The 576,716-nt window shown below is 44.3% G+C and overlaps 7 protein-coding genes and 3 pseudogenes across 17 annotated transcripts; 5 read left to right on the top strand and 5 right to left on the bottom strand.

Annotated features, from left to right (window-relative positions):
- Positions 1-48,407: 48,407 nt before the first annotated feature.
- On the bottom strand, positions 48,408-53,669 carry LOC147005700 (uncharacterized). Of its 2 annotated transcripts, XM_085831843.1 has the most exons (4): positions 53,552-53,669; positions 53,298-53,358; positions 52,051-52,148; positions 48,408-51,882 (listed from the first exon to the last, which is right to left on the bottom strand). In XM_085831843.1, the coding sequence occupies exons 1-4, from the start codon at positions 53,583-53,585 to the stop codon at positions 51,095-51,097; spliced, it is 981 nt and encodes a 326-aa protein (XP_085687969.1). In that variant the 5' UTR covers positions 53,586-53,669; the 3' UTR covers positions 48,408-51,094. The 2 variants fall into 2 exon arrangements, with proteins under 2 accessions (XP_085687969.1, XP_085687961.1); XM_085831835.1 differs by having other exon boundaries at positions 48,408-52,148; positions 53,552-53,666.
- A 41,430-nt stretch (positions 53,670-95,099) lies between these two features.
- On the top strand, positions 95,100-99,860 carry LOC110285842 (uncharacterized; annotated as a pseudogene).
- Positions 99,861-110,338: 10,478 nt separating this feature from the next.
- Positions 110,339-112,166, top strand: LOC147005699 (serine/threonine-protein phosphatase PP1-gamma catalytic subunit pseudogene; annotated as a pseudogene).
- Positions 112,167-130,247: 18,081 nt separating this feature from the next.
- LOC110287259 (uncharacterized) lies at positions 130,248-145,311 on the bottom strand. Its single transcript, XM_085831824.1, has 4 exons — positions 145,178-145,311; positions 137,898-138,024; positions 137,630-137,690; positions 130,248-136,487 (listed from the first exon to the last, which is right to left on the bottom strand). The coding sequence occupies exons 1-4, from the start codon at positions 145,178-145,180 to the stop codon at positions 135,602-135,604; spliced, it is 1,077 nt and encodes a 358-aa protein (XP_085687950.1). The 5' UTR covers positions 145,181-145,311; the 3' UTR covers positions 130,248-135,601.
- Positions 145,312-193,751: 48,440 nt separating this feature from the next.
- Phactr3 (phosphatase and actin regulator 3) lies at positions 193,752-413,583 on the top strand. 5 transcript variants are annotated; one of them, XM_021152545.3, is made up of 13 exons: positions 193,752-193,923; positions 333,256-333,417; positions 337,121-337,198; positions 346,118-346,300; positions 354,637-354,846; positions 358,719-358,893; positions 359,566-359,813; positions 378,886-379,039; positions 404,219-404,274; positions 407,897-407,958; positions 409,130-409,270; positions 410,367-410,443; positions 411,838-413,583. In XM_021152545.3, the coding sequence occupies exons 1-13, from the start codon at positions 193,821-193,823 to the stop codon at positions 411,851-411,853; spliced, it is 1,665 nt and encodes a 554-aa protein (XP_021008204.2). In that variant the 5' UTR covers positions 193,752-193,820; the 3' UTR covers positions 411,854-413,583. The 5 variants fall into 5 exon arrangements, with proteins under 5 accessions (XP_021008204.2, XP_029330244.2, XP_021008197.2 ...); XM_029474384.2 differs by lacking the exon at positions 193,752-193,923 and adding an exon at positions 195,420-195,616 and having other exon boundaries at positions 411,838-413,582; XM_021152538.2 differs by lacking the exon at positions 193,752-193,923 and adding an exon at positions 217,680-218,167.
- Positions 208,761-209,204, bottom strand: LOC110286109 (large ribosomal subunit protein uL29 pseudogene; annotated as a pseudogene).
- A 10,421-nt stretch (positions 413,584-424,004) lies between the features above and the next one.
- On the bottom strand, positions 424,005-492,967 carry Sycp2 (synaptonemal complex protein 2). 5 transcript variants are annotated; one of them, XM_085831799.1, is made up of 44 exons: positions 492,892-492,967; positions 490,168-490,226; positions 489,175-489,318; positions 488,227-488,355; positions 487,422-487,526; positions 487,128-487,152; positions 481,153-481,238; positions 480,543-480,628; positions 480,274-480,308; positions 479,442-479,584; positions 479,302-479,354; positions 477,853-477,898; positions 477,190-477,285; positions 474,964-475,024; positions 467,631-467,779; positions 466,505-466,579; positions 465,990-466,136; positions 465,012-465,111; positions 463,546-463,694; positions 462,168-462,237; positions 461,779-461,839; positions 458,975-459,105; positions 458,414-458,832; positions 446,975-447,102; positions 446,198-446,234; positions 442,891-442,955; positions 442,743-442,800; positions 441,501-441,556; positions 441,024-441,075; positions 438,372-438,534; positions 436,749-436,786; positions 436,137-436,313; positions 434,421-434,619; positions 432,731-432,936; positions 430,342-430,527; positions 429,472-429,562; positions 428,742-428,897; positions 427,922-428,031; positions 426,317-426,411; positions 426,118-426,217; positions 425,675-425,733; positions 425,472-425,553; positions 425,311-425,367; positions 424,005-424,326 (listed from the first exon to the last, which is right to left on the bottom strand). In XM_085831799.1, exons 2-44 carry the CDS (start codon positions 490,189-490,191, stop codon positions 424,252-424,254), a joined length of 4,524 nt encoding a protein of 1,507 aa, XP_085687925.1. In that variant the 5' UTR covers positions 490,192-490,226; positions 492,892-492,967; the 3' UTR covers positions 424,005-424,251. The 5 variants fall into 5 exon arrangements, with proteins under 5 accessions (XP_085687925.1, XP_085687924.1, XP_085687927.1 ...); XM_085831798.1 differs by having other exon boundaries at positions 492,862-492,939; XM_085831801.1 differs by lacking the exon at positions 492,892-492,967 and adding an exon at positions 492,752-492,816.
- Positions 492,968-496,720: 3,753 nt separating this feature from the next.
- On the bottom strand, positions 496,721-499,950 carry Ppp1r3d (protein phosphatase 1 regulatory subunit 3D). The gene has a single exon (XM_021177722.2). The coding sequence runs from the start codon at positions 499,685-499,687 to the stop codon at positions 498,848-498,850; it is 840 nt and encodes a 279-aa protein (XP_021033381.2). The 5' UTR covers positions 499,688-499,950; the 3' UTR covers positions 496,721-498,847.
- A 114-nt stretch (positions 499,951-500,064) lies between these two features.
- On the top strand, positions 500,065-508,011 carry Fam217b (family with sequence similarity 217 member B). 2 transcript variants are annotated; one of them, XM_085831786.1, is made up of 4 exons: positions 500,065-500,198; positions 502,165-502,276; positions 503,042-503,127; positions 505,915-508,011. In XM_085831786.1, exons 3-4 carry the CDS (start codon positions 503,102-503,104, stop codon positions 507,050-507,052), a joined length of 1,164 nt encoding a protein of 387 aa, XP_085687912.1. In that variant the 5' UTR covers positions 500,065-500,198; positions 502,165-502,276; positions 503,042-503,101; the 3' UTR covers positions 507,053-508,011. The 2 variants fall into 2 exon arrangements, with proteins under 2 accessions (XP_085687912.1, XP_085687914.1); XM_085831788.1 differs by having other exon boundaries at positions 500,101-500,180.
- Positions 508,012-516,178: 8,167 nt separating this feature from the next.
- Positions 516,179-569,852, top strand: Cdh26 (cadherin 26). Its single transcript, XM_085831784.1, has 16 exons — positions 516,179-516,467; positions 527,000-527,104; positions 528,931-529,092; positions 538,259-538,406; positions 540,883-541,049; positions 541,540-541,668; positions 543,317-543,502; positions 547,178-547,446; positions 549,973-550,115; positions 551,844-552,089; positions 553,420-553,635; positions 554,156-554,286; positions 556,525-556,602; positions 559,561-559,617; positions 563,282-563,359; positions 568,412-569,852. Exons 1-16 carry the CDS (start codon positions 516,417-516,419, stop codon positions 568,613-568,615), a joined length of 2,370 nt encoding a protein of 789 aa, XP_085687910.1. The 5' UTR covers positions 516,179-516,416; the 3' UTR covers positions 568,616-569,852.
- The last annotated feature ends 6,864 nt before the right edge of the window (positions 569,853-576,716 follow it).

Here is a 576,716-nt window from a genome sequence, read left to right as displayed (position 1 = left end):
TACAGGAGAGAAACCCTATGAGTGTAAACAATGTGGTAAAGCCTTTGCAGAAAGCAGTTCTCTCCAAATACATAAGCGAACACATACAGGAGAGAAACCCTATGAGTGTAAACAATGTGGTAAAGCCTTTGGAAGTAGGAGTTACCTCCAAATACATAAGCGAACACATACAGGAGAGAAACCCTATGAATGTAAACAATGTGGTAAAGCCTTTGCAGAAAGCAGTTCTCTCCAAATACATAAGCGAACACATACAGGAGAGAAACCCTATGAATGTAACCAATGTGGTAAAGCCTTTGGAAGTAGGAGTTACCTCCGAATACATAATCAAACACATACAGGAGAGAAACTCTATGAATGTAAACAATGTGGTAAAGCTTTTGCAGAAAGCAGTACTCTCCAAAAACATCAGCAAGCACATACAGGAGAGAAACCCTATGAGTGTAAACAATGTGGTAAAGCCTTTGCAAGAAAGAGTTACCTCCAAAGAAATAAACGAACACATACAGGAGAGAAACCATATGAATGTACCCAATGTGGTAAAGCCTTTGGAAGTAGGAGTTACCTCCAAATACATAAGCGAACACATACAGGAGAGAAACCCTATGAATGTAACCAATGTGGTAAAGCCTTTGCAGAAAGCATTTCTCTCCAAATACATAAATGAACACATACAGGTGAGAAACCATATGAATGTAAGCAATGTGGTAAAGCCTTTGGAAGTAGGAGTTACCTCCGAATACATAAAAGAGCACATACAGGAGAAAAACCCCATGAATGTAATCAATGTGGTAAAGCCTTTGCAGAAAGCAGTTCTCTCCAAATACATAAGCGAACATATACAGGGGAGAAACCCTATGAATATAAACAATATGATAAAGCCTTTGCAAGAAGGAGTGACCTCCAAAAACATAAATGAACCCATACAGGAGAGAAACCCTATGGATATTGGCAATGTCTGAAGCCCTTTTACATTACAATCCTCTTCAAATCCATAAAGAACAGGTAGTGGAGTGAAATCCTCTCAATATCACTAATTAGGTAAAGCAGTTGTACAAAAAGTCATCTCATAACACAAGTGTATACACACTGGATAGAAACCCTATGAATATAAGCAATGTGGCAAACTCTATAAGTCACAATACTCTCTATGTAAAGAAAAGAAGACACACTTGAGAGAAACCCTATGAAAGTATTCAACTGGATAAAGCCGTTGTACATTACAATCTTCAAATACATAAAATAAGACATATAGGTGAGAAACCATCTGTATGTAAGCCATGTAGTATTGCCTTCTCTTGTCAGTAATATTCAAAGGCACAAAAGAAATCATAATGTGCAGTCCTGTGATTGTATTTAATATGGTAAAGCTTTTTGAATATGTCTGTAGTCTTCACAATGAAACAATCCATACTGCATAGAAATTTATTAATATATTTAATATAGTGAAGCCTTTTCAAGTTTTCTAAATCTTCATCATTATGAAAGATAAAACCTATGCATGCATTCATATGTGGAAGCCTTTAAACATTTATACAGTCTTCATCATCATGAAAATAATCCATACAGGAGAAATAGTCTAAGATTGTAAAAGTGGTAGAGCCTTTCTGGTATGAGATCCTCTCAAAACCTACATAATTCAAACTCAGGTAACACAAATGACAGTGGTTTATTGTTATGAATCTCTTGCTGGATCTTGACTCAAGAGTATACTCAGAACCTGATGTGTCACCTGTAACACACACACCTGTCCACTGTGAGACAGAATGTTATGTAGCTGCTATCAAACTGTCAGAAACTGTTACCCAGAATTGTTCTGGTCTGAAAGAACTGCAGGAACGAAAATGGAGAAGAGCCTGAGCAAAAGAAGGCCCTGTGCCATTCCCAAATTAAGATCCAGCTCAGTGGTGGCACCAAGGTTTGACACTGTTACGGATGCTATGGTATGCTTACAAACAAGTGCTTATCATGACTGCCCTCCAAAAGTTCCAATAAGTAGCTGAAAGAGACAGATGCAGATAATTACACCCAACCAATGGACCACTGGTGACCCCTGTGTTTAAATTAGGGAAAAGCTGGAAGAAGTTGAGGTGGAGGGTAACTATAGGAAGACCAGCAGTCTCAACTAACCTGGACACCTGGGATCTCTCAGACACAGATCAAACAACCAGGTAGCATAAACCACCTAATATATAGCAGAAGACTGTTGAGTCTGGAATCAAGAGAAGATGCACCCAACGCTCAAGAAATGTGGGGCCCTCAGAGTGGGGAGTTCTGGTGGGATGGATGGTATGCATGGGAAAATCTTGGAGATTGGTGTAAGAGATGTGGAACAGTTGGTGGGTGGACCTACAGGGGTATAAGTGTGAGGATCGGGTGTGGCCGCAGCCCCAAGATGATGCCCGGGACTGCTGCCAAGTCTTATGACTGGCACCTGACTTCCTCATATCCCTCAAGATGGCCACATACCTTGAGCTGCACATAAGATCGAATGATGTGATGAATATAGTCCTGAGCCAATGAACTGTGCCTACATGGACTGGGGTGATGGGGAGTGAACTAGAGGGTATAAAAGGGGGATGGCCGAGAGAGGTGGGGGCATCTTTTTCCTGCACATTCTTAAGTTCCTGAATAAACTGCTGTGAGAAGGACATTGATTTTGTCGCTTCTTTTCTGCTGGTTGGAGACGGTAGCGACAAGTGGTGGCCCTTATGGGGACCTGACGAGTCCAGAACTCAGGGTAGCCAGGTGGTAAGCTCCCAGGTAAGTGGGAAGATTCAAGTTCTCGGTTAGAGACTATTAAGTTCCCGGATTAGGGACTATTGAGGTTCTTGGAGTGAGACAATTAAAGTTACACCAAGCACTATGGGAAACACAATATCAGGACATTCTGTTCGTCAGGCATTGAAAGCCCTCCTAAAGGTGAAAGGAATTGGGCTGAAAAAGGAAACCCTAGAAAAATTTCTGAAAGTGGTAGATCAGGTGGCCCCATGGTTCCCAGTCTCTGGTTGTGGGAAGCGATTTCCGCTGTGCCTGCGTGGCCTAATTGGTAAACAAGCAATGTGCGCATGTGTGAGAGTGTTTTCTTCGCACCAAGTCACGGCCCATCCCGGGGTGTGTTGATGAGGCTGTGGGAGAGCAGCCAATCAGGTGTGGACTCGCCACACTAAGCTGCATATAAGCAGCGCCTTTTTAGTGCTTGGGGTCTTCCTCTTCATGTTGAAGCTGGTGTAATAAAGTTGCTGCAGAAAGATCTGGTTTCTCACTCGTGTGTTCTTGCTGGCAAGACAATAGATAGATAAATAGATCTGGTCACCTTACGGGACCGAGCTGGGAGAAGTTAGGAAAAGATTTGAAGTTTGCAGAGGAACAGGGAATCCTCACAAAAGGGATTCTACCGGTATGGAAATTAGTTCACAACTGTATAGAGGACAAGGAAAGATGTGGAGCTGAACTGCAGAAGGGGAAAGAGGCTTTGAACCAAGTAAGATAGGAGAGATCACAGAAGTTCGATGCCGAAAGCAGTTCTAGCGAAGGGGACATGTCCGAAGATGACTTGGAAAGCATAGCAGACAGTTTAGAAAAAGTGAAAGTAAAAGTGCAGCCATTGGCTCCGGGGCCACCGCGGCTGCCACCTTATGCTCCCAAATGTGCCACAGGGCATAGTTTGCATCCCGAAGCATGGCGAGAGCTAAGTGCTTACTGCTTCCCAGTTTTCCTGGATGCTCAAAGAGCTCAATTCCATGAGCCCCTAGATTAGAAGGTAATTCAAAGACTGGCGGGAGAGGTACCAGCCTATGTCAGTACCGCTTTCGTTATTGCTCAACTTGAATCTCTGCATCTCTATTGTCTAACTCCAAGCGATTGGCAGAATCTGGCATGAGCCTGTCTTTCCCCTGGACAGTATCATGACTGGAAAGCATTCTTTATAGAATATTGAGGTGAACAGGCTGCTCAGAACGTGAGTGCAGGACAAGCGGCTTGGGATCAGGATATGTTATTAGGTCAAGGAAGATTTGACTCTGCACAGATTAACTACCCTATACAAGTTTATGAACAAATTAATAAAATTGAAACTAAGGCTTGGAAGTCCCTCCCTAACAGGAGAGGATAGTGTTAATTTAACAAAAATCCTTCAAGGACCCACAGAGCCATTTGCAGACTTTGTGGACAGGGTGGTAGAAGCGGTAGGGAGGGTGTTTGGAGATCCTGATATGGCGATGCCATTAGTGAAACAGCTGAGTTTTGAACAATGTACAAGGAATATAGACAAGCCATTAACCCATATAACCCATAAGGGGCTTGAGGTATGGATGAAGATCTGTAGAGAACTAGGAGGTCCATTAACTAACACAGAGCTGGCTGTTGCAGTTGTGCAGGTCTCCCAAGGAAAGAATGGGTCCAGGAATACAGGCTGTTTCAAATGCGGGCAACCTGGTCATATGAGGTGACAATGCCCACAACAGACTGGAACGGGAGGCCAGTGGCCTCGGGTACCTGGACTTTGTCCAAAATGTAAAAAGGGAAATCATTGGGCCCATGAGTGTTGCTCAGTGAAGGATATTCATGGGCAGCCAATTGAGCATGGCAGCGCTCGGCCAAAAAAAATGGGAGACGGGAGCCCCCGACCTCAGGGCCCTCAAATATATGGGGCAGTCACAGAGGGATGGCCCAATTTGAGAAAGCCAATGCAGTGGAACAACCCAGGAGGGCCACGAGAGGAAGCACAGGGCTTGACCTCCGTTCTGCCACCCAACTCGTATTAACTCCCTATATGAGGGTCCAGCTGGTGGATTCAGATTTCAAAGGCCCTTTACCAGCAGATACAGTAAGGTTGATCTTAGGAAGGAGCTCTGTAACAATGCAGGGCCTGATAGTCCATCCTGGAGTCATAGATTCAGATTATACAGGACAAGTCAAGATCATGGTCTCTTCACCTAGGGGCATAGTAGCCATCTGCCCCGGAGATCGCATAGTTCAGTTGCTTTTATTACCTAGCTGTCATTCTCAGTTCCCAGCTAAGGAGGAAGAAAGAGGGGACAAGGGATTTGGCTCTACTGGCACTTCTGCCGGTTTTTGCTCCCTAGATTTAGATGAAAGACCTTTATTGCAGCTTATAATTAAAAATCTATTTCTGGGCTGTTGGACACTGGTACAGATCGCAGTATCATCAGCGTCAAGGATTGGCCCTCTGGTTGGCCACGTCAGCGATCAGAGCAAACCCTGAGAGGACTGGATATGCTTAGATGCCAGAAATGAGTTGTTGCCATCTAAGTTGGCGTGACAAGGAGGGCATTCAGGGCATTTCCAGCCCTATATGCTGCCCATCCCTATTTCATTATGGGGGCATGATTTGATGAAAAAGATGGGTTTTAAACTGACTAGCCTGCTAGTATCCCCAGAGGTAATGATTCTATTCCTCCTCAGGCACGATGAGCCCCCTTTTATAGGGGTATTCGAGATTCGCTACCCCCATGGACTGGCTGACAGTCCAGGAAAGCTGCGTGGGCCATGAAAAAATATTTTACCTTTTCCCCTTATATTAGTACCAGTCATAATCAAACGTTTTCAGGGTTTAATTGGACGTATCAAAATCCAGCCCAGAGAGCGGCAAGCAATCCCTTTAATGTTTGGCTGTTGTGTGGGATAAATTGGGAGTTATACAGATCTTTCTCCTTTGAGTATGTTGATGGGTGGGGCATGGGGAAATGCTAGCTTTTATTGGAATGGATCTGTATTATTTGAGTCTTCTGTTATTCAATTCAACTTGCTTATGGGAAGAATGTATTCTTTAAAGCCACACCTGTATGCATTTGGCCTCCTTTTGTATTTTTAGTTTATAATGGTAGTTATTTTGATGATGTTGTAGAATGTAAGGAGTTGTTTTTATAGTATGTGTTGGAATGCTTCTATGTTTTCTTTAGCTATTGTGACCAGAATGCCTAGATTGTTACCATGGCCCATGCAGGCCCCTTCGGTTATGACCTTGTTTAGACCCAAAAGAGATTTTGGGATAGTCCATATCAATTCCACTCGGGAGGAAGTATCCATGGCTGAAGGACTTGCAAAATGGATTGTCACTGCTATGTCACACCTAAAGGAATGGGCCAGTATTTGTGGATTGGCACTGTGCTATCTACTCATCAGTGTCTCAGCCTTTTGGTGCATCTGCCACATGAAACATCGTCATCGCAGGGCTCAAGCTCTGTTGATACAAGCCTTTGCAGCTGTGGAGATGGGACAATCTCCTCAAGTGTGGCTTGGCATGCTAGAGAAGTAGTCAATGACAAGTAAGACTCCCTGTACGTGTTACCAACCTAAGACAGGGATCAGACCACTTCTGTCTCCCAATGAGGGGTAAGGAGCATTGTTACAGGGGGTAACCTAAGACAGGCATTCTTTCTGCCAATTTAAAGAATAAGGGGGAGATGTGAGGAGTGGGTGTGGCCACGGCCCCAAGATGGCACCCGGGACTGCTGCCAAGTCTTATGACTGGCATCTGACTTCCTCATATCCCTCAAGATAGCCATGTATCTTGAGCTGCATTGCTCAGATGCACCACAACATAAGATTGGATGATGTGACGAATGTAGTTCTGAGCCAATGAACTGTGCCTATGTGGACTGGGGTGATGGGGAGGGTATAAAAGGGGGATGGCTGAAAGAGGTGGGGGCATCTTTTTCCTGCACATTAAGTTCCTGAATAAACTGCCTTGAGAAGGACATTGGTTTTGTCGCTTCTTTTCTGCTGTTCGGGGTAGCAACATATAAAGTCTGGATTGTAAAAAAAAAAAAAAAGATTAAACAATAAAGAAAAAAAGAAATTTATTTTTTAAAAAGTGACAACTGAAACATTGCTTTCAAATTATAGCTTTATTTTCACACCAATCAGGATTCAGGGATAGGGGCTTATGTAGTTTACAGTGTCAACTGTTATAGAATATGTGTGTTATAGTTTAACCAATCGTATAGATTTGTTCTTTTGTGGTAAAGAACAGGTGTTATGTTTTGAGGAGCACAAGATGTGTAGCAGAAGGCATTGTTAGAGACAGTCATGTTTTCAAGAATACAGTATGAGTAAAGGTAGATTGGATCTCCACAATACTCCATGCCAGGAGACTTGAACTTAGTTTCACCATATAAGTAAATGCAGGATAATAACAAAAAGGCAATACTTAGGGCCTGGTGTTTGGTTTTGTTTTCTTTTTCTGCTTTCCCAATTGTGTATTGGTTCTCATGCAACTTGTGTTAAATTGGTTCCCAAACTGGTTGCTAATCCTGCATTTGAGACACTGAGATTCCCTGTCCCAAGCTGATTGTAACTGGTAAACAAAATTGCCAGCAGTCAATGGCTAAGCAGGTCACATAGGCAAGCATTTTGGATTTGTGGCAAGGGGAACAAAGAGAATCCCCATGCCAGTAAAGGAATTGGATGCAGACTTGAGAAATGTGATAGACAGAGTATCAGCCATGTAAAAGTTGAGGAAGAGTGGCTCCAGTGTTCCCTCCTCTTACTGTATCTGGGGTAGCAAAGATGGAATATAGATATTAGTATGTAATAATTCAGAAATATCACAGGGGAGGCATTAGAAATATCAAGGTTGGGAGTGTCCCAGTCAATGAGCTGATTTGGCATATTAAGTAAAGATGTTTGTCTTTCATTTCAGACGCCAAAGCATCTGCAAGCTGAGCTAGGAACTTACACAGGTGGTGTCTTAGAACATAGTAACCAACTAACTTTACAGAATGCATTTCACATATAGGCTTGAACTCAGTATTAAAAATTAATTGGAGATTCTCAAATAGAAAACATGTGCCAAGATGTGATATTAATAGATGGGGAAAATTGGATTCTTAGCAGAGTTGCTGGTTTTGCTGGAGCCATGTGGTTCCTCACCAAGTTGCACAGGTTCACATCTAGAACAAAAAGTGAGCTGAGTTGGTATGCATAATTCTTGGGTTCATGGCATGAGCTGGGACTCAGCAAAACCCCCCAAGCTGACACAGATATCTTTGTTAGTCATGATTTACCACATGCCCTTCTCAAAGATTTCTGGCTGTCTCAGATTGTTTGAGCTTGGAAGCACTGTAAAATAGGTTGCTCAGAAAACATAGACAGAGGCTGCCCAGAGCTATAATCAGATAAAAAATAAAGAGATATAGATGAGATTTATTTAATTGCTTTCAAGGATAAATGAGACAGTGGTAATTGTTTAAATGTGTTTGAGTATACATGGAATAAGGTAATCCCAGCTTTGATCTCAAATGTAGGAAACAAAGGCATGAAGATAATACTACAGATAATTAGAGGTATTAATTTCTACACAATGGAGAATGAATGGAAAAAACTAAAGAAAAATTTAAAAGTCTATGCTATTATGGAAGATGATCTATATTTGTGTTAATAAGAAAGAAGAAATAGACTTGGACACCTTCCAGAGTGATATGGACAGGGAAAGACCCCTGAAGATATTGGCTACCAAAAAAAAATAATAATGTTTGAGAAAATGAAACAGGCAGGAAACATGATTTGCTGATTCCTCCACATGGGAACAGCCATATAACTAGCCTAGACATATAAAGTCTCTAGCCAAAACTTCACCTAAAATTAGACCATATATATTATTGGTTATGGAACACTTTATATTCATCCTGTCATCCTTCCTATAAAATGAATGGGGATTTATTATTGAGTAAATTAACTCCTAAAAGAGTAGTTGTCTTTCACCTGCTCTAACAAGTAGCAAAAATTAATTCTTACCTGATCTGTGCACCTTGCACAATCCATACGAATGTCTTAATAGAACTGAAATCTTGGTTGTAAGATTAACATATTGCAGAATGTGTCCCGCCAACTAGATTCATTAGTGGGGATGTTGAGATGACCTTTTTTTCCAGGTACCTGCCTCTTTATTCTGTTTCCAGAGACTTGCTTCTAGAATAGTTTCAGAAATTGCTGCTGACTCAAAATGGACTTGGTTCATACAGCCTTTCAGACAGATAACTGAACTTCAGTCAAAACCCGAGTGTTCTAAGCATGCAGAGACTGGAAAACAAATGCTAAGCTACCTTTCTTAATTCTAACCAGGTTTTCTAATTTTTGCACCCCTACTCACCCCTTTAAATTTAGCAGGACAACATTGTGCAGTCTTGTCATGCTGATCCCTTACTTTTGGGTGTGGTGATTTTATAAATTATGGTTAGGTTGTCATTTTAAGGGATAAATTAATAATTTTTTTCTGTTCTAGATATATGAGATGTGTGTAGCCACTTTATTTTTGTAACTTACTGGTTTTAATAGTAAAATATTTACCCCATGTCTTCGTTATGGAGTATTGGTTTATAAGTTACTGGGTATGATTAAAAATTAGTAACATTGGTAACATAAAGTTACCTTAAAAACTGGTAACTCAGGGTTGGAGTCATTCTAAGTAATAGCTCATGGCATGAGAACCCAGGAAAGCAGGTCTCTAAAGATACTTCTAATTTCAAATAATATATTATGTAAATCTTATCCCAGAACTAAACTTATAAAAAATAGGATTTAAAACAATGTCTCTCTTTTGAAATATTAAAGCTGCATTGTAGCCGGGCAGTGGTGGTGGACACCTTTAATCCCAGCACTTGGGAGGTAGAGGCAGGTAGATTTCTGAGTTTAAGACCAGCCTGGCCTACAGAGTGAGATCTAGGAGAGCCAGGACTACACAGAAACCTTGTCTAAAAACAACAACAACAACAAAACAAAAAACAAAAACAAAAAAAAAAAAACAAAAACAAAAAACCCCCCAACAACAACAAATAAATTAAAGGTGCACTGCTATGCATTCATATATATGAACTGGCTACCAAACGTTTTAATGTGAAAGTAATGCTCTTGGTATTTATTTTAAAGAGAATGGATTACTTACACTGATAAAAGCTGGGTTTTGCTTTCCAAAATTATGGTTATGCTCTAATATTACAAAACAAGCTTAGCAATAGATATTCACGCCAATGATCCATTAGCTACAGTATACAATTTGATCACAAGCTCAAGATTATTAACTCACTATATTTGTAATTAAGAAAAAAATCAAGTTGTATGCTCAGGCTCTTCCCAGAATAGAAGACCATCACCTTCTGGCTACCTGCAGAAGAGAGTCTGGCTGTTTTAAGATCCACATGTAGATAGGGATCCTTACGAAAATAGTGACAGGAGAGAGATAGACTCCCAGGTATACTGAAAAGCCTGTGAGCACAGGTAAAACCACTACTACTGGTCAGAGGGACCCTCTGGACACAGGAACATAGAAGCAGCCTGTCCGCACTCAGAGCTGATCCTGTGCCACAACTCTACATACACAAATACCACAAGGAGAGAGCTAATCTCCCAGGAGAGCCAACACAACATTTCTGTTCAAATTCCTGGACCAAGAGGGACATTGTCAGAGCCATCATGACACAGGTACCAAGGAACATCTGGGGACAGGACCTTCTGGTTTTTGTCTGCATCCCAGAGATAATCCTTTACCACAGCTCTCCATACCCAAATTCCTTCTGGAGAGAACTGGTCTCCCAGGAGTACTTGCACAGAAGCTTGCAGGAGGGACAAGCAACAGTCAGTGACAGCAAGACCAGCTAACACCAGAGATAACCATATGACTAAAGGCAAGGGCAAGAACATGAGTGACAAAAACCCAGGCTACTTGGCATCATCAGCACCCAGTTCTATCACCAGAGTGAACCCACCAGAAGAGCAAGACTGATTTAAAAACATACCTCATGATGATGATAGAAGACTTTAAGAAGGACATAAGTAACTTTCTTAAGGAAATACAAGTGTACACAGTTAAACAGGTAGAAGCCCTTAAAGAGAAAAAAAATCCCTTAAAGAATTATAGGAAAACACAACCAAACAGGTGAAGGAAAGGAACAAAAGCATCCAGAATCTAAAACTGGAAATAGAAACAATAAATCACAAAGATAGACAACCCTGGAGATAGAAAACCTAGGAAAGAGATCAGGAGTCATGGATGCAAGCATCACCAACAGAATACAAGAGATAGAGAGAATATCATGTGCAGAAGATACGACAGAAAACATGGATAGAACAATCAAAGAAAATGCAAAATTCGAAAAGCTCCTAACACAAAACATCCAGAAAATCTAGGACACAATGGAAAAAAAAAAACAAAAAAACAAATCTAAGGATAATAGGTATAGAAGCGAGTGAAGATTCCCAACTTAAAGGGCCAGTAAATATCAACAAAATTATAGAAGAAAACTCCCCTATCCTAAAGAAAGAGATGCCCATAAACATACAAAAAGCCTACAGAACTTCAAAGAGATTGGACCAGAAAAGAAATTCCTCCTGTAATATAGTAATCAAAACACCAAATGCACTAAACCAAGAAATAATAATAAAAGCAGTCAGGGGAAAAAGGTCAAGTAACATATGAAGGCAGACCTATCAGAATTCACTAGACTTCTCACCAGAGACTATGAAAGCTAGAAGATCCTAGAAATCTCATACAGATCCTCAGAGAACACAAATGCCAGCCCAGTCTACAGTCCCCAGCAGAACTCAATTACCATAGATGGAGAAACCATTATATTCCATGACAAAACCAAATTTACACAACAACTTTTCACAAATCCAGCTCTACAAAGGAAAATAGGTGGAAAATGCCAACACATGGAGGGAAACTACACCCTAGAAAAAGCAAGAAAATATTCTGTTTTTCAACAACCCCAAAAGAAGATAGCAACACAAGCAAAAATAACATCAAAAGTAACAGGTTGTAAAAATCACTATTCCCTAATAACTCAACAATAACTCAATTCCCCAATAAAAAGACATGAATTCATAAACAAGATGCAGCATTTTGCGGCATACAGGAAACACATCAGTGTCAAAGACAGATACTACCTCGGAGTAGAGTGCTGAAAAACAATTTTTTTTTTTTTTTTTTGGTTTTTTGAAACAGGGTTTCTCTGTATAGCCCTGGTTGTCCTGAAACTCACTTTGTAGACCAGGCTGGCCTCGAACTCAGAAATCCGCCTGCCTCTGCCTCCCAAGTGCTGGAATTAAAGGCGTGTGCCACCATGCCATGCTTAGAAAACAATTTTCAAAAAAATAAAATAAAGGTCGCAAGACACAAGCTTCTAATATCCGATAATGTCAACTTTCAACTAAAAGCCATCCAAAAAGATAAGGAAGGACACTTCATACTCATCAAAGGAAAAATCTAGTAAGAACTCTCAATTCTCAATGTCTATTCTCCAAATACAAGGGCACCCACATTCATAAAAGATACTTTACTAAAGCACAAATTGCACCTCACACAATAATAGTGGGATACTTCAACACCCCAAACTCATCAATGGACAGATCATGGAAACACAAACTAAACATAGACAAACTGAAACTAACAGAAGTTATGGACCAAATGGATTTAACAGATACTTATAGAATATTTCATTCTATATCAAAAGAATATACCTTCTTCTCAGGACCTCAAGTTACCTTCTCCAAAACTGAACATGTACTCACAGATATGAGAAGATTAAAATTATCCCATGCCTCCTAAGAGATCACTTTGGATTACGGCTGGTCTTCTATAGCAACAAAAACAACAGAACGCCCACATATACTTGGAAACTGGACTATGCCTAACTCAATGATAATTTGGTCAAGGAAGAAATAAAGACAGAAATTAAAGACTTTAGAAATTAATGAAAATGAAGGCACAATATAGCCAAAATTATTGGACACAATGAAAGCAGTGCTAAGAGGAAAACTAATAGCTCTGAGTGCCTTTAAAAAGAAACTGGAGAGAGCATACAATAGCAGCTTAACAGCACACCTGAAAGCTCTAAATCAAAAAGAAGCAAATACACCTAAGAGTAGTAGACAGAAGGAAATAATCAAACTCAGGACTGAAATCAACCAAGGATAAACAAGAAGAACCCTACAAAGAATCAACAAAACCAGGAGTTATTAGTTCTTTGAGAGAGTCAACAAGATAGATAAACTCAGAGACAGATTAACCAGACAGTACAGAGAGAGTATCCAAATTAACAAAATCAGAAATGAAAAAGGAAATATAACAACAGAAATTGAGGAAATTCAAAAACTCATCAGATCCTACTACAAAAGCCTGTAGTCAACAGAACTGGAAAATCTGGATGAAATGGACAATTTTCTAAACAGATACCAAATACCAAAGTTAAATGAGGATAAGATAATCCATTCAAAACCATAACCCCTGAAGAAATAGAAGCAGTCACTAAAAGTCTCCCAATGTAAAAAGCCCAGGATCACATGGGTTTATGCAGAATTCTATCAGACCTTCGAAGAAGACCTAATACCAATACTCTTCAAACTATTCCACAAAATAGAAATAGTAGGAATACAACCCAATTCATTCTAGGACGCCACAGTTACACTAACACCAAAACCTCACAAAGACCCAACAAAGAAAGAAAACTTCAGATCAATTTCCCTTATGACTATTGATGCAAAAATACTCAATTAAATTCTAGAAAACGAAATCCTAGAACACATTAAAACAATGTTTCTCCACTACCAAGTAGGCCTCATCCCAGGGATGCAGGAATGATTCAATATAAGGATAAAGTCCTTAAAGTTCTAGATAGAGCAATTAGACAATAAAAGGAGAACAAAGGGATACAAATTGGAAAGGAAGATGTTAAACAATCACTATGTGCAGGTGATATGATAGTATACATGAGCAATCCCAAAAACTCCCCCAGAGAACTCCTACAGCTGATAAAAACTTCAGCAAAGGGCCAGATATAAAATTAACTCAAACAAATCAGTAGTCTCCCTATACTCAAAAGATAAACAGGCTGAGAAAGAAGTTAGAAAAAGGACACCATTTACAATAGCCACAAACCATATAAGATATCTTGGTGTGACTCTAACCAAACAAGTGAACGGCCTGAATGACAAGAACTTCAAGTGTCTGAAGAAGACATTGAAGAAGACCTCCTAGGATGGGAAGATCTCTCATGCCCGTGCTTTGGCAGGATTAATATACTAAAAATGGCCATCTTGCCAAAATTAATATGCAGATTCAATGCAATCACCATCAAAATTCCAACTCAATTATTCATAGAGTTAGAAAGAGCAATTTACAAACTCATTTAGAATAACAAAAACCCAGGGTAGGAAATAATATTCTCAACAACAAAAGAACAACTGGGAGAATCACCATCCCTGACCTCAAGCTCCACTACAGATCAATTGTGTTAAAAACTGCATGGTATTGGTACAAAGACAGACATGTTGATCAATGGGATGGTATTGAAGACCCAGAAGTAAAACCACACACTTCTTCACTTAATTTTTGACAAAGATGCCAAAAATATACAATGGAAAAAAGAAAACGTTTTCAACAAATGGTTCTGGTCTAACTGGCTGTCTGTATTTGAAGAATGAAAATAGACCCATATTTGTCACCTTGTACAAACCTCAAGTCCATGTGTATCAAGGACCTCAACATAAAACCTGATACACTGAATCTAATAGAACAGAAAGTGGGAAAGAGCCTTGAACTTCTTGGTACAGGGGGAAATGTCCTAAACAGAACTCCAATGGCTCATGCTCTAAGATCAAGAACTGATAAATGGGACCTCATGAAATTGGAAAGCTTCTGTAAGGCAAAGGACATAGTCAATAAGACAAATCAGCAACCTACAGATTGGGAAAAAATCTTCACTAACCCTACATCCAATAGAAGGCTAATATCCAAAATATATATAGAACTCAATAAGTTAATCACACAAAAAAAAAACAGTCAAGAAATGGGGTATAGAACTAAACTGAGAATTCACAACTGAGGAATCTCGAATATCTGAGAAGCACCGAAAGAAATGTTTAAAGTTCTTAGTGATCAGAGAATTGCAAATCAAAATGACCCTGAAATTCCATCTTACACCAATCAGAATGGCTAAGATCAAAACCTGAGGTGACAACACATGTTGGAGAGGATGTGGAGAAAGAGGAACACTCCTCCATTGCTGGTGGGATTGCAAACTGGTACAACTACTCTGGAAATCAATCTGGAGGTTCCTCAGAAAACTGGAAATAGATCTACCTGAAGACCCGGCTATACCACTCTTGGAAATGTACCCAAAAGATGCCCCAGCATGCCGCAATGGCACATGTTTCACTATGTTCATAATGGCCTTATTTGTGATAGCCAAATGCTGGAATCAATGTAGATGTCCCAGGACAGAAGAATGGATACAGAAAATGTGGTTCATTTACACAATGGAGTACTACTCAGTTATTGAGAACTAGGGCATCCTGAGTTTTCAGGCAAATGGATGGAAGTAGAAAATATCATGCTGAGTGAGGTAACTCAGACCAAAATGTTCATGCATGGTATGTACGCACTAATAAGTAGATATTAACCAAAAACAAACAAACAAACAAACAAACAAGACCCAAAAAATCCATACAGAATATAGTCCACAGGACTCAAAAAGCTCAACAAGCTGAAGTGCACAAGTAAGAACACCTCAGTCCCACTTGGGAGAGAGAAGAAAGCAATCACAAGTGGGGAGGGAGGGAGGGATCTGGGAGGGGAATTTGGACGGGCTGGGGTGGAGTGGCCGGGGGAGAAAGGGGAACCTGATCTCGTATTAGATGAGGGAAAAGGAGTGAAGCATTGAGGGCCATCAGAAAGAACATAAACAGCCAACCTCAGGAAATAGGAGATTGGGGGAAATGGCTGACAGTAGGGACAGGTAAATTATAGAGCCCACCTCCAGCAGAAAGACAGGATGTCAAGTAATAGATGGGGTTGCCATGCACACGCCTTCAATGCCAGCACTTGGGAGGCAGAGACAGGTGGATTTCTGAGTTCAAGGCCAGCCTGGTCTACAAAGTGAATTCCAGGACAGCCAGGGCTACACAGAGAAACCCTGTCTCTAAACAAACAAGCAAACAAAGTTGCTAAACAATATCACACTACTGATCCATAATTGTTCCAGTCTCAAAGAATTACAGGGTTGGAAATGGAGAGGAGCCTGGGCAAAAAAAGGTCCAGCAACAGACCAAAAGTGGGATCCAACTCAAGGGGAGGTCCCAAGGCCTGACACTGTTACTGAGGCTATGGAGCGCTCACAAAAAGGGATCTACCATGACAGCCCTCCAAAAGATCCAACAAGCAGCTGAAAGAGTCAGGTGCAAATATGTGCACTCAACCAGTTGACAGAAGCAGCTGACCCCTGTTGTTGAATTAGGAAATGCTGAAAGAAGTAGACGAGAAGAGTGATCCTGTAGGAGGACAAGCAGTCTCAGTGAATCTGGATCCCTGTGATCTTTCAAACACTGGACCACCAAACAGACAGCATCCACCAGCTGATAAGAGGCCCCCAACACACATACAGTAGAGGACTTCTGGGTCTGTGTTCACTCAGAGATGATGTGCTTAACCCGCAAGAGACTGGAGACACTTGGAGACAGAGTGTGGTGGAGAGGAGGTATTGGATGTGGAGCAGTCGGATGGTAGGTGGGGGTGTGGGGAATGGAATATGCAGTGTAAAAAATGAATTAAAAATAAAATTAAGTTTAAAAAGTTAAAACAAAAGATTAGATGGAGGGGTGAATTTGCTTTTTAGCAAGCTACAGATTTAGCCCAAGCTATGTGTAGATTTCTTCCATGGGTCCAGAAGTATACAAAGAGTTGGGGCTTAGAGGTGCTGGGAGTCACTGATATTCCAAGAGACATGCTGCTCAGAGGAAGGCAAAGAGGGGCAGACAATACCGGCTACTGGCCTCCAAGAAGCAGATAATCAAAGAACAGAAATTAATTAATTTTGACTTAATTGTTTCTAAGGTTAAAGGAGAGCATAATGGGAATTGTTTAAATGATTTTAAATACACGTGGAATTACATAAATTTCAATCCATTGATTTCAAATATAGAAAAAAAGATATACAGATAGAAGGGTGATTGAATGAGAAAAAGGTTTTAAAGAAAATTCAAAAAGTCTCTGCCAGAGAAAATGATCAGGATCTTTGAATGTGATCTGCATGGAATTTCTGGAAACTAAATTAAAGTTAAATACATAGGTGAATTAATATAGACCTTGATCTCATGTAGGTCAAAGAGCATGAAATAAGTTAGGCAGATAATAATATTTATTTAGATTGTATTGATTGCTTTGAATTGTTTTAACTATCAAAACTGCATTTGGATATGAGTTTCATAATTCTATTAAAATTCTTCTGGGAGAGAGGACAAGCTATTAAATTAATCCAATCTGTACCTTCAATGATTTCCAGTTATTGGACCAAGAACATGCTATTTTAGGAGAGAGGCTCTATATTTCCGTTGACTGGAAAGGAGAAAAGGCTTTGAACGTCTTCCAGAGTATTATCAATCTGACTTGACAGGGGAAGATCCACTGAAGATCTTGGCTACAAGAAAAGAAAATTTCAAGAAAATCAGACAAAAAAAGACCCTGAAATGACCTCCTCTTTCAGTCCCCTGTCTTCCCCTGTTTCCAAAATATTGCTTCCAAAACAGCTTCAGGAATAGTTGGTGTCTCCAGATGACCTCACTTCACCCAACCTTTCAGATGGATCCAGTCAGCACTTCAGTCAAATCCTGAGCCTTCTGAACCTACAAAGACAAATTTTCTAATTATTCGACCCTTCCCTCACCCCTTTAAAGAATTTTGATTTGCCTCTATTCAGCAGGAAGAACTTGTGGAGAATCGTCATCCTGATCCCTTGAGCTTGGGTATCAGGTTATGGTTATTTTATAAACTGTAGATAGGTTGTCATTTTAAAGGATTTGGAAATGGTCATAATTTTGAACTAGGGGGAATTAGATTACATGGATTACTAAATTTATTCTTAAGCAAAACATTATATAACCACAATTTTACATGGCTAGATATCTTTATAATCGATACAAAATAAAGTTATAACATTACATTCATAAAGAATTTATTGATTGATGCAGATCTATGGTTTTCATTGGTATAGATTTCTTATCTTTTCACAAAGTTTGAATTAATATTGCTACTCTTAGGTACCCATTTTGCCTATACAACTCAGTTAAGAATGCAAGTCAGACCCTGTCCTCCTTTATTTGCTATCACAAGCAGTTTACATTGATTAATTAATAGAACTTAATGACCAGACAATAACTTCATGGTTATATTAGATTCTGATTTAATTATAATCAACTGTTTTAATAGTATTCAAATAGAAACAACTGGGAATAGTCAAGGTTTAACAGTTCAGATAAACTTTATATGGGTAGCTAATCTTCAAAAACATTAGAAATCCATGGAATATGGCATTTAATGTTCTTTCATTGATAAAGATCATTTTACTACAGACACATTTGCTTCTGAATGTTATTCCTTCACAGTTCAAAAAAACTAAACACAAAAACCACCACATGGAATTGCTCCAGCTATCCAATGTAGCCACTGCACAAAAATTGACATACTCATTTACAGAAAGAAAAATACTGTTCATGAGAGACATACGATGCAGGATAGTTGTCAGTTCAGCTGTAACAAGACAGAATAAAATAGTCAATCATTATTCCTGCTTCCTCTAATAGGTGAGGGATGATTCTGAGCCAGAAGTATGAACACAGGTGCTCCAATGTTTTGAGAAATACGAGAAGATCCAGGTAGTCATATGTCTCTGCAATTTGATTAAGATTTGAAGGCTGGGATTTTGTGTTTCCTGTGTATTCAGGTAATATTTAATACATTCTCAGATTTCTATTGGTGTTGAAGACTAGTTATAGTCTCCTAATAAGACTTAAGTTGTTTACCATTGAGGAAGATTTGGTTTTCAGATGGCAATACAACTTAAAGTTAGAACATAATCTATGTGTAGATGTTTAAACACTGTAAGTCATGGTGACTGGTAGAATACTTTATCTGATTGACAGTATGATGAATTGGATGTTAATTATGTATCTAAATTTGTAATTTACATATTTGCTATGGTTATGCTCAAATTATGTTTGAGAAAAGAGCCTTTATTGTTGGACAGGAAGAGTGAGATATTGGGGATTGATTCCAATTCTTCATCTAACTTTGGCTCCCAAAGGCTTCCTGATGCTGAGGGCCACTGCCTTGACTGGCTTTGCTTAGTAATAAAGAATTGTCATATAGCCACCGACTGGGCAGGGAGATGGAAGTGGTACTGTTGAATTGCACATTCAAGAGACTGAAGGGGATGAGGACAGACAGGATTCCCAAGACAGGGGAACAGAGAGATCAGAATTAAAGGCCTGCCAACATGTAAGCATCTGGGGTAGCATTCCCAAGGTCCACTCTCACCTTTGGTTCAAGGGAACCAAAGAAAACTAGATTTGGAAAATGATAACTCAGGAATATTAGAGGAGGAGTGTTTGCTAGGTGCAGGGATGGTTACGAGTGCTCAGCCACTGAGCTAGATAGGAAAATTAAAAACTGAGCTGACCTGTGTGTTTTCATTCATGAGTCCAGAGCTATTAGGCAGGTTCAGCACACATACAACAACCCAGAATCTTAAGCAGATTAACAACTCACCAATACATGCATGTGTTTTGTATGTACTAGTGTGCTTCCAACTGTTTATGTTCAATAGGCAGACATCTGGTGTCCTTTTCCTTCTCTCTCTCCTTGTATCCTTGTGAGAGAGTCTCTCAGTGTGCTTGGAAGTAGCCAGCAAGCCCCAGAGATCCTCTTGTGTCTGCCTCTCCCAATACTGAGATTACAGGTATGGATAAAAGCACCCCTGATAATTTCTTGCGTCCTGAGAGCTCAGAGTCAGGTTCCCACGCTCCTGCATCTAATGCTCTGGCACTGAGACACCTCCACAGCACAAAAGAGTCGCATCTTTCTTCCAGTGGAATCCCAACATCACTCCCACTTAAGGTAAACTGATGTAATTTATTCATTGTATATCCACCTCTTCTTGAGAAGTGTGTTGGGGATTGGTTGTAATTCTTTGTTTTAATTAGGCACACATGTTACCTCCCTCACCCTGCATGTACTCAGCCTGTCATCTCTGTCAGCAGCTGAGTAGTAACCTGAATTTCCTATTGAGGCTCAGAGGCCCCTGCAGTGTGGTTTGTCTCTGTTTTCTATTAACTTAGGGGCCTCACATTTATTTACAAAGTAATGCGAAATTGTATTTTAGCTTTTATTCATTTATTCATAGTGTGTTCCATGGTTCTTTTCAGGTGTGAACTTGTGCTTCATTTTGTCAAAGGCTTATTCTGCATTTGTTGCTAAGCCTCCTCCTCAGTAACTGATGTGATAGTTCCAAGGATTCAGTATAAAGACTCTCCTGGTTAGGGCGTCCATTTCTGTGAAGAGGCTTCATGACCAAGACAAGTTTTATAGTGGTCCACATCTAATTGGGGGGTGGGGATTACATGTTCAGAGGTTCAATCCACTGTCATCATCGCAGTAAGGATGGCAGCCACTGGCACACATGGTGCTAGAGAAGGCCCTGAGATCTCTCCATCTCATTTTGAAGGTAATCAGGAGGAGGTTGTCTCTCAGACAGCTAGGAGGATGATCTCAAAGCACAGGCCCACCCAGCGTGACAAACTTCCTCCAACAAGGCCATGCTTCCTAACAGTGCCACTTACTGAGCCAAGCATTTTCAAACACCACAGAAGCCATCATCATTTTTCGGGCAATCCACAATCATTGTAGTCCATAATTCCTTTCTTCTTCTCAAACACATTTACCCCTGCAAACAATCCTGGCTGTCCCTGCATCCACACATTGCAGCATAATTAATGAACATGGGCTGCTTACATAGTAAACAAAGATGATCATTTTTTGTGTGTTGAGGAACCACTTGCAACTCTTGTCTATCAATTCCCTGCTTATGTATTTACATAATTTCTAGAATTTTGCTTTATTTGTTCTTGAATTCTTCTCAGAGATTATGCATTCTCTGAGCAGAACAAAATATTGTGGAGTTGGAGAGATGTCTGAGTAGGTATAGCTCTTACACTGCAAGCATAAATACGGGTACCCAAGTTCAAATCCCAACTACTAACATAAAAACTGAGGATGGCAGCCCTTGTAGTAATCCCAACACTGGAGAAGAGGAAACAGGAGGACTCTGGGCCTTCCTGCAAGCTGGTCTAGATAGGGTTAGAGAGAGAACTGCCGGGATACAGAAGGTGGGGTGTGACTGAAGAAGGCACCCAATGTTGACCCGTATATGCAATGGTCCGTGCATGCAGTTCCACTTGTACACACACATGCACACACACACAGACACACACGCACACACACACGCACACGCACACTAATTCTTTTGTTCTTTCTTTTTTATTAGATATTTTCTTTATTTGCATTTTAAATGTTATCCCCTTCCCTAATTTCCCATCCAAAAAATCCACTATCCTTACCCTCTCCCCCTGCTCACCAACCCACTCCTTCTTCTTGGTCCTGACATTCTGCTGTACTGGAGCATATAACACAGAACCAAGGGCATCTCCTTCCATTGATAAGTGACTACACCATCCTCTGCTCTATATGCAGCTAGAGCCATAAGTCCCAGCATATGTTTTCTTTGTTTAGTCCCAGGGAGCTCTGGGGGTACTGGTTAGTTCATATTGTTGTTCCTCCTAAGGAGCTGCAAACCACTTCAGCTCCTTGGGTACTTTCTCTAGCTCCTTCATTGGAGACCCTATGTTTCATCCAATGGATGGTTGTGAGCATCCACTTCTGTTTTAGTCAGGCACTGGCAGAGCCTCTCAGGAGACAGCTATATCTGTGTTATCTGTTTCTGAGATCTCTATAACTTGTAAGAAGATCATAGTCCCCATGGCCATTCTACTTTAGTGCTCACCCATGGAGAGATTGTCATGATGTCCAGTCTGAGTTCTACAAGAGGAATTTCCCTGTTTGATATAACACACCTATGTCATGCTTCCATTAATACATTTTGAATGCTTCTATTCAAAACTTCCTTTGTTCTATTACTGTGTAAAAAGAAAAAAACCATGACACTCTAACTATATAATAGCATGAAGTGTGGTAATCTACTCTGTTTTACTAGGAACTTGTTACTGATATTTGCTACCAGAATTAGATTTTTTTATTTGAATGTAAAATATCCTCCAAAGTTCCCGTGTTTCAAGGATCGTGGATCCCAATCTGACAGTGCTGTTTTGCAGTTGTGTGACATATAAGGAAGGACCCTCCTTTGACTAATGGACTGCTGTCATTACTAATTTCAAAGCCATTGGATTTTTCTAAGAGATCTCTACTTCTTGCCCTCACACCCATATATCACACTAGATTCACAATACTATCTTCAAATGTTTCTAACACAATTAAATATTTCTCCTGCACATATATTTTGCTAGAATACAACTTTCATCTCTAGCTCACACATTGCCAGTTACTGTCAGAAGACAGCAACCTGTTCATGTTCCCTTATAGGACAGAGTAACAGGTCCTTATGGCCTTAGTGGAGACCAGATGACATGGTTCCTCCCTTTGAGACAGGGCCAGTGGACGTGGTCCTCCAGGCATGTCAATAGGCACTATGAAAATAGACTTGTTTGTATAACAATGTACATATTGCTTTAAAGAATATCTTCCCTGTTAACATTAATGACCCCTTTATGGCCACAAGTCCAGGAGGCAAAGGGGTGGCTAATGTTTCAGTAAAATGGTAAATGCTACAACCTTCAGGACAGCCCTTAAGGCTGTGAAAAAGACCTCTAAAAAAATGGATTCCAAATATGTAACTCCTCAAAAAATAGTGATGCAAATTGAATTATGAGGGGCTTCACAAATCTAAAGAAAGAAAGCAGGTGCTCTGTGAGCCAACTTGTCAGACAGATACTAAGGAAGGAGATAGAAGATAATGAGACTTAAGGAGTGGTGATCACAAGAGATTCAACCCAGATAACTTTTTGTTGTTGTAGATGTTATTTATGTTTACAAAGCCAAACAGATTCCTGAGTTCATGATCAGCCTGGAACAGATCAAGGTTAAGCCCAGGTGTTTTGGAAATGGTAATTTCAGGACTGGGTGGCATTCAGCTAGTTCACCATCTATGCTTAACAGAGGCAGGCAGATCTCTAAATTCTTCTGCAATATTAATAGAAAATGTGTACTTGTTTTCTGCTAAGAATCAGGTGTGTGGTCAGGGATGCTCATTCTTAAGATAATCAAAAGGAAACTTGGAGTCAATGCCTGGATTGATATGTAAAATGAAAGACTGGACTCTGATCTCCAGGAGATGAACTACCCAGAGAATCTTTTAGAATAGTAAGAGAGAATTTCTTGTAGAAGATACTGATGGCCAGTATATACCTGATGGCTTACAATTCCTTGACTTTGTTCCATTTTTAGTTGCAGCTAGTTCTCAAATTTTGGAATTATTTATGCAAATGCAACTTAATTTAAGAGCATGTACTGTTCCTTAGGTTATAGGTCATTTAAAAGCTCATAGTGGATTGCCCAGACCACTTAATGAGGGCAATGCCGCAGCAGGTTTGCATATTAGGCAGAATATAGGTATTACACAGGAAAAGTTTAGCCAAACACTTTCATTGTTTACATCATTAAAAAGCAATAGGTTGAGACAACAGTTTGGTATTTCTAGAGAACGTGCATGTCAAATTGTAAAGACTTTCATCAGCATCCTCAATTTCTTCCTGTACCACATAATGTTGTTAATCCTCGAGGACTCGTACCTACTCCGTTATGGCAAATAGACGTTACTTATATATCCAAATTTAAAAAATGTTAAAGAATGTACATATGTGCTACATCCAGTCCTGTAGTGACAATCGCGACAGGCCCCAAAAACTTGTGTGCTATCCTGAGGCGAGAAGTTCACGGAAACTTAGTCGCTAGGAGTGGGCTTTGCTGGATGATTCCTAGAGGAGTCTCTACATAGGTTTTATGCTAGAGACCAATAGGAATCTCACAGCTATAGGTAATACAGTGATTTTTTTAATATACTTTGTAACATGTATGCACAACATTTTCTTTGTGATTGTTATTTGTTTTTGTAATTTCAATCGAGAATGAGGAAGAATAAGGTGAATAAACCACTCATGGTTCTAAAGTTCAAGGGAGTTAGTAACTTAAATATTGCCTAATTTCCAATAATGTAACATACTTTCTTTGGTACTGTGTTTTAGGGTACATTTGGGAAGAACATACAACTGAACACCATTTTCAATTTTCTAAAAGTCATGGAAGGTAATTTTCCTATTCAAGTTGATGAGAAAATGCCTATGAAGGAAATTTAATATGTGCTGCAAGTTGTAAAGCACTGCTTTCAGTCATGGATGTTTACTGAATTTCATAAAATCATATATGTCTATATCAGGTATGTAATTATTGTTTGTAACACACTCCATTAGTTCAGAGACAGAGAAATAATGGCTTAACAGGTATGTTACTGTTTAAATCAAGGCTAGTAGAACCATGCTGTACAAGTGCGAGTCTCTTCAGTCTCATACTGCTTAGCTACTGCAAAAGGAACACACAGTGATTAGGTGACAAGTATATGTCTAAAACCTAGTAATGAGCAAATAATCCATAGTATATCTGAGCTCAATGATTTACTCATAATAGCATTGCTAAAATTAGTGACATGGACAGTTCATAAGATTCAAGAATGGTTTTGTGGAAAAACTTTAATCCCTGTACCACATCTCTGTGAGGAAAAAAAGTCAGCTGTGAATGTAATGTGGAACCTTTTCACTTGTTATTCTTGTTTTGATATTGATATCATATTTTACGGTGGATATAAGCCATGCTAGTATAGGGGCATTGAAAGAAACCTCTTATCTTTCTCTTTTCCAGAACTATTAGAGGATATGTAGTATAATACACTTTGAGTAGACATTCTAAATGTGCTATAAGTTTATACATAATTAGTTTGCCAACATTATTGGGGACAATTATGACTTAAACTGCTGAATATCCTATTGAGAATTAGGGTACTAGAAATTTTATTCTGTTTGCATTTGTTCACCTTCCAAATTTAGTATTACTCTCACGATAACAAAATTTGTGAATGCAGTGTGCAAAAGCTCTGAGTTCTTTCTGTTTTTCTTTTTTTCAAATATGTGAATAACCTCTTATGGAAAAGGTATGCTATAAATGTGAGCCAGATAATCAGTACTGTTCCCATTTCATATATCCTCAAACATGTAAAACAATCCATAATGAAGGAGAACACATTTGGATGAAAACAAAGTCATATTACGGCAATATTAGATTGCCATTTTCAAGGAAACCAAATTTTGAAAGAATTCATACACATAAAAAGACTCATCAGTGTAAACAATGTGAGCAAGGTTCCATGTGTGCCAATTGTATTTTCAGGCATGAAAGAAGTTGTACTGCAGAGCAACCCTTTGAGTTTATTCAGTGTGGTAAAGTCTTTGCATGTCAGAGTCATGGTCAAAGGCATGAAAGAACACATACAGGAGAGAAATCGTATGAATGTAACCAATGTGGTAAAGCCTTTGGCTACAGCAGTGTTCTTCAACGTCATGAAAGAATACATGCAGGAGAGTAACCCTATGAATGTGATCAATGTGGTAAAGGCTTTGTACAAAGCAATCATCTCCAAATACATAAGAGAAGACATACAGGAGAGAAACCCTATGAATGTAACCAATGTGGTAAAGCCTTTCCAAAAAGAAGTACTCTTGGATATCATAAATGGACTCATACAGGAGAGAAACACTATGAAGACAACCGATGTGGTAAAAGCCTTCGCAGGAAGCAGTGATCTCCAAATACATAAATGAACACACAGAATAGAGAAACCTTTTAACCAGTGTGGCAAAGCTTTTTCAAAAATCAGTAGTCTTCACATACATAAAATAACACAGAGATCAGAGAAACCATTTGACGGTAACCAGTGCAATTCAGGTTTTTCACAAACCAGTGGTCACCAAAATCATAAAAGAACACATACAGGAGAGAAATTTTAAAATGTTAGCAATGTGGTTTTATTCCTTTTTCACAAAGCTGTGACCTCCAAATATATAAAGGAACACATACAGGAGAGAAACCCTATGAATATCGGCAATGTTCTGCAGTCATTCTACATAACAATTATCTTCAAATACATAAAAGAACATGTACTGGAGAGAAATCCTCTGAATGTAACTAACATGGTAAAGCCTTTGTAGAAAACAGTCATCTCTTAACACAAAAGAACACACTCTGGTAGAAACCTATGAATATAAGCAATGTGGTAAACTTTTGGCAAGTTGCAGTACTCTCCAAAGGAAATAAAAGAAAACATATTCCAGAGAAACCCAATTAATGTCATCAATGGGATAAACCCTTTGTAGGTTGCAATCATCTTCAATTACATACAAGAAGCCATACAGGTGAGAAACCCTAAGACTGTAAGCAGTGTGGTAAAGCATTCGCATGTCAGTCATTTTCAAAGGCAAGAAATAAATCATAATGTAGAGAAATCCTGTGGATGTGTTTAATATGGTGAAGGTTTCCCACATTTCTATAGTCTTCATCATCATGAAGAGAAACTGTATGAATATATTTGATATGGTAAAGCCTCTTCAAATTTCCAAAGTCTTCATCATCATGAAAGAGAAACCATATGAATGAATTCAATATGGAGAAGCCTTTGCACACTTTTATAGTCATCATCATCATGAAAGTAATCATATAAAGCCGGGCATGGTGGCACACTCCTTTAATCCCAGCACTCTTGAGGCAGAGCCCATTTCCTTGTCCTTGGCCAATGTCAGACTTCTGCCAAGTGGTACTCCAGAAGGCTGTCCACATCTAGATATAAAAGTCTCTAGCCAAAACATCAGCTAAAATTATACAATCTATATAGTAGGTTATGGAACACTTAAGATTCACTGTCTCATCCTTCCTATAGCATTATTAAAGAATTATTACAACTGGTTATTCATCAAATTAACTTGTATAATGACAGTTGTCTATCACCTGCTCAAACATGGAGCTAAAATCAGTCCTTCACTGATCTATGCACCTTGTGAATATCTTAATAGAACTGAAATCTTGGTTGTAAGATTCATATTCTGCAGAGTGTGCCCCTCTGAGAAGATTCATTGTTGTTCCAGCTACCTGCCTCCTGATGCTTTCCAGAGACTTACTTCTAGAACAGTTTCAGAAATTGCTGCTGAGTTTCAATGTGGACTCAGTTCCTCCTGACTTCCAGACAGATAATTGAACTTCAGTCCAACGCTGAGTCTTCTAAGAATGCAGGGACTGGAAAACAAATGCTAAGGCTGGGTTTCTATAGTCTTACCATTTTTTCTAATTTTGCTACCCATCCCCACCCCTTTAAAGATTGCATTGTCCCAATTCAGCAGGAGGACATTGTGGAGAGTTGTCATGCTGATCCCTTACATTTGGGTGTCTGGTTATGGCTATTTTAGAAATTATGGTTAGATTGTCATTTTAAGGCATAATTTGGAAATGGTCTTTATTTTAAGCACAGAAGAAAGATAAGAGATGGGTTACTAAAATTGTTGAACAAAACATTGTGTAGCAATGAAATTACATTAGTAGGAATCTTTGTATTTTTTGCAAATTTGAAGTTATAATTTCTTGCATTGATAGAGAATTTATATATTGTTACAGATTTGAGTTTCTCATTGGTATAAATCTACGCATATTGGTACATAATTTGTAATAAATATGGTTACTCTTAGATACGGATTGTGCCTCTGCAATTCATTTAAGAAAAGCAGCCTCTGACCCAGTCTGTCTATACCCATATCATTGAGTTATGCAATTGGAGGGCCTTATAGTAAACACATGGTTATATTTGATTCTGATTTAATCATAAAAAAGTGTTTTAATATTATTCAAAGAGAAATGGCTAAGCTTAGACAAGGCTTAGCAGCTCAGATATATGTTATTATAGATTTTCTTCAAAAATATCAGAAATCGGCCGGGTGGTGGTGGCGCACGCCTTTAATCCCAGCACTCGGGAGGCAGAGGCCGGCGGATTTCTGAGTTTGAGGCCAGCCTGGTCTACAAAGTAAGTTCCAGGACAGCCAGGTCTACACAGAGAAACCCTGTCTCGAAAAACCAATATATATATATATATATATATATATATATATATATATATATATATCAGAAATCCATAAAATTTGTCACTTGTAATCATTTCGTTATTATTGGAAATTTGAGTAATAGACATGTTAGTGCCTGAAACACCCCAGTCATGATTCAAAGGAGATATTGACCATCATAACCTCTATATGGAGTTGCTCCAGTTTTGGAAGAAAGCCACTGGGCAAGAATTGCCCTAATTCATCTACAGACAAAAAATACTGTCAAGGAAAGGACACAAGATACAGAATAGTCAACAGCTTTGCTCTGTCAAGACAGAGTAAACTAGTCCTTCATAATATTTATGTCAGATGATTGTGTGCCAGGAGGCTGAAGACAGTTGATCCAATATTTTGAGGAAAAGGGGGCTGTACATGTAGTAGGCTGTCTCTGCAAGTTTTGTGTGCTGTGTTTTTCTGCTTCCTATAAATGAAGTCTTTCTTGGAAGTCTGATGTGGTTGAAGACTTGTTATAGTCTCAAGGTTAAACTTAAGGTTGTTTAGCATTGAGGAGGATGATGTAGATTTGAAAGGATGGTTTTCAGATGGTAATCAAAATCAAAATCAAAACATATTTCTGGTATAGAATTGTAAACTCTTTAAGCTAGGATAGATGCTAGAGTAATGTACATATGTTGGGAAAAATTGATGGACTGTGTATTAGTTAGGGTTTTACTGCTGTGAACAGACACCATGACCAAGGCAAGTCTTATAAAAAACAACATTTAATTGGGGCTGGCTTACAGTTTCAGTCCATTATCATCAAGGTGGGAGCATGGCAGTATCCAGGCAGGCATGGCACAGGAGGAGCTGGGAGTTCTATGTCTTCATCCAAAGGCTGCTAGTGGAAGTGAAAGAAATGAAAGAAGGAAGAATAGCTGAACTCTCCATGAACTCTTCAGTTCAGGGTCCTCTTACCCCTCCCATCCAGAGACTGTTCCCGGAGCACTCCTGAACTTTTTACCCCAAGGTACCCCCTCCCAATTGGAAACTGCTCCAGGAACATTTTTAGATAAGGGTCTCCTGGAACAAACCTAGTCCAAACCCTCCCAACTTAGGACTATGCCAAGAACATTTTCAAGATAAGGGTTTTGAACAAACCTCAGGATGTTCCAATAGATCAAGTACATTGCCAAAATATAGGACACGACCCCTTGGTTATGTAAAGCCCCTTGGCAAAGCCCCTTGGTTACGAAAAGTCTCTTGGAAAGTCCCTGAGAATAACCTTTGGCAGAACTCTTTAATGACGCACATTTGTACTTTCCCTGCCCTGTTCCCCCTTATCCTTCTCCTATAAAAGCCTGTGACAAATCTGGGCAAATGGTCGAAGCTCCTCTGCACATTGATGAGTGCATGGGTTTCGACCCCAGAGGCCTCTGGTCCATGTGCTTGCTTGTTGCTGCTTCATAAAATCTTACTCTCTGCATCCTGAGTTCGGTCTCAGTGTCTTCTTGGGTGCGCGGCTGACCCGAGGCTTGAGTAAGTGCCTCCCTTTGGGAGTTTTGGAGTCTTTCATTTGGTGCGTTGGCCGGGAATCAGCGCGTCTACCCAGAGGTCCTGGACCCACTCAGAAGTAAGATTTACTGTTCTGCATTTGGTCTAGTGTCTGTGTTCTGTTTCTGGAGGCCAGGAAGGTCACAGTGGGCCTTGGAGAGGCCATCTGAATCTGTATCTGGTGCGATCGCAGTTTGGTTTTGCGTGACGCTCTGTGCTCAGTACGAGCACCAGAGACCGTGCTCCGGGAGCTGGAGGCCAGGCAGGTCTTAATAGAAAGCACGGTGTGGATAAAAGACAGACGTGTCCAGGTGTCCACCGTCCGATCTGCCCCTGGGAGACGTCCCAGGGAGGAATAGGGGAGGATCAGGGATGCCTGATGAACCCCTCTGAAGGCCAAGAGACCATCTCTTTGGTGGAAGGTCCAAATCGGCCGGCCTTGGAGAGGCCATCTGAGTCTGTAAGTTGTCTGTGGGCGACGCGAGGTCGCCGCCGTTTTTGGTTTCTTTCTTGTCTTAGTCTTGTGGCTGCTCTCGTTGTGTCTGCTATTTCTTTGGAGATGGGACAGTCTGCCTCCTCTCCCCTGTCTCTGACCCTGGAGCATTGGAGAGAGGTGAGGGTCAGGGCTCACAACCAGTCGGTGGAGGTTAGAAAGGGTCCTTGGCAGACTTTCTGTACCTCTGAGTGGCCGACATTTGGAGTGGGCTGGCCACCAGAGGGTGCTTTTGACTTGTCACTAATCGCCGCCGTCAGGCAGATTGTTTTTCAGGAAGAAGGAGGTCACCCTGATCAGATCCCCTACATCGTGACTTGGCAGAATCTTGTTCAGTTCCCACCTCCATGGGTCAAGCCTTGGATTCCAAATTCTTCGAAACTGACAGTTGCAGTTGTCCAGTCTGATGCAGCCGAAAAGTCCGGTCCCTCAGCACCTCCCAAGATTTATCCAGAGATTGACGATCTCCTCTGGATGGACTCCCAACCTCCCCCTTACCCCCCACCCCAGCAGCCGCCTGCGGCTGCCCCGCCGCAGGGACCGGCGGGGGGAACTAGGAGCCGCAGGGGCCGAAGTCCTGGGGAAGAGGGGGGGCCGGATTCAACAGTTGCCTTGCCACTTAGAGCACATGTGGGAGGGCCAGCACCAGGACCTAATGATCTTATTCCTTTACAGTATTGGCCTTTTTCCTCTTCTGATTTATACAATTGGAAAACTAACCACTCTCCTTTCTCAGAAAACTCCTCTGGGCTTATTGGGCTCCTTGAGTCCCTTATGTTCTCCCATCAACCCACTTGGGATGATTGTCAGCAACTTTTGCAGGTCCTCTTCACCACGGAAGAGAGAGAGAGGATCCTGCTGGAAGCCAGAAAGAATGTCCTGGGACAAGATGGGACCCCCACTAATCTCCCCAACCTTATAAATGAAACCTTCCCTTTGACTCGTCCTAATTGGGACTACAACACTGCGGAAGGTAGGGAGCGTCTCACGGTCTACCGCCGGACTCTAGTGGCGGGGCTCAAAGGGGCCGCAAGGCGACCTACTAATTTGGCCAAGGTAAGAGAGGTCCTTCAGGGTCCAGTGGAGCCGCCCTCTGTTTTCTTAGAGCGACTAATGGAGGCTTACAGGAGATATACACCGTTTGACCCCTCTTCAGAGGGTCAAAAAGCAGCTGTGGCTATGGCTTTCATTGGTCAGTCTGCCTCTGATATTAAGAAGAGGCTGCAGAGACTAGAGGGGCTCCAAGATTATACTTTACAGGATTTGGTGAGAGAAGCTGAGAGAGTGTATCACAAGAGAGAGACGGAGGAAGAAAAACAGGAGAGGGAAAAGAAAGAGATGGAAGAGAGAGAAAATCGGCGTGATCGCCGACAGGAGAAAAATTTAGCCAGAATATTGGCCATAGTAGTAGGTGCAAAAAAGGCAGAAAAGGAACAGTCAGGGTACCTGGGCAACAGGGCAAGAAGACCTCCAAGAGAACAGAAACTCCCACTTGAAAGAGACCAGTGTGCATTCTGTAGAGAAAAAGGACATTGGGCCAAAGATTGCCCCAAAAAGAAGCCAAGAGAAAAGAAGGTGTTGACTATGAAAGAAGACTAGGGGAGTCGGGGCTCGGACCCCCTCCCTGAGCCCAGGGTAACACTCTCTGTGGAGGGGACTCCTGTTAATTTTTTAATAGACACAGGAGCAGAACACTCAGTCTTGACTAAACCGTTGGGACAATTAGGAAGTAAAAAGACTATGGTAATAGGAGCTACTGGCAGTAAATTTTACCCCTGGACTACTAAGAGAGTTTTGGAAGTAGGAAAAAATCAAGTAACTCACTCTTTTCTTGTGATTCCTGAATGCCCTGCGCCCCTTCTGGGACGAGACTTGTTGACTAAACTTAAAGCGCAAGTCCAGTTTACCTCAAAGGGACCAGAAGTCACCTGGGGAGAGACCCCTGTAGCATGCCTGGTTTTAAATTTAGAAGAAGAGTATCGCCTCCATGAGCAGGGTCCTAAACAGTTACCGGACCCTGAATGGCTGTCAGCTTTTTCTGAAGTATGGGCTGAGCAGGCAGGAATGGGATTAGCTAAACAAGTGCCTCCGGTCGTGGTAGAGTTAAAAGCCGATGCCTCCCCCGTCTCGATCAAACAGTACCCTATGAGTAAGGAAGCTAAAGAAGGCATCCGGCCGCATATTCAGAGACTGATAGAGCAAGGAATTTTGGTGCCTTGCCAATCTCCTTGGAACACTCCTCTCCTGCCAGTGCGGAAGCCTGGGACTAATGATTATCGACCAGTGCAAGATTTAAGAGAGGTTAACAAGAGAGTACAGGACATTCACCCTACTGTTCCAAATCCTTACAATTTATTAAGTTCCCTCCCACCAGAGCGGACTTGGTACACTGTTCTGGACTTAAAAGATGCCTTTTTCTGCCTCCGATTACACCCTAATAGCCAGCCACTGTTCGCTTTTGAGTGGAGGGACCCAGAAGGAGGATATACAGGCCAGCTGACATGGACCAGGTTGCCCCAAGGATTCAAGAACTCTCCTACTCTTTTTGATGAAGCACTCCACCGTGACCTTGCATCTTTTAGGGCGCAGAATCCTCAGATTTCTCTCTTACAGTATGTAGATGACTTGCTAATTGCAGCCTCAACACAGGAACTGTGCCTTGAAGGGACCAAGAGGCTCCTGAATGAACTGGGTGAGTTGGGGTATCGGGTATCAGCTAAGAAAGCCCAGCTATGCCGTACTGGGGTGACCTACCTAGGGTACACCCTCCGGGAAGGAAAGCGGTGGCTCACTGAGGCCAGAAAACAAACTGTGATGCTGATCCCAACCCCTACCACCCCGCGCCAAGTACGTGAGTTTCTGGGGACAGCGGGCTTCTGCAGACTCTGGATACCAGGGTTCGCAACACTGGCAGCCCCTCTATATCCACTTACTAAAGAAAAAGTCCCTTTCACTTGGACTGAGGAACACCAAAAAGCCTTTGACAGCATAAAGGCAGCCTTGCTTGCAGCCCCCGCCCTGGCTTTGCCAGATCTGACTAAGCCCTTCACCCTATATGTTGATGAGCGGGCTGGAATAGCTCGTGGGGTTTTGACTCAGACTCTGGGGCCCTGGAAGCGGCCAGTGGCCTATTTATCTAAAAAGCTCGACCCAGTTGCCAGCGGCTGGCCTTCTTGCCTGAAGGCCATTGCTGCAGTGGCTCTGCTTGTTAAAGACGCTGACAAACTTACTCTGGGTCAGCATGTGACTGTGATCGCCCCCCATGCTCTGGAGAGTATTGTACGTCAGCCCCCTGACCGGTGGATGACTAATGCTCGGATGACCCACTACCAGAGTTTGTTGCTAAATGATCGAGTAACTTTTGCTCCACCTGCTATCCTCAATCCTGCTACCCTCCTCCCCTTGGCGGATGACTCCACTCCTGTACATCAATGTGCTGATATCCTGGCTGAGGAAACTGGAACGAGGAGAGATCTAACTGATCAGCCTTGGCCGGGTGTGCCTGCCTGGTACACAGATGGCAGCAGCTTTGTGGTAGAGGGAAAAAGGAAAGCAGGAGCGGCGGTAGTAGATGGAAAACAGGTAATTTGGGCGAGTAGTCTTCCAGAAGGAACTTCGGCTCAGAAGGCTGAACTTATGGCACTAACCCAAGCCCTGCGGTTGGCTGAAGGTAAGGCAATTAACATTTACACTGACAGCCGATATGCTTTCGCTACAGCTCATATCCATGGGGCCATCTACCAACAGAGGGGGCTACTTACCTCGGCAGGAAAAGACATTAAAAACAAAGAAGAGATTCTAGCCCTCTTAGAGGCTATACATATGCCAAAGAAAGTGGCCATTATCCATTGTCCGGGACACCAAAAAGGTCAGGATCCTGTGGCCCAAGGAAACCAGATGGCTGATGTAGCAGCAAAGCAGGCAGCTCAGGGGGTGATGGCTTTGGCAGGAAAAAGTGGGCCTTCGTCAGGACCCTCACCAGTGACTCATCCTAATTGCAATTGTATATTCTGTCAGAGGCAAGCTGCTCTAGAAACAGCAGTCTTGGTGGAGGGAGGACCTCGTCAAGAAGCACGCCAGGAAGAAAAAGAAGAGTATGATATCAGGGAGCTCATCTGGACTACGGACCAACTTCCCTATTTTTCCCAAGCACGTATCAAGCTACCTGCCAGAGAGGGAAGAGAGTTTGTTCAGAAACTGCATCAATTCACCCATTTAGGGGTTGACAAACTCTTGAGACTTATTAAAAATTCCAGATATCAGATCCAAGAATTAAATAAGGTGGTGCAACAGGTAGTAGGGTCCTGTCGAGCTTGTGCGCTCACTAATGCTGCCCGGCCTTATAAAGAACAAGGAAAGAGACAACGGGGGGATCGCCCAGGAGTTTACTGGGAAGTAGATTTTACTGAAATTAAACCAGGAATGTATGGTAACAAGTACCTGCTGGTATTTGTAGACACTTTTTCAGGGTGGGTAGAGGCCTTTCCCACCAAGTCTGAAACTGCCAAGGTAGTGACTAAGAAGATCCTTGAAGAAATCCTACCCCGGTTTGGGATCCCTAAGGTAATTGGCTCAGACAACGGGCCCGCATTCGTTGCCCAGGTAAGTCAGGGATTGGCCACACAGTTGGGGACTGATTGGAAATTACACTGTGCTTATAGACCCCAAAGCTCAGGACAGGTAGAAAGAATGAACAGAACCCTAAAAGAGACCCTAACTAAATTAGCTATTGAGACCGGTGGTAAGGACTGGGTGACCCTCCTTCCCTTTGCGCTCCTTAGAGTCCGAAACACACCTGGACGTTTCGGTCTCACCCCTTATGAGATCCTGCATGGGGGACCGCCCCCCTTAACTGAGTCTGGCGGGATATTGGATCCCTGTGTTGACTCTTCCTCACCCTCTGCTCTGTTTACCCATTTAAAGGCTTTAGAAGTTGTCAGAACACAGATCTGGGATCAGATCAAAGAAGCTTATGCACCGGGGACTACAACAGTGCCCCACGGGTTCCAGGTTGGAGATTCGGTCCTCGTCAGACGACATCGAGCCGGCACTCTTGAGCCTCGGTGGAAAGGACCATACCTGGTGCTGCTAACAACCCCCACAGCAGTAAAGGTAGATGGAATCGCCGCCTGGATCCACGCCTCCCATGTCAAGAAGGCTCCTAGCCAGGAAAGAGGCAACCATGAAGACAACTGGACGGTGGCAACTACTGACAATCCTCTTAAACTTCGCTTGTGTCGCAGGCGCCACCCTAAGCCTGGGGAACCACAACCCTCATGCCCCAGTTCAGCAGTCTTGGGAAGTGCTTAACGGGGAGGGAAACATTGTATGGGCAATCACTGCAGTCCTTCCCCCTTGGACTTGGTGGCCTGATCTCACGCCTGACATCTGTAGATTAGCAGCAGGATCTCCCAATTGGGACCTCCCCGATCATACTGATCTTGTTAGACCACCCCCTGAACAGCAGTGCGTTCCGAGTGGGATAGGGAGCAACTATGGATGTTCAGGGCAGTTCTATCGAGCTAATCTTAGAGCTGCATATTTTTATGTTTGCCCTGGTCAGGGTCGGAGTGGAAGGCTTCAACAAGAATGTGGAGGGGCATCCGATTATTTTTGTGGTAAATGGACATGTGAAACGACAGGGGAAGCCTACTGGAAGCCTTCCTCTGACTGGGACCTGATCACGGTAAAACGAGGTAGTGGCTATGATAGGCCGGACCAAGGAGAAAGGAACTCCTATAAATATCCAGAGAGTGGGTGCGCTCTTAAAAACAGCCCCCCAGGACCATGCAAGGGTAAATACTGCAACCCCTTACTTATAAAATTCACCGAAAAAGGGAAACAAAATCGGTTAAGTTGGTTTAAAGGAAATAGGTGGGGTTTGCGCATATACATTCCACCAAGAGACCCTGGGTTCATTTTTACAATCAGGTTGACAGTAAAAGAATTGGCAGTAACCCCCATAGGGCCCAATAAAGTCCTTACAGAACAGGGTCCCCCAATAGTACCAGCCCCCCCACAAGTCCCAGCTGTACCAGTTCCACCAACTCCACAGCCCAACACAGCAAGACCTTCCCTAGGGACTAATACTTCCCTCATGAGGACGACCTTAACTTCCCCATCGTCCCTAGACACAGAAAGCCGTCTGGTCAGTCTAGTTCAAGGAGCTTTTTTGGTGTTGAATAGGACTAATCCTAATATGACTCAATCATGTTGGTTATGCTATGCCTCTAGGCCCCCTTATTATGAAGGAATTGCTCAGATCAGGACTTATAATACTACTTCAGATCATTCTCAATGCCTTTGGGGGGAAAACAGAAAGCTGACTCTGGAAGCAGTTTCAGGAAGTGGGCTCTGTTTAGGCCAGGCGCCTCAGGATAAACGGCACCTTTGTAATCAGACCCAGAACATCCAGCCTAGCAAAAGTGGTCAGTATCTGGTGCCCCCCATAGACACAGTATGGGCTTGCAATACCGGTCTCACTCCTTGTGTATCTATATCTGTTTTTAATAGTTCCAAAGATTTCTGCATTTTAGTTCAACTTATTCCTAGACTCCTATATCATGATGATAGCTCCTTTTTAGATAAGTTTGATCATCGGGTCCGTTGGAGAAGAGAGCCCATTACCTTAACCCTGGCAGTACTTTTAGGATTGGGAGTAGCAGTGGGAGTAGGTACAGGGACCGCTGCCTTAATTCAGACCCCTCAATACTATGAAGAATTACGTACAGCTATGGACATTGATCTTAGAACTATAGAACAGTCTATAACTAAATTAGAAGAATCTTTAACTTCCCTATCTGAAGTAGTGCTGCAAAATAGGAGAGGATTAGACTTATTATTCCTTAAAGAAGGAGGACTTTGCGCTGCCCTAAAAGAAGAATGTTGTTTTTATGTTGATCATTCAGGAGTAATCAAAGACTCTATGGCCAGACTTAGAGAACGCCTAGATATGCGTAAAAGAGAGAGAGAAAGCCAACAAGGATGGTTTGAAAGCTGGTTTAATAGGTCCCCTTGGCTCACCACCCTCCTCTCCACCATAGCAGGACCCTTAATTATACTTATGCTTTTGCTTATTTTTGGCCCTTGTATATTTAATAAGTTAGTAGCTTTTATTAGAGAAAGAATAAATGCAGTGCAAGTTATGGTATTAAGGCAACAATATCGGGTCCTTCAGGAAGCCGGTACCCAGCTCTAAGATTAGAGCTTGTTACTAAAAGAAGGGGGGAATGAAAGAAGAAAAGCTGAACTCTCCATGAACTCTTCAGTTCAGGGTCCTCTTACCCCTCCCATCCAGAGACTGTTCCCGGAGCACTCCTGAACTTTTTACCCCAAGGTACCCCCTCCCAATTGGAAACTGCTCCAGGAACATTTTTAGATAAGGGTCTCCTGGAACAAACCTAGTCCAAACCCTCCCAACTTAGGACTATGCCAAGAACATTTTCAAGATAAGGGTTTTGAACAAACCTCAGGATGTTCCAATAGATCAAGTACATTGCCAAAATATAGGACGCGACCCCCTTGGTTACGAAAAGTCTCTTGGAAAGTCCCTGAGAATAACCTTTGGCAGAACCCCTTAGTGACGCACATTTGTATCATCTCTGCCCTAATCCCCCCTTACCCTTCTCCTATAAAAGCCTGTGACAAATCTGGGCAAATTGTCGATTCTCCTCTGCACCTTGCTTGGTGCATGAGTTTCGACCCCAGAGCTCTGGTATATGTATTTGCTTGCTGTTGCTTTATAAAATCTTACACTCTATATATCTTAAGTTCGGTCTCAGTGTCTTCTTGGGTGTGCGGCTGACCCGAGGCTTGAGTAAGTGCCTCCCTTTGGGAGTTTTTGAGTCTTTCAGGTCATGGTGTCTGTTCACAGCAGTAAAACCCTAACTAAGACACCATCTTACCACATTAAGTATCCAGTTCAGTAGTGTTAAGAAAATGATGTACAAACCCCACAGGCCATCTACAGAGCATCATTGATCTTTCAAACTCATCCTTTGTGTTTATGGAAACATTAAATTTACATTACTCACCCAATTTTTTGTCTCCTATTCTTGATTCCAAATCTGTGTATTTGCTAGCTCTAAGGATCAAGAAGTGTTTGTTGTTCATTTTGTGGCTGGCTCATTTCACTTAGCATAAGGACCTCCAGGGGTTTTGAATGAGAATCATTGCAATACACTTATATGTTTGAATACTTGGCCCCTAGATGGTGGAAAATTTAAGAAGGATTGGGGATGTGACCCTGTTAGAGGAGGTGTGTCAGTGGTGGCAGGCAGACTTTGAGGTTTTCCTAAACCCAGCCAATCTGAGTGTTTTTTTTTTTCCTACCTTGTCCTTCTTTTCTACTTTGATACTAGATCAAGATGTAATGTCTACCTACTAAGGCAACTCCATGCAACCTACTGATTGCCACATTTCCTGCCATTGTGATTCTTTGGTTTTGTTTTGTTAAAAAAAAAAAAAAAAAAAAAAAAAAAAAAAAAAACAACAACTTCCAGACATTCAGTTTTACCAGTGAAGACTGAGGAGGCTGATGAAGTTGTGAATGCCTTCGACCAGAGGCAGAGAAAGAACCCAGCTTAACTTCCTCAACTGACTTCCCAGAGGGAAAGGGCCCTTTCCCCTCCTCCAAGCTGTTCTAAATACTCTTCAACTAATGGCCTTATTTCCACATCCTGTGTTCATTGCCTCTCAACTGGCAACTTGCTCGCCTATTAACCTATGGTCAACTTTATTTACTCCTGTTTACAGAAAGCTCCTACTTAGTATTAAAGTTGTATGCTAGAGCTGAGCCGCAGCACAACAAGGAACAAGTTTTTTTCACAATCTTGAGGTTCATCATGTGATTGAATATCCTCCAACAATGGCCACAAACTCTTATTGCATTTACCTTGAAAGTGTAAGTCCCCCCCAAATCTTCTTTATGTTGCTTTTGTTTGGTGTTTTTTCACAGCAATAAAAAAAAAAATGGAGAGAATTCAGAGTTCATCCACTTTATGGCCAGTGTCATGACAGATATTATGTTGTCTGCATAGATCATGTTTTGCTTACTTCTTCACCTATCTAAAGGAACTCTGGCTGCTTCTACTTCAAAGTCTTGAGAATACAGTTGTGATGAGCCTGGGTGTGGAAAGCTATATGACACTTGGTTTTCAGTTCTTTTAAACAGAACTGTGGGCTACCATGTTAATTCAGTTGTTAGTGGCCCTCTGGAAGTCACCATACCATTTTCTATAGATATCAGATCCTCTCATGATCCCCCAACAATGCACACGGGCTCCAGTTTCTCCATAGAACAGAACACTTGTTGTTTTTTGTTTGTATTCACTACCATAAAAAAAGATGAGGGTATGATGTATCCTTTTAATTGTCAACTGGCACAACCTAGATCCACCTGGGAGGAAAGTCTCAAGGAGTCCTCATCTGAATCAGTTTAGCCTCTGACTATATTTGTGTGATACTGTCACAATTATGTTAACTAAGAAGAGACTCACCACCATGAGTGACTCCATTGTCTAGGCAGGGATCCGGGTTCTTTAAGAATGAAGAAAGTGAATTGTGCACTAGCACACATGCTCTGAGCACTCTCTGCCCTTGACTTTGGATATGTGTGAACTCTTGTCTCAGGCTCTTGATACCATCACATCATCCAATAATGGCCCATACCCGGAAACTGTGAGCTAACATCACTTTTACGCTACAAAGTTGCTTTTATTAGGATATTTTGACTATAGTGAAGAGGCTTATCCTTACATTTAAGCATTTTGTTTCTGTTTTGAGGATTTTTTAAAATGAAACTTAAATATATATGGCATGAAAGGTGTTGTCCAAAGAATGCCATGTGCACACATCTCCTCACTGGTATAGTTCTTTTGAGGACACCCTCCCTCATTCTCGGCCTCTTTCAGGAACTCTTCGTTTCTCCAGCGAGGAAACTGCAGATTCCTACTCTACTGACCCTGGTGTGGCTCAAAGCAGTGTTGATGAGCAGGCATTACCTCCAATCTGAAAATAACTCAGAAGGAGGTTATGGGACTCAGGGGTCTCAATGGAGTTGTATAAGGAAGAAATAATTGCTGAGGGAGAGAAAACTCTCTGGTAGAGAAGCCTGCAATCAGTGTAGCAAACCCCAGGGATTCAGCTCCCCCAAGGCATCACTCATGTTGGATGGCTTTGTTAGTGATGCAGGTAGCTGACTATGTCAACCATGTTCCTACAAGAACAATGAAAATATTCCTCCCCTTTCTGGGCAAGAGACACAGTTCTGCATGTGTTTGGTTGTTTTGGCAAAAGCTTCCAAAAACAGTGAAGAGCCACCCAAAATGGAATGCCTCCAAATGGTGGCCCAGCTTAAGGAGAAAGTGAGAGGAAAACCTTTCATCTTCATCTATTTGGACCACAGATGGAATACGACAGGGTACTTTCAACTTCCAAGCCTGCCTGCATCTCCCCATCTGCACCTGTCTCCCACTCATCCACAAATGCCCCCCAGCCCTCCTCAACCTGAATCTCGCTTTCTACCCTGCCTTTCTCACCATGATAGACTCCAACAAAACAAGATAAAACTTTCCTTTCCATGCTTCTAAGATATTTTTGTTGGATACTTATTCAAAGCAACGAGAAATATCACTGATGCACCAAGCAATATTTGAATGGAGCCATCTCCTGTCTCTCAACATCCCCTATCTGTGAGTAACAGAAGTTCCTTCACATCTCCCTGGGAAACATAGAATCACAAATGCCTCACTAGTCACTTGTTTGTATCATCATCCAGGATGAGCGCCTGACCTAAAGCCAATTTCTTAATTGACAAGTGAGAAGATCCAGGGACATCCTATGAACTGTCACTGCCATGGAGCCAGGATCCCACCTCAGTGTTGGGACATCAGAGCTGGTACTAAGTGGGCAGACTACAGGGAAATGTCTATAAAAGATGAAAAATGGCTTCAAAGAGTACAAGGACAAATGTGACAGTGTTTGTACAAAGAAAACCAAGGCAGGGGCTTCTCCGATTACCCCCTCTCACACTCCCTGAGTAACCATGGGTCAGGAAGGTTCTTTTTGCCCTCTTGTGGGGACTTTAGGTATTGCTCAATATTTTGAAGGTGTGTTGAGCAGGTGGTGCCAGAAAACAACAGGAGTGAAATAAAACAATTTGAAAGGTTTCTTTGCTTTCATAAACTTCATTTCAGTGCAGCTTAGTAATAAAAAATATTCCTGTGATTGTATTTGAATAAAATACCACTGTGTTCTGTGGTATGACAGGGTCATCATCTTACCTTATATCAAATTATATGACAAGGCTGTAGCAATAGAAATCAGCATGGAGCCGGGCGTGGTGGCGCACGCCTTTAATCCCAGCACTCGGGAGGCAGAGGCAGGCGGATTTCTGAGTTCGAGGCCAGCCTGGTCTACAAAGTGAGTGCCAGGACAGCCAGGGCTACACAGAGAAACCCTGTCTCGAAAAACCAAAAAAAAAAAAAAAAAAAGAAATCAGCATGGTACTAACACATAAACAGACACAGTTTGAAGCACTGGAATAGACGATCCACATATAACTGCATGAAGTCATATTATCTATGACAAAGACACACACAATTTTACACATGAACCCCTACTTACATGCTCTCAAACACACCACACATGCACATGTACCGCCACATGCTGAAACACACACATACACACACACATACATACATACACACACACACACACACACACACACACACACACACACACACACGCCTGTACTTCAGCCACATGGTCACAGCCACACAGGCACACATACACCCACATAAACATGCTCACACACAAAGGCACACCATATACCTGATCCCTGCTTATACACATGTAGAACACTACACACAAACGCACACAAACACACATGAAACCCCCACATGCTCACACACACACATGCAACCCCCCAAATGAACTCAAACACAGATATGCACATATGCACTGCCCCATATGCTCATACACACATGCACACATGTAACCCAAACACATGTATACACACAGGTGATGACACACATAAATGCAAACATACAGCCCCACATGCATGTACAATCCCTCCACACACACATACACATGCCCTCCCGCCCATATGCTCATAGATACACATAAACACACACATCTCCATACACATACTAACACACACACATACATGTACCCCCACACTAATACACATGCCTACATGTTCCCCTAAAGCCAACAATCAATATTTAGGAAAATAAAGCCACATCTTCTTATCCTGCACAGAACTTAATCCCAGTCGCATCAAAACCATCACCACATGACCCCACACTCCAAAACTGCACCAGAACCAGCAAAGAATCTGCATCAACATAGAAGTATGGGAGTGGGATTTCTAAACAGGACCCTGGTGGTGCAGAGGATGAAAGCAATTACTTTCAAAGGGAACCACATGCAGCTAGAACTTCTGTAGAGTGACCTGTCAGGTGAGTGAAGAGGAGAGGCCTAAAAAAACAGGAGAGGTATCTCTGCCAGATGCTCATCTGGAAGATCAGTGGATAGAATATACAAAGAACTTAAAGGAAGTCTAACCATTAAAAACTTAGAAAAACAAAGGAAAAAAAAAAAACAGGCATTGCGAAGCTAAGGAACGCCGGGCAGTGGTGGCACACAACTTTAATCTCAGCACTTGGAAGGCAGAGGCAGGCACATTTCTGATTTTGAGGCCAGCCTTGACTACAGAGTGAGTTCCAGGACAACCAGGGCTACACAGAGAAACCTTGTCTCGAAAAACAAAAAGAGAGAAAGGGGAAGGGAGGGAGGGAGGGAGGGAGGGAGGGAGGGAGAGAGAGAGAGAGAGAGAGAGAGAGAGAGAGAGAGAGAGAGAGAGAGAGAGAGAGAGAGAGGCTAAAGAGATGGCTCAAAGAATACTTTTGCAGAGGACCTGGATTCAATTCTCAGTGCCAACACAGTGGCACAGAACTGTCTAAAACCCCAGTGCAAATGATTCACTGCCCACTACTGACCTATGAGGGAACCAGGCATGCATGCAGTACACATACAAACAGGTAAAACACTCAAACACATAGAATAATAAAATAATTTTTACTTAGAAAAAGAAAGGCTGAACTGGGGAAAGGAAGGGGAGAATGGGGTAAATCAAAGGGTGGGTTTCACTTTTTCATTCCCGACTTCTACTTGTTAATAGTTTTAATCTTAGAACTAGACACTATCTTCTGTCTGACACACTTGATCCTTTAAGGCATGGTACTGTTGTCTCAAAACTAAAAGCTGCACTGCACTAATTCTTGTTCTAATAAAGTCGATAACACACATGGACCTATAATTAAAAGCAGAAGCAAAATCTAAAGTGGTCCCATAAGGGTAGAAAGTAGGGTGGTCAAGACTACAAGATAAGGTTTTCTGCATGGTGGTGTCTAATGTAGACCAAATCTCTAACTTGGAAGCGATGTGGGGCTTGCAAGTCTCCTTCTCTTGAGTAGGCCTTCTGGAGCTGCTTCTTTGCTCCCTGTCTCACCCACTTGAGCTCCTTGAGCCTAGAGAACAAAGGCTGGGAAAGCAGCATGTCAGCACTATGTATAGAGGCTATTTCTACCAGTGGAGCCCCACCCCACCCCCCAAAGAGTGATTTAGAGGGGGTTGAAAGATCCTGACACAATGTAAAAGGCCACAGAAGCCCTGAAATTGGCAAAGTAGATTTCATTGTTAGTAGAACTAGCTTCACTGATTAAGAAAATAGGGGTGCACAATGTTCTGGCTGCTCCTCAAACCTGTGTATCTGTCAAAGTTCTGACAAGGTGTGTGCCCATTGCTGCACCTCACTGCCAGGCGTCTGTGATATTATTTTGCTGGGAAAGAGTCGGAAAAACTCCCCAGCAACCACAGTAGGGGCCAATCTGGAGTTGTTTGTTGCACCTTCATTAGAATCCTTCCATGTTTCCCTCCCATACCCATTTCAAGAGGAATCAATCATTTTAGAATAGACATTGTTTAGATCTGAAAATCCCCTACTACCCCCTTCTTCTTTCCCCCTTAAGGACCTATAAAAACTGAAACCCCTTTTACCTCAGGGTCAACTCCTCTAACCCTACGTGGGATACGAGTCGTCCCCATAGCTGTGGCTTTCCCCGAAAAAGCCTCATGTGATTTGCATTAAGCTTGGTCTCTCGTGAGTTCTTGGGGGTCTGCTATTATCCCGACGCCTGAGTGAGGGGCTCCTCTCAGAGTCTTTCAGGGTCAGTCCAAACTGTCCAGGGGTGTTTCTAACCCTGAAGAGCACAAAGGGTAGGAGAGCTACCTAATCATTAGTGCTAGTCTCTGCTGTCAATTTGTTAAGGGTCTCTTTAATGATTCTATTTATCTTCTCTACCTGTCCTCAGCTTTGGGGCATGTATGCACCTCCTTGTCTTTTTTGATAACTTTAGGTTGGAAGTTGATTTTATTCCATATTAGAATGGCTATTCCAGTTTGTTCCTTCAGACTATTTGCTTGGAAAATTGTTTTCCAGCCTTTTACCCTGAGATGGGTTTCCTGTTAGCAGCAAAAAGTTGGGTCCTGTTTATGTAGCCAGTCTGTTAGTCTATGTCTTTTTATTAGGGAATTGAGCCATTGATATTAAGATATAATGAGAAAAAGTACTTGTTGCTTCCTGTTATTTTTGTTGTTAGAGTTCAGATTCTGTTCTTGTGGCTGTCTTCCTTTAGGTTTGTTGAAGGCTTACTTTCTTGCTTTTTCTAGGGCTTAGTTTCTGTCCTTGTGTTGGTGTTTTCCAGTTATTATCCTCTGAAGGGCTGGGTTCATGGAAAGGTATTGTGTGAACTTGGTTTTCTTGTGGAATACTTACGGTTCTCCATCTGTGGTAATGGAGAGTTTTGCTGGGTACAGTACCCTGGGCTGGCATTTGTGTTCTCTTAGGGTCTGTATAACATCTGTCCAGGATCTTCTGGCTTTCAAAGTCTCTGGTGAGAAGTCTGATATAATTCTAATAGGCCTGCCTCTATATGTTACTTGACCTATTTCCCTAACTGCTTTCAATATTCTATCTTTATTTAGTGCATTTGTTGCTCTGATTATTATGTGTCGGGAGGAATTTCTTTTCTGGTCCAGTCTATTTGTAGTTCTGTAGTTTCTTTGTATGTTCATGGCCATCTCTTTCTTTAGGTTAGGGAAGTTTTCTTCTATAATTTTGTTGAAGATATTTACTGGACCTTTGATTTGAAATTTTCCATTGTCATCTATCTATAATTTGTAAGTTTGGTCTTCTCATTGCATGCTGGATTTCCTGCATGTTTTGAGTTAGGATTTCCTTGCATTTTCTTTGATTGTTGTGACCATGTTCTCTATGGAATCTTCTGTACCTGAGATTCTCCCTTCCATCTCTTGTATTCTGTTGCTGATGCTTGCAGCTAAGGTTCCTGATTTCTTTCCTAGGTTTCTATCTACAGAGTTGTCTACCTCTGGGTTTTTAAAATTGTTTCTACTTCCATTTTTAGATCTTGCATGGTTTTGTTCAATTTCATCACCCCTTTGGTTTTGTTTTCCTGTAGTTCTATAAGGGATATTTATGTTTCCTTTTTAAGGACTGCTACCTGTTTAGAAGTGATTTCCTGTAATTCCTTGAGGGATTTTTGTGCTTCCTATTTAAGGGCTTCGACCTGTTTAGCAGTGTTTTCCTGAATTTCTTTAAGTGAGTTATTAATGCACTTCTGAAAATCCTTTACCAGCAACAAGAGATATGATTTTTAAATCTCAATCTTGCTTTTCAGGTGTGTTGGCATATTCAGGACTCGCTGTGGTGGGCATACTGGGTTCTGATGATTCCCAGTGGTCCTGGTTTCTGTTAGTAAGATTCTTTCCTTTGCCTTTCGCCATTTGGTAGTCTCTTGTGTTAGATATTCTAGCTGTCTCTGGTTGGAGCTTATTTCTCCTGTGATTCTTTAGCCTCTGTCAGGACTCTTGGGAGACCAACTCTCTCCTATGTCCCAGTGGACAGAACATTCTCTGCAGGCAAGCTTTCCTGTTGCAGAGTATGTACACAGAAGTCTGGAGCTCATATCCACTTCCTGATTCCTGGGGTCAGAGTCCTCCCTGGTGGCCAACTCCCCTCTGGCAGAGAAGGTGTCCAGGGGTCTTGATGTTAGGTCTGTCTTCTGGATGAGGATGAAGACCTGAAGGGACCCTGTGCAAGAAGCTTGGTTGCTTCTGCTGCCCACTTACTCTCCTGCATAAACTGGTCTCAGTGATCCCAAGATTCTGAATGTGCTAGGGCCTGCCTTTGTCCTTTGACCCTGTTGCTGGTAGCACAAGACCCTCTGGAGTTTTTGGAAGTGATGTTGCATTCCACTCACCATTGTTTTCAAGGACCCGGTATGCTAGTGGGCCTGCAGCATGGAGAGTCCTCTGAGGACCTTTGGGCCCTCTGCCGAGATCATGCTGAATATAGCATGGGGTTGGGGGAGGAAGGCGCTGACCAGAAGTTAAACCCAGCTGTTGGTTGGGCTGCTGTCCTTTGTCCCTGTTCCTCCTAGCACAAGACCCTCTGGATTTTTTGGAACTTATGTTGTGCTCCACTCACCAGTGATCTCAAGGACCTGGGTGTGCTAGTGTGCCAGCCATGTGGAGAGTCCTCTGGAAACATTAGAACCCTCAGCAGAGTCGCCTCAAACACTCGTAAACAATCACTGCCTGCTCATTTATCCTTAAAAGAAATTAAACAAATCTCATCGATTTCTCTCTATTCTTTTTTCTGATTATAGCTCTGGGCAGCCTCTATTATCTACCTCTGTCTCTGCTTTCTGGGCAGCCTGTCTCTTTGTACTGCACCTCCAAGCTCAAACTATCTGAGACAGACAGAAATCTTTAAGAAGAGTTCCTGGTAAATCCAGACTAACAAGGATGTCTGGATCAGCTTGGGGGATTTTGCTGAGACTCAGGTCATTCCAGAAACCCTAGAATTAAGCATACCCATTCAACTCAACTTTTGTTTTAGTTGTTCACCTGCCCAGCTTGGTGAGGAATCAAATGGCTCAGCAAAACCAGTGACTCTGCTAAGAATCCAATTTTCCCCATCACTTAATTTCAAATCTTAGCAGTTGTTTTTCATTTGAGAATGTCCAATTAGTTTGTAATACTGCATTCCAGCCTATAGGTGTGATGCCTTCTGTAGACTCAGTTGGTTACTCTGCTCTACTATAGGATGTCACCTGTGCAAGTTCCTAGCTCAGCTTGCAAGTGCTTTGCAGACTGAAATGAAAGACAAACAGCATTATTTAATATGCCAAATTAGCTCATTGGCTGGGACACTCCCAAACATCCACGTTGCTATTGGCTCTCCTGTGATACACCTAATTTCCTAAATCTGTAGCCCATCTTTGATACCCCAGAATCAATCACAGGAGGGAACCCTGGGGTTACTCTTCCCCATCTATTATGTGGCTGGTATTCTGTCTTTCCCTGCTCTCAAGCTGGCATCCAATTCCTTTACTGGTATGGAGATTGTGTTTGATCCCCTTGCCATGAATCCAAAAGTCCTGCCTTTGTCTCCTTCCTAGCCATTGTCTACTGGCACTTCTGTTTCCCATTTACAATCAGCTTGGGGCAGGGAATCTCAGTGTCCCAATACAGGATTATCATGCAATTTGGGAACAATTTAACAGGAGTAGCATGAGAACCAATACACAATTGGGAATAAGCAGAAAAAACAAACAAACCCAAACACCAGGCCCTAAGTATTGCCTTTTTGTTATTACCCTGCATTTACCCATATGGTGAAACTAAGTTCAAGTTTCCAGGCATGCGGTCTTGTGGAGATCCAACCTCACTTTACTCATATATTCTTCTTGAAATCATAATGACTGTCTGTAACAATGCTTTCTGCTTTTCATTGTGCTCCTCAAAACATAAGACCTGTACTTTACCACCAAAGAACAAATCCATATGATTGGTTAAACTATAACACCCATATTATATAACAGTTGACACTGTAAACTACATAAGCCCCTATCCCTAAATCCTGATTGGTGTGAAAATGAAGCTATAATTTGGAAGGAATGTTTCTGTCTGTCCCTCATTTTTCTAAAATATTTTTATTTCTTCATTTCTTTACTGTTTAATCTCTTTTTTTACAATCCACACTTTATACCCCTTGTCTTATTCAGGGTTTCTATTCTTGCACAAACATCATGACCAAGTGGCAAGTTGGGGAGGAAAGGGTTTATTCGGCTTATACTTTCATACTGCTTGCTGTTCATCACCAAGGAAGTCAGGACTGGAACACAAGCAGGTCAAGAAGCAAGAGCTGATGCAGAGGCCATGGAAGGATGTTTCTTTACTGGCTTGCCTCCCCTGTCTTGCTCAGATTGCTCTCTCATAGAACCCAAGACTACCAGCCCAGAGAGATGGTCCCACAAGGGGCCTTTCCCCTTGATCACAAATTGAGAGAATGTCTTACAGCTGGATCTCATGGAGAAATTTCCCCAACTGAAGCTCCTTTCTCTGTGGTAACTCCAGCTTGTGTCAGGTTGACACAAAACTAGCCAGTACAATTGACCCCCTTGTCAACTTGACACACAAACACATCACAACTAAGCCTCAACCCTTAGTTTCTTATTCATCCCTAAGTTCTAAGCAACTTTGAAAGTCCCACAGTCTTTAGATAGTAAAAGTTCAATCCTTTTAAAATATCCAATATCCTTTAAAATCCAAAGCCTTTTACAATTAAAAGTCTATTAACTATGGAATCCACTAAAATATTTTCTCCCTTCAAGAGGGAAAAATATTAGCGCACAGTCACAATCAAAAGCAAAAATTAAACTCCAACTGTCCAATGTCTGGGATCCAACTCACCATCTTTTGGGCTCCTCCAAGGGCTTGGGTCAATTCTCCAGCCCTGTCCTTTGTAGCACACAGCTTGTCCTCTAGGCTCCAGATGACTGTACTTTACTGTTGCTGATGTTCTTGGTCATTCATGGAACTAGCAACTCCAAAACACTGCATGATCTCCTCAGTACTGGGACATCAATTTCACCTGAGTTTGCACCTTCACCAATGGCCTTCCATGGCCTCTAACAGGGCAGGGAATCAGGTGCTCTGCATTATCCCTTCATGCCTTCAAAACCAGTACCATGTGGGTAACTCTAACACATTACCAAGTCCAGGCACAGCACAAGGTACAACCTTGACTATCTCTAGAACACTGTCTCTGTGCTCTCAGAAAACACTTCCCAGATGATGCCACCTCAATGATACTGGTTTCTTCTTAATCACTGCTAATTTCTTAGCTCCAGCTAACCAGCATCAATAGTCCCAGTAATGCAAAGTTTTCACTCTAGAAATTCTGGTATCTTGTTCATCACAGCTGATTCTTCAGCCCTAGCTAAGCAGAACCACAGAATCTTCACAATCCAAAATAGCAATGGACCTCAAAAGAGTCTTTAATTTTTCCTGCGAAATTTCACAAGCGAGGCCTCCATCTTCTGCACTGTTCTCAACATTATCTTCCAAGCTCTTACACAACATCTGACAGAGTTCTTAACACAGAATGGATCTTCTGGCCCAAAGTTCCAAGTCCTTCCACAGTCTTCCCAAAACATGGTCAGGTTCTCACAGGAATACCCCACTTCTCATACCAATATGTCTTAGTCAGGGTTTCTATTCCTGCATAAACATCATAACGAAGAAGCAGTTGTGGAGGAAAGAGTTTAATCCAGCTCACAATTTCCACATTGATATTTATCTCCAAAGGATGTCAGGACTGTAACTCAAGTAAGACAATAAGAAACATGCCTTGTATCCCCTTGATCTCCTTTGTATGATTATTTTCATGATGATGAAGAATTAGAAATGTTTAAAGGCTTCCCCATATTGAATGCATTCATGGGGTTTCTCTTTCATAATGATGAAGATTTGGGAAATCTGAAAAGGCTTCACCATATTATATTCCTAAATTTCTTTGCAGTATGGATTGTTTCATTGTGAAGACTCTAGAGATATTCAAAAATCTTCACCATATTAAATACACTCAGCATTTTGTCTACATTATATTTTCTTTTGTATCTTTGAATATGACTGACAAGTGAAGGCAATACCACACCGGTTGCAGACATAGGGTTTCTCACCTCTATGTCTTCTTTTATGTATTTGAAGATTTTAATCTTCAAGGCTTTGTTTATTTGATAACTTTCATAGGGTTTCTCTCAACTGTGTCTCCTTTTATTTACTTAGGGACTACTGTGACTTATAAAATGTTTACCACCCTGCTTATATTCATAGGGTTTCTATCCAGTGTGTATACTTTTGTGTTGGGAGATGACTCTTTTGTACAATTGTTTTACCTAATTAGTGTTATTCAGAGGATTTCTCTCCACCTCATGTTCTTTATGGATTTCAAGATGATTGTGATGTGAAGGGCTTTAAAACGTTGCCGATATTCATAGGGTTTCTCTCCTGTTCTTGTTCCTTTATATATTTGGAGGCCACTGCTTTGTGAAAAAGGTGTAAAAGCATCATTGCTAACATTCAAAAATCTCTCTTCCATATGAGTTCTTTTATGATTTTGTTGATGACTGCGTTTTGAAAAAGTTTAACCACATTGGTTAAAATCAAAGCATTTCTCTCAACTATATGTGCTTTTATGTGTCTAAAGACTATTGGTTTTCAAAAAGCCTTTACAACATTGGTTACCTTTAAAAGGTTCCTCTCTGGTATATGTTCATTTACATACTTGGAGATCAATGCTTCCTGCAAAGGCTTTATAAGATTAGATAACTTCATAGAGTTTCTCTCCTGTATGGTCTTTTTTCTTTAAAGGTCACTCCTTCCTGCAAAGGCTTTACCACATTGGTTACATCCATAGGGTTTTTCAGGTTTCTCTGCTCCATTATGATATTCAAGACCACTGCTTCCTTCAAAGCGTTTACCACCTTGGTTACATTCATATGGTGTCTCTCCTGTATGTGATCTTTTATGGCATTGGAGACCACTGCTTCCTGCAAAGGCTTTACCACACTAGTTACATTCATAGGGTTTCTTTCCTACATGTGTTCGGTTATGTTTTCGGTGATGACTGCTTTGTGCAAAGGCTTTACCACATTGTTTACATTCATATGGTTTCTCTCCTGTATGTGTTCGCTTATGGTCTTGGAGATTACTGCTTACGGCAAAGGCTTTGCCACACTGTTTACATTCATAGGGTTTCTCTCCTGTATGTGTTCGCTTATGGATTTGGAGAGTACTCCTTACGGCAAAGGCTTTTCCACATTGGTTACATTCATAGGGTTTCTCTCCTGTATGTGTTCGCTTATGGATTTGGAGATGACTGCTTACGGCAAAGGCTTTCCCACATTGGTTACATTCATACAGTTTCTCTCCTGTATGTGTTCGCTTATGGATTTGGAGATGACTCCTTACGGCAAAGACTTTACCACATTGGTTACATTCATAGGATTTCTCTCCTGTATGTGTTTGCTTATGGATTTGGAGATGACTGCTTACGGCAAAGGCTTTTCCACATTGGTTACATTCATAGGGTTTCTCTCCTGTATGTGTTCGCTCATGTTTTCGGAGAAGACTGCTTCGTGCAAAGGCTTTACCACATTGGTTACATTTGTAGGGTTTCTCTCCTGTATGTGTTCGCTGATGGATTTGGAGAGTATAGATTACTGCAAAGGCTTTACCACATTGTTTACATTCATAGGGTTTCTCTCCTGTATGTGTTCGCTTATGGATTTGGAGAGTACTCCTTACGGCAAAGGCTTTTCCACATTGGTTACATTCATAGGGTTTCTCTCCTGTATGTGTTCGCTTATGGATTTGGAGAGTACTGCTTACGGCAAAGGCTTTCCCACATTGGTTACATTCATACGGTTTCTCTCCTGTATGTGTTCGCTTATGTATTCGGAGATGACTGCTTCTTGCAAAGGCTTTACCACATTGGTTACAGTTATAGGGTTTCTCTCCAGTATGTTTTATTTCATGCCTTTGACTATGACTCTCATATGCATAGACTTTACCACACTGAATAAACTCAGAGGGTTGATCTGCAGAACAACTTCTTTCATGCCTGCAAATACAATTGGCACATGTGAAATCTTTCTCACATTGATTATACTGATGAGTCTTTTTATCTGTATGAATTCTTTTAAAATTTGGTTTCATTGAAAAAGGCAATCTAATCTTAACATAATATTACTTTGTTTACATTCAAAGGAGTTCTACTAATTTATGGATTGTTTTACATCTCCGAGGTTACATGAAATGGGAACAGTACTGATTATCTGGCTCACATTTATAACATACTTTTTCTATAAAAGGTTACTCACATATTTGAAAAAAAACAGGAAGAACTCAGTGTTTGCACAATGATTGCATTCACAAATTTTGTTATCAGGAGAGTAATACTACATTTGGAATATGAACAAATGCAAAAGAAAAAAATTCTACTGCTTTAATTCTCAATATTATTTTCAGCAGTTTGAGTTGGTAAATGTCCCCAGCAATGTGCAGAAACAAATTATTTATAAACTTATACAACACATTTAGAACGTTGCTCAAAGTATATTAACCTGCATATCCTCTAATTGTTATGGAAAAGGGAAAGGTATATGGCTTTTCAATGCCCCAATGCTCAAAAGGCTTGTATCCATCCTAATCTATGACATCCACACCAGAAGAAGAATAACAAGTGAAAATTCCACGTTACATTCACAGCTGACGTTTTTTCGTCACAGAGATGTGGTACAGAGATTACGGTTTTTCCACAAAACCATTTTTGAATCTTATGAACTGTTCATCTCACTAAATTTAGCAATGTTATTACAAGTATATCATTGAGCTCAGATATACTATGGATTATTTGCTCATTACTAGGTTTTAGACATATACTTGTCACCTAATCACTGTGTGTTCCTTTTGCAATAGCTAAGCGATATGAGACTGAAGACACTCACACTTGTACAGCATGGCTCTACTAGGCTTGATTTAAACAGTAACATACCTGTTAAGCCATTATTTCTCTGTCTTTGAACTAATGGAATGTCTTGCAAACAACAATTACATATCTGCCACAGACATATATGATTTTATGAAATTCAGTAAACATCCATCACTGAAAGCAGTGCTTATTGTACCCTAGTGGTTTTCTTTACAACTTGTAGCACACGTCAAACTTTCTTCATAGGCATTTTCTCATCAGCTTGCAGAGGAAAATTACCTTCCATGACTTCTAGAAGTTTGGAAATGGTCTTCAATTGTATGTTCTTCCCAAATGTAACCTAAACCCAGTACCAGAGAAAGTATGTTACATTATTGGCAATTAAACAGTATTTAAGTTACTAACTCCATTGAACTTTAAAACCATGAGTGATTTATTCACCATATTCTTCCTCACTCTCAATTGACATTATAAAAACAAATAACAATAGCAAAGATATTTTACAAAGCAAATAAAAAATATAACAATATTACCTATAGCTGAGAGATTCCTATAGGTCTCTAGCATCACACCCTTGTAGAGACTCTTCTGAGAAGGATCCAGCAAAGCCCACTCTTCCTGAGTGAAGTTCACATGCACGTCATCATAGGTGACTAAATCCTACAAGATCCCAAATGTGCATACATAAAAAAAAAAAATATGATGCAGACAACAGTGTAAAGGTGTACTTCAAAATGAATATTTGCTGACTGCCCTGCCTAACCACATAGTACTTTTTATCCAGTCTTTCACAGTTGGACAACAAAAACTTAAGTAAATAAATTATTTCTGGGAACCTGATGCCTCAGTATTAAGATGTTGTGTATGGAACCATGTAGAATGCTGTTAGACCTTCCACATTTTTATTCCTTGAGACCAAATATGCAAGAGTGCGCTTAAGACTGCAGTTTCCTCTCACCTGCCCATGTCACCTGTAGATACAAAAGACCATTTCCATCTCCCCTTCACTTCTTGCCACATGTTCCCTTCCCTTCTTAGCCCCCAAGTATGGACAGACATCCCCTTCTCAACCATAGACATTTCTCCTCAAGACCAAGCAGTCTGTCTAAAGAACAAGCCCTCTATCCGTTATCCTAGACAGGATTCTCAGAGTAGCCCACAGAACTGCAACACAATATCAGGGAAAGCTTCCTCTGCCCATTTCCATGTGAGCAATTTTCCACTTTTCTTCAATTACTAAGGCAACTACACCAGGAACAATGTGAACTTGACCAATGTTACCTGTGCTAGTGTGTGTATAGTAATAAAATAAAATCATATTTCCTGACTCCAATAAAAATAACTCAAAGTGACCCCTAAACTTTTATAAATCTGACCCTACAGTTAGTACTGATCTGTCTTCCAAACTGAGAGGCCCCATGCTCCAGAGCTCTCTCTGTCATTGTAGATGATCAGAAAGTTGGGCTATTGTTCTATAGCTGTTCATGACCCTTAGCGATTTCAGGCTAAACCAGTCCCACAAGAGACCATATACAAAACAATGCTGAATGATAATTTAATGTCTGCTTCCTGCCATATGCATTATGTTCCAATCTATCCTATCCACACTCCCAGCACCATCAACACATGAGAAACTTCTGCATGTGAGAAACTCCTTTTGTAACCAAGAATTGAATCTCTGTGAATCATGCCATTTTGACAAAAGGTAATAGAAAGGTAAAAGGAATCTAATCAAACATTTCTGAAGGATGATCGCTATCAACTCTTTACTACTACCTTCCAAACTATTTATAAAATTAGTCACACAAAACTGAATACAGAAAGGTCAGGAATTCTAGAAATCAAACCATTACTTTTCCAATGTTGTCCTACTGCACACCAAAGGCAATGCCTGTATATACACACTGCATAGGGACATTTAATTTCCATATCTTGACACTCACAGGGCTACCAAGACACCCCCAACCCTGTAAATCCACACTCAGGAAGAGTCAAAGGACAAGGGCCTCTGCTATGATCACCACATGGACCAACAGAACCACACTCTGACCCACAGTCCATTTAGAACCAGCAGATCAGACTCAAATAGCTCTGCAGACTTGCTCCTCCTGTACTGTCAATGGAGATTACTATAATAACCAGGGGATGGCTTGTGGTCTTCCAGGCAGCTTGTAACACATGCACCTGAGGAGAATCCTGTAAAGAACCTGCAAGCTACCTTCCCCTAGTGTTCCTGATTGTTAGGCCTGCCCAGAGTCCCTCATTAGCATGGAAAATCCAGCTGGACCTCAGGGCAACAGCAGCTACTCCACTGTGGGATCACAGAGCAAATGACTCAGACAGCTGAAACCTTCCAAGCTCTGCTGTTACACCCTACAAGCAGACAAAGCCCTAGTCTGGAAAATTTACATTTAAAAGAATGTTCTAGTCCTGCAGACCAAGTATTTTCCATTTTAAAAGTCCAGGGTTCTTTCTTTGTATATTCAATTATGCATGAAATACCCACTAAAGCCATCTCTACTTCTTACTGGGGAAGTCCTGCAGCCAATCTGCAATCAAATTCATACATTAACAATAATTTAAAAGTGAAAGTGACTATGATTTTTAAAACTAGAAGCAGTTATTGGGCGAGAAAAAGGAAGAAAAACTTGAAATAAAATGTAAAGGCATCACTGCTCCTAGGTATGGTGGAGGAGAAAGTATATTATACACAAAAGAGTGAACATAGCCAGACCCAGTTATACCTGGGATAATATAGAGTAGACATGACCTGAGACCTTGTGGAGAGAGGAAGGAGGGCAGAAGCAAGAGCCAGATCAGGATGATTAAGGATAGATGAAAAGGCTAGTTCCCAAATAATTGGATTTCATAAGGAATGGCAGCTGGGAGATTGGCAGCCCTACTACTGGGGTAGATGGTGAGGTATGCCAGTAATATGCTGTCACAGGGAGGGCCTGTGATCTCATTTCTCATTGCCCTAATCTGGAAAATGCCCAAAGATGACCAGTATGGAATTCTACTGATTGTGTAAAATTGATTCCTTGACTCCTCACGGTGAATGTCAACTACTGCCAAAGCAGAAAGGCCTCACCCACCTTATTCCTCCTCCTTTTCTGTGCTGTAAGTATACCAGCTTCAAAGTAGGTCAGTGAACTCGACCTTATACCTGTCCCTCTTTATTTGTAATCCCCTAATTTGTAACCCTGTAACCCAGGGAGGTTAGACAACACTCATTCCCTGGTGTCTTTTGTCTCACTGATCAGTCAGAACCCAATTTGAAAGGAGTTGTGGGACTGTTTTCTAAGCACTGGGCAGCAGAGGGAGGATTAGGAGTTCAAAGCAAATCTTAACTACATGACATAAAGTAAGAGCTACAGGAGATGTTTCTCTAAACAGACATATATGAAATCTCTTTAAAAATAGGAATGAAATTCTTAATTTGGGGGCAATATTGGAGAATGGAAACACATAAGAGGTCACCTATGCATAATGAAAATGAAATTTAAAAAGGAATACCAAAAAATAACTTTTTAAGAAGATAAAAATAATTGAAAAAATATATTACCGTACTGATTTGAAAAAGATCATACCCTTTCTGGTAGAACTAATGGCTTTAATAAGATAGTGTTTGGCCTTGCCCCTATGAGCTTTGTTAACTACTGAGATCTATAATGTGACACACACAGCTACAGCTAATGGCATGTGTTTTATATTTCTGAGCTCACTTAAATATGTCACCAAGAATTGGACACATCTCATCATAATACAGATCCAAAATGGGAATTCATTCCCCACTGGCTCAAGCTAACCTGCCCAAATTAAACTCCCACCAATCTAATATTACTAAATTATATCCATAAATTAATACAATCTGTGAAATTACAAAATCATTCTCACTGCCTGTATCATGTCCTTCTCCATAACAATGACCCATGCAGCATACTCCCCTTTCCTTTAGTCTGTGACCTAGCTCTTGTCTGCACTGCATTACCTGACAGTGTACACAGGAAACTCTTTCTCTTGTTCTCATCCTGCCAAGTATATTTCCACACACAAGCCCCAGCTACAAATGTTTGTCCAGATGCAGGCTTATAATAAAGTTACTCAGAGGCCACAGTCTCGTCCAAAAGGAGATTAGGTCCACAAAATACCTCACACGTGGCCCCATTTGTCTGGCTGATGCTTACCATCCTGCCTCTGGGAAGACCTATTACACAAGCATCCTTTTCTAAGATGCTTGCTTCTCCTCTTTGTGGGAGATGGCATTGCACTTAGCACCTCAGAAGTTGTGAGCTTGCTTGAGCTAACCTCACAGCATCCAGCCAAGACACTATGAACAGGTCACACAGAAACACTGAGATCAGCTGAGTTAAAACAGAGGACCATGCAGGCTTAGTCCCTGGAAGAGTCACTGCCTCTTCTGACTGGCAACTCCTGGTGGAGGCTCTGATGGCTATTGAGTCTTATTGACATGAGCACCACCCTTAGGGTTAGAGTGTGCTGAAGGGACACAGCAGAGTGGTTCCAGCCTGGGCCAATCCTTTTCCAGATCTGCAGATTTGCAGTTCAGTAGCACCAGTGTGTCTCCTCCAACAGTCTGTTCCTTCACCAAGCCCTTGGGAGAGGCTAAAATTCCTGATCCTTGCTGCCTAAGTGCCTGCCTATCCCCTTTCTGGGCAGTGCCCCTGGGTTCACTGCTTTGAAAGTTTGGAGCTTGCTTGAGCTCCAAATCCAGCACTCAGAGGCAATTCCCCTTCTTCCTCCTGGAATCGAGCTGGATAGCTTGCATACCCCATCAATCAGCTTACACTGGAGTTACCAAACTGTCCACAGGTGGTCAGTGCCAGAATCTTAGTAACTGAAGAGAGATTTTAGGACATAAGATTTTGTGTTGTGGCTTCAGGCTGGGTTCAGGTAAAGTGCAAGCACTTTCCACCTAATGGCTATGAGCGAAGGCTCAGAGCAAAGCAGGAAACACATGTCAGACACTGTGGAGCACTCTTGTTAGTCAGCTCATTGTCCTCAGTGGTTTGGTAAAACAAACATAACAACAACAAACCCACATCTATATTGGGAAAATATATATCACTGTACTGATTTGAAAAAGATCAGGCCTTTCTTGGTTGAAGGATGATATTAATAAGATAGTGTTTGACCTTGCCCCTATGTGCTTTGTTAACTACTGAGATCTATAATGTGACGCACACAGCTACAGCTAATAGCATGTGTTTTACATTTCTGATACAACATAATATCTATATAGATCACATATAGATATTAAGATCACAGTCAGTGATCTTAACCACTGAGCCACCTTTCCATCCTCCATATGTTCGAACAATTATTATATAATCTGCAACATCTGTGCCCTTATTAAGCACGCCTGTAATGGATTCCTTTTATGAAATATTCCTGCTATGAATATGCTTTTCCTGTTATTATTAAAGATATATAACAATCACTATGTAGAAGCTCACCCCTTTAGAGAAGAACTCTACAGATCTACAAAGATGTACTGTTTTCTAGTGATGTTATATAGACAAATAGATGACTTAAGTCTTAATGGCAATCCGATAAGAATTCCTAAAATTGTGTCAGTGATTATTAAACTGTTTATAGTCAGACGGCTATTAGGTAAATTTCTGATACTCAAAACTGCAAAGAAAACTCCACCAGTCTCCCAAGCGTCACCAATTAATTGCTCTTAGTAATCAGGCTTTCTCCTACTCAGAGCACATTCCAACAGATTGTAAAACAATTTACCAAAGGTCATAAAAAGGAAACTAACGATTTATTATAGGTGCTAGGCTAGAAGATGGAATATGGACTGTGTTTATCTCTGCAAAACTGTACTAATAACTTAGTTATGGTTTTAAACCTTCAGTGAACCTGTGGATCTGATACAGGTGATGGATAGCTAGCCATTAGTAATTACTCCTAATGGATATGCATGTAACCATTCTCTGTTGTAAACTTCTATTTCAGTTTAAGATTTGATTTTTTGTGAGAACTTGTGATGAACTTGGTAACATGTGATCACGTATACTGAAGGATGTATAAGTAGTTAGGACAAAGAGATAAGGAAAAGAGAAAGGAGAAGTTTTTTGCCCTTCCCCACTTAGGATCTTTTCGCTTTTCCTCTTAGATAGCCTTCATAGGTAACTGTGACAACTTAGTAATAAACTCCATAACCACTTCTTTGAGCGTCCCATTTTCTTCCTGTGACTTCTGACTTGCAGGCTAAAACTTAGAGCCCAGCAGTTCCTTCTGAGATAGAGCAAAGGCCACACTGCTTAATCCTCAGCTGTTAGGTTACAGGTGATAATCACAGAAGCCATCAGTCTTCCACCCTCAGAAAGAGCAAGAAAGTTTTTAGACTCAGATGCTCAAAGCAAGTATTAACTACATGGCATAAGGAAAGCCTGAACTACAGATGTTGCTGTAAACAGACAGATATGTAATCTCTTTACAAATAGGAATGAAACTATTGATTTCTAGGAAACATTGGAGAATAGAAACAAGTAAGAGATCAGGGCACCTATGCATAAAGAAAATGAAATTTAAAAAGAAATACCAAGGGCTGGAGAGATGGCTCAGTGGTTAAGAGCACCGACTGCTCGTGCAAACGTCCTGAGTCAAATCCCAGCAACCACATGGTGGCTCACAACCATTCATAACGAAATCTGATGCCCTCTTCTGGAGTGTCTGAAGACAGCTACAGTGTACTTAGATATAATAATAAGCAAATCTTAAAAAAAAAAAAAAAAGTAATACCAAAACCTGGCTTTTTAAAAGATAAATATGGGGCTGGCAAGATGGCTCAGATGTTAAGAGCAACGACTCCTCTTCCAAAGGGTCCAGAGTTCAAATCCCAGCAACCACATGGTGGCTCACAACCACCCATAACGAAATCTGATGCCCTCTTCTGGAGTGTCTTTAGACAGCTACAGTGTATTTACATATAAAAAATAAATAAATCTTTAAAAAAGAAAAAAAATTTTTAATTATATCACTGTACTGATTAGAAAATGATCAGGACTTACTTGGTAGAAGGAATGGCATTAATGAGATAGTGTTTGACCTTGCCCCTAAGTGCTTTGTTAACTACTGAGATCTATAATCTGACACACACAGAGACAGCTAATGGCATGTGTTTTACATTTCTGAGCTCAATTAAATATGTCAACAAGGATTGCACAAATCTACATAATACAGATCCTAAAATGGGAATTCATTACCCACTGGCTCAAGCTACCCTATCCAAATAAAACAATCACCAATCTAGTTTTACTAAATTACATGCATAAATGAATACAGTCTGTAAAATTACAAAATCATTCTCACTCCCTGAATCAGGTCCTTCTCCATAACAGTGATCCCTGCAGCACACTCCCTTTTCCTTTGGTCTGTGACCTAGCTCTTGTCAGTACTGTTTTACCTGACAGTGTACACAGTAAGCTGTTCCTCTGGTTCTCATCCTGCCAAGTATATTTCTCCACACACAAGCCCCTGAGAGAAAGGTTTTGTCCAGATGCTGCCAGACAATAAATTTATTCAGAGGCTACAGCCAGGTCCAAGGAGAGACTAGGTCCACAAAGGAGGGCACAGATGGCCCCATATTCCTGGCTGAGCTTACCATCCATGCGCTGGAAAGACCTACTACACAGGCATCCTTCGCTAAGAAGCTTGCTCCCCCGTCCTTATGGGAGATGACTTTGTACTTACCATGTCTGAAGTTCTGAGCTTGCCTGAGCTACCCTCGCAGCACTCACTGAAGACAGTAAGAACGCAACACATAGAAACACTCAGGTGACCTGAGTTACAGAGAGGAACTCGAGGGCTTAGTTCCCGGAAGAGCCACTTCCTCTTCTGACTGGCAGCTCCGTGTGGGGGTTCTGATTGGCTACTGAGTCTTGAGTGACATGAGCACCACCCTTAGGGTTAGAGTGTGTTGAAAGGACACAGCTTAATGGTTCAAGCCTGGGCCACTCCTTTTCCAGATCTGTGGCTTTGTAGGACAGTAGCAGTAGTGAGTCTCCTCCAATAGCTGATCTGTCTGTTCTCCCGCCAGGCCCTTGGGAGGGGCTAAGATTCCAGATCAATGCTGCTTATCTGCCTGCTTCTCCCCTTTGTGGGTGGTGCCCTTTGTTCACTGCTGTGCAAATTTAGAACTTGCCTGATGTCTAAGCACTGCACTCAGGAGGCACTTCTTCCTCCTAGAATCAAGCTGAATAGCTTGCATAGCCCATCAATCAGCTTACATTGGAGTCACCAATTTGTCCTGCAAGTGGGCGGTTGACCAGGATATTAGCAGTTAAAGAAATTAAAGAGAGATTTTAGGAAACAAGATTTTGTTCTGTGGCTTCTGACTGGGTTCAGGTCAACTACAAGTATGTTCCACGTATGGTTATGAGCAAACTACAGCACAGAGCAGGAAACACAAGACAGATATTGTGGCCTTGCTGGCTTTCCTGGCCTTTGTGGCCATCAGGTATGGACAGAGAACCAAATCAGAGCAAAGAGGCAGGGAGATTACTGAGTTTTAGGATCGCCAGTACTGACCTCAGAAATGGGGATCCAGATCAAAAATTCAGGTGACAGCAGATGCTGGTGAGGATGTGGAGAAAGAGGAACACTCCTCCATTGTTGGTGGGATTGCAAGCTTGTACAACCACTCTGGAAATCAGTCTGGCGGTTCCTCAGAAAATTGGACATAGTACTACCGGAGGATCCAGCAATACCTCTCCTGGGCATATATCCAGAAGATGTCCCAACCGGTAAAAAGGACACATGCTCCACTATGTTCATAGCTGTGGCCTCCCTTCCCCCCAGCCTGGAGCCTGCCTGCTCAAGGGTGGAGCTACCGGCTCATTCGTCCTGCCACGCCTACCTACTGCTGGAACCTGCCTTTGCCGTCTGGAGGCACACACGTGTTCGTCCTGCTACTGGACCCCGAGTTACTTGGCGGGAAATTGGGTTCCCTCCCCCTTCCTTTATAAACTGGGTGTCTGGAAATATTAAATTGAGCCTCGATCAGAACTTGTTTGTCCTGGCTTCATTCTTTTCTTCCGCCCCGTCTAGTTTCCTCTCTTTTCAGCCTGAACTGCCTTTTTCAGTTGAACCGTTCGTGTTGTGGACCGCGGGCGGGCCGCAACAGTTGGCGCCCGAACAGGGACCTGAAGAATGGCAGAGGGACGTTAAGAGAAACGACTGCTGTGTGGAGCTCCACAAGAAAGAAAAGAATCTTCGTATCGGAGGAGCATCGGAGCAACGGACAGGTACACATGCTAGCGCTAGCCTAAAAAATTTCAGTTTTGTAAAGTGTTGCTGAGGATGCGGTAGGATACGAACAAGTTTGAAGCAGTGCTGACCCAACACTGCTTCTGCTTGGGGTCAGCAGTTCGTTAATCGGAACTAGATACGGAGACAGGCGGTGTGCCACAGTTTTTTAGAAAACTGCTTAGGTAGAAGAAAGAAGGGTTCAAAATCATGGATCAGGCAGTTGTTTTTAAGGAGTTGCTTAAGGAAAAAGGAGTAAGGCTTGAAGTACAATTAGTAAGAAATTTTTTAGATAAGATAGATAGCTGTTGTCCATGGTTCAAAGAAGAAGAAACGATAGATTGTGGAACCTGGGAGAAAGTTAGTGAGGCCCTGAATATCGCTCAGACAGATAATTTTACCCTAGGTCTCTGGGCGCTTGTAAATGATGCTATAAAAGATGCAACTTCTCCAGGGCTAAATTGCCCTCAGGTGGAGCTTGTGGTATCTCAGGAGGAGTGCCTATCAGAGAAGGCCTCCTCAGAAAAAGATCTTCTTAACTCAAAAATTGATAAATGTGGAAACTCTGATGATGGACTGAATTTTAACAAAAATCACTCAAATAGAGGAATTGCCCATTACCCTAATGAGAATTGGTCCTCTTGCGAATCTCCCGCTTCACCCATAGTCACCACTTCGGGAGGTGCTACGCATAGGGACACACGGCTAATCGAGTTAGAATTTGAGATTAAGCTTCAGAGGCTGGCTAATGAGCTTCGGGAACTAAAAAAGATCTCAGAAGCGGAGAAGAGTAACTCTTCTGTAGTTCACCAAGTGCCGCTAAAAAGAGTTGTGAGTCAGACTCATGGGAAAGGACAAAATGCGTCTAATACGCTGGCCTTTCCTGTGGTCGAGGTAGTTGATCAACAAGATGCTAGGACCAGACATTACCAGACCTTGGATTTCAAGTTGTTAAAAGAGTTAAAGGCAGCTGTTGTGCAATATGGTCCTTCAGCCCCATTTACTCAAGCATTACTGGACACAGTTGCGGAGTCAAACTTAACCCCCTCAAATTGAAAGACTCTGTCCAAGGCTACCCTGTCAGGAGGAGATTTTTTGCTTTGGGATTCTGAATGGCGAGACGCCAGTAAGAAAACTGCTGCTTCTAATGCTCACGCTGGTAACCCAGACTGAGATAGCAACATGCTTTTAGGAGAGGGTCCATATGAGGGACAGACAAATCAGATTGATTTTCCCGTTGCAGTGTACGTGCAAGTTGCGACAGCCGCACGCCGTGCTTGGGGAAAGTTGCCAGTTAAAAGAGATACTAGTGGAAGTTTAGCTAGCATTCGGCAGGGTTCTGATGAACCATATCAGGACTTTGTGGACAGGCTGTTGATTTCCGCTAGTAGAATCCTTGGAAGTCCAGACACAGGTAGTCCCTTTGTTATGCAGCTGGCTTATGAAAATGCTAACACAACTTGCCAAGCTGCAATTCAACCGCATAAGGGACAGACAGATTTGGCGGGATATGTCCGTCTTTGCGCAGACATCGGGCCTTCCTGCGAGTTCTCGCAGGAAACCCACGCGCAAGCAATGCCTCTTTATTAAAGCGTTAAAGCTTGCTTTAATAGGTATTCATAGGTATTAATTGATATCCAAACTTCGTAATATGATAGTAATGCTTCTAATATTAATTTTAACAATGATAAATTGTTTTAAACATAGGTTTTGCTTTCCCAAAGTTGTAGGTATTATCCTAACCTTGCACAAAAACTTAAAAATTATGGTTAAAACTGCCATTGTTCCATTGACTGCAGCTTGCAGTTTGATTGCAAATTTAAGATTAATGCTCAGATTAAAAGGTATTTTACCTTTGAGTCAATACAGGGCTCTGGGCAGTCCCAGAGCGGCTTGTGGCCTTTTCTTTTGTTTTGCAAACAATGCCTAAAAAAGTTTTTCCCTGTGTTCAAGAAAATTTCTTTTTAACAGTGTTACAGATCTATTCAAATGTTTAAAATAATGCTTAAATTCAAAGATTTTTGCTTCTAGTAAACTGGTAATCACTAGAAAATTTTGCCTCTACGTATGGCTAATATAGCTTTACATTATGTAAGAAAAATGTTTATTTCTGCTTCTTTACAAGAAGCCAAAAGTTTTAATCTTTCAGTATATATTGTTTCCTAAGTGGAAAGTATTTTATTAACTAATGCTTCTCAAGGGAAGTTTACCTTAAATCCTTGCTTGTCATTTTTCCAGTTTAGACTAACTTCTAGCCTTTTAACTTTATGGCAATAGTACATCAGAGACTGTATATTCAGACTTAGTAAAATTAGTCATTTAATAGAGTCATAATGATTTTTCACTCTTCTTCAGTGTGACCAGCCATTCTAACTCAATCTTAGACTGGTCTAATATTCAGTTCAATTATTAGAGATTCCTATATTCTAAATTACCTAGCAAAGTTAATTCAGAGCGTTTCCCCCAAAGTCACCAAAGGCTCATCTTGCCTTTACCTTATTTGTCCTAAACTTTTTACAAACTGACATTAAAGGTCAGTCTACAGCGAAACGCCACTGGCACCCAGTTACTTCTAATTCTTATGCATTGGTAAAATGGAAGGACGCCCTGACTAATAAATGGAAGGGTCCAGATCCAGTTCTAATCTGGGGAAGAGGCTCGGTTTGTGTTTTTTCACGAGATGAAGATGAAGCACGGTGGCTACCAGAGAGATTAATTCATCAGGTAAACACAGATTCTGTCTCTTCTCGTGGTAAGTATCATTCTAAAGACTAAAATTCCTCTTGAGCTGAGAGTGGAAGCTCTCAATAAACACTGTTTTCCTCTGAGCCAAATCCCCTACAGGAGGCCGGAGACTAGCTTTAGCTTTACAATTTGCATCTAAATAAAGTACCTTGACTTCTCCAAACAGAAAATTTACATTGCTACACTCTCATTGTTTAGAATTCTTCCTTCTCTCAAGCAGGTCAATCTACATTCTCCGGTTCTCCACCCCTATGAGCAAACAGGTGGTATTGCTAATCTCCCTTCCAGAGACATCCCAGCATGTGGCTTTTCAGTCTAAGAGAAGATTTAAATTTAACAGGAGAGCTAGGGAAGTAAAAATTTCATATATATTTACAAAGATTAGTTCTTATTTTGATAGATATAGGCTTAGTCCCTTAGCTGGCCTCTGGCTTTTCACCCTTGCTGTTACTGCAAGGTGTCCTTAGTTCCTCAGGCTACTGAGAATAACAGGGATGAAGAGGAAAGACTTTCAGCTCCTATTTTAACCAAAATTAATGGTGTTAATACTAACATAATTCTTGTCTAGGCCTTGCTAAATCTGAGGTTGACAAGTCTCATATAGAGACCTCGCAATAACTCAAAATTGCGATACTGATTCATAATCATATGAATACGGTATGGGTACCACTTGGCGCAGGAGATTACTGCGGAGAGAAGGTCCAGTTTGACCGTTTCTGAGTTCCCTGTGCGACACACCTGATTTGAAGGAGGTTGGTATCCGATTCCAGCTAAAAACCAAAAATACTTAAGGCTCTGCCTCCCCTCCCCAAAAGATACCAAGAGCCACAGATGTGAGTTGTTACAATACTCACGGGAAAAATCAGGCCAATGTCCACCCAAGTCAAGGTTAAAGGCCCACTCATCTACGGATGATAAAATCATTTGATCACCTCTGTTAAGCATTGCCTACTTAAACTTAATTAATAGGGGGGAGAGAGATTGGAGACCTTGCTGTTGTAAGAGCAGGCCCTTCACTGCCTCCCACCCAAAAAATAAAAAAGCCAATTGGCCTTGTACTAGGAGCCAGCCAGTCTTAACCCCTTCTCCCTGTCTCCCTGCCTTTCACCCAAAATTGTGGATAATTATCAGCTCAGTGTTATTCTAAATCATTTAGTTAAACTCAGGGTTCCAACGCCCTACTTAAAATACAAACAGGTAGCTACCTATTCAGCACTAATTAGCATTATAAAGTCAGAGCTTACAGCCCAGCACTGCTAGTCAGTCAGTGCTTTAAAAACAGTCTTAGCCAGATACAGTTTACCATTAGAATAGTTAGGGAACCCCACGGAAACAAGTTTTTTCTTTAGCCCTAGGAACTCAGGCAGAACTATTGAACATAGATAATTTTTCTGCCACAGGCCACCCCCTTTTTTATTTTTGTTTTGTTATCTAATGGGGGGAAATGTGGCCTCCCTTCCCCCCAGCCTGGAACCTGCCTGCTCAAGGGTGGAGCTACCGGCTCATTCGTCCTGCCACGCCTACCTACTGCTGGAACCTGCCTTTGCCGTCTGGAGGCACACACGTGTTCGTCCTGCTACTGGACCCCGAGTTACTTGGCGGGAAATTGGGTTCCCTCCCCCTTCCTTTATAAACTGGGTGTCTGGAAATATTAAATTGAGCCTCGATCAGAACTTGTTTGTCCTGGCTTCATTCTTTTCTTCCGCCCCGTCTAGTTTCCTCTCTTTTCAGCCTGAACTGCCTTTTTCAGTTGAACCGTTCGTGTTGTGGACCGCGGGCGGGCCGCAACAATAGCAGCCCTATTTATAATAGCCAGAAGCTGGAAAGAACCCAGATGTCCCTCAACAGAGGAATGGATACAGAAATTATGGTACATTTACACAATGGAGTACTACTCAGCTATTAAAAAGAATGAATTTATGAAATTCATAGCCAAATGGATGGACCTGGAGGGCATCATCTTGAGTGAAGTAACACAATCACAAAAGAACTCACACAATATGTATTCACTGATAAGTGGATATTAGCCCAAAACTTAGGATACCCAAGATATAAGATACAATTTGCTAAACGCATGAAACTCAAGAAGAATGAAGACCAAAGTGTGGACACTGTGCACCTTCTTAGAATTGGGAACAAAACACCCAGGGAAGGAGTTACAGAGACAAAGTTCGTAGCTGTGATGAAAGGATGGACCATTTAGAGACTGCCGTATCCAGGGATCCATCCCATAAGCAGCTTCTAAACGCTGACACCATTGCATACACTAGCAAGATTTTGCTGAAAGGACCCAAATATAGCTGTCTCTTGTGAGACGATGCCGGGGCCTAGCAAACACAGGAGTGGATGTTCACAGTCAGCTATTGGATGTATCACAGGGCTCCCAATGGAGAAGCTAGAGAAAGTACCCAAGGAGCTAAAGGGATCTGCAACCCTATTGTTGGAACAACATGATGTACTAACCAGAACCCCAGAGCTCTTGTCTCTAGCTGCATATGTATCGAAAGATGACCTAGTGGGCCATCAATGGAAAGAGAGGCCCATTGGACTTGCAAACTTTATATACCCCAATATAGGGGAATGCCAGGGCCAAAAGAATGGGAATGGGTGGGTAGGGAAGTGGGGGGCGCTATGGGGGACTTTTGGGATAGCATTGGAAATGTAATTGATGAAAATATGTAATAAAAATATTAAAAATTTAAAAAAAAAGAAAAGAAATGGGGATCCAAACACTGCCTACGGAGTTTTTGGCCCATTGCCTCCAGGGACCAGAGATAACTTCTGGACTGAAGCAGCAGTATTATAAAAATACTGCAGATCTATTCACATATTATAAACAATGATTATGCAGGAGAGATTAGAATTATCGCTGCCCCATTATAACTGTACCTGCTAACAAAAGAATTGTTCAACTTAATTTAGTTCCCTTGTATCTGCTAAATGTGTGAGAGGACAAGGTGGCTTTGGTTTCACTAATGTGTACTGGGTCCAATCTGTTGCTATTTAGAGACCTAACCTTAAATTACTAATAGAAGGAAACTGTTTGGAAGAATTAGTAGGCACTGGAGCTGATGTACTCTCTCACCTCCAGAGGACTGGTTATTCCAGTGACTCAAAAGAAAGTTCAAAACCTAAAATGTATGAAAGGATAATGAACCTGGGACTTAAGAGGACATTCAAAACTGGCTTACCTAATTTAGCTGACATTTCAAAAAATAGGTGTAAGATTATTATAGACTTAAATCATCATTTTTATAGTATTCCTTTGCATCTTGAGTGTTGTAAAAGGTTTGCATTTGATGTATCTGCTTGAAATTTTAAATAAGCCACGAAGCGATATCATTGGACTCCCGTCAATGGAATTGCTCAAGGATGGGTCAGTAGCCCTCCATTTTGTCAAAAATTTGTTTCTGCTTCAATACAAGAGTTTAGGACTTTGAATCCTACTGTGTGTATTTATCATGATATGGATATTTTATTAGATGATTCCTCTGAAAGAGTTTTACTACAGGCCTTTGTTATGGTACAAAAAGCTTTAAAATGTTGGAGAAGAAAAGATTCAAAGACAATATTCTTTTCAAGATTTGGGGCATCTTGTGGCATAAGTTATAAACTAAAGAAATTGTTGCCCAGAAAATTCAAATAAGAAAAAATAGTTTACTTACTTTAAATGATTTTCAAAAGCTGTTAGGAAATGATAGTTGGCTAAAACCTCACCTTAAGCTTTCCACAGAAGAACTTAAATGTCTGTTTGTTATTTCTCAAGGGAAGTGAAAATCCTAGTTCCCCTGGAAAAATAACTGATGAGGAATGAAAAGCTTTGCTGAAAGTAGAGGAAGCTATTAGCCAACAACAGATATAAAGACTAAGATCAATTGTTGACTATTTCACAGCAGTCCTTTAGCAAAAGGGACCATTAATGTGTATTCATCTTTCTTCATCTCCAAGTAAAGTTTGCACACCCTACTATGAAACTGTTGCTATGTTGATACAAAATTGAAGGGTAGAATCCCAAAAGTATTTTGGAAAAGAACCTGATGAAATATTTATTCCGTATTTCAAACAGCAATTAAATTGGTTACTGAAGAATGCTTATATTTAGTCTATTGAATGTGCAAACATTTTAGGCAAATTTGATAATTGTTATCCAAAAGGCAAGTTGTTAGAATTTGCCTCTATTCATACTTTTGAATTTCCTGTAAATTTACTCATGCAGCTGAAGCTCTTCCCACTAGTTCCCTTCTTAATCACTCCCCCCCCCCCCGCCCCCAGCTATCTCACTGTCCTCCCAATCCTGTCTCCCACTTCCAACACTGCCTTTCTCACCATGATGGACTTCCAACAAAACATGGGACAAGATAAACCTTTCTTTCCCATAATCCTAAAATATTTTTGTTGGGTATTTATTCGCAGCAACAAGAAAACCCACTGATGCTCCAAAGCAATACTTGGGTGGAGCCATCTCCTATCTCTCAAGATGCTCTATCTGGAAGGAAAAGAAGTTCCTTCCCATCTCCCCAGGATACATTTAACAACAAACACCCCATTAAAAACTTGTTGGTATCATTGTTCAGGGTCAGTGCCTTGGGTAGTTGACACATGAGAAGCTCCTGTGACATTTTGTGAACTGTCACTGCCATGGAGCCAGGATCCCACCTCAGTGTTGGGACATCAGAGCTGGTGCTAATGTACAGACTTCAAGGATGTGCCTGTCTAAGATGAAAAGTGGATGCAGGAAGGACAAGGGCAAAAGTGACAGAGTTTGTCCAAAGAAACACAAGGCAGGGGCTTCTCAAAAAGCTAGCTTGCCATTCCCCCCTCACCCCCCCCCACTCCCATTCCCTGAAAATCCCACAAGTAAGGAAGGTTTTGGTTGCCCTCTTGTGGCGACCTCAAATATTGCTCAATGTTTTTTCGTTGAGTCATGCAGGTGATACCAGCTAGAAACAAGGTGTGAAATAAAACTATTTTAAAGGTTTCTGTGTTTTCAAATAATTCATTTAACTTATTAATAAGAAAATCTACCAGTGATTTTATTTGTTTAAAATACCCCTGTGTTCGGGACGTATTTCAGGTCATCACCATACTTGATTTCAAATTATGCTACAAAGCTGAAGTAATAAAAGTCAGAATGGTACTGACACATAACCAGACACAGATTGAACTACTGGAATAGAAGATCCAGATATAACTGCATAAGGTCACATTATCTCTGACAAAGACACACACACACACCCACACCCCCCCACACACATACACATACACACACACACATTCATACATGAACCCCACTCACATGCTCTCACACACACATACATGCACATGCTCATGCACCTGTCACATGCAGAAACATACACACATGCATCTCCCATTCTCGGTCACAAGCTCACACCCACATATGCACACATACTTACACATAAACGTGCTAACACACAAATGCAAACCACATACCTGACCCTCACTTGCACACATGCTCCCTTCCACACACATACAAACACATACACACAAGAAACTCTTTCCCCCACATGCTCACACAAACACAAATGCACCCCCAAAACAACTTCACAGACAGACATTCAGACATGCACTGCCCCATATTCTGATACACACATTCACACATGTAACCCAAGCACATTTGCTCACACTCACATGCACAAACACCGGATGACACACATACATGCATACATGCACACACACACACACACACACACACACACGCATATGCACGTGCAAACCCTGTGCTCACACATACACATGCACCCTACCTACATGCTCAAACACAAACAGGATCACATACATCTACACACACATGCAAAGACACATCCCCACAGTATACACATTCCTACATGCACCCCTACATCTGACAATCAATATTCAGGAAAAAGAAGCCAATCTTTTCATCCTGAACAGAACTTAATTCCAATTGGATCAAGGACATCAACACAGGACTTTGTACTCCAAGGCTGCACCAGAAACATCAACAAATCTGCATCAACATAGAAGTACAGGAGAGGAATTTGTAAACAGGACCCTGGTGCTGCAGAGGATGAGAGCAATTACTGACAAAGGGGACCATATGCAGCTGAACACTGAAGTGTCAGATGAGTGAAGATGAGAGGCTCACAAGACAGGAGAGGCATCTCTGCCAGATGCTCATCTGAAAGAGAATCATAGATAGAATATACAAAGAACTAAAAAGAAAGTCTAACCATTAAGAACCTTTAAAAATAAATGAAAAAAAAAAAAAAAAAAACAAAACGGGCACAGAGTGGTTAAAGAGATGACTCAAAGAGTACTTTGGGGACAAAATTTTGTTCACTATATATGCCTGGATTGATTTTTGGGCTCTCTTTTTACCAGGCTTCTCCTGGTTTGTAGAAATGCTATTGCTGATTTTCTATCCAGGGTGTCTTTGAGGCGGGTCCACACAGGAGAGCACATGGTTTGGAGAAGGAACAGAAGTTCTTGGACAGGATCCCTTCAGTCCTTCATCCTCAGCAAAGAGGTGGAGCTGATCCTCAGTCCTCTGTGCACCTTTCCTGACAGAGGAGAGTTGGCCTACAGGGAGTGCTCTGACCCAGGAACTCAGGAGAGAACTGGTTTCCCAGGAGTACTGACAGAGGCTAACAGACACACAGAAGGAACAAGCTCCAGTCAGAGACAGCTAGAACATCTAACACCAGAGATTATCAGATGGCAAAAGGCAAACATAAGAATCTTACCAACAGAAACCAAAAACACTTGGCATCATCAGAAACCTGTAATCCCACCACAGCAAACCCTGGATAACCCAACCAACCATATCTCGTGATGCTGGTAAAGGATTTTAAGAAGGACATTAATAATTCCCTTAAAGAAAAACAGGACAACACAGTTAAACCGCTAGAAGTCCTTAAATAGGAAACACAAAAATCCCTTAAGGAAATATAGGAAAACGCAAATAAACAGGTAAAGGAATTGAAGAAAAACATTCAAGACCTAAAAATGGAAGTAGAAACAATAAAGAAAACCCAAAGAGAGACAGCTCTGGAGATAGAAATCCTAGGGAAGAAATCATGAGTCATAGATTTGAGCATCACCAACAGAAAACAAGTGATGGAAGAGAGAATCTCAGGTGTAGAAGATTCCTTAGAAAACATGGACACAAAAATAAAAGGATGTGTAAAATGCAAAAAGATCCTAACCCAAAACATCCAGGAAATCCAGGACACAATGAGAAGACCAAACCTAAGGATAATAGGTATAGATGCAAATGAAGATTTTCAACTTAAAGGGCCAGTAAATATCTTCAACAAAATTATAGAAGAAAACATCCCTAACCTAAAGAAAGAGATGCCCATGAACATACAAGAAGCCTACAGAACTCATAATACACTGGAACGGAAAAGAAATTCCTCCCTACACGTAATAATCAGAACAACAAATGCACTAAATAAAGATAGAATATTAAAAGCAGTAACGGAAAAGTGTCAAGTAACATAAAGACAGACCTATTAGAATTACACCAGAGTTCTCACCAGAAACTATGAAAGCAACAAGATCCTGGACAGATGTTGTACAGACCATAAGAGAACATGTGCCAGCCCAGGCTACTATACCCAGCAAAACTCTCAATTACCATAGATAGAGAAATCAAAGTATTCCATGACAAAACCAAATTCACACAATATCTCTCCACAAATTCAGCCCTTCAAAGGATAATAAAGAGAAAACTCCAACACAAGGACGGAAACTACACCCTAGAAAAAGTAAGAAAGTAGTCCTTCAACAAACCTAAAAGAACATAGCCACAAGGACAGAATACCAATTCTAACAACAAAAATAACAGGAAACAACAATTACTTTTCTTTAATATCTCTTAATATCTAACAGACAGGTTACATAAGCAGGACCCAACGTATTGCTGCATACAGGAAACCCACCTCCAGGACAAAGACAGACACTACCTTAGAGTAAAAGGCTGGAAAACAATTTTCCAAGCAAATGGTCCCAAGAAACAAGCTGGGACCATTTGAATAAAATTGACTTTTAACTTATAGTTCTCAAAAATGATAAGGAGGGACACTTCTTACTCATCAAAGGTAAAATTTACCAAGATGAACTCTCAATTATGAACATCTACGCTCCAAATGCAGGAGCATCCACATTCATTAAAGAAACTTTGCTAAAACTCAAAGTACACATCACACCTCACACAATAATAGTGGGGGGCTTTAATACCCTACACTCATCAATGAACAGATCCTGGAAATGGAAACTAAACAGAGAAACAGTGAAACTAACAGAAGCTATGAACCAATTTTAAAAATTGTCTGTAGAACATTTCATCATAAAACAAAAGGATTTATCTTCTTCTCAGCACCTCATGGTACCTTCTACAAAACTGTCCATAAACTGAACAAAACTGACTGGCCTGGTCACAAAACAGGCCTCAAGAGAACAAAAATATTGAAATAATTCCATGCATCCTATCAGAACACCACAGATGAAGGCTGATCTTCAGTAACAACATAAATAATAGAAAGCCAACATTCATGTGGAACCTGAACAACACTTTACTCAATAACTTGGTCAAGGAAGAATTAAAGAAATTAAAGACATTTTAGAGTTTAATGAAACACATACCCAAACTTATGAGGCACAATGAAAGCAGTCCTAAGAGGAAAACTCATAGTTCTGAGTGCCAACAAAAAGAAACTAGAGAGAGCACACACTAGCAGCTTGATGGCACATCTAAAAGCTCTAGAACAAAAGGAAACAAATTCACCCAAGAGGAGTAGATGGCAGGAAATAATCAAACTCAGGGCTGAAATCAACCAAGTGGAAATGAAGAGAACTATACAAAGAATCAACCAAACCAGGAGCTGGTTCTTTGAGGAAATTATCAATATAGACAAACCCTTAGCCAGAATCCAAGAACATCAAAATGATCATCCTTCACAATCAATTAGGCTTCGTACCAGAGATGCAGGGATGGTTTAATATATGGAAATCCATCAACAAAATACACTATATAAACAAACTCAAAGACAAAAACCACATGATCATCTCATTAGATGCTGAAAAAGCATTTGACAAAATCCAACATCCATTCATGAGAAAAGTGTTGGAAAGATCAGGAATTCAAGGCCTACACCTAAACATAATAAAAGCAATATACAGCAAACCAGTAGCCAACATCAAACTAAATGGAGAGAAACTTGAAGCAATCTCACTGAAATCAGGGACTAGACAAGGCTGCCCACTCTCTCCCAATCTATTCAACATAGTATGTGAAATCCTAGCTAGAGCAATTAGGTAACAAAAGGAAATTAAGGGGATTCATACTGGAAAGGAGGAAGTCACTTGATCTTTGACAAAGGAGCAAAAACCATCCAGTGGAAAAAGGAAAACATTTTCAACAAATGGTGCTACCTCAAGTGGTGGGTAGAATGTAGAAGAATGCAAAATTATCCATTCTCATCTCCTTGTACAAAACTCAGGTGTAAGTGGATCAAGGAACTCCACATAAACCAGAGACACTGACACTTATAGAAAGGAACATGTGCAAGAGCCTCAATGATATGGGCATAGGGGAAAAATTCCTGAACAGATCATCAATGGCTTGTGCTGTAAGATTGAGAATCAACAAATGGGACCTCATAAAATTGCAAAGCTTCTGTAAGGCAAAGGACACTGTCAATAAGACAGAAAGGCTAACAACAGATTGGGAAAAGATATTTACCAATATTATATCAGATAGGGGACTAATATCCAATATATTGAAAGAACTCAAGAAGGTGGACTCCAGAAAACTAAATAACCCTATTAAAAATGGGGTACAAAGCTAAACAAAGAATTCTCAACTGAGGAATACAGAATATCTGATAAGCACCTGAAAAAATGTTCAGCATCCTTAATCATCAGGGAAATGCAAATCAAAACAACCCTGAGATTCCACCTCACACTGGTCAAAATGGCTAAGATAAAAAATTCAGGAGATAGCATATGTTGGTGAGGATGTTGAGAAAGAGGAACACTCCTCCACTGCTGGTGGGTATCAAGCTTTTACAACCACTCTGGAAATCAGTTTGGTGGTTCCCCATAAAAGTGGACATAGTACTACCAGAAGATCCAATAATACTACTCCTGGGCATATACCCAGAAGATGTTCCAATCCATAATAAGGACACATACTCCACTATGTTCATAGCAGCCTTATTTATGATAGCCAGAGCTGGAAAGAACCCAGATGTTCCTCAACAGAGGAATGGATACAGAAAATGTGGTACATTTACACAACTGAGTACTACTCAACTATTAAAAACAGTGACTTTATGAAATTCTTAGGCAAATGGATGGATCTGGAGGATATCATCCTGAGTGAGGTAACCCAATCACAAAAGAACACACATGATATGCACTCACTGATAAGTGGATATTAGCCCAGAATCTCAGAGTACCTAAGATACTATTTGCAAAACACATAAAACTCAAGAAGAAGGAAGACCAAAGTGTGGATACTTCAATTGTTAGAAGGGAGAACCGTGGAAGGATTTACAGAGACAAAGTTTGGAGCAGAGACTGAAGGATCCTGTCAGCAAACTCTTGTTGGCATGTACAGCAGTGTCTGGTTTTGGTGGTTGTTTATGGGATGGATCCCTAGATTGGGCAGTCTTGGATGGTCATCCTTTCAGCCTCTGCTCCAAACTTTGTCTCTGTAAATACTTCCCTTCAGGAGAACACAAGATGTCTTAGTCAGGGTTTTAATGCTATGAACAGACAACATGACCAAGGAAGTCTTATTTAAAAAAAAAAAAAAAACATTTAATTGGGGCTGGATTATGGGTTCAGAGGTTTAGTCCATTATCATCAAGGTGGGAGCATGGTGGCATCCAGACAGTCATGGTGCAGGCAGAGCTGATAGTTCTATGTCTTCATCCAACAGCTGCTAGTGGAAGACTGCCTTGCAGGCACATAGCGTGAGAGTATTAAGCCCACACCCAACGTGACACACATACTCCAAACAGGTCATACCTATTCCAACAAGGCCACACCTCCAAATGGTGCCACTCTGTGGTCCAAGAATATACAGACCATTACAATATTGCTTTAAAGAATGTCTTCCCTGTTAATATTGATGATTCCATTATGACTACAAGACCAGGAGGCAAAGGGGTGGCTAAAGTCTCAGTAAAATGGTAAATGCTGCAAACTTCAGGACAGCCCTTAAGGCTCTGGAAAAGACCTCTAAAATCTTAGGTTCCAAATATGTAATTCCTCAAAAAAAAATGATGCAAATTGAACTATGAGGGGCTTCACAAATCTAAAGGAAAGAAAGTAGGTGTGCTGTGAGCCAACTTATCAGACAGATACTACGGAAGGATATAGAAGATAATGAGACTTAGAGAGTGGTGCTCACAAGAGATTCAACCCAGATAACTTTTTGTTGTTATAGCTGTTTTTTATATTTTCAAAGCCAAACAGATTCCTGAGTTCAATATCAGCCTGGAACAGATCAAGGTTAAGCCCAGGTGTTTTGGAAATGGTAATTTCAGGATTGGGTCGCACCCAGCTAGTTTAGCATCTGTGCTTAACAGAGGCAGGCAGATCTCTAAATTCTTCTGCAATATTAAAAGAAAATGTGTACTTGCTTTCTGCCAAGAATCAGGTGTGTGGTTATGTATTCACATTTTTAAGATAATCACAAGGAAAGTTGAGGTAAATGACTGGATTGGTATGTAAAATAAAAGACTGGACAAGAGATGACCTACCCAGAGAATTTTTTAGAATAGCAAGAGAGAATTTCTTGTAGAAGATTCTCATGGAGAGCTGCTTGAAGATCTCCAGAGAGGCAGATCAGATAAAAATGGGCACAGAACAGAATGAACGAAGGGTGGTAAACTGTTTCCAGCAGAGCATAGGTTGTTACCTTGTAGTGATGAATCAACTGCCTTCCCTTTATTTTCGATGCTCCCAGATAGCACTTCTCTCAGAACACTCCTTCTAGCCCAGGATTGGAACTTGGTAACAGAGGAATATTTTTATGCCACTAAGTTTTTAATCTATATCAGGACTTATAGGAAAGGTCTCATTTAGGTTAACATCCAAAGCAATGCCAATACTGGCTTCTACCCAACTATTTTGATTTATGGTTCTTATGGAAGTGTAATTAAAGACCATGTTGATCAGCGATGTGAGACCTAGGAAAAGTAATGGGTTTGAACAGTGCTCTTAACCACTGAATGATCCCTGCATGCCAACTAATCCACTTTCAATAAAATAAAATAAAATAAAATAAAATAAAATAAAATAGTACTGTCTGTACAAGAGATATTAGATCTCCAAGGACCAGCTTTAAGGAAAGCTACAAACAGTTAATGGAGCTTGCTGAAAAGATGGTATGTGTGCTGCAAGTGACAGAGCTGAAGAAGTGGGAGTACCTAAAACCTTGTGGTTAAGGCAATTTCACCATAATCCCAAGATGCTGAACTGGAAGTTATAAGTTCTGTTGTTTTCACTGTTAAATTTTGGTCTCATTTGGTCAGTTCATTTTTTCCTGTGTTCTGATTATTTCTGCTAAGGATCATTTCTTTTGTGACATTGGATTTATGAAAGATAACAATCTCTCTTAAGCATATGGTACAGTGTGGACAGATAAAAAGTAGTTTTGACTTTTGAAAAAACATGTGACAGTTAAATGAGAATGGCTCCCATCGACTTATATGTTTCGATACTTATTTTTTAGTTGGTCGGACTGTTTTCAAAGGAGCACAGGTGTGGCCTTTTGGAAAGATGTGTCATATGGGTGCATATTCAGATTTTAATATCTTCTGACCATGCTCACTTTGCTAGCTATCTCTTGTCTCAGGTTCAAAATATGAGCTCTCAGCTCTACCGGATGTCATGTGTTTACGCTGCCACTATTGACTCTAATGCTTTGGAACTTTAAGCCCAAAATGATCCCTTCAATTATAATTTCTTTTGTCTATGGTGTGTTTTATGATATCAATAGAAAATAAATATACAAAAGAGTTGCATGGAAAATCAGAACACAGGAAACCATCACTTCTAACTTCAGAAAACAGGGAGGAACACTATTCCAACTATCTCTAGGGCACTATGATCTGTTCCATGCCGTTGAAATTATCAGCAATTCCAAGATTGACAATTATATATTTCTCTGAAAAAGCAATCATTTTAAGAACATTATCCTTTACTTATAACCCAACCAATACCAAATAACATTTCAACTCCATCTTGTGTTGAAGATTCATGTAAAGAATTGAGGCCCAAAAGCATAGGATTACATACATACTACTCCTTCTTTTTTTGACAGCTCCTTATTTTTTTATTGAATATTTTCTTTATTTACATTTCAAATGTTATCCCCTCTCTCAATTCTCTCCCCCGAATTCACTATTCCTTACCCTTACCCCTGCTTCTTTGAGGGTGTTCCTCCAACCACTCACTCCTGCCTCCCTGCCCTGGCACTCACTTACACTTGGGCATTATACTACTCTTTATTACACATTCAATAAATATTGTAAATTATGGTATATTTAGTGAATCAAGTTTGGATGGCATTCTAAATAAGGCCCTCTCTCAAAAACAACAACAATGATAAACATCACAATTATATTTTTAAGGGCCTGTGAAGAACTATTTTTTATTTTCTGTTCCAAATTAATCCTAAAGATAAAGTTTGATTAATTCTATATTGTTAATAATGGTGTTTTCTCTAATCATGTCCCAAGTTAAAGGCCAACTTGTCATTTTCACTTGTTTTTCCTCTATAATCTTGAGAATTACACAGTATAAATTGCTTTGACTGTTCATGGTATGTTTTTAAAACTGCAGATTTTAATTGTATTACTAACTGCAAAGCAATTCCAGTTTGTGATAATTAGTATGCATCTTACCCTTGAATTTGACTACAAAAAGTTTCTCTGTTTGTACTCTGGCCTGAATATCTCTCCTAATTCAGAGGAGAATGCAAGATTGACCTTGAAATAAAACACATTTTAACATCACATCATTTTGGTCATTTCTTCCTGCTTCTTGACAGTGTAAACATATCTACCCTTTTAAAAACTAGGTCTTTTTGAAATGGGTTATATTATGGAAGTGACTATGGAGACCAGTGTGGCTGAAATTCAGGAATATGAATTTGCCTCCAAACTTCTGGGATTGATAGCACATACTACCATGCTTGGCAATATTTATTTTGAACATGATTGTAAGGTACTGATTCTAAACACCTGAAATGACTGTAAGAATTATTGCATTGTCCCAATTCTTCAGTGCTTTCATTATCTTAGTTATTCATTTTGTTTTTCTTTTCCTCTCTATCTTCTCTCTTACCTCTACTCTCTCTTTATTCTCCTTCTTCCTTTCCTCCCCTTCCCCCCCCCCTCTGTCTCTCAAATAATTTTATTTGTATGGTTATTCTGCCTCTGTATTTTGGTTCTCCATCCATGCCGTATACACACGAAGACAAGGAAAGCCAGCAAAGCCACCGTGTCTGTTATGTGCTTCCTGCTCTGTTCTGAAGCTTGCTCATAACCTTCACGTGGACCATACATGCAGTGGACCTGAACCAAGTCGAAAGCCACAGAACAAAATCTTGTTTCCTAAAATCGCTCTTTAATTTCTTTAATTGCTAATATCCTGGCCAACTGTCCACTTGTGGGACAAATTGTTAACTCCAATGTAAGCTGACTGATGGGCTAGGCAAGCTATTCAGCTTGATTCTAGGAGGAAGAAGGAGAAGTGCCTCCTGAGTGCAGTGCTTAGACATCAGGCAAGTTCTAAATTTGCACAGCAGTGAATAAAGGGGCACTGCCCACAAAGTGGAGAAGCAGGCAGGTAAACAGCATTGATCTGGAATCTTAGCTCCTCTCAAGGAATTGGCGGGAGGAAAGACAGGTCGGCTATTGGAGGAGACACACTAGCTACTGTAGAACAAAGCTGCAGATCTAGAAAAGGATTGGCCGAGGCTGGAACCACTAAGCTGTGTCCCTTCAACCCACTCTAACCCTAAGGGTGGTGCTCATGTCATTCAAGACTCAGTATCCAATCAGAAACTCCACACGGAGCTGCCAGTCAGAAGAGGAGGTGGCTCTTCCGGGAACTAAGCCCTCGAGTTCCTCTCTGTAACTCAGGTCACCTGAGTGTTTCTATGTGTTGCGTTCTTACTGTCTTCAGTGAGTGCTGCGAGGGTAGCTCAGGCAAGCTCAGAACTTCAGACATGGTAAGTACAAAGTCATCTCCCATAAAGACGGGGGAGCAAGCTTCTTAGCAAAGGATGCCTGTGTAGTAGGTCTTTCCAGCGCATGGATGGTTAAGCATCAGCCAGGCATACGGGGCCACCTGTGTGCTCCTTTGTGGACCTAGTCTCTCCTTGGACCAGGCTGTAGCTTCTGAATAAATTTATTATCTGGCAGCATCTGGACAAAACCTTTGTGGCAGGGGCTTGTGTGTGGAAATACACTTGGCAGGATGAGAACCAGAGGAACAGCTTACTGTGTACACTGTCAGGTAAAACAGTACTGACAAGCGCTAAGTCACAGACCAAAGGAAAAGGGAGTGTGCTGCAGGGGTCACGGTTATGGAGAAGGACCTGATTCAGGGAGTGATAATGATTTTGTAACTTCACAGACTGCATTCATTTATGGATATAATTTAGTAAAACTAGGTTATTGGGTGTTTTATTTGGGCAGGTTAGCTTGAGCTAGTGGGTAATGAATTCCCATTTTAGTATCTCTATTATGTAGATTTGTGCAATCCTTGTTGACATATTTCATTTAGCTCAGAAATGTAAAACAAACGCCATTAGCTGTCTCTGTGTGTGTCAGATTATAGATCTCAGTAGTTAACAAAGCACTTAGGGGCAAGGTCAAACACTATCTCATTAATGCCATTCCTTCTACAAAGAAAGGCCTGATCTTTTCATAATCAGTACAGTGACATATTTTTTCATATACTTATTTTTTATTAGGTATTTTCCTAGTTTACATTTCCAATGCTATCACAAAAGTCCCCCATACCCAACCCCCCCCCAATCCCCTACCCACCCACTCCCCCTTTTTGGCCCTGGCGTTCCCCTCTACTGGGGCATATAAAGTTTGCAAGTCCAAAGGGCCTCTCTTTCCAGTGATGGCTGACTAGGCCATCTTTTGATACATATGCAGCTAGAGACAAGAGCTCCGGGGTACTGGTTAGTTCATATTGTTGTTCCACCTATAGGGTTGCAGTTCCCTTTAGATCCTTGGGTACTTTTTCTAGCTCCTCCATTGGGGGCTGTGTGACCCATCCAATAGCTGACTGTGAGCATCCACTTCTGTGTTTGCTAGGCCCCTGGCATAGTCTCACAAGAGACAGCTATATCTGGGTCCCTACAGCAAAATCTTGCTAGTGTATGCAATGGTGTCAGCGTTTGGAAGCTGATTATGGGATGGATCCCTGGATATGGCAATCACTAGATGGTCCATCCTTTCGTCACAGCTCCACATTTTGTCTCTGTAACTCCTTCCATGGGTATTTTGTTCCCATTTCTAGGAAGGGGCAAAGTGTCCACACTTTGGTCTTCATTCTTCTTGAGTTTCATGCGTTTAGCAAATTGTATCTTATATCTTGTGTATTCTAAGTTTCTGGGCTAATATCCACTTATCAGTGAGTACATATTGTGAGAGTTCCTTTGTGATTGGGTTACCTCACTCAGGATGATGCCCTCCAGGTCCATCCATTTGCCTAGGAATTTCATAAATTCATTCTTTTTAATAGCTGAGTAGTACTCCATTGTGTAAATGTACCACATTTTCTGTATCCATTCCTCTGTTGAGAGGCATCTGGGTTCTTTCCAGCTTCTGGCTATTATAAATAAGGCTGCTATGAACATAGTGGAGCATGTGTCCTTCTTACCAGTTGGAACATCTTCTGGATATATGCCCAGGAGAGGTATTGCGGGATCCTCCAATAGTACTCTGTCCAATTTTCTGAGGAACTGTCAGACTGATTTCCAGAGTGGTTGTACAAGCTTGCAATCCCACCAACAATGGAGGAGTGTTCGTCTTTCTCCACGTCCTTGCCAGCATCTGCTGTCACCTGAATTTTTGATCTTAGCCATTCTGACTGGTGTGAGGTGGAATCTCAGGGTTATTTGATTTGCATTTCCCTGATGATTAAGGATGTTGAACATTTTTTCAGGTGCTTCTCTGCCATTCAGTATTCCTCAGGTGAGAATTCTTTGTTCAGCTCTGAGCCCCATTTTTTAATGGGGTTATTTGATTTTCTGGAGCCCACCTTCTTGAGTTCTTTATATATATTGGATATTAGTCCCCTATCTGATTTAGGATAGGTAAAGATCCTTTCCCAATCTGTTGGTGGCCTTTTTGTCTTATTGACGGTGTCTTTTGCCTTGCAGAAGCTTTGCAATTTTATGAGGTCCCATTTATTGATTCTCGTTCTTACAGCACAAGCCATTGCTGTTCTATTCAGCAATTTTTCCCATGTACCCATATCTTCGAGGCTGTTCCCTACTTTCTCCTCTATAAGTTTCAATGTCTCTGGTTTTATGTGGAGTTCCTTAATCCACTTAGATTTGACCTTAGTACAAGGAGATAGGAATGGATCAATTCTCATTCTTCTACATGATAACCGCCAGTTGTGCCAGCACCATTTGTTGAAAATGCTGTCTTTTTTCCACTGGATGGTTTTAGCTCCCTTGTCAATGATCATGTGACCATAGGTGTGTGGGTTCATCTCTGGGTCTTCAATTCTGTTCCATTGGACTACTTGTCTGTCGCTATACCAGTACCATGCAGCTTTTATCACAATTGCTCTGTAGTAGAGCTTTAGGTCAGGCATGGTGATTCCACCAGAGGTTCTTTTATCCTTGAGAAGAGTTTTTGCTATCCTAGGTTTTTTGTTATTCCAGATGAATCTGCCGATTGCCCTTTCTAATTCGTTGAAGAATTGAGTTGGAATTTTGATGGGGATTGCATTGAATCTGTAGATTGCTTTTGGCAAGATAGCCATTTTTACTATATTGATCCTCCCAATCCATGAGCATGGAAGATCTTTCCATCTTCTGAGATCTTCTTTAATTTCTTTCTCAGAGACTTGAAGTTCTTATCATACAGATCTTTCACTTCCTTAGTTAGAGTCATGCCAAGGTATTTTATATTATTTGTGACTATTGAGAAGGGTGTTGTTTCCCTAATTTCTTTCTCAGCCTGTTTATCCTTTGTGTACAGAAAGGCCATTGACTTGTTTGAGTTAATTTTATATCCAGCTACTTGATTGAAGCTGTTTATCAGGCTTAGGAGTTCTCTGGTGGAATTTTTAGGGTCACTTATATATACTATCATATCATCTGCAAAAAGTGATATTTTGACTTCTTCCTTTCCAATTTGTATCCCCTTGATCTCCTTTTGTTGTCGAATTGCTCTGGCTAGGACTTGAAGTACAATGTTGAATAGGTAGGGAGAGAGTGGACAGCCTTGTCTAGTCCCTGATTTTAGTGGGATTGCTTCCAGCTTCTCACCATTTACTTTGATGTTGGATACTGGTTTGCTGTAGATTGCTTTTATCATGTTTAGGTATGGGCCTTGAATTCCTGCTCTTTCCAAGACTTTTATCATGAATGGGTGTTGGATTTTGTCAAATGCTTTTTCTGCATCTAACGAGATGATCATGTGGTTTTTGTCTTTGAGTTTGTTTATATACTGAATTACGTTGATGGATTTCCGTATATTGAACCATCCCTGCATCCCTGGGATGAAACCTACTTGGTCAGGATGGATGATTGTTTTGATGTGTTCTTGGATTCGGTTAGTGAGAACTTTATTGAGGATTTTTGCATCGATATTCATAAGGGAAATTGGTCTGAAGTTCTCTATCTTTGTTGAGTCTTTTTGTGGTTTAGGTATCAGAGTAATTGTGGCTTCATAGAATGAGTTGGGTAGAGTACCTTCTGTTTCTATTTTGTGGAGTAGTTTGTGAAGAACTGGGATTAGATCTTCTTTGAAGGTCTTATAGAACTCTGCACTAAACCCATCTGGTCCTGGGCTTTTTTTGGTTGGGAGACTATTAATGACTGCTTCTATTTCTTTAGGGGATATAGGACTGTTTAGATTATTAACCTGATCTTGATTTAACTTCGGTACCTGGTATCTGTCTAGAAACTTGTTCATTTCATTCAGATTTTCCAGTTTTGTCGAGTATAGCCTTTTGTAGAAGGATCTGATGGTGTTATGGATTAATTCAGGATCTGTTGTTATGTTTCCCTTTTCATTTCTGATTTAGTTAATTTGGATGCTTTTTCTGTGTTCTCTAGTGAGTCTGGCTAAGGGTTTATCTATCTTGTTGATTTCCTCAAAGAACCAGCTCCTCGTTTGGTTGATTCTTTGAATAGTTCTTCTTGTTTCCACGTGGTTGATTTCACCCCTGAGTTTGATTATTTCCTGCCTTCTACTCCTCTTGGGTGAATTTGCTTCCTTTTGTTCTAGATCTTTTAGGTGTGTTGTCAAGCTGCTAATGTGTACTCTGTCTAGTTTCTTTTTGGAGGCACTCAGAGCTATGAGTTTTCCTCTTAGAAATGCTTTCATTGTGTCCCATAAGTTTGGGTATGTTGTGGCTTCATTTTCATCAAACTCCAAAAAGTCCTTAATGTCTTTCTTTATTCCTTCCTTGACCGAGGTATCATTGAGAAGAGTGTTGTTCAGGTTCCACGTGAATGTTGTCTTTCTATTATTTATTTTGTTATTGAAGATCAGCCTTAGTCCATGGTGATCTGATAGGATGCATGGGACTATTTCAATATTTTTGTATATGTTGAGGCTTTTTTTGTGACCAATTAGAAGGTACCATGAGGTGCTGAGAAGAAGGTATATCCTTTTGTTTTAGGATAAAATATTCTGTAGATATCTGTTAAACACATTTGTTTCATCACTTCCGTTAGTTTCACTGTGTCCCTGTTTAGTTTCTGTTTCCATGATCTGTCCATTGGTGAAAGTGGTGTGTTGAAGTCTCCTACTATTATTGTGTGAGGTGCAATGTGTGCTTTGAGCTTTACTAAAGTTTCTTTAATGAATGTGGCTGCCCTTGTATTTGGAGCATAGATATTCAGAATTAAGAGATCCTCTTGGGAGATTTTAACTTTGATGAGTATGAAGTGCCCCTCCTTGTCTTTTTTGTATACTTTGGGTTGGAAGTCGATTTTGTTAGATATTAGAATGGCTACTCCAGCTTGTTTCTTCATACCATTTGCTTGGAAAATTGTTTTCCAGCCTTTCATTCTGAGGTAGTGTCTATCTTTTTCTCCTAGATGAGTTTCCTGTAGGCAGCAAAATGTTGGGTCTTGTTTGTGTAGCCAGTTTGTTAGTCTATGTCTTTTTATTGGGGAGTTGAGTCCATTGATATTAAGAGATATTAAGGAAAAGTAATTGTTGGTTCCTGTTATTTTTGTTGTTAAATTTGGCATTCTGTTCTTGTGGCTGTCTTCTTTTAGGTTTATTGAGGAATTACCTTCTTGTTTTTTCTAGGGCGAGGTTCCCGTCCTTGTATTGGTTTTTTTCCGTTATTACCCTTTGAAGGGCTGTATTCGTGGAAAGGTAATGTGTGAATTTGGTTTTGTCATGGAATACTTTGGTTTCTCCATCTATGGTAATTGAGAGTTTGGCTGGGTATAGTAGCCTTGGCTGGAATTTGTGTTCTCTTAGTGTCTGTATAACATCTGTCCAGGCTCTTCTGGCATTCATAGTCTCTGGTGAAAAATCTGGTGTAATTCTGATAGGCTTGCCTTTATATGTTACTTGACCTTTTTCCCTTACTGCTTTTAGTATTTTATCTTTATTTAGTGCATTTGTTGTTCTGATTATTATGTGTCGGGAGGAATTTCTTTTCTGGTCCAGTCTATTTGGAGTTCTGTAGGCTTCTTGTATGTTCATGGGCATCTTTTTCTTTAGATTTTGGAAGTTTTCTTCAATAATTTTGTTGAAGATGTTTGCTGGTCCTTTAAGTTGAAAATCTTCATTCTCATCCACTCCTATTATCCGTAGGTTTGGTCTTCTCATTGTGTCCTGGATTTCCTGGATGTTTTGAGTTAGTATCTTTTTGCATTTTCCATTTTATTTGATTGTTGTGCCGATGTTCTCTATGGAATCTTCTGCACCTGAGATTCTCTCTTCCATCTCTTGTATTCTGTTGCTGATGCTCGTATCTATGGTTCCAGATTTCTTTCCTAGGGTTTCTATCTCCAGCGTTGCCTCACTTTGGGTTTTCTTTATTGTGTCTACTTCCCTTTTTAGGTCTTGGATGGTTTTATTCAATTCCATCACCTGTTTGGTTGTGTTTTCCTGCAATTCTTTAAGGGATTTTTGTGTTTCCTCTTTAATGTCTTATACTTGTTTAGCAGTGTTCTCCTGTATTTCTTTAAGTGAGTTATTAAAGTCCTTCTTGATGTCCTCTACCATCATCATGAGATATGCTTTTAAATCCAGGTCTAGCTTTTCGGGTGTGTTGGGGTGCCCTGGACTGGGCGAAGTGGGAGTGCTGGGTTCTGATGATGGTGAGTGGTCCTGGTTTCTGTTAGTAAGATTCTTATGTTTACCTTTCGCCATCTGGTAATCTCTGGAGTTAGTTGTTATAGTTGTCTCTGTTTAGAGATTGTTCCTCTGGTGATTTTGTTACCCTCTATCAGCAGACCTGGGAGACTAGCTCTCTCCTCTGAGTTTCAGTGGTCAGAGCAGTCTCTGCAGGCAAGCTCTCCTCTTTCAGGGAAGGTGCACAGTTATCTGGTGTTTGAACCTCCTCCTGGCCGAAGATGAAGGCCCAAAACAGGATATTTCCGAGACGCTGTGTTGCTTTGGCCTGTCACAGAAGCCGTTGTTTCAGTAGTCCATACTCTCCCCTGTGTAGACTACTTACCTGAGGCAAAGGTCACCCAGGCTGGGTGGACACCTGTCCTCTAGCCAGGAAGGTGGATGGTTGTCTGGAGCCAAAAATGGCGCTGCCTGACATATTTTTTAAATGATATTTTTTTTTCTTTTTAAAGATTTATTTATTTATTATATGTAAGTACACTGTAGCAGTTTTCAGACACTCCAGAAGAGGGCATCAGATTTCATTATGGATGGTTCTGAGCCACCATGTGGTTGCTGGGATTTGAACTCTGGACCTTCAGAAGAGCAGTCGGTGCTCTTAACAACTGAGCCATCTCGCCAGCCCCATATTTATCTTTTTAAAAAGCCAGTTTTTGGTATTAGTTTTTTTTTTTAAGACTTACCTATTATGATATCTAAGTTCACTGTAACTGTTTTCAGATGCACCAGAAGAGGCTGTCAGATCTCATTACGGGTGGGTGGATGTGAGCAACCATGTTGTTGCTGGGATTTGAACTCAGGCCCTTCAGATGAGCAGTTGGTGCTCTTAACCACTGAGTCATCTCTCCAGCCCTTGGTATTACTTTTTAAATTCCATTTTCTTTATGCATAGGTGCCCTGATCTCTTACTTGTTTCTATTCTCCAATGTTTCCCAGAAATCAATAATTTCATTCCTATTTGTAAAGAAATTATATATCTGTCTGTTTACAGCAACATGTGTAGCTCAGGCTTTCCTTATGCCATGTAGTTAATACTTGCTTTGACCATCTGAGCCTAAATCCTTTCTTGCTCTTTCTGAGGGTAGAACACTGATGGCTTCTGCGATTATCACCTATAGCCTAACAGCTGAGGATTAAGCAGTGTGGCCTTTGCTCTATCTCAGAAGGAACTGCTGGGCTCTAAGTTTTAGCCTGCAAGTCAGAAGTCACAGGAAGAAAATGGGACACTCAAAGAAGTGATTATGGAGTTTATTACTAAGTTGTCAAAAGTTACCTATGAAAGCTATCTAAGAGGAAAAGCGAAAAGATCCTAAGTGGGGAAGGGCAAAAAACTTCTCCTTTATCTTTTCCTTATCTCTTTGTCCTCACTACTTATACATCTTTCAGTATACATGATCACATGTTACCAAGTTCATCACAAGTTCTCACAAAAAATCAAATCTTAAACTGAAATAGAAGTTTACAACAGAGAATGGTTACATGCATATCCATTAGGAGTAATTACTAATGGCTAAGTATTCATCGCCTGTATCAGATACACATGTTCACTGAAGTTTTAAAACCATAACTAAGTTATTAGAAAAGTTTTGCAGAGATAAACACAGTCAATATTTCGACTTCTAGCACCTATTTCTAGCACCTATAATAAATCATTAGTTTCCTTTTTATGACCTTTGGTAAATGGTTTTACAACCTGTTGGAATGTGCTCTGAGTAGGAGAAAGTCTGATTACTATCTAAGAGCAATTAATTGGTGATGCTTGGGAGACTGGTGCAGTTTTCTTTGCAGTTTTGAGTATTAGAAATTTATCTAATAGCCATCGACTATAAACAGTTTAATACTCACTGACATAATTTTAGGAATTCATATCGAATTGTCATTAAGACTTAAGTCATCTATTTGTCTATATAACATCACTAGAAAACAGTACATCTTTGTAGATCTGTAGATTTCTGCTCTAAAGGGGTGTGCTTCTACATAGTGATTGTTATATATCTTTAATAATAACAGGAAAAGCATATTCATCGCAGGAATATTTCATATAAGGAATCCATTACAGGCGTGCTTAATAAGGGCACAGATGTTGCAGATTATATAATAATTGTTAGAACATATTCAGGATGGAAAGGTGGCTCAGTGGTTAAGATCACTGACTGTTCTCCTGAAGGTCCTGAGTTCAATTCCTAGCAACTATATGGTGGCTCACAAGCATCTGTATTGAGATTTGACTCCCTCTTATGGAGTGTCTGAAGACAGCTACAGTGTGCTTACATATAATAATTAAATAAATCCTTTTTAAAAAATGTATTTGAACATTTCTGGATGATCACCTGCTAGATATTAGCTTGTCCCATTATGGCTCTGGACAACACACTTTCAATAAAATAAGAGAATACTGTACAGAAGGTATTAGAGTTGCAAGGGCCAGCTTTGAGGAAAGCCACAAGCAGGAAATGGAATTTACTGAAAAAAACTATGTTTGCTGCAGGTGACAGAGCTGGAGAAGTGAGAGTATAGAAAACCATGTGGTTAAGGCAATGCCATCATAATCTCACGATGCTGAACAAGAAGCTATAAGTTTTGTTATTTTCACTGATAAATTTTGATGTCTTTGGTCAGTTCCTTTTTCCAGATGATTTGATTATTTCTGCTAAGGATTGTTTCTTTTGTGACCTTGGATGTGCAAAAGATAACAATCTCTCTTAAGCATATGGTACAGTGTGGACAGATAAAAAGTAGTTTTCACTTTTGATAAAACATGTGGTTGTTAAATGATAATGGCTCCCATAGATTTATTTATTCAAATACATTTTTAAAAAAAAGATTTATTTAATTATTGTATGTAAGTACTCTGTAGCTGTCTTCAGACACTCCATAAGGGGGAGTAAAATCTCAGTACAGATTGTTGTCAGCCATCATATGGTTGCAAGGATTTGAACTCAGGACCTTCAGGAGAGCAGTCAGTGCTCTTAACCACTGAGCCACCTTTCCATCCACCATATGTTCCAATACTTATTGTTTTAATTTATCAGACTGATTATGAAGGGTTTAACATCTTCTGACCATACCCACTTTGCTAGCTATCTCTTGTCTAGGTTCAAAATATGAGCTCTCAGCTCTACCTGATGCCATGTGTTTATCCTGCCAGTATTGACTCTAAGGCTTTGGAGCAGTAAGCCCAAAATGAGCCTTCAATTATAATTTCCTTTGTCTATGGTGTTCTTCATGAGATCAATAGAAAAGAAATATACAGAAGAGTTCCATGGAAAATCAGAAATCAGAATATCATCCCTTCCAACTATAGAAACCAAGGAGGAATATTTTTCAGACTATCTCTAGGTCAGTATGATCTGTTGCATACTTTGAAATTAGGAGTAATCCCAAGATTGACAATTATCTACTTCCCTTAAAAAGCAATCCTTTTAAGAACATTCTCCTCTACTTATAACCCAACCAATTCCAAATAACATTCCTGCTCCATCTTGTATTGAAGACTCGTGTAATGAATGGAGGCCCAAAAGCACATGGTTAAATATCTCCTGCCACTTTTTTTTTTTTTGACAGCTCACTTATTTTTTATTGAATATTTTCTTTATTTACATTTCAAATACTATCCCCTTTCTCAGTTCCCTTCTCCCAGTCTCCCTGTCTGAGAAATAACATCAACCAAGATAAACAATCACAATTATATTTGTTAAGGGCCAGTTAAGGGCTATTGTTTATTTCCTGTTCCAAATTAATCCTAAAGCTAATATATGAGTAATTCTATATTGTTAACTATGGATGTTTTTTCTAATGTCCCAAGTTAAAGGACAACTTGTCATTTTCACTTGTTTTTCGTCTATAGTCTTGAGATTTACATAGTATAACTTGTTTCCACTGTTCCACTGTTCATGGTATGTTTTATTTATTTATTTTGTTATTTTCGAGACAGGGTTTCTCTGTGTAGCCCTGGCTATCCTGGACTCACTCAGTAGGCCAGGCTGGCCTTCAATTGGTAAATCTGCCTGCCTCTGCCACCAGAGTGCTGGGACTAAAAGCTTGCACCATCATTGTCCGGCATGGTAGGTTTTATTAACTGCTGATTTCAATTGTATTACCAACTGCAAGGCAAATCCAGTTTTGTAATGGTTACTATTCATCTTAGCCTTGAGTTTGACTCCAAAGAGTTTGTCTGTTTTTACTTACAGCTCATTATCACTCTGAATTCAGAGGAGACTGCGAGATTGGCCTGGAAATAGAATGCATTTTTACTTCATATCATTTAGGTCATTGCTTCCTAGTTCTTGACAGTGTAACTGTATCTACCCTTTAAAAAACTAAGCCTATTTGATATGGTTTATATTATGTAAGAGACTATGTAGAGGAGTGTGGCCTCAAATTCATGAATATGAATTTGTATCCACACTTCTGGGATTGATAGCACAAATTATCATGCTTGGCAATATTCATTTTGAAAATGATTGTAAGGCACTGATTCTAAGCACCTGAAATGACTGTAAGAGTTATTGTATTGTACCAATTCTTCAGTGCTCTCTTTAAATGTTATTCTTTCTCTTTCTCACTCTCTTTTTCTTTCTCTCTCTCTCTCTCTGTCTCTCTCAAAGAAGTTCAGCAGCACTTTATTTGTGTGGTTGTTTTGCCTGTGTATTTTTTTGTTTCTGTCTGTGCCTGATGGCCACAAAGGCCAGGAAAGACAGGAAGGCCACCATGTCTGTCATGTGTTTCCTGCTCTGTTCTGAAGCTTGTCTTATAACCATCATGTGGACTTGCAGGTGACCTAAACCCAGCCTGAAGACAGAACAAAATTTTGTTCCCTAAAATCTCTCTTTAATTGCTAACATTCTAGTCACCTCTCCACTTGTGGGCACATTGCTAACTCCAATGTAAGCTGATTCATGGGCTATGTAAGATATTTGCAAAACAGTGAACACAGAGACACTGCCCACAAAGGGAAGTAACAGACAATTGAGCACCTTGGGTCTGGAATCTTAGTTACTCCCAGGGGCTTTTAGGAGGATGCACAGGTAATCTATTGGAGCAAAGGCACTAGTGCTACTGAACCTTGAATCTCTAGATCTGGAAAATGATTGGCCTAGGTTGGAACTGTGTGCCTTTAGCACACCCTAACCCTAAGGGTAGTTAACATGTCACTCAAGACTCTTTAGCCAACCAGAATCTCTACACAGCTGCCAGTCAGAAAAGGAGGCAGCTCTTCCTTGTTCCAAGCTAGCAACTTCCTCCCTGTAATTCATCTGATCTTGCGTTTCTGTGGAATGTGTTTTGAGTGCCTCTACTGAGTGATGTGAGGGGACCTTACAAGCTCAGAAATCCAGACATGGTAAGCGCAATGTCATCTGCCACAGAGAGGAGGAGCAAGCAGCTTAGCAAGAAATGCACTTGTAGTACCACTTCCCAGTGCCTGGATGGTATTAGAAGCAGGCAGCTAGATGAGGTCACCTGTGAGGTCCTTTGTGGGCCTAGTCTTCTCTTGGACCCGGCTGTGGCCTCTGAATAACTTTATTATTAGGCTGCATCTGCACAAAACATTTCCAGGACGGGCTATGCTGGAGAAATGTACTTGGCAGGCTGACAAACTTAACAGCCCCTGTTTCTATATTATCTTCTCTACGTTCTGCCCTTAGCATTTATCATGTAGGTGCAAGATCCATTTGGAGTTGTTTTTGTGGAGGTTGTAGAAGACATTTTATGTGCTGGGTAGCACTCCACTATTAAGCTCTGATGTACAAGAGTAGAGTTGATGATGTTATGGATTCATCAATGCTTAGGTAATATTAAGTGACACTAACTAGAATGTAGCTGAGGTAGGACTGCTGTAAAACACCTGACAGGTATGTAGTATGCTAAGCAGTCCGGTTAAAGTTTATTATAGCCATATGCATGTTAATTTTCCAGGGTTATCAGAAATTTGTCTCCCAACCATAACAAAAGGGACAAATCTGCTATACAGTCAGGCATTAGACCTATGCTGATATCAAAGAACAGGCCCCCGAACAAGCTACTCACAATGGCATTATAGGGTCACAACTAACCTTAAGGCCTGGTGTGCCATAAAGATCCATTTTCCTTCATGGAAAAAGCAATTTTGCCTCCAGGGCAGGACTACAGCTGGTGACAGCTCTTTGAAAGGAAAAATACTATTGTGTTGAGGGCTGGTCCACTCAAATACAGCTTGATCCTAATGTGTAGAGAATTGCATATCTCAATCCTGAATTCCAGACCTTTAAGAGCCTGGAGCCTTAAGCCTTAGGAGCTTGACCTAAGGCCCTGGTGCATTGAATACAAAATAGTGCTCTTTCTCTTAAGCCAGGATTAGCATTAGGAGAGGTGGCAATGGTCTGTGGCTAGGGCTTCTGGGAGGAGAAGCTTCAGATCCTGAGATTCCAACTTTTTCCACAATGTGGCGATATGGTTCTCAGTCCCAAGTCCACTGGGGGCTTGGTCAGTCATGGTTTTTTGATACTTGGGAGTTATAATTTCCAGTGCTGTTTTATTAGACTTCTGAGTTTGTCCCAGTGTATGCTATTTTCTGCAGACTTCATAGAGGTCTCCATTTCTTTCCACTTATCCCTGTAAGTAGAATACAAGATGCTACTCTTAAAAAGTTTACTTGGCATAAGACATAATTGTGTAAGCTCTCCCCACTGCAGCTGTTGTAAATTCTACCTTCTCCTTTTGCTATTTTTCTCATCTCCTGGGACCTCCAACTCAGGAACCCATCACTGAGAAATGGCTTGCTATTTCAGGGCTCTGAGGCATTTAAAATGTTCTGGGGGTCTTTGCTTTGTATATCTCCTAGCTGTCTTAAGTAGGACTTGTAATCTCCAGCCCATATTTAAATTGTTCAAAATAACCTGGGGACTGAACTGGAAAGGAGCTTATGGATGAGAGCATGTGTGGAATCCAAAAAACCTGTTTTGGGCTGGCTGGTCTTTGAGCATTAGCCACAGCTGAATCCATGCTGCCATCAAGAAATTTTACTAATTAATATTTTAGTTGTATATGGAGTGATTCCTTTCTGGGATGACATGTTAATTCTGGGAGAGCTGTCTCTTCTTCCCCTTATAGAGATGTTTCTAAGACAAGCTATGTTGACTCAGGAAGCCTTGATCCTGGTCTGCTGCTCCCCAGGGCAATGACCTTGCTTTCCTTTGATGGAAATTCATAAATTCTTGAGTTAAAGAATGTAGCAAAGTAGTGTTTTATAATTACTCATTTGAGTCATATAATGAACTGTTCATTTCTTACACCTTCAGTAGAGAACAGGAGCAATGGTTTACTGTTATCTCTGTCAGGTGAACTAGGGCAGGAGATAGTTAGATCATAGACGAAAGTTTAAGGGAATCTGCTCCAGGTGTCACCATTCTAGAGAAGGATAAGAGGCAGGGTGAATACTTTTATAATTTCACAAAATGTATTAAATAATACATGTGATTAAATAAAACTAGATTGGTGGGTGCTTAATTTGTGCAAGTTAGCTTGAGCCAGTAATAATGAATTTCTGTTTTAGAATCTGTACTATATAGATATAATGTATCAGAAATGTAAAACACATGCCATTAGCTGTAGCTGTGTGTGTCAAATTATAGATCTTCAGTAGTTAACAAAGCACGTGGGGCAAGGGCAAACACTATCTTATTAATATCATTCCTTCAACCAAGAAAGGCCTGATCTTTTTCAAATCAGTAAAATGATATATTTTACCAATATAGGTGTGGGTTTGTTGTTGTTATATTTGTTTTACCAAACCACTGAGGACAATGAGCTGACTAACAAGAGTGCTCCACAGTGTCTGACATGTGTTTCCTGCTTTGCTCTGAGCCTTCGCTCATAGCCATTAGGTGGAAAGTGCTTGCACTTTACCTAAACCCAGCCTGAAGCCACAAAACAAAATCTTATGTCCTAAAATCTCTCTTCAGTTACTAAGATTCTGGCACTGACCACCTGTGGACAGTTTGGTAACTCCAGTGTAAGCTGATTGATGGGGTTTGCAAGCTATCCAGCTCGATTCCAGGAGGAAGAAGGGGAAATGCCTCCTGAGTGCTGGATTTGGAGCTCAGGCAAGCTCCAAACTTTCAAAGCAGTGAACCCAGGGGCACTGCCCAGAAAGGGGATAGGCAGGCACTTAGGCAGCAAGGATCAGGAATCTTAGCCTCTCCCAAGGGCTTGGTGAAGGAACAGACTGTTGGAGGAGACACACTGGTGCTACTGAACTGCAAATCTGCAGATCTGGAAAAGGATTGGCCCAGGCTGGAACCACTCTGCTGTGTCCCTTCAGCACACTCTAACCCTAAGGGTGGTGCTCATGTCAATAAGACTCAATAGCCATCAGAACCTCCACAAGGAGTTGCCAGTCAGAAGAGGCAGTGACACTTCCAGGTACTAAGCCTGCATGTTCCTCTGTGTGACTCAGCTGATCTCAGTGTTTCTGTGTGATCTGTTCTTAGTGTCTTCGCTGTATGCTGTGAGGCTACCTCAAGCAAGCTCCTAACTTCAGACATGGTAAGTGCAATGTCATCTCCCACAAAGAGGAGAAGCAAGCATCTTAGAAAAGGATGCTTGTGTAATAGGTCTTCCCAGAGGCTGGATGGTAAGCATCAGCCTGACAGATGGGGCCACCTGTGAGGTATTTTGTGGACCTAATCCAATCATTTGGGAACTGGCCTTTTCATCTATCATTAGTCATACTGACCTGGCTCTTGCTTCTGCCCTCCTTCCTCTCTCCACAAGGTCTCAGGTCATGTCTACTCTATATTATCCCAGGTATAACTGGGCCTGGCTACGTTCTCACTTTGTGTATAATATACTTTCTACTGCAACATCCTAGGAGCAGTGATGTCTTTTTTTTTTTAATTTCTTCTTTTTCTCCCCTTTTGTTGCCTATTAACTGCTTCTAGCTTTAAAATTCATAGCCACTTTCACTTTTAAATTTTTGTTAATGTATGAATTTGGTTGCAGGTTGGCTGCAGGAATTCCCCATAAGAAGTAGAGATGGCTGTAGGGGGTATTGCATGCATAAGTGAATATATAAAGAAAAGACCTTGGGCCTTTAAAAATGGAAATTACTTGGTGTGCAGGACTAGAACATTCTTTTAAATGTAAATTTTCCAGATTAGGGCTATGTCTGCATGTAGGGTGTAACATCCCAGTTTGGAAGGTTTTAGCTGTCTAATTCTGTGATCCCACAGGGAAGGGGCTGCTGTTGCCCTGAGGCCCAGCTGGGTTTTCCATGCTAATGAGGGACTCTGGGCTGACCTAACCATCAGGAACACTAGGGGAAGGTAGCATGCAGGTTCTTTGCAGGATTCTCCTCAGATGCATGTGTTACAAGCTGCCTGGAAGACCACAAGCCATTCCCTGGTTATTATAGTAATCTCCATTGACAGTACAGGAGGAGCAAGTCTGCAGAGCTATTTGAGTCTGATCTGCTGGTTCTAAATGGACTGTGGGTCAGAGTGTGGTTCTGTTGGTCCATGTGGTGATCATAGCAGAGGCCCTTGTCCTTTGACCCTTCTTGTGTGTGGATTTACAGGTGTCCAGAAGGCTCGGTAGCCCTGGGAGTGGGAAAGTATGGAACTTAAATGTCACTATGCAGTGTGAATATACAGGCATTGCCTTTGTTGTGCAGTAGGGCAGCATTAGAAACACAATGGTTTGATTTCTAGAATTTGTGACTGTTCTGTATTCAGTTTTGTGTGATTAATTTTATGAAGAGTTTAGAAGTTAGTAGTAAAGAGCTGATCACGATCATCCTTCAGAAATATTTGATTAGATTCCTTTTACCTTTCTGTTACCAATTGTCAAAATGGCATGATTCACAGAAATTCAATTCTTGGTTACAAAAGGAGCTTCTGACATGCAGAAGTTTCTCAGGTGTTGATGGTGCTGAGGGGGGTGGATAGGACAGATTGGAACATAATGCATATGGCAGGAAGCAGACATTAAATGATCATTCAGCATTGCTTTGTATATGGGCTCCTGTGTGCCTGGTTTAGCCTGAAATCACTAAGGGTCATGAACAGCTATAGTACAATAGCTCAACTTTCTGATCATCTACAATGACAGAGAGAGCTCTGGAGCATGGGACCTCTCTGTTTGGAAGACATATCAGTAGTAACTATAGGGTCAGATTTATAACAGGTTAGGGGTCACTTTGAGTTATTTTTATTGGAGTCAGGAAATATGATTTTATTTTATTTCTATACACACACTAGCACAGGTAACATTTGCCAAGTTCACATGGTTCCTGGTGTAGTTGCCTAAGTTATTGAAGAAAAGTTGAAAATTGGTCACATGGAAATGGGCAGAGGAAGCTTTCCCTGATATTGTTTTGCTGCTCTGTGGGCTACTATGAGAATGCTGTCTAGGAAAACAGATAGTGAGCTTGTTCTTTAGACAGACTGCTTGGTCTTCGGGAGAATTGGCTATGGTTAAGAAGGGGGTGTCTGTCCATACTTGGGGGCTAAGAAGGGAAGGGGACGTGTGCCATGAAGGGAAGGGGAGATGGAAATGGTATTTTGTATATACAGGTGACATGGATAGGTGAGAGGAAACTGCAGTTTTAAGGGAACTCTTGCATATTTGATCTCAGAGAACAAAAATGTGGAAGGTCTACCAGCATTCTATATCATCATGTTCCCAGAGATCATTTATTTACTTAAGTTTTGTTGTCCAACTGTGAAAGACTGGATAAAAAGTACTATGTGGGTGGGCAGGGCAGTCAGCAAATATTTATTTTGAAGTACACCTTTACACTGTTGTCTGCATCATATTTTTTTTTAATGTACGCACATTTGGGATCTTTTAGGATTTAGTCACCTATGATGATGTGCATGTGAACTTCACTCAGGAAGAGTGGGCTTTGCTGGATCCTTCTCAGAAGAGTCTCTACAAGGGTGTGATGCTAGAGACCTATAGGAATCTCACAGCTATAGGTAATATTGTGATTTTTTAATTTACTTTATAACATGTATGCACAACTGTTTCTTTGTTATTGTTATTGTTTTTGTAATTTCAATTGAGAATGAGGAAGAATAAGGTGAATAAACCACTCATGGTTTTAAAGTTCAATGGAGTTAGTAACTTAAATGTTGCCTAACTCCAATAATGTAACATACTTTCTCTGGTGCTGTGTTTTAGGTTACATTTGGGAAGGACATACAGGTGAAGACCATTTCCAAACTTCTAGAAGTCATGGAAGGTAATTTTCCTCTGCAAGCTGGTGAGAAAATGCCTATAAAGAAAGTTTAATGTGTGCTACAGGCTGTAAAGTAAACCAGTTGGGTACAATAAGCACTGATTTCAGTTATGGATGTTTACTGAATTTCATAAAATCATATATGTGTATGGCAGGTATGTAATTATACTTTGCAAGACATTCCATTAGTTCAAAGACAGAGAAATAATGGCTTAGCAGGTATGTTACTGTTTAAATCAAGCCTAGTAGAGCCATGCTGTACAAGTGCGAGTGTCTTCAGTCTCATATCAGTTAACTATTGTAAAAGGAACACACAGTGATTAGGTTACAAGTATAGTTCTAAAACCTAGTATTGAGCAAATAATCCATTGTATATCTGAGCTCAATGATATTCTTGTAATAACATTGCTAAATTTAGTGAGATGAACAGTTCATAAGATTCAAGAATGGTTTTGTTGAAAAACCTTAATCTCTGTACCACATCTCTGTGACAAAAAAAGTCAGCTGGGAATGTGTGTGGAATTTTCTCTTGTTATTCTCTTATGATGTGGATGTCAAAGGTTAGGAAGGATACAAGCTTTGTGAGCATTGGGGTATTGAAAGAAACCACATACCTTTCACTTTTACAAAACAGTAGAGGATATGCAGTATAAAATACTTTGAGCGACACTCTAAGTGTGCTATAAGTTTATAAATAATTTGTTTCTGAACATTGCTGGGGACATTTACCAACTCAAACTGCTGAAAATAGTAATGAGAATTTTTCTTTTGCATTTGTTCATATTCCAAATGTAGTATTACTCTCATGATAACAAAATTTGTGAATGCAATCATTGTGCAAACACTGTGAGTTCTTCCTGTTTTTTTCAAATATGTGAGTAACCTTTTATAGAAAAAGTATGTTATAAATGTGAGCCAGATAATCAGTACTGTTCCCATTTCGTGTAACCTCGAAGATGTAAAACAATCCATAATTTAGTAGAACTCCTTTGAATGTAAACAAAGTAATATTATGTTAACATTAGATTGCTCTTTTCAATGAAACCAAATTTTAAAAGAATTCATACAGATAAAAAGACTCATCATACATAATCAATGTAAGAAAGATTTCACGTGTGCCAATTGTATTTGCAGGCATGAAAGAAGTTGTTCTGCAGAGCAACCCTCTGAGTTTATTCAATGTGGTAAAGCCTTTGCATATGAGAGTCATAGTCAAAGGCATGAAATAAAACATACTGGAGAGAAACACCATGATTGTAACCAATGTGGTAAAGCTTTTAAAAGAAGGAGTGACCTCCAAATACATAAGCGAACACATACAGGAGAGAAACCCTATGAATGTAACCAATGTGGTAAAGTCTTTGCAAGATGTGGTGACCTCCAAAAACATAAACGAACACATACAGGAGAGAAACCCTATGAATGTAAACAATGTGGTAAAGCCTTTACAAGAAGCTATATTCTCCAAATCCATAAGAAAACACATACAGGAGAGAAACCCTACAAATGTAACCAATGTGGTAAAGCCTTTGCACAAAGCAGTCATCTCCGACTACATAATCGAACACATACAGGAGAGAAACCCTATGAATGTAAACAATGTGGTAAAGCATTTGCACAAAGCAGTCATCTCCAAAAACATAAACGAACACATACAGGAGAGAAACCCTATGAATGTAAACAATGTGGTAAAGCTTTTGCAAGAAGTGATAGCCTCCAACAACATAAACAAACACATACAGGAGAGAGACCCAATGAATGTAACTAGTATGGTAAAGCCTTTGCAGGAAGCAGTGGTCTCCAATGCCATAAAAGACCACATCCAGGAGAGACATCATATGAATGTAACTAGTGTGGTAAAGCCTTTGTAGGAAGCAGTGGTCTCCAATGCCATAAAAGATCACATACAGGAGAGTCACCATATGAATGTAACCAATGTGGTAAAGCCTTTGCAGGAAGGAGTGACCGTTAAAGAAAAAAGACCATACAGAAGAGAAACTCTATGAAGGTATCTAATCTTATAAAGCCTTTGCAGCAAGCATTGATCTCCAAGTACATAAATGAACATATACCAGAGAGGAACCTTTTAAATGTAACCAATGTGGTAAAGCTTTTTTGAAAACCAATAGTCTTTACACACATAAAAGCACATATAGTTGAGAGAAATGCTTTGATTTTAACCAATGTGGTTAAACTTTTTCAAAAAGCAGTCATCAACAAAATCATGAAAGAACACATGTAGGAGAGAGATTTTTGAATGTTAGCAATGGTGCTTTTACACCTTTTCCACAGAGCAGTGGCCTCCAAATATATAAAGGAACACATACAGGAGAGAAACCCCATGAATATTGGCAATGTTTTAAAGCCCTTCTACATCACAATCATCTTCAAATCCATAAAGGACATGAGGTGGAGAGAAATCCTCTGAATAACACTAATTAGGGAAAGCAGTTGTACAAAAGAGTCATCTCCCAACACAAAAGTATGCACACTGGATAGAAACCCTATGAATATAAGCAGTGTGGTAAACATTTTATAAGTCACAGTAGTTCCTAAATAAATAAGAGGAGACACAGTTGAGAGAAACCCTATGAAAGTTATCAAATGAACAAAACCTTGTACATTAAAATTTTCACATACAAAAAAGAAGACATAGAGGTGAGAAACCCTATGTTTGCAAGCCATGTGTTATTGCTTTGTCAGTCATATTCAAAGACAAAAGAAAACATAATGTAGACAAAATGCTGAGTGTATTTAATATGGTGAAGATTTTTGAATATTTCTAGAGTCTTCACAATGAAAGAATCCATACTGCAAAGAAATTTAGGAATATACTATGGTGAAACCTTTTCAGATTTCCCAAATCTTCATCATTATGAATGAGAAACCCATGAATGCATTCAATATTGGGAAGCCTTTAAACATTTCTAATTCTTCATCATCATGAAAATAATCATATAAAGGAGATCAAGGGGATACAAGGCATGTTTCTAATTGTCTTGCTTGAGTTACAGTCCTGACATCCTTTGGTGATAAATATCAATTTGGAAATTGTGAGCGGGATTAAACCCTTTCCTCCGCAACTGCTTCTTGGTCATGATGTTTATGCAGGAATAGAAACCTGACTAAGACAAATTGGTATCAGGAGTGGGGTATTCAGGTGACAACCTGACCATATTTTGGGAGGACGGTAGAAGGACTTTGGAACTTTGGGCTAGAAGATCCATTCTGTGTTAAGAATTCTGTGGGATGTTGTGTAGGAGCTTGGAAGATAATGTTGAGAACTGTGCAGAAGATGGAGGCCTGGCTTGTGAAATTTCACAGGGAAAATTAAAGCCTCTTTTCAGTGCCATTGTTACTTTGTGAAGATTCTGTGGTTCTGGTTAGCTGGAGCTGAAGAATCAGCTGTGGTGAACAGGATACCAGAACTTCTAGAGTGAAAACTTTGCATTACTGGGACTATTGATGCTGGTTAGCTGGAGCTAAGAAATTAGCAGTGATTAAGAAGAAACCAGCATCATTGAGTTGGCATCTTCTGGGAAGTGTTTTCTGAGAGCATATAGACAGTGTTCTAGAGATAGTAAAGGTTGTACCTTGTGCTGTGCCTGGACTTGGTAATGTGTTAGAGTTACACACATGGTACTGGTTTTGAAGGCATGAAGGGATAATGCAGAGCTGCTGATGCCCTGCCCTGTGAGAGGCCATGGAAGGCCATTGGTGAAGGTGCAAACTCAGGTGAAATTGATGGTCCAGTACTGAAGAGATCATGCAGTGTTTTGGAGTTTCGAGGTCCACAAATGACCAACAACAGCAGCAAGTGTAAAGTACAGTCATCTGGAGCCTAGAGGACAAGCTGTGTGCTACAAAGGACAGGGCTGGAGAAGTGACCCAAGCCCTTGTTGGAGCCCAAAAGTTCGTGAGTTGGATCCCAGACATTGGACAGTTGGAGTTTAATTTTTGTTTTTGATTGTGACTGTTTGCTAATATTTTTCCCTCTTGAAGGGAGAAAATATTTTAGTGGATTACATAGTTAATAGACTTTTAATTGTAAAAGGCTTTGGATTTTAAAGGATATTGGATATTTTAAAATGATTGAACTTTACTATGTAAAGACTGTGGGACTTTCAAAGTTGCTTAGAACTTAGGGATGAATAAGAAACTAAGGGCTGAGGCTTAGTTGTGATGTGTTTGTGTGTCAAGGTGATAAGGGGTCAATTGTACTGGCTAGTTTTGTGTCAACTTGACACAAGTTGGCGTTATCACAGAGAAAGGAGCTTCAGTTGGGGAAATGCCTCCATGAGATCCAGCTGTAAGACATTTTCTCAATTTGTGATCAAGGGAAAAGGCCCCTTGTGGGTGGGAACATTTCTCTGCAGTGCTAGTCTTGGGTTCTACAAGAGAGCAGTCTGAGCAAGCCAGGGTAAGCAAGCCAGTAAAGAAATATCCCTCCATAGCCTCTGCATCAGCTCCTGCTTCTTGACCCGCTTGAGTTCCAGTCCTGACTTCCTTGGTGATGAACAGCAAGCAGTATGAAAGTATTAGCTGAATAAACCCTTTCCTCCCCAAATTGCGTCTTGGTCATGATGTTTGTGCAGGAATAGAAACCATGAATAAGACAAGGGGTATAAGATGTGGATTGTAAAAAAAATATATAAGAGATCAGACAATAAAGAAATGAAGAAATAAAATTTTTTTTTAAAAAAGGAGGGACAGACAGAAATATTCCTTCCAAATTTTAGCTTCATTTTCACACCAATCAGGATTTAGGGATAGGGGCTTATGTAGTTTACAGTGTCAACTGTTATAGAATATGGGTGTTATAGTTTAACCAATGATATGGATTTGTTCTTTGGTGGTAAAGTACAGGTCTTATGTTTAGAGTCGCACAATGAAAAGCAGAAAGCATTGTTAGAGACAGTAATGTTTTCAAGAAGAAAATATGAGTAAAGTGAGGTTGGATCTCCACAAGATTCCATGCCTAGAAACTTGAACTTAGTTTCACCATAAGTAAATCCAGGGTAATAGCAAAAAGGCAATACTTAGGGCTTGGTGTTTGGTTTGGTTTAGTTTTCTGCTTATTCCCAATTATGTATTGGTTCTCATGCTACTCCTGTAAAATTGTTCCCAAATTGCATGATAATCCCGTAATGGGACACTGAGATTCCCTGCCCCAAGCTGATTGTAAATGGGAAACAGAAGTGCCAGTAGCCAAAGGGTAGGCAGGAGAAAAAGGCAGGACTTTTGGATTCATGGCAAGGAGAACAAACAAGATCTCCATACCAGTAAAGGAATTGGATACCAGCTTGAGAGCTGAGAAAGACAGAATACCAGCCACATAATAGATGGGGAAGAGTAACCCCAGTGTTCCCTCCTCTGATTGATTCTGGGGTAGCAAAGATGGGCTATAGATTTAGGAAATTAGGTGTATCACAGGGGAGCCAAGAGCAATGTGGATGTTTGGGAGTGTCCCAGCCAGTGAGCTGATTTGGATATTAAATATAGCTGTTTGTCTTTCATTTCAGACTGCAAAGCACTTGAAAGCTGAGCTAGGAACTTGCACAGGTGGCATCCTATAGTAGAGCAGAGTAACCAACTGAGTCTACAGAAGGCATCACACCTATAGCTTGGAATGCAGTATTAAAAACTAATTGGACATTCTCAAATGAAAAACAACTGCTAAGATGTGAAATTAAGAGATGAGGAAAATTGGATTCTTAGCAGAGTCACTGGTTTTGCTGAGCCATCTGATTCCTCACCAAGCTGGGCAGGTTCACAACTAAAACAAAAGTTGAACTGAATGGGTATGCTTAATTCTTGGGTTTCTGGAATGAGCTGGGTCTCAGCAAAATCCCCCAAGCTGATCCAGACATCCTTGTTAGTCTGGATTTACCAGGAACTCTTCTTAAAGATTTCTGTCTGTCTTAGATAGTTTGAGCTTGGAGGTGCAGTACAAAGAGACAGGCTGCCCAGAAAGCAGAGACAGAGGTAGATGGTAGAGGCTGCCTAGAGCTATAATCAGAAAAAAAGAATAGAGAGAAATCGATGAGATTTGTTTAATTTCTTTCTTTTTTTTTTTTTTTTTTTTCCCGAGACAGGGTTTCTCTGTATAGCTCTGGCTGTCCTGGAACTCACTTTGGAGACCAGGTTGGCCTCGAACTCAGAAATCCGCCTGCCTCTGGCTCCCGAGTGCTGGGATTAAAGGCGTGCGCCACCACGCCCAGCTTGTTTAATTTCTTTTAAGGATAAATGAGCAGGTAGTGATTGTTTATGAGTGTTTGAGGCGATCTCTGCTGAGGGCCCTAATGTTTCCAGAGGACTCTCCACATGACTGTCACACTAGCACACCCAGGTCCTTGAAATCACTGGTGAGTGGAGCACAACATAAGTTCCAAAAAATCCAGAGGTTCTTGTGATAGCAGTAACAGGGACAAAGGACAGCAGCCCGACAAGCAGCTGGGTCTAACTTCTGGTCAGCCCCTTTCTCCCGCCCCACCCCCCGCCCCCATGCCATATTCGGCATGATCTTGGCAGAGGATGCAAAGGTCCTCAGAGGACTTTCCATGCTGCAGGCCCACTAGCACACCCGGGTCCTTGAGATCACTGGTCAGTGGAATGCAACATCACTTCCAAAAATTCCAGAGGGTCTTGTGCTAGCAGCAACAGGGTCAAAGGACAAAGGCAGGCCCTTGCACATCCAGAATCTTGGGATCACTGAGACCAATTTATGCAAGAGAGTAAGTGGGCAGCAGAAGCAGCCAAGCTTCTTAGACAGGGTCCCTTCAGGCCTTGATCCTCAGCCAGAAGACAGACCTAACACCCAGAACCCTGGACACCTTCCCTGCCAGAGGAGAGTCAGCTCCAGGGAGGGCTCTGATCCCAGGAATTAGGATGTGGATATGAGCTCCAGACTTCTGTGTACATACTCTGCAACAGAAAAGCTTGCCTGCAGAGAATGTTCTGACCACTGGGACACAGGAGAGAGTTGGTCTCCCAAGAGTCCTGACAGAGGCTAAAGAATCACAGGAGGAACAAGCTCCAACCAGAGACAGCTAGAATATCTAACACAAGAGACTACCAGATGGTGAAAGGCAAAGGAAAGAATCTTACTAACAGAAACCAGGTCCACCTGGAATTATCAGAACCCAGTATGCCCACCACAGTGAGTCCTGAATATGCCAACACACCTGAAAAGCAAGATTCAGATCTAAAATCATTTCTCTTGATGTTGGTATAGGATTTTCAGAAGTGCATTAATAACTCACTTAAAGATTCAGGAGAACACTGCTAAACAGGTCGAAGCCCTTAAATAGGAAGCACAAAAATCTCTCAAGGAATTACAGGAAATCACTTTTAAACAGGTAGAAGACCTTGAAGAGGAAACATAAAAATCTCTTAGAGAACTACAGGAAAACAAAACCAAAGGGGTGATGAAATTGAAAAAAAACCATGCAAGATCTAAAAATGGAAGTAGAAACGATTTAAAAAACCCAGAGGTAGACAACTCTGTAAATAGAAACCAAGGAAAGAAATCAGGAACCTTAGCTGCAAGCATCAGCAACAGAATACAAGAGATGGGAGGGAGAATCTCAGGTACAGAAGATTCCATAGAGAACATGGTCACAACAATGAAAGAATATGCAAGGAGATCCTAACCCAAACATGCAGGAAATCCAGCATGCAATGAGAAGACCAAACTTACAAATTATAGATAGATGACAATGGAAAATTTCAAATCAAAGGACCAATAAATATCTTCAACACAATTATAGAAGACAACTTCCCTAACCTAAAGAAAGAAATGGACATGAACATACAAAGAACCTACAGAACTCCAAATAGACTGGACCAGAAAAGAAATTCCTCCCAACACATAAAAATCAGAAAAACAAATGCACTAAATAAAGATAGAATATTGAAAGCAGTAAGGGAAAAAGGTCAAGAAACATATAGAGGCAGGCCTATTAGAATTATATCAGACTTCTCACCAGAGACTCTGAAAACCAGAAGATCCTGGACAGATGTTATACAGACCCTAAGAGAACACAAATGCCAGCCCAAGCTACTATACCCAGCAAAACTCTCCATTACCACAGATGGAGAACCCTAAGTATTCCATGACAAAACCAAATTCACACAATACCTTTCCATGAACCCAGCCCTTTAGAGGATAATAATGGGAAAACACCAACACAAGGACAGAAACTAAGCCCTAGAAAAGCAAGAAAGTAAGCATTCAACAAACCTAATGGAAGACAGCCACAAGAACAGAATCTGAACTCTTACAACAAAAATAACAGGAAGTAACAAGTACTTTTCTTTATTATATCTTAATATCAATGGCTCAATTCCCTAGTAAAAAGACATAGACTAACAGACTGGCTACATAAACAGGACCCAACTTTTTGCTGCTAACAGGAAACCCATCACAGGGAAAAAGACAGACACTACCTCAGGGTAAAAGGCTGGAAAACAATTTTCCAAGCAAATGTTCTGAAGAAACAAGCTGGAGTATCCATTCTAAAATCAAATAAAATCAACTTCCAAACTAAAGTTATCAAAAAAGACAAGGAGGTGCATACATGCCCCAAAGCTGGGGACAGGTAGAGAAGGTAAATAGAACCATTAAAGAGACCCTAAACAAATTGACAGCGGAGACTAGCACTAATAATTAGATAGCTCTCCTACCCTTTGTGCTCTTCAGGGTTAGAAACACCCCTGGACAGTTTGGACTGACCCTGAAAGAATCTGAGAATTGCCTCTTACTCAGGCGTCGGGATAATAGCAGACCCCCAAGATATCACGAGAGACCAAGCGTGATGCAAACCACTGGAGCTCTATTGGGGGAAAGCCAGAGCTATGGGGACGACTCGTATCCCAGGCAGGGTTAGAGGAATCGACCCTGAGGTAAAAGGGTTTTCAGTTTTTATAGGTCCTTAAGGGGGAAAGGAGAAGGGGTGAAGTAGGGGATTTTCAGATCTAAACAATGTCTATTCTAAAATGATTGATTCCTCAAGAAATGGGTATGGGAGGGAAACATGGAAGGAGTCTAATGAAAGTGCAACAACTCCAGATTGGCCCCTACTGTGGTTGCTGGGGAGATTTTCCGACTCTTTCCCAGCAACCAATATAGCAAACAATATCACAGAAGCAAGGTAGTGAGGTGCAGCAATGGGCATACACCTTGTCAGAACATTGACAGACACACAGGTTTGAGGAGCAGCCAGAACATTGTGCACCCCTATTTTTCGAAATCAGTGAAGCTAGTTCTATTGACAATGAAATCTACTTTGCCAATTTCAGGGCTTCTGTGGCCTTTTACATTGTGTCAGGATCTTTCAACCCCTTATACATCACTCTATGGGGGGTTGGGTGGGGCTCCACTGGTAGAAATAGCCTCTGTACATAGTGCTGACATGCTGCTGTCCCAGCCTTTGTTCTCTAGGCTCAAGGAGCTCAAGTGGGTGAGACAGGTAGCAAAGAAGCAGCTCCAGAAGGCCTACTCAAGAGAAGGAGACTTGCAAGCCCCACATCGCTTCCAAGTTAGAGATTCGGTCTACATTAGACACCACCATGCAGAAAATCTTATCTTGTACTCTTGACCACCCTACTTTCTACCCTTATGGGACCCCTTTTGATTTTGCTTCTGCTTTAATTATAGGTCCATGTGTGTTATCGACTTTATTAGAACAAGAATTAGTGCAGTGTAGCTTTTAGTTTTGAGACAACAGTACCATGCCCTAAAGGATCAAGTGTGTCAGACAGAAGGAAGTGTCTAGTTCTAAGATTAAAACTACTAACAAGTAGAAATCGGGAATGAAAAAGTGAAACCCACCCTTTGGTTTGCCCCATTCTCCCCTTCCTTTCCCCAGATCAGCCTTTCTTTTTCTAATTAAAAAATTATTTTATGCCTGGCGTGGTGGCACACGCCTTTATTCCCAGCACTTGGGAGGCAGAGACAGGCAGATTTCTGAGTTCGAGGCCAGCCTGGTCTACAAAGTGAGTTCCAGGACAGCCAGGGCTATACAGAGAAACCCTGTCTCGAAAAAAAAAAAAAAAAAGAAAAAATTATTTTATTATTCTATGTGTTTGAATGTTTTGCCTGTTTGATTGTGTACTGCATGCATGCCTGGTTCCCTCATAGGTCAGTAGTGGGCAGTAAATCATTTGCACTGGGGTTTTAGACAGTTCTGTGCCACTGTGTTGGCACTGAGAATTGAATCCAAGTCCTCTGCAAAAGTATTCTTTGAGCCATCTCTTTAGCCTCTCTCTCTCTCTCTCTCTCTCTCTCTCTCTCTCTCTCTCTCTCTCTCTCTCTCTCTCTCTCTCTCTCTCTCTCTCTCCCCCTCCCTCCTTCCCTCCCTCCCTCCCCCCTCCATCCGTACCTGTCTCTGACTCTGTCTCTGTCTCTCTCTGTCTCTCTCTCTCTCTCTCTCTCTCTCTCTCTCTCTCTCTCTCTCCCTTTGTTTTTCGAGACAAGGTTTCTCTGTGTAGCCCTGGTTGTCCTGGAACTCACTCTGTAGTCAAGCCTGGCCTCAAAATCAGAAATGTGCCTGCCTCTGCCTTCCAAGTGCTGAGATTAAAGTTGTGTGCCACCACTGCCCAGATTTCCTAACTTCTCAATGCCTGTTTTTTTCCTTTATTTTTCTAAGTTCTTAATGGTTAGACTTCCTTTAAGTTCTTTATATATTCTATCTACTGATCTTCCAGATGAGCATCTGGCAGCAATACCTCTCCTGTTTTGTGGGCCCCTCCTCTTCACTCACCTGACAGGTCACTCTACAGAAGTTCTAGCTGCACGTGGTTCCCTTTGAAAGTAATTGCTTTCATCCTCTGCACCACCAGGGTCCTGTTTAGAAGTCCCACTCCCATACTTCTATGTTGATGCAGATTCTTTGCTGGTTCTGGTGCAGTCTTGGAGTGTGGGGTCGTGTGTTGATGTTTTTGATCCGACTGGGATTAAGTTCTGTGCAGGATGAGAAGATGTGGCCTTATTTTCCTAAATATTGATTGTCGGCTTTAGGGGAGCATGTAGGCATGTGTATTAGTTGGGGTATGTGTTTGTGTGTGTATTAATATGTATATGGAGATGTGTGTGTTTATGTGTATCTATGAGCATATGGGCGGGAGGGCATCTGTAAGTGTGTGTGGTGGGATTGCACATGCATGTGGGGGTGCATGTGTACATTTATGTGTGTCATCACCTGTGTGTGTACATGTGTTTGGGTTATATGTGTGCATGTGTGTATGAGCATATGGGGCAGTGTATATGTGCATGACTGTGTGTGAGGGAATGTGGGGTGTGTGTGTGTGTGTGTGTGTGTGTGGGCATGTGGGGAGTGGGGGTTTCATGTATGTTTGTGTGCGTTTGTGTGTGGTGTTCTACATGTGTAAGCAGGGGTCAGGTATATGGTTTGCCTTTGTGTGTGACCATGTTTATGTGGATGTATATGTGCATGTGTGGCTGTGACCATGTGGCTAGAGTACAGGCATGTGTGTGTGTGTTTGTTTCAGCATGTGGCAGGTACGTGTGCATGTGTGGTGTATGTGAGAGCATGTAAGTGTGGGTTCATGTGTAAATTTGTGTGTGTCTTTATCATAGATACTATGACTTCATGCAGTTATATGTGGATGTTCTATTCCAGTGCTTCAATCTGTGTCTTGTTATGTGTTAGTACCATGCTGATTTCTATTACTATAGCCTTGTCATATAATTTGATATCAGGTAAGGTGATGACCCTGTAATACCACAGAACACAGTGGTATTTTATTCAAATACAATCACAGGTATATTTTTATTAATAAGCTGCACTAAAATGAAGTTTATGAAGGCAAAGAAACCTTTCAAATAGTTTTATTTTGCTCCTGTTGTTTTCTGTCACCACCTGCTCAACCGTTCCCCCCCCCCCAAAAAAAAAAAACATTGAACAATACCTAAAGTCCCCGCAAGAGGGCAACAAGAACCTTCCTGACCCATGGTTACTCAGGGAGTGTGGGAGGGGGTTAATTGGCAAGCTAGCTCCGTGTGGAGAAGCCCCTGTCTTGTTTTCTTTGTACAAACACTGTCACTTTTGCCCTTGTCCTCTTTGAAGCCATTTTTCATCCTTTTTACACATTTCCCTGTAGTCTGCCCTCTTGGCACCAGCTCTGATGTCCCAACACTGAGGTGGGATCCTGGCTCCATGGCAGTGAAAGTTCATAGGATGTCCCGGGAGCCTCTCACTTGTCAACTAAGAAATTGGCTTTAGGTCAGGAGCTCATCCTGGATGATGATACAAACAAGTGACTAGTGGGCATTTGTTATTCTATGTTTCCCAGGGAGATGTTAAGGAACTTCTGTTCCTCCCAGATAGAGGATGTTGAGAGATAGGAGATGGCTTCATCCAAATATTGCTTGGCGCATCAGTGATATTTCTTGTTGCTTTGAATAAATATCCAACAAAAATATCTTAGAAGTATGGAAAGGAAAGTTTTATCTTGATTTGTTAGAGTCTATCATGGTGAGAAAGGCAGCATGGAAAGTGGGAGACAGGTGGGAGTGGGATGCAGATGGGGAGAGAGAGGCAGCGTTGAAAGTTGAAAGTAGGTGGTTCCCAGTGGCGAGAGGAGGAGGAAGCCCGGAGCGGAGCGGGGCGGCTGGGGGGGGGGGGTGGACCCGCCGCGGCTGCTGCTGCCACCGCCGCCGCCGCCACCACCGCTCGTGGGGCTCGTGGCGTGAGGAAGGAGGACGAGTGAGACCCCGGGGCGAGCGGGCGGCGGCGCCGCTGCTGCTGCTGCTGCTGCTGCGGGAGGGTCGGCGGCGGGAACGGCTGTTGGAAGTGAGAGGGTCCAAGCCAGGCAAGAATGTCCAGCTCCAGGAGAACGAGATCCGAGGACTCTGCCTGAAGTCTCGGGAGATCTTCCTCAGTCAGCCTATCCTTTTAGAACTTGAAGCACCACTCAAGATATGTGGTGACATCCACGGGCAGTACTATGATTTGCTCCGTCTGTTTGAATACGGTGGCTTTCCTCCAGAGAGCAACTATTTGTTTCTCGGGGACTATGTGGACAGGGGCAAGCAGTCCCTGGAGACGATCTGCCTCTTGCTGGCCTACAAAATCAAGTATCCGGAGAACTTCTTTCTTCTCAGAGGGAACCACGAGTGCGCCAGCATCAATAGGATCTACGGATTTTATGATGAGTGTAAAAGAAGATACAACATTAAGCTGTGGAAAACGTTCACAGACTGTTTTAATTGCTTGCCGATAGCAGCCATCGTGGACGAGAAGATATTCTGCTGTCATGGAGGTTTATCACCAGATCTTCAATCTATGGAGCAGATTCGGCGAATTATGAGACCAACTGATGTACCAGATCAAGGTCTTCTTTGTGATCTTTTGTGGTCTGACCCCGATAAAGATGTCTTAGGCTGGGGTGAAAATGACAGAGGAGTGTCCTTCACATTTGGTGCAGAAGTGGTTGCAAAATTTCTCCATAAGCATGATTTGGATCTTATATGTAGAGCCCATCAGGTGGTTGAAGATGGCTATGAGTTTTTTGCAAAGAGGCAGTTAGTCACTCTGTTTTCTGCACCCAACTACTGTGGCGAGTTTGACAATGCAGGCGCCATGATGAGTGTGGATGAGACCCTCATGTGTTCCTTCCAGATTTTAAAGCCTGCAGAGAAAAAGAAGCCCAACGCCACAAGACCTGTCACACCACCACGGGGTATGATCACAAAGCAAGCAAAGAAATAGATGTCACTTGACACTGCCTGGTTGGGACTTGTAACATAGCGTTCATAACCTTCCTTTTTAAACTGTGATGTGCTGGTCAGCTTGCCCAGGTAGACCTGTCTGTCGGGCCCTCCTGCATTTGATCACTGCTGGCACTTGCTGGTTATAGCAGCAAGCGAAGCACGTCATTCTCAAGAGAGCATTTTGTTTTGTTTTGAACCTCTGTTCCCTTTGCGGACAGCTCTGATGATGGTGTTAAGCTGTACACCCTGGCAGGCTATCCTGTCCGAGGAGAAAGTGTACAATTGATCTTTTTTTAATTTAGTATAAGTCATGAATAATGTAAATGCCTGTTTTCTTTAGGATATAAAGAGAGCCTTAGAGTGCGTGAGTCTCTACATGTAATTGTCATAAATGCATTCTGTTGATACAAACCACTGTGAACAATTTTTTTTCCAGTTTGTTTGAAAGGGACTGCTTTCCCTCATTGTCTTGTCATGTACAAACTAGTGTCTGCAGCTGTGGCAGCAGGAGTGACCTGCTGCCAGCCCTGCCCAGACTATCTGAAGCACACTCCCTCCCACTGCACATTTAATAACGATTAAAGCCATTCTTTTCAAAAAAAAAAAAAAAAGAAAGTTGAAAGTAGCCTGTCGTATTCCATCTGGGGTCCAAATAGATGAAGATGAAAGGTTTTCCTCTCACTTTCTCCTTAAGCTGGGCCACCAGTTGGAGGCATTCCATTTTGGGTGGCTCTTCACTGTTTTTGGAAGCTTCTGTCAAAACAACCAAACACATGCAGAACTGGGTCTCTTGCCCAGGAAGGGAAAGAATATTTTTTTTAATTAGGTAATTTCCTCAATTACATTTCCAATGCTATCCAAAAAGTCCCCAATACACTCCCCCCCTAGTCCCCCACCCACCCACCCCCACCCCTTGGCCCTGGCATTCCCCTGTACTGGGGCATATAAAGTTGGCAAGTCCAATGGGCCTCTCTTTCCAGTGATGGCCTACTAGGCCATCTTTTGATACAAATGCAGCTAGAGTCAAGAGCTCTGGGATACTGGTTAGTTCATAATAATGATCCACCTATGGGGTTGCAGTTCCCTTTAGCTCCTTGGGTATTTTCTCTAGCTCCTCCATTATTGTTCTTGTTACGAACATGGTTGACATAGTCAGCTACCTGCATCACTAACAAAGCCATCCAACATGAGTGATGTCTTGGGGGAGCTGAATCCCTGGGGTTTGCTACACTGATTGCAGGCTTCTCTACCAGAGAGTTTTCTCTCCCTCAGCAATCAGTTCTTCCTTATACAACTCCATTGAGACCCTTGAGTCCCATAACCTCCTTCTGAGTTATTTTCAGATTGGAGGTAGTGCCTGCTCATCAACACTGCTTTGAGCCACGCCAGGGTCAGTAGAGTAGGAATCTGCAGTTTCCTCGCTGGAGAAATGAAAAGTGCCTGAAAGAGGCTGAGAATGAGGGAGGGTGTCCTCAAAAGAACTATACCAGTGAGGAGATGTGTGCACATGGCATTCTTTGGACAACACCTTTCATGCCATATATATTTAAGTTTCATTTTAAAAAAATCCTCAAAACAGAAACAAAATGCTTAAATGTAAGGATAAGCCTCTTCGCTATAGTCAAAATAAAATATCCTAATAAAAGCAACTTGGGAAAGTAAAAGTGATGTTAGCTCACAGTTTCTGGATATGGGCCAGTATTGGATGATGTGATGGTATCAAGAGCCTGAGACAAGAGTTCACACATATCCAAAGTCAAGGGCAGAGAGTGCTCAGAGCATGTGTGCTAGTGCACAATTCACTTTCTTCATTCTTAAAGAACCTGGATCCCTGCCTAGACAATGGAGTCACTCATGGTGGTGTGTCTCTTCTTAGTTAACATAATTGTGACAGTATCACACAAATATAGTCAGAGGCTAACCTAATTCAGATGAGGACTCCTTGAGACTTTCCTCCCAGGTGGATCTAGGTTGTGCCAGTTGACAATTAAAAGGATACATCATACCCTCATCTTTTTTTATGGTAGTGAATACAAACAAAAAACAACAAGTGTTCTGGTCTATGGAGAAACTGGAGCCTGTGTGCATTGTTGGGGGATCATGAGAGGATCTGATATCTATAGAAAATGGTTTGGTGACTTCCAAAGGGCCAATAACAACTGAATTAACATGGTAGCCCACAGTTCTGTTTAAAAGAACTGATAACCAAGTGTCATATAGCTTTCCACACCCAGGCTCATCACAACTGTATTCTCAAGACCTTGAAGTAGAAGCAGCCAGAGTTCCTTTAGATAGGTGAAGAACTAAGCAAAGCATGATCTATGCAGACAACATAATATCAGTCATGACACTGGCCATCAAGTGGATGAACTCTGAAGTCTCTCCATTTTTTTTAATGCTGTGAAAAAACACCAAACAAAAGCAACATAAAGAAAAGTTTATTGGGGACTTACACTTTCAAGGTAAATGCAATAAGAGTTTGTGGCCATTGTTGGAGGATATGCAGTCACATGGTGAACCTCAAGATTGTGAAAAAAACTTGTTCCTTGTTGTGCTGTGGCTCAGCTCTAGCATATAACTTTAATAGTAGTAAGAGCTTTCTGTAAACAAGATCAAATAAAGTTGACCATAGGTTAATAGGCGAGCAAGTTGCCAGTTGAGAGGCAATGAACACGGGATGTGGAAAGGAAGGCCATTAGGTGAAGAGTATTTAGCACAGCTTGGAGGAGGGGAAAGGGCCCTTTCCCTCTGGGAAGTCAGTTAAGGAAGTTAAGCTGGGTTCTTTCTCTGCCTCTCTGGTCTTGAAGGCATTCACAACTTCATCACCCTCCTCAGTCTTCATTGGTAAAACTGAATGTCTAGGAAGTTGTTGTTCTGCAGGAGACAGCTTTCCATCCTCCTTTCGCTGTGTTCTGCTTTCTTTCTGATCTGCTTGCTCTGCAGACAGCTCTCTGTCTATGTTCTGCTGGAGACTGGCCACCAAGCAGCTATCTCCTGCTATCCTAAAAAATTCACTCGATAGGTCATCTCCTGCATACCATAAACAGAATCTATTATTATAGCTCTCAACCCAGCCATTTACTCCAAATTTCCTTTTGATTGTCTTAAGAAATAGCATCCCGTGTCCACAGGAACTTAATTCTTATGAGACAGCAAGCACACATTTTCTTTTAACCTTACAAAAGCTGATATCTGCTTGCCTCTGTTAAGCATAAAGGCTAAGCTCAAACTGGCTGGGTGGGACCCAGTCCTGAAATTACCATTTCTACCACACATGGGACTAAATTTACTCTGTCCAAGGCTGATCCTGAAATCAGTAATGTGTCTGCCTTTCTAAGCATCATCATCATCAACAACAACAACAACAAAAACTGTAACCTCCTCCAGCCCAAAACAGGCTGGTTCAGACTTTGCTGCCACTGAGAATCAGATCACCTGGGGTGGAGCCTTCCTACCTGCATGGCTCTATTGTTATATCCACTACCACTGCTCTCCACCATGATTCTGCCACCTGCTGAGAAGCCCTTGAGACATTCAGGAGGCTACACCCTATCCTGCATGTAGTCACCTGCAGCTGGTTCCAGGCTCCAAAAGTGGATTAGCGGAGGATGGGCTCCCCCCTCCCCTTCATAAGTAGGGTTCCTGCAGTTTAGAACTGTGAACACACCATCGAGTAGATTGAATAGGCGATCCTCCGTTCTCATGGGGGAAGGGGAGGAAGTGATCAGAGGAGGGTATGGATTAGGGCTGGGGAAGGAAGCCTCCCCTAAGGATGGTGTAAGACCAGGGAGTCTTTGCGTAGGAGTTAAAACGGGGGGCTATCAAGCACTGAATTAGGGCCTATGGCCTGTGCGGGTGGGCTCTTTATTTTTAATCTGATGGTGAAAATGAACCCAGGGTCTCTCGCTCCAGTATATACTCTTCACCCCCAGTGGTTTCCTTTTAGCCACTGGCGATCTTGTTTTCCCTGTGTGGTGAAACTAATCTTTAGAGGGTTGCAATAGCTGTCCTTGCATGGTCCCTGGGGGCTACTGGAGGTCTCGGGAGCACATCCAGTCCTATAAGACGGGTAACTATATGGGTCCCTCTCTCCTTTGTTTGGCTCATCAGGCTCACGACCTTTCTTTACTATAATCAGATTCGAGGAAGAGAAAGGGTTCCAATAAGCCTCTCCCGTGGTTTCACATCCCCATTTACCACAGAAATAACCTGATGCCCCTCCACATCTTCTTTTCATTTCTCTGCTATGTTCCTGCCCAGGGCAGACATAAAAGTCTGCCGCCTGGAGGTTTGCCCGGAAGAATTGTCCAGAGCATCCTAGTGTGCTCCCTATTCCATGAGGGACACACTGTTCTTCTGGGGGTGGTTTAGCCAGATTGTCATAATTGGGAAGATCCCAGGCCAAGGATCCGACAGCCAACTTACAGATATCAGGTGCAAGATCGGGCCACCAAGTCCACGGAGGGTGTACTGCGGTTTTTGACCACACGACACCGCCTTCTTCATTAAGCACTTCCCAAGTCAATTTTTGGGGGGCATGAGGGTTATTACCCAAGTTGGGGCTATGGTGAAGGCGCAGCTTAAGAGGATTGTCAGTGGCTGCCACTGTCCAATTATCTTCATGGTCGCCTTTATCCTGGCTAGGAGCTTTCTTGACATGAGAGGCATGAATCCAGGTGGCGATTCCGTCTACCTTCACTGCCGTGGGGGTCGTTAACAGCACCAGATAGGGTCCTTTCCACCAAGGCTCAAGGGTGCCGGCACAATGTCATGTGACCAGGACTGAATCTCCAACCTGGAACCCGTGGGGTACTGTTGAGGTCCCTGGTGCGTAGGCTTCTTTGATCTGGTCCCAGATCTGTGTTCTAACAACTTCTAAGGCCTTTAAGTGGGTAAACAAAGCAGAGGGTGAAGAAGAGTCAGCACTGGGATCCAATATCCCACCAGACTCGGTCAAGGGGGGCGGTCCTCCATGTAGAATTTCATAAGGAGTAAGGCGAAACGCCAGGGTATGTTTCGCCTGAGCAGTTTCGGATTTGGTGGGGAAGGCCTCCACCCATCCTGAGAAGGTGTCTATAAAAACTAATAGGTATTTATTACCATATTTTCCAGGCTTGATTTCAATAAAATCCACTTCCCAGTAGACTCCTGGTCGGTCTCCTCGCCTTCTTTTTCCAGACTCTTGATAGGGCCTAGCAGCATTGGTGAGTGCACAGGCCTGGCAAGTATCTACCACTTGTCTGATTGTTGAGTTTAAATTTAACACATGATATTTAGAAGCTTTAACTAGTTGTTTCAGCTTATCTGCCCCCAAATGAGTCAATTGGTGTAGTTTCTGAACATAATCTTTTCCTTCTTTAATCGGCAGGATCACTCGCCCATCCATAGTCTGTGCCACCTCACCAAAGCTAAATTCTTGGGTCTGTTCTCTGCAAATCATATCTTCCAATATCCTAAAATCATCAGCCGAATAAATATGGTTAGAGTTATCAGTAACTTGAGTTTCCACTGGAGCCTGACTCTTTTCTGTTAATATTGTTACCTGCTGGGCTACCTGCTTCACCACAAGGTCGGCCATCTGGTTCCCTTTTGTTATAGGATCTTGCCCTCTTTGATGACCTGGGCAATGGATAATGGCCACTTTTTTTTGGCAAATGTACTGCTTCTAGAAGAGCTAAAATATCTTATTTGTTCTTGATGTCTCTTCCTGCCGAAATGAGTAATCCCCTCTGCTTGTAGATGGCCCCATGTATGTGGGCCGTAGCAAAGGCATACTGGCTGTCGGTATAGATGTTAATGGCCTTATCTTCCGCTAGTCGTAGGGCTTGAGTCAAAGCCAAGAGTTCGGCCTTCTGAGTTGAAGTCCCCTCTGGAAGACTGCTTGCCGAGATTACCTGTTTTCCGTCTACCACTGCCACTCCCGCTCTTCTTTTTCCTTCTACCACAAAGCTGCTACCATCTGTGTACCAATCAGGCACACCTGGCCAAGGCCAATCAGTCAGATCCTTTCTCGTTCCAGTTTCTTCAGCCAGGATATCAGCACATTGATGTATCAGGGTGGAGTCAGCCATCTCAGGGAAGAGGGTGGCAGGATTAAGGATGGAAGGTGGGGTGAAAGTCACTCGCTCATTTAGCAACAGGCTCTGGTAGTGAGTCATCCGAGCATTAGTCATCCACCGGTCAGGGGCTGCCGTACAATACTCTCCAGAGCATGGGGAGCAATTACAGTCACATGCTGACCCAGAGTAAGCTTGTCAGCGTCTTTAACAAGCAAGGCTACTGCAGCAATGGCTTTTAGGCAAGAGGGCCAACCACTGGCTACCGGGTCTAACTTTTTAGATAGGTAGGCCACTGGCCGCTTCCAGGGCCCCAGAGTCTGAGTCAGGACTCCGCGGGCTACTCCAGCCCACTCATCAACATATAAGGTGAAAGGCTTAGTCAAATCTGGCAAGGCCAAAGCAGGGGCTGCAAGTAGAGCAGCCTTTATGCTGTCAAAGGCTCTTTGGTGTTCCTCTGTCCAGATGAACGGGACTTTTTCTTTAGTGAGAGGGTACAGAGGGGCTGCCAGTGTTGCAAACCCCGGTATTCAGAGTCTGCAAAAGCCCACCATCCCCAGAAACTCACGTACTTGTCACGGAGTGCTGGGGGTCGGGATCAGCATCACAGTTTTCTTTCGAGCTTCGGTGAGCCACTGCTTTCCTTCTCGGAGGATGTATCCTAGGTAGGTCACCTCGGTGCAACATAGCTGAGCTTTTTTAACAGATACCTGATACCCCAACTCACCCAGTTCATTCAGGAGCTTCTTAGTCCCGTCAAGGCACAGTTCCTGAGTTGAGGCAGCAAGCAGTAAGTCATCTACGTACTGCAAGAGAGAAATCTGGGGGTTCTGTGCCCTAAAGGGCACAAGGTCGCGATAGAGCGCCTCATCAAAAAGAGTAGGGGAATTTTTGAATTCCTGGGGCAGCCGTGTCCATGTTAGCTGGCCCGTGTGTCCTCCTTCTGGATCCCTCTACTCAAAATCGAACAGTGGCTGGCTGCTGGGGTGCAACCGAAGACAGAAAAAGGCATCTTTTAAGTCTAGGACAGTGTACCAAGACCGCTCTGGTGGGAGGGAACTTAGTAGGTTGTAAGGATTTGGAATGGTAGGGTGGATGTCCTGCACCCTCTTATTAACTTCTCTTAAATCTTGTACAGGTCGATAATCATTAGTCCCTGGCTTGCACACAGGCAGGAGAGGAGTGTTCCAAGGGGATTGGCAAGGCACTAGAATCCCTTGTTGCAACAATCTCTGAATATGTGGCCGGATGCCTTCCTTAGCTTCCTTACTCATGGGGTATTGTCTGACCGAGATGGGGGAGGCATCGGCCTTTAGCTCTACCACAACCGGTGGCACTTGCTTGGCTAACCCCATCCCTGCCTGCTCAGCCCAGACTCCAGAAAAAGCAGACAGCCATTCGGGGGCTGGCAATCACTTGGGACCCTGCTCATGGAGGCGGTATTCTTCTTTGTGAGGAGCCGCCCTCACATTCGCCATTATAAGATGGCGCTGACACTCGTGTTCTAAGTAGTAAACAAGCAAGCTGCGCATGTGCCGGGGTAGTTTTCCACTCCATGTGCTCTGCCTTCCCCGTGATGACAACTCCAGTCGATGGGCTGCAGCCAATCAGGGAGCAACACGTCCGAGGTGGAGGACAATCCTCCATAAAAGGGACGGGGCTCCGCCATTTTCCCTCTCTTCTCCACTGGCTCCTGAAGAAGTAAGCAATAAAGCTTTTGCCGCAGAAGATTCCGGTTGTCCTGAGCGTGTTCTTGCCAGTGGGGACAAAAGCTCAGGATAAGTGGTGCCGAAATTCGGGAACTACCATCACACCGGGGCGGAACCAGAACTGCGGGACGCGTTACAGCTTTACAAGGTATGTCTGGTCTTGAACTTTCTCTAGTGTTAAAAGCCCTTTTGTTCCTTTTCACTTGTCAACAAGTGGTTAAGGCAGGGTGGAAAATTCTGGACGAAATTCAAGACAGTCTATCAGAAGTAAAGCGGGGAGAGAGAGCAGGAGCAAAGAGGAAACATGGTGCACCAAATAAGTATACAGGCCTTTCCACGGGTCTTGAACCCGAGGAAAAGTTAATGTCAGGGAAGAATACCTGGGGAGAGATTGGAAGGAAAGAGGAGAAAAAAGATGAGTTTAAGGAGCCAGCTCTTAGTAGCTGTGAATCAGTGAAGAAATTAGCACCTCTGACGAAACAGACTTGGAGGAGGAGCCAGCTCGTTATGAGAGAGAAAAGTACCAGCCAGATAAAATGCGAGCTTATAGGTCAAGAAAAAAGCCAAAAGCGGCTGGCAAAGGCCAGCTTGCTGCTCGGCCTCCGGGCAGTCGGCTTCAAGGTCATAGTGCACCTCCGCCCTATGCGGAGCCCCCGCCCTGCATAGTGCGTCAGCCCTGCACAGAGAGGCAGTGTGCAGACTCGTTCATTCCAAGAGAGGAACAAAGGAAGATGCAACAGGCATTTCCGGCCTTTGAAGGAGCCGAGGGTGGGCGTGTTCACGCTCTGGTAGAGTATATACAGATTAAAGAGCTTGTCCATTTGGTCCGTAAATATGGAGCCAATGCTAATTTTACCTTGGTGCAGTTAGACAGGCTTGCCGGCATGGCACTAACTCCTGCCGACTGGCAAATGATTGCAAAAGCCGCTCTCCCCAATGTGGGCAAATATATGGAATGGAGAGCTCTATGGCAAGAGGCTGCACAAACGCAGGCCCGAGCAAACACTGCTGCTTTCCCCCGCTAAAATAATAGATTGGTATCCTGATGCAATTGCACAGCTTGCCCTTAAAGGCCTAAAAGCAGCAATCACCCATTTTGGATGAAGTCCCTATCTTTTAATTGTACCTTATACCACTGCACAGGTTCAAACCTTGGCAGCCACATCTAATGATTGGGCAGTTTTAGTTACCTCCTTTTCAGGACAAATAGATAACCATTATCCAAAACATCCAATTTTACAGTTTGTCCAAAATCAATCTGTTGTGTTTCCACAAATAACAGTAAGAAACCCACTTAAAAATGGGATTGTGGTATATACTGATGGATCAAAAACTGGCATAGGTGCCTATGTGGCTAATGGTAAAGTAGTATCCAAACAATATAATGAAAATTCACCTCAAGTGGTAGAATGTTTAGTGGTTTTAGAAGTTTTAAAAACCTTTTTAGAACCCCTTAATATTGTGTCAGACTCCTGTTATGTGGTCAATGCAGTAATTCTTTTAGAAGTGGCTGGAGTGATTAAGCCTTCCAGTAAAGTTGCCAATATTTTTCAGCAGATACAATTAGTTTTGTTATCTAGAAGATTTCCTGTTTATATTACTCATGTTAGAGCCCATTCAGGCCTACCTGGCCCCATGGCTCTGGGAAATGATTTGGCAGATAAGGCCACCAAAGGGGTGGCTGCTGCCCTATCATCCCCGGTAGAGGCTGCAAGAAATTTTCATAACAATTTTCATGTGACGGCTGAAACGTTACGCTGTCGTTTCTCCTTGACCAGAAAAGAAGCCTGTGACATTGTTACTCAATGTCAAAGCTGCTGTGAGTTCTTGCCAGTTCCTCATGTGGGAATTAACCCACGCGGTATTCGACCTCTACAGGTCTGGCAAATGGATGTTACACATGTTTCTTCCTTTGGAAAACTTCAATATCTCCATGTGTCCATTGACATATGCTCTGGCATCATGTTTGCCTCTCCTTTAACCGGAGAAAAGGCCTCACATGTGATTCAACATTGCCTTGAGGCATGGAGTGCTTGGGGGAAACCCAAACTCCTTAAGACTGATAATGGACCAGCTTATACATCTCAAAAATTCCAACAGTTCTGCCGTCAGATGGACGTGACCCACCTGACTGGACTCCCATACAACCCCCAAGGACAGGGTATTGTTGAGTGGGCGCACCGCACCCTCAAATCCTATCTAATAAAACAGAAAGGGGGAGTCGAGGAGGCTCTACCCCGAGTACCAAGAGTGTCTGTGTCTATGGCACTCTTTACACTCAATTTTTTAAATCTTGATGCTCATGGCCATACTGCGGCTGAACGTCATTGTTCAGAGCCAGACAGGCCCAAAGAGATGGTTAAATGGAAAGATGTTTTAAGTAACAAATGGAAAGGACCGGATCCTATTTTAATAAGATCCAGGGGAGCTGTTTGTGTTTTTCCACAGAATGAAGACAACCCATTTTGGATACCAGAAAGACTCACCCGAAAAATCCAGATTGACCAAGGGAATACTGATGTCCCTCATCTTGGTGATGTCCAGGGCAACAACAACAAAGGGAGAGCAGCGTTGGGAGATACACAATTGGACGGCTAAATTTGAACAGACCCTTCGAAAATTGAGACTTGCCCCACGCACTTGGACCTGTCCCTGACCAAAGGATTATCTCCTCAACATTTTCCTTCTTTAAAGAATGGGTGGGGGTGGAATTATTTGGAGCTGTTCTTTGCTGTGGATTAGTGTTGCTTCTTTGATTGGTCTGTAAGCTTAAGGCCCAAACTAGGAGAGACAAGGTGGTTATTGCTCAGGCGCTTGCAGCACTAGAACATGGTGCTTCCCCTGATATATGGTTATGCTTAAGCAATAACCATATATTGATATATATATATATTGATATATTGATATATATATGCATATATTGATATATATATATGCTTAAGCAATAGGTCGCTGGCCACTCAGCTCTTGCACCCCACGAGGCTAGTCTCATTGCACTGCACGGGATAGAGTGAGTGTGCTTCAGCAGCCCGAGAGAGTTGCATGGCTAAGCACTGCAGTAGAAGAGCTCTGCGGCATATATGAGCCTATTCTAGGGAGACATGTCATCATTCAAGAAGGTTGAGTGTCCAAGTGTCCTCCCCCAGGAAAAATGACATGGGACCAGACCAGGACCCCTCCGAGTGATGAGCCTGGGAGGAGGTTTTGTGTACGGCTCCTTTACCTGCACACTGGGGATTTGACCTCTATCTCCACTCTCATTAGAATGGGTGGCCTGTTGCTCTTAAATAAAAGAAAAGGGGGAGATGTGAGGAGCCACCCTCACATTTGCCATTATAAGATGGCGCTGACACCCGTGTTCTAAGTAGTAAACAAGCAAGCTGCGCATGTGCCGGGGTAGTTTTCCACTCCATGTGCTCTGCCTTCCCTGTGACGACAACTCCAGTCGATGGGCTGCAGCCAATCAGGGAGCGACACGTCAGGGGCTGAGGACAATCCTCCATAAAAGGGACGGGGCTCCGCCATTTTCCCTCTCTTCTCCACTGGCTGCTGAAGAAATAAGCAATAAAGCTTTTGCCGCAGAAGATTCCGGTTGTCCTGAGCGTGTTCTTGCCGGTGGGGACAAAAGCTCTGGATACTTCTTCTAAGTTTAGAACCAAACATGCAACAGGGGCCTCTCCCCAGGTGACTTCTGGTCCCTTTGAGGTGAACTGGACTTGAGCCTTAAGCTTGGTCAACAAGTCCCTTCCCAGTAGGGGTGCGGGGCACTCAGGAATCATGAGAAAAGAGTGAGTCACTTGACTTTTTCCTATTTCTAAAACCCGTTTAGTGGTCCAGGGGTAAAATTTACTACCAGTGTATCTCATCACCATAGTCTTCTTGTTTCCTAATTGTCCTAATGGCTTGGTCAAGACTGAATGTTCTGCTCCTGTGTCTACTAAGAAATTAACAGGAGTCCCCTCCACAGAGAGCGTTACCCTAGGCTCGGGGAGGGGGACAGAGCCCCGACTCCCCTAGTCTTCTTCAAGGGTCAGCACCTTGGGTCCTCTCTCTTTCTTTTTGGGGCAATCTCTGGCCCAATGTCCTTTCTCTTTGCAGTATTCACATTGATCATTCTCAAGCGGTAGTCTTTTTCCTCCTGGAGGTCTTCTTGCCCTGTTGCCCAGGTACCCTGACTGTCCTTTCTCTAACCTTCTTTCACCTACTACTGCGGCCAAAAGGAAGTTCCTTTCCTACCGGCGATCACGCCGGTTCTCTCTCTCTTCTGCCTCTTTCTTTTCCCTCTCTTGCTTCTCTTCCTCTGTCTCTCTCTTATGATACACTTCCTCCGCTTCCTTTACTAAATCCTGCAAAGTATAATCCTGGAGCCCCTCCAATCTCTGTAACTTCTTCTTAATATCAGAGGCAAACTGACCAATGATGAAAGCCATAGCTACAGCCGCTTGCTGTCCCTCCGAGGAGGGGTCAAATGGTGTATACCTCCTGTAAGCCTCCATCAGTCGCTCTAAGAAAACAGAGGGCGGCTCCACTGGACCCTGAAGAACCTCTCTTACCTTGGCCAAATTGGTGGGTCGCTGTGTGGCCCCTTTGAGCCCTGCCACTAGAGTCCGGCGGTATACTGTGAGATGCTCCCTACCTTCCGCAGTGTTGAAGTCCCAGTCAGGACGGGCCAAGGGGAAGGCTTCATCTATAAGGTTGGGGAGACTAGTGGGGGTCCCATCTGGTCCTGGGACATTCTTCCTGGCTTCCAGCAGGATCCTCTCTCTCTCCTCCGTGGTGAAGAGGACCTGCAAGTGTTGCTGGCAATCATCCCAAGTGGGCTGATGGGAAAACATGAGGGACTCGAGGAGCCCAGTCAAGCCCAAGGGATTTTCTGAAAAGGAAGGGTGATTAGTCTTCCAGTTGTGTAGATCAGCTGATGAGAAAGGCCAATACTGCAAAGGGGCAAGTTCATCGGGGCCTAGGGGGGGGCCACCAACATAGGCTCGGAGGGGCAAGGCAACGGTGGAATTGGGTCCATGTCCCCCCTCTGGGCTGCAGCCCCTCCGACTCCGTGTCCCCGCTGCGGGCCCCCCTACTCAGTCTCTCAACAGGGGCCTGGGCACGGGGTGCGGACGGTCGCGGCAGAGGGTAAGGGGGAGGCTGTGACTTGGCCCACGAAAGGTCCTCAATCTCAGGGTAGATCTTCGGGGGTGCTGAAGGACCAGCCGAAGGTTGGGCTGGCTTAGGTTTGGTTTCTGCGACCTCCACCGTCATCCCAGAAAGCCCCACGGCCCAAGGCTTAACCCAAGGTGGGAGATTCTGGACCAAGTCCTGCCAGACATTGATATAGGGGGCCTGGTCGGGAATGTCCTCCTGTTTCCTGAAAAACAAGGCGTTTAACAGCGAAAATAATAGGCAGGTTAAAGGCTCCCTCCGGTGGCCAACCCACCCTGAAGGTCGGCCACTCGGATTAACAAAAAGTCTGCCAGAGTCCCTTCTTGACATCTACCGAAAGATTGTGGGCCCTAGTCTTTACTTCAGTCCAGTGATCAAGAGTCAAAGTCAAAGGAGTCATCACGGTCTGTCCCATTTCGAGCTCGACAACACACACCACAAAAGCAGACACAAATGTAAAAGAAAAAAGAAACCAAAACCGACGTCGACTTCGTGTCAACCAGAGGCACTGAAAAGAGTCAGTCGGCCTAGAGTCAGGACACTGACACAGATCGTCAAGGAGAAGGACTATCTTGACTGTTCTCACGGGGGTCTGTGCAGGGTGAAAAGATTGGCTTCTTTTTCCTGAATATTGATTGTCAGATGTAGGGGTGCATGTAGGAATGTGTATGACTGTGGGGATGTGTTTTTTCATGTGTGTGGAGATGTATGTGATCCTGTTTGTGTTTGAGCATGTAGGTAGGGTGCATGTGTATGTGTGAGCAAATGTGCTTGGGTTACATGTGTGAATGTGTGTATGAGAATATGGGGCAGTGCATGTCTGAATGTCTGTCTGTGAAGTTGTTTTGGGGTTGCATTTGTGTTTGTGTGAGCATGTGGGGGAAAGAGTTTCTTGTGTATATGTGTTTGTATGTGTGTGGAAGGGAGCATGTGTGCAAGTGAGGGTCAGGTATGTGGTGTGCATTTGTGTGTTAGCATGTTTATGTGTAAGTATGTGTGCATATGTGGGTGTGAGCTTGTGACCGAGAATGGGAGATGCATGTGTGTATGTTTCTGCATGTGACAGGTGCATAAGCATGTGCTTGTATGTGTGTGTGAGAGCATGTGAGTGGGGTTCATGTATGAATGTGTGTGTGTATGTGTGTGTGTGTGTCTTTGTCAGAGATAATTTGACCTTTTGCAGTTATATCTGGATCTTCTATTCCAGTGGTTCCATCTGTGTCTGGTTATGTGTCAGTACCATTCTGACTTTTATTACTTCAGTTTTGTAGCATAATTTGAAATCAAGTATGGTGATGACCTGAAATACGTCCGAACACAGGGGTATTTCAAACAAATAAAATCACTGGTAGATTTTCTTATTATTAAGGTAAATGAATTATTTGAAAACACAAAAACCTTTAAAACAGTTTTATTTCACACCTTGTTTCTAGCTGGTAACACCTGCATGACTCAACAAAAAAACATTGAGCAATATTTGAGGTCGCCACAAGAGGGCAACCAAAACCTTCCTTACTTGTGGGATTTTCAGGGAATGGGAGTGGGGGGGGGGGTGAGGGGGGAATGGCAAGCTAGCTTTTTGAGAAGCCCCTGCCTTGTTTTTCTTTGGACAAACTCTGTCACTTTTGCCCTTGTCCTTCCTGCATCCACTTTTCATCTTAGACAGGCACATCCTTGAAGTCTGTACATTAGCACCAGCTCTGATGTCCCAACACTGAGGTGGGTTCCTGGCTCCATGGCAGTGACAGTTCACAAGATGTCACAGGAGCTTCTCATGTGTCAACTACCCAAGGCACTGACCCTGGACAATGCTTACAGCAAGTTCTTAATGGGGTGTTGTTGTTAAATGTATCCTGGGGAGATGTGAAGGAACTTCTTTTCCTTCCAGATAGAGCATGTTGAGAGATAGGAGATGGCTCCACCCAAGTATTGCTTTGGAGCATCAGTGGGTTTTCTTGTTGCTGCAAATAAATACCCAACAAAAATATTTTAGGATTATGGGAAGGAAAGGTTTATCTTGGCCCATGATTGTTGGAAGTCCATCATGGTGTGAAAGGCAGTGTTGGAAGTGGAAGACAGGATGGGGAGGACAGTGAGATAGCTGGGAGGAGGGGGGGGCAAGTGATTAAGAAGGGAACTAGTGGGAAGAGGGAGGCAGGAGGGGAGAGCGAGCTAGGTAGGAGTGGAATGCAGGGTTCGGAGTTGAAACTAGCCTGTCACATTTCATCTTTTGTCCCGACATAGGGAGATTAAAAAGTGTTCCTCTCATTTTCCACCTTAGCTGGGCCAACATTTGGAGCCATTTCATTCTGGGTGGCTTTGATCTTTTTTTTTTTTTTTCCCTCTCAAACTCCCCAAAACAACCAAAACCTTGTCTCTGAAGTGATTTCAAACCCAGTGAATGGGAGAGAAATTATTATTGAGCTTTTCAGATTATGGTTGATATAGTCAGCTAGCTGAGTCACTAACAAAGCAACCCAACATGGGTGATGCCTTGGAGGAGCTGAATCCCTGGAGTTTGCTATACTGTTTGCAGGCAGTGCTACCAGGGAGTCATCTCTCCCTTAGGAACTGGTTCTTGCTTATACAACCCCATTGGGAACACTGTGAGTCCCATAACCTCTTTCTGAGTTAATTTCAGATTGGAGGTAATATACAGCTGTAGGTCAAGCCAGGGTTAGCATAGTAGGAATCTGCTGTTTCCTGGCTGGAGAAATGAATGATGCCTGACAGAGAGTGAGACTGAGGGAGGCTGTCCATCAAGAGATAGACTAGTGAGATGTGTGCACTTGGCATTCTTTGGACAATGCCTTTCATGCCATATATACTTTATGTTTCATTTTTAAAAATCCTCAAAAGAGAAACAAAATGTTTAAATTTATTGGTACGTCTCAATGCTATTCTTACAATAAAATACCCTAGGAAAAGCAAATGGGAAAGAAAGGGTCATTTTAGCTCATAGTTCCGTAGTATGGTCCATGGTGGTATAATGTTGCAATGTCAAGAGCCTGCGACAAGAGTGCACACCTATTGATAGTCAAGAGCAGAGAGTGCTCAGAGCATTTTTGCTAGTGCACAGTTCACTTTCCCCATTCTTTTACAACCAGGGTCCCTGCCTAGGAAATGGAGCAACTTACCGTGATAAGTCTCTTCATCTTAATTAATATAACTATGACAGTATCCCACAGCTATTGTGAAAGGCTAACCTGATTCAGATGATGCCTCCTTGAGACTTTCCTACCAGATGATTGAAGATTGTGCTAAATTGAGAATTGTTTTAAAGTTCCATGGGTGTGCTCCACAATACCTAGTCTTTGAGAATAATAAGGAATTCCAATAATATGACAAATATTAAATTGTTAACAAAACATTACAAATGCCTGACTGTAATGGCCAGTAACTTTATCTGTCTTCATGTCATTTTGAACATCCAGTATAGAAAAACAATGTAGGCAATGACTAGTTTCATATTTAGTTGCTTATCCTGTTAAAGCAGTTGCAAATAGAAAGCCTGAGAAGGTACCAATAGTCATATGTGCATTGTTTAACATTTCTTAAATTCAGATACATAAGTAACATCCATTTGCCATACTTGATTAGGTATGTGTTCTCAAGGATTAACACCATTATGTGGTACAGGAAGAAATTGAGGACACTGAAGACAAGTTTTTATAAATTGACATGCACATTTTCTAGAAATACCAAATTGTTGTCTCAACCTATTAGTATTTTAATGATGTAAAGAATGAGAGTGTTTCTCTTAGTGCATCTGACTATGCCAGGGCCTAGCACACACAAAAGTGGATGCTCACAGTCAGCTATTGGATGGATCACAGGGCCCCCAATGGAGCAGCTAGAGAAAGCACCCAAGGAGCTAAAGGGAACTGCAACCCTATAGGTGGAACAACAATATGAATGAACCAGTACCCCGGAGCTCTTGTCTCTAGATGCATATGTATCAAAAGATGGCCTAGTCGGGCATCACTGGAAAGAGAGGCCCATTGGTCATGCAAATTTTATATGCCCCAGTACAGGGGAACGCAGGGCCAAAAAGTTAGAGTGGGTCGTAGGGGAGTGGGGGGGGGGAGGGTATGGGGGACTTTTGGGATAGCATTGGAAATGTAAATGAGGAAAATACCTAATAAAAATATTAAAAAAAAAAAGGAGCACTGACTGCTCTTCCGAAGGTCCTGAGTTCAAATCCCAGCATCCACATGGTTGCTCACAACCATCTGTACTGAGATCTGATGCCCTCTTCTGGAGTGTCTGAAGACAGCTACAGTGTACTTACATACAATAAACAAACAAATAAATAAATAGAATTTTTAAAATGAAAAAAAAAACAAAAAGAATGAGTGTGTAGCTGAACTATTCCTGTGTAATACCTATACTCTGCCTGATATGCAAACCTGCTGTGGCATTGCCCTCATTAAGGGGTCTGGGTTCCTCTTCCCCCTAGGACATTGTAAACACTTGTATATGGATGTAACTCAGCTATCTATAGTTCTAAGTATCTACTCTGGTTCCTCCTTAGGTCACAAACTTCCTTCTTCCTAGATAATGGTAAATTCCTGCATAGGGCAGTGACTTAGCTATCCATGCCCAGGGTCGGATCAAGGACTGCCTAGAATCTAACTTAACTATATGTAAAATAAATAAATAAATAAATCAATACTTAGGAGCACTTATTTTTTTTATAATTATGTGATTTAAAGATTGTTTATTTATTATGTTTAAGTACACTATAGCTGTCTTCAGATACACCAGAAGAGGGCATCAGATGTCATAATGGGTGGTTGTGAGCCACAATGTGGTTGCTGGGCTTTGAACTCAGGACCTTCAGAACAGCAGTCAATGCTCTTAACCACTGAGCCATCTCTCCAGCCCCCTTAGGAGAACTTATAATAAAGCAACATTAAGGGAAAGCCCACAGATCCATTTACCAACTAAAGCAAGGACATTGGAGCATTCTTTATACATGATGGCAAGATTCCAGGAGACTAAGTTTCCGTGAACTTCTCACCTCAGGACAGCACAGTTTTTCGGGGCCTGTCACACTTCTCACTACTGGATTAGATGTAGCACATATGTACATTGTTTAACATTTTTTAAATTCAGATCTATAAGTAACATCTATTTGCCATAACTGAGTAGGTACGAGTCCTAGAGGATTAACTCCTAGAGGATTAACACCTTTGTGTGATACAGGAAGAAATTGAGGACACTGATGAAAGTCTTTACAATTTGACATGCACATTCTCAAAAAATACCAAATTGTTGTCTCAACCTATTGCTTTTTAATGATGTAAAGAATGAGAGTGTTTGGCTGAACTGTTCCTCTGTAATGCCTATGCTCTGCCTGATATGCAAACCTGCTGCAGCATTGCCCTCATTAAGGGGTCTGGGCAATCCACTATGAGCTTTTAAATGTAAGGTGTATACCACCACTGCCAGGTTGATGCTCTATTTTGCCCCTGAAAACCATATAAAAGCTCGCCGAATAGGCACAGGAGGTCACCGCCTCTCCTTAGGGTCTGGAATGACCCCAGTTTAGTGGAACAATAAATTCCTCTTGCTTTTTCCATTGATTCCAGCTCCACATGGTTCACTCACAGGTCCCCGGTAAGCTAAGGCTCCCGGGAGTCTTACAACCCAACAAGAAGACCAACAGTCTCAAGAAACCTTGACCTTGGAGATCTCTCAGACTCTGAGCCAGCAACCAGGCAGCATACACTAGCTGGTCCAAGGTCCCCAACATATATACAGAGGAGGACTGCCTGGCCTGGACTCAGGGAGGGAAGACACACCTAATCCTTGAGAGACTTGAAGTCCCAGGGATTGGGGAGGCTTGGCAGGATGTTGTTGAATGGTTGTGGGTGTGAGGACACCCACATGGAGATGTACAGAGGGGTCGGGATATGGGATGAGAAACTGTAAGTGGTTGGAATGGGAGGGTGATAATGACTGGAGTATAATTAAAGGATAAACATAATTAAAAAATCTCCATCCTGGTTGTTTGAAATATGTCTTAAATTCTAAGGGAAACTCCCTTAATCTTACTACAGTCTTGTCTATAATCCTATCCACTAAATATGATGTGACCTAGGTAACATAAAGAGAAAGTACCAACAGAGAAGGTGCATAGAAGTCTGGAGTTCAGATCCACCTCCTGATTCCTAGGATCAGAGCCCTCCCTGGAGGCCGACTCCCCTCTGGCAGGGAAGGTTTCCAGGGTTCTGGGTGTAGGATCTGTCTTCTGGCTGAGGATGAAGGCCTGAAGGGACCCTGTCCAAGAAGTTTGGTTGCTTCTGCTGCCCACTTGCTCTCCTGCATAAATAGTTCTCAGTGATCCCAAGATTGTGGATGTGGTAGGGCCTGCCTTTGTCCTTTGACCCTGTTGCTGCTAGCACAAGAACCTCTGGATTTTTTGGAAGTGATGTTGCATTCCACTCATCAGTGATCTCAAGGACCCAGGTGTGCTAGGGGGCCTGCAGCATGGAGAGTCCTCTGGGACCTTTGGGCCCTCTGCCAAGATCTGGCCAAAGATTGCATGGGGGGCGGAGGGTGGCACCAACCAGAAGTTAACCCCAGCCGCTGGTCAGGCTGCTGTCCTTTGTCCCTGTTCCTGCTATCACAAGACCCTCTGGATTTTTTGTAACTTATATTGCGTTCCACTCACCAGTGATCTCAAGGACCTGGGTGTGCTGGGGTGCCAGCTATGTGGAGAATCCTCTGCAGACATTAGGGCCCTTCACAGAGATCACCTCAAACACTCTTACACAATCACCACCTGCTCATTTTTCCTTAAAAGAAATTAAAACAAATCTCATCGATTTCTATCCTTTTTTCTGATTATAGCTCTGGGCAGCCTCTACCATCTATCTCTGTCGCTGCTTTCTGAGCAGCCTGTCTCTTTGTACTGCACCTCCAAGCTCAAACTATCTGAGGCAGACAGAAATCTTTGAGAAGGGCTCATGGTAAATCCAGACCAACAAGGATGTCAGGATCAGCTTGGGGCATTTGTCTGAGTCCCAGCTCATTCGACGAATCCAAGAATTATGCATACCAATTCAGCTCAACTTTTGTTTTAGTTGTGAACCTGCACAGCTTGGTGAGGACTCAGATGGCTCAGATAAACCAGCGAATCCGCTAAGAATCCAATTTTCCTCATCCCTTAATTTCACATCTTAGCATTTGTTTTTCATTTGAGAATCTCCAATTCGTTTTTAATACTGCATTCCAGCCTATAGGTTTGATGCCTTCTGTAGACTCAGTTGGTTACTCTGCTCTACTATAGGATGCCACCTGTGTAATTTCTTAGCTCAGCTTACAAGTGCTTTGGAGTCTGAAATGAAAGACAAACAGCATTATGTAATATGTCAAATCAGCTCATTGGCTGAGACACTCCGAAACATCCACATTGCTATTGGTTCCCCTGTGATACACCTAATTTCCTAAATCTATAGCCCATCTTTGCTTCTCCAGAACCAATCAGAGGAGGGAACACTGGGGTCACTCTTTCCCAGCTTTTATGTGGCTGGTATTCTGTCTTTCCCAGCTCTCAAGCTGGCACCTAATTCCTTTACTGGCATGGAGATCCTCTTTGTTTCCCTTGCCATGAATCCAAAAGTCCTGCCTTTGTCACCTGCCTAGCCATTGGCTGCTGGCACTTTTGTTACCCGTTTACAATCATCTTAGGGCAGGGAATCTCAGTGTCCAAATACAGGATTATCATGCAATTTGGGAAGAATTTAACAGGAGTAGCATAAGAATCAATACACAATTGGGAATTAGCAGAAAAACAAATCAAATCCAAACACCAGGCCCTAAGTATTGCCTTTTTGTTATTATCCTGAATTTATTCATATGGTGAAACTAAGTTCGGTTCCAGGAATTAGGTATTGTGGAGATCCAACCTCACTTTACTCATATTTTCTTCTTAAAACATAATGACTGTCTCTAACAATGCTTTCTGCTTTTCATTGTACCCCTCAAAACATAAGACCTATACTTTACCACAATAAAACAAATCCATATGATTGGTTAAACTATAACACCCATATTATATAACAGTTGACACTTTAAACTACATAAGCCCCTATCCCTAAATCCTGATTGGTGTGAAAATGAAGCTATAATTTGGAAGGAATGTTTCTGTCTGACCCTCCTTTTAAAAAAAATTTTTTTATTTCTTCATTTCTTTATTGTCTAATCTCTTTTTTTACAATCCATACCTTATACCCCTTGTTTTATTCATGGTTTCTATTCCTGCACAAACATCATGACCAAGAAGCAAGTTGGGGAGGAAAGGGTTTATTCAGCTTACACTTTCATACTGCTTACTGTTCATCACCAAGGAAGTCGGGACTGGAACTCAAGCAGGTCAAGAAGCAGGAACTGATGCAGAGGCCACAGCGGGATGTTTCTTTACTGGCTTGCTTCCCCTGGCTTGCTCAGACTGCTCTCTTGTAGAACCCAAGACTACCAGCCCAGAGAGATGGTCCCACCCACAAGGGGCCATTACCCTTGACCACAAATTGCGAAAATGTCTTACAGCTGGATCTCGTGGATGCATTTCCCAACTTAAGCTCCTTTCTCTATGAAAACTTCAGCTTGTGTCAAGTTGACACAAAATTAGCCAGTATAATTGACACCTTGTCAACTTGACACACAAACACATCACTAGTAATCCTCAACCCTTCGTTTCTTATTCATCCCCAAGATATACACAACTTTGAAAGCCCCACAGACTTTACATATTAAAAGTTCAATCCTTTTAAAATATCCAATATCCTTTAAAATCCAAAGCCTTTTAAAATTAAAAGTCTCTTTACTATGGAATCCACTAAAATACTTTCTTCCTTCAAGAGGGAAAAATATCAGGGCACAGTCACAATCAAAAGTAAAAATTAAACTCCAACTGTCCAATGTCTGGGATCCAACTCACGATCTTTTGGACAACTCCAAGGGCTTGGGTCACTTCTCCAACCCTGTCCTTTGTAGCACACAGCTTGTCGTCTAGGCCCCAGATGTCTTTACTTTACTGCTGCTGCTGTTCTTCGTGGTCATTCATGGACCTGGCAACTCCAAAACACTGCATGATCTCTTCAGTACTGGGCCATCAATTTCACCTGAGTCTGCACCTTCACCAGTGGCCTTCCATGGCCTCTCACAGTGCTGGGCCTTAGCTGCTCTGCATTATCCCTTCATGTCTTCAAAACCAGTACCATGTGGGTAAGACTTACACACTACCAAGTACAGCCACAGCACAAGGTACAACTTTGATTATCTCTAGAACACTTCCTCTGTGCTCTCAGAAAACTCTTCACAGATGATGCCACTTCAATGATGCTGGTTTCTTCTTAATCACTGCTAATTTCTTAGCTCCTGCTAACCAGCATCAATAGTCCCAGTAATGCAAAGTTTTCACTCTAGTAGTTCTGGTATCTTGTTAATTACAGCTGATTCTTCAGCCCCAGCTAACCAGAACCACAGAATCTTCACAAAGGAACAATGGCCCTGAAAAGAGGCTTTAATTATCCCTCTGAAATTTCACAAGCCAGGCCTCCATCTTCTGCACGGTTCTCAACATTATCTTCCAAGCTCCTACACAACATCCCACAGAGTTCTTAACACAGAATGGATCTTCTAGCACAAAGTTCCAAAGTCCTTCCACCGTCCTCCCAAAACATGGTCAGGTTGTCACAGGAATACCCCACTCCTGATACCAATTTGTCTTAGTCAGGGTTTCTATTCCTGCATACACATCATGACCAAGAAGCAGTTGGGGAGGAAAGGGTTTAATCCAGCTCACAATTTCCACATTGATATTTATCACCAAAGGATATCAGGACTGTAACTCAAGCAAGACAATAAGAAACATGCCTTGTATCCCCTTGATCTCCTTTGTATGATTATTTTCATGATGATGAAGAATTAGAAATGTTTAAAGGCTTCCCCATATTGAATGCATTCATGGGTTTCTCGTTCATGATGAAGATTTGGGAAATCTAAAAAGGTTTCACCATATTGTATTCCTAAATTTCTTTGCAATATGGATTGTTTCATTGTGAAGACTCTAAAATATTCAAAAAGTTTCACCATATTAAATACACTCAGCCTTTTGCTACATTTTGTTTTCTTTTGTGTCTTTGAATATGACTGACAAGTGAAAGCAATACCACATGGCTTGTAGACATAGGGTTTCTCACCTCTATGTCTTCTTTTATGTATTTGAAGATTTTAATGCACAAGGCTCGGTTCATTTGTTCATTTCATAGTGTTTTTCTCAACTGTGTCTCCTTTTATTTACTTAGAGACTACTGTGACTTATAAAATGTTTACCACATTGCCTATATTCACAGGGTTTCTATCTAGTGTGCATACTTTTGTGTTGGGAGATGACTCTTTTGTACAATTGCTTTCCCTAATTGGTGTTATTCAGAGAATTTCTCTCCACCTCATGTTCCTTACAGATTTGAAGATAATTGTGATGTGGAAGGGCTTTAAAACATTGCCAATATTCATAGAGTTTCTCTCCTGTATGTGTTCCTTTATATATTTGGAGGCCAATGCTTTGTGAAAAAGCTATAAAAGCACCATTGCGAACATTCAAAAATCTCTCTCCTATACGTGTTCTTTCATGATTTTGTTGATGACTGCTTTTTGAAAAAGTTTAACCACATTGGTTAAAATCAAAGCATTTCTCTCAACTATATGTGCTTTTCTGTGTGTAAAGACTATTGTTTTTCGAAAAAGCTTTACCACATTGGTTACGTTTAAAAGGTTCCTCTCTGGTATATGTTCATTTATGTACTTGGAGATCAATGCTTGCTGCAAAGGCTTTATAACATCAGATACCTACATAGAGTTTCTCTCCTGTATGGTCCTTTCTCTTTAAAGGTCACTCCTTCCTGCAAAGGCTTTACCACATTGGTTACATTCATAGGGTTTTTCAGCTGTGTGTGTTCGATTATGATATTCAAGACCACTTCTTCCTTCAAAGGGTTTACCACCTTGGTTACATTCATATGGTGTCTCTCCTGTATGTGACCTTTTATGGCATTGGAGACCACTGCTTCCTGCAAAGGCTTTACAATACTAGTTACATTCATAGGGTCTCTCTCCTGTATGTGTTCGCTTATGTATTCGGAGATGACTGCTTTGTGCAAAAGCTTTACCACATTGTTTACATTCATAGGGTTTCTCTCCTGTATGTGTTCGTTTATGTTTTTGGAGGTCACTACTGCTTGCAAAGACTTTACCACATTGGTTACATTCATAGGGTTTCTCTCCTGTATGTGTTCGCTTATGTATTTCGAGGTCTCTCCTTCTTACAAAAGCTTTACCACATTGGTTACATTCATAGGGTTTCTCTCCTGTATGTGTTCGGTTATGGATTTGGAGAGTACTGCTTTCTGCAAAGGCTTTACCACATTGTTTACATTCATAGGGTTTCTCTCCTGTATGTGTTCGCTTATGTATTTGGAGATGACTGCTTCCTGCAAAGGCTTTACCACATTGTTTACATTCATATGGTTTCTCTCCTGTATGTGTTCGCTTATGTATTTGGAGGACTCTCCTTCTTATAAAAGCTTTACCACATTGGTTACATTCATAGGGTTTCTCTCCTGTATGTGTTCGTTTATGTTCTTGGTGGTCACCACTTCTTGCAAAGGCTTTACCACATTGGTTACATTCATAGGGTTTCTCTCCTGTATGTGTTCGCTTATGTATTCGGAGATGACTGCTCTGTGTAAAGGCTTTACCACATTGGTTACATTCATAGGGTTTCTCTCCTGTATGTGTTCGCTTATGTATTAGGAGATAACTGCTCTGTGTAAAGGCTTTACCACATTGGTTACATTCATAGGGTTTTTCTCCTGTATGTGTTAGTTTATGTATTTGGAGATGACTGCTTCGTGCAAAGGCTTTACCACATTGAATAAACTCAGAGGGTTTCTCTGCAGAACAACTTCTTTCATGCCTGCAAATAAAATTTGCACACGTGAAATCTTTCTTACAGTGATTATACTGATGAGTCTTTTATGTTTTAAATTTCGGTTTCATTGAACAGAGCAATCTAATGTTAACATAATATTACTTTGTTTATATTCAAAGGAGTTCTGCTAAATTATGGATTGTTTTACATCTTGAGGATACATGAAATGGGAACAGTACTGATTATCTGGCTCACATTTATAACATACTTTTTCTATAAAAGGTTACTCACATATTTGAAAAAAAAACAGGAAGAACTCACAGTGTTTGCACAGTGATTGCATTCACAAATTTTGTTATCAGGAGAGTAATACTACATTTGGAATATGAACAAATGCAAAAGAAAAAAAATTTTCTACTGCCTTAATTCTCATTACTATTTTCAGCAGTTAGAGTTGGTAAATGTCCCAGGAATGTTCGGAAACAAATTATTTATAAACTTATATAGCACGTTTAGAATGTTGCTCAAAATTTGTTATACTGCATATCCTCTAATTGTTCTGGAAAAGTGAAAGGTATGTGGCTTCTTTCAATGCCCCTATGATCACAAGGCTTGTATCCATCGTAACCTATGACATCCACATCAAAAAAAGAATAACAAGTGAAAATTCCACATTACATTCACAGCTGACTTTTTTTGTCACAGAGATGTGGTACAGAGATTAAGGTTTTTCCACAAAACCATTCTTGAATCTTATGAACTGTTCATCTCACTAAATTTAGCAATGTTATTACAAGTATATCATTGAGCTCAGATATACTATGGATTATTTGCTCATTACTAGGTTTTAGACATATACTTGTCACCTAATCACTGTGTGTTCCTTTTGCAATAGCTAAGCGATATGAGACTGAAGACACTCATACTTGTATAGCATGGCTGTACTAGGCTTGATTTAAACAGTAACATATCTGTTAAGCCATTATTTCTCTGTCTTTGACCTAATGGAATGTCTTGCAAACAACAATTACATATCTGCCATAGACATATATGATTTTATGAAATTCAGTAAACATCCATGACTGAAAGCAGTGCTTATTGTACCCTAGTGGTTTTCTTTACAACTTGTAGCACAGGTTAAACTTTCTTCATAGGCATTTTCTCCTCAGCTTGCAGAGGAAAATTACCTTCCATGACTTCTAGAAGTTTGGAAATGGTCTTCAATTGTATGTTCTTCCCAAATGTAACCTAAACCCAGTACCAGAGAAAGTATGTTACATTATTGGCAATTAAACAGTATTTAAGTTATTAACTCCATTGAACTTTAAAACCATGAGTGATTTATTCATCATATTCTTCCTCATTCTCAATTGAAATTACAAAAACAAATAACAATAACAAAGAAAAAGTTGTGCATACATGTTATAAAGTAAATTAAAAAAATCACAATATTACCTATAGCTGTGAGATTCCTATAGGTCTCTAGCATCACACCCCTGTAGAGACTCTTCTGAGAAGGATCCAGCAAAGCCCACTCATCCCGAGTGAAGTTCACCTGTACATCATCATAGGTGACTAAATCCTAAAAGATTCGAGACGTGTGTACATAAAAAAATATGATAGAGACAACAGTTTAAAGGTGTACTTCAAAATGAATACTCGCTAACTGCCTTGCCCACCCACATAGTACTTTTTATCCAGTCTTTCACAGTTGGACAACAAAAACTTAAGTAAATAAATGATCTCTGGGAACCTGATGCCCTAGTATTAAGATGTTAATACATGGAACCATGTAGAATGCTGCTAGACCTTCACCCATTTTTTTGTTCCCTGAGACCCAATACGCAAGAGTGCCCTTAGGACTGCAGTTTCGTCTCACCTGTCCATGTTACCTGCAGATACAAAAGACCTTTTCCATCTCCCCTTCCTTTCTTGCCACATGTCTGTGTCTTAGCCCCCAAGTATGGGCAGACACACCCTTCTCAACCATAGCCAGTACTCCCGAAGAACAAGCAGTCTGTCTAAAGACCAAGACCACTATCTGTTATCCTAGACATAATTCTCATAGTAGCCCACAGAACTGCAACACAATATCAGGGAAAGCTTCCTCTGCCCATTTCCATGTGAGCAATTTTCCACTTTTCTTCAATTACTAAGGCAACTACACCAGGAACAATGTGAACTTGACTAATGTTACCTGTGCTAGTGTGTGTATAGAAATAAAATAAAATCATATTTCCTGACTCCAATAAAAATAACTCAAAGTCACCGTCACCCCTAAACTGTTATAAATCTGACCCTACAGTTACTACTGATCTGTCTTCCAAACAGAGAGGCCCCATGCTCCAGAGCTCTCATTGAAATTGTTGATGATGAGAAAGTTGGACTATGGCTCAATAGCTATTCACGACCCTTAGTAATTTCATGTTAAACCAGCCCCACCGAAGTATACAAAACAATGCTGAATGGTAACTTAATGTCTGATTCCTTCCATATGCATTATGTTCCAATCTGTCCTATCCACCCACCCAGCACCATCAACACCTGAGAAACTTCTGCATGTCAGAAGCTCCTTTTGTAACCAAGAATTGAAGTTCTGTGAATCATGTCATTTTGACAATAGGGAATAGAAAGGTAAAAGGAATCTAATCAAATATTTCTAAAGGATGATCATGATCAGCTCTTTACTACTAACTTCTAAAGTATTTATTAAATTAGTCACACAAAACTGAATACAGAAGGGTCAGGAATTCTAGAAATCAAACCATTACTTTTCCAATGTTGTCCTACTACACACCAAAGGCAATGCCTGTATATACACAGTGCAGAGTGACATTTAAGTTTCATACCTTGCCACTCCCAGGGCCACTCCAACCCCTGTAAATCCACACTCAGGAAGAGTCAAAGGACAAGGGCCTCTGTTATGATCACCACAGAACCACACTCTGACCCACAGTCCATTTAGAACCAGCAGATCAGACTCAAATAGCTCTGCAGACTTGCTCCTCCTGTACTGTCAATGGAGATTACTATAATAACCAGGGGATGGCTTGTGGTCTTCCAGGCACCTTGTAACACATGCACCTGAGGAGAATCCTGTAAAGAACCTGTAAGCTACCTTCCACTAGTGTTCCTGATTGTTAGGCCTGTCCATATTCCCTCATTAGCTTGGAAAAGCCACCTGGGCCTCAGGGCAACAGCAGCTCCTCCACTGTGGGATCACAGAGCAAAAGACTCAGACTGCTGAAACCTTCCAAGCTCTGCTGTTACACCCTACAAGCAGACAAAGCCCTAGTCTGGAAAATTTACATTTAAAAGGATGTTCTAGTCCTGCAGACCAAGTATTTTCCATTTAAAAGGCCTAGGGTCCTTTCTTTGTATATTCAATTATGCATGCAGCCAACTCTTCTACATAGTGGGGAGGTCCTGCAGACAAACTGGAATCAAATTCATACATTAACAATATTAAAAGTAAAAGTGGCTATGAATTTTAAAGATAGAAGCTTTTAATGGGAAAAAAAAAAGGAAGAAAATGAAGAAATAAAATGTAAAGACATCACTGCTCCTAGGTATGGTGGAGGAGAAAGTATATTATACACAAAAGAGTGAACATAGCCAGACCCAGTTATACCTGGGATAATATAGAGTAGACATGACCTGAGACCTTGTGGAGAGAGAAAGGAGGGCAGAAGCAAGAGCCAGATCAGGATGATTAATGATAGATGAAAAGGCTAGTTCCCAAATGATTGGATTTCATAAGGAATGGCAGCTGGGAGATTGGCAGTCCTACTCCTGGGGTAGATGGTGAGGTATGCCAGCAATATGCTGTAACAGAGAGGGCCTGTGATCTCATTTGTCATTGCGCTAATCTGGGAAATGTCCCAAGATGGCCAGTATGGAATTCTACTGATTGTGTAAAATTGATTTCTTGACTCCTCACGGTGAATGTCAACTCATGGCAAAGCAGAAAGGCCTCACCTACCTTATTCCTCCTCCTCTTCTGTGCTGCAAGTATACCAGCTTCAAAGTTGGTCAGTGAACTCAACTCTTATACCTGTCCCTCTTTATTTGTCATCACCTAATTTGTAACCCTGCAACCCAGGGAGGTTAGACAACACTCATTCCCTGGTGTCTTTTGTCTCACTGATCAGTCAGAACCCAGTTTGAAAGGAGTTGTAGGAATGTTTTCCAAGCCCTGGGCAGCAGAGGCTGGATTAGGAGTTAAAAGCAAGTCTTAAGTGCATGGCATAAAGAAAGTAGAAGCTACAGGAGATGTTTCTCTAAACAGACAGATATGAAATCTCTTTAAAAATAGGAATGAAATTCTTAATTTTGGGGAAATATTGGAGAATAGAAACACGTAAGAGGTCAAATCACCTATGCATAATGAAAATGAAATTCAGAAAAGTAATACCAAAATTTAATATTTAAAAAGATCAATATAATTGAAAAAAATATATTCCTGTACTGATTTGAAAAAGATCAGGCCCTTCCTGGTAGAAGGAATGTCATTAATAAGATAGCATTTGACCTTGCCCCTATGTGCTTTGTTAACTACTGAGACCTATAATGTGACGCACACAGCTACAACTAATGGCATGTGTTTTACATTTCTGAGCTCACTTAAATATGTCACCCAAGGATTGCACATGTTTGTATAATACAGATCCTGAAATGGGAATTCATTACCAACTGGTTCTAGCTAACCTGCCCAAATTGAACACCCACAATCAGATTTTACTAAATTATATCCATAAATTAATACAATCTGTGAAATTATCAAATTATTCTCACTGCCCTAATCAGGTCCTTCTCCATAACGATGACCCCTGCAGTATACTCCCTTTCCTTTGGTCTGTGACCTAGCTCTTGTCAGCACTGTTTTACCTGACAGTGTACACAGTAAGCTGTTCCTCTGGTTCTCATCCTGCCAAGTACATTTCCACACACAAACCCCTGACACAAAGGTTTTGTCCAGATGCAGGCTTATAATAAAGTTACTCAGAGGCCACAGCCTGGTCCAAAAGGAGAGACTAAGTCCACAAGGGACCTCATAGGTGGCCCCATCTGTCTGCCTGATGCTTACCATCCTGCCTCTGGGAAGACCTAGTACACAAGCATCCTTTGCTAAGATGCTTGCCACCCCCACTTTGTTGGAGATGAAGTTGCACTTACCATGTCTGAAGTTCTAAGCTTGCCTGAGCTAACCTCACAGCACTCAGTAAAAATAATAAGAACCGATTCCACAGAAAGTCTGAGATCAGCTGAGTTACACAGAGAAACTTGCAGGCTTAGTACCTGGAAGCATCACCTCCTCTTCTGCCTGGCAACTCCATGTGGAGGTTTTGATTGGCCATTGAGTCTTGAGTGACATGAGGACCATGCTTAGGGTCAGAGTGTCTGTAGGGACACAGCAGAATGGTTCGAGCCTGGGCCAATCCTTTTCCATATCTGCAGATTTGCAGTTCAGTAGCACTACTGCGTCTCCTCCAATGGCCTACCTGTCTGATCCCCTGCCAAGCCCTTCTGAGGGGCTAAGATTCCTGATCCCTGCTGCTTACCTGCCTGCCTCTCCACCTTTCTGGTCAGTGCCCCTGGGTTCACTGCTTTGGAGCTTGCCTGAGCTCCAATGACAGGACTCAGGAGGCAATTTCCCTTCTTCCTCCTGGAATCAACCTGGATAGCTTGCATACCCCATTAATCAGCTGACACTGGAGTTACCAAACTGTCCACAGGTGGTCAGTGCCAGAATATTAGCAACTGAAGAGGGATTTTTGGACACAAACTTTGTTTTGTGGCTTCAGGCTGGGTTCAGGTAAACCGCAAGCACTTTCCACCTAATGGCTATGAGACAAGGCTCAGAGCAAAGCAGGACAACGTGTCAGACACTGTGGAGCACTCTTGTTAATCAGCACATTGTCCTCAGTGGGTTGGTAAAACAAACATAACAACAACAAACCCACACCTATATTGGGAAAATATATATCACTGTACTGATTTGAAAAAGATCAGGCCTTTCTTGGTAGAAGGAATGGCATTGATAAGATAGTGTTTGACTTTGCCCCTATGTGCTTTGTTAACTACTGAGATCTATAATCTGACACAGCTACAGCTAATGGCATGTGTTTTACATTTCTGATACATTCTATCTATATAGTACAGATCCTAAAACAGAAATTCATTATCACTGGCTCAAGCTAACCAGCACAAACTAAGCACCCACCAATCTAGTCTTATTTAATATCATGCATTATTTAATACATGCTGTTAAATTACAAAATTATTCACCCTGCCTGACTCTTATCCTTCTCTAGAATGGTGACACCTGGAGCAGATTCTCTTATGGTTTTATCTATGATCTAACAATCTCCCTCCCTGTTTCACCTGACAGAGATAACAGTAAACCATTGCTCCGGTTCTTATCTAAAGGTGGAAAAATGGAGGGTTCATTATATGACTCAAATGAGCAATTATGAAACGCTTTTTTGCTACATTCTTTAACTCAAGAATTTAGGAATTTATATCAAGAAGAAAGCAAGGTCATTGTCCTGGGGAGCAGCAGACCAGGATCAAGGCTTCCTGAGTCAACATAGCTTGTCTTAGAAACATCTCTATAAGAAGAAGAGACAGCTCTCCCAGAATTAACATGTCATCCCAGAAAGGAATCACTGCATATACAACTAAAATATTAATTAGGAAAAATTTCTTAATGACAGCATGGATTCAGCTGTGGCTAATGCTCAAAGACCAGCCAGCCAAAAACAGATTTTTTGGATTCCACACATGCTCTCACACATAAGTTTCTTTCCTGTTCAGTCCCCAGGTTATTTTGAACAATTTAAATATGGACTGGAGATTACAAGTCCTACTTAAGACAGCTAGGAGATATACAAAGCAAAGACCCCCAGAACATTTATTAAGTGCCTCAGAGCCCTGAAATGCAAGCCATTTCTCAGTGATGGGTTCCTGAGTTGGAGGTTGCAGGAGATGAGAAAAATAGCAAAAGTAGAAGGTAGAATTTACAACAGCTGCAGTGGGGAGAGCTTACACAACCCCTGTCTTATGCCAAGTAAGCTTTTTAAGAGTAGCATCAGCCGGGTGTGGCGGCGCACGCCTTTAACCCCAGCACTTGGGAGGCAGAGGCAGGCGGATTTCTGAGTTCGAGGGCCAGCCTGGTCTACAAAGTGAGTTCCAGGACAGCCAGGGCTACACAGAGAAACCCTGTCTCAAAAAAAAATGCAAAAAAAGAAGAAGAAGAAGAAGAAGAAGAAGAAGAAGAAGAAGAAGAAGAAGAAGAAGAGTAGCATCTTGTAATCTTGTATCCTACTTACAGGGATAAGTGAAAAGAAATGGAGACCTCTATGAAGTTTGCAGAAGCTAGCATGAACTGGGACAAATTCAGGAGAAGTCTAATAAAACAACCTTGCACAAGGGAACTGCCAAGTATCTAAAAAAAACATTACTGACCAAGCCCCCAGTGCACTTGGGGACCCTACTCAGTGCAGGGTGGCACAGAATTACTGCATGGCACAGCAGAGACGGAGGTGGAGTTGACTGGCACTGCAGAAGCGGGTTTGCAACTTCCCCTCCCTGCCTGCATTCCTTTCTATTTGCTGGAACCCTCGAACCAAGGCTGGCAAGAGATCTCCGTGGAAAACCTTTGGTACCCAAACCCACAAGCTACTAGGGCTACTGAGCTTCCCACACCCCCATTAATCCACACTCAGGAAGGGTCAAAGGACAAGGGCCTCTGCTATGATCACCACATGGACCAACAGAACCACAGTCCTTGGAACCAGCAGATCTGACTCAGATAACTCAGTAAACTTGCTCCTCCTGGCCTGGCAAAGGAGACATTTACAATCACCAGGACATGGCTTTTGGCCTTCCTCACAGTTTGCAACAGATGGCTCTGAAGAGACTCCCATAAAGAACCGCAAGCTACCTTCCACTAGGGTTCCTGATAGAAAGGCATGGACAGAGTCCCTCATTAGCTTGGAAAACACAGCTGGGACTCAGACAACAGCAGCTCCTCCACTGTAAGATCACAGAGCAAATGTTTCAGACAGCTGAAGCTTTCCTGGCTCAGCAATTTCGCCACAGTTGCAGACAGAGCCCTAGTCTTGGAAATTTAAATTCGATAGACTATTCCAGACTCCCAGAGCACTTATTTTCCTTTTTAAAGGCACAGAGACTTTCTTTGCAATTAAAGAACATTATTAAATTATACAGGCAATGTCCAGTGCAGCCATCTCTGCTTCATACTTGGGAAGCCCTGCAGCCAAACTGCAATCAAATTCACACAGTAACAAAAATTAAAAAGAAAACCTCCCGCCAGAAGGCCATCCTGTGCTCCAGCCCCGGACCTGACCAAGGACGCTCGCTTGCGTGGGAACCATTCAGCGCCCCCTCTCCCCCGACTTCTCCTCCCTTTGGCCCCGAAGCCCAGTGCCACCCCGGGGACCCCATTCTGTCCTAAGCTCTTCCGGGGTATCCAGCGTGGGATGCTGGAGACTGGGAACCTGGTGCCTAGAGTTGCCCTTGTCCACCACCCACCGAGTGGGGTCCGTGCCTTCCCAAGGCCAGACAGCCACCCGGGGCCACGTGGAAAGCGTCCTGCAGTCCTCCCGCTCCCGCCTGCCCAGGGCAATGGAACTCTGGCCGGAAGCGAGTTCTCTCCCACTCCCCTCTTTTCCCCACACCCACGGCCCCGCAGGAGATGACCTGGCACTTACCATGTTTGGAGTTCTGAACTTGACTAACCTTCTCTCACAACACCCAGTAGAGTCACGCAGAACACATCACACAGAAACTCTCAAGACCGCTGAGTTACAGAAAGGAGCTTGCAAGCTTGACCTGGAAGAGCCGCCTTCTCTTCTGACTGGCAGGTCCATGTGGAGGTTCTGATTGGCTATTGAGTCTTGAGTGACATGCGCACCACCCTTAGGGTTAGAGTATGTTAAAGAGACACAGCATAGAGGTTCCACCTTTGGCCAAACCTTTTCCAGATCTGCAGATTTGAAGTTCATTAGCACAAGTGCCTCTCATCCAATTGCTTACCGGTCTGTCCTCCCATCAAGCCACCTGGAGAAAGTAAGGCTTCACACCTCTGCTATTCAACTGCCTGCTTCTACCCCCATGTTGGCAGTAACACTATGCTCACAGCTTTGCAAATTTGGAGCTTGCTTAAGCTCCAATCACAGCACTCAGAAGATATTTCCACTTCTTCCTCCTGGATTCAAGTTGGATGGCTCTCACAGTCAATAAATCAGATTACAATGGAGTTAAATCTGTCCCAACAGTGGAAATGTGCCCAGAATATTAACAATTAAGAAAGATTTTAGAAAGCAATATTTGTTTGGTGCCTTCAGGCTGGGTTCAGCTACACTGCAAGGACTGTTCACCTGGTGTTTCTGAGACAAGCCTCAGAGCAAAGCAGGAAACAGCAACCACAAACCCACAGCTGTGCTATCAAAGATTCTCCTGATGAACAGAGCTGATAGAATGAATCTCTACTATATAGTTAATGCATTTATTAGAATGACTCACAGGATGCCGTTCAACCAGTCCAAAAATGGCTGTCTACACATTTAAAGTTTCCAATAGTGGTTCAGTTCATGTGACTTGATGTCTCAACTAGTCTTCATTATATACCTTAATTTTCAAAATTATGCACTACTGCCAAAAAATAAAACAAACAAAACAACACACACACACACACACACACAAAATAACAACAACAACAAAAAGTTGTTAGAAAGAGGTAGGGCATTAAGGCAAAGAGATAGAGCTACCATCTTCAATGTCCTTTATATATGTAGGCTGTCACCAAAAGCTGTTGCCTAGATCCAAGGTGGATCTTATCACCCCAAAAGACCCAGATTAAAAATACTTTCCCCAGATTGAAAACTACAATTAAGAAAAATCCCTCACAGTACCCAACTCTTTCTGTTTTAGCTAATTCCAGATGTGTTCAATTTGACTGACAAGAATACCTAGCACAGCAGACAAGACAGAACAGCATCAAAAGATTTTTCCTGTGATGGGTAAGGAGAGCACAGGAGCCATTTCCAAAGCAACGCCATTTTTCATGTGTGGGAGCATTGAGATTTTACTCAGGGAATCTAGACACATTTACACATAGGTTTGCCTACTCCTATGAATGTTAAGTTAAATCCTTTTCTGAAGATGGTCAAATGTAAAAGCTGAAATATTGAAGGGCATTCTTACCTCAGAGTGATCCAGAATCATCCATAAATTATAAAAATGGTGGACGTAAATGCATCTGGAAAGTTCCTCTTGTATTACAAGGTCTTAGCTGTAAATCAAGGGAAAGCTGAGAACTCATATTTTGAACTCCACGAAAGTGGGAGCTTGCAATATGGGCGTGTTCAGAAGAGGATAAAGCCTGAAAATGCACCCAAGGGTCACACCTCTTCCAAAAAGGCAGACCTGTGTTCTTTCCCAAACAGTTCCACAAGCTAAGAAGTCTATGGGAGCCATATTAATTTATGAGTCTATGGGAGCCATATTATTTTAACCTATGAGTCTATGGGAGCCATATTAATTTAACTACCATCTGTCTCCTCAAACGTGAAAACACCCGTTTATCTAACATCACTGTACCATATCCTAAAGAGAGCCTATTATGCTTTCAACACACAATGTCACAAAAGAAGCCTTACCAGAAAGAATCAGAGCATTATAAACAATGAACAGAACAAACAAGACCAAAATTCAACAGGGAATCCATCAAAACTTATAGTTTCTTGTTCAGCAAGTTGAGATTATGATGAAATTGCCTTAGCCACAAGGCCTTAGGAACTCCCACTCTTCTAGCTCTGTCACCAGAAGCACACACAGCTTGGTTTTCTCAAAGTCACTATCTTCTTTCAGCTTTCCCCAAAGCTGGTGTTTGTATCTCAAATCTGTAATGTATAGCACTCTCTCTTAGTTTATTGAAAGTAGGTTAATGGGCTACAGGGATCATTCAGTTGTTGTTAAGAGCACTGCTCAAACCCATTTCACTTCCTAGCACTCAAATGGCAGTTCACTCATCTGTAGCTACACTTCTATGAAAATACTTGAGTATAAGCTGGTACCTGGCAATGACTTGGACGGTTACATAAGTGATACATTTGCTCTAAGTCCTGACATCTAGATGTAAGATTAATGATATCAAAGTATACCTCTGTTGCCAAGGACCAAGCCTGGGCTTGGAGAGTGCTAGAGAAAGAAGGGGTATCTGGGGGCATGAAAACAAAGGACTGGTAGTCAAGTCCTGTGTCCAAGCTTTCAGTCTATGCTCTGCAGGAGACAGCTTCCCATCCTCCTTTCGCTGTGTTCTGCTTTCTCTCTGATCTGCTTGCTCTGCAGGTATCCAGACAGCTCTCTGTCTATGTTCTGCTGGAGACTGTTCACCAAGCAGCTATCTCCTGCTATTCTAAAAAATTCACTCGGGCTGGTGAGATGGCTCAATGGGTAAGAGCACACCCGACTGCTCTTTCGAAGGTCCAGAGTTCAAATCCCAGCAACCACATGGTGGCTCACAACCATCCGTAACGAGATCTGGCGCCCTCTTCTGGAGTGTCTGAAGACAGCTACAGTGTACTTACATATAATAAATAAATAAATCTTTAAAAAAAAATTCACTCAATAGTTCATCTCCTGCATACCATAAACAGAATCTATTATTATATCTCTCAACCCAGCCATTTACTCCAAGTTTCCTTTTGATTGTCTTAAGAAATAGCATCCTGTGTCCACAGGAACTTAATTCTTATGAGACAGGAAGCACACATTTTCTTTTAACCTTACAAAAGCAGATATCTGCCTGCCTCTGTGAAGCATAAAGGCTAAGCTCAAACTGGCTGGGTGGGACCCAGGCCTGAAATTACCATTTCTACCACACATGAGACTAAATTGGCTCTTTCCCAGGCTGATCCTGAAATCAGTAATCTGTCAGCCTTTCTAAGCATCATCATCATCATCAACAACAAAAACATTAGCTGGGTGAGATCTTCTGTGATCACCACTTTCCAAATCTCTTTATCTCCTTCCTTAGGATCTTTCTGAGAAGTTGGCTTTCACTCCTTTAGATTCTTGAAGTCCCTCATAATTTATATACATTATTATTTATTGAGAAATAATATATATTTTTAATCGATGTTTTAGGGGTCTGTTCCACAGTCTTAAGGGCTGTCTTGAAAGTCCCAGCATTTACCATTTGGCTGAGACATTAGCCACACCTTTGCTTTTGGACTTGTGCTGTCTCTGATCATCATGCACTCATTAATGTTAACAGGGAGAACATTCCTTAAAGGAGGATTGTAAAATATGTACATTATTCTGTAAACAAGCCTTAAGCTCATGGTAGTCATTAGCACTTTCAGAGGCCCACATCCACTGGTCCTGTGGGAGGGGCAGCAACCATGCCATTCTGTAGTAACCAAGTTTTTATATGGTTTCCAGGGGCAGAATAGAGCATCAGCAACTAGGCACAATATGATTGGTGGAACAGTGCACCCTTTAAACTGGTCTTTAGGGAATGAGGTGACAAGGAACTTCCCTTGTCTGAAAGGGGGCAATGGTCCATCCTGTGGAATGTGTCCCCACCCACAGGTTGGTTCCTGCCCTGTGGTCTGAGAAATGTTAATTAGCCTCTCCCTTATGGAGGGGCAAGTGTTCCATGACCTTCCCAAAGTTCCTGAGTTGACCTTTTCAAGAGACCTTATTGCGAAGCTGTGGATAAAGTAAGACTCTGGCAAGCATCAGCTCACAGGGAACCCCCTGAGTGAACAATGCAGAGCAGAAAAATCAATGCAAAAAGCAAGAGGAATTTATTGTTTGAATGTTTTGGGATTATACTACACCTGAAGGAGACGTGGTGACCTCGTGCAGCCCATTCGTTAATTTTTTTATACAGTTTTCAGAGCAGCAGCAAGTAGACACAATATGTTGAGTGGAAGAGTGTACCCTTTAAAGAGTTTGGTCTTTATGGACTGAGGTAGCAAGGGCTTTTCTTGGCTGCGGGGGCGGGTGAGTTCAGAGGAGGAAAGAGAGGTGGTGGGGGGATGCGACCTGTCTCTTCACCTTGAGGAGTGTGTCTATGTGCTCTAGGTTTCCCTTATCTGCATGTGGTCAGCAGTAGGTCCCCCCTATGGTCTGCAGAATTTAACTAAGTTAGCTTCTCCCTTGTGTAGCACAGGGGTGCCTACATGTTCTATGACCATTGTCTTTCAGGAGGGGAGGGGTGTGGTGGAATTTTCCAAAGTTGCTGAGCTCACCTTTTCAGTAGCGTGCAATGCATTTCTTCAGTCCAGGCACTCAAAACTCAGAGGAGATCCCTGAGATTTTGGATAGCCATTGTTACATATCAACACACACACACACACACACACACACTCTCACACACTCACAGGAAAAGAAAAACAAAATTAATAACATGATAAAAAGAGCACTGGGGAATTGGGACAGTACGATAACCCTTAAAGTCATTTAAGATGTTTGGAACCAATGCCATACAATCATTTTCAAAAATGAATATAGCCAAACATAGTAGCATGTGCTATCAATTCCAGCAGTTTGGAGGCAAATTCACATCCATGAATTTGAGGACACACTGCTCTACATAGTCACTTCCATATTTTTAAAAAATAGTTATGGTTGCACTGTGAAGAACAAAGGAGCAATGACCTAAATGATGTGAAGTAAAAATTTATTTTATTTCCAGGCCAATCCTGCAGTCTCCTCTGAATTAGGAGAGAGTAGCAGCCCTGAGTAAAAACACAGGAAATTTTCTATTTAAACTCAAGGCCAAGGTTCATAGTAGGTGATTACAAAACTAGAATTGCTTTGCAGTCAGTAATTTAGTTAAAAACCTGGCAGCTCTAAAACCATACCATGAACACTGGAAACAATTTACACCATGTAAATCTCAAGATTATTGGGGAAAAACAAGTCAAAATGAAAAGTTGTCCTTTAACTTAGAACATGAGTAGAGAAAATACCGTACTAAACAATATAGAAATTACTGTATTTTTTTTTCATTAGGATTAATTTGAAACAGGAAAAAGAATAGTCATTAACTGGCCCTTAAAAATATAGTTTAGATTGTTTATCATCTTTTTTTTTTTTTTGAGACAGGTTCTCATTTAGAATGCAGCTGACCTTGACTCACTAAATAAACTACAATTTACAACACTTATTGGATCTGTAATAAAGAGTAGTATTTATTTAATCCTGTGTTTTGGGCCACCATTACTTAAATGAGAGTCTTCAATACAAGGTGGACCTGATTCATGATTTGGTATTGGTTGGGTTAGAAGTAAAGGAGAATGTTCATAAAGGGGTTGCTTCTTCAGGGAAGTCTATAATTGTCAATCTTGGGATCATTCCTAACTTCAAAGACACAGGACAGATTATGACTGCTCTAGAGATAAAGTTTGAACAATATTCCAACCTGGTTCCTATAGTTGGAAGGGGGGATTTTCTGGGTTCTGACCTTCCACACAACACGTGTGTATATTTACTTATCTATTGTTATCATAAAACACACCATGGAGAAACAAATTATAATTGAAGGCATAAAATTGGGTTTACAGTTCCAAAGTGTTAGAGTCAGTCATAGCAGCATAAACACATAGCATCAGGCAGAGATGAGAATTCATATTTTGATCCACAGACAAGAGGTAGCTAGCAATATGGGCATGGTCAGAAGATGTTAAAACCTGAAACTGTACCCATGTGCCAGACCTCTTGCAAAGGGCCACATGTATGCTCTCTCTCCCAAAGAACTCCACAAACTAAACATAAGTTTTCAAACATATGAGTCTATGGGAACCACTCTCATTTAACTACTACAAGTTTTTTCAGAAGTAAAGACTATTTTTATCTGACCACACTGTACCATATCCTTAAGAGAGCCATTATGTTTCCAACATACAGTGTTATAATAAAACACACCTTACCAGAAAAAAATCAGAGTATAGGAAAGAATGAATAGACCAAACAAGACCATAATTCAGCAGGGAAAACACCAAAACTTATAGCTTCTTGTTCAGCAATTTGAGATTATGATGAAATTGCTCTGACTCTAAGGTCTTAGGTATTCCCACTGCTCTAGCTGTGTCACCCCCTTCATACATAGCTTCCTTTAAAAAAAAATAAAAAAGATTTATCTATTACTTATATGTAAGTACACTGTAGCTGTCTTCAGACACACCAGTAGAGGGTGTCAGATGTCATTATAGAAGGCTCTAAGCCACCATGTGGTTGTTGGAATTTGAACTCAAGACCTTCAAAAGAACAGTCAGTGTTCTTAACTGCTGAGCCATCTCTCCAGCCCCTACATAGCTTCTTTCCTACAAACAGCACTATCTTCTTCCTGCAGTTGTCCTCAAAGCTGGTCCTTGTATCTTGAATCTTTTGTGTATTGTATTCTCTTTTATTCTACTGAAAGGGGGTTAGTGGACTGCAAGGATCATTCAGTTCTTTTTTTTTTTTTTGCCATTTTTTAAAATTTTATTTAATTATTTTATGTAAATGAGTACACCATAGTGGTCTTCAGACACACGAAAAGAGAGCATTGGATCCCATTACAGATGGTTGGGAGCCACCATGTGGTTGCTGGGAATTGAATTCAGGATGTCTGTAAGATCAGCTAGTGCTCTTAAGCAGTGGGCCATCTCTCCAGTCCACAAATGCCATTTTAACATTTAAAATCTATATTAAAAAAAAAATAAACAGCACCCATGGAAGGAATTACAGAGACAAAGTTTGGAGCTGAGACAAAAGGATGGACCATCTAGAGACTGCCATATCCAGGGATCCATCCCATAGTCAGCCTCCAAACGCTGACACCATTGCATACACTAGCAAGATGGTGATGATAGGACCCTGATATAGCTGTCTCTAGTGAGACTATGCCGGGGCCTAGCAAACACATAAGTGGATGCTCACAGTCAGCTATTGGATGGATCACAGGGCCCCCAATGGAGGAGCTAGAGAAAGTACCCAAGGAACTAAAGGGATCTGCAACCCTATAGGTGGAACAACATTATGAACTAACCAGTACCCCCCGGAGCTCTTGACTCTAGCTGCATATGTATCAAAAGATGGCCTGGTCGGCCATCACTGGAAAGAGAGGCCCATTGGACTTGCAAACTTTATATGCCCCAGTACAGGGGAACGCCAGGGCCAAAAAATGGGAGTGGATGGGTAGGGGAGTGGAGGGGGAGGGTATGGGGGACTTTTGGGATAGCATTGGAAATGTAAATGAGGAAAATACCTAATTAAAAAAAAAAAAAAGAAAAGCGGGAAAAGAAAGAGGAAAAAAATAAAAAGAAAATAAAATGCTTTGATTGGAAAAAAACAAAACAAAACAAAACAAAACAAAAAACAGATTCATTAGGTCATTATCTAGGCTCATGTACCTCAAATTCCTGTCTATTAATTTTCTGTATTTTTCTTGAGCATTGGTCATAGTACACAATAATTAGCATTTCAATCTGATGCATGCTTACAATAGAAACACCAGCTTTCTGACAGTATGAAGTCACTGGGAAACTGGGTAATAACTAAGCAAAAGTGTTAAATAAAGTAATGCTCACACCTACATTAAGAACCTATTTGTTGTCAGGCATTATCAAATGGATATACAGAAAATACTCATAGTGAAGAAAATGAAGTCTTCTGTGTAACAACATAATATATAAAACTGAGAGACAGTCCCTAAAAACAGAAAAGCTAAACATATCCATGTAATATTAGAACTCATTTAGGCACAAGCGTTTCAACAAAGAGAAAAAAACTAGACATAGAATCATTGTCATATGGCAACAGAGAACAAAAAATTAGGACGGTGCCTCCATAAGAGACAGAGAACAGCATTTCCCATTGACACAAACAATTGAAGGTAAAACAGCCAAGCTCTCCAATACGTTCAACAGTCAATCCCTAGTGAAAGACCTTCTTTTTTTCCAATTTTTATTAGATATTTACTTCATTTACATTTCAAATGCTATCCTAGAAGTCCCCCTATACCCACTCCCGCTCCACTACTCACCCACTCCCACATCAAGGCCCTGGTGTTTCCCCTGTATTGGGGGCATATAAAGTTTGCAAAACCAAGGGGCCTCTCTTCCCAATGATGGCCGAATAGGCAATCTTCTGCTACATATGCAGCTAGAGACACGGGGGTACTGGTTAGTTCATATTGTTGTTCCACCTATAGAGTTGCAGACCCCTTCAGCTCCTTGGGTACTTTCTCTAGCTCCTCCATTGGGGGCCCTGTGTTCCATCCAATAGTTGACTGTGAGCATTCACTTCTGTGTTTGCCTGGCACTGGCATAGACTCACAAGAGACAGCTATATCAGAGTCCTTTCAGCAAATTCTTACTGGCATATGCAATAGTGTCTGCGTTTGGTGGCTGATTATGGGATGGACCTCAGGGTGGGGCAGTCTCTGGATCGTCCATCCTTTTGTCTCAGCTCCAAACTTTGTCTTTGTAACTCCTTCCATGGGTGTTTTCTTCCCAATTCTAAGAAGGGGTGAAGTGTCCACACTTTGGTCTTCCTTCTCCTTGAGTTTCATGTGTTTTACACATTGTATCTTGGATATTCTAGGTTTCTGGGCTACTATCCACTTATCACTGAATGCATAACATATGAGTTCTTTTGTGATTGGGTCACCTCACTCAGGATGATATCCTCCAGCATCCATCCATTTGCCTAGGAATTTCATAAATTCATTGTTTTAATAGCTGAATAGTATTTCATTGTGTAAATGTATCACATTTTCTGTATTCATTCCTCTGTTGAGGGACATCTGGGTTCTTTCCAGCTTCTGGCTATTATAAATAAGGCTGCTAGGAACATAGTGGAGCATGTCTTCTTATTACCAGTTGGAACATCTGGGTATATGCCCAGGAGACATATTGCTGGATCCTCCAGTAGTACTATGTCCAATTTTCTGAGGAACTGTCAGACTGATTTCCAGAGTGGTTGTACAAGCTTGCAATACCACCAACAATGGAGGAGTGTCCCTCTTTCTCCACATCCTCACCAGCATCTGCTGTTACCTGAATTTTTGATCTTAGCCATTCTGACTGGTGTGAGGTGGAATCTCAGGGTTGTTTTGATTTGAATTTCCCTGATGATTAAGGATACTGAACATTTTTTTCAGGTGCTTCTCAACCATTTGGTATTCCTCAGTTGAGAATTCTTTGTTTAGCTCTGAGCCCCATTTTTTAATGGGGTTATTTGATTTTCTGAAGTCCACGCTCTTGAGTTCTTTATATATATTGGATATTAGTCCCCTATCTGATTTAGGATTGGTAAAGATTCTTTCCCAATCTGTTGGTGGCCTTTTTGTCTTATTGATGGTGTCTTTTGCCTTACAGAAGCTTTGCAATTTTATGAGGTCCCATTTGCCCATTCTCAACCTTACAACACAAGCCATGGCTGTTCTATTCAGGAACTTTTCTCCATATCTTCAAGGCTTTTTCCCACTTTCTCCTAGATAAATTTCAGTGTCTCTGGTTTTATGTGGAGTTCCTTGGTCCACTTAGATTTGACCTTAGAACAAGGAGATGAGAATGAATCAATTCGCATTCTTCTACATGATAACTGCCAATTGTGCCAACACCATTTGATGAAAATGCTGTCTCTTTTCCACTGGATGGTTTTAGCTCCCTTGTCAAAGATCAAGTTACTATAGGTGTGTGGGTTAATTTCTGGGTCTTCAATTCTATTCCATTGGTCTACTTGACTGTCGCTATACCAGTACCATGCAGTTTTCATCACAATTGCTCTGTAGTACAGCTTTAGGTCAGGCATGGTGATTCCACCAGAGGTTCTTTTATCCTTGAGAAGAGTTTTTGCTATCCTAGGTTTTTTGTTAATACAGATGAATTTGCAAGTTGCCCTTTCTAATTCGATGAAGAATTGAGTTGGAATTTTGATGGGGATTGCATTGAATCTAAAGATTGCTTTCGGCAAGATAGCCATTTTCACTATATTGATCCTGCCAACCCATGTGCATCGGAGATCTTTCCATCTTCTGAGATCTTTGATTTCTTTCTTCAGAGACTTGAGGTTCTTATCATACAGATCTTTCACTTCCTTAGTTAGTGTCACACCAAGGTATTTTATATTTTTTGTGACTATTGTGAAGAGTACTGTTTCCCTAATTTCTTTCTCAGCCTGTTTATCCTTTGTGTAGAGAAAGGCCATTGATTTGTTTGAGTTAATTTTATATGCAGCTAGTTCACTGAAGCTGTTTATCAGGTTTAGGAGTTCTCTGGTGGAATTTTTAGGATCACTTATATATACTATCATATCATCTGCAAATAGTGATATTTTGACTTCTTCCTTTCAAATTTGCATCCGCTTGACCTCCTTTTGTTGTCTAATTGTTCTGGCTAGAACTTTGAGTACTATATTGAATAGATAGGGAGAAAGTAGGCAGCCTTGTCTAGTCCCTGATTTTAGTAGGATTGCTTCCAGCTTCTCTCCACTTACTTGGATGTTGGCTACTGGTTTGCTGTAGATTACTTTTATTATGTTTAGATATGGGCCTTGAATTCCTGATCTTTCCAAGTCTTTTATCATGAATGGGTGTTGGATTTTGTCAAATGCTTTCTCAGCATCTAATGAGATGATCATGTGGGTTTTGTCTTTGAGTTTGTTTATATAGTGGATTATGTTGATGGATTTCCGTATATTAAACCATCCCTGCTTCCCTGGGATGAAGCCCTCTTGGTCATGATGGATGATCTTTTTGATGTGTTCTTGGATTCGATTAGCGAGAACTTTATTGAGTATTTTTGCATTGATATTCATAAGGTAAATTGGTCTGAAGTTCTCTATCTTTGTTGGGTCTTTTTGTGGTTTAGGTATCAGAGTAATTGTGACTTCATAGAATGAATTGGGTAGGGTACCTTCTGTTTCTATTTGTGGAATAGTTTGAGAAGAACTGGAATTAGGTCTTCTTTGAAGGTCTGATAGAACTCTGCACTAAACCCATCTGGTACTGGGCTTTTTTTTGGTTGGGAGACTATTAATGACTGCTTCCTTTTCTTTAGGTGATATAGGACTGTTTAGGTTATTATTCTGATCCTGATTAAACTTTGGTACCTTGTATCTGTCTAGAATTTGTTCATTCCATCCAGGTTTCCAGTTTTGTAGTACGATCTGATGGTGTTTTTTATTTCCTCAGGATCTGTTGTTATGTCTCCCTTTTCATTTCTGATTTTGTTCATTAGGATACTGTCCTTGTTCCCTCTAGTGAGTTTGACTAAGGGTTCATCTATCTTGTTGATTTCCTCAAAGAACCAGCTCCTTGATTGGTTGATTCTTTGTATAGTTCTCTCCAATAACCTACCTGTGTGTCCTCCTGCCAAGACCCTGGGAGTAACTAAGATTCCAGATCCATGCTGCTCAATTGTCTGTTACTTCCCTTTGTGGGCAGTGTCTCTGTGTTCACTGTTTTGCAAATTTGGAGCTTTGGAGCGCCCCTGAACTCCTCCAACCACAGCACTCTGGAGGCAAGTCTCCTTCTTCCTCCTAGAATCAAGCTGGATAGCTTACATAGCCCATGAATCAGCTTACATTGGAGTTACCAATGTGGCCCACAAGTGGACAGATGCCTATAATATTAGCAATTAAAGAGAGATTTTAGGAAACAAGATTTTGTCCTGTCTTCAGGCTGGGTTTAGGTCACCTGCAAGTCCACATGATGGTTGTGAGAGAAGTTTCAGAACAGAGCAGGAAACACATGACAGACATGGTGGCCTTCCTGACTTTCCTGGCCTTTGTGGCCATCAGGCACGGACATAAACAAAAAAATACAGAGGCAAAACAACCATACAAATAAAATAACAGTTTAATTTCTTTGAGAGAGGGAGAGGGGGAGGGGTAAGAAGAAGGGAGAAGGGGGGGAGGGAGAGAGAGAGAGAGAGGGAGAGAGAGAGAATATTTAAAGAGAACACAGAAGAATTGGGACAATACAATAACTGCTAAAGTCATTTCAGGTGTTCAGAATCAGTGCCTTACAATCATCTTCAAATGAATATTGGCAAGCATGATAGTATGTGCTGTCAATCCCAGAAGTTTGGAGGCAAATTCATATTCATGAATTTGAGGCCACACTCCTCTACATAGTCTCTTCCATAATATAAACCATCTCAAATAGGCTTAGTTTCTTTAAATGGCAGATACAGTTACACTGTCAAGAACCAGGAAGAAACGACCTAAATGATATGAGGTAAAAATTTATTCTATTTCCAGGCAAATCTCGCAGTCTCCTCTGAATTCAGAGAGATAATCAGCTGTGAGTAAAAACAGAGAAACTTTTTGGAGTCAAACTCAAGGCTAAGATGAATAGTAACTATTACAAAACTGGAACTGCCTTGCAGTTGGTAATACAATTAACATCTGCAGTTCATAAAACCTACCTTGCCAGGCAATGGTGGTGCATGCTTTTAGTCCCAGCACTCGGGAGGCAGAGGAAGGCACATTTCCAAATTGAAGGCCAGCCTGGTCTACCGAGTGAGTCCAGGATAGCCAGTGCTACACAGAGAAACCATCTCTCAAAAAACCAACCAACCAACCAAACAAACAAACAAACAAACAAATAAAACATACCATGAACAGTGGAAACAATTTATACTATGTAAATCTCAAGATTATAGAGGAAAAACAAGTCAAAATGACAAGTTGTCCTTTAACTTGGGACATGATTAGAGAAAACACCATAATTAACAATATAGAATTAATCATATTTTATCTTTAGGATTAATTTGGAACAGGAAATAAACAATAGCCCTTAACTGGCCCTTAACAAATATAATTGTGATTGTTGATCTTTGTTGTTGTTATTTCTCAGACAGGGCCTTATTTAGAATACCAGCTGAACTAGAGTCACTAAATAAACGATAATTTACAACATTTATTAAGTCTGTATAAAGAATAGTATGATGCCCCAGTGTAAGTGAATGCCAGGGTGTGGATGTAGGAGTGAATGGCTGGGAACACCCTCATAGAAGAAGGGGGAAGGGAAGGAAATAGACAATTGGGGAAGGGAACTGGGAAAGGGGATAGCATTTGAAATGTAAATAAAGAAAATACTCAATAAAAAAGTGAGCTGTCAAAAAACAACAACAACAACAAAAAAGAGTAGTATATATTTAATCCTGTGCTTTTGGGCCTCCATTCCTTACATGAGTCTTCAATACAAAATGGAGCTGAAATGTTTTTTGGAATTGGTTGGGTTATAAGTAAAGGAAAATGTTCTTAATAGGGTTTCTTTTTAAGGGAAGTCTATAATTGTGAGTTTTGGGATCACTCCTAATTTCAAAGGTATGGGACAGATCATACTGCCCTAGAGATAGTTTGAAAAATATTCCTTCCTGGTTTCTATAGTTGGAAGGGATGATTTTCTGTGTTCTGATTTTCCATGGAACTCTTCTATATATTTATTTTCTATTGATATCATGAAACACACCATAGACAAAGGAAATTATAATTGAAGGCATCACTTTGGGCTTACAATTCCAAAGCATTAGAATCTATAGTGGCAGCATAAACACATGGCATCGGGTAGAGCTCAGAGCTCATATTTTGAACCTCAGTCAAGAGGTAGCTAGCAAAGTGGGCATGGTCAGAAGATGTTAAAGCCATAGCAAACAAGTATCCAAACATAAGGAGGCTAGAAAAAGGCTCAGTGGTAAAGAGCGCTGACTACTCTCCTGAAGGTCCTGAGTTCAAATCCTAATAACCACATGGTGTCTCACAACCATCCATATTGAGATTTTACTCCCTCTTATGGAGTGTCTGAAGACAGCTACAGTGTACTTACATATAATAATTTAATAAATCTTTTTTAAAAAGTATTTGAACATATAAGTCTATGGGAGCCATTATCATTTAACTACCACATGTTTTTTTCAAAAGTGAAAAGTACTTTTTTTTTTAAAAGATTTATTTATTTATTTATTTATTATATGTAAGTACACTGTAGCTGTCCTCAGATACTCCAGAAGAGGGCGCCAGATCTCGTTACGGATGGTTGTGAGCCACCCTGTGGTTGCTGAGATTTGAACTCGGAAGAGCAGTCGGGTGCTCTTACCCACTGAGCCATCTCACCAGCCCCGAAAAGTACTTTTTATCTGACCTCACTGTACCATATAAAAGAGACTGTTATCTTTCCTACATATAATGTCACAAAAGAAACAATCCCTAGCAAAAAGAATCAGAGCATGGAAGGAATATTGTTCTGGTATTGGGTGAGGGAAAAGGACTGAGACCCCAAGGGCAAGCAGAAAGAATGGAAATAAGCAAAAATGGAAACAGGGAGATAGGACATTTGGGGGCCTTCTAGAATGAACCAGAGACCTGGGATGTGACAGACTCTGAGGACTCAAAGGGAGGGACATTAGATGAAATGCCTAACAATAAGGAGAGGGAACTTATAGAGCTCACCTTCAACAGGAAGACAGGGCATCAAATGAGAGAGAGGTTTGCCATCCCACAGTCAAAACTCTGACCCATAATTATTCCTGTCTGAAAGAACTACAGGGATGGAAATGGAGAGGAGACTGAGGAAAAGAAGGTCCAGCAACAGGCCCAAAGTAGGATCCAGCTCAACAGGAGGTCCCAAGGCCTGACATTATTACTGAGGCTATAGAGTACTCACAAAAAGGGACCTAGCATAACTGCACTCCAGAAGACCCAACAAGCAGCTGAAAGAGTAAGAAGCAATATTTGCACCCAACCAATGAACAGAAGCTGTTGACCCCTGTGGTTTAATTATGGAAAGGCGGAAAGAAGCTGAGGAGGAGGGCGACCCTGTAAGAGGACCAGCAATCTCAATTAATCTGGACCCCCGAGATCCATCAAACACTGGACCACCAAACAGGCAGAATATACCAGATGATATGAGGCCCCTAACACATATACAGCAGAGAACTGCCTGATCTGTGTTCAATCAGAGATGATGCACCTAATCCTCAAGAGACTGGAGGGCCCAAGGAGTTTAAAGGTCAAGAACATTTGGGGGTTGACAGGGGATGGATAAAATCTGGAGTGTAAAAAAAAAAAAAAAGAAGAAGAAGAAATTTAGTAATCAATGTAATCTAATTCCCCCTAGTTCAAAATTATGACCATTTCCAAATCCCTTAAAATGACAACCTATCTACGGTTTATAAAATAACCATAACCTGATACCCAAGCCCAAGGGATCAGGATGACGAGTCTCAACAAGTTCTTCCTGCTGAATAGAGTCAAAAAAACAAAAACAAAACAAAAAACAAAACAAACAAACAAAAACCTTTAAAGGGGTAAGAAGGGGTAGGAAAATTAGAAAAATTGCTTAGACTTAAGAAAGTGAAGGTCCTTGGTCCTATGAAGGCTTGATAGATGGCCCAGTGTAGGGGAATCGAGGGTGGGGAGGTGGGCTGAAGTGGGTGGGTAAGTGGAGGAAAACCCTCAGAGAAGCAAGGGGAGGGAGGACAGGATAGTTGGTTTTCAGAGGGGAGCGGGGACTGGAAAAGGCATAATATTTGAAATGTAAATAAAGAAAATATTCAATACAAAGAAAGAAAGAGAGAGAGAGAAAGGAAGGAAGGAAAGGGAGGGAGGGAGGGAGGGAGGGAGGGAGGGAGGGAGGGAGGGAGGGAGGGAGGGAGGGAGGGAGGGAAGAAAAAAGAAAGAAAGAAAGAAAGAAAGAAAGAAAGAAAGAAAGAAGGAAGGAAGGAAGGAAGGAAGGAAGGAAGGAAGGAAGGAAGGAAGGAAGGAAGGAGGCTAGCTTTTGCATCCTTTATCCATTCTTGTATATTTAGAAGGCTCAGGATTTGACTGAAGTTCTGACTGGATCCATATGAAAGGTTTGATAAAATGAAGTCATCTGGAATCACCTGAAGCTATTTTGGAAGCAATTCTCTGGAAACAGCTTTAGGAGGCAGGGGACTGGAACAGCAGATCATTTCAGGGTCTGAAATGATCAGTTTGATTTTCTTGAATTTTCCTTTGCTGTAATCAGGATCTTCAGGGGGTTTCTTTCCCTGTCAATTCTGATCCATAATACCCTGGAAGGGTTCCAAAGCCTTCTCTCCTTTTCTGTCAATACATTCCCTTCTCTCTCTGAAAATACCATGTCCATTAACACAAAATCATTAAAGGTAGATATTGAATTAATTTAATACCTTGTTCCCTTCCCCAGAGAAATATTAATATAACCAAGAAACTCATAAGCATATGAATTTTGATAATTTAAAAATTCAAAGCAATTAACACAATCTAAATATTGTTATCTGCCTGACTTATCCCCTGCTCTCTGACCTACATGAGATCAGCGCCCATATCAATTCATCCATGTATTTAACTTCAATTGCATTCCTTTCTATTTACACTATGAGCCTATTTCCAGGCTGTCAACTTGTCATACCTGACTGAAAAATCCCAGAAATCCTGTGTAGACCATGTTCAAAGATCCAACTATTATTTGCCTTGGCATAGACCTTTTTTGAATTTTCTTTAAAGCATTTTTCTCAATCAATCTACCTTCTACTTATCTGTCTTTGTTTCCTATATTTATGATCAAAGGACCAAATTTCTTTATTCCATGTATATTTTAAAACATTTAAACAGGTACTATTATGTTTCCTTCTATCCTTAAAAACAATTAAATCAAAATTAATTTATCTCTCTCCTTGGATTATCTGCTTGTTGGAGATCAACAGCCTGTGTTGTCTGTCTCTCTCTGCCTTCCTCTGAGCAACCTGTCTATTTGCACAGCAGAGACTCCCAGCATATCTAAAGCCCAAACTTTTTGCATAGTTTTAAACCACTGGAAGAATTCCCACATGTCTTGGGCTAGCCTGCTGAGAATCCAATTCTCCCCTCCTAATCTTTTTTTTTTTTTTTTAAGACAAGAGGTTTTTTTTTTTTTAAGATTTTATTTATTATATGTAAGTACACTGTAGCTGTCTTCAGACACTCTAGAAGAGGGCGCCAGATCTCATTACGGATGGTTGTGAGCCACCATGTGGTTGCTGGGATTTGAACTCTGGACCTTCGGAAGAGCAGTCGGGTGCTCTTACCCACTGAGCCATCTCACCAGTACCCCTCCTAATCTTATATCATGGTGAGTATGTATTCCATCCAAGAATCTCTAAATAAGTTTTAATAGTGAGTTCTTGCCCCATATTGGGTGCCATCTGTAGCAGTGAATTGCTAATTTGCTTCATCTCTTGGCTGGTACTGCACCCTCTCAAGAGCTTTGGATTCATGAATGAAAGACACACACATGTCAGATTAATTTTTAATATGCCTGAGTAGCTCAATGACTAGCACTTCTAATTCTCCTGGTGGCTAGCACACACTCCTCTCATTCTTCTTGAGTTAAAAATTTCCAAATCTACTTATAATCCTTGGTTCACCAGACCCAAGTGGGGAAGTAGCCCTTTGGGCTGCTACCCCAGATATTTATATGTGGGCATGCCTTTGATTCTGATCACTGCTCCCCCATCATGACAATTCTGTCTATCTTTGTTCTCCCCCCCCCCTATTGCTTGCACAATCTAACAGTCCCACCTACATCCACCTGCCCAGCCATTGGCTGTACAGCAATTCTTAATTACCAATCAAAGCCAGCTGGAGGCAGGGCCACTCAGCATCTGGAAGCATGGCTTTTAGGAGCCAAATTAAGACACAGCATTGTAACGAATCCCCAACACACGAATGGGTTCACTTTGAAAGAGAGCAGTTGGTACTAGGGTGAGAATCTGCTATAGAAATGCCCTGTTTTTTCCAGATACCTTCTAATTAATGATGCTCTATTCAAGCTTTGGGTTTGTTTGTTTTCAGACAAGTTGATGGCTAAGGATAATTTAGGAAATGAAAATGTCATTATTGTGAAGAAATACTGATCTGACTCTACTGTTTTCTAGAATGTATCTTTCTTCTATCTTTATTTTTATTTTATATACATTGGTGTTTTGCCTGCATGTGCGAGGGAGACAGATTCACCGGAACAGAAGTTACAGTTGTCAGCTTCTATGTAGGTGCTGGGAATTAGCCTGGGACTTCTGGAAGAGTAGCCAGCACTCTTAACCACCATTTCTCCAGCCCCTAGATTATTTTTTTATTCTCAGAATGATATAGGTATATATAACAAAAATGATTATTTACAACCTTAATTTTCCCTAAATAGCTACCTCCCCCCAAGTCTTTCAAAGCAGCCAGCCCCTAAGTCATTTCCTCCTCCACCTCCTCTTCTTTGTCCTCCTCTTCCTTCTTCTTCTTCTTCTTCTTCTTCTTCTTCTTCTTCTTCTTCTTCTTCTTCTTCTTCTTGTTCCTTTTCTTCTTCTTCTCCTCCTCCTCCCCCATCCTTCCCCTTCTCTTCTTCTTCCTCCTCTTCCCTACTACATCCATTTAACAATGCTTGCATGTGCCTGGCTGTGGGGCTCTTTACTGGAGAATGGGCAATCTGCCAGTCACCTAGTCCTCAAAAAATAACAACCCCCATCTCTCAGCTATCAATAAATAGCCCCTCAGTTGAGAGTAGAACTATGAGATAGTAGGGTTTCACCTGGCCTTTCTACACAGCCATTTTTGGCTTAAACCTCTCACCCACCCTTTGATTTCCCCCCATTCTCTCCTGTCTGCCCCTATCTAAGCCTTTCTTTTTCTAATTTAAAAAATATTTAATTTATCCGGGCAGTGGTGGCGCACGCCTTTAATCCCAGCACTTGGGAGGCAGAGGTAGGTGGATTTCTGACTTCGAGGCCAGCCTGGTGTACAGAGTGAGTTCCAGGACAGCCAGGGCTACACAGAGAAACCCTGTCTCGAAAAATCAAAAGAAAATTTAATTTATTATTCTGTGTGTGTGAGTGTTTTGCCTGTTTGTATGTGTACCACATGCATGCCTGGTTCCCTCACAGGTCAGAAGTGGGCAGCGGTTCCTTTGTACTGGGCTTTCAGATTGTTCTGAGTCACTGTGTGGGCACCAAGAATTGAACCCAGGTCCTCTGCAAAAGTAATCATTGAGTCATCTCTTTAGCCTCCCAATGCCCATTTTAATAATTTTTAAATTTTCTTAATGGTTAGGCTTTTTTTTTTTAGTTCTTTGTATATTTGATACACTCATCCTCTTTCAGATGAGCAGCTGGTAGAGATTCCCACCTCACTTATGTGTGGGCTCTCCTCTTCACTCACCTGACAGGTCACTGGATAGAAATTTTAGCTCCATGCAGCAGTCCCCTTTGTTAGTAATTGCTTCCATCCTCCACACCACCAGGGTACTGTTCAGAAAGACTTTACCTCTAAGTTGATGCAGATTTTTGGCTGCTGTGCTGCAGTCTCAGGGTGTCAGTGTATGTGTTGATGTCCTTGATCCAACTGAAATTAAGTTCTGTGCAGTATGAGAAGTAAAGGTGTCGCTTCATTTTTCTGAATATTGATCATCAGGTTTAAGGGTGCAGGCAGGTGAGTGTGCACACGCACGCACGTGTGTGCTCGAGAGTGCATTGGCATATGTGTGAGTGTGGGGGTCTATTTGTGTGTATGAGCATTGTGGGGGTATGCATGTGTTTCATGTATGTGTTTGAACATGTGGGGCTACATGTGTGCATGTCTGTGTGGTGAGCACGTGTGTGGAGCAGGAGGTGCACGTGTGCATGTGTGTACTGTTTCATGTGCGCATGTGTAGGTGTGAGCATGTGTTTCGGGTAGGTGAATGTGTGCATGTGTGTGAGAGCATGTGGGGGAACATGTGTGCACGTGTGGGTGTGAGCATATGAGGGGTGCATGTTTGCATGTGTGTATGATCACATGAGTAGGGGTGCATGTATGGATAAGTGTGTATCTTCTTTGTCAGATATCATGTGACTTTGTGCAGTAGTATATGGATCTTCTACTCCAGTGCATCAATCTGTGTCTGGTTATGTGTCAGTACCATGCTCATTTCTATTACTACAGCTCTGTAGTATAATTTGAAATCAGGTAAGGTGATACCCCTGCAATACCACAAACACAGCGGAATTTTATACAAATACAATCATGTGGAGGTTTTTTATTAATATTTTACACTGAAATGAAGTTTATAGAAACAAAGAAATCTTTAAAATAGTTTTATTTCACTCCTTGTTTTTATCTGGGCACCACCTGTTCAACACACCCAGGAAACATTGAGTGATACCAGAGGTGGCCGCAAGAGGGCAACAAGCACCTACCTGACCCACAGTTTCCCCAGGGTAACTGCAAGCTAGTGCCTTCTGGAAAAGCCCCTGTCTTGTTCTTTGTACAAACACTGTCACTTTTGTTCTTGTCCCCCTTGCAGCCACTTTTGAACTTGGACAGACACATCCCTGAAGACCACCTACTTAATACCTGCTCTGACATCCTAACACTGAGGTGGGATCCTGGCTCCTTGGCAGTGAGAGTTCACAAGATGTCACGGGAGCTTCTCATGTGTCTGCTACCCAAGAAATTGTCTTTAGGTCATGCATTCATCCTGGAGGATGATTACAGCAAGGGATTGGTGGGGCATTTGATGTTCTACGTTTCCTGGAAAGATGAGAAAACACTTCCTTTCCTCCCAGATAAGGCATGTTGAAAGACAGGAGATAGCTCCACCCAAGTCTCACTTAGTGCTTCAGTCTCTTTTCTTGTTGCTGTGAATAAATAAAAGTATTTTAGAAGTATGGAAAGGAGGGTTTATATTGACTCATGTTTTGTTGGAAGTCCATCATGGTGGGAGAGACAGGGTGGGAAGTGGATGACAGGATGGGGAGGAGTGGGAGGCAGGTAGTGAGTGGGATGCAGGTGGGAGAGGGAGGCAGGGTTGGGAGTAGAAGGTAGCCTGTCACTTGGCATCTGTGGTTCAAAGCAGAGGGGGATGAAAGGTGTTCCTCTCACTTTCTGCCTAAGCTGGGCCACCAGTTGGAGCCATCCCATTCAGGGCAGCTCTTCCATCTTTTCTTACGCTTCTCTCAAAACTCCCAAAGCATACCCAGAGCTGTGTCTCCTAAGTAATTTAAAGACCAGTGAAATTTTTATTGGGGTTTCAGGAGCATGGTTGACATAGTCAGCTCGCTGCATCACTAACAAAGCCACCCGACATGGAGAAACTGAATCTCTGGAGTTCTCTACACTGTTTGCAGGCAGCTCCACCTTGAGAGTTTTCTCTCCCTCAGCAATCATTTCTTGCTTATATAACTCCAGGGAGACCCCCTGAGTCCCATAACCTCCTTCTGAGTTAGTTTCAGATTGGAGGTAATGCCTGCTCATCAACACTGCTGTGAGCCAAGCCAGGGACAGTAGAGTAGGAATCTGCTGTCTCCTGGCTAGAGAAATAAAGGCTGCCTGACAGAGGCTGAGACTGAGGGAGGCTGTCCATCAAAAGGTAGACCAGTCAGCTGACATTGTATCAGATCTACTGTTCCAGCTTGTGTAGGAGGAAGATGTCCCACAATCCTGATGGTGACTTCTTAAGCCTGCACACATGTACTGATTCTACAGGAGGCCTCAGAGCACACTGCCTGACCCATATGTCTGTCAGCCATTTTACTTCTGTGTTCTGTCTTCAGAAGAATTCATGACTCCAAGAGAAGGGTAACTTAAGAGGCATGGCTGGGATTTGAACCTGGCACCTATGAAATGGTAATTATTAAACTTATCCCCGACTAACTTTCAAAGGATGAGAGTTAAACTATTGACATTTATTAAGCTTGATTTCTTATGATTATTTATTTATTAGGCTCTGTACAATTGCTGGGTGATTACCCCTAGTCAAAAATCTCTAAATGCTTGTCTGGCTACTAGCTTAACTGTGCTTCACAAATACTTGCTGTTTGAAATTCTCTGGATTATTTCTGCTCCAGCAGTCTGGCATCCTGGTAGATATTTCACTCTAGCATGTGCTGTTGGTCCATCATGAGTCGTGGAGGAATCCTGTTCTCCCTGCTCTCTTCCTCCTCCTCCTCCTCCATTCTTCTCCTCCTCCTCCTTCAACTCTTCCTATATCTTCTCCCCCTTGTGGTGCATACCTATGATACCTATCCCAGTAACTCAAATTCCATCTCTCTATTCTCCCCCTTAATTGGCTGTTGCCAGTTTTATTTAACCAATAGTTTTAAATTGGGGAGAGAAATTTACATAGCATCACTTGGAGTACACAAGGATCTGCTGTGGGGGCAACAGATCTTTAGAGTCAGTAAATAGCATTAGAATACTGTTGCGGCCCGCCCGCGGTCCACAACACGAACGGTTCACTGAGAATGGCAGTTCCCTGCAAAGAGAGGAATCTAGACGGGGCGGAAGAAACAATGGAGTCAAGACAACATTCTGATCAAGACGCAATTTAATATTTCCAGACACTCAGTTTATAAAGGAAGGGGGAGGGAACCCAATTTCCCGCCAAGTAACTCAGGGTCCAGTAGCAGGACGAACACGTGTGTGACTCCAGGCAGCAGAGGCAGGTTCCAGCAGTGGGCGTGGCAGGACGAATGAGCCGGTAGCTCCACCCTTGAGCAGGCAGGTTCCAGGCTGGGGGGAAGGAAGGCCACAGAATACAAGCAGCAGCAGACCAACCCCTACTGGTACCTACTTAAGGCTTCCAGTGCTGTGGAGGAGGCAGCTCCTTTATAACCAGGTGCTGCAGATATCCACAGTAGTCATCAACTGCATGGGCCCTAATGAGAGGACTCACCTGTAGTGTCATCACAGGTGACCTTCATGGAATAGGGAAGTGCATTGTGGGAAGCACGGCCAAGCACAGTTGCACAGGTACCAATCTGGGAGGAAAAGAGATGGGCCTCTGGATAAGGATTCTAGAGATACTCCGGCATGACATCTGGGGACACTGACCCCTCTGCCTCAAGCATCAGATGCAGATGCAGGGACATCAACAGATTCTGCAGACAGCAGGGACATATCAGGCTTTAGGAGCACATGTTGGGTTCAGGCGTGTCTAGGGTGTGACTAGGTACTCAACTGTTCTTGTCCTTTGTGAAACAGGCACCAACAGACCCTCTGGGGACAATGGTGTCACCAGCAACAGCTCCAGGTAGAAGGCTGTGTCAGGTGGAGCACAATAGAGCCTGGAACAAGTGATCAAAGCCAAAACAGTCAGTCACTTCAGAGTTCCCACTTGCTGTGAGAAACAAGGCTGGGCCTGGCAGGATGGGGAGGAAAATGGGCAACTCCTATGTGTGCACTTGGCATTCTGTGGACAATGCCCTTCATGCAATATATACTTTAACTTTCATCTTTAAAAAGTTCTCAAAAGAAACAAAATCTTTAAATTTACCTGTAAGCCTCATTGCTATGGTTATGATTTAAAAAAAAAATAACAAAAGCAATTTGGGGAAGAAAGGGTGATTTTAGCTCACTGTTCCAGTCTATGGTCCATTATTGCATGATGTCACAGTTTCAAGAGCTTGAGACAGGTGGTCACACTTATCCACAGTCAAGAGCAGAGAGTGCGCAAAGCCTGTGTGCTAGTGCAGAGTTCGCTCTCTCCGTTCTTATACAACCAGGGTCCCTGCCTTGGGAATGGAGACACTCACGGTGCTAAGTCTCTTCCCCTTAATTAACATAACCATGGCAGTATCACACAGCTATAGTCAGAGGCTAACCTGATTGAGATGATGCCTCCTTGAGACTTTCCTCCCAGGTTATTCTAGATTGTGTCACGTTGACAACTTAAAGGATGTATCACAGCCTCATCTTTCTTACAGTAGCTGAGACAGACAAAAGAAAATAATTGTCCTGGGATGTGGACACACAGGGCCCTTGTGCATGGTTGGGAGATCATGAGAGGATCTCATATCTATAAAAATGGTATAAAACATCAGAATTAGCATGGAAGCCCACAGTTCTATTTGCAAAAGAACTGAAACATATTTTACTTTTTAAAAAGATTTTTTTTTTATGTAAGTATACTGTAGCTGTCTTCAGACACACCAGGAGAGGGTGTCAGATGTTAGTAAGGATGATGGTAAGCCACCATGTGGTTGCTGGGATTTGAACTCAGGACCTTTGGAAGTGCTGTCAGTGCTCTTAACCGCTGAGCCATCTCTCCAGCCCCCCATATTTACTTTTTAAAAGATTATATATATATATATATATATATATATATATATATATATATATATATATATAAGCTGTTTCCAGATACACCAGAAGAGGGCATCAGATCCCATTAGAGATGGTTGTGAGCCATCATGTGGTTGTTGCGAATTGAATTCAGGACCTCTGGAAGAGCAGTCAGTGTTCTTAACCACCGAGGCATTTCTCAAGCCCCACAATAGAACTGAAAACCAGGTGTCATATAGGTTTCCACACACCCAGGCTCATCACAACCATATTCTCAAGAGCTGGAAGTAGAAGCAATCAGAGTTCTCTTAGAGAGATGAAGAACTAAGCCAACATGCTCTATACAGACAACAGAATATCAGTAATGACACCTGCCACACCGTGGATGAACTTTCATGTCTCTCACTAGGTTTGTTTGGTTTTTTTTTTTTTTTTTCTGTGATAAAACACCATAACAAAGACAACATATAGAAATGTTTATTGGGTACTTACAGTTTTAGAGTAAGTACAGTAAGAGTTTGTGGCCATTGTTGCAGGATATTTGTTCACATGGTGAACCTCAAGATTGTGAACTGGAAAAACGTGTTTCTTGTTGTGTTGTGTCTCAGCCTTTAATCCAATTTTTTTTTTTTGTAAATAGGATTAAATAAAGTCAACCAAAAGTCAAGAAGCAGAGCAAGCCAGCAGTTGACAGGGAGTTCGTGATATCTGGGGACATCTCGGGACACTGACTCCTCTTCCTCAAGCATCAGATGCAGATGCAGGGACATCAACAGATTCTGCAGACACCAGGGACATCACAGGCTTTAGGAGCACATGCTGGGTCCAGGCATTTCTAGGGTGTGACCAGGTACTCAGCTGTTCTTGTCCTTTGTGAAACAGGCACCAACAGACCCTCTGGGGACAATGGTGTCACCAGCAGCAGCTCCAATTGGAAGGCTGTGTCAGATGGAACACAATAGAGCCTGTTCATAAGAAGTAGAAAGGAGGGACATTGAATTGAAGAGTATTTAAGACTGTGTGAAGAAGGAAGGGCCCTTTCCTTCTCGGAAGTCAGTTGAGAAGGAAGGCCAGCTAGGTCCTTTCTCTGCCTCTCTGAGCTAGCCGGCTTTCACCACAGCATCTGACTCCTGAGTCTTCATTGGTAAAATTGAATGTCTGGGATATTATTTAAAAACAAAACAAAACAAACAAAAAACAAAACGGACCATCATGACAGGAAATGTGGCAATCAGCAGGTTGCCTGGTGTGGCATCAGTAGGTAAGAGATCACATCTTGATCCACAAGAATGAGGCAGAAAAAGACCACTCAGAATGGTTTGGGCTTTGGAAACTTTGCCTTCCCCCAGTGACACACCTCCTCTAATAAGGCCACATCTCCTAATACTTCCCAAATTGTCCCACTAACTAGGGACCAAGTATTCTAATATATGATGCTATAGCAACTGTTCTCATTCAAACTACCACAAGGTTCTTGTTCAAAGTGAAATGAGCCAGCCACAAAATAAACAACAAACACTTCATGATCCCTAGAGCTGTCAAAATGACAGAGTCAGAAAGAAGAGTGGGAGCCAAAAGTTGGGTGAGAAAGGTAAAACTTAATGTTTCAGTAGGCACAGAGGTTCAATTTGGAAGAACAAAGATGTTCTCTAGAATGGGCTGTGGCATTTATATATCATGTTCTTAACACTACTGAATTGGATGCCTGAATATGTTAAGATGGTAGACCATACATCCTGAGTACTTTACCTCAAGTAAAAAGAAGACTATGGATAATAAGAGGAAGAGGCAGAGGAGGAGCAAGGGAGTGAGCAGAGCAGGAAGAGCAGGAGGAGGAAGAGGAGAGGAGAAAGAAAGGGAGGAGAAAGAGGAGGAGGAGGAAGAAGAGGAGGAAAAAGAGAAAGAGAAGGAGGAGAAGGAGAAGGGAGAAGGAGGAGGAAAGGAGGAAGAGGAAGAATGGGGCAGCTGATGCAGACCTGGGTAGCCAGAACACAGAAGGTAGACAGATGGTTGTCAGGAGGCATCCCTAACTTTGCTCCATCTGGAGAAAGGACTGGCCTCTAAATCACTAGAAGCCCCATCCTGAGTGAGGGGACCAGTGCTTGCTCCATACCTGAGAGGACACAGACTCCAGGAGGGCACAACAGCTTGAAGTGAGTCTCTGGACCGTTCTGTCTGAGAAGGGTTGCATAGCTCTGCAAATTGTACCTGTTGTGTAGAATTTTTTTGTCCATAGGTATGCAAGTGAACCAGGCCATAAATAGCTCAGTCAGATGGTAAAGAACTTACCTTGCAAGCATGAAGACATGAGTTGATTCCCACAGACCCATACATAAAAGCCAGATGCCGTGGTACATACATGTAATCCCAGCACTGGAGAGGTGCAGGCGGGAGTCCCTGGGCCTCACTAGCCAGCCAGCCTAGCAGGTAAGCTCTAGGCCAGTGAGAAAGCCTGGCTCAATAGATATCTCCTCAGGAAGACAACTGGGGTTCCTCAGGCCTCCATATGCACCCGCATACATGCATGCCAGCATGAAAATAAATGCATACACATGCACAAACATGTGCTCACACACATGCATACATGCTCATGTGCACATACATGTAAACCATGCACACATATGCATGAATATACACACGTGTACATACATGTATACACACACACACACACACACACACACACATACAAGAGAATCTTCCAAGACAACAGATCCCTTCCGCAAAGCCATTTTTCTCCCTTTATTAAGCAATTGTGCTCAGTACTCTTGACTAGATGTTTGTGTTTGGGTGTGCACTGTCTCTCATAGGCTCCTGAGGTTGAATACTTGGCCCCCAGTTGCTGGTGATGTCTTGGGATATTGTAGAGCCTACCTGGAGGAAGTTCGTCATTGGCGTGGGTCTGGAGGTTTCATAAGCCTGGACCTACTTCCTGTCTACACTCTGCTTGCTAAGATCTATCAGTGTGTGGGCATCCCAACTGCCTGTTGTCATGAAGTCAGGCAGGCCTTCCTATTTGGTGAATGGTTGGCTTTTTAAAAAAAAAAAAATTGTTAGATTTTTTTAAATTTACACTTCAAATATCCCCTTTCCTGCTTTCCCTTCTGAAACCACTCTATCCCATCGCCCCCCCCCCCACACACACACAGCTCTGCTTCTCTAAGGGTGTTTTCCACCCACCCACCCACTCCAGCTTTCCCATCCTGGCATTCCCCTACACTGGGGCATCAAGCCTTCACAGGACCAAGGGCCTCTCTTCCCATTGATGTCCAACAAGGCCATCCTCTGCTACATATGAGGCTGGAGCCATGAGTCACTCCACGTGTACTCCTTGGTCAGTGGTTTAGTACCTGGGAGCTCGGGGGGATCTGGTTGCATAGGGTCTCCAATGGAGGAGTTAGAGAAAGGACTGAAGAAGCTGAAGGGGTTTGCAGTCCCATAGGAGGAACAATATGGACAGTAGGCTTTAAGCAGCTCACCAAAATAGTTCCTTCTTCCTTTAAACGTCTTCTGTCAGATTCAGTATTTTTACTAACACAATACTTTGAATTCTCCTCTGAATTCCCCACCTTGTTGAATCCCCTTTTATCAATGACTACAGTGAATCTCTATCACAGGTTTGTGAACAGCCAGATGTGTTCTGAAAGTTTTAAATAGAAAATTCCAGACAGAAAAAAACAAAACAAAACCAACAACAACAAAAAGAAGTTGAAGTTTGTTGGTGATGGTGGTTGGTTGGTTGGTTGGATGGTTGGTTGGTTGGTTTTTGAGACAGGGTCCTGCTGTACACCCCAGGCTGGTTATGAACTTACAATCCTCCTGCTTTCAGGTGCTGGGATAATATGACATCACTTCTGATTTTTATGTTTTAATTTGGGTGTCATCCTAAGTAGAGTACTGATGCTGCTGCGCCCTCTTCACCATTCTGGGTCTGCCATTCCTTGTCCAGTGTGTCCATGCTCCATATCATTGTTTTCTGTTAGAGACTTGGGAGTCATCTTGATTTTCCTGTTCAACCATCACCAATGGCTGTGGCCGTGTTCACATGTCCCCTGTTTCACTAAGAATAGTAATTGTTCTGATTTTTTGTTAGCTATGGTATTTATCTCTTCCTGGGCCTAGTTCACAAAGTTAACCTTATCTTAGGTTAAACAACTAAAAACATTCTACCGTCATGACATAGGCTCTCAGACACTGTGGCTGTTACAAACCATTGATACTTCGTGTGTTACTAAGATCTCATGGTAAAATTCTGGGCTCCAGCAACACCAACAAGAGACTAGTAATGCTGGGAAGCAAGGAAAAGATATTTATTCAGTGTGGCCACAGTAGGAAGGAGGGCAGATAAACAAGCCCAATGACCCCCCAGTCAACGCAGTCTAGTGGGTGTCTTCCTTTATTGCCCCTTCTCTCTCCATCCTATTGTTTTGAGACGGGGTCTAACCTGGAGCACAGATTTGTCAAGACTAGCTGGCACTGAGCTCTAGAAATCCGCCTCCCCTGACCACCAGCGTTCCTGCTGGGAATCCAACCTTCATCCTTGAGCAGCAGGTACTTGACTGACTGTGCCATCTTCCAAGTACCGCATAGTACACATTTCTTATTTTAAATAAGAACCCGGAGAACATCTGTCCTTGCCTCCCTTCATGCTTCTCAGCTTTCCCCTTCCAGGAATAACCCTATTCTTCTGAGCTGAGCTCCTCCTCAGAGCACAGGCAACTCTGCTGTACCCTCTTCAGCCACTAGAGGGAACTGGACCAACACCAGGAGTGACACACTCCACTAATAAGGCAGAACTCTTGTTGCAATAGGCTTGTCCGAGTCCCCAGCCAGGATCCTATAGCAAGCAAAATTGCCCATTCCCCAGACTTCTATCCACTACTATCCAGACTGCTATCCACTGTTGCGGGAAATATTTTTAAAAAGTAGAACCAGCAGGCTCTTGCCCTTGTTGTCTCCACCTCTGCAGCCTTGCCGGCCAAGCACTGACAGACAAGAGCTGGCCTGTTTTTATCTCGTGGAGACTGACTCAGAACTCCTCAACATCTCTACCCAGCTCACTAGGTTCCCACTGGCGAGTTGTTACCATGCCAACCCCGTGCTTCAAATCCCCCACAGTCTTTGTGGAGCACCTCAGGACCATGTAAGTGTCCCTGTGGTCCTTTAGGTATATGGTCTAGGAATGGCGTCTTAGGGTTTTATTGTTATGAAGAGACCATAGCTATGGCAACTCCTATAAAGAAAACATTTAATTTTGGGTCTGGATAAAAATTTTAGAGGTTTAGTCCCTTAGCATCATGGCAGGAAGCTTAGCAGCATGCAGGCAGGCATGGTGCTGGAGAGGAGCTGAGAGTTCTATATCTTGATCTGAAGGCAGCATAAAGAAACTGTGTACCACACTAGGCAAAGCTGGAGCATAAGCACCTCAAAGCCCATCCCAACAGTGACACACATCCTCCAACAAGGCCACACCTCCTAATAGTGCCACTCCCTATGGGTCAAACATTCAAACACATGAGTCTATGAGGCCATTTTTGTTCAAACCACCACACGTGGTATAGCTGGGTCATATGGTGGGGCTTTGTTTAGCTTTTGAGATTCAGCCTCAGATTCTTGGTCATTATGGTGCCAGCCTCAAATTAGATTAATCATTGGTTGGCCACTCCCACAAGTTCTGGGCCTCCATTGCCCAAGCACATCTTGAAAGCAGGACACATTGTATAGGTTGAAGGTTTTGTGCCTGGGTTGGTATCTCAGTCCCACAACTGGAAGCCTTGCCTGGTTACAGAAGATAGCCAGTTCAGGCTCTGTATTCTCCGTTACCAGGAGTCCATGCTAGGGTCACCCTCATAGACTCCAAGGAATTTCTACTGCACTAGTTTTTCAAATTGTCCCCCAAATGCCCTTCAATTCTGGTTATCCCTTCCTGCACTCTCCTTCCCTCTGTCTGATCCCTCCTGTTCCCATCCCTAATTTTCCCCCAGTCCACCTGCATAATCTACTCTATTCCCCAGAGAGACCCAGGCATCCCCACCTCCCACCCCAGAGCACACCTTTTTATCTAACCTCTATGGGACTGTAGCTTGATGGCCATTACTTAGCTGTTAATATCCACTTATAAGTGAGTACATACTATGCTTCTGTGTCTGCGTTCCCTCAGGATGATTTTTTTCTAGTTCCCCATTTGCCTGCCAATTTCATGATGTCATTGTTTTTAACAGCAGAGTAATACTCCGTTGTGCTCATGTACCGCATTTTCTTTATCTATTCTTTGGTTGAGGGACCATCTAGGTTGTTTCCAGTTTCTGGCTATTATGAATAAAGCTGTAATGAACATATTTAAGCAAGTGTACTTGTGGTAGAATGGAGTATCCTTTAGGTCCTAGAGTTGTATAGCTGGGTCTTAAGACAGATTGACTCCCAATTTTCTAAAGAGCCACCATATTTGTTGTGGGATGAGGTGGTGCTCTTTGTATTCTGATGTTGATTCTGTTTCCTCAAGAGGGGCTGCCCCAACAAAGAATGGATCACATACTCAGGCGATTTCATGTCAACCTTCTTCCCATTCTAACTGGTCAAATAAAGACTAGAGCCTGTGATTGGGCAATGAAGGGAAAGGTGGGACTGGAGGTTTTAGAGAGTGGAGGAAGGACAGAGGAGAGGAGTTGGAAGAAAGATGGAGCAGAACCACATGACCTGGAGAAGCCACAAGTAACAAGGGATCTCATAGCTGGGGAATAGATTAATGTAGTGGTAGATTTGCCCAATCTAGGTGTACAGTTTATAAATATTGTAATTGAGTTGTGTGTTTTTGCACAGGCTTATTGGGGTTGGAGATTTACTACAACAAATTGGGGCCCAATGTGGGTCTTAGACCCCAACTAACCTGAGCTATAAGTCCACTGCACCCTCCCCTCAAATAAACAGCTAGGGCAACAATCTAAGACTACAACAAAATATAGATTAAAAGCTGACTGGGTCTGAGGGGTCTACAAAGAGCTACAGAGAGGCTCCCTCCCCAAGCCCCAAACATCTACAGCCAGGAGCAATAACACCTCAGCCTAAAGCTGAGACTTAGGCAGTGCCAATGTCTGATTCCCTGAGCATAGGGAGGGATGTGGGACCCTGGAACACAACTGCCTGCGAGGTAGTTTTCTGACAGACACAATGAGCTGGACATCTGTGCCCAGGGAGCCTTGCCACGCTTGCTCTTTCATATTTCTGGCATCTAAATAAGATACAAGACAGTCAGACCCACTCTCCCGACTGTGCAACAGGCTGCCTGAGATCAGTACACAAGCTGCCAGCTACAACAAAAAAAAACAGAGAACCGACTCAGAAACACAAAAGCCTCCAGTCTTTCTACAGTCAGCCCCTCCCTGCAAATAAAAGAATCAGAGGGCTACAGTGTCCTAAATCAAACAACAGAGGGAGACAAAGATACAGAAAGCTCCAAAGGGATATCAAAAACCCTCATAGATAGATTTCATCGTGCTTTATTAACCTTAAATTTTTAAAATACTAGTGAGCAAAAATCTACAGCTGCTGAAAGACATTAGCTCGTAGGAAAAAAAAACCTGCTAAGCTAAACCAGCCTGTTTATTTTAAGGATGTCTGACATCAGAATGGAAAACAGAAAATATTTTACACTGGGGGAGGGGCTATGCCTATATTTCCACAGAAAACGAAAAGCTGTGCTTCCAAATTGATAAAAATCAGACATGAAAAAGGGAGACACCCCCACTAAAGACCTTGACTGTGGATAAGAAGGAGGAGACTAACGAGATCAACAAGATAGATGATGAATACATGGTAATGTATATGTCTCTGTACATAGAGACAACTCTGGAACGGGCTGAGACTATATACAGTCAATAACACTTATTGGGTACAAAATTCTTATGAGTTGATATTATATACCATCCTTTAAGATTACATAAATGGAAATGTATATTGTAGTTTGATTATCTGATCAAACTAATCCATGAATAAAGGCAGTTGTCTTTCATTACTGATCTTCATAAACTTACCTATGCACCCTACACACTTAACATAAATATCTTTGCAGAGTATGTGCTGCTTGTAAGGTTTGTATATTGCAGAATGAAAGAGGTGAAAAACAGCCCTGACAAGATCCACATTCTGGGATGCTGAGATTCTGGGCCCTTCTATTCCAGCTCCTTGTTTGATTCTATCTCAACTACGTTGAAGCTGTTTCCTCTCAAGACTCGCTTCTAGGACATTTCCAGAACAGCTAGATCACCCACACAGCATTTCAGACTGTTATAGTCAGGATATCAGCTAAGCCATGAACTTTCTCAACACATAGAGACTGGAATGCAAATGATGTCAGCTAGCCCTCCTTTGACAAAACAAATTTTCCTATTTCCCTTTCGGCCCCCAGAAGAAATTCAGTTAGAAGCAAGCAAAAGAAGATCGTTGTCCCAGTTCCTTGCATTAGGGGTAGGTTCTAGTTATTTTATAAATTATAAATACGTTGTCATTTAAAGAGATAATTTACAAATGTTGTAGCTTTTGACAGAGAGGAAACTAGAGAGCTTAGACTCAGGGATTTCTACCTTTCCTGTTCTCTTCTCTACCCGTCTTTTTTAGGTAAAGGAAGGGGAGGGTGGAAGAGAAAAGGGGGGATATAGTAATATCATAGAAATTAGAAGAATAGACAAATAGGAATAGATTATCAAATTTGCTCTTAAACAAAACACCATATAGTCATATTTTACTTTGATAGAAATCTTTATGATTAACACAAATTAATGCTATAACCTATAATTTTACAAAATTTATAGATTGATACAGATTTAAGGTTTTCATTAGTGTTCATTTCTTATATTGATACAAAGTTTGAAATTAATATTGTTATTCTTTGATAAGCATTGTGCCTGTGCAACTCATCTAAGAATACAAGGCTTAGACCCAGTCCTTGTAACGACTGACATTACAAACTGTTTAGGATGATTGAGTAATGCAAGTTAAGGGCCAGGTAATAAACTCATTGTTATCTTAGGTTCTGATTTGATCAAAATAAAGTTTTTAATTTACTCAAATAGAAATGATGTGAAATAGTTTGAACAGTTCAGATACACTTTATATAGTCTTTAAAAGCTTCAGAAGTCCACAAAATACAACATTTAAGACAGTTTCATATTAAAGATCATTTGACTAGAGAGGTGTCTGCTCCAGATAGTACCCCCTTCTTGGTTCAAAGAAGAAATCGAACATCATAGAGATACTCCAGTTGTGGCAAGATATTCACTGAGCAAGAATTTCCTCGATTCATCTAAAGAAAAAAATATATACTTTCCAGGAAAAAGACACACTATGCAGAACACTGAGAGTTCTTCCAAGACAGGATAAGCAGTCCTTTATAATTCCTTCTTTATAAAGGTTTGTCAGGTGATCCTGGTCCAGAAGGCTGAAAACCGATGCCCCAAAGTTTTGAGGAATCAAGGACTGTCCAGGTAGTCAGCCATCTCTACAAATTGGTTAAGTTTTGAAGCTATGTTTTGTGCTTCCTAAATTTTCAGTTAATGTTAAGTCATTCTTGGATTCGGATGGGGTTAAAGACTTGTTATAGTCTCATAGTCAACTCAAGCTGTTTAGCCTTGGTAGAGATGGTATAGATTTGAGAGGATGGTTTTCAGATGGCAGTATAAGCTAAAACCAGAATATAATTCAGGTATAGAACTGTAAACTCTTTAAGTTAGGATAGATGGTAGAGTGCTTTATCTAATTTGATAAAGTGTATCTTATACTTTATAATTTATATAATTGTAATAATGGTGATCAGTTTATGTCTGAGAGAAAAGAGCCTTTTAATTGGACAATAAGGGGGGAATGTTGTGGGTTGCCCTGGTGCTGTTTGTATTCTGATATTAATTCTGCTTTCTTAAGAGGGACTACCCCAACAAGGAGAGGATCACATACTCAGGTGATTCCATGGGAACCTTCTCCCTATTCTAACTGGTCAAATAAAGGCTAGAGCCTGTGATTGGGCAATGGAAGGGAAAGATGGGACTGGAGGCTTTAGAGAGTAGAGGAAGAAGGAAGGAGGAGAGGAGTTGGAAGAAAGATGGAGCAGAACCACATGGCCTGGGGGAAACCACAAGTAACAAGGGATCTCATAGCTGGGGAATAGATTAATGTAGTGGTAGATCTGCATAATCTAGGCATACAGATCTAGGCATACAATATAAATATTGTAATTGAGTTGTATGTTTTTGTACAGGCTTACTGGGGTCCGAGATTTACTACAACATATACTTATTTCCATAATGACTCTACAGGTATGCACTCCCACCAGTAATAAAGGAGTGTTCCCCTTGTTCCACATCCTTGGCAGCATGAGCTGTCACTAGTGTTTGTCTGTTTGTTTGTTTGTTTGTTTGTTTGTTTTTAATCTTAGCCATTGTGGTGTCAGATGGAATCTCAAAGTAGTTTTTAATTTGCATTTTTTCTGATAGCTAAGGATGCTGAACATTTCTTAGTGTTTTTCAGCCATTTGAGATTCCTCTGTTGAGAATTCTCTGTCTAGATCTGTACCACATTTTTAAATTGGATTATTTGGTTTGTTTGATGTCTAATTTCTTAAGTTCTTTATATATTTTGGATGTTAGTCCTCTATTGGATGTGGAGTTGGTAAAAAAAAAAAACAACCTTTTTTCATTCTGTAGGCTGCCACTTTGTCCTTTTGAGGGTGTCCTTTGCCTTACAGAAGCTTTTCAGCTTCATGAGGTCCCCCCCCCACTTATTAATTGTTGATCTTAGTGCCTGTGATATCATTCTTTTGTTCAGAAAGTCTTGTCTTGTGGCAATGAGTTCAAGGCTATTCCCCACCTTCTCTTCCATCAGGTTCAATATATCTAGTTTGGGTTAGGTAGCTTGCTTCTTTGTTTGTTTTCTTGAAATAGGGTATTCCAAGGCTGGCCTTGAACTCTGAGATCTGCCTGACTCTGCCTCCTAAATGCTGGGATTAAAGCTGTGAACCACCACTGCCAGGGTGCTAAGTATGTATCTATTCGCATATTTCTACATGCAGACATCCAGTCAGACCAGCACCATTTGATGAAGATGCTTTTTTTTTTCCCACTATGTATTTCTGGCTTCTTTATTTAAAAAAAAAATCAGGAGTCCATATGTGTGTATGCTTGTGTCTGGTTCTTTGATTCTATTTTATTGATCAATGTGGTTTTTAAAAAATTATTTAGATATTTTCTTTATTTACATTTCAAATGTTATCCCCTTTCCTAATTTCCCCTCCAAAAATTTCCTACCCCCTACCCCTGCTCCCCAACCCACCCACTACCATTCCTGGTCCTGCCATTCCCCTATACTGGGGCATAGAACCTTCACAGGACCAAGGGCCTCTCCTTCCACTGATGTCCAACTATGCCACCCTCTGCTACATATACAGCTAGAGCCACAATTTCCACCATGTGTTTTCTTTGATTTGTGGTATAGTTCCAAGGAGCTCTGGTGGTACTGGTTATTTCATATTGATGTTTCTACTATGGGGCTTCAGACCCCTTCAGCTTCCTGGGTACTTTCTCTAGCTCCTTCATTGGGGACCTTATGCTCTGTCCAATGGATGACTGTGAGCATCCACTTCTGTATTTGTCAGGCACTGGTAGACCCTCACAGGAGACAGCTAAATCAGGCTCCTGTCAGCAGGCTCTTGTTGGCATCTGCCTAGTGTCTGGGTTTGGTGGTTGTTTATGGGATAGATTCCCAAGTGGGGCAGTCTTTGGATGGTCATTCCTTCAGACTCTGCTCCAAACTTTGACTCTGTAACTCCTTCCATGGGTATTTTGCTCCCCATTCTAAGAAGGAACAAAGTATCCACACTTTGGTCTTCCTTCTTCTTGAGTTTCATGTGTTTTGCAAATTGTATCTTGGGTATTCTAAGTTTCTGGGCTAATATCCACTTATCAATGAGTACATATCACATGTGTTCTTTTGTGATTGGATTACCTCACTCAGGATGATATCCTCCAGATACAGCCATTTGCCTATGAATTTAATAAATTCATTGTTTTTAATAGCTGAGTAGTACTCCAATGTGTAAATGTATCACATTTTCTGTATCCATTCATCTGTTGAGGGACATCTGGGTTCTTTCCAGCTTCTGGCTATTATAAATAAGGCTGCTATGAACATAGTGGAGCATCTGTCTTTCTTACCAGTTGGAATATCTTCTGGATATATGCCCAGGAGAGGTATTGTAGGATCCTCTGGTAGTACTATGTCCAACTCTATGAGGAACCTCCAGACTGATTTCCAGAGTGGTTGTACCAGCTTGCAATCTCACCAGCAATGGAGGAGTGTTCCTCTTTCTCCACATCCTCACCAGCATCTGCTGCCACCTGAGATTTTGATCTTAGCCATTTTGGCTGGTATAAGGTGGAATCTCAAGGTTGTTTTGATTTGCATTTCTCTGATGATAAAGGATGTTGAACATTTTTCAGGTGCTTTTCAGCCATTCAGTATTCCTCAGTTGAGAATTCTTTGTTTAGTTCTATAGCCCATTTTTTAATAGGGTTATTTGATTTTCTGGAGTCCAACTTCTTGAGTTATTTATATATATTGGATATTAGTCCCCTATCTGATTTAGGATTGGTAAAGACGCTTTCCCAATCTCTTGGGGGCCTTTTTGTCTTATTGACAGTGTCTTTTGCCTTACAGAAGCTTTGCAATTTTATGAGGTCCCATTTGTCAATTCTTGACCTTATAGCACAAGCCATTGGTGTTCTGTTCAGGAATATTTCCCCTGTGTCCATATCTTTGGTGCTTTTCCCCCACTTTCTCCTCTATAAGTTTCAGTGTCTCTGGTTTTATGTGGAGTTCCTTGATCCACTTAGACTTGAGCTTTGTACAAGGATATAAGAATGGATCAATTCGCATTCTTCTACATGATAACCGCCAGTTGTGCCAGCACCATTTGTTGAAAATGCTGTCTTTTTTCCACTGGATGGTTTTAGTTCTCTTGTCAAAATTCAAGTGACCGTAGGTGTGTGGGTTCATTTCTAGGTCTTCAATTCTATTCCATTGGTCTACCTGTCTGTTGTTGTACCAGTACCATGTAGTTTTTAATGACAATTGCTCTGTAGTACAGCTTAAGGTCAGGCATGGTGTTTCCACCAGAGGTTCTTTTATTGTTGAGAATAGGTTTTGCTATCCTAGGTTTTTTGTTATTCCAGATGAATTTGCAAATTGCACTTTCTAACTCGGTGAAGAATTGAGTTGGAATTTTGATGGGGATTGCATTGAATCTGTAGAATGCTTTCGGCAAGATAACCATTTTGACTATATTAATCCTGCCAATCCATGAGCATGGGAGATCTTTCCATCTTCTGAGATCTTCTTTGATTTCTTTCTTCAGAGACTTGAAGTTCTTATCATACAGATCTTTCACTTGCTTAGAGTAACTCAAAGATATGTTATATTATTTGTGGCTATTGTGAACAGTGTTGTTTCCCTATTTTTTTCTCAGTCTATTTGTCAGTTTTACATTTTATATCCTAGGGCTACTGATTTTTTTGAGTTAACCTTGTATCCAGCCACACACCCAGATATAAGGTGTCTGTGGCCTTATATCAGATCCAAAAGTGTCTAACACTTTGCTGAAGGTGTTGATCAGCTGTAAGAATTTCCCAGTGGAATTTTCTAGTCACTTATGTATACTATCATATCATCTGCAAATCACAATACTTTGACTTCTTTCTTTCCTATTTTTAGCCCCTTGATCTCCTTCAGTTGTCTTATTGCTCCAGCTAGAACTTCACGTACTGTTTTGAATAGATATGGAGAGAGTAGACAGCCTTGTCTTGTCCTTGATTTTAATGGAGTTGCCTTGAGTTTCTCTCTATTGAATTTGATGTTGGCTGTAGGCTCTCTGTAAATTACCTTTATTATGTTTAGGTATGTTCCTTTTATCCCTAATCTCAGCAGGATTTTTTTTTTTTTAGTCATGTAGGGGTATTGAATTTAGTCAATGGCCTTTTCAGTATCTTATAAGAAGATCACGTAGTTTACTTCCTTTCAGTTTGTTTATATGGTGAATTTCATTGACTGATCTTCATATGTGAAACCATCTCTGCATCTCTTGGATGAAGCCTACTTGTTCATAGTAGATGATGTCTTTGATGTGTTCTTGAATTTGGTTTTTGGGTATTTATTGAGTATTTCTTCATCAGTGTTCAAGTGGGTAATTGGTCTGTAATTTTCTTTCTTTATTGAGTCTTTTCATGGTTTAGATATCAGGGTGACTGTGACCTTATAAAAAATTGGCAATGTTCTTTCTATCTTGTGGGATAATTTTAAAAGTATTGATATTAACTCTTCTTTGAGAGTCTTATAGAATTTTGCCCTAAAACTGCCTGGCCTTAGGCTGTTGTTGCTGCTGCTGCTGTTGCTGTTGTTGTTATTGTTGTTGTTATTGTTACAAGACTTTTAATGATTGTTCCTATTTCCTTAGGGGCTATACAGTTAAATTGTTTATCTGAACTTGCTTTAACTTTGGTTAGTGGTATTTGTCAAGAAAATTATCTATTTCTTTTAAATTTTCCAATTTTGTGGAATTCAAGACTTTAAAGTATGACCTAATGATTGTTTGGGTTTCTTTGATGTCTGTTGTTTTGTCCTCCCTTTTCATTTCTTATTTTGTTAATTTGGATTCTCTCTCTCCCCCATCTTTTACTTTGTTTTCAGTAAGGGTTTGTGAATTTCTCTGATTTTCTCAAAGAGCCAACTTCTTGTTTCATTGAGTCTTTATATTGTTCTTTTTGCTTCTATTTTATTGATCTCAGCCTTCAGTTTGATTATGGCTTGCCATCTACTCCTCTTCTGAATGCTTTCTTCTTTTTGTTTTACAACTGTCAGGTGTGCTGTTAAGTTGCTATAATGAAATTGAAATTGTGTTGCGGTAAATTTGTCGAACCCAAATATGCCTTGGCAATGAAAACACGACTCAGTTAATATGAATACATGCTGTGGGCCTAGATTGGGCAGATCTACCACTACACTACCATCTTCCACATCTATGAGGCCCCTTAGAACTTTCAGTTTCTCCAGGCCAAGTGCTTCTGCTCAGATTTTCTTCTTCTTCCTCCTTCTCCTCCTCTGCATCCTCTCCCTCTTCTCTTTTCTCCTTCTTCTCTCTCCCCACCTTCCTTTCCACCTTCCCTTTTATCTGCGGAATCATCAGCTCTCCTTTATTATATAAATTAAGGTGGGAAGCAGGTTTACAGGAAATCACCTGCATGCTGACTCATTCCTTGTTCACAACCACTCACAGGAGAATGGAATTAATATCAAATATAATTAGTCCCAAGGCTATCCACAACAAAATCGCTCTTTTTTTTTTTTTTAAAGTATAGGCTCTTGGTGCTATGAACTTTCCTTTTAGAAAGAGGAAACTTTAATTGTGTCCCATAAGTTTGTGTATATAGTGTATTCATTTTCATTGGATTCTAGAAAGTCTTATTTATTTCTTTATTTCTGTCTTGGCCTAGTTTTCATTCAGTAGATAGCTGTTCATACTCCATGAGTTTATAAGCTTTCAGTTGTTGTTGATACCCAGGTTTAACAAATGGTTGTCTGATAGGATGCAAGGGGTTTTTTTCCTGTTTTTTCTTTCATTCATTCTTTCTTTCTTTCTTTCTTTCTCTCTCTCTCTCTCTCTCTCTCTCTCTCTCTTTTCATCTGTTGAGACTTATTTTGTGACTATATGGTCAGTTTTGGAAAAGGTTCCATGAGGTGAGAAGAAGAAGAAGAAGAAGAAGAAGGAAGGAGGGAGGGGGAGGGGGAGGAAGGTGGTATATTCTTTTGTATTTATGTGAAATGCACCATAAATCTTTTAGGTCCATTTGATTAATAATGTCCATTAATTCCAGTATTTTTCTGTTCAATTTTTGTCTGAATGACAGGTCTATTGGTGAAAGTATGGTATTGAAGTCTTCTACTACCAGCGCTTGAGGGTCAATATGTGATTTAAGCTCTAGTAATGTTTCTTTTACAAAAGTGGGTGCTCTTGTGTTTGGGCATTGATGATAAGAATTAAAACTTCGCCCGGCAGTGGTGGCGCACGCCTTTAATCCCAGCACTTGGGAGGCTGAGGCAGGCAGATCTCTGAGTTGGAGGCCAGCCTGGTCTACAGAGTGAGTTCCAGGACAGCCAGGGCTACACAGAGAAACCCTGTCTCAATAAACCAAAAAAAAAAAAAAAAAGAATTAAAACTTCATGTTGGTATATTTTTCCTTTTATGAGTATAAAATGTCCTTCACTGTCTCTTTGATTAGTTTTGGTTTGATGTCTGTTTTGTTAGATACAAGAATGGCTACACTAGCTTGCTTCTTAGGTCCATTTGCTTGGACAATCTCTTTCCAATCCTTTACCCTGAGGTAATGTTTATCTTTGATGTGAGGTATATTTCTCGTATGCACTGGAAGGATAGATACTCTTTTTTTTTAACATCTACTCTGTTAGTCTGTGTCTTGTTAATTGGCAGATTGAGACCAATTCCTATTGAGAGATATCAATGGCCATTGATTGTTAATTCCCATTTTTGTTGTTGTTGTTGTTCGTGGTGGTGGTGGTGGTGGTGGTGGTGGTGGTGTGTGTGTGTCCTTCCTGCTTTTGATTTTGCTGGTGTGAGATTACTTATTTCCAGTGTTTTCATAGGTGTAGTTAACCTTCTTGGGTTGGAGTTTTCCTTCTAATACCTTTTGTAGGGCAGGTTTTGTGGATAGATATTGCTTAAATTTGGCTTTAACATGGAATATCTTGTTTTCTCCATCTGTGCTGGATATAGTAATCTGGCCCTAGCATCCGTGGTCTCTTAGGGTCTGCAAGACATCTACTCAGGCTCTTCTGCCTTTTAGAATCAGCATTGAGGAGTCAAGTGTAATGGGTCTGTCTTTATATGTTACTTGCTCGTTTTATCTTGCAGCTTTTAATATTCTTTGTTCCCTATGTTTAGTGTTTTGATTATTATGTGGTGAGGTGACTTCCTTTTCTGCTCCAATCTATTTGGTGTTCTGTAAGCTTCTTGTACATTTATAGTCATCTCCTTCTTTAAGCTAGGCAAATTTTCTTCTATGATTTTGTTAAAAATATTTTCTTTTAGCTGGGACTCTTTTCCTTCCTTTATTCCTATTATTCTTAGGTTAGGTCTTTTCACAGTGTCCCAGATTTCCTGGATATTTTTGTGAGAATTTTTTTTTCAAATTTAACATTTTCTTTGACAGATGTATCAAGGTTTGTTGTTGTATCCTTACTGCCTGATATTCTCTCCTGCATCTCCTGTGTCCTGTTGGTGGAACTCACCTCTATAGTTCCTGTTCACATTCCTCAATTTTTCATTTCCAGAACTCTCTCGGTTTGTGTTTTCTTTATTGCTTCTACTTCTGTTTTTAGGTCTTGAATGGTTTTATTCATTTCCTTTAACTGCTTGTTTCTTTTCTTGGTTTTCTTCAGGGATTTATTCATTCCCCCTTTAAGGACCTTTAAGGACCTCTCTCAAGTTTATGTTGGTGGTTTTAAGGTATTTTCTTATGCTTGGGCTATGTTCAAATATTCAGAGTCTGCTCTGGTAGGATAGCTACGCTGTATTGGAGACATACTGTCCTGCCTATTAGTCAATGTATTTTAATGCTTAGTATGTAGGCACAGGGTTTGGGGTGACTACAGTTCTAAGTGCTGATTTCTGAGAGCCCAGGAAGGGATGGTCTATGGGATCCACAGGAAGTGTGGACAGGGAGGAAGAGAGGCTGCAGCTGGGACAAGCCTGAGGTATTGGGTCTAGTGAGGAAACAGAAAGAGCTGTAGGGAGCCTACATGTTCTTCTGGTAGTCATGGCCTGTGGTTGAGCAGGATGTGTCTGCCTGAGTTGGGGACTGGAACACAGCAATAACGGGGGGGGGGGGCGGTTCTGAGAAGAGAGGCTGTGGGATGCACAGAAGGCATGAAGATGGGGGGAGGCTGAAGCTGCTGTTCTGTCACAGCACTAGATATAGGCCTGAGGGATTGAGTGCTTTTGGATTTTTAAAAAATTTTTATTTTATGTGAGTGTTCTGTCTGTCTGTCTGTACATCATATGTATGTCATGACTATGGAGTCCAGAAAAGGGTGTAGGATTTCCTGCGACTGGAGTTACAGACGGTGGTGAGTGGATATCTGGGTGTTGGGAACCAAATTTGGGTCCTCTAGAAGAGCAGCTGGAGCCAAATTTCTAGCCCTCAGTGCTTGTCTTCAATGCCTGTTTCTCCGTCAATTAATAAGATAACTTTCCTGGGTACAGTCATCTTGACGGGCAGGTACACTCTTCTGCATTATCCTGGATTTAGGGTTTGTGCTGAGCTGTTTGCTCTGATCCTCATGATAGGCTCACTGTCTCTAAGAGCTCTTCTGTTTTACACTGCAGTGTTTTGACTCTAATGCATGTCTCCTCAACTCCGAGGGTATGGTAGTACGTGGTGTACTCTGTGCTCTTCACTGCCAGAGATGAGCTTCTTTACCCCTGAACTACTTAGCATGTCTATATCCAGCCCTCCTCACTTCCTCCTGCAGCTGGCTCCTGCGTCCCCTGTGGCTGTGGCAGGCTGACTCCAGGCCATGTGATAGTGATGGTCTCTTGTCCTTTGGCTTGTTCCTAAGCAATAGGTTCCTGTTCAGGGTGGTACTCAGCCAAGGTCTTCAGAAACCTCTGAGTGACCAGATGGAAATCCTCTTCAGCTTGGGAGAACCACAGGCTTGTCCTGAGGCTAGGGCTGCAAGTCTATTTTTACCATGGCCACCTGGTTTACCTTTTGAATGGCACATCTGGCTCCTCCCCCACAATTGGTGTGCTGTGCTGGTGCTCTGTGTGGCTTGGCTTCTCCGTGTCATCTTTTATGTTTCTCTCTGCTTTGTCGCCGCTCTGTATCAACTGTATGATTTCTTTCTAGTGTATGTGTGTGGCATGTATCCATGAGTGTTCATGCTTGTATGTGTGTATGCATGTGTGTTTTTATTCACAGATGTGTGGGTTCTCATGTGTGAGTGGTATTTATGTTCATGTGTATGTGTGTATATAGTATGTGTGTGTGGTGTGTGTAGTGTGTGTATGGAATGTGTGTGGTATATGTATGTGGTGTATATGTATGGTGTGTGTGTGTGTATAATGTGTGTATATGATGTGGGGGATGTGTGTATGTGTGTGTGGTATGTATGTGTGTATAGTGTGTGTGCAGTGTGGTGTGTGTATGTGGTATGTATGGTGTGTGTGTGTGTATGGTGTGTATGTGGTATGATGTGTGTGTATTGAGTATGTGTCTTTGTGTGTGGTATATGTGTATAGTGTGTGTGTATGGTGTGTGGTATGTATATGTATGTGTGATGTGAATGTGTGTATAGTGTATGTGTGTGGTATGTGTCTGTACATGGTGTATGTGTGGTGTGTGTTTGTATGGTGTGTATGTGGTATGATGTGTGTATTGAGTATGTGTCTGTGTGTGTGGTATATGTATATAGTGTGTGTGTGTACTGTGTGTGTATGGTGTGTGGTATGTATGTGTGATGTGCATGTGTGTATAGTGTATGTGTGTGGTATGTGTCTGTACATGGTGTGTGTATGTATGGTGTGTGTATGTATGGTATGTGTGTGTGTGGCATGATGTGTGTGTGTGTGTGTGTTGGGTGTGTGTCTGTGTGTGCAGTTTGTGTGGTGGGTATGTATAGTATGTGTGTATGGTGTATGTATGTTTGGTGTGCTTGTGTGTGTAGAGTGCGTGCAGTGTGTATATGAAAACCTGAGGTCACTGGAAAGATCTTTGTTGCTCACTCTTCCTCCTTATTCTGAGGCAGATTCTCTCAATCCATCCCAGAACGCCTCAGTGTGGCTCGCCATCTCTTTCCTAGCATCAGTCCCTACTTCATTAGGTGGGAATTAAATACAGGTGAGCTGCCATGCTCACATGGTACTTACATGAGTTCTGGGATCTGAATTGCCCTTGCCTGCATGGCAAGCATGTTCTCTGCTGAGACAGCCTTTGTCTCCTTCTGAGATTTCTGACGCTCTGACCACCTTTGCTCTCTTTGGTAGACCCTACTTTTCACTGTCTTGATTCTTCTTTATTGTGTTATTTGAGGCAGCTTCTGTCTTATCCTGGACTCAGGGCTGTGTGTGTGCGTCTGTGTGTGCATGTGTGTACTTGAGTGTATGTATGTGAACCATATGCACACATGTAGTACCCACAGAGACCAGAAAAGGGCGTTAGACCCCCTGGACCTGGAATTCCAGCTGGTTGTGAACTGCCATGTGGGTGCTAGGAACTGAACCCAGTTCTCTGAAAGAGCAGCCAGTGCTCTTAACTGCTGAAGCATCTCTCCAGGCCCAGAGCTGACAACTAATACACAGAGATCTTCAATCTTGACCCCTGTTTAAACCTTCTAGTGTTTCAGCACCCTGGAGCACGGCCTAATCCCCTTCCAGATAGCAGCAGAGCCATTACGTATGAAGCACACCTTGATTGGCCACGCTTCTGTCAGATATGCTTAATCAATCACAGCACATTGTTACTGACACTCGAGACAGCCCAGTGGCCCTGCTGACTTCAGAGGCCACTGCCAACAAGTGGAGAAAGAGAACTGTGGGTGGCCACACTATGACATACACACGATAGACACTAATGCAGATGTTTCCATGTACCAAGCCTGATTTGCCATAACATAGATCAACAACCACTCCAGTGTTCACCCTAAACCTCCAAGTGGACTGTTGGTCCTTATCCCAGCTGGTGCCTGTGATACAGAAAGAAGCTGAAGAGGCTTCCAGCACAGACTGAGGTAATGGACTTGGAGGGTATGTGTGTACATGGGTACTTATACAGGTATTGTCATCTTGCCATACCCTGCTTCATAATCTGTTGGGGTTCTGGTAGCACCAGACTTACAGCCCCACAGCTGTAGATGTCCGTGACCTAGATTCATCTATCCCAATGCTTTGGCCACTGCTGCTGTACCCACTGGGTCCAGGCATCTGTCCACTCTATACCAGGAGTGTTTGTAGGCTTGGCTGCCAACCTGCTCCAGCCTGAGTGTCTCTGCATCACTGTATGCTCTCCTGGAGAGGGGTATGCACAGAAGACCTGGCTCCAGGGCTTCTGCTGGGCCTTAGGAATGGCCAGGCCTCACCAGTATCTCTTCTCCTTAGAACCATTTAGAGTGGATGGGACTCCTGGTTGGGTATGCCTTTGCCTTGTCCCAGCTGCAGCGCTAGGAGGAACTAAATTTCACTTCTCATTTCTCATGTTGAAAGGGACTATTAATAACCCCTGCCTCTGACAGTGAAGAACATTGGTGGATAAAGTTAGTGCAGAGCCTGTCCGTCCTGCGGGAGAAGTCAACAAACGAGTTATTCTGATTTCCTCTTCCCAACTCTTTCCTCAGAGATCCTGATTAGGCTCGAAGGGTCCAGGGACCCTGCCCTTGGGTTATGGCTACTAGGAGGCTGGAGCCTGTTGCCCCTTTTTCACTAACAACAAGGACACAGACGCTGTGTAGACCTGTCCTAAGAGCCTCTCTTTGTAGGTTACCATTATATCTGCATTCAAAGAGGTGGAGGGCGATGAAAACACTGGCCTCTTGGGGGAAACAGAGAGCAAGGGTGAGAGTCTGATGACCTCTTTCTCCTCAAGGCTGAGAGAGAAAGAAATGGCAGGGAGGCTGACTGAAAATTCCAGCCTTCCAAAAGTCTACATTCAGGCATAGTTGGAGCCACACACGCAGCTCACAGAGATGGCTGTCAGCTCCCTCAGAATACTCAAGGGAGCATTGAGTATTCAGGTTTCCTCGGGCTCCTCTCAATCCCAGAGTTCTCATTCTGAGGCATGGAGAAGCTTCAAGAAGTCTGGATGGAGTCCCTCCCACCCTGGTGCATAAAAAGGGTGTAGTGGTTTGAATGAGAATGCCTGTCAGCTCTCATGTTTGATTGTTTGCTCCTTAGTTCAGGGACAGTTTAGGAAGGACTAGGAGGTGTGGCCTTGTTGGAGGAGGCTTGTTACTGGGATGGGCTTAGAGGTTTCAAAAGTTCAGCCACTCCAGTTAGCTCTGTCTTACTCCTAAGTTGCGGATCAGGCTGTAAACTCTCAGCTACTGACCCAGCATCAGGCCTGCCTTCCTGACGCTATGCAATGCACCATGATGGCCACATGCTCTAAGTCCCTGGAACTGTAAGCCCCAATAACCTTTTTCCTCTTTAAGTAGCCAGAATCATACTGTATTTTGTCACAGTAACTGAAAAGTAATGGAGGCAAGTTTCCTTTCTCTCAATCTAGCAATGCTGTGGATGTGTGTGCCTCTGTGAATCACCCCATCTGTGAATGTAGGTGGGTGGTTACTTCAGGTTAAATACCTTACATTGAATGCCCACCCAGAGGCATGAAGAGTAGACTTATATGATCAGTGGGAAGAAGCAAGAAACAAAGTCTGTGAGGAAGGATTCATTTTAGCTCCTGGTTGTCGTCCATCATGGCAGATAAGGCGGGGCAGCAGGAGTGTGAGGTTGCTTGCTCACAGCCCCTCAGACCCAAAGCAGATGGGAGAGGAAGAAGACAGTGTCGCAAGCCTAGGATCTACCCCTTCAAAGTTTCACGGCGTCCCAAAACAATCACACCAGCTGGGGTCCATGTGTTCAAACACGTGAGCTCATGGGGACATATCCATATCCAAACCTTAGTAGCTGGAGAGGGGACTGCCCAGGGAACCGCGGAGCCACTGCTACCAGCAAACAGAGGGGGTATGCACAGCAAAAGGCCATTGAGTGGCCAGAGCTATAGCCTAAGGCTGTTCTTTAAAACCTGGATGTGTTGGCAATCGACGGCACTGTGCAAAGGGACCGAGAGGCTTGGGAGAGGGAAATCCAAACACCTCTGGTGAGGAGTTCACCAGACCATACTATTCCGCTGAGTAGAGAGCAAGTCCTGATTACAATCGCCTAGACATCAGTCAGGTTTGGAATCCTGGCTGTCCCCACTGCTGGCCTCCTAGGGAAAGTGACTTCACTGCCCTGAGCTTCAGCGTCTCCTCAACAGAGCTGAGGGGAGAGGACTCAGAAAGAAAAGGAGAGGGAACGGAATACTCAGTTGCATTTCCACAGCCTCACAGCAGACACAAGTCTGCTTTCCATCCTCATGAAGGCCGATTCGTGCAGCGCCATCTAGTGCCAGCTAAGAACTGTTACGTAGTTTAAAAGTTCTGCTGATGAAGGCTGCGACATCCCAGCAGATTGGGCCCAGGCTTCCTTAGAAGGCGCAGGTGGGCGGGACACCTGGCTCAGTGCTTCTGCTACCTACACATAAGAGCCTACCTGCTCCTGCCTCGCTGGAGATGAGTAGACTCCAGGGCCACAGAGACGCACTCGAATGCTCCCGGAGACAGGAGGACAGTGCTATTGATTTTGGATCTGGAGACCCTTGTGTGTTACCTAAGTGATTCACATATGAGAGCGTCCCGGGTCTCTCTGAGTGCCCACGGCCCTTCTCGGGCAAGACTGAGTTTTGAATCCTGAACTCAGCAGCGACTGCTGGGGATCTCTGCGTACTTCCACCCCAGGGACTGTGGTAAAGGGAATGCTTGGAACTGTGATGCTAAGAGGGATTCGCGCAGGCTAGCCGTCTATTTTGGAACTGGCCATTGGAGGCAAGGGTTTGCCCATACAGTACTTGAGAGAAAAATAACAGCTTCATTTCATTAACAGCTTGTATGGGATTTTCTAGAGTGCGGTGATGGCCCCTACATCTTACAGTGGTCATACAGCTAGCCGGTGAGCAGTCGAAGGGTCTCTACCACCAGGATGCACCATCTCCAGATCTCGATTCTCCTTGGTGTCTCCTTTCACCTTTCTAAATCCTATTTAGGCACAAGAACTCCCAGACTCAGAGAGGTCAAGCTACTAGTCCAGGGTCCCACAGATGCTTTAACCCCGCAGCCTCCTTACTACGTAATTAACCCCCGGTGTTCATCTCCTGACCAGACTGGTCGCTGGCAATTCCAAGGTGTCCCAGACTCTCAGAGTCAAGGGTCCCACCATCGCTCGAGGCAATGTCCAGGAGGTCAAGGTCACTGCTGAGCCCCTCTGCGCCTCCGCCCTGAGAAGGGGCCGAGCCTTTCAAGGCGGCGCCGCCCCCGCTCCAGTCCCGCCCCGCCCCGCCAGCACCTCTCGGGGCCCGGCTCTGCACCGTGCTCTGAGGGGCGGACGCAGTCCGGAGTCTCACGGGTCTGGCCTTCAGGGAGATGCGTGGCCAAGGCAGGGGGCACGCCCGTTGGCCCGCGCCTCTGCGCTCACTGCTGCGTGCCTTAGGGCCCCAGGACACCACCACCGGAGGCTTGGAGCAAGGTAAGTGCAAAGGGGATCTAGGGTCCCCGGCGCACGCGGGGCTGGGCGACCTGTCCAGAACCTTACTGGCACTGCCCTTGACTGCCGTGCACAGCTAGGATGCTTGCCGGCTGCTCCCCAGCCACAGCGCCGGCGCGTCCTGCTTCCTTCTGCAGTAGAGTCTTAGGGATCTGTCCCTAAACAAGGGCTATGGGTACTGTGGGCAGGAGAATTGGTGTTAGGGTCCTGTGATCTCATCTCGGATTTGAAATCTCCCCTCCGATGGCATAAGTGCCCCAGTGTACCTGGCAGACACATGGCCTCTCTATACCTCTGTTTCCATCTCTGCAAAATGGGGGCGATTCATCTTTGAGCCGTGATAACAGGGGTACAGTGTTAACTATCCGGTAAGAGCTCCATGAGTGCTGGCCTTCCTCCAAAGCTGGCTCACGGAGCCCTCGTCCCCTGCAGGGCAGACACCTGGTCCTGGAATCCTGGAGCGAGTTCAGCTGCAGTTGAAAGGCTGGACTGAGTGGGGTGGAGATGGGGGAGGGGGGAACTTGAGGAAACCAGAATGGTCAGAGGCCCATCAGTCCAGGGAAGGGGCTCAGGTCCCTGATGACAAGACCAGGGTTAAGCCTTTCTTCAGTGGCTTTGACTCAGAGTGGAGTGGTGGGTGGGCTGTGCTGTCAGAGAGGGAGACTCAGGCCAGGACTTCCCAGTTGGTTTTCCCCAGCATTCCCCCGGGCCTCACTCCTGGTCAACTGCCCCACTCACCTAGAACCTGAACGTTCAAGCATCGCCTCAGGTGGTCTGGGATCAGATTAGTTCAGAAACTGGTTTAGAACAGGAAGGGCAGTTCTGCCCTCACCTGGTGTGAGGGATTCAGCATCTACAACATGGAAGACAGGTGTGTTGCTCGGTCCTCCCACAGCACGCTCAGTCCTCCTATAGCGTGCTCAGCCCAGCATCCCCTCCTCTCCCTCATCCTGAAAGACAGCTGGTTCAGGATGTTCCAGATTGGGATACCTTGGGATTCACGGAGTCACAAGCCATGCTGGGAAGACAAGACATGCACTCTGTGCTGGATGGTTGACAGGACCTCTACTGACAGCCCAGTTTTTTGGGTATCTTTGTTCAGTGAGTGTGTGGAGAGCTGGGTGTCCCAGCAGAGAGGACAGAGGTATCCCATTGCTGACTCCATTTCTCCTAAATACTGGGGACCAGCTACTCTGCCCATGTCTAGTGGGGCTTGGACAAGAACTCAGGTCTGCTTGTCAGAGAGAGTGCTTCCCCTGGGATGGCCTCTTTGGGGTAATACCCTCTAGCTGGAGGAAGCCTTCTCCTTCCTTCCAACCTACACAGAGTATGTTTCCTGACTAGAGGTTCCCTGCCCTGTTTTGCTGCAGCTGGGCATCAGATGTTCAGCCCTGTGTGTGTCAGGTTGAATTTGAGGCCTGGACTCTTGCAGTCCTTCTGCAGGACAGTGTGCTCAGAGCATCGGTGTGGGTGTGTGAGCTACCTGCCTACTTATGCAACATTTCACCTGTTCCACATGTGCCTTTCAGTCGCCACATTTTAAAAATAGTTCTATGGCCTCCACCCAGGTTTTGGCCCTGGCAGGGCTCAGTCACCGTTGACCCACTTTTGGCAAAGAGAGAAGGAGCGTTGAGTCAGTGGGTCGGCAGGCAGACATCATAGACCCGAAAGCACGGTAGGTGCAGATCCAGATGGTGGGGTGCTGCAGAGGACTCATTGTGTGTGGGGGGGTCCAGCCTGCTGGGGGAACAAGGGAGGGTCCTGGAGACTGAGGAGAGTGGAAAAGGTTGAGTTTGGGACAGCAGCTTTGGGTTCTGTGATAAGTCACCTGTATCTTCTCTGTGCAGTCTCAGGCAGCTGGCAGGGAGGCCAAGGAGAGAGTGTCCACCCCAGCTGGCATATGGCAGCACCCTCCTGGGGTGTCTTCAGAGTCTGGAAGGTGGGGCACTCCGAAACATCTTCATTGTAGCTGATGATGGGAACTATTGACCGGGCTGCCACAAGTCCAGGATGCTCTGTAATTCTGTGCCTGAGCCCCAGTGATCAGCAGTGCCCTTCATGGAGTGGTGAAAGGCTTGGCAGGGAGGAGGGAGGATGGAAGAGGGTTGTAGGGGAAGAAGTAAGCTGAGGATGAAGGGGCTAGAGCCTGCTGAAGAATCCTGGAGATGGGGGCAGAGCTGGGTCTGCAGGCCCCAGACTGAGACTCAACAGATGGAGCTGGACATCAAAAGAGGTCACTTGGGAGGGCCTGAGGCAGGGAGGGTGATGCTTTCTGGGTTTCAGTATCGCATTGCTATTTGTGGCTGAGGGGTCTGGAGTCTGAGTACCAAGTCCAGCTTTAGAACAAGCTCTGGTAACCAGGCTGTGTGCTGTAGCTTTTCAGCCACTTTGATGGCCAGACCTGAAGAATGTCTCTTGACCTCTTTCTTCTAGACCCAGACAAGAGTGCCCAGAAACCATGGAGGCTCTCTTTCTCTTCCATGCTTCATACACTGATTTCTGGAGCTGGCTCTGGGTGAGCGGTGACTCTAGCCTTAAAATGAACTGTTTTGGAGGTGCTTTAGAGTCCCTCACATAGGACCACATTAGTCCTGGGTTCTGCAGATTTTCATGTCTGACTAGGAAGCGCTGACTTGTCTTGCACTATTTCTGTACCAAATGAGTTTAATACTTTTTTTTTTTAAAGGAAAGGCATGATTGATGGTATCAGGACGTGTCCCAGCCAGGGCTCATTAAAAGTGGTGGCCTGAGGGGCCATGAAAAGCATTGAAACCTAATGCTTTGTTTTGCTGGTTCTGCTCAACTTAGGGCTGGACAGGGTTTCCCAAAGGCAGTAGCTCAGAGGACCCACAGAGGGTCTGGGCTGCCCAGTTCTTTTGAAATTTTAATGACAACCAGCTGGACACAACAGTCTTTTCTGGTGGAGTAAGCACAATGGAAGAGACTCCAGGAAACAGAATCACCAGTCATTACAGGAAGCTGGAAGCCAGGAGCTGGGGGAGCCTGGGCTATATTCTTCTGCCTGTATCTCTGTCTTTTCCAGGCTGGGACACATCACTGGCTCCTGGACCAATCTGCCATAGCTAGGAAGTAGGGAGGGATAGTTCACTGAAACCCAGCTTACAGACGACCTCCAGTCCAGGGGTGGCACCTGTGTCTTCTTCTCCTCCAACTCCACCAGCTCTCTAGCCACTCCTTGGCATAGCAGGGTTGTACACCTGTGTGCCTGGAGGCAGAAGAGAGTCATGGTGTCAGACATCCAGACACAGCAAAGTCCTTGAGTGTGACCCAAGGTTTCCCTGTCCCTCCTGATTACTTGCTCAGGAGCTCAGGGCACACTTGGAGCACACAGATGTCTCTGAAGCCAGGAACTTTCAGGCTCTTTACATTTTCCTATCCCAGCCTTGTAGCGCACGTGCCTCTTCTTCCTCTCTTCCTTAAGGACCACTACCAGCTTGTCAACTTGGCCTGTGAGTAAGTTGATTGCCCCTTCCTTTATTTCCGTACTTTCATCTGTGTGTGTGTGCACACTCGTGCCATGGCTCAAGTGTGGTAGTCATCACCTTCCACCTCTTTTGAGACAGGACATCTTTCTTGGTTTTTTTTTTTTTTTTTTTTTTGCTGTTTTGTTTTTTTCCTGCTGTGTTCAAGCTAGTCTGTGAGCTTTTGGGGCTTCCCCTGCCCCTGTACCCCTGCAACCCTCCCCAAGATGACTGTATCATCTGGATTTGGTTTCTAGAGATTTGAGCTCACATCCTCGAGCTTGCACAGAGCCTTCTCCCCAGCCTGCACCTTTTTTATATTAAGGGGTAAGAGAGACCCTTACTCTTGAGAACAGGCCTGGCTGTAGTTGGCACTCAGCAAATATGTATTGGATGAATGGGTAGTGTGTCCTCCTTCACAAGTTGAAGGACTTTCTGTCAATACAGGGGCGTGCATATGTGTTACTGATGCAGTCTCCAGATGAAACCTGAAAGCATAAACAAGCTTCAACCCTCCTCCTGCCCCTCACTGTCTCCTGGAGGCAGCTGCAGCTAGGGTCCATCCAATTGCCTGGTTCCCTTACCCTGAACTTGAAGGTGTCAGTGGAAAACACGCCCCATGGCTGCCGGGAAGCCTCATAAAGAATAGACACGGCATAGCACACCTTGTTCTGAAACCATGGCTGACACCATGAGGCGGTGTGCCTCAGACTTTTATCTGGGTTGACAGATTCTGTCTAATTGCTTTAGAATATTCCAGCTTCTGTCATCTTCCTGCTGAGGTTGCCAGAGGTCGTGGTCCGAGTGTGTCTCAGGCAGGAAACCTGCAGCCTGGGCAGCTACAGTGACTCTGGGCAGACTTCTCTGTCTCCTTGAGGTGTGTCCTGCTCTGGAGAGGGCATTATATAATGTTCTGTACCCTAATGCCTTGTCGTTCCCACAGGGCCCTGTGGCTGAATCCTGGTCATGTTCCACTCATAGCATTTGGAGATTTTGCTGGTCCTCCAGAAGGAAAGCCGATTTTGTCACTGGCACCCGGCATTAGCATTCCTGGAGTGCTGGGGAGAGCTTTTCATTCATTAATTGACCATTTCTTTCCCTAATTGTTTTGTTAATCTTTCCCTAATTGGTTCATAAGAGGAATTATTAGCTCTGGATTCCAATCCCGCCTTCATGTGGCTATCTCAGTGTCTCTGTCTATAAACAGAAATCTTTAGCTCAGGAGCATCAATGTCCATCCATGCTTCCTATGTTGACTGCAGAGGGACTTTGGCCTGCTCCTCCTCCTACACCATCTCACTCATCACTGTCCACCTAGACTTCCCACTGTGAACACGATAAGACAGTCCACAGGTGTTTAATGGAGATTCTGAGAGCTATGTATGTGCGGAGGGAGCTGACCTCGGGGTGGACATGTGGTCTCATGGGAACACTCATAGCCAGAAGAGGCTATGACCAGAATTGGATTTTAGAGTGAATGACAGATGTGGCTTTATCAATGCAATTCTCTTTAGTGGTCATACCTTCATGAACCTCTGCTACTGACTGACAAGAGGCCTCCTAGGGACTGCCTACTTCTCATAGCTCTGGATGTTCTCCAAGGCTGGGCCCAACAGAAACACTGGCTTGTGCCCCTGTGCGCAGAATCTGGAGGCCTTGTTCTGATCTCAGCCTGCCTCTGTGAACTCCTTTACCCAACATCTGTCATATTTAGGACAAAGGCCCAGAATGCACAGAGAAGTGTTTTAAGGAACCATAGGGGTTGGGGAGATAGTTCAGTCAGTAACATGCTTTCCACTCAGTTATGAGGACCTGAGTCCAGATCCCGAAGTTGGCGTCATAATATAATCTCAGGGTTGGTGAGGTGGAGACAGGAGGGTCTCTGGGTTTCCTGCCTAGCCATCCCAGTGAACTCCAGGTTCAGTAAGGGATCCTGTTTTCCAAAAATATGGTGGAGAGCAATTGAGGAAAAAACCTGATGTTGATTTCTGGCTGACACACACACTTGCTTACACACACACACACACAACCAGTGGCATACACTGACTGCTATCACCAGACTTCTTGCCAGGATGGATACTCCCTGGGATATGGTGTCAAGGGACATGGTGGACCTGGGTACCTTGGGTCTGTCTGAGCAGGACCTGCGTGTGGACACTACAGCAGGTAGAACGGAGAAGCAGCTATTTGGACATGAGCCTAGTCATCTGGGAGGGTACTAAAGAGACAGTTAGCCCTATCTGAAAAAGTACCAGCTATGAGCCAGGAGGTGTATGCTTCCTGGGCCTTGTCTGAAAGGGCCGGATCCTTCTGGGTTTCCCGTGGAGAGTGGGCAGATATTCTTCAGGGATCCAAAGTAGGGCTTCTACCCTGGCAGGTATCAGCTATGTCAGTCACCAGCGTTCAGTGAGGAAGAAAGACACGGTACCAGTTGGGCTGTGTCCAGTGCGCCATGTCTGGTGGGCATGTGCCTCTGTGAGAACTAGGGCACCTGATGCTCTCCTGTTGTCCCTGAGGGGACTGGGGTGGGAGGTGTTTGAGCAAAGTTGGATAACTGACTCTTCCACTGTTTCTACTTTCACCTAACGTTGTCAGCTGAAGTGTGCACACACTGAACAGGTGACACGTGTGTGAGCGGACACGTATGAGAGGCATCCTTCTCTGTGTTCATTTCTCATACAAGGCTTCAGTCCCAGCCTCTGGCACTTGCTAAGTTCCATACATCCATGCAGCCAACTCATCTGCACTTCCTATTTATACTTGAAAATTCAGAGAGGGGTTATGACTCCCTGGTGGGCTCGCTGGACCCTGGGCACCTACCATTAACCCGTAACTCACCTGATGCTGAGATGCAGACTAGCCAGGTGTCTAGGAACTACAGGGTAGGTAGCAAGAGGACATTGCAGAAAGCCTGACTCTATGATGGCTTAGATACCATAGCAAGGTGTACAACACAGGGGTGGGGTCAGGCCAGGAGCCAACTGTTGCCCTGAGGTCAGGGGTCTTGACACATGGCCTCTCAGGCCCCTGTCTTCAGCATGGCTCGAGGGACTCCTGAGACTGCCTTGTCTCTGGGGTACACTTTCTCTGGGCTAGCTTCTTTGTGTTCAAAGAGGGGAAGGGGGGGGAGGTCACACATTCTTAGGGAAGTCCAAACAAATGTTAAACAGTTGTTGTCATTCTACACTGTGTGGCCCAGATCAGCCCAGATTTGAGGTGTATGGAGATCAGAGCTGTGTTTTCTCAGTATTTCCAGTTTTTTTCCCTATACATTAGGAAGTTACATTTTTTTTTCCCCATCAGAAGTGTCTTATAAGTGGGGGTGGTAGTGGTGGTAGTGGTTGTTGTTGGTGGCAGAACTATTCCCAAGCCACAGAACCTGGATTTCAGCACTTAACTCCAATATACAAGATTCAGGGTAAGACAGAGGATCTGGAAGCCATAGCTGCTGCCAAGAAGGCCTATCCTTCCTGGGTCTGGGCTGCAAGTGACACAGCCATAGGGCAAGAGGGAGGGCACTTCTTCTCCCTGAGCTGTGGAGGCTTTCAGGGTGCTTGTTACTGCAGCAGAACTAGCTGATACTGTCTGCCGGTGCTATTTCCTCTTTGTTGATACCCAAAGCTCAGTGAGCAACCAGCCTGGCCCTTTCCCTCCCATCTCTCAGACCTCACTCAGCCTTAGCATCACCTTCTCAGAGAGGCCTGTGTCAATCATCTGTCCTCCCCAGCAGTCCCTGCAGTTTAGGATCCTCAAGCACTGGTCACCATCTCACTGGGTATCCATAGTCCAGTCCAGGCAGGATGGCCTATCTCTGCTCCATGAGGCACCTCTCTAGTCAGCCAGGCAGACTTGGCTTCCCAGAGTTCTGAGCCCAGAAGGTCACAAGCAGTTGCCTGTCCTCAGCTTGTAGCTGGCTGGCCACTGACTCACCTGGTCTTTAAATGCTGTGTGCACCTGGTATCGCCAGGTCTCTTCTTTATGGATATAGACACCTGTCAGAAGGCTCACCCTGAGGGCCTCATTTAGTGCACTCGCCTCTTTGAGCATGTATGGATACACATGGGCAGACAGGTATATAGAGGCCAGAGGGCAACCTCAGTTGTTGTTCCTCAGGAGTGATCCACCTTGGTTTTTGTGGCAGGGTCTCCCACTGACCTGGAGCTTGCCAAATAGGTTAGGTTGGCTGTCATACAAGCACCAGAGGTCCACTTGTCTCTGCCTCCCCCCAGCACTGGGATTGCAGGTGCATGCCTTTAAAATATATATTTTCTAGTCTTTTCATGGGATCAGTGCTTTATTTTTCTTATTGAAAATATATTCTTCATGCAAAATTCTAATTACAGTTTTTCCTCCCTCAGTTCTTTGCCAACTCCCCATCCACCCAAATCCACATACCCTTTCTTCTTGTCTCTTATTAGAATACATATGGGCATCTAAAAAATTAAAAAAACAGATTAAAAACAAACCAGAATAGAACAAAGCAAAGAAACAACAATAGAAGCAAAAAGCATAAGGAGCATATACCTATGAGGAGGCATATGTGTTCACACATGTAGATGCAGAGACACACATGTTCATACATGTAGATGTGGAGACACATATTCACATGTGTAGACACATATTCACACATGACCACACATATGGAAATTCCAAAAACCACACCAGAACCATAATATTTATTTGAAAAATCTGTAAGTAAAAAGATAAAAAATAAAAATAATGCCCAAACCAAACATGAGACAAAGATTACCCCAAAATGCTATGGTGTTCCTTCTGTGATGGCCATCTTCTGCTGGGTATGGAGAGGTCTGTATGTCCAATGAGTTCTGTATGTCCATCCAGTGAGTTCTGGGCATCAGACCCTCCTTGTTGCTATGGTAAGCATGTTACAAACTGAGATGCTCTGCCAGTGCTGTGCTCACCTGTTACGGTTTTTTTTTTTTTTTTTTTTTTTTTTTTTTTGAGAAGACATGTCACTCTGAGGCCAGGCTAGTCTGTAATTCACTATGTGACCAGGCTGACCCTGAATTCACAGAGATCCCCCTGCCCTGCCTTCTGAGTACTGGGATTACATGATTGTGTCTGGATCACATCATATAAGTGTGTGTCATCTTTTAAAAGAGCCTGTGTCCATATAAGGTCACATTTTAAACTCCTGAGGCTCAGGACTTCCGCATACACGTGCAGACAGTACAGGGGTTGAGGGCTAACCTTGGATCTTGCACCAGGCCTTCTACAGGGTGGGTGGCTTGGGTCTAAGAAGCAAGCTTCCCAAGAGAAATGGGCCCAGCTCGTGTCATTGTCCATGACTGAGCCTTGAACCTCACAGCCCATCACTTCTGTCAGAGTCCCAGCCCTGGGGGCTACAGACACTTCCCTCTGAGCATGGGTAGGGGGGTGGGGGTGGGGCTCGGCACATAAGGGTGCTGCTCCAGAAAATGCCTCTGCTCTGCTACCCCAGTGCAGCTTTTCCTGACTGCACTGATGCTCAGTCAACCCCTCTGCTGCACTTCACAGCCTCCGCTCCGTACCTTAAGCAGCTGGAGGAGGGGTGAGAATGCTTCCTGTCCCACTGGCTGGCTTGTCCATCAGTCAGGGTTGAGAACCTGTATGTCAAAGATTCCCTATCCCTGATGGGGGGGAGACACCTTCCCCTGTCTACTCTCATTAGTAGCTGGGTCTCTGTATAACATCTGCTTCCCTTCTGGAATCTGGCTTTGTACCAACCCTGACATGAAACCTGGGGCACACTCACCATCACATGGTCAGTCACAGTGAGTGTGTCACATGTCAAGAATAGTGCCACAAGAGACCCTCATACCAGAATCCTGGTCTCACCAGCTCCAACCCTAGCACTTTTATGGAGACTACACCCCGCATCCTTGGAACACATCTTGGAGCAACCCTGAGTCTAAATCCTTCCGGTTGTTGGTCGCAGTGTCTGGAGTGTTTGTTGGGACTCCCCCCACCCAACCAGCCCCATACATCGGCCACTCCTTTTCACTGCCATTCTCTACACTGAGCATACACAGCACAGTAGTGACTTGCTCGCTTCCAAGCACGTGGTCTGCAGCCTAGTGCCTTGCCTTGTAGCAGCTGCCTGAGGACGCCACAGCTGCAGCAGGAGTGTGTGTGGGCCGTGGTGAGGGGACAGTGTGTCTGGGAGAGCTTCTCTTTCCTCCCTGACTCACAGAGAGAGTGGTTTCTGTGGCTTACAGGTTGTATGTATGCTGACTGACGTGGAGCCTTGGGTCTCCTAGTGGAGGACCATTCATAGAACCTTCTCTAGGAGGTTCTTCGTGTTCAGCAGCTCTGTGACTTTCCAGCTGTAGGGACTGGATTACACTCCTTCCTGGTAGTCTCTGGTGGGAGATGGCTCTCCTGTTTGAGGAGGCCCCCCAGGTTTTTCAGCCAGCACGAAGGGCATTGTACTCCCGGGATATTTGCAGAGCTGGGAACGGATGTGGCCAGCCTGCTTGGATTTGGACCATTTCTCCAGTTAATTATTCTCTGAGTCATGGCTTCACTGTGTAGCCCTGGCTAACCTGGAACTACTAGGTAAGGCAGGCTGACCTCTAATTTGTGCCGATCTTCCTGCATCTGCCCCCAGAGGGCTGAGATTATACGTGCGCATTGCTCATTTCCCCCCAGTGCTGACGCTGGCCTTTACACCAGACACTAGGTAGACCTTCCTCCAGGCCTTACTGAGAGCCTTGCTCCATGCTGTTGTGAGTTTCTGCTTGGGTTCTGCCTCCCACCATCAGAGAAGGATCCTGGCAGGCGGAGCAGGCAGTCTGCTGCATGGCTAGCACACAGTACATGTTTAGACAGAAGGATCATAGCCACTTACCCAGTGGGGAAAACTAAAAATAGGTCCTCTATGCCAGATGAGGTTTCTGATACAAGTTAAGGACTGTATGTTTCTGCTTCTGAGTGTACAAGACAGCTGTGTTAACTAAACATTCTCCCTCTTGCGTGATGAAAATCTCTTCCCCGCACTAATTCTTCCTAACGCAGATAATGAGCCTGCTATGGCCCAAGCTTGCTGTATATTTCCAGTTCTATTTTTATTTTAATGGCTTTGCTATCTTTTTTTTTCCCCGTATTCCTCAAGAAATCATGATAAATTAGCTCCAGATTTTAAACATTAGGACCATAAAGAAATAAGGAAGGAGAACTCACCACTTACAGACCAAAGTGATTTCCAAGTTGGAACGCTGTGGGCACAGGTGAACAGGCACCCTGGCTCCGAGGGAGTCACCACAGTGCGGGGTTCAGAAGCTGTCCTGTAGGGATGGTGGTAACCATGCTAGCCTGTGCCAAGTGAGGACCTGCTCTATCTGAAGCCCTGCTCGAATATGTGTTTCTCTATGGCAGGACTCACTTGACCAATGTAGACAACTGAGATTTAAAAGGACTGAATGACTTTCTTTGGGCAATTTACCTTGGCTGGCTCTGGATTCTTGGTTATTTTATTATCTTGCCTAATTCCTGGGCCCTGACACACTCTCTCTCTCTCTCTCTCTCTCTCTCTCTCTCTCTCTCTCTCTGTGTGTGTGTGTGTGTGTGTGTGTGTGTGTGTGTGTGTGGATGGTGGGGTTGGGGTTGCATAGGTGAGCTTGCAGAGATCAGAGAACAACTTTCAGGAGTCAGTTCTTTCCTTCCACCAATGTCCCCCAGAGGCCAAGCTCAGGCGATCTGCTTTGGCAGTCGGCACCCCTGCCCTCTGCCCACTGTACCATCTTGCCCCCATCCACCTCTACTCTTAGTCTATATTTTCTACCTTGTTTTTGTTTTTTGTTTTTGTTTGTTTGTTTGTTTGTTTGTTTTTACTTTTCATGAGAAGGGTTCAGTAGCAGGTCAATATTGTGCCTTAGTGTCTAGGTCAAGGGGCCCTAAAAGGTTTTCCAATTCTACCTGTTCCCTTGAAGGCCACAGAAGTAAGCAGGCTGGTGGTAAATGTCCTACACAGAGAGACAGCTCTGGTCAGATGGGATATCATGTGTCCGACAGCTAGGAGGCCCTGGTTGTTCTCCTTGTGCATATTATCCATGGTTTGTTTCCTTTGACTTATAAGTTGATATCAGACATAATCACAGCCCTCTTCCCAGGATCATCTGTGCCGGGTGCAGGGAGGGGAGGCTGGAGAGAAGGCACAGTGGTTAATGGCACATTCTTCTCACAATAGTACCAGCATGCAATTTTTAGTCCTCATGCCAGGCAGCTTATGACTGCCTGTAACTCCATCTCTAACTCCATCTCCGACACCACAGGCTTTCACGGACACCCGCACACACACGTGCACACACAAGACACTTAGTTAAACACAATAAAAATAAATATATCTTAAAGGGGAGAGACTTTATATGACTTTATACAGCACCCACCAACCTCATTTCTTCCTCTATAGGAGATGTTACCAGAGGACAGGAATCTTTGGCACATGGCTTTCTATTGTAGGCAAACCAGTGATCACAGACCTGGTAGCCTGGGATACAAGCCATTTGCATCACATGCAGGTGGCCTGAAGTCCAGGTGTCTCTGTTGGCTCCTTCTAGGCCTCATGCTGACATCAAGGTGAAGAACACAAGGTGTGGGCCTGGGCTCTACCCCTCCTGTGGAGGTTCTGAGAGAGACACCACCTGCCTCTCCTAGTGGCTGTCACGATTCAGCTAATCCTGGCAAGAGAGAAGCCCTGATTTTCTTCTAGCTATGGCTAGTTTCAAAGGCCACATACTCTGAGGTCATACTCCCTTCAAGCCTGTAGTGGCACCCAGCCACATCTTTCGAATCCCTCTTCCTTCTTCTGGCCTCAACCCTCTCTTCCATTTGGCTCGTGTGATGGAGCCTGTGGGACCATCCAGATCGGCTCCTGTCATACAGTTCTGTGAACATGACCTTGATTCCACCCGTCACAAGAGTGACTAGTTTAATAATGATGAGAAATCTGGAAACTGGGAATGGCAAGGAGAGAATTCTGTTCACATTGTGTACAAGTGGATTAGAGCTGCCAATCTCATACCTGGAGGAGCCAACACTAAAACACCCCCCCCCAACACACACACACACACCCAGGGTCAGAAGCCACACAGCAGCAGAGAACAACCTGGATGGAGGTAGCCAATCTGTAGGCTTTCTGTCTAGCTCAGGGCCTGCACAGGGAAAGCTGGCCATTCTTAGCTGCATCTCTGGTACATCCCATCCACTGCACAACCACCATCTGCCTGCTCTGCACTGGTCTTCTGTCTGCCTCTTGGGCGCTGTCTAGCTTGAGAATGCTTTAGTGAGGAAACGGATAGCCCATGCTGCCCTTGCTGGAGCTTTTCTGAGGTGGCTCCAGATGTGAGGGTGCTGGGGTCCTTTGAGCATTTGAGGTACTGCCTTCCCTCTACTGCCACTCATTGCAGTACCATACCTCCCCAACCCCTATCTTAAACCTTCCCAGCTGTTCATATAGCCTGGTGTCATCGCCCCAAGCTAGGCCGCCATCTTGTCAGAACTCTCTCATTCCCACCCCCTCTGCTAGACACATGGCATGTTCTCTATGAACACTCCTTTAGTAAGTGGGCACAGATACCAATGAATGAAGAGCAAAGCTATCAACCCAAATAGGTCATCCTGTGAGCTCGGGGCCATGTGGTCTTCAGGTCCCTGATGCTTGGATGACAGAGCTATCTATTACCTTCTCTGTCATCGCAGGATCTGAAGGGAGTGGAGCCCAGCACACTCTGCTGACATCCTGAAGATCTGGTATTCTATAATCTATAGGTATCTTTTGGGCTGCCACATGTTCCTCCGGCAGCAACTGCAAAGACCCAGGAGGCTTGTGGACCCCCAAGACAGCAGCACAGATAAAGCAGGAGAATTTCTCTTGGACCCCAAGTTGCTGGACTAGAGGGGCAATGGTTGGTGCCCAGTGAGTGTCATCCCCTGTGACTGCCAAAAGCCATGGTAGCTGTTCATATGCCCAGAGTGGATGCTGGCAAATGCTCCTAGGTGGAGCTCTAAGGTGATGGGCACCCATGTGAAGAGACATAACAGGCTTTGAAGCTGGTGACTGTGGGTCACGCTGGCAAGAACTGGTGAAGAGGCATGGCTGCTAACACAGGTTGCAGTGGGTTGAGTCCTGGAATTCTCATCTTTATGGCCACAGAATCTGTGATGGACTTTTTAAAGTACCACCTATAAATTGAGTGCTCTGGGGAGGAGAAAGGGAGGGCAGGGGGAGAATAATTTATAGGCCCACTTAATGCTGTGTGAGCCAGGACTTAGTAGAATGCTTAGCTGGTGTCTGTCATGGAGGGCTGGGTGGAAATCGGTGTCCTGGTAAATAGTAGGCTGAGCTCTAGATTTCCCAAGCACGTAAACCTGGCAGTCATAACTGAGCACACACACTGGATAGAAAAGGGGCAGGTGCAGTGTGCGAGTGGCAAGGACCGTTACTTAAGCATGAGCTATGAGTGAGTCATGAGAGACCGGTGTCTTAGTCAGGGTTTCTATTTCTGCACAAACATCATGACCAAGAAGCAAGTTGGGGAGGAAAGGGTTTATTTGGCTTACACTTCCATGCTGCTGTTCATCACCAAAGAAGTCAGGACTGGAACTCAAGCAGGTCAGGAAGCAGGAGCTGATGCAGAGGCCATGGAGGGATGTTCTTTATTGGCTTGCCTCCCCTGGCTTGCTCAGCCTGCTCTCTTATAGAACCCAAGACTACCAGCCCAGAGATGGCACTACCCACAAGGGGCCTTTCCCCCTTGATCACTAATTGAGAAAATGCCTTACAGTTGGCTCTCATGGAGGCATTTCCTCAACTGAAGCTCCTTTCTCTGTGATAACTCCAGCTGTGTCAAGTTGACACAAAACTAGCCAGTACAACCGGTGTGAGATGAACACACCCATGTGACCGTAACAGGGACACACCTGGGTCCAAGAGGCTCCTTTGTGGTAGGCTCTGCATGGTCAGACCCTTGCAGTCCCATCTGAAGACCTCACCCTTCTCCTGTGCTGAGTCAGGAGACCTGTGGATTTGTCTTCTTGGTACCTTCTGGAAGAGTCTTATTCACACACTGCCACACCTCCTAGAACACTCCGGGCTTCTCTGTCCTCCGAGTGCTGCTTCTGACCCTGGCCTCCACACATTACCATTGTCTACACCCCACTGACCTCCTCCAGAGTCATGAATCTGAGCTGTTCAGGTTTAAGTGGGAGCTGAGGCTTGCAGATGACAGTTAGATGACTCCTTACTTCTGAGTCCTTGGTGACAGGAGCTACCTCAGCCCCTGGTCATGGAAACCACGCCTCTCACTGTCCTTAGAGAATGAATCTTTTTTTTTTTTTTTTTTTTTTTTTTTGCCAGTCAGTCTCGCACTTTATTGTCGTTGTCATCTCAGGCCTTGACTGTGTGCAGAGGATACAGCCACACCTTCCGCTGCTGCTTCTTGGTCATAAGCTTCTCCTCGTGCTTGGTGAGCCGGCGGCGCAGGCTCTAGTCTTCTTGGGTCGCAGGTCTAGGGGCTTGTATTTCTTGCCCTTGTAGAATTTCCTGAGGTTTTCTTTTTGAGTCTGGTTAATAACAGTGAGAACTCGGGCGATAGATTTGTGAACAACTCGTATCTTGGAGAGCTTGGATGAGGCGCCGTCTGTCACTTTGGCGACCCAAAGCTGGGACAGTTCCACCTTCAGATAGTCCAGTTGTTTCAACAGCTCCTCCTTCTTCTTGCCGCGTAGGTCCTGAGCCTTAATCTTGGCCATTTCGGCGTTGTTCACGGCTGAAGCAGCCTGGTTCGAGAATGAATCCTCACACCCCTGTGCAATGTCCTGTCAATGGCAACAGACAGGGACCAAGTCTTTATTCAGACCCGTGATGCCTACGTAGTTAGATTTCTCTCCACTCTGAGCAAACACTTAACAGGAGGAGCCCCCCTCCCCTTGCCTGCAGGTTAATGAAGAACTTTCCACCATGGAGGGAAAAGCCCCACATGGCACCTGGGGCTCTGTGGTAGCGGGAAGCCATGACAGAACTCATTAAATATATGGACAGATCAGGAAGCAAGAGTTAGACTGAAAGTAGGCCCAACCTATAATCTTCAAGGTCTGCTCCCATGGCCCTACATCATCCAGGTAGGTCCCATGTCCGGAAGGTTCCACAGTCTTCAAATGTGATGCTGGGGACCAATTATTTAAATGAATGAGCCTATGGGGACATTTCACATCCAAGCCTTGACTCCCTAACCCACCCATGTCTGGCCAGTCTCACACCTATGTGGCTATGAAGCCACTTCATCCTAAGGACCTGACCTCCCAGTCTTAGATTGCTTAGTAAATACCATGGCCAAGAGCAACCTGGAGAAGGAAGGGTTTATTTCATCTTAAAGCTTACAGTTCACAAGGAAGGAACCTGGAGGTAGAACTGATACAGAGGCCACAGAGGAAGGCTGCTCACTGGCTTGCTCCCCACAGCTTACTCAGTTTGCCATGTGAACACTCCAGGACTGCCTGGCCTAGGGTGTTTCTAACCACAGTGGGCTGAGCCCTTTTCCACCAGTCCGTCAATCAAGAAAACACCCCACAGACCAAACTGATGGAGGAATTTTCTCAATTGTGGTTCCCTCTTCTCAGAGGACTCCAGCTTGTGTTGAGCTGACAAAACTCCAGCCAGTGAGAGTTAACCTTGACCGTCAAGTTCATGAGAATCTAGACTCACCTAAGAGGCAAACCTCTGTATGTGACGTGAAGAGCTCTACACTGGGCAGAGGTGGGAGCACCTACGAGGTGGGAGTACCTACCCGATGGAATGGGGTCCTGAACTAAATCAAAAAGAGACGCAAGGACAAAGCCTGAACATTCATCTGCTCCCCGACTGCAGCTATGATGTGAACAACTCCCTCCACTCCTACCAGTGTGCCCTTCTACCAGGATGGACTGGACCCTTGGATTGTGAGCCAAAATACACCTACCGACCTACTTTCTTTTCTTCCTTCCCCTTTCTTCCTTCTTCCCTTCTTTCTTTCCTTCCTGACTTCTTTCTTTCCTTCCTTCCTGCCTGCCTTCCTTCCTTATCCTTCCTTCCTTCTTTCCATCTTTCTTTCCTTCCCTACTTCCTTCTTCTTTCTTTCCTTCTCCTTCCTTCTCTTTCCTTTCTTCTTTTCTTCCTTTCTTCTTTCCTTTCTGCCTTCCTTCTTTCCAACCTTCTTTCCTTCCTCTTCCTGCCTACCTGCCTTTCCCTTCCTTCTACTTCCATCTCTTTTCTTCCTTCTTTTCTTCTTTTCTTCCTTCTTTCCTTCTCCTTCCTTCCTCTTTCTTCCTTCCTTTCTTCCCCTTCCTTCCTGTCTACCTGACTTCCTTCCTTTCAGCACCCCCTCCCTCCCTTCTCTGCCTGCCTTCTGTTGCTCTTCCCAGACATCTGTCACAGCAGTGAAGCAAGGTAACCAATACATTTCTTGACCTCTCCCAACCTGATCAGCTACTCCCATGTTTCCTAGTGCCTCCAGTGATGACATTGGCACTCAACTCTTTCATGCAGGCTAAGCCCACATCATCCTGTGACTAGCAGGCATCAGGACAGGGCCTGGTGCAGAGCTGGTGTTTGATAGCTGGTTGATGCCTGTGATGTGAGGCAGGGATCAGACAGACAATTTTATGAAGTGGGTCAGTACCAGGGATGGGCTAGCAACGGGAGGGAAGAGATCTCTTGTGATCCCCATGAGATGTGGGGCCTTCAGTAAGTCACAGGTTCTCACCAAACCTCAACTTTTGTTGTTTAGAAAACCATCAGTATTCCAACCCCAGAATTGCTTCCAGTCCCACAAGAAAGTGACGTACTTCTGCATAAAGCTGTTACATTGTCCGGCCAGCTTATCCTCCATTTTATCTAAGTCTGAGGTTCTCAGGGAATCTGAAAAACCCAGAAAGGTCTGTGTGAGGTAAGGAGCCCAGTGCTAGAGTCAGGATGTGGGCTCCAGTCTTCACCCAGGCCAGGCACTTCTTGCTGGGTCCCTAATTTTCCCTCACTGGGACCACAGGGCTGCTGCTTCAGGCCCAGTAAGCCATTAAGGGCAGGGAACAGGAGGTAGCCAGGGCCACACAGAATTCGCATTGTGTGTTTTTCGTGGGACACTCTTCATTCATATCCCCGTGCCTAGTTTTCTTCTGTTGGCAATTCTCACTGCAGGGAGATGAAAGATCCCAGCAGGTGCTTAGCTCTGTGAGGGCAGTGCAGAGAATGATCACGTGACCCATGACACAAACACATGAATGGTGGCAGCTACTCTCCATCTGTGTTCTTGGGGTCTTTTCTCATACTTGGCTAATCTGTTAGCCTTCTTTTACTAATGTTGGTCACAGATGCCTCTGTCCCTGCAGCTGATATACATTAGGGACAGAAAGAGCATATCAAAAGGCAGGAGCGGCACCTCCCTAAACACACAGGATAGTGTCAATGTGTCCGGCCAAGGGCACAGTGCTGGTAAGGAGCCGCCTCCCCTCATCCACATACTGGGGTCAAAGAGCTTGTGGGAGCCAGCCTAAGGCCACACACACACATGTGAAAAATGCCAGAGCCCCATCTTGTGCTCAGATCTTCAACCCTGACTTAGAGGATTGAACAGACAGACTAAAAGTGAGTGGGACCCTAAAGGGGCATCTGCAGGAAGCTATGAGAAGCCCGTCTCAGAGGAGAAGCGGTGACCAGGGAAGGGAAGCGCACTGCTTTAGTTTTCCTCACTCCCACCCATGCCTTTGACCTTTTTTTCTGCCCCCACTTCTTTCTGCTCCCCTCCCCAACAAGATTTCTCTGTGTAGCACCGGCTGTTCTGGAATTCAATCTGTAGACTAGGCTGGCTTTGAACTCAGAGATCAGTCTGGCTCTGCCTCTTGAGTCTGGGACTAAGGGTATGTGCCACCATTGTTGGCTTTTTTTTTTTTTTTTGACAGGATTTCCCTTTTATAGCCCAGTCTGGTATGAAACTGACTATGAAATGCAGATGCAGGCTTCCCTGAAACTAGTAATTCCCCTGCCTCAACTTCCTAAGTGCTGGTATTACAGGTGTGTGCTATCTCTCATTGCTCAGGGATTTAAAAAAAAAACACATATTTATTTATTTATTTAGTATGTTGTGTCTGTGAGTATAGAAACGTATCACACGCACTACATGTGTGCAGTCCATGGAATTTAGAAGCGGGCATCAGATCCCCTGGAACTAGAGTTGCAGATGGTCATAAGCCACCCATGTGGGTGCTGGGAACTGAACCCTCTCCTCCACAAGAGCAGCTGCTGCTGCTGTTCTTGTAGTTGTTCTTGTAGAGGAGGAGGAGGAGGAGGAGGAGGAGTCTTCTTCCTCTCCCTCCCCCTCCTCCTCCCCCTCCCCCTCAGCAATTCATTTAATTTATTTTCTCCTCCTTCTCCTCCTCCTTTTTGCTCTGTAGACGAGGCTGGCCTTGAACTCAGAGATCTGCCTGCCTCTGTGTCTGAGCCCTGGGATTAAAGCTTGAGCCACCATGCCCAGGTCTTCAGCCAGCATTCTTAACCATTAAGCAACTCTCCAACTTTTGGCTTGAGGAGGGGCTATATGGACACGTATGTATGGTGTGTGTGTGTGTGTGTGTGTGTGTGTGTTATGAGGGAGGACCCTGTGTGCTGGAGGCCTAAGGCTGACATCTGGTGTCTGTCTTGGTCCATTTCCACCTTCTGTCTTGAGGCAGGGTCTCTGACTTGAACCCAGAGCTCACTGACTTGACTAGTCCATCTAGCCAGTTTGTTCAGCGGAGATCATCTCTTCCTCCTTTGTGCTGAGAATACAGATTGCCCAACGTGTGGGGATCTGGGAATCAGAACTTCCTGTCCTCAAGGTGGAACCCACTGAACAATTTCCCCAGCCAGAGGATTTTGCTCTGGACACTATCTTGAGTAGTCTCACCAGCAGGGAACACAAGGTGGAGAGCTATAGGAAAAGAGAACCAAGTTCAAAGCTGTCTGGCAAGCTTTGGGTGCAGTTTCTCCTCATGGCCAGCAGAGGGCAGAGCTGGCTGCTTGACTCAACGCTGAAATTTCCAAGTTCTGGGTATATTGACCTTTGTGCCTCTTAAGCCGGCCCCTGAGATTCAGCCAAAAACATTGCTTAAGAAGTTCTTTTTAAGTATCTGAAGTTTGCTAGTTCTGTGTTTTCAAAAACAGTAAGGGTGAAGAGACATTGGTGTGGGGTCCTGATGTGTATCAACGTGCTGCCTTTTGCACTATATGGGACTGGAACTAGGGTGGCCTCTGATGTCACATGGAGCTGGAATCCTCACTTCCAGGTCAGGGCCTGTGTGGCCAGACGCCCCCACATGTATTCCTTTTCTTGTCTGGCTAATAGCGCTGTTCGCTGGATGCTAGTGCCTAAATGACAGGCACCAACAGGCAAACTTGACAGAAATCCCTGTGTAGCTTCTGACACTACTGTAGCTACTGTACCCTGTGTAGCTGGTGACACTACTATAGCTAGTGCGCCCTGTGTAGCTAGTGACACCACTGTAGCTAGTGTACCCTGTGTAGCTAGCAACAGACACTACTGCCCCACTCTAAAGGGATGGCTTGGATTATTATCTCTGTAGGGTGTCCAGAGACTTAGCTCCAGGGAACAAGGAGCTGATAGGCACTCATGTGAAAGAGATGCAGATCCCAGTGACCATCCATATCCCTGCCTGGTGACAAGCCTGTGAGGGACCACAGCTCACTGCAGCATCCAGCATGGCTCTAAGGATGGACCTGACTGAGACAGAGGGGAAATGAAGACAAGACAAAGACAACTGGGATCTGGAGGTCTGGGTTCTCATCTACTGCAGCACCGGAGACGCTTGGCATGTTTACTGTATAGAGTTGGACATAGAGAGAGGGTTACTGTGTGTCTCTGGAGGAGGAAGCAGGATCTATGAGGTGGGCTGCAAATGTGGGAGCACCAGGGTGTGGTGAAAGAAAGCTACAGTGGACATTTTCTGCACACACTGTCACCATCCACAACTGCAGAAGAGGAGAGCCCGACATGCATCTGCGCATTGCCCCAGGGGGAGGAAGGCCTTGTCTTCCTCTGTGGGTTTGAGACTCTGCGGTCTTTGACATGGCCGTGCCCTTGTCAACAGCACATGTTCACTCAGAATGTCATGCACCCTACAGCTTACAGCCTGGCTGTGTATGTTCTCCGAGGGGGACAGGCCAGCCTGCAGAAGGTGTCAGGACAGAGTAGGTCATGTGACTCAGCACTGGGTTAGCACCCACCATTGGACCGTGAGTGGCTTCACTAGCCAGCAGAGGCTGTGTTCAGTCTACAGTTGTGGAAATGCAGGCCCTGAGAGGGTCCCTCAGACTTGAGAACGTTGGAGCAGAACAGGTATGTCTTGCTGTGGGTTGTGCCTTCCTACCACCAAGCCTGATGGAGAACCCCTGTGATACTTGGCCCCCCCTTCTCTGGACCTCCAGCTCACCTGTCACTGTTAGACTCGAGGTTCCCTTGCCCCCTGCCCCCACCAGTGTAGCATCATCAAACCATCAAATCTTGCTTCTGTCTCTCATCCACACCTCTTCTATCTGCAGCTCGCCTGCCCACTGACTCTGACTCCCCCAGCCCAGCCTCAGCCTCTACCCCGCAAATTTAACATCTTCTTATTTCACCTCCGTGCCCCCCATCCCATCAGCCTGTGCCTCCTCAACAGCAGCCAAAAGGTCCTTTGGAGACACACCTCTGCCTATGGTTGCTCTGCTCCATTCTTGAACAAAAGGCAAACTCCAAAAAAGACAAGGAGTGATGGGGCTCACAGAACACCAAGCTGGGCCCTGCCAGGAGGGTACAGGACACCAGGCTGAGCCCTGCCTCTTTGCAGGAATGGTAGAAATCTGTGTTATCTTTCTGATGAGCTTTGTCCTGGATCTTCCCTTTACCTGGGGATACCTCCTATAGTCCTGATAGGCTGCTCTCTCATGCCTTGGGTCCCTGAACATCATTTCTTCTCACCAGACCCACCCCTCCTCCAGCCTCATGGCTTGTCTGTGAGTTGTCCATAGAGTACTACCAAACCAATGCCAAGCCCCATTTGTTTACTCTGCTTCTCTGGGAAATTGCAGGGGTAGCCACACAGACAGTGCTCAGGAAATCTTTGATAGACAGGCAGACACATCTATGAATCAGTACTCTCTGTAAGAATGTAGCCTGCTCGGACAATGTGGGAGTGAACTGGTCCTCCTGTGGGCTTTTCCTTATCTCTTCTGGGTACACATACTGTGTGTGTGTATGTGTGTGTGTGTGTGTGTGTGTGTGTTTCCAGCTGCCCTGGGGCAGCCTTATTGGTCCTCAGGATTACTCTAAGTTGGGGGAAACAGCTTTAGGCTTTCTAACCCAGGATACCTTCGTTCACTTAATGAGTAGTCACTTGATTCTGAAGAGGGGACAGGTAGGCTGCCAGGTGAGAGGGGAAAACCAAGTGCTCTTCAGACCCAATATCAGCCTAACACCTCCATGCATGTTTTAAAGGAAAAAAGAAAACTTTTATAAAATAACTGGTGTACTACAAAGCTCATGCCTGTAGCATGTAGACTTCTGTGGATTTTTAGTGAATGTAGAGTCAGGAAACTGTTCCCACAGGCCAATTTTAGATCATCCTGAGTATCTGGGGTTACCTCAAGGAAACCATGCGCCCGTTTGGCTATAACCTCCTTCTGTTCTGCTCCCTGCCCTGTCCTAGGCACCCGCAAAGCCTCACATTTATCCTTCAATGCCTCTTTGCAATGGGGTCAGAAGAGAGCGAGAGCATCTCATGCTGTCTTCTCTCGTGCGGGTGTCTCGTGGCCTGCCACGATGCTTAGCGTCTCACTACTTTCCTTGGAGATAGGTTTTCACTGTCTAGCCCGGGGTGGCTCCAAAGTCGTGAATTCCACCCCAGTCAGCCTCTGGAATGTGGGGATTACAGGTAGGAGCCACCATATGACAGTAATCAGTTGACAGATGGCTGGTTTGCTTGTGTTTTTGGACCACCATGAAGGGTGGTCTCCTGCTCAGTCTGGAGGGGCATCTAGTCCATTTATTCCAGAGAGTTTATGGAGAGGAGGAGGGGGGAGGGGGAGGAGGAGAGGGAGGGGGAGGGGGAGGAGGGAGGGAGGGGGAGGGGGGAGACTGAGACTTTCACCACCACTCCCACTCCAGATTACTGAGGCTGGGAACTTCTTGGACAGGGATCTGCACACCAACCAGGAAGCCACATCCTTACAATGTGTGTGCCAGCCAGGGTCTGAGAATGACCTAGTCTACAGTTTAAGGCTCTCCTGCCTAGTGTGTGCCCAGTGATCAGAAAGAGTGGGTTTTCTATGCTGTTTTGAATTTTAGAACTTTATTTTGGAACTTGAGCCATCGTCTGCCCAAGAGTGAAGTCTAAGCACTTCTCCTATTTCTTGCAGTATCCCCTGGGCATCTTCCAACCCATCGAGGTGACACAGCAAGGTCCCTGACCCTATTCTTGGCCCTTATAAGACTTTCCTTTCCTAGTTTTTCCCATTGTAGGGTAGAGGAGTTGTCAGCTCACCTCCAACCTCCTACTAGGAAAGGGAGAAAGGCTTCCTTAGACAAGGGGGAGGGGAACCTCCTCGCTGTTCCCTCTAGTCCTTGGTCCCCTCAGTTTCCTTAAAGGTGAAACTCCCGGGAAGGCACCTATGCCTATGGGCTGAGGAATGGGTAGAGGGGAAGAGAGTAGTGCCCCACAGATCCTGGCCAGGCACTCGATGCTGCCCCCTTTTCATTGTGGATAGGTGAGAGTAGGGAAGACCATGTCATAACCATCTCCAAGAGGAGGGCCAGGAAAACCAGCCGCCAGGATCTGCCTGGAGAGTGCCTTCAAGGGAGGCACCGCCCTCGCCTCAGGGCTCCTCCTTTCCTGTTGGTGGAGGGCGGGGTGGGGGTGGGGGGGAATTGGTAGGGGGTGTTGGGGAGGGAGAGGGCACGTGGCTGCTTTCTGTCCTAGAGCCCCAGGTATGGTGGTGGGCGGATTATAACCTACGATCCAGTCCCTATATCTCCCTAGCCTCCGACAGTCCAGGTATTTGAGACCCCTCCCCATCACCACTCATTCTCACTCCCAGCTTCGTGACGTCATGCTCCTCCCGTGGCATGATGGGAGAATCCTAATGTTTTCCAACAGATGCTCCAAGAACAGCTTTCAGATTAAAGCAATTGCAAGAGCAAAGATTCTCCTTTTTCCCTTTTTTTCGGGGGGGTGGGGGGTGGGGTGGGGGGAGGGAGCACCCCCAGACATTCCTGGACATCTCCCCCAGCCCCAAGCACGACATAAACACTGACAAGAAAAAGTTTTTATTTCCTGGTTCAACTTTTTTTTTTCCCTTGGAATATAAGCAGAAGAATGGGAATAAATACGAATAAATAACAAAGCGAGGCCGCGCAAGCCGGGATGCGCCTGGCTGCAGCCTGCAAAGCTTTTGTCTCCCCACCCTGAAGCCAGCCTGGCGTCCTCCTCCGTTCTTTTTCTTTCCTGGTCCCTTTTGCTTTTCCTTTTAAAAAAGACGCCCTCTCCAGCCCCCTCGCCGGTGACCTTGGCCGCCTAGGATGCTCTGATTCCGCATCTCCCTCCAACTTGCCCCCGCGTCGCCTTTCCCATGGCCGCATCCGAGGACGGCAGCAGCTGCCTTGTGTCGCGGGGCCGCTCGCAGAGTGACCCCAGCTTCCTCAGCGACTCCTCAGCCACCTCCACGGACGCCGGGGAGAACCCAGGTACTGGGCCCGGCGGGGGCGGCCAGGCGGGGTGGGGGAGACACGAGGCAGGTGGCATGGGGACCACGTCCCCACGCGCCACAGCTCCCCCCACCCCCGCCTTTACTGGGGGGACAGCGATCCGATTCAGGTGCCAGGAGGGCCCGTGATTCCTGTCCCCAGCAAACAGGGCTGCCTCGGAGCCCTTTGTCCGGAGAGGAACCGCTTTGCTGGTAGAGCTAGGTGTTCTGCAGTGTGCTCTGTTGGCTGGCTGCTGGTCTTTGAATCCCCAGTAGGGAGTGCCATGGTGTGCAGCTGACTGACCAGTGGAAGGGTCTGCAGGTCACCTCTGCCCAGGACTGGTGCCTACTCTGCTCTCTGTCCAGGCCCTTCTATGGTCCTGTACAGGGTCCCCACCCGAAGGATCAGGGCAGCAGTACACTCCTGCAGCCACCATGCCCAAGGCTGTCACTGGGCACCAGGACTCCAGCCAGGTCTGGCGCACCTGGGCGCGCCTGCCTCCCGGGACAGGTGTGCTGGACAGAGCTGCTGTGGGGAAATGAAGGGTGTGAGGCCAGCCGGCATCGCGAGGGTTTCTTTCTGCTCTGTGGGCTTGTCCACTCTTCCACATTCAAGGCAATGTGGATTGTTTAGGTGATAAACAGGTCACAGAGGCATCTATGTGGCTTGATTGATGACTTTCCTTGGGACCAAGAAAGGCCTAATGAAGCAGGAGGGGGTGGGCTGTGTGCTCTGTCACCATGGAGACGCAGGAAGCAAAGTGATCATTAAAACCTTTCTCCACCAGAAGGCAATTTTCACTTCTGGGGAGAAGTCAGAGCTTCTGAAATGGATCTTTCAAAAAAAAAAAAAAATCAGAGCTGGTGTGTGTGTGTGTGTGTGTGTGTGTGTGTGTGTGTGTCAAGTGGAGGGGCTCAGTTCTGTGAATTCCTCTTAGTTGCTGTTTGATAACACCGTGCCGTGCCTTGCCTTCCTTTGTACACTTCTCTTTAAATCCAAGGACTCATGAATGGGGGGCTGAATGGTGTTAAATGATTGTTAAATAATGACATTAAATCCCATGGGCCAGCAAAGACTGGCTTTGTAGGGAGAGATTCCATAAGAGCTATATTGCCCAGAAAACCCCCTTTTAAAAAGTAGCTCTGAGGGACCCGAAGTGGAAGAGTGAGGGGGAGGACGGAAGGAGCTGAAGGGGATTGCAATCTCACAGGAAGAACAGCAATATCAACTAACTGGACCCCCACGAGCTCCCAGGAACTAAACCACCAACCACAGAGTACATATGGAGCTCCAGCTGCATATGTAGCAGAGGACTGCCTTACTGGCATCAATGAGAGGGAAGGCCCTTGGTCCTGTGGAGGCCCCAGTGTAGGGGGATGCTAGAGTAGTGAGGTGGGAATGGGGGGGATGGATAGGGGAGCACCCTCATAGAGGCAAAGGGCCATGGGGATGGAATGAGAGAGTTTGTGGAGGGGAAACCAGGAAGGTGACAACATTTGAAATGTAAACAAAATGAAATAACCAACATAAATAAATAAACAAAAATAAAGTAGCTCTGTGGGTACCAGGACCTGTTATGGAAATTTTAAGCCATAAACCCACCCGAGTCTTAGAAGATGTCTTTGTTAGGACTTTGACAGAGTCGGTCACACCTGCTCACCTCAATGTGCCAGGAGAGGGAGTCCCTGACTCTAGGAGGGCAAGTTGATTTCCATAGTTTCCAGGGCAGGCTGCAGCAAGCAGACCCTTAAGTCAGTAATGGAGTCTTCCCTTAGTCCTGTGTAACACCCATGGCAGATAGCTTTCCTAGCTCTCAGAGATACTGTGGAAGGTGAATGGCCCCTTACCAGACAATCACTTCCACTCCTTTGTCTCTTTAGCAGTAAAAAGAGGCAAACTTGAAATTATGGAGGATTTAGCTCTTTGGCTGTCTGTGAGCTGATGCATCTGTGGGAGGCAGTGACAGGTTTGGCAGGTGGGCTGCTCTCTGTCCACGAGGGAGCAGGGAGGAGGGCTCCGACGCCCAGGATGAAATCTAGCATGGGAGGACGTGTGTTGGAGCCGTCGACAGGTTAGAATGGTCAGAATGGAGCCAAGCGAGCAGCTATGGGGGAGTGAAAAGTCTAAAACTCTATGAACGGTAGAGCCAGGTATTGAGCATCTGTGGATTGTGTTCAACAGTGGAGTTCTGGCCAAAGAGAAAATCTTCCTGTTGAGAGACATCCACAAACCTGAAGCAGTAAGGGTGGGGTGTGGAAGGTGCTTGCATATGCGGAAGGTGGTGGGAGACAAGCTAAATGTGACGTACCACCTGATTGACTGAGTTGTGCCTTTTAAAATTCTTCTTTTTTATTTTTAAAGTATCTTGATAGGGTCTGTCACCCATCCACCCTGGTATGATCATCCATACTGCATGTGACTTGGGGCTTCCAGAGAGTCTGATGTTCTAATCAGTTCTTGGCACAGCCCTTCATCTGACCCTCCATGCAGGTTCCCTTCCTTCTGGCTACCTGCTGCTCTAGCTGGTCACTCCTGAACGCTAAACCCAGCCAGTAGCCGCACAATGGCCAGATTCAGGGGCATAGAAGAGTGGCCTACCTCCATCTAGAGTCTTTGTTTTTATAAAACAGTCCTAAATTGCTTTTACCCTTCCCCAAGGCATTTTGAATTTAACAACATTCTCTTAGTCAAATCTCAAAAACATTCTTGGAAAAGCAAGCTCAGGGTGCTTTGGCCCCTCTTTCTCCCCATCAGTACTACCCTGTAGTCCCCCGCTCTGATATTTGCTCTTCCCTTCCTGATACAGGACCAGATGGGTGGAAAACAGCCACAGGGGTGTGGCATGTGGACAAGTCTTCACTCTGTGATCTAATTGCCTTGGCTATGTGGAGCTTACCATACCACTGTGTCTATGTCTGTTTAGAGAACTCTCACCCTGAGGAGATGTAACTGGATGTCTAGTCCTTCCCTCTAGAAAACCAATGACTGAGCTACATACAATTCTATCAAAATCTAATATGGAAAAACCTGTGAGTTTATTGGGCTTCCTTACAGAACATAGATGAGTGGCTACTTACGGGAATATAGGCAACTTCAAAACAGCTCTACTACCAGAGGATCTAACCCCAGCATGGATAACAACTGTATGGCCAACCATCCAGAGTGGTATGAATTTACCTGCCTTCCATGGTCTCATATACTGTAGCACTTCCCAAGGCTACAAGGTCACATTTCATTAAGGATGCAGGACAGAATTATATACAACTACTAACAGGGAGGGGAGGAGAGGAGGGGATAGGATCTCAGGTCAGAATTCAGTAGCCCTCTAGCCCCTCCTCTGTAAGAGAACCTCTGCAGTCAACGCACCTGACCTCAGGGGTCTTTTGCAGATAGTCCCAGTAGATGGGACAGAGATAACACCTGTTGTACTCAGAGGACAGCATTTCCCAGCCGACTCCTCTCTGTAAGCAGTCATGCAGCAATAGTCCGAGGAATGTGCTTTCTCGTTTAGCTGTGAGGAGTTGTGTTATGTCCCGTGTTTACCCATGGTGGATAACATGGTGCTAGTGGCCTGAGCAAAGTCTGATTAGAGTGGTGCTCTAATGATAGCTGGATGCCAGCTCATGGGATCTCCGAGCCACAGGAGTCCACACTTGTTATGGTAATGACATTACCCCTTCTGTTCAGTATATACTGTTTCACACTTCTTACAGGAGCTGTTGCAGACGGTGACACTACCCTCTGCCCCAAATCTTACTAATACCCCAGGTCATGAGTTTGTGTTTCTTAGCACGAAGGGTGACAAATGGGATCTGTGATAACTTGCAATTCCTCAGTTGCACTGAGCGTGTTCTTGTGGCTTCCTCTTGTACAGTTTCTCAGCATCCCCATCTGTGCCGTGGACCGGCTTGCAGGGCTGAAGTTACTTCCCCCAAGTTGGTTGTCCCTGTGTGTCAATGTCTCAGCTCCAGTCATGGCTCCTTCTGCAACTTGCAGGGTTCTTTTTGTAAACTGTATTTTGTACCTAATCCGGGGTGAGGTTTTCTTCCAGAATGAAACTTGCAACAAGCCATGGAGTGTTCCTACAAGCTTCTCTCCTTCCAAGGAGCTCAGAGTCCCCAGGGCTTCAGCTTTCTCTCCTTGAGCTGTCAGGTTTCTGGTCCTGCACCCTTTCTTGTCTTTATACTTCCCTCTTCAGCCTTCTCCCATCTGGGTCGTTCTTCTTCCAGGTGTGTCCTTGTGCTACTCTCTGTCTTCCCTTTGCCCTCTCGAAGCTCATCTCCTTGGGCTCCAGATGCCAGGACCACAGACCAGCCCACAGCCACTTGTAATGCCTTTTGAAGTGTTTCCGTGTAGCCTCAGATGGACCTTCATCCAGGCTTTAACATGGAGGGACCATTGTATAACGAGGCAGTACCTCCAACCAAGTCTTCTCTGCTCAGTGATCTTGTCTGTGGTGGTCAGGGTCTCTCTGTGTGGCAGGGCCATCCTGTGATTTTTAGGGTATGGAGTGACCATTATCCTTTATCCTGACCTTTATCCTTTATCAACTGATGAGGTTTGCCATGGGGCAGGTGGGAATGATCCAGGAGGAACTTACAGCTATCTTCTATGGAGGTGGGTCACCTTTGCCCTGTGGCTCAGAGAAGATAGAATAACCTTCCCTCCAGAGTTGCAGACTGATGGAGAGGCACAGTCCTGTAGACTCTGGACGAGGGTGCCTGCTTCCTCCATGGTCCATTCCTCCTATAGCTGGGCAGAAGCTCTAGCTGGTTGGAATGTTCTTTTTATCACAGTTTCATCATGGGACTGTCAGTCTTAACACCTCCTCCCACAGCTCTGTATCCAGCTGCCTCTGACCTCCTGGAAACTTTCACTTGCCCTGTGACCTCCCACTCTGGGCCCCGCCTCCCTTCCCACCCTGGAGACTGCCTCAAACTTGACTTTTGTCTCCTTCTCTTTCTTTCTCTCATGTACTCTACAGAAGAGCGAGTCTGTGATGTGCCCATTGGTTCTGGGCACTCCTTTGTCTCTGACCCTCAATGGGGTCCTCTGCCTGGGGGTATCGAGGAGCAAAGGACAGTATAGCTAACTGGGATCACAGCTCTTTCTATTTGTATTCCTCGAGTGTTCTCTTCCTCTGGAGTCCTGAGTTCTGGGGATCTCCCTCTGGCCCCTTGCAGAGCGACTACATGTTTTAATTAGCAGTAGAACTACGCAGTAATTACCTTGTCAGTTTTTTCAGGGTTATTAAAAATAAAAACTACATGCTTTACGAAAACAGAGTCTGAAAACTTGCAGTGTTTTCTACTAATTGTGGAAGTGTGGGGTGTCCACACAGAATGTGATTGGGTACTTCTGGAGTTCCTGTTCCCTGGCTCACACATAGAAGCCAGTGGCCATGAGCAGTGTTTTAGGTATTGGCCATGGCTGGTGAGAACTGAGCATACTGGATGCAAATATGTCAGAGCACAGCTCCCTTTCTGTCTTCTTGACCACACAGCCCTGCCTTCCCCCTTTGATTTGATGGACATCTCACAGCCCCATCTCCCTCCTTTGATCTGATGGACATTTTCTGGCCTGACTATCACTCTAGCCACTAGTTGCAGGTGACATCTTGAACACACACAAAACACAGTTAAAATGACAATTGCATTTCTCCGCATACATTGGCCCCTTTTCAAGTACTTAGTAGTCATGTGTCACTATGGTCTCTATGTTGGAAACTGCAAATCTTGAAAGTTCTAGCCTATAGACAGCTTGCTGACCAGTGATGCTCTAAGCCCGGAGGCTCCCTGAAGGACTGACTCCCCAGACTTGACTGGCAGATATGCCAGTATGTTTCTGTGGTCTTGGGTCTCATGCTGGAAGGATTCCCGGTCCTCCTTGGTCTGATTATGTCAAAGATAGCCTGAACAACATAGTGTCTTAAAATTAAAAATTGAAAGATACCAGAGAAACAGCTCAGTGGTAGAATGCTTGTCAAGTATGCCTAAGGTCCCAGGCTCCCCTCAGTACTGGAGAGATGGCCTAATGCTGAGTTACTGTCCTGCATTCTGCTGTTCCACGGTGAGGATATTTGTGGGCATAGCTATTAGGAGTCTCCACATCCCAGCATCTCCTGGAATGATCCAATCTGTCATTAACAAGTCCAGGGAAGCTCTGAACCGGTGAAGAGGAAGGTAGGGAGCTGTGATGGACACTGAGGGCCAGTCCCAGTGCCCTGGTGCCTGGCTCTGTCAGGGTGTTGAGGACAATGTCCCTCAGGGTCAAGTGCTTACTTACCTCAGTTACTGATGACAGGGTGATGGGGAGGATAAACATTTCTTTCTGTGTTCTGGTCCTCCATATGTCAAAGCCATATGATGTGTGAGCAGCTGACCCCCAGACATTGACTCCAAAGGCTTCGCCATCACTTCTTTCCCTTGCTCAACATTCCTCTGCCCCCGGCTCCTTGATGTGGAGACTGTACTTCCGTGCTTCTGTATCCAAGCTTTTAGCCAGGACCTGCACTGAATCTCCACTTTATCTTCTCTCCTAATAGCTATCGGCTGGCGTGCTGGTCTTCGGTGAGTGGGTTTAGACACATGTTTGCTGGGTGTCTTCTTGTGATGAGCTTACTATCGTTGCCAGGGACCTTGACTTCTAGGGAGAAGTCAGGGCAGACTGAAGACTTCAGCACAGGAACAAGTGGGTGTGTGCAGGGTGGGCTGTCCTAGGGTAGGCAGAGTAGGCAGAGATACCACAAGAATCAAGGCAGCTTGCCTCTAACCTAGTGTGTCAGAGAATTTGAGACCCATTATTTCTAGCTTTGAAATTTTTTTCATCCCATACCCTACGACTCATTTTATTCAGGGGCCCAACTGCAGTGTCTATAGATAGGATTCACAGTCATGAAAGGAGCCTGGCACAGAAGTGGTCCCTAGTGGGGTAGTAGCCCAGTAGAGAGCCTCTACCAGGAGCTGTCATGATAATCCACATATTTATGGAAGATGTGATATTTAATATTGACAAATTAACCACTTAGGTCTTACCTTGACTTGGTGGTTTAAATAAATTAGATCAGGGTCTGCCCTGGGGCAGGAAAATGGCTCTGTGATATTGTTACTGTATCCTGGCTACAACATGACTTCTTCACCTCTAGTGAAAGGCACAGAGTGTCTAAATGCTAGGCATGACTTGGCTTTCTTGGAGCCCTGCTGGTAACATCCATCTTGACCAGAAGGGCATTGAATGGCCACTCCCAGATGCAAGGGATGCTGGGAAGTGTAGTTGTTTTTAGTTTGGTAGGAGTATAGTACAGTGATGTTCCTAACAGGAGCAGGTGCAAAGCTGAGGGTGTGGCTCAGTGGTAGAGCCTAGCAGTTGTGAGGACCTAGGATCGATTCCCAGCATGGTTTAAAAAAAAAGAAAAAGAAAGAAAGAAAAAAAAAGAGGAGCAGGCACATAGTCAGTGGGGCCAATGGGGCATTTAACTACTCAGTCCCAGCCACTGCTACATCAGATTAAAAACAGTATATCGTGTGACCAAATCAAAAGATGTTGCTTATAGGCTTGGGGTTTGTGGTTCACATGAGAGGTGGACAGCCTTATGTTTTCTGTTTCTTATTCCTAAGAAATAAGCTTGGGCCAGGCTGAATGACCCAGGCCTCGAAATCATGGACATCCAAAATTCACTGAGTGGTGTTTATCCAAGGAACAAGACAGAGGAAGTCACTGTCTCTGCCAGAGTCCAGTCTTAATTGACCAGTGACCGAAGGCAAATGAGCTTGTTGTCATTTCTTGTGGCACAGGGGACAACCAAACTCCCTTCAGTTTTCCCTTGAAGAGCCAGGGGCTGACCCTCCTTCGGTCACACACGTGCTCAGGTTCTATGTGACAACCACAGGCTGTGGTCCTGTAAGATTGTGCTCCTGAGGACACTGGAGTCTTATATTCTTCTTCTTATATCTACTGAAGTGCAGATACACTCTTCGATACGTGTGCATTAAAAAGGCTGTCTAGCCATTCCTCAGAATGTGGTGCCTTTGTTAAACCAGGTGCGACTGGCTTAAAGAGTTGTTTTGTTTTGTTTCCTGAGACAGGGTTTCTCTGTATAGCCCTGGCTGTCCTGGAGCTCACTTAGTAGACCAGGCTGGCCTCGAACTCAGAAATCCGCCTGCCTCTGCCTCCCAAGTGCTGGGATTAAAGGCTGTGCCACCACTGCCTGGCTTTTAAAGAGTCTTATTCCCTGCCCTTCATGCTCCACCCACCCTACCTGCACCATCCAGTCTCCCTCCTTCTCCCCCCTCCCTTTCTCTGTGTGTGCATGTTGTATATGCAGCAGCCAAGTGTGTTGAGTGCATGTGTGTGAATGTATGGGTCAGAGGTCAACCTCAGATATCCTTCCTCTGGAGGCATCTATCATGTTTTTTATTTTATTTTATTTTTTTAAAGAAATAAGGTCTATTACTGACCTGGAGCTTTGCAAGTAGTCTGGTTGGCCAGTAAGTACCAAGAGTCCTGCTGTGTTCCCCTCCCCAGTGCTGGGATGAGAAGTATGCACATCCATGCCTGGTCTCTGGGCATGGAACTTGGGTCCTAGTTCACTTGCCACGCCATCTGACAGCTCCTGCACCTCATTGGGAAGCCAACTCCTTCAGATGGAGCAGTCTGCACAGGGTACACCCATCTGTAGTTCCTTAAGTGCAGAGTGCCTGCCCCCTTCCATTTCCCACCTCATTTAACTAGAATGGCCACTGGGACAAGACTTTTATTCACTGAAAGTCAAGATAGTCGACAGAGAGAAATCAGCCAGCCTCGTGCAGAACTGCGGCAGGTCCCCTCTCTGATGACTGCAGCTCATGTTCTTGTCACCTCATGGGCTCATCAATCAGCATGGACAGTGGTTAGTTGGCAGATGTATAATATCTCTGCCAGGATGTGAGGGGAGGGCAGGAGCCGAGTCTGTACCACCTTATAAGCATACTCATTGCATTATGAAGTTGTTTTGAATAGAACACTCTTCAGAAGTTGTCCAAACACTTGCCTGTCTCCATGCTTTTACTAACGAACCATGTGTCTGTTAACTAGTCATCATTGCCGCCGCCACCACCACTACCACCACCGTCATCATCATCATCATCACCATCACCACTACCACCACCACCATCATCCCTCTTCCTTTGTGTTCATTCATGAACATCTGTATCCAGGCGAAGATAAAAATCCTCCTGATAATTTAAAATCAGAAGAGAGTCCAGAAGTGGTCTTCTTGCTTATCTTTAGAAGAGAGCCTGGGCCTGGGTGGTGCTTTCCTGGGTTTAGTTTGTTCTGCAGATTAAATGAGCTACTGGCCTTCCTTCAGCCCCGGGACGGTCTCTGCTCCTGCTCTGAGGGTCTGCCTGCCCTGCCTGCAGCCTTTATTATCCTCTTATGCTTCACGTATGAACGGGGATATGGATGGTTTGTCTGGTGAGCAGCAGGGATTCCCCCCTCTTCCCCAGTACTAGGACTACAGGTGGATGGCTGTGCTCAGATAGTCTGTTTATGTGGGTGGATCTGAACTTGGGTCCTCATGCTTGCTCAATATTACAATGGAGCCATCTTTATGTATGTGTGTGTGTGTGTGCCTGTGTGTGTATTGGCTTGGCAACAACTAACAGTATTTCCAGTGTTTTTGTCATCAAAACTCATCTGGAGATGACTTAAAGCACCCAGGAAGGCAGATGGGCTCTAGTCAAACTAACAGCCATTTGTTGTCAGGGACTTGAATCTCTAGATTATGGTCCTAGATCAATCCTCATGGGTACCCAGGGAGGACTGGATAATTTTTTTTTTTTTTTTTTTTTTTTTTTTGGTTTTTCGAGACAGGGTTTCTCTGTATAGCCCTGGCTGTCCTGGAACTCAATCTGTAGACCAGGCTGGCCTCGAACTCAAAAATCCGCCTGCCTCTGCCTCCCGAGTGCTGGGATTAAAGGGGTGCGCCACCACGCCCGGCTTGGATAATTTTTAAAACCTATATGTTTTAGTGAAAAAGGAAGATGGTCTTAAAATATTCCTAATGCCATAGTGGCCAATAATTGAAGTATAGAAAGATCCTGAAGATCTTGCCTGAGGTAGAGATAATGGAGGCACCAGCATGATGCAGTCTCTGCCATCCGTTATTATCACACTGGTCTAGGGTCCTTTGATGGTTATTTCTCTATCAGCTGATATTTACATGCAGCCATGTGCATGGAGAGTGGGAAGAGGTCCCCACAGCCTATAGAGCTGTCTGACTGGAGTATCCATAGAGGAAATCCAAGCTATGTATGTGGTACATGCTAGACACATTGTTTCTGCTCCTTCTCTGCAGTGCTACAGGCTTGCAGAAGTACCCTAGTGCCCCTTCCAATCCCCCACATGGCCTGCATCAGCACACTTCCATCCTGGGGTGTCTGCAAGCTAGTTGGCAGGCGATCTCCATTGGGCTCAGCAGTGACTGTTCCCTGTGTGTCTCTTATGTATCTCAAGCCTGTGGTCCAGCCCAGCTAATGCTGTCTTGGGCAGAGGTGGAAATTAAACACATCGGCCTTTCAGGGTCAACATTTTCTCCTGTAGATTCTATTGGAGTTGATACATGGCCAGCTTCAGGCCAACAGATAATTTTCCACTGTGCTCCTTTGATTGTCACAGGGATATACTCTTAAGTCTAGCCAGGGCTGCCACAGCCCCCCCCCCCCCAGTGGTTCCCCATTCTGTGGCCTCCTGAAGTCAGGTCCATCTTGTGGTCTCCTGCCATTTCTGATTTGGTGCACCTGATGTTAGACAGTCAGCTGGCCAGGCCCTGAAGGACACAGACAGGAACGTGGACTCTGGGGTCAGAATTTCTGGGTTCTCCTATCAGCCCACTGTGGTCACAGTGTGACTTTGACAGGTCCACCTGACCTCTCTGAGTCTCCCTTCCCCTATGTGCACAGTGAGGGTTACCTAGAGTAGGGACTACTTAGAAGGGCAGTTTGTTTATTGAGCGTAGTACCTGGAACCCAGGAATAGCCGGGCCTCTGTGAGCCATCTGCAGCTTCTCTTGTCTGCAGGGAAGAGCTTCCACCGTGGACATGGGGTGACTCCTGTGTACCTCAGTGTGTGACAGAGGAAAGCTATGATCCACTGCTTGTCCACATCTTCCAGATGCCCTGCCAGTCACTGGGATGGCTCTCTGCTGCCAATCCCCCAAGGAATTTTCAACTCTGCTTTGCACAGCCTGGAGCATTAGGGTGCACAGGGGAGCCCTCCTTCAAGGCATTCCCTAGGAGAACCAGAACACCCAGGTCAGAGGATGATTCAGAGGGCAGCTAGGGCTCTAGGCTGAGACTGACCCCGTACACCAGGACTCCCTCAGGTTCTGAGGTTGGTGTCGACTCTGGAAGGGGCGTGTGTGCCGGGCCTCTTGTGTTCTGCTGGCCTACTTTCCCAGAGTCCCTGCAACAGCTGATCTGTTTTCATATGAAGTTGAAGCTTTAGAGAGAATTTCTGTTTTCTCTCTCTGGATTTCTGCTTTCTCTACCTGGTCCCCATGGGGAGGGGAGTAGTTGGTAAGGTTTACCAACATATCACAGGGCCACCTACACATACTGTCCCATACTTTAGATGGTTTGGCCTGGCCTGACAAGCTCTTTGGTGGATGGGAAAAGCCAGTGTCCTCTTTGTCAACCTTGGGAAGCTAATGTGACTAATCTGGCCTTTAGATAATTGTTCCAAGTGATGTGGATGTCCGATTATCTCTAACATTTTCTTTGGTCTCTCCCACTTTCTATCATATTCTGGAATCCTTTAGCAAAGGGTTTGGGCTGCTCTAAGCTCCATCTTCAGCCACCTCATGCACACCTTGTCCTTGCTCAATGCTCTGCACCCACACTGAATGTGCAGCCAGGGGCTTTTGTCCATGGCTGATTCTTATCTCTGTTCACAGGTGACAAAGAAAAGCAAGATCGGGGAAGGAGAAGAAAATCTGAAAGGTTAAGCCACCAACCTCTTGGTGGCCTGAGGCTAAACGGTGTGGCCCTGATGGAAATCCCTGGAGCTGGTGAAACTGGCAGAGGGGCTCAGAGCCCAGAGCTCAGCCTCAGGCTCACGTGCTTTGCTAAAACAGGCCTGCACATTTGTGGATAATTAGTCTCTGTGTGCCTTTTAAAAAATGAGCAGATCCCAGTTTATTCCAGCAGGATGTGCACAGAGCAGCTGTTCTCCTGGGGGAGTATGTGTGATTTCTTCTGACCGTTTGTCTTTCCCTCTCTGCCGCTCTCCTGTCTCTGTGGGCTTGAGCTGGAGGCCTCATCTCAATCAGTGACCCTATGACAGGAGGATGAGGGCTTGTTTCCTTCAGCTTCCATGGGCTCTGCTGACATTTCACGGGTGACATTTCAGGTGCCAGAGCTTCTTAGAGATGGGACTCGGCAGCTCTTCTCAGCATTGAGAGTCGGTGAGGAAAAGAAAGACAGATACAGAGAGCAGCAGTGCTGCTTGCCTCACAGCAGGTGAGGTCCCCGTCCTTCTCCCTCCCTCTCAGCACACTGTGAGCCAATTACAGTACCCAGCATGCTGCAGGCATGGGGCATGTGCAGTGAGCAAACCCATAGCCCCACCTTCCTGCAGCGAGTGGCCTAGTGGGGGTGGGCTCAGGCAGGCTTGGCACAGGTGGCTGGCTGTACCATCAAGCTGGGGGAGGACTGCCCTGCTGTCATGTAAGGAAGGCACAGGGCCAGCAAGGACCAGCAAGGGCCAGCATGCTCTGCAAGCTGGAGGAGGTTCTAAGGTTGGGAAAAATCACTTGAACAAGGGCAAGAGGCAGGTTGGAGGAAAGGGAAGAAACATATTGGGCCAAAAGCCCTGTTGGGGGAGAAAGCTTGGGGTGCACACATAACTGGAGTATCAAGTTGGAGAGTATGGAAGGGTAATGCACAGTGTGGTGGTGGGAGAGAAGCCAGGACAGGGGAAGGCCTGACAGGGGAAGAGATGGTATCCTCTAAGCAAGAGCATGGGAAGTCAGAGAGAGGAACATGTGCACACTGTGTGTGCACTGACAGGAGAGGTGTGCATACTGTGTGTGCACTGCTGGCAGACTGATTCTGCCACGTATTTCTAAGACCTTCCCCTAGTAAGGGTTTCTGGGGGAACCGCTGAGGAAGGAGGGTATGGCCTTGAGCTCACTGGGCAAAATGTCTGACTCAATTTCTGACATGCCTGTGAGAAAATCATGACCCTGATCTTCTTAGGAAGGCCAGTGTGCCTCCTGGGGCATCTGTGTGGCATTTGGCCACACTGTTGTGAAGCTAAGGGCTTTGCCCAGCATGGACATGGGGGTCACTGTGGGACATGAATCTCACATGAAGGGCAGCAGTCTCTTTAGGGCTTGGTAGGAGGAGAAGCTGATGGGAAGAGAGAGCCTGTGTGTTCTGACCTGGGAGCGATTGTCTAGACCACAGTGAGCTTTGGGGGTTTGGACTTAGATTTCGGATAAAGTTCTCCCCTTGGGATGTGGAGCTAGGACAGTGTCAGCTGAGCCACACTGAGTGTTGCCTATGCTTCTCTGCCAGGAGGGAGGGAGAGATTCTTAGTGACCTATGTCCTGCATAGTTCCCCACCTGTGTGTGGAGAGGCTAGTAACAGTGATAGCACTGTGCCTAGGCTGTGTGACATGGGGACATTTAACCCTGAGAAAGTGTGATTACCCTCAGTTGGACCAACCCCATCCGACGAGCCCTTCCAAAGGGACAAAGCTCTTTATGTGTCTGAGACTAGAGTCTGGCATGGGCTAAGTACAGTGGCTTTGAAGGGTGGGAGGCAGTTATGTGGCGCAAGAGATACTTATCCAGTTGCTTAGCCTGGCTTCTGCTGAGTGTTAACAGAACATGACCATAAGCAGCTGAGCTTTGTCCGACCCAAGCCCCAAGTGAGTGCGGACAGGGTCCAGCTGAGAATGCAGCCTGGAAGGCCTCAGAACCCCCAGTCTGGAGAGCCCAGGCTTCTGTCGACAGAGCCATGGGCTAATACATGGTTGTTAAGTGTATGTCCTTTTGTGGTGGGAACTGAGAAGGGCAGTTGTCACTGTCTTGCTTCCCATCAGAAAGCTTGAGGTTACAGGGTAGGGCTGAAGAACAGCAGCCATGTGCTGTTCAGCCTGGTTGATGACCCAGTCCCTGTAGCACACACAGGTCATTGTTTTCCCAAGCTCCATAGACTTAGTAACTAGAGTTTCTTCTGTCTTTCCCCTAACGTCCTAGTTAGGATTTGGAGGAGACAAACTGAACTCAGGTTTCTCTGACATCTGTGTGCCAGTCCCTGTCTGCCCAGCCCCACACCAGTTGTACATCTTATAGTTTACCTGGATCCTAACACCTCTTACTTGGAGGGAGTAGTGGATTCCACAGGTTGAGGGTTATGTCTCAAACAGGGCCCCCTCCCCATTTCAGAGGCAGACCCCAAGCTCCAGGCATCTCGCCTATAACTGTGACTCAGGCTCCTACACTCAGTGCGCTCAGTACCTTCTGTGTACAGCCAGCTCCTGCTCTTTTTTCCTTTGTTGCAATTATGTATCCAGAGTGCAGTGGGGATGTGAGGATGTGGCGGCTGAGTGTTCCTTCTCTGCTTCTGGGCGGATGGGCTTGCTGGGTTGGCTCTCACATGGTCAGTGTTCTGTGAGGAGGAACAGGGTGCCAGACTGTGGAATTTATGAACATGGTGTGAGGGGCTGAGAAGAGCCATCAGTTCCCCTGCCCGGCTCCCTGCAGACTTATATACCTTGGATATCCCAGGGACAGGTGGTGCATTGAGACAGGATTCAACCCCTGTTTTTGACCTGCTGAGAACTGTGTGTCAACATCAAGGGCTACACAGGGCCAGTATATGTGCCCCATGTCACCTGGGGCCCAAGGGCTCTCCAGCAATCTCTGCCAGTAACTTGGATAAAGATAGATATCCCAGCACACTTCTACCTTTCAAGTGTCCAGGTCCTGTCCCAGGCACTGTAGCTGCCTTGGGAGCCTCTAACTCACCCTAATACAATAGAGTAGTAGTGGTTTGGGTTTTGTTTTCATATTAAATTATCATTAGTTTTGGTTCTACAGGAATACTGTATAGAGAGAAGAGAATCCCCCTTCTTTCTATTTATCTCATGTTACTTTCCTGTTCTGACATTCAGCGAGATTAGTGATTAAGCTGTGTGTGTGTGTGTGTGTGTGTGTGTGTGTGTCCCTTCCCTCCCCCACCTCACCCCCACACTCTCAACCGACTGACTTGTGGCTACAAGCAGAGGCTCATACTGCACTCAAGAGTCCTTTCAGCCCTCACACAGCTTTCTCTATCCCAGGTTACCTTCCAGGTGCCACCAGGCATTTAGTTGTCTTCTTGCCGGGACCCTTCCTCTTGCTGCTTCTGCACAACCTTTCAGTTGTGACAATGGTCTCTCATCTGCTGCTCTGTCTGTGGAGCCCCGAGCTGTGCAGCAGGCTCCTCTCTGTGTCCTTCGTGAGTTCTGCAGCCATGCCACCTCACTCCAAGCATGCAACACCAGCCAGCTTTGTCTGTAGGGGCTTCTGTTGACTTGAGGCTGGTTCCTGGCCTTTACATTCCGGAGAGTTTGCGATTGCCCCCTGGTTTGGGAGGGACGACTGCAGGAAGAGCTCACAGAGATGAGGAGCTCTGAGATATCAGCCATGGTGCTGGTGTTAATCTTGTCCCGTTTGAGATGCTGTCTGTGAGGTCCTTGCAGGAACTGGAATATCCCAGTTAATTCTTCTCTGGCCTCAGTTCCACATTCTCTTCACAGCTCTTGCCCAGAGCTGCTGTTAATGATGATAACTCATGATTAAGATTATGTGGTTGTGGGCACCAAAAGTACTGATGCTCAGTTCTGGCTTCCCACCTGTCCTCTTGGCCCCCAGATTCAGGTGTGCACGCCTCCTCCCGTGGGTCTTGGAGGCTTCTTCTGTGAACATGCTCTGACCTGTGGAATAGTCAAGCAACATCTGTGACTGCACCTGGCAGGCTGTGACGACAGACTAGGGTGTCTGCTGCATGGAGCTGCAGCCTCTCAGCCTCTGGTGAGGGTTGTCTGCTGCACGCCAGCATGCCCAGGGCACACCGGGGTCACCATGATGGTGACGCATGGCGAGGGTGGCAGAGAAAGTTTGTTTTCTAACAGAGGTGCTCCCTGGATGGCCCATGAGGCCAGGAACAGGCTAATCTCTTGTGAGGGCTGTGCCTACAGAACGTAGTGGTTTATCGGGTTCTTCCTGTTTCTTAACTCTGCTCATGGGGATCTCATGCTCAAGTCCCTAATACATAAATTCTTAGAGGATTCAGCCACATCATTGATTGTTTATCATCTATGTTCATCTGTCTATCATCTGTTATCTATCTGTCTCTCTATCTGTCTATCATGTCTGTCTCTGTCATCTATCTATCATCTTTTCTATCTCTCTCTCTGTTTAGCTATCTATCTGCCTATCATCTGACTGTATGTCTATCATCATCTATCATTTGTTGATCATCATCTGTCTACAGTGTATCACCTATAAGTATGTTATCAATTGATCAACCTGTTCTTTTAAGAATCCTAGTTTTAGCATCCTTACTTGATTGGCATCTTGCCTTAAGCGGCAGGGAAGTTCCTACCTCTTGAGGCTTTAGCTTGGAAGTTTGAACCTCAGGGGACCACTTCAGAGCACTGTTCTCTGGAGACTCTGTTTCCGTCCAATTCCTTCTCCCCAAGATTTATTTTCCCTCCCCACTTGCCATGCACAAGGCCCTTGGGAGTTCCGAGCTGGGCACACTCCCTGGCAGGGTGACCCCCAGAGCACAAGGGAAGAATAGGGCCAGTCAGAGTGGTGAGGAGAGAGTTCCCTCAGCTGTGGCTCTCCTCCTCTTGCTCTTGGCTCTTACGCAAAGGCAGCTTTGTGCTTCTGGTGCACAAGGCTTGCCGTTGAGCAGGCCAGGGACACTGTGGAATAGCAAGCAATGGAGGGAACTGAAAATTAGGCATTTCACAAAAAGCGAGCTTCCAAGAGCCGGCATGTGAATGGAGCTTTTGCTTGGGAGCAAGGCTCCGAGCTGCCACGTGCAGTGGCCTGGCCGGAGCTGTGGGAGAAAGCAACCCTGTTCTTAGTCTTAGTCTTCTTGGCAAAAGCAACACGGATACAAAGGCACACAAAATGGGCAAGAGGGTCAGTTCATTTCCCTTGGCTTCTCATAGGCTCTGAGAACTGCCTATAGATGAGTGTGTTCTAGAATATTCTCCAAAGCTCTTCTTCAAATATGGAGCCTGGAGGCTATGGTGAGAAGACAAGGGAAGCTGAGATGAAGAGGAGGCACAGCTAGCTGCAGGGAATTATATGTGTATGTGTGTGTATATGTATATATGTGTGTGTATATGTATATATGTGTGTATATATATATATATGTGTGTATGTATGCATATGTGTATGTATGCATATGTGTGTATGTATATATGCATGTGTATGTATATGTATGTGCTTATGTGTGTATATATGTGCTTGTATGTATATATGTGTGTATGTATGTATGTGTATATATGTGTATGCATATATATATATGTATATGTGTATGTGTGCATGTGTGTTTGTATGTATGCATATGTATATGTGTATATGTGTGTTTGTATGTGTGTATATGTATTAATGTGTGTATATGTGTGTGTGTATATGTATATATGTCTGTATTGTGAGTGTGTATGTATGTGTATATTCATTATGATTTTTTTCTGAGACAGGATCATGCTACATGGCTATGGCTGACCCTAGACTGGCAACCTTTCTATCTAGGCCTCCCAGGTACAGGCCTTCCCCAATGTGCTTGGCCACCCACGAGACTTCTCTTCCCAGAATGCCCAGCATTTCTTGAGCTTTTCCTACAAAGTCCTTATAATCATGTAGAAACCACAGTCCTTGAAATAGATTCCCTCAGTGACAGGATATGTAAGGGGGATGTCCAGAGCTGGAGGAGGTCCTGCCTACCCCTATCCCCCAGTGTCTCTGTGTGAGACAGCACCCCCTCCTGTCTCCATGGTGTAGAACTGACTCTCCGCCTCTACTGTCTCTCTTTGCTATGTGGCTCTTGAGTGGTGAGCACATGACTTTGCCGTTCCTTCCAGAACATTCGGAAGGTGGCTCCTCTCTCTCTAGGGAAATCACTGAACTGGATGGAGGCCTGGTTTCTGAGGGCAGGTGGGGCATGCCTGAGAATGGTTGCAGCCCATGATGGTTAAAATTAATAGTAAACTTGACAGAATCTAGACTCACATGGAAGACTGGCCTCTGGACATGCCTGTGGGGGGGTGATCTTGATTATATTAATTAAAGTGGGGAGACCTGCCCCAGTGTCAGTGGCACTACTCCTGGCTGGGATTCTGGGCTGTATAAGTAGAGAAAGGGACCCAGCACTCCCTGCTTCCTAAGTATGGATGCACATGGATGTGATGATGCAGCCTGCAGCTTGGCTTCTCCACAGTGGACTGTACTGTGAGCAGAATAAACGCTTTCTCCCTCACGGTGGTTTCGTCGGGCAAGGAGACACTTAGGGTCCATTTCCCGACACACTATTTGGGGTTCCAAAGTAAGTGATTCACCAAGCAGATATGCCCTGGCTGTGCTTTTCTTTATATCCACATTTGTTGAATTGGGGTTCTGTTCATTTCCTGCTCCTGTAGGCACTTAGAGGAAGGGAATGACTCTAACCGGATCACAGAGATGATGGCAGCCTTCGGGATAGATTCCAGATGCCACCTGCTTTGCCATGCCTCACCCCCTCTCTGTTGCAAGCACACACTCAGTTCCAGTGAGACTTCATATCCCCTACCTTTCCTACTAGTTTTTGGGGTGCTCCCTAGCTGAAACGTCTAAGAGGCTTTTGATAACCTTCATAGAGGAAGGTGGATGCTAATGGGGCTGGTGCCTGTGGAGGGGGCTGAGGCAGGGGGCTGATGTCTGTAGAAGGGGGCTGGTGCCTGTGGAGGCTACCATTGCGGCCTGAGGAAAAGCTGTCTGACTTTGGATGGCACAGTCACAACTCTGGTCACATAGAGAAGGCTTTTAGATGCTTTCATGATACCCAGGTTAGTGTGTCAGTGAAGAAGATATTCTTGGGAGCTTCTAATCATGCATTTAATTTTAGTAATGAAGGACCCATGCCCACAATTTATTACTTCCTGTGGCTTTAGACTGTGGTTGTCCTAGGTGGTCATTGTGTGGAGGTTAATGGATTGTGTGATCAATTATTCAGAACACAGAGGTCTTTACTGAAGCAAAGATGTCACAGGCACATTGACACTTCCCCAATACCGTTACCATGTTGAACTCTCACAGTGTATATTCTTCACTGTAACTACTCATTATGCTGTTACTGAAAAATGTCTCCTCTTGATCTCATTACTGGGTTTATACACAGCTATTCTTTGTGTTTCATAGCCATTCAGTTCAGTGCTCTTGCGGTTCTGTGACCTGTGAAACACACAAGATGAAACACAAGTGTATGAAGCCCATGGGACCATGCGGTACAGCCCACATGTGAGTGCTCTTGAAGCCAGAACCACAGTGTTATTTCTATTCTCCGGAGAAATGTGTGTTGTGCTGGCAACTACAGAGTGACCCCGGTGCAAATCCCAAGCTCCCTCACTCAGCTTTTATGATAATTGTCGTTCTTTTGGTAATATTTATTTTTTGTATGTGTGTGAGATATAAGTATGGCAGGGGTACTCACAGAGGCCAGAAGAGGGTGTTAGATCCTTTGGAACTGGAGTTATGGGGAATTGTGAGCCTACCAATATGGATGCTGGAAAGCCAACTCAAGCCCTTGGAAGAACAGCAAGGACTCTTAACTTGCTGACTTATCTTTCCAGACCTTTCCTTGCTTTTGCCTTTCTTTCTATTTTCTTCCCCTTCTTCCCCCTTTCTTTCTTCTTATAACCCCTCTATCTCCTCTCCCCCTCTCCTCTCCCTCCATCTCGCCTCTCCATCTTCCCTCCCCCTCCATCTTCCCCTTCCATCTCCTCTCCCCTTCCCCTCCTATCCTCTTTCCCTCTCCCCCCTCCCTTCCTTCTCCCCTTCTCCTACCCCACCATCACAGTGGGTGAGGGTGGTCCCAAACTCAGGCCCTCATGCCTCCATACCAAGCACTGACTGTGCTATCTGCCCAGCCAGCAACCTTTTAAAGGAGGCTTTTTATACACCCTGTAGGTTAGTTCACAAGGGCCCACAGGGCCATGCACTTCAGCCCCTGTCTAGGAGGAACCTGGCACTCTCCTAAGTCCCCGGTACATGCAGGCCTACATTAGATCTGAACATGGCATGAGAATCAGTTACCTTTCTCACTGCTGTGACAAAACCCCACTGAGAAGCAACTTATAGGGAGAGTTTTGGTTGGACTCATGGCTCAAGGGATCCAGTCTAAGACTATGGGGAAGGCATCGAGTTCAGAGCAGCTTGGCCCACTGCGGTGGGAGCTTTTGCAGTAGACAGGAAACAGAGCTGGGTTGTAACCCTCCAACCCTACCCCTAAAGTTCTTATAGCTAAGCTCTGTGTCCCGAAGACCCTACAACATCCTGGAACAGCACTACCAGCTGAGGAAGAGGTGTTCAGATACAGGAGCCTGTGGGGACTCTCACATTTAAGCCCTAACATACATTTGTCCGCCAAGTTCACACTCTGCCTAGTAGTTGGAGGTACAGTGGAGGGGGAGAGCTCCAATTGCTTCGGGCAAGGGTGGGTGTTCACAAGGGAGACCTCAAGCTACTACCTGCTGAGGTGAGCGAGGTACTTACCTGGTGGGAAGGTTTTAAAGATAAATGGAGATGTGAGCATAGGAGCTGGCATGGCTCCTTGTGCTTGGTCGATGCTTGATAAATGGTGGCTGTTGTCTAGATTATCAGCAGTGATTATTAATGGGATGGTGGAAAGCAAGCACAGGTGAGGCACAGTGCGGGGGACACAGTAACTGCCTGAGAGCTAGCTGTTATTCGTGTTAGTAAGCAACCCTGTATGTTTCCACATTCTGTAACATTGTAAGACAGAAACTTTCCACATTCTGTAACATTGTAGGACAGAAACCGTTCCTTCCCCGGGGGCTTGAGACAGCCAAAGCCATTATTTCACAAGTAGACTTGGCCAGAGGTGGTCAATTGCATTTTAGAATGATTCAGGCAACAGTATCATAGGCTTCAAAATCCGTTCCAGAGCTGGGAAGATGGCTCAGTCCATCAAATGCTTGCTGGATAAACCTGAGGATCTGAGTTTGATAATAAAAGCCAGATGACATGCATTGCTAATCCTAGGGAGGCAGAGGCAGGAGAATGTCTGGAGCTTGCTGGCCAGCCCGTGTAGGGTATGTGGAGAGCCTCACATCAATGGGACCCTGTGCCAATAACACACACACACACACACACACACACACACACACACGAGCCTTTAGGGTACTCTCTTCCTCCCTCTAGCTAGTCACATGTCTCACATCAGAGCAGGACTCAGGGCCTTTGGGGCTGGAGATAGGACATTTTACTGCAGTGCCTGACCTGCTCAGTCAAGATGACAGTTCCACAGGATGCCCTTTCCTTGAGGCCCAGTCTGGCCTTTCTGTTGCTGAAGACATCACCCTGTGAGGGTGTCCCTCAGGGATCTTCACTCCAGCCTGTGCTTCCCCCTTCCCTGGGGTTACACAGATGCTGGGGCCAGGACATTGTTTGTTCCAAGTTTATGGCTGATAAAAATACTGTGGATTAAATTCTCCATGGAAACTCATATCCATGAAGGACAGCTCTCTTCTAGGAATCACAGTTAACCAGTAAGGCGATGACATCATGATGGGCTAGGGTGATGGCTCGGTGATAAAGGATTTGCTGCACAAGCTTGGGTGCCATATGGACACAGCCAGACACAGTATCTAGTTTATCCTATAGCCAAATGCCACACACACAGTGAGGCTCTAAAGATGATTATGTATAGAGTAGATGGGAAGGTGAGTGGTGGATGGACATGTGTATGGTTAGTGGGGAAGTGAGTAAGTTGATGGGCAGGTAAGTGGTTGGTGACTTGGTAGATGTATGGATAGGATAGGTATGTAGTGAATGACTAGGTAAAAATATACATAGGTAATCCTAGGTAGCTATATTAGATAGGTGGTCCTACAGGTGGATAGGTGGATGAATAGGTAAATATATATATAGGTAGGTTGTCTCATAGGTAATTGGTGGATATATAGATTAGCAATCCTGTGGATGGATAGGAGGATACATAGATTGCTGGTCCTATAAATGGATAAGTGGATATATAAATAGATGGTTCTGTGGATGAGTAGGAGGGGGTTGATTATAGGTGGGTGGTACATGGATAGATAGATACATAGATGATTAAGTTTCTGTGAATGGATAGGTGGGTGTTATATGGGTGGTAAGTAGGCAGATAGTGGATGAATATGTAGATATATTAATGAGTAGGAGATCCTATTAATGTATAGATGGTCCTATAATGTATAATGTATAGATAATGTAATGTACAGTTATATGTAAATGATGAGGGATAGATGAAAGAGGGAGAGATGTGCATGTAGAATTAATTATACAAATCTACAATGAACCTTCCTCCCACCAAGCTGCTGGGAGGAAGGTGCTGAAGGACAGGTGACTGGAAGGACAGATGCTTGAGGGAGAATCAATATACTCTCTGGAGGAAGGGCATGACCCACAGGGTCCCCAGTTTCATTGGCATCAGCTCTGGGAAGAGGAACTCCTGACAGAAGATCTTTACATGTTCAGCCATGTTTGTTTTGGCTCAGATGCCCCACGCTGGTGTGATGTCTTAGGAATTCCATTTTTCTTTTTTTTTTTTTTTAAGATTTATTTCATGAATGTAAGTACACTGTCACTGTCTTCAGACACACCAGAAGAGGACATCGGATCCCATTACAGATGGTTGTGAGCCACCATGTGGCTTCTGGGAATTGAACTCAGGACCTCTGGCAGAGCAGTCAGTGCTCTTAAACGCTGAGCCATCTCTCCAGCCCATGTCACAGGAATTCTAAGAGATAAGTTACTGCTCAATAATGTCTGGCCATTGATTCTCTCAGCATGAGCTTTGCCTTCCCTGCCTGGGTCTCCTCTGTGTCGTCTATGGAGAGTATCCACAAGGCCAGCTTTAGGTTTAAGTTCATGTCTTAGCTCCAAAACAAACTGGCGATGTGACTTTGAACAAATTACTGACCCTTTCTGCTTATTCTTCATCCTGACTCTGATCTTATGGTACTCCTGAGGAACAGAGGGGGAATTTGTTTGTATGGAAGTCCCTGATGCTCAATGGGGCCTAACAGGTCTCATCTCTTCAACCCAGTTTTCATTTCATACTTGTCTTACTTAGGGTTTTACAGCTGTGAACAGACACTAGGACTAAGGCGAGTCTTATAGGTTCATCATCAAGGTAAGAGCATGGCAGTATTCAGGCAGGCATGGTGCAGCAGGAACTGAAGGCTGCTAGTGGAAGGCATCCAGGCAGCTAGGGTGAGGGTCTTAAGCCCATACCTATAATGACACACCTACTCCAGCAAGACCACACCTCCAAATAGTGCCACTCCCTGGGCCAAGCATAGAGAAACCATTGCAGTGCTTTCCTTTTTTTTTGCTGAGACTCTCAGAAAAGATCAACTGCTGGAATTCAACTTCCTTACATTCATCTTTTTCTTTCTTCTTCCGTCATCTCCATGAGAATGGGAAAGAGAATTGAACTTACAGTGATGCTTTCTTCTTGGTTCTGGCTCTGGTACTGGGGAGTTCTTATGAGATAGGAAGCATCCTGGTCCTTGGTTCCTGTGGATAGTGCAGTCTGTGTGTGATGCCTCATCAGTTTGGCAATCTCAGGAAAGATTCTGAGCCTTGGCAGTCGAGAGTATCAAGCCCTGTATGTGTGGGAATGGTTGGCACCTGCTGTAGACGCTGTGCAAAAAAAAAAAAAAGAAAGAAAGAAAGAAAGAAAGAAAGAAAGAAAGAAAGAAAGAAAGAAAGAAAGAAAGAAAGAAAGAAAAAAAGCCACAGCAGCTATGACTGTCCTTGCCGTACGAAGTCAAGGAGCTTACTGTCTCTTTCACGGTTAGGATGTGAACTCAGAGAGCTGGGGGTAAGATGGTGAGGAAAGGCTTCCCTAAGGAGCCTTCTGAATGTGGGCTAGGCTTAGAGGAGGGATGGAGAACATGGATGCTGGGGAGTGCAGACAGACAGACTTCTTTATTTCCTATTGCTTATACTGTTCTGGAGAATCTAGTCTAATTTGAACCATATATTTGCATAGATGTTAGGTCTCTCTTTATATGTATATGTAAATATACATATATAACTATACAGATATTATATATAGTTATAGAAAGACTTCAGAGACTTCCAGAGAGTCCTCTCAGCTTGGACACAGTGCTGCTGTGGCCCAACTACCTGTGATCCAGTAGACAGAGGCACTCAAGGCTGCCAGTGCCGAGGTTTCCAAAAGCATAAGAAAGTCTGAGTTTCCATCTGAAGCTGACTCTTTAATAATGTCAGCTTTCAGTTTGCATTCTTCAAAACTGGATGCCTGCTAGCGTGTTTCTTGGCTCAGTGCTGTAGTCAACAGAGATGAGAGCGGAAATGACAGGACTGAGCAGCAAATACAAACTGTCAAGGTGACCATGTCCAGCCAGGGGCAGGGAAGGTTGTCCTGGGAGCCAAGGCTCTGGAGAGATCACTGTGTGTCACTGCTGCCTGCCTCTCTGAGGTAGGAGGCACAGACTGAAGAGGTTGGGTGGCTGTGATGGGCTGTAAGGAAGATGTCAGCAGATACATGTATCAATGTAAAACCTTCTTCAACGTGTCTTTGGAAATCAAGTGCTCCATTCTAAAACTTCACCTAAGTGGATCAGCAGGGTAAGGTCTCCTGACCAAGTCTGTAGGTGTCTATCTTTCTTCCTGTGTGTACAGATGCAGTTATATAATATCATTATATATAGTACATATAGTTATATATACATAATATATAGTTATATAAATACGTATGTTTATATAGAAACAGGATATGCAAATTTGTGTTTATATTAGCCTAGATTCTCCAGAAAAATTTGATCAACAGGAAATGGAGAAATATGTATGTATGTATGTATGTATGTATGTATGTATGTATGTATCTATCTATCTATCTATCTATCTATCAATCAAGATGACTACTCATCCCCTTAGAAATAACTAGATCTACCTAGTGTCTATATCTATGTGATGGCTTAGTTTTTAATTCTCAATTTGTCATGATTTTAAATCACCTGGGAAAGGAGGCTCTATGAGGGAGTGTGTGGAGCTGGTTGTATTGTGGACATGTTTACAGGGGATTGTCTTGGTTAGTAGGAAGCCCCATCCTCTGTGGGTGGCACCATTCCCTGGGCAGGTGATCCTCCTTACATAGGAGTGGAAAGAGAGAGAGGCAAGCACCCTCATGCTTGTTCATTGCTCTCTGCTCTTGACCGTGGATGTGCTGTGACTACCCACTTCAAGTTCCACCTCCTTGATTTCTCCACAGTGATAGGCTGTCACCTGGAACTGGGAGCAGAATTAATTTTTTATTTAAGTTGCTTTTGCCAATAGTATTTCATGACAGCAACAGGAAAAGGAATGAAGATAGTATCTATCATGTATCTCCTATCTGTATCTATTACCTACTACCTAACTAGCTTTATTGGGATAATAACTAGTTCATGCAGTTTGGAGGCCAAGAAAGGCCTATGGTGTCACTGAGTTGAAGATGGTGGAGTTTAAGAGTAAAGGCTGAGACCAGGAAACTGCAAAATACAAATTTTAACCCTGTTTGAAGACTGATGTCTTTTCATTGGGCTGACTAAGGCACCCTGATGAAGAGGACCACCTACTTTATAGCATCTGAGCATCCTACTTCTCCTATTGTCTGCAGACACCCTCATAGGCACCCCAAATGGCATTTGGATAAATATCTCAGTACCCTGAAGCCCAGTTGACACGGAATTAGCTGCCATGTGAATGTGTATATGTGCCTGTGTGCACACACAGTCCATGGCTATGTCCCTGCAGAGATCCTGAACCTCAGGGAAGAGATTGGTTTGAGTCTGGCAGTCCCCAGTGTCTCTGTACTTATTTGTTAATTATGCAGCAGTAACGATGAGGCCCTTGCTACTAACTGCTGCTCTTCTGCTGGTTTCTTTAAAATCAGCTACGTCTCATTGTAGATAGACCTGGTTCCCCTTGTGGAGATCTGACCTCTGTCATGAGGGCACCTTGAGATCGTGAATGTGTCTCCTCACTCGACAGGTGGTGCAGACATCTTTAACTGCCAAAACCACGATGGATCTTGGGTGGTTTCATTTCCTGGGACTGGCCCTGGTGTGGAACGATGCTGACTGGATGTTGAGAGGAGCCTTTCTGCTAATCATGAGAATCAAGAGGACCGAGAACAAAGGGTTTGGACAGGGCCTCACCACTCCGGTTCCTCTTCCTCTGGCTTCCTGGGACATTGGGGAATATTGGAGGACTTGGATGTTTTCTTACAGGTGTTTTTATGTCCCATTTCATTTAGACTATAAATTCTGATTAGAAATGAAAGTGTATTCCTTGTTGATAACTCATAGACTACAGAAAGCCACCAAGGAAGAAGTATGCCCAGGTTCTCCACTTTCTAGCTTCAGGACGGCTGTGGCTAAGTTTCCTATTTATTAGCTGGTTTTCCTATATACTTGTTTTCCCTTTATTTTTTTAACTGTACTATTCTTCCTAAATCAATATCCCTCATTGATTTAGTACATTAAACACTTCCCTGATTTTCTCAGGATTCAAGAAATCGAATGCATTTGCTGCCACTTCTTTGTCCCCTTCGCATTGAGTGCAGGTTTTCTGTTTGTATTAACATATATGTGTACTGAGGTTTCTCCGTACATGTATACGTGCATGTTACACCCCTCCCCCACTCCCGTTTATCAATGGCCTCTCCCTAGCTAGTCTGTCTTCTATTTTGATGGCTTTGTTTTGTTGTTGGGACAGTGTCATCGAGGTTACTGGCAGGGAGTCTGGAGTGGGGCGGTTATTTACAGGAGTGAAGGCAACTTACCTTTGGCTGCACCTCTGATGAAAATGTCTCCCTCTCCCTAGCAACCATGAACTCCCAGATGGCTCCTCAGGGGAGGGCGGGTCTCCTGCAGTTCTTGCACTAAATTCTTAGAAGCAGGAGCGTCATTCAGGAGGACTGAAGGTTGGGAGCAGGTCGCCCCACTGATGACACTGGGGACTTCCACAGAAAAAGAACTCTCTGGTTCAATCAAACAGTCTTAAAGAGTCCATTTCTTCTCTGGAGAGTCAGGATCAGGGTCAGGTGAGAAAGTGTGTCACACAGCAGCGAAGGAAGCTATTTCCTGTCCTCATTTGTGGAGTTGCTGTCCTTTCTGCAGGAACCGCAGTGTACCTGATTTCCTCCGTTGAAAATGTGCACTGACTGTGCATTACCGAGAGGGATGGATCCAGGAACTCCATTCTCATTATTATTTTAACATCTTGGTTAAAGGTGATAATGTTCATTTTGTCTTTGCTAGGTCTTGCTCCGTTCGGCGGGCGATTCTGTCCAGAGCTCTGCCCTTACTGTAAGAGGACAACATCTTATTTCCATCCTCACAGGGTGATTAGCTCTAAAATTGGAAAGCAAGCATTGTGTGTTAAAATGCATCTAAATAAAATCCCAGTGGGAGAATTAATATCTCTTGGCAGCGTTTGAGAACTTTGATGCAGGCCTAAAAGGGCAGCGAAGAGGGCTCGCAGCGTGCAGTGTTCGGGGAAGCATAGAGAAGCACCCGACACAATCCTCTGGCTTTGTCTAAAAATATTTGACACCAGCTTTGAGGCTGGGCATTGAAGGCCACCTTCCCCAATCTTCCGTAGTCACAGCTGCATATTCCGTGACAATGGCACTCAGCATGGATCCAGTCCCAGTGAGTTTTGTGTTGTAAACCCTTGCACACATTTTCTGGCTGTGGGTCTAGGACTGAGGCAGGTCAGAGGGCTTGGGGCTCCTTCTCCAGCATTCCTGGAAATAAATTTGCATAAAAGTTCCTTCATCCACTGCCCGTGTGTGAATGTGAGTGTGTGTGTGTGTTTTACATGTGTGTAAAGGTCAGAAGTCAGCATCAGGTTTCTCTCCCTCCCTCTATGTCTCTCTCTCTCTCTCTCTCTCTCTGTCTCTGTCTCTCTCTCTTTGTCTCTCTCTCTCTGTCTCTTTGTCTCTGTCTCTCTCTGTGTCTCTGTCTCTCTCTCTGTGTCTCTCTGTCTCTGTCTCTCTCTTTGTCTCTCTCTGTGTCTCTCTGTCTCTCTCTGTGTCTCTGTGTCTCTGTCTCTCTCTCTCTGTGTCTCTATCTCTGTCTCTCTCTTTGTCTCTCTCTGTGTCTCTCTGTCTCTGTCTCTCTGTCTCTCTGTCTCTCTCTCTCTGTGTCTCTGTCTCTCTCTTTTTCAAGCATCAGGTTTCTTACTGAACCTGAAATTCACCGATTCATCTAGCCAGCAAGCTTTAGTGACATCCCCTCTGCCTTCATCTCCCCTGTGCTGGGATTAAAATTACGTGTTCCCACATAGAGCGTTGTGTGGTTTCTGGACTCTGGGTCCTCACACTTGCATGTCAAGAACATAACTGACAGAACCATCTCCTCAGCTCCTAGGATCCATTTTTTGGTATTGCTGGGGTTGAAACCCGGGGTCTTGTCAATGCTAAGCAAAGTGGCTTTGGCCTCTACCTCCAGTTCCAGCCTGCAAATGTATATTGAACAACTGTTAAGAGCTGTGAAGCAACAGGGATCTTATAGTCTAGGAGGGTCAGAGGGTTTTTCATGAAGTCAGAGATCCCAGCAGAGACCCACTGTACATGGCTGAGCCAGGAGCCTGGGGCCCGAGTGAGCACCAGGCACATAGCTTCCTACGTGATTGACAGGCCCCACAGACAAGAGCAGAGGGGACAGGAGTGAGGTCTCTGTGTATCCAGAGAAATGTGTTGTGCTAACTGGTCATATATCAACTTGACACAAGCTAGACAGAGAAGGGAGCCTCAGTTGAGGAAACACTTATGTAAGATTAGGCTGTAGGCAGGACTATACTGCATTTTCTTAATTAGTAATCAGTGGTTGAGGGCCCAGCCTATTATGGGTAGTGCCTTCCCTGGGCTGCTGGTCCTATATGTGATAAGAAAGCAGGCTGAACAAGCCATAAAGAGCAAGCCAGTGAGTAGCAACCTTCCCTGGCCTCTGCTTCAGCTCCTCATACAGGTTTCTACCCTGTGTGAGTTCTGGTCCTGACTTCCTTTTTGGCATAAGCCAAAAAAAAAAAAAAAAAAAAAAAAAAACCCTTTCCTCCCCAAACTGGTTTTTGGACATGTAGCAGTAGAAATCCTAACTTAAGACATGTATTACTCATCCAAGTGAACATAGTCTTAACTCAGCTTTTTCCCTTTGACATGAGGTGTCTGAGTCTCTGTCTCTCCTGTTCCCCATCCCTCCTGCCCCCCACAGCGAATTCTAAGCCTTCAATGGTGGGAGTGGGTGGGGTCTTTGCTTCTCAGCAGGGACTACAGTATCTTCCTGTGGGGCTCCTAAGAGCAGGGGGTTTTTCACTCTGTTGCCTGCTTTTGCAATTCTTGCCCCCCCCCCCCCCCCCCCGTTGCCTCACCTAGCCTCAGTAGAAGAGGAGGTGCCCAGTCTCTTTTTTTTTTTTTTTTTGGTTTTTCGAGACAGGGTTTCTCTGTATAGCCCTGGCTATCCTGGAACTCACTTTGTAGACCAGGCTGGCCTCGAACTCAGAAATCCACCTGCCTTTGCCTCCCAAGTGCTGGGATTGAAAGGCGTGCACCACCACGCCCATCGAGGTGCCCAGTCTTATGGCAACTTGATAGACCATGGTGGTTGCTATCCACTGGGGCTGGCCCTTTTCTGGAGAGAAACAGGAGTGGGTGAGGGCAGGTGGAGTTGGGGTGTAAAATAAGTACAATTTAAAACACACACACACACAAACAAAAAAATATATTGACCCAATAAGTTTATTGTTTTTTTCACTGATAGTACCAATGCAAAGTTATATGTATAGATTAAAATGAAAATTTTAAATTCAAACAACAGCAACAACAAGAAGAACAAAAGACTACAGCCCTGCTTCCACAGACCCAACTCCCTAGCCTGGTTTCTGGAGACTAAGAAAGGATTGAAGTCTCAGATCCAGGTCCTCTGACACTATTGCTGCCCTTGTGATTCCTCCCTTGCTCCTGGCTCAGAGCTGTCAACACATTTTTAAAGAATTGCTTTCCTTTCCTCACTCCACCCAGTGCTGAAGCATCATATGTGACTCTTGCTCTGTGTAAATGGTTGATGTTGGAGCATGCCCACAGGTTAATTGAGGAAGAGGTAGGCTAGGAGTTGTCCCTGAAGAAAGGTCTCAACCTGCCACACTGGTTTTCCCATCAAGGACTCAGACCCTTGGACAGGAGGGTCTAATTGTATCCTTGCATGGTATCCCTCTTTATCTCATAGCCTGGCTCTCTATGGTACCCTGTTTATAGGCCATCCAAGCCTCACGATCACCAGGCTCTAGCCAGCCAATCCTGGGAAAGAGAAGAATTCTTTCTTACTATTTAAGAAAAATACCATAGTCAAGAAAAGGTTTCTTGCTGCCCTGAAGCTGCTGCCTCCCTCATGGGCCTGAGAGAAGCATAGAAATGGGTGCTAGGACTTCAGAAGCGCTTGGTGGTTGTGGGACAGGAAGAAAACATCCATTTTAGGAATCTCAGACTGGTCCTTTAGGATCTCTGGCAGTTCCCCAGCCAGCAAGAGGGTAGCTTAACCTGGCTACCCAAAGACCATGGGAGGCTAGAGAAGGAGATTCTGAAGTCTTGACCATGTAGGATCAAGCTCCTGATGGCTTTTTCCCCCTAGGAACAGGCTGGTGGCATACTGACTGGGCTCAACATGGGTATGTTTGTCCTTCCTCGGCTTACTGATATCCAACACGGTCCCTTCCTTTTGTGGCTTAATTAAGGATGCCATGTTTGAATAAGTGAAGTTAATGATGGGATTGGGTGGATGTCATTGAAGGACTGAGCGATAGACAAGCTTGTCCTTAGAGGTGCTACCTCAGTGCTGGGACTGATGTCAGTCTCACCCATGGGAGGGGGGTGGTCCCTTAGCAGCTGTCCCCAACCAAAGCACATGTCAGGGCTTTGTGTTTCCATGAGGGGAGCACCTCCCTCAGGGATGGAGTTGGCAGTGAAGGTGAGCAGTGAAGCTACAGGCTCCTCTGCTCCCAGCTCAGCCCTGTTGGCCAATGGGCATAGGGAAAGAACGATGGTCCCTCTAGAGTTTATGTGCTGTGTAATTGCTTATTTGAGTTAACTTCTGGATCTTCATGTGTATATGGCTAACGAGAGTGAGGTTTTATGGAGACCATATTGAAAAGCAAACAGCACGACAAGCCAGCTATGAAATTGTTCTTGGTGAGGTGATGAGGGTGGCATGGAGGGCAGGGCAACTGTGCTCGGCACGTGATGCTGTGGAGAGTCCCCCTTCAGATACAGAGAGGCTGCTGCTTGTTCTCCGTGTACTCAGTGGTAGTGGGATTGAAGCTGCAGCCCCGTGCATGCTGGGAAGAGGCTCTACCACTGGCTTCTATGCCCAGGAGAAACGTGGCTTTCTTGAAAGGGATTTTTTGAAACATACATCCAGATACCCTCATGTTCCCTAATGAAGTAGACTTAAGTCACTGGTCACAGGCTGGGCTGGCTGCTGGTTACAAATGAGGCCCTTTGCTTTTCCCTTAAATATCATTTGTACCTCATGTTGTCCGTTGAACTTGGGGATATGATTCTGATTAGATATCCGGAGTGTTGCTGAACCTCTGTTTATCTCTGCTTGCCTTACCATCATTCCATCAGGGTTACGGTTAGAAATGCTGATTTTCAGGTCAGCATGTTGCACATGGATTATGGTTTTTGTTTTGTTTTGTTTTTGTTTTGTTTTCCTCCAGTCCTTTTGGCTTTTGTTTGGCTGTGTCTTTTCCAGCAGCTACAAGTGTTACTGATAAGCTGGGAAGTGTGCCTTTCATCAAACCTGCAGGTGGCCAGAGCACGGCTTAAGTGGATCTGGGTCTTTCCAAATAAGAAGTCAAGCCCTGGGGCTGCAGCCATGGCTCAGTGGTTTAGAGTGCATGCTGTTCCTGCAGAGGACCTGGGCTTGGCTCCCAGCACTCATGGTGCGAAGTTCATCACTGCCTGTAGCTCCATGTTCAGGGGTCAGACATCCTTTTAGGGCCCCCACAACCAATTATGCATATGCATTCTCCTCCCTACCCCACATATATGTATATCATTAAAAATGAAAAAATAAAAACCAAGCCCTAGGCCAAGGAAGGTAGCTCTGTGGCTAAAGTGTGGGAGGGTCCGAGTGGGATCCCCTTACCGTGTAAAAGCCATGGTGATGTGTGCATGGATTCCTGGTGGTCGAAAGGTAGGTAGGCAGATAGATGTCTGGGGCTCAGTGGTCAGCCAGCTTATGACCAGTGAGAGACTGTCTCAAAAGAAAACTGTGAGGCTTCCCCTGAGGAATAACACTACAGACTGCCTCTAACCTGCACACACATGCACCTGTCTGCACACACATGCACCTGTGGGCACACCTTGCACACACCTAATGACACACTCTAAAAACACCTATAAAAACTAAAACAAACACCAAGCCCTCACCGTATTCTCATCCACTCTCCTCTCTCCTGGTTGTATCCTCTGAAGGTCAAAAGGTAAATTTAGCAAGTGTGTCTGTCAGAAGGTGATGAATAATTTATAGGTGTGTGCATATTTTCTTCTTGCAGGTATAGAAATAGATGTAACAGGATCTGGGAAGGATTTCCCTTTGGCAAAGGAGCAAACACGTCAAACTGTAAACCATGAAACATGAGGGTTTGCACAGAATACTATTCGCAAGCCGGCGGGAATCCGGCACTTGTTTCTAGCCAGGTTTCTGTAAGATGAGGTTCTTAGAAATGTGTGCTTTCACTGCACAACACAAGGGGAAAAAAAAAAAACAGAAAAGAGGAGAAAGGAGTCTCTCTGCAGTGGCAGAGCCACCAATTAAAAAATCAGAGGGAATTCCAGAGAAAATTCTGTGTGATTTTTGCCTGTGTTTTCCTCTAAAATTAGGGCAGTCCATGCTGCATGGATTGTTATGCCAAGCTTTACACAAAGAGCTACCAGTTCAAATGCCCCGAGCTCTAGAGGAGAAATATGAAAGGCTGGCCCCTGTCTTTTGTGGTCCTGTGAGAGAAGGGACTGGGTTTGAAAAAGCCACGAGAATGTAGATTTTTCTTCTTAAAGTCGGAAGCCATGCTTTGAAACAGTACCACACTCACTGCAAACAACCAACCAGATGCTAAGTCTGAACGTCAGAAGGATGAATTCAGACACTGCAGCAGTGCGCACGCATGGGCCTCGGGGGAGTGGGCCCAGCCGCTGTGGTGGTAAGGGTGGTTCATCTCCTCTAGCTGAAGTTCCTCTGACCTCCGCATTCCCCTTGGGGCTTCGCTCTGCAGAAAATCCTACTCAGGAGCAGCAGGAAGCATCCAGTGCAGCTTTGTCTGAATAGCAAAAGTATAAAACCACACGTGGCAGCCTGTCCATGCTAGAAAACTGGGGAATGATTGGAGAGGCACACCTGAGCCCTGGGGTCTTGCTTATGTGGGTGGTGGCAGGGACCGGGGTGGGCTTGTGGGTGTGGGTAGTGGTGGAGATTGAAGAGACCTTGAGGTTTGCTGCTGGCACATAAACTCCAGTTCTAAGGCCCTCTTGCCATCCTCCTTCCTTCTCTCTCTCCCCCCTTCCTTGTTTCTTTCTTTCCACTTGTTCATTTGATTGTTTTGCTTCTTTGAATACAAAAAGAACTCACCATAAGCGCCAATGACAAATATTTATCTTTGATAATTCTGTAGGCACGTTTGTATTTATTTTCTCTCTCTCCCCCTGCCTCCTCTCTCTTTCTCTCTCTCTGTCTTGATGCAGTTCAATAGAAAAGAACCCATTAGACTGCATTCCCTAGTGTGGTAACATTTTCATATTAGGAGCTATAGGATGCCAGGCTACAAAGTTTATATTAAATTTTGAGCCGTCTTCTGCATCATTAGCCGCTGGCCTGTCCTCCCAGTGCCTGTTAGTTAATATGAAATGTAAACAGGGAATATTTAAAATTAAAAGACTGTTTCCTTTTTTCATTGTAAACCGGCCAGAGAAACCTGACGGAAGGAGGTTTGACTATCTTCAGCAAAATCATATTTATGGGTCACCTTTGAACTACTAATGCCGTTTTTAAGACTCCGTCTCAGATTACTTGGCAAGCCATAAAACAGTACATATGTCAGGCTGTTCACATTGTCATTTTCCATTATTAAAAGAAGTTAGAAATGACTTGCACATTCAGAAATAGTGGGTGCTTGGCTACACGGTGACATGAGCAAGCAGTGGAGGTTTCCTCTCTGTAGAAGAGAGCGAGGGTGTTATGGGTCGAGATCACACCTCTGCCTTGACCACACATTTTCAGTTTGTATTACCTCCCTGTCTGTCCATCTGCTTGCTTGTCTGCCTACCTACTGATCTATTAGCACATCTATAATCTTTTTTCTGCCTATTTAATCTACTAAATCTGTCCATTCACTTAATTGATCACCTAGCTAGCTAGCTACTCTCTATTCATTCAGTCATCTAAATAGAAATCTATGATTTCCTCCAGTTTTTGTATGGGAACCCCACCATTTTAGGAAATACGTTCTAAAGGAACTCATTTTCTTTGAAAAACTTCAATGGGCACACATACACACAGAGAGAAAATAATATGTCACCCTGTTACCTACCCATCCACCTGTCTAATATGTATAATTCACACATTAGTTGGTTCCTAAAAGCCTTCTTTATAGACATTTTTAAATTAATAGACACAGAAAGACAAATAGGACAAGTTTCTCTGACCCTGAAGAAATCTCCAGTCCAGGCAATCATGATCAATGAATGTTAACCTCACTCTGTGATATCACGGGATTATTACAATGACTTCTCAGATTCACACTTTGTGACATCATTGAGGGACTTTACAATGGGGTTGGTCAGGCAAGTAAAATCCATGCCTGCTCTGGATTTTCACCTTCCAAATGCAGATCAGCCTGACATAAATTCCTAAAAGGCCACTGGACACACATGTCACCAAGAGAGATGCTTGCCTGAAAACTTGAATATACACTTGATATGTTACATTTCACATCTGACATTTAGGAGACAGGGGCTAGACAAAGGTGTCAGCAAGATGGGCACCTTTCAAATGAGATATGACAGTACCAGAAATTTCCAGGAGGCTTGAAGTCAGTCAGCACAGACAGCTATTGTACAAAAATCTACCCACAGATTTCATACTAGTACAGCTGTTCAACGTAGGTGAGTATGCGTGCATGCTTGTGTGTGTGTGTATGTGTGTGTCTGTGTTCTTTCACCAAACATCTCATTTTAAAGCTCATCCATATTTGAGTGTGTGTTGTCGTGTTGGGTAGACTGTAACTGTGTGACTATTTTGTCAGTTCTCTTGTTGGGAGACATTTGTTTCCAGTTTGTAGCCAATGTAAAAGGAAGGTTTTTTTTTTTTTTTTTTTTTCCGGTTTTTCAAGACAGGGTTTCTCTGTGTAGCCCTGGCTGTCCTGGCACTCACTTTGTAGACCAGGCTGGCCTCGAACTCAGAAAGTTGGGTTGTGGGCTTTCTTACGTGCGCTTTTTTGTAGATGTTCGACTTCTTGGGTAAACTGCAGACGTGAACACTGCAGAGTGTAAGGCACGCAAATGGTCATCATCTTAGACACCTGGAGCACAATTCCCCACAGCACAGCCTTTCTGGAAGTGGGCGCTGAAGTCTGTTTTAATTTTTCTGTCTATATATGTGTGGAAATGACATCTCACCACGGCTTTCTAAAAAATGTTTTTGTGTCTAGGTTTATAGAGATGTAATCATATACCATAAAACCAATGAACTTGAAGTATGCATTTTAATGGTTTCTAATGTCTTCATGGAAATGGAACACGATCACCCTAATCCGCAGGTGTCTTCTCTGGTTCTTGTCTGACTTCTGGCCTGCAGTTCACCACGAGAGAGCTGCTTCTCTAACTTGGTAGTCTTAGCCCGTTATACTCCTGGTTTTAGTACCATGAGTTTCCCACCTTGGTAAGTCTAAACAACCTCAAAGTTCAGAGAGTAACAGTGAGATGGAGCGTCACAGATTATGTCTGTTGCTCTCCTGAATGCTCAGGAGCTGTGTATTTTACCTGCACAGGATTGGACCCTCTGGCATTCCATCATGGAATGGGGTGGAGCTTTCCTGAGGATTGGACCCTCTGATAGTCTATCATGGAATGGGGTGGAGCTTCCCTGAGGATTGGACCCTCATACATTCCATCATGGAATGGGGTGGAGCTTCCCTGAGGATTAGACCCTCTGATATTCTATCATGGAATGGGGGAGCTTCCCTGAGGATTGGACCCTCTGGCATTCCATCATGGAATGGGGTGGAGCTTCCCTGAGGATTGGACCCTCTGACATTCCATCATCGAATGGGGCGGAGCCTCCTGAGGATTGGCCCCAATATTCTATCATGGACCAGTCTGGCCGTGAACTCACAAAGCTCTGCCTGCCTCTGCCTCCTGAGCTCTGAGAATAAAGCATAGTTTAATCATGCAAATTATGGCATTGATTTATTTCATTCCCTTTTGGTCAGAAGCCAGAGTTTTAATATGATTTCAGTTTTTTAAAATATATGGTCTTTTTTAATTTAAAACATTGTATTAAAATATAATTACATAATTTTCTTGTCCCTCTTTTTCCTCCGACCTCTTTCACACTTTTCTCCCACTGCTTCTTTGCCAATTCATGGCCTTGTGTGTGTGTGTGTGTGTGTGTGCATAGGTATATATGTGTATGCATGTGTGTGTATGGGTATATATATATGCGTGTGTGTGTGTATGCATGTGTGTATGGGTGTATATATATATACATGTATGTGTGTGTGTATGTGTTTGTGTACATATGTGCATGTGTATGGGAGTGTGTGTGTATGGGTATATATATGTGTGTTGTGTGTGTGTGTGCATGTGTGTGTATATGGGTATATATATGTGTGTGTGCATGTGTGTGTATGGGTGTATATATATGTGTGTGTGTGTGCGCACGTGTGTGTGTGCATGTGCATGCATGCATGCATGTGTGTATATGTATGGGTATATATGTATGTGTGTGCATATGCATGTGTGTATGTGTGTGTTTGTGTGCATGTGTGTATATATGTGTACATATGTGTGTGTATACGTGTGTGTGCATGTGTGTGTATGTATGGGTGTGTGTATGTGTTTGTGTACATATGCACATGTGTATGGGTGTGTGTGTATGGGCATATATATATATTGTGTGTGTATGCATGTTCACGTGTGTGTATGTGTGTATATGGGTATATATACATATTTGTATATATGTATATGTGTATATAATGATTTGATATATATGATTTCAGTCTCCTTAAGTTTCCTAAGCTCAGGTCTACATCTTAGCCTATATGGTGTTCTGATGATGTTCTCTGTGTATTTGAGAAGAATGTGTTGTCTGCTGTTGCTGCGTAAAGGGCCCCACAGTGTCCTTCATATGGGGTAATAATCTGTTGTTAGACATTTCATTTTGTTTTCTGTGTGATCTTATGCCTACTTTTCTATTCATGACCCGAAATGGGCTGCTAAAGTCTCTGGCTATTATTCTTAGGTTCTTCTGTTCCTTTTAATTCTATCAATTTGGTAGTTTTAAAAAAAGCTTAAACATTCTTTCATATTGACTTATTTTACTGTACATTGGGTGAGGGGTGATAACAGTCACAGCATGTAATATAAAGGGACAACTTGCAAGAGTCACTTCTGTCTTTCTATGAGGCAGGTGGATCCCTGAGTTTGAGGCCAGCCAGGTCTACATAATGAGTTCCAGGATGGCCAGAATTACTTAAAGTGATCCTATCTCAGAAGGAGGAGGGGATGAAGAGGAGCAGAAGGAAGAGGTGGAGGAGGAGGAAGAGGAGGAGCAGAAGCAGAAGGAAGAGGTGGAGGAGGAGGTAGAGGAGGAGGAACAGGAAGAGGGGGTGAAGGAGGAGGAGGTTGTAGATGAGGTGGAGGAGGTGGTGGTAGAGGAGAAGGAGAAGGAGGAGAGGAGGAGGAGAAGGAGAAGAAGGAGAGGAGGAGGAGAAGAGGAGGAGGAAGAGAAAGAGGAGAGGAGGAAGAGGAGAAGGAAAATTGAACTCCTGCCACAATGCTTGGAGCAAGTGACTATCCACTGGGCCATCTGGTGTCCAGATTTCTCTTTTTCTACCCAGAGACTGATTCTTTCCTTAATATTTTAAATTTATGATGAATCTTCTGTGTATGAATGTTTTCCCCACTTGTATGTCTATATACCACATGCAGGCCTAGTGCATACAGGTGTCAGATCATCTGTGACTGGAGTTGTAAGCCACCATGTCGATGCTGGGAATCAAACCTGGGTCCTATGTAAGAGCAACGCATGCCCTTAACTGCTGAGCTATTTCTCCAGTCCCGAAGATGATGTTTAATTGAGTGTGTGTGTGCGCGCATGTGCTTATGTGCTCTTATTATTCCTTGTTGATGTATTGAGCCTTTATCATCATGAAACCTTTCTCTTATCTCTAATAATCTTGTTTTAAGGTAAGGATGTAGCTCCACTCTACTTTTGAATGGCTTCTATTTGTCGAATGTATCTTTTCTTATCTGTTACTTCCCTCCTATGGTGTCATTTAATTTGTCCCTTGTAGGTGGAGTGTAGCTGGATCTGATCCTTTCTTTAGTGGCTTCCTGCTTTTCCTGGACTGTGTAACCATAAAATCATGCTTATAGCTAGACCTGCTGCATCCCTTGCTTCTCCATTTCTACAGCTCCTCCTTCTCTTCCTTGGCTGTGTTTGCATTGAGTTGTTTTTTTGTTTTGAGACAGGGTCTCACTTTGTGCCCCTGGTGGGCCTGGAACCCACTTGGTGGACTAAATTGGTCTCACGTTCGTAGAGATCTGCATGTTCCTGCCTCTCGTGCCCTGGGATTAAAGGTGTGCCCAGCATGCCTGCCACATCGAATATCTTTTAGTGTGACATTTTATGTCTTTAGTGACTGTGAGGAGTTATTTTCTTAGTGCTTGCTCTGAGAATGACCTGTGTTGTCAGAATAATGTGCAGAAGTCACGCTAACTTAAATTTAAGCAGGTGCAGACCCCGCTTCCGTAGAGAGTTGTTCCTTATCCCTCTTGTGCTGCTAGATGGGTTACACCTGAGATACTGTGAGTGCCACAGCACCTCACAATCATTACTGAATCCACCTCAGCAAACAGAGAATTTGGGAGAAAAGGGATACTTTGTTTTGTTTTGTTTTGTTTTGTTTTTACTGAATCCACCTCAGCAAACAGAGAATTTGGGAGAAAAGGGATACTTTGTTTTGTTTTGTTTTGTTTTCATCTGCCTTTTTAGCTACTCTTTCTGGTTCTCTCCATTTGTTCTAGAATCTTGACACCTGCCATCCTTCCCTGTCTCCACTTAGTTTTGTCCACACCCACACCCTCCGAACTGATATTGCTAAACATCTTGCAGTTCTATATTATAGGCACAGTAATGCATGTGGATGGGTCATTCATGCAGTCGTTTGTTAAGTCAGACAAAAGATGAGGAGGAATACTTCCTCTGCTGACCATTACTTGTGCAGAATGCCCGTGATGGAGCTTCTGGATAGTTGCTTTTAGGCTAAAGCATGCTGTCTCAGGATTGTGCTGCTGTGAGAAACACCATGCCCAGAAGCATCTTACAGCGCCCAAGTTATACTTGTCACCAAGGGAAGTCGGGGAGAGACCTCAAGGCAGGAGCAGAAGCAGAGTCATAGAGGGTCATAATACAGCTTACTAGCTTGCTTTCCATGACTTACCTGGCCCTTTCTTATTGTTTCCAGGACTACCTTCCCCGAGGGAGTCATGGCTCACCGTGAGCTGGACCCTCCCACATCAACCATTGAATAACTGTACCACAGGCTACCCACAGGCCAATGTGGTGGGGATATTTTTTCAATTGAGGTTCCCTTTTCCAAAATGACTCTAGCTTGTGTCAAGTTGACATAAAATTAGCCAACACAAATGTTCTAAGCTTTTCTTACTAAAGCAGGTCTTAAAAAGAAGGTTTTCTAAGAATATCCTATGTTCTATTCAACTGAAAATGCCTATAGTTCACTTAAAAAAAAGACAGGGTCTCATTATTATCCCTGGCTGACCTAGAACTTTGTATACTGTGTCTTATTCCCACGTTTTAGGATTAAAGGTGTGTGCCACCACACTAAAATTGCAGATGCTTTGGTCGATAATTTTTTCTGACTTCCTGGTTCCCAGGTGACAGTTTCTACACTTTCAGCATTTTGAAAGCAGCGCACCACCCCCCTCTGACTCCCATTGCTTCGAGAGACACATTTCTCTTGTTGGGCTATCTTTTCTTTTGCTATTTTCAAGGTTTCTCTTGTTTTGTCTGTTCGTATTTTGATCTCAGTGAGTCTGGGCATGTGTCTTCTATGGGAGATGGCTGGGCTCCTTAGATGAGGCTTAAGTTATTTAAAACTTTTTTCCTTTTATTTTGTGGAGAGATCTTCAGATCTTACTTCCTTTACATGTTTTCTGCTCCTTTGCCCTCCTCTCAGGCAGGCGCTCTCTCTCTGCACATGTCCACTTCATGGTACTCATCTTGGATTTTCTTTATGCCATCCCTCTCTGGTTGTCACAATGAGCTAACTCTGTCGAAACAATCACACTGCCAACAGCCCAGATCTGGCCTCTCTTAGTGGTGTTTTCTCTTCAATTCAGTGCTGTGAACCATACTGCTTTACACTGGACTTTAGCCTGGATTCTTAGAGACAGACAATCTCTTGTCTTGTCACAATTTGCTATTTGATTGGACACGGTCTTCTAGTACCTGTTTAAGAATGAATATACATCTGCAATGGCTGCTAAGTCTAATAACTGAGTTAGCCCTTTCTTATGAATTCTCTGTTATGTTCTTTAGTCTTGTGTCGGTAACAATTCCCCGTGTTTCCTCCCTCAAAACTGGACATTTTAGATAATGTATTATGGTGACTGTAGACGCTGGTTTCCCTTGCTGTGGGCTTGCTACTGGTCATTTGTTTGTGTGTTAGTGACATGTCTTGGCCTTTTTAGAATTCATTCCTCCTCCCAATACCCATAGTTGGAGGTGCAGCCACCGGGGTGTGTACAGTCACCTGAGAGGATGGTGGGTTATCCATTCTCCTTTGGCTTCCCCATTATGTCTCCTCCTTCAACCTCTCCAGGAAGCTGTCTCTATTGACACACCAAGATGCTAGCCTTCAAATAATTGCTAGCCTTCAACGGTTGCCTAATGACTGCTCTATTTTTTTTTTTTTTGGACAGTTCCTAGGAGCCTACCATCCTCTGTAGTACGTTCCTATTAAATCTAAGCCCTCTTGCAGGTTGTTTTTGAGGCCAGTGCTTGAGGTTTGGCCAGGAGAACTGTCATAGCTGTCTCTGCCTTTGAATCTCTAGAATAAACCAGCTGTCCAACAGTGAGACTTGCTGCTGTGGAGCCATTGGCATCTTACAGTCGTCCCCACTTCGGCTGGTTATCTGATCTACCACTAAGTCAATCTCTTCAAGTTTTCATTTATTATATTGCATTTTTCATGGTGCCATTTCCACTTGGGTATTTCCTATTATTCCTGTTTTATTTTTTCTCAGTTGATACACATTTTCAACCTTTCACACACCATTTTTTTAAAAAACGGTCATCATTTTAAAGTTTCTGCCTCATTGTGTCAAAAGCAAGGTGGTTGTGTGTGCAAGAGGGTGTGGATTCTTCTTTCAATTATAAATCAGATTTTCTTACTTCTCCACGAATCCTGTTTCATCCTGAATGCTCCACATTTTGTATCAAATAGCAGTATACATGCTTTTGCTTTGAACCATAGTTTGATAGCTCTGTCACCATTGTCAAAGTTGAGCTGGTTCTGCAGTGTTTCATAGTTGTGATTGATTCTCTTCATGGCCATTTGAAGTGCCCGGAGGGAAGAGTCAGTATTTCTCTTGTCACCACTAAGGTCACTCTGAGCTTGGTACAAGACCTTCTTAACCTTGCACACACTTGAAGCCGTTGGCATCCTGGATGACACGGCAGGTTCCGAGGAGATGCAGAAGCTCCCATAGAGGAGCCCTTCTCAGACCTCTTTGGGCTTTGAAGGACAGCTAGCTGCCATATATGCAGCAAAGAGAAGAGATTGTTATGAGGGCTTTCCCAAGTCTATCCCATGCCCAATATTGACTTCCCATCATGCATTTCTTCTGAGTTTCATCTTTGGAGGTGGGCTGTGAGGTTTATAAGCTCCTCCCATTTCTTATTCTTTTTTTTTTTTTTTTCCTTCCTGAGTCTAGATGAAAATGTGATGATTCAGTTTTCTTCTCTGGCTGCCTGCTGCCGAGCCTTCCCTGACATCATGGGCTCTCCCTCCAAAACCCAAAGCCCACAGATACTTTATCCCCAAAGTTGGTTTTTGTCAGAGGATTTTATCAAAGTGGAAAAGGAGATAAGATATGTATAAATCCTGAGTGTTAACAGCCAGGGTAACATTCTCCTGAAGATCCCAAGGCAACTTGTCTCACAGTGTGTGGCTAAGGCTATCAACTGAACAGGTAACACAGGGGGCTTTGCAACAGCTACTGCCTTGGCTCATGATAAGTAGGAGATCAGTGGAGAAGGCTCTGTTGGTCTTCACGCTGTCCTGTGCATTCCCAGATTTGGTGAACCGTGGAAGGTATGGCACATCGTTGACTTTCTTGGACTTTCACAGGGCTACCTGAAAGGATGCATGCTATCTCCCACATGGCTGTGTCTTTGGCAACTCTAATGTCAGATTGGCCTTGTAGTGACAGACGTGCTTCTCTGTGGGAGTTCCAGGAAGTTGACTCAGAGGGAAATTTGGTCTGTATGCACGAATGGTTCCAGCAGGTAGATGGAGGCTTCTCTTGCCTTCCATGTGACAACTAATGACAGTCTACTTTCTCTTGATCCCCATGGAAAGGACTGATGGTGCTGCAGAGGGAACAGTTCAGAGACATCTTCAAACAAGCTTGAGAAACTCTATGTCCACTTGTCCCCTCCCTCCCTCCCCCCCTCTCCATCTATGCGACCGTTCTCTTATCCCAGCGTCTACTGAATGCCAGATACCACGAAGGGAAGTAGACTGTAGTGTTGACAAATAAAAATCATCTCACCCTCAGAGTGCTGCAGTCTGCCAGGAAGGACAGACCCTGAGCAAACCACTCCATCAGGTTATGATGGGGCACAGTAAGACTGGCCCACTTCAGAGTAGGGTGCCTAATTGTTTTCCATGTATAAGTAGCCTTCACTCTGAGTCTCTCCAAGGAGTAGCATTCCTCAGACAAGGAGGGGAAGGGAGTGGCAGATGAGGGAGGAGCTCCACAGGGAAGCAGTGTGTGCTTTCCTTGGGAAGGGACAGAACACGTGAGGGCCTAACAGAGGGGGCTGCAGCTGTCGCGAGACACTGGGATTTGTCCTCAATCCTAGCCATAAGGGGTAAGTATGGGACTGGTAGCATTGGGATTGGGTCTGTATCCCTGAGAAATTCCTCTTCTAGAGAAGAGGTGAGAGGGCAAGCCTCATCAGTCACCCAGGCAAGAGGCATGGGAGGGTAACTGAGGCTGGGACTAGGAAGCAGTGCCCAGAACTGAAGTAAGCCCTGGTCCTCCAAGAGGCCACATTTCTGTGCTTTGGCAGAGAAGGTATATGTGTGTGTGTGTGCATGTGTGCATGTACACATGAGTATGTGCATGTGTTGTATGTGTGGGGAGAGAATTTGTGTACATTAGTTTCCTAGGCATCCATGACAAATGACCTCCAACTTGGTTGCCTGATGTGAGAGATGCTTGCTCTAACAGAGTTCTGAAGGTGAGAATTTTGCAGCCAAGGTGTGAGTAGCCCCCCCACACACACACTCACACACACTCACACTCACTCACACTCACTCTCAAGATTCTTGGGAAGGGTCCTTCTGCCCATTCCACCATCCATAACAGCTCCTGCTGTTCCAGGCCTGTGCCTGCAGCATTCCAGGCTCTGCGTGTGTGTCTCACAACCTTCCCTGTGTGTATCTCTTCTGTGTCCTCTCTTCTGTGAGGATAGAGTCACTAGAATGGCTCCCACATAGTCCAGGATGACTTCATTCCAGCTTAGTTAATGACATTTGCAAAGACCTCATTTCTCTTTTTTAATTTAATTTTATTTGTAACTCATTTTTTACACTCCATGTTCCATCCCCCACTCCTTCCTATCCACCATCCAACTGCTCCACATTCCACACCTCCTCCCCACCCCACCCCATCTCCATGTGGATGTCTCCACCCCCACCCCACCTGACTTCTATACTCCCTGGGGCCTCCAGTCACTTGAGGGTTAGGTGCTTCATCTCTGAATGAACCTCCTATCAGCTGGTGTATGCTGCCTGTTTGGTGGTCCAGTGTTTGAGAGATCTCGGGGGTCCTGGTTAATTGAGACTGCTGGTCTTCCTACAGGGTCACCCTCCTCTTCAGCTTCTTTCAGCCTTCCTTAATTCAACAACAGGGGTCAGCTGCTTCTGTCCATTGGTTGGGTGCAAATAACTGCATCTGACTCTTTCAGCTGCTTGTTGGGTCTTTCAGAGAGTAGCAAAGACCTCATTTCTAAGTGAAATCCCTCTCTGAAGTTCAGAGTGGACGTGAGTCTTCAGGACACAGTCTTCCATCCACCTCAGGGAGGAAGGGGAATTCCTGTGGATGTGTGGCGATGTACCCAATGTAAGTGGCTTCAGGGAGGTACTGCTTCCTTCAGGTTCATGGTTACAATCATGGGTGTGAGGGCAATATGTCACACCATGATGGATAGGGAGGAGAGAGCATTCTCATGAGAGGAAAAGATGGACCCTTCGAAGATATGTCCCCAGTGACACACTTCCTCAATCCAGGTCCCACCTTCCAAGCTCTGCCACCCTCCCCAACAGTCTATTCACACTTTCAATTTGTCAGTGGGTTGATTCACCCATTAAAGCAGAGGCCTCTGGATCCAGTCACTCCACAAAGCCCTTTGGACAGCAACTAAGCTACCACTACAGGAGCCTGTGGGAAATAGCTAGGGTTCCACCCATACCAGGATGGTTCCAGGGTGGAGTTGCTAGTGGCTTTGGAAGACAGACACCAGCATTAGGACCCTAGACCACTGGACCAGAAAGACGCATGGACTTATATGTCACAGGGTTGCCTCTAGTGATACTCTTACGCTGATTTTTTTCATGCATGAATTTGAACAGCTCTTGATACGCTCTGCCATGATGACTGAAGTTCTGACTCATGCATCACATACTCAGTTCGCTGAAGGTCCTGAGCCTTTCACGACATGATGCACACACACCCTGCTGCCGCCGACCTATCTCACTGATGATATGTGTAGGTCCTGGGGCGCACTGACTAGGTCTCATCCAGCCCTGCCATGCACTTTCCTAGCTGTGTGACCTTAGGGTGGACTCTGGGATTTTGTGGACTTTAGGCTATCTCTTGGTGGAAGATGAAACATTGTTGCAGTGGGGCTGCAGGCAAACTGGGAGCGTTTGGTTGTGCTTATAGGACCCGGTCCGCTCTGTGTTTTGGGGTTTTATGGTTTTTTTTAATTTTTATTTTAGGGATGTATTTATTTTATGCATATGTGTGCTTTGTCTCCACATATGCCTGTGGGTCGCATACATGCCTTGTGCTCACAGAAGGCAGAAGAGGGCACTGAGTGCTCTGGAACTGAAGTTAGAGATGGCCATGAGCACTGTCTGGGTTTGGGGGCCTAACTAGGGTCTTCTCAAGAGGGACAAGTGTTCTTGAGTGCTGAGCTGCCTCTCAAGGCAAGTGTTTTATTTTCATTCATTTGTGTTTGCATGTGTGCATGCATGTGCATGTGCAACTCTGTATATGTCTGTGTGTGTGTATGCATGCATGTGCGACTGTGTGTGTGTGTGTGTGTGTATGCATGTGAGTGCAGTGCCCATGGAGGCCAGAAGAGGGCACCAGATACCCTGGGGCTGAAGTCACAGGCAGTTGAGAGTTGTCTGTTATGGGTGCTGGGAACTGAGCTCAGGTCTTGTGGAAGAGCAGCGAGTGCTCTCACTGCTGAGCCATCTCTCCAGCTCCTAGGCTTTGCTTTAATGAGAGCATTCTGTGTGAGACTCAGCGTTTCGTCCTCTGAACACATGGCTAGGATGACACTGGGGTCACACAGTGGTGTGGAATTCCCCACTTCCTCTTGAGCATAGGTGATTGATAGGAGCCTTTTATCCTTTGACCCTCCTTTCCCCCAAACCACTAAGAGAGAGAAGAATCCTTTCATAGTAAGTTCTTTTTGCCAAAGATCCACTTTGTGTAGCAGATCAGGGAATGATAGGATAAGGAGGGGTGGCCGAGTTGGTTCTGAGAGTACTTGCTGCCTAGCCTGAGGGCTTGAGTTCAGTCCTGTGGGACACACATGATATCAGGAACCAACTTCTGTAAGTTGTCCTTGGACACACACATATGGGCTGCAGCACATGCACACACACATATACATACATGTGCACATATCACACACACATACACACATGGGCACATGTCACACACACGTACACACACATGTACATATCACACACACATACATACACATACATGCACACACACCACCACACACACATGCACATACATCATACACACAATGCACACACACCACATACTCTTATATACAGACATTCACAGACACACCCCACTCTCCCTCACACACACATAATAAATAAGCAAATAAATGGTCATAAAAGCGAATAAATAAAAGGGAGGCAAAAAGACAAACACTCCTAAAGGACATGAATGTGGATGTGATAAAGAGAACTTCCAGGTTGAAAAGAGATCAAAAACTATGGCTCTTCTCCCTCCCTCAGCTCGGCAGCTCATCTCTTGGTGGGCATGGCTCTCCTCCTTCCCTCAGCTCGGCAGCTCATCTCTTGGTGGGCATGGCTCTCCTTCCTCCCTCAGCTCAGCAGCTCATCTCTTGGTGGTAGACCTGACCTTGCACCATGCAGGATGATTCTTCCTCAAAATGAACCTGAACAGCTCCTCGCCCTAATCACGGCCCTGCCTCAGCCTCCTGGTGACTTTGACCTCTAGCCCTTTCAGCGGCTCCTCCACCGGAACCTTCTTCACTGGCATGGTTCCAAACACATGATGACCCAGCCTGGATCCCCAAGACCACACTTGGCTGCTGTGCCTTTGAATCTCAGCCTTATGTTTTATCTCAGTCCAACTCCCAGCATCCTCCCTGAGCCCATGGTGTGGGTCCCTTGTTGGTTGCAGACATCACACATACACTTGGGTGTGTTCAGCTCATTGCTTCCTTCTAGGGCTGAGACCAAAGGGCTGTTTGCTAATCGGAATGGGGGATCAGGGAAGCAAAGGCATTCAGATCCTGGCTCAAGGCTCCCCTCCCCTTTGACACTCACCAAGAGCACCATGCCTCTTCTTCACTCAGCTCCTGCTGTGCCTCTGTGTAAGCCCTCTCCCAATTCACCCCATGTCTTTCAGTCTCCATGAGGTTGGAGATTAGGCCTCTCCAGGCTCCTCTGCCCTTCCCCCTCTCTCATGAACAATCTATTTCTCCCCTCACTGGTGCAGCCTGCTTACTTTGCACCTGGCTTGCTGGTTTTGTCTTATTTTGTAATCAAGCGAAAGCATCTATTTCAAGTAGTCTAAATTGAAGTTTCATTTCCCAAATTGCAGGCACGGCACAAGCAGTCTCCCAGGGAAACACCCACTTTAGCAAAATTTACTTAGCTGTGCCCCTGGTGTGGGGGCATTTTTCAGATTTCTGAAATGTTTGCTGTGATTACTAACATTGCAGGGACTCCTTTATGTCTGTAGCATTCATAGTATTTGCAATAGCTTATATTTTTCTCATGATAGATTCTGAGACATAAATTTGAGCAGGCAAATGTTCTAGGCTTCTGTCTTAGTTAGGGTTTTACTGCTATGAACAGACACCATGACCAAGGCAATTCTTATAAGGACAACATTTAATTGGGGCTGGCTTACAGGTCCAGAGGTTCACTCCATTATCATCTTAGCTGGAGCATGGTAGCATCCAGGCAGGCATGGTGCAGGAGGACCTGAGAGTTCTACATCTTCATCTGAAGGCCACTAGGAGAAAACTGGCTCCCACATAGTTAGGAGGCGGGTCTTAAAGCTCATGCCCACAGTGACACATTTCCACCAACAAGGCCACACCTCCAAATAGTGCCACCCCTTGGACCAAGCCTACAAACCACCACACCTTCATAAAACAAAAACAGTTGCCACTCCAAAGGGCTGGGCTGGCCTGTGCTGCTCCCCCAGTACACCAAGGTGTTTGATTTCGGTGGACCCCATAATGCCCGGGGAACAGGTAGAGAATTGGCTGGGCTGAGTAAAGACAATGGAGCTATTTGTGCCTCTCTGAGTTCAAGTGAAATGAACTTGTTCTGAAGCACAATGCTGGGATCAAAAGCTATGCACTTGGGCATTGAAAACAGAGGGTGGGACCAAGACATTGCAGTGATGGCCAAGCGCCAGTTAGGAAGGGTTCCCATGGACTCCAGGGTGAACTGGGTAGAAATGCCCTGTGGGAGCTGAGGGAGAGACTGAGGGGGAGGGAGGCCGATGCAGCTTCCATATCTTAGTAGAGGGCAAGATTAGAGGTCTGAATGAAGAAGGAACACAGGTGTGTTGTGTTCTCATGGGAAGGTAGGGATGGGTTAAAGTGAGTATCCTAGTGGCCTGGTTGTGGTGACTTGATTGGTTCCGTGTTGAATGTGGAGGGCTTGTGATGCCAAAGTGGAGGATTTCAAATTCCCAGGGGTACTAGGAATTGTAAGGAGACCACTGAGGCCCTGTGGGACATCAATGGTCACAGGAACACTAAAGGTTATAGTTAATGCGGGCAGGCAAACTGAGGTGGAGTGTGGGCTTGTCAGCAGGAGCGTGGAAGCTCTTGGGCCTAGCCCCCAAGGACAGTCTGTGAAGAAGACTGAAGATCCAAAAAGAATCTAGATGCAGGGACCTAGATGTAGAGAAAGAGGGTCTGGTACTATGAGTCTGGTACCTGCTGGATACCCCTGGTGTGGTAGCCAAAGCTGGCTCCTCCTCACTTGGGCTTTGGGAGTCAGGGTAGGCTATAATACCTTCTGTGGCTCCTTTCCTAGCCTCACAGAAACACCCTTTGTGAAGACACCCTTTGCCATCAAGTGCCATGCCATCAGCCTGGAGCCTGATCCAGGGGTCACCCACATATCCTCCAAATCTACCTGTCCCAGCCAAACCACGGGGCCCCTGGTCTACGGCACAGGGACATAAGGCTAGAGCTAGTGCTCCAGAGAATCAGTGAGCGGTGCAGAATGGAGAGGGATGTTTGGTGCAGGACTCAAGGAATGCCTGTTTGTGACAGTTACACTGGCAATATGGAGGCAGAGAGATAGAGAGAGACAGACAGACATACACACAGATAAGGAGACAGAAAGAGTGAGACAGAGAGAAAAAGCTAAAGACAGACACAGAAACAGTGAAGAGAGAAAGACAAATTGAGAATCATACAGATTGAGAGACTGAAGCAGAGACCAGGCTGAGATGCAGCTGGCTGTCCTCTGTGCACCAGGCAGATCAGGGGCCAGAGTGATGGAGAGAAGGCACAGGCACTGGCTGCAGGTCTAGGAGCCTGGGACTCTGGAAGTTTCTCTCTATTATCCACTTTCCCCTTAAGCTAGTCTGACTGGACTCCGGCTCCTCACCCTGTGTCTTCTTAAACAATGGCTTGTTATTTTTGCACAGAAGCACAACCTTACCTTCAAATGACCAACCTTTCAGTGGCTTCCTGTGACCAGCCTGAAAACTCCCACCTGAGGCACAGTGCCTGAGATGTTCCAGTAGTGCTGATGTGATGGGGTGCTGGGATGTGGATTATCAAGGCAGTTGGTCAGCTTTGAGTAGCCCATCTCCTTATAGATATAGAAATGTCTGCTCATAGATCAACCCAGAGTGAGGCCAGCTCAATGGGACCAGAAGCCATCCCCCAACTCCACAGCTGCCCCCACCATGACCCTGGATCTAATAATGACTCATCCAAACCCTCGGGCCTTCTGTATCCTTAGGCCAGCTGAGTGCCCTAGGCTGGCTTCCTCTGAGTCAGGATGGGGCTTAAAGGTGTCATTAGCTGGGCAAGGACTCTGCAAAGGACAGAGGCAACATCTCAGTGTCATCAATGACTGTGGAATTAGATTATCCAGAATCCTTAATGGGACATGGCTCTTAGCAAACATTCAATAGACGTGCAATTTCCCCCAGGAATTTTCTGCGGAAGACCTGGCTCTGGGTTGGAGCTCGCTCTTGAGGTTCCTTCATCTCTCTACTGCCCCCTCATCCTTTTTCCCTTCTCTCCCCCCCTCCTCCCCCGCCCAGTTCATATCCCCGAGGCTTTACTCTGCTGAACTCTTTGTTTCAGCCCTGGACAGGTGTACCTGTTATCTAGGCAGACACTGAGAAGGAAGGAGCCCAGTGTCCCTCTTGAGGCAGAAGCAGGGTTCAGATCTCCCACCTGCACTTGAGGAAGGACCTGGACCATGCTGAAGGCACAGAACCCAGTGTTGGGGGTTTGGCTAGTTTGCTTTTGGCCCAGGCTGGCTCTTTGTGGGTATGAGCACCATTCCCACTCATAGCAACTTTTCTTCCAAGTAGGGATCTCCACCTTAGGGACTCTCCTGCCCTTAGGGGATATGGGCGGAATGCCAAGAACGTTGGCTATAACTGAAGTAGAAGGGGGGGCTCCTGAGAGAATCCAGTGGGTAGAGGTGAGGCACACTGTTGGTGTCCCATGATGTAAAGCCCTACCTCATAGAAGCCACTGTCATGAATGCCACCAAGGTTGAGGATGGACATTTGCGCCCTGGGCCCTTTGAGGCTGACTTTCTGTTCGCATGCCTGAGCCAGTGACCCCGGACCTGGGGTGTGTGTTGGGTGTCAGGTGAGCCTCGGATAGTGGCCTCCCCACAAGCCGGGCTCCAGACACAGTGAGGGCATCAGGACTGCAGACAGGGGTGTGGAAGAGTCATAGAATCCCTGAGAAACCCCTTCTCTGTCATCCTCCGAACCCTCCCAGGTCTGAGAGCAGCTGCTAGAAAAGTGGGTTTGTGCATGAGGCTTAGGGCTTCAGGTCTGCAGAGTTTGCCTCACTCTAGTGGGCTGCCAGCCCAGGCTGTATTCCTGAAGATATGGAGCAGAGTGGAGGCTGGGATGGACCAGGCCCTTGGTCCCCTGAGCTGCTCTTCTGGCCCTGGGCTGCCCTCCTCACCCCAGCCCTGCCTCTCTCACGCATGTCTATATTTAAGAATGTTTACAGATAATAATGGGCTTCAGCCCCTAAAGGCAGACGGAAGCCTTCCTTGCAATTGCTAGGCTGGAGGGTTTTCAGTGAGTCTGAATGAGCGAGTGAACGAGCCCGGGGCTCCTTGCCAGTCTCTGCCTCCCAGGGCACTGGGGAACATCCAGGAGCTGCAGGGAAGCCGAGCTGCTGGGGAAAATGGAGCCTTCCATCCAGAGCCACCCCTTGACCTTGGCCATGAGGCAAGTTTAATTCCCCCAGGGTGGGTGTCTATTTAGGGAAGACCTTTGACAGGCAAAAGCTGAGCAAATCCTTGCTGCGGATGTTCTGAGGAACGACCTTCTTTCTGGAATCAAAGAACTATGTCTGATTGGAGGGAGTCTGTGGCTGGGAAAGGTGCTGACCCTCCCCCACAGGCAGGTCCTATTTGCAGGTTCCCGTGGGTCAGACCAGGACTGACCCTGAGCTGTGTCCTAGAGCCCAGAAGAAGCTGGTATTTCAGCTTGTGTTCTCGTGGAATGCCATTGTAACCCGTTACTTCCAGGCTAGACATCTGCATGCCTGCTCTTCCTGAATGCAGGATAATTTCCAGGAAACAATAGGTTGCTTCCTCAGGTCTGCCTGTGTCCTGTTCTCAAGCTGTGCTTTCTAAAAATTCAGCGTACAGCAGAGCCTCCCTCCCAAGTGGCAGTTTTGGCATCCATGTATGGCTGAAGACAAACCTTCCCCTGTCAGGGGCCTCTGTCATTGTCCCCTGGGGCCTCTGTCCCAGCTTCCTGACTTGGGGCCATATGCAGGTTACTGTTTGTTTTTTCTTGTGAAAGCATTCAGTGGTTTGGAAGTAAGGTTGGGTGTCTCAAGTTAGAGGCAGAAAAGGAGAGGGGGAAACTGAGTCAGGACGGTATGTGATTTTAAGTTAATGGTTGCCTGAGGTGCCTGCCGTCTTCCAGGATGCAAGGATGTTTCGACCCAGTGAGAACTGTACATTCTGGGTCCTCAGCGCTTCTGAAGAAGGGAGAGTTGTGCATGCTGACAGACTCACCCCCCACCAGCTTTCTCCTTAGGGGGCCCAGAAAAGAAGGTCATCTCACACACTGGTGTGCTGCATGGCTGTGTGTTCTGCTGTGTGGATGCAGTACAGAAGGGTGAAATGCATGCTAGTTTTAAAAACACAAACTCAAGGACTAATACATCACAGATATGCACACACACCCACACATGCACACCCATACTCACATACACCACACTCACATATGTGCACATACACACACAGACACACATACATGCACACATACATATGCATGCACATACAGGTGTGCACACAAGGCATGTATACCACACACATGTGCATGTATTCATGCATGCACATATGCATGTATACCCACACACGAATGCATGCACACACACACCATATACACACATACACAGATACACACATCACACCACACACACATACATGCACACACACACACACACACACACAGAGGCACTCAGGGTCCAGGGAAGCCACTTAGAAGGTAACATTCATTTGTTACCTAGGTGTGACTCATTTGTCACCTAGGTGTGACTCTTGCAGAGGTAAACATTCCCAGATGATCTGCAAATTCACCACTATTCAGCTTCACAACATTACAGGTGAAGTAAAACAGGCTGAAAAGGAAGCCTCTTGGAAACTCACTGTTTCTTTATTCACACCATGGTCTGTTCCTGAGCCACACCAGTAAGTGAGTAGCTCAAGTTGTTTGCCATTCTGTGGGCTGCCAATGTGTATACATATTTTTCTTGCTGAAATTTGTTCATATTAATTCCTTGATTACTAAGGTGTAGAGTCCCCAGTCAGTGTTACAGCCCTCAGCCTGGTGTCTGAACGCTGTTGTTACATAATGCAGTCACCTTGCTTGTGGGAAAATAGTTTAAATATGTATGCTCAGAATATCATTATTAGGAGCAGCCTGCCTTTCTTGAAGTCACACACTGTGATCGTGTAAAGTTGTCAGTCAGAAGTACCCAGTCTTATGGAGGTGGCTGAAGCCAGTTGTTCTTGGGTCCCAAGGTTGCTGCTTTTGAGCCCTGGAGCTCTTGGTGCTGAGCCTGTGGTACTATTTTTAGCTCCCTTCCTTCATGCATCTTGACATCATTTGACATGTCACAGCTGAGTCTCTTCTGTGCACGGCAGTTACCGGGCTCGGTAATCTGTGTTTTCTGGGACGGAAATAGTCCTCACCTAAGCACATTTATTTATTGTGTATTATATTTATGATGTCAATTATTTTTAAAAGCTACAAAATAGGGATGGGGAGATAGGTTAGTTGTGTGAGCATGAGAATTTGGGTTTGATCCCCAGAACACACATACAAAAGCTGGATGTGGTACTGTACCCTTGTTATCCCAGCACTGCAGAAGTGGAGGCAGGTGGATCCCTGGGACTTCCTTGCCAGCCAGCACAGCCTAATTGGTGAGTTCAGACCAATAAAAGATAGTTCAGGAGAAAGATAAAAAAATGACACCCAAGGTTGACCTCAAGCCTCTACACTGAAGCACACACATGTACACATATAAGCATGTTCATGAGCACACACACACACACACACATGCACACACGTACACACACGTGCATGCACACACAGACATGTACGTACCACATAGACACAAAGTAAAACCTATCCTTTTGATCTTAGTTCTGTTAGGTGACCTGGTAATGATCAAAAGGGTAAGGACTGCTAATCTTGCCACAGGACCCCGGGGCAAAGTCATGGTCCTGAGCTTGGAGTACCCGCATCATGCAAGGCTCATCTGTGGGCGTTTTTGAGTCTTCAGACCTGGGGCCATCAAGATGATTTGGTTCTCCAGACGTCCTGGATGATAGTGCTGGGCACATGCCCTGTGCCTCAGATCTAGGTCATCCTGGATGACCTCAGAGATTTAGGGAGTAGAGACCCTACTTCAGCAATAGATGGAAGGACAGGGGACATTGCTTTGCTGTGTCCTGTTCGTATGGTTGAGGGTGAACTGGACTGGAAAAGAACCAAGCATGTAAGTCAGGCACGCTAGCTGGGGCTGAGTACAGGGCGGTGGCAGGAAGAAGGCCTTGCACTGAGATGTGACCCTGGTATTTCGGGAGAATGAAGTCAGGCACGTGCCCCTGAAGTACTCGGCTGTCTGGCCCATACAGGGACAAATGAATGTGTTGCTGGTGAGCACACACAGCGTGGGGTCTGGGGTTGCCATTTGGTGGAGCTGTGGATGTCACGTTGCTTGAGAGGCTTCTCTGTCTATCCAGACATCTGATAAGCATTCAAAAGGCAAGACAGGCTTTAGAGACTTGGGAGAGCATCTCTTGCCAGTGTGTGAGGCCCTGGGCTGCATCTTCATCACAGACAGAAACAAAAGGGAAATGGGATGGCAGAGTGTAAGTTAATGCAACAGGCTTGTCTCAGCCGAGCTGCTCTGCGAGCATCTGTGTGGGTATGGACATGAGCACACGTTTATATTCTCTCTCTCTCTCTCTCTCTCTCTCTCTCTCTCTCTGTGTGTGTGTGTGTGTGTGTGTGTGTGTGTCTGTGTGTGTCTGTTTCTCTCTGTGTGTGGCTGTGTGTGGCTGTCTCTGTGTGTGTGTCTGTGTGTGTGTCTGTTTCTCTCTGTGTGTCTGTGTGTGGCTGTCTCTCTCTCCTTCTCCTCTCTCCCTCCCTCTCCCTCCCCTCCTTTTCTCTCACTCTTCCTCTCCCCCCTCCCTCTCCCACTCTTTCCCTCTCCTCCTCTCTCTCCCTCCCCTCCCCTCCTTCCACTTGTCTCCATCTTCTGTCCTCTCTGTTTCCATACCCCCTGTTCCTCCTCACTCTCACTCCCACTCCCAGTCTCTACCCTCTATGCTTCCCCCTCCTGCCCCCTCCTGGCCACCTGATAGCAATCTGGTCCAGAAGGATTTTGTCTATGGATGTTCTCAGATCCACTCAGGGGGAAGTTGGGTCGAGTACAAGTTGCTTCTCCAGGGTCTTCCATTCTGCTGCCTGGCTTTAAAAAGTTCTGGGGGAGAACTTGTGCCATTGATTTGTATGTGGCTTGAGGCCGCTGTGGAGGCAGGACACATAGTACACCCAGCAGAAAACACTCGCTTCCTGCCTGGTGCCTGGGAAGCGACCCCCCACTCACTCAGTGTTTCACACCCAAGTCTACACAGGCTCAGAAGACGCAGCAAGAGGCTGAAGCCTGGAAGTCAGCAGGTCTACATGGGGTCACTCACTGCAGGATTCTTTTTTTTTCCTGATTTCATATTCAAAACTTTCATACATTGTTTTGATGATTGTGTCAGTAGCATGGGTCTCAGCAGGAGCACCACAGGCTTCCATCACAGGATCCGAGCCTCTGATACTGACCATAGACTTGACGCACTTGTCACCAGGGAAGAAGATAGGAAATCAATATAATTTTGTTGTTGTCTGAAGCTCTCATTTTATTGTCTTTCTATCTACAATAGTTCTATTGGTTCTTTGAGAATTTGTACAATGTGTTTGGGTTATAGTCACCCCTCCTCCAGTTTCTCTCATACCCATGCCACTCCTCCCTCTGTTTCTCTAAACCTATCAGGTCCAATTTGTGGTGCCCATGTACTCTTGGGTGTGTGACCATCCGCTGGAGAACCTTATCAGTCTGACCCATGTGCTCCTGAGCCAGATAGCAAGCACCCTAGTCAGCAGTGTGTGAGAGGCTGAGCCTGTAGGAGGTCACTGTCTGTGAACTCCAAGGACTCAGGTTTGCAAAGCTCATGGTCCCAATCCTGCCTGGGGCTCAGATGAGCAGGAAGCAGGCCTTTCAGTTACCAGCTACCTGTCAGTGTGCATGGAAGCCAGTGGTGGAAGGGATTGTGGGCAGAACAAGCAAGTTTGCTGTTGTCCCAGTGTGTGCTGTGGGGGCTTAGACAGGAATGCCAACCATTGTCTTGCATGCTATCAGGAAGCATTGTGGGAAATGAATAGGAAAATAGGCTAGGGGAAGGAGACTTATTATTGTGGTGAGAGGCAGACCACAGAGTATTAAATACAGGGGCAAGGTGGGGGTGGCAACATGGAGGTGGCATCTAAGCAAGAACCCGATGGAGTTAGGAAATGAGCGTGGCAGATTTCTGTTTGGACAAAAGCCTTGTAAGCAGCGATGCTCCAATATAAAGCCCCCTCCCCCACCACTGGGACACCCCGGGCATCTGAAGCTGCATGGAGAGACAGCAGACAACATGGAGATCAGTTGGCTTTTGGTCTGAATATGATGGGAGCCTCCGGAGGTTTGAGATTCAGAGTAGCATCCAGCCACTGATTTAAGAGAGTCCTTGGACCCCCATGGTGGGGACAGACCAGTGAGAAAGAGAGGTGACCAGGCTGGAGGCCACACCAAGATCCAGGCAGGTGAGGAGATGGCCACAGTGAGTGCATGTCTAGAAGATGGTGGTGACAAGACTGGCTGAAGGAATGAATGGAGAAGGGAGAAGATGCGGCTGTCTTGGAGCACTTAGCTCTGTTCTCAGCAATAGAAGAATGGAGCAGGGGGAAAAGAGGCTATGGTAGAGCAATCGGGGGAGATGGAAGTACAGTTGTCACTATGACAACTTTGAGACGCCCGTTAGACATCCCTGTGGAGGGAACAGATTGACAGTGAGACCTGTGGTCTAATGTCGGGGAGTGGTCAGGGTTGAAGGACCCTTGGAGGAGGCCCCAGTGGTATGTATGCTGAGCCTCACTCCTTCCCAGACTCACTTGTTTGTCTGCTGCCTGCATCCAATTTGCTGAGCACTTTCTTTTAATCGAAGTCTTAGAAAAAAAATTCTTTCTAAAAGGAAATCTCTTGTCAGAAACAGAAAGCTAATAGCACTGTCTTTGATGAAAGGCAGCCATAAAATGAGACAGTGACTATAAAGCCATATGGAGGGGGCTGGGGAGACGCTCAGTGGGTAAAGTGCTTGTGGCATATGCTTGAGGGACTGAGTTTGTGGTCTCTGCACCCACATAAGAAGCCAGGCATGGCCTGTCACCTAGACCATCACCTAGGCCTGTAATCCCACCACTGGGGGAGGGGGAAAATGAGGACCCTCCGGAAGTGGCCAGCTCATGTGTGAATTCCAGGATCACCAAGGGATCCTCTTAAACAGCAAGATGGAGTCACTAAGAAGAAATACAAAGACTGGACTCTTCATTCAGAGTACCTATACACACACACACACACACACACACACACACACACACGTGTACACTCATGTAGCAAACACATACATACATGCATGTTGAGTGCATGTGCATGTGTATATATGCATGTACACACACATACACACATACACACCAAACCAATATACAAAAAAAAAAAAAACCTACATGTAGTTAACACTAGACATGATCTCCCTCCAAGGGTGTCAGGCCAGAGGACTCTCCGAACTTTGTAAATACAACAGCAACAGGTGTCAGGATGCCACAGGCAAACGAGTGCCAGATTATGGTCTGAGAAGGTTAGAAGGAACTGAAGAGATACTGATGCCTGTTATGTCGCTTAGGTCCATGGATACCCTGAGTCACTTCATGATCTTCTCTGTGCCTGACCCTTGAGGAGGCGCTAACTGGAGCAGCTGATCACTGGGGAGTATAGAACCAGGAAGCTTGGAGGCTGTCTTGACTCTCTGCTAAATATTCCATTCCTTTTCATCTTGAAAACAAAATGCTCTCTGGAAGCAGCTTAAGTGAGGGTGGGCTTATCTGGACTCACAGTGTGAAAGGATGCTGACCATCAAGGAGAGCTCATGGTGGTAGGAGAGTGAGGCTGGCATTCCCTGTATCCCACCAGACCAGAGAGCAGGGCTCTCCAGCCAGGCTCTCAGGGCCAACATCCAGCCGCCTTGTTTTCTCCCAGGTTGTCTGTATCTTCTGGAAGCTCCAACATGACAGTATCAGATGGGGAGGGAGTGTTTAAGCACAGGAGCATATAAGGGGCATTTCACATTCCAACCATATCTACTGGCAAGCTGGTTTCTCCTCATCAGATTTTGAAGATGGTAATCTGAGAACGGGAAAGTGGGGTGTATCTCAGGAAGCAGCACAGGCCCCACTGGAATGGTTAGTGACCCCGCAGGCTTTCGTTCTCTGGGAGCATTATCAGTGGAGTTTGGTCTTCTGAAGTTAAGCAGTCTGCTCCTTGAATGAGACTTCCGCATCCATTTTTTTCCGTTCGTTCATTCATTATGTGTGTGTATCTCCGTGCTAGTGTGTGCGGTGCTCTCACAGAAGAGAATAGAATGTTGGATCCCCTGGGGCTGTAGTTACATGTGGTTTATGAACCATCCATATGGTCTCTGAGAACCAGATGAGTTGTGCTGGGTAATTTTATGCCAATTTGACACAAGCTAAAGCCATCTGAGAAAGAGGGACATCAATTAGGGGATGCCCCTGTGAGATCAGACTGGAGGTAAGCCTATAAGGGTGTTTTCTTAATTAGTGATTGATGGGGAGGGCCCAGCCCATTGTAGGTAGTGCCATCCCTGGGCTGGTGGTCCTGCGTTCTATGAGAAAGCACCATAAGCTAGCCACAGAGAGCAAGCCAGTGAGCAGCACCCCTCCACGGCCTCTGCAACAGCTCCTGCCTTCTGGTTCCTGTCCTGTTGGAGCTCCTGTTCTGACTTTGTTCCATGGTGAACAGTGATATGGAAATGTAAGCCTAACAAACCCTTCCCTACTCAACTTGCTTTGGCCATGGTGTCTCGCCACAGCAATAGTAACTGTAAATAAGACCCACGCGCTCTTCACTGCTGAGCCATCTCTCCAGCCCTGCGTGGGGTTTCTTTGCATGTGAGTTTTGCCACTAGGTGTTTATATCAGTCTCTCTCTGGTTGCTGGTTCTCAGTGCCTGCTGTGCAATGGCAGATCTGACCTCTTTCGGGGATGCAGCTGTTTTCCTAGTTGCTTTGACTATGGCATCTCTGGGCCACTGGCAGCCATGTTGTTCTTTGTGCGGTGCTCTGAGAAGGATTAGGGTGATAGCTCGCCATTTTATATTGGAGGTAGGAGTTACCGTTCACCACATGGCTGCTGAGAAGTGTATAGCAAAAGAGGTTTGATTTCCTGAGACGCCCCCATGGACCTTTGTGGGGTTTGCCTTGGGGTCAATCCTGTGGAGACCTCCAAGCTCCTGGAACTTTGTTTGTGCTGAGGCCTCCAAAAAGTGGAATCTATTGATCAGTTTTCTGCTGGGGACTCTAAAAAGTGGGATGTATTGATCAGTTTTCCAGTCCAGGCATCTTGGGGGTGTTTAGAGAGTGTCAGAAGGAAGGAGGCGAGAGTGAGCAGATCTGCCATAAACACCAGCCATGATAGGCTCTGGGCTACTGAGCCTGGCTGGTCCTCACAGTCTAGCATCCAACCACATGCTTACACGGTCCCCTGGCCAAAAACAGCCTTTCCCTCCTTCCCTAGCCCTTCACATCTAGCCCCTGCTGTATGGAACCTTGAATCTCCCTCTTCACCACACCAGGGCCTCAGGCTTCTCGTCACAGTAAAATACACGGACCCTGGAAGACCATGCAGCTTCCTGCAGGGTTCCTCCTCATGTTCCAGCCTCTCTGACTGGGTTTCTGCTCAGCTGCTGTTAGACTTTGTCTTTCATCCCCTTTTCCCATCATCCTGTGCACAAACCCCAGACTCAACCAACCACAGGCTATGAAATCTAGTCTCAACCCTCATTCCTGGGGAGCACAGGCCACACAGCCTGGTGGTTTAAAGTTGTGCCTGGGAGCTGGGCCATCTGGGTTTGAAACCTGGCTCCACTGTGTGTTGGTTCCCCAACTCGACTTCATGCTTTCCTAGTCTGCAAAGCTGCAATGAAAAGGGCTACCTCCCTCACAGCTTTTCCTGAGGCTTAGTGAATGTGTGGGTGTTGAGCTCTGCTGGGTGTGTGGTGGGTGTGGCACAGACATTTGTTGTTGTTGCACTTAGGGCACACTGGCCACTCCTCAGTTTGAAAGACTCTCCTGCCTCAGGGCCGTTGCTCCTGTTTTCCTTCTAAGAACATCTGACACTTGTTGCTTGGCCAGCCTGTTGTTCTTTGATACCTCCTAAGAGCAGCCTTCCACAGTCACCCTAAAGAGCCATCTCAACACCCGTGTCTTCCTTCATAGCAGTGCCTGCTGGTGTGTTGCTTCTTTTGGTGAGAACCTTCCTGACAGAAAGACAGCCACCTTGCCAATCACTGCCTACACCATGTTGCCTGGAGCAGAGGGCCCTCAGGACAATTGGGTGGCTAAAGGAGGAAGGTCTGAGGTGTGGGGAGTGGTCTTGCACCCTGCTTTCCCTGTCCTTACATGAATTTGTAAGGTGCCAACTTCTAAGGCACACCTATTTCTTATGTGCTATGTCATGTGGCAGACACCCTACAGGGTGTCCAGTTCTTTGTGTCCAGAATCACACTTCCTTATTGACTAGAAGCAGAATAAGGGTGAAGAGAGAGGGCAGGGTATGGGCTGGGCTGGTTGCCTAGGTGTGGCCTCAGCCTAACCATTTACTGATCAGGTAACCCTGACAACCGTATTTATCCATCAGCAGCTTTCTATCCTTACCTAAACAAGCAGAGTAAACGATAGTACATTATTCCAGGGCTGTTGGGAAGATTAAATGAGTCTGTTACATTCATAGTCCTGGAACCAGCCAGAACTGGAATAGCACTCACTTGGTGTGTAGTAAGTACTGTCTGAATGTGAGCTGGTGTGAGATTGTCAGTGGTGGTGATGGTAATAGTGGTGATTGCGTTGGTGATGGCGGTAATAGTAATATAATGTGCATAACGGTGGTAGTGCATTTGATAGTGCTGCTGGTGGTGATTGTGTTGACAGTGGTGTTGTCATGGTGATGGTGGTAATGATGGGGATGATGGTGGCCATGTTGACAGTGACCACAGTGAAGGAAAGGAAAGGATGGTGATGGTGAAATGATGGTAGCGTTGATGGTGATGATACCGGTGTTACTGTTGGCAGTGGTTATAGTGAGGATGACAATGGAAGCCATAGTGATGGTGACGATTATGATGGTGATGACCGTGATGATGGTGGCAGTGTTATGATGTACTACCGGTGGTGGTGGTGAGCATTGTTATCACGGGTATGGTGATGCAGATCGTTCCAATGTTTGAGGTGGTGATGATGAGGGAGATGTGGTTCTTTGTAATAGAGTTCAAACTATAGAGCAGGCAGGACTGAGTGAGAAAATTGTGGAGAGTTAAATAGAAAGCTAGGACACAGGCCAGCATCACTGGGGACTGGACAATCTTCCTTAGCAGTGTCAAGTGGATGTAGCAGACTCACAATCCTGGAATCCATGCAAGCTGACGGCGTGACTGCTCTGCTGAGTGTGGCCTCGAGCCTCTGGGGAGTCGAGGAAGACTCTGGAGCTCCCTCGGTGGCGCGGGACCCACTTCGGGATTTCCAATCTGTTACTCATAGATCCTTTCATAGATATGGAAAGAAATACTGCCAGTCCATTCCTCTTAGGGGTACAGGATGTATACTCGTCCCAATCAAACACTTTGTTGCTACTAGCAACACCTTCCAGGTCTTGCTTGTGGGGAGCATGCATTGTAGTTGTGACCCACCCTGAGGTTTGAACCTGCCAAGCCCCTGGGTCAAAAGACCATTGCCCCTTATACCTTTCTCTAGCCCTCCAAGCATCCACATAGAGAAGAACACTTTACTTATGGCTGACACTACCTTTGACCCAGGACAGGGCACAGAGTCTTGCCAGAATGTAGTAATTACATTGACTTGTGTCCATTGTGTGTGTGTGTGTGTGTGTGTAACATTTTTGGAAATTGATTCCGATATTTCTAGTAGAGTCAAATGTAAAGTTTCTTTCATAGATAAGTTCGTTTCTGTATCTAAAATAAGTTCATTAGAATATAAATCATACAGTTTGTGCATCTGAGTGTATTCCCAGAGCAAAACCTACAAAGGCAGGGCAAAGGAGGGTTCTTGACACCTTTGTAGAGTGCTCTAGCTCGCACCCGAGCCAGGCGGTGGCATTGGAAGGGATCATTTGGGGCCATGTAAGGTGTTTCACCTCATCCCCGGGTAGGGTTAGTTTCTTCATCACAACCCCGTGCAGCGTGATAAAAGTCAGATCAGCCTAGGTGCTGTGTCCTGAGAGTGTATGGCTGATTACTCCTTTCCTGGTGTTGCGGGAAGCTCTATGTCCAACTTTAAGCCAAACCTCTACTCCTTGCTCAGAACTCTGACCTGTGCCTTGGCACACACAGGCCACTGAATCATGTGTCTTCCCTGTCGTTTCTTGACTCTTCTGTTTCACCCATCACGTCATCACGTCACATCATCACGTCACGTCATCACGTGTTCATAAAAATGGTACGCGACCTTTCAGTCTTTCTTCCTTTCCAATGTGGTGTGCGTTGAATCATTGAAGACTAGATAAATAACAATGAAACTACCAAACCGTGAGATCTTTTCTCCTGGTCAGGACAGAGAGGCAAAGAGCATCGTGGGACGCCAGCTCGGTTCCCCAGCTCAGGCTGGGTGATGTCACACTTGTTCCCAGCGTTAATTTCTATTCTTTGCCAGTGTTCAGATCTCAGGCCTCTATTTAAGACACAACACAGAACTCTCCGAAGCTCATATTTGCATCCTGTGTGGGCCGAGGTGCTTGGCTTCATTCTTGCTATATATACCCCAGCATCTCCTGGTATTTTTAAATGCGCCTCTTCAGAGCCAGCTTCTCTGTCATGTACACTCATCACAGCACCAGTGAGCTGCCATGCTCTTTGCAGAGTCCTTGGGGGTGGGGGGGGTCAGATGACACATAACCCGTGTGTGTTCACAAGTGGGCACCATGCTCCCTGCAGGTTACAGGGCCACCTTGAAGGGAGGACAGGATGCCAGAAGACTGCATCACCTGCTGCTGCATCCAGAGATCCGAGAGCCACCAAGCCTCCATTTATGCCTTATCCTTGCCCTGTCAAGTCCTGCTTCCCAGTGTCCTGCTGGAGTACAGCCATTTCCATTTATTTCCTCTCCCCTGCCCACTGTGCTGAGGACTGCCCCCTGGAAAGCTGCAGAGACATCTCTGTTTCCTCCTCTGTTAGGCCCTCCTGTTTGAGTCTCTGTGTGCATGCATGTGTTCAAGTGTGCACACATGTATACATGGATGCAGCTGTGTGTGCAGGTATGTGCATGTGCATGCAGAAGCTAGAGGTCAACCACCTCAGGTGTCATTCCTCAGGTGTTGCCTACATTGTTTTTGAGATAGGGGCAACCTAGTGATTGCTGTGTAAGCCAGGGATCCTTCTATCTCCACCTCCTCAGAAATGAAACTGTGAGCTCGACACCACACCTGGATTTTCTTTTTAATGAACCTTCTAGGAAGTGAACTCAAATTTGCATGCTTTCAAGGTCAACACCTTACAATGGAACTATCTCCCTACCCCAGTGTGATCTTTTCTATCTGGAGCCTCACTGTGCCTGCTGCTCATCTGCCTCATGCCCGTGTTCCCATGTCACTTAAAATTCCTCCATATTTTAACTGGGATTTGTAAAAAGAAATAAACCAACAAACAATATCTCTCAAATAACAAGAGACCTCTCTTGTGACCACACCAATTCCGCTTCCCTGCTCCTGCAGCCTGGTGGTGGAGTGATCTCTAGCCTAGTAACCGTGAAGATCTGTTCCAACCAGGTAACCAGAGTTACCACCCAGGTAGCTGCCCTGCACAGCTCTCTGCTCAGTGTCCCTGCTCTGCACTTGCCACACCAGGAACTCACTCCCCACTGTCAGTGGTTCCACGGAGTCTGTGTACCCTCCCCTTACCTACTGTGTGTCAGTTCTGCACAGCCCAGCTCTGTGCCTTAGACCTGAGCCCTAGATCTCAGCATGTCTCATCCATGGCTGTGGTCCTCTCATGTGGGCAAAGCCTTAGTTGGCACTGTGGAGAGTCTGCTCACAGACAAGGGACAGAGTAGTTTGTATCTTTCTTTCCCTGTCTCCCTTCTTTGACCACCTATATACCCACTAAGCATTTTAAGGTCTGTGGCTTGGGTTCCAGGTTCTCTGAGAAAAGGAGCCACTTTGAACTGATCCACCAGACCCTGCCTTGTGTCCCAGGGCAACTGATGCTCAGGCTCAGAGTGAATACTGAGCTTCTTCTGGGTCCTGTGATACCATTAAGGCTCTTCTGAGATACCCATCTGTCAGGTTCAGTGAGGCACATTTCCCTAAGGGGCTAGGATGGCATTCCATGACACAGGGAAGGCAGGAGCTGGGGGATTCTAGAAAGTTGACAAGGGAAAGTCAGGGTCAGCTCAGCATTAGATGCTACCAAGCAGGGACATTTGCTCAGTGAGGAAAGTGGCTGAGGTTAGATGGTCATGGTCACACACAGGGAGGGCATGGAGTCATGTGCGAGCTCCACAGCTCCTCTGACCTGGGGGGGGGGTCCTGTCTCCTCCCACGGAAGCTACCTCAGGCTGTCAACAGGCTGATTGGCATCTTCTCCCTTTGTTGTTATTTTCCTCCTCTAGATCTTGATAGGTTTGTGTGTTAGGTTTGTGTGTTAGGGATTCTGACCTCAGTCTGAGAGGAGAGCAATTTGTTTGGCTTGATGCTAAGTTCACAGTGATTCTTGTCAGACAGACATTGTCACCTTTATGGGGATAAATTTATCTGGTCTTTTCTTCTTTTGTGATGTCTGGGTTTTGTGTCACAGTTCGAAGGGATTTCCACACTTTAAGAGCATTTTCAAAAGTCTTCTTTTAGTCTCGTTAGGCTGTCTTCTTTTTTTTAAAACAAATATCTAAAGCTTTGCTCAATCTGGAATTTATTTTGATATGAAATGAAAGGAGTGCAGTCAAACTTTTTTTTTTTTTTTGGTGTTGGAGATCAAACTTGGGGCTTGTACCAGGAAGCTCTGATCTCAGCCCCTAGTTACTGAATACAGGCTGGTCTTGAACTTGAGACACCCTGCTTCGGTCTCTCTAAAGCTGGAGCGACAGCTGCTCATCACCATGTTTGACTTAGGCAGCTTTCAGTGTAGACTCTCAGCCATTGTTTTGAGTCCATTTATTGATACTGACTAGTCTCCCAATCCTGTCACCTCTTTCAAAGATACTCACAATCCCCATAGGATGCTGGGCAGGTCTTATCTACGCATGGAGATCTGTTTGCTCTTGGAACTTTTGTGTTCTAATCATTGCACCCTATCTATATGTTTTAGTAACTGAAAGTCAGTTCTTCCCCTTCACTGGCCTACTGACTCTTGAATGTAAGTGATACCTTATTTACTATATTTCTTTCAGCTCTTTGATAATGTAATGGGATTTTTGGTCATATGGGAATCACTGAATTTTAAGGAAAGGTGGGTGCTTCCCCTTCCAGAGCCTTCTGTCTCTCTTTCTGTGGCGCACAAGGGTTTTGTCAAAGCAGTGCTGTACTTGGGGTGGTTAATAAAGGAAGGAATTAAATGCCCCCACCTCCCTCCCCTCTGCCACCCCTTCACCCATGACTCCTAGCCTTTCATCTGAAGGCAGGCTGTTGCTTAGGACCTGACCTTGTGCATGTCTAGTGACCTCATCCTTATGACCTCATCCTGGGGTTTTTTCATTTTAACCTCTAGCTCACACCGGCCTGTTCTGCTCTGTGGTGTGCAGAGGGCAGAGCTGAGCTAAGAGATTCAGCTATATTTTCTTTCTGTTCCCATTCAGAGATGGTACAAGCGGTAGAGTCAAAAGTTCATTGTGCAGGTGTGTGTGTGTGTGTATGTGTGTGTGTGTGTGTGTGTGTGTATCTCCCTCGGGTATCTTCCCTCAGTACCACCCAACGTTTTTTTGAAAGGGCTGTTCACTGGCCTAGATAGGCTAGGCTGACTGACGACTGAGCTGGGGAACCCACTTGTCCCCATCTCCTCAAACCGGGATTGCAAGCTTAGGCCACCACACCTGGATTTCTATTCTTGGATTCGGTGATCTGAACTCAGGTCCGCATGTTTGCAAGGCAAATCTTTTCTCAACTGAGCTATTATTCTAGCCCTGGAACTTCATTCTTCTACGGGTTGGCTCCCCAAGTCTTACAGGAAATATACCACACCTCGAGAGTAGTTCTCAGTGAGGAAGCAATTTGGGCCCATCCTGAGAGACAGGAATCCTACAGGCATTCCCCTGTGGGTGCCACTGGACTATAGGAACGTGTTTGGAATCAGTGACAATCCAGAAGGTCACACAGCTCGGTCTGGAGGAGCCCTTGCCTGTACTTGTTCTAATTCTGCATCAGTTTATAAATAGCATGTGGCCGACTGCCCAGTGATGACTTGGGTCATCCCTCCCCAGGGTCCTTGTAGCTGGGGTGTGATTTTTCTGTGGGTCCCCTTGACCTCAGAAGCAGAGGAACAAGGAGGGCAACAGGATTGCTGCTGGTGCTGTCAGCAGCTGACATCTCGTCACGCCCTACCCACCACTGTTCTCCGTCCTCACTCTCTGCAGTTAGATTTCATAAGCCTTATGAGGCAGCTGCTCTTCTGATCCTCACATTACAAGTGAAGCAGACAGTCCCAGGAATGCTTAGGAGAGCTGCTGCAGAAATGCACAGTCTGCCGTGTATCCCTTGAGCTGCTCCTGCCCTTGGTGTAACTGTATGGAAGTTGAAAACTCAAGCACCTGTGTAGTCTCTCAGCTCTACCCACAGGAGCTTTGCAACGTACTGTTCCCCAAACCTGAATCTTCTCCTATGGAATAGAGCTGTGGCACTTAGCTTATAGTTTATGTGGCTTATAGGAAAAGATACAGGCTAAAAGTTCAGCGCTCCACCTGGCACAGGAGATTCTCAGAGGGCAACCAGTTCTCTCTACTTGCATGGCATTCTGGAGCCTGAGTTTCTAATATGTATGTGAAGCCATTACTCTGCATCTTGGATTGCTGTGTGCTCTCTGAGCTTGGTTCAAGGGTTCAGCATGGTTGTGCTCCCACCTTTGCCACTGTGTGGCTCTGGGTGGGCATGGAAGGCTAAGCACCTTCCTGCCTGAAGCAAGGTCTTCTGGGTTTTATGAGGACTCAGGAGGAGCCTTGTTTCATTCCTGGGATGGTGGTCCTCCCTTCTCTATGGCACAGCTCTTCTCATAGTGTGGTGCTCCCCTGTGTTATCTTCTTACACTATGGTGCTCCTCCTCTGTTGTGTGCTGCACAGAGCTAGTGCTCCCCTGAAAGTGTGTCTGCCTCTTTGTGGGTTTTGCAAAGACAGAGCTGCTCTTCTTTCTGTACTGAGGTACCTGTTATTCCTCCAGGAGAGAGAGGCCAGACAGACCACAAGAGGATGGTCCTTGTAGTTTGTAGTGGTTAGAATGAGAATGGCCACCGTAGGCTCCTGTATTTGAATGTCCAGTCCCTTAGTTGGCAGAACTGTTTAGGAAGGATTAGAAGGTGTGGCCTTGTTGGAGGAGATGTGTATTGGAGGTGGGCTTGGGTTTCCAAAAGCCTACACTAGGCTTTTTCTCTGCCTGCAAATCAGACTATAAAGCTCTTAGCTACTGCTTGAGCATGTCTCCTTCCCACCATGATGTACCCTGATGAGCATGTACTGACCCTCTAAAACTAAGCAAGCACATAATTAAATGCTTTCTTCTTTAAGAGTTGTCTTGCTCATAGTGTCTCTTCACAGCAATAGAGTAGAAACTGAGACGTAGGTATTGGGCAAGTGGTCTTTGAGAAAGGAAGGGTGCTAGGGAATCAGGCAGGCATCTAGGTAGGCCTGTAAGGCATCCAGAAAGCCTGGAGGAGAGAAGTCTTTGGTACAGCTGGGTAAGAATCTGGTGCATCTGGAAATGGTTTTAACTTTAGTAGGTGAGCCTGACACTTGCTCTTCAGACCTCTTCTGCAGAGTGCAGCAGCAGTAGGACATTTCCTGTTTGTCGGGCAATATCACATAGTAGGACTTACAATAGGGTTCACAGTAGGGCTTATAATAGGGCTCACAATAGGGCTTACAATAGGGCTCATAGAAATGGCAGTTCTTGTCATAAATTTAGTTGCTGATAATTAAGACACCATCAGCCTAAAGACAGAAAAGACTGGACAAGAGGATCTGTCCTTGGTCCAAGGAAGTGGTGCAAGGTCTGAAGGATGCTGGGAACATGCAGTGGGCTTGGTGGCCTTATGTGTGAGAGATGTGGCTGAAAGCAGCTGTTAGCTGCACTTCCACAGTGCTTGAATGTGAACCCCCCCATCCCCCACTCTTCCATGTTTTAAATATTTGTTCTCTGGCTGGTAGCACTATCTGGAGAAGCTGTGAGCTTTTATAGGGTGAAGTCTAGCTGGAAGAAACAGACATTTGCAGGTTATACCTAGCACCAGGTTACAGCCACTCTCGGCTACCTATAGACAGCTTCTTCACATGCTCTCACCACTAAGAAGGCTGCCATGCCTCCCCCCACCCCCCACCCCCAATGACGGACTAATGCATCAAGCCCTAATACAATTTCCTCCTCTGACTTGCTTCTGTGAGGTATTTTGTTCACAGAGGTGAAAAAAAAGTCAACAGAAGATTGGTGCCAAAGAAGCGGGGTCATTGCGTGACTATGCTGGCGTCCATGGGTCTTTAGACCCGGCTTGCAGCGGGGCTGGGGAGGGAGGGCAGGTTTTGAGATGTGGGATCTGTGCAGTGGGTGGTTCTGGTACGAGTAAGGAAAACCACAATGGTTCAGATGGAAGCAGGAACTGCTGATAAGTTGACTAGGGGCCATTTGTGTTACATACACTTGTGAATATACATTCAGCCATGTTAGGCTTGTATCCAGGACATTTGAGTGAGGCTGGACTGACAAGTATGACCTAATGGTGGGGAAATTTTAAGGCAGCATAGAATTCAAGGTGTGGCATGGTCATAGATCTCTGCTAGTGAGTGTTGGGGAGGTCTGGAACACATGCAGTCTGAGCAGAAAGGGCTTTCTTAGAATAGAAGACAACGTGTTGGGTTAGTTAAAGAGATTAGTGCTGCTAAAAAGAAGGTCTATGCTTTGAAGATGGGGATATAGGGGGTATGCCTGAGATGGTTATCCCATCCATGAAGAGTTCTAGTGTATGGAAAGGGGAAGCTACTGGCATTGTTCCCTTTAAGTAGAGATGGGGTCCATAGAGGTGCTGTGTATCACAGAAACTCCCAGAAGCCCCAGCACTGTATGTCAAAAGGCCCTGCCACTTCTTGAGCTGTCGGTCAAACTTGGCATTGTCTGTGTGGTGCTGGTATTATAGGCATACAGGACATAGAAAGTACAGGGTTATAGATGCTTGCATTAAGGTTTTGTGTTTTGGTTTGTTTGTTTGTTTGTTTTTCAAAAATCCTGGAGGCTAGGCAGTATGTGGCAGGGTCAGATTTCCTGCATGAAGTTTGGACAGTGGAACCTAGCTTAGAGTCCCCAGAATGACAAAGGAGCTGGAGCATGGCTCATCTGCTGAGAAAACCATAGGCAGTAAGTAGAGTCAGCAAAAGAAAGGGTCCACATGTGCAGGAAGTGCAGGGCAATCGGGTGCATCCCAGGTGCAGGTAAGGCTACAGATCCTGGGGATGCAGGTGGGGCTGCAAGTATAGGACATGCAGATGGGGATGCAGGGGATGCAGGTGCAGGGATATGCAGGTGGGGCTGCAGGTGCAGGGGTATGGAGGTGGGGCTGCAGGTGCTGGGGCTGCAGGTACAGGGGATGCAGGTGCAGGGGCTGCAGGTACAGGAGCTGTAGGTATAGGTTATGCAAGTGAGCCTGCAGGTGCAGGGGCTGCAGGTATAGGTTATACAGGTGAGCCTGCAGGTGCAGGGGCTACAGGTGCAGGGGCTACAGGTGCAGGGGCAGGCAGGTGGGGCTGCAGGTGTGGTGGCTTGATCTCATCAGTGCTCACATTCATGACATCAGGGGTACTCACATCATGACATCATACCCCCTGGTAGTTGGATGTGGACCTTTCATGTTTCTCCTTCTGGGTCTCCACTGTGTTGGTCTAGTCCTTGCTCTCTATCCCACTGCGCCTCCTTTTCTGATTGGGAATATGTAGCTTGTGTCATTATAGAGAGAGTGTGGGAACTGCTTTTGGTGTTATGAGGACTCACAGTTAAGCGTTTGCCTTGGATCTTAGGGATGAATGGACTCACAGTGTTGAAACTACCAGGACTCTGCCAGCGCTTGAAGCTGGACTCAGTGCATATCCATGAGACTCTGAGGTCATGGGTGGGATGTTAACAGTTTGAATCTGAAACGTCCCCTGTAGGCTCATGTTTTCAATACTTATTCCCCACCCGGTGGTTCTGTCTTGGAAGACTATGGGACCATTACGTGGTGGGGCCTGGCTGGTGGAAGTAGGTCACCAGGGGCAACCCTTCAGTAAAGCTTGGCCCCTGATACTGGCCACTTCCCTCTTCCTGGGCCTGTGTGGCATTTATTGCCTTGCAACAGGTTTCTGCTACCGTGCATGCCACTCTGCTTCTCTGACTCAGTGCACCAAGAATATCTGAAACCGTGAGCCAGAATGAATCTCTCTTCTCTCGAGTCATTTCTGTCACACATTTTGGTCGTAGAGATGAGTAAAGTCGCCTCATTTGGACAGTGAAGTTTAGACCAAGCTCTCCAAGATGTTGCTGGTCTTCATGCTCACACTCGCTTGCTCTTCACAACTCCCTCACAGTGGAAGCATGCGCAAGAAAAGCATCATCTCTGTCCCACCGCCCAGATCCGAAGGCTCTTCCTGTCCGAGCGTCTAGGGACACTTCACATCCAAGTTGGGTTCATTACAGTCTGACTCCCTACCCAGGCATATGCAGATACAACTTCTTAGAGGTAAATCGGAAAGTAGGGCTGGAGCTATCTTCAGTGGAAGAGCACTCCTATGCACGAGGCTCTAGCTCCAATCTCTAGTACTGCGAGAGGAGGTGGGATAGGGGCTGAAAAGCAAAACCTCCTGCAATGAACCAACCATCCATCATACCGACACCATACTTTCTAAATGTAAGGCATCCCTGTAAGCCTATTCTCACTGCTAGAGCATGGTGGGGGTGAGGGTGGGGGTGGGGTCAGGAATTTCGAATACCCCCTTAGATGCCCATTTCCTGTCAGAAATGAGATAATAGTTCCCCACCTCATAGAAGTTTGTTTTACTTTGACTGGCAAGGGTTAACAGAAGTCTGTGCTGTCTGCATCAGCTGTGGCTTTCCTCCCACTTACACTGACGGCTAGGGAAGAGTGCTTCCCTGGGCTGGGCTGCTGTCTTGTCAGTAAGCAGTTGTGCATGCTCTGTGGCTGCCACAAAGTAAAAGCAGCTTCAGGCCCAGGCAGGCACTGCAGGGTCTGGTGATACATGATTCAGATGGACCTGGAGAGATAGATACTCCATCCACATGGAAAGCACTTGTCATGCAAACCTGAAGACCCAAGTTCAGAACCCTAGAACCCATTAAAGAGCCATGCACAGTAGGTCATGCATCTGTAATCCCAGCATAGTCCTACTGGGAGGGAGGAGGACAGGAAGGAGAATCACATTCAAGCCAATCTGGCCAAACAGGAGTGAACGCACGAGAGACCCTGTGTCCTAACAAAGCGGCTGGCTGACCTCTGACCGCCACAAGGCGCATACACATCTGCACATACCACAGACATTTACACACAATTAATTTTTTAAAAATACTATCTATTTTTTGAAGATTTATTTATTTATTATATATAAGTATGCAGTAAGTTGTCTTCAGACACACCAGAAGAGAGCGTCAGATGGTTGCGAGCCACCATGTGGTAGTTGGGATTTGAACTCAGGACCTCTTGAAGAGCAGTCAATGCTCTTAACCTCTGAGCCATCTCTCCAGCCCACAAATTAATTTTAATGAATAAATATATTATGGAAGCACTTTGAGTCTCATCTCAGCCTCACTCAGCACAAGCAGTGGGCAGTCAGTGTCAATCAGGCCCTTCAGAGCCCATGGAGACAGAGGCCACCATGGCACTAAAGGCATATAGACCTCACTCATAGGGAAACTCCTCTGTCCTTCAGGGGCTGAGCGAGTGTGGAGTCACCCCGGCTCCCCCGTTTGCACCCCTCCTCCTTGAGATGCTTCTCACACCACAGCAGAATCAGCTCATTCAGACCCTGGACATTTGTATGCCAGCCAGTGTCACTGAGAAGGTGCAGGGTGACTTGGGGAATACTAAGAAGCAGTCCCTGCCTTGACTGCATCCTGCTGGGCCTCTGGGGCAGTTGCCTGAGGAGAAGCTGAGCTAATGGAGTGGACTGCCTGGCCAGCCCTCAAGGGCTTGAGGCTGATTTTACCCATGTGTGATATAGGGAGAGCTTGAAGTCAACTTCTTTAGAGCATTGAAACTATTTTGCTCCAGTAGAGACTCCTGGGCTTGTTCTGAGGAATACAAGAGGAGTCAGAGGATGTGTGTGTGTGTGTGTGTGTGTGTGTGTGTGTATGTGTGTGTGTGTGTGTATGCATATGACTGTCTTCTAGAAATTAGGGTTCAAGCTGAATCTTTCCACCTACCTCATAAAGCTAAGGCACAGGGGCTATGGTTAACCCCACAGCCCTTCCTAGGGCCTGTTACAGAGCATAGACATGTGTGCCTAGGGAGACCTTCTGAACCTGTCTACAGGGCCTAGCATCCAGCCTATTTTGTTGATTGCTTCCAGAAGTCTGAGTTCAAAGGATTCACAGGATTCATCATGAAATAAGTAGAAAGGACACTTGTATCCATTTCTTTGTCCCTGCCCACTACAGGAACCATGGCAGTGGCAGAAGGCCTCACTCTGGCCTGTCCCATCCTTTCCTGGCTATGAACATTGGCAAGTCCTCAGCCCTCCTCAGCTCTCCTTCCCCTGTGAGGCTCATCCCATGTAGTGATTGGTAGTAGAGTACACACACACACACACACACACACACACACACACACACACACACTATTTTGCATATGGGGACCTAGCTTTCATGTGTCCCTGTATAGTTAGGTACCAACCTCTGGCAGAAGCTCTTGTGATTTCTCAGCAAGGTTATAGCTGGAAGTGCTCTGGTTCCCATGTCTATTTCTAAGAACTGGACAAGAAGAGGCCTGTGTTTGTAATAAGCATCCACACTGCCCAGCAAGCAGAAGTGAAACATCAAACACCGTGCCCCAGTGGCCATCAAAGAACAGTACTTGTGGCCCCACACTTATGTGCTACATTCTTACCTCAAGACTCCCAGTGCTAGAGGAGAATGGTCAACTCAGTTCCCACGGAGAGGGGACAAATGAGCAGTATGATTTGTGACCTTGAAACACCCGACAAATAGCAGTTTTCATGTTGTATCTGTGGGTGTGAAGGGTGCTGGGGAGAGAGGGAGAAGGGGAGAGGGAAAAGGGAAGGGAGAGAGAAAGAGAGAGAGAGAGAGAGAGAGAGAGAGTGTGTGTGTGTGTGTGTGTGTGTGTGTGTGTGTGAGTGAGTGAGAGTGTCATTCAGCTAACGAGAGTCTTAGAGACAGGAAGGCTGGGGCCAGGCATCCTTCTGCGAGTGTTAGATGTGTCCAGATCATCTGCCTTTATCACAGCGATTCTCAATCTTCCTAGTGCTGTGACCTTCTAGTACTGTTCCTCATGTTGTGGTGACCCCCCAACCACCCAACCATAAAATTATTTCATCGCTACTTCATAACTGTAATTTTGCTATTGTTGTGGGAACACTCTGCTAATTAAGGTCAAAGTCTACCATTGTCTAGAGAGCCTTCTGGGGCTCAGCACTCTATGGAAGACCCCGTTTATTGGCCAGGCTTCCCCTTCTCTGACATTGTCTGAGAGACTCAACTCCTCTCCCCCAACACACACCTCTACTTGCGGAATGTCACTTAGCCTTAATTAGATTACAGGTTCAACTTCCTTTCTTCCATTCGGCTAGCACCTGAGATTCCTGAAATACTTCCCATGCTAATGAGCCATTTTAGTACCCTAAGCCTTCAGCCAACTATCTTTGCCCATCCTGGATGTTTCTATTCCCTCCCCCATCCCCTCAAATTATATAAGCCTTGAAATCACCCCACGTAAAGTTTGATCTGCCTCTTTGCAGCTGGTCCCAGTGTGCCTTCACCACCTTTCATACTCACAGGCCTTCTGAACACCTCCACTCATCCCCATCCCTCCATCCCCTCATTCCTCCCATTCCCTTCCCCCAAATTCCTTGTCCCCTCCCTCCACTCCATCCATGCTTGCTTAAACCAATCTATCTTCTCCAATCCCCAGGGCCAGGAGGGTCACAACTGTTATGAATTGTTTATGTAATGATTGTTATGTAAGGTTGTGGTAAGCAGGATACATGACATGTAACCATCAAAGGGCTGTGACCCACGGTCTGAGAACCACTGCTTTATCAGCCACTGTTCACTGTTCACTTTGGGATGTCCCACAGCCCAAGTCCTGCACCAACACAGAATTTATTTTACAAGTGACATGCTGTCTGGGCTCTTTTCTATCTGTCAGTAGCTCTGCAGCTCATTCCTTTTCATGGCCGACTAATACTCCATTGTCTTGGCTTCTTGCAGTTTGGGGTGCAGGCCTTGCATGTTTTCAGGGAGGTTAGGTTCATCCTCGCTGCCCACTGCTCTCCTGCCATTGGTATGTCTACATGTCCTGAATGGCCTGGACCACTATGGCCACCTCTCTTTCTCCAGGTCCTACTTACTGTTCAGCTTCTTTCATCTCTTCTTGTGTGTGGAGGTGTGCACACAAGCACCCACTACACCAGGGCCTTCACAGCTCCCATTTTATGTATTTGATTCAGTATGTCTCAATTTTACAATCATTCCAATGAATTAAAGATACAATTTTATAGAAGGTTTACTCAGGAGGGAATAGAAAAGCCAGCTCTCTTATTAGGATTTCTCTTTTAAAGTCAAGGCCTAGTTCAAGCCACTCTAGAAATAATGTTCCATTCCCATGAAGAAGCTTCCAGTAGACGCCTGTCACATGCGTCCCTGGAACTCTGTGGGTTTTGTTCCTTACTAGGGGCACAGAAACCATTCACAGGAAGGTCAGCTGATTGAGCCTGGTGACTCCTGTTTTTCTCTGCCCTCAAAGCCGAGAGCTGGGGTATGGTCTGCATGGGGACCCAAACACTTCAACCTGTAACTATTGGCTGGGACCAGTGTGATTCCCCAAAGCTACAGGAAGCCACATGCCCCAGGAATCTGATCGTGGCCACAAGTCATTGCTTCTTGATGGCAACATTTGTTTTCATTCAGTGTTTGGGACTCAAAAAGAACTTTTTGACCTTGCTATGATGTTAAAGCCTCTAGCTTCATGGACTTCAGTCCTTCCACAAGCTACAATTCTTCTCAAATCTTAGAGGCTGAGTGTTCAATTTGGTTCAGAAAATGAATTTCCTCCTCCCCTTCCTTATGTTACTTATGAAAGTATTACAATGCTTGTGTCAGAAAACTGGGCATCATGGAAACATCCATGTTGTTCTTATGGGCTCTGTTGCCATCATCCTTATGTGTATAGTTTGCACATAAGCTTGTTTTCTGGTAGACCAGTTCTCCTTTACTGAAGCCACTCTTAACTTTTCTCATTTGTGTTCCTTGGAGATGTATCCAGGTCCCTCATCCTTTGTGCCTACGTGTATCTTTTCTCTAGCAATGGTAGCCTCAGCACGCTATGTTGAACCTTTTCTTTCATGTATGTTGTGTATGTTCATGTGTGTAATTGTACATACTCACACGTGTGTGCAGGCCAGAGGATAGTGCCAACTATCCTCCTCTGTCACTTTTTGCCTTATCTCTCACTGAAAGTGAATCTAGGTTTGTGGCCAGCAAACCTCAGAGATCCTTTGTTTGTGACAACACTGGGTTTACAAGCTCAAAGGTGAGACCAAGCCTAAGTTCTTACAGGCTACTGAGGATTCCAGCTCAGGCCTGCAGTTTGCCCAGTAAGCACTCTTGCTTGTTGGACTGTCTCCCCTCACTGGGCTGTCCCTCCTCACTGTGCCATCTCCCCAGCCCCTCTGCTGTCTCCCCTCACTGTGCCATCTCCCCAGCACCTGTGTCTTGTCTTTCTTTCCAACATTTCTTCATGGTCATCCCATGCCAGCACACTCTGGTCTCTCATTCTTCTACACGTGCTGGGTGATATCTGTCTGGAGGTGTGTAGTCAGGTCTTCTTCTCCAGTGTCTGTTGGTGGATGTCAAGGCCGTTGCCCAACATCTTCCAGTGCCCTTAGTGAATGTTTTTGTGTCTGTGTTTCCATGAGTGTCTTTCATTTCAGGACCCAGTTTATTTATAAGATGTATTTTGATCATTGAAATGGCTGGGCCAAGTGACCATCTTCAACAAAACTTGGTAGAAGTGGTGCCACGGCCTCTCACAACCACACATTAGCAGGGCACTCTTTCCCAACCCCCACTCTCAGAGATTAGACATTCTGAAGGATTTGAAGACAGAATCGCTTTTTTGTTTAAACTCAAGCCCACATGCCTAGTCAGAATTTGGGATGGAATATATAAAGGTCACCCCGGTGTCAGGGAGGTTGTGCTGGGTGACATCACAAGCCATTTGTTTTCCTGGGCTCTGTTTTTGTGGGTGCTCCCGTTTCTTTATTCTTTCTGTAACCTATATTATCATGTCAGATGTGGGAGAACTTCACCTATAATCCATTTGGACAATAAGTTATGCGTTTAGCCGCTCCCCTGTGTGTTGGCAGCAGGCCAGTACCTGGCAGGGCCCTGTTCACGCCTCATGATGTCCCTGCAAGGTTGGGCATCAATGTTTTCATTTGTGATTCACAGATGAGAGAAAGGATTCAGAAGCAGGGAGCCAGATTCCTATCAAAGACACCTCGCCAGGCTGACACCCAGCCTGACTGACCATCCATTCCTTTGATGAGGGACCTCCTGCCAGGGAACCCCTTTCATCCAGGTTCCTGGGACTCCAGTGTCTCTGAGTCTTTGAAGACACGCTTAGGAAGTATGGAAAACAGTGAGGCAGAAATAGATACATTGCACAAGCCTTAAAAAAAAAGATTTAATTCTTTAGAGAGCAATTTTCAACTTACACAAAAAATAGTGCAGCTTCTCCATTCTTCCAGTCGCCCCTGTCACTTACATCCTGCATCCTGTGGCTCCGCTGTGACAGCTAAGGAGCCAGCACTGACACATGGCCAGCTGAAGTGCAGTCTTCTTTAGGGCTCACCGTGAGTATCTCATGCTGTATGGACTTATTGTCCAGTAGCTGCCACAGTAGCCCTTGCAGTCCCAGAAGCCTCTGGGCTTCCTTGTCCATCCGCTCCCCTCGTCACCACAGACGTTGTCATTGCTGTTTAAATGAAATTGCACAGTCCAAGTTCTACACCCACACAGACTTTTGGTAGCTCCACAGTGCGTTCCTTTTCATGGCTAACTAATATTCCGTTGTCTTGTTATATAGTTTGTTTCTTCATCAATCCATGGAAAGACATCTTGGCTTCTTGCACTTTGGGGTGCAAGCCTTTGATGTTTTCAGGGTGGCTAGGTTTCCTCCTGGATGCTCACTGCCTTCATATCATTTGTATGTCTCCATGTCCACCATGGCCTCCCCTACTATCCCAGGTTCCCATCTTTCTTGCACTTGACACACAGACACACATCGGGTTCCTCTTACCAATCCTTCCCTCTGTGCTGGAAGCTCCACCCTGGCCTTACCTTGTAGGGTGGATACTTGTTAGGCCTCTCTCAAGCTCTTGCAGTTGCTATCCGCATATCCACACTCAACTCACTACAAGCATTCGCCCCAAAAGAGACCTGACCACACCCAGTGCTGTGAGCTCTTTCTCAGGAAGCTGCGGTTTCTATACACCTCCTGGCTGTGGCCCAGATAGCTCCTTCCTATGGAAATGAAGTACTGTTCCCAACACCCATATTACAGGAATTATGTCCAAAGAGATTATATTTAAAGGCTCCTGCTCACCCCAGGGCTCCAGGCTGCCATGTGGTCTGTACAGACTGCCATGCTGCGCTCCTCAGTGTGGACAGGCACCAGAGATATGCTGTTTTAAGTGGATCTTAACACTGACTGTCACAAGTTCCACGTTGTCCCCTGTCTTTCTGAGCACAGATGGCCTCTTTCTTCTCTGGTGTGGTGACTGATCTGCAGTGAGAGACGGGCTGAAGGTATCTTCATGGGGACATTAGTCCCTGGCATCACCTGCTTCTTAGTCATGCATTTATTTTAAGCCCGAGTCTTTCAAAAGGTCGTGTGGATTTTTCAAATGGAGTTTTCTGTCTTTGTCTCATTCTCTTTATCCTCAACCCATTCTTGCCTTCAACAAAGGGAGTTATTTTAGGGGAGCGCGGGCTCACATGCCACACAGTCAGCCCAGAATAGAGCAGTGCAGGCACACTGGTAGGGTCCTTGCCTCTGATGGTGGGGGACGGCTGGCTTCTAGGTAGGAAGTGTTGAGATTTTTAACCAAAGTCTCATTTCCAATTATGCAAATAAGCCATGTGTATGATGGAAATATTTTCAGATAAGTGCAAGAAAGAAAATCATTTTTATCCACAGTTGCTCTAAATATCGTTAACACTTCAAAGAGTGTCTCTTTCCTTGAGGGGTGCATGCATGCCAGACTAGAAGCTGCACGCAGGCAGTGGCCTACCTGTTTTGTTCATTGCTCAGGAGACAGTGTCTGCCCCTGCCCAAGGGCTCAGCATCAGCTTATTAAGTGAATGAGCTTGCATATATATGTGGCACATATTAGAAAAAAAATGGATAGATCTCTATGTTTGATTTTTATGTTTCTTTCATTTCACACCAGCAATTCCCCACTTAAGTTTGCTTTGTGGGTTGGGAAATGGCTCACTCTGTAAAGTACTTGTTATATAAATATTAGTATCTGAGGTTGGTTCCCCAGAGCTAATTTTAAAAGGCATGGGTCCCTGTTCTCCCTGCACTGGGAAGGTAGAGACAAGAGGATCCTCAGCGCTTACTGGCCAGCCAACCTACTAAGCTGCTAAGTTGCAATTTTAGTGACAGACACTATCTCAAAACACAAAGTGGAAAGAGATTGAGGAAGACATCTGACCTCTGGCTTCCTCATGTATGACCACACAGTGTATATACCCACACATGTCCATGTCCATGACCATACAGTGTATATACCCATACATGTCCATGTCCATGACCACACAGTGTATACACCCATACATGTCCATGCCCATGCCCATGACCACACAGTATATACACCCACACATGCCCATGCCCATGACCACACAGTATATACACCCACACATGTCCATGACCACACAGTGTATACACCCACACATGTCCATGCCCATAACCACACAGTATGTACACCCATACATGTCCATGTACACGTCCACAAAGTATGTATACCCACATATGTCCATGTACACATCCACACAGTGTATATACCTACACATGTCCATGACCACACAGTATATATACCCATACATGTCCATGTACATGAACACACAGTGTATACACACCCACATACATACTGACTACACAGTGTACACATCCACATGTTCATGTATATGACCACACAGTATATACACCCACACACATACATGGCCACACAATCTATACACCTGCACGTGTCCATGTACATGACCACACAGTGCACACACCCACACATGTACATACTCATGCACACTAACACAAATGTGCACACATGCAGAATAAACAAAATATTAACAATTTCTTGGAAACTATGATCTCACTTCTTAAATAATACTTTTATTCTTTGAGATGTCATACAGCATATTTTGAACATATTTGATTCCCTTCCCCATCTTTTCCCATAGCCACTCTCCTCTCTCTTCCCACCAAACATTGAGATTTTTTCCTTTGCTTCATCCAGTTGAGTCCAATTTGTGTTGCCCAATTAGTCTTGGGAATAGGGCCTGTCGTGGTGTGTTGTCTGTCTACCACAAGTCACATCATTAATGAAAACAGACTCTATCTCTCTCTCCCAATCACTATCAAATGCCAATTGCTCCTCAGCCGTTGGAGGGATTTCATGCTGACCCGTCTCTCTTCTGTCCTGGGATTTTATGTGCCTTGAGCTTGCACATGTCCTAGACATGCCGTCACAACCACGGTGTGTTCATATGTGCAGCTTCTCTGTTGTGTCTTGTAAATGCTGATCCTTGACGTTATATATCATCGCTGGCTTTTATAATCTTTTGCACATACTCACGAGTCTTAAGTACATCAGTGGGATACACACATCCTATCTAGGGCTGAGCCCCCTCTTATTCTTATTCTCGGCACACTGACAATCTCTGTGGTCATCGGCATCTCCGGCAAAGAGAGGCTTCTTTGGTGATGTCTATGAGTGTAACAGCAATATCATTAGGATTCCTTTTACCATCATGCTCATCTACTAGGATAATAGCTTTGTATTCTCTCCTAAGCCTTAGGATCCATCTAGCCACACCTTTTTTGCCCCTTTAAAGGTACCAGGGATGGACAGGTTCCATCTCATGGAGTAGGCTTTAGATCCAGTTTGAAAGTGGTCATTGACTGCAGGGACATTGATACTACTATTGCATCGATGTGCATATGTTGTCAGGCCAGTCATTATCTTAGCCCACAGAGCTCTCTGCTGGGTGATACTGTGATTACTCTTCTCCTCCAGTAGTGTGCACAGCATCTTCCAGCTCTGCTAAAGCTGTCTGCTAGAGATGAAGCCTCCAGGTCAGTAGCAGCTTGATATTTTTTATTTTCTGTTTCAAGTATATGGTATCTTCCGCCATAAGGCCTTTTACCCTCAACTTCTGGAGGGTAGCCAAGAATATTGACAGGTAGCTTGTGATGATTTGGGGTGCAGTGATCTATGTGATCTCATCAAATGACAACTCAAAAAGAGGTACTCTGTTCCCAGAGTACCTGGGTTTTTTATTTGCTACCAAGAGGTGTCAGTGTCAAGGACATCACACCTCTATCATAGGGTAGTCCTATTAAATATCTATCTATCTATGGGAGACTTTATTGTAGTAGATTTCCATATGGTCATTTCAAGGGTTATCCCTCTACAGTGTTATCCCTTCCTGCATTCTCATCTGCCCTGCTCTCCTATCCCCACTACAATTTCCATTATCCCCTTTCTGTTCCATTATTCCCCTTTAATCTCTTGTGCTGCCATGTTCTATCTCCCAACCTTCAAAAGCCACCTCCGCCTCGACCACTTCTTAAGTTTCTCACATCCATGAATATTCCATGTGGAACACACATGATTTTCTGAACATCAGCATGTTACTTGTATGAAAAGTTTTACTAGGAAGACATTTAACATGAAAATCTTCCAAACTCGTTCATCCCTTTCTTCACAATAAATATGGAGGTATGGGAATCATGGGTTAAAGTCCTGGAGCATCCTTAATGGTTTCATCCATTTTCATTAAAGAACTTTCCAGAGACAATGTACCAGTTTTGATCTCATCAGTCCAGTGAGTGAAATCTTTTTTCTCTTTCTTTTCTTTTCTTTTCTTTTCTTTTCTTTTCTTTTCTTTTCTTTTCTTTTCTTTTCTTTTCTTTTCTTTCTTTCTTTCTTTCTTTCTTTCTTTCTTATTTTTTTGAGGCCCCCATGGGAAACAGAACTGGGGCCATCCTCACCCTGATTTCCCCTCCCCTCCAGTTTCTCAGCATTATTTGGATATTTTGGTGTTTTCATGTTCAGAAGTTGTAAAACCTGTTAGAATGAATCTCTTGGCCTTTCTCTGGGGCTGTGCTCTTACATCACTAAGGTCTGGTAACAGCTTACATAATTATCCTTCTCCGGGAAACTTTCAGCCCCTGGGAGACATACTTCAGTTTGAAGAGTGACTTCTGTCACATTTTGTAGCTTTTCCTACATCTTCCATGTGACATATAGGCCTGTGTCAGCTCCTTCCTGTTACCTCACTCTTTGTTCTGGGAGCCCCTACCCAGTGCCCTCACTTTGCAAAGTGAGTGATTGGTTCTGGGCAGTCTTGACCATGCTGAACGTTCTCATGTTAGTAACTGCACACCATACCCAATGCGTGTATTTGGTTCAAGAGACCTGGCCACATTTGGTTCTGTGAGATCAGCAACGGGCTGTGTTCCAGGAAGACCTTCATGCCACTGAGAGAAGTGTGAATATTTCAACCTGTCTGCCTCTCGACCCCTTCAAGGCTTTTCATTTTCCTTTTTTATCTGGGTCTTCTGTGCTTTTCTGTTAAATGTTGTAATAACTACAGTTTGGGAGCTGGGGAGATACCTCAGTTAGGAAAACACCAGGTTTGATCCCCAGCATCCACATTCACAGGTGTGATAGGGTATATTTATAATCCAGTCCTGGGGAGACAGAAATGGACAGATTGCTGGCTGCCAGTCCAGCCTATGTGGAGAGCCAGGTCCTAGTGAGGGACACTGTCTCAAACAGCAAGGTGATATATCTCCTGAGGAATGACTCTCAAAGTTGAGCTTGCCTGTGCACAAGTGTGTAGTTGTACATATATAACTACAGTTTTAAATATCTTCATATGGGACCATTCTCTCTTATGAATTCTGCATGAAGAGTATTATAGCTTACGTTGTTATGCAGTTAAAATTGCATGGTATATATTTATAAATGATGTGGGAGAACTGCCTCCTTTACCAAATTAAGAATCCCCAGTCAAGAGCAAGAATGCCTGCCTATTATTTGAGAACAGCTTTCTGTAACCAATATAATTCTAGACTTAAATTTCATCATTTCCTCCCGAGGCATCAACAAGTTATTGCACATTTTATTTCTGTCATGTAATATTTCACATTCGTCATTGTAAATGGGATTCTCATTCCCTTTTAAATTACCTGGATCATCTTTGCTAACTGGTTAGGGAAAAATATTGATTTGAGCTCATCTACTTTGTGAAACTTGCCTTAAACACACTCTTAATATTGAAGTTCATTCATTGCCTCTTATTTAACATTTACCCTAAATTCTCTCTCAGAACCTCTCCAGGCTCCCTGTTGCTCCCTTTCAGCACTCTGAGCACAGGTTAGCTGCTGGGCCACACACAGCAAGTGATGAGAGGGGCAGATGGTCTCTGGGCTGCTGTGTTCAGAAGGCCTCGGTAGCTCCCAGCTGAGGAGGTCCTGGCTCAAGGTAGTTCTGCTCCTTGACTCCTTCCTGTGCCTATGGAATGTAAGTGGCCGCTTGCTTTCCTGTGGACCCAGTGGAAAGGACCATTTAAACAGTCAGTGTACCTGGTGGTGGGAGGAGACCTTGGGTGTGAGTCTCAGGCCCAGACAATGGAAAGGCAGGTTTCCAGCCTTGTTGGAGGATGGGAGGTCCTTGGGGTTGATATGGGCCAGTGTCCTAGTGAGCAGACAGTGCTGTCTCTACTTCCCCAAGCAGGAATTTCAAGTTGGCAAGTTAGCTCACAGTAGACCTGTGTGTAGTGAGTATCAATTCTGTAGCCATGTTTCCACATAATCAGCTGAACAGCATGTGGATCAAAGCAATTTGTGGTTATACTTCTGTAGGTCAGAGGCAGTGGACTCGCCTAGTGTGTGCTCACTTCTGGATTCCATCCCTCACACTGTAAAACAACAACAAAATGGGGCCATCTTGACCTTGCTGGCCCCTTTGGGCATTTTGAACATCTCTACTTTGGCCAAACCAGGACTTTACACCTAGCCTCCATGTCCCTGCTCTTGATCTTCCCTTCATATGTCCAAGAAAGAGCTTATTTCTCTTAGGGTCTCACTATCACACCACCTCCTGGGGTGTGATATCACACCCTGAACTCAGGAAGGCCCAAGGCTCTATCTCTGCCATGCATACCTTCCAGGGTCCCTCCTACTTGGCTGTGTCTGTCTGTGTTTCTGGACCCACAGCCTCCTGGAGGCAGGCTTGATAGGATCCTGTAAGATCCTTGCATTTGACAAATGATAGTCATCTGGATGTTTGAATTTGAAAGCCTTGCTTCTGTGAAACCAGCCCCTTTCTGCCTAGGAGAACTGGAGTGGAGGCATGCAAGGTGTATGCCCTCCGGATGGTGCTGAACACACAGGCTTCTTTTGATAACTTTTCTGGCACATCCCCTCTCACTGTTTGTGATCTTGATCCTGGGGTGCTAAACAGGCTCCTTGGCTTATTGTAAGCTTTGTAAAGGTTTTTGTTAAGCTTTCTCTCTTTTGAAAACATATTTATGACAAATGTGTAGCAGAATGGGTTTTGTTGCGTTGAAAACAGGTATTTTGAGGCAAATTTCGATATGTCAGTGTTTTGCTTGACTTGGGAAGCTTCTCCCGAGGGTCAGGTGATCCAGAGGGGCTTTCACTAAACCTTCATTGGTGCATCTGTCTGTCTGGTCCCCACTATGACAAGATGAGTGGGCACAGGACCAAAGAAGAGAGAACGTGAGCTTGGGCCACAGTTTTCAGGGAACTCGTAGGGAGGCTAGCCATATCCAGGAAACATCAAATGAATCCTGTTTAATACTATATGGCTTATGCTTTCTACCCTCTAGAATGCCAGTGTCAACAGGCAGTGATGTGGATACCAGCCAAGGACATGATTAAAATACTCATCAATCACATCGATCCCACCAGTAACAACGGCAGAAACGCCTCTGGCAGCATGGGCTTGGAACAATGCCTCTGCCTTCCATCATTCACTAAGTACCTGAACTGTTGGCCTTATCTGGGTTCTTTTGTGGGGATGACCCTAGAGTTAAGGCTTAGTCACAGCTGTTGGCAAGTGGCCATGAAAGGTGTGTGGGTGCTTCCTGCCCTGGTCCCATCACCTGTGACTTCATGCTGTGCCTCTGTTTGTTGATTCCCTGGTATGAAACACGGATGTCCCTTCTCTTTCCTGGAACAAGCTTCCCCTGTCTGCATTCTTGTCTTTCTTTCCACTGTATAACCAGAATCACCTCTTCTGGGAAGCTTTCCCAGACCTAGACACTGTCCTCAGCCCTTACCTTCACAGAGAGTTCTTCCATTATCCAGAGGTAGAGCCAATGACCTCACCATGATGGGCACTAAGAATTGACCTGTCACGTGTCAGGAGGGTGACAAGACCATAGATAATTTTGGACACTCATGAGAATTGGGTCCTCTTGGGGTCCTGGCTGTTGGGTTCTATCTGGAATGTGTTTAGGGTTCTGCCCAACCATGGGGCAGATGGAGGTGCTACCTTTGGCATGTGGACATTGCAGAGTATGTGAGTGTGTGTATAGTAATGAGGAGAATCTAACATGATTGCTCAGGATAAAAATGAGGCAAGGGCAGAGTGCTTTGGTTGGAACGTGGAACAGATGCTTCAGAACTGTGACACTTGGGGCAGCGCTTATCGGAGACTCTCACTGCTCATGGCTCTCACGGGTGCACGGCACGTGGTTCTTGCAGCACGTACTTCTCCTTGCTCATGGTTCTCACAGCATGTGCCTGTCATGGGTGTGTAGCTCTCACTGCACTTGCCTCTCATGGCACATGTCTCTTATGACACGTGGCTCTCACTCCAAGGGTCTCTTACTGTGTGTGGCTCTCACTGCTCTTGGATGTCACAGCACATGAATCTTACTGCACATGGCTGTCACGGCACATGGCTCTCACTGTGTGTGACTCTCAGTGCACATGGCTAGGCATTTCAGAGGCTCTGGAAAAGGTAACAACATTAAAAAAAATGGCGCCTAGGTTGCCATCCATGTGATAGGGCCTTCAGGATGCTCTGGAGTGACTTTCTCAGAGCAGAAGTCCAACGTTCTCAGTATGTGTGTACACACTCACACATAAACACACAGTATATATGCAAAACACACCTGCCTACATATGTGTAGAGACTAGAGGAAACCCTCAGCTCTCATTACTCAGGTAATATCTACTTTTTTTTTAGGGAAGCGCTCCTGCCCTTCTCCTGGGACTTATGTAAGAGAGGCTAGCTGAACAGTGACACTCCCAGGAATCCACCAATCACTGCCTCCTAAATGTTAGGGTCACCAGAACATGTCACCATTACAATCTTTTTGTAAAGACGTGGGTTTTGGGGATTGAACGCAAGCCCTCATGGTTGCAAAGCTGGTACCCAGGTGCTCCTGGCTTGGAGTTTTTTTCTTATCTCTGCTTTTACAAATTGTCTTTTGAAAATACTTTTTGAAATCCTTGCTGGTTCACGCCTACAGTTCCTGGTTTTTGTTTTTGTTTTTTTAAACAAGCCAAGAGAGGCTGATTTATTTGGGCCTTGCAAACAATAGACAAATAGACATACCTGGGTTTAATCCATCGAGTCTTGCAGTGTAGTTGGAACCAAGGACACTCCTGGGGTCTAAGTGGATGCAGACAGACAGAGCTATGAGGCACAGGGTAGTAATGGTTTTCTTATGCTGTCGTTAACGTCTGGGATCTTGTTTGTTTTTTGGGTGACAGAATTAAGGTTAGATTTGAAGTCTGCTGTACCCTCAGCATGGAACCCCAGCCTTGGGGTCAGTGACCTCTGCCTTTAGATAGATCTGCACATCTTCTAATTCTCCACTATCTCCAGTTCTCGTATGATTCTGGTTAACACCTGCATGAGCAGCCTTCTCTGCTGCCAGTCTAATGATCAGCTCCATCACCGACCTCCTGACTCACCCCATCTTTCTCATCCCGATGGACTTGACTGCCAGCACCATAGCCCTTCTGGGTTGTCACCTCACACCGTACCACAATTTCTTCTGCATTTCTCTTCGTGTGTGTGTGTGTGTTTTAAATCCCTTAACCTCTCTGTCTTTGCACTGTAGGCTTCTTTGTCTCAAAGATCTTTCCCTCTCAGTGCCATCGGCACTCAAGGCCCACTGTGGGGTGCTGATGAGGAATGGAGGGAGGTCTTTTTCTGAGTCTCAGTGGCATATGTTCATTGTTCAATGCTCATAAATAGAAAGTCCCCAGAATTGTAATGGTGAGAGTTGTCACACCAGATATTTGCAGGCATTTTGCTTACTGTTCTCAGTGCACACACACACAGACACAAACACAGACACACACACACACTATCCTGTTAATATCAAAGATCATCACATGGCCTGATTGTAAACCAAACATCAAGCTTTGAGAATTCTTTCTTATAGAGTCATTCCCTCACTCTCCCCCCACCCCCCCCCAGGTACCTGACCTTTACCAGATGCTGAAAATCTTGTCTCATTCTCCTCTTAGCATCGTGTAGACATTCCACTGACTGCTGAACTTACATTGTCATTATAAAAACTTTGTTTAGGGAGACGGGAGATGGCCCAGTTGGCGGAGTATTTGCCTTGCAAGCATGAAGAATTGAGTTCAATTCCAGAACCTACCTTAAAGGGGGGTGGGAGGGGGGAGGGTTGGATGTGGTCACCCCAGTAATGAGAAGGCAGAGACAGACAGATCCCTGGGTCTTGCTGGCCAGACAGGCCAGCTTACGTAATACTTGATGAGTTCTAGACCAATGAGAGATCTCGTCTTAAAAACAAACAAGCATATATGTATGTGTACCTGTAGAGGCATGTGCATGTACCCATATATACATACACATCAGAAGCCTTAGAGGGATAATTGGTCTACATCTTTAATTAGGAAGAGGTGTGAGCACAGAGTGCAGAGTTAGTCAAAGCTGTACACAGGCTTTGCCGGCTCATTCTGGGGACTGAGTGTCAGTCAGTGTTCCCATATGGGCTGTTTGCTCATCTTTCCAAATCCCTCCGATGTGATGAGTTAATTTTTAAAAAAATCAATCACTGGTTTGGCAAAAAATGGAAAGCCACCCTTCAGCACACAAAGCCACCATTCAGCACGCAGCCTCTGAGCCCACAGAGGAAGAACAGATTCTCTCGCAGTTGTTTGCTGTTTGTTCTCTATTTTTTTCTTCTTTTGAAACCTTTTGTGTTCTTCAAAGGGAGGGCAGCTTTCATTTTTCTTGTTGGTTTTAAGTAGCTCATTGTAGACAAAGGACTTCACCTCCCCCCACCCCCACCACCCAACCCCCATCACTATTATGAATGTTTTTCCAAAGCCTGTCATTTGATTTTGTTTTATGCAGATTTTGAAATGAAAGTTTTAACTTTTTATGTGATTTGGACCATGTATCCTTATTTCCTGTTTGTTCCTTATATAACCTTCCTTTACTCATGAGATGTCAACACATGTAATATGATTGTATCTCAACACGTGTAGTATCACATGTCAACACATGTAGTATGATCATGTGCCAACACATGTAGTGTGATCATATGTCAACACATGTAGTATCATATGTCAACACATGTAGTATGATCATATGTCAACACATGTAGTATGATTGTATGTGACATGGCGTGACTATCTCTCACAGGCTCTCACAGCAGCTGCAGTTACTACGCACTCAGGCCTGCACAGAATTCCAGGCACAGGTCAGACAGGTGACCTCTCTGCCCCTGGTTTTGCCAAGGAACCCTGGCAGGAAGAGAGCTTTGGGAGGCTGGAGAACCTTTTGTTCTTGATTGCTTCTCTGGCCTTTAAACTTCAAATGCTCAGCTTGACTTAGAGGTTTTTTGTTTTTTTGTTTGTTTTCCCCCCAAACTTTCTCGGCCTGCTCTGGAATTGACTGTCAGTGTGAAAAATCTCTGCTGTGATTTCCCTCAAATCCCTAATTATGATGATGTTACTTGTGCCGTTGAGGAATCGTGATTCCCCATTTGTTCATGCTGCCTCCCCGTCTCCTGACCTCCATCACCCAGCTCACTTCACTGTGAGCCTGTGAACTCAGCCTTGCTTGCAGCTATAATGGCTCCTGACTTCTGGGCTGCATCTCTTGGTGTTCTCTCTCACTCTGCCCCCACCCTGAGAGGAACCACCCTCCACCCCTACATTCCCAGGGGCCTCTGATGAGTCGTGTGCCTTTGCCCTGAGGTATTATGAACTCCCTGTCTCGAGATAGAGCTCCCTGCATTTAGAGAATTCACTAAATACAGGGGTTTGTGTGTTGTCTTTCCATGCCAAAGGTTCCATTTCTTTTGGGTCATTTTCTGGTTGAGGTGTATTTTTAGACAATTGACAGTCTGGGGTATGATTTGATTAAATTCTGGAAGCAAATACATGTCATATTTAATCGGGTCTCTTCAGCTCAAGCTAACTTAGCTCACGGTGTTATTCGAGATTACCAGATATCAAGTATACCAGTAAAGACTATTTTTAGCAGGTCATTCTCATTTATTTGCAAAAACATAAACAAAACTGATATATCAAACATAAAAAAATTGTCCTTATGTATGGGTGTCCTGTAAGTTATGTTTGTTTGAGACTAAGTCCTATGTGCCCCAGGTTGGTCTTGTCCTTGATATGTGTGTGTGTGTGTGTGTGTATATATATATATATATATATATATATATATATATATATATATATGAATGAAGATGATCTTGAACTTTTAACCCCCACCTCCACCTCCCAAGTGCTAGGATTATAGGCATACAAAAATCATGCCTGTTTTATGCTGAGCTGGAGGTTGAACCCAGTGCTTCATGCATGCTAGGCAAACACTCTGCCCACTGAGCTACCTTCCCATCCCCTGTGGGATATTCCAGTACCTGTTGTCTAATGCTGTCCTGATGGTGTTTTTTCCTGTCAACTTGCCTCAGGCCGGAGATATCTGGGCAGAAGAAGCTTAACTGAGAAAATGCTTCAATCCATTGGCTTGTGTTTAAGTCGACTGGGGCAGCATTTTCTTGATTGATGGTTGATATGAGAGGGTTCAGCCCACTGAGGGTGGTGCCATGCTTGGGCTGGTTGTCCTGAACTGTTTAAGAAAGCAGGCTGAGCAAGCTGAGCAAGCTGAGCAAGTGGTGGAGAGCAGGTTGCTAAGCAACCTTTCTCTATGGTCTCTGCCTCAGTTCCTGCCTCCAGGTTCCTGCCCTGAGTTCCTGTCTGACTGTCCTCAGTGCTGAGTGTAACCTGACAGTTGTGAGATGAAATAAGCCCCTTCCTTCCCTAGTTGCTTTTAGTCATAGTATTTATCATCATTATAAAATCCTAATGGAGAGAAGCAGGCACCTAGCCCCTCAGGCATTTACTGCTTCTTCAGGGCAAAAACTTTCAAATGCTGTCTGTCTAGGTTTTGTGTGTATGTGTGTGTGTCTGTGTGTATGCATATTTATTTGTGCCCTCTCTCTTCTTTGAGAATTTCATACAATTATTCCAAGTGACATATCCGAGGCCCCATGTTTTCTGTCTTTTGAATATACTGTGAATTTCCATATACTGATGCTTCATGCAGAAAACTCAAGGAAATCACTACGGGGCCACAAGGAGGAGCTTTCAAGGGAGGGAGATAGAATGGACTTGTATAAAGGCTAAAAGGGAGTAATGGGGATCAAGTGGGGATGACTGAGGGTGGGGGCGAAAGAGGAGGGAAACTGGGAATGGAAAGTAATACTCACTAGAGAGTTTTCGGAAAGTCCTATGTAAGTTGACTACTGTAGGCGCTTCCTAAAACACATCTACCCACATGTAAAAACAGCTAAAATGGTGTTATCACATAACAACAAACAAAGCCCCCACCACACACCAGAGGGGATCAGATAAAAAGCCAGGGCCAAAAATTGAATATCTCTTTTTGGAGTTGTTGAGCCTCGAAACCTCAAAGACCCTCCAACCCCCACCCCCCCACCCCCACCCCCCCCACACACAAGACCCCCCACCCCCCCACACACAAGACCCCCCACCCCCCCACACACACATACACACACATTATAGTTTGTCTCCAAAGCCCTCAGCTGCCTTCTGCTTCTGAATAGCAGTGGATATGGAGGAGGGAGAATTTGCCTTCTGGGCTCTTCTGAGAGTCCCAGGAGCAAGAGCTCCCCTGGGCATCCCTTTACATTTGGAAAAGGAAGAAGAGGCCAAGAGAACCTTCAATCCTAGGACTCTGTTATTATTTAAAATTTTACACCAAATGGAACCGTTATGTGTTGTTTCCTTCGTCTTTCCCACCACCATTATCCAGCATATGACAGTCTTTCAATAGACCAGTTGTTATTTTTTTTAAAGATTTATTTATTTATTATATGTAAGTACACTGTTGCTGTCTTCAGACACTCCAGACAGAAGAGGGAGTCAGATCTCATTGTGGATGGTTGTGAGCCACCATGTGGTTGCTGGGATTTGAACTCAGGACCTCTGGAAGAGCAGTCGTTGCTCTTAACCTCTGAGCCATCTCTCCAGCCAGTTGTTATTTTTTTTAACGTAAAATTTTTACAAAGATTTTTATCAATGCTTATAAAAATGCTGGAGCGTGCAGGCAATCAGCCACACAAGACCTTGGAATCACTGGGGTGCCTACAAAGCAGGACATGGTCGGCGGCCTGGAAGCATCCTCCTCACCCTCAACCCTGCCAGCACCCCAAGAGGCTCGCCACCTGGACTTGCATTCTCTAAGCTTACTTTTGCTTGTCTTTGAGTCTTCTCAGAATGGAGCCGGGTATAACATTTTGCACCTGGCTTCTCTGTGGCTCAGCCTCAAAGTTCTTTAGGTTAGTCCACTGATGGCTCTGGGAATATTTTGTTCACCTTCATAGTGTACCCTACCTTGTTGGGTTGGGAGACAAAGCCACTGCATTCATCCATCCTGCTGTTAACGACATTTGGTTTGTCCCAGGTATTTGCCTGTTATAAAAAGAAATGCCACTAGGAACTCTTTAGTCCTTGCACTTTTTTTTGCTTGTTTGTTTGTTTGTTTGGTTGGTTGGTTTTTTCCACTGGTGTGGAACTGCAGCCCATATGGATGCTCTTGTGGATGGTCTTAAAGAGTTTTCCGAATTACTTATCTTGGTATCAGCTTTCCTGTAGCCTGGCAGTTCTGCGTGCTCCTTCGTCTCCTGTTCCCCCTCAATCTTGTCAGTGTCATTATTTTTAAATTTTTCCAGTCGTTATGGTCTGCAGATGGAAAAACCTCATCTTGGATCACTTGGTGTTGACTTGAAAAACCAGTGACGAGGACCATCTCTTCCTTCTCTCGCTGGCCATTTGTATACACTGTCCCAAAGCACCTTCAGAGCCTGTCAAAATTCTGAGGTAGTAACTGCTAGGAAATTAAAAAAAAATGCACATTCTAGATATCAGTGTTTGGTTGGTACTCTTCAATCTCTTCAGATTCACTTCATGAAATCATCCCATGAATATTCATTAATAATCTTTTAGGATTACGTACGTGTGTATGGGTTTGCTCATATGAATTTAGTGTCCCTGCAGACAAGAAGAGGGTATCATACCCTCGGGCTACTGTGAACCATCCAAAGTGGATGCTGGAAACAGAACTCTGTTCTTCTTCAAGAGCAGTATATACATACTCTTAACTGCTCCAGCCATCTCCCAACCCAGAAAATCAATCAGGTCAATTTATTAACATTTTTACTTAGTATCTTATTTAAGGATAATTAAGTATCTTATCACTTATTTTGGTGTCATTAAATAAGATACTTAGTATCTTATTTGCATCTGCTCTCATCCTCAAATCTTTAAGGAGAAAGGGAAGCAGGCAGTCCATCTGTTTGCACAGCCACATGGCTGACTGCCTTAGCTCTCAGGCCCTGGCCATTGTGCCATCCCTGCTGTACTGGCTGGTTTTGTGTCAAGTTGACATAGGCTGGAGCTATCAATGAGAAAGGAGCTTCAGTTGAGGAAATGCCTCCATGAGATCCAGCTGTAAGGCATTTTCTCAATTAGTGATCAAGCAGGGGTGGGCCCATTGTGGGTGGGACCATCTCTGGGCTGGCAGTCTTGGGTTCTATAAGACAGCAGGCTGAGCAAGGCAGATGAAGCAAGCCAGTAAGGAACACCCCTCCATGGCCTCTACATCAGCTCCTGCTTCCTGACCTGCTTGAGTTCCAGTTCTGATTTCCTGTGGTGATGAACAGCAGTGTGGAAGGATAAGCTGAATAAATCCTTTCCTCCCCAACTTGCTTCTTGGTCATGATGTTTGTGCAGGAATAGAAACCCTGACTAAGACACCTGCATTGATGGGTTGTAATCTCAAACTGTGAACCAAACTAAAACCATCCTCCCTTAAGCTCACTTATGTTCAGGTATCTTGTCAGGACTATGAGTTAATTCATTAGGAGAGCATATGGGCCTGTCTGCCTCACCTACATACAGCATTAGCATCAAGGGTTCATTATGCCAGGGTATCTGAAATAAAACATGTCCTATCACTGTATTTTCATCTAGACCATCCTAGCCATTCTTGGTATAAACTTTTAATTCATTGACATAAACCTGTTGTAGTTTTGAACGGGACACATTGGCCTTGTGCTTCGTGCCTTATAATCTGGCCACTCTGCTGTCCTCTTACCAATGTCTCATGCACAGTGTTTAGTGAACATATTTCACCAAATTATTCTAGAAAGATTTCATGTTTTTTTAAATGATAGTAAGATTGTCTCATTATTTAAATATCATTTCCTAAATCTTTGATTCTTGGACCTTCTTGTAATTAACTTAGTAATTAACTAAGTAATTAACTTAGTAATAAAATTATTCTAATTTTAAAAATTATTTTGGATTTTATAAAAACATCTCTGAAGGGGAAAGATAACTTTTTTTTTACTTTGTAGTTCCATCTCTTTTTTCTTTATTGGACAGTTTAACACCTCTAGTATAATTCTGAGTTATCATATTCTTGTTTCTGACCTCAGAGGGGATGCTTCAATATTTCATTGTACGGCAGAGTCTGAGGCCAGTTTTTTGTGCATACTTTATGAGTCTAAGGAAGGTCTCTGAGGTTGGGAACATTTTTAATCATGAATGGGTGCCAGTTTCACCAAATGCTATTTTTTGCATTTGTTAAAAATGACTATGTGACGTGTCTTCTTTCAGCAACCCATACAATGGTTTCGGATACTGGATGAATAATTTCTCTGGAAGGAGCCTGACTCTCTGGCAGGGTTCTGTTTTCCTGTGTACCCCAGTCTCAGATTTACTAACATTTTCTGTAGTATTTCTGTGTCTGTCTCAAGAGAGGCGGCCTGCCATTTTCACTTCCAGGAATACCTTTTCTGACTTTAGCATAGGGTTATCCTGGCCTCATGAAACAGATCTTGGTTATCTTGGCTACACAAAGCAGGATCATAGGGCTAGCCTGACGTCATGAAGCAGGCTAGTTACTCAGCAGTCACTAGCATAAATCAGAACATGGCAAACTAAGAAAAAACAAAAAGTAAGAGTACAGACCAGGGACCTGCCCATAGTTTCTCTTAGGAGAAAAGACTTCTTTGTATATCTATTCAGCAAAAAAAAATATCTTTTTCGTAGCACACTTGGCACACTTGGCCTCTCGTGGGAGCAGGTTTCTTCCTTTAAGTCCCATTTACAGGTTGAAAGTCTATAGTCAGGGCTATTTACCTGCCTCCTCTCTGCTCCTCCAACATCTTCTGGTCTTACTCAGTGTAAGCCTCATGTCTTTCCAGAGGATAACTCTGGCCATTCCTGCCCAGGGAGACTCTTCAATACAGGACAGAGGATCTGCCCTCACCTACAAGAAGCCACCTGCATATAGCAGGGCATTTATTCATGTTTTAATGTCTAGAGACTAAATATAATCCTTAAAACACTCAGCCTTGCAATCTATGAGTGTGGTATGCAGCCCACTACAGTTTGATAATTTTTCCTATTTTTCTCGGGATCATTCCACCAAATGGATTGCAATCCATCGAGTTTTGGGTCTAAAAACAAGGTCTGTATGATTCTGGTTACCAAGGAGGCTGCAGGCTCTGGGCACAAGGCTGTTGACAGACCAAAGTCTGCATTCAGACTAACTGATGCCAGTTTGGTCCAGCAAGTCCCACGTACAGTGCTGGGTGCTTCATCACTATCACTGGTAGGACGCGCAAGTGAATGAATGAAAGCCAGAAGACGAGTTATACTCAGAGGGTGACAGCGACCAAACAGAACTGTCACCTGTGAGATGATTTCTGAAAGGTATTCTTGCCTTCATTTGCTTCCATCTCTAACAGTCTTTTAAGACAATTATTTCTTGTTTTCATGAAAAATTAAAAGAACCAAGAGTGTTTATTCAGTGAATCTTCTTTTGGGGTGGGGGGTTGGGGGAGAAGGATGGACGATGTTAGTGGTGGAAAGAACACGAGGAGTTAGCCTATTTCATTTGGAGTCTTGGCTGAGGTGACTAGAGACACTTAGCCTCTGTAAGGAATGATAGGGAAGGTTCTGTGTCCCCTCTTCCAGGTGCACTGTAGAGCCTAACAAGAGTGCAGTAGCCCCCTTGTAACCTTGGCAACAGAATCTGCCTGGGTCCGACAGGACTGTGACATGAATAGAATCTGCAAGGTCACACACTGGCTAACTTCTCATTTATGTTTAGAGCCTGAGCCTGGTTCCCCATCTCCTGAACTTCTCATGACTGTTCTGGAAGGTAGATAGCATGGTCTAGAGTCAGGACAGTCATGCTTAGAAAGGACAAGCGAAGGCTTTGTTAACTTGGTGTTAAGTGGTGGAACTGTACGTCAGTGCCTTCCTGTGCCATCCTGAGTCATGGCATGTAGACTTGTCTTTCCCAAGAGATCTGTAAAGAAGAGAATGAACTGGGTAACAAACAGCTCTGATACAAACAAGGTGTATGTTTTTAAAAATTAAAGTTTATTGTGTGTGCATGCATGGTACTGGTATGGCGGTGACTGTACACCTGCTACGGTGCACACACTGATGTCAGAATTTGACTTTGTGGAGCAGATTCTCCCCTGCTAGACATGCCATTTGGCTGAGGTCACATGGCCTCACACTGTTACCAGATGGCATTGCTGCTTCCCAGGTAGCACCAGCTCCTCTGGAGTCTTCCCTCCTTTAGACAAGGACCCACAAGGTCTTCTGAAAGTTTACTGGAACCAAGTGCATGGTGGCCTGACGTTCTTGTTTTGTTTTAATAAATTGGTTTGCAGCCCACACCAATACCAGATGAATAAATTAGTAATATGTTGTCCCTCAGGGGCTGTTGGCTTGATGGACAGCAGGCTGGAGGGTCACTTTTTCTTATTTGTGGTTTGTTCTTATAGGGGGTCTCCTATCATTCACTTTTTCCTTATGGCAGTTTCAAGTTTGCCCAGTTTTGCAGGGTTTTGAATGGATGGTAGGATTTTAGCTCACAAGGAGCAGTGACAGCTTTCAGCTCACCTTTGCATAGAAATGGCTAGAATAAGCCTGCTGTTTCCCCTGAGCATGGTCTATAGGGGACTGTAAAAGGTTTAGAAGAAAAAGTCAGGTTGCAGAAGCACATGGGTCCTGGAGGACTCTCTTCTGGTTTCTTCACTTGTCCCTGATGTTAATGAGAGTGTTGTCACATTCCACTAGGGAGTACCCAGTGTTTCCTACACACACACACACACACACACACACACACACACACACACACAGAGAGAGAGAGAGAGAGAGAGACAGAGAGAGAGACAGAGAGAGAGAGAAAGACAGAGAGACAGAGAGACAGAGAGACAGAGACAGAGACAGAGAGACAGAGACAGAGACAGAGACAGAGACAGAGACAGAGACAGAGACAGACAGACACAAAGATACACAGAAACAGAGAGACAGAGATAGAGGCACATAAAGAAGATAGACACCGAGAGACAGGCACAGATAGAGAGACAGAGTGGAGAGTGACAAAGAGACAGAGACAAAGAGACAAAGACAGAGACGCACAGAGAGGGCTAGAGGCAGAGAAGCAGACAGACAGAAAGACACAGACAAAATTAGACAGAGACAGAGAAAGAAAAGAGAAGCTGACGCTGAAGGTGGTGTTGTGTTGCTAAAATTCCTTCCCTCCTAAGGTTCCCAGCAACAAGCTGAGGCAGTCTGCAAAATTTCCCCCTGGGGAACCAATAGGTTTACAGCTTCCTCTTATAGCCCAGGGGAGCAGTATGATACAACATGCTCTTCCCTGCTCCCAACATGGAAGGAAGCTTTCTCTCCCTGTTTTCCATGGTTCCTGTGCTTCAGCCCCTCCCAAAGGCCTCCTACAGTTAAGGTAGATCAGCATACAACAGGTGATAGAGAACTGCTGTGACCCACCCCACCCCACCCCACCCCTCTGTGATGAATGTAAACAGTCAAGGAGCCCAGTTGGGGTGATGGTTTTGCTGGAGAACTCTGCTTAATCCCCCAAGATGGCAATTGCTTGGCCTAGAGGACAGTCACTCACAAATAGCCAGCTGGAGCACCAGACACTGTGACTCCCTGTTCTCATGCATAATCCAGGGGACAGGGACAGGTTTATCTCACTCACCAGCAACAGGGAACAGGGGCTAAGCAGGTTGGAGTCAACTTCCTCAAATCTCAAAATTTCATCAGAATTCAAACCCAGTACAATCTGGCTCTTTGAACTGAGGCTTGGCCACACCAAGTAAAACAGGCCTGCAGGTCCCTTTCCCCGGGGGTCTCACTGGCTTTGTAAGAGGTCCTGTTCTGGTGTGGAAGTTGGTTCACCAATAAGACCAACTTGCTGATGATCTGTGCCCTCTGTGGGATGCCATGACGGCTGTGCTGGGTCCCTGTGGTTCACGGGGTCCTGTCTCCAAAGCAGTTTAAACTGTGACCTGGAATGGGAATGGGCCAGACCAAGGGGTAGGAGAGAATTGCTCTCAAGGGGAAGAGTATCTAATGTTTGTTCTAGACACCAAAGAAAAGAGAGGCCATAGAAGCAAGAGGAGCCGCTTGTCACAGCAAGGGGTGACAAGCACTGGTAGAGAAGGATACCAGGCTTGTGAGCTTTCCATCCTCTAAACAGAAGAGCTTTAACAGAGAGGGGCCCCAAATCCTGCTTCACCAGGACGTGAAGTCATGAGGTAAGGGACAGACCAAGTCCTTGTTCTTAAGACACTCCTGTTCCAGTGGGAAGGGGAGAGATGGCCAGGACAGAAAGTTCAAGTGACTACGTGACCAGTGGCTGAAAGTGACCACAGAGAAGGGGTCTGGGGAAGCCACGCCTTTGTTCAGTGGGCGCTCAAGTGGGGAGTCCTCAGTGTGGCTGGAGTGTACCGCTCACTCAAGGCAAGTGACTGTCAGACACAACCTGTACCTTCCAGGGGAATTGGCATTAGTATTCTCTGTGCGTGGAGTCTCCAGAGAGCTATGCCTGAAAAGCACTGCGCTTGGTCCGAGTTTTTTGACTATTTCTCTCTGGGTGATTGGGGAGCAGCAATGGATGGGGCTGAGGCAGGGGCAGCACCACCATTGGCGCTGCAGATGACAACAGACTGACAGGTAGAGGTGACTGTGGGAGAGGCCGAAAGGTCTAGAGACATTGGCACATGCTGTGCTTGCTTTGACATGGAGCCTGTATCTGGACATGGTCTGGACCTCACGGAATGGAGGGCAGTGTTAGATCCTGGGTGTCCACATACAGTCAGGTCAGGAAGATCCTTGCCAGAAGAGAAGGGGCGTACGTGGGTGTCGTCTGGCTCAGCTATGGGACCTACAACACATACTCAAGTCCACGAATATGCTACGTTGGGTTCTGTGGCATCTATGGGAACTCTCACTGCAGCCTTCATCACAGGCTGATTTTAAATGTTTTCTTCACCCCAAAGGAAACCATTCATGTGTCTATTCTTCCCTTACGGAATCACACCCCATTTCCTTCCTCAGTCTGTGAGCACCCAGGTACTCTCTGTCTCTAAATTGTCCTGTTCTGACCTTTCATCAAAACAAGAAAGTGTGTGTGCGGTATGTGTGTGTGCATTATGTGTGTGTATTTGTGAGTATTTGTGAGTGTGTGTGGTATGTGTGTATTTACTGTATATATGTGTATAATGTGTTATGTATGTGCAGTGTGTGGTATGTTTGTGAGTGTGACTGTACCTGTGTGTAAGTGTGGTGTGTGTATAAATGTGTGCATGGTATCTGTGTGTATGTTTGTGTGTGTGCACATATGTATACATCTGTGGTATATGTGCATGTGTGTGTATGTGTTATATGTGGTGGATGTATGTGTGTGCATGAGTGTATGTGTGTTTGTGTGTGGTATGTGTGTGCATGTATGTATGTGTGTGGTGTGTGCATGGGTGTATATGTGTTTGTGTGTGGTGTGTGTGGGGTGTGTGTGTACATTTGTCTGCATATGCTGGTATGGAAGCCCATCCCATGTAGAGGCCAGAGGAGGACATCAGATGTCCTGCTCCATCACTATCTGCCTGATTCTCTTGAGAATGAGGTCTCTCCCCCATCCTAGAGCTGAGCTGGCAGCCAGTCAGCTCCAGCTATCTTCCTGCCTCTGCCTCCCACAGTTCCGGGGTTACAAGCCATGCCCAGCCATACCTCAGTTTTTCCATAGGTGCTGGAGATTTGAACTCAGAGCCTCATACTTACAAAGCAAGTGCTTTGATCTGAGCCATCACCTTAGCCCAGTGTGTGGTCTTTTATGATTTAGGTATTTTGCTTGGCACCCTGTTTTCTGGGTTCAGCCATGCTGCAGTCTGCTGACACTCTGCTCCTCCTTATGGCCGAATCTGTCTGTCTATAGATTTGCTGCACTGTGTGTCTCACTGCTGAACTTCTGGGCTGTCTCACCACATGGCTGTTAGGAACAATGCTACCATGGATATTTACATGACAATTTCATGTGGATTGTGTTTTTAGGAGTTGGGCTATTATCCTTTAAGGGAGCTGCCAGCCTCAGCTTTTGAACCCCAATTCCAAGTCCCAGATATGTGTGAGGTTCCGGATATCTCTGCCTCACCCTCATTCACAGTTGATCTAGATTTCTCTGATAACTCCACCATGTTGAGGAGTTAACCATGGCAAAGCTAGCCACCCCAGAGAATGAATGGGCTCAGGAGCCGGTTCCCCACAGAGGGATGAATGGGCTTAGGAGCGGGGTCCTCTTCTCTGTCTTTACTCAGACTTGTTTCAACCTGAAGCAAGGGCCCTCTTGGCCTTGATTACATTTGCCTAATGGATGAGGGAAGAAATCATTTCCAAGGCTGAGACCCTAGCAGTCCCTAATGGCTCCCTTTGGCTGAAACATTTAAACCACAAGTGCAAGCTTTCCTGCTGGGCTACAACTGTGATCAAAGACCCTTTGTACTGTACCAGCAGCTGGAGAGTGAGGAGTCAGAGGGAGGCGAGGTGGCTGAGCCAGTCTCTGCTGTGTGCACAGAGCAGCTGGCCAGTTTGTGCGTTGTTGGACGCTGGTCTAAGCACCTCTGCTTTGGGTGACTTCGGGAACTGGTGCTGGTTCCTTTCCTGGAGAGTCCTGAAGCCTGTGGTGCTTGGGCCTCTGTGAGGGTGATGCATCCAGAGCCTTTCTCAGGGGGGCGGAGGGTTGTCTCTGGGATGTACACTCAATGAAAACACACATACTTGACCTCTTTGACCTCCATGCCTTTCCATGCTGTAGAGTGGGTCAGCTGAATATGTTACAATTTTTTTTTAAACTTTTTATTATACTGGATTGGTTTATGGTGTCTTTTAATCTTTATGTATGTGTGTAGTTAGGAACTGTGTGTGCTACATGCACTTGAGCCTGTGTGTGTGTGTGTGTGTGTGTCTATGTACATGAACATGGAGTTCAAAGTCAGAAGATAGCTGGTGTCTTCCTTTGTAGTTATCCAGCTTGCTGCCTGGAGCCAGGGTCTCCCCGTGAACTGTTAGCTCACCCTTGAGGCGGGATGGCTTGCTCACCAGCAAGCGCTTGGGATCTATCTTTCTGTGATGCTCGATGCTAGGGTTACAAGCTTGCGAAGCCATGCTCAGCCTTGCAGATTCAAACTCAACCTTGTCAAGTGAGTACTTGGCACACTGAATCCTTGCCCTGGCCTTTGATCAAATTCTTAATAAAAATAAATAAAGGTATAATTTGATGGCATTGAATGAAGTGGTCTTGCCATACTGTAACACCATGGCCGAGGCCAGATCACTCCTGTCACTTTACAGGAAGGGACTCTCCTTGCCCTGTCTGGGTGGCCACTAATCCTGTCTTGATTCTTACAACGGGGTCCTGAGCTCTTCAGCCATCTATCTGTTCTGGCTCCTCTCTGTGCTGCCAACCTCAGGGGCTCTGTACTCTCTGCTTCCTCAGCAGAGGACCTCAGGTTGCTAGGAGCAAGAGGCCCTGTGTGTGAGTCAGGTATGCACTCAGCTGCCCGGGGCTCACGTCTTGTGGCATTGGTGGGAGAGTAGTTCTCGCCTGTGGGAGATTGTGCATACTCATGTGTTAGTTTGAACACAAAGCTCAGCAAGGTGTGCAAAGGGCTTAGCACAAAGTCAGCTGGCGTCAGAGGCTCAACTGGTAGTCACCTTCTTACTTTGGGACACTTGAGGTCAAGTTCATGCTACTTGTGACATTCAGAACATGTGTGTGGCCATCTAGTGATTTTTTTGTGTCTCTCTAGAGTGCCCCATGGCACCAGGGATGATACAGCCACTCCGTTTCCCCAGTCTCTGGCAGCCACTCATGCTTTCTCTGTGTGTGACTTGACTTATATATGAACTCTCAAACACACAGTCTCTTATGATTGTTTTTTCATCCTCTTTTTCCATGGGGACTGATCTAGGTTGTAGAATGAACCAATCTGTCCTGGTGAGTCAGGAAGCCCAAGTAGGCCATGGGGGAAGAGTTCAGCTTAGAATTGCTCACCGTCCCAGCAATTCCAACACTTCAGGTGCCTGAAAAACCTGAAACCAGAAACTCTGGAGACTGTGACAGTTCAGAAGTGCTTATCAGCAATGTCACAGCAGCCACAAGGGCCAGCTCCCTAAATGGCAGTCACATGGGCTCACAGATGGGACATGACCTCACAGTAGCATTTTGTTACATTTGATTGTCTTTGTTCAAACTTGGTTGGTTAGTGCCTCCTGGCTACTGGTTCTCCATTCTGTTAGCTTTCCATGAAGTCTTTCCCTGGTGAAGTGACCCATCATTTTCTAACCACAGAGACTGCCTCAGTGTTTCTCCTGACATCTGTGAATTCATCTTCACACACACACACATGCAGAGTTGAAGTATAATGTGGGGTGCTGAGAAGTGGAGTGGTGGTTTAGAGTGAGTTGCTATACAAGGTGCTGGGGTCCGTGTTTAGGACTTGTGTGGGGTGCTGGAGTTACCATCAGTGTTTGCCCCCTCCCAGGAGGAGGAAGTATTGTTTTGGGGTATGGTGAATAGCCTGCTTGTAAGACTGCCAATCTGGGGTCTAGTGCTGGTGAGGAACTTGAGGAAATTTGTGAGGTCATGGGAGAGATGGGAAGATTCCCAGGGTTTGAGGACAGGGCAGTACCATGCAGTCTCATAGGTAGGGGGCTGCAGATGTGGATACGTGCAGAAGGCACAGAAGGTGGGCATTGACAGGACCAGTCCAGCTTGAGGAAGGAAGACACCACGAATATCCTGTTCTGGTGTCTTGTCCTCTTGCTGTTTCCATCCCTTGCCCCAAGACTGCACACAGACAGAGTTGGTCTCATCTTAAGATGGATCATAGCTGCCAAGAGTCAGTGTCAGGCACCAAGAAAGAGAGAAATGAGTGGCGCTGTGTACCCACCCAGGTCCCCGTGGAAGTTGAGGGATTGGAGCCCCCAGTGCAATTCGAGTTGGGTGAGCTGGCTCTAGGGAGAGGGGAAAGGGGATGTCCATGTCTTTGCTTAGTAGTCTAGTGGGCTAGACCTCTCTGGGCATAGAAGGACCATTCCTCACAATGCTGGCCATCTTCAAGGTCACCCGGCAGACGGCCACCAGGAGTTGTTCCTGGAGGACAGGCCCCCATCACAGTTGCTGGCTACTCTGGTTCTGTTGGAGATCTCCATCTCGCTCTGCTGCTTCTGTGACAATCACCAAAGGAAGCGGGGCCAGCAGGGTGGGGACCTCGAGCGAAATCAGTTCCTGGGAAGGTGGAACACACTCCCATGCCTCTGTGTGCTTCTCGGGATTCTTTGTTCTTGCAGGGAAGGTCTCTTCCCAGCACAGTTGAGTCCAGTGGTCACCATACCTGACAAACCTTCAGGAACACCGTGTGTCCTGAAAGATTCTGAGATGTACACGTACTTAGACCAGTTTCCATGGGTGAACTTAAAGCTGAAAAAAATCCTAGCTTGTCTGCATTTGGTTCTTACCTACATACTGAGCTCTGACAGGGCCCTGCTGGACTCTGTTTTTGGACCTTTACTTCATCTTGATCCTCATGGTCAAATAGCCATGATAGATGTAAAATGAATGAACTTATAATTCAAAAGCAAATTATAAATTGAGCTAAAGGTCTGCTTTCAGGGTGGGTAGAGATAAAGACCCAAGTCACGAGCTGCAGTAGTGTGGGAGAGTAATGTACCCCTGGGCCCTAGGGGATGTAAATGACCAACTGGGACCTTCAGCCAGTTATTTCCTGCCTTATAAAAGGAACAAATAGTAGTTTTTCCCTTAAGACATTTCCAAAGGACCCTCCCAGAGTAACAGTTGTACTATGGAGCAAATCCAGGTATTTATCAATAAAGTTTTATTAAAAATAGTCACATTCATTGATTTGCTTATCCACTCTGGCAGAGTCTCTGCTCCCACAGCCTGCCTAGTTGGCTGGTACCCAGCTAGGTAGTCAACAGAGCTCTTGGTATTTGTTGCCTGGCCTTTATAGCAGACATCTGCCCATCACTGACCTCAAAATGAGAAAGGAGCGTGCCTTCTGGCTCAGAGTCTTCCAACATTAAACAAAGCAAGATACCTGCTTTTGTGTATACAGAGGTGTTTTGCATATGCAGATGTGGAAACATGCGTTTTCAAGCACATCGTACACATGTAGGTACATGTGTACTCAGGGACATGTCCCACAAATGTGTGGAGGCCAGAGGTCACCCTCAGATGTCATTCTTTGGGAGCTATCCCTGTTTTTGAGAACGGGTCTCTCACTGGGACTTGGGGCTTGCTGGTGAGGCCAGGCTGACTAGCCAGAGGCTGCAGGCATTCACTGCCCTGGCTGACTTTTTAAGTGGGTACCGGGGACTGAATAAGTTCCTCTTACAAGGCAAGCACTCTATTCACTGAGCATCTCCCTCGATCCAAGACACCCTCTTTTAAGAACAGCCTTTGCTTGCCCGCAGCTGTCACTGGCATTATGGAAGGAGCACGCCTTGCTTTTTGGTTTTAGAAAGTCCAGACACTTGGATTTTGAGTAAGACTTTTGCTTAGGTTTGCACTGGAGTCTTGAGGTCTCCCTAAATGCCTTCTCCCCCAGCCCTACTTATTCTGTAAGATATAATTTTTAGAATGTCTCTAGAACTGCTTTTATCCCTTGTGAAGATGTAGGTAACTTCTTGCTTGAGCCTTTGTTTCAGAGTTTGCTCTGAGAAAAATCTAGAAGCATCTGAACAGCAGAAAGAGTGGACCTGGTAGTGACAATTCCCTTCCTCCCTCCCACCCACGACCCCATCGTCTCCTGTCTAAGCTCATGCTCCCAGCTCCGCCCAGCATCTCCAGGGCCTCACGAGTCACAGGTCTGCACTCAGCTTTGCCTGAGGAACTAGACATCTGCCTGGAGGCCTGGTGACCATTGTCAGAGTCACGGGCTGATCCCGAACAGATGGCACTCTGGTTAGAGCTCTGTCATTACCACAAAGGCTGCTTGGGTGATGTCTCCATTTTCCATCCAGTGTCAGAAGTGGCAATGGTGACCATTTTTCTTGCCTTAACTTCAGTATTACTTCTGGATATCGGGCCTTGGGCAGCTAAGAGATGAGATGAGATAAGATGAGATGAGATGATAGCTTAGAGATTTCAAAACCAACTTCTGGTATAATCTTTGACTACAGGTAGTAGGAAGACTTTTGTTTTCAAAATAAGAAATGATCATTAACAGCTCTTAATAGGAATACGTTGAGCCTGGCCTTACAGCTCTCCTTGTTATTTGGCAGTCTTGGGCAGCCATTCCTGTGGGTGATCAAATAGTCTGACAAGGATTTCTTACCACAGAACTTCTCAGAGCCTTTGCTCTGCCGGCATGGAGCCAGGATTTTCAAGAGAGGCTTTGCAGTCTAGACAGTGCAACTGTCTAAAAGAAGCTACTTCTTCACACAGAGAGCATCCCTCAGTGGGGTCACCTGGGATACCCTGAAGACAACAACAGTGTCATGAGCTAGTAGGTGACACTAGTTGATACTGTCTGAGGATGACCTAGGTCAGATAGCCGGGTTCAGTTGCTCAGTCATCAATGCCAATTATCTGCTTTGCACTGTGGCTTCCTGCCTCCTGGAGACTTTAAAGCCAGAAGGACCCGGAAGTCTTAGCAGCCTCCTCTTGGGCACACAGGAATGCACAGTATTAGCAGTGCACTGCTGCTGTTACACTTCTAAGCTGAGCCAACCTCCACCTTTTCTTCCTTGTGCTTGCACACCTCCACCTGCTGGCGAGAGAGAAAATGAGTTCTGGACAGGTTGATTTGGGCGGAGCCTGGGATTGATGTGGGTGGGACCTGAGCTGATATGGGTGGGGCCTGAGCTAATGTGGGCGGGGCCTAGGGTTGATGTGACTGGGTCCTGTGTTGTTCAGGAATTCAGGGCCCCAGGGGTCACAGAAGACCATAAAGTGTCCTGTCTTGCTTCCAAGTGTGTGCCCAGCCTTGGTCTCTTCCCTTTGTTCTTATTCACCTTTCTGTTCTGACCACTTGTTGTTTCTGGCATGGTGCAGAGTTGGGACCTGCGTGGGTCTAGGAGGTGTATTTTCTTATAGAAAGACTCCTGTTTGCTTCACACTGAAAAAGTCGTAGGGAGGAATTTCTGTCAAAGCGAGCTGAGATAGGACCCAAGATGTGTGTAAGGATAAGCTCACCCAGAGGAGGGAACTTCCTGCAGTTTCCGAAAACAGAAAGGCATATAGTATTACTGTTCCTACTTTTTAAATAAACATCTAGCATCCCTCACAACCCTCACTCCTGGCAGTGCCTCTGTACTAAGCAGTGTGATTATGAGAGACCTGTAGGGGGTGCTAACCCTGCCTCTGAAGGGTGTACTGGCCTGGCCCTGTTTAGCCTTCCTTGGGCATGTGTGACACCATCCAGCTGTTACAGTCACTCGGCAGTTTTCCAGGTGTAGAGGCCACAGAGGAGGGTGCTTCTGCATGTGACACTTGAAACATTTTAAATCTGATTTTGAAGGTTCATATCCTGCATGCTGGGTATTTAGGAATGGCTGTCAAACCTGAGCCTGCTGCCTTACCACAAGAAATAGACCTCTTGGCCCCTGATGCTTCCCAATATTTTGTTCCAAATCGCGTTGGTGGTTTAGTCCCCCAATCCCTTTTCTCTCTGATGGCAGCTTGTGATCAGCTGAGAGGGGAGTATACAGAGGTTAGATGAGGCCTCTGGCTCTTATCATCCAATACATAGTCACTGCCTATGACCAGGAGAGTCGCTGTACATAGTCAAGAGTGGGGATGTTTCTGGAGTTGCTAGTGTTGGAGTCTGGGTCCTGTAGCCCAGACAAGCCAGGTTGGGCCACTCGTCTTCAATGGGACAATTAAGACAAAGTAAAAACAGAGCAAAGAGATTTATTGAGTGTGGCCACACTGAGGAGAGGAACAGACTCCCAAGTCCATCATCCTAGTCTTGATAGGAGATTTAGGTTTAAAAAGAGGGCAAGAGGTCTGCATGGCTAATCTGTCCCGGTCAAGGTGTAGTCCTGCCCATCATTGACAAGTCACTGTCTCAGGTCCCGCCCACCATTGACCCATCCATCAATGTCTCATGTTCCACCCATCACTGCCTCAGGTCCTGCCCATCATTGACAAGGTATTGTCTCAGGTCCTGCCCATCACTGACCCATCATTGTCTGGGCTCCAGTATCTTCTCCAAGGGGATCTTGATAAGCCATTAGAACTGAATAAAATCTGTTCCTTGGAGATAAGTTATTGTGGCTGGCTACAGGATGAGACTCTTGAGGAAGAAATCATAATTCTGTGGAGTCCTTTCTCTCATAGTCTAATAGCTGGACAAGGGGATGCAGGTTTCTGCAGAACATCTTAGTTTCTCCTAACACTGGTACAAGAGTGAAAATGGTGCTTCACCTGCTGGGGTTGGAATGGGATCTAAGGTTCTAGTTCATGTCAGGATCCCAGGGCAGTGCATAGCACATAGTACATAGTACATAGTACATAGTACATAGTACATAGTACATAGCACATAGCACATAGCAGGTACTGTGCCCACTGCCCTGTCCTATGTCAGAGTCCCCAGCCTTCAGCCATCTGTCTACCTGTGGTCTGACATCCACCACATCCTCAAGGCTGATCTTATAGGACAGGACAGACAGGACGGCCCTCAGTGATTTCCTGTTGTCTCCAGGACACTTGTCAGAGCCACATACCATTCTTGGCTGGGTCTTCTGTCCTATAACCTCCAGCTTATGGTCTTTCAAGTTCAAGTGTACAGACTCCTGCTAGCAAATCAGTTTTTCATGCACCAATAATAAACAAGTGTAATTTTTTTAAATTGGAGATTATCCCCTGCTTACTTCCACCCAGTGAGATGCCACTGCTGATAGGGGCTGGTTTGTTGTGAACTGGAACCACAGTACCTCTGTGCTACATCTGGGCTCTATCCTCACTCTGCACTCCCAGGAAAGCCATACTTTGTTCATCTGCCCCTTTTACCCCCTCCCATTGCAACTCCAATGCCTGCGTGCAAAGCTGCCTCACCTACACCACTCCCAGCAGCCTTTGTTGCATTTTCCAAGAGTCCCCTCTGCAGCAGGGTCCTGTCTTGGCTCCCCCTGGTTTTCCTTGTGGTTAGCAAGCTCTGTCTCAGGGATGGTGCCCAGCAACACCTCGGAACCCTCAGACCTGGCTCTGTGCTTTGTCTCATTGTGATGTTCCTTCGGTATTCTCTGTTGGATGATGGGATAGGGAAGAACTTGGCACAGAATGCAGAGTTCTAGGTTATGTTCCTCAGTTACTAATGGACTTCCTCATCTGACCTTCAATTTGCTCATGGACATGTGTGTCCAGAAGAAGAAGGAGAAGACTCCTTGAAGGATGATGGCACTTGTAACTCTGTCTGGAAGAATGAGCTGTCCTGACATGCAGTAGCTCTCTTCAGACCCTTGATTAATGACTCTGTGAGTGATTGAAGTAGTTAATAGAAAGCCATCTTCCACTGCGCTCTGGTGTATATGGTCCCTGCCTACCCTGACACCACTGGGTCATAAGTGTCTAACTTCATTCCCCAGGGAGGTGGGGTCTCTTCCCACTGAATTTAGGAGAGACTTTGTCTTCCTGGAGAAGGAAAGAGAGGGTGCAGCTGCTGGGGAGAAGCAAAGTGCCCATTGTCACAGGGCTTGGGTATCAGAGTGGCAGACTGAAATGGTCCTGGCTCCAGCCCTTGCAGCTGCATTTCCTGGGATCTCTGGCTGAGCTGGTGTTCATTCAAGCATCCCTGAGTGTTGCAGAATGACTCACAGGGCAATAGGGGAGGGGCAGGAACTCAGAGGTCAAGGGCACTAGGGATAGGGGCTTGGAATCAGGATCTCCATGCTATGGCAAGGAAACCAGCTCTGACATTCAGTGAAGCCAGCCAGGTATTCCTCTAGAATTGCTTTGGACTCTTGCCTCCATGAGCACTGTGCATGGACCACCTTGATCCTGAGGTGTGGCAGGTGAGACAGGTAGGGTGGGTGAGGCTGGAGTTGTTCAAGAAGCTAGGCGTATACCTGTGTGTGAACAAATCTTCAGAGTAGCATGGCCTTTCCTTCACTTGGGAACCTCGGGAAGGAAGCCTCAAGGTTATGACAGGGGCATAGGGGCACGTGGGAGGCAGCCACTAAATGTGGAAGCTGGTGTTATAGCAATTAGCTGCTAATGCCTCAGAGGTGGCAGAGGCAGCCCAGCAGTTAGCACTGCAGTGTTACCCAGAGACCTGCTAATGGGACCCACTAATGACGCCTTTGCACCTCCCAGAGTCTCCTCGCCAGGGGAAGGCGGCATCTGTTACTCAAGGGAGAGGCCCTAGAGAGAACTCAGCAGAAGACAACAGGCGGATGCTCACCTGTCCCCTCTCTCTGTAGACACACGCATGGCCCTGACTGAGTATTTACCAAGATGTGACATGGCTTATGCCCTGTGTGTCAGCACAGTCACGGGGGTGGAGGTGGGCATCCGGTGGGCAGCACCTGCTCAGGTAGCAAGGCTCTCTCTCCTGCAGAGTGAACTCCCCATATGAAAGTTCAGAATGCTCCACCCATCTCTGCTAGAGATGGCAATTTCAAACCTGCATAAAGGACATGCATGCATGGTGACCTTTCTCCTCCTGATCTCCCACTTGGCCCTGGGTTTGAGACACTCAGGGTGGGAAGAGGCCAGGGGTCCAAGTACACAGCTTTCAGACCTTTGCAAGCCTGTCTCGTCCCTCTCCTATGAAGCTCTTTAATTCCCTGGAGGTGTGAGGCCACAGGGAGCAAGTGTTCTGTGCTGTGTGAGTCATTGGATGGCATATTATGGAGTTTTTGAGCTAAAGATGCTACAGTAGCCCCCCACCCCATCCCCACACCCCCCACCCCCACCCCTGTGAACTGTTGATTAGGGCCAAGTTCCTCACGGAGTCCTGCTTCTCCTATGCCAGCCCTCCTGTGAGACACCCTCTGACCCACACAGCCCATTCTGCAGGGACACCCATTTTCTCTGACATTTAGTAGCCCAGCTCTGCACAGCCTTTCCTGTCCTGCTTGGCATGGTCAGCATGCAGCCCAGACTCTGGATCAGGATCACCCAGGTGCCCATCTTGCATGTAGTGTGCTAACATTGCCTGAACCCTGAGGACTGAGCCTCCCCTCCCCCCACCCCCATCAGAACCCTGCCCTCCTGGAGCTTCCCGTGGGGATGAGGGTGGGAAGAGTGGAGGCTTTCATGATCATGCAAACACACACGAGTAAGCAAATGATTGGCACTCATGGGAGGCGATGGATGGAATGAAGGCAGATGGAGAATGTCGTGGACCATCTTCTGTAGATGAACATACTCCATTCCCTACTAACTGCCTCTATTCCCTGTCACTACAACCCCAGGAAGGCAGGCTCTCTATGCCTTCCCTTCCTCTTTGTACTCTGTCAATAGGATGGATCCCTGGTGCTCAGCTGGTGCCAATGCATATTTGCAGAATGGTTGAGTGGGTGAATGAATGAATGAATGAATGAGTTCTTCAGTGAAGGGAAGAATGTAGTCTGATTAGTAGCCTAAGTGTCCCTTGCTTTCCCCTATGCGGTGAGGATGAGTGTGTGTTAGGGACCCAGGATGCCCTTCCCTAGATCTATGCTGGCCATGGAGGGCTAGAGGTGTAGGTTGGATGAGCCAGCCAGCCAGTGACAGTATTGATTGTGGTAATGAGAAAGTTAGAGGAGGAGGAAGACATGGGTGAGGCAGAGGAGATGCTATGGGAGAGGGAAAGGGAGCTGGCCCTCCTGTCCACTCCTCTTCACCCCATGTTGAAGCAAATCACATGTCATAGCAAGGGCGAAGATCCACCCACCCACCGTGACAGACCATAGACCAGAGAGGGCACAGGGATGGTAGGACAATGACCAGCACTTTGTTCTACCAGTAAGCATCAGAGCCAGGATGGAGGCCAGCGTTGCCTCTGGGCCTCCTGATATTAGCAGGTGCGCCAGCCGTGAGTGTGTACTATCATGGAGGCTGAGCGGTGGTGATGCAGGGATGTGGCAGGGCACACAACCACGAGTGTGCACTACTGTGAAGGTTGGGCAGTGGTGATGTAGGGGTGAGGTGAGGCACAGATTACATTGGCAGTTTGTCTTCCCCCAGCCAGGGAGCACCGATGCTGGAGCTGAGCAGGAAGTCAAGTGACTGGCTTTCTATGTCTAAGGCTCACGGAATGGGTAGAAGTCTAGTGTAGGCATCTTGGGGTGAGATCTGGGTCATTAATGGAGTACTTCGACTGATTTGCCATTTCTTCTGTGTGTGCTGCTTTTTGCCACAGCTGCTAGGAGGCTTGAGTCATACATATGCCCTTCCCCTCAGAGCCTGCATGGTGTCTCTTGGTGTGGGGGGGGTAGGGGAGGAGGACCTACTACTTACTTTGATGGACATTCCCACCCAGACTCCCCTTCCTACAGATCCCCTCTGAGACTCCATTATCTTTCCATAGTGTGTGCCTCTGATAAAGGCTACAAGGTGTGGAGGAAGCAGGTAGTGTGCCGTCAAATGCAGCTGCTGATGTCTCCATCACGTGAGCTGGAGGTTTAGGAGACTTGGCCTATTCCCATCCTGTGTCCTGTTGTGCCAAGAATGTTGCTGCGACCGACGGACTGGCAGTTCCATACCCATCTGGCACCAGTGGGTGGAGGAAGGAAAAGGAAAGGGGAAGGGGAGCATCATGGGATAGATCGCCTTGGGAAAGGAGAGACCAACCGTCTGCATCCTGCGTGCACTGTGTGGCCATGGGGAGGCAATGACAGGAGGGTCCAAGACTGACATGTATGCATATGTCTTTGAGCTGCGCTTGTCCCTGATATGTTCTGTTCCCCACTGTTTGCCAGATGTTTGGTTCACCTATGACACTACAGTATGGAATGGCCTCTTGGGACCCTCTTACTTATTGGTCTTATTGGTCAGTGGTACCTGCAGGAAGGTGGCAGGGAGGTGCAGCCCTAGGCTCATCCTGAGTAAGTAAAGCAATAAGTCACTGCTCTGAAAGCCTGCAGGAGCTGCCATGTGCTGTCCCTTCCCATCCCAGGCAACACTGGCAGACAAAAGTCTGCTGAGGGCTCAATCGCTGACTCCACACTCGGCCCTCCTCAGTTGAACCTGGCCTTCGACACGGCACCTCTGGGTGCTGCCACATGCTAGTCCTTACTGTCTACAGTTGCAGCACCTTCAGGACCTGCCACAGGCTGACCCTTCCTGTCTGAGGTCTGCAATCCCTGCTTTGCAGATGGGTCACAATGTGGTAGAAAATAGGACAGTGGGCTGTAGAAGCCTTGATGAAAGCTTTGTTTTGGGGCTCTTGACCCATTGGATTCTGAAGGGTGGCTCCTGCCCTGTCAGGCCTCCTCCCAGAGTCCGATGCTTTTGCTCTGCCAGGCTCTGCAGGCAGACCTTGCGAAGGCTCTCGAGTCTGTTTAGAGAAGAGTTTCAGCCCTTCCCTGGTGGCGAATGGAACCCTGGCTATGGGGTGATCAGGGTGGCAGTATGGTCATGAACATGGTGTCAGGGCTTGGGTGCTGTGAAGGGGCTTTTGGTCAAAGTCCAGCATGTGGAGTCAGGCCTGCAATTTCTTCCCAAGAGACAGGGGAAGCTTGCATCCACAAACACGGACAGGACTCAGGTCCTTCTCATTGCTAGAAGTGACAGCATCTTTGCCTGGGGAGGGGTCCTCAAAGCTGGGGAGGGGTCTTCCAGGGTGGTGCTCCGAGTCTTGTTTAAGCTGTGTCAGCTGCATGGGGATCCAGGGTGAACAGATGGCTGTGTTATCACTCTGGATCTGGTCATCTCCTGTAGTCCTTTCATGTTCATTGAGTTTTGTTTTCTATCTGAACAGAGCTTCTAACAAAGCCACATTTGTCAGAGGCTCTGAAACATCCTATGGGGTGTGTCCCTCCCTGCACAGCCCCCACAGCCAGCATTTGATTTTCTACAAATGCATGCTCTGCACTCACCAGCTTGGGCCTGTACACCGTCCTGCACACAGAAGTAGCATGTATGGCATGATTTGGCACACATATCTTTGTCAGGGTTTTTGAGACAGGGTCTGCCTTTTATGTCTAGGACTGGCACGAAACTCCTAATGTAGCTCAGGCTGGCCTGAAATTTTTAACGTAGCCCAGGCTGGTTTCAACCCTCCTGCCTCTGCCTCTGTGAATCTTCATGCCCACTTACATGGTTTTGACTCAGTGATTTTACTTGGGTCTATCTTCCTCTGTGCACATGAATTCACCCGATCCTCAACTACATCTGTACCCTGGCTGGGGAGAGAAGGAGCCGGGTCTCCATGGATCTGAGGCAGGCAAGCATGGGAATAATTGAGTAACCTGGGGCAGGGCACTTATTTGGGTTATACACAGCCCTCTTCTAGTAACACATTTGGCAGCCCAGCTCCGCTACCTGCCTGAACTATCCACATACACACCCTTAACAAACAGTATTCCTAGCATTCTGAGCCCCCCTCATATCCCTGCTTGTATCAGGGTACACATGCACCCCTCTCTGAAGGAGGGCTGGTTTTCCTCCCTTGACAACCACCAAAGTTAACAATATACTTTTACGTCCAGGTATGAGCCTAGGAAGCATGATCCTATCTGAATTCATTTGGGGGATGCCTTCACAGTAAAGCAAAGTATATCCTCAAAAGTGAGGACAAAAAGAGCCCCATGTCTATCATTTCATGCCTATGCCAAATTGGACATGCACAAAATCTGGTGCATTATGGGAATGGGCATGCACAGTAGAGAAATGACTACACGACCTAATTTGTCAGAATAGAGAACAGCACTCATGTGCCTCTCGGTAACTGGTCCTTCCTTCTCTTGAGCCCACAAAAGGAATCCAAGATAGTGTTACTGGGTCCTTGACTTGTGGGACCGGCTCTTCCCTTGCATCCCTCTGCTTAAGTAGAGCTCCTTCACTACTTTTGCAAATACCAGTTAGCTTTTATGTCAGGTCCTCGAATAGGAGACCAGGATTCCAGGAACACCTCACCCAGACCATGACCACAGGAAACAGGCTAACCTGCAGGATGCTACCTATGTCTAGCATGGCACACCGTGCTACCTAGAATTTCCCAGAACATCTATGTGCACCCTCCACTGTGTGCACCTGTTTTTAAGTCACAAGCCAGAATGACCCAAGGGCAAAGATACTTCCCTTCATCCCATAATGGTTCAGGCTTGTTCTGCATCTGTTCCCTGCGGTGGCCTGATGGGCAGGCCTGTGTGTGGTCTGCAGCTGGGCCTGGTCTGTGCTCTGCTCTTGGAGAGCTGATGACTAGGCGAGAGGTGAAAGGTGATTTGGAGGACTTTGTGGTTCCTTCATGCCTCCATACATAGTGCTTAAGCCAAGGGCTCAACCCAGTCTCCACAGGAAGAGAGTAAAGACTTCCTTGCGGAAAAATCTTATCTGAGTACATTTACATCCTATGTTTGTATTTAATCCACAGTCCACACTAGGCATGCCTCTCAGGAGAGCTATGGGCACAGCCCAACACATTTATAGATGACAATGTTTGGCTGTCCCTGGCTAAGGTAGAGGAAATCTGGAAAGGAATGCAGCATGGGCAGTAGGCACCGCATGCACAAAGGTCCTGGGGCAGAGGGGAGTTAGTTCATCATGCAGTCAGACAGCCATTAGACCACTGTGGCAAGGAGGTAGGAAGGGCAAGTGGTCAGCTGCTATGAAGAAAGGGTATCAATGGGAGGAAGGTGGATCCCACCCTTCATGAATTACTCTGCCTCCTGCATGCACTCTGCCAGGAGGAGGCCCAGGGAGGGTCTACTCCCTTGTCAATTCCCTAAGCTGTATGCTTTAAGAGGTCACTTAAGGTGAGATGATCACTGAAGTCCCCAGGAGCCTGAAATCATCCCTTGAGACCCTTCCCTGTTCTCACTTTACAGATGAGATGGACCAAACTCCCCCAGCACGCTCAGAGCCTCTGGTCTCAGGGATTCGAACTCCCCCTGTGCGGAGGAACAGCAAGCTGGCCACCCTGGGCAGGATCTTCAAACCGTGGAAATGGAGGAAAAAGAAAAACGAGAAACTGAAGCAGACGACGTCAGGTAAGGCCCTGGTGAGACGAGGGTGGCACAAGCCAGGGGTCTCCACACCACACAGAATTGCCAGCCCTCTCTGGTTACTGTACTTCACTGACTGCCCAGTGGGGTCAGCACAGGGTGGTGTGCACACTTGGTCAACCACAGCCTCAATTGCCAGCTGCCAAAGTGGGTGCTGAAACTGATCCCAGGTCTCTGGAAGAACAGCAGTGCTCTTAACTGTTGAGTCATCTCTCCAGCCTCAAGGACTGCTATCCCTGCTCACAGAGCACACAGTGCACAAGCCCTCAGCTCACAAATGACTGAGTCATGACCCTGCGCCCCCCCCCCGACCCCCATGCTTCAGACAAAGCAGGAACCTGGTTATGGTGCTCACTGCGCCTAGGATCTGCCTGTGGTATTCTAAGGGTCACAATCCATGCTATGGTGCAGTTTCTGTGAGCAGGCAGGATTGCTCCCCAGCGTCTAAGCAGTATCCAGGGATGCTCACCCCACCACCTCCTACCCAAAGATCCAGAAGGTTCCCCACTCACTTGTAATGCACCCTTATATCAGGCCAGTCCCAGCTTGGTGGGAAGTAGGGTTGTGCTGTGTTGTCTAATTGCCTCTGCTCTCCCCAGCACTGGCCATATGATCTGCATCCCAAAACTGCACTGTGGCATGATGTCCGTGATGGAATGACCAAATCAGAGGCCACAGCATCGGGCGCTGCTGAGCAGGGGACCCCTCCTTTGAAAGAGAAAATGATTCAGAGAGGAGGCTGCTCACCCAGGACAGGGAGCGCTGGCAGGCTCTTGAGCACTGACCACCAACCCTGGCCTCTTTCTAAGCCCAGGGACCTGAGCCACCAACCCCAGAAGCCAAGAAGCCTGGGCCTCAGGGCCCTCCCTCTGAGCCCCTTGCCTATTAGCTGCAGCTGTAAGCAATTAGTGAGGTTGCTGTACACGTGGAGTTAGTCCCAGCCCCCAGGGACATGCCTGGCAAGTGCCTGTCTCAAGCTATTGCCTCTGGGGTCCCAGGGGCCCCAGCTTCCTGCTCAGCTCTGAAGAGGCACGTGCCTAGGGCTTGGAGGACGGTGGAAACAAAAGCCCAGACACTCGCTGCACCCAGCCTGGGGGAGGGGCAAGGGATGCCAGCAGCAGAGGGCTCAGTGTTCATTCTTGTGTATGCAACTTACCAAATTATCTTAATCACTCAAGAAGTTGATTGACAAATTACTCTTGACAAGAATGAAAACAGGATGAACTGTTTAAGAATGTATAAGTACTTCAAGTGTGCCGGGCAGAAAGTAGAAAGCAGAAAGTAGAAAGAAAGTAGAGCTCCATCCCCAGGGTCCTGCCACAGGGCTACAGTGCACAGAAGGCCAGGAGCTGGGGCAGGTGACCTCTGTGACCTTTAGGTGCATGGAATTGGAAAAGGGACAAGATTGGGTGAGTGGCTCTGAGCCTCAAGGTTCTGCAGCACTGGTCCTGCCTGGGGTTGTCAGGCTGCTTTGGGGACCCTGGAAGGGATCAAAGACCCTCAAGGTGATACCTTGGGTTCCTAACCTAAATTAGTTAACAGCACAGGTATATCACCTTAGCCTTATTCTCAGCCTGCCTCTCCTTTCTTCCTCAGCCTGCCTCCCACACACCCCAACGAAGGAGCCTCCCTCCCCCCTCAGCCTGCCTCCCCTCCCCCCCTCAACCTGCCTCCCCCTCCCCCCTCAGTCTGCCTCCCCTCCCCCCCTCAACCTGCCTTCCCCTCTCCCCTCAGCTTGCCTCCCTCTCCCCCCTCAGCCTGCCTCCCCTTTCCCCCTCAGCCTGCCTCCCCTTTCCCCCTCAGCCTGCCTTCCACTCCCCCCTCAGCCTGCATCCCCTCCCCCCTCAACCTGTCTCCCCTCCCTGTCAGTCTGCATCCCCTCCCCCCTCAGCCTGCATCCCCCTCCCCATCAGCCTATCTCCTCTTCCCCTTCAGCCTGCCTCCCCCTCTCCCCTCAGCCTGCATCCCCTCCCTGTCAGCCTGCCTCTCCCTCCTTTTTGATGCTGTAGATTTTAACATGTCCAGTCCTGACATTAAGATGAGATGAGGCAGAGACCTGTAAGCTTTAAAGGGCAAAGTTCTGACTCTGGGTCATCAGTCAGACCTGAGGCTGAGCAGGTCATGTTCTGAGTTCTAGCCTGCTCAGTAGGAAAACCCCAGAGATGATCAAAGGAGGATTAACCTGAGTGCCTCCGACCCTCTCTCCTCCTCTCTCCATAAGACTGTCCTCCCCACCCCTCAGCTTGTCCACCCCCCTCAGCCTGTCCTCCAATCCACCCTCATTGTCCCCTCCTCCACACCAGTGATAACTTGGAAATTGGTTTGGAAGTTGAGGCTACAGACGGAACTCAGCTGAAAGTGTCTTGTTCCTGAAGCATCCTGTATCCCTGTCTGTCTTTCATGCAGGTGACTCCAATAGACTCCCTTCCCTGGTTCTGTTCCACACTTCTATGCGACACATTTGTCCTCTCTGCCACCCAGGACTGCTGGTCACAAGTAGAGACCAGACCTGTCCTGCTCAAAGCTCTGCCAATACACAGTGTGCACAGTAGGTGCTCAGTCAATGTGAGATCAGCTTTAAAGTGTGGAAGGCCTTGTCATCCCAGCCTCTATGAGGACGGGCACAGATTGGGTTTTCCTCCAGGTACTCCCAGCATGGAACTCAGAACAGGGCTTGACATCCATGCTCAGTAAACACTTTAGAACATACCATTTGCACTGTCAGCCCTAGTGGGCACTCCAAGCTCTGGCAGGTGGGCCAGCCGTGTTCTTAACCACCTGTCAGAGTGTTTCACATAGCCAGTGGCTTTGGGACCCCACTAACCAGCAGGCTCTACGCTGGACTCTCAAAGAGAGTATCAAGATCTAAGCAACTATTTAAGGTTCATCTGTGGGCAAATGAAAGGTGTGTGTGTGTGTGTGTGTGTGTGTGTGTGTGTGTGTGTGTGTATGTATGTATGAGACCCTGGCTGGGAGGTAGAGTCTGGAGGAGAAGGTAGGTGAGTCTCCATTGCTGGTGGATTTGGCCTTGGGGTGGGAGGCCACAAGGAGGGTAATGTCAGAATAAGAAAGGAAAGAATTGCAAGGTGTGGTTCCTCTCCCTGTCCCTCTGGCTCTGGGTTGGACCTGAGGCAGGACAGGCATGTCCTATGTCCTAGCATACCTTCTGGAAACGCCCCAGGGGTGGTCAGAAGAGTGTTAGCCAGAATGCCTCTGGGGGTGGATCCTCTGAGTGCTGGTATTCTGTGCTGGCTGGAAGATGTTTTCTCAGGAGAGATGTGCTGATGGACAGTTGGTGAAAAGTGCTTGTACTAGCAACAGAAGTGTACCCTGAGCTCTGGGGTGCAGTGAGGGCTCTTCCTCATCTGTCACAGAGGGGTAGATGTGACTATTATCTAGGATCCAGAGTCAAGGAAGGTATCATGAAAGTCCATTGCAGAAGTGATCTCTCAAACAGGGCCCTGAACTGGCTTTCCTTTGGCTGGAGTTTAGGCTATCGCTTAGCAGATGGCTTAGGCAATAAACTCGAAATTGCCGCACCCCAGGCTCTGGCAGTGGACAGGTCCCCAGCTTCAGACATCTGCTGTCTCCCTGTCTCTTCCTGTTCACCCAAGCACACATGGCGGTGGTGTGGTGGGCCTGCAGTGCTTTGGGCTGTGACTTAATTAGATGCTTCTGTGCCCTGCAGCGCTGGAGAAGAAGATGGCTGGCAGGCAAGGCCGGGAGGAACTCATCAAGCAGGGACTGCTGGAGATGATGGAGCAAGGTAAGGGGGTCTCTGGGAGGGTGGCAGACATAAGTGGGACTCAGGGCATAGAAGGCACTCACTGGAGTCCCAGGGTGCCTCTGGGATATGGGTCCCGTGGACTGGACTGGAGCCAGGGGACCATGACATGAGGCCCATGGTAAAGCCTGTCAAGTTTGAAGTCTCCCAAACTCAGGAAATCTGTAAGAGGAAGGGAGGGGCATCCTGTATTCATGTGGAGCACTGTTCTCCAGGTCAGCCTTCAAGGGTGGATCAATGGCTTCAGTAAGGAGCTGAGGTAGCAGGGTACCCACTCCTTCATGGCCATTTCTAGTGACCATCCACCAGGGGACATGTGGAAGGAGTTCCTTGAACATCTTGTCTGTCTCTAAGTGGCTTTTAATTTGAGTGCAAGTTTTCTTGACACTCACACATTAGATCCTCAATTTGAACAAATGGAGACTGCACCTATAAGGGTCCCATGGCTAACATTTCTGACTGTCGGGCAGGGCAAGGCATTCTGCATCGCTTACCTTTGCATGTCAATGTCACCCCCAGTTTGCAGACATGAATGTGGGATCCACCCACAGCTGTGGCACGCAAGTGAATGCCCAGTGCAATCATGGATCCTCCCAGTGTTGGTCAGGCAGGTTTCATCCAGACTGTGCTTTCAGGACTGTGTCTCTGTGCTCAGGTTGGTCAATGTCCGCAGCACCAGGCATTGGAGACCTCCACACTTAAGTCTAGCTTTCTCTCACCATGTTGAGGTCCCATCAGATCCTGACCCTTGCTTAATACTTTGTGGGTCTCTGCATCTGTAAATCTCGACTGATGGGACCAACTCATAATCCCTCCTTCTTCTAAAATCTCTCTGGGCTGAGCAAGCTCCCGCCTCCTTAGTGAGGAGATATACTGTGCTTGTGTGAATGCATCCAACTCCCGTCTCTCCTTTCACTGGTGTCTGCAATTTGGTCCAAGAACCAGGAGTTAGGATGGGAACCCATGAAATAAACAAGATCTGGCTGAAGCCCACAGCACCAGTGTGGCCTCGCTCCTTAGGTTGCCTCCCTTCCTGAGTTTTGGAATATATTATTGTAATGATACTATGTTCAGGGGGCAATCAGCCATAGTGATTGGTTAATGCCTTCAGTGCTGTGTTCCACATAAAAGAAAGCCATGGCCTCATGGCCCAAGGCCTGTGGCCTGAAGATGTTGAAAGCTCCACTCTGACTCTCCTGGAGTTGGTGGACTGTCAATGCTGAGGAGAAATACGAAGTGGGTTTAATTTGGAATGGGTCCTCATAGTATCCAGGGTTGTGTTTGTGCACATACACATGTATGCACATACACATGTATGCACATGCTCACATGTCAGAGGTTGGCTTTTAGTGTCTTGCTCACTCTCAGCCTTTTATGAGACAAAGTCTCTCATGGATTCAGCTGGGCTGTTGGGCAGTGAGCTCCATAGATCTCCTCATCTCTGCCTTCCTGGTGCTCAGGTGACATGGCTCACCACCGTGCCCATCTCTTTGTGGGGATCTGTGCTTGGGTCTTTATGCTCACAGGGCAGGTTCTTTATTGACTGTTCTGTCTTTATAGCCCCAGGTTATTCATTTAGTTCTTGGGTCAGGGAAATAAAAAGAACTGTATAGGGCTGAAGAGATGGCTCAGCTGTTAAAGGCTAGGTTCACAACCAAAAATATAAGACTTGTATACTTTTAGAATGTTATATTCGTTGAATAAGGGGGAAGTAAAGATGGGCGTTTGATTTTGGCCAACAATAACGTTCTAGTTTGAATAGTGGAAAAGGAAAACTTCTAGGAGGAATGCCATGAGCCTCATTAAACTCCATTGTGTCAGATGGGTAAACTTGGACCAGAGCCCGTTGAGAGTGTTCAGGTACAGCCAGGCCAGTGGGACTGAGGTGGAGTGTCTTCAAAGCCACACCACAGGCCTACCAGCTTATAGATACAGTTAGAAGGAAGCCAGCTAAGCTTGTCAGGAAAAAGATAGTAAATATTTTAGGGTTTGGGGTTATATTTGTCTTTCATTACTATAATGAAATACCAGAGGCAGGATAGCTTTATAAAGAAAAGAGGTCTGTTTAGCTCCCAGTTTGGAGATTCAAGGGTGTGGTTCCAGAATGCTCACTTCTGACAGTGAGTGACCTTTGCTATGGATCGGAAATGAGATGGCTCCGCAGAGTCAGGCGTCTGAACACAGAGTTAAGGCGCGAGGGGCTTAGACAGTAGGTAATATGTTAGAATGCGGTTCACTGAGGTGAGGGCCCTGAAGTTTATAGCTCAGCCCTGCTTCTAGCCAGGTTTCTCTGTTTGCTGACTGCCCAAGGTGGAAGCAAGCCATCTCTAGCCTCCAGAGCAACCAGCACACAACGCTGCCTTTCTTAGCATGAAGAATGGTAACTCAGATCACCTGTCCCCATAAAGAGTTCCTTGTTGGGTTAGATTTGGTTATGGTGATTAGCTGCTAAGACAGCCTACATTTGTGAGCTGATATTAGGTGCCTAATACTGTGCATGAGAACTATCCACCTCAGTCTCAGGGTCTCTCCAACTCTAGGTTCTATTCTCAGGACCTCACAGAACCACCCCCCCCCCCCCGCCCCACCACCACTTCCCAGTCACCTGACTATTGGGTTAAGTTTCTAAATGCCATTAGCCTATGACTTTAGGACTTAAATTTCTACCAGTGTTGTGGGGGCCGTTTGGTCACAGCAGGGCAAGCAGTCTGCTGTGGTCATCCACCCACCCCTGCTCAACTGAGGCAGAAACAGCCACAGGAAAACACACACTGAGCAGGCATGACTGTGTGCCAAGAAGCTTCATTTATGAGCGTGAAGATTTGAATTTTCAACCTTTTTCATGAATCACGAACAATTATCTTTCTTTTGGTTCCCTTCCCAACCATTTAAAGATATGAGATCCATTCTTAGTTCAGGGACATGGAAACAGGTGGAAGGCTGGCTTGGGCCCAGCCCGCCTCCCACACACCACCACCCTTTCAGTCTTGCAGAGGGAATGGGCCAAGAATCAGAGTGGCCCAAAGCGGTCTTAGATGCTGCCAGTGACTATGGACTGCCCACTACGTACCAAGATCTCTATTAGCTGACAGACATACTAGCTTCTGAGACATGGTCCCACCCCCCAGCGCAGAGGGACACAGGCATCAGGGGACCCTACAAATACAAGTCATAGCAACTGAATCAAGGAAGGTATAGAAGGACACACATGGGGCACTTGGAGGCCATGTCATGGGGGTTGAGGGACAGGAGATCTGAGAGATGTTGCTTATGAGTTAGGAGCCCAGGTTGGTTTTGCGTTTGGTTACACAGAAGTACATGAAAGCTAATTTTGTTCCACACTGAACATGGAATCTAGAAGAAGACTCCTGTGTGCAGGCTAGTGCTCTGTGCCTCCCTGGGCCCTTTCAGGAGTCCTTTGCTATCAGGAGTGCTTAAATTAAGCACTCTAGGGGCCACACATTGATAAGCCTTCCCAGCCAACTCTAGCTTTTTACAGAGAAGAAGGTAGGGAAGCGCCTGGTCCTGAATGTTGGAGACAGAGTCACTAGCAGCCCCAGGAGCAGTGAGTACCAGGTCCCAGGATGCAGGGGTTCAGGGAAGGGACCAGAAGGCAAGGGGCTGAAGGGCAGCAAGGGAGAGAAGGGACTTGGATGCAAATGTCTCTTCTTCCCTCTTGCACATATGCATGTGCTAGGGGTGGGCTGACAGGGACATGGCCAGGCTGTCCCAGGGAGAGGGCCTGGGAATGTTCAGGGAATTGGTCCTTGTCTGTGAGCAAAACCAAGTGTCTCAGGCGGCAAGGACAAGAACCACACAGGTTTAGCTTTAGAGGCAGGGCACTTTTTCCTCAGGACTCCCATGGGGCAGAGTCTTTTAATTTGTTTTAAATACACAACATGAAAAACATGTAAAGGCTGGGTGCAGAGCACTGGGTGAAGTGCTGACCCTTCCAAAGGAGCCAAGTTCCTTGGGGCCAGGAGCACAGGAGGCCTTTTTGCCTGGATTGGACTTGGCACCCCCAGGATTCTCATGGCAGCAGGAAACTGCTGCACCTTCCCAGGTTAGGAGCTCAGGAGCCCAGCAGGGGTCAGTGTGAGACAGACTACTGGGGAGATCACAGCGCCTCCTCTTTTCCCCGTAGTGGCTGTGGGTGTGGGAATAGGTGTGTGGGGACAGCTTTTCTGGCTGTGGGTTATGGATTCTTCTGGCTCAGCTCTGCCTTCTCCCAGGCGAGTGGGAGCAATATGCAGCCGTGGGTGCCCCCTTGTGGTCGACTGCCCTCATGGAGCCTGTCACACTGAGGCCAGACTTCATAGCCAGGCAGCTCAGGAGGTACTGAGAGGGAGGCAAGACCTGACTAAGGACAGGACGTCCCCAGACATGCCCAGAAGCCTTAGTAGACACAAGAGCTCGCTGCCTAGCAATGAAATCTGCCTGCTGTCTTCTCAGAATGTCATGCACCTCACGCTCACGCCTGCAAGTGAACACGGGCTCACATGTTCCCTGGAGCTTGCCTCAGAACATGGCTGGTAGGAAAGATCCTGCAGGTGGCCAGGAGTGTGAGCTCTGCCCCAAGGTTAACAAATGCACATCACGAGTCCCCTGGTCCTGTCCCTTACATCTCCACCATGCTGCTAGTGTGCTGGGCTGCATAGTACCCCCTTACATGGGCTGGTAGTATGCTGGGACCTTGTTTGTGGCACTGTCAGACAGCTGCTATGAGGAGAGGTGACCTTTTCCCACTCTGCCTCCCCGATGTCTGGGACTGTCTCCAACCCACTTCCTTGATTAGGAACAGGGTCCTGCCCGTTTCTAGTGCAGACAATACTCATTCCTTGAATGGCTTCCTTCCCTTACTCTGCAACCCATCGACTTGATGTTTTCTTCGATGACCTAAGGACTGTCCTATGCCGATGGCACTGGGTGTTTTATAAGATGCGTATTACGTTAGTGCTGTGCTCATCGACATGAGTGTCACGAGGCTCTCAGGGGAGTGGAACCCTGGAAAAGTGTGCCTGGTTTCTGTGTGTTTGCATGCATACTACCTGGCATGCACACATGTGTTCCCACTGTGAACATGCACATGCGTGTTTCTGTGCATGTCTGTGTCAGGTCCCTTTCATAGAAGTTCATGTATAAAGCATGCACATCTCTGTGTTTCCCCCTGCAGCTCTGAGAGGAGATGAGCAATGATGGGGACAAAGGTTGGCCAGAGGAGGCAGCTGACCCCGTGACAGAGGAAGGGGCAGGAGCCCCACCTCCACACTGCCCTGGCTCCACCCAGCGTTTCTTAGCAACAGGCCCTGCCACCAGGACTATTTTGGGAACTGTAGCTTCTTACTGAGTGTGATTCTGGGCCGGAGCTCTGTGCATAGCCCAGAACAGGACCACTGGACTGCCGAGCTGCAGGCACTGATACAGGCAATGCAGTCCTGCAGTGGTAGATGGGACTGGGGGTCCCTGGGCCTTTCAGGGACAGCTTTGTTATAGTGATGATGATGATAATGAGGTATGGCTGTAAATCACAGCAGACATGGGCCCTTTCTCAGGCTTGAGTCCACTTCAGCAGTGAACAGCTACCCCTGTCCCCACCCCACAGGGCAGTAAGGGGCTCAGAGTGACAGGTTCCACCTCAAATTCACCTGTCTCAGGCGCAGCAGCCACCCTGGTGGTGGTAACAGAATCTCTGACAAGTCAGGTTCATCAACCTGTCCTCAGTTAGGCTAATTAAAGAGACAGGTTAATAGAGAAAACCAGGTTTATTCAGTGGGGAGGACAGAAATGCCCAGTGAATCCTTAAGTCCTAAAGGGAGATTTAGGTTTAAACAAAAGGCAGGAGGTATACAGCAAAGCCATCAGGGTGTGGCTGCAACGACCATTATTCTCTCTCCAGCAAGGTGGTCTAACAAGCTGCTCCCCCTGCAGCTGGCACAGACTTCAGCCATCTCCTCCTCCCAGTATGAGATTCTTGGGGGAATTCCAATTCCTTAGGGAGCATTGTCAGCCAAATGGAGGGACAAGAGTGTCTCTTTCAAATCTCCAGTCCTGATTGGATAGTGACTACAGATCTGGCCCTCCTGTCTGTCTGTACAACTGTCTCACTGAGTAACCATAGTGAGCACACCTTCCACAGACAACACATATGAACATAGAACAGGCATGCAGTGACAGGACATGGGCACTCTGTGGGATGTCTGTACATATATACATGTTTATGCACACATACATACACAGGAGCACACACACTGCATACTGCCTTATTACCACATAGAAACTATGTGGATTTAATCAGTGTTCAGATTCCAGAGAGCCTCATGATGCCCCCTTCATGGTGATCAGCATCATGTCATGTGATCTCTCAAGGGTAGTGACATTTTCACACTGCCTGAGGGAACCTGGCAACAGTGTCTGTCACAGAGGTGTGTCAAGAACCAGCAAGCCAGTCAGTCACAGGGAACTAAAAACACAGTCTTGAGCTTGGTGACATCTGATTCTATGTCCTTGGCTGTTCTGGGTTTGTCTCTGGCCCAGGGATAGCTTGACAGTGAGAGCCAGAAGCCGAATGTAGTCCAGAGCCCACTTCCCTCTGGTCCTGGGGTTCTGTGAAGCCACAGGGGAGAACAGGCCATGTGTTCAGCAGTGCTTGGTCACCGTGTAGACCAGCATGTATGTACTGTGTGGACCAGCAGGGTATTGTCATTCTGGAATTTTTGTTGCTGGGTCTGCCTCTAGAAGAGGCAACTAGACTTGCCAGAACTTCAGGGCAGGGGTTGTGGCCCAAAGAGGAGCTCACCCCAGGCATAGATATTGAGACCTCTGGTGAGACTAGCCTTTCAGCTCTTCCCCTATGGAGGTGGAAGTACCTTGATGAGAGAGCGTAAGCAGGAAGTCAATTTCAGATCTTCTGAGAGATGACAGAAGTAGATCAGGCAGGAAGCCTGGGCCTGGGCCTAAAAGAACCCTCAGGGAGAGAGAGCAGTGCTGTCTTGAGGCTACTATTAACATAGGGATGAGGCCAGTTGTTTGGCTTTCTCTTCACAAACCACACCAGCAGCAAGGAGACCTGGCACCTGCAGCTCACTTACCTTAGAGTACAGCATATTTCTTACTACAGAAAGGCAAGAAAGCCTGCAGTAACACTGGTCCCACATTGTAGACAAGAAAACAAAGGTTCTGATAGGTAGCAGTGGGATGTGTGTTAGAAAGATGGTGAGCTTCTGTCCTGATATGGGGATCAAGTGAACAGTCTTTGGGGACCCCAGTGCAGTAGGTGGGTGGCTAGAATGGCTAGCAAAAGGGGGTTTTGACCTTGAAATAAATTGATCCTCTACTCCTGTGGAGAAGCACATGGGAGGTTACAGCCAGGACAGCACCCTGTGTGGCCAGGGCTAAGAAATCTCTGCAGACCACACTGCACACTCTATCCTGTCTCTGTAAGTCAGGGACCAAGAGCTTCTTGTGGGAGAACGTGTGAGTGCCCTCCATCCGAGCAGACTTGGCATCTCAGAAGGGACATTCTGATCAGCTTCCCTGGAGCTAGCTGTGTGGCTGAGAAATGATTTTGTTACTAGGCACGAGGGGTCCAGGAACCTACTGCCTCAGCTTCCCTGTATTCCAGAAGAAATTAGGTGACAGATATTGGCAAAGGGAGACTGGTTTATTTAGGTGAGGAGATAGTTCAGTTGGTAAAGAGCTAGGTGTGGCAGCCATCCCTTGAACCCAGCACAGGGGAGGAAAGGCTGGCTGGTCAGCCCAAGCTATCAAGTACGTTTCAGGCTTATAGTTTGGCCCAAACTCAGAGGCAGGAAGTTTTTCATCCTCTCTGCTATTCCTGTATCTGTGCCATAATTTTATAGGAAAGATGAAATGGAGGCAGGAACCACGCATGAGGTGACTTACCTGTGAGATAAACCACCAAAACAAGGTTCTCTCCTCCCTGGGAAGTGAACCTGTCTGCTACCATGGCTTTGGCCTTTCCCTCCCAGCCTGGTTTCCTAGGAAGAGTTTACTCCTATGGTCCAATTGTGTTAGGGTCCCTGTTTCAGTTCTGGCCCTCAAAAGGTTGGGCTCTCCTAAGAGCAACAAGTCAGGGACCAACCCTCAGATGCCTCAGCAGTTGAGCCTCGGGAGAAGGGTCTGGGCTTTCCTGAAGCCTCATGAAAGGCTGCAAGTCCCTCATCCTGGGAAGGCTGCTATGCAAATTCTCACTCGGCTTCCCTCCATCCTTTGATCCTTATTGGGTTTCATTTGCTCCCATAAGCCATCTCCCGAAGTCTTTAGAATGTTCGCCATCTGGATCAAAGGGCAGCATCTGTCTTCATAAACTCTAGTTTATGACACATAGGTGACTGACAGTCACTGGTGGCACAGAGATGAATGGCTGCAGCCACCCACCTACTGCACTGGGGTCCCCAATGCAATGTCGCTATGTAGTAACCCTAGCACCTCGGGGTACCTGCAGTGAACATCTGTTACCACGTGTCAGATGGTCCTGGTCCAGCTGTTGAGGTCTGTTGTTAGAAGGGAACAAGTGGGGGCAGAGAGAATTTTGAAGCTACTTCTTCACCAAGTCCATGAGTCTTACGGATCAGATAAGCCCCAAGGAGGATGCAGAGCTGGGCAGGGCTACCATACAGGATTGTGGTAAAGGAATGAGAGTTGGTGGGGGAATCACCCATTTCCCACAGGTGTGAGAGTACAGGGATACATGGGAAGAATGGACCCATGACAGGTAGGGTACCAGGCTCCTCTGGAAATACAGCTTAGAGAGAGGGACTCCAGCAGAGCATGGGAAACCACATCAAGCCATCCATGACACCCTTTGTAGGAAGGGCCTCTTGCATGAAAGAAGAGCATGGAAGGAGGCACAGTCTGGCTGATGGCTGAATTTCTTTGCAGATTCTGAAAATAAGGCATGCAGTCCCAAGGAAGGCTCCCAACCTGCGCAGAGTGAGCCGTCCGCTGGCGAGCAGGAGACACTGACCTCGGAGGGCGTCCAGCCCGGAAGCCCCTCGGCCAGTGGAACAGATCAGGTGTCCCAGGATGAGCTTCTGTCCTCCGATGCTCATCTGGATGATACAGGTACCAGATGGAGACCCAGTGGCCTGAGCACTCCCCACCAAGGGCTTGGCCAGTCACTCCACTGTCAAGACTGCTGTATCTTAGTTCTGCCTTCTTCAGTCTCATGGCCGGTAGACCTAAATTGTTCCTGGGTGGAGGAGGAGTGAGGGATCTAAAAGAGCCATGATGACCTCTTGCCACAAGCCCCCTGAAGTCAACCAAACGCACATATGCATTTCAGTCAACGCCAAATGGGTGTGCCCTGGGGCAGTGCCCAAATCCTGAAGCAGATGACATCTTCCCTTGAGTGATGCCAGAGAGGGTGTGTATGATGGGAGAGCCATGCTGTGCTGTGCTCTGAGTGAGGCTCCTCTGTGGCTTGGCCGTGGGGTCCTCTGTTACATGGGAGAAGTTATAGGGGCAGCGTCGGGGTTTTCTGGAGCACATAGGAACTTGGTACCATGTTTGCAAGTAGTCGGTGTTGGAGGAGTGGGAGCTGGGCTGGTGTTTTTGTTTTAACAGAGTAGACAGGATGCTTGGTAACATGATTCCCAGGACCTTGGCAACCCAACCCAAGGCCAGCAGGAAGCCCAGCAAAGAGTGACAAGGGACATAGCTGATAACTACTGATCTCTGGGCTGTGGTCAGTTAGACGCCTGGCTCGTGTGTGGGTCTGAGGGATGTAGGTGTCTCCTTTCCTTGGCTGAGCAGATGCAGCTTCCCCATGTGGGTCCTGAGTCCTCCCTTGGGGATGTGAGAGACTTGACTGTGGATGTGAACAGGTAGAAAGCATCGCCACAGGCTACGTTCATTCTCAAAAGTTAGCGCCAATGGCATATGGACCTTTTACCCTGGGTCTTGAGAGTTTTTCATTTTTCCTGTCTCTTTCCATATGTGTGTGGGGGGGTATGTTTGTGTGTGTGTACATGTGTGGTATGTGTATATGTGTGGTATGTTTGTGTGGTGGGGTGTGTTTGTATATGTGTATTGTGTGTTTACTGTGTGGTGTGTTTGCATGTGTGTGTGTGTGTGCGTGTTTGTATGTTTGCATGCATGTGTGTTTATGTGTGTTGTGTTTGTGTCTGTGTAGTGTATATATGTATGTGTAGTATGTCTGTGTGTGTATGTGCGTATGGTGTGTTTGTATGTATATGGTGTGTATATGTATGTGTGGTGTGTGCATATGTGTGTGTGTGTGTGTGTGTGTGTGTGTGTGTGTGTGTGTATGCAGGTGCATGTGGAGGCCTCAGTTTGATAATGGGAATCTAATCTGTTCGCTCTTCCACATTATAATTTGAAGCAGGGTCTCCCAGTCAAACCCAGAGCTGTTCTTTATAGCAGGCTTGCCTCACAAGGCAAGACACCAACCACACCCACCAGCATTTATATGGGTTCTGAGACTCCAAAGCTTGGTCCCCTTAGCCACCAACCACCTGCTGTGCACCTGGTAAGTACAACATGCACCTGGGCAGTAGGGAGTGGCTGGGTATCAAGTGAGGTTCTCATGTTCCTTCCCACCTCTCCATTAGTAAGCAGAACGCCAGGATGGCTGACTCTCCTAAGATGGCAGTTGCCCAGCTCTCTCAGAGGATAGTCACTCGCAGCGCCCAGGCATGCTGTTTCTTTTAAGCCATCTAGTCACAGCCCCACTGGGTCCCTGGATTTGCTTCCTCCTGTGGATGCTGAAGGGTTGAGCCTATGTTCTATCATTTGGTCTCTATATTTAGTGAGTAAAGCTTGAGGCTACTGTGGCTCTCCCAGCTCGGGAGGACCAGATGCTGATGCAAACCTGTCAGCTCTCCTTACTGTCCCATGTCCTGCTCAGTACCCGAGGGAGCAACTGCATCTGGGCCCTGTCCCTCTGTGCTGAGCTAATTTCATAACAGATGTCACCTGACAGCAGAGAAATCTGGATTCTCAGGTGTACAGATGATGCGGACATTAAATCCCCCAGCTTTCCCCGCTAACCTCGGGCAAGCTCCCCATGGTGTCTTTATGGGTGCTTATAATCCCGAGGATGATGGAAAGGAGACAGGAGCTTGCTGGGCAGACATCCTAAGCTGAGTATGGCACAAGGTTAACCTGGCCTAAGACTCATACACACACCACACACAAACACAAGAGCTCCCACCCTTGTGTGTGTGCACATGTATGCATGTCGCACACAAGTGTATATGCCTGCTTGTAAATGTGGATTTGTCTGTGTGTGTGTATGTGCATCTATGTAATACATGCTAGTGTACATGTGTACATGTCATGTCTATTGTATGTCGCATATGTCGTGTGTGTGTGTGTGTGTGTGTGTGTGTGTGCAGAAGGAGTGAAATCTGTCTGAATACTGCAACATCCAGGGTGTGGACACTGTCAAAGAGGCAGGCTACCACCTTCCTTTGGCTGGAGGTCCATGTTGATCCAGCTCTCCTGTTTGGGGAGGTTATGTTTCCTGATTTCATGATCTAAAGAGTCCAGGAGGAAGCAGCATTTGAGTTGCGTGGGATGGCTCAGGGTCCTGCAAGTCTGGGCTTAGGCATTCCCAGGAGTGCCCTAGTTAAAAAGAAGGGTGTTGGTGAGCATGCCCTGCATGTTCATGTGGCCTTGCAACATCCTGTGTTTTAAGTGAGGAATGGGGCCCAGAGAGATCAAGTCCCCTGGTTTACTCATCATGTGGCTGAGTACTCAACAAGCAGCAGGTTCAGGAGGAGAGGCTACCTGGGCTGACAGTGTGGGGGCATGTCATCACGGTGGCTGTGGGGCGGGTCACCATGGTGGCTGTGGGGGCGTGTCATCATGGTGGATGTGGGGGTGTGTTATCACAGTGGCTGTAGGGGCGTGTGATCATGGTGGGTGTGGGGTGTGTCATCATGATGGGTGTGGGGCCATGTCAATATGGTGGGTGTAAGGGGCATGTGAGTATGGTGGGTGTGAGGGTGTGTCATCAAGCTAGGTAAGGCATGATGACGGCCAGCTCTGTGGTGTCCAGGGTGTTCTGCTTCCTCTTAGTTCAGCAGCAGTATAGGAAGAAGACACTGACACGTAGCTGGGCCAGGCTGAAAACCTTAAGAGATGTCCTTCAGAGATCTACCTCTAGCTAAGTCCTGCCCCTTAGAGTACCTATTCCCTCTCCAAATAGCACCCACAGCTAGGGACCAAGTGTTCAAGCAATGAGCCTGGGAGGGCGGGAACACTGTCAGAGTCAGCAGACAGCAGTGGCTTTCCCAAGACCACAGAGTTCCCAAATATTAGAGTCTGGGTTTGATCCTGTCCAGAACATTCTACAGACCAAACTGGAGCCATTCAGAAGGTAAATCTTTACTTGACTTCTGGAATATTCTAGATGTTGGTTGTTATTGAGGTCTAGAGCAAAAGTTGCCAAACTGTAGGCTCCAGTTAGGATCCTCCCTGCGGCTTGTGTCTGTATCAGGGCTGATGATATTAGGCACCAGTCCTTCTCCAAGTCTAGCCCCTTCCTCTTACCTCCCACTGGTTACAGTGGTGAACCTAGGACCCTAGTACTTCCTCAGGGAACTGAGAACCTCTGTTCAGTGCATGCCACTAAGTCATGTGACCAGCCAGCCAGAAACAATTGAGCTTCAGGCCTCTGGATCACATTAGCTACTTGCTGGTTGTCAGTGGCCGCCTGTGGCTATGGCTAAGCCATGGGTGGGGGCACTGTTCTACTGAGCAGTGCCGAGAGTGAGAGGTAGCCATATGTCCACCCTGGTGTGAAGCCAGGAGAGGTTTTGCTGTTTGGGTTGGCCGGACCTTCTGGAGCTTTCTCTTCCAATTCCAACAAAGGCTATAATTGTGGCAAAGCCCATGTAATCCTTGCTGAAAGCAGTTGCCATCTGGCCATCTACTGGCAGAGAAACTTTTAGTTTCTGACTTAGGGCATGGTTTGGTTTAGGAGGATTGGAGGTTAGAAGGAAGCCTGGCCAAGATCAGATAAACCATGTCCCTGGAGGCTTTGGGTAGCTCTCTATGGGGACATGTGGCATCTCTGAGGAAGAGGGGTGTGGAACTGACACAGCACAGGAAGAGGCAGAGCCCCAGCCTTCCCCTGGCCAAGTCCCACATGGCCCACCAGCCACCAGTGCATACACTCCTGCCCCATCCTTTCCACGTTGCATCCTATCTCTCCATGCTCAGCTGTGTGGTGGACAATGGGTGAGAGTGGAAGAGACTGGGCAGGGCTTACATGACTAGCCAAGTGTTTGGCCAAAGCCCTATGTGAAGGAGTAGAGTTGTCATCCCACCTTCTAGGGAAGCTAAAGCAGGATTGCAAGCTAAAGCAATACAGTGATGTCTTGTTCCAGAATAAAAGGCAAAAGGAAGTCTCAGGAGGTGGCTCAGTGGGTCCGGTGATTGATCCACAAGCATCAGGACCCAAGTTTGGATCCCCAGAACTTATATATATAGAAGGAAGATGCTGTGGCATGTGTCTGCAACTCAGGGCTGTGGAGGACAGGGACAGGATCTAGAGACTCTTCACTGGCCAGTGAAATGGCAATCTCCAGTTTCAAGGGGAGACAGAGAGCAATAGAGGAAGACATGCTGTCAAGCTCTGCCCCGCCCCCACCCCACCCTCAGTGCATGCATTTGTGTGTGTACACAGCATATACAGAGAAGAAAAAGGCCTCTGGTATAAGCCTCCATTTGCTTTGCCCATCAAGGTCCTGGGTACAATAGCTGAACAGCAAAAAACAGAGCTGGGTGAGAATATGTGTGGCCTCTGCCTGTTTGACCTTCTGAGGAAAGGGAGGGCCTCTGAGGACCCATCCACTGGGAAGCTGGATGGATGCTGAAGCCAGAGGACAAAGCTTGGGAGTGACTAGCCAGTGTCTGTGGAGGAAGACACAGGCCAGAGCCCACGTTGCTGCTGTTAAGGGGCGGGTACAGGGGGCAGAGCCCAGGAAGAACACTGAACTAAGGGCAGAGTAGTTGGGAAGGATGGGAGCCAAAAGCCAAGAGGAGAGTTGGAGGTTAGTGAGGGACTTAGCAGGGTGGCCATGATGAGGGGCTGACACAGACTTCCCAGGTAGACGAGAGAATAGTGTCAGAGTGTAGAGGCATAATTCTGGTGACAGGGTCACCAGATGAGTCTATTTGCATGAATGCATTTATTGTTGTGGTCCTGGAGATCAAACTCATACATAGCTATATGCATGCTAGACAGGTGACAGGTGCTCTACCACGGTCTGGCATCCCTAGCCCTCTTTCCTTTTTGGTTTTGAGACATGGCTTTGATAAGTTACCTGGGATGGCCTTGAACTTACTTTGCAGCCCAGGTTGTCTTTGAACTTGTGATTCCTCTGCCTCAGCCTCAGCCTCAGCCTCTAGAGTAGCTGGGACTGCAGGCCTGCAGAGATATAGCTAAAGCAGGGCAAAGGTGCTAGCACACGAGTTCAGAAGTGTTTGTATTGCTTTCCATGTGATAAGTTACTAAAATAGAGACAGACAGACAGACAGACAGACAGACAGACAGACAGAGGTCTGTCCATAACCTAAAGAGACATGAGACTAGCCCAAGTTGGGGTTTTTCAAGCAGGTCCCACATGGAGCTCCAGCATAGCAGACAGATGTGCACTGACCCCATTGTCTGATCCATCACCGGAGCCCCAGGCTCAGGTTGTCCTGTCTCCATGTTGACCCTCCTTGTGGCAGTGCCCCAGACAGAAAACAAGGGTCCAGTCAAGATGCTGCATCTAGACTGTGGGTGGAAACCAGGTCTCAGAGGGTGAAGCTAGCCCATCTGGGTTCCCACTCTGCAGGACCAAGGCCTGGGCCAGGAGAGTGCACCGGAGCCATGGAGGGGCTGTGGAGCTCAGCCTGTCTCTCACTACAATGTTGTATCAAGGACAAGAGACCCTTCCTAAGTGGAAGAGACCCATCTACCTGCCAAAACATAGCTCTCATCTCTCCTAGTGGAGCCTCCAGTGACCAGGCCAGACAAGCATTTCATGTCCCCAGACACCTCTGGGCCTCATCATGCCTCCCCTCCATTGAGAGCTGCTTCCCAGAGACCATGCTTACCCAGCAGTAATCAGGACAGGGAGTCATACAAACCCAGCCAGAGCAGGGTGGGCACATCCAGCCCTGTGCAGATGCTTACTGTAGTAGCATGTCTTCTACATGACTGTGAGAACAGGCAGAGTGAGTGTGTGTCCCAAAGCCCACTCTCCATTCCTGTGAGCATGGGCTCTGGGACAGGTCATCTACCACCCTGTGTGATTTACAAGACGCAGAAGACCAACAAGCCATCGCATTTGTGTCTGTTAAGAGAAGATGGACCATCTCCATTCTCACCTAGCGCTCCTGACCCTTTTTACCTCAACAAATACAGAATGCTTATTTTAGTATTGTCAGGGTAAAAATTAAATGAAGGCCTTAGGTACCAAACATTATAATTAACAGGGTAGAATGATTGTTGCAGTGTCCAGAGATCTTTAAAAGGAAAACTTCTCTTGGCCATTGACACTCCTGGGGACAGTTTAAATCATGAGAAAATAAAAATCGTGTTTTCACATGCATCTACACAAGGCAAGAACACAGAGCCTGAGGTTCGGCTCATGGTCACTTGGATGGCCAGAGCTGTCAATTCTGCAAAGCCTTCTGGAATTTTACTCATGGGGGGTTGGGACAGCCAACCCTTAACATAAAGGCTGCATACCCCATACCCAAGATGAACTTGAAAAGACTGTGTAAAAGTTAGAACTTGCAACATGGTGCACACACAGGGACCAGCTGTGTCTCTCAGATGCTTGGGCGGGTACTAAGAGCCCAGAGTTTCCCTGGATGCTCTCCAGGAAGCTAGAGTCCTTCAGCACCACGGACAGTGCTCGGGGGCCTGAGAGCTTGGAGCCAGCCTGTCTCTTGGAGACGGAGTTCCTCCTAGGCAGCTGTGCGCCCAGCGAGTGCCTTCCAGAAGCACCTTGGGTTTGTGCTGTCAGGACAGGAAGCTGTCCATGTGTGATGGAGGGAGATAGCTACCTCTTGAAGGGGAAGGATAGGAGGTATGTGCACACTGAAAAAGCTGAAATGCTTCCTACTGTCTGGTGGACTCAGTTATTGCTGTAAAGCTTCAGAAGAGAGATCATGCCAGCAGCTGGAGATGTGCACAGAGTCCGGAAACAATCACCTGCAGGAGAGGCCCGGGCTTGATCCTGCGTAGTGTGGGGGCCAGCACTGAACAGGTTTCCAGATGTGTCCTCCACATCACTATCTTCTATAGCTCTTGACCCAAGCACATGGGTAGTAGTTTCATCCAGAGGGGGACCTTCCCCAGGGCTCAGGAAGCAGGAAGCTGAGCAGAGGATGCAAGACTGTTGGGATGACAGTGAGCCTGTGCTGGTTTATAAAGAGTAGCAAGAGGAAGCTGGTGGTGGGCCAGGAGAAAATAGAGCTGTCAATGGATACTCACAGATGAGCAACTGCAGAGAGGACAGGGCTCTGGAAGGCTGGCCTTTCCTGGAAGTCCCATCTTCCCGACTCTACTTTCTCTCCTAGACTTGTATGCCAGGGATAGGGCATCAATTACCCACACAGAAACATCACAGCTGTTGGCACAAGGGTCTCGATGTACCAGACGTTAGTGTAGATGTCACCCCTGCCTTTTGATGAAGCTGTTACTCCTGCTCCTCTTGATTTTGAGACATAGTTTCATGGTGTAGCCTAGCCTGGCTCCAAACCTGGGATCCCCTGAGACAGCAGGTGTGCACAAGCACGCATGGCCTCATTGCCCCTTCCTTTAAAACCTTGAACTAGTCCTGTACGAGGGCATTACCACTGATGTGGGTCACTATCAGTAAGTCACTACAAGTAAGATGTACACAGAGGTTTAGTACAAAGCCAAGCCAATGTGCACACCCAGCTTCTCTGACTCTAGAATCTATCAAGATGGCATGCTTAGCCAGGCGGTGGTGGTGCACGCCTTTAATCCCAGCACTTGGGAGGCAGAGGCAGGCCGATTTCTGAGTTCGAGGCCAGCCTGGTCTACAGAGTGAGATCCAGGACAGCCAGGGCTACACAGAGAAACCGTGTCTCAAAAAACAAAAACAAACAAACAAAAAAATAAACAAAACCCCCCAAACCCAAACAAAAAAAATATGGCATGCTTGCAAGTGTGAGGGGCCCAGGCTACTGAATGAGGAGGGACGTGGTCACCTGTGCCTGAAGTGACTTCCTGACTCCCTATTTCTCATGGTCTCTTGTTCACTGGATGTGAAGGTAATTAAGTCCACACATGGAGAATCAGTGTCTTCCCACCATCATGACAAGATACCATTTGTCCCCAGGTCTTGTTCTCTCTTAACCATGCTATGGCAGCCTCCTCTAATTATTCCATTTTGCTTTCGAACCAGCCAATATACCGTCTGCATCCACTGCGGAAGAAGCAGACGCTGGCAGCCTCCTGCCCACCACTGATGAGCCCTCTCAAGCCTTAGCTGGGTCTGACTCTCTGGACAGTCCTCCCAGATCCCTGGAGAGATCTGCGAGCCAGCTCCCCAGCCCTCCACTGCTGCCCACCCCGCCACCCAAGGCCAGCTCTAAAGCCACAAAAAATGTCACAGGTGAGTCTGCTTGTCCTCCCATCCATCCATCCATCCACCCATCCATCCATTCATTGATCTACCTATCTATCCATCCATTCATCCATTCATCTGTCCATCTGTCTTTCCACATGTCCATCTGTCCGTCCATCCATATCTTCAAACCATCATGCCTACTCCAGCTCCAGGCTGACTCTTGTCATTGCCTCAGCACCCTGGCCCTGCAGGCCACAAAAAGAGTTCCCAGAAGGCCATAGTTGTTGACTGCAGATTGCTTGGACACTCTTTGATAGAGGGGAGGGTCCTGTAACAGTCAGAGGGGGAATCTTCTAGACTCTGAACCCAGAGTATACAGCCAGCCCTCCGGGTGGCACTTTCTCTGCTAACACATGGTTGTCTGTAGTGTTTCTGCTGCTCCCATGAATGCCCCCGAATGCCCATTTTCTCCTTCACAACAGCTCCATCTATGCATCAGGAGAGAGCCAGGAGTCAGCACTGACCCTTCCTGTGGCAACACAGTTGGGCAGAAAAAGACCCCATCGTCATCAACCCCTGTGCTATCCTCACCTTCTCACCTGCAGCCCTGGCCTCACAGGGGACTCGCTGCCGAGTCAACATTTACTCACCAAGCCTTCAGGGCCAGGCACCTCAGCCTCACAGGGAGGCAGGCTATCACTGGCTAATTTTCAGAGCACATTCCCACATACTCCCTTGGAAGCAGTGGACACTAGAGAGCAAAGCCCAGCTCAGTGAAGCCGCTTACTCTGTGGACAGGCACCACACATGTGGGTCTACTTTTTTTTGACTACTTTATTAGGTTCTTATATCCACTACCCTTCCAATCTTTATCCTACCCTAATCCCTTCCAACCCCCTCTACACCAGGTAGGAGAGAAAATAGGTTAGAGGGGAAAGAGGTGTAGACCCCTAGACCTCTTTAGACTACTTCCTGCTGATTAGGGGTGTTAGGTTTCTTGGGGACAAGACCAATCTTGGTCATCAGGATATCTTCAACTTCTTTTCTTGTCTCTTGGCTCACAACCGCTTAACAAACCACCACCACAACCAACAGCAGCAGGGAGAGCAGCAGCTGCCACAGGCTCTCTCATTTCTCTCGTGGGGCTAGCAACCGTATCATTGTCTTATACTGATGTCACTTAATAGCTGTGAAGAGACATCATGACCACAGCGATGCTTATAAAATAAAGCTTTTAACTGAGGGCCAGTCCTTAGTTATCATGGCAGAAGGCGTGATGGCAGGCAAGCAGGCAGCTTGAGAGCTTACTTATATCCTTATGCTGAACCTGGTGTGAGCTTTTTAAACCTCAATGGCCACATCTCCTAGTCCTTCCCACACAGTTCTGCTAAGTAGGGATTGTGCCTGCAAATATTTGAACCCAGGGAGGGCTGTTCTCATTAAAATCACTACATATACTTGCCTCGCCCTGGTTTGCACAGGTGCATTGTAGGTGCTTGACAGGCTGGTGTGTCAGCTGCTGGCACAAGGAAGATGAGAGGGCTCAGGAGGACGGCTGTTCCTCCTTACTCTTCAGGAGAGTTCACTCTGCCCTCACCCTGATTGTAGATGTCTGGCCGCTGGGGTAGAGTGAGCTGTCCTGTTGTTTGAAGCCACCAGGTTGTTGCACTAGGCCCTGTCTCCAAAGGCACTTGGTCTCTGCATTCGCAATCAGATGTAGGTGCAGTCATTGTACCTGGCATGCAGTGGGTGTAGGTAGTTGACTAAGGTGGTGAATGAGGAATCAGAACTCTGCTCTCTACATGGCTAGAAATGAGTTGCTGACTGGGATGACCGCAGAGTAAAAAATTTGAGGCAAACCAATACCCTTTAGTGTTTGGTTTCTATGTTTGCGATAACTCCCCTTTCCCAATTTTGACATCTGAAGCATTTCAGAATCACTTGATGGAACACCACATGCCTTCCTTTCCCCCACAGAAAGCCCCACAGGTCTGATAGTCTGTAGACTTTGTTTCCTTTCCACTTGAGAGACTTCTACTGCAGACCGTGAACATTTGCCTCACTAACTGCCTTATCCACTCCCTCTGGGTCCCCAGGATCTGTCCACACCTGTCATTTCACCCTTGTCTTCATGGAAGGGACTCAGAGGCATCAGGGTCCTGACTTGCCACTGACTGGTCTAAATAGAAAGGTGGCCATGAGCTCAGGACTTCTGTCTGGAACCTGAGTGGCCTTTGGGGTCCAGTCTTTTCCTTTGCTTCCTGGGACATGTTGTTTCCACTCGTGAACACTAGGTGACAGACTCAGACAGCGTTCCTGTCTTGTGCTTGACTCCTTGGTACTGGGGAGGTGGATGAAGTCCGTCCTAGCCTGACACCAGGACCCACGGTCTGCATCTACCTGAGTTACAATGGCAGAGTAACCTGTCAGCAACAGGTTTATCTCTCATAGTCGTAGAGGTTGTAAGTTCTGGGTTGGGCTACTGCCAGCCTACTTGAAGTTTGGCAAGGGCCTGCTTCTGGATTTGTAGGGTAGATTTCTGGTCCCATACATTTGTGTTGTATGTGTGTTCATATGACTGCATAGATATGGAAACCATTGGGGGGGGGGTGGAGGAGGAGAGAGCTGGTCTCTTATTTTCCTTGAAATTTCTGTTTAGGCTAGGATGCCTAGTTGGCCTCAAGCCACAAGGATCCTCCCCTCACCTCACACCCCATCTCCATCTCCCTAGTGCTGATATTATAAGCACATACTATCACATGGGGGAGCAGTAAGAGGTGTGCCAGGCATGTTAGCCTTCCAGTGGGTTAGCGTGCTCCTCAGAAATGCTGAGGACTGCTAGTTTGTCATGCTCACTGTGGGTTAGTCTTTGTTTCTGTATTGTGGTGCTGGGGTGATCCTCATGTGGTATAGACACTTTCGGTGACATCATGGCCTGGTTACCAAATAAGTAGATGAGCTATGATGCACCCCCTTCCTGTTTCTATAACTGTTCTGGTGAGGACCGGAGACAATGCTGACTAGACAAGGTCTGGGAACACAGTATCATTTGTGGGTGCTCAGGGCATGGTTGGCACACCAAGCAGGGGCTGTCCCTAGCAAGACATGAAGCCCTGACCCATCTGCCCGCATGGGTACTGGTCTTCTTTTGGGTGACAGCTAAATACTCTTGAAGAGAATTCCCATCCCTCCCTCACAGCTAAGAGGGATCAGAGGGGATGGGAATGGTCCCCCTGAACTGGTTATTGGGGCTGTAGATTGGGATGACACTTAGGGAAGGGCTCACTGAGGAAGGAATGTTACTGTAGAGGAGAACTTTCAAGGGATGAGAGTTGGGGCAGCATGATGCTTCAGGAACTAGAAGGATTTCCATAGGTAGCCTGAGGAGAGTGGGGCGGGGATCAGAAAGAGATGCTGCCAGGGTGCTGAGCCAGGTAGCCCAAGGGGCTTTGGGACTGTAGCATGAGTCTGAATCATGTCAAAAGGAAGGGGAGAAAGATGTGACAGGACTCACATTCCAGAAGGAGCCCAGAGGGAGGAGGTGCAGGGAGAGCGTGAATGGCCACAGATGTTGTTGGGAGGGCCAAGGCAGGAGGAGGGTGGTGCAGAGCTCTGTAAATATTTATGATCCCCATGGGGCAATAAACAGGTCTAGGAAGACAACTCATCAAAGGATGAGGGAAGGGTGCTGTCTGTCCCAGACCTCACAGGCTGACATTGGATTTGACATCACAGAGATCTTCTTTAGTGGTGTGGTACTGTTGGTGAAGGGGCTTGGGCAGAGTCATAACCTACTCTCTTCCCTGGGGATGGAATCTGACTTGGTGCCTCCGTGAGGAGTACACCCTTACATCGTCCTCAACGCCTTGGCCCCTGTGTGGAGGGTGATGGTTGTGTACATTATTGCTCCACCCCAGGACAAGCTGCGCTCTTCCAAGGCCCCAGCATGAAGAACAATGAGCCGGCTCTCAGAGGACAGCTTGCCACCCCCACAGGGTCCCCTCATGTCACCACTGTCCACCGGCCACTGCCCCCCAGCCGCGTGATGGAGGAGCTGCATAGGGCACTGGCTACAAAGCACCGTCAGGACAGGTGAGATCCTGCACACTTGTGCTCCCCGAGGGGACCCTTGCAATCTGTGCAGTCCACCCAGAGCCTGGCCTGGGTTTCTTCATCCACTGGAACCATCTTAATTTTCTTAGGACAGGGGCTGTGCACACCGGCACCCAACCAGCAGACTCCCTGCATGATCTCTCATAGGGGGCTTGGGGGCTTCCCAGGAGGGAATAGTTGTTGGGAGGGAGCTATTGTTAGTTTATGATTCTGAAATCCCCACTGATCTAATAATGAGAACACAAGGTTCCTCGGACTCACAGCTTCCTTGATTTTGGCAGCTTACAGCTGTCATGAAGGAAAGGGTGCTTGCTGAGGAGAAGTGGCACTTGAACACGTGCCAGCGTGGTGGCCTACTGGAGGAACACAATGTCTTCCTAAGATCTCTGGAGCCCTTAGTCTGAATGATTGAAGTATACATGTTGGCCGGACTTAGCATATGTTCTCTGCCTTTGGCAGGGCACAGCACAGAGCCAAGTACTATAGGCTCAGAGTCCCAGGTTCCCTTCAAAGCTCTCAACACAAGGTGCCGAGCACCAAGCTGAGAAATCACTCAGGGCCACCCCTGGAGAGTTCACCAGGTCCCACATCGATTCCTGTGGCTTTCCAGAAAAGTGGGCACATGTAACGGGGCCCATCTTTCCCATTTAGTTTTCAAGGGCGGGAATGCAGAGGGTCTCCAAAGAAGCGGATGGATGTGCGTCTGTCTAGGACGTCCAGCATGGAGCGGGGCAAGGAGAGGGACGAGGCGTGGAGCTTTGATGGGGCCTCAGAGAACAAGTGGACGGCTACCAAAGACTCCGAGGAGAACAAGGAGAATCTGATGCTGAGCTCCGAGCTCAAGGATGACGTGCTCCTGTATCAGGACGAGGAGGCGCTCAATGACTCCATCATCTCGGGTGAGGAGCACAGTGCCTGGGGGAGGGGTATCAGCCTGTGTGAGGTCACCCAGGACCACATGGAAGCTGGAGCCACTGGCTAGGAAGAGAGCCTGCACCTCTTGAGAGATGGTGGTGCTTTCCCCTAGAAAGTGAGCCCTTCCCTGAGGGTGCCAGGCCCAGCAAAGACTCCAAAGGCACTGGGTGAACTTGTGTCTGGAAGGCTGGGTGTTTGTTCCACTGGATTTTGGCAATACACCAAGTGGACCTGTGAGTGATCGTGACATGACACTCCTAAGCAAGACCTGGCCAAAGGCATGGTGGTAGTGAGCACATGGCCACGGTTTTACGCTCTGACTTTAAACTAGATGAAATAGGGAGGGGAGATGAAAGCCAAGTAATTGATGGATCTCCAATAGCCATCAATAGCCACATCAGAAGTGATGTGAACGGACAGAAGTATGGACTTGTGTAAGACAGGGTTCTCTCAGGGTCTCGGAGTCCATATCTGTGTTCTCCAGGTCTGAGTGACTCCTGCCCTAAGGACTATGCTCAGGGACAGAGAGGACAGGACTCCAGACCCTGCCCCCTCCTGCTGATGTTGAGGAAGCAGGAATCCCAAACCCTATTCCTGCAGATTGCTGCCATCCATGTTAAGAGAAGGTGGAATGTTCCCAAGTTCCTTGGTCTGAAGCCCTTCTCTTTAGACATGGCTGCTGGCTTCGCTCTTCCCCTCCTGCAGCACCTTGGCTGTGGCTAGACAGTGAGCGGCAGCCTTGTTGCCCCTCGAAACACAGGGCTTGACTGAGTGAGCTTCAGAACATGTATACATATACCACTGAGCACGTCACAGGAAGTCCTCACCTGAAGAAAGTGGGTGTCTTCTACAGGGCATGGTTAGCTCATGCTGAGGTGAGATCCTGACCTGTAGCCACAGAGGCAGAGCCCCCACAGGGACAGGTACCTGTGCATTTTGTTGCCTGGGAACCTCAGACCTGGCCGAGGTCGACCCTCCGAACACTTGATTTGAAAGGGCAGAGGCAGCAGGACCTTCTGAGAATCTTCCAGTAATGAACGGCAAGCTCCACATGAAGCCATTTCCTATGTGTTTAGATCAGTGGTTCTCAACCTTCTTAATGCCGCAGCCCTTTAGCACAGTTCCTCAGGTTGCAGTGACCCACAGCCATAAAGTCATTTCATTGCTACCTCACTGCTATGGTTTTGCTACTGGTATGGATCATAAGGTAAATAAATATGTGAGGTGCAGGGCCCACGAGTTGAGAACCCACTGCTCTGGAAGGACTTGTGTGTGTTTATCTTTTCTTCTGTCTTTAACCATGGCTAGAGCCCACATGGGAGGCATAACTGTCAGGTCCCTGTGCCTGGCCTAGGGAGGCATAGATAAGGGTAGGGACATGGACCTGAAGGCTCTTCAGGAAGATGAGTGACAGAGCAAACTTTTCTGGAACTTTCCTAGATCCCTCTATTGTTTGTCCCTTCATGCAGACCCCATCCACCCCAGTTATTCATGCCCACAAGCTGCAGGGCCAGCCCAGAGAGGAGGTGGCCCAGCCCCATCCCAGCTTTAACGATGCAGACCTCTAACTTCACCCAGGCTGCCATAGCTTGGCAACTAACAGAATGTTATGGACTTGCCTGGAAATCCAAGATCTGATGTCCGGAGTCCCGGGTTGTGTGTCTTGTGGCAGCCTCAGATGGTAGAAAGAGAGGCAGTTGCCCATGTGTCCTAAAAAGTCATTAATCTCACCGTGAAGTTCATGAGTTACCACCTCCTAAAGGCAGCTTAGCTACTGTCCCAGGGAGGCTACGAAGGCTCAGCCTTCACAATAGGAATTTAGAGATGGAGGTGTTTGTTGTGGCTTGAACTTCTCAGCAGAGGACACAGATTTCCGGTGTGCAATTCTGAGTTCCCACATGGATTTCCTCCCTGGGCTCAGAGCACCGAGAGGCTTTCTTCAGGGTTCAGCCACCGTGTATCGACACATCCTTTCCTGGCGTTGTAACCTTGGTCAGGCTTGCTCCACCTCTCTGGTTGAACTGAGCATGGCTTGCCTAAAGAGCTAATTTCAAAGCTCATATTCTCTGCTCCAGGAGCTTTGCTTCTGGGGTTTACCCTATGGTTCTCTCACATGCCCAAAGAACAGCTGTTGAACAAAAAGGCTTCTGTGTCTGCCCGTAATGAACATTTGAGGCCATAAACGTATTCTCAGTGGGTCACTCGAGCCCTGTAGGGTGCTGAGAATCAGCCATTCGCCACACCCACCAGATGCCAGCAGTATCCCTTAGCCTAGGAGCCTCACTTGCCTTCAAACATGGTCCAGTATTTCCAGCATCTGCTGTCCATCAAGCTGGGCTGTGCTTGATGGCTGTGTTCACAGGGAGCTGCCTGTAATGGGGTATTGGATTGTGCTGGGTGATGGTCAATAGAAGTCATTCAGTCAGTGACATCCCACCTGGATAGTAGACCTCTGAGGGGGTGGCAGGATGTGTGAGCACTGAGGTATGAGCAGTCCCTAGGAACCCACAAGAGCCTTGTGAATCCACTTTTGTTGCCTTTTAAACCAAACTCATCTACATACCCAGATGTACAGCATAGTATAAAGACAGGACACAGAAAAAAAATGCTGAGTGTCGATCATTGTGGTCAGCATAACTTGATTTGGGATCACTGAGGAGACACCCCTGGGTAGCCTGGGATGGACATTTCCAGTGAGGCTTAACTCTTCAGAGGTGGGAGAAGACCCATGCAAGATGGTCAGGATCATCCTTCAACCCAGAGGATGGAGAGCATAGAGGGAGAAGCATGCTGTGTGCGAGCCCTCACCACCCTCTGATTGCTGACTGTAGATGCATGTGACCCACGGCTGCGTGCTTGTTCCCACCACATCTCTCCTCATGGTAGCGTATTGTCCTCTCAGGCCTGGAGTGGAGAGAAAGCCTTATGTTGTTTTCCGACAGCAACAAGAAAATTAAATAATACAGAGAAGACATGTAATGTTTTTTAACTTGATGTGATTAGGGACTGCCAGCTGTATTTCTGTAACCTAAAAGCCCGCTGCAGAGGTCATCGGAGCAAAGAGAGCCATGACTGGAGAGGGACTCCTAGGAAAATTAGGTATAGACAGCAGGCAGCACAGGCAACACTACACAGAGCATGCTGCACGTGGGTTCCGCATGTGGCCTGGATGTAAAAGGGAAATGACTCTCCCGAAGCGACCTTCCCCTGGCTGCCTAGTCCTCTGTGGACATGGAGAAAGTGTGTGTCATTTGAGTCCAGTTTTGTGTTCAGGGAAGACAGTGTAAAGAACTCATCACTGAGGTGTGAATGCTAGAGATCAAATTCACCTCTCTTGGCAAGCAGGGACTCTGGGCTATGAAAGCCATGCTTTGTGGCCAGCAGGGGGCACTGTTTCTCTCTCTCTCTCTCTCTCTCTCTCTCTCTCTCTCTCTCTCTCTCTCTCTCTCTCTCTCTCTCTTTCTCTCTCTCTCTCTCTCTCTCTCTCACACACACACACACACACACACACACACACACACTGCCTAATGGGTATTTTGGGTGAAGATGAGGTAAGGCAAGGCTGTGTTTGTCCTCGCTGGACACCAAGCAGCAGATGTCAGAGTGCGACTCGGTGTCCAGCGACAGTCACGGACAGTACCACCTTAATGTTTTTTGCTTTGGAGCTGTCACTTGGTGTTTCTCACCTATTTCCTTACTCAGAGTTCTTGGGTGACCTTGTGATCTACTGCTTCTGTGGATGACATCCTGATGTGGCAGGTTCTATTTCGTCCCTTCTTTTTGAAGCAGAGGGAAGAGCTGGCTCATTGTATCTAGTCTTTGTCTTGGCAGTTCAAAGTAGGCTTGTAGGCTTCTCAGAGGTGGCCTGCTTGGTGCTAGTGACTGTAATCCCTGCCTGCGGGTGGCCCTGAGCGTGGGGTAGGATTTCCAGAGAGCAGCAAAGGCTGTACTGCAACCCCTGTGTCCTTACACTGCCTGACCACATTTAGTGCACCTAGGTATCCCCTCCCTAGAAGAACTAAGTTGGCTGCCCCAGGGCCTGGCCGTGTCCCCTGGCTAAAGGGTCCTTCCAGATTTATCATCAGATGCTCATGGGGTACTGTGAAGATGTGCTGTAGGTGTGGGTAGCATAGGCCCTTGGGTGACTGGTGGCAGGCGGGGGTGGGGTGATGTCCTCAAGGATGTGGGTGTTGTGTGAAGGCTATAAAGTGCTTGAAGACCTTCAGAGCTAATGTCTGCTTTCCCCAGAGAAGTAGTTCTGTCAGGCCTGTGACCTTAGCCTGCTGAGCTCCCAGCCCTGTGGGCTGATTTTGAGTTTTGAACTTGTTCCCTGCCCCAACACACACACACACACACACACACACACACACACACACACACACACACTCACACACACATACACACTCACACTCACACACACACTCACACACATATACTCACACACACACACTTACACACATATACTCACACACACACACTCACACACATACACACTCACACTCGCACACTCACTCACACACACACTCACACTCACATATACATACACACTCACACTCACACACACACTCACACATATATACTCACTCACACACATACACACACACATACACACACTCACACACACATACACACTCACACACACATACACACTCACACACATACATACTCACACACACTCACACACATACACACTCACACTCACACACATACACACACACTCACGCACACACACTCACACACACACAGCTGGATGAGCAGAGTGTTCGATGATAGATCCGTGAATCTGCATATACACATGTGTGCACATGTGTATGTGTGTCTGTGGGCAGTGTGAATAAATATCCTGTCACCTCTGCTTCTTTGGGGAAACCGACTAATTTAGCAGTCAGTCCTAAACTCCAGCCACAGTTTAGAATCAAAGTCTTTATGTATTTGTTTGGTTTTGTATGTGTGGGATCTGCATGGGCATGTCTGGTATTCCAGTCTTATTACTTTCTGAGACAGGTCTCCCTGAACCTGGAGCTAGGCTGACAGCCAGCCAGCAAGGCCCAGTGATATTCTGTCTCTGCCCCCTTACTGCACAGGCATAGATGTGAGCAAGTCCTGCTTTTCACACCGTCCCTGAAGGTGTGAACCCAGAGCTTCATGTTTGACCTTACACCTTACCCATTGAGTCGCTTCTCGAGGCCTAACCTCCTAACTTTGTTTTTAGTGACAAATGACAACTGCATAGACCCTGCATTGGCACCCTGTGATGTTCTTACACAAGTGCATATTTGATCATTTCGGAATGATCAAGCCAGACCAGCAAACAAGCTCATCAGCTGTCATAACAGGAAGTGCTGACATTTAAAAATCTCCTTTCACCATTTTGAAACCCTGTGGAGTTTTACTGTAGCTGCATGCACAGCACACATCACTAAAGTGCCTTATCCAAGATCACCTGAAGGTTTACTCTGCCATTGGCATCTCTTGTCCCACTCTCATGTCACCATACTCCAGCCTCGGATAACCACAACTCACCCCAAACTTCCATCTGTGTGACAGCTTAAAACACATCAACGAAAGCACCTGGTGCCTGCCTCTTTGTGCTGGCGGGGTTTGTGTGACATAGTGCCCTCCAAGGTTCACCAATATGGTACCCGGTTAAGAAAATTTGCTTTGCTAGAGCAAAATGGTATTCTACTCTGCGTTTATCCCATGCTTTCTTTACCCATTCATTCCCAGGTTGATCTTCTGCCTTATGTGTAGTAAACTAAGCCGCCATAAACACAGGCAAGCAGATAACTCTCTGGCACACTGAGTTTTAAATATTTTTTTTATTTTTCTTTAAGTGTCTGTGTATATATGCCATGTATGAGGCCAAAGGAGGGTGTCGGGTCCCCTCGAGCTGGAGTTACAGGCTGTTGTGAACTGTAGGTCATGGGTGCCAGGGACTTGGTCATCTGGAAGAGCACCAAGTGATCTTAACTGCCAAGCTATCCAACCCCTGCTACACTGATTTTAGTTCCTTTGCATTCACCCTCAATCATGACATGGCTGAGTGTGTGATAGCTGAGCTTGCATAGCTGAGAAGCCTCAGGCTGCCTGCGCTGCTCTGACTCCCACATAAGCAAAGCATCTTTCTCCTGACCAACCCTCACTCCCATCTGCCTTTGTCCTAGCAGTCACTTTTGGCAGGTGAGGGTTGGCATCCCCTTTGAAGTAACTCACATCCCTCGTGTGTGGTGGTGACGGTTGACTGTCTGTCCATTGTGGAGGTCTGTCTGTCTTTTGTGAATGCATGCGTGTGCGCCTCTGCAGGCTGGATGGTGGTATCTCCCTCACTTGTTCTTCGCCTCTTTTGAGATGAAATCCTTTCACTGGCCTAGAGCTCAGCCATCAGCCAGACTAGCTGAGCTGCAGCCTCTTCGATCCTGTCTGTGCTCTCTGGTGCTAGGGCTGCAGGAGCATGAGGCCACACCTTGCTTTTTCTGTGTGTGCTGGGGATCTCAACTCAATTGCTCAGGCTTGGTGTGACCGAGTGTTTCCTACTGAGCCACATCCTCAGCCTTCATGTATCCACTTTCAGTCTGTCCTTTCCTGCATTTTAAAAGTGGCGTCTTTGTCTTCTTGCTACTGGTGTGAATTTCTTCTGCAGGTTGGGTATTGACCTCGTGTCTCACGGAGGGCTTGCACACATGGTCTCCTCAGGGGTGTGGTCTCATTACTCTGCCCGTTGCTGTTGATATGTAGAAGTGTAATGATCTGATGCTCTCGTGCTGGTTATTGTTTGTTTGTTTGTTTGTTTGTTTGTCTCTTTTAAACTTGGATCTTTGGTTTTATACAGGAAACCTTTACCCACAATGCTGTGGAGCATTTCCCTAGTGTTTTCTTGTTGTAATTCTGCAGTTTCAGGTCTTATGTTAACATCTTCCACTCGTCCATGTTGCTCTTCACTAGAGGAAGAGGTATGGGCCGGGAGATGGTGTGTGATGTGATACCTCAGGTCGGACATCTGTTTTCCATGGCTACCATTTGTCACAGATAATGTCCTTTCTTCCATTGTGTGGTCTTGGCACCTTTACAGGGAGTCAGCTGACCTCACAGAGGTCTATACCCGGGCTCTATCTTCTCGCATTGATACCATTCTATTGTAACGGCTTTATAAGAGAATTTGAAACCTGCTGTCGTGAAAGCAGCAGTTGGTAACAGGTGTTTAGGAGGTTGTCAGGGCTTATGGCTTTGCAATAGCCTCAATCCATTGTGGTCTCTATGAAGCTGACACATCTTTATTGAGCGGTGTGTGCCTTGAACAGATGTCTATGTGGGGCTTTCTGACAGTTAATAGGTAGTTATTGAGTTTTCTTTGCGGCTAATAGGTTTATGTGGTGGTTAATCTTTGTCGTCAACTTGAGTGGATTTAGAATCACTGAAAGGACATCCTCATAGACACACCCAGATGTTGTTTCCAGGGAGGTTTAGCTGACAAGGAAGGACCCATCCTGAACACGGGCTGGCTATGAAGAATAAATACACAGGGAAGGGAAAGAGGGAACAGAGGACCCTGCTCAGCAGGCAACCACCTCTTCTGTTCCCCAAGGCACTGTGTCAGCAGCCACCTAAGGTTCATGCTGCATTCACAGACCCTTTGTCATGTCTTCCCTGCTGTGGTGACTGTCCCCCTAACAAACTGTAAGCCAAAATAAATTCTCCTCCCTCAGGCTACTTCTTTTCACAACTTATCTACTTGTTATGTATATGAGTATTTGTCTATAAGTAGGGGCACCAAATAAGTGCAGTGCCGGGGGTGGGGTGGGGTGGGGTGGGGGGGTGGTGAAGCAGGCCCCAGATTCCATGGAACTGATTTGACAGGTGGTCATGAGCTACCACATGGGTGCTAGGAATTGAACTGACTCCTCTGAGAAAGCAGCCAGTGCTCTCAACCCCTGAGCCATCTCTCCAACCCCATGACATGTTCTCACTGATGAGAGCACACTTGTATGATGAAGTCTTTATGCTGTTAACATCGTTTACACACATCTCCACACACCTGATGGGGGCTTGTGGAGCTCTCGTTGCTGCTAAGAGGCTCACAGAGACTCCTCTTGTGCAGCTGACAGGCATGGCAAGGAGATGCTGCTAGGCCCAGGCCTCCTACCCCCGAGCCACAACTCCTTTTCACCTGAGAAGTTTTTATATAACCCTGGGTATACAGAACTACAAAATAGGTATACAAACAGCATGCTCACTGATTAAAAGTTACAAATAAATTTAATTAAAGCAGTTCTTTAATGCACATGTCACATCTTACTGTTTATTAAGAGTGAAGCACAGTTGCACACTGGTGAGATGGATGCTGTTTGCAGGAACCACAAATTCTCGGCTGCATGTTTGACTCTGCAGGTCCCAGGCACTCTTCAGTGTCTATCAGAGCTGAGTTATGTTTTGATTTTACAATCATCAATGCCAAGAGTGCTGTTTTGCTTAAATATTGAGTTCAAAAAATAACAGATGTACTTAGGGACATATCAGAAATTGTTGGAAATTCTGTCTTAATCCCAAGCCAAAATTCATTAAACATTCTTGTTTATTTTAAATTAAATTCCAATCAACAACTCAAACAGCATTTTTGGTGTTATTGTTTCAAGACAGGCAGCTCAGAATCTCCATTTCAGGGGCTCTGCCATCGCTTCTGACCTCCCAGGGCACGGCATGCATGTGGTACACAAGCATGCTCAGGTATATACATAAACACATATAATTTCTAAATTCCCACTTATTTGGGCATCATTATCAGAGTTATCATCCAGGCACAGCACTTCCACAAGGTGGTACCCATGCCAGCCTGGACCATAGTTTCTTCTAGATCTGAGGTGCAGGTTGGGAAGGAGGTGAGTTTTTTCATGTCTACTGTCAGTTTAAAACATTTGCAGCAACCAAGTGCACAGGCATATTGTGTGTGAAGCAGAACTCATGCTTCTCTGAGGCAGAAGGTGGCCAACTCTGCTCCTCAGATGGCTGCTGCCCAGAGCAGTTGTCCATTGGCATCAGTCTCCTTTAACTTGTTAGCTGGGGAGAAACAGAGTCCTGGCCTCCTTTCAGCTTTAATTCCAGTGGCTGGAGCAAGCCCTCTCGCCGGTTAGGGGTGGCCTGGCTGGAGCTCCGTGCAGAGACAAATCACTCCCTATCTCGCTCTCTAGGGAGTCCTGGTCTTAAAGAGAGCTGCCTGGTGACAGAGAGACTGGCGGGGGGGGGGCATTGGATGGCATGTCTACTTTTATGGGAGAACAGGTGATAAGTGCACCCCGCTTCAGTTTGAAAGGAACCACCTCCAATCCCAGCTCTCAAGTACAGCTGCCTCCCCAGGGGATTTTCCAGAGTCCAGTTCTTGCCGACCATAGAGGAGTGGGATACCTTTACTCTCCACATTCAGGCGCATATACAAGGCTTTTCCTCCTGCAGATGAGATCATGTGAGACCAGTCCCCTATTTTCCTTTCCATATCCCCGACAACACAGGCCTAGCAGGGAGAGCCTTTCCTCCGTGCCAGCCTTAGCTGATCAATATCTCTCTCCTCTTTCTAGAGAGATGCTACCAGCCATGTTAGCTAAGGTGCCTGTTTGGTTATGATGGCAGCTGTGAGCATTGGTGTTAGATGCAGCTGGGAGCAGATCTAGGAAGGATGGGCAGGTCTAGACACACCCTCTCTCGGCCAATTCATCTGAGCATCTTCTATATCCCCAGCCCAGTTTTGGGCCCTGAGGATCAAGTGATGAAGGCAGATAGGGTTCCTTTCTCTCTTGGAGCCCATAGCTTAGGAATGCTACTGACAACACACAGGACAGCAAGCAAATTACCAAGCAGGGCATGTGTTGTGGTGAGTACCACGATCCTGAGCGTAATGACTCACTCCACATAGCATGGTAGCCCCCAGGGGGTGACGCAGGAGCTGAGGTGTTTCGAGAAGGAGCCAGCCATGCAGGGAGAATTATGAGCATGAGGGACAGTTGGTACAAAGACTAGACAGGCCTGGACATACTCTAGGAAGTGAGAGTAAGTTTCTGTAGCAGAGTAGGCAAGGGAGACGGTATGGGGGATGGGATGCCCGCCTGGGTACAGACTGTGTGTGTGTGCTCTGGAGCACCGGGGAGAGGAACCACAGATGATCCAAGGCAATGGCTGAACCTTTGAACAGAGGTGCACAAAATCATTCCAAATCACGCTTTGCCAGTCAGAGCTACATTCGAGGATGCCTTCAATCACTTTTCTTATAGCTTCAGTGAGATGTATAAGATCAGTGAGATGCAGCTTTCTCTCTGTTTCTCCTTCTCTAGATCACTGAGCCAACCTTCTAATTGATGGACTTTTCATCTTAGCAGGTTTCCACTCTGAACTTTAGCATTGCTTTATGTCCATCCCCATGTTTGTCCACATAAGACATGGACAGTATCTGTGCATGATTACCTTAGTTGAGACAGCATGGCTTCCCACCACTTCCTGCACCCTCCTATAACACAGCACAACAAGGTAAAATAAGACTAGGCACAAGCCCTCATATCAAGTCTGGGTGAAGCAACCCAGTAGGAGGAAAAGAGTCCCAAGAGCAGGCAAAAGAGTCACACAAACACACACACACACACACACACCCTGCTCACCCCTTAAGAGTCTCACAAAAACAAAGATAACAACCATTGCATATATACAGAGGACCTAGAACAGTCTCATGCTGGCTCTGTGATTGCTGCTTCAATCTCTGTGAGCCCCTACGAGCCTTGCTCGCATAAAAACCAATGTCTGGCCTAATTTGAGGCCCATACCAGGAGAGGGAGCCCATGCCCTGGCACTGCCTGGATGCTCAGAAAATAGAGGCTTGAGACCTAGGATAGGAAAAACATCAATAAAATTATTCCTAGTGGTATTCTGCTATACTCACAGGCCAGTGCCTAACCTAATTGCCACTAGAGAGGCGTTACTGCAGCAGTTGATGGGAACAGAACACTGGGTGAAGAGAAAGCCCAAATTAAAGATCGCTATCAGGTCCTTCCTCCTTGGAGCTTAGGGAAATGTTGAAAAAGATGGGGGAGGGGGGAAAAGAATTATAGGAGCCAGGGAGGTTGAGGACACCAGGAGATCATGCCTCACAGAACCAACTAAAAGTTACTTATATTAAATATATACAGCCTGAACTGGTTATGGTTGGTCAAGTGAGATTTGGTAGTTTATATTGCTTCAGAAATTATGTTTTTAGCTGCTTTTCCATTGCTGTGAGAAAACACTGGGACCAAAAGCAACTTGGGGAGGAAAGGACTCCTTGTATCTTGCAGACGAGAGTCTATCGTCCAGGAAAGCCAAGGCAGGAGCTAGGAGGCAGGAACTGAAGCAGAAGCTGGGGTTGAACACTGCTTACTGGCTTGCTCAGCCTGCCTTCTTATACCACCTGCCCAGTAGTGGCGCTACTCACAATGAGCTTGGCCGGCCCTCCCACGTCAATCATCCATTAATGCTCTGTAGACTTGGCTACAAGCCAGTCCTAAAGGGGGGGGGCATTTTCTCAATTAATACTTCTCCCAAGATGACCCTGAGAAGCTGACATAAAAACTATCACTAGTTCATGGCCAGTCTATTAGCATGAAGTCACTGGAGATGGCTTCTTCTGTCTCTTTAAGATCTGCAGACTAAGGTGGTGTGTACCACCTCCTACGTTCCTGCTGCTGGCAGCTTTCTCTCTGTTTCTCCTTCTCTAGATCACTGAGCCAACCTTCTTATTGATGGACTTTTCATCTTAGCAGGTTTCCACTCTGAACTTTAGCATTGCTTTATGTCCATCCCCATGTTTGCTTCGTTCCTTTTCTAGGCTATTGAGATAGGCTCAACGGCCAATTGTTTGAGCTATTTCCTCTCTCTTTTTTAAATAAGGGCGTTCAAAGCTCCAAGTATCCCTGCAGCATCATTTTGAGATATTCCATTTGCTTCAAAATCCTCTGTGTTTCTGTTGTGAGTTCTTCTTGGAACTTCGGGTTTCCCAGAAGTTAAATACATATTTTAATTTAGCCTGGTTATTTTTGAAGAGATCTTTTTTGTTATTGATTTCCAATTTTGTTTCACCCTAGTTTGAGAACATATGCTATATGAATTAAGGTCTTTGAAATCCATCGATTTGTTTCATGGCCCAGAACAGGCTCTGTACTGGTACAGAGGGCTCATGTACTTGGAGGAGGACATGATCTCTGAAGGTGTCCTGAAATCTGTATCAGTCTAGTGGCACTGGTGGATGTGTTCAAGTCTGCCCTATTGCTCGAGTTTCTGTCTAACTTCTGTGAGTGATATAGGAAACACTTCTGAGATCTGTGGCCACAGTTGTGCCCTACACATTTTTTTCTTGGGCTTTAATTTACATGTTCAGAAGCTCTGAAGCAGGTTGACCATATTTAGACTCCTCATGACTTCCGTGTGGAGTGATTTCTCTGTGACAGTGAAATGAGTGATCCCTTCTGTCTCTGACAAACATGTTTGCTCTGAGGTTCTTTGTGTCTGTAACTGGGCCTTCTTCAACTTTCTTTGCCTGGCTTGAGGATGGGGGCACCCTTTCCTCTCCTTTCTTAGTAGGTATTCTGTGGCAGCGTGGGCTTTGGTCCTGCTTCTCAGCTATACTCCTTTTTATTTACAGTGTTCAGAATATTTAGGTGAATATGACTGGTTTTTCACATTTAAATTTACTTGTGGGTATGTGGGGTTTTAAAAATATTTTGCATATATATGCACATATCTGGGTGTATTTATGTGTGTCACGTGTATGGAAAAGCCCCAGTGAGTCAGATAAGGGCATCAGATCTCCTAGAACCAGCCGGGCGTGGTGGCGCACGCCTTTAATCCCAGCACTTGGGAGGCAGAGGCAGGCGGATTTCTGAGTTCGAGGCCAGCCTGGTCTACAAAGTGAGTTCTAGGACAGCCAGGGCTATACAGAGAAACCCTGTCTCGAAAAAACAAAAAACAAAAACGAACAGATCTCCTAGAACCAAGTTAAGAGGGTTGTAAGCCACCATGTGGCTGCTGTGAATCAGAACTAGGTCCTCTGCAGAAACAGCCAGTGTTTTTAATACTGAGCCATCTCTCCAGCCTTGTTTGTTTTTGAGATAGGGATTCATGTAGTCCAGGTTGATCCGAAACTAACTATGTAGCTAAGGATGACCTTGAACTCCTGATTCTCCTGCTTCCTTGCTCCCGACTGTCTAGGGCTGGGATAGCAGGTGATGGCCACCATGCCTGACTCTTACATAGTGCTGCGGGTGGAAGTGCGGGCTTCACATTTGCTGAGCAGGCAGTCTGCCCATTGAGCCATGCCCAAAAGCCTGATTATGCTGCCTTCCATCTGGGGCAATCACCTTATAGTAGTTGTGTCTCTGTGTCTCCCCATTGCTATTATTGATCATCTCAGTTTTCCTGGTCTGGAGGGAGGGCTCAGCAGCTAAAAGCATACATTGCTCTTTCAGGGGAACCAAGTTCAGTTCCCAGCAATGGTTGGGAAGCTCACAACTGCCTGTTAACTCTAGCTCCAGGGGATCCAAGGTCTTTCTCTGTGACCTTCAAAGAGGCCTGTACTCACACATACATAGACCCACATACAAAAACACATAATTAAAAATAACGTCTTTTTAAAAATAGATTTCCTTAAAGAGAACTACATACAAATATGTGTGCACATTGCAGGCACCATCCCCGTGCCTCATCATTCCTTGTTCAAATTTCAGGTTTCAGTCTGAAGGCGGCCCTTTCCCCACTGCCTAAAGGATTGCTTTGGCCATCTCTCATAGCCATTGATTCTTGCTGCTTTCTAATTTCTGCAAACGTGGTTGCCTTGCTCCTGAGCGGTATTTTTAGCATGTGTTTGAGTGCATTGCCTGAGTTGTCTCCTAGTGAGTATCATCAAACTGCGTTGCTTCTGGGTGGCTCTGGGTCCCTTCATTGTGCCCCAGTGTGCCTATCTGTCTGTGGGGGCTACTGAGGTGTTCTCTCTGTCAGCCCCAGTGACAGCAGGCTCTACACGAGCTCCTTCATGCTGCTGGAGCTTGGCCGAGTCCTTCCCGCACCTCTGTAGGTGTGGGGAGTTTCGGTTGGCTGACACACATCGTGAATCTATTTCTCGGCTGTCGAATGCTCTTCCAGTCCTATAAATATCTGTTGAGGTTTATTCTGGGAAGCGGCTCCGTTCCTTGGAAACGGGCTCACGCATCCCAGTCTGGTTTCTACAATTTCTTAGACAGAAGTGGGACTAAGCTCCATCCAGCTGATCACGGCTTGTTCCAAAGACCAGGACCATTTATGAACCTGTCCCAGTGTCTGGACAATCACAGCATGTTCCAGCCTGACCAATGGTCATGGGCACAGTGTTGGGCATCTCAGTGTCCTTAGGCCCCAGGCAGGGTCTCTCTGGCCCTCTTTCATAGGCAGATGCCAGCTCAAGGCATAAGGGACTGTGCATACCTTGACGTTCTTGGTTCTCACACAGCATTTCCAGCTGTTTGTCCCACAAATTCCAGCTGTGGGCCCCTTGGGCTTCTCTGCTTCATCATTTCGACTTCAACTAAGTTTCTGAGGCTCCTTTAGGTCCCTGCAATCCAGCATCCATCCTAAGGCATCGGCTGGACTCCTAAGGTGTCCCTCACTCAATGCCCCTCTCTCTAGCTTTCTCTCCATTTCTGCTCATTTCCAGCACCTGGAAATCATTCATAGTTTGACTCCTGCTTTGCTTGGGGTGAGAAAGAGAATCCAGTCCATGTGGACCAGGCAGAAGTAGATATGCTCACAGTCTCACTTCTCCTTCCTCTTCTTTCTTGGCAGCACCATATGTAGCCCAGGCTGGTCTTGATGCATGATGCAGCTCAGGCCAGACTTGAACTCCTGTTGTGTTCTCACTTTTGTTTTAGATGTGGAGGCAACGTCCCTGTAGGGTTTGTCTGCCATATTCTGTGCAGTGTGACCTTGTACACATTGTCAGGGTTCAAATGTAGCAGAGCAAGCGAGCAAGGACCCCCCACCCCCACCCCACTGCCGAACTCACTGGATCCATTTCTCTCCACTGAGTCAATTTGCTTCTTCAGGCTCTTTAAGCAAGAGCGCACACAGGATGCTCTGCAGGGAGGTTGCACAGCAGAGCCCACCTGCTGCACTCGAGGCCACTGCAGCTGCTCTTGTCCCATCTCTTTTTGTCCATGCTGTTGCCTTTAGATACCAGGAATGAGGCAGGTATATGACAAAACGATACACTCTGACTCATGGGTGTCAGGCTGAGGAGTGTGGGTGCTGGGGCAGCCCTGGGTTTCCCTCTGACCTGTCACTCATTTCTCTGTGGTCTGGCAGGCTGCCAGCAGCTCGCTTCTGTGCCAACAAAGGCAGACATACCTTTTCTATACTCAGGTACAGGTGCAGGGGCAGGGATAGGAGCTGATTTCTTAGGCTTGCATGTTAGGAAGTTGGGTCTGCTATAGAGATAATGAGCCCTTGGCAGTTGTAGCATCCAGAAGCACAGGGAGAATACACACACACACACACACACACACACACACACACACAGGAGTAGAACAGACAGACAAGGAAAGGTCTGACTGAGTCCTGAGCATACAAGCGTGTGTGTGGAAGGGCAGATATGTCAGAGCTGGGAGAACACAGGGCTGGTTTTGTGGCTTGGGAGGACAGAACAGATGACAGTTGAAGATATCTATGCCTTCATGATGTCAGGATGATGGAGGCAGAGATTGCCCATCATCCATCTTCCCTCCTCTGGGGTGAATTGTGGAGGCTAATGAGACTGAGATTTGGGGAGCATGCTGAGCCTGATAGGGGGTGCATCATGCATAGAAAGTGGAAGGCCAGGTGCAGTCCCATGCTGAGGTCCTCCCTGTGCTGTGGTCAGCCGCTAGCTGGACCACTCCAGTACCTGAGGAAGAAGCCAGCATCCCATGGTCCTTCCCAGCATTCAGACTTTCTGCCTCTGTTTCTTGAATAGCTGCTTCTTACTGAAGAAAATGTTAATTCCTTAAAAAAGTGGTTCTGGAAGTGTGTGAATGAAATCAGGTTTCCTTGTTTTATGGAAGAGAAACTTTACCCAGCATCTTTTTCAATAACACTCAGACACATTTGCCCTGGGACCTTTATTGACTTTACACAGGAGACTGTATTTATGTCAGAACAAGCCCCCAGTTCAGAAAACCAACATGAGTGAGTAAAACAATTCTTGCACTGCTTTCACCCATCATTTATGATGACATTATGATTATGTACAAAATTGGGCCTGTGTTCATGTATCTCCATTATAATGTATTTCTCTTTTTTTCTTTGTGATGTCATAAATGTTTCATGTCTCAGTGACACATTGTCTCCTTTAGGGTTTTTATTGTTACAATGAAACGCCATGACCAAAAAAGCAACTTGGGGAGAAAGGATTGGTTTGGCTTATACTTCCAGGTCAGTCACTGTTCATCATGGAAAGAAGTCAGGACAGGAACTCAAGCAGGGCAGGAACTCAAGCAGGGCAGGAACCTGGAGGCAGGAGCTGATGCAGAAGCTATGGTGGGGTGCTGCTTACTGGCTTGCTCAGCTGCTTTCTTTTAGAACCTAGGACTACCAGCCCAGCTGTGGCCCCACCCACAATGGGCGGGGCCCTCCTCCATCAACCTCTACTTGAAAAAATGCCCTACAGGCTTGCCTACAGCCTGATCTTGTAGAGGCATTTTCTCAGTTGAGGTTCCCTTCTTCTGATGATTGTAGCTTGTGTCAAGTTGACAGAAAAGTATCTGATACACATGTGCTCTGACATTTTGAATAGATACAGAGGAAAACATCTGGAAAATGATTAACAGGGGTCCAGCCACAGCTGCCTCCTCTACCTATCCCATTGTACACCTAGCATATATTTAATTTCATACATTTATAAATAAGACTGAAAGAAGCCTCCTTTTGTCTTCTTGTGTTGCTGGGATATCAGAGTCTATGCTGCCTGTCACTGCGAAACTGAAGCAGAAGCAAGAATTGAATCTGTAAGCTATAATTCATTCTGAGAGTTGGGTGACAGAGTGTTAACATTGCAGAGGTCTGCCTCCCGCTCCCACCATCAGCTAGGAAACTGAATGACAGCTACAGCTGTCAGTCGGTCATCCTTGCCGTCTGTACCTCTGGCCAGTTTCTCTACCCATTGCATCTTACCCTTATTCTCCTTATTGTCCTCTCACAATCCTGGGGCCTCAGATTCTTCCTGAAGCACCATCTGGGTAAGAGGTCAGCTCACAGCAGTGTGTATGAGAGTCCTGCCTACAGCACAGGCTGCAAGAGCTGTTCTATAGAACACGAAAGAGCCCTGTCTGTCCCCTGTTGCTTGTCTGATTTCTTTGGGGCAAGGGTTGTGAGGTTTCTAGATCAAAGATCAAAGACAAGGAAAGAGTAAGTACGGTCCTGAGTCCTTGGAGCTGTGTGGACAGGAAGTCTTGTCTTGACTTTCAGTCTTCACCTTCCGCTCCCTAATAGACCCTCTGTTCTCCAGATCCATGTTCCTCAGGACCGAGCCTGTCAAGAGAAATCTTTACTCTAGACGCCTCTCCTTTGGAACCTTCCCTTCATTGCTATTGCCCCCTGAGTGCTAAGTAGCAGACCCTGGGAGCCTCCAGACTAGAGCTTAGTGAAGACAGATCAGAAGTTCTTGCTGTGGCCCTGTGGCAGTTCTGGAGACTTGGAATACACCGATGAGACTTAATTCACAAAGATCTCATGCAGGGAAACTTTCCACTCCTGACTAGAGGTACCAGTGAGAGGCTTTCTCTGTTAAGAGTGAGTTTAATCAGGCTTGTAATGATGACCCTGAGGCATTCACAGTGTCTTCCAGATTCATCTGTAAGAATGTCACACAGTCAGTAGACCCTTCTGGTTCAGCATGCCATAGTGCCCAGAGAAAGGCTGCCTTTCCCTCACCAGGGGGCAGCCCCCAACATTCATACAGAATTCCTCCCAAGATCCTTGAAATTCCCCCAGTTCACTAAGTTACCACATCTCTCAGAAAACACCAGCTGCAGCTGTTGTGTGTATGGCTTCTTCAGACTGTGAGCCAACCAATCCAGGATGCCATCATTCGCAAAGTCAGTGAGGCAGACTCAGCGCCTGAGCCACTTACAGTAACCTTTTCTTTCTCTCTAAGGCACATGATGAATGACTCCTGTTAGACATTCAGACCTCAGCAGACTTGTGTCTTATCTCCCAAATTCCTCTCCAGGGACCACATTCTGTGTATTGGCCTATTTTGTGTTTCTGCTGCACAGTGGGGGCAGGCTCTGTCTCAGGGGCTGATTTCCTTCCCTTTCATATTTCTCAAGTGATGTGGTGTGTATGGTGAGCAAGTACATGTCCAAAGGGTAAGATGCAACTGAGCCAGGCAGACTCCGAGTCAACTTGGTGGTGCATTCACTTGCAACATTCTTGAATGACTGACTCTGGTGTCCACATGTCCCTCAGGGGAGAGTGGCTGTCATTGAATCAATCTCCAAGTGGTTAACATCTGCCAGTCAAGGGAAGTAAGACAGGGTGCCAGATCCCATTGGAGACCCTGACCCAACAGTGTCCTACTGATCAGAGAGCTGTCGTGTATAAGCAAAGCTGGCAGGGCAGGGTGTAGGCAGATAGCCTCTGGGGTGGCGTGCTGTATGTACTGAAAGCACATGTATGTGATTAGAAAGTGGAAGGCACTGGAGCGAAGTCATTGCTTCCTGGGGCTAAAGTCACAGCCACCGCAGCTAGAGTCACTCTGTAATTCATAAAGATGGCGTTGAAAGAGGATGTGGGCCATGATCACCGAGGTATCTAGTTCCTGGACACCTGGGATGTATGATACCCACTGTGGAGCATGTGACGGGGGAGGCCTAATGTAGCATCATGCACCCTGCCCCCTGAGCCTCTGGAAACAGCCCCAGGTAGCATGTGTGGGTTGTTCGGTTTCAGCTCCGAGCCCCTGGATTTAACTCCTGACCCCATCTACAGAAGGCTACATGGAACCAGTTCTTTAAGACCTGTTTCTCATCCCGGTGGGTCTCACAGGAACTTTACCGAGGAAATGCAAGAAGGAGTTGCTGGCAGTGAAGCTGAGGAACCGGCCGAGCAAGCAGGAGCTGGAGGACCGGAACATCTTCCCCAGGAGGACGGATGAGGAGAGACAGGAGATCCGACAGCAGATAGAGATGAAGCTGTCCAAGTAAGTGAGCGGGTGCAGACCGATGTGGACGCTCATCCTAGCCTCTGGGATCCACCTCCCCCAGTGCCACACAGGGCTCACAGGTAGATGCGGGATCTGCAGCAGGTCACTCAGCCCTTGGCATTGCATGGGAACACATTGGGGCTGCCTAGGTGCCTGTGGCTCAGCAGCATCCCTAAACCTCTGCCTGTCAAGTTCCCTGGGACAATCAAAACTTTCTCCAGATATCACCAAAATACCCCTTGGTGAACCAGTGGTCTGCACAAGCCACGGGAGACGTATGAAGAAGGGAGGGTCACAGAAGAGAGGGTCTGGCCCCACTGCTGAGGACATGTTTTTGCTGTGATAGGGCTTGCTACAGACAGCCCCTCATAAAGCCCATCCAGTTATCTCCCTCTAAGAATATGGGTCCAGCTTTGCTAGATTCCCTGAGCCCTTTGGGAGAAGCTGTGCTTACATGAATGTGTACATACAGTGTCACACTTCGTGGGGTAGAATGTGCACCGCATGCTATGTGCCACAGGGTGAGAGATTCACTAGCATCCTTCTGTATTCAGTCACAGTGGGGTCAGACTCTTCTCCTGCCCCAAAGTCTGGCTGTGACCTATGGGAACAAGTGGTGGATTCCTGTACTCTCTGGGCTCCACCAGGTGATGGTTACCCAGCAACCAGTCTGTGCCATGGGTCAGACCAGAGGGAAACCGCCCCATGTTGGACCACAGAGGGCAGGGCTAAAGAGCATTTATAGATGGTGGAGCTACAAGGGGCAGGGCTATAGCGCACATTCAGAATGTAGGACTGACTGGGGTGGGTCCTAGAGTGTGGGGTTGTGGGTCACTGGCAGAGGGCAGGGCTGCAGGGCACCTGCAGGAGTGTGACTTCAGAGGGTGAGGCTGTGGGTCACCTGCAAGCACCTTAGCTGCAAAGGGTGGACCTGGAAGCTGCAGAGCTACTTGGTTTACGAATGCCTAAGAGGTATGGAAGACAAAGGCTGCAGGACCAGGATTCCCCTTCGCTCACAGAACTGGGAACTAATTTTAGACTCTATGGTGTAATACATCAGCGTCTCAGTTTCCTGTCACTACATCTGAAAATGGAAAAGGATCCCAGAATTAGACACAGAGAGCAGGAGGCTGTGAGTCTACCCTGGAGATCAGAGGTGGCTTCTGGTGTCTCTGTGTCTTCCTCGTGGGAATGGTCTAATTGGCCCTCTGCCTGTGTGCCTTCTCAGGACCATCCACATTCTGCTGCTGAATAATTCAGCCCCCGGTTGCCATGGCAACACATCATCTACGGTATTCCCAAGAGTGTTTGGGGTTTCCATAGCGTTTTCTTTTGCTATTTCCAAATTTAATTTTTTTTCCTTCTGTGTGTTCCATGGCTTCTCTGAGTGAAGTGATTCTCATCTTGCACCCATCACAATGCCCTGTATGCCTGGTCTGGGCATCCACAATGAGGCTGGGGTCCCCTCTGCAGGGGTAGAGTCATGTGTTACTGCCTGTCCCGTCCTTCAGGGTTACTGAGCTTGCTCTCCAAATATATGTGGGTGAATGGGCACAGTCCTGGTTTCACAGTCCTGGAGCTGTGTCCTGGGAACAACCTGAAAAGGGCTGTGTGTCCCCTTGTGTCCACAGCCCCCCCCCCCAGAACATTAAATACAAAGGCACCATTGATAGGATTTCATACTGTAGGATTGTAGGATGGATCATCTTGTACTCCAGACCCTCCCATTCAGTCTCTTCAGCTGGAGTCACAAGTGTGCGCCACTGGACCTGCTGGCTATCACCTTCAAGTACTGAGGAGATACCCGAGTTGTTTATCTGCTCCCCTCTAAGTAGTCCTTACTCCTACATGGAGACTGAGAGGCACATTTGCCTCTGACTTATTGTGCTTTAGGGAGAGGGTGAGATGTCTTACTGGGGTACCGTGGGAGGGAAAGTGGGCGTAGGAATCAGACAGTCAGGGAGTACCCAGCCAGCCTTCTGGGAGGTGTTCTGGGCAGCAGCAGTTCTCAGACAGTGCCTCCTGCCGAGAATTCTGAAGTTCCCTATCTTACTCATTGCTTGGGGCCATCTTCTGTGGTTTCATGTGTGGTGTGCTCAAAGCCTGGGCCAAAACACATACTTGGTGCAAAGCTGTTGACACCCACGGTGGAGGACAGGGTGCAGCTAAAGGAATGTAAAATTTCTCCTCCATATCACCTAGAGATGTGGCAATCACCTAGAGTGGGGATATCCAGAAATGAGCTTGGCCTCAGAAAGGTAGGTTTAGATAGCAATCGTCCTTCGCAGTTGTGGCCAGGGGTCTCCCTTACTTTGTGAAGAGGAAATAGTGGGGCTGGTTGCTTTTTAAAAAGATTCCAGGTCATTTAAAGGAACAAGGTCATATTCCTGGCAGGAGGAACTGGCTGGGAACTGCTACTGTCATGGCTAGGCATCCTTATGAGCTGTTTGTCATAGGCACAGGCATAGAAGCCACCAGCAGGCCTCCTGAAGAGTATGTAACATGATTGAATAAACAGGCTACAGGTGCTATTAACACAAGTTCCCTTAGAGCCCCCCTGTGGAGCAGATGACAGCCTTGCCCCTAGACCAGTTGGTTGATGGTTTGCCTGGGCCAAGACTCTGGACAGGCATCTCTGGAGTGATAGGTTGTACAGCCTTTTGTTTGGGCTCCCTGGAGGAGGCCTTTGTTCTGGGGCTGAGTGAGAAGCTGATTAAAGCTCAATAGCATCCTTCAGGGGTTGGCACTTAGCACATTAGCACAGCGGTTAAGTGATCCCCAGCTTCTCTCTGTACATTGTGTTCTGCTGGATCCAGAACAGACCGCCACCACTGGGCCACAGAGAACACAGGGTCTCAAGGAAAACAGCGCCAGGCACACTGGTACCGCCGAACAGAACAGCCACCTCTCCTGCTTGCTCACCTTGAACTCTGCATTTGAACAGGGGGGTTGTGTGATGCTCCCAAGGGTGGGAAACTGGGCACTGCTACCTCACTGGATGATGTGAGGCTGCTGAGGCTGCAAAGGAGGCTGGGCACGATGTAAGCTCTTGGGCTTTTGGATGCTGGGCTTTGGAAATAATCTTATCTGCTGCTTCTAATTGCTCAAAAGCTTGTCCTATCTAGAGTGTGCACATCCACTGCATAGGTAGAGGTTACACTACTAACAAACTTCAGTGAATCTTTGCTTCATCTCCCTCCCTCCCTCCCCTCACCTCCTTCTTCCTCCCCACTCTCTCTCTCTCTCTTTCTCTCTTGCCCTAACTGTAAGAGTGAATGGATGTGAGCCCAGTTCACCATGGGCACTTTAAGTACTGTGGGCATCACCTTGGAGACAGTCATCGTCGTAAGGTAACTGTTGCTTGAGTCCGTTTTGCAGTCCAGTGGCTTATTTGGTGCTGTGCATTTGTGGTCTCCTTGAAGGTTTGCAAAAGTGTCCTGTGGTGGGTACATACTCCGCATAGCTTCAGTTTTCACTTGAGGAGAATGAACACAGCACCAAGCCATGTGGCATCAGGTGGCTGGTTAGAGATATGAAGAGCCAGGGCTGTTTGTGTCAACATGCATGAGCTCAACACTGCCCCCAGCTCCCATGGAAGCAACATGTGCGCAGAAGAGGGTTGGAGACACTAAATAGCAGCATCTGTCATTTCTGAAAGAGATGTGAAACAATGTTACTCTGAGGCTCAACAGCTTAGTGTTGTCCCCAGAGGCTGCAGCCTCTCATCCCTTCACAGGGTCAGCCCAGTGCTGTCTCCAGAATGACACGGCAGGGAACATTGTTCCTCATTACGGTGGGTAATTGTTCCTCTGATACTTTCTGGTTCCATATCTAACTCCCAGGGGAAGGAAGTATGTGAAGATCTCCAGACCTTTCCTCCCATCTTCTGAGCTGGGGCAGAGAGAGAGGGAGAGGGAGGGGGAAAGGGAGGGGAACGGGGAGAGGGAGAGAGAGGAGGAGGAGGAGAGAAGTGGAGGAGAAGACAGAGGAGGAGGGTGGAGAGAAAGGAGACAGGGAGGAGAGGGAGAGGGAGGAGGGAGGAGGGAGGAAGAAGGGAGAGTGTGTTTACCCCAGGCTAGTAGGCTTATGAGCTTCCAATGATTCTTCTGTCTCTACCTCCCATCTCACTACAGTGCTGCTACTGCTGATGTGCCCCGTGTCTGGCTTTGTGTGGGCTTTGAGGACCCAAACTCAGGCTCATGCTTGTCCAGCAAGTGCTTTACCCAACAAGCCATCTCCCCAGGATCTGTACTTTACAGTGCCCCCCTCCCCAGTGTCTTCCGTCCTTTATGCTGTTACGGCCTCCTTAAGACCCCTGGGAGACAATTCTCTGAGCTTTAGCATCAAAGTGATCTATGTTTCTGCTTAGTCTGTTGCTATTTGAAGGGTAATGCACACTTTATAATTAATCCGTTAACCTTTATTGCTTCGTCCACCAAGAAACTCAGAGCAGAGTGCACAGCTGCCCGTGACAAATGTGTTGTGTCGTGTTAAATGTGTGCGTGTTTAAGCACCTGATGTATGCTTTTTCTTCATTTTATTGTTAAGAAAGTAGTGTATAGTTTCAAGGTCTATTTCTATATTTAAAAATGTTCAGCGGGAACACCTGGTCCTTTGTGATGGGGCTGTCAGTGTGCTGAACATTCTGCCCCCTGGTCTCCTCTGGAACAAGGCTTTTCTGTTACAGCCCTGCCCCAGATGTCCATTGATACCTGTGCTGTGGCGTCTTCGGATTGGATAAAAATGCCAGTGTGCTTTTCCCTTCCAATACGAGGACCTCACGGTTTAGATAAGGCTACAGTGATGGTTTGGGGACATAACCGAGGTTTATATTTTTATCTTTTTATGGATTATTTGTATAAGATGTAAAAATGTTTTAAAATGGCAATGATAAGTGTTGACAATATTTAAAACAAAACCCAGACATGTTTAAAGAAAAAAAAAAAAGAAAAAAAGGGAAGGAATTAGGCACAATAGAAACTAATTGTCTGATACTGTAGTGGATCTCTCAAGATCATGGATGAAGATAGCGGCAGGTTTCCTTAAAAGCATCTGTGGATGATACACGCTGAGAACTACGAACCTAAACATTATATAACAGCAAAGGGATTCTCCTGCCCAGTTTACAAGACACTTACATAATAGATCCTTAAATGTGAATTGAACAGTGCTGTATGAACATAAATTATAATAGGGGATTAAATAACAGTGCCCAGCCTGACCAAGCTGTCGACTTTCCCGGCTCACCACTGAGCTGCATGACTATCTGTCAGTGGTGCAAAGAGCCAGGACAGTTTGTGTTAAGTCAGGTGAAGTCACCTACACCCCAGAAGTTAAGAATAGACAGGCAAGAGGTGTGGGAGGGAGAGATGGTCGCAGCCATTCACCTTTAGTCTCTGAGGAACATGAAGGGATGTTGGTGGCAGAATCAGCAACTTTAAATTTGCTCCATGGGCTGTGGCCACTCTACTATTCACAGGGCTGACCTAGTAATGTCTCTGAGCCTTTCTGGGTTCTTGGGTTGTACTGAGTTCAACACCAGGTGGTACTGGCAGTGACTCCTATTTGGAGAAGTCTCAGAGCAAGCTCAAGAGGTTGACACTCCCTTAGCACTGAACTGGGGCAGTGAGTGTGGCTGGGGGTGATGGGAGACTCAAAATCCAGGCTTGAAGAGAGAAGAGTTCTCACTTCAAGTTGTCCCCTGCGTCCCATTGCTCACTACTGTGTATTCCCATGTGACATCCTTGCATTGACATGGGTATTACAGATGCATAGAATGTACAGCCCAGCCACACTGGCTTCTCATTTGATCTCTCCAAAGTTCCTTCCAGTTCAATGTCCCATAGGAATAAGACATTATTGGGAAATAAGTGGCCTCACATCCCACAATTGTCCTTATGCTCTGGAAAAGCAGGACACAGTGTAACCGCTGGGCTCAGTGCTTCCGCCTCAGTGCACATTAAGACCCAGGGACAGAACACACTAGAGACAGCCTCCCCCAGGTGTTTGTGACATGAGGCACTGTCTGTACTAGGCCTAGTGGGGGATGATCTGTGTCCAGACAGGGTCTTGATACTGCTGGTGCTTTGTAGCTGAACCTGTGTCCATAGCAATCCTCTTACAGGCTGGCACAGTGTGGGGAGCTCTGACCACAGCCCTGCGTGGGGAGCACCTCTTATGCTCTGTTTGGGTGGCACTTAGAGGAGGAAAGGAACAGAGGCCGTGTTCACAGCATCTCAGACCTCTGATCCCAGTGCCCAGCTCCTAACGACTGAGCAGCCCCACTGATGCTCCGGCCTCAGGTGCTCTGCACATATCTGTGTTCAGATGGCTGATGCTGCCCTGTGTCTAAAACCCATAGTCTGATACAGGCTGTATTAATGAGGCTGGTAACATCACATCCTTGCTCACTATTTTATTCTATCAGTGTCTGCAAGTCTATGACTCTGCTCTCAAAGCTGCATGGGCTGGAGCATCATACTCGCATTCTTAATCATGTTTCCACACCTGTAACACTGTTTTGGCACTCACTGATGAAAGAGTGCAAGTCGAAGGTAACAATATTGCTTTAGGACCTTTCTATGTTGACTCTGAGTGCCACCCACACAGCACTGCTCTCCTTCAGGAGGCTGATACATGTTGCTCTGCATTGCTTACAGTGAGGAGGTGTAGGTACAGGAGAGTGGACCCAGGTTGCCCAACAGTTTAAAATGTCCTTGCATTTGAATGTCTGTCATGGTATACACCCAACTATAGAACATCCAAGTTCATGCAGTGTGCAGCTGATGGGTGCTAGGGGCTGCATGAGTAGATATGCTGCCAAAGGTATGGGTAAGTCACTGCATTCCACAGGCCAGATGGAGCAGCTGCCTGCAGAAGGCCCCAAGGGTAAGGACCAGCCCCCAAAAGAGTTGCAGTGGGTATCAGGGACAGGTATGATGCTCAAGCTGGGTTTTAATGAACAGAAAGGGATATGGTCAAGTGATGGACTGGAGAGCAGGAGGATGAAGCTGTAGTGACCCAGGGACATGGAAGCCTGTGCTTGCCCTGCTCAAGTGTCACTGCTAAGAGAATGTCATGGTTGACAGCTTACTGAGGCTCCAGGCGTGCACATGCCGGTTTGCGATCAGCTAAATATCACTGACCAGAGAGACCTCTTTTGACTGTCCCTCCACACCCCAGTTGACACGACCCCACTCTGTCTCCCTCCATCACCTTGTCCCAGCGCCCTGTGACATTCTCAGTCTGAGCATGCTAGCTGGATTCTGTTCACTTTGTCTACTGGTGAGTCCTTGGTATTCTAGGTAAGTACTTAAAAATGGCGCATCCTTGTGAAGAAAGGCCTAAGAAACATGGCTGGTTACCCAAAGGGTCCTAACAGACCCTGCTACTGGGAGGAGGTGTGTGTGTGTGTGTGTGTGTGTGTCCTTGCCGCACTGTCTCTGTCTCTCCCTCTGTCCCTCTGTCTCTCTCTTCTCTCTCCTCTCTCCTCCTCCCTCCATCCTCAGCATCATCACTGCTGCTGTGGGATGCTCAGGAGGGGCCTTGTGAATGGCTTCCGTTTCAGAAGTTTCCTGAGACTCCCTCTGGGAGGGAGTAATTCAGTTCAGAGGCCATAGCTGCACAGTGAGAACTCAGAAGACTGGAAACAGTGCTGAGAAGATCGCCCGGCCTGGAGCCATAGTGTATCCTGTGCCAGAGAAGAATGTAGAGAAAGGGAGGGAGGTTTGGGGAAGGCTATATAAGAGACAGGAAAACTTAGGTGTGTGTTGGGGCTCTGGCATTTACCACAGCTTGGCGAGTTCTGGCCAAGTAAAGTGAAGCCACGCAGGCAGCTGAGCCAGCGATCAGGGTACCCCAGGCCAGCTTGACATTTTGTTAGATTTCTCATTTCCTCACATGGTTGATGGTTTGATTCCCGGCATCTTCACTCTGGTCTAGCATTATTACTTTGGTGATGGATAGCAAGTGGTGGCTGTTCATGCTCCTGCAGGGACCAGAACCAGCTCAGGCTACTAACCCTGTCTGTCTCCTGGAAACCGTGATATGTGGCTTCCTTTTAAAATAGAACCCCAGGAAATGCACGTTTCTTTGTCCTGGAAACCTGCAGGGTCCTATTGGGGGTCCTTCCTGAGAGAGGAGAGAGTTTGGGTTTGCCATGTGAGGAGCCATGTACTTCTGTTTGGATAAAATAGGGAATGGTGGCTGACTGAGATGTCCTTCTGGGGGTGGAAGTGGGGTTAGGGACTGGTTCAGGGTCAGAGGCTGGGGACTCACAAGATTGGCATGATGATGTGCCAAGGGCTCCTTAGGGTCCTTGTTACTGCTCAGACTTTGGCAAGAAAGGCATACTGTCCCCAGCATAGACTGCAGCATGCAAGGCACTCCTTGGAGGGGTACACATGACTTCCTGGTGTGTGGAAATATATCCATGCACTTGGGCTTTGAATTTGCTGGTAGGATTGGGGTATCAGAGGGACTTTCAAACAGTGAATAAGTGGGTGAATACAGAGCTCATTATTCCCTAGCCCTTGGACAAGCAGCTTGAGAGCTGGACACCATCATTAGCAGGGAGAAGACACTCTGGTCAGGCAGAGGGAGTACTCTCAACGGTTCACAGTAGCCCCAAAGCTGCAAGAAGCACCTTCCATGTCAGAGCCATATGCTTGAGAATCTGCTAGGGGCTCCACATCCTGAGAGGGAGGATGTTTCCTGTGCCTCGAGGAACTTCACCTCTCGTGAGTCCTGTAAGACCAGTACACTCAGTCTGTACGGAGGCTGTGATGTGCACTGTGGCCTTCAGTTCCCCTGTGACAGGCCTCATCATCCTGGCTGTATTCAAGAACCTGAGAAGAATTGCTTATAGCCAGTCAGCAGCTGGGTACAGACAAGAGTTGAGCCCAGTCCTATGGAGTCCTAAGCCTCTGTCTCCAAGCAGCACTCAATCCTGGCTCATCCCTGTTCCCTGACAAATAAGATTTCCATGCAGCTCTCTTCTAGCTTACATGATTCCCATGTGTGAAGTGGACTCTGCTGAAAGAACTTTTCTCAGCACTTAGTCCTCAGAGCCTGGAGAAACAGGCTCCCAGCTAAGCCCTGCCTGATGAATGAGTGTTGTCTTAGTCAGGGTTTCTATTCCTGCACAAACATCATGACCAAGAAGCAAGCTGGGGGAGGGAAGGGTTTATTCAGCTTACACTTCCATACTGCTGTTCATCACCAAAGGAAGTCAGGACTGGAACTCAAGAAGGCCAGGAAGTAGGAGCTGATGCAGAGACCATGAAGGGATGTTCCTTACTGGATTGCTTCCCCTGACTTGCTCAGCTTGCTTGCTTGTAGAACCCAGGACTACCAGCCTAGGGATGGCACCACCCACAATGGGCCCTCCCACCCTTGATACTAATTGAGAAGATACCTTACAGCTGGATCTCATGGAGGCATTTCCTCAAGGGAGGCTCCTTTCTCTGTGATAACTCCAGCTTGTGTCAAGTTGACATGCAAAAAACAGCCAGTGTATAGGTGTATACTTGGGAACTAAGATCAACAGATGAGTTGGATATTTGCATGGTACCTGGATGGGAAAATGGTTGAGAGGATGGGTAGGTGATGGGTCATTACATAGTTAGACAGGAGGATAGATGGAAAGACCATTGCCAAAATAAGCAGGTGGGTGATAAGTTATTAAGTGGCTATATATTTAGAGTGATGGACAGACATGTAAGTGAATGGATAAACTGATGGAAGGATGGATGGATTGACAAATGGATGAACAGATGAGCAGATGGATTGGGCAGAAACAGATGGTCAAGTGATTTTTGCACTTTTCTTGGTAGGTAGAGGGATCGATTTTCAGGGTGCACCAGGCAGAATGGACAAGAATTGAGTTCAACAGAATGTGCGTTGAATGAGTACCTTCCTCTGTGTGGCAAGTTTTTAGGTACATCGAGGCACAACATCCGGTTTACTGATTTGACATGTGACTGTGACTGTGACTGGTGTGTTCAGAAGCTTGTCTTGGATTCGAAAGCCCTTGGGTTTTTCAGTGCACATAGACAATTCTAGAGGTGGGTTCTGTTGTGGAGGTGTTACCCAGGTTGGAAAGGATACACTTTCTATCCTAGTAAAATGGTCTCAGAGCTAGCTACACCTAGAACTGTGCCTCAAGCCTCTAATGGGATGTTCTTTCTCATTTCTCTAATAGGGATATTTGGCCAACAAACATAACTGGGGTGTGTGTGTGTGTGTGTGTGTGTGTGTGTGTGTGTGCTGTAAGCCACTCCATGTGAGTTCTGGGAACTGAACTCGGGTCTTCTGCAAGAACAGTAATTAAGCCCTTCTAACTGCTGACCCAGCTCTCTATCCTAGAAGGAAAAAAATCTAAATAGGGCTTATTATTACTGAATTTTGGGAGTTCCTTATTTAACCTGGAAAAAATTATATGGAATATCCTTCATTTAAATTCTGTTGAGAATCTGTCTGAATTTTCAAAAACAATGTGAGGACACCACAGCATACATGTGGACTGTAGTGGGCCTGAGATCACCCACTGGCATCCATGGCTATGAGTTGACGTGTATGTGTGTGTGTGTGTGTGTGTGTGAGTTTATTTGCATCTACTATTGTTACAGTCACACACATGTGTAATACATTTGTTCATATTCACATCGCCACACTCTCTGCTTTTACCCTCCTTGCTGGTTCCTTCCTCTGTTTCTGAGTTTCCTTATTTCGTTTCATTATTTTATAAGATGGAGTCTCATTTAGCCCAAGACTCCTCTCTGCAGCAGAGGACACACCCTTAGGCTGACTGTGGGGATGGACACAAACATCCCAGACACAACACACACAGAGTGATCCAGTTAAGGTGGTACCGATGACCTTGGCTACCTGACAAGTCTCAAACGTACTGAGGATGACCTTGAACTTGTGACCCTCCTGTCTGTATCTTTTGAGAGCTGGGATGCAGGTGTGAGCCGTCATGCCCAGCCTGTGTTCGTTTTGAGCAGTATGATCCTGTCTACGGGAGTGAGCACCATCTATCTACTCAGCAAACACTGGAGCCTGGCTGACTCCATGTGTGACCTGACCTGCTCCACACTGGCAGTCTTCACTGTCTTCCCTGATGGAGGAGGGGACAGAGGGACTCTCTTCCCTCAGATCCCACTCTTGTTTTCTGGGAATCTCAGTGTGGTGGTGGGGAGTAGGGCTCAGACAACAGAAGTTGATCAGGGACAGTGTCCCATAGCAGGCACCCACTTCCCTCCCTGTAAAGTGGGTCAGACTGTGGGCAGGACTCAGGGAGATCCCCGTGGAAGAAAACAAACAAGCTGGAAGGGATGAGATCTAGAGTCTGTCGGTTTAAGCAGCTTTCTTGAGATGCAATCCCCATGTTATCTTATTTTGGACTTGCCATGTAGCCAAGGTTGGTACCATCTTGACTGGATCACGCTGTGTGTCTGCTGTGTCTGGGATGTTTGTGTCCCGCCCACAGTCGGCCTGAGAGTATGTCTGCTGCTGCAGAGAGAAGTCTGTGGCTCACTATCTGGATCCCTACCTTCAGAGCAACACCTAAGCCACATGGATACTCAATCATTTGGAATTGTTATTGGAGTCATTGCCATCTTTGTCAAACCTTTACCACCCAGTGAGCATCTTGGTTGGTCATCGCCTTCATCTTCGTCTCTATTCTTATGTTCTCATTATCCACATATTCTCCAATATCCTCCTTATCAATTTCACCACATCCCTCTTCCTCCTCATCACCGTTGTCTCAGCAACAGCCTCACCCTCATCTTCAGCCTATTTACTCCTGGTGTGTCTTCATGGAGGAGAATGTACTCAGGCAATGCTGGCTGTGGATCCTCTTGATTCCCAGTCCTACCTGGGAGGGGCAGAGCACATAAGTGAAGCACATAAATGAAGCTAGGTAAGGGAGCATGTGCGCACTCCTGCCTGGAGGGAAGGAGCTCTTGGAGTTGGTGGGGCCAGGTAGGGACACTACAGATGATCTTCTAGCCAGGGACACTCCTGTACAGTGGTGTGGTTGGGAAGTTGGTATCAAGTGTTGGTCATCCTTGAAGGACCTGATCAACAGCACTCTTTTTCTATGTTAAGTGCAGGAGTGAAGTTTGGCTGACCTTTGATCCCAGCAAACCCTAAGCATGGTTACTGGGGCTTCCTGTAGATCAGCAGTGTCCAGCAAAGTGAGCTCAGCTCGGTTTCTGCCTTGGTCCCACCATACCCCCCCCCCGGCCTTGTCTCCTGTTCCACCTCTGTTCCCAGTTGTCCCTCACGGGAAGGAGACTGCCCAAGTACTTCCAAGTCAGCGTTAGAACTGATCTAAGAAGAGAGGCTAGGTAGGAAGCTGGAGTCTTCTCCTATAGGTTCTCTAAACCTGTCATGGCAGTAGGTGAGAGGAACCAAGGAAGAAGGAAGGACAGACAGCTAGACCAGTGGTTGGGAAACATCATATCCTTTAGGGAGATGCTGCTTCTCCACATCTGGTTCTAGAGCCCAGATGTGGCCCTGTGCGTTAGAGACAGTCCCTTGGGCTTTTATAAATACCCACCCTGTTCCTCATGTGCTGCCCGGGATATGGGCATCTAGGAGAAGCTAGGGTGGGAGGGATGAGGGAACTCTAAGGGCCCTGGGCAATTAGACCAATGGTACCTCCCCTCCTTTGAGACAGTCCTTCCTCATTACCACTGCAATTCATTTCATCCACAGAGACTTCCTGGGTGCCCTTGTGTGGCCCTCTGTGCTGCACATGGCTGCAGTTCAGAGCCCATTCCTCAGCTCCAAGCCCTGGGGTTCTATCATGGGGTTCTTAGGACACGAAATCACACACGCCTGTCCGAGCATCAGATGCTGTGTCCAGCCACACACCCAGAAGCGCTTCTGCTCCCAGTATGATAGGTGGGAACTTCTGATGGGAGGAACCTAGATGCACCTTCCACAAGAGGTATGAGAGAGTAGACACCCAGAGAGGCAGCACAGACTCCACAGGCATTTACAACATCCAGTCCTTACGTCCAGGCACACTCACCCCACAGCAGCTTTGGAAGCATTCTGCTCTGGCTCTGGAATGTTTCATTTGGCTTTCATAGACATGTTCCTTTACTAACCAGAGCAAGTCAAGCAGTCGGTGTACAGAGAGCTTAATTAAATTACCTAATTCCAGCAATAAGCACAGCTGGTACCACAGGGCTGGGAACAGCAGATGCCACCTGTGGATGGCGAGAACAGAGCTGTAGGGTCACTGTAGGCAGGGTTGGTGTGCAGGTCTGGACCTAGGAGAGAGCAGACCCGAGAACAGCTTGGCCTCTCAGGCAAGTCTGCAGCTGTGTGCCTGGGTGGGCTCCCTCCTGCTTCAGGAGTCTGTCTGCTTGAGGCCTTTGCCTCTTTGTGTCTGGCTCACTGGAGGTTCCACACTAAGCTCAAAATCTACTTCCCCCTGGGGTAGCTGGTGTGGGCTAGATTGCAGCTACTGGACCCTGCCACTTGATTCTTTGGGAATTTGGTTGGGTAACTGGGGGTGGCCATCTTGTCAGGCTGAGATCTCTGACTTGTTCAACTCTGACCATCAGAGAGACAAGATGGGAGGTAGTTCAAAGGCAGATAGGACTCCACAGTTAATCCTGGAGAGGCCAGCATTGAGGCAAAGGTTGAGTGGCGCCCAGGTTTCGTTGTGGGTGTGTGGTTAGGGTGGGGTGTGGGTGTGTCCACATGTATGCACATATGTAAAGCCGGAGGCCAACCTTGTGTGTCATCCCCAGGGATGTCCACTTCCTTTGAGTCTCTGATTGGGCTGAAGTTTACCAGTGAGGTTAGGCTGGTCAGCAAGCCCCAAGGATCTTTCCCCCTGCTTCCCAGCAGATACCTGGATAGTAACTAGACCAGCACCGCTTGGTTCTGAGTATGTGAACTCAGGCCCTTGTTGTATTCAGGTGCCTCCAGCTGAGCCACCTCCCCAGCCCTGACAGGTTACTTTGCATGGTGTGAGCCTGCTAAGTGCTCACTTGTTGCTGTTATGTTTATTCAAGTCTGTCTGTCAAGCCTTCCACACCAGGGCCAACATAGAGGCTTCAGCTTTTTACACACCACATTTTCACTATAGTGTGTGTGTGTGTGTAGAATGCATATGCATGTGTATAATATTATTCAAGACACTTGGAAAACATGTTCTTAGAATTGGGTCTGGTGATGAGAACAGGTGTGTAAATTCTGTGAGCTTCTTTGAGACAGAATCCCACTATGTAGCCTTGGGTGGCCTTGAGCTCTTAATGCTTCTGTCTCAGCCCTCTAAGTTCTAGGATAATAGGTGGGTGACACCTTGCCTGGTCACATTTGTCATTTTCGACAGTGGAGGATTATGACTACAGGAGAATATACCTACAGGGCCCATGTTTTGGTCCAACCAGTGATGATTTGATGTCCCCATCTCTCCCCTAAGTGAGGAAAAACTATGTTTTCACCAGGACTAGCAGAAGGTCTCATCTCCATTCTTGTCAGCTGCGGTTGGGGTACCCTGTCCCCATTCTTGACATCTCTCCTCCAGATCACTGTTGTCTGTCTCTCTGCAGTGCCATGATGGTTTCATGTGGCCAGGGCCACTCACTGGACTCTGCAGGCGTCTCTGTAGGACTAAGTAACAGTTTTTGCTGTCTGTGTCCCTTATGCGTGAGACCATGCACAATGGCAGGGTCCTGGTCACTCCTCCTACACGCTGGCCAGCACTGTAGAAGGGGGTAAGGATTAACAGTGAGGGACAGAGTTCCTTCCCCTGGGAAGGGCTCAAACACCTATGTGACCAGATCCGCTCTTCTCTTGTGGTTACCCACAGGATGCCTCTTGCTGGTGGCCATTCTCTAGCCAATTGTATTTTCAGGAGTAGTCAATGATGCTCTGCTTCCTTATTCTGAGCCTTGCAAATATCCCAGTCAGTTTCCTGGACAGAGGGAATACATTCAGGGCCCAGAAGCCCTGAGGTGGGGGCAAGCTTGGTGAGCATTGTTTCTGAATGTTTGCCCCCAAACTCACATGCTCCCCACCCCCCCCCCCCCCAGTGAGATGCCGTTTGGGGTGCAGCTTTGGGAAGATAATTAGGGTGACAAACGTAACACCTAAAAAAAGCAACTTACAGAAGGAATGGCTTGCTATGGCTCACAGTGCAGAGGTGCAGCCCTCCATTGCTGGGAAGCCATGGTAGCAGGAGTGTGAGGCAGCTGGTCACACTGCAGCCACAGTCAGGAAGGGGGGAGATGAACGCTGGTGGTCATCTCACCTTCTCATTTCTATTCAGTGAAGGACCACAGCCCATGGGATGTGCCACCCACTCCAGGTCATGCCTTCCCATCTCAGTTAAAGTTTCTGGAAACATCCTCACAGACACACCCAGCAGTGTGTCTCCTGGGTAATTCCAAATCCAACCAAGCTAACAGTGAAAATGACCCATCACAGCTTCCTATGGAAGGGGCCCAGGGAGACTGCCCTTCCCAGCGTGTGTGAGCAGAGGGAGTGTGTTTGCTAACCCACACGCTGGTTCCTAAGCTGAGACGTTCCACACTCCAGAGACGTGAGACATGCGTTTCTGCCCTTTACTAGCCACTCTGGTTGTGGGTTATTGTTATGGAAGACAGAGTAAACCAGAAAGTCAGCCAGGCCAAAAGAAAGAGGACCAGAGGAGGAGCCAGCAGAGAGCTGGAGGTGGGAGGTGGTGGGGAAGGGCAGGATAGGCAGATCAGGATGAAGCACAGTTCCTGGGAGTGCTTTCTGCCAACCAGCTGCATGTCCACCTGGCCTCCTTTCAGGATCCCTGTCATGGAGCCAGTGACCCTGACCTGGGCTCCTATGGGACCAGTGTAGACTCTGCTTTGGGACCAGAGGGCTGAGTTGGGTAGCAGGGATTCAATCAGGTATGGGCCACCATTTGCCCTCTGCCCTTTATCCTTGGCAGCAGCTTGCTGACCAGCTTAGACATATCTATGCATTATTTTTTCACTTGTGCGAGGTCAGGAGGGACCATGTATGTCCCATGCACCTTTCTAGTAGCGGATGTATGATATGCACAGGCTGGCCTGTGTCAGCACCTAGCTGTGGTGCTGTCTTGGCATCTAACCCTGCTCACACTCATCCTACTCTACCCTGCCCTCTCTTTTTGACACGTGTGCTCCTGGCTCTTCTCCGTGTAGTACACTGAGAATCAGTACCTGACAGGGGACATTTAGAATGATATTCTGTTTTCTTCCCTGAGAGGAAATACCTTCCCACAGGCAGCTTACATGCTATGTCCTGTGGTGAGCAACCTGTCTTTCCTCTCCACGTATACTCAACCACAGCTTTTTTCCTCTCTCATGGAGGATGCTCTATTGCCCATTGGGGTCTATCTGTTCTGAGTGCTTGTATCACTATAGAGAGCAGAACAGGGAAGGCAAAGTTGATGCCTCCCAGGTATCCTGAGACTCATCTAGAGAGGCAAGTGCTCTTGGCTGGTGGTCTCTGCCTATTTGCCAGGAAACTGGAAGCAGGACCTTCCCAGTCCTAGCATCCCAGGAACTCTGACTCCTGCTGCCAGGGGACACCTGGCAACCTGGATACCTGGAAAACCTTTTCCCACATAGGATGTTTGGGGGCAGTGCCAGACAAAGGACACAGGAAGCCTCACAGGTGACATCGTCCACACTCTGCCATTAACACTCCTCACTGTGGATGTAGAGAGGCACCCGTGGGGGCAGAGATGCATGTCAGCCATTGGCAGGCCAGCCATCCTTGGGGCCTCTGGGAATTCTGGGATAGGATCATGAAGGGTCAGTGGTGGGTGCCTGTCCAGTGATTCTGTCCCGACCCCAGGAAGTGTCCTGAAGCTTAAGGGCCAGCTCCTGAGCAGTGAAGATCCCCCCCACACACACACACACTTGACTTTGAACATCCCCTGATACTATCAAGGATGTGAGCTGTGGCACATGGACAAGCACGATACATCTTGTTGAAATGGCTTGCAGACTGCTTCCTGGAAGGCAAAGGCTCTGGAACCAAAGGGAATAAGGAGCCTTGTTCTGTCCAGAGCCTTACCAAGAATCTTCCCTGTGTTTCCAGAAGCATCTGCTCGGACGTGACGGCCTCCCTCTGTGCCTGGTGCATGAGCAGCTGACGTCATCCTGATATCTGTGTAGGTGTAGCAATGCGGCTCTCACCCCGGCTCCCAGTGAGGTCGTGTCTGAACTCCCGCATAAAATGTGTGCAATTGTATGGAAACTTAATTTCCCCCTTTCCCCTCATATTCTGAATATGACATAACATTGATTTTGTGTGTGTGCGTGTGCGCACGTGCATGCATGCATGTAGGACAGAGGCCCATGGTGTCTTCCTCAGTTTGTCTCCATCCTTATCTTTGAGACAAGGTTTCACACTGAATTCAGAGCTCACTGACTTAGCTTGGCCAGACAGCGGGTCTTCCAGTGTCCACCTCCTCAATGGTGGTATTGCAGGCCTGAGATGCTGTGACCCATTTATTTACATAGGTGCAGATCTTGGGTCCTCATGCTTCCATGGCAAATCCTTCTCTACTGAGTTCTCTCTCCTTCCCCTGATACGCTTTAAGTAACCGTGAGGGCTGATTGGAGGTAAAGTTGGGTGGCAGTGTGTGCTGTGCAAGGGGATGCAGGTCTAGAAGGGATGGGAGTTGGGCATCCCAGCCCAGGAGCCCATCTGAAGCTGTTGACATCTCATGGCAAAGGACAGGGAGCAGGAACAGGAAGTGATGCAAGAATTGTCACGGACTGTCCAGCCTTGCTGATAACAGTTGGATCATGGAGTTCATCATGGGGCTTCACAAATGCCAGCTTTCAGTGGAGCTAGAAAGGAAAAGGACTCTGGGTGGCTGTCACTATGCTCAGGTGAGAGGCTAGTGGCTTGGATCTGGTGCATCCTAGGCGAACACACAGATGTGGAGACTCCTGAGGTACTGGGAGTGAATACAATTAGAAGCAGATTGTTAGTGGGAATCAATTCTAAGATGGGCAGTGGATACTGAGCAAGCCAGAGGTATGAGAAGAGGCTGGTTTTGGACGTGGGAATAGAGACACTGGGTCCATACTCACCCTTGTGTACAGAAAGCTGGTGTAGGCAGCTGCTGTGACAGGATCACTGTGAGTGAGTGTGTGTGTGTGTGTGTGTGTGTGTGTGTGTGTGCAGTTGGCATCTCCCTAGGTCAGCCTTTGATGAGTTAGGAATACACTAGTCAGAGGGATGTGATCCCAGTGTGGACACATACTTTCCACTCTAGGTCCGGAGCTGGCTGGGACCTCTGTGGGGTGCTCAGTCCTGGTCTTCTCATGCCTGCTTGCTCTTGTCATGTGGGGAGAGGATCACTCTATTCTTGACCTCTATTCTCCAGGTGTCCTGTCATCCAGGGATCTGCAACTCAGGGTACATACCTGCCTGTTTTGAGGACAGCGGGCAGGAGTGCAGAGAGCTTTCCACTTTCCTGGTCCTGGATCTGAATGGTAGTGTTTGGCACACCCTCACTGGGAAATCCCAGTTTCCTAGTGACTCAGGGCTGGCTGTGGGGCAGGATTGCCTCCCAAAATAGCCGCAGTCTCTGTGGGTGCAGCGCTGTCTGCTCTCCAGCGGCAGCCTGTCTCTAGGAGGCGACTGCCTCTTCGAGAAGGAACCTCTCAATGTTGTACCAAAGCTTAGTTGATCTAGTAGGAAACCCTGAGTGGAGTCTTTGTTGGGATGACACTGCACGAATTGACGCTTGTGGAGGGGTAAGTCTGCATCCCTTCTTAAGCCAAGCCTACTGTGCTCAGGCTTCTCAAAATTTCCTGTCAACCTGCAGTCATCTGGCCAGGAGCACCAGGTAGCTAAGACCATATGTCAAGGAGGACATAGAAACTGCTGTCCTCAGAGGGCAGGATGTGTGCTGCCTCGTGCTTCTGTCTCAGCTGGTCCTGATGGAACCTGAGACATGGGTGTATCATCTGCCCACTGTTCAGAAGAAAAACTGAACATCAAAGGGAATAGGTACCTTATCAATATCACAGGACTTACAAATGCATTTACTCCTGTCTCTGCCTCGGACCAAGGCCCTTCTCATACAGGACGATGGGTGAGAGTCATGGAAGCTGCAAGTTATTTGAGCTGAGGATACCAAGAGAGTTTAGAGAGAAGGTAAAGGGGGCCCATTGCCCAAAGATGGACACGCTATATGAATTAGGATCCCAAGGTAGATTAAGGCTTAGATACAATGACCTGGGAAGGTTTCACAGGGGAACTGTGTGGGGAGGAGGGGGAGGTAAAAACAGTGCTGCAGCAGACAGAGATGGCAGGCATGTGTGTGCTGAGTGCTCTCTTCATGGAGCCATGAGGCTCAGAGAAGGGCTGGGCAGGGCTCCTCCAGGGTTAGCTTGAGATGCCGTGGCTGGGGTGAGAGCACATGAGAAGGCTGGGTGCCACAGAGCCATGTCTGAGGCTTGCTCTAATTTCATACAAAGGCTCCTGTCATTCTTACATACATGGTGGAAAGATGTTTACATGTAATGACATGGAATGTGTGATAGTAAGAAAAGCATTGAGACCTCTTTGCCCACAAAACCTCATCTCGCTTTTTGCACTGGTGATCTGTATGTCTTGGGATGGTCTTTGTGGGCAGACAACAGCTTTCGAGAGTGTGATACATTGAGATGTCGTAGGTGTGCATGAGCATATGACAAGAACATCCAGAATCATCTTTCCTGGAATTTGGAATCACACATGATCTATACAAATTGTTCTCATCCCGAGGAACCAGATACCAGTGTTTGTTCCTTCATGGTGGCCGTGGCTTTGTCCTAAGGCAGCAGTCACTCTAGTCTACACTCTGGTTCTGCGAGCTCAGATATAGTTTGCACGTATGAGTGAAATCAAGGTATCTGTCTTTCTGTGTCTGCCTAATTAACTAAACACAATGAGCTCTAGATTGTTCTGTGGTGGTGTTCCCAGTGTCGTCCTCCCAGGAGCTCTGAGGTGTCAGTGTGAAAGAGCATGTGCTGTGGGACCAGAAGTGGCAGCTAGACTGTACTTCTTTGGCAGCTCCCAGCATTGACCTACTCTACCTCAACTTTCCCTCCCCTTTGTAGTTAAGCCCAGTCTGACTCACATCAAGACCTTCTTCTGGGATAGCTGTGGTCTTAGCTTTGGGTCCCAGCATCCCACTAAATGTGAACAGGGCTCCTGGTCAGGCCGTCTGGAGAAGCCTGTGATAGCATTTCTCTCTGGCTTAGTCTGGGAGATCACCTGACAATTGGAACCCTTAAGCAGGGTCAGAGGCCCCCGCAGGAGCTTACACACATTGAGTCCTGCACAACTCAGTGACCACAGCCATTATGTGCAAACAAGGCTGGGGCCCTTGCTTCCAGGCTGCAGAACTGAGCACAGAAATGACCCATTCTTTACTGGATGCCTTTGCCAACTGGAGCCAGGACAAAGTCAGGAGTCACCTCAAGCTTGCATCTCTAGGGAACTCACAGGATAGTAGAAAGGTGCCTTGTGAGAGGACAGTGGCTCTTGGCAGATGCACTGTATGGTCCAAGGCTGAAGGTTAGCAGAAAGGCAGAAACTGGACTCCAGGTATCTGAGAGGAAGCAGACAAGCCAGTGCCTGGGTGCTTGGGAGCTAGAGTGGGGCAGGCATGGGTAAAGGGCACCAGCATGAACGCCACATGTGCCTTCTGCCCTGCAGTCGTGGAAATGGCACTGGTTTGTGTGTCTCTGTGTCTGTGTGTTTATGTCTGTGTCTATGTGTGTGTTAGAGGAGGGAAGTGTGCTGGAGCAGGCTGTGGATCTGTGTGGGAGGAGGGAGGAGGGAGGAGGGAGGAGGGAGGAGGGAGGAGGGAGGAGGGAGGATTGTCTGAGTACCTTAGGGAGGAGGGCATATGTGAAGGAGGAAAGAGTGTCTGAGGCAGAGGTGGAAGTATCTGAAAAAGAATATGTGTAAGGGAGGGAACCTTCCCTATATAACAGCTCTTCCTATGGGTTCAGGCCCACAGTGGGGCTGCCAGCAGAGTGGAGACCCAGGCTCTACACTGTGGGGGACAATAGCCACAATGCTGATGTTTACCTATATTTGGTCTATGCGAATCCTCTTAGCCCTGTACATTGCTGAGGTAGGGGATCACACAGTACAGGCCCAGGATGGGGAGAACATGAACCCTGGAAGCCAGTGGCCAGGGCAGAGCTGAGTCTGGTTTTCAGAAGTGAGTGTGCTGACTCTGGGTACTGGCCCGGCAGAGCAGAAGCTTGCCAGCCTTCCACAGACAGGAATGAGGAGGCACCTCTTTACCCTCAGTACTTACCTGGGCATCTCTGCTGGCTACCTCAATCTCTATACTCCAACCTACCCTTTCTCTCTGCCTCCCTGTGCCCTGACTGCCCATTCTTGGAGTCACCGTGTGAGCTATAAGTGACTTTCAGGTGGACAGCCACAGAAGTCCACTGAGGGTGTCACTTTCCTATCAGCTCCCCTGCACTCAATCCAACAGGGATCCATGGACGCCTGGAATCTGTGATGCTTGCCGGCACTAGGTGAAGTACAGTCCTAGCCTGTTCTGTTCCTCCGGCCTTCCAACACTCTCCTCTGTGTAGGACTGGATGCTACTGTGTTGCAATATTTCTTTCCTTGGGGCCTTTCAGCTCCATGGTGCTGTACTTAGCTACCCCATCAAGCCTCACTGTAGGGAGTCAGCTCAAGATGGGAAGTCACTGTCACCAAACCATGGGCAGGGCAGCGGCAATGAGAGCCAAGAGCTATGCACCCCACTGGGCCAAGAGCTATGCATCCCCATGGGCCTTCCCTGCACCTCTCAGTGCTCCTTGGCTTCCAGAGTTGTTCTGCTAGAGCAATTTCTTGCTGTTTCCTGGCTCCTTGTCCATAAGATGATGGCACCAAAATGGTAGCACTGTCCAGACCCGGCAGCATTCTTTCCATCCTTCACCAACACCTGCCTGTCTGGGCTCACTGGCAGCAAGGTGTGACAGGTCCACTGTCATGGAGTTCTAGGACCATGAGTAATAAGCTCCTTCAGCGCCTTCCTTCCCAAGGCTGTGGTGCTACCCACAAAATGTCCTCGTGGCCTGAGTGGCCACTGCATCACAGCCAAGGCATCTATGCCTCACTTTCCACTGTGAGAACCTCTTTCTCTAGCCCCAGCCTGTCCATCTGTCCTGAAGGTCAGGCTTCTTGTCTCTCCTGCAGCTGCTGCCCCATCTGCTATGGTTCCAGCTCTCCCTGCTTTGGATCCAGCTGTGAGTTCTAGTTTTTGTTCCGGGGGCTCTTGTGGCCTGGGTTGAGACCAGGTATTTGGATGTCAGACTCCCATGCTGTTCTAGTCTCACAGGGTCTCAGATGCATGGATTGGGAGGGGGGAGGGGTGAGACCTCATTAACTCAGATGCCAGGCTTTGTTCCCCAAACTAAAGCTCAGTTGGTCAAAGCCTCTATGAACTTTTTCTTTCCAGGGTTTTATAACTGGCCTGGGCAGTACATGCTAGTTAAAAAAAAAATGCCTCTATCTTAGAGGTGAGCTTTTCCACAAGTTATCTATGGGTACAGTACTGTGGGAAGAAGTCTGGCCTCCCAGGCCTGGCTTGGCAGATGGGCCAGTAACTTAGCAGAGCCAGATGTGCTTGGTCCTGTGAGATTCTTAGAATAGCCAGCCAAGGGGCTTTGTGGCAATTCAGCTGCCCTGGTGCAGCTGACCATAGTCATTGGTGGGGTCCTGGACACAGGTAAAGAGAGGAGAGTCTGAGAAGTTTGACTGTTTCCAGGCCCAGGCCAATGTATTAAGTCCCTTTGGTCTCTGTCTTCTGCTGGGTAGTAGACTTGAAGAATGCCATTTGGGGCTAGGAAGAAGTACCTGACCCAGGTGAACACTTCACACAAGTAACGTGTGTAATCAGGTATTAGGGAACAAAGTCTGGAGAAAATATTTACTTATAAATGTCAGAGAAGGTATGCATTGACCACCTGAGTCCTGATTCACAAGGACCTTAAAGCCTTGCCCACAACCATCTTGACCTTACAGCCCTTGGGTATGGCCATCCGCGAGGTGGTGTGAATTCTTGAGAGATTTCCGAATTTCAAGCAAATGTTACGAAGAGCCATTCTACATCGACTCAGTCTCTACGACTCTTTGAAGATCTGTTTAGTCCTCGTTGTGTGTGAGACGTAGGACTCAGAAGAGCCAAGTGCCCTGCCTACACATACTTAGCCAGGAAATGATGTGTCCCAAGCTCTGATCACCAGGGTTTGTCCTCCGTTTTCCAAAGCCCATCTTCTTCTGTTCTGTCATATTGCCTATTATGCCATAACCTGCCTGAATAACCCCTGTCTGTGGGGTGCTTCTTAAGCAGACTCAGGGGAGAACACCTTATTCCATGTCATCATGTCCCAGCCCCAGAACCACACTTCCCACAGGATAGCCTGCTCACATAGCATGTCCTCCAAGACCGCGTGGGCTTAACTCCAGCAGATTGTCGTGTTGTCTCTCTTTCTTCCCTTAGTCTTCAAGCCCAGCAAATGAGAAGTTAGGAAAGATTCTATAAAGAGTGTAATCTCCTATGGCTGGCCCCTTTGTCACCAGGGTCTCAGTGCAACTATACCTTCCCCAGGTTCCCCTGCCTTGCCTGGTCTCTTATTCTTTGATTCATTTATTCTATGTCCAGGCCACTATGAAATTGCTGGTGATTTTTGTTTCTTATCTTTTGGATGGTGATCTCTCACAAACCTTCCAGGCTCCGCAATATGTTCACAGGGCTCAGAACAGTATATGATGCATAGCTGGTAGTCCATGGTCATTTGAGAGGGTTTAGGATCATAGCAGTAGGGAGCAAGGACCACATTTGGCAGATATTACCTAGGATAGATGGGAAATGCTTGATTCTGGCTGCCAGCCAGAAGTTGTCAGGGTCCAGGTTCAAATCTCAGGGAACATTAGAAGTAGGGTGGAGGCCACCCCCATCCTGGAAGAGCTGGCAGACAAGGCTCTGGGGAGGCCAAAGCAAACTTGTGCTCCAGTGCAGAGGGAGGTGTGGAGCAGACACACCACGCCCCAAGCTTTGTGCTGGGACAGGGGTTATAAATAGACACGTATTTCTGGAGACAGCACTTTTACAGCGGCAAAATGTTATAGCCCCTGACTCTGAGTATTCAGTGCCTCAGCCCTGATGTTTCTCTGTGGTGGCTGAGGATCCGGAAGTAGGAAGGCTTCTGGCTGCAACCCAAGGCCATTATTTTAGATAGAAATAATTGGAGCTTGGCATTGGTTTTGTCTAATTATGCCTCCCTCTCCTGACAAGCCCTTTGTTTATGTTTTGTGGAGTTTTGATGTTTTATTTTTTGGAGGGGGAGGGGGGGGCTGCGTCCTCCAATTCCCTGAGCCAGAGACCATCTGAAAAGGAAATAGTAATTTGTCTTCACACAGAACACTGGCACACTCCTTGGAGCTGCTGGAGGCAGAGAGGGGAGGAGGGAGGAGGAAGGCAGGCGGGAGGCGCTCGCTTGCGTGTGCGTGGGCGGCTCCCTTCCCTGTTAGCTGGGAGATCCCCAACTGTCATTGGTGTTAAAGCTGTGTGCTCACTGAAGAGAGGCAAGGCTTCTAGGCTGGCCCTAGACACTCCCCCTGGGTGGGGCAGGGCAGAGGAGGCTCCTCTCAGCCTGGCAGGCAACTGGCTGTATTCTTGGGCTGATTTCCTGGTCCTGAGGATGGAGGATGGAGCTGATGCCTGGAAGCAAGGATCTGGGGGCATGGCTGCAACCAGAAGCCTGAACCCCAGCAGTGGTGCTGCCTGCTTCTTCCTAAGCTAGTGGGCAGGGAAAAGATTCTCCTGAATGAATCTCTGCACTGCTTAAGCATGCATGTGGCTGGGTGAAGTGTACACACCAGGCAGGGAGCAGGTGATGATGTGGAGTGCAGCAAGGACTTCCTCAGCGCTGGCTCCGTGGACTGGCTTTCCCTCCCACATGGAAGTCTGACTTGATTTTGCCAGCAAGAGGCTCTAGTGGTCCACTCTTTTCTACCCTTTGGAAGAAGGTGATCTTGAACTTCAGGGGTGTATGCCAGGCACCTCTCACTGCACAGACCTGGGCAGAACTTCCAGGCGGCCACCATGGTGCAAAACATAATCTTAGTGTTTTTCCGCAGAAGGCTGAGCCAGAGACCCGCCGTGGAGGAACTGGAGAGAAGAAATATCCTGAAACGTGAGTAGCAGGAGATTCCTCTAGAGGTTTCCCTCACGTGTGCTACGGCTGCTGCAGGAATCGGAGCTCTCACAGCCCAGCCCAGCTCTGCAGATTCCTTTAATCTGAACAGCTAAGAGATTCTGAAAGAAAAACCTTCAAGTGATTGTATTCAGAAAGCTCCTTCTAAAAGAAATAAAAATAGCTCTCTTCCTAGCATAATTAAAGACACTCTTATCTTCAGATTAGCTGGACCTGTTGACCCAAGGGAAATGAATCATTAGCCCTGTGCATGTTGGGTGCTAAGCAGAGCTCCTAGGGAGTTTGCAGTGGGATTCCTAAGGACATTAGAAATTTCAGACCCAGTCAGGAATTTCTGGGTGCGCCCCTCACTTGTTCCACCTAGGAGAAATAAATAGCTAGCTCACTGGAGCAGGGAAACTTCCATGGCTCAGAACTTTGGGTTCCACCACCCTCTGTACCTCTAGCCTTGTTTCCCCAATTAGGCGTGTATCTGGAGTGTACTGAGCCCAGATGTCCAGCAATAATGTCCACTATATGGAAGTTTCATGGTCTTGGATGATGGAAGGTAGCCAACCCTCAGACGAGCCCTGAGTAGTGCCTGTCTACTAGGACTAGTTTTTTTTTGTTTGTTTGTTTTTTGTTTTTTGTTTTTTTTTTTTTTTTTGGTTTTTCGAGACAGGGTTTCTCTTTATAGCCCTGGCTGTCCTGGAACTCACTTTGTAGACCAGGCTGGCCTCGAACTCAGAAATCCGCCTGCCTCTGCCTCCCGAGTGCTGGGATTAAAGGCGTGCGCCACCACGCCCGGCTAGGACTAGTTTTTAAAGTCTTTTTAATGTGTTGGTCATCCTTGGATCAGCCCAGTGGTGTGACTCTTAAGCTTGTCCCTTGCTGTGTGTTTCACACTCTACTTGCCTGAGTGTTCTTTGTTTGTGATCATCTTTTTCAAAGTTGTAACAGCACCAAGACTGACCTGGTTCTATCAGAGAGGCCAGAGAATCTTGATCTGAACATGCCAGCAAACCCATTCCTCTCTGTCTTAGCCTTAATACTGTCCTTAGCCTTAAAACTACCTACCCCCTCTTGTGTAGACTACTGGGGAAAAATCCTAAGATTAAGGATTCTTTCTTAAAGAAAATGGTAGGGTAATATATATATATATATTTTTAGAAGCCTACATTTGGAGGCCACTGGATTTACTTACTATGCATGCATTAGAGTATTGATAACTAAACAGAGAGTAAGCGTGGAAATGAACGAAGACAGAAGGAACATACACGCGCAAAGAATTCTTTCTTTAAACTCATGTGCTGCTGCTGCTGTTCTGTTCTGTTGCATAGACTGTGGCTGATATTACACTTGATCAAGCCAACAGCATCAAGCCATATTAAAATATAAAGCTCCTTGTGTAAAATTCAAACTTATGTCATTGATACTATTCAAAACTATGGTCTATGCTTCAACAGGGGATGTTCCAGGTTTAGGGTGTCCTCCAGGGATGCTATTGGCACAGGAAGAAGAAAGTCCCATGATTCAGACTAGCCTGGTCCCACTCCTGCTCCCCTCCATAGCAGTGTCTTTTCTTTCACGAGGGCAACCAGGTTCCCCTACCTATGCTTCTAATTGTGTTACTATCTAAAATAAACGGTGGAGTCCTAAAAATAGACAGCCTGGTGAGTGTGAGGAGAGCTAGCAAGTAGCTGGAACTGACTGCACTAATCTTTAGCATGCTGAGGAAAGTGGATTTTCCTTGTGATGGCCATGGCAACGCATCATAAACACAGTGTCTTTGCCAGCCAGCCAGATTTATCCTTAGCTCAGAAGCCTTGTTAGCTGTTTGGAGTGGGAGGATCTGAGAAGCCCATTACTTGACTTGTATGGTTCGGTTTTCTTCTGTGGCAAGGATATGGCCACCACATATGGAACAGCACAGAGCAGCGTAATACGTGTATCTGCGCTTGTGCCTGAATGCTGTCCTTCAAGAGGAGACTTACGAAATGTCAGTGCATCTGACACACACTCAGAATTCTATGTATTTATGGCCTAATTGAGTATGATGACTGGGTTCAGTCTCTGTGTGTGTGTGTTCCCTAATGTTTACCACAAATCTGAGAGTCGTGCTTTCATACCCATTTTACTATTGAAGCAGCTAAGGCCCTGAGGAAATGTGACATTTTTAGCACATGAACATTGGCCTGCCTCTATTGGCTGCCAAGTTCTTAGTCCCCACATCAGAAGCAAACACACTTTCCTAGATACCCATGGAAGCTGCACATGGAGCTATCCAAGGTGCTGGACTAGTTTCCCCAAACTGTTTTTTTGTTTTGTTTTTTTTGTTTTTTTGTTTTTTTGTTTTTTTTAATACTGTGGTATGGCATTTTCACAAAGGGGTGGGGTGGGGTGGGGGAATCCCGCTTTTTTCTTAGTCTTTTCACAAGGAAACTACATGTGGGGTTTGTCCAGGACCTTTGTAAGAAATCAGAACTACTTTCATGCCATACCTTAGCCTCTCAGGGCTGGCCTGATGACATTTTCAGGGTTTCCTGGCTGTTTCACTATTTTGTCACCATAGCTTACAACGATGCATTTTTTATTACCACACATGTCTGAAAAAACAAGCATATGATGTGATTGTGTTTTTCTCTAAAATTCCCTAGTCTACTAGCTTTTAAAATAAAAGGACTATTGGAAAGCATACTCAGATGTATTAAACACCCACATTGCCAGTTCCCCCAATACACTAGTGTTTGAAACATACCATTTAAATAAAAGCATAGAATGTAAGATTGTATTAGATGTAGGTTGCAGAATTTCCCTTCCCCAAACATGACTGTGCTGCTGTCCTGTGTGCTTGTGGGTGCGATCTATTTCTTAGGCAGGAGTTCTGTTAAGGTTGGCAACCTAAGGCTTTATTTAGCGCCTAGAATGCCAGAAATAGGACTGCATTCTTTTTTCTTTCTGAACCCCTGGGCCAGGCTTACATTACTACAGTATTTCAACATGCTGGCCTACTTTTAATGGCCAAGTGTAGTATGAACACAACCTACAAGGCAAAGCCAATTCTGAGGGTTGTTGGCCCCTTAGAAGGTAGTCCCGTCTATGTATGCTTCCACAATGGAAAAGCACCTGGGTTGTAGGAATGTCCATATTTGATATTATGTTGCCCATCATTAGAAGTTCATGTTTTGAGGTAGTTGTCTAAAAGTTCCATTTTACTCACTTGTAAAACAGAAAGATAGAAAACCAACTGTGATGACAGTACTACTCAGTGCTGAACACTGGCGTGATTGTCGTGCTATTGAAACGATATGTTCCATGTTTTCCTAGATATAAGTATACAGAGAAGATATTCAACTGGCATGGAAACCAATAGACAACTATTCCACAGAAGCAAACCGTAGCAAAAATATACTTCTTCTGTATAGGGCAGAGAAGAATTAGCCTGAAAAGGATGGTCATGTGTGACAGCTTAGGCCAGCAAATTCTGAGGAGCTTTTGGGAAAGCAGCTGCAAACACATAAGCTGATATGTCAAATGGTGTCATCTGTAAGGGGCCCTAGGAAAGCCAGTACTTGTGTCCGTAACAAGAAATGCTTAACTTGCTTCTATTTCTCTTTCACAGAAAGGAATGATCAGACAGAGCAGGAAGAAAGGAGAGAAATCAAGCAAAGATTAACAAGAAAGGTACTGTTCTAGTTTGCTTTCTGTTGCTGTGTTAAACACAAAGAAACACGGGGAGGAAAGGGTTCATTTGCTTGTACTTCCAAGTCCTAGTGCATCCGTGCAGGAAACTGAGTGCAGAACTAACCCAGAGACCATGAAGAAATGTTGCTTTAAGACTTGGCTTGCTCAGATTGTTGTATACAACCCAGGGATAGATGCCCAGGGGTGGTACCACCTACAGTGAGCTAGACCCTCTCCAATCAATCATCAAGATAATGTCCACACAGACATATCCACAGGTCAATCAGATAGAGGAAATTCCTCAACCGGCATCCCCTCTTCCCAGGTGACTGTAACTTACGTCACACTGACAAAACTAGTCTGCACAGGATTATAATCAAAGCATTTTATTTTGTAAATAGATGTGGGCTAGAGAAAGCTTCTGCAGCAGTTTGGAAGTGGTAATGTAAAGCATACTGTGACTTTGTGTGCTTTTCCAGACAACATGGGGTCAGTTGCTCTAAGAGCAGTGCCTTTTGTATATATATCCTAAGGGAACCGAGTAATGAGGCCCTAAGAGCAATCCATTGGGGAGGCAGTGAAACCCAAGTAGCACTTACAATCCCTCCCCAGAAGGCAACTGAGCATTTTTTAGCACTAAGAAACACATGCCTTTCAGACTTGTCATTCTTCGTTGCCTTCAATGCATCTTGTTCCTTGATTACAGACTACGGGTTGCTGTTGCTTGCTTGTCTGTTGGTCTCCATTCCGCATCTTTAGATTTACAATGGCTAGTCTAGGAAGTAACTCCAGGCTCCTAAGTCTACCTTTCCTCCTGAGCATTTCCACTGTCTGGCTGACTCTCAGCAAAGGCTCATGCTTTGTTGAGCTTAGAGATAACACAACAGCCTTACAGCTCTTCCTGAGAGTGGAGGTTAACATAACAGACTGCTGAACACACGTCACTTAGTCAGCAATTCCATCAACCACTCCGTGACCATGTGCTCTGTCAGGACAGGTGGGTGTTCGAAGAAAGAGATTATGTGAGGATTATTTGATGCATTCTGAAATTACACTAGAGAATATTCATGGTAACTCACAAATACAGTTGTTTATAGATTATTATATACTGCTTACTATAAGAAAACAATGGTGGCATATGATATCTAACTATAATCCTCTTTTATTTTAGCTTAACCAGAGACCCACTGTTGATGAATTGAGAGACAGAAAAATTCTGATCCGTTTCAGTGATTATGTGGAAGTAGCAAGAGCACAGGACTATGACAGGAGGGCAGACAAGCCCTGGACAAGACTGTCAGCAGCAGATAAGGTACACTGCTTTTGTGCAGGTCGAGGGATCACATCGTATGATCAGGCTGGGCTGTCTTAGACAGTGTGAACCACTAGGTAAATTATGCCCTACACTGTTGATTCCATGAAGATAATTTAGGATTAAGTTGAGCTAGGGGACAGTTCTGGTCTGAAAGACATTTGGCAGTATCATAAGACATTTGGGGTTGTCAATGCAAATGGTGTCTGGGATAGCCAATGGTTGGACATGGCAGTGTGCATGAGGATCCCCCTAAGAAATGTCAATTTCCAAATACCAGAGATGTGTGAACTGCAAAATTTGGTACAGATGGTATAAAGAAAATCACATGACCCAAGCACAAGGGGTAAGTGACCATCCATGGTCAAATGCGATCATCTAGGAGGACCTAAGCCCAGGAGTGTGAAGGAGGCTTTCAGAATATTTTTTCTTGGAAGAGAAAATTTATACAATCACTTAGTTATTTGTTCTTACAATAACTGGGCTTATGTCCTTCTACATGATAGCATTTGACCATGGATGGTCATCCACTCTGCCATATCCACCCATTGGATGTGCCAGACACCATTTGCATTTCTAAGCATATGCATCAAGCTAGAGAAATGCTGTTATAATAGAGCTGGATATGCCCAGATGATCAAAGGGAAAGAATAGCAGCTAGTGCTATCTGAATATAGAAGGTTTTCTACTCTTCCAGTATATATTCTTCTCTCTTGGGCTTTGAAGGGCTCTTACGACAGACAGGCATGATAGAATGTTTAGAGAAGCTTAAAAAAAAGGCAAGACTCGAGGCTCTAAAAGGATGCTCAGGCTGCTTCTGCCATAGTACAAAACTGAACTGAATGCTCAGACGTTCCAATGACATGGGTTTCCTGATAGCACAACAGTGAGAGAATCAAAGCACTGATCTTACTATAAACTGGTTTGCAAGTCTGTGTTAGGTTCACCCACTTGTGCAGGAAGGGTTGTCTGTCCCACTACAACATAACAGTGTAATTCCTTTCTGATTTTTGACCGCAGTGTCAGCACATATTTATGGTTGACAATATACAAAGGTGATCATTTAACTTGAAAACCTATCCTTTTTAAATCTCAGGCAGCAATTCGTAAAGAATTAAATGAATATAAAAGTAACGAAATGGAGGTACACGCATCCAGCAAGCACTTGACAAGGTGAGCTTTCTGTTGCATGGACTGCATGATGGGTCTAGCCACAAGAAACTATATTTGGCACCTCTTCTAAAAAACGTTATGAAGTAGGGACTGGTGGTGAGAAGGGGATACATATGTTAGTCTATAGCTGTCATGTTTAAGAAAATTGGTCTCAACTCGAGTTTTTCTTAGGTATTTAATTACACTATTTAAAATAATTTATAGAATTTACCACTACATCTACATTGCTGCAAAATCACTCTCCATTATCTATCAGTGTTGACATTAACCTCTAACACAAGCCATTGTTCACCAAACCACAAGGCACGTTCGTTTCTTCAGCATACATTTGAGAGTCTACTACGTAGCAATCCAGTGGCCGAGGATGTGGCCATGACATATACACAGGAAACTCCTGCCTTCCTCGAGCTGACGACAGTCAATCAGGGTGTTCTGCCCGACTTCCCGCCAAGTTGAGCAGCGCATTTTATGCCCACCCTATCGCACAGAAGAAGTTGGAGAGAAACTTTCCTTCTTGTGCTATGTATACTTTCACATTCCTTTCCTCTGGCTCAGTTCTTATATGCCTATAAGTCCTAACGGTACCTGACCGTGGAGAGCACAGAGCATGAGCAACTGTATTGTCCTCTTCCTTGAAGGATGCTCTCATGTCTCTAGTACAAAAAAACAAGCAACCTTGCTTCTGTAAATCGCCCTGTGAACTGCTGTGAAGGGTCCCAAGAGGACAATGCACTTATTTAAAAGATCTGCTTTGCACGCTGACTGGGGCTGTAGAACAGAGAACAGAGAATAACTATGAATTGCACCCCCTATGCACTTGTGTTCGGGTTGTATAGAAAGAAGAAAATTATGCAAAATAATTTAAAGTTTCCTGTCATACCTGACAGGTTAGTTTAACTCTTATTATTCTTAAGTTTAGGAAATAAAATTCTTCTGTAAAACACATTTTAATGCTTATTTTATTATTAAAGAAATAGACAATCCTGTGTATGGGCTCCCAAACTGAAACATAATTCAGATTTTAGTACTTCATAGTAGCTTTTCAAAGCCAACGCAGTATTTCAATCCTGCATAATTTTCTTGACTGTATTACACATTGTTATGAACATGTTAACTAATTTGCAGATATTTTTAAGAGGAACTGATCACCCAGGCCAGGTCCTAGAGCAGAGAACTTCACTGGCAGCTTTTACACAGAGGTGTTTGAGTCATAGAGTTCTTTGAGGCCATTCAGCCACAGCAATTCCCTCCCTGAAGTCCTATATATCAACTTGAGAAACTCTGAATAGCAGTAAATTTGTTTGTCAAAGGCTTTTTTTGTTTGTTTGTTTGTTTTTTTTTGTTTTTGACAGTTTTAACTATTATAAATATCTACTTTTAAAAATCATTTCTAGATTCCACAGGCCATAGAGATTTTCTTCTGAGAAGAATTTGTGTTTAATTTTTGATACCAACACTGAACATTCATCAGGGAACTTTCCTCAAGTCTAACTGCTGTGTTTGTGAGAAGAGCAGAATCACAGAGACGCAATCCTGACCACTGACTACAAGAGGAACAACCCAGAGGATACACTCCCCTCTTTGATGTCTGAGGAGTGTGAACTGTTGGGGTCACTTTAGGCCCAGAGTAACTCTCCCAGAAGAAAACTTGTTTGCCTTCAACCTTGTTTTCCAGTTCTGCAGCGTCATGGAGGATGGGCGACATGCATGTGCAGGCTCACACTCCCAGCCTCCACCACGAGGGACCTGTGACCCCGTGTCATTCAGTATTTTGTTGAGAAGACATTTTTATCCTAATGATTTGAAAACTAAGTTCATGTTATAGAGTGGTTTACTGTACTATACTCTCTCTTTTTTATATGATGTCTAACAAAAAAAAAATACAGCTCCAACATTTTGATTCCTGTTAATTTTGTTCTTTAATTAAATGACTACTTATTACAGGAAATGAATAAAGGCTTTCACTTTCTTGGGGTTGGGATGAGGTATAGCTGGGGACTTTGAAAAAAAAGTCAACACTTTTGAATATAAACACAGGAAAGAAAATGCCAACTTTGTTCTCTGTAGATTCTGTCAAATATATATAGGCTTGTGCCTTGAAAAACTAGTTACCATTTTTTTCAAGTTAATTAATTGAAAATTTATGAAAGAGTATTGAACACATTTAATCTAGAAGGAACTTACTGGAAATCCTAAAAAAAGGAAAATCTATACCTTCTTTAAGAAAAGTTGTAACTTTTCATTTGTCTGCATTATCAAAACCCCTATTATAAGAGGTTTGGAAGGAATGAAGACTTGGAGTAAGTAGTTTACTAAAATACAAGGGGAAGAAATGAGCTAACAAACAATAAAAATCCCCTACGTTTGCTTATGGGTTTTTTTGTTGTTTTTGTTTAATTTGATTTGTTTGTTTTTTTAAGTTTTCTCTCAGAAAGAAGCCTTCCTACCCCTCTGCCCAGGATAATGGTCAGCGGTAAACAATGGCTTGGAGCTCAAAGACCTACACTCAAATGTAGGCCTCTGTGCACTTCAAGCAGGTGACTTGCTCTTTACGATGGTCTCACACTTCTGTAATATGTGGTAACCAACATGCTGGCACAAGCCAGCCATACTCTCGGCACTCAGTTTGTTAGCTAGAGAGCACTGAGACCAAGCAAGTATACTGAACAAATTGACACAGCTACCACATCCCATTGCTCTCCGAGCTCTCTAAAGACTTCTTAGGACATTTGTGGCAGTGCTCTGGCTAAAGAGACTGGTGATCCGTTCTGATACTAGCAAACATTCCACTAATTGAATTAGTTTTCAAAAAAGAAATTACAGCAGAGCAATTCTAGCTTTACCTGTTCTATGATGTGTGTGAATTAAACTTTTTGTAGGTGGAAGCCAGTAACTGAATTTCACAAGCATGTAGAATATTTGAATCTGGTAGTGTCTATTGATTCCTTAGTTGTGGCCAGTTAATAGCAAAGCCTGTCTTTCCCCATTTCAAGACACATATCAATAGCTCCTATTTTATATTTTGCTTAGTTTAAAACATGAGTGGTCCAAAGTTTTACCCCCCCCCCCCAAATTTCAGTCTCTAAGAAATATCCACATAACTATTACAGGAAAAAGGGAACCTGCTGCTCTTCTAGAAATAACGCTAACCTACAGGGGATTAACTCTACCTAGAGCGGAGCCAAGTCCCATAGATAGTGGCTGAAAAAAACTTAAGGTAAATTATAGGATATCCAAGGGAGGATTTCAGTTTGGTTAAGCTCAGAGGCTGCACTATAACTAAAAGTGTTAGAAATTTTCATTTTAATCAAGGAATTGGCAATAGTACCCAACGTCTACCATTTTAGTTTTATTAATCGTAACTATTTCTGGGTTTCATATTCCTATGAGTATCGTAAGGGGAATTAGGAGATTTGATAGGTAAACCTGATAAACTCCTTAACTTTGCAGTGACTAAGTGTGTAACCCATCTTAAGCAGCTTCCAAAGTAGGTTCACACCATAGAGAGCAGTCCGCTTATATGGCCATGGTGCTATGCATATGCAGCCACCTATGACAATTTGAGCTTGAAAACAAAATTTATTTTCAAGTCTAGAGGCTTAAGGAAAGTATTTCTGTTGCCTTAGAGGTCTTCTTTCCTCACGGCACTGAGAAGGTTAGGTGTCAACTTTACAAAGCATTTGCTTACCTTTTCACAAAATGTGCTAGAGCAAAACTACTTAATGCAAGTCTTAAAAAGATTACAAACCTTACTTAAACATCTGCAACTTTAAGGTAAGTATTAAACATTTAAAGAAATCTAAAGTTTAGTTTTCTGACCTGAAGAATTTTTGGATCCTTGAATCGGGAAAACAAAGGCCTCCTAGGATCAAGAGGTCCATCTTGTGGAAATTTATGGTAACTACAGGTTTAAGCTTTCCATCACACACTAGCAAGTCAGATTCTAGCTGTAGTCAGAAGCAAATTCAAGTCCATTAAAATATGGGCATCAGGGTGGTGTACTTACATAAACCCAGTTCCTTGGATGAAGATCATGGGTTCAAGCCAGCCTTAGCTGCATAAGACTCAGCGTAAAACCAAACCAAACCGAACAAAACCCCAGATTTGTCCTGAATCTTTTCAGTACCCATTTAGCAAATTATTTTTCAATGGAGCAACTGAAAATATGCAAATAAAACCATATATACCAGTGTCTTCAAATAGACAGTACCTGTAAGATATTCCTAACTCCATTTTGGTGCACTGAAGTACACTGCTTAAGCAATGGGAAGTTAGCAGTCATGGTTCTGTGAGAATAACAGTTTTATGTTCAGAGCAATAAAAACTTATTAAAAGTCTTTAAAAGTATAAACTGGGAAATAAAGTATCTTATATCAGGAAGTAAATCTGAAAGTGGTATCTATTTTATTTCTATAGATGCCTAAATGATATTATATACACATTATACATACACATGCCTTCTAAATGAAGCATGTAGTTTTTACACAGAAAGAAAATACATTCTAGTGCATGCTGAGTACTCACTACCCCATTCCTTCCATTGCCTCCTGGGAATGCATAGTGCGCGTGAAATGTGCTCTAAGGAAATGCCACCTTACTTTTATTTTTACATTTCGTGTTAGACTTACTTATTGACATTTATTTCTTAGGTTATTTTTCTCAGAATTCTTTTTTATTCCTATTCCACAAGTGTGCATTCATAACACTTGGGAAAACAAAGGCCTCCTAGGATCAAGAGGTCCATCTCGTGGAAATCTATGGTGACTACGTACAGAACTGTTGGTGATAAAATGGCTAAGGAAATCTATTCTAGCACTTAGAATTTCATACTAGTACTGAGAATTAGTAAGGTTATTTGGAAAATTTGGCATGAAATTAAAAGCTGTAGGAAAACCTTAGTCTACATGAATTCAAAGGCTAAGGTGGCCTAATATTAACTTGGTGTGGTATTAGAATTTGGCAGTGTGTATATTGGTATAGTGATATGCAGTCAGTCTAGTGTTTAGGTTTCTACCTAATTTTACTAATTTTTTCTATTTCATCTCCTTTCCATGTATACTTGAGGTACAGGCACCTTCCTCCAGCGCCATCTGGTTGAGAACGTGTAGAATTACAGCAGAACTGTAGCAGATTGCAATCCAGGTGAGAAATGTAAGTCATTATCTACAATGACCATTCGTTTTCAATAGGTCTGAAATAGATAACTTAAATTTTAGCAGAATTTATTCCATTTGCTTCTACCACTGAAAAAAAAACATGATATGGCTTACTATTCTATGCAAGAGTAAGAAACTTAAAGGAAATGATTTTGTCCTTTTGAGATGGGGATCATATTACAGGATCAGAGCATGTTTCTAGTTCTTCTTTCAGTTCTAGAACCACACTTGGTTCAGACCCATACCGACCCTGTGCATGTTGCCTCAGTCTCTGTGAGTTAACAGGTACTTTGGTCCTGTTGTGTTTAGAAGGTCGTTTCCCTGGTATCCTCCAGTTTCCCCTGGCTCTAGCACTCTTTCTGCCTCTTCTTCCACAGGATTCCCTGAGGCCTGAGAGGAGGTATTTGATGGAGAAATCCCACTTTAGGGCTATGTGTCCCCCAGGTCTGTCTCTCTCTACCTAAGGTCTGATTGTGGGTCTCTATAATTGTTTCCATTTGCTACAGGAGAAAGCTTCTGTGATGGTGTCTGAGCAAGCACTGATCTATGAGTATAGCAGAATGTCAACAGGCGCCCTGGTATTGCTATGTTACTTTGGTAGAACACTAGCATCTGGTTTTATCCTGAGCCCCTGGGCTATCTAGGCATAGGAGGTTGGTCATGCAAGCACTGATGGGTATGAGTTTCATCTTGTGAAGTGGGCCTTAAGTTAAATCAGATATTGGTTGGTTACTCACAGAAGCTTTGTGCCACCATTGCCCTAGCATATCTTGCAGGCAAAGACATCAGTGTAAATTGAAGGGTTTGTACCTCAGTTGGTGTTTGTTTCCCCTAGTACGCAGAGTACTTTCCAGCATCAAGAACTCTAGCCCATAGGGGTAAAGGTTCTGGTTAGACACCAGCTCAGCTTGTTCAATGAGTTGTATAGACGTAGTCTTCAGCAATAAGGCCTTGTCAATGGTTTGTAGAAACACAACCTATAGCCTTGGCAACATCCTGGGTTGTTTGGGGGTTCCCACGGACCCATTTGGTCAACAACTCCACTAAATAAAAGCCATTCTTGGTACTGGAAGTTTCATTTGGTAACAAGAGATGTCCAGCTGGGGCTTTCCCCACCTACTGTTTGGAGATTTCATTTCTATTACCTTTAAATATATATATATATATTAGGACGCTTCTACTGTATTAGGTTTCCACACTACCCCTCAAATGCCCCATAATTCTGTCTTTCCCTGTATTCCCTCCCTTGTACCCCTCTTCCCTTCCCCACTTGATTAACCTGTACCAGAACCCCTCCTGTCCATATAAATCTATTATATTTTTCTTAAGTATAAAAATCTATCTTTCCCTCTAGTCCCTTACTCATTTCCTAACTTCTATGGTTATGCAGATTGTAGCTTATTATTGACTTAACAGCAACCACATAAAATTAAATGCATACCATATTTGTCTTTGCTTGGGTTACTTCACTCAGTATGATTTTTTTTCTAGTTCCTGCTATTTACTTCTGATTTTATGATGTCATTTTTTTTAAACAACTGAGCAATATTCCATTGTGTAAATGTACCACATTTTCTTTTACCCATTCTTCAGTTATGGGACATCTAGGTTGTTTCTAATTTATGGCTATTATAATAAAGCAGCAATGAACATGGGTGAACAAGAATTTCTGTGCCAGCCCATGCCCACTTCTCCCTCAGGGTAGCCAGACCCATTGCTCACTGGAATGGGCTTGAGGGAGAAAAGGTTAGCTGGGCACTGGTTGTACAGACAGGGTCTTGATTGGTTAGAATTGAGTGTGCATGCAAAGAATGCACATGCAAGGACAGCTTTGGATAACTGGTTCAGTTTAATGGTGGGGAGGGGTGTGGAAAGAGGTGTTTATGGGAGGTAGTCAGGGTCTCTGAGACAAGGTTTGTGTGGCCTTGTAGAAGTGGCCAGGACAGGAGTGTTGTAAGATGCTTCAGGGGCTGTAGGGTTTGAGGATGGTGGTGGTGGGAGGGATGTGGGAGGGTTGTGGGAGGGGGGGACCTTATAAGGTCAAACAAAGAGTGAAACCTGTTAACTCTCAGGGTTATAAATTCTTACTAGGGTTCATGGTGGGGCAGATGACTTCGTGTCACCAGGTTGGGAGAGGTTAGGGAGCCAATTCCTGCCATCCTCATTTGAGGTGTCCGGGATTGAAGCTCTCCTTGAAACTTCCTCCATAATTCTGGGCCATTATGGTCCCACATCACTGTAGTAGGATAAAGTGTACTTTAGGTATACACCCAAGAAGGGCATGCCTGAATCTTGAGGTAGATCAATTCTAATCTTCCCAAGGAACTACCACACTGATGTCCATAGTGGCTATACAAGTGTAGTCCTAGAAGCAATGAGTAAGTATTCATTATTCCACATCCTCACCAGCATCAGTTATCATTTATTGATGTTAGCTATTCTAATGAGTGTAAAATGAAATCCCAAAGTAGTTTTTATTTACATTTCCTTGATGTTAGAAGCCATAATGGGATAAGCTAATAACTAGTAGGTGATCTTTCTAAGATGTCCTGCTTCAGATTATTATGTAATCTGCAACAGGTTTGCCCTTATTTGGCAAGGCCGTAAGGGAATTCGTTTTAGGAAAGATTCCTGTTATATTGATATGCTTTTACTGTTATTATTAAACATATATAACAATCACTAAGTAATAGCACACCTCTTTGGAGCAGATCTCTACAAATCCACGAAGATGTACTGTCTTGCTGTGATGCTATATAGACAAATAGATGACTTAAGTCTTAATGATGATCCTATAAGAATTCCTAAAATTATATCTGTGATTATTAAGCTCTTTTATAGTGGGACTGCTATTTGGTCCTTTTCTGATAGTCAAAGCTGCAGTGAGAACTCTGCCAGTCTCCCAAGTGTGACCAGTTAATTTCTCCTACTCAGAGCACATTCCAAGAGGTTGTAAAACAATTAACCAAAGGTCATAAAAAAAAGGAACTAATGATTTATTGTAGGTGCTAGGACAGAAGATAAAATATTGACTGGGTTTATCTATACAAAACTTCACTAATAACTTACAGTTTTCAACTTACAATGAACCAGTGGCTATGACAGGTGATGGATGTTTAGCCAGATAGTTACTCCAAATGGATATGCATGTAAACACTGTCTGTTATAAACTTCTATTTCAATTGATGATTTGATTTTGTGTGAACTTGTGATGAACTTTTTTACATGTGACCCTGGATTCTAAAAGATGGGTAGGTACTGAGGACAAAGAGAGGAAAAGCAGAGAGAGAAGAATTTCTTCCCTTAGAAGAATCTTTTCCCTTACTAGATTGTTTTTTGCCTTTCCCCGCTTAGAGAAGAATTTATTCCCTTTCCCCACTTAGAAGAATTCCCCCTTCTACCTTCCACCCTGCCTCCTGCTTAGGATCGCTCCGCTTTTCGCCTTAGATAGCTTTCATAGGAAACTTTGTACAACTTAGTAATAAATACTATAATCACTTCTCTAAGTGTCCCTTTTTCTTCCTTCGACTTCTGACTAGCAGGCTGAAAGTTAGAGCTGTGCAGTTCCTGCTGAAATAGAACAAAGGCCATGTTTTCTTTTTCCATTTTTTATTAGATATTTTCTGTTTCTTAAACCTCAGCTGTTTAGGCTACTGATGTTAATTGCCTAAGCCAGCAGCTTTCTACCCTCAGAAAGAGCAAGAACATTTTTAGGACTTTTTTTGTTTTGTTTTGTTTTTGTTTTTGTTTTTTAGGAGAGATGGCTCAGCAGTTAAGAGCACTGACTGCTCTTCCAGAGGTCCTGAGTTCAATTCCCAGCAACCCCATGGTGGCTTACAACCATCTGTAATGGAATCTGATGCCCTCTTGTGGTGTATCTGAAGACAGCTACAGTGTACTCGTAAAATAAATTTTTGTTTTTAAAAAAGTTATCATCAGCACTTAGTACATTAGAGAGTCAGAATGTCTGAGTCCCTCGGACTTTAAAGCCACACCAGAGTCCTACTCTGTGCCCTCACCACTACCCTCTCCAAGCCAGGAGGCTCCTGGCACCTTGATGCTAAAGATATTGAATATTTTTTCCTCTTTGGAGAATTCTATTTATATCTGTACTCCATTTTTGTTTTTTTGGTTTTTTTTTTTTGTTTTTTGATACTGTTTTTTAAGTTCTTTACATTGGATAGTAACCACCGGATGTGTAGTTACTAAAAATCTGTATAAATGACAGTGTTCTTTGCTATTCTTTGGACTTGCGTCTTAGAACTGCCTTAATTGTGTTCCATAAATTTGGTTGTTTTCATTTTCATTCAATTCTAAAAAGTCTCTAGTTTCTTTCTTGATCCATTAAAAGAAAAATCCAGTACAGAGTTGTTCAGGTTCCATGAGTTCTGCTGTCTCTGATATCCAGTTTTAATCCATGGTGGTCAATTTTATTGAATCTGTCAAGTCTTGCTTTGTGTCAGTATGTGGTCAGTTTTTGAATGGCTGAGAAGGTGGTATATTCTGTGTTTGGGTGAAATAGGACATTTAGCAACAGACAGTAATCCACTGGGCCTGGCTTGAGCTTCTGACACCTCAAAGCTTACCCTCAGTGATACATTTTCATTAACAGGGCCACATATCTCCAACAAGGCCACGTGTTCTAATCCTTTCAAATAATGTAACTCCTTTTTGGTTTTTTATTAGATATTTTCATTTACATTTCAAATGCTATCCAGAAGCAACTCCTTATGAGCCTATGGGGCCATTTTTATTCAAACTACCAAATTCCACTCCCTGCCCCCCCCCATAGGCTTATAACAATACCATAATGCAAAAATACATTCAGTCTTACTTCAACATTCTCTATCCATAGTCTAAAAAGTACAACGTTCAAAGTCTCTTCTGAGCCTCATGCGTTTACAGCCTTTTAACTATAACCCACTGTTAAATGAAAATCAAAAATGAAAAGCAGATCACATATTTCAAACATGTAATGGCACAGAATATACATTATCATACCATAAAGGAGGAAAGAGACCATATAGGGAAGAAATACTCGACAAAAGCAAGACTGAAAACCAGCAGGGAAATCTCCAATCTCTGCATCTCTGATGTCAAAGTGCTCTTCAGATTTCCAACTTTTTTCAGCTTTTTATGACTGCAACATACTACTATTTCTCTGGCTGGTTCCATACCCAGTCTGCAGCTTTCCTTGGTAGATGTCCCATGGCTCCGGCATTCCCATTATGTTGGGATCTCCAAGGCAATCCAGGTTTTACTTTCACAGCTTCACACAATGGCCTCTCTGAGACTCTATATAGGGACACCCCTTATACATGCCTGGCCTAATTCACTTTCCTAAGTTAATGAAGAGGACTTTAAGTTCACTACATCTATCTTGTGCTCTTGACTGAACTGTATGGCCAGAACTGCCAGGTCTGCTGCTGACAGAGCTGGAAACTGGCTCTCTCATTCAAATACATTTTCACCAACTCTTTTCAGTGGTTTCCTTCAAGCCTAAGCTTGGCTGTTATAGAACTCTCTCTGTAGACCAGGTTGGCCTTGAACTCAAGAGATCCTCCAGCCTCTGCCTTCTGAGTCCTGGGATTGAAGGTGTGCACCACTCTGCCTAGCCCTAAGCTTTTCTTTAATTTCTTTACAGAAACTGGAAAGTTAGTTGGGTTATTGCTCTGAGGCTACCACTCCCTTTATTCCATTTAGCATCAGACTTTTCTTTGATCTGATTACACTTTCTAGTGCTCCATTTCTCCTCAGAATGTACATTTTGTATTTTTCCTTGCTCAGCTAGCTCTTTACATTATAGATCTGCATAAGCATGGCCACTAATAAATAAGCAACAGTCAATAACCAGGCTGTTTGGAAATCTGGAAACCTGTTAATCCATAATTCTTTAATTTAGGCTTAGGCAGATTATTGTGGATAAGGGCAGAAAGTAGCCACATTCTTCACCAAAATATAAAGAGCAGTCTTTAGGCCATATACTAATGATATTCTCCCTCTGAGACCTCTTGAGCCAGGGTCTCACAGTTCAAATTACTATTAGCACCACTGTTTACCATCCTCCTTACTAGTAAGGCTCATTAAGCTCTATTTAATGTCTTCAACTGCTTTTATAATCCAAAGTCCCAAAGTCCACATTCCTTCAAAAAAAAGCACCATGTGGCCTATCACAGCAATACTCCACTCCTATTGCTGTCAAAAGACACTATGACACTCTCTCTCTCTCTCTCTCTCTCTCTCTCTATATATATATATATACACATGTATATATGTGTGTATGTATATATGTATACATAATAAAAGTAAATATATAATAAAAGTAAATATATTATATATAATATATATTTACTTTTATTTCATGTGCATTGGTGTTTTACCTGAATGTTTCCCTATGTGAGGATGTTGAATCCTCTGGAACTGGAGTTACAGTTATGAGCTGCCATGTTGGTGCTGGGAATTGAACCTGGGTCCTCTGGAAGAGCCACCAGTACTCTTAAAATAGTGAGCCATCTCTCTAGCTCCCAACCCATGACCATTAGAAAGGAAAACATTTAACTGGGCTAGCTTGCAGTTCAGAGGTTTAGTTCATTGCCATCATGTTGGGAAGCATGGCAGCATGCTAATAACATGGTACTGGAGAAGGAGCTGAGAGTTCTACATATGGAGTGGCAGGCATCGCAAGGATTGTTAGTCACTGGGCCTGGCTTGTGCTTCTGAAACCTTGAAGCCCACCCTAGGAATACATTTCCACCATCAGGGCCACGTGTCTTAATTCATTTAAATAATGCCAATCCTATGAGTGTATGAAGGTCATTTTCATTCAAACTACCATATGAGCGGAGAGAAAAAATTTCTGGTCCAGTCTATTTGGTATTTTGTATACTTCTTGTACCTTGATAGATATCTCCTTTAGGTTAAGGACAATGTCTATGATTTTGTTGAAAATATTTTCTGTACTTTTGACATGGGATTCTTTTTCTATCCCTATCAAATTGTAGATTTGGTCTTTATAGTGTCACAGATTTCCTGGCTGTTTTGTGCTGGAGATTTTTTAGATTTAACATTTTCTTTCATCAAGGTATTGCTCTCTTCTACTTTGTATTCAATTCCTGATGTTATCTCTCCCATCTCTCATATTCCATTGGTGAGACTTGTCTGTAAGGTTCCTGAGTCACTAAATTTTTCATCTCCTGATTTCCCTCAGTTTGGGTTTTCTTTATTCTCATTTGTAGGTCCTAAACTGCTTTACTCATAAGTAAATTATCAAATCTATTTTGAGTTTCTATACTCAAAATCACAGCCAAAATAACTTGCCTGAGTTATAACAACTGCACATAAAATTAGGTAAATAACAAAGACTATTGCTATTAAAGGTGGTATTCCATTAGAGGACAGCCTATTTCTCCAAGTTCCTCTTCAGTATAAATTTTTGGCATCACAGTATATATTAAGGTTCAAAAACAGTGTAACCCTTGATCTCACTCAAAATTTCTGGCTTATGAAAAAGAATTATTTCATTATAGAGATTATTTTAGAATACTCCCAAGAATAACCTTTATGTGTATAACAATTTGAAAAACACTGAAACTAATGATTTTACAAATACATCATTTGAAGGCCATTTGTTTGGGCCCATGGCTTTAATGTTTGCAGGCAGAACTGAATTTGAGGTTAGCCAGGTCTACACAGACCATGTCTCAAAAAAAACAAAACAAGAGCTACAAAATTAATCTTAGCAATTCTTTGTTGTACACACAGTTCATCTAAGGGCTAATAAAACATAAATCTCTCTCTTTTTTAAAACTAGAAACTCCCATCATTTTCCTCATAAATCTTAAAATCTTAGCTGATGTTAATTGAATACACCAAGAATGTATTTGTGCTTGACTAAGAAACTATCACTGTAATATTAAATGCTGATATTGCTCAAATACTCTACAGCCTTCAGATTGGTATTACCTTCAAGTGTCTGACTGAAAGTGGCTTGTAAGTCATGGTTCATAAAATACAATAATAGTAATTGTAATTATACTTACTCAAATAAGCATTTATTTAAAATAAAATCTAACAAAATATTAGGTGAATACCAGGTGCTTAGAAAGAATTGGCAAGCAGCCTGCTTTGTAGTTAAGACTTCTACACTGTGATAAAATAATATTTATGAAATAGCTATAATTTTAGGTCACTTTAACACTTTTAGTGCACTGTAACTCTATATATCTCAAAGTATGAAGGTACTAACAAGCAAAGATTTTAAAGCAGAGCCTTTTCCTCTTTCAAAGAATGGCTAATATTTTACTACTTGTATATTTACAAACCATTATGCAAATTTCAGTATATTTTATTCCAAAACTGCATTAATTTAAAATTATACTTTACATATAAATACTTTAGTACAGACACTACTTTCACAGACATAGTTAATATAAAAATATGATCCAAGGAAAGTCAGCTCCTTTTACTGTTTGTTCATAGGACATACAAGCTGCATTTGGAGTCATGTTTTTCATCTCTAACATTTGAGTCAGGAGGTTCTTGCACACAAGAATAGAGGTGTTTAGATGATGCATATTTGCAAAGCTACTTTATTAGTGTTTTATTTATACACAAAAAACTAATCAGATAAAATTCATTGACAGCAGCCAGATTTCACGAATCATTTCCTTCATGAGCCTTGAATAATGACTGTAGTCCTCTGCGTATGTTGAGAACTTCCTCTTCATGCTGTGACCAAGGGAAAAGACAAAGATACATTCAGTGCTAAATCCACCCACTCCCTTAGGATTTACATGGAGGTATATAGAGGATTCTCCAATCATTAGCAATATTCATGATACTGGAGAAAAGACTTGAAAAAATTTTCAATGAGGACAAACTTAGGCAGCTTATTTGCTCAAGCTGTGCAAGCCTGGCTACAGCTTCACAACTTCTGCACACTTAGTACCACATGTCAGTAAAATCTCACAAGTATGTTAGTATTTTATGTAGATAAAGATTACTATTATTATGTACTTAAAACTTTGAGGAAAGCCCTAACCACATCTGTGTAAAGCACTGGCATGTGTCTCTCTGGAGAGCACTTCATTCTAGAATGTGGTCTACTTGACTTCTAAAAATCCAACTATGTTTGTTTATGTAAATCAATGAAGCGTCATTGCTAATTCGGGTAACAGTTTTCCACTCAGTAGTCTGGCTTGCTTGGATTTAGTTAAAGTACACGGTGTTTATAAACAGTGCAAACACGTTATTTCTCCACTTAGTTTTTACATTTGCAAACCATTATCTGTTTCTTCTGAAGGAACTCCTCATCCGTCCCTCCTATTACTCTTACAAGGTTCCCATAATATAAAGAACTCAAAGTCATCAGGTCAGGTTGAACCTGCCGCCTTCTCTAAACCTTCACAAAAACTCTCAGAAGAAAACAAAAACTCTTTGTTTTCCCCATTAAAAACAAAACAAAACAAAAACAAAAGAAAACCAAAGAAGTAAACAAGTGTGAAAAGCTTCTGGAAGAATAGCACATAAAAAACACAACACAACAAAACCCCCAAATCTGAGCCTATAATCTGAGCATTCTGGAGGCTGAGGCCAGAGGATCTTAAGTTTAAGGCCACTTGGGTTCAAAATCAAGAACCTGTTTTATAAAGCAGACAGTAAAGGGCACAAAAGCCAGGTAAGTAGATGAAAGCACACACTAAGCACACTCACCATCTCCTTAAGCAGCTTGTCTTGTAGCATTTTCATGTTTGCTTTCATCAAACACATCTGCAAGCAACATATTTCCTTCATGAACTTTATCAAATTTTCACAACAAAAGGACAAGTTAGACTAACCAGCAAGTTTACAAGATAAGTATAGAAAATGTATACCTCAGATGTAAAAACAGACTCTTCATAAACAGAATTATAGACAAGAAAACTTTTATCCAGTGAAGTTTTCAAAACACGAAACCTAATAAATAAATGAGAATGAACTTTTTTACATATCTGTCCACATTCCACTGCTATAGTGTAGCATATGTTATGTCTCACCAACAAACATACAGTCTGTTCATTATGAAAAGCATACTAACCTCTCTCGCTCACATCGGTGATATGCCCTCATCTTCTGAACTAACTTTTCCTCGATATCCTAAGTTTTAAGGGATAAAAAAATCCTTGTACTTTAACATAATTAAAAATTAAAACCTGGAAGTAGAATTAATGTATTTTTACTACTCCAAATTTAAGTAAAAACTGGTTATAGGGTAAGAATACTGTACATCGTATACACTTTTTCAAATTCAAGTACTAGAAGTAAAATCTATCAGATGTCTCCTACATTAACAAATATATTCATTATAAACTTGTGGGCAATTTCAGAGTTCATTTGCAGCTGATGTAAGATAGAACTGTGCTTTATATAACAATCAATCAAATTAAATCAATCAATCAATAGACCTGCAACATTCTCTCACGGTTGAGTACTTAGACTTTAAACATTAAAAAAAATTTTTTAATTTTTAGAAACACAAACCACAAGCTCTTTCTCCAAGTCTCGCAAAGTCTGTGAGTCTTTTTCAACTTTTTCCAGCTCATCTAGGAGAGTGACTTGGAATTGGTCAACATTTTCATCCCTATTAAAAAGGCACAAATTGATAGTTTTTAAACAACAGGACTCATAGCTCATAAGTGCACAGTATGAAAGGCCTACCAGACAGATTTGTGCTACAGACCTGCGTCCCCGAGCTTGAGAGGTCATTGCCATCAGATGTTGTTGAGTCAATTTCAATGTCTTTGTAGTAAAATCATCCATGATTTTATGTTGGCTCTGAAAAATACTTTTAACTTAAAAATTCTTTAGAAAATAACAACCTAACCAAGACTGTGCCATGAAAAAGTCTTTTCATAACACATCAACAACTAAGAAAGAGTTAGAAAATTAAAAATGCAGTTATTTAAAGTCAACTTTTTATAATAAACAAGACTTAGCAGTAGCTACCTATATTGGCCAGGATTTGAACAAGGGGTTCAGTTTGATATTTTTTTAAAGAATTTATGATAGTTATACAAATTGCTACTGGTAATAGTTTTGTTTTCAAGAGTATAGCTTAATAGAATTTACCATTTTTCACATAAGATTTTCACCTACCAGAGACACATAAGAGGGTCTATAAAATTACAGATTCTCTTGACCTTGGGAAAATGAAGATCAAGAAATTTCATATCTTGGGGCTGGAGAGATGGCTCAATGGTTAAGAGCACTGATTGCTCTTCCAGAGGTCCTGAGTTCAATTCCCAACAACCACATGGGCTGCTCACAACCATCTGTAATGGGATCAGATGCCCTCTTCTGGTGTGTCTGGAGAGAGTGACAGTGCATTCATATATAGAATATACATAAATCTTTAAAAAATTCAGATCTTAATTTTGGATAAAAGAAAAAGGTAATCAAGAGATAAGGTTGGTAACATGCTAATTATACTTATCATTGTTCAAAGAAGAGAATGAACTAATTATTAGTTCAAAAAGAAAAAGACATAAGAGAATGTGATTTTTCTACCTATTATTACCAAAAGGTAAGCAATGATTTCAAAATGTACTTTGTATACATCATCTCACTGGATCCTCAAAAACTAAGGCACAGTACAGATCTGGTGAAAGAAAGTGGGAATATAAACTGGGAGTACATATGTATTACTCTCCATGAAAGATAACCTCTGGCTGGTTAAGTTAAAATGTCTAAAGAGGATGAAGACTTAACTATCTGTAAAATGCTCATCATGCCAGCATGAAGATCCTAGCACCCACATAAAAAGCCAGGTGCAGGGACATGTACCTGTAAATCCAGACCTGGGGAGGTGGAAACAGTATATCTGGGGCTTTCTAGCCATCCAGCACAATATACCTGATTACTCAAATTATACCCTCATTGAGAGATCATTTCTCATCAATCAATCAATCAATCAATCAATCAGGAAGGGAAAGAAGAAATGCAAATGTTTAAAATAGTAGACCTTTGGCCTCCACAATCACATATGTATGCACATGTACCAATCTGTAAAATGTGTGCATGCACACCTCACTCAAACATAAAAACACAAAGTAAGACACCTAAACATTGCAAAGACAAAATGAACAGAAAAGAAAGAATTTTTGAGAGACATATTTTATAAGTGAGAGAGGTGTCTTTAATCTGACAATCATTCCAATTTAGCATATATGCAAATTCTGATTCATGTATGTCCCAGTTTTGTTGGCTAAGGATCAAACAAGCCATCTATTATCTGCTAGAAAACCAGTAAACTATGGTATTGTGTATAACTTAGGAGGTAACTTACATCAGTTTTCCTTTTATAGTCTGAGCTGATGTTATCATAAAACATTCCAGCACTTTGTAACTCTTGTTGCCAGTCCTTAGGAACAGAAAAATCTGGTGTCGATAATGAAGCTGTAATTTCAGACATTAAAAAATGAAAACAATAAGCTAACATTAAGATATGCATTATCACAAAATTTATCCTAGACTGAGAACAAAAATATTCTTCATATTTTATGTGTGTTTAAACCCAAAGCAGAGGTGTTTTTTTCTTCTTTTATTAAAAGTGAGATCTTTGTCACAGAACCTTTTTGATAGGGCCATTGAGGCACAAACGACAACTAAGGTGCAACATTTGGTATTTTTAATTCGATCCATTAATAAGGCAGAAGTAGCTGGGCAGTAGTGGCACACAGCTTTAATATCAGCCCTCTGGGGGTAAAGGCAGGTGGGTCTCTAAGTTCAAGGCCAGCCTGGTCTACAGAGCTCATTCCAGGACAGCCAGGGCTACACAGAGAAATCTTGTACCAAAACAACAATGGCAAAAACAAAAACAAAAAGCAGAAGTACCTGAAGAGTAGTTAGTGACAAACCAACACTTCAAATAATTTATAGTTCAGTAAGATTTCAATGTAAGACATAGAAAAATGATGGAGGGAAATCGGAGTATTTAAGGCCCAGGCTATCACTTTTACAGAAACTTAAATTTGTGATAAAAGTCTATATCTATCTTAGACTCACCCAAAGCTGTTATTACAAAGGACTGTTTCATTGAAATCATCCAAACTCTAGGAAGCTACCCTGGAAGTAACTACAGTTTAACAAACTTTTGATCTGCTTACTTTTGAAGGTGTGCTGGTCAGAATTTTCCCTTTGACATAGTTTTTTGGAAAGCAAATGTTCCCTTTCTTCTGCCTCTTCTACTTCTGCTTCATTGGAATTACTTAGTTCATCTTCTTCTAGGTACATCCACCTTTTGCTACCACGTTGACTGGGACCTTAAATAGTTAAAGATAATAGTGCTACAATTCTGATGCAACATATCTACTATCTTATTGCTTTAATATAAAGCTTTAAAACAACTATGTTAAAGTACACAATTTTAATGACTTGAAATTGAGATGACTTGAAATGTAGAATTCATTTAGGTGGGATTTCTAAGTAATTGGTAATTACCTTAAAAGCAAGGCTGTGGCTAGAAAGAGGTTGAGAATACTTGCTACTTTTGTAGAGGATCCAGGCTCAGTTACCAGCACCTAAATAGTGGCTTACAATTGTCTTTCACTCCAGTTCCAGCATACCTGACACCTATTCTGTGCTCCATGGACATTGCATGCACATGGAGTGTATCCACACACAGACGGAACAATATCTATCTATAATATCTATCTATCTATCTATAGACAGGGTTTCTCTGTGTAGCCCTAGCTGTCCTAGGAACTCGATCTGTAGACTAGACTTGAACTCAAAGAGATCTACTTGCTTCTGCCTCCCGAGTGCTGGGATTAAAGGTATGCCCCACAACCACCTGGCTAAAGTAAATCTTTAAAAAGCAAGATGTTGTCTACAAACCTGATACATGGGTATTGTCACTGGGCATGTCAAACCATATTTTCTCTATTTTTTCACTAGACAATGATAATGGAGATGCTGCATGATTTTCCTAAAATAAATATTAGACATTAGAAAAGTACTATAAACACATAGATTCATCTTTCACTATTCTTTATCAACTCCCAAGCCAACAGACTTCAAATGTTGTCAAATTCTTTTTATAGCATCTTCTATCTAGCTTTTCTTTTCATTTAAAGATAACTGCAAAATAATATTTATGGTAAATTAACATCAATCTCATGCTAATAGTTTTACTTGACATTTTTGATGTTTCTGATTTTCAATTTCTTGTTATTAGCATCTTCATTTATTTTTTGAGTAAATATGGAGACAGAAAATTTCTTGTAAAATGACAGTTTTCACATTTAAACTTGTTTTTTACTGTTTGAATAAAATTTGTATAATCAGTAACTTTACTTAGATTATTATTCTCTTTTTTAATCTATGTGCTCTTTTAGTCAGTTAAGGGTAGCCCAAATCCTAGTTCCCCTCCAAGTTTATTTTCATCTTCTATACTATACAGGTAACATATCTTTACTAACTGACCAATGGAATTTCATTCATTGGCTAAAAAGCAGTTCAGCCAATCAGATTTCTATGTGGTCATGAAGTCAGAAAGTCTTATAAATATGTAAACGCAGGGATTTTTTCCCTATATTCTGACTATTTTAAGACCTTCCTGTACTCATTTTAAAAGTTTTGATTTTTTTCCCATGACTAAACCATTCTACATGTTAGAAATCAGATTCTCCAATCATAGAAGCTGAAAAATAAATACTTGGTATTATGATTCCCACTTAAGACTAGCAATCTGAATTGGCATGTTACCTCTCTCTTGTTTTGCATATGGTTGTCACAGCTCTCTGGAGATTCAGGTTCCATATAAAGTTTCTCTGAACTATTACTGCTTACATCTGAGTAGCTGTTACATTGTTGGGTTCTCTGATTATTTATCACTGAATTTGCATTTTTCATATTCACAACAGAATTATTCTTGGTCGGAGTGTGTCTTGGCTATGAATAAGAAATACAGAAACCCAAAGGAAGTTAGATAAGTGTTTAAAAAAAGAAAAAGTCCAGTTAAATAGGAAGCAACTTAAAATTTTAGAGAATTAACACAATGCTAAAATTCAGAACCTACTTAAATATAACATTAGCAAAGTCCATGAGCAAAGATGCCTTTTAGTACGACTTCTAACCTTCAGAGGCCAAGTCACTTTAACATTTAAAAAAAGCACAAAAGCACAAGAGTTGATCATATAATGCAAAATTGTAATACTTTATCTCTACAGAAAAAAAAAACTGTAACAATCTGGGAAATTAGAGAATTCTGCAAGATCACTCAAAATACAAAAATCATTAATTTTTTTATACAAGTGCAAACCACTTACTTTTTGGCTTTTTGTTATGATAAAACACAAAGGCAAAAGCCTTTAAAACCCCAGAAATATAAACTGGGATGTGTGTGTTTGTGTATGTGTGTGTGTGTGTGTGTGTGTAAGAGAGAGGGGAGGGAGAGAGAAACACCCAGCAAGTGTAAAACCAAAGCAGTATAGTAGTAGCACTAATAGTCAACAAGAGTAAGCCTTGAGTTAGTTAATGTAAACGTTATAAGTGGAAAACTTTAATTATGCATAAGAAATTCTTGAAAATGACTGGCACCTAAAAGTTTAAATCAAAATTAATTCACGTTAAAGAACAATCGATTAAGGAAGAACTGGGGCTTCCTAATATAGCCCAGGTTGACCCTGATATTTTAATCTTCCTACCTTCACCTCTTGAGTGCTGAGACTACACATACATATCAAGCCTAGCCACTAGAGTTTGAAACTCTCTGAAGAAACTTTATTCAAATCATCTGTCAGATTGGAGTTCTGGATTCCAGCCAGTAAAAGATACAATGACATGTAGCCAATATAGGAGCTATATCCAAATCCATATTAAAAACTCCTGAAGAAGGCTGGGTATAGTGTTACACAACTTTAATCCCAGCACTTGGTAGGCAGAGACTTGTAGATCTCTGAATTGGAGGCCAGCCTGGTCTACTGAGTGAGTTTAAGGACAGCTAGTACTACAGACAGTGTAAGACCCTCTTTCAAATCCTGATACCCCCTGCCCCCTGCCAAAAAAACTTCCAGTAAACTTTAAGATAAACCAACAACTCCATTTACAAGGTGGAAAACATAAATGGGACTAGGGATGTAACTTGGTGAACAATGCTTATCTGTAGGAAGTACTAGATTCAACTCCTAGTGCCATAAAAACAAAACCAGACAATTAATTCATTGGATGTCTCAAAATTACTCATTAATACAATGAACCAGAAAAATTGAAAGACAAACAAAAACATCAGATAGAACACAGCTGAAACTATGGAAAAGGGGCAGTCACTGCCTTAGTTCTCAGCAAGCAAGTATTTAGCAAACTAAACTTGTACCAGAATAGAAAGCATCATAGAAGGCATTTAAGGAGGTTAGAATTAACTAGATGTACACAGACATTTACAAAGTGCCATATGAAGGATTTAAAGGATGCAGAAAAAAGCATGATAGAATCTAATAGGATACTAGCTGGCATACTGGGATCTATAGAAAAATGAGTCTTGCAAAGGGGAGGGCTGATAAGTTAGAGCAGGGCTTTTTCCTACATCTGCTTTAAAAAACATAGCACTACTCTGAATTGTTTGGCATACTTAACCTAAGATTTTTGTTTGCAAAATATCCCATATAAGACTACTGGTTGGGAAAAGTGGGGGGTAGGGGGCCTAAAATCATCTAGAATAAAAAACACTCAGCTAAAAGCAGAGTCAGGTCAGATGGTGCATTATATCAGCAGTTCAAGATCTCTGATACAAGTGAATTAAGTAGCTATTGTGCCTTTTTTTTTCAGTGATGTTACTGTGTTCTAGGTCTTTATTCATGCTAGACAAGTACTCTAAGTGACACCTTTAGGCCCTAAACAGTCATTATTATCATTTTATTATAAGCAATGTTTAGTATCTATTGAGTTTTAAAGCTCCTTATATAACTAAACAGTTGAGCAGCATGGTTTTCAACTACATTCTTTTCAATTTTGTCAGCTTATGAGTTTTATAGCTAAAACTTATTAAAGGTTATATAAACGCTGAATAATAAATATGCAATACATATTTGGTAAACTACAGTCAAGTTACTTACCACGTTCAGATGCATACGATAAAAGAAAATTATATTCTTACCGAAAAGGGCGGTCCTGAAGCAGGTGAGTAACTCTTTCTCACACACATTGCACTGGTCTCACTAATTCTGGGTGATTTTCCCCGACCTACAACGCTATTGTTTCCATTTAAGAATTCAGGTGATGCAGCTTTTGGATAAGGTGAAAGAGATTTTGTGATATAGTCATAATCCTGAGTAAAATCCCTTTCTGTTATTTTCTCTGTACCTAGATTCCCAAGAAACACAAACATACAAAACAATATTATTATTCATGCTTGTTCTAGAATGGGCATGGCAGATTTAATAATTTATCAAATCCTCAAGGATTACATATATTTTTAAAATATAGCAATTATATTTGAAATACCAAAACTTTGAAAAATGCCCAATTGAAAATTCAGAACTTTCAAAAACAATTTAAACAAAAATATTTACAGTATGAGATTAAATATAATGACCAATTTAAGTGTTATGTTAAATATCTTAACATAGTAACTATTATAAAGTAAGAGAGGTTTTACAAAGTCAGTTGGTCTAAGTCACTTACTAAAAATCAGTACAGTAAGTCTGGGGGAGACAGCTCAGTCAGTAAAGTGCTTACTGCATAAACCCATTAGGACCTGAGTTCATCCCCTGGACCCACATTAAAAAGCCAGGTATGGTGAAACATGCCTGTAATTCTAGAGCTTGGGAGGTGAATCTCTGGAGCTCACCAGCCTGCTAGACATTCTATTTGGGGAGCCCAAGTATCAGTGAGACCCACTTCCTTAAAAAGCTGGGGAACATTCTACTTGCATATATACATGATACATGGACCAAATTCTTTTTAAAAGAGGATGTAAGTTTTAATATACATCAATCCTTAGTTTTCAGCTCAATCAAGGGGCATGCATTTGTCTTAGCTTATCTAATCTGACAGTGATTCTGAGCACTGGGAAAATAAAAGGACCTTGCAGCTACTTTATGGGAAAAAGATATGTTAAGTCTTGAATTTAACTGAAATTATTCATATTTGGGATTGCTTTAAAATAGCCTCACAGGTACTTAGTTTTTGTAACTGAAAGATATAAGTTACATCTCTAACAATATGAATTTTCATTACCAATTATTTAAAAATAATAGCAAAATCTCTATGTTTTCTGAAGATCGTCTGTGAGTGCACAGAATCCTCACAGTACCCCTAGGCTTTTGTCAGTGAAGTGTATGGGACATAGAGTTCTTATGCTTTCTTTTTTTTTTTTTTTTCCGAGACAGGGTTTCTCTGTATAGCCCTGGCTGTCCTGGAACTCACTTTGTAGACCAGGCTGGCCACGAACTCAGAAATCCGCCTGCCTCTGCCTCCCAAGTGCTGGGATTAAAGGCGTGTGCCACCACGTCCGGCAGAGTTCTTATGCTAACAAATGTTTTAGCTTAAAGTATATTAAAATTATGTTGTTACATCTTCACAGTTTTAGTTTATGATGTTAAGTATTTCCACATCGAATCATTTAATTTTTAACATCCTAAGATGAAAACCTTGGATATTCTATTATGTTCTGAAGTTGGCAAAACAACAACAAAACCAAATTATTAGCATTAACTGGTTTAAAATGAACTTTTAAGCACCTATCTCAAATATTACAAAATCAGTCTTTAAATATTTTCATAGACTCACAAAAAGAAACCGTTCAGTACTCTAGTAAAATGCAAGGGAAATGCGGAAACACTGACATCTCATCACTTCCACAGAGGACGAGCTCCCAGACACAGATGCAGAAGACAGGCACAGACTGTCTTCTCTCCCTTCTCTCAGCTGAGATGAGTTTTTCTGTTCTTCTGATGGCTGTCCTTTCAGCACTTCTGAATTGAAGACTTTCTGTTGTTTCTTGGGCAGTTTCTTTGTTTGGGCTCTGGAATGGATAGTCTCCTCCTAAATGCACCAGTAACTTCAAATTATGCTCAAATACACGTAAACAACTGGACACATAAGTTACACTACAACATTGATTGACTTATTACTATACAAGACCATAACATGAACTTAGAGATTAGCAAAAATATGTTCCAGTATACTAGGAAAATATGTTGACTACACAGACTGTAATTGTCTGCAAATAGAATATTGTTAAGGGTTCAAAGTTTAGAGAAAGTTTAGGTATCAAGTTTAGAGAAAACAGAATTCCTAAATTTCATAGTGCTTGAGACACTAAGAAGTTTGTGTGCCAGGATGGTGAAAGGAGACATACACGAATAAGACTGTGGATCAAACCAAAAGCACTTGAGAAACTTGGGTCTTTGCTTGGAGTAAAAGGTAATAGAGAATTTGTTATAGTTCTGGGTGTACACTGGAGAAGAGTTTGAAAAGGCATTTCTAAAATGGATAAGATGAATGACTTAGAAAGATATTTGATGGTGGGCATGATAACATTAAAGCAAGAAAGATATTTGATGGTGGGCATGATAACATTAAAGCAAGAAGTAACAGAAAATATGGTGATTATTGTCAGATCTAAAGGAAATTTCACTTCTTCAAATTCTGAGGGTTAAACAAAAGCCAGCGTTGTTCAGGAAGCTGGTTCTTCTACACCAAGGAGCAGGCTCCCTATCACTGGGGCAAAGGGACAAATACATTTTGATGGTGCCTGTTGGCATGCTGGCCTCCAAGTACCTATTATACATTCCAGAGTCCATGCTGGCATCCTGGTTCCTCTCCTTCCACTCCTTATCCTAAAACTTCTCCAGCTCAGAACCTTCCCTGCCCCCAGGTTTTCCTTATAACCCTGCTATTTTGGCTATGTGCTCCCTCCCCATCCCCCTCTCTCCCTCTTTTGTGCTCTCCTGGTCTTCTTTGCCCTCACTCACTCTTTTGTCTTCATCCTTTCCCCCTAAACCTCCTCTCATGGCCATGTCCAGTCTGCTGGCCTTGTTCAGCCTAATATTCTCCCCGCCCACTCCCACCCCCCTGCTTTGGATTTGTCCAGATGTATCTGGCTATACTTTCCCCTGATATCTATAATAAAAACCTTCCATTTAACTATACCTTGGAGCAGCCATGTTAATCAGTTTATACAATTATGTTATAATTAAAGTGTTTCAGGCAAGTTATTAAAAAGAACACAAACAAACGAGGAACTGGGGGTTTAATGGGTTAAGATCAACATAGTGTTAGTTGCCAAAGTCTGATCTTCATCATCAGACTGGGCTCAAATTCTCTCTACCACTTCCTCAATATTTGAATTTTTGTATCTTGAGCCTCAAATTCTCACTTGAGCTTAAGATGGAACTACTCACAGTAATTAACCATCTACACATCAAATTTTAAAGTAAATCTGCAAAGGGGTTAAAATTAGCAACATGCATGTTATAGGTTCTAAATGAATACAAACAAAATATTTAGTATAAGAAAACTAAATCTAGAGATTATCAATTTTAATTTTATTTATTTACCTTTCTTGGCAGTTTATCTTTAAACAAATATGAACATTCTTTTTCACTCTCTGATTCTGATTCTGAAGTTGAAAGATCTTTATAATTTTTTTTTGTTTTTGTTGCTCTTCGTGGAAGTCTGGTTCTCCCATCTACAACTACTTCATAATCCTTTTTCATACTGTTTTTATTGAGTACCTTTAGGAGAAACATTTCTGAATATTGTAACACTAGTAACAGATGTATCAAAAATATAAACTATTTGCTACAAAATGGCACATTGACAATTGTATGTACAATATATGTAGGGATGAAATAATTTTTGATTAGAAAAACTTAAATGGTTGTATTTTATGTTGCCATTCCTATCATATATCACTGCTTTATTCCCATCATGCAATATCTAAGATGACCAGTATTCTTCAACTTTAAGTGTGTGCGTATGCACATGTGTGCAGGCACACACATCTAAAACCAGAAGATTCAAAATGAGGACACTGATTAAAAATAAAATGTGATAGAAAATAATGCAAAGTCAGGATCAAGAATCAGCTATGGAAACTGGTAAGAAAATGAGGGCATGGCACATTATTGTTATAATAGACATTGAAAGGTACATTATCTCTCCGTTACCATTGTGGATCTTGGTTGTCCCTTTTCCATGGATGATCCTGCAATTCAAGAAAATAAGATTAAAATTTTCAACCAATAAAATTTTCAAAACATTTCTGGAAGTATAAATTTTAAATCATAAAATAACGAGCCCCTTACCCTCAGTGATTTTAAATATTTAATAAGCTTACCTGCTTCATGTGACTTCAAGCCACCATAAAACAGGGACCCTTAATCTCAGTTTTTCTGTTGGAGAATGTGGTCTCCAGGGCTGCCAGGCTACTTTGGGGGCATGCCCTTTCCTAACACTTTGAAGCAGCCAGATTATACTACATCATGATGGAAAATATATCTTTAGATTGATCCAAAAGTTTAAATATTCAAAATGGTAACTTATTAGTATTTGTTATAGTGTAAATTTCCTGCCTCTCTTTATGTATTATCAAGCTTTTAAAGAATATTATCACCCATGAATCTACCTTCAACTTTAGGAGCCTCTGGGTAATGCTGAATCTACATGATCTCTTTTACTGTCCCTAATAATCCATATGCTAATCACTTTGCTGAAATCTGTTCTCATTCACTTGCTTGAAAAAACTCACTTTCGGTATGTGCCTCTAATCAGACACTGAACTTCATAACAGTGTATCCTGTATGGCAGCCTAGGATTTGCTTTACTTTGTACATCATCACTTTACTAAGACTTAGCCACATTACTGATAACAGTTTTAGTCCCATTTCCTTCTTGTTTTTTAAGCCCAATGTATGCCATCTTTTTACATTTCTTTGAGAGCTAAAAGTGAGATTATCAAAGCTATGGAAGCAATGCTTATTTACAAGAAGTCTTCTAATATAGTCAATAAACCAGCTCATACATATTAAGCTTACCATCCAACCACTGCAACAAAATGATTGTCATACAAGAATTTTCTAAGTATTTATTGACCGCACCACACTGAGATTCCTAACGTTCATGGTTTAAATAAATATCTTTCCTCTAGGAGAGCATTCGCATCTTACATTTCTCCAAAGCTGCTTCTAAACACTGCTTCAAAGTCCAAACTCAGACCAGATCTAGCCTCATCTTTCACTATTTTGTGATAAATATAATGTATTCTAGCTACCTCAATTCATTCCCTGACTGTACTATACTATTTCATACTTGTCTTACATATAATTCTGCTTCTTCATGCATCTGGTTGGACTCTTTTTTTGTTTTGTTTTGGTTTGGTTTTGGTTTTGCTTTTTTGTTTGTTTGGTTTTGTTTGTTTGTTTTTTTAGACAGGGTTTCTCTGTGCAGCCCTGGCTGTCCTGGAACTCACTTTGTAGACCAGGCTGGCCTTGAACTCAGAAATCTGCCTGCCTCTGCCTCCCAAGTGCTGGGATTAAAGACGTGCACCATCAATGCCCGGCCTTGTTGGACTCACCTTTTACAACAATCACCCAACATTTCTAAACACATGCCAAAATTCACATCTATTTTAACTTCTTTCTAAGCCAACCCTCCTTTGACTGGCCATTTTTAATCTTGAAATAAAAGCTGATTTCCTTAAATTAAATGTAAATTTAATTTACAAGGCCCAGAACATTTTACATAACTGAAATAAAATTATGTGCAACATAATCGAAAAAGTAATTTCTTACTTGATTTTCTACTTTTATATTTTGTTGTGTTTTTATTTCTACTATAATCCATTAGTCTTTTTGTTTTTGGTTCTTTTAGCCAGCTAATGTCAGTCTTGCTGTCATCACATCCACATTCGGTTTCAGTGTCACTTAAGAGAGTTTTCTTCTCATAACTTAACATCTATAGAAAGAAAAATCAAAAAACACGTCTTATGTGACATACATAGTAAGGTAAGCTCCTAAATACCCCAAATAATAAACTAAATGCTGGTTGAGTTTTGCCAATTTCGTTGTTGTCTGCATGTTCATTCAGGAATGGTAAGGGTTCAAACTCAGGGATTTTTATATGGTAGGCAAAATTTCTACTACTGTGATACATTCTTAGGTATAATTTTTAAAAGCATTCCACAATTTATCGATAAATGGAATCTTATTTCTCATATTGTCCATGGTTAGTTAGACAAATGCTGCAGTGAACAGTCAATGCCAGATTAACTAAAGTCCCCATTTTCACAATATTCATTTATACAAAGAGAATGCTCAGCACAGCCCAACACAGTCTTGGTTTTCTTCATTTTGAAGTTTTGCCCCAAGTCATCTTCCAATGGTATATACATCTAGCAACATAAATGACCATTTTTCAGCTTATCCTCACACTAAATTCCCTGAGAAACATATCATATGAAAAGTTGCAAATTTGTCATAGGATTGATTATGCCATCATGGTTTTCAAGGTGCCATTTTCCAAACTAGTTTAGTCCACTTTGATAACTGTTCATTAACTTGAAATTCTCTCATTTCATTCCCAGTTAAGTGAGAACAGGTCTCATTGCATTGTCCATCATATCTATAATAATCTGTGTTCTGCATCAAGTGAACTATATACAATATGAAAGTCTGCTGGGAGGGTGAAGGCTGAATTATCTGTTGGAAAAACATCAAGGCATTGCTGCTCTCTTGGTAACTTCATTTTATCTGTTTCTCTTTGTATCTTTCTTGCTGTTATGCAAATCATGTAAGTTACCCATTTTGAGCCAGCATGGCTTCCATCTTCAGGTTCTTCTTCTATTTTGTCCCATTTCAGTGTTTCCATACCCACTCTTATCCAGTTCATTCACACTAGTTTGATTATATGTGAATAAGTGAAGAGAAAATTTGAAAGCATAAAGTTGTCAATATCATATGCAGATTTAGAAGGAAAAGAAGTCCAACTTTCTTTAGTTTGGCTCTTCTATATAAGCTTTGTAGGTGGAGCAGTGAGTTTGGGGACTAAGCCTTTATTAACACTTAGACTAGCTCATTATTAATGGCTATGATTTGAGGTTCCTACTATTGAGAATTTACTAGACTCAAACCTTTCAATGCTACTTTTCTTAATGACCACCATCCTTTGTGTTCTAGATTCAGAACTTGGAAGGTATTCTCAAGCATTTACAAATAAAGGTGTATGTTGATTTGTTTCTTCCTTATCTTCAAGATTTAAAAGTAGAAAACGCTTAGCCCCAAATTCACACTGCCCCTTTGCTTCCTTTATTTTTGTTTATTGGGTATGTTGTTTTTGTTTTTTCCATGGATCTCTTGAGTTTTCTTCCAGAATGAAAACCCACTATGATAAACTGGATGCCACCATTCAGTGTCATTCTGGCTCATGTGTACACCCCTCCATTTGTTAATCTCTCAAAATTCCTTTCACAAAGGTATTCAATACCAGAATCAAAGCCATCTGAAGAGTTGTCATCAACAACTCACATCATGATTTTACATCCATGAAAACTTCAGATCACTTCTCAAAAGACAATGACAACTTCTTGACAGTACATTAGGAAAGTTAAACAGATGAAGCAAGGGCACACTAATCTCACCTCATGGCAATTCCTAATTCCAACAGTACTATACAGGTAGGACTTTTTTGTACTATTTCCTGGTTTTACTATTTATTTTGTAGTTCCTGAAATGATATACAATAAAGATCCTTAACCTAAGACAATTTGACAGAGCTACCTGTATTTGAGTTTTAAAAATTTCATGTGGCTATCTTTTGAATTAGCCATGTTCCTTGAAGAGAAAAATTTCTTCATTATTCCACTTACATATAATGTTGTGCTTATCTACTTCAGATAAAATATCCAATCTATGAGCCAAAACACAGTAACAGAGCTCACATATGACTGTGAAAAGTTTGCCTGAACACATATGGAACTGGCACTGGAATGACAAATGGTTATAAGCTGCCATGAGGGTACTGGGAACTGAACTTGGGTCCTCTGGAAGAGCAGCCAGTATACTCTCAACCTCTGAGCCATCCCCCTGCAGCCCCTGAAAGTTTCTTTTAAGCACCAGCATGTATTTTATTTTCTACTTCAGTAATCTCAAGTATTAAAAGGTTAAAAAAATACTCTTTTAAAGGTTTCACTTGTGTGATATGTGTGTGTGTGTGTGTGAGAGTGTGTACTAAGCCACATGTATGTAATTATAGGCAGAGTCTAGAAGAGGATATCAGATCCCATGGAACTAAGTTACAGATGGTTTGTGATCTACCCAATGCAGGTGCTAAGAACCTGCTTAATACTCTTCTGAAGAGTATTAAGAACACTTAAATCACTAAACTGAGTTCCCCCTCTAGTGCAAGAAATATTGGTTTTAATTGGCATATTACATGTTATAACTTACTCTTTTATCTTTTGTTTTGAGAAAAGGGTCATGTTCATCATAATTCTTTACCCTGGAAGTCAAAAATACACATTGATCTTATATACATATTATATTTTGTTTTCTTCTAACAGAGCACACTGGAAATTACTAAGATTTCAAATTTAACTCTTTCACTAGTTTTAGCAATAGCTGGGTAATGACCAGGTTATTAATCCTTTCTGACCTCAGTTTTTAAAAAATGAGTTTGAATAAAGGACTGATTTTTCAACTCTATGATCACAGTCATAATATTCAAATTACCAACCTTTTACATACTCACTTTAAAAATAAGTGCCTATGTAACAACACAGCTAGAGTCATCATGACAATGGGATCTTAATGGCCTCCTTTCATATGTCAAAGACTCAGACAGGATTAAGGGGAATTGTTATTTAAAAGAAAGTAAATGGAGCTAAATATAATGTGATATATTGAATTATAATTTTAAAAACTTACAATTTTAATGAATTATCCATACTGGCTTCTCTAGTTGTTGCTTGAAATTCTTGTATCTAAATGGAAAATAAACAGAAACAAAGAAAAAAGACATGTGAAAAATAAGAGAAATGCAAAGGAAAAAATTATCAAAATCTAGTTTCTTTTATTTCAGAGAATAAGAATTGTTCATTAAAGTCAGCAAATACCAGAGTATTTGCTGTTTAAAGCTAAACACATGCAGAAAAGCACACTGAGAGAAAAACAAACCAGAGTATGCTTTTATCACAGTAAGGACTAGTGTTTTTCTTGTGACAATGCTTTATGGGAAACAATCTCTCACATTCTCAGACTAGAACTTTTCCTGGATCCATTCATACAGTAAACAACACATGTTGAAGTCACTTAATACTGACCACCTACAAATTACTCAACCTTTTTTTTCAACTTCCCTTTAAAGAAAACAATGTAACAAATGACTTTACTTGCCTTAGATTTCCCACATAATCAACTTTTACAACCTGATACAATGCTTATCTTTAATCTTAACTTATACACTCTTCCACACCCCTGACTCAGAATAAATGCACGAGTACTCTAATAATCATTTGCTAAAGACAGCAAAAATAAGAGGTTAAAAGCAGTCTTATAAAATGAACATATACCATAACACTGAATACAATATGTGGCTATCTTTTGATAAAAATGTCAAACTCTGTTACAGATTTCTGTAAGCAGCCCTCATTCCTTCCCCAACATGATGCTCTCTGTGCTGTTCAATAAACACAGACCAAAAAACATTTTGTTAGGAGCACATTAACACAGAAACAGACACAAGGAGAGATTCGCAGTAAACCTTCAGGCAGGCAAGGATTCAGACTCATAAAACAGAGAGAAGATGTAAGAAATAGAGAGAAAATGTTAAAAAACAAAAGGAGTATTTTAGTTTCTTTTTCTTAATGGGACATAACACACTGCTGATGATTTTATTAATGCATTGATGTATTAAACGACTCACAATTTTCTTTAAAGATCAAGTCTAAGGTACTGGGAATTCCCAGTTAACTCATTTTTCTATATTAAAAAATAGAAAAAACTACCTAGATATACTTATGCTTGCTATCCAAATATACCATTTCATATTTTAAACACCATAAAGTATATCTCTCTCAAGATGTATCTCAAATGTATGCTCATAACTGCATACAGCTGTAAGGTGACTACAGGAGAACTAAGCACAAAATCAGTGGATTTTTAGCTTACTCCAAGTTTTATAACAGGTTCATCGGCACCATTCAAGCTGAAATTATATACATCATTCCTGTGAAGAACAAAGATAAATGTTAGCATGACTGCATAAGGAAGACATCCAGTCTCTTCAAATAACAAACACTTATGAAAATGTACTCACAGTGGACATTCAGAAGTAACATTAACAACAGTTGCCTTCAGTTTTCTGTAACTCTTTCTCTGAACCTTTTGCAAAAACATGAAAACATTTAAACATGAGATTGCAAGCTGCATCAGACTGAGTCACATGTACAACTCAACTGTGGAACATCTTCTAGTTGTGCATTCAACTAACACAAATCTAGTATTTGTTACATGTTCCTTAGTAAGAATGAATCAGACTCATTGATCAGTGAAATAGAATTGAAGACCCAGAAATAAAACCACACACTTACGGTCACTTGATCTTTGACAAAGAAGCCAAAAATACACAATAGGGAAAAAAAAAAGCATCTTCAATAAATGGTACTGGTCTAACCAGCAGTCTGTATGTAGTAGAAAATGAAAATAGATTCATATTTTTCACCTTGTACAAAGCTCAAGTCCAAGTGGATCAAGAACCTCAACATAAAACCAGACACACTGAATCTAATAGAAGAGAAAGTAGGAAAGAGCCTTGAACTCATTGCCACAGGGGGAAATTTCCTAAACAGAACTCCAATGGCTCAGGCTCTAACTAAGATCAAGAACTGATAAATGGGACCTTATAAAACTGGAACTCAAGAAGAATGAAGACAAAAGAGTGGACACTTTGCCCCTTCTTAGAATTGGGAACAAAACACCCATGGAAGGAGTTACAGAGACAAAGTTTGGAACTGTGACGAAAGGATGGACCATCTAGAGACTGCCATATCCGGAGATCCATCCCATAATCAGCTTCCAAACGCTGACACCATTGCATACACTAGCAAGATTTTGCTGAAAGGACCCAGATAGAGCTGTCTCTTGTGAGACTATGCCAGGGCCTAGCAAACACAGAAGTGGATGCTCACAGTCAGCTATTGGATGGATCACAGGGCCCCCAATGGAGGAGCTAGAGAAAGTACCCAAGGAACTAAAGGGATCTGCAATCCTATAGGTAGAACAATAATATGAACTAACCAGTAACCAGACCCAAAAGGATATACTTGTATACATGGTATATATGGTATGTACTCACTACTAAGTAGGTATTAATCAAAAAAGTATAGAATTCCCAGGATACAATCCACAGAACTCAAGAAGGGTAACAAGTCGAAGGGCCCAAGTGAGGATGCCCCAATCCCACTTGGGAGGGAGAAGAAAGCAATCACAGATGGGTGGGAGGGTGGGAAGGACCTGGGTCAGAAAGGTGACAGGGAGGGGAAGAAAGGAACATGATCAGGTATTGGGTGGGGAGGGGCAGGACTGAAGGCCTGAACGCCAGCAGAAAGAATCGAAACAAGCAACCTCAGGAGGTAGGAGGTTGGGGGGACCCTCTAGAATGTTTCAGAGAACTGAGAGGTGAAACATTCTCAGGACTGAAAGGGAGTGACCTTAGATGAAATGCCCTACAGTGGGGAGAGGGAACTTGTAGAGTCTACCTCCAGTAGAAAGACAGGGCATCAAGAGTAGGGGTGGGTTTGCCATCCCACAGTCAAAAACTCTCACCCAGAATTGTTCCTGTCTGAAAGAACTGCAGGAACAAAAATGGAGAAGAGCCTGAGAGAAAGGAGGTCCAGTGATAGGCTCAAACTGGGATCCAGTTCAGGGGGAGGAGGCCCCAAGGCCTGACACTACTATTGATGCTATTGTGTACTTACAGAGAGGAGCCTAGGATGGCTGCCTTGCAAGAGGGACAACAGGCAGCTGTAATAGTCAGATTCAGATATTTACACCCAACCAATGGACAGAAGCTGGTGACTCCTGTGGTTGAATTGGGGAAAAGCTGGAAGAAGCTGAGGAGGGGGGCAGCCCCATAGGAAGACCAGCAGTCTCAACTAACCTGGACCCCCAAGGTTGATCAGGCACTGAGTGACTAACCAGGCAGCATACACCAGCTGGTATGAGACCCCCAACACATATGCAGGAGAGGACTGCTGGGTCTTGACTCAGAGAAGGTGCACCTAACCCTCAAGAGACTTGGGGCCCCAGGGAGTGGGTAGGTCTGGTGGGGTGGGGATATCCTCTTGGTGATGAAGGTTGGGGGAGGAGGTATGGGATGTGGAACAGAGGGTAGACCGGGATTGGGATAAAGACTATAGACTGTAAAAAGAAATTAAAGAATAAAAGAAAAGTAAAGAATTGTTAACCCTCCCCCAAAAGAATGAATCAATTGCTTAAAAACATCTCCCAAACTACTGTCTTGCAAAGACAGTTTAAAAACGAACAAAAAATCCTAGCAAGCCATTCTATGTCTCTACTCAATTCAATAAGCACCAATCAGCAGAGACAAAGTAGGTTTCTGGACAAGAATGGGACATGGTTAAATTTGGGAATTTTGGAAAGTAAAGAAGGAAGTGTTTAAATGTAATGAAAGGTCTGGCACAAAACATGTTATAACAAAAAGAAAACTATACATGTCTAGTGTAATAACAAGCCAAGAGCTGGAGAGCAGACCCTTAAATTTAACAAGTGAACATATTTCAAAAAAACTATAAATGGTAAATCAAAGAGGATCTGTACTTTTAAGCCTAAACAAACAATAAATATTTTAACAAAATCAAGATTACAGAATTTGTCAGGATACATGGGATCAGCTAGCAAAACAAAAAAACAGTAAGATAATGTGATAGACAGAATCCAGACTAAATCATAGACCACCTAAATGAAAATACTGTGTCCCTACTTGAAGCTCTTTTTATGGTATGGGGGCTGTACCTTGTGCTGTAGTCATGGCTGGCCAAGTGCTAGATACCACAGAGGTATATCCTTAGTTGTCTTCTTTTGAGACAGGGTCTCACTAAAAGTTATGTAGGTAGTCCCTAAACTTGTAATCCTTCTGCCTTAGCTTTCCAAGTAACTGGAATTATCAGAGTATACCATGTGGTCCAATTTAAAAAGAATGTTTTCTTTAGAAAACAGTAAGTTAAGGAACTATTTTAAGTAACTTGTGATGAAATTTGTCAATTGTTATAAATCCATTTAGCAATACTCTATAACTTTAAATCTAATTCCCTTTTCTTTTTTTAAAAAATATTTATTCTTATTTTATGCACATTGTTGTTTTGCTTGCATGTATGTCTGTGTGAGGATATAGGATCCCCTGGAACAGGGGTTACAGACAGTTGTGAGCTGCCATATGGTTGCTGGTAATTGAACCCAGGTCCTATGGAAGAGCAGCTAGTGCTATTAAACTCTGAGCCATCTCTCTAGCCCCACCCCAATTCCATTTTCTAACTATTATTTTAGTGCTTACAATCAAATATTGAGTCTGACTGTAGAAACTGGTGACATTAAGCAGCACCTACCTTATTGAACTGCAGATCAGGTTTTTTTGAAAATCCACTACAAAAAAGATAGTGACAATATTTAAGAGATGACTCAGTTATCAGTAAAATGTTTTTCGTAAACACTATTATAAATACTAAGACATGTGGATTACTAAATTACTATGCTAAAAATGGGCACCAACACAAACTTAAAACAAAATCTCTTTTCAGTCTGATAGTTTTCTAATCTAACAACTATAATGATCATAGTTAAAGTCTAAGTTGCATCAATAACATAGGAAGAAGTGCTAGATACTGTAAAAGGTACAGTTAATTCAGGAAAGTAGTTTTTTTCTTACTGCATAAGGCCAGAGTGAATTTAAACATGAATGAACAATCTCACAGGCTATAAATGGATGTTTATGATAAGACCAATATTTCAAAAATATTGCAAACAAGAAACACTAGTTAACATAATTATTTCAGCTCACCTCATTAAGCAATAAATTTTTAGCACACTTATCTTTAGTCATTATTAGGGTTCTATAAATAAAATTCTAAGTTGTTTACATCTTATAGATTTCTCTCTGAATGCCACACTTTGTTTCATACTTTTGACATTTTATACAGTATAATCACACTCTAGAATGTTCTATGCCTTATAATTCTACTACTATTAGTAATAACAAATTAGTAATTATTTTCTAGTAGAAAGTTATATTATTCAAATGTGTCCCTAAAACCTTTTATCATAACTGTGCAAACCAATTTAGTTTTATCTGTCAAAAATACTACTATCTCATCTTCTGATTATACCTGCCATCCTGAGGCTCCTTCGGTTTTCTTGTTGACATCATGCTATCACTTGGGTTATATCTCCTACTAATTTGGTTTATCAAGGATTCTGATGCACCAGTAAATCTTTTCCCTTTTGAATTTTCTCTCTGAAACAATTAGAAGTTACTTTATAACTACCAGTTAAAGTTCAAGGGAAAACAAAAGCTGAAAGAAAGTTAAACAAACCTGCTTCTATGAAGACCTACAAAAAATATAAGAAGTTGGAAATGAATAAGTCTGAACTTTATGCAGCAGTCCAAACCATTCTATCCACATACAGAGCTGTGCTAACTGCTGTACATATTTTGGTATATAGTTTTTAAAGTTATTATACATGAAAATAAAGTGCTTCAGGGGAAAAAGACAGTTCTTTGAAAAGATCAGTAAAATGGGCAACCTACTAACAAAGTTAACTAAGAACTAAAAGAATCATATATAAAATTGCTAGCCAGTAATGAAGAGTCTGTCATTCTCAATCACAATGGCAGGAAAATAATTGAGAAAAATTTATGACTCCACGTCTACCACTCTGATAACAAATGAGGTGGACTGGCTCCTTGAGTGATATACTTGTTTTTGTTTTTTGTTTTTGTTTTTTTAAAGTGCAGGCAAAGAGAAATGGGACATTTGAGGAAACCTGCATTTGTGGAGTCAATCATTAGTTAACTTTCCATAACAAAAGGCACCAGATCTAGGTGGGTTTATTAGTGACTTCATTTAATGGAGAAATTATATCATATTCTCCCCCAATATACCCATTAGCTCTCATAAAGACAGATAGCAAATCAAATCCAATACATGAGAAGAACTGCACAACACAAACAAGTAGAACTTACTCCTGGTATACACGGCTGTGTCAACATTAAAACTCAATGCCTAGCATTTCTCACCTCAGATGGCCTGAGTGAGAAAAGTACCATCAACAGACCAATAAATTCACAACTAATAAAATGATAATAAAAGAAAATCTCAGCAAACGAATAGCAGGAGATTTTCACACACAGATAAAACACTAGATACACTACAGTGTACACGTGAAATGTCCTCCTAAAAGGCTCATGTTGAAGGCTTTACCCCAACTAGTAGCTCTTAACAGAGAGAAGTCACTGGATCATAACAGTGTTAATCTCATCAATGGATTACTTTACTGATAAATTCACAGTTGATTGAGTGGGGTAAGAAGTAGGAGATACCTTTATGGAAAAAAATAAGTTATCTAGGGATAACTCTTTGACGGGTATAACTTATCCTCAAGCCCCCTTTTCCTCCTTGCCATCCCTTTGTTTCTACTTCTTTGTCACTATGGAGGTGAGGTGTTTCGTTACACCATGTTCTCCCTGCTAAGAGCCACAGCCCGAATCTTTCAAACGATGAAACAAAACCAGATCAGCTATCTGTAGCTCTAGTTCAAGGATTTACATGTTCTTCTGGCCCCAACGTCAGTGTATGTATGTGGTCACATAGAAACATGCAGGCAACACACTTATAGACATACATGCTTTTTAAACTTCAAAATTACAAAAGTTAAAAATAGCATCACACTCTGAGAAACTAGATCCTTTAATAAGATCCTTTAATACTACTAGTCATCACTTCTTTTCAGAATCATACTGGAAACCCAATAAATAATAAGAAAAGAATTAAAATATCATGGGCAATCTTAATGTTTATTTATAAAATTCCCCAAGTGTGTTTTGGACCCGACATACGTGAAAAGACTAATGCTCTGTTGAAGTGGGTTTGTTCACTATATATGTCTGCTGAGGTTCTTGATTCTCTGGTGTTGATCATTTGCCTGTGTTGGCATTCCAATTCTGTCTTGATGATTGCAGCTTTAGTCAGTTTATAACACTGATAGTTCTCCCTGTCACTCACTGGTTATCCCGGGCATTTGAAGTTGAGTTTATTTCTAATACAAAGGTTGCTGGGATTGCATTAAAGTCATAAAGTCAAAATGTCTCAACTTTGAAAATAATCTATAACATGTGTAGAATATCTTTTGGATTTCTTTAGATTCCTTGTATTAGAGTTCTGTAGTTTTTCTCTTGTATAGTTTTATACAATAATTTTATTTGGGGTTGTTACTAAAAATTGCTTGTTTCTGGAACAGTGATGGCCTTTTGTATTTTAATCTTGTACCTTACAACTTTACTATTATTGATTAGCATTTATGGAGTCTAGAAAACTCCTGAAAAATTAAAGTACTACATATTAAGAATTATCACCACTAGAATTTTAGGTAATTTAGTTTAAAAATTCTAATAACACTTAAATATATAAGGTCTCTTGATTTTATATTTTCTTGGGTCAGACATATGGATTTTGAAAGCTAACAAAAAGTAGTATGTTAATCATTTTGATGTCTGTGTTTAAAAACAGTTATTATTTACTATCCCTTCTTGACAGATGTGTTACTATCTTGCTAAAATGTGGCAAAAATGAACCTCTCTAAAAGCAATGTATGACAACTTCAGATCTTCCAGGATAACAGGAAAGCCTTGAGTCACTGAGCTATGGAGGAGTTCTTCAGTGCTGACCTAGTAAACAAAAGGCAATGTCAGCCAGGAGCCATCAAGGAGAAGCTAAAAACTAGTAGGTGATCCTCCTGAGATGGTTCTGCCATGGATTGTCAAAATTAATGACAGATTTGCTTCTCTAGGCAAGGCTGAGAAGATTTCATTTTAGGAAAGATTCCTGCTTTTCTTGTTATTATTAAACATATATAAGAATCACTAGGTATTAGCCCACCCTTTTGAGCAGATCTCTGTAGAACAAAGATGTGTGGTTTTGTAGTGATGCTATATAAACAAATAAATGATTTCTTAATTTTTGATGATCCTGTAAAAATCCTATAATTATATTAGTAATTATTAAGCTCTTTTATAATAGGACTGCTATTAAGTCCGTTCTGATGTCAAAACTACATTGAAAACTCTGCCAGTCTTTAAATGTCACAGGTTAACTGCTCCTGAGATAGCAAGAAGGCATCTACAACTTAGAGCACATTCCAAGAGGGTTTTAAAATATTAACCAAAGGTCATAAAAAGGGAACTGAGGATCTACTATAGGTTCTATGACAGAAGATAAAATATTGACTGAGTTTATCTATATAAAACTTCAATGATAACTTAATTATGTTTTTAAGGAATGCTTAGCCAGATAATTATTTTTAGTGAATATGCATGCAAATGTTCTGTTGTAAATTTCTTATTCAATTTCTGATTTATTTGAACTTATGTGTAAACTTGTGAACTTTTTACCATGTGATCAGGTATTCTGAAAGATGTATAAGTGCTGAGGACAAAGACAGGAGACAGAACTGAAAAGAAATTAGAGGTATAGGCATTGAGAGAAAAAGCATTTGGAGAAAAGGAATTCGAAGCAAGGGCATTGTTAACATTAGAGCAGGAGGAAAGAACAAGATTAGGAGAATAGTGTAGATAGAACACTTTAAACAGAAATGAACATTTTAAAGAGAACATTTTAGAAGAACTTTCTTAGAGAAATTTCATAGAAAACTTTTTACAGAAAACTTTTTAGAGAGAACTTAGAAATGAAGATTAAAACCAATTTTCAATGTGTCCCTTTGTCTTCCTGCAACTTCCACTAGCAGTCTGGGAGTTAGAGTCACACAGTTCTTGCAGAAATAGAACAAGGCTATAGTATTTAACCCCCTTGTTTTACTATGAAGTGCTAAACTCCAGAGACTGCAGCATCTGGCCTCAGAGGAACTCAGCAAATGACTAGGAGACTGATCCATCTCAGAAAGATCAGGAAAAAATGATACAGGAAAAACAGCAATATTAGAGAAAATAATTTTATTTAAAGAAACATAACTTGCGGAGACTGCATTAGTTAGGGAAGCAGAAACCGGCCTGAGTAGGGCCACAGGCCTCACCCGGCCGAATCAGCGCCAGGGTTGCTGGAGCGCAGGGTTGCCTGACACCCGCCAGCTACCCACGACCCCCGCCACAGGATTTTGGGACTGCTGGTGAGTGGAACACAGCTTCTGCTCCAGTCCAATCACGCGGGACCTGAGACTGCTCTGGTTGGGGAGAGAGAAATCCGGCCTACATAGGGCCACAACCCTCTTCCGGTCAGAAAAGCACCTGGGCAGCTGGGGCGCAGGGTCGGCTGACACTCGCCAGCTACCCACAACACCCGCCACAGGATCTTAAGACTTCTGGAGAGTGGAACACAGCTTCTGCTCCAATCCAATTGCACGCGGGACCAGAGACTACATTAGTTAGGGAAGCAGAAAAACGGCCTGAGTAGGACCACAGGCCTCTTCCGGCTGGACCAGCACCGGGGTACCATCAGCTACCCACGACCCCCGCCGCAGGATTTAGAGACTGCTGGTGAGTGGAACACAGCTTCTGCTCCAAACTTTAAATAGTGACGATAACAACTAACCCCAGAGATTACCAGATGGCGAAAGGTAAACGTAATAATCTTACTAACAGAAACCAAGACCACTCACCATCATCAGAACCCAGCACCCCCACTTCGCCCAGTCCAGGGCACCCCAACACACCGGAAAAGCTAGACACGGATTTAAAAGCATATCTCCTGATGATGGTAGAGGACTTCAAGAAGGACTTTAATAACACACTTAAAGAAATACAAGAGAACACTGCTAAACAGGTAGAAGACATTAAAGAGGAAGCACAAAAATCCCTTAAAGAATTGCAGGAGAACACTGCTAAAGAGTTACAAATCCTTAAAGAAAAACAGGATAACATAATCAAACAGTGAGAAGTCCTTACAGAAAAACAGGAAAACACATCCAAACAGATGATGGAAATGAACAAAACCATACTAGACCTAAAAAGGGAAGTAGACACAATAAAGAAAACCCAAAATGAGGCAACACTGGAGATAGAAACCCTAGGAAAGAAATCTGGAACCATAGATACGAGCATCAGCAACAGAATACAAGAGATGGAAGAGAGAATCTCAGGTGCAGAAGATTCCATAGAGAACATCGGCACAACAATCAAGGAAAATGTAAAATGCAAAAAGATCCTAACTCAAAACATCCAAGAAATACAGGACACAATGAGAAGACCAAACCTACGGATAATAGGAGTGGATGAGAATGAAGATTTTCAACTCAAAGGACCAGCAAACATCTTCAACAAAATTATAGAAGAAAACTTCCCAAATCTAAAGAAAGAGATGCCCATGAACATACAAGAAGCCTACAGAACTCCAAATAGACTGGACCAGAAAAGAAATACCTCCCGACACATAATAATCAGAACAACAAATGCTCTAAATAAAGATAGAATACTAAAAGCAGTAAGAGAAAAAGGCCAAGTAACATATAAAGGCAAGCCTATCAGAATTACACCAGATTTTTCACCAGAGACTATGAAAGCCAGAAGATCCTGGATGGATGTTATACAGACACTAAAAGAACACAAATTCCAGCCCAGGCTACTATACCCAGCCAAACTCTCAATTAACATAGATGGAGAAACCAAAGTATTCCACGACAAAACCAAATTCACACATTATCTCTCCACGAATCCAGCCCTTCAAAGGATAATAATAGAAAAAAACCAATACAAGGACAGGAACCACGCCCTAGAAACAACAAGAAGGTAATCCCTCAACAAACCTAAAAGAAGACAGCCACAAGAACAAAATGCCAACTTTAACAACAAAAATAACAGGAAACAACAATTACTTTTCCTTAATATCTCTTAATATCAATGGACTCAACTCCCCGATAAACAGACATAGACTAACAAACTGGCTACACAAACAAGACCCAACATTTTGCTGCTTACAGGAAACTCATCTCAGAGAAAAGGATAGACACTACCTCAGAATGAAAGGCTGGAAAACAATTTTCCAAGCAAATGGCATGAAGAAACAAGCTGGAGTAGCCATTCTAATATCTGATAAGATTGACTTCCAACCCAAAGTCATTAAAAAAGACAGGGAGGGACACTTCATACTCATCAAAGGTAAAATCCTCCAAGAGGAACTATCAATCCTGAATATCTATGCTCCAAATACAAAGGCAGCCACATTCATTAAAGAAACTTTAGTAAAGCTCAAAGCACACATTGCACCTCATACAATAATAGTGGGAGACTTCAACACACCACTTTCACCAATGGACAGATCATGGAAACAGAAACTAAACAGGGACACGGAGAAACTAAGAGAAATTATGAATCAAATGGATCTGGCAGATATCTACAGAACATTCTATCCTAAAACAAAAGGATATACCTTCTTCTCAGCACCTCATGGTACCTTCTCCAAAATTGACCACATAATTGGTCACAAAACAGGCCTCAACAGATACAAAAATATTGAAATTGTCCCATGCATCCTATCAGATCACCATGGACTAAGGCTGATCTTCAATAACAAAATAAATAATAGAAAGCCAACCTTCACGTGGAAACTGAACAACACTCTTCTCAATGATACCTTGGTCAAGGAAGGAATAAAGAAAGAAATTAAGGACTTTTTAGAGTTCAATGAAAATGAAGCCACAACATACCCAAACTTATGGGACGCAATGAAAGCATTTCTAAGAGGAAAACTCATAGCTCTGAGTGCCTCCAAAAGGAAACTAGAGAGAGCACACATTAGCAGCTTGACAACACACCTAAAAGCACTAGAACAAAAGGAAGCAAATTCACCCAAGAGGAGTAGACGGCAGGAAATAATCAAACTCAGGGGTGAAATCAACCAAGTGGAAACAAGAAAAACTATTCAAAGAATCAACCAATCAAGGAGCTGGTTCTTTGAGAAAATCAACAAGATAGATAAACCCTTAGCCAGACTCACTAGAGGGCACAGGGAAAGCATCCTAATTAACAAAATCAGAAATGAAAAAGGAGACATAACAACAGATCCTGAAGACATCCAAAACACCATCAGATCCTTCTACCAAAGGCTATACTCAACAAAACTGGAGAACCTGGATGAAATGGAGAAGTTCCTAGACAGATACCAGGTACCAAAGTTGAATCAAGATCAGGTTAATGATCTAAACAGCCCTATATCCCCCAAAGAAATAGAAGCAGTCATTAATAGTCTCCCAACTAAAAAAAGCCCAGGACCAGATGGGTTTAGTGCAGAGTTCTATCAGACCTTCAAAGAAGATCTAATCCCAGTTCTTCACAAACTATTCCACAAAATAGAAACAGAAGGTACTCTACCCAACTCATTCTATGAAGCCACAATTACTCTGATACCTAAACCACAAAAAGACCCAACAAAGATAGAAAACTTCAGGCCAATATCCCTTATGAATATTGATGCAAAAATCCTCAATAAAGTTCTTGCTAACCGAATCCAAGAACACATCAAAACAATCATCCATCCTGACCAAGTAGGTTTCATCCCAGGGATGCAGGGATGGTTCAATATACGGAAATCCATCAACGTAATCCAGTATATAAACAAACTCAAAGACAAAAACCACATGGTCATCTCCTTAGATGCGGAAAAAGCATTTGACAAGATCCAACACCCATTCATGATAAAAGTCTTGGAAAGATCAGGAATTCAAGGCCCATACCTAAACATGATAAAAGCAATCTACAGCAAACCAGTAGCCAACATCAAAGTAAATGGTCAGAAGCTTGAAGCAATCCCTCTAAAATCAGGGACTAGACAAGGCTGTCCACTTTCTCCATACCTATTCAACATTGTACTTGAAGTCCTAGCCAGAGCAATTCGACAACAAAAGGAGATCAAAGGGATACAAATTGGAAAAGATGAAGTCAAAATATCACTTTTTGCAGATGATATGATAGTATATATAAGTGACCCTAAAAATTCCACCAGAGAACTCCTAAGCCTGATAAACAGCTTCGGTGAAGTAGCTGGATATAAAATTAACTCAAACAAATCAATGGCCTTTCTCTACACAAAGAATAAACAGGCTGAGAAAGAAATTAGGGAAACAACACCCTTCTCAATAGTCACAAATAATATAAAATATCTTGGCGTGACTCTAAGGAAGTGAAAGATCTGTATAATAAAAACTTCAAGTCTCTGAAGAAAGAAATTATAGAAGATCTCAGAAGATGGAAAGATCTCCCATGCTCATGGATTGGCAGGATCAACATTGTAAAAATGGCTATCTTGCCAAAAGCAATCTACAGATTCAATGCAATCCCCATCAAAATTCCAAATCAATTCTTCAACGAATTAGAAAGCGCAATCTGCAAATTCATCTGGAATAACAAAAAACCTAGAATAGCAAAAACTCTTCTCAAGGATAAAAGAACCTCTGGTGGAATCACCATGCTGGACCTAAAGCTCTACTACAGAGCAATTGTGATAAAAACTGCATGGTACTGGTATAGTGACAGACAAATAGACCAATGGAATAGAATTGAAGACCCAGAAATGAACCCACACATCTATGGTCACTTGATCTTCGACAAGGGAGCTAAAAACATCCAGTGGAAGAAAGACAGCATTTTCAACAAATGGTGCTGGCACAACTGGTTGTTAACATGTAGAAGAATACGAATCGATCCATTCCTATCTCCTTGTACTAAGGTCAAGTCTAAGTGGATCAAGGAACTTCACATAAAACCAGAGACACTGAAACTTATAGAGGAGAAAGTGGGGAAAAGCCTTGAAGATATGGGCACAGGGGAAAAATTCCTGAATAGAACAGTAATGGCTTGTGCTGTAAGATCGAGAATTGACAAGTGGGACCTCATGAAACTACAAAGCTTCTGCAAGGCTAAAGACACCATCAATAAGACAAAAAAACCACCAACAGATTGGGAAAGGATCTTCACCTATCCTAAATCAGATAAGGGACTAATATCCAATATATATAAAGAACTCAAGAAGGTGGACTCCAGAAAGTCAAATAACCCCATTAAAAAATGGGGCTCAGAACTGAACAAAGAATTCTCACCTGAGGAATACCGAATGGCAGAGAAACACCTGAAAAAATGTTCAACATCCTTAATCATCAGGGAAATGCAAATCAAAACAACCCTGAGATTCCACCTCACACCAGTCAGAATGGCTAAGATCAAAAATTCAGGTGACAGCAGATGCTGGCGAGGATGTGGAGAAAGAGGAACACTCCTCCATTGTTGGTGGGATTGCAAGCTTGTACAACCACTCTGGAAATCAGTCTGGCGGTTCCTCAGAAAATTGGACATAGTACTACCGGAGGACCCAGCAATACCTCTCCTGGGCATATATCCAGAAGATGTCCCAACCGGTAAAAAGGACACATGCTCCACTATGTTCATAGCAGCCCTATTTATAATAGCCAGAAGCTGGAAAGAACCCAGATGTCCCTCAACAGAGGAATGGATACAGAAATTATGGTACATTTACACAATGGAGTACTACTCAGCTATTAAAAAGAATGAATTTATGAAATTCCTAGCCAAATGGATGGACCTGGAGGGCATCATCTTGAGTGAAATAACACAATCACAAAAGAACTCACACAATATGTATTCACTGATAAGTGGATATTAGCCCAAAACTTAGGATACCCAAGATATAAGATACAATTTGCTAAACGCATGAAACTCAAGAAGAATGAAGACCAAAGTGTGGACACTGTGCACCTTCTTAGAATTGGGAACAAAACACCCAGGCAAGGAGTTACAGAGACAAAGTTCGGAGCTGTGATGAAAGGATGGAGCATTTAGAGACTGCCGTATCCAGGGATCCATCCCATAATCAGCTTCTAAACGCTGACACCATTGCATACACTAGCAAGATTTTGCTGAAAGGACCCAAATATAGCTGTCTCTTGTGAGACGATGCCGGGGCCTAGCAAACACAGGAGTGGATGTTCACAGTCAGCTATTGGATGTATCACAGGGCTCCCAATGGAGAAGCTAGAGAAAGTACCCAAGGAGCTAAAGGGATCTGCAACCCTATTGTTGGAACAACATGATGTACTAACCAGAACCCCGGAGCTCTTGTCTCTAGCTGCATATGTATCGAAAGATGGCCTAGTCGGCCATCAATGGAAAGAGAGGCCCATTGGACTTGCAAACTTTATATGCCCCAATATAGGGGAATGCCAGGGCCAAAAGAATGGGAATGGGTGGGTAGGGAAGTGGGGGGCGCTATGGGGGACTTTTGGGATAGCATTGGAAATGTAATTGAGGAAAATATGTAATAAAAATATTAAAAATCAAAAAAAAAGAATTTTGGAAGTAAAGATGAAAAGTTAAAATAATAAACTTTTTAGTGATATACAACTAAAAAAAAAAAGAAACATAACTTGCAAAAGGTTGTTATGTTGGTGTTTTAATATTATGATTAATACCTAAGAGAACTTCAAAGGATAAAAATTATTTTCCCCACATGGTTTCAGAGATTGTATTTCATAGCCTCTCTTAGCCTTGTCACTTTAGTAATGAAGTTAGGTTGAAAATCATAGCAGCTACAGTGTGGCAGAAGAGTCTGTTTACTTTTACTTCACAGCAACTACAAAGCAAGCAAGACAAACAGAAGGAAGAAGCCAGAGTAAAACATACTCTACAAAAGCACCTCCAGTGATCTGCTTCCTCCAAACAAGTCCCTCTAACAGTCCGTACAATATGCATGCATCATGACCTAATCCATTGATGAAGTTACTGTCCTCATGAGCTAATCAATCAACTCTCAAAGATTGGATTCACTAGCTGGGACCAAGCTTTCAAGGCACAGCATTTGGGGGATATTCTACTATACACAAACCTTAGCAGATGCTCAGTCAGGCTTCTGTGCTCCAAGAAAAAAAAATTACATGCAAGTTCTGTGAAACAGTCTTAACCTTTCTTTTACATAAAAATGAAGCCACTAACAACATCACTACCACCACCAACACAGTCATTTTGTTTACCATTTGTGCTGGTTATTCATCAGCTTAAAAGAGATTTAGTTAATAGGGAAGAGGAACCTTAATGGGGTTGCCTCCATCAGATTGCCTGTAGGGGCAATTTATTCATTAATGACTGATATGAAGGAGCCCAGTTCACTATGGGTGGTGTCAACCCTGGCAGGTGGTCCTGGGTCTGTGAAAGAAAGCAGGCTGAGTGAGCCATGGAGAATGAGCCCTGACTTCCCTTCATAATACATTGTAATCTGTAACAAACTCTTCTCCATGTTCATTTTGGTCATGTGTACATCACCGTGATAGAAGGCAAACTAGGACCGTTGGAGGCCTTACTTACAGCACACACAATATCCACTCACAGAAAATAAGCATTATGAAAGACCAGAACAGTTCATATACACTGACATGCCTGTATACCAACCTCATTCCACAAGTCTGTGTTAGGGAGGTGAACTGGGAGCTTAAGGAAGCATTCAGGAACTGAACTAAAGGACAAGGCATTTATCTATTTCAAGTCTGTAGCAATCAATTAAGCCTGTGTGTAAGAAATTAATACATCCAACACTCACCACTGGTATTTCTTCTAGCTCACATGAAGTAAGTTCAGACATCAGTTCCTTTCTTGATTTTGTATGATTCCTCATGCTTTTTCTAGAAGGGCTTTTATCACAGATAGTAGTATTCACATCTTTTGACAATACACATGTCTTCTTATAGATGAGAGATTCTTCAGTTGTCTTATTTAGGAGTACTGATTTATAAGTAGTTTCAGATTCAATATGCCAATCATTCTTCTTTGCATTTGCAGTATTTTTCTTTTGTGTATATTTAGGATGATTTTGTTCTTGAATGTTTCTTTCACAAAATTCTGCTTCATCTGACTTGTTACACTTGATTACATCTTTACTATATTTTCCCTTTTGTGTTTCTTCAGAATCATCATCTGATACTGATTTTTGTTTAGTGCATTTTTTGTTGACACCAGTATCTAGTGGAAGAATGAGAAAGTCTTCTACAATGAATATATTGGTAACATCTAATTTTTTTCTGTAAACAAAATTGTTAGGTATTTAAGCTAAGTGTGTTGTTTCCCTAAACACTACTGAATTAACTGGAAAGACTGTTTTCACCTTGGGTAAAAGTGTCTCCTGGTAAAGCATGCCTTCTCTGGTTATTGCAGAGTTTGATAGTTGCTACAGGTGTCCAACATGCCCATCTGGAATGCGTTGTATCTTTTGAGATGTCTAAAACACCAGGCAATCTAGAAAACATTTTATTTGCTCAATACAGTATCAAACATTAGTGCATGAGTTTTAAAGACATGATGCTTTTATATAATACTCAAATGTTTGTTGAGAAAATAAGCAAGTATGAAAAAGCTATCATACAGCATGTAACAATTATATAAATTATCAGACTAAAGTACCATTTCTGTTACTGCACAACTACATACCTAAGTACATCTTTGCATATCCTATCTTATTGCGAATTAACCAAAATCATACAGTGGCAAAAAAAAGCATCTTCAACAAATGGTGCTGGTCTAACTGGCAGTCTGCATGTAGAAGACTGAAAATTGATCAATATTTATCTCCTTGTACAAAGCTCAAGTCCAAGTGGATCAAGAACCTCAACATAAAACCAGATACACTGAATCTAATAAAAGAGAAAGTGGGAAAGAGCCTCCAACACATTGGAACAGGGGGAAATTTCCTGAATAGAACACCAATGACTCAGGCTCTGAGATCAACAATTGACAAATGGGAACTCATGAAACTGAAAAGCTTTTATAAAGCAAAGGACACTGTCAATAGGACAAAATGACAACCAGCAGATAGGAAAAAGATCTTTACTAACCATACACTGGATAGAGGGCTAATATCCAAAGTATATAAAAAATGAAATAAAATCCCCTCAAGTAGTTAGACTCCAGAAAACCAAATAACCCAATTTAAAAATGGGGTATAGAACTAAACAGAATTCTCAACTGAGGAATCTCGAGTGGGTGAGAAGCACCTAAAGAAATGTTCAACATCCTTAGTCTTCAGGGAAATGCAAATCAAAATGACCCAGGGATTGCACCTATACCAATAAAAATGGCTAAGACAATAAATCAGGTGATAGCAGATGTTGGCAAGGATGTGGGAAAAAAGGAACACTCCTCCACTGCTGGTGGGATTACAAGCTGGTACAACCACTCTGGAAGTCGGTCTGGTGGTTCCTCAGAAAATTTGAAATAGATCTACCTGGTGACCCAGGTATACCACTTGTGGGAATATACCCAAAAGATGCCCCACCATGCCACAGGGGCATATGTTGCACTATGTTCATAGCACCCTTATTTGTGATAGCCAGAAGCTAGAAACAACCTAGATGTCACTCAATAGAAGAATGGACACAGAAAATGTGGTTCATTTACATACTGTAATACTACTCAGCTATTAAGAATGAGGACATTATGAGTTTTGCAGGCAAATGGATGGAACTAGAAAATATCATCCTGAGTGACATAACTCAGACCCAAAAGGATATACATGGTATGTACTCACTACTAAGTAGGTATTAATCAAAAAAGTATAGAATCCCCAGGATACAATCCACAGAACTGAAGAAGGGTAACAAGTCGAAGGGCCCAAGTGAGGATGCCCCAATTCCACTTGGGAGGGAGAAGAAAGCAATCACAGTAGGAGGTGGGAGGGAGGGAAGGACCTGGGTCAAAAGGCGACAGGGAGGGAAATATGACCAGGTATTGGGGGTTGGGGCAAACAGGACTGAAGCCCTGAGCGCCAGTAGAAAGAATTGAAACAGGCAACCTCAGGAGGTACCAGAGACCTAGGAGGTGAGAGACTCTCAGGACTCAGAGAAAGGACCTTAGATGAAATGCCCTGCAGTGGGGAGAGGGAACTTGTAGAGTCTACCTCCAGTAGAAAGACAGGGCATCAAGAGTAGGGCAGGACTCAGAGAAAGGACCTTAGATAAAATGCCCTACAGTGGGGAGAGGGAACTTGTAGAGTCTACCACCAGTAGAAAGACAGGGCATCAAGAGTAGGGGTGGGTTTGCCATCCCACAGTCAAAAACTCTCACCCAGAATTGTTCCTGTCTGAAAGAACTGCAGGAACAAAAATGGAGAAGAGCCTGAGAGAAAGGAGGTCCAGTGATAGGCTCAAACTGGGATCCAGTTCAGGGGGAGGAGGCCCCAAGGCCTGACACTACTATTGATGCTATTGTGTACTTACAGAGAGGAGCCTAGGATGGCTGCCTTCCAAGAGGGACAACAAGCAGCTGTAATAGTCAGATTCAGATATTTACACCCAACCAATGGACAGAAGCTGGTGACTCCTGTGGTTGAATTGGGGAAAAGCTGGAAGAAGCTGAGGAGGGGGGCAGCCCCATAGGAAGACCAGCAGTCTCAACTAACCTGGATCCCCCTGGGATCTCTCAGACACTGAGCCACCAAGAAGGCAGCATACACCAACTAATATGAGGCTCCCAACACATATACAGCAGAGGACTGTTGGGTCTGGACTCGGTCAGAGAAGATGCACCTAACTCTCAAGAGACTTGGGGTCCTAGAGTGTGGGGAGATCTGGTGAGGTGGGGGTGTGGGGACATCCTCTTGGCGACAGGGCTGGGGGGAGGTGGTGTGGGATGTGAAATAGTTGGAGGGTGGACCGGGAGGAGGATAAAGTCTGGACTGTAAAAAAGATTAAAGAATGAAAAACAAACAAACAAACAAACACCACAGCTGTTTCACATGGAAAGAAAATGGAAAACCTATTCCTCATTGTTCTATCACCTAATAATTAATGTTATGACTGATGTTGCATTCTGATAATATAAAGGCCTTTCTTTCAAATCTGTTAACTACAATTCTATTTACCCGAAACAATATGAACAAATACTAAGTGGTCTGATGGACACTGTCATACTCACACAGGCTTGTCTACTTTTCCCACTGCAGAAGATACATTAGAGAGAGTGTCCTCAATTTCATCTAAACAAAGAAAACCATTGCATTTTCATTTTTCCACACATTTGGAAGACTGAAGTGAGAGTCTAGTCCTATACAAGCTGACACTTGGGGATGAGAACATTGACCTTGCACCCTCCTCCCTCTCAGACACAAACTTCCCAGCAGCAAGGTTTATATAGTCTAATCATCCCATCAACATTTCTTTCTATAATGCCAGCACAGTTATTACACATATGTGAGCACACGTGTGCACACACACACAGACACACACAAACACACAAACACACACACACACTTAATTTTGCAGGTGTACTCACACTGCCTAAAATTAATCCCCAAAAGGACTTACTGAAATTTTGGTCTGGGGATTCATTATCCTCATATTGTTTGTTTTGTATGACAGCAGTAGTTTTGTTATGCTATTAACAGAGAAAATATATATGTAAACATAAATTAAGGTATTATATGAATTCAACTTTTCAAAGACCATTAAGGTTTGAAAATGTAAGTTTGCCTTAGTATGAAAATTAGATGGTATACATATTTTATGAATGTTAAGTACATATTCCTAAGACCATTTCCTATCTTAAACACAAGAAAATAGGACTGGAGAGATGGCTCAGCTGTTAAGATCACTGGCTACTCTTCCAGAGGTTTTAAGTTCAATTTCTAGCAACCACATGATGGCTCACCATCATCTACAGTGTGGTCTGATGCACTCTTCTGGCATGCAGATAGAGTACTCATATACACAAAATAAATAAATCTAAAACAAGAAACACAAGAAAATAACTTGTACTGCAGACTAGGAGGCAGATGATTCTACAAATTTCCTATTCTTATCTCAGAGCCATTACACTTAAAATGATGATTTCTAGAATCTCCAGAAACATGTCTCCCATTGCTATAGATTTCATACTCTATTCTCTTTTGAAAATGTTAAGAGCTGAATTTTATGAAATATTAAATAATTTAAAATGTTGACCGTTTCCTAGGTAATTTTCCTGTATCAATCTTTCTATAGCCATAAATTCATCCTACCACCACTATCAGCAAACAATATTGCATAGCTCTTATATATATGCTAATATTTTGCCTTAGTTGTCCTCTCTGTGCTACTATCACTGTACAATACTCAGGACTATAAAATAAGAAAAAGAAAAATAGTGACTATATTAAACAAGCTAGACAATGTAAACCATTATTCTGACTACGTTTTGCAATATATTCAACTCTTTTGACATTTCTTTCTGGGCACAATAATTTAAGTTAGCGTTCATCTTTGGGGGTAGGCGTCTGCCTCTTCAGTGGGTTCTCACTACATTCCATGTGTATACCTGAAGATGCTTGTGCTATGAGTACATCTGTCTTAAGAATCTGTCAAACCCATGCTAGCCCTTGAGATACTTAAGGACATAGCCTACTGGGATCTCACATTCCTTTGCTAGTCTCCTCACAGCAGACACAGGTTTGTATAATAAAAGGGTGATAGAAAGTCCCTTTCTCCTAGCAATGTATAAGTTTCAGAAACAGTGAAGTAAATACTTTAGCGTTTTGATGTAAGCACAATGTGTCATGTGCCATAAGGACCTTTTCAAAGATAACTGGTACTTAGAAAAACATGCCGTTTTCTAAATAACTAGAGTTTGTGTTTGGAAAAGAAGGCAGCTCAGTATGGACTTCAAAAATAACTTCTTAAATTTTATTTTAACACAAAGTATCCTTACTTTGGCTCTATTATCCCATCTTTTTCTTCCATCTGATTGTCTAGATTTGAGTGACACAGCATAATCCATTCCACTTTCTGATGTTTTAGAAACTGCTTTCTCCGCAGAATTTATTGCTTGCAGTGGTTCCCTACTTCTTCGTGGTGTTGCTAAAAGAACAAAAACAGCAGCTGTTTTTCCTGTTATTACAGGGGTACTTTCAGGTGAGAAAGGTGAGAGATGGAGGGTCTCAGGACAGTTCCTAGGTTTCTGGCTTAAATGCGTACGTACGTGGGCACTATGCCATTTAACTAACAAGAGGAGAAAAAAATCATTAAGAAGGATTCAGAGAATTATTCATATTGGAAACTGCTAATTTGAGAGTCTGTCATGCACAAGGCTGTCACCAAGTGGGCAACTAGGATTTTTGGATGGGAAGATTATTATTAAGTTGCCATCAAAGCAACTAGTACTAGAATGTAACAGGTACTAGGTCACAATTTCACATCATTATTTGTTTAATGAATGATTTTTATATAATCCTTTAAACAACTGATAAGGTATTTTGGTTCCATGGGTTGGAAAATAAATTGATTCTGAATTTTCCCAGGGAATACTGTGTGTCAAGTATAAATCTGGCAATAAAGAACTAAATCCAAGAAACTTAAAAACTCCAACACTATTTCTTTTCTTTCTTTCAGATATATTCTTTGTTTTAAAAAAAATTTTATTAGATATTTTCTTTATTTACATTTCAAATGTTGTCCCCCTTCCTAGTTTCCCCTCCAAAAATCCCCTTTTCCCTTTCCCCCTCCTCCTGCTCCCCAACCCACCCACTCCCATTCCTGGTCCTGGCATTCCCCTCCCTATACTGGGGCATAGAACCTTCACAGGATCTAGGGCCTCTCCTCCCATTGATGACCAAGTAGGCCATCCTCTGCTACATATACAGCTAGAGTCACAGGTTCCACCATGTGTTTTCTTTGATTAGTGGTATAGTTCCAAGGAGCTCCGGGGGTACTGGTTAGTTCATATTGATGCTTCTTCTATGGGGCTTCAGACCCCTTCAGCTCCCTGGGTACTTTCTCTAGCTCCTTCATTGGGAGCGAGATCCCAATTGGAGCTCCATCCAATGGATGATTGTGAGCATCCACATATGTATTTGTCAGGCACTGACAGAGTCCCTCAGGAGACAGCTATATCAGACTCTTGTCAGCAGGCTCTTGTTGGCATCTGCAATAGTGTCTGGGTTTGGTGTCCAACACCATTTCTAATCACTATGTTATGATGCCTCCTGCTTAATTCATGATAAACTACTAACACAGAATATTAATATTTTAAAAATTGTTTAAGTCGTATGATACATTTTCTAGTTAGAAGATTCTGTGATTCATAATTTATCAATTTTGTACTGAGAATTTCCCTGAATTAAAAATTCATCTCTTAAAATACTTAACTGAAATGTTGAAAGACAATATAACACTTACATGTGTTGATTAAGAGTATTGGGCTTCGCACAGTGTATCTGTCTGTATCAGGAACAATCATTGATGCTTCAGACATTTTCTTTCTGCTAGGTGTAGTGATCTTAAACCATGAGAAACCGGCACAATAAATACACATTATATTTAAACATTAAATGTGTTATTCGCATTGTTTTGCCTTGACTACATGCAAAAGGTTAAGTGTTTTTAAATAAATACAACATCCCTCATATTTCTGTGTTTTAGGCTAATTGAAATGATGTCATCTTCATGGCTGGTAATGAACAAATAGACAAAGATATACTGTTTTAAAATATTTATAGATCACCATGGGCACATATAATATATATACTACCTGAAAATATTTTATAAATATTTAACTAACCAATGACTTGTGGTTTTCAGTATTTCATGAAGATGATGTTTACATATACAACTATTTAAAACTATTTTGAATGCTTTCAACATGTTAAGCACCCTTTAATATTTTCCTTCATAAACTAATTATAGCAATTCACTGCCAATGATTCTACTAAAGGGTATGAATTCCCCACACCACTTCAGAGTGATTCCTAAAGTAACAGGAATTGGTAAGTAGAACCAGGGAATAGAGAGGATACAAGTTTCAGAGATTGCCACACAAATAAGGTGCCTCAGTGTATGATGAAAAGAACTTAAACACTGACGACATTTTAAGCTTGCCCTTTATATTAGAACCAAAACAATGATAGAAAAAAAGCACAAATGGGAGAAAATAGCTATTCTATGTATCTCCAATTTAGGATTTACAAATACAGCATAATACACATGACTTGCTAAAATCCTTGCTTCTTTTTGCATATGTGAAAGATGGAAAAAAATCAAAATGCTATATTGGTCAAAGCAATACTATATGCACGCCAGAGGTTTTAGCTCTGTTTCCTTCAGCAGTGACTGATTTGTGGTCACTTAATAGAGTAAATCGTTAGACACCATATTTACCTCATCCTGGCTGTTTTTCCAGTCATCCTGGCTGCTGCTATTGCCTAGTTCTAGAGGGTTTACAAGTTTCTTTTGGATGTCGGATTTCTCTTTTAGATGAATGCGGTTTTCTTTGACTGGAGATGGTTGACTTTCTGGTACTAGAATCTGTTAGGTTTATAATGGAGAAAAAAACTACAAATCAAATAGGATTTCTCAAAAATCACTATTTTTTTGCAAGGCTTCTCTGTTCCTCTTATATTCACACTATCTTTCCTTATTAGGCATTTTCGAAGTTTCACCAAATAACCTAATAAAACAGCCATGTTTGCAAGCAAATTCTGCCACTCACAATTCTTATTTTTAAAATTACTCAAATTGTAGTTTTCAACAATCTTTACTTCTATAAAGAAATTACCATTAACTAAAATGTTTTATTGCATAATCATTTATATTGAGACAATTTGTTTTCACAACTGGCTTTTCCACCATAGTTATTTAGTGTTGCATAAAAATCGAGTAAGTCAGAGACATACCTGTGATCCACTTGCATCAAAAAGTATATGAATAGATGTTTTGGCAACTGAAATACCTTGTTTTCTGGTAAATTCCTAAAATTCAATTAATTCAAAATGATGCCATTTTCTTTCACTTAGTGCATTTATTTTCTACCTATTCTTCCACAATTGCCAATTATCCCCAAATCATAATACTATGATATACATATATAAATGGTCTAAGTTAAGAACACTTTAATTACTTAGTACTATCCATTCCCAAGTTTTCCATTTTGATTTCTATACAAGGGCTGCTTACTAATATATCTTTGAAATTTTCTTTGAGCAGGCTCTTGTTATATAGTGGGGCCAGCCTTAAACTCAGAGATCCACTGCCCTCCGCCTTCTGCATTCTGGTATTAGAGGTGCATACCACTAAGCCTGGTCTGACATGAATCTTTTACATTATCCAAATTTGTTAAGAGAGTATTGCCTCAAAACTGTTTCATAAATGTCACTTTATATTCCCAGTTAAACAGGTCTTGGTTTGTACACTTTCATAATAACATTTCTCCATAGGGTTTTTCAAGTCTCATCTCTATAATCATGCTTTGCACTATAACTCTTAATGAATATTCTATAGTTTATGTAGTTTTTCCATAGGTCAACTGTTTACACCTATCATTTCTATAATCCTCAAAATGTTTAGTATTTTGAAAATGTTTTATTTCGGTGTTTAAATACATGACAGTAATTCATCAAAGGATCTATGCAGACACTGTAAAGACAATTCTGTTGCCTGAGATTTCATTTTATAAAGGCATTTCAAACAACAGGACTTACTGATCTAATAGGTACTCCACGGTACAGCTTTGCAGTGTGTTCGTTCACATGTGCCATAGTGCACATGTAGTGGTTGGAGGACAACCTGTGAGATCAGTTTTCTCCTTCCAACAAACGTGGATCTGGTCTTCAGACTTGGTGGCAAAGTGCCTGTACCCACTGGGCCATCTTGCCAGCCCCCTTCACAGTGTAATTTTAAAGAGCTAAAATCTATGCCATTTTAGGAATTTGCTAATAGAAAAAGCAATTAATCTTACAGTCCCAAACTGAGTTTACAAAACCATGATAATACTATTTGCTGAACAAGGTTTTAAAAGCTTACCTTATACTTATTTCCACCAAAAACTTTTTTAGTCACGTTGGTGATTTCTAATGATTCATCAAAATAAAAAAGTAACTCTTTTCCTTCTTTTTTACTAATTTTTACTATATTTTTCAAAGTTAGAGTCAGTAGCTTCTTTGATTCTCTCACTGTATATAGAAAATAACATTAATGATAATATATTAATCTCCATTATACTAGTCTGTATATTATAAATAAAATATCAAATTGAATCAAAATTCAATTCTTTTAAACTGGGTGTTTACTCAACTCTATTACTAATATAAAAACAAATCAGTCAACTTATATTTCAGTTTCAGTATCCTCATCTATGTTACACAATAATGCCCTAACTAGAGATTTCTAGTTTTCAGGTCCTAACCAATTCTTAAAATATCCCATGAACGTGCCTGAAAAAGCTGCTTTCTTTAAGATAAAGAAAATAACTTGAATTCATACTTACATTATTCCTAGATATACATATACATAAATATCTCTGTTAAATCTGCATTTTGACTATTAATAACATTTTTAATAAAAAAACATCCAGGGTTTTAGGAGGAAGGAGGATACAATCCTTATTCTCAAGAAACTTCTCAACCCAATCACGACATACTCCAGTCCCAGTGTATGAGGAGTCTACATTCAACACCAACAAGGACACATGGAGAGCCACCTAGTAACTCATCAATCTGCCTGTACAGAGTAAGTCCTAACACACAAGTGCTCCTGCTCGCTTCTGCTGGAGCTCCTGCTAGTAACTGAAAAGCCTCCACGCCTGTTCCACAGAGTATAGTTTTGTGCCAAAAGAAAACAGAACACAAAAAGTAGGGAACATTATATCCACGGTGATGTGACTCTGATCTGCCCTACGAACAAATATTTTATGAAGAATATAGTTTTAAAACTCTTATAAGGCTTGCCCAAACAGGAAATGTCTTTCTTTTGTACATATATGGGATTTGCCACAGTAATGGCCTTTGGTGGTACTAAGAATTGGTAACTAAGCCGGGCGTGGTGGCGCACGCCTTTAATCCCAGCACTCGGGAGGCAGAGGCAGGCGGATTTCTGAGTTCGAGGCCAGCCTGGTCTACAAAGTGAGTTCCAGGACAGCCAGGGCTATACAGAGAAACCCTGTCTCGAAAAACCTAAAAAAAAAAAAAAAGAATTGGTAACTAATAAAAGTGCTGCTCTGTTTCTTACTAAAATGGTACACCTAAGAATTTAAACAAGTCATGTGAGCCCAATCTTAAATTTTCATGTTTCAGAGGTAAAAGCTCATGTGGTTTTAAGATAATTTCATGTGCTGATGAAAATTATCCATACATTTATAAATCGTTACGGGATCTTACTAATAACGGTTTCATGCTTCTGAACTGCACTTTTTCTGTCATGTATAAGTATCTATTAAATGAAGTGTTTTCTTCCACTGCAAACCTACAGGATTAGAATCATAATTTTGGATAATTCTTTGTACAAAGATTCATCTATTATAAGTTGTAACCATTTATTTATACAGCAATACATTGATGTCTGTTGTACTTTATCAATATGTTTGGTGAAATTTTTCTGGTGTTTGCTCTGATGTCTTGAACTATAATTTGCTTTTAAATTAGTAATCTTACTAGGATTAAAAAACATCTTATTTAGTTTCTTGCTCAGATATCAATATGCTAGGCTTTAGTAACACATCAAGATATCTGATTCCAGTATGAATGTAATGTGCTTTAACTGCAAAATCATTTAAAATTATTTTGTAATCCATATATCAAAGAAACCAATATTTAGTTTTCTCATTAATCACCATGGCATAGTGAACAGGGAACACAGAGAGAGGACAACTACAAAATATACGAGAAGTAGGAATACAAGGAAGAGGGAAGTGACAGGTAAGTGGGGAGGAAATAGCGAAGAATGGCCTTTAGGTGTGGTTACATTAGACCAGAGGGTAATGATGCTTGCTGCCAAAAGCTGATGACCCTGAACTTCAAAGGCCTCAGCACCCACATGATGGAAAGAAAGGACCAACTCCCAAAAGTTGCCCTCTTGACTTCTTCCATGTATACCATGTCTCTCACATGTGCCCCCCCCCCATCTATGCCCTGCTACAATTAAACATGCAATAGAATTTGTCAAAGGAGAGATTTTCAAGTATTAAAACAAAGAATAGCTTCCTAACTGGAGTTAACCAAGCAGTTTTCATCATACACCATTGGTCAGAAAATAAAGGAGACACTCTTGAGGGTAAGATTATGAGAACAGTAGTGTTCTCTGAACATTTGGAGCTCAGCTGAGACATTTAAAAAATAAATTGTAGTCACCAGTGTCAAGTGTGGAGAAGCCAATGTAAATATACACACACAGAGGAAATTTTAATTACAGGAGTTAAGTATCTTGGCAGTAAGAACTTTAGAGATGTACAGCATAATGTAACAAGGACAGAAATTAGTAAGAAAAGAAAATGTAGAAATTTTTCTTTCAAAATTGACTTAGAGTTAGTAAGCAGTAAATGCAGACTTTAAAGAACTATGGACTTTATTTTCTGGGCAGTACAAGGAGATGGACAGAAAAGGCTACTGAGTCCTCCTACTAAGCTTTTCTTATCTGATTTCTCTGACTAGGACTCCTATGTGCATGTGCAGAAATATGCTGTACCTCCCAATTATGTACAATTATAAAGCATAATTTAAATATTTTAATTATTAAAAGTTAATTCTCCAATTGCCTACCTGGCTTAAATATAAAATGCTTCCTGAAACAGGTCAGTCTTAAATGCAGTCATTTCCTCACTTACAATATATGCTAGAGTTTGGACTGTGAGCTGAGCTAGAACTTTCTCTACAAAGCACAACTGTAGATGCTATAGCCTCTCAGGGTAAGATAGAAACTCAAAAGGTTCATAGTCAAATAAACTAAAATAACCACACTTTTGGGATAAATTTATAGAAATTAAAAGGCAACATGGGCCACCATCGCCCACACAGAATCCAAAGTTTCTCTCTCTCCTCTCTCTCTCCTCTCTCTCCCCTCTCCTCCCCTCTCCCCTCTACTCTCTCCTCCCCTCTCCCCTCTCTTCCTCTCTCCCCTCTCCTCCTCTCTCCCCTCTCCTCCCCTCTCCCCCCTCTCCCCCCCTCTCTCCCTCTCTCTGGCATCTTTTTGGTTGAGAATTACTCAGAACTTCTATAACTCTAAATACAACATCAATCATAAAGTGACTTGACAGGAAATAATACCAGTGTATCACTGGTACTAATGAAATAGTGACTTTAGAAAAAAGCCAAAGGCAATTCAGATCAATAAAAACAGACAATTTCAAGAAGTAATTCTGTGAAATATATTAAATTATTTAAGACAAATGAAAAAATGCCCAAATGTTCTATGATATGAATATGGTGGTTCACTGTCAGTAAAACTCAAGATGAAAATTCCTCATTCTGGCAATGCTGAATAATTAGTGGCAGATATCTGGCCCATAAATAGATTGGTGTCTTTTCAGCTTTAATGGAGCTGCTAGAGAAGGTTATTATAAAGGTGAGCTCAGGTTCCTCAAAATGACTTTTTGCCAGGGATTAAACAAGTACACTAGTAATTTGATCATAACACTCCTCCATTGCTGGTGGGACTGCAAGCTGGTACAACCACTCTGGAAGTCAGTCTGGCGGTTCCTCAGAAAATTGGACATAGTACTACCGGAGGATCCCGCAATACCTCTCCTGGGAAGATGTTCCAACTAGTAAGAAAGACGCATGCTCCACTATGTTCATAGCAGCCTTATTTATAATAGCCAGAAACTGGAAAGAACCCAGATGTCCCTCAACAGAGGAATGGATACAAAAAATGTGGTACATTTACACAATGGAGTACTACTCATCTATTAAAAAGAATGAATTTATGAAATTCCTAGGCAAATGGTTTGATCTGGAGGGCATCATCCTGAGTGAGGTAACCCAATCACAAAAGACCTCAAATGATATGTACTCACTGATAAGTAGATATTAGCTCAGAAACTTAGAATACCCAAGATATAAGATACAATTTGCAAAACACATGAAACTGAAGAAGAACGAAGACCAAAGTGTGAACACTTTGCCCCTTCTTAGAATTGGGAACAAAACACCCATGGAAGGAGTTACAGAGACAAAGTTTGGAGCTGAGACAAAAGGATGGACCATCTAGAGACTGCCATAGCCAGGGATTCATCCCATGATCAGCAGCCAAACGCTGACACCATTGCATACACTAGCAAGATTTTGCTGAAAGGACCCAGATAGAGCTGTCTCTTGTGAGACTATGCCGGGGCCTAGCAAACACAGAAGTGGATGCTCACAGTCAGCTATTGGATGGATCACAGGGCCCCCAATGGAGGAGCTAGAGAAAGTACCCAAGGAGCTAAAGGGATCTGCAACCCTATAGGTGGAACAACAATATAAACTAACCAGTACCCTGGAGCTCTTGACTCTAGCTGCATATGTATCAAAAAAGAGGCCTATTGGACATGCAAACTTTATATGCCTCAGTACAGGGGAACGCCAGGGCCAAAAAGTGGGAGTGGGTGGGTAGGGGAGTGGGTGGGAGGATATGGGGGGACTTTTGGGATAGCACTGGAAATGTGAATGAGGAAAATACCTAATAAAAATATAATAAATAAATAAATACCAAAAAAAAAAAGACTCCCCGGCTCCACTACTACAAACTCAAATCAACATTTTCTTGTTATATATTTATTCAATCACAAGTATCTTGTTATAGTAACAGGAAACAGACCAAGACAGTATAAAATACTCAATGATGAGAAATGTTATTTTTTGCTCTTCTCCTGACATCAGAAACAAGATGAAATATTTATTCTCATAATCTCTTAGTAATGTAATGATAGTTCTTATTGCTAGAGCAGTAAGACAAGAGAAGTTAGGACTCAATGACATTGAAATTAGTTCCTTAAGAAAGCTATTAGATTTTTGTCTCAGTGTGTGCAGGTGAATGCAAGTGTGGGTATGTAGGCACAAATGCACAGCATATATGTAGAGGTCAGAGGACAATTCCCAGGGGTGGATTTTGTCTTTCCATCATGTAGGTCCTGTGGAATCAAACTCATTTGGCAGCAAGTATCATTAGCCACTGAACCATCTTGCTGATACAGAAACTGAATCTCTTACACACTGAGATTAAAAACCTAAACTGGTAAGATTTTAGCCAACACTTAGGAAGTTTCTAAAGTTGAATAGATAAGCATATATCTTTGGTATGAGACAAGCACTGTACTTCCTAGTAATTGGCCTGAGAGAAATAAAGCATAGATATACAGATTGATTATACATTAATATTTACAGCAGCAGCTAAAATTTGGAACAATCCAAATGTCCAAAAGTTCCCTGGGCATGGATTAACTAATTAAGGTATAGCCATTTGATGGAATACTAAACCCAACAATAACTCATCAAGTAGCTGAAATAAATTTGAAACAAAATAACCAGAAAATTGTTATATATGATTCCATTTATACAAATTCTAGGTAAACATACATCAAATTTATCTGTTTTGAAGAAACAAACACTGACTGTCTAGGGACCAAGTAGCAGAAGAAATGGTTTTAAATGAGCAAATATAGAGATGATTGGAGGGATGGATGTTGACTAACTTGAATTACCCATGATGGTTTCATATCCAAAGGCACATGAATTATCATTAGCCTTCTCAGCCTGATGCAGGGTGTCCACCCTTAGTTAACATAGCACTTTATAGTAATGCATCACCTTTCCCCAAGCTACATTCAAAAAGTCTGCAAGAAATCCACTTTTTATCACCTCTATTCATAATTGTACTGGAAGCCTTCTCCATTTTATAAGGAAGAAACAGGGAAGGAAAAAGAGAGGAAAAGAGAATAAAACTATCATCATTTAAAAACATGACTGACTGATGGAACACCCTCAAGAATCTACAGAATCATCCGAATTAAACAGTTAACTTGGCAAGGTTGTAAGATACAAGGAAAGTGCATTTTATATACCAGTAGAAAATATCTGAAAATGAAATTAAAGATTATGTTTTTCATCATAAAAGGCAAAAGGGAATATTTGAGAGTAAATTTATCAAAAGATCTATATGACATAATGAAAAATATAAAACATTGTTTAGAGGACACAAATACAGAAGAACTGGATCTCTATGAAGTAAAGCTCTATTTCAGGTATCCCCATACTGATCTATAGTGTAAATTCCAGTAAATTTTCTGAAATGACTGATAAGACCTTTAAAAATGTATATGGATAGTCCAAAGGCTGTGTTTCTGAAAACTCCAAAATATCGGAAAATAAATTATCTACATTACACATAAACACAAAATGCTGAGAACACTGTGGTACTGGCACACAACATTTAAGTAGATCAAAGGAATTCATAGGATGCAAGACCAGTCTTACAGAGCCAGGAGACTTCACAGAGGAACCAGAGCAGTAGTGTTCAATGGCACAGCATGTGATTATGGAAACAAAGAAACTCAGAAATAAAGTCATTTCAGCAAATAATAGTTATAAATCCACATAATGTCCTACAATTTTTGTCAACTCAGATAAAAATTAATTGGATTTCATTCACCATATTAAAACACAAAACAGAAAGCCTCTGTGAGAATGACAGATTTCTTAGGTCATACAAAGGAACAACCACACAGGGAAAACAAAACAAAACATAACAAAAATATCTAATCAACTAGACTTCAAATTTAATGGCTTTTCTTTGCCCTCCCCTCCAAAATTATAAATCAAGACACAGACTAAGAATATATTCATGAAATGTATCTATCAAAGGATTGGTATTATAGAACACACAACAACTTCAAAAGTGAAAAGACAGGTCAGCAAAAGATGGAAAAGTGTTTACACAGATGTTTTTTCAGAGGAAAACACACAAACAGCCAGAGAACTCGTGTAGAAAAAGAACTCAAATGCAAATTAAAACTATGATGAGATATATGTCCTCTTAAGTGATTAACATATATATTTAATTAATATGGCCTATACTAGTCTGCTAGGTTTCATAATTTTGTCCAGCAGTGCCATTATGCAACTCCTGTTACAGGAATGGAGACATGATATGTTCGAATTTAATAAAACAAATGAGAAAGAAATGGTAGAACCTTGAAAACACCAACATTGGACTGGTCAGACCAAATATTGCAGATTTTAGGTAAAAGTGGGGTGTGGAATGTGAGTATCTACAGATGTTTTGTTTTCAGTACTCTGTCTTATCTCAAAGAGGCAGCAGGTTCTATTCTTTATGACAGGGACTAAAAAGACAATTACAAAAAAAAAAAAATGAGCTTCAAGTTTAGTACCTTCAATGTTGTACATCTGAACTTTTTCTTCAGGTACAGTGACAGCTTCCCATTGGTGATCCTTAAATTTAGAAGGAAAAACACCTTGAGTATATATTTATTCCTGATTTAATACTTCAATATCAATTTCAGTTGAAGTCTAAGTGGCTTTACAGTGGTTTTTCTCCTATCTCATGTACCATCTATCACTAAACATGCAGCTTTCTGCTCCTCCAATATTTCATTTATTCATTCTAAAAATAATGAGCCCTAAAAAAACCACATTCCTAATATTTTATGAGATAGAAAAACAGAATTATTTTCAGTAACTACTATAATGAAAAAAAATTAGACAACGTGGTACATAACTTAGTTATACCAGAGAACCCATTCATAAACAGATGGTACTTTTACTAAAACATAAATTAGAAGGAGCTGCTCTACTCACATGTCTGTTGCTGTGATAAAATATCCTGTCAAAAAGCAACTTAGAGGCGGTAGGTTTATTTGACGTACAGTTTTAGGTTACAGTTCATAACCGTGGGGACATTAAGGCAAAACCCTGAGGCATCACATCCATGTCAAGATTAGACAGTGAAGCAAGACACGGGTCCTGGCTTGCTCTGTGCTCAATTTACTCCTCCTCCCCTGACACCCATTGAATGATGCCAGGTGGGTATATCTTCCAACATCAATTAAGAATCCTAGTTGGCTATCAATGGGAGGAGAGGCCCTTGGTACTGCGAAGATCATATGCCTCAGTATAGGGGGATGCCAGAGCCAGAAGCAGGAGTGGGTGGGTTGGGGAGCAGGGCGGAGGGGGGTATAGGTGGCTTTGGGGATAGCATTTGAAATGTAAATGAAGAAAGTATCTAATAAAAAAAAATCAAGTCAATCTTCCACCTCTCCAGACATGCCTACAGACCAACTTAATCTAAAAAAAGATGTGCAAACATTATTCATTAAAACTTTTCCCAGGTGATTCTAGACTGTGATAAGTTGCCAGTTAAACTATCACAGACACTAGGTTGCAAAGATCTGCAAGAGGGATCCTGGGGCTAGGGGCTAGAGGGGACCTGTAAGATGTGAAATGTGGGTAGCTCAAACACAGAGACTGTTTATCTCTCAGAGAGATATCTAGGAACCAAAGCTGTAAAATGTCTTATATGATACATTAAAGAGACAAATATGGGGGTTTAAGTTGCCACTATGTAAAGAATGATTTCCAGGGAGAGCACAGGGTATAGGAAAAACATATTATCACAGAGATTTAGAGGAAAGAGAATTCAAGTATAATTCTGAGAAGAATCTCCAAGCATCTTGATCAGTATTTAGAAAATAATTTATAGGTGGATTTATTCTGGTCTAGGTCATCTAGTACACCAATCTAAACCAGTAAGACATTAATAACTACACTTCAATAATTTCTGAAAATAAGCATTCTATGAAGGTATTCTAGCAGAAAAAGTATGTGTGAACTCTAGAAAGTATTGGCTAACATTCACTTGTAAGATTCTAAAAAAAAAAATACTAGATTTAAAAGGTTAAGAGTCTCCTTATAATATCAGCAACCACAACAAGATTAGTAAGTGCTGATCAACTCTATCAGAATTTGGTGGTGATTTCACAGTTCTAGCCAGATGTACGCCACTATACCAAATAAGAAGTGATAGCTAGGAAGTAATGACTTCAATATCTTTCCTCAGGTAACAAACAGGACAATAAGAAATATTCCACCTCGGAATATGATGACTATGATAACCAAATAGAACTAAAATTCACTTCTACACCTCCCTCACATCTTCCCAGAAGGTTTCAAGTGTGAGTAAAACCATTTGCTGTCATTTGCTGTCCCCGAGAATGTTAGTTGTCAGGAAGTGTCTGAATGTCCAAGGGCCTCCCACAGGCTAAGCACTGTACCGCTGAGCAGTCTTCATGCTGTCTCTTCTACTGTTGATTCATTTTGTTCATGTGACCCCCAAAATTTAAATCTTGTTAATATTCATTTCTGAAAGGTTTATGTTAAAATTAGTATTAAAATTTAGTGCTAATTTTATTAACATAAAAAAATCAAAGAAGTTTCATTTTAATTAGCATGATAGCTTATACAACCTAAAAATAAAAGCTAATGTGAAAATCTATCAAAAGAATGGCTAAAAAAAGGTATGCAAACATGTATTCTGAAAGTAAATTAAAGAATGTCCTTCACATGTGTGTATACAGTGACACAAAAGGGTAAGAGCTTACTTCATCATCTCCAGCAATGTAGAATGACACAGTGTGGCTCCCAAGATTAAAATCGATCCAGAATTCCTCAAGTTTTTCATCTGATGGTATCTGCAGCTAACATAATATATAAAACTAGTATATATGATACTTACAAAACATGGGAAATTATCACCAGGTTATAGTCATGACTGAACTATTAGAGGGTTTTTTTTTTTAATTCTAGAAATCTGCAACACATAAAAAGTAGAACATTCCCTGAATGCTTTCAAGAGATAACGTATAAGTAGATGAAGACAGCTGAAATGTCTAGCATTTAGATAATTTAGAACAAGGGAATGCTACTTAAGTGTTTTACACAGAAATTAGATCAAGAAATCAAAACCATTTTAAGTATTAACAGAGAATGAAAGTAGTCTGAATCTACTGATGAAAGATCAGCAGCACCAATGCCTTTGAGGAGGAGAGGAAGGTAATAAACTAGAGTGTTGCTCTTCTCCCTCTCTGCTAAGATGAGCTAGTCCATCTTTTCCTGCTGTCACAGTAAGGACAGGAGTAAAGTTAGCTATATCATCGTCTAAGTCTAGTACTTTAATATTTTAAAACATTATGTACTCCATAATTCATTTAACTTTTATTTAAAAATTATCCAATAATTGAGGTTTGTATGAATTTAAAACTTACCTCATATTTACCAAGAAATGCTGACAAGCAAGGAAATGTAAAGACCCTAAAACACAAAACAATTTAGGAAAAAAATAAATCAGCTTTCCAATAATTAACTTGCTCAAGTTATATCTACAAAACAATATCTAGAATTAAGGGGAAGTTGATTCTTGTAAAATGTTTAATAAAATAATCTGTTTAATTCCATTTTTGAGATAGGGTCTCACTCTTGTCTGAGCTGGCCTCAAATATGATACTCCTGTTGTAACATTGCAAGTAACTGAAATAAAAATTGGTGAAAAACACCACGGCAGGCCATGCCATTACTATTTTAAACAAAAATTTATTGGAAATCTGTTTAGGTAACGTAAAGCATTATTACTTTAAGGATAGTATTTACTTACCACTTTGACTAAAGGAATTATATCAATTGAAAATATCATTTCAAATATGAACAATTGTTCCTAATTACACTTACATAGTAATACAATGGAAGTTCCTACAGGACTTGAATGTGTAAAAAGTAGATAGGAGTCATTGTTGATGGTAAAAGTGGCTAAATTCTTAGAACATTTTTGTGGTAAGATACTACTTAAAGTACTTTAGTCAGTCTCTTTAACAAACGTAAGTATTATTAGTATTCCTATCACACAGCTAAGGAAACTGAAGATATTAAGATTAAATAACTTATAGAATAGAACTAATGGGAATCTATGATTTAAACACAGGCAATAAGATTCAATGCATTTAGGTCTAGCCCTATCTTTTACTTCCTCAGTAAATAAAGCGAACACCATTTATTGGAAACATGCCCAGGGCCCAGGTATTACACTACGCTGTTGCTTTGGGTGGAGAGATGGCTTAGCAGTTAAGAGAATTTGCTGTTCCTTTCAGGACATCTGAGTTCAATTTCCAGAGCCCGCATGGCTTCTTACAACCTCTTAACTCCAGTTCCAGGTTACACAACACTCTTTTCTGCTTATTTCAGGATTGCATGTACATAAAGCACACACATATATGGAGGCAAAAAAACCCATACACATAAACTTTAATGGTGAAATTTATATTTTCTATCATTTCATGCTTGTTTCTGATATTAAATAATAAAAATTCTACTTCTGTTATTTATACATTTTCACTCCAGTATGTAGATGTCCAGGTTTGTATCATTCCTTAAACACCAAATAATAATATACATGCACCTCTCAATCAGAGTACACCAAGTTAGGGCACTCAGTTTTTAATATGAGCTAATAAATAAGATGCATTTTTCCTTCTAAATTCAAAGCCAAACAGAGCCATCAGGAGTATTTAGGGTTAGTAGTGTACTAGTTTATACTGTATGCTACATACTGTCTTGAACAAATAGCCACATATTTCACAGTACAATAAAAATTATAAACACTCATCATGGAGCTCAGCTCTACTTCCCTACCAACAAATAGATGCATGTTACATCAAGCTTACCTTCTTTTATCACCAAGAATGCCATTTACCAAGTTGAGAAATATTCTGCAATCCTAGTTTTCAAAAACAAAAAAAGTCTTAAAAATAAAAATTATATAAAAATCTTTACTAAACTTGTTATTTTTATACATACGACTTACTGTTTCAAATTCACAGTCTTTAATTTCCTTAAATGCATTAGCAATAAAGTCCATTGAAAACCATTCATATGCCAGTTCTTGTCTCCGTTTTTCTGTGGTCATTCTACACAAAGCTTCCACAATGCCTACCTGTAATTCATAATCTTAAAAAAATATTAGTCAGTTTAGAGGTCAAGAGTCTAAGCTTATAAAACTCCATTTTGTAAGGCACAAAAACAAAAGAAATAAGAAAATGTTAATTTTTTTCTTATTCAATTGTTCATTTTTTTAAAGTAAAAAATACTATGAATCATTTAAAACTTTACCATTTCTTTATAATTATATGTTGAAAAGCAATTTATACAATATATAGCATTTTGTTATGATGTTTACAGTTATATCAGAGTATATATTAAAGTCATACTTTATTCTATATATGTCACTAAATCAAAATTTACCTATAAGAATCTAAAGAAAAATTAAATTTTTTGTAGTAAATATTGTTTAAAAATTGTCTATCAACTACAAAAATTAGACATAATTTTAATGTCATTTTAAAAAATTTTCAGCACAAGTATTTCCAATGTATTGGAGCGTTAAGTTGCCATTCCTAACTATCACTAGGTGGGCACACTTATATTTATCTAATATTTGTTATCATGACAAATTATTTGTTCCAAGACATCTCCTTGTTTTTATTAATTAAAAATTCTTCTTTTAGTTTAGATAAGCAGATTATAATTCCTTTGGTGTATTCTGGTAATGTAACACATGGAATCTAATAATTTTATCAAATGTATATATAACATTCATAAATTTGAAGTGATTTCAAATCTTGGAAAGACATACTTACCTCCTACATCTAAAATTCTTTCTCCCATATTACTCCTGTGAATTAAAATAAGAAATTATATACTAAACTAATATCAATTAGATAGAAAGCCCATTGTGTTTGGGAAAAATAAATTGGTTAGTATAAATGGCTTTTGGAGAAAATATAAATACCACATTATATCAAAATTTATAAACTTGTCAGACTGTATTACTTAATTCAAATTTGTGATTGCATGTTTCTTAAAATTGTTAAACAATTTATCAGAACAAATTATTAAAAATTATTACATGAGAGTTAACATTTCTTGATTAGAAAGTATTTTGTTGGCATCCTGAGGTATTCTGTCAAGCATCAAATTCATTTTTTTTAACGCCTGAAAGAGAAAAAAAAAGTAACTTTGTTTTCTAGGAAGCACATAGAGAAATAGATACATGAACTTAAAATTCTAAGTAGGGAATGTAAGCCCAATGAAGGAAAGAATGTCAAGTCTAGAATGCACTTCAGCACAGGATGGCTCCTTTACTGAAGCTTTCCCACCCACTGTGAAAACACAAAAAAACTATTCTAAGACTTAAGGGAACAAAAAGCTACCTAGTTTTAGTTCTTATGGTTATGCATATGCACGTACACATACAAAACTACTTGCTATATTGGCATCTACATACTAGAAAACTCCTAATACCTTGGCAGCATAGATTCTCACACTAGTGATATATATACATAAATTCACTCAATTATAGATTTTAATTGATTATTTAAAAATTACATTGTCAGGCAATGAATTACTCAGGCAAAAGAAATATAAATATACCCCATGAAATTAATTTAAGAAACTTGGTCTAAGATAAGTTATTTTATCATTTACTTTTTCATTTTTAGGTCTGAAAAGAGATTTACCTCCTGCTGAATGCAAAAATTCACTCTTGAATCAATAACCAGGGCACAGATGTGAGGTATGAAACTTTCCAATACTTGGTTTTTACCTGAATAAATTATTATTGACATGTTAATTTTAAATCAATTTAACAATCATTTATTATCTGAGGTGTTTATATAAACTGGCCTCATTAACTTTTAGACATACTTCAAACATTCTTTTATCTAACAAATCAACATTTCTTACTCTCATGAATCTCTAAGTGACTTGAGGGGTTTGACTTTTAGTTAAAATCTCACCTTTTAGTTATTTGCAGTTGAAACCTGATAGGAAGCCATGTTTTTTCCTAGTGGAATGTTACTAGGTATTATTCAAGCATTTCAAGGCAGGCTCCAAGCCCAGAAGTAGGTGCCCAACACAAAATGGACCCCATGTATTATTTTGTTGCTGGGCACTTTTTATTTTATATTATTGTTTTGATTTTTTTTCTTGAGGAGGGAAGAAGGGGGAAAGAGAGAAGAAAGGCATAAAGATGGGGTGAATCTGGGAGAAGTTGATAAAGGAAAAATCATGATCAAGATAGAGTATATAAAAAATAAAGCTTCCTATTTTAAAAATGGGTAATTAATACTTAATCTATTCAGAGAGAATTGCCACTTTATAACAGATTTGAAATGTTTTAGCAATGGAAATACTGCAAAAGCAAATTACAGCTTTTCAAAGTGACTGTACTCAACTAAAACAGCTAAGATGAAAAGCTGTAATTTACTTACAGTAAGAGGCTCAGTCTATAATGCTAGCACTCTTAAGATTTCCTTCATGGGAATTTAAATTATTAATTGCAAGAACACAATCGATGAAAAGGTAACATTAACTGTTATTTGAATCATTAATTTGCTTAACACATTTTGACTTTGAGAATTGTAAATAGCCATGTGTGTAGGTGATTCACCAGCCTGTTTACAATCATAATGAAGTCTCCAGGCAGAAGAAATAAAGTAACCTGCATCTGGTCAGTTAGCACAATGTTTGTGCTGTCTATAAATGAAAGGTGACAAGCTGTAGCACGTTCTACATCCTTTTACCACTGAGAATTTTGTTCTATTAGCTCAAAAGCTGACAACTACAACATACAAATCCAATTCTCTTTATTTTGTAATGTAGAACCATCTCTTAGCAGGTACTCTGTAGAAAACATCTGTATCTATCCCATTTACTGAAGTAATACCCAAAGGCAAATTTCATTCATTATAATCTTAGTCTTTCAGCTATGTATATTTTTAATCACAAATAGCACCTGAAAATCCTACTTGCTAACCACACAGCAGACAAATGGTCCAGCACTGGCAAATTTTGTCATCTTTCATACTCAAAGCCAAACTAAAAATTATTCTCAACAAGAACTGTCCTCAACCTTGTTACCAATTTTTGTCAGAGCTGAAAATTCTGGTTAGTGAATTAAACGTCTAATTATAAGACAGAACAGTGCTCCCAACTCTAATGGCAATGCAACTGTTTGGATAACTGGTGTTACTGAATGGCATTTATTAACACTACTATTAAGATCAGATAGTGCCCTATCACATTGTACAACATATCCATCCTGCCCTGAGATTGTTTTTCTAGCAGCATTTGATTCCATTTTGAGGACAGGATGACTCTACACTTCGTGGACACTTAAACACCACCATCTTTTCAGTGCCAACCACAGGTACAAACATAACTTATTCCCCAAAGCAGAAAGGGTGATACTCTATAAGTTTATTCAAATACATTTGTACTGTAGATTATATGGGTGTATTAAAATCATATGAGGAAAACCAGGCCTGAGAACTTAGTGGACACAGCATACTAAAGAGAGGGTGAGACTGACTTTTACCTAGGCTGAATGAAGAGGACACCTGACATTCTGATGGGAATACCACCACCACCTGTCATCTGACCTGCTGGGGTGTGTGTGTGTGTGTGTGTGTGTGTGCACGTGTGAAGGGACTGACAAGGAACCCCTTCCAGGTTGCCTCAGGGGCCTGTTGTCTCTGTCTTCAAAGTTAACAGGACCTAATTAAACTGTCACCTTGCCTGTCCACCTATTCATTCATCTGGACCTGGGTATTTTCTCATCTCTATAAACTTTACCATACATTGTTCCTATAGTCTATGGCAGCATCAAAATCTCCAGTACCCCTCCAGCCTGGGTTCATGACCTCATTCCTACAGAGACCTATAAGTCTCCCTATAAGTCTCCCAGACTTGATCTCTCAGGACTTTCTGAAATTCTTTTTAAATTTTGCTACAGCTATCCACCTTTGAGTTATTATGTAACCTATACATGTATAAGCATATCTGTGTGTGTGTGTGTGTGTGTGTGTGTGTGTGTGTGTGCGCGCGCGCTTATGTGTGTGATGGGTACAATGTTATCTCAAGGTATAAGTTTTAGTAACAAAGATTGGGATAAAAGAGCCTGTATTTATCTTGGCCAAGGCTATCAGGAAAGCAGAACTACTTGCAGGTTGCTGCCAACGAGTCTACTGTACCATGAATTTATTATTCAACCAACTGTGACATTATGATGGAAAGACAAACATACAACATCACAAGAACCATGCTGATTTACACATTACCCATACTAGCAAAAGTTAAAATGAGAAGCCAATCTGTCAACATCAGTCTATGTTCTTCTCTCTAAGTTACTCCACATTGTACAGTGTTTTTCCAGGCTTGATTTTATAAGCAGCTTTTAGCTCCATTTTGAGGACAGAGGATAACTGACTGCTTAGGTGGATGCATGAATAGCACCATCTATCCAGCACCATACCCTAGAATGTAACCCATACATGACTTATTCCTCAGAATTATAAAGCGGCTAACTCTACATTTTTTTTTTTAGATCAATCAAGAGTGCATAGGCACATGGGTGTATTCAATTTGTATCAGAGAAAGCAGACACATGGAAACCAGACCAAGGAAAGTGAATAAAACTACCTCACCTGGCTTCCATAAAGTGAGAAAAACTTACACTGCTATAGTAATGGCCTCACAACTGAACTGTCATCTGATGCCTGGCTTATGGGTCATGTACCAACTGACAGAGAACTCTCAGCTATCCTTGGGACTTTAGCTGAGCAACCCACTCTTGGGGTGGCATGTTTGACTGCTGTCTGCCAATTTATTTGTTCATCCAATCGGGAACTGAGCTCCATTGATTCTCCTTTAAACCCTGTCCTGGTCTTGTTTCCACAATTACCCATGTCTTTGTTCTCAATCCTGACTCTCCCATGGTTTTTAAGATAGTAGTGTCTTTCCTGGTGATGGTTTGGGTTATCTTATCAACACAGATTCTATTACATTTCTACCAACCCAGTTCTAAAACCTCTTGAATTCTGCTGTATTCATTGTGTAAAACATATATGAACAGATAAAGTTTTATTTCTTGTGTGTTAGGTGATATGATAGTAAATAATATTTAAGATGGGAATAAAAGAACTGCATTTCACATAACCATTACCACAGTAAGTAAACTGATTATCTGGCAAACCACTGCCACTGAAGTCATTGTACTTTTGTGAACTTAATGGTTATTCAACAAATCTGGCATTTTGGAAAAACATGTTTTCTATGTTTCTGACATACTGAGTTCTAGAAAATATCTATCATGCATATTGGACACATGCCTCTAATCCCGGCTCTCAGTAGGTGGCAACAAGGGGATCAGGAATTCAAGGCTTCTCAGCTTCATACTAAGGAGTGGCCTGGGCTATATGAGATCCTGTCTCAAAGGAGAAAAAAATGAAGATCTCCATTCCTCCACAAATATGCATAGAGCATTGTTTTTTTTTTTCCAAGCTCCAGTTTGAGCTCCTGTAATATTTTGAGCCAGTGATTTTAGTAAAAAGGAAACTGCTACATTAAAAGTCATTTTTGTTGTGTAGTTAAGGAGCTTCCACATCATTTTCAGTGGGAAGTAATTACTATTAGGTAATGATATTCTGAAGAGCAGAAATAGGCAGCAAATATTTTAGAAAGTATGGGAATTTAAAAAAAAAGATGAAAACAAACCAAATAACCCTATTAAAAATGGGGTACAGAGCTAAACAAAGGATTCTCAACTGAGGAATATCAAATGGCTGAGAAGCACCTTAAGAAATGCTCAACATCGTTAGTCATCAGGGAAATGCAAATCAAAACAATCCTGAGATTCTATGTCACACCAGTCAGAATGGCTAAGATCAAAAACTCGGGTGACAGCAGATGCTGGGGAAGATGTGGAGGAAGAGTAACACTCCTCCATTGCTGGTGGGATTGCAAGCTGGTACAACCATTCTGGAAATCAGTTTGACAGTTCCTCAGAAAATTGGACATTGTACTACCAGAGGATCCAGCAATACCACTCCTGGGCATATACCCAGAAGATGCTCCAACATGTAATAAGGACACATGCTCTACTATGTTCATAGCAGCCTTATTTATAATAGCCAAAAGCTGGAAAGAACCCAGATGTCCCTCAACAGAGGAATGGATACAGAAAATGTGGTACATTTACACAATGGTGTACTACTCAGCAGTTAAAAACAATGAATTTATGAAATTCTTAGGCAAATGGATGGACTTCATCCTGAGTGAAGTGACTCAGTCACAAAAGAACACACATGATATGCACTCACTGTTAAGTGGGTATTAGCCCAGAAGCTTGGAACACCCAAGACACAATTTGCAAAACACATGAAACTCAAGAAGAAGGAAGACATAGTTCAGTCTTTCTTAGAAGGGGGAACAAAATACCCATGGAAGGGGTTACAGAGACAAAGTGTGAAGCAGAGACTGAAGGAACGACTACACAGAGACTGCCTCACCTGGGGATGCATCCCATAAACAACCACCAAAACCAGACACTATTGCGGATGCCAACAAGAGCTTGCTGACAGGAGCCTGATATAGCTGTCTCCTGAGAGGCTCTGCCAGTGCCTGACAAATACAGAAGTGGATGCTCACAGCCATCCATTTTACAGAGCACAGGGTCTCCAATGAAGGAACTAGAGAAAGTACCCAAGGAGCTGAAGGGGTTTGCAGCCCCATAGGAGGAACAACAAAATGAACTAACCACTATCCCCAGAGCTCCCTGGGATTAAACCACCAACCAAAGAAACCACATGGTGGGACTCATGGCTCTAGCTGCATATGTAGCAGAGGTTGGCCTAGTCTGACATCAATGGGAGGAGAGGCCCTTGGTCCTGTGACCAAGGGTGGGTTGGTGGGGGAGGTGCATAGGGGGTTTTCAGAGGGGAAACTAGGAAAGGGGATAACATTTCAAATGTAAATAAAGAAAAGATCTAATTAAAAAAAGATGAAAAAAGAAAAAGAAAGTATCAGAATTCAATTAATATCTCTATGTGATAGAGATTTAAAATGTTCCTTAACTGATAGATTTTCCTGAAGATAAAGCCAAACACTGGCCTTTTCTACGTGATATAAAATTTTGTTATAAACATGTTTTTAAAAATTTAACATGTTAAATTTTAAAACAAACTTTGGCCGGGCGTTGGTGGCGCATGCCTTTAATCCCAGCACTCGGGAGGCAGAGGCAGGTGGATTTCTGAGTTCGAGGCCAGCCTGGTCTACAGAGTGAGCACCAGGACAGCCAGGGCTACATAGAGAAACCCTGTCTCGAAAAACCAAAAAAAAAAAAAAAAAAAACTTTGATCCTTAAATAAAATTCAAAGATACTATTTTCTGCCATATTAACAAGTCCATAATACAAAAACACATTTTTAATTTTATCCATAAATCATATTTGAAATTTGTTGAAATGCCAAACTAATGTCTGCCTTTTTTTTTTCCTCTTGGCCTACATAGATTAAAATTTTACTATCTGGTCCTTTACAGAAAAAGTTTGATTTTTTAATTAGATCATGAGTTCCTAGGACAGGATTATGTGTATTAAAAAAATTTATACTAAAAGTTCCTAGCAAGTTGTTTTGATGGAAATAAGATATTTTACCTTCATCATTGATGTCATATACGACCTAAAAAAGATAAATATTTCATTTATAATTTGCTATTATAAGTCATTACAAAAGCTAATATTAAAATGACAATTTTTAATTCACAGTGTAACTATTTAACTTTCATTTATTAATAAGCTATTTACTTCTAGTCAGCTTAAGTGCTTTAAACAGTCTGGATAGATTAATCCAATCAAGTTACTAGATAATCTATTAATCATCGTTAGAACCAAAACAAATGGTTTCCTAATATAAAACATGCTCTATATAACAGTCAATGCGATTTTTACCATCAAAAGATCAAATAAGTCTTCTATCATATTCATAACAGCTTCATCTTTTGATTGTTGTTGATTTAGAATAATCTCCTTGGAATTTTCAAACCAGGAAACCATGTAAAAATGAATACATAAATTAGTTAATTTGAATTCCACTTTAACAATTTATATATTTGTACTTTTTTTAAACCTAGAACAAAATGACTTTAAAAATGAAAACTCCAGTGTTGATAGTCAAAGCAATTTTACATTTTAAAATGTCTTATATTTTTAACTTATTTTATCTCCTCACTGTTTAAAATAGGAATGGAGATAATAATAATTCCATTTCAAAGACCCTTACACTTTCCTTTTTAAATTCTTACTGCAGATACATTTGTTATAATTAGCTAAAATTATCAGGACAATTTATATTATTTGAATATTTTTAGAATTACTTTAATTTGATTCATATATGAGTACATACTATGTGTCCCATATAACCATCAGTTTGATGGTTATGTGTAACTGATTAAACATATAAAAATCAGTGTCTTATATTTTAGTGTAGATGTCAGACAGTAAACAACCTAAATGAGTTGGTCAACAAAAAAATCATTCAAATAAAGTTCCATTGGCATCCTGTGATCCTAAATTCACATGGTTGTCAAGGAACTTGTATAGTTTCCTTCTGAACCTTTATCTTATACTCATAAAAATATTTACTTTACTCTCAAAAGTTCTACATAAAGTTTCTAAGTTTGCATTTAGTAGCAGGACATTTTAAAAATAGAAACTGCACCTTAATCAGCTTTCCCTCCTATGAATAAGTACTTATCTTTTGGACTAATCCTTGTTTTATCATGGTTTGAAGTCCAGCTTGCCCCAATATAAAGATATTCTTGCTACATCTTCCAATAGATATCAAGATGTTTGAAACAGTTTGGATATCCTTTTTATTAAGTTCCTAAAATGAAATGTGCATAATTAAACTGCTGCAAATACAAAGTAGAATGGAATAAACATTGTTCAGGAAACACCATTCATTTACAATCTTCATATATCTGAAAGGGAGCATTCTCACATCCTTATGATGGAAAGGATGAGAAGAGTGGCTTAGTAAAGCAAGTTGTCCCAAGCCACCCAGCCAGTGGCAATAGCAAATAGTCAGCTCCATAAATTCTAGAAAGTCTGGAAGCAGTTTTCTCCTTCCATTTTAAAGAGTTAAAGTTAAGACTTCATTTTGGAGACAAGGTCTCATTCTGTAGCTGAGACAGGGTTACAACTTGTGGCACTCCCCCTGCCCCAGCATCCCATGTGCTAGATATACAGGCATGAGCTAACACAAATAGATTACAAATTCTTATTCAACCAATGACTCATTGACAATCTTGGATACCCGGGGCTGGTATGCAGTTATCTCTTCTTAAATATAAATTTCAGAAATGTTTTGAGTTTGCTTTATTTTTGAAATCACTAAGCACTCTGTATCACCGCAAATATGGTGATGGGTCTCTAAAAAGAAATTGTTTATAAGTCATCTGTTCCCTCAGATTCATAATGGTAGCCTTTGAAACAGATTTCATACATTTTACTTTAGAAACAAGAGTTCAATGTGTTGAGAAGCCTCAAATAATAAGCACATGTTGATAAAACATTTAAATCATTCGAAACAAGCATGTCCAAGGCTTTCTCTGTTTATATGTTTTGAATGTAGCCCTTCTTCCTAGAAAGTAAAATCATATGTAACAATTTTAGGAGCTATTAAATAAAAATGAGTATTTACCCTGCATATTAAGTCATCCAACTTGCGGAGGAATTGTTTGCTGCACTTAATCTTCACATCTTCACAAATATCAATTTGTAAAAGTGCCATCAAAGGCTTGAAGTCATTTTTTCTCAAAGCATCATCAATACACTTTTCTAACTGCTGGAGAGATATATTTAATAACATAGATATTCCATCAAAATTAGCCACTCTATGCAACTGAGCTACCAAAGAAGAGTTTTTGAATGAAAATAATAAAATTAGCTCATAAAATACTTATATTTTTTTTAAATTTTCAAAAAAAAATTCCACTATTCAGAGTAACTAATTTTCTATAGTAATAATTTCAGATAGAAAATATTTTATTAAAAGCTCCCAATTTATATTTACATCTTTATCAATTCAAATAAAATCACAAACTTTATCAACTCAAAATTATAAACTAAATGAAAAATAAAATCAACATTATAGAAACCATATTTAATTCCATGCAAAATCCTAGCATATCTGAGTACAAACTTCATGATATTTAAAAATTAAACTACATAAAGGTAAGTTTATCCTTTTAAAAATTATATTTCAATATAAGTATTTGATAAGTATATGACTTTTATCAAACTTGCTCTGGCCTCTATTACAGAACAGCATAGGGAAGCTTTCAGTCTGTAGTCTGATCACTGAATAGACTTAGTGTAAACTGCATATATATATATATAAATGTAAGCATCAGACAATTTACAACTTTGATCTGAATTTCCAGGTATGTTAATCTGTGAATGACTATTTTCAATATTGAAAGCACAGGTAAATAAATCAATATTTTTGATATTTTATGTTTTAACATACTTTAAAAATATTTTAATACAGGAAACCATATTTAAGTTACTCTTGAGTATTTCATAAAGCATTAAATTTTACTAAATTACTAAAAATATACCAGCAGATATATGTAAGTACACAAAAGTTATTTTAGTGATTAAAATGCATGTTTGTGGTCTAGGAACTACATACTTGGAGATCTGGTCTCACTGGCATTTTGAACTCATTTAAGAATAGGAGAAGTCAAACACCTATGAGAGAAAACATTTTATATATTTTATCGTGTGTTCAATGTGTTTACAGTTTAAATTCTTAAATCATGATATTCAGTGTTCTTATACCAAATAGAATAGTTTCTTAACCCTTTTTACATTATTTGTCATACACTTTAAATTGTATATTTTATCATAAAAATGTTTAGTTTTGCTCCTAAGACATACATTAAAATAATTTTGAAGAACTGAGGAACCAAGGAGAAAAGTATAAAAGTGAAAAAGATAAAAAGAGCATTAATTACTCAGAAAAGGAGATACTTGAAAATAAAGTGGCTTATAGAAGGACAAGATGCTACCTCTATAACAGAAGTTCTAACTAAAATAACCAACTCCAACACTTACTAGGATGGCACAAACTAAAAAGTCTGTTAATATGAAAAATAGAAAACAATGAGTATCAATAATTGTACTTTGAAAAAAGTAGAGCTGATAGGTAAAAATTTTGTCTATGTTCTATAACATGTAGTTTCATTTCTAGGTATACATTTTACAAAAACCTAAAAGTATAAAAAGAATACTTAATATTTATTGTAGCACTGCCTCTATCAGCAGTTTTTTGTTTTTGTTTTTCAGGAAAAAACCTCTGCCTTTGTTGGTATGGTAAGGAGAAATTAGGTAAACAGAAGCAATGTTCACAGAATGCAACTGAATATTTAAACATGTAGTTTAATCAGCCAGTCTTTATCTCACAACAAGACCCTGTTCAAAACAGGGTAAAAAGAAAAGTGAAATAAGACAGAGATGATCCCTCTAGAGAGTATTTGTGAGAAATTAAAATACTCACAGGAGCAAACTACACTCTGTAAAGGACATCTGTGTATGTGCTAAAAATACAAGGGTGGAAGAATTCACATACTGGATCTATGAACATGGATTATTTATTTCAACAGTGAGGAAAAAAATGTAGGAATGGGGAGTAAAACTTACCAAAAGAAAAAAAGGAGAGCTTTGGAAAAGGACAGAGCTTCCTTTTTACAAGCTAGCCTCAGACACATAACCATTTTATCTCCAGGCTACCTTCTTCCAGATCATAAACTTTTTTCTTTCTTTTAATAGAGCCTCTTTTATCTTAAGTTACCTCATAGAAAAATCTTTGTTGTAGCAGTTAGCTAGCAAGCAACCATTAGAATAGTGGGTAAGCTCATTACTACAAAGTAAAGTAACATTTATTAAAAGTGTCAAATTGCTTAGGCATTTTAAAGATTACTATATAAGGCCAATAGCTAATTCTAAGGAAAATCTAATATGGCAGAAAATATTAAAAAATACATGTTTCTATGAAAATATACTCATTTAACATACATTGAAAGTATGTATTGTTTCAATCCTAATGATTGTTAAAAAGTGGTTATTTAACAGTGGTTGTTAGAAAATGAGAATATATAAAATATGCTGATTTATAAATTAAGTAGGTCTTTATTACCTATCCAAAAATCACCAGCCCACTATCAAATATCATAGTGAATACATTCAGAGTGGATATTTTTGCCATTAGTCATAAAACTACCTTTATATCCCCTTTTACATTTTACTGCAGTTAAAGTATATCAATGAAATTGAAGTCCATAACATTTTATTTCATTTCCAATTTGAAAATGTGATTTAAAAGAGTTGACACTTAAAATATATTGTAGACATCTTGTGTACCGTTTCCTTGGGGCCAGCAGCTGTCCAGTGCAACCCTGTGATAATGTTTCACAACTAAAACAATTGGAAGTAATGCAATTTCCCCCAAGTGCTCTGAGCCATCTACACACAGCACAGAATAATTATGGCCAAAAGATATGTTATGCTAGCCAGATGGTTCTATTTTCTAGTCTTCCTTTGTACAAAGGAGCCAACCGAGGAAAAGGAAATTTTAGTATCTCTATAGATGGATTTTTTAAGGGGTGGGGGGGAATAACCCAGTTACATACGCACTCAGCACATTACATGAATGCTGACTTCAACAAAGCCAAAGCCAGTTCTTCTGGGCTACCTGTCAAATAAGCCAACCATTTGCAAGTCAAAGGGGAAGCTAAACAAAGCTTTTTCCTGCCCTAAGGAAGACTTTTAAAAGATCTTTATGGCGCTCATAAATGAACCAGGAAAGGAAGCACCTGAACTTTTCCCACACGGGCTTGGGTCCAACTAGCAGGCTTTGAGTATGGCCGATGATTATAGGACAACTGATCTCGAGTTAAGGCAACACTCATGCACATGCGCACAAAGCTTGCACACGTGAGCGGGCTTTGCACATGCGCGCGCGGTCCCCTGACAAAGCTGGGGGAGGGAGGTGGGTCCTCATCGGGGCTGAGGGACCCGACCCGCATGGCCTTCCAGATACTAGAGGCCAACCAAGAGTGCTGAGGAAGCCGCTGAGGCCAAGCCCCTGGTGCCCGCCCCGCCCCCAGCACACACACTGCGCATGCTTAGGGACTTGGGGACACCCTCAGGTCTAAACTGAGGCCTCCCCCCCCCCCCCCCGACTCCAGGCCCCGCCACGTGGTCACGCTCTTTACCACAGCCCAGGCCGCCGGGGCCTCGCGCCTCACAAACTCCTCACAAACTCCTCCCTGTACCGTTGCCCTGGATTGGCGTGGCCAGTGCCGCCCACGCCGCGTGTCCTCACCACGGCCTCCCGCTGACCTGCCCCACCTACAGCGCAGCACACCGCAGCCTGGAAACCGCCTCCGCCCTCAAGGGCCGTCGAGTTATGGCGCCTCCTCACCTCCCGGGCGCCAACGGAAAGTGGGAAGCGCTCGCCCAATCAGAGCCAGCCAGTCACCCAGGCCACGCCCCTTACCCACAGACACTTTAGGCTGTAGGCGCACGCGCAGCGCTTCTGGGAAGGGTCGGTCAGTCGCCCCACTTCCGATGACCCCTGCCCTGTCCACGATGGGTCAGCCGGAAGTAATGGAAAGCAGTCTGTAGGGCTCTCCAGCTGCTTTCCTATTCTGAGCTGCGCCCCGAGTGGTGATGCTGCGCTGGGGAACCGCCTGCCAGCAGGGGGCGCTGGGCCGCGCCAGTTCCACCTAGGGAGGAAACGGGGCCGTTAGGAGAACCTGCAGTCAGTGCGGGACTCCACCACCCCTCCACTAGGCAGTCCTCATGCCCCGGCCATAGGGTAGTGCTCTGGCGCCTCCATTTTCCCTGTGCCCTAGATTTATAACATGGTGGCCCTGTCTTTTGACAAATTTCACCATCATGCACGATGCTGCCTGCTTTGCATTGCCGTGACAGACAATAACTGCTTTATTCAACCCTTCGGTTATCCTATGACCTAGTGGAAACTCCGTGGCTTCACGTGAAGAGAGTTAAATATTGATATATCAAAGTTTAAAATGGTATTTATTATTAGTATCTATATTTTTTACCTAAAAAGGCAATGGTTGTTTAAAAATACATATATCAGATAATTTTACTAGAGTGCCCCTCAGTTGTAGTTGGTATGCATCAGGGTGTTTCCCTAGCTGTTCCTGGGGCATGAGATCTAATGTCTACTTACCCCACATAGAGCTCCAATGACAGCCCAAAGGCAGGGTTCCACCCACGTCTAGCTTAAATAACAGACCTTGCCCAGCTTCCTTACAGGATGCAAGTGACATCGAAGCGGCCGTATCACTGAATAACCTAAGCCCAGCATGGATGATTAATGATGGCTTCCCCATAGTTGCACCAGCAGAGGATGCTATGCTCCCTGAGGCAACCTTCCACTCCTTATATACCCTAGCAGCACCCAAGCTGCCGAGCCAAGTGCAATTACGGCAGAATTACATCTAGCTGGAGAGGGAGAGAATCAGCCGCACCCAATTCTATGAAGGAATGTCAATAGTCAACAGGTCAATGTTTCTCAAGTCATAACAATAGTAACAGCTGCTCTCATGAAGATGACAGCTGTGATGCTCAGTGGCCAGCACCCGTTTCTGATTTAATTATGCTTTGGAACATGCTTGAAAAAGTGTGTGTGTGTGTGTGTGTGTGTGTGTGTGTTCAAATCACAGAAAAAAACCTACAGCGTTTCTAACTTTGGCTTAGCTAGAATTACAAACATCATTCCAACTTTGTGCCTTGTTAAATTGAATTTTGAACCCACTCCTCACTGAACTGAGGGTCTCATGCATGCCAGACAAGTGATCTACCATTGATTTATATTTCCGGCTTTGTTTATACTTTCTGAGACAGGATCTAAGGTGCTCAGGTGGGCAACTTGAACTTGAGATCCTCCTGCCTCAGTTTCCTGAATGGCTGGAATTACAGGTCCAAGGAGATCCTAATTAAAACAAAAAAATTTAAAACAACATGAACAGTTGACAGGCTTTTAGAGGGTGTTTCAGATAATTAGTTTTCAATGATTTTTTTGAATGACTTAAGTACTAACAGTATATAATACAAATGTAAGATCACAGTGTGTCAACCTCATGACCAGAGACTTACATCATCATCTTCACACTGGGCTTTCTTGTAATAGACTTACCATCCTCCATGATGCAATCTAGTGATTTCTCAACTAGCTGCTTGTTATAGAGACAAAAAAAAAACCGTGTCTTTAAACAGTAACATGAAGAAACAAAGTATCTAAGTCAATTTGTCAATTTGGCACAAACCTAGATGTTATCTGGGAAGAGGAAATCTTAATTGAGAAAAGCCTCCAGAAAGATGGTCCCCTAGGCAAGCCTTCAGGGTATTAACTAACAATTGATGTGGAAGGGCTTTGCTCACTGCAGGCAGTGCCCCCCCCCCCCCAAGCAGGTGATCCTGGGGTGGGTAAGAAGCAGCCTCAGCAAGCAGCTGGGGCAGGGGGAGAAAGTCAGTAAGCAGTACTCACTCCTCCATGGCTTTTGCTTCCTGTCCCACCTTGAATTCCTGCCCTGACTTCCTTCAGTGACTGACTGTGGTGCAGGAGTACAAGAGGAAAGAGACCTTTTCCTCTCGGAGCGTCTTTTGGTCACTTTGCTTTATTGCAATAATAGAAAAGTAAGACAACTCATTTAATCTTACCCGAACTGTTTGTTTTTATTTAAAGGCTTGAGACCATAGAGTTTGAAAGAAAACCTTATCAGTCATTATCAAAATCTGGTTTCCAGTCACGCATTTTTTCTGCAGTGCCAGAGATTAAACCTCTTGCCTTGTGTTAGTCAAGCTAAGAGCTGTATCTTTCAATGCTTTTCATGTACATTGTTTAAGTTCTTATTGGAAACAAACTGTGGGCCATCTCTCCTGGCAGAGAGTGCATGGAGCTGGATAGTCAGTTGACTGTTAAATTTGAAGTGAGCTGGCTGTGGAACTCACCTTTCTGAGCCTCACTGTTTTCAGCTAAGAAAATGTGGGTTATTATATCAACTGGACAGCACGACTGATTGACTCCCAACACACCAAAAATCTCAAATCTTGGCCGAGCAAATAAGACAGGGCACACTGAATGCTAGTTTTCTTCTTCCACAATGTGTAAGAGTTTGTACTCTGCTGAAAGTCACAGTGTAGGCTGGGATCCACAGGAGTCACCAAGGACTGTAAAAAATAAATAAAATTATCACTGCCCTAAACTCTGACCTATAGCGTAATTAAGATACTTTGGTTTTTATAAGCACACGCTATTGTACAGGACTTCCTCCAAGCCATGGAACCTGGCTGCGTTCATGAGTTTGGCTGGCCTGCTTGCCAGAAACCATCATAGCTGGGCTTCTTGATGGTTGACCTTTTCTCTTGGAAGGAGTGGGTGGGAAGGGCGATAGGAGCTTCCCCTGAGTGCAGCCGGCCTCCCAACCCAACCAGTCATCAGTGCAGTTCTGCTCCAATTGCAATGGTCTCCGAGTCACTGTAAAGGGAGAGACCTGTGCGTCACAATCCCAGAGGTTACGGATATCCTGCATATCAGGTATATTTACATTACAACTCATAACGGTAGCGAAATTAAAGGTATGAAATAGTAATGAAATCTTTTTATGGCCAAGGGTCACCACAACATGAGAAACCGTATTAAAGGTTGGAAGCATTGGGGAGACGAAGAACCACTGGGGGGGAAAGGGTAAGGGTGAGAAGGGTTATGGGAGTGCACTCTCTCTGCACAGCCCTGGGGAAGTCTTCACCACTGCTGGGTGCAGACCATTCACTATGGCTGCATTAGGTCCCCCTACTCCTTCCTGTAGCCCCTTACCCATTGTCCCCAAATAAGCCTAATGAACTCACTGGTCCCCAGAGAGAACTAGTATGCATAATTATACCATGGCTTCCCCCCCCCCCCAAGATAGGAGAAGGGGTGTGTTTTGTTTACATCTTCCCAGGGAAAGTATTTTAGCAACACATATACAACTCTGCTCTGATGCAGAAGCCCCTCCCTAGAAAACTCAGCCCCCATCCACAGCTAGGGAAGAATGAGATTTCCATCTGAAAGATGTCACCCACCACCAAGATGTTTCAAGTTTTGTCTTCTGGAATGAGGCCACAGCACACACCAGTTTAACAAAGGGAATTTTTTTTTTTTTTGCACGTTTTAATATTCAGGCTTGAGTAAAACAACTTGAAGTGACAGGCAGTAAAACACAACTCAGCGAGTGCACAATTGGCGAACACAGTTTTAACATCTCAACAGGCCTAAAGTGTGTCTTAGGGTCAGAAAGTTCACCCTGAATTATCTCTACAGCGTTTTATTTATTTATTTATTTAAACAAGCAGAATTATCTCTTAGAGCTGACGTGTCTTAAAGGCACCTTCAGGTTCTTTTAGTTTTGATGATGCATCATTTACTTTCCTGTAACCAGAACCTGCGGATCAGTGAGTGGCTTTCCCACGGACTGTAAAACTCCCTACGAGCTCCTCAGTGCTCCCCAAATTTCTGGCCTGACTTGAAGAGTCTGGACGATTCTCTTGCCCTCTGGATAGGGGCCAAGGACAGAGCTGCCATGGGTTTGCTGACCTAATTGAACAGTTTGTTAAGCAGTGAGGGAAATGCCACTGGGAGCTTCTCACTCCTGAATGCCAACACAGTGCAGAGTCCTCACAGCCAAAGGCAGGGTGGTTTTACTGTGGCATTTTAAATCAGAACTTTTCTCAGTCCAGAAAGGTAGCAGAGGAGCCCAACACTGTTCTTGGAATTTTTAAAAGGCAGAAGTTTCAAGTATCAAAACCTAATGGGTTCAAGGGTAAAATGCATCTCCGCCATCACGGTTTAACGAGCATCACACTCGCCACCAGTGTCACCAAGTCAATCTGTCACAGGACATCCACCGTCTCAAAAGCAAAAGTCACATCTTGGAGGTCTTGTCCACCACAGTTCTAGCACCTGCTGTCGGAGAGACCAGAGTTCAGCACCAAAAATATTTGCCAGCCTCTTCATGGGGGCTTTAAGCAGCAGGCACACCCTGCAGGGACCAGTGAGTGGTCTGGACTAAGTTGGAGATTTTGGTTGTTGTTTGTTTTTTTTTAAAGTATGTAACATTTTAAAACTGGGAATTAAGCCCGTAAAAAAATGTTAGCAACTTTCCTAACCGAAGGCACAAAGAATAAAGTGGTGGTATCTGTTAAACCCGACATAACAAATTTAAAACACATTAGGTGAATAAAAATCCACAAGTTGTTTTTCCTCCAGTACCTTGGCTAATTCTGAGAACCGCCCAGGTTCATTTGGAAGCTGACTTCTAAAATATGAATCCTGGAATCTTTCCATACTTAAGAAATAAAAATGTCACTTCTCTCGTGGAAAAAGGTCCCCGGGAAGGACACGCCTGCCTGAATCCCTGTGGCCACTTGAAAACATAAAATACTTAAGGCAAGATCTTTTTAAAGGCTCAGGTAGTTTCAAAACAAAACAAAAACAAAACAAAAACAAAATATGCCCTGCTAACAAGCAGACCCAGAACCAGACCAGTAGACGACAAATGTGTGAACAGGCAGTCCCTGAAGAGAAAGGGCTGTCTGGGCTGAGTTGCATGGTTGGAGGCTTTTCTGTCCACTCCTCCCCAGCTGTTGATGTGGGAGGCATCGCCTAACCAGGGCAGCCTCGAAGCCCAGAAATGGTTATGTGGTGACAGATGAGCTGCGAGTTCCTTCGCTATTAATAGTTTCTACTGTTGGAAGGCTACAGACATTGGCAAGCAAACATGGTCTCAGATTTTCACTGTCCCAGGGCAGAAATGCCTCGAGGGACCATAATGCAGGCCACACTGTGTATTTGTACAATTATTACGGTGGGTGCAAACAAATATCTGGCCTCCTCTAAGCTGATTAGAGTATTCCTGAGAAAGCATTCTCCATGGGTGGAAGCCTAACTTCACAATAATAAATAACAGCTACTTATATTTAGACACATAGAGGAGACATGCAAAAGGCCTTTCTTGCAAAACACTGACCTGGGTCCTACTGAAATTGAGGGCCCCAATCCCGTGCATCTGCCCTCCCACACCCTCCCCACAACGTGTTACACAGGCTGACCGCCAGGCTCTCAAGAGAATTCACTACAAGACAGGCCAGGCTACCGCCACAGGGCTTCACAGTGAAAAATTAGGCTAGACCACTAGGAAAGAAGGCTGGGATGGGAGATGGCCGCTCAGAGAGCTGCACTGGTGGGGAAGTGACTGCAGGTCTGCAGAGATGGAAACTCCTGGTTCACAGCCTGCAGCTCAGATGAAGTGGATCCAGCTCTCCTCGCACTCCCCGCGTGGCATGTGCAAGGCATGACTGCGACAAGTAAGGCTATAGTCGCGACCATCATTGTTGTCCCAGTACTCAGCACCAGCTACGCCATAGCGCAGTGCGAAGTGTACCTGGGAGCCGAGCTCCAGCAGGAAGGGAGGCACTGGAAAGCCGAAGGTGAAGATGTCCTCGGTACCTTCAGCACCCGCAGGTCCTCTCCAGCGCGCCACTGCCTCATGCACACTGCGCCAGCCAGAGAAGGTGTAGCGCACTGTCACCTGCTTCTCGAAGGCCACGTTGCGCACGCGCACTGTGCCGCTGATGCCCAGGTCAGAGCAGGTGACACGTTCCAAGCACACAAGCTGGCGCGCCAGGCGTTCTCCGAAGCCCGGGGTTTCGATGGGCGGCGAGAAGTCGGGAACCAGGCACTGCAGTGTGAACTCCAGATCCTGGCCGCTGCAGCACAGGTCTGAGTTGATGGCTAGGCGCGACAGCACGTGCAGCGGCACGGACGGATCGTCGCCTGCGTTAAACACCTTGACCTGCGCCAGCTCCAGGCCCAGCGCGTCAGCGAAGCGCACCCGGACCTGCCGGTTGCAGCCAGCTCCGCACGCGGCGCCCGGGGCTCCCGCTGCCTTGGCACGGCGCTCCGGGGAGGTGGGCAGCGAGCGCGAGCATCGTTGGATGATGGGCCGCAGCCGAGGGTCGCAGCCCGGGGGTCTGCAGGGTCGTCGATCCATGTCTGAGAGGCAGCTGAGGCTCCGGGGCACGAGTTTCCGGGACCCCGGGGTCGAGGGCAGCGGGGCAGAACCAGAGCCTTTTGACATGGCCCAGCTGGGCGGGCGTCACCGCCAAGCCACTAGGCGTTAGGGCTTGACAGCCTCTGGAAGCCCCGAGGCACCGCACCCAGCACGGAGACTGTGCTCGCGGCCTGGCCCTGGTCTCAGCGGCCTCGAGCAGCGGGTGGCGCTATCCAAGGCGACTTCCCGGGACGTAGCGCCCTGCACGGAGTAGGCCGCTTCTCTCCTTCCTCTGAGCGCTTACGGGAAGGCCAGCAACCCCGACGCCCAGACGCTCAGCCGCCCGCAACTTCTCCAAGCGCAACTTCCCGGCGCGCCCCCGGCGCGCCCCGCCCCTCGTGACGCCGCCCGCCGGTGCGTCCAGCCAGCGCGCCCGGCTGCCCGCGTTCGCCCGGCTGCCCCGCGCTGCTCCACGCTGTCGGAACCGCGCGGCCCGCGACCACCCCAGCCCCCACCCTTCCGCCGCAGCGCAGCCGCCGCCCCCGGGAACCTCGTCACGTGCGTTCAGGCTGCGGAGCAGGTCTGCTGGGTTTCCTTGGTGCGTGTGCCTGTGCGCTGCACCCATCCATCAGCGATGGTGTCTACAGCAGCCTAGGACGTGCTGGGTGCCAGCTGCGGGTGGGGGCGGGACAGAGCCCAGCCAAGGTTGGCCTGGCGCGAGGTGGCCCTGGGACTATGGTGAACGGCCAGCCAGCCAGCTCTGGCCACCTTTCTCCAGCAACCTGGACCAGCGGCCAGACCCAGAAAAGGTTGCTTCTGAGGGAAGCATCATGCCCACACCTCCCCACCATGCTGTGCCTCCCCATTGGCCAGGCAGCCAGTTCCCTGGGGAGGTGGGGGGGGGGGGGCGGGGGAAGATGCTGCTTCCCTTAGCTGGGCTTGCAGCCAGAGAGGAAGACTGGGAAAGGGGCTAATGCCCATGATGGATTGTGCAGCTGCCCTCTGGCTCTTGAGGAGCATTTTGTAGCCAGAATCTCTTGAGCTTTAGTTTTGTTGCTATGCAAGCTGAAGCCATGTGCTCCACCCCCTCTCTGCCTTACCCACTCATGCATCCTGATTGCACAGCAGGTTTTTATTTCTCTGAGGAACTTCACACACACACACACACACACACACACACAGACACACACACACACGACTATGTGTCAAGTGTGTCAGGTAGATGAGGAGCCAGGATGGCACTGAGCCTGGGTCAGACATGCTGTCATGGTTGGTTTCCCACTTAACAGCAGAAAGATCAGGGTGAGGAAGGAGGGTGGGCTAAGAATGTTTTCTCCATCTAAGTGGAATCCAGCCTGTTGGTTGTAGGGTAATTGACCATAAAAGGCCCTGTTGTGATTTTTGTTATCTGTACATGCAAACCTAAAAGTCTTACATAATTATGGTGGGAAAGCCCAGGGTTGGTTTAGAAAATTTCCCGTGATCCCATCTATTTTCCATTTGACAGAGGTTGGGGAATTATGGGAGAGAAATGTTCTGTTTCCAGGTATGCTTTTTTTCAACAGGCCCCTCCTAACGGGAACTATGACCACCTTTGGTCTGGGAACCTGCGTTTCCCACTGAATCAGCATCTAACACATCAGGGGTGTTAGTATGCTGATGATCTTTGAAATTTTTTAAAAAAATACACACGTGAGCACAGGTGTTCTGGGAGGCCTGGGGAGGGTGTTGGCCTGGAACTGGAATCACAGATCCTAGTGAACTACCCACATAGTGCTGGAAGTTCAACTGGGGTCCTCTGGAGGACCAGTAGCTCTTGACTCTTGAGCCATCTCTCCAGCCCAGCACTGATGATTAGTGGTCAGGTATGACAGAGAAGACAGAGGAACTCAGGGATACCCTGCCCCTCCCCCTCTAGAGTTTTATCTCTGTGGGATAAGGTGCCTTGTGTACAGTCTGTACTTTTTTAGACTGCCTTGCAATTACTGGATGGATGAGTGAATGGATAGATAGGGGGAGCTTTAGAGTATAAGGCAAAATCAGTTGGTGCTATTCCCAGGGAGTGTATATACGCGAGAATGGGTGGGGTTTAGAATCCGTTCACAGCACTCACTAAGCGATCTCATACTTAATAACTGCCTTGAAGGGGAAAACGTGAGCATTCTCAACACCCTTGCTGTTCACAGCACTCACTAAGCGATCTCATACTTAATAACTGCCTTGAAGGGGAAAACGTGAGCATTCTCAACACCCTTGCTGGGCAGCTCACAACTGCTCGGCAGTGCTTACAACTTCAACCCTAGCTCTTGGGGATCTGATGCTCTCCTCTGGTTTCTGACGGCAGCCACACTCACACACGCACATTTCCCTGCCCCACACAGATAGTCGAACTGTAAACATACAATACCCCGCACCCCCTATTTCTAATTTCACAGTACAGAATGCCGAGCCTGCGCAACCACAGACATCTTCGAGGTTTCAGTGTGGTCGTGCAGAGACTGAAACTCGATGCTGTCAGGGCCGGTTGCAGTCAGTACTTACTGTCAGTGTGCTGTTGTTTCCAGTTCCGGTGGCGCTCCAGCCTTTCCGAAGATAAGGGGAATAAAGAAGCCACCTCCCCAGCTGTCATCATCTGGCAGCAGATTGAGCAAGAATATTCTGAGTTCTGCAGAGAAGGTGATGTAACTCACTCCGAGAGAAACTCTCTTGCTTAGATCCGTCTCAGTGCTTTCTTGCTGTGTGCTTCAGGTGCACGAGTCTGTGGGTGCGTAGGTTGCGTCTGTGTTCTGTTATATATAGCACTTAAATAATGATTTGTTACTTTTATTTTTAAAGCCGCTAGATAGGGAACCCCTATAAATAGTCCCATTGAAGTCCATCTTGGGGAACCAGTGGGTTTATTGGGGTCACTTACAGGAACATGGGTGACTCAAAAGCAGCCACTACAGTACAAGGGACAACGCACAGAAGTAGAATCCCTGGAACCACCCCCCCCCCCTTACACACACACACACACACACACACACACACACACCCTCTACCTCCTGTTCACTCTACCACTCCCAAGACCACATGCTGTTAGGGAAGTAGGCATGACAGGCTGCTGGCAAGGGCAGGGCAGAGGGCAGGGAGGGGCCCCTGGGGCGGAGCTCTGACTCCTTTCCTCTCCAGCTGCATCAGTTGGGGAATGTTGATAGCCCCTATCTTTCTAGGGTGTCCTGTGACTTCTTTCTACTAGGGAAACTAATAGGCCTGGTCTTGCAAATGTCTCCTGTGGATGATCAGCTGATCTGACTCAAGACAGTCACAGTCATGTCATGCCAGGAAGATAGTTCTGCTGCTGTGGTGTGTGTGTGTGTGTGTGTGTGTGTGTGTACTTGTGCACAGGCATGTGAGTTCACACAGTACTTTCTGTTTAGTAACCTGTATTTATTTTTTTAGACAATCCATCAAACCTCAGATGATGAACAGCCCTGTGACCTGTTCAAGACAAGGGATAGGATGAGGGACTGTCACCAGAAAAGCAGGTAACTAGATTTTACATCCTTTCTTGTCGTGCCAAAGGTAAATCCTTCAGTTCTCCAGAGCGAGCATCACTTGTGCTTTGGTTACAGCAGAAATGAGCAGGCCAGGGTCTTCAAGTTTTGTTAGCTAGTGTCAGTCAGCCACTCTCCCTTGGCTTTCTCTTGTACAGAGGCAAGGGCTGCTGCTAAAGGCTGGTGTGTGTCATGGCAGCTGGTTGTAAACAACTTTTCTTAGAGATTTGTTTATTTTCATTTTGTGGGTATTTATTTGTGTGTATTATTTTATGAGTATTTTGTTTGCATGCACCTGTATGCCTGGTACCTGGGAGGCCAGAAGAAGGCATTGGATCCCCCGGAGCTGGAGTTAGAAGTGGATGCTGGGATTGAACCAGAGTCCTCTGCAAGAGCAGCCAGTGCTCTAAACTGCCAAGCCCTCTCTCCAGTCTGCAAACAGAAATGTCAACAGCTGTGAATTTCCAGTGACAGCCATTTCTTCATTTGTTTACATTGCCTGGATGCACTCAACTAACACAGTCCATGCTCCTTGCAACTGACATATTCCGTGCTCCTTACAAGGGCGATGCTTCTTCAGATAACCCTTGAGTACTGTTGAGATCTCTGCACAAAGCTCCTCAGCTTCCAGAAAGTATCTTTGCTCACTTCCTCTCAGCTTCCAGGAAGTATCTTTGCTCACTTCCTCTCAGCTTCCAGGAAGTATCTTTGCTCACTTCTTCTCAGCTTCCAGGAAGTACCTTTGCTCACTTCCTCTCAACTTCCAGGAAGTACCTTTGCTCACTTCCTCTCAACTTCCAGGAAGTACCTTTGCTCACTTCCTCTCAGCTTCCCAGGAAGTACCCTTGTCCACTTCTCCTGGTCTGACTCCTGTCATAAGGAAGTATTATTACCTTTAGTGTGTATTTTGTGTGTATTTAAGCCACCTTTAAAGAACATGTGGTCGGAAAATAAACCAAGAAGAAGGTATTTTCAACTCAAGTGAAAATATACCTCAGTGCAGAGTACTCTAGATGGAGTTCATGGTGTATTGGGGTGAAGCAATGTTGTTACGTCTCTTTGATGGCTGTCCCATTTGTACTGCATTATCATGGTAGCATAGGACTGTACTTCTTTCTTTTTACATTCTTTTTAATTTTGTGTGCATGTGCATGCATGCCACAGTGTACGTGTGCTTAGAAAATAGCTTGAGTGAGCCAGTTCTCTCCTTCCACTCTGTGGGTCAAAGGGGTCAAACCTAGGTTGTTAGTGGGACAGGTGCTTTTACCTGGCAGTGTGTCTCGTCTCCCCTTCTAGTCTTTTTAAACACAGTTTTTCCTGACTGGTTCCTGTTTGAAAAGGTAGTAATAAACTTTTGACTCCTGGCATAGGTCATAACAAACAGTGAAAAACCCACATGCTGAAGTTTGGTTGGTTCAGAGTCTCTTCCAGTTGGTGGTTAAACCGTGAAATCTGGACTGGGACTGGTTTAGTGCTGTCAGTGCTTGCTGGGCAAGGATGAGGACCAGAGTTCCCCAAGAACTCACATAAAGACAGGTTATCGTGTCAAATCACATGCGATTCCAGCCTTGGAAGGTAGAAACAAGAACCCCAGAACAAGCTGGCTGGCAAGACAGCCATATCTAGCTGGAGACATGGTTCAGTGCTTAGGAATGCATTCTGCTCTTGCAGGGGACCCAAGTTTGGTTCCCAGCACCCACATTAGGTGGCTCACAATTCTCCTTAAGTCCAGCTGTAAAAGGATCTCATGCCTTTGGCCTCCTCGGTCTCCTGTGGTCTCATGTATATAAGCATCCACCCACTACACGCATAATTTAAAAGAAGAAAAGTAAATTTCAAAGAAAGACGACCCCTATGGATAAGCTCTGGGTTTGACTGAGAAACTCTGCCTCAGTGATTAGGTGGAAGATTGATCAGGAATGACTTATGACATCAGCTTTGAGCTTCACATGTATGTGCGCACACTGAACTTACCTACAAGCAAAAACATGCACGTATGCACACATTAAAACATACATATACCCACACGTTAAAATGCGCATATATCTATATGTTAAGCGTGTATGTATACCCACACATTAAAACATGTGCATACCAACACATTTAAAAATCAGTGAAAAACCGGCCAGATTTTTTAGGTAGAAGGGGTTAAACTTGGGGCTTTGCACATGCAAAGCAGATAAACCATCACTGATCCACAGCACAGCCTGCAAAACTTTGAGTTGACATTGTATCTACAATTCCCCTAAATTATGTCTATGAAGGGGGCCTGAGGGCTTTATGTCTGAATATTTCCCAAGAGTTATTTATTTATGATTTATTTATTTGAGACAAGGTATCCCTGGCTGGCTTTGAATTCACAGAGATCTGCCTGTCTCTGCCTCCTAAGTGTTGCAATTAAAGGCATGTGCTTCCATTCCCAGCTGCATTTCTGAGTATTTTCAAATACTCAGAACAAACCGAGAGTCTTAGGGCAGATTTTAAAAGCAGTATTTTTTGAGGTATACACAATTGCTCTAAAATTATATTTAAGAAGCACATTGTAGAAAGGTTAAGTTTTTAGATGTTCATCCTTGCCGTTAAATGGTATGTATGTATCCACATTTGGGGTAGTCATTCTCTACTGGCCGTGACTAGAGTACAGAGGGGAAACTGTTGTGCTAACCAGGTCTAGAAAGCACCTGGAGGGCTCACAGTCATAATGATGGAAGTGTTAGCAGGGGCTCTTCTTTCTCTAGCTATCAATGACTAGACTCTGGTTTGACATTTTTATCGCAGTATAAATGCTGGCTCATCTTGGAATCCAGTACAGCATTCAAAGACTACTTCGGGGAAAAGGCAGAGTGGATCGCAAGGACCCCACGTCTCCTCCCAGCTGAGGAGCAGCCTCCTTGGAATCTCCCAGCCAGCAGCAGAGAAACTCATGGAAACCGTTCCCACGGAAGGAATACAGGAGCAGACTGCGCTCAGCTCCAGGTATCAGGCTGCCTCTGGAAGCAAGCTGTTCCTTGACTTCCACTCCATGGAGATCATGAAGGGTGCTGATGAGGACAGTGCCAGTGACCTGTCAGACTCAGAAAGAGTGGCCATCCCCCCTTCTCCATTCACGCCTCCAGAGCTCAACCTCAGAGCCGAAGAGATAGACCCGGTTTCCTTCAGTCTTCACCCAGAGCTGAGCCAGGCAGAGTCCAGACAAACCTACCCTGACTTTCTTCCACCTCCTTTTAACTCCTGGGACCTCCGGGATATGGCTGTTGTTATGAACACAGAGTGCAGGAGTGAAGCCCTGCCTCGGGCCATGGGATTCCTTGGGAAGTACATAGACAGACTTCTTCAACTAGAATGGCTGCAAGTCCAGACTGTGCAGTGTGAGAAGGCCCGAGCTGCCAAGGCCAAGCCCCCTGGTGCCTCTGGGGTGCTGAAAAGCCCTGGACGGGGTAAGCTCCTTACCAGTGCCCTGTCCAAACCCTTACCATCCCCAGAAGGGATTTCAAAGTCAGGCCCGTCTCGAAAGAAAGGTTTTCGCCACGAAGAAGCCCACCCATCCTACTATGCATTTGAGACTTTGCCTAACTCTGTGGATGGGCCTGGCCGACCCAGGCTGTGTTCCCAGAAGCAAGCCCCGGAACTGAGAATGGAGAAGAAGAAGAAATCAAGTAAGGGCCCCAAGCTTCAGCTCCGTGTTCCACCCTTCGCCGAGGGCAACTCTGCAATGGAAGCCAACGGTAACATCCGAATCCCCAGGCAGTCTGCAGTGCTTCTGGACCCAGTGGATTCCCATAGGGCCTCCAGGACCCAGGCACACGTGGACCTGAAGAAAAAGGGAAGTGCAAATACCTGTGGCTATGCCCCTTCATCCAGTGAGAAAAAACTCAAAACAAATGGAGCCAAGCAAAGCACATATAAGTTAAAGTGACCCCTGAGGTAAAGAATTGTAAAGACCTGCAGATGTCTAACAATGGGGGCTGTCTCCAGTGTGGTGATGAGCTTGAACTAACTCAAGCTGGCTCTCAGTTACTCCAGCTTGCCTCAAAAGTTATTTTCCGAGGTCTCGGTAAGGCTTAGTAAGCTGTTCTTTGTATAGACAGTCTTGCAGACAGACTTATAAAGTCTTGTAGACAGACTTTGTATAGACAGTCTTAAGCATTCGAGGGCCCTATAGGTAAAAATTTACCCATGTGTCCTTGACACAAGGGATTCAAGCAGCAGTGCCAGGCAGCCAGCACAGACCAGCTCCAGTGTCTGTCCCTGTCTCTGAAGTGTGGGAGACAGTGTGAGCTGCTTTAAGGGAGAAACCCTAGTGTGTGGAGGAAGAGAGGCCCTGCTGGCTCACCGCCTTTTGCTTTTGCATAAACCCCTCAAGCAGAGTTTCTGTCTGCTGTCTCTGCTGTCTTTCTCTCATCTGCCTCCCCCCCCACCCCCCCCCCAGCCTTGGTCCCATTCCAGTTAGGGAGCTCATGCATTTCTATTTTGAGGGTCATTTATCTGAAGCAGTTCCTTGCCAGAGGCAAAGGCAGCTGGATCACCTATCTGATGCATTTTAAAAGGCATTTTAAAGTCCAGGGGTAGTGCTCTAGCCCAGTTCTGAGTTCTCTTAACTGAAGTCAACATCATTTGTGGATCTTTCCAGAGAGAAAGATGACCGGCCCAACCTTTGTTGCTGCTGTCTGATGGGGGAAAAAAAAAAAAAAAAGAATGCCTTGGCACATTAGACTTTGGGATATCCATGAGCAATTTGTAGGATTACTCAAATATAAGTCGTTAAGTTGCTGACTAGGGACCATACATATCCTCTTGTTCTGGGTCAAAACTAAAGGTCTATGTCTGTTTGTAAGAGCAGGTTTTTCTAATTACGCCCGGGGCCAGGGGAGGGAACAGAGACACATTTGCTTGGGGGATGGGGGTGGGGTGCAGACAGGCACACATATTTCACACAAACACACATAGGGAGGGAGAAAGAGACAGAGAGAGGGAGAGAGAGGGAGACTGAGAGAGAGGGAAAGAGAGAGGGAGACTGAGAGAGAGGGAAAGACTGGATACTATCCTGAGTGTTCTTATCTGGCTGTGGCTTCCTCTCCTCCCACAGCGGGGGTTGGGGGGGGGGGCGGGACTTCCTCAGCTGCATCCCAGACCTCTCTGCCTGGGGCATTTTCTTCAGTGTGCTTCTGCGGACCTTCCTTGGTTGCTGCTTCATAGACAGTGGTTGTTTATTAAGGACTGTAGTTAGTAGCTTCATCCTTTGTTCTAGGCATGGCGATTCTAGTGTTTTGTTTTGTTTTTATTTTTGTTTTTCACCTTTGAGACAAAGAACAAAGGTTACATGTTGCAGTTGGAAATAACAATGGCTTCCACAGGGCCCCTGGTGTCTGTGACTGAGATGAGTTTAGTTAAAACCAGCTGCTAAGGTTAAATGTCCAACGCTTTTTTTATCGCACTGACACATGAACTTTTTTTTTCAGCCCTTTTTCTTTAGGACTTTATTTTCAGATTCTTTTTGCACTGTCCCTCCCCAGAGAAAACCTGTTATTTATTACATGCAGGTCTTGTGCCTTTTCATGTGACCAAAATCCGTTTATGTTGAAGGCAGTCCACAGATGCAATGTCCACATTTGCCGGAGTATGCACCTTGTGTTGGGAGAACGATACCACCCTGCTCCCTTTTCCCACCTGAGGGAGGCCCTGGGTCCACTTCCCTTCTCCTTGGAGCACAGACTATTTGCACCATAACTAGAACTTCCCTTATTCTTTCTCCAGGTTTTTATGCAGATCCTTTGGAAGCCTCAGGGCCAGTAAATGTAAGCATGACATCATATACACGTAATACTAGCTCTAGTGCTCACTAGAGCAGCATGCTCACTAGAGCAGCACTGACAGGGTTTCTTTCCTGTTACACACCTGTGTGGGTCCCTGACAGGCAAGGGCGAAGTTCCTTTTCCCTTGCTGGATGTGAGTCTGAGCTAAAACTGTCACAACTAAGGAATGCAAAGACAGTGACTCATGCATTCGTTCCCAGCACACTTAACCGAAGTTGGTTCCTGATCTAGGGACTAGAATTCATGTCCTGTGTTTAGACAGCCCTAGAAGCCCAAAGCAGCGACTTTGTTTACCTCTTTGCCCAGGTTGATTGTCCAAGTTGAGCAGTGTTATTGGATAGGATCTGGGTGCTATTGAGCAGCACAGTTTGTTACAGTCACATTGAGTGTAGTTATTTGAGCACAGCCTTTTCCATGATCCCTGAAAACATACCCCACGTAGGCAAGTAGACAGCATTGGGCACTGAACTGTGAACTCAGTAAGTTCAAGGCCAAACCAGAGTATCCAGCCTCAGTGACAGAGGGTGCCCTTCTGGGAAGTTCTTCTCACTCAGGGATGGTTAAAGGGCCCTCCCGTTTAAACCAGTCAAACCCAGGAGAAATATGAGGAAAACAGTATTTCAGACTTAATAACGTCAATGAGGGGAGAAAAAAAAATCACAAAAGATTCTAAGTATTCACTGATGGCTTTGGTCGTTTCCCAAATCTTAAATGACCAAAGGAGCTGAAGGTTTGTAACCAACTTGAAGGTCATAGAGTATGTGGCCTGTCATAGCCCTTTGGGGGAGAAAACAGACGTCATGGTCTTCACGCAAAAGGAAGGCTCCTGAACCTGTGAGCTATTGGGATTATGTTCTAGAAGACCTAAGGATAACTTCTTAGGTGGCTTATACATTCTTTATCTTTCTTTCCGTTCATTTCCTTAAACAAGTAGAAATAGGAACTCCTGGTGGTACTGTGTTCAAGGTAACGGCAGTATTTGTTGTTTATTTGTGTACGTGTAGACGGCTGTAGTAAAGTGACCTATAAACACATTCAGCATGTTCCTTTGCTGTTGTACTGCTTTGTGTTTGGTTTTATGCGTAGAAGAGCAAGTCACGTAAGCTTTTGTGAACTTGGACTTTTCCTTCCTGGAGACAAATTAAACAAACGTTATCTGGAACTTTCTGGTTTGATGCGGTTTCTCTTGTTTTTAATGCAGCTATCTTCCCAGTTGGTCTTTATTTTCTGGTTGATCTCGAGAGTTGTGGAGGATGGGATTCTGTCCCCCTGACCTCCATGCTGATGCTGTTCAGGAACAAGTGCTGCCATGCAGATTCATGCATCAGAGGCATGTGGCTATGAACTACGTGGTTGTCCTCCTCAAAGATGTTGAGGTGTAGACAGGAGAGGAGCAGGCTGCAGCTCCACTGTGTGTGCTGATCCACTGCCTGTGCCGTGTAGGACTATCCTCCCAGCCAAACTGCTACCATGGCCCTGCGTTCAGCTGTGCCCTCTTGCAAAGGATCACCACAGCTGGGTTGTTGACTCTTGACTTCCCCTCACAGGAGGATGAAGAGGATCATGGGACCCTCACTGGAGTGTCCAGCTTCTCCTAACCACATACATGCAATTGTGCTTGGCATGTGTGTGTGTGTGTGGGGGGGGGCAGGCTAGAGGATATGGGCTGGGAAGGAGAGGTTATGGGATCCATCTACGTGACCATGGGGGAAGGTTGGTCTGTGCTGGGTGAAGTCTTTCCAATGAGGCTGCTTTAAGACCACTGATACTACTGTGGCAGCCACCACTGTCATGTAAGGAAGCCTAAGAAACTCTGGTTTCGCAGAGTTGACTTCGGCCATACCTTATCTTGGTTGACTATTGGGACTTTTGGAGGAGAGTAGACACCGTTCACATCTCCTCCAGGGAGGGAATTTTAGCAACTCCATGGTACAATGAGCTCGCACCTTCACTCACACATCTAGAAGGTAATCAGCTTTTGAGAGCAGTCCTGGTAGAGGCTGTGGTCTGCCATAAGCCTCCCCAAAGGTCTTCCTAAAGTTACTTCTGACAGGGAAGCCTCTTAGGACGCCAAATCGTGATGCTGGTGGTGCTGGGTTAGAAATGGTTCTCTGATATTAGCCAAAGTAACCAAATTGGAAGTATAAAATCCAGGCTTCTATTGTGCATGTAGCTGTGTGGGGTGGGGAACTAGGGGAAGCCACCAGAAAGTCCCAGATGCCAGAAAAACAAGAGGCTCCCTACAGGGATGACATTAATTGAAATACCCAACAAAGAGGAGAGAGAACCTGTAGAGACCATATCCAGACGTTAGACACAGCCCCCAGTTGAGGGATGAGGGCCACACACTCATCACAAAATTTTAACCCAGAATTATTCATGCTTAAAGGAAATACAGGGAAAAATTATTGGGCAGAGACTGAAGGAAAGGCCATCCAGAGACTGCCCTACCCAGGGATCCATCCCATATGCTGCCACCAAACCCAGACACTTCTTGATGCCAAGAAGTGCTTGCTGACAGGAGCCTGATGTAGCTGTCTCCTGAGATGCTCTGCTTGAGCCTGACCAATACAGATGTGGATGCTTGCAGCCAACCATCAGACTGAGTACAGGAACCCCAAGGAGGAGTCAGGGGAAGGACTGAAGGAACTGAAGGGGTTTGCAACCCCATAGGAAGAACAACAGTATCAACCAACCAGACCTCCCAGAGCTCCCAGAGACTAAACCAACAACCAAAGAGGGATCCATGGCTCCAGCTGCATACGTAGCAGAGGATGGCCTTGTCTAGCATCAATGGGAGGGGAAGCCATGAGTCCTGTGAAGGTTTGATGCCCCAGCATAGAGGAATGATAGGGCAGTGGGGCGGGAGTGGAGAACACCCTCAGAAGCAAGGTGGGAGGGACAGTGTACTGGGAGATTTTAGGAGGGGAAACCTGGAAGGAGGATAACATTTGAAATGTAAATAAACAACCAATTTTTTTAAAAAAAAAGCAAAGAAGAAAACTAAAAGAAAAAAGAAAAGAAAGTTCGTGAATGGCAGTTATTTTAGCAGTTGCTCCTCCATCCTCCACTAGGTGGTGACCAAACCTTTTGAGACCCTGATGAAATCTGTTATTGTCTTCTAATAGAGCAAACCTTTGTAGTAAAATCAAAACAGAATGGGGAAGCAGAAGAATGCTTGGCTTCCGACACAAGCAGTTCCTTCACTGTCCTCTGCCACCAGAGATTAGATAAATTAGATACATTCTTAGGTGTGGTTAACGACAGTGGGGGATTCTCGGGTGTTCCTGGACTGTCCCCTAATCACAAGGCCTGCCCTGCCTTGCAGATGTGAAATGACATCATCATTTATAAAATCTTGACAGAGAACCCACTTTGATAAAACATCCATAAATACACCTACACTTATCGATGTAATATATACTTAGCAATAACAAGGCTTTAAATAAATGTGGAATGTTAAAATGGACTGCTGCGAATTCGATCGTGAAGCTTGGATATGTTTAAACTCATGGGGCTCAGGAAGTGACACCCTGAACAAAGGGGTTCAGAAGTGAGATCTTTATGACCTAATCTCTGTACTCATTCGCACTGAGGTAAGCCATAAAAGCTAGACTCGGGAAGCAGCTGGAAACCAGGAGTACTTTTCTCTCCATCCATGGCCTTCCTGTGCAAGAGCTGGTCAAGAAGACTGTCTCCTGTCCTTACCTCAAAGACAGAGCCCCTCCCTGGTGTCACACGAGCACTTCTGCAGGACTGTGCAGGCTTCCTTACACAAGACAGTACACACACACACACACACACACACACACACACACACACACTGCCCTGAGCCACAGCATCTTCTGAAGACTCCTGGTCAAGGCAAAGCTATTGTGTTCTTGCCTGTCACCTGTCTTTTGTTGCATGCGTATACCTAGACCTTTTTCCTGGGTGACCACAGGACCACACCTTTCTGCGTCTGTAGAGAAAGCAGCACAGTGTCACAGTCCTAAGTGTCACCGTGGGTTTTATGCTGCTCTTGCTGTGGACCTCCCCAGACAATGGGGCATCTGCATTTTGATAGAGCCTTGACACCCTCAAGCTGAAGAACCTGCGTTTCTAGTGCACAGGTTGCGTTGCTGCTGTTGCACAGGCTCTGGGTTCAGATCTCAGGACTCACAACAGTGGCTCATAGTTGTCTGTAACTCCAGTTGCAGGGGATCTGGCCCTTCCAGCTTCCCTGGGAATGGTGTGCATATGGTGCACTTGCGTGCATGCAGGCAAAACACCTATACACATTAAAGTGTCAAGACCTTTTTAAAAAGAAGAAAGATGTCTTTATTGAGAACTTGATATGGGGAAATCATCTAGAAGCCTCTTTAAAGCCCCTTCCCTCTTTTTAGCCTTGTACCCACCCCAAACCCTCCAAAACCTACTCAGACAAATGACCAAAGGGTCTGATAATCCTACCAGCATTGTTGTTAATGTAGAAACATAAAGACAAAATGTGAAAAAGAGGGCAGGGTGATGGGTGATGGCTTTCTTGGTAAAGCACACAGACCTGAGTTTGATCCCCAGTACCTATGTGAAAATCCAGGTATGGTAGGCATACTTGGAAACTCAGTTCTTGGCAGGGGTCAGGAGGCAGAGGTGGGTGGATACCCAAAACTCACTGACTGGACATCTAGCTAGGTGTGGGTGAGCATCTGGGATGAGACCCATCCTTAGTGCTGCAGGATTGTATAATGATCCCTAGGAAGGCTGAACGATGTACAGCAAGCAACCACAGGCTCCTCGTGCTTGCCCCATAGCTACAAGAGTGCCTCATCAGCCCTGGCTCCTCCTGACTGAAGCCTCCCATAGCTGATTCCCTCTGGGCACCAGCTGTACTGTATCCCCCTGAGATATCGCTGCCTTGGGAGCCTGTAGCCTTCCCTTGGTGGCCAAGGTGTACAGCAGACTCAGGCTTTCGGAGTCACGCCACTGTTCCCATTCCTCAAGCTGGTCCACCATTTCAGCAGAAAGCAGAGTCAAGCGGTCGAGAGTGCAGTCACCTCCACTCTTCAACAGTGCCCAGGTGACTCTTGCATAAGATGTTTCCATATGATTCCTGAATGAGAGAAGAGCAACCTAGCTGAGCTGGGGCCTGTCCTCCAGGGCCCAGAGGGGAGCCCCGGGATGACAAAGCAAACGGCAACACCCCTTCCTTTTCTCCTGCCATGGGCAGCAGAAGTAGGGTAAGCTGGGACTGGGCTGCGATGCAGGTGAGGACATGGCAGGGTCAGTTCTGATGTCCTAAGATATTTGCTCCCCCCCCCCCCCCACACACACACACACTGCTGGGTCTCTCAGGATACGATTTATTTAATGCTTTTTTTTATTCTCAACTAAAGGTCCATATCACCAACTCCTGAGCAAACCCCCAGGTTCAAGCCACCTTGTCCGACTGCACTGAGGACAAAACTCAGTGACTATCTGACACTCTCAGAAATGGGTTTGCGTAGAATATTTAAGGCAAAGCCATTCCTTCTGAGAGTCCATGTGATGCCATTGAATAAACATTGAATGTCTGAGGAAAATTGGCCTCCCCTGAGCCTTTGAGGTGAGTGTGTTGAGTGGAGGTGGCCAACCGTGCCTGTTGCCTCCCTTTTCCTCCCTGGGGAACTTCTGTTGGGTTGTCACCTGGGAGCTACGCAAGCAGAAGTAGCTTTTACTGTGCTTCCACTGAGGACCCCTGGTTGGTTGTCACCAGAACCCCAGTTGTTTAGAAAGCATATTCCCTAGGGTGAGGATGCATTAGGTGTGGCTGGAGCCTGAGATGACCACAGCCTAAGGGGGAAAGGCTAATCCCCAAATGGCATTTGGCCTTGTTTTATTTCAGTGTTTGCAGGCATTGAAAAGTTGGCCTCTCATAATACATTAAAATGCCATTTTTTTTTAAATCTAGAACAAGTGAAATAGTAGAGCCATCCCCCAGCATCCTCGGGGTGCTATGCAGAGCATCTTGATACCCACCTCCGTCTCACATGGGGCTCTGCACTGCGCTTGCCCACTTAGGACATGTGCAAGCACTGAATTTAGTGGCTCTGTGCCGAGTCCTCCCAGGCTGCACTGCAGAACGATCCACTCGCTCTGAAATGAACGCAAACTAAATTCAGTCGTCGTTACTGGGTTCTCTCTCTCTGCAGAGGGCACCCACCAAGCTGCTGCACTGTTGGCGCCTTCAATGCAGGAGGATGATGAGTTACGATGATCACAGCCAAGCACATACATTCAGCTTTAGCTCTCACTCTGAGAGCACAGGAAGCTTACAAGGACTGCTGCCCATTCTGCCTGCTGAAAACCGGTCATTACTTTAGGCGAGATAAGGAGATAATTCAAATATTAACTAAGGTGGTCAGAGTCCTAGTTCAGGTTTTGCTTGAAAATTTGCAACCTTGACAGGTGATGTCATAGAATCCCAATGCAATCCTTTCCCAGAATATAAGGCCAAGGGTCCAGGTTTCCCCAGAGAATCTAACTGGGGGCAAAGCGGGGGGGGGGGGGGGGGGGAGGGGGGACTGCGTCCTCCTCTCTCTGCCCAGTGTTTAACTCCATCAATGTTCATGAGAAGTGTGAGCAGAGATGGTTTTATACCCCAGAGCCCAGGTATGATTGGAATAAAGATTTTGTAACATGCACTGGAGAGTGGTAATTTATTTTTCAGTGCTAGGGGCAGAAGGAACTGTGCCTGCTGGGTAAATGCTCTACAGGAGTCATATCCTAAGCCCCTTTCCTTTCTTTCTTCCTCACACATTTTCCCTGGGTATAATTGTGTGGGATTCCACTGTGTTCAGCACCCACTAGATGTCTGCCTTAGCAGGGTCCAGTTAGAAAACAGAAAGGGGACTGACAGGCGCACTGGGTGAGCCACCACCATACGCTCTCTCACTCTCTCTCTCTTTCTCCCTCTCTTTCTCTCTCTGTTGATCTCTCTCTCTCCCCCCAGCCCCCCACCCCCATGTCTAATAACTTCCTATATAACTTCTTGAGGTTGTTTTTCCAGTTTTGAGTGATTATAAGAACCATTAATTGCCTATAGAGGGATTATTGGACTTCTATTTAGAAACTAAAAACCAACCAAGAAACGAAGAAACAAAACCCCATTTTCCCATAGGCCCTGGCTTTCTTTCCTCTGGCTCAGCTATAATCCCCAAGGCTGGATGCCCAGCCACTTTTCTGTGTACACACATAACTTCGGTGCTTAGTATCCGAGCACCCACTTCCCTAGAGCCCTGTGGCCACAGATGAGGTTATACCTTACCCATCAGCCCACCTTCTCTGACAAACGAAAGCAGGGCAGGGAACAGAGAACTCAGCAAGGTCAAGTATCCAGGCTTAGGTACCCAAGAGAGTGATTAGAAGCGATGTCGCTGGCTGGAGAGGAGGTGCCTGGCTCCTGGTGAGGCCACCAGGCACCAAGGACTGTTCTGTGCCCTCCCTAGCATGGACACCAGAGGCTGTGCCTGGTTGCTGCTGCTACTGTCATTACCGCAGGTGAGCTGAGCGGGAACTGGGGACTGTGCACAGCATACATGGGTTTTTAATTTTCTAGGCTAAGAGAGTTTGGCCGGAACAACTTGAACCTGGAGAGAAGCAGGCATTCAGTGGAGGCAGGGGGGTGACTGTTTTTACAGTAATATAGGTGCACGGGGTTCCAGGATTTAGGTAAATGTGGGGTTGAGATCCGCATCTTATGAGGGAGTGGGGAGCAGCTGAGAAACTTAGTACCGATTTATGAAACACACAGTTTCAAGTTAGATGTTGTCATTACAAACATTTCCCAGCAGTGCCTCTGCCCCCATTTGAAAGGGACTGAGGGAATCTCAGTTCAAGAAATCCTGTGTCTTTAAAGACACCTGGAGCAAACCAGTGGGGTACTAAATGACCCCATTGTAACCTGGCGGAGAAAAGCAGGGTGTCCAGTGGGCTAGTGGTGTCTTCAGCCTTCCTTTTGGTTTTCCTGGTCACTGACTGAACTCACGAGTCACTAGTAAGACTTCTGCTGGGCCAGAGTCTTGGATGAACACAGAATACAGCAGCAGGCACAAGAGGGAGTTCTGTCTTGACATGCTTACGCTCTAGCGGAGCCCCATTTCCTGAAAGTGGATGCCTTGATAGTACCAGTTTCTTGGAGTTACAAGAATTATCTCCATCGCCTTTTGCCGTGTCAAGAGTTGAGCTGTTAATCAAGGCATTAATCTCATCTATAGTGTTTTCTAGAACCCTGTTTTATTACCCAATGTCAGCCCGGATTTGAGGATATTGCAAACCAAATCCTATCTCCACCCTTCCTCGTACCTGCTTGCACCTACCCCCAACTTGTCTCTTAAGGAAATGGCAACATGCCCGCCCCTGTTGTGCTGGCACAGTGCCCAAGTGGTTAATTCATCTCCAAGGGGAGGTCAGGATGGTGGGGGGCGGGGAACGTCCTGAGGATTGGACCTCAGTGTTTGACTGAAGGGACTTGGCGGCCCCCGGGGATTTATGATACTTAGGGCCTTCTGAAGACTCTGGGGCTTTTAGCAAGGACAACGCAGGGCCTTTTTCTTGGTGAAGAAGCACACCCTCAGCAAGTACAGAATCATTTTCTAAACTGGTCAGAAGGAACACTCTGAGGATCCTCCAAATTCTGCTCTCAAGCCTGTGATAGGCAGGCCACCTCTCTGTGCACACCTAATCTCCACAGAGACAGCCTGTTCTACTGGGGGAAATGTTGTGTGCATTGGTTTCTCTCTGAACTCCACCCCACCCTTGCTCTGTTTTTTTTTTTTTAATCTCTGAGAATTTCATCCATGTTTGACCATATTCCCCCCAGTTCTTCCCAAATCTAACCCCTCTTCTCGACCCACCCAGATTCATGTACTTAAGAAAAATCAAGATGATTTTGTGTTGTCTAAAGATTCCTGGATATGTGATCGGCCACTAGAGTGCAGTCCACTTACCAGGGCTATGTTCTTATTGCAAACAGAATTTCCCTCCCTGGTGGCTAACGATTACCAAAAGTTCCACGACTCAGACATGAAGCCAAATGACAAAGTCAGAAGTGTGTTTTGTAGGCTAGTGTTCTTGTTCCACATTCATTGTGGACACCCAGAGCAAAGGCATCCTCCTGGTTGATCATTTCTAGTCCCAAGGGCCCAAGAATCCTCAGGTTGGGCTGGGTAGGAGTTAAAATCCAGAGGGGAGAAAATTTTTCAAAGAATGGAACTGGACTAGGAGGAAAGCCTGGTGTTTTGTGAATGATGATGATGGTGATGGCAATGATGATGATGATGATGATGATACATTGCTAGCAATCATGCTCAGCTTGCTGAAGTCATTGGTGCTTCACCAGGAATATGAGTGGAGTGCTGCAAAGGATGACAGGGCAGTCTGAGGTGAACCTTAGGCAGGTGACCTGGAAAAGAGCATCCCAATTCTGTCCTAAAAGCAGTGGCTTCCTAGTGGGACTTTCTGCTACCATACATGGAGAACCATACTCAAATGGTTTAAGGCAGAGAGTGGGTTGGAAAAGCATGTACCAAAAGCTGGTACTGAACTAAGAGAAATGTGTGGTCACTGTTATAAAGGTCTAGTGTCTGCAATTGTACCAGCAGCAAGACCACAGTCCCTCTGGTAGAATCTTTTAGAGCCTCTCCCTGGCTTTTCTGCATATTGCTAAGAAGGCCTGTAATTATATCACCGCATTCTCTGCCCAGGTCATTGCCAGCCTCCTTCCTGGGTGTCTGCTTCCTCTTCCTGTCATTGAATCAGGGCACACGAGGCCGTCTTCATTGTAGTTTGATGAAATCTGAAGGCATCTTAGTTTTGAGATGATGTTCGGTTAGGACTTCTGCATACATGTTTAGAGGTGACATTCAATTCCCAGCAGAGGGATGAGAAGGGACAGAAGTGCTCACTCCAGAGAATCCCTCCATATCTCTCCTGGAAATGTGGGGACTATCAGTCCTAGAGGTGTCACAGAGGGTTGGAAGGCCCCAGAGGAGCCTGGGAATAAAAGTGGAACTGAGCAAGGGGGAGATGTGGAGAATGAACAGGTGCTGTGTTTTGTTCACTTAGGGAGTCCCTGAAGAAGCCATGCTTTATGGGAAAATGAGCTAACAGGGTCAATTTTGGTTAAGTTGAATCCAAGTTGACTGTGTGATACAAAAGGAAATAAATGCCTGGAGACGTTCATAGGAAAAGGCCAAGACTTGGCCCTTCCAGTTTGAAGACAGTGTGTCTGTCTGTCTGTCTGCCTGCCATGTGTCTGGGTGTCTGGATGATCCCTACCATCCCCAGTGGTCCTGTAAGAGGACAACTTTCAGGAACAGGTTCTCCAGTCTACCACATGGGTCCTACTGATAAGTGCAGATTTTGCACTTTTGCCTGCTGAATCATCTCACTGGCCTCTTAAGCATTTTAAGAAATTAAATAGTAAAGAGCTGAAAGGTTAAAAACATAAAGTCGTGCTTATTGGTACCATATAATGATTCTATGACTGTGTGCATTGCACAATGAACAAATCAGGACAGACTTCCAGCACTTCAACCTGTTAGCATTTCCTTAAGGTGAAAACTTGTAATATCCTTTTTTTTCCTAGTGTCCAGAGCAGGAAGGGCCTTGTGCCCACAGATCTCCAGGGAAACCAATAATTTTAAATACTTAAGTTTGTCCTTTCAATGGGAAAGATATAAAACCTGTTCCCTTCCATCCAGAAAGCTGGGAACTGGAGGGACTAACAGCATGGTGACCTGCGTTATCTGTTGGGCCAGGCCACATCATGCTCTCATAACTGGGACCTGAGATCCCCAATAGACCAAATGACCCTTACATTATCTGTACAGCCAGGGGCTCCCCCAAGCTCCCACAACCAGGACCAGATGTGGCTAACAGCCCAAAATGGCCTCTACACTATCTGTATGACTGAAACTACCCTAGATCCTTCCCTAGACCCTTAAGCTGGTACAGTTAGCACATCTCCAGAATCCATCATTTTGGAAGAAATGACACGTACCCTGAGTTGAGCTTTGATGTAGGTATGTTTCCTTGGGCACTGGGGATTGTATGACACAAGGAAACCTTTCCCACAAATTATGTTGTATTTTAATATGTTGGCAATAAGTCAGCTGGCATCAGACTCCCCAAAGTTTGATCCAGGTTGATGAAGTCAGTCTGAACTGAGTTAACTCTTCGCAGTTCATTACCCTGCCTGCTGTGACACCTGCAGGCTCCCCCTCATTCCAGCTTTCTTAAATGGTCTTAAGTGCTTCTCATACTATACATCAAAACCACTGTGATCCGGTGAGGATTCCGTATATACAGTTGTATGCAATTACACACCACCACACAGATGAGATTCAGACTCAGGGAGGTTAAACCACTTGCCTGCCATCATGCAGCTATTGAAGAAAGGGAGAGGGTTGGAACTCAGGCCTGACACACCGCTATGTGTCAGGGATCCTCAGTACTGTCTTCTCTGTGCAGAGAAGACAGCCATCAGTAGCTATACGTGGCAATTTAAACTTCACTCAAGTCTAATTTAAGATCCAATTCCATTCGTGCATGATTATCTTCCAAGTATTCAGTGAGATCTGCATGGCCAGAGGCTGTCTCGCTGTCAAGTGCAGGCCTGAATACTCCGTCCCCAGGGTGCACCCTCGCACTACTTGCTTTGAGCCCAGAAGCTAGGTACAGGTAGAAGGCCAAGGAAGATGTGCAGAAATGTCTCGTGGGAATTTAAAATGTTCATTTCTAGGACCCCAGTCCTCCTTGAATGGGAAGTGTACATTAAAAATTTAAATGTTCGGATTAGGGGTGTAACTTGGTTGGTAGAGTGCTTACATGGCACACACAAGGTTAAGAGTTCAATCCCTAGTGTCGTATAAACTGGGTGTGACGGTTGCCACAGTTGATGCCTAACATTGTGTAGGAGAGCTAGGAGGATTAGAAGTTTGAGGCCATCATTGGCTATGTAGCAAGACTGAGCCAGCTTAGGCTACATGAGATATGAGAGAGAGAGAGAGAGAGAGAGAGAGAGAGAGAGAGAGAGAGAGAGAGAGAGTTTCAGAAAGAACATTTCTATTTAGGGTCTTAATTCTTTCTCTCTCTCTCTCAATTTATTTTGGGAGGTTTTTTCCCCCCTCAAAAGGTATCATGTTCCCCATCAGGTAAGCTTGAGTGGTACCAGTATTCTGGCCCATGTCCATTCTCACCTGTGAAGGGCCTGCAGGGTGGAGGGGAAAGAGTTTGCCTGCCTGCCACTCCACAAAACAGCCTGAGGTGGGCTGCAACTGGGGAAGCCAGCCTGGGGACAGTCCTAGCAGCACTACAGAGAGCATTATGCAAATTGCTGTGAAAGGTGTCCTTTTGGGAGGAACTGCCTCAATTGTCCAGGATGGAGGTGTAATAAGCGCTCTTACAGAGTCATTTTGGCAGCGGGAACAATTTGGAGTCCTTCTGCATCATGCAGATGAGCCATTCTGAGGCTACACAAAGAGAAGAAAGAGCAGACAGGAGCTGCAGTGTGGGCTTCAGGTACCTCTCTGGCCAAGTGTAAGCCTTCCTGCCTTAATGTTCTTTGAGGATGCAATTGGCTTTTCCTGCCTGTTGGCAGGGCACATTTATGCTGTTAGGACAGAATGAATCTACAGAGATGGAGTTTGAAGCAGTCACTTATGAGACTCCATCTCAGACTGAGGGACTTGAGAGAGACAGACAGACTTCGCCACACAGACTACTTCTCTCAGTCCTCACCGATGCCCTAAAGTCTGGGACAGAGACAAAATCAATCTCTGCATTCATTTTCAAGAATTGCAATTTCTTCTTTATTTTTATTTTTATTTTTATTTTTTTAGAATTATTTTCATTTTACGTGTTTGGGTGTTTGCCTAGATGCCTGTGTTCCACCTGTGCTTGTGCTGATGGAGGTCAGTAGAAGGTGTTGGATGCCCTGGAAACTGGAGTTATAGATGATTGTGAGCCACCATGTGGCTGCTGAGAATTGAAACTAGGTCCTCTGGAAGAGTACCCAGTGCTCATAATTGCTGAGCCATCTCTACAGCCCCAAGGCCCTATATTTAAATCTCCCAATATTAATCAATAAACTCAATGTCTAATACTGATTTAAGGGTTGGGAATTCAGAGACTTTGAAACTTCTTTCTTTGGGGCCAGAGGCATCGTGCAGTTGCCACTGAAGTTGCTGTGAACGGGGTCCTTTTGGGAGGACAACTTCTGGTCATACATGAAGACTTGAGTTCCACCTAGAGCACACCTGTCCTCCCAGGGCTGGGGAAGAAGACACAGGAGGATCCCACGGCTGCATATACATATTCATGGACACATACATGCACACACACACATGAACACATACATGCACACACACACACATGAACACATATGTGCATGCACACAGACAACTATTTCCCTTTAGGCAAATAGTTAGAAATAGAAATACAGTCTGCTGCAGGCAACAAATGTCATTGTTTGTTTTGACAGAAACAGAACAACCCGATAATAATGTCCACCACTGTGAGGGTGGCTGAGCCTGGGCATGTGTAGAGTGTGTCTTCATTTCCTGTGAAACCTCAAAGCCCACTATGTTACCATGTGATCCTGAGTTAAGCTAGATCCCAGACAGACAGTGATGGTTCACACCTTTAGCCCCAGCACTCAGGAGGCAGAGGCAGATGGATCTGATTAGCAGGCCAGCCAGGACTACACAGAGAAACCCTAACTCAAACAAAAACAAAAACAAAAACAAAAACAAAAACAAAAACAAAAACCAAACCAAACAAACAAACAAACAAAAGATCTGCATGTGCTGCTCTGTGGGCAACACTTGATGATGACCTGGTGGAAGATGGGACCACTGGCTTTGACACTCATGATTTCAGTTCATATCCTACAGACTGTATGAGTTATGTTTACTGATAACATGTTAGAAATGAAAGTGAGCAAATCTTAACCATGTTTAATTCACTAAAGAGAACAATAATCCCTTCACATACAAATAGGAATGACAGATTTACTCAAAATGACCATACTTTTCAGATTCTGTGTAACGAGAGGAGCAGCACTGTTCTGTGCTTTGTCGACTCGTCAGAGTGTCTGGCTTAGTAGGAGACAGCTGGGCTCTCCCCTCTGCATTTCTGTTTAATCAGTTGTGGAGGCTGTTGAGTTGAAGGATGTGCAGAGAGTCTGGCTTCCCACGTGTTTGCACTTAGAAAGATCTGAATACTTTGAATAGGGAATTCTGGGTTTTCTCTTTTGAGACTATACCCAAACTCTACAGTGTCAGTGTCCCAGCCATTATCGATGATACGGAATCTGAATCTACTTGATTCCATTGATGCTGTAACTCTCTCAGGATGCCGACAGAGATGCTTTCACCTTAGATAAAGAGACAGCAACATAGAAAGAAAGAATCCAACCGAGGCAGCTCAGTGAACCCATGAGCTTACTGGAGTCCTTTCAGGAACAACGTGGGTGAGGGATTGATTACCCACAGGAACATGGGTGATTCCTGAGCAGCTGTATCACCAGTAAGCCCCACCCCAATCATGAGTGACAGCTACATGACTGCTGTTCCCTGTGGGACTGGTCATCCGCTCCACAGATGTGTCCCCTGCTCTGACCCTTTGTGCGTGTCCTGGTTCCTCACCCTCAGACCTTGCTTCATCTTGTGAGTTTTATGACTCTATGTGTGTGCACATGTACGTGTACATGTATGTGTTCGTGTTTGTGTGCATGTGAGTGAAGGTTTGTGTTCATGTGTGTGAAGGTTTGTGTTGCTGTGATGGACACCATGGCCTGTGCTGCAAGCTCCTTTATACTTTGAGTCATCTCACTGGCCCATCAAAATACCCTTTATGAAAATTAATCAATGGTTAATTTTTTGCCCCATTTGCTTTATCATATGTTCCCAATGAGCACACTTTCTCTGCCTCCATCTTTCCCTCTTAAATAGTCACACTCTGGCTTACTGTTAGTTTTGGACTCCATTGCAGTACCTGTCTTTGTGTTTCCACAGTCCTGTATATGGGTTTCTTGAGAGGGGGCAAGGCTGTTGGAATATAAATCACACAATAGGGATTCTCAGTGAAATGCCAGGTTCTATTATTTTACCAATTACTGTAAATAAAGGAATAGAAGCAGAGACAGAAGAGAATCCCAGTTAAGCCCCCATCATCAGCTGACATTTGGTGTTAGCTCGTGTGCAAGCATGTCTACCTTTGGGCTGACTCTGGGTAGATGAGGTTAGCTCTGTCTCCATCTGTGGTTGAGCATCCCCTCCATTGTCAGTGATGCACAAGAGCCCTTTGGTTCATTTCCTTGTGGCTGGGGACAAGGTGGTCATAAATTGAGATGCAGATAACAGGACATCATAGCTTTTGATACTAAACACAGGGGTTGGGACATGGCTCAGCAGGAGAGTGCTTACCTAACACCCAGGAGGAGCTTCTGGGCTTCATCCTTGGAACCATAAAATAGAAATCTAAACGCAGAGGTGCTTTTTGGGCATTTGTGCTACTACGGGCAGTTGCTATAGGATACTGATAAGGGCATTAATTAACAACACTAATTAATTAGTGTCATTTTTGCTTTAAGGCCAGAGTCACTAACAGCTTCCAAGAGGAAGTTGATGGTTGTCTTAATCACCCAGGTGGATTTGGGAGTCAGCTCTAATCAAAGAGGCCAGAGTCTGCTCTTTGCCCATAGGCAGTGGGGCTGGGTTCTTCAGTGCCTTGTTCATGGTTGTTTTGTAGAGCAAAGAATTGTAGTCAGAACTGGTCTTCAACACCACCCCCCCCCCAACTGCTGATGGTGAGCCCCAGGGATACCTTTATTTCTAACTAGAGTAATCTGGGAAAAATCAGAAAGCAGCCAACCGTGCAAGCCTGCAGGATTGGACAACACATCCTTGTTTATTGCATTGAAATGCCCTGGTTCTGAGCCCTGTAGGTTTCAGGGTGGGCAGTGTGATACCCACCACTGTGAACGTTACCCTCCCTCACGTGCTGCTTGAGAATGCTGAGGGTTTTATTTCTTTCCATTCACTTCAGAAGTAAGTCATTCCAAAAGCCTAATGTTATTGCAGATACAGATGAATAGGGCAAAAGTTAACGTGGGCGAAATCCATCATGGCACATAGGTAGACGGTTGTTGTGTAACGGACTTAATGAGAAACAAATCGTTGGGTTACATTCTATACAGATTCCCTTGCCTGGCAACTATCTGAGGCCACAGTCTAAACCTAAGACTGACTGAGTTCCACTAACTTCTCTTGGGGAGATGTGGCAAATGTCTAAGGGCATTGGCGATTGGGCAAAGAAACATTTCTATTCAAGTCTGGCTTGTGAATCAGTTCCCTTATTGTGCTTATTGCCAGGGATGTAGATTATCCACAAATGGCTGCGTCACTGAGAAGTCTTCCTACCCCAGCATGGATAGCGACCTCTCCATAGCAACATGGATGGAGTCACAGTTAAACTTCTACTCTCTAAATCAGTGGTTCTAATGTATTAAAGGGTCACAGCTTCCTAATGCTGTGACCGTTTAATACATTTCTTCATGTTGTATTGACCCAGACCCATAAAATTATCTTTGTTGTTACTTCATAACTATAATTTTGCTACTGCTATTAATCATAATGTAAAAATTTTTGGAGTTAGAGGTTTGCCAAAGTGGTTGCAACCCGCAGGTTGAGAACGACTGCTCTAAATACTATAGCTGCCCCCAAAGACTGTGTTCATCTAGGACAGGGTTATACGTTAGAGGAACAGGAAAGAGGGTCTGAATCTCAGGCGAGGATCTGAAGACTCCCATCTTCCTTCTGTGAAGGAACACCCACAGGACTGATCTTGTTAAGGCTGGCTTCTGGGTATCTAGAACTGTTTCTATTAAGATGGTTCTGGCTGATTTGTTTGTTGTAGGACTGGATTAGTGTGTGTGTGTGTGTGTGTGTGTGTGTGTGTGCGTGTGTTTAGCTCTTCTTACTACTTATATAACCTTGAAATCAGGGAGGGGGCCTCCTTGTGCATTGTAAAATCAAGTTTTTCCTTTCAACCATTTAATTTCCAGAAATAAAGACTCTGAGACTAATTATTAATAAATGCCTAGGCCATAAGTTTGGGCTTGTTCCCTGACTAGTTCATAACTTATATAGCCCATTTATTCTATTATATGTCTACCACAAGGCTAGTTACCTCTCCTCAGTTTCATACATCTGTGTCCTCAGAGTTCGTGGTGAAATTTCCTCTTAATTGTAACCTGAGGTCAGCTGGTTTATGTCTGTCTCTTCACCATTCCAGAGCAATTCTCTCATATCTCTATTTCCCAGAATTTTCTCTATCCCTGCTGGATGTCTCACACACTATTTCCTGCCTCAATTCATAGGCCATAAGCATTTTTAATTGACAGGTGATGCTTATCTCTCTACAGTGTGTCCTGTAAATTTCAATGATTTCCTAAGACTTGTGAGTTGTTTATTTCCTGAGTTTAATGAGTTTCCTTCCTGGATAGAGTGCTTCAATTCAGAGGCTTAATTCTGTGTGTATATACATGTTAGTTAAAAGGGAAACTATTAGATATTAACATTAAAAGTCTGAAGGCACCAAATGGAGATTTTCTTGTCAATGATTTCAGAAGGACTGAGAGACTAATAAAGGTACTGATTTTCTCTTCATGAGGCTATTTGCTTATTGCTGTAGGGCACACAGTCATACCTGGTAAATAATAGCCTTTAAGGCCATTTTGTGCAAAGTCCTAAAGCCATCTCACTAACCTTGTGAAATTTGTCAGCAGCCTGTGCTTCACCCTTAGGAATGATAGCAGCTGTTAAGAGGACAGACACTTTCAATGCCCAGGCTCTGATGATAGCTCTGAGTGAAAAACAAACAAACAAACAAAACAAAACAAACAAAAAACAAAAATAACATGCATGCTCTGTCAGCTCATAGTACCTAGCTATGGGGCTCAGACACACAGATCTAGGCTGTTAAGTTCAACACTATCCTTACTGACACTGTCATCCTGTGCTCTGCAGGGACAGAGCCACCAGCCTCTACATCGATCCAAGAGAAGATGGGTTCTCACCACTCTGGAACTGCAGGAGGAAGACCCAGGGCCCTTTCCTAAACTGGTTGGGGAGGTAAGGACATACTTGATCTCTGTAGACAGAATGTCTTTTCTGGAGAGGACTCCTTGAAAGGATTTCTGCTGGCATTTATGAATCCTCTCTTTAGGGAAAGAAGCCAGGATCATACAGTGTCCTTGTTAGGTACCTGCCTGATTTAGGGCTCAGCAGTAGATAAGAGTAGGGGGGACATGAATGGAACCCTGAATGCCTGATTCCTACAGACTATACTTCTGTCTGAGGATGCACCTTTGCACTGTGGCTTCTCTCTCTAGCTGCGAGGAAACTAACTCTTAACATGCAGGTCTGTTTCACTGACCCATGCAGGCATTCACTTTAAAAAAAAAAAATCATTCTTAACTGTAGGGAGAGATCATTAAAATGTTTGCTTTGCTACAGGCATGTTGATAATACGCCTGGTAACCTGACTGTGATCCTGAAGACCACATAGAGGAAAGAGAAAACTAATTGCTGGAAGTTGTTCTCCAACCTCCACTGGCACGCACACACACACACACACACACACACACACATACACACACACATGCACACACACACACATGCACACACACATACACACAAACACACGCACACACACACACACGCACACACACGCGCACACACACACACACATACACACACACACGCACACACACACATGCACACACACATACACACACACGCACACACACACACGCACGCACGCACACACACACGCGCACACACACATACACATACACATACACACACACGCACACACACACATGCACACACACACGCACACACACACATGCACACACACATACACACAAACACACGCACATACACACACACACACACACACGCACTAAATCACACTCACAAATGATGATGTTGATGTAATCATTTATTTAAGAAAGAATAAGAAGGGCGAGGAAAGTGAGTCTCTTCCTAAAATGTTACCTGTGTGGCTGTTCTCTTTCTCATTCTCTCAAGACGAAGCCCACGTGAGCACATAAGTATGTGTCCTTCCAGATACTACTATGCGGTTTAGAATGTGAATGTGCACATGCCATCTTGTGACTTGCCTTTCTCACTTAAGGGCGTGGCTGCCAGACTTTCTTGACAGGGCACATGGTCAACCTTCCCAAGGGAGCAGAATATCCAAGGCCATGGGACGGGCAGCTGAGTGTGTGCTTCTCTCTAATCATCTGTGCTATCCCCAGTTTCTCTATTCTAGTCCACGAGGCAACCTATATCTTTACTTTATTGTTTAAAAACTCTTATTCCTATTTTTAATTGTGGGTGCATATCCGTGCAGATGTCTGTGGAAGCTAGAGGAGTAGGCTCTCACTGGAACTGGAGTCCTAGGTCCTGAAAGGGGTGCTGTCACCCACACTCTAGGCCTCTGCGAGAACAGAAATTGGGCACTCTTAACCACTGAGCCAGCTCTGCAGTCTCAAATTTTTATTATTATTATTTGTAATGCCATGTTTATGTGTGTGTCCTTGTATAAGTTTGTGCACATGAGTGCCGTTGTCTGTAGAGGTCAGAGGCATCAGATCTCCAGAGCTAGAGTTACAGGCAGTCACAAGCTGTGTGGGTACTGGAAATGGAACTCTTGTTTTCAGGAAGAACATTGAGCACTTTTAACCACAGTGAGCCAGCTCTGCTGTCCTCTGCCCCAGTATCTTTGTTCCCACAGCTCTGCTAAGCCCTTTGCTCCCTTAGCAACCTCTTGGAAGTATGATGGCTTGTTTCTATTCCTGAAAGATGTCTTGGTTCTTAGCCTTGCTTTTTGACGATCACTGTGGTTTATTCTCAGATTCCTTTAATTTTTTTTTCTGTTTTTCTCCTTCCAGCTCTTCAATAATATGTCAAACAATGTGTCACTCATGTATTTAATCAGAGGACCTGGTGTGGATGAATTTCCAGAGATTGGTTTATTCTCTATAGAAGATCACCAGAGTGGAAAAATTTATGTTCATCGCCCTGTCGATCGAGAAGTGACACCGTCTTTTATGGTATCTAAAATGGGGTATGGTTTAAGTCTGTGTTTAGTGCAAAGCTCCTGCAAGGTATTGAACTTGGTCAGCACTTGTTGGCTTACTCCGTTGGGATCTGTGAAGCTTGTACATTTCCCAGTGTGTTAAGTTATGGATGTCCATGTGGGACATGGCTAATTCTGGAATCATCTTTAGACTTTACTACAATGGGTGTAAGGGGCCACCAACAAGATTTCTGACCACTGTCCCAATGAGATTAAGGGATCATCTGTAAAATGCTATAATTTGATTTCTGGCAGGTGACATTTGGAGTATGGAGAGCAGCTACCCATAGACCCCAGGTGGCAGCTGCTGAAGGAAGGTTTGTTGACCAGTTATTGAGGCCCATGTGGACTCAGGGATTTTATAACTCCAGGGACTTCTATGCAGTTGAAATTCGGGTTTCAAACCAGGAAAGAAAATTACAAAGAAAAAGGCCTCAAGTCACAGCATGGTGTATCATGTTCCCAACTCCCCCAGGGACACAGGTTGCCATTCTTTGTTCTTGTGGTTAAGGAGCAGGGCTTGGCTGTCAGTTAACCCCTGCAGGGTGGGAATATGATGTTTACTCTCTGAGAAAAGTAATTTATGAAGTGTTCTCCCAGCAACCTCAAAATACATACATACAACAAAATGTAAGCCTTAAAGTCACCAGAAGGCTTGGTCTCGTGTTTAAAGACACAGGAATGCTCCCCAAACCCTACCAGAGGCAGAGTTGAACCTGTGACTCTTCTCCAGCCACTCAATCTCCGGCCTCCCTGTCTTCACGATTTACAGAGTTAGTAAAAAAGAAAAAAAAATAGTGTAAGAGGGACGCTGGAGGAGCTTTTCAGTTCTTAGTAAACAATAGCGCCCGAGGATCAAGATGAAAAGCAGGCTGGAGGCTGAGGAGGTGGTTCAGTAGGCAGAGTGCTCGACGTCCAAGCACGAGCCCGAGTATGATTCCCGGAACCCGTGTCAGAAGCCGAAGACACTGTGCAACTGTCACATTAGAGCTGGGGACACAGAGACAGCAGGATCCTTGCCAGCCAGCCAGTCTGGAGATTGGTGAGCTCCAATTGATCGAGAGACACTCTTTCAAAACAATACTGTGGAGAGACACTGAGGCAGAAACTTGATGTAGGCCTCCCGGCCTCCACACACAGGGGTGCACATGCACACACTGTGCAGATTGCTCTGTTCATTTGGATAGGGCCAGGCAGTCAGTATCTCTAATGAGCCCTGAAGTGGCACCAGGGCTACTCTTCTGCTGCTGTGCTGACAGGAATGGGCCCGGTGCACAGTAGCAGCAGGAGGTTTAACAAGATTGAACCAAGTGTTTAGCCTCAGCGTGGTCGGCCTAGCTTGTTTGCTTTAAAAGCTTTGAATGACATGATTGGAGCTGGCATCAAAGTCACAGACTTGACAAGATGTCTGGTCTCTAGGAGCATTTTCCGAAACTTGGGGTTGAGATGGATGCACTGTTAAAGTCACAAATAGTTCCCAAGCATCATTTAGAAAAAAGTGTGTAGTATGTTAGGGGCATGCATCACACCCTAGGAGCCAGATATAAGGTAATCTCCAGAGCAGACCACTTGGGCATGGGTTTAAGCCAATAGCAAGTCTTTATTAGCTGGCCAGGGACTACACTGGAATTTGGGACCCCACTGTAGTCCTAAGACTTTCTTGGGGTGGGCTTTTAAGCACAAGTTACCCTCAGTTAGTGAGAATAGTTAGCCAGATGCAGAACTACAGAAGCCAAAAAGAAAGGTTAGTACATTCAGGGACTCTCCAAGGACTATGGTCTTTGATGCATCAGGTCTTTGTTCTCTCTTTGGCTAGTGGTGCTTTCTGCATGGTGGGTCCCAAGGTCTGAGTGGTACTTCCATTACAGTGTCAGTTGTGTTAGGTCTGGGGGGTTGTTATACCATGACATCAAGATAACATTTGTCATGAAAGACACTTTACATCTATGCTATGTGGTGGTGTGAGAATGCTTGGCCCAAGGAGCAACACTATTAGGAGGTGGCCTTGTTGGAATAGGTGTGGCATTATTGGAAGAAGTGTGTCACTGTGGGAGTGGGCAATGAAACCCTCCTCTTAACCACATGGAAGCTGGTCTTCTCCTGTTTGCCTTCTGAACAAGATGTAGAACTCTCAGTTCCTCCAGCACCATGCCTGCCAAGATGCTGCCATGATCCATTTTGATGATAATGGACTGAACGTCTGAACCTATAAGCTAGCCTTACTTAAATGTTGTCTCTTATAAGAGTTGCCTTGGTGTTTAACCCCAATTGTTCACCCTCTTCCAAGTCTGAATATCCTTCTTATTAGGACATTGGCCAGTCCTGGTCTATCATACCCTCATCTTAACTTGATTGCATTGGAAGGACACACACACACTTCCATGTGTATTTCTATGCATGTGGAGGTTGGTTGTCTTCCTCTGTTACTCTCCACCTTACTTTTTGAGACAAGGTCTCTCACTGAACCAAGACCCATCTATTTTTCAGGCTGTCTGTCCAGCTAGTGAGGAGGGCCTGTTGTCTCCACATCCCCAAGGTTTGGATACAAATGCATGACGTGATGACTGGCTTCTTCATGGGTCCTCAGGACTCCAACTCTTTTTGCATGATAGACACTTTACTACCTCCCCCAGCCCCCACAATGGTCCTTTATATAAATTCATGCAAATATGCAAATGTTATGGAAAGTCAAACCACCTAGTTCTTTCATTTGACTGTAAAGTTTCACAAAGGAAAACACAGAGTGCCACCTCCACCCCATCATCCTCTGTTTTGTGATGCTGATTCACTTTCTCCTTAATGTCAGAATTTTCTGGAATGCGTGCATTTGTGTTTGGTTTTAAAGTCCATCTCACCCATCAGAGTGTGGGTTCTAAGGGGTGCAAGACCCAGGCCTTCCTTGTGACCATCCATTTAAGGTCAAGAGCAGGGCCTTTCATGTGGTAGTGTCTCAGATAAGTACATTGGATGAGTAGGTGAGGGACCAGGCTGGTAAATCGAGTCTTCTCTCTCCAGTCCAGGAGGCCTACCTACCTAATCACACCTAACAAAAAGGTGAGCTTTAATCTCAGTCATGGTAGCTGTGAACGTCCTTTATTAGACCAATGACACCTTGCTGTGCAATCAAGTTAAGATGTGGTCATACTGGACCAGATTGGCTAATGTCCTAAGAAGAAGAGGAGGAGGAGGAGGAGGAGGAGGTTAAGGATATTTCGACACAGAAGAAAGCAAATACTTGGGGTTAAACTATGAGACAGAGACTTTGAGTGACACCAGTCAGGGATAAGTCCAGGGATTCTTGGGCTTACCAGTGACCAAAACCCCATAAAAAGAAGCCTGAGCAGGTTCCATCTCCGGCTCCTGCCATAATGGGTTTCAGTTCTACCTTCCAAAGCATGAGGACAAACTATACTGTAATCATGAGAATATCACCCTCAGGTGAGGTCCAAGTCTTGGAAAGTGTGAAAAGTGGCATAAGCCACATGTCACCCAGCATGTTTTACTCTAACCCACCACTTCTCTTCTTAAGTGCTGATTATTGGTTTTGAGATACGGGAAAGACAGGACACCACTACAAACCAAGGAAACACATTGAGGCCACAAAGAGAAACTGCAGAAGCATACTGTTCCCCCATGCATACTGCACACCAATGCAACCTGAGAATGTGTGTGTGTGTGTGTGTGTGTGTGTGTGTGTGTGTGTGTGTGTGTGTATGTGTGTGTGTGTGTGTGTGTGTTAGTCAGGGTTTCTATTCCTGCACAAAACATCATGACCAAGAAGCAAGTTGGGGAGAAAGGGTTCATTCAGCTTACACTTCCACATTGCTGTTCATCACCAAAGGAAGTCAGGACTGGAACTCAAACAGGTCAGGAAGCAGGAGCTGATGCAGAGGCCATGGAGGGGATGTTACTTACTGGCTTGCTTCCTCTGGCTTGCTCAGCTTGCTTTCTTATAGAACCCAGGACTACCAGCCCAGGGATGGCACCACCCATAATGGGCCCTCCCATCCTTGATTACTAATTGAGAAAATGTCTTACAGCTGGATCTCATGAAGGCATTTCCTCAAAGGAGGCTTCTTTTTCTGTGATAACTCCAGCTTGTGTCAAGGTGACACACAAAACCAGCCAGTACAGGGCCAGGGGGGTGGGACTCTAAAATTAGACAAAGCATGTAGTGTACTGGCTAGTTTTGTGTCAACTTGACACAGCTGGAGTTATCACAGAGAAAGGAGCTTCAGTTGAGGAGATGCCTCCATGAGATCTAACTGTAAGGCATTTTCTCAATTAGTGATCAAGGGGGAAAGGCCCCTTGTGGGTGGGACCATCTCTGGGCTGGTTATCTTGGGTTCTATAAGAGAGCAGACTGAGCAAGCCACGGGAGGCAAGCCAGTAAAGAACATCCCTCCATGGCCTCTGTATCAGCTCCTGCTCCCTGACCTGTCTGAGTTCCAGTCCTGACTTCCTTTGGTGATGAACAGCAGCATGGAAGTGTAAGCCGAATAAACCCTTTCCTCCCCAACTTGCTTCTTGGTCATGATGTTTGTGCAGGAATAGAAACCCTGACTAAGACAAATTGGTACCAGCAGAGTGGGGTATTCCTGTGACAACATGACCATGTTTTGGGGAGGACTGTGGAAGGACTATGGGACATTGGGCTTGAATATCCATTCATTGTTAAGAGCTCTGTCAGATATTTTGTAGGAGCTTGGAAGATAATGTTGAGAACAGTGCAGAAGATGGAGGCCTGGCTTGTGAAATTTCAGAGGGAAAATTAAAGACTCTTTTCAGGGAAAATTAAAGACTCTTTTCAGGGCCATTGCTGTTTTGATTGTGAAGATTCTGTAGTTCTGGTTAGCTGGGGCTGAAGAATCAGCTGTGATCAACAAGATACCAGAACTACTAAAGCAAAAACTTTGCATTACTGGGACTATTGATGCTGGTTAGCTGGAGCTAAGAAATTAGCGGTGATTAAGAAGAGACCAGCATCATTGAGGTGACATCTTCTGGGAAGTGTCTTCTGAAAGCACAAAGAAGCTGTGTTCCAGAGATAGGCAAGGTTGTACTCCTGCAGCAGTGGGACTTGGTAATATGTAAGGGTCACCCAGGTGGTACTGGTTTTGAAGGCATGAAGGGGTCATGCAGAGCAGCTGAGGCTAGGCACTGTGAGAGGGCATGGAAGGCCATTGGTGAAGGTGCAGCCTCAGTTGCAATTGAAGGCCCAGGACTGAAGGGGTCACACGGTGTTTTGGATATGCCAGTACCATGAGATGACCACCAAGAGCAGCAGCAGCAGTGGAGTACAGGCATCTGGAGCCTAGAGGACGATGCGTGTGCTACAAAGGGCATGGCTGGAGAAGTGACCCAAGCCCTTGGAGGAGCCCAGAAGATCGTGAGTTGGATCCCAGACACTGGACCGTTGGAGATTGATTTTTGCTTTTGATTGTGACTGTGCCATGATATTTTCCCTCTTGAAGGAAGAAACTGTTTTAGTGGAGCCCACAGTTAAGAGACTTTTAATTGTAAAAAGACTTTGAATTTTAAAAGAGATGGATATTTTAAAGAGATTGAAATTTTAAGAATATGTAAAGACTGTGGGACTTTTAAAGTTATTTAGATCTTGGGGATGAGTAAGATGTAAGGGTTGAGGCTTACTAGTGATGTGTTTGTGTGTCAAGTTGACAAGGGGTCAATTGTACTGGCTAGTTTTGTGTCAACTTGACACAGCTGGAGTTATCACAGAGAAAGGAGCTTCAGTTGAGGAGATGCCTCCATGAGATCTAACTGTAAGGCATTTTCTCAATTAGTGATCAAGGGGGAAAGGCCCCTTGTGGGTGGGACCATCTCTGGGCTGGTTATCTTGGGTTCTATAAGAGAGCAGACTGAGCAAGCCACGGGAGGCAAGCCAGTAAAGAACATCCCTCCATGGCCTCTGTATCAGCTCCTGCTCCCTGACCTGTCTGAGTTCCAGTCCTGACTTCCTTTGGTGATGAACAGCAGCATGGAAGTGTAAGCCGAATAAACCCTTTCCTCCCCAACTTGCTTCTTGGTCATGATGTTTGTGCAGGAATAGAAACCCTGACTAAGACATGTAGAATTTGGGTTTGGGAGGTGGGGGGTGTGGAATCACTTGGGAGTGGGAGTGTGGATGAAGGAACACCCTCATAGAAGCAGGGGGAGAGAGGATGTGAGAGGGTGTTTCCGGTAGGGAGGGAGGGAAACCAGGAAAGAGGATAACATTTGAAATGTAAGTAAAGAAAATATCCAATTGAAAAAAAAAAAAGAATTAAAAAAATGCTGTAGACCTAAAGGAAATGTGTAAAAATCCGCTGAGAACTGCAGTATAATTGTTGATGGATTCACAAAGAGAAGAATGTCCCCTTTTCCCTGTGTAGGAATCTCTTCTGTTTATTTTAAATCTTCTCAGTTTCACAGGACACAACCACCCATTCCAGCCCATCCTTTTACACTCTTTCAAATAATTATGTATCGACCATCCATGCTCCACCAGTCTGACCCACTTCTAAGTCATGCATGTAACTGATTTCCCGTTGTGCCTTGGGCATTTAAGACGCTTCCTCTGCTAGCCTGGGTGCGAGGCTATAGATCTTGTGCGTGTAATTACAAATGGCCATATGGCGGTCTGTCATGCAAGTGCTGCATGGTTTGTTTATCCAAGGGTGTAAATCTCCGGGTTATAACAAAAGGCTGAAAACCATTCCAAGTACAGAAAGCACCGGTGGTATTTCCTTTCTGCATTGTGACTGAGTCGCCTGGAATTTCTTCACATCTTGCCAATGAATAAACAGTACTCAGGCTCCTCGGGCATCTGTCAGAACTAAAGGTCTCAGATGTAGCTTTTAGGATAATAAATGGAATATAAAATAATAAACACAAAACAAACACATGGTTCTTGTTTAAGTGGGAGGATTACAGTTGGCCCAGTCTGAGAGCTAGAAGTCAGGGTGATTAAGGAGCAGAGAGCTGCCAGAGCTACCATGAATTATGGAGGACGAGGGAGCAACAGAGTGGGAGAGAGCCAATTTGCTTGTGAAAACTTTAAAAATGTATGCCAGAATCCCTGAGGCGGAGTAGCTCAGGAGTAGGAGCCCTGCAGCATCCGTCAGCCTTACCGGAGGAGACTGAGGCTGCCCAGGCTAGTCCGGAGATGCACAGTGAGAAGAGAAAGGCTAGACACGTGCTTCAGGCTCTGCTATCCAGCTGGAGCTGGGTTCTTCTACCTCCTTCAGGAGTTGAATAGCCAATCACCCTCTCTCTGGAACAGAGGGCACAGGCTGCTTCCTATGGCTTCTATGAGGGTGAGATGGGTTCATCTGTCTGCCTGTGTACCTCTGTCCTTTCTTTAAGGAACTCATTTTTCTTGACATTCTTAGCAGTATCCTGAGCCTGCAACCAAGGTCCCATTGTGGAGTGGCCCTGTGCTTGAGGGCACCTCCATACTGCAGCTCATGGGTGCTGTGTTTCTTTTGCTGCAACTGAATTCCTGCAGGCTCCCAGCAGGCTCTGTCCCTATAGCCTACCAGCCTTTAGCAGATCAAACCTTGCATTCTAGAGCAAGGGAGATACAGCAGAAAGGCAGGTTACAGTCATCTAAAAATATACACAAATCTCTCTCCCATGCAGGCAGATCAATAATTATATATATGATATCATAGTATATCATATATATAATTTACCCAATGTTTATTTTATAATTAATGGCACATTTTGAGTTATGTAGTCATCATGTCTTATTTTAATATTGCAATCAGTGGGATGTACTTTTTACAGTATTTTCAGGCTTATGAAAGAACAGAACAGCAAGTGGAGGGAGTTCCCAGAATTTCCTATGATCAGCATCTTGCCCTGAGTGATGTTGTCTCTGTTATAACTAATGATCTAGGGTTTTATAGTATTACCAACCAAAGCCAATTGCTTGCCTACTTCCTGTCCAGATGTACTCTTGGTGTTTTGCATCCCATGGGTTGATAAGGTGCCCTCATCACAGTCTCTTGTAGGGTAGCTTTCCTGCTCCAAAGTCCCCTAGGCTCTACTCACTGCCCATTCCCTTATTGAGAACCACAAAGCTTCTATTATCTACACACGTTTGCCCTTGACAGGCTGTAATGGAGCTGTACTCCTACAGTTCATAGCCCTAAAAAGGCTGTTTTCTTTGTAAAAAAAAAATTATCCGCACATGTGTGTATGCATATGTGTGTATGTCTGTACATGTGTGTTAGCACACGAGTATGCACATGTGCATGAATGTGTGCATATGTGTGTGTGTTAATGTGTGTGTGTGTGTGTGTGCATGTTCTGGTTTCACTTCTGATGCAGTGACAAAGCACTTTGACAAGAAGCAACTTAGAGGAGAAAGGGTTTAGGCCTTTCTTACAAATGTAACATCTGTAGTAATGTCTCTTCTTACCTTTGTTCCCTTGTCATTCTCTTCCACCCTTGTCCTTCCTCTGTGCCCCATCCCCTTCATCAATTTTTCTAGAGCCTTGTTAACTTAATCAATCATTTAAAGGACAAGTGTCAGTTCCATGACAGCTGTTTTAGCATTTTCCATTTCACTGATAATCTTCTCTGACCTTTATTTACTTCTTTCTATAGAATTTGCTCAGCTTTCCCAAGTGTTCTCCGCACACAAGCTTAACTTACTAGTTTAATGCCTCTGGCAAGGGAGGATTCTTAGACATGCTGGCGAGGCTTGGGAGGACGGTGACCTTCTATTAACCTAATGTGTCAATGACTGTGCTGGTTCCTCTGGGCATTCATTCCTTTACCCCAAACCCATACATGACTACTGTTCTCAAGGATCACTGTGTCTTCCTTTATCAAGAGAACACTGATAAGCTGCACAAACAGCTCCCCAGCACCTCCATCCAAATGGAGAAACCAAGTTTGACCTTGATAACAAATGGGAAGTTGCCCCAAGCTTGCTTGCATCTGGTCTTCAGGAGCTTGTGCTTGGTCCCTGGGGCAACATGGTGCATGGTGCTCTGCAGTTCCTACCCTGGGACTGCAGTGCTGCAGTTCCTACCCTGGGACTGCACCGCACATCTTTGCATTAGTAACTCCTTGGCCAGGGTCTTCAGGTAGACACAACAACACTGTTCACTGTTCTCTCTGCTTCCCAGGTGCACTTTGATGCCGTAGATCGATCCACAGGGAAAGTTGTGGATGAATCCCTGATTTTCAACATTAGAATCAGAGATGTGAATGACCATGCACCCCAGTTTCCTGAGAAGGAATTTAACATCAGTGTGAAAGAGAGCCAAGCCGCAGGTGTGTTGGGGTGTGTGGTGCTCTCTGTGGACTTGTCTTTGCCCTGGATGGCTTTTATTTATTTATTCTTTACCTTCCTGCTTTGATATTGATGAGGACTTTGATCCCGGTCACCCAGGGAAACTTTTCACGCCTCACATTTTTAAGGTTGCAGGCCCAGAACCACAGAAGTCTTCGCTCTGCCAGTGTTGGTCTTTCCAAGATGTGGAAGCTGTGGCCATCTGGAGAGCTGGTGTGTAAATGCTGCCTAGCAACAGAGGCACACCTAGAGGGACAGAGGTGGAGCTGTGGGAGGCTCACAGGGGCTTTGCAAGTGTCCCATCTGTAGAATGGCAGGAAAGTGATGTCTAGTATCTGAACTTCAGAAACTAAGTCTCTACATGCTAAACTAACGTTTCTAGAAGAAGAATCTATGATTTTAGCAAGGGCAGTGTCTAGTATTGTAAAGTAGTCTTTGGAATACTTCAAGAATTAAAAATGTGGAGATAGAGGGCATTTCCAGAAGCTTTTAAAGTTGTAGTATTTTTTTTTCTTTGTGTGTTTTATGCATAATTACCTAAAATTTGTGTCGTGTGTGCTCATGCATGATCAGGTTTTATAAGTGAATGTAAATACATGTTCACATATGTACTATCCATGATAGCAGAAAGTACACGCGCATTCATACTGTATGCATGTATTTCCTCGCTGTTAAAGAACTTTTCGGGGTCAGTGAAATGGCTCCAATGGTGATGTGTTGCTAAAGCCTGAGGCCACAAGTTCTAGCCCCGGCACTCAATGAAGGAGGAGGGAAAGAGTGATCTCCAGGAAGCTGGTTTTGTGGTTTTGTTGTTTTGTTTTGTTTTGTTTTTGTTTTAAACTAAGAAGTGGAGTTTTTATTCTTAATCTATCCACTGTAAGTATTGGCCAGTATAGCCGCATCCGTTCAGAAAGATCTGAAATCAGCAACTCATGTTTCTTAGAAATAGCTTGCTTCATTCTCATTTTTTAATTTTTATTAGATATTTTCTTCATTTACACTTTAAATGTTACCCCCTTTCCAGGTTCCCCTTCCAAAACCCCCCTCCCCTCCCCTCTCCCCCTGCTCACCTACCCACCCACTCCAGCTTCCCAGCCCTGGCATACCCCTATACTGGGGCATAGAACCTTCACAGGACCAAGGGCCTCTCCTCCCATTGATGACCGACTAGGCCATCCTCTGCTACATATGCAGCTAGAGCCATGACTCCCACCATGTGTTTTCTTTGGTTGGTGGTTTAGTCTCAAGGAGCTCTGGAGATACTGGTTAGTTCATATTGTTCCTTCTAGGAGGCTGCAAACCTCTTCAGCTCCTTGGGTACTTTCTCTAGCTCCTTCATTGGGGACCCTGTGGATGGTTGTCCAATGGATGGCTGTGAGCATCCACTTCTGTATTTGTCAGGCACTGGCAGAGCCTCTCAGGAGACAGCTGTATCTGGCCGGGAAGCTGTTCTTTAACCTCCCCCTTGCTCTGTGCCATGCATGCCCCATCACACAGACACATAGTGATGATAAATATTTCACTTACAACACTTCTCTATACATCTTGTACTCTAGGTTTTTATGGACAATCTCTGAGGTATCTCGGTCTTCTACTGCAAACTGTTTTGTTGATGCCTTTTAAAAAGTATTTTTGTAGCTGGGCAGTGGTGGCGCACGCCTTTAATCCCAGCACTTGGGAGGCAGAGGCAGGTGAATTTCTGAGTTCAAGGCCAGCCTGGTCTACAGAGTGAGTTCCAGGACAGCCAGGACTACACAGCAAAACCCTGTCTCAACAAAACAAAAAAACAAAACAAAACAAAGTATGTTTTGTAGAGTGCATTTGAGAAACATACTCTAGGTAAGTTGTGCTGCAGTCAGGCAGCATTCATGAGGCCTGAGCTCTGGGGAAGAAAAGGTGGATGCTGCAAACGAGCCTGAACTGGAGAGCATCACGTATTCACGGGGAACAGCAATAATCGTGTGCCATGGGCTGTCTGTGCATCCTTCCTATTACTGTTAACACCTTCAAACACTTCTCAGCCTTTTTTGTAATTAATTGCTTGGTTTTTGTTGTATCTGTTTTCTGTTAATATTTTCTGTTAATATGTTTGTCATTTCCTTCTTGGTCACAGCTTGCTCCTTCTACATGAAGAACACATACTTGCCACAAGAATTTCAAATATACTATTCAGTTTATTATTTTCTTTTACATTTTGTCTGTGCATTTTTTTCTATACATTTAAAAACTTCTCCACTCTTCTGCGATGGCAATCACTACTGGAAAGCTCTTTGAAGTTTAGCCTTGGTTAAATATCCACCTGTATCTTGTATTGTATGTCTCTATGATGAATTCTCATTTAAATATCTCATTTATTCCGGTGTGTGCCCTGATGGCACTTGGCAAAGACTTTTCCCTCTTTCTACTTTGACAAACTGCCGTTAGCCACCAATAACATTCTCAAAAACTTCTTTCTAGGTCAACCTATTTTTCAGTTGTTAACGGTCGATTTGGACCAAGAAAACACTCCAAACTCTCAAGTCCTTTATTTCCTCGTCTCTCAAACGCCATTACTGAGGGAAAGTGGCTTTCGGATTGATCTCATCAGCGGGGAAGTGCGACTCTCGGGATGCTTACGTTATGAGGTTATGTAGATTTTATCATTTTAAAAGCTCCAGGGCTGGTGGGCTAACTGCTGTCAGAGTACTTTTACACTAGCAGGCAGACCCTGGCTCCAGCCAAGGAGAGCCATGTAAACAACAGTTGAGAGCTCTAGCAGAGTCCCTGCTGTCCCAGAGCTACTGAGGCACAGAAAGCCACAGATCTAGAGCGCCCCCAGACAGCCAGGCTAGCCAAACTGGTGAGCTCCAGGCTCCACGAGAGAGAGAGAGAGAGAGAGAGAGAGAGAGAGAGAGAGAGAGAGAGAGAGAGAGAGAGAGAGAGAGAGACTCAGTTAAAAATGAAGGCAGACAGTGCCTGGAGCACCACACCCAGGGTGGACCTCTGGTGTGCCCACACACAGTTGGGAATCCTCTGTTTGACCGTTGCTATGGAAATTGCTAGAAGGAAATGCCCTTGTTAATGGTTCTCTTTCCTGTGTTTGCGGAGCTTAGCATTCTTTTTCCTCTCCAGTAGACTGCTCCTCTGTTCACACTGATCGTCAGAGCAAGTGATTGTGGAGAGCCATCCCTGTCATCCACCGCCACCGTTCACGTCAGTGTGGAAGACAGCAACAACCACATGCCCACATTTATGGAAGACCGTGTAAGTCATATGCTGCCTGAGTTTCAAGGCCTCTCACAAAGAGTCCCCAAGTCTTAGGCTTAGGTGCTACTACTGGGTCATGAGCAAGATATATACAATTATCCAGAGTGACCTAAACTGGAACCAAAGAGTCTGCCTGGGGACTTAACAGAGTCTCCAGGCATCGTGTTCTTTTTAATGAGTCCAGTCTGTAAAGTAACCCCTGTCCAAGTCCAAGTGTGAGGACCGGAGAATGATAGCCATATAAAGCTCTGGGCATGGTGGTATTCACTGAGGACAGGCAGGAGGATGCATGGGGCCGTTGGCAGCCATCTTTGCCTAATTGGTGAGCCATGCATGGGTCTTAGTGGGACACCTGTCTTAAAAAGCAAGGTGGGAGCCTTCAGGATGACTCCGTGGGCAAAAGGACTTGCTGCCATCCCGAAACCCCTGGAACACAAATAGAAGGAGAGAACTGACTCCTAAGTTGTCTTTGGGGGCTCATGCAAGTGTATGTGTGTGCTCACAAGCATTGATTCTGAGAGGGGCTTCCTTTGATGACTCAGTAAATGCCCTGTACCCTCCTGGGTCCTCCAAGCCTTTGGCTCTTTCATCTTCCTCATCGTGTTCTATTTAATGAATTCATCTGTTCTAGTTTCTGCCTAATCCCCTACCTCCCATGCATCCATTGTCAGCTCCTGGGAGATATTTATTATCATTATTAATTGTTTTGCCAGCACATAGTAACTGTTGCATTAATGATTCAAGCAATTAATTTTAAAAATGTGTCATTTAAATTTTTTTAATTACATAAACCAACGTGGGATGTTTTCAGATGAAAGCAACTCATCCAAATGTTTACACAAATGGCAAAATAATCTTACAGTAAAGCCTTGTATCAGAAGCCTCCCCTGGCTTAGGACAAAGCTATGTGCTCAAAAGTAAGCCTGGGGAAAAAATACATTGCTGTCCTGCTGTGCTTGCTCAGAGACCTATCACCACAAAATTCTGAAAATCGAGCCATTTCAAGGAACCACGTGTGCTGGAAAGATGGTCACCTTGATCCAAACAAATCTCTCTCTTGTTGAGGAAGAGCTGGGGTACTTAAGGCTCATAGGCTGAGATGTGTACTGCATCTGATATCTTTATTATGCACTGACTATGCTTAAAATCACCCAGCTGTAGACACGGAGTCATGCCATTTGTCATGCCATTTGTTAGAAGGATCCCGCTCCTGACTCAATGGTATTTTCTGCTATAACTGGAGGAATGCCAATGCCTGGAAGCTGAGGGTGTCTTGCTAAGGACCTACCTCTCCCTCCTCTCAATTCCTGCCCTCCTCCTCTTGCTTCCTGCATCCCTTCTCTCACTTCCTGCTCTCCTCCTCTTGCTTCCTGCATCCCTCCTCTCACTTCCTGCTCTCCTCCTCTTGCTTCCTGCATCCCTCCTCTCACTTCCTGCTCTCCTCCTCTTGCTTCCTGCATCCCTCCTCTCACTTCCTGCTCTCCTCCTCTCACTTCCTGCCCTCCTCCTCTTGCTTCCTGCCTCCCTCCTCTCACTTCCTGCCCTCCTCCTCTTGCTTCCTGCCTCCCTCCTCTCACTTCCTGCTCTCCTTCTCCATGGTGTGTCTTTGTGTCAGTGACATGGAAACGATGATTATTTCTTCCAGTATGAGATTCGGATTTCTGAAGGTCAAGTCGAACAGGGTGTGTTGTATCTCCCTGTCCAAGATGGAGATTCTCCATTTACACCAGCATGGAGAACACAATTCAACATATGGGATGGCAACGAGGAGGGCCATTTTGATATTGTGACTGACCCTGAGACCAACCAAGGGTTGTTAAGTATTATCAAGGTAAAGTCAAGACCGGGTGGTGGTGGGTGTTGTAGTCCCTGTCTGGAGGACAAGCCATAATGCCTGAGGGGCTGGTACCTGCTAAACACTCGCTGTGTGTTGAGTGTGTGTTGTGCCCTGGGCAACCCTTAGAAGAATGCAGGAGCAGATGAGCCCTTTGTCCAGAGGCCAAGGACTCCTCTTACAGAAATGATAATAACCAACTTTAAAAAATCTTATTTGAGTGCCTGGCATGGTGGTGCACTCCTTTAATCCCAGCACTTGGGAGGCAGAGGCAGGCGGATTTCTGAGTTCGAGGCCAGCCTGGAACTACAGTGTGAGTTCCAGGATAGCCAGGACTACACAGAGAAACCCTGTTTCGAAAAACGGGGGAAAAAAAACCCCAAAACTTATCTGATGCTTTGATGTTGCTATTGTAAGTAAAATTTACTATGTTCACATGAGCCCTGGAGGTTGGATGTTGTTGTTGTTGTTTTGTTTTGTTTTGTTTTGTTTTGTTTTGTTTTGTTTTGTTTTTCCTGATGCAATGAAAGTGAATCTAAAAATTTATTCATTTTCTTGGTAAAGGGTTTCAAGTCTTGGAGACTGCCCTTGAATTCACTATGTAGTAGAGTATTCCCTTAAATTTGTGGTCTTGCCTCTAACTCTGCCGTGCTAGGATTGTGGGTGTGCACCACCATGCTTGCTTTATGTGGTGCTGGGGATCAAGCACAGTACCTTGTGAGGGCTAGGCAAGGGCAGTACTGGTTGGGCCACATTCCCATTTCCTTTAAACATGCTTCTCCAACTAAAAGTTCTTTTTAATCTCCTGGGTTTAAAACACTTTAAACATCTGAAGTGTAAACATTGGGGCATGTGTGATGAGCAGAAGAACCTATCTACTACATGCAATGGAGTAGCTGGCCTTGGAGGAAAATAGTCTTGCCATATTTTATAGGTGAGGAAATAAAAGATTAGACCAATCCCTTTATACAGAGTCACATATCTGAGAGGGTGGGTTCTGACAGGGCACTGCAATGCTGAGTCTTTGTGGCTTTCAAAGAGATGCAAGGATGGCCAGTGCCTTTCATCGTACAGCAAATCAATTGCAAGGACCAGCTGGAGTCAATACATCTGGTACAGTCAAGAGTTTGCCTGTTAGTTGAACAAGTTTCAGGAAATATCAAGGCGTGACAGTCCACACTGTGCATAGCAAGGTCCCTGACAGCCTTCTGCACAGTCGCCTGCCACTGAGTTATTTGTCAGAAGCCATCTAGAAAAGGCTAAGATGTGCAAGTAGGTTTTCTGGAGATGAGCTACCATTTTTACATGGCCTTCAGTGGGAGAGCTGTGAGATGCAAGGTCACCAAAGACTTCATCCTAAAGAGACACAGGAAACCTGCCTCTGCACTTTCCTGCCGCTCGAGCAGTCAGATCTCCCCTTCCCCACTTTCCCAGCATAGATGCCTCTGGCCTTTGGAGAGGTCAAACAGAAAGGGCCCAGCCTGACACTGGAATATTGCAATTCATCTTTTCATGGTGGCATTCCCTTCCCCATAATGACCTCCCTGGGGTGGGGGTTGGGGGGTGGAGGGGCAGCAGCAGATGCCAGCTTTGGGAACAGACAAAAAGCAACGTACCCTAGTCCCTGTGTCACCGAGGCTAACACTCTCCTTGATAGATAACCAACATTTCTCCAGTGCAGATGGCTCCTGCCCTTGAAGGGAACAAGGACCAGACATTCTTGAATTGATAAGAGGCCCACTCTTATGTACTCTTAGACCACGAGAAAAGGGCAATTAAGTGTTCCTAAACAGCTGTGACCAGTTTGTAAAAATACACCAGCTTCTGATAATACCATAAAATTACTTTCCAGGTCAAGAGGGCCCCCTCCCAGCTGCATGGTTCCATCCCGATGTCTGAACAAATGTTATCAGGTTTAAAACATGGCTTTCCCCTGTCACCTCTCCAGTCATGCAAACCCAAAGGTAGAGGATCCCTGCTTGTATATATACACACATATATACTCCAAGCCCCTAGACACAGGCATCATATCCCTAACCTGCCCAGTGGGGAAGGCTTTTGATTTAGGTCTGGCTCGTGAAATAAAGGCTCTCTGTTTTTACACTGGACTTGTGATTCCTGGCATTCTTCTGGGGTTCCTGCAAACTGGACATAACAATCCCAGATTGCTTTTTGCTGCTGATATGCCTTTCCCAGCACTATTACATAGCTTAATGATTCCTGGATATCAGCCCACCCTATTGGGCAGATTTTCTGCAGATCAACATGAAGATGTACTCTGATGTTGTAATGCTATATAGATGAAATGATGATGTTATGATTTCTGATATTTTTTAGAACTCTTAAATTGATACAAGTAATCTCAATGCCCCCCTCCCATAGAATAAATCTACAAATAGAGCTTTGTAAACCTTCATGTGATGGACCAATTGCACTAGGATAATAAAGCCGGTTTGGAACAAATTGGTGATCAATGAAAAACATTCATTCTAGGTCAGGTCCAAGGATGAAGCCTTCCATGTTCACTCTGATAAAGCAAGGCCATGTGAAACTGTTGCTTTGAACTTATAATGAGCTTAACGAATGAAACACTGCTTTGACCTTAATATCCACATCCTCTGTAACTCCCTTTTGTGTAACATTTTATCTGTGAGGTGATTTTTATGAAAACCTTTTGTCTAAGAAGGAATAAATTGCCAAAGATAAGAAATAAAGTGTGGCATTTGGGGCTCAGCTCCATCTACCAAATGTATATCTGCATATGAATGTATGTCTTTATGTATAGATATGTGTGTAGATATATTTGTATGTATGTAAGTATGCACAAACATTTGTGGAATTGATGAAACAGGAGGTCTGGCAGGGCCAAAGTGTGTGTGTGTGTGTGTGTGTGTGTGTGTGTGTGTGAGAGAGAGAGAGAGAGAGAGAGAGAGAGAGAGAGAGAGAGAGCGTGCACGCACATGGGTTCTTCTTTTCTCTTTGACTCACAAAGAGTTAACGAGCCCCAAGCCTCTCCTGGCTAGCAAGGGGCCCTTGAGCCAGAGAGAAACTAAGTCTTTTTTCTACTTCCCCAATGCTATCAGCTGGAATCAGATTACCAGAAGCCAGAGGCTTTTGGCCTTAGACTAGCAAAGAGCTAAAGGAAGACAAAAATTACCAGAAGTAAGCATCGCTTGACCACAGAATAGCCAAGAGTTAAAGACAGAAGAGTCTCCAAAGAGAAAGCAGCTTTGGCCCCTGCTGACTCCAAACCCCTTTGCTGCCTTCCTGGGGGAAACTGGGTGTCTGGATTTAGCCCCCAGCAGTTCTTCAAACCTCCTGACTCTCAGCCCTTCCATGTCCCTGGCCACTTTGTACCCTGAGTAACTATGATCATTAGTATCTATATTTCTCCAAGTTCCTCTGATATTTTTTTTTCCTGTGGTGTGGTTAACACTTAAATGTTTCATGAGTTCTGGTTTTTGTTGCATTTTTCATCACTGTCTGATGGATGGAGGCTCTGTGCAGCCAGGAGAGGAGGAGGAAAGAGCGAGCCCCATCAGTGACTTGAAAGGGATCTGAAGACTGGCTTTTGATCATTTCCATCCTCTGTTGGATTCCTGATGACTCTGCGGAGCTTCCTGCAGTCAGGGGAGCAGTGGGTACTAATCAAGCCTCCTCTTACCTTGGCAGCCTTTGGATTATGAATCTCAAGTAGCCCATAGCCTCGTCATTGTTGTGGAGAATCAGGAGCAGCTCTTCGTTTGTATGGAGGGCCAGCTGCAGCCATTGAGGAAGGCGATGGCCAGCACCATGGTGAGCGTGCAGGTGCTGGACACCAATGAACCACCAGCCTTTCACCCTCGGAGCTTCATTGTCAGTGAGGAGGATGGAGCCTGGCCTGCCATCCAGCTGGGATACTTCAATGCTACAGACCCAGACAGGGCTGACAGCCACATAAGGTGGGCACAGAGGAGCAGGATTCGTGGCTGGCTCTCAGGGGGAAGGGAGGGGACTGTTGGATACCTGAATGCTACAGAATCTTGCTAAGACTGGTTCAGTCCAAGGAGTAAAAGCGTAAGGAGCTACCTGGTGAATGCCCATTGGCTGGATTAATCCAATTCATTATTCAGCTCCTGGCTGGGTTAGCCTAACTTCTATTCCTACTCATTAGCCCAACTCAGTTCTACCCCCACCCACAGCTCCCTCCTGGACCCCCCTTATTCCCTTTGCCCATTCATAGCCATATATATATATATATATATATATATATATATATATATATATTCGATTTGTTACATTTCTATGTCTCTCTTTTCAGACGTTATAGCTTCTAGGTAAGTAATTTTACTAATATTTAATTTTTTTTATTCTTCTTTTTTCAAGACAGGGTTTCTCTGTATAGCCTTAGCTGTCCTTGAACTCACTCTAGAGCAGGCTGGCCTCGAACTCAGAAATCTGCCTGCCTCTGCCTCTGCCTCTGCCTCTGCCTCTGCCTCTGCCTCTGCCTCTGCCTCTGCCTCTGCCTCTGCCTCTGCCTCTGCCTCTGCCTCTGCCTCTGCCTCTGCCTCTGCCTCTGCCTCTGCCTCTGCCTCTGCCTCTGCCTCTGCCTCTGCCTCTGCCTCTGCCTCTGCCTCTGCCTCTGCCTCTGCCTCTGCCTCTGCCTCCCAAGTTCTGGGATTAAAGGCATGCGCCACCACTGCCCGGCTATATTTAATATTTTAAATGAAATATTTAATAGTCAAGTATTTTGACTTCAAGAGTTCAGTCTGTGGCACTGAATGCATTCACACACCACTGGAAACATCTTTTGTTTCCAGAAGGAAGCTCTGTGACCAGCAAACACCAGCTCCCTGGGCCCCTTCCCGGTTCCTTTTCCAAGACCCCAGGACATCTTTTTTCTTCCCTAGACCCCCTTCCCCAGACTCCTTTCCTAATTCCCCCTTCCAGTCTACTTCCTCTGTCCCCTTCCCCAGGTTCCTGACAACCACCACTCTACCCACTCTACTTCCTATCCCTATGTCTTGACCACTCCAATGATGAGGTCCTTGTGCATGGCATCAGCCAGGGTGTAGGTTGAGCACCTTCTGTGACAGGGTAGATGTGTCCAGAGAGCAAGGTTTTACTTTGTACTGTCTAATGTACATTGCTTGCAGTTACTTACTTTTTAATGACCAAATTTGCCTTGAGGGAACTTTTGGGCTAAGATAATCTATGTCTGAACTTTTGAGTTTCTGCCCTTGGCTTGTAAACATTATAAAACCACAGAAACTACTGGAACCTTCCCTAATTTTGGTAAAGTTGTGCATGAGAAAAAAAAAGCTATGGCCCATTGTTTATCAAGAGGGATCATGATCAACCCTGTTAGAAGCATTTTCCCCGATGAGGAAGACAAAGCCCACAGAGATGCTGCCATCATCTGGCCCTTTCTTTGCCTGAGCTTTGCTGCTGCTGCTGCTGCTTCTGGCTGAGTACACACATTCTGTAATGTGGAATAGTGGTACAGAGGCATAGTGGTTAGCAACCAGACATGCTTCCAATGGGTGTCATCTGATGGCAGTCACTTCCAGAAATCCTAGAGTCTTCTGTCTACTGCTTAAAATGGTTCCATGTCCACAAGGTGAGGAGTAGGAAGATGATCCTCAGGTGAGGGAATCCTTTGGAATCTGCTACAAAGCAGACACTGCAAGAGGAGTCAGACTTGTGTGTCTGTGGTATGCTGTACTGAGCAGGAAGCCACCACCTACTGATACCTGAAGACTGGTTCTGCTCCCATATTAAGTGTTTCCCAAGGCACACCTCCTAGGAGAAAGAAACTTATTCTAGTGATCTTAGACTTGGCACAGTGTTGAAGTCTTCTCTGTCATCCCAAGCCTTCGAGCTCAGAGTATGTAGATGAGTACTTGGGTTTCAATTGTCTTTGAATTACTTGCAGTGGGAATTGTAGTTACCTTAGGGTTTCTATGGCTGTGGAGAGATGCCATGACCACGGCAACTCTTGAAAAGGAAAGCATTTAATTGGGGCTTGCTTGCAGTTTCAGAAGTTTAGTCCGTTAGCATGGTAGCAGGAAACATGCAGATGGGCATAAAGCTGGACAAGTAGCCAAGAGTTCTTCATCCAGATCTACAGGCAGCAGGAAAAGCAAGAACCTCTGGCTTAGCTTGGGCTTCAGAAACCTCAAACTTACTCCCAGTGACAGACTTCCTCCACTAAGGCCACACCTCCTAATCCTTTCAAACAGTGCTACTCTGAGGTGACCAAGCCTACGTGGTCATTCTTATTCAAACCACCACAGAAGTTTTATAATATATTTCAATTTGTTATTAAAAATATTTTTTGAGGCAAGGTCTTGAACTCATGGTCACTAGACTCTCTATCCCAAGTGCTGGGATGACAAGCATATACCACCATGCCTATGATTTGTCTTGTGGTAAAACTTCGTAGTTAAAAGAAAAATGTGTGTGTTTGTGTGTGTTCTTTTTACAAGATACAAACTGGTTCATGATCCAGCAAATTGGGTGACCGTGGATGAGAAGTCAGGAGTGGTGACCACCAAGAGGCAAATAGACCGGGAGTCCCCTCATGTGAATGACAGTTTCTATACAATCATCGTCCATGCGGTTGACAATGGTGAGTGGGGAGGCAAGACTGGGAATGAACAGTGCTGGCTCTAGCCTCCTGAGGGAGGCCATTTTTAGCATCACTGAGGAAATTATAAAATAAACATTGCTTTCACTTTGACTCTATGCTAGAGATTATTTTTGATAATAACTCCCATAATGGTAAACCAGGGACCGATACTGCTGAAAGAGGGGCAGTGTTCACTCAGCAGAGACAATTAAGCTAGCGAGGAGTCTGCAATCACGCCCACCTGTCTCATCTGCCCATAAGATAATGCAGTAGCTCTTTGTCAAGCCCAACGATGTGTGATAAATATTTAGCAGTTTCCCGTACCTGGGATGGCTTGTAAGCTCCAGCAAATGTGACTGAGTGGAACACATTTGTCATAAACCAGGACGAGTGATTTTTAAAACATGCCTTAGCACATTTCTCAATATTCCCACAAGGCTGAAGTTAAACGCATCCAAATATAAAGCTGCATGTGTGAACATTTTCAAGTAACATTAAGGATCGTACTTAAAGAACTCTGTGGATGAAAGCCTAAGCACTGTGGACCTGCCCGGTTCATTTGCATAATTATCTGGTAGAATGTTAGGGAAGCGAGATGCTAGCCGATGTACAGGAAGGGAAGTCAGCCATTCGGCACTCAGGGTTCCATGATTCTGTTATGGATGGCTTCATGATTCCCTAATCTATTTTTAATTACAAAGGTGATTTCTAAATGGTCATAAATTTGTTGCCATGGTCCTATCCTGCCCTCCCTTGGGGTCCCCAGTCCATCAGAATAACTCAGAAATGATGTCCTGGAGTGGAGAGACAAGAGAGTTTATTACAGAGGAAAGTGGGCACCTGAATGAATGAGAGCGGACAGTGGCCGTAGGGCCCACTGAGGAGGAAAGCAAGTTATGCTTGGAGGAGAGTGGCTAGTGGCCAGAGAGACCACCAATAGCTTTCACTGTTGGTCAGGCCTCTTACACTTTTCCTATAGTCTCTAAACCTGGCCCTTCCCTGAGGGGGAATTTCCCTTTCCAGTGCTGTAAGGTCTCTGCTCTTCACCAGAAAACCTTTAGTGGGTAGCAATGACCAACAGGCAGTCTGATTGATTGCCATGTCTCCACCTTGGGCCAGAGTCCTGCATTTCTGTCCCTGTTTTCACCAACTGCTGATCATAAGGGAAGATCCATCCTCCGTGACCCACAAAGCTGTTAGCATCTGAATAGCCACCTACTAGACTCACGTGTGGTTGTAGCATCACAGCCTCCTTTTCCCAGCTTTCCCCAGTACATGTTATAAGATGGTGTAGTCTGTCATCATAGGCAATGTCCCCACAGGCCGGAGCTGACCTCATCTTCCCTGGGGATCCTCCATGCTCCCCTTTGACAGGTACCCATTCCTTCCCAGCACCGTTGCAGGTACCATGACCGACTGACAGGACATGTGATTCTATTCCTACTTCTTCTTTTAAAACCCATCAGGAAGAGTTCATGCTGCCCAATACTCCGATACGTGTGTGTGTGTGTGTGTGTGTGTGTGTGTGTGTCTGCGCGAGAGTCTACGAGTGATCATAATTGCACTGGAGGGGTCTACCAAGCAGGGCCACACCCTGACAGAGAGGCTATGGACTCTCACAGGCACCCCACTCTTGAGGAGCTACTGACACTACTGTTCTGTAAGTTCATGCTTACCCTCTCTCTTTAATATTGTAACTTCTATTGCCTGGGTTCTGTCCTCTCCAAGGCCTTCCCCCGCTGACTGGCACGGGGACTCTGATGCTTTTCCTATCTGATGTCAACGACAATGCTCCAACCCTCCAGCCCCATTCCCGACACTTGGAGGTCTGTGAGTCGGCTGGGAGCCAGCCCCTGCTGTTAGAAGCTGAGGATGCAGACCTGGACCCCTACGCTGACCCCTTTACTTTTGATTTGGACAATGCTCAGGGAGACGTGGAAGAGACTTGGATGCTGAGGACAAAGCAGGGGGAAGGTTGGTATGTGTTGGAGGCTAATCCAGACTGGAACAAAGTGTGATTTAGGGTGGGGGACACTAAGTCATCTAGTCTCAAGTACACTTGGAGAGTCTAAAGTCTAGAGTGCATTTTGTGGGAGACCAGCTCTGTCAGAAAGGACTCTGGACATGAGGTCTGGGGTGAACTTGCCTCAGTGGAGTGTTACATGCCTGCTGTCACTACTGGCCTTCTTGACACCATGGATGAAGATGGCTGCACACTCAGATGTGTCTGTCTGTTCTCTTCTCTCTCCCAATTTTCATCTGGGTCCTTGTCCTTGGAGTGGACAGCAGCCATGGCTATAACAATGTGAACGATGCTCTTTGAGCCCAAGAGCATGTCACCACATGAGCTTTTGTGGGGAAGATGTAAAGAAATGTCTATTTATCCCAGCTAGAGAGACTGACGGGCCAAAGGGAGGATTTCATCCTAGCCCAGCTTGACAAGATGGGGGTTCTTACAGGAGCGTGGATGAGTCAAAGGCAGCATCCTGTGGGTGTAGGCAGCATCCTGTGGGTGTAGGCAGCATCCTGTGGGTGTAGGCAGCATCCTGTGGGTGTAGGCAGCATCCTGTGGGTGTAGGCAGCATCCTGTGGGTGTAGGCAGCATCCTGTGGGTGTAGACAGCATCCTTTGGGTGTAGGCAGGATTCAATGGGTATAGACTGGATTCTGTGGGTATAGGCAGGATCTTGTGGGTGTAGGCAGGATCCTGTGGGTGTAGGCAGGATCCTATTGGCTTAGGTAGGATCTTATGGGTATAGGTTAGGCCCTATGGGTAGAGGCAGAACTCTGTGGGTCTAAGTTGGGTCATGTGGGTATTGAAAAGATCTAGGCAGGTATGAGCAGGATCCTGTGGTGTGTAGGTCAGATCCTGGAAATTTTTAAGGTGCTTGTTTAGATAGTATAATTTACAGTAAGGTTTAAAGGTTACAGGCATTTCTTCTATCAATAAAGTTGTAACATAGGTTCATGAGGAGTGTTGTTTATATTCAAGAATAAGGGGTGCTGAAAACTCAAGGCTGTGGATCATTTTGGCCCAAGTTAGCACAGTTTATCTGGCATCATCATTTGAGGTGTGGTTAGGAAAATACGCGCTGTCCTTGTTGAAGGCAATTTTGAATGCATCAATGGATGTCCAGCAGGAAAGGCTATCCAGATCCTGGGACAAGGGTCCTCTTTTCTGTCCTATCTGCTCCTTGCTTTTCTGAGTTTCTGTCTTGTCCCACTCTCAGAGCCACAGCCCTGGGCAGTAGCGAGGAGATACACAGGGGACCAATGAGCTCACTCATGTCTTTCTGCTCTTGCAGGCCGCTCTGCTGAACTCACAATGCTGAGAAGCGTCCCGCCCGGGGATTACATGGTGCCACTCTTCATAGCTGACAGACAGGGCCTCGCCCAGAAGCAGACAGTCCACGTGAGAATCTGCTCCTGCCGCAGTGGCTCTGAATGTGAGGAGCCTTCGGACACATGGCTCCTGTGGTGGGCCCTGTCCCCAGTTGGTGCAGCACTTACGTTTCTGTCAGGTGAGTGCTTCCTGGGGGCTCAGCCCCTTTCACTGGCCACAGGACAACAGGACATTCTCTGCACGGGTGGGAGATAAGGATGAACTCCAGGCTAGTGCAGGTCAGAGGTTGCCAGACACGCTAATTAACCGAAATTCAGTTTCCATGTGCAGGCAATTATGTAAACAATGGAATCCACAGAGGAACATGGTCCAAAGGTGAGCATATGTTTGCAGTAACCATGGTTACAGCAGTGCACAGGTGTCTAGGTGCCTGAGCACGGCTGAGGTTAATAAGGGCACCGGTTAGTCCAAGAAACAATAGAATATTCTTGGCCAGTTAATATCAAGCAATGAATTCAACACAAGTGTAGGCATCTTTCTGAGTTCCCCCACACGCTGTTAAGCCTCGCAGACAGTCCTGAGATGGTTTAGATGGTTTACCTGTCAGGTAGCAGCTGAGTGGAAGTGAACGGAGCTCGGCCTCCCTTGAAGCCTCTTGCAGAGCTGAGCTTGCACAATTCTTTTCTGTTTTATCACAGCTGCTCTCCTTTGCCTGCTACGGTGCTCCTGCGTATTTGGACCCAAGAGGCTCAGAGGCTTCATCCCAAGTGACAGTGGCCACCAGACACTGATTGTGTATAACGAGGAAAGCAAAGCCCTTTCAGCCCAGGTAGTGACTGCAGAGCAGTGTGTCACATGGCAGTGGTGTCAGTGACACAAACCCGTACAGCACAGGCTTCACAGAGTTACTTATTTTGTGTGTATGTGTGAGTGTTTGCATGTCTGTCTGTCTGCCAGGCACGTGCACTACCTGTAGAGCCCAGAGAGGGTGTTGGATTACCCGGAACTGGACTTATGTATTGTAACTGTCATGAGCTGCCCTGTGGTTGCTGAGAACTGAGCCTGCATCTGCTGAGCTGTCTCTCTAGACCCTCATTTCGTTACTCTTAATTCACGTTTGAGTGACTCACAGGAAAGCATTTCTTCCAAAATTGCACAGCACAGGCAGAGGCATTTGTGTTTTCTATCAGTGTTTCTCAACCACACCAAGTTTCGGCCCTGGGGGAGACACTTGGCATTGCCTGGAGGTACGATTGATGGTCGAAATTAGAAGGTGCTATGGGCTTCTAGTGGGCTGAGTTCAGGGCTATAGTCACATATCACCATAGCTGGGGGACACAGAATCATCCAGCTCAGTGTTCCCAGTGCTGGCATGAGAAACCAAGCTTAGGAGAAATGATTCTGCCAGGTTGAGGTTTTCTGGGTGGCCTTGCATGGCTCCCTGGTGGGTGCGGGGATATGAGTTGGCTTCTCTGCCACGGTCAGTCATCCTGAGACAGAACCTCTGCTCCATCCTCTTGCAACACAGAGCGTGAGAAGCACCCTCCCTGGTTTTGCAGGAACAAGACAGTTTCTGCCTTATGTCTTCCTGGCTTCATGTAGCTGAGCCAGCCATGTGCTACCCAAGCTCGCATTCTCTTCTGTGGCCTGGAGCCATGGAGTCAGCTCCCCAGGTAGCAGATTGGAGGACAATGCCCAAGAAACCACCCGACACAGCTCAACCTGCATGAAGTCAGGACCAGCAAGGGCTGGATCTTCTCACCTGCTGCTGCTGAAGCGGAGCCTTGTCTCATCCCTGTAGCTACTTTGGGCTGGGTCAGGTGGTCCATGATCATGTCATGGGCTCCCCTTTCTGTCTTCCCCTGATCTAAGAAACAGCAAAAATGTCAAAATGAAATTCTGTCATTTCTGACCATTAGATATGCACTTTCTCTTTGTGGACACCAAAGACAGGCTGTTCTTTGTTTGATTGTTTTTTTTTTCTCTTTTTCTTGACTCATGGTTCAGGAGATATAAGCCATCCCAGTGAGGAAGGGAATAGGGGCTGGGGTGAATGGGGTCTTGGGGACAGGAGCACCTGGAATGCCTACTCTCACTGTACGAGAGCTCAGGCCAGACCCAGAGTTGTACTGTGACCTTCAAGAGCCCACCCCAGTGACCCACCTCTATGTGCCATGCCTCCCTCCCCAAAGATACCATGAGCTCCCCCAACAGCAGCTAGAAACCAAGTGTTCTGTCCCAGCATCTCTAGTCCTCTGAGAGCCAAGAGCCAGTCAACCCCAGTTTCGATTCCACGTTGGTGAGCATCAACCACCATTAGGTTATCTTGCTGGCCCTGCCTGGGCTTTTGTGTATAAAATGATGTCGGATGTTTCCATTCCCCTGCAGTCTAATGGACTTCGAAGTTAATTAAATCAAAGTCATGTCACACACTGACAAGCGTGGAGCGTATGCTGGCAGCTGACCTCACTCCAACACGTGCATGCCTATTTGTCTCACCATCTCATGTGACCATGCCAGCCAATATAGCTCCTATACCAAGGACATTCTGTTCTTTGGGAAAGACTCCTTCTGAGATGCCACCCATCCACGTTGTCACACTTGGCTGCTAGGATGATTGCTGGAATTATGTGGATCCCCACCCCACCCTGTCTATGGGGAGGCTGGTGGGCCTCACTGAGGCACCCATCAATGTTGGAGTCTCTCGGGGGTGATTTCTGCCACGTGAGGATAGAATGAACCTGCAGGCCATTGCACGTACCTTAAGAGAGGGAGACTTTTGAGGTCTGGGGTCTTCTGATATGATTCAGCCTCCCCACCAGCCACCGCAAATAACAATCAGTAAAGCATCCCCTCTTGCAAATGCACCATCCAGGTGTGTGGGGCAAATGTCTCCTCCCCAGTGACACTGCTGTCATATGTGTTAGGTTAGGTTAGGTTGACGGCACGCAGGAAGCACAGGGGGAAGTAGCACTCTCAAAGCCCGCCCTTAGGTTGCTTGCTGACCTTAATGACTGACCTCAGTTAACTCTGACCTCCGTCATGTTTCTTTCTCTGGTTTTCACAGATGCAGCCAGCTGGGGAAGACCAGATGCCTGCTCTGTCCTTCAACAGAGCTGTTGCCAGTGCCAAGCCTGGGGCGAAGGTAACACGCCTCTGTAGCCTCTGTCTGGTATTAGTTCTGAAGGAGAAACCCCCTGGCAGCTTCCCAGGCCCACATGTGATGAGGTTTCTGGACAAGGACCTGGAGAGGAAAGATCTTCTCCCTGTGCAGTTCAGTGTAGTTTAGGACTGTTTACAAACATGTCCAGCGTTCCTTTCTCTAAGTAGTAGCTGCCACCATTTTGAAAGCCAAAAATTGAGCCTGGGCTGCCAAATGAATGGCATGGCCAGGGTCTCTGCTTACCTTGTTCATTCGGCCCTGCAAGTTGAGAGGTCTGCCTTGTGCCCATAATTACAGCCATGATGTGTGGGCTGGCACTGCTTTCTCTTTCCTTCTCTAGTCTGGAAGTTTCTAGAGTCCAGAGCATTACCTAGGTGTGACTCATTCGGCAACCCTGAGCTGTGCTGTGCTGTGCATGCCCAGGCCCACTGCGTTCACCCTAGAACAGGAGAGGGGTATTGTGTCTGTTAGTTGCTTTTCTGTGATAAAACACCATGAGCAAAAGCAACTGGCTGAGGAACGGCTTCAGGTATGACAGGAGGGGAGTCTGTCACAGAGAGGTATGGCAGCGAGCAGCAGAGGCAGGAGACGAGAGATCATATCCTGCTGGCACACAGGAAGCCGAGGAGGAACTGGAAGTAGGGTGAGAGTATACACTCTCAAAGCCCGCCCCCAATGACACACTTCCTCCTGACCAGCTCCTTCCTGAAGGAGACACAACCTCCCCAGACAGCAGCACTAGCAAGGGACCAAGTGTTCAAACACGAAATCTCTGGAGGACATTTTCAGTCAATCACCCCCCAGGGATGTCCTTACTTTACAGGGGAGAAAACTGAGGCATTTTGGCCTCTCTGGGTTCCCTTCCTGGGGTCTTGTATAAAATGAGCACATTCATGGTGATGTTTAGACCAGCCTCTGTTCACACTTTCTCAAAGCTAAGGAGCCACTTAACATCTATTGCTAATTCAGTGCTTTAGAGTCTGCTGCAAAGAAGGTGAAATCTCCAAGCCACTGTCCAGCTCCACTGCCAGCTGCATTCCCTTTAAGGTGTGGGTGTGTGCTTGACCCTCTTTGAAATTTTTCTTTATTACTGGTTGGCCAATCTAAATTAAAATAAAGAGGTTATTTTAATTAGGATTTTATTGGTGTGAAGAGACCATGTCCAAGACAACTCTTATAAGGGAAAACAATTCACTGGGACTGGCTTACAGTTCAGAGGTTTAGCCCATTATCATCATGGCGGGCAGCATGGTTCAGTCTATTATCAACCTGACAGGAAGCATAATGGCATGCAGGCAGACATGGTGCTGGACAGGTAGCCGAGAGTTCTATATCATCAACGGGCAGCAGGAAGAGAGACACACTGAGCCTGGCTTGAGCATGTGAGTCTTCAAAGGCCTGTGACACATTTCCTACTCCAATGAGGCCACACCTCCTAATAGTGCCACTCCTCGCGAGCTGATGGGGGCCATTTTCATTCAAATCACCACGGAGGAGATCTTATGCAAACATGGCCTCTTAAGTCAGGCCTCTTAAATCTAAACCATTCCATTTGCTAGCATCCCTCCTAGACCTTTCCCCATGAGCTCAGACACTCACACTAGGGACCGGTGTCAGTCACAGGAGCTCTGGACTCCACATCTCACACCAGCAGGTATGTCGGATACCCATGGAGGAGGATCTTCTTTCCCCACTCCTCTCCCCTCCGAGTCGTCCGCGTCTCTGAGGCTCTGAGCAGGAGAAGCCTTCAGAATCACTGGGGTTGGCTGGCTCCTTCCGGGGAGGAAGTATCACCCAGAACAAACCAGCGTTTCTCCCAGAACCTTGGTGTGATCCTGTCATGGGCAGACCAAGTACCCTCTGCTCTGAGGACTATGGAAGGTTACAGAAGGTTGCTCCTCACTTTAATCACCTCACCAGTGACAGGCAGATAGTTCCTTTGAGGGAAAGGGCCCTTCGAGAAGATTCCATAATGCAAACACCTCCACAATAACAATGCAAGAGGAGAAGCAGCTCCTGAGAGCTGTGTATCCCAACAGTTTCCTTACAATTGTAACTTGTGTTGGTGGCTGTTGTGTGAGGGTTTGGGGTACCTCAGCTGGTAAACTATTTGCTGTACACAAGGACCAGAGGTCAGAGGTCAAGCTTTAGAACCCACATAAAACAAATAAGCGTGTTGGCCACTTGTGACCCCAAACCTGGGAAGGCAGAGGCAGGAGGGTCCCGCTTACAGTGACCCCACCCCACATACATGCCACTTGTTTGATAGCTCTTACCAAACAAAGCACACCTCAGCTCTTCCACAGACAAAAGCAGTTTCTTGTGTCCATCTGAGGGCACCAGAGCTCAATCTCTAAGATTAAAAGCATGCTAGCAAACAATCCTACTCTGAGACCAAACAGAATCCTGGTTCCCAAACCATACAACGTGTAACCCTTTGTACAGGCTTTCTGATGTGAGTGTCCCTGTGTACAGGCTGTGAGTATCTGCTGTGAGTGTCCCTGTGTGTGGGCTCTCTGCTGTGAGTATCCCCATGTGTAGGCTCTCTGCTGTGAGTGTCCCTGTGTGTGGGCTCTCTGCTGTGAGTGTCCCCATGTGTGGGCTCTCTGCTGTGAGTATCCCCATGTGTAGGCTCTCTGCTGTGAGTGTCCCTGTGTGTGGGCTCTCTGCTGTGAGTGTCCCCATGTGTGGGCTCTCTGCTGTGAGTGTCCCCATGTGTAGGCTCTCTGCTGTGAGTGTCCCCATGTGTGGGCTCTCTGCTGTGAGTGTCCCTATGTGCGGGCTCTCGGCTGTGAGTGCCTTCGCTGCTGTCTTCAGTGCTCTCCCTTTTAACCAAGAAAAACAGAGTTATCTCAAGGACTCCCAGCCATGCATTTACCTCTGCCTCTGATTTATATAAAATCAGCAAAATATCTTTCTTTTTTTTTCCTTAAATTTAAGGGTTGTGACACTTTCTTTGAGCCAAGAGGAGTGAAAAATTTGCTGTCTTCCACCCCGGTAAGTAGAAATGCATGGTACCACAGGCACTGCCTGGTCAAAGCCACTAAAATAAGTGGAGAGACGGAAGTTTCAAAATACAGTCAACACCCAACACGCGTGGCTTAGAAAGGGTTGAGACAGAACCAAGGTGGTGGCTCAGTCTGTAAGGTGCCCAGCAAGCATAAGGTTCTGAGTGAGCACTGCGGTTAGATGTGTCCCTGAGGCTCATTCACTGATCAGTCATCCTAGCCAAACTGATAAGTTTAAGGTTTACTGAGGGACCTTGTCTCACAAAGTGAAGGTTGGGAGCCAGTGAGATGGCTCAGAAGGCAAAATGATTGTCACCCCAGCCCGATGACTAAAGTTCCATCCAGGAATCCATGGTAGGTGGTAGTAAAGAACCAACTCCTTCAAGTTGTCCTCTGACCTCTGCACACACTCCGTGGCACGGACAGGACAACAGCCGCAGTCATACACACACATGTGGCCACAGACACACAACTAATGCATTTTAAAAATAAGATAAATGTAGAGTGGCCAAAACAACAGCTGACATCAATTTTAAGCCTTCACACATACATGCATGCACCAGAGACATAAATGTACTGCACTACACACACACACACACACACACACCCCAAGTAGTTAAGCACACAGAAAGGCACATGGGCATCGGTCCTTGCAGATTCCTTGGCTGCTGAATTGCTGCATACTTGATCCTAGCGGATGCATTTGTGTTTGTCTTTGCGCTGGCAGGCGTTTTGAGATGTCAGGCTGCTGGAGATAGGGTGGGTGGGAGAGATCATCTAATCGATCCATCCCTTCTCGGAGCATCTTTGGTAGCTGAATCCTTCTTTTTCAGTGAAATCCTACCAACCATCCATTCTAAACAAGGCAAATGAGAGGAGGCTTTTATTAAAGCCTGTATTTGATGGGGTATTTATATAACTCCCACTTATTAACCAAAGTGATGGGTTCAAATAATGATTCTGATAAAACCTGATAGCACTTGATTACTGCGGTGAAGTTGCAGAGGAACATTTCCTAAAACCCAGTTCTCCCCTTGTTGGGAATTGCTCTTTGAAGAATCAAGAAATGTTTGGTATGTCCCTGGAATCACCCCATATATCATCAGCATTTGAGCATCTCTGGTCAGCCTATGAAAATTCTTGTCGATTCATTAGACACAAGAAAAAAAAAAAACTTAACTCAAGGTTCATAAAAGCCAATTGGCTTGTCATCCCAGATGGGATTCAAAATGATGACGACCACTTTCAGTTATATTGCAAAAGTAATGTTAAAGAACACAGTTGACATAATCCATAAACACCTAAGAGGAAGTGAAGTACTAGTGAGTGATGACAAGATCATATGACCCAGGGCCAGGGGCTGAGACCAGAGAGGTGCCAAGTCAGGAGATGCCACTGTCCTGGCTATGGAAGAGCCTCCTATAGTGTGGTGTTAGGATGCTAAGTTGGCTCAAGGCAAAACCAAATTGAGTCTTTGGGAAGAAGCCAGGCTGTCTTCCAGCCAGGATTAGAAAAGGCATGATAGACCCTGGGGTTCTGTGTTATATACAAAGCCTGCATTCCTCACCTTCTGTGGTGTGTGTGTGTGTGTGTGTGTGTGTGTGTGTGTGCATTGTGTATATACACATGTATATGCATGCCTGTGAGTGTGCACGCTTGAGTGTGTGTCTGTGTGCATGTGTGTATGTGCATGTTCCTGTGTGTGTATGCATGTGTGTGAGTGTGTGTTCATGGGTTTGTGTGTGTGCAAGCATGTGCATGTGTGTGTTTGTGTGTGTGTGTGTTTCACACACTCTGGTGTGCACACCTGTGGACAGCTGTTGATGTTCACAATCATCCTCACTCACCTGCCCAGCTCTTTTAAGGTGGGCCTTCCAATTAACCCAGAGCTCCCTGGCATGGCTGGTCTCACTAGTCAGCTTGATCTAGGGATCCCCCCAGCCCTGTCTCTGCCTTTCAGACCTGAAAATACCGGCATGCTGCAGTGCCCACCCAGAATTCACGTGGGCTTTGGAGATCCGAACAGCCATCTGCTTGCTTACTTTGCAAGCCCTTTAACCTCTGAGCCTTAGCCTCCCTTCACCCGCAGGGCTTGAGTCTGAAGGCCTCCCTAGAGAGGAACATGGAGCTAAACTGAGGGCCATCAGCGATGATGCCATATCTAAGCAAGTTCTCCTATCCCTGGAAGCAGGCAGGCAGTGTACCCAGGACTGTGGGTGTCAGTCCACAATTGTCTCTGTGGTTGAATCTCTCAATGTGGTGAGCACACTGAAAGCTATGTATTCTCACGTGTATGTGTGTATGTATGTTCAGGTCTTGTGCATACATCTCTGTGTGTAGACAAGTGCACAGATCTGTCATCCAGGAGATATTAAATTGGCCTAGACCTTATTGTCTTATGTATGCCATTTGGGACTGGACATTTCTAAACTCAAGTAAGTCATCTTAGTCTCAAAGGGCTGTGATTGCTTTATAGGCAGAGGTCAGCGTGCCACTTACACTTTGCAGTTCCTAGCAGCTTGTCATTGCCCTGAGACAGCCTCCATCTCTTTTGTTCCTCCCCTCCTTTGTGACATTTTTTGGGATCTCCTTCTCCAATCACATGAGAACCCATCAACCCTCTTCCTTGCTTGGGGCTTTTACTTCTCTTCCACCCGGAAATGCCTCTGCCTCACCCCACAACCCCCCATGCCCCATGCCCTCTGCCCCATGCCCCCCCCATGTCCTATGGCCCCTCCCCTGCCCTGTCCTGTGGTCCCTTACTCCTGCCCTCACCATGTGGCCCCTCCCCCCACCCCTATCCCCACTGTGTGGCTCCTCCCCATCTGCTCTGTGGCCTCTACCCACCCATACCCACTCTGTGGCCCCTCCCCCACTTTGTAGCCCCTCCCCTATGTCTCACCTTGTGGCCCCTTCTCTCCCAGCCCTGCCCTGTGTCCCTCTTCCTATCCCCTGTAGTTCCTCTCCTCCATGCCCTTGCCCTGTAGCCCTTTCATTCCCTTCTTATGATTCTTGTCCTAAGTGGCCTTTCTGGCTCTAGCTGGGTGAAAGACTTTTATTGCTTCATGTCATTCATGGCTCTTCATGTTTCTGTTACTCTCGGGTGCTTGCCTACCACATGCACGGTGTGAATTGAGATTAAAGTTGTTGACAGCCATGTTCCCAGCAACTGGCTGGCCTCCACACAGGACTTGGCATGGGGTTGAGCTGGGGAACTCCCTACTGTTGTACACTTGCTCTTTGGACAGCTCTTAAAGGTCAGATGGATGCATTAACCTAGCAAACACCCTTGTGCCCACCTCAGAGAATGTCCCGCGCTGGCCATGAGCAAGGCCAAGGGGAATCACAAGAAGGGATTTTGGGGAACACAACCATACACAGAGATTCCCCCAAGGGATGCGGTTCATGGGAGGGACCCTGTTGCTGCTGCTGGATAGACTCCTTCCCTTCAAGAGTGTTTTTACCTTGGTGTGGAAGATCTGGCAGTGGCCCTTGCTGGACCTCCCCTCTTCCAGCACAGAGGGGAGTGTAAGCCCTTGTCTTTGGTCTGGTTCTACCTCAGTGTTGAGTCTCTGCTGAGGACTGGAGACACAGGTACAGGGAGCTGTGTGGTGAGTGCTGCTCAGGCTAGAGCCTGCTGCTTCATTTTGCAGGTCTATCTGGATCGCATGGTGCCCAGACGGCAGCCCCTGCAGCTGCTGGAAGGAAGAGTGGTGGAGGCATGGAGCCAGGTAGGTGCTCTTTCCATCCTTACACTATCCATCATCCCTTTGTTTTTCCCACTCTGCTCTGAGTCTGACTGGGCATGCTCTCTCCTAAATTGCTGTACAGGTCAACCAAGGCTGCTATAACATGATGTTATAGTCTGGTGGCTTCTACCACAGATGTATATCATTTCAGACTTCATCAGAGCCTCTCATCTAAGGTTCTGGGACCCTGTCTTGTGAATCTTAATGATGCTGTAGGCCTTGGGGCGCTCATCAGAGCCTCTGAGCTGAGTTTTTGGAATCTTGTCTTATGCACCCTCATGATATCCTGCCATCTCCATCTCTGGTGCTAAAGTACACAAGAGACAGGACTGCAGGGCCCCATAACCCAAGGCAGTGAGCCTGACTGTATAGGTCACAGAGGTTTAGGGCTCTCCCAGGGTTGGCTTCTCTGTATCTCTCCACTATCCCCTGGTAGGCACTGCATCTCTGTATCTGCCATACACTCCTGCCTCTGGGTCCTGCAGTGTATACAGCTCCTGGTAGCCGCTGTTACACATAGCAAAGCAGATCCAAGCAGACCCACCAGGCTCCTGAAGGGGAGATTTTCTGTCCAGATCTGGGCTGGAAGACCATTTCTCAGGTCCTGATCACTGAAGGGAAGATCCTCGAGGAGCCGTAATATCTCTATCTCTGTCTCTCTCTTCTCTCCCTCTCTGTATCTTTGTCTCATTGTCTCTGCCCCTCTCTGTTTCTCTCAGCCACATAGAACTTCTATGAGGGAGCCCTATCCTTACAATGTGCCTCATTTCCATCTCAGGCAAAGAAGCCAACAGGAAAACAAAGCAAAACAACAGCAAGAAAACCTGAGGGGAGGCCAGGAAGGGCATATTTTGACTCTGCTTCAAAGCCCATGTTGGCTGTCCCCATTGCTGTGAACCTTTTGAACACTTGAACATCATGGTGGTGGGGAATCATAGCACAGCAAAGGTGCCCAACTCAAGGCTGCCAGGATCAAGTGAGGAGCAGTAAGGAGGAGCTGGGACTAAAGAAAGCCTGCAATGATACAGCCCCAGTGACCCGCTTCCTCCAATCAGGCCCTGCCTTCCATCATTCCATCATTTCCCATTGGTGAGGTCAGTCTTCAGGCTCCAAACACAATCAAGAGCCCCTCCAATAGCCCTGGCCCTGATATCACTTCAGCACTCTTCAGGAGAGTAATCAGTGGAAAATTAAATATGCATTTGTTACAAAAGCTCCAGGAGAAAGGTTGGCCTGAAAACCAAGGACCAGGGAAGCTATCCATATGGTTGAGCTATGAGGATGGAGCTGGGGCTTAGCATGGGTCACTGCTCCTCCCTCAGATTGTTGACTATGAGGGCAGAACTGTGTTTTGGGCATAGGCCACTGTCTTCTTGGTGGGAGAGCTATGAGGAACGTATCTGGGGCTAGAATATAAGCCACAGAGTCCAAACCAGCCTACCTGGCTACTGAGCAATATCAGTGAGGCCTGGACTTCCTAACCATGAAGCACAGTTGGACAGTTAGTTCTACCCCATTGCTAGAGATTCTGTGCACAAATGAAGCCATGCACCTACACACACAACCTCATGACCATCACATGAGCTAACCATTTTCATGTGTGCACATACCTAGCTGAAGCCCAGCAGGCAGTACAGACAGGGCTACAGGTCCCTATGCATCTAGGCAGGAGAAGGCTACATTCTGCTAGAGGAGCCCCTCCCCCTTCCCCATGGTAGCCAGACAAGCAGCATTGTGCATCACAACTTAAGCCCCGAGTTCCATAGTGTGAGGAGAAGAGAAAAGGGAAACTCAAAGCTCAGATGAGAAGAGCAGTTCTCTCCTCTCACGAGCCTTCAAACTTACCCGGTGGTTTGTGATGAATTATTGATCTTAGGGGACGCTGGAATTGCTGAGTCAGGGTGCGGAACCCTGCTGCTTGGCCTCCAGCCTTAGGGGTTTGAAGTTGAATTCTTGAAGCACAGCCCCTGCTGCTGATTCAGTTTTGCTCTGCACATAGCAGGTCTGTCATGAATTATCTATTTAGCTTTGCCCAACGGACGTGACTGGACTCCTAACATCTGGGCCAGGTCTCAGCTAAAAGAGTTCCCATTCTTCTCCACTACCTGGAGATGGAGTGGATGGCAGCAGGGTGCTGGCCACAGCCCTCAGATAACAGCCCCAGCAGGTGTGTGTGATCCACTACTGTCTGTGGGCACCCGACTCCATGCATAGAGGAGGCTGGGTTTCGGCTCTGTGGAGGGACCAGGGCTCTTGTGACACAGAGGGAACTAGAGAACAGCTGGCCACCAGCTGAGAGTACAATTGATGATTGGCACTAAGAAAACATGTGCATCAGGTCTTCAGAGTTCCCAGCTTTCCCTCCCCGGGCCTTAATCCACTTCCCATATCATGCTCTGAACCTTCACATTCCAAGTTCCAACTACAATCATCTCCATTCAAGGTATATGAGTCCCTCTTAGCTAAGGGCAGGTTAGCAAGACCCACTGGACCCATTGCCAGCGTAACTGATGGACGTGGCTCAGTTTCAGATCATGCCATCCTAGAAATAGGATGAAGCTCCTCTTCCAACCCTCCATTTCTTTGCTATTTATCTATCCACTTCTCTCTTTTTGCTTTCCATCCATTCATCCATCCACCCATCATCCATCCACCCATTCATCCACTGGCCCACCCACACATTCATCCATCCATCCATCTATCCACCCATCCACCCACCCATCCATCTACCATCCACTCATCCATCATCAACTCATCCACCCATCCATCTACCCACCATCCACCCATCCACCGACTCATCTATCATCCATCCATCCATCCACCCACCTATCCATTCATCCTTCTGTGCATACACATATACATATCTCCATATGTTTGTCCCTTCATCCTTACCTTTCCCCCTCTCTCTTTCCCTTCCTCCCTGCATCTCTCTACTAACCCTCTCTCTACTATCTATCCATTCATATCTCTATACATTTCTCTATCTTTCTACCTGCCCACCTACCCATTAAACTCTTAAGTGACTCAGAACAACAACAACAAAAACAGGAAATGCTGCTAGAGAGATGTCTGGGCCCTGAACACCAAGCTGGAGTTTACAGGCAGGAAGTTGTCAGCAGGGACCCTCATTGATGGAGAAGAGCAGCAGAGGCCAGGAGAGGGAGCCAGTGACTCAGCATACCTAAAGCCCCACATGTGAGGGGTGGGTCTGTGCACAGAGACAGGGTAGGAAGACAGGTCCGGTCAGGCAGAAGAACTTTCTTACTTGGAATTTGACTATTGCTATGGATTTAAAGGCCAAGAAATGCTATTGGGGGAATCCAATTAGGCCAGAGGCTGGAAAATTCAGAGCATGGACAAGAGTATGGGGATTGGAGAGAGGATGTATTGTATGGAGAGGAAGAGGAAGACCTGTTTCCTGTCAGTGCGACTTAATAGGAAGACCCCTGCTTCTTGCTCACATCACAGTTGGGAAGCATCAGAAGGAAGCTTCCAAATGGGATTCATGACCCAGTATCTCTGATCCATATGTGATTCTATCACCTAGGAAGAACCCAAGGACATGTGACTAGGATGGAGGGTCACCACAGGCCTTGTGGCCAGGTCACTATTCCTGATGCCGGTCGTCCACAGGTTATACTCAGCCACTGTGCATATCCAGAAGGCAGGAAATGAGGTCCCTCAGGTGCCTCTGTGAATAGGAGTTGATTACTTGACTCCTTGTATTTTCTTCTACAGTAAGTGGAGAGGGGAAAGGGCCTGAGGCAGTGGCCAAGACATTGGAGAGGAGGGAACAGAACCATGTATGTGAAGGAGTAGTGGATGGGGAGCCAGGAGCAATACAAGGATTCTATACACTGTTGCACTGCTGGGGATGCCATGGTGTGAGCCATACTAGGGTATCACACGTTCAGGGCTTCACACAGCCTTCCCTAGAATGCCTTACCCAATCACCATAATTCAGCATACATTTTGGTTAACTTTTGGTGATACTGTGAGCTAACCAATGGTGTTCATGAAATTATGAAGTATTTTTGTCATATTTTATGTTCATTAGATAAATATATCCCTATAGCTTCTAGGATCATCTGATGTAGTCTTTTAACCAACTTCCTGTAAAAATCCAAATAAGAAATGCTTTAGGATTTGAGGGCCAAGTCTAACATCTGTGTATGGCCAAGCTCATACATGGCTGCCCTATTGGCTTGGAAGCTTGGCTGTATTGCAAGAAAACTTTATTTTCAACAAGTGTTGGGCTGGGTTTGTCCCCAGGATTGTCATGTGTCAGCCTCTGTGATATGATGCTTAGGAACTCTTGTAAAGAAGGTGGTTGGAGGGCAAGAAGAGGCATTCTCAGGGATGTTTATCATGAGGTCTGTGTGTCTTTCCCTGTGTAGTAGCCCAGGCAAGATGAGGTAGTCTTTGGTTCTGGATGTGATGATATCAAGTGTCCCAGACTGAAAGTGATCACCCATCACCTTTGTGAGGAAATGTGTGACACCATGACTTGTGCATGCGAATGGGAGTAGACAGAATGATGGGAGATCAGAATGTTGTGGGAGTAGACAGAATGATGTTTAAGGGCAGACTAAGCGGGGACCACCCTTTCCAGGAGACAGTGAAGAGTGGGTAGACTGGAAGGGCATTTGTGTGTTAGGAAGGGTCCTCAAACAAGAAACATGGTAAGGATGGAAAAAGAGAGGACACTGGCCCAAGTGAAGATCCAGGTGAGCTATAAGCAGGAAGTATTCAGGATATGGGAGGTTCAGTACTGTGCTGAGGATGAGTGCCCAGGGCAGCAAGAAGGGTAAGAAGTCCTGGGGCTCTATCAGCCCGTTGGTTGGTTACCATCATCATTGAAATAGTGAAAAAGAAGCAGACAACACATCCTGCTTCAGCTTGCTGCTGCAGCTGAGTCTGTAGGGCCGAGGCCTTCTTCCCACATGCACTTCAGAGACTTTCCAGCGAAGAGGACCCTGATGCTGTCTGCGAGTCTGTAATAGTAAACGTCTCCTTCTCTGGCTTTTTTCTCAGAAGCTCCAGAGTATTGATGTTCTGGAAGGTGACACTGGCTACCTGCCTCATGTTTACAGAGAGGAGGGAGAGTGTGAAGGAGCTGAGACCCTCAGCTCTCTTACCTTCTTGGAGCAGGACCTCTCCCCCAAGTTGCTGGGCTGCTCGGGCTCAAAATCTACTCCATCTGAAGCAATGTGTTTTACATCAAGAGTTCCTTCATAAAGGTGTATGAGGGGCATGATTTGGGAAAATGGCCACTATTTCATGGACCTCTCCTTTTGTTCTTTATTCTTAGTCACTTCCTAGTCTGCAGTGGTTTGTGTTACAGTCACTTGGGAAACAGCTGGGAGATGTACCTCTGGCATGTCAGTGGAGGTTTATCTTGTTTGGGTTAAAAGAGATGGGAAGAGCTGTCCACTGTGGACGGCACCATTCCCTAGGCTGTGGGTGATGCCATTCCCCGGCTGGGATCATGGACTGTGTACATGGAGAAAGCAAGCTGAGCATCAGCATTCACCACTCTCTGCTTGCTGATCTCAGAAGAACACGACTGACTGCTTTAGACTCCTGCCACCTCGACTTCCTGCCATGATGAACTGTACCCTTGAACTGTGAGCCAGAATAAACCCTTCCTCCTCTAAGTCGCTTTTGTCAGAGTGTTTTATCACAGCAGTATGGAGAAACCTAAGACAGGGTCTTAGGATGAGGACCAACTATGGATCCGAACTCAATGTTTTGATAAAACAAAGTAGAATGGTGGGTTATATTCTTTACAAATGGGATTTATCAGATTTTCCGGAAAAACTTAAGTCGAATCATGTATTCTTTGCATCTGTTCATGTCCCAGCTCAGATGGAAAGTGAAAATCCAATCCATAGATCACCTGGCTGTTGGGGCTAGCAGTAAGCAATTCTGGGAGGAAATGAAAATGGGTTTTGAAAAGATTATTTACATTTCTGTAATTGTCATTCTGCTTCATTTTAAGTGGAGAAGGCTAATAGATGGGAAAGCATTTCCTAGAGTATTTGTAATAAGTACTTTCAGTGATGTTTTAAAAAGATAACAGTCCCTTTCCATGCTTTGATTAGCTAAGCCAGCTATGTTATTTTGAGAAAAAATAATTAAGCTTAAAATCGTATAAACAGAACGTGCTTTGAAATCTAAGACACACCATGATTTAACTTCCTCCTATCGGTATAGTAAAAGGATTTTAAAATTTTTGAAGAAATATGTTCTGATTAGATTTTTTTTTTGTTTAAACAAGACCATAACATTTTACTGGATTTTCTTGTCCACCTGGTGTTCGTATAAATTTTATGGTAGAAGTGGGATGGGTGGGACAGGGTAGGAGCATTCTTTTAAAACGTATACACAAGGGCACGTGCCCTTTTTAAAGTCTGTAAACTGCCTCAAAAAAGTTTGTAAATACTGACTCAAAAACGTTTGTCCTCTGACTTAAATATGCACACCGTGACATGTGTATCCATGAATACACATCATGCATGCACACACAAATAATAAAACAAAACATATTTTGAGTCTTAGTTGTTGTCTAGGTTTAATAAATGGTCATCAGGTCTTTCTATATGTAAGCCAAGAGAAAGAAAATGACTAACATGGAGGAATCTGGCCCAACTGTCTGTTTTATTGACACCCAGCCATGCTAGTGGCACCAAGCTGCTCCGGGCTCTAACAACAGAGTTTCATAACTAAAACAGACTGCAACCCTGGCTTCCAGGCTCTTCTGAGGAACCTGGGCTTGGCACCTTCCCTTAGGCACTCTCCTTGGGAACCCAGCTCAGAGCAAACACATGATGCCTGCATGCTCCGCGCTAGGACAAACACATTAACCAGACGCTCCTGAGAAGTTTTAAGTGAGCGAGTCTCCAGTGGTAGCTCCTCTGGCTTTCCTCTGGTCTTGCGGTACACATTTGCAAATTCTTGCCTTGCAAGATGCTCTCCAGCACGTTGTTTCCAAAAGTAATAAAACACTCATGCGATATTCATGAACGCAGATCCAGCAATTAACAAGGAGAACAAAGCGTTTCATTGTGTAGATATTTAATAAGACATTTGTTAATACTGGTCTTGCCAACCTTCTTAGATATTTGTAAGACAGTTCCCCACATCCCTGTGTCACTAGATCATGATCATTTTCCCCCCAGAACCTTGGGGTTCTGACATCCAGTGCAAAGAACAGCCCTGCTGCATTTCACAAGGGTGACATGGAAGGCCACCAACTCCCCTGTTTAGTTGCCAGTTGGATACTATCCCCTTCCCCTGCTGATGTCTGCAGGAGACATTCCTGGGTTTCATATGGCTGGTTCTTCCCTTAGGTTCATGTTTAAAACAAGGGCTGGAGATGTGGTTCCGTGGCAGGGTGGCCCTGGGTTCAACCCCTAGTACTACTAAGCAAGCTCTGAAATGATCAGATCTACCCACACCCTTATGATGGTTTCTATTGGAGACCCAGGCACCAGGAGGTTCCCTGAAAATCACCTCCAGGGATGACCTACGACTGTGAGGATGAAGCTGGTTCTTGCTAGTGGCAATACAGTGTAAAATAAGACAACTGTGGTAAATATTTTCAGGGAGATGTGCTTCTATTAAGAACCTTAGCTTCCATGTGGCTTGCTAATCCAAAGTCAGATGTAGTCACTGGTGTTAAAATTTCATTATGGACTTCATTTAATTAAATTAATCTATGTATTTTTGCATGCTATAACAACCCGGGCTGCTGAACTCCCTGGCTCAGGTGTGTGCTTTGCTGGCTCTTAGGATTTGCTGCATGCAGAAGACCTTGTAGTTGGAAACTTTCCTTTTACTGTCATGGTGGGGGAGCATCCATGCAATCCCAGCTCTTGGAGGGAGGGCTTTTGGGAGCAGGAGTTCAAGCCAGCCTGGGCTGCAGAATGAGGGCCGGTCTGAAACACAAATGAGCAACTACGAAAGCAAACATGCACACACACACACACACACATAGACCTTCAGCAACCAGCCAGGGAGACATCATTTATGTCCTGTGAAGAGAGGCAGTGACCAGCCAGGGGTCAAGAGCCAGAGCAGCAGCAACAGTGTGTGTGTGTGTGTGTGTGTGTGTGTGTGTGTGTAGGGGGGAAGATTTGTGAAATCAAAGCCCCTGTCTATACCACTGTTCACAAACCTGCCTGGCCATGGTCTCCTCTGCCATAAAGAAAAAGTAGTAAGAATTCTAGAGGCTTAACTCCAAAGCCTCCAGGCTCTTCATCTAGAGGCTGCTGAAGGCCAGACACCCCCCAAATACACCAGCACAGGCTGCCATGTCTTGCTCAGGGAAAGAACCCAGAATCCTACCATGTGGGGGCTGTCCACTCGTGCAGCAACATTTCCCATCCTCCAGGCAGATGCAGACATGTGACTACATTCTGATTAAAGGAAGGCCATTTCCAGAAAGTACTTTGCAAGATGGAGAAAAGTTGTCTATCCCCTATCTTCTTTTCCTTGCAGGAATGATCAGGATGGTTGGAGCTGGGGTATCGGTCCCACACATCAATTCCAATGGACACAGGATGTGTGGGAGAAATTCCCTGACCCCAAGGGTCCCATCTCCCACCCCCACCCCCACCTCATCCCTGCACCACTTTGAAACTCGAGGGAAGAATTAAATACTGCTTGTTTAAGCTATTGCTGTTTTATAATTTCCACCACTTGGGGCAGGGAGTTGAGTCTCAGCTGACAAAAAATACAGAGCAGAGTGAAGTGGGCCATGAGTAGCAGAACTTAACCCTGTGGTGGTGGCTTAATGGATGTGTCCAAGTGGCAGGGACTCAAACGCTGAAAGGGAGAGAGCTGGTGACCCTCACTCTACAGAAACATAGCCTAGATAACACTGGTCCTCTGCCGTCCTTTGTTCTGGACAGGAGTGCAGCAGGGAGCAGCGTGGGAACATTCATGATGTAGGGCACATTAGTGGCTGCTTTCAGCACCATGCTAAGAGAGGGACAGGGACTTTGGCTAACGCTGGCCAGGAGACAAGCAGGAATGAAAGACACACAGCTGTGCTAATGGAGCTGCGATGGACAGCTCTGCAATCTGTATCCACCAAGAGCTGGGCAATTTGGGGATTGAAAAGGCTGAAAACAGGGACTGCTGTGTCTTTCAAAGGACATCTGCCATCAAAGTAGTGTCTGCAGCTCAGTACACTTAGCAGAAAATAAAGCCAGTGCCCCGTCCCAGCGGCTGGGGGCCCGAGGGAGAGTCACCATAAGGACGCTTCCTCCCCAGCTGTGCCATCCCTCAGGCCGCCTCAGGGTAAGTGCCAGAGTTGCAGGGTGGAGACAGGCCTGTCTACAACCCCCTTCTCCTTCAGGAGAACTCAGGGTGGCTGCAGTTTGAGGTTTCATGCGGAGTTGTATCAAACAATGCTGAGACCCTGTGGCTCTTACTCCATTGCCCTCTAAGATAATACAAAGAGCCACGTAAGCATTCATCTTCTTTGTACTTATAGGTAGCACCTGTACACACCCATCCTTTGCCACTTCATCACCCACAGAACCATCTTCACCCTCACAGACTGGGATGGCCTAGGGCTCAAGCAGAGCCTGTAGCAAGCAGCTGACTATCTGTTTCTGACACACCACCCTCCCTCTCAGTCCTTTGGTGGCCACTATTCAAGCCTGAGTTTCTAAAGTTCCTTTATTTATTAAGTTGTGTGAGTGTGTGTGTGTGTGTGTGTGTGTCTGTGTGTCTGTGTGTGTGTGTGTGTGTTTGGAGACAGGCTCCCTTTGATCTGCTGATTTTTAATGCCTGTCTTCTCTATGGAGACCTCAAGAGCCATGAAGCAGGAGGTGTGAGCCAGATCTCTAAGATTCTGCCTTGCTGCGGCACTCCTGTTTGCTTATTGAATGGGACGAATAAAGGAGCAGTGGCTGGTTGGTACCTGTGCCCCACAGGAGGCTGAAAAGAAGTTGCATGAGGTCATGACCCTAAAGATGGGTGGGAAGCTCACAGGCCCAGCTGGTGCAGGGAAGTCCAGCACAGGGGTGAAAGCCTGGACATAGGACTCCAGGTGAGTCTGCCAGTCCAGGAGCAGCTGTAGGATAGCGTGCTTCAGGCTGAGAGGTGTGGCTGGCCAGGAAAAGACTACAGAGACAGGCAATGCACAGAGACAGTATGAACAGGGCCATGCTGTTCCCACCACCCTGGCTCCAGGCCTCTTGCTTTTGCTTTCTGTTTCTGGTTTGGTTTTGTTTTATTGTTGTTTTGTTTTTGTTTGTTTTTTTCCCTGAAGCTTTTTATCCTCATTTTGAAAATACCAGTCTGCCACTGTATTTGTCATTCAAGACTTTAGGAGCTGTGTTCTCTATTGGGCCTGATGGTATTGATGGCATAGACTGTCTTTGTCCAACAGCCTTAATGAAGGCTAACACTGAGTTCATCAGAAGACAAGCAGGTAAGCCTCATCCAGGACAATCCAGACACTGTAATTAAATGGACAAGCTCGAAGGTCTGCTTGCTATGAGGAGAGAGTCAGTGCTGTTGAGTCCGACTAGTTTACTTAGTACTTGTGGCTATTACAGACAGGGCCTCACAGGGCCTCACAACCCTGAAAATGCTCGCCTCTCTGACAGCAGTGGGTTAGGATGCCCTCTTTGGACTCCTGTGTTTCCTGTGACACTGGTAAAAATAAGGTGGCCCCTTGGTCACTGTCTTATTTCCAGGGTGGCTGGGTGGGACTACCTCACCACCAAAGATGGAGTCTACCCTTGTGTTTGCATGTCAGAGTTGATCTCAGATCAACGACGATGAGCGATCATGAATGTGGCCATCACGCATTTCCTTGTGTTCTACAGACCAACAGTATAGGGAACGTGCCTGGGTAAGTGCTTATGGTGTCAGCTTTGGGAGCTGGGGCTTTAAATTGGCATACATATATATATATATATATATATATATATATATATATATATCCAGGAGTGGTGGTACATTCCTCTAATTCAGCACTTGAGAGGCGGAGATAGGTGGGTCTCCAGGAGTTTGAGGCCAGCCTGGTCTCTCTCTCTCTCTCTCTCTCTCTCTAACACCACATACACACACACAGACACACACAATGCACATCCATCCATCTGTCCAGGCAAAACATCCACGCACGTCATACATAAGTCTTATTTCGTACCTATGTGTGTGTTGTATGAATGCCATGTGTTCTATGGTCATGTACAGGTGAGCGCACGTGTGTGAGAGGTCAGAGGTGAGTCCTGAGTGTCTTCCACAGCCTCCCTTCATCTTACTGTCTTTTGAGACAGAGTTTCTCACTGAACCTGAGTGTTGCCGTTTCGGCTGCCCCAGGTAGCCATTGGGCAGAGGGATCTGCCTGTCCCCTTTGCTGCCCACCCCCGCCACCCGAGACGGTTCTGGTATTGCAGATAAGCATGCTGTGCCTGGATTTTTTTTGGATGCTAGGGATCCAACTCAGGGTCCATGCTTAGGAAGCAAATGCTTTGCACACTGAGCCATTTCCTCGGACCCTGTACTTGAAATGTAGCCCAAACGTGTAACCGTTAGAGGTAACGAGTGCGAGACATTTGTGACTACACATTTGATAACTTCACCTGAGAAGGGAGACATAAACAAAGCCCTACTCAGCCCAGACAGGGCACAAATGACAGACCAAAGAAGAGAGTCCATCAGAGCATGGCTTGGGGAGTGGGTGATTTATTGATGTCACTTACAAGAAGAACAAATAAGGGGTGACTTACAGGAGTGTGGACTGCTGTAGGTGGCTACACACTGCTGAGGGAAAAGCCCCTCTCCCTCAGCTGAAAGTTTTAGTGTTGGGTAGCCTTTGACCCTCTGAGGGAGGCTTGCCAGCCCAGATACGAAAATCTCATTTAAGTTATATATGTATATTTATTCACACAATTATGCGTATTATAGCATATTTGATAAATAATTAATAGTATGACTCCTTATGACTTTGTCAGACATCTTTCCTATGACTAATCCTCCTTAGGGAGGGACTTCTGCAGCAGAGGATGTTAGAGGAAGGGCTCAGTGTCCTGAGGGTCTTTTCTGAGTAATCACGGCTTTTCTGATTTCAAGACCTCACTGGCTTTGCCATGCTCTGAGGGTGAAGAGCAGGAGCAGAATCCCTTAAGGTATAACCTATATACACACAGATTAGAGAAGGAATCTATGGAGCTAGAGGGAATACAAGCCAACAATACAGAAGAGCCCAGGACAGCAGCAGTCTGGGCACCCGGGACAGAGAGGCTCCTCCGGGTACAGTTGCCCTCCAGGCTGTGTGTGACCTGCTCTGCAGGCCTATAAACCAGCAGTGTCTGAGTGGAGGCAGCCTGTGTCCCAGCCCCGCTATACTGCAGACCAGTGCACTGCAGACCAGTGCTGGAAGTATCAGCAGCTGTAAGGCTAGGCTACTTACTCCACGGACTCCTTGGGAGGAAGGATCCTGTGCTCTGGGGGAAAGGTTATGAGGCAAAGGGTCACAGGGTTAGCCAGGAAAGTTTTAAATTAGCCGTGGGAACAGGCGAAGCCCAGAGGAGGGAGCAGAGTACAGGAATGTTCTGGCCCTGTTCTTGCCTGACGTCTGTGCTGAGCCTTGCAGCCGAGGCCTGGCTGACAGTGGCTAAAAATACCTGAGCTGGGCCTGGAGATCTCACACAGGAAACCGCCATCCAGAGTGGTGTCCACAGAGCTGGTGGCATCCGGGGCCTGGTTGGGCAGGACGCCTGAACCTGAAGCGTTGCAAAGCTTGGCCAGCTCAAGCTGTGTCCACAGGGCTGTCTCTGCCAGGATCTCTCCAGCTAGTACTTGGGTTCAGATGACGCTTGGCCTGAGCCGTCAGGCAGGGGCTACGGAGCACAGGTCCCTCTCTGCTCCTCTATCTCATCAGCAGGTGTGTTGGGCAAGCTCACAGTGGAACACCACAAAAGCACAGCAGCCTGGCTTTAATAAACACCTTCTGAGCCCCTGAGCCATCTCCACTGGAATCTGGCTTAGCCCTTGCTCTCTGTCCCTGCCTCTGTGAAACAGGTGCAGATGGAAGGGTGTTTTCTGGTACAGAGAAGTGGGAGTAGAGGGTGATGCTGAAGGCAGGAAGGAGGAAGTCCTGGACTCTAGATTCCTGATTCAGAATTAGGGTGTACATTAGCCCGGATGGCCCTGGGACTAAGCCATAAGTCAGCCATCCCTTTACAAAGCCAGGAGGTTGCTGGAGCATGCAGCATCTCTTTAGTGCCACAGTGGCTGCTTTACTAAGCACTTGGTAAGTTCTGTGCACTGTGCACAGAGTTGTTCTGCACACGGCTCAGTGTTGGGCATACTC

The sequence above is a fragment of the Mus caroli genome, unplaced genomic scaffold, assembly GCF_978045245.1.
Source record: "Mus caroli unplaced genomic scaffold, Mus_caroli_1 scaffold_2, whole genome shotgun sequence".
NCBI classification, from domain to species: domain Eukaryota; kingdom Metazoa; phylum Chordata; class Mammalia; order Rodentia; family Muridae; genus Mus; species Mus caroli.
Note: the sequence above shows the minus strand (reverse complement) of the source record. Positions and strands in the feature narration are given on the sequence as shown.

What these genes read in the sequence shown, in the direction of transcription:
- LOC147005700 (XM_085831835.1), bottom strand. Translation starts at nt 53,585, where the DNA reads ATGCTAGAGACCTATAGGAATCTCTCAGCTATAG. An exon ending in TAGGAATCTCTCAGCTATAG is followed by an intron (nt 53,359 to 53,551) that starts GTAATATTGTTA and finishes TACTGGGTTTAG; the next exon opens with GTTACATTTGGGAAGAACAT. An exon ending in ACTTCTAGAAGTCATGGAAG is followed by an intron (nt 52,149 to 53,297) that starts GTAATTTTCCTC and finishes TTGTATTTGCAG; the next exon opens with GCATGAAAGAAGTTGTTCTG.
- LOC110287259 (XM_085831824.1), bottom strand. An exon ending in TAGGAATCTCACAGCTATAG is followed by an intron (nt 137,691 to 137,897) that starts GTAATATTGTGA and finishes TACTGGGTTTAG; the next exon opens with GTTACATTTGGGAAGAACAT. An exon ending in ACTTCTAGAAGTCATGGAAG is followed by an intron (nt 136,488 to 137,629) that starts GTAATTTTCCTC and finishes TTTTATTTGCAG; the next exon opens with GCATGAAAGAAGTTGTTCTG.
- Phactr3 (XM_021152538.2), top strand. Translation starts at nt 218,053, where the DNA reads ATGGCCGCATCCGAGGACGGCAGCAGCTGCCTTGTGTCGCGGGGCCGC. An exon ending in TGCTCATCTGGATGATACAG is followed by an intron (nt 346,301 to 354,636) that starts GTACCAGATGGA and finishes CTTTCGAACCAG; the next exon opens with CCAATATACCGTCTGCATCC. An exon ending in CAATGACTCCATCATCTCGG is followed by an intron (nt 359,814 to 378,885) that starts GTGAGGAGCACA and finishes TGGGTCTCACAG; the next exon opens with GAACTTTACCGAGGAAATGC.
- Sycp2 (XM_085831799.1), bottom strand. Translation starts at nt 490,191, where the DNA reads ATGCCAGTGAGACCAGATCTCCAA. An exon ending in ATATGCAAAACAAGAGAGAG is followed by an intron (nt 429,563 to 430,341) that starts GTAACATGCCAA and finishes TATTTATTTTAG; the next exon opens with GAAAATCATGCAGCATCTCC. An exon ending in ACAAGCTGCTTAAGGAGATG is followed by an intron (nt 424,327 to 425,310) that starts GTGAGTGTGCTT and finishes CCTTGGTCACAG; the next exon opens with CATGAAGAGGAAGTTCTCAA.
- Ppp1r3d (XM_021177722.2), bottom strand. Translation starts at nt 499,687, where the DNA reads ATGTCAAAAGGCTCTGGTTCTGCCCCGCTGCCCTCGACCCCGGGGTCC.
- Fam217b (XM_085831786.1), top strand. Translation starts at nt 503,102, where the DNA reads ATGAGGGACTGTCACCAGAAAAGCAG. An exon ending in GACTGTCACCAGAAAAGCAG is followed by an intron (nt 503,128 to 505,914) that starts GTAACTAGATTT and finishes TTTTTATCGCAG; the next exon opens with TATAAATGCTGGCTCATCTT.
- Cdh26 (XM_085831784.1), top strand. Translation starts at nt 516,417, where the DNA reads ATGGACACCAGAGGCTGTGCCTGGTTGCTGCTGCTACTGTCATTACCG. An exon ending in GGTTGTTAAGTATTATCAAG is followed by an intron (nt 543,503 to 547,177) that starts GTAAAGTCAAGA and finishes TTACCTTGGCAG; the next exon opens with CCTTTGGATTATGAATCTCA. An exon ending in AGCACTTACGTTTCTGTCAG is followed by an intron (nt 553,636 to 554,155) that starts GTGAGTGCTTCC and finishes GTTTTATCACAG; the next exon opens with CTGCTCTCCTTTGCCTGCTA.